This window comes from Perca fluviatilis, chromosome 6 (assembly GCF_010015445.1).
Source record: "Perca fluviatilis chromosome 6, GENO_Pfluv_1.0, whole genome shotgun sequence".
NCBI classification, from domain to species: Eukaryota; Metazoa; Chordata; class Actinopteri; order Perciformes; family Percidae; genus Perca; species Perca fluviatilis.
The window spans coordinates 15469970-15939336 of NC_053117.1; the positions used below are offsets into that span (position 1 = coordinate 15469970).

Genomic DNA, 469367 nt, shown 5'->3' on the forward strand with positions numbered 1-469367 from the left:
TGGTTTACATATATACTTTATTAGTTTTGGATTGGTTTTCTAATATAACTGTTTTCTTTGAGCTTACCAGTGTTGCAGATTTCACACCCTGGAGTGAGGCATGCAGGCTGCTGGGACAAAAGGGTGGCATCTGGAACAACAGCAGCTTTATAGGGGTGGTGGCTAAATTGGACTCTACCACTACTTGTTATGTCAGGGGGGGGGGAGTTAGCTTTAGTTGTCCTCAAGATATTTGAGTTTTGATTTGTATTGTCTTTAGTACATTTATTCAGTTAATGTTAATTAAGATTACATTTCTTTTGGAGTAAGTGTTTAGTTGTTTTCTTTTGTTATTTGTAGTTTACATATTAGTGTTATTGTTAGTCTCCCCCTGGGTGTCAAACCTGGTCTGATCACCCAGTATATAAGTCCCCTTTGTTTCTTGTATAGGAGGTCAGTTGTATTTTTGAGTTTGGTTATGTTCAGAGCTTAAGCTCAGTTTGTTTGACCTCTTTTAAGGGCCCAAACTTTATCTTTATTTGTTATCATGATTTTGTGGGTAAAATAAAAATTCCTTTTTTGAAATCTCCTTGCGACTCATCATGCCTAACTTCTTGGTCCCTGACAACCAGCAAGAAAGAAACTATAAAGGCGGTAATTTACGTTAACTTGTTAATGTTATTACAGTTTTTCTCGATTGCTTAAACACTATAATCTGACTTTTGAACTAAAATTTCAAAACCATAGCGCCATTTATCAAAAAGTATACCAATTTTTCTGAACTAATATACTGTATAACACTATTCCCCGTTTTGACCCAATTCAGATTTGTTGAACTCACTGCAAAACTCTACACACAAATCCCTTAACTTCTCGTTGCCTACACCATGTGGTCATTTAGAAAGCACTAGCATTTAATATTGATCGCTCAACTAGCACACAATTACCCAGGTGGAAACACAAAGAGTCTAAATTGAGCACACACAAACTTTTATAGATAAAGGGCCCAAGTCAGGTCATTCCGTTTTGGAACACTGGATCCAGAGAGACATGAAGGAAGAGGTTGAGGACACTGGAGAGGTGGAGGAAGAAGAGGAGGCGGTGGCCTGTGAAGGAAGAGGACAAGGACGAGAAAGAGGACAACAAGGAAGAGGAAGGGCAAGGAGACAAGCAGTCTCATCCCGGGTACAACCCATGTCCCTTATTTGATAGCTCCTCACTCCTCGGCTGAACAGGAAGCGGTTCTGTCCCTTTTCCGCAAAGGCTGTCTCAAAGCTCTTATTCCTACCCCAAGGAGCGAACATCGAGGAGGGATCACCGAGGAGCTATAGCCGAGGAAACACGAGAGCAGCCTTCCCGGAAGCCATGCAGGTGAAATGGTTGCTAACTCCGCCCATACAGCTGACAAATTCATGTGATGCTTCAGAGTGAAGGACGTCTCATCCCTCTAAAACACATTTGCTCGTTTCCTCTCCTCTCCCATAATTTCCTCGCGTCTCTCCTGTGCTTCCTTGGTGGAGGAAGGAGGCAAGTGGAGGAGTCGGGGATGCAATTTAAGCAACATGTGATGCAGCTTCGGATATTTGGGCCATTATCCGAAGCATTAACCATGCCTGCATACTCTCCCTTAATAAACCGGATAGAGGAGGGATTTTTTTTTGGCGTGGTATAAAGTATGATCATGAACATTATATCCATGTTCACCTCTACTAGACATTTCAAGTTATGCGTGCCCCTCGGTGCGTGTCCTCTCACCAGTGTGTAAGACTATGTTGCAGTGTGTGTGTGTTTTTGAGGGCTTGTGTGTCATGTCTGAAGGCAAAGTTTTTTTAGCAAGATTGAATGGTTTTGAGTGGAGAGCTTCATTTTGACCTGAAAATTATAAGTTTGGGGGAACTGAGTGAGAAGTTATGGATTTGTGTTTAGAGTTTAGAGATAATCAGGCATAATTTCAAGAAATGAGTTTAAGCAATCAAGAAAAACTAATAAATCAGCTAACAAGAAAATTTCACAAAATGTCGCAGTGATCCTTTGATAAAAAAGGCCTATAGACTATATTCCATTAAAAAAAATACAAGAAATGTGATGAATGAAGGAAGGAAAATGAAGGAAGGAAAATAATGAGTTTTAAAATATTCTTGTTCATGCTTCTGTTTTGTTCATTTTCTAGCAAACTTTAATCCTTTCTTTTCATTTACTCAAGTAGGGGTTGAAACCAAATCAAGAAAATGGAAAGTGCCCCTTCAGGAAATATGCAATGTTACAATATTACATAATAATTTGAAACAGTTTTTGTGTACTTAATTGGAATTCAAACTAAAACACAAATAATAGAATTTTCATAACATTTTCATCAGAATTGCAGCACAGTGTAATCATAGCTTCATTCATGTAAATGTGATCAGGTATTCTGGGTATGCCTGAATGTCATTAAAGACTACAAAAATGGTTGGATTGGTTTTGTTATCTGCAACACTGTCATACAGGTCTGCAGCATTCCTGGAGTTCTTGGAGGGCGGGGTGATCATGCCACTTCTTCCCTGGGTGAAGTCTCCGACCAGTACCCTGGCCACGTACATGCGCTTATGGCCGTTGGCGTCGGGTTTGGCGTAGCCTTGTGCTGAGTAGATCGGGTTTACCGCAAAGTAAGATCCATTACCGTACATCGCACCTACAGAGCAAAATAGGGGACAGCCAGACTGTATTACTAAATAAATACATCAATATAGTGTTTGTTTTTTCAGTAAGAAGACTGCTGCTCCACTTTTTCTCCATGAAACTTGAATCGATTGTTTAAATATCATTTTGTAGTAGTGACATATTGTTGCACTGTGTAACTTTACATGACTATCATGAGCAAAGAAATGTGTTACATTACGGTACATTGATCAAAAATCTATTCTTTTAAATATTCTTCAGTTACCATGTGCTCCTGCGTAGCTGCGGTTGAAGCCTTGTTTGTTGATGAGATCAATGGAGGCGGCTCCGGTGCCGTGGAACAGCACCATCTCGTTGTTTGTGTGTTTGTTCTTCACCTCCATTTGTTTCTTCATCAGCTGGTAGCTCTGCCACAGTGTCGTGTTTTGGACTCGTTCAATCTGCCAACACAGTTACAACACATGACTCATTCTCGCTGTATTGGCTGCATGGGTTTGTAAAATGTGCTTGTGTTTTTCTTTTAGTGTGACCCATTTTTTTTTTCTTCCAAGTGGTGAAAATGATCCCTTTATTTGGTTTTCTGAAGTTGCAAAGCATATCAGAAACTGAACATACACTGAGGATGTTTGCAGCGAGACCGGTCTTTGTTAGCTCCGTCTCCACATCGTTGTATTCCTTGGATCCTGGAGTCAGAGGAACCTGTTTGAGGAGGTCGCTTTTCATGTCATTCCAATTTGATGGCAGAGCGGCGTCATCTGCTAAGAAAATCATAAGAGTGTTCATTTTTAAGGTAAGATACACTTTTACACAACCTGTGTCTTATATTTTCAAAGTTTCCATTCATATCACTGTTTATATATTGTATAATAAAGTGGATCTCTGAGGTTCTTTCCATGTGAAGAGCTGCTTGTGCTTCTATTATGATATGTTTTCTAATCAGCTCAGTGTGAAACTGGACATTTTTTAGGAAAATGGAGGAAGTAAAACAGACAAAATCCCTCACCTTTCATATCTTTTCTATGTAGCTCCAAGGCTTTACCCCACTTTCTGACACTGCTTTTCTAAGCATTACTTGAGCATGGTACTTCTCGTTGTTGATCTTGATCGTCACACTTTGTTGTTTTTCTCCAGAGCCTCTTCCAGGTGGAGGTTGGTGTAAATGTCAAAGGGTACCATCACCCCGCTGGTGATCTCAAACTGCCACTCTACCAGTCCACTCAGCAGCAAGGCCTTGCTCTTCAAGTTCTCCGACCTCTCCACCTTGCGGATGATGTCCCTGATGGTCAGAAAAAAAGGAATATGCTAACATTTGTTACTCTGGACTGAAGATTTGTTGCATATTTGTTCTCCTCCATGAATTGATTTGCTGACCTGACTGCAGACTCAGCGGTGTAGACGTCTCTGGTCAGACCCTCCAGGTGGATGTTGGAGTCCTGGTCCTCCATCCCTCGGTTCAGACGGATGCTAACCGTCAGTTTCCTCTGCAGGGAATTTAGCTCGTCCAAGTCGGCCTGCGACAGATGACTGATGTACTGGTCTTTGATGGTTCTCTCCGCCTGCTCGGCCAGAATCAGCTCCTTAACCCTTTTCTTAGCCTGACTCACAGCCTGCAGTTGTGGGGTAACAGTTGTGGAGTTCGGTTACAAACCAGCATTGCTACAAGAACATTTTCATATTGTTATACTAAACTTCTCGTATGTTTTCTGTTTGTGTGAGTGAGTGACTGACTGGCCTCAAGAATCAAGAGAGCTTTTCAAAGCAAAGAGCTAAACCTAAGTGAATAATTGCATGTTCACCATGTCGTTGTCGGCACACAGCTGAAACACTGTGGGCTCAAACTCCTCTCTCTCCAGAAACAGGTCATCAGTGCTGGGTCGCTCCTCCCCAAGTCCCGTAAAAAACGAAGTGACAGTGTCTGAAACAACGTAAAACAACAATATGACAGAGATTACGAATTCACAACAAACAGTGTTTTTACTAGGGTGTGTGACTTATAAGAGATTTAAAGGATGAGATTCTGTTTTGTTCTTATAGTCAGCAAGTTCAAGAGTTATTTGAATACACAAAGAAGTACTTGCTCGTGTGTGTGTCACAGCCTGATACATCTTCTTCCTGTGTTGCACTGAGTGACATCTTCCTTCATTACCATGAAAACACACTGTAGTTCATTTTTGACTAAACCCCACATACACTGCCACAGATACTCACTAGAGCACTGAATGTGGATTAATCCACCGCTGAAAATGGTCACCAACAAAGTCACTATTTCCTCCTATTTGTTTGATAACAACTACAAAACTGATAACGACTAGCTGATTAGGAAATACTAATGAAACTATACATTTCTATTTTTAAAGATTTACGTCTTCAGTAGGAACCAATGGGCTTATAGCTGAGAGCCACAGACAGGAAGTCAGACAGTATTGAGAGGTGGACTGACATGTTGATTTGAGTCTGCACAGGAGATTTTGACAATAAAAAAGACCGACTAAACACCAGAATTAACCTCTGAGAAAGAAATAACAGAATAATGCCTCAGAGCAAGCTTGATTAAAAGAAACCGGAAGAAATGATAAAAATAAGGGTGAGGCTATTTGCACCCCTGGTACAATTAGCAGTGTATGCTATTTGCACCCCTGGTACAATTAGCAGTATGCTATTTGTACCCTGGTGCAATTAGAAGTGTATGCTATTTGCACCCCTGGTGCAATTAGAAGTGTATGCTATTTGTACCCTGGTACAATTAGAAGTGTATGCTATTTGCACCCCTGGTACAATTAGAAGTGTATGCTATTTGCACCCCTGGTACAAATATCAATGTATGCATATTTGCACCCCTGTGCATTTACAGTACCTTGGCATATATTTACACACAGTTATCCATACTACTCATGTATTACACCTTTTTGGAATATTATCGCCCTGACATTCTTACCCTAACCATAACCATCCCACTCCTCTTGCCTAAACCTAACCAACCCAACCAGAGCAGGTATATTCATGAGTCTTCCCCTACCATCCTGCAAAAAAAAAAATACGCGTTCGCGGGTCCTGACTTGCGCAATTGCATGCAAATTATCCAATCCAAATTTAAAAAAATAAGATCACCACAGAGGGGAATCGAACTCCTAACTCCCATACCAAAGGCAAGCGAACTAACCACTCACCTAGCAGTTCTTTCAGGAAGTTGAACAACTTTTTACCACTTGGTTTCTTCAAGCCTCGGTTGCTAGGTAACCATACTGTATACAAAAAAATAGGTACTAACTAACAAACTAACGGTTGTATGCTTTCACTGAAGACAGAAAGCGCAACTGTAGTATCCATTTTCCGCTAGAAATTCAATTGTTATAAACTTTAGAGACAAAACTTCCCTAATATGCCAGTTTCTGCGGTCATGGAAGATGAACATCCGCCATGATTTCGGTGCACGCGAGCAACATTTTTTTGTTGTTACGTCACCGGGTGTAAATAGCTCAGCTGTGTGGCCGAGGCTATTCGTACCGGGGGTGCAAATAGACACTCACATATCTACAGTAGGTGGAGTTTACTAAATACCTTTGATCTTGGTGAAGACGCTCTTGGCCTCCACCTGCTCCCCCTCTCTCCTCTTCATGCTCCTGTGAAACTCCGCCATCATGACCGTCTGGAAGATCAGGATCTTTACGCTGCAAACAAACCTCGGGTGCTTCTTCCTCACAAAGTCCACCACCCCATCCACCATGGCGTCTGCCACCGCCGACGGGTTGACCCCTCCCTGACCTAACGGACAGACAAGGGCCGGTGATGATGCTGATGATACTGAGGATGATGATGATGATGATGATGATGATGAGAGGATTGGCATAGTCTGTGAAACTTGATGGTGTACACTACAGACTAACAGTCTAAAGTCCCGCTTCTTTTACTTTTAATACTTTAAGTACATTTTGGTAATAATACTTCTGTACTTTGACTTCAGCAAGAAAATATATATATATATTTTTTTTAAAGATAATTTTTTGGGGCTTTTCCATTTTATTTTTGAAAGTGGATATATCTGAAAGGGGGAGAGAGATGGGGGATGAAATGCAGCAAAGGGCAGCAGGTCGGATTTGAATGCGCCGCTGCAGGACTCAGCCAACATGGGGCAAACACTCTTACTGGGTGAGCTAGAGGCCGTTAAGATTATTTTTGGGGGCTTTTCCGCCTTTAATGGACAGAACAGCTAGGTGGGAAAGGGGAGAGAGACGGGGAAGACATGCAGGAAATCATCACAGGTCAGACTCGAACCCTGGACCTCTGCGTCGAGGTATAAACCTCTAGGTATACGTGCACCTGCTCTACCAACTGAGCCAACCCGGCCACTGGTATTGGTACTTTTACTTCAGTAAAGAGAGTAGAAGAGTCCTTCAGCCGCTGTCATTAGGATTCATCCTCTTGAGATCATGAATGTTCACAGTACAGTACAATAACAGCTGCTTCATTTCAATATTTGATGGTTGATGTGACACAAACAGAGGTGTCAAAAGTATTCACATTCATTACTCAAGTAGAAGATAGATACTAGGGTTTGAAAATACTTCTGTAGAAGTTGAACTATCAACTCAACCTTTTTACTCAAGTAAAAGTATAAAAGTACTGGTGTCAAAACTACTTAAAGTATAAAAGTAAAAGTAATGTAAGGGGGAAAAAATGCCATTAAGGACAAAAGCTTAGGCTGTGACACAGGGGCCTATAGTGCACTACCCCACCTCCACAAAAAAAACATTTTTCTAAATCTTTTTTTAAATGTTAATGTTGAAAAATTTGGGATGCACCTGTTTCAGCCGCATTTATGCCCATTGAAAATGAACGCATTTTAGTACAATGCAAATACATTAAAGAACCATATGTGTGTACTACTGAGTATTAACATGTGTTTCATGGAGTGGAAGATATGATGACTAGTTGCCTATAATTATTGTAATTAGCTCGTGGTACTTGGGTGCGCAGAGCTTGCAGTGCATTCGAAAGGAGTTGTTTTTGCATCCAACAATTTCGAAAAATTCTTCCAGGTACGGCCAGGGATATAGAAGGATTGGCTGGTCTTCCTGGCTACCAACCTTCTTTCTGTTGCTTGGGTGGGACAAGAGCAAGCTTGATTAAAAGTCCTCTTGAGTCTCTGCCCAGGACATTTTCGTACTAGGCTACATACGTCTGCTATTTCCTGGCTGGAGTGTGACGTGATTTGTGTCATGTGCAGGTGCGATGGATCACGTACAAACCAATAGGGTGTCGGAATAGTATATGTTTATACTTCTCATCCAACCACAATCAAATTCACTCTATATGGATGGCACAATTTATCTGGATAGGGTTGTTTTTTTGTGTGTGACGAGTCGGAATGAAAACAAGCCGAACTGAAATAGGAGTAACGAGGCAATTTTTTAAATATAAGGAGTAGAAAGTACAGATAATTGCATGAAAATGTAAGGAGTAGAAGTAAAAAGTCTGCTGTAAAATAATTTCTCCAGTAATGTAAAGATACCCAAAATTTCTACTTAAGTAAGGTAACAAAGTATTTGTACTTCGTTACTTGACACCTCTGGACACAAACTCTGTGCAGACAGAATGCACATCACATCAAATGTATCTTCTGTCAACTTTAATACAGCGAGATGAGTGAATATCAATAGTGAAAATAAAGACTGTAAATCTGAACAACATGGCTGCATACGGAACTGATAGAAATTAGTTCTCTCTCTCTCGTCTCATTACACTCCCTTCACGAGAAGACTTCTCTTTGAAATACACTCAGTAAAAGTTAAACTAAGTTTCAAATAATAACTGATGTGTATACTGTATAGTTTCTGCTTGCACAGACCTGTTCCTAGGGCCGGGAAGGAGACAGAGCTGAGCTTCTTCTCCTCGCAGAACTTCAGCACTGTGTAAACCACATCCTTAATATTTGCAGGATCATTCTGGCCAACAACGTGGATAATGTGTGTGCTGGGCAGCTTGCCGGCCGACGTCTGGATGAACGGACCAGGCTGGTAATTCGGAGAATTTACTACAGAGAGGAACCAAACAACACTCATTACACAGCCTGGTAAAACAATCAGGATAGCAAACATTTGTGCATGAAAACTAGTAAATAAGCTAGCAGAGAAGTTGAAATTAACGGGGATGAATTTTACAAATATTTAACTAGGCCTATACTTAGACTCAAGTTAAAATAGTTACCTAAAATGTATGGATGAACAAATTAAACATCTAAAAGTAATAGATGAATGTTAGTAGCCTAAAGGATAACAAACTTGGCCAAACCAACCTAAACATTGAGAATTACTTTGCATTTGTAGTGTTACTTAACTCCACCTTAAAATCAATTCAAATAAACACATTTGAAACATCATGTAGCATTTGAAACTCATCTGAGAAGTGCATCAGACAAAAATTTTGAGTTTTGCATTAACCCAAATAATACTTTTCTCTATCAGCAGAAGAGCAGTTGTACTGGGACGCTCCCAGGTGTGACTGGGCTGAACTGTGTGAATGTAAAGCAGGGAGATGCTGAAAAAAGAGCAAACATTGTGTGAATAAATAAAGATTAAATTCCAGCTCCATACCAATCCTTGAGCACTCCAGCTCAACTGTTAGTCCAGCGCTGTCCAAGATCGCCTTCGACACTCCTGGGGTATTATAGAAGAAGAGTAAGAGTAATAAATGATGCTGCTGTAAGTTATTAAAATTGAAATGCCAAAACATGTTTATTGAGTTACATGTGAGACAGACTCAGAGACTCAAAACATCCTCTGTTTTGTTTTATTTGTGGTCAATGTAATGTTATCCCTTCGTTTATATTGAGTTTATATATATATATATATATTCAAAAGGTCCCCACTGCATTACCACACAGTGAAAAGAAAAGATGACATGATGTTGACTGATAGATTATTTCTGCAAGTTTCAAGTCTCTGCAAGTCAATTTTCATTGAACTTAACTGAAACTAATGACAGCCTGGTAAGGAAGGTAATACTTTGAAAACAAATTGGAAAAAGGTGATGTCAGTGATGTAAAGTTAAAATTGTAAAAATGGGATGGTCCTTTGGATTAAATGTTCCACAAAGTTTGTTCGGTAAGACCAACAAGATGACGAGGAGAAATAAAGAGTCACCTGATTTTAGGGTAAAGGTTTGATTGGAGGAGTTGATGATGACATCACAGGCCTCCTTGGTGATGTCTCCAGATGACACCTCGAGGGTGAGCTGACCCATCTGCATCCGATACACACCGAGGGAGGGGGACGACACCTGACCGAAGGAGGCTGATAGACAGACAGACAGACAGACAGCTCATCTTAGCTTTATTATATATATATATATATCAGAAGATTTACAGTTAAACACTGAACTGCCAAAACTGGTTTGAGCCAGGTTATCTGGAGGCTCAAAACATTGTTCTGTCTCTAAAATCATCAAATGAATTACATTCACAGGTTGACGTCTAAAATAATCAATAATTTGACCCTTCACCTTCTCAAATCTGTATTTAAAGATGACTTCTGTTTGATTTGTTTTGTGTTTTCTCAACAGTTTTGTTGTTCATAAAATTCCACATGAAGATAAAATAAATGAAAGGTGTGTATGCTTCTTACCTGAGGACTGTTGTGATTGGCTGACTGATGGTCTAACTGGTGCCTCGTTAAATTCCTGAGCTTCATTTTGGATATTTCTCTGGCCAGTCTGACCTTTGAACTCCCTGGTGAAACACTGACAAACAAGATGTTGGCACATGATTTTAATACAGGTGATTTGACACAGGTTTGCTGCTCAATACCTGCTTTTATGCATCTCTCCGGGTATGAAAGATTTATCATTGCACTTTTCATTTTCAGACTCGTGATAAACAGTTTAAAACAAAGAGGATCAAAATCAATGCAGCAGAACCAGATATGTCCTTTTTTATTCCACACCTTCATCCTTAAACAAAACCTGGTGCCTACATTACCCACAAAGCAACTTCATTGCTGGCAGTTGCATAAAAGTAGTGCGTTCCATTTGTACTTGGAAGTCAGATTTTCTAAGGTCAAGTCGGAAACACCAACATACAAAATCCAACATGATATGCACCAACAGTTGTGAAAGCTGTAGTAACGTACAGTTATAATCACTTCTGTCTTATTTGTGTCTCACTAAATCAGTTGTACACACAGTCCTGTCCATCTTCTATCTGTGGACATGTTGCTACGCTGTCTGTTGTGAAAACAAACAGCGTAATGCGTTGTTATAAACTGGCATTGCCAACAATGGCTAGCCTGGCTAGAGCTAATGAAAACAATGAAAATCCGACTTGTATATGGAACGCATTTAACTCCGGTGTGACGTCATTCCCAGGTTCGGCTTGCGAGTTCCGAGGTAAATGGAACACACTATAGATTGTGGTGTTTAATGCTAATAGCAGCTAATGTAGCCGGCAGAAGACATGAGCAGTGGGCTACCAGAGGTCTCACTTCACTGTAATTTACTTTAATACTTGAATGTGCTGTCTTTAACAAAATGAAACTCACATCCACCGTTTGGTTGTCACTCGGGTGAACAACGATGGCCACCTCACTCAGATAGCGAGGAGTTTTCCTGCGGCTGTACGAGTGGATCTCCTGCAGCAGGACTCTGGATACCACGTCTCTGGGGAAGCTCAGGTTTCCTGTGCCGATGGCCGGGAAGGACAACGACGCCATCCGACTTTTCTCAGCATTCTCCAGACAATATCTGATGATGGATATTAACTCCTGAGACAAAAAGACAACACACAGAACATGTAAGGTTGGATCACAAAGACTGTGGAAGTCAACTTATACATGGAGCCTTTTAGGTCCAATATTTACATTTACCCAGGTACTGTACATGAGTGGACATTTGAGGTACTTTGCTTAATTATTTTCATTTAAAGATTATTTTTTTGGGGGGACAACACAAAGCAAAGGGCATATTCGAACCCACGCCACTGCAGGACTCAGCCAACGCTCTTACTGGGTGAGCTAGAGGCCACCCCAAGTATTGCTATTTTATACTTCTACTCAGCTTTAGAGCGTTTAAGGAGAGACACCCCAGGTCCTATTAATATACAGTATTAAACAGTGCAATGTCTAATATATATTTCCTACGTGCTATACTGTGAATTCAACCGTTCAGTCTGTCTACTTACTAGATCTTGCTTTATGTTATTGCACTATCCCCTTTGCTGCTGTAACACTGCACTGTGGGACTAATAAAGGAATATCTTAAATGTGGAAAACCAGGCGTGATATGACTTCATTGCCAAGGTATAGGCTACTTGTCACAAAAATGAAAGGAAATGGTTGTCACATTGACAATCGTTGCTAATGCTCATTCTCCTGTCCCCTCATATTGATCCACATGATTCCCAATTGTATGATTGCATGAAAATAATGTTATGCAAGATAGCCATAAAGGCCAAATGGTACGTCGCTTTAAATGAATTGTGGGATGGCATAATCTCCTTTCCTTTGGTAAAGGATGGTCCAGTGTATATGAAGGTAAATATGGTGCAAAACGTGAGAGCTTGTAGAATACAATGTGAGAACTTGCAGAACAAAAAAATTTAACTTGTATGTTAAAATTTGCACTTGTAAAATAAAAATTTGCACTTGTAAAATAAAAATGTGCACTTGTAAAATAAAAATTTGCACTTGTAAAATAAAAATTTGCACTTGTAAAAATTATTCACATTTGAAGTCACAAAAAGAAAAAAAACATGAGAGCTTGTAAAAAAAATCTGAACTTGTAAATTGAAATTTGCACTTGTAGAAAAAATATTCACAAATGTGTAGATTGATATTTGCATGAACACAATGACAGCTGCAAACTTGTAATGCAACATTTACTCATGTACTTTTTTTTTACTCAGGTTGATTTTCCATCACAACCACAACTCAGTGATTACAACCTCGAATCTGTCACTGTATGCGCTCTCGCATCACCAAGAAGCCGAATCTCACACGACTTTTGCAACACTTGTTGCCGATACATTTGGTGCAAAACTAATTTGTACCTGTGGACTTAGGCTGTGGAGCTCTGATCCAACAGAACGGGGAAAGCAGGGTTTCTATCGCCAGATGAGGGACAACTCTGTCCGGCTTATTTAGCTATGTCGCATGGAAGCCTGGTTGAATAGCAAGCTAGCGTTAGCTAACTAACCAACCAGCCTGATTCTAAATAAATACCTTTTAATTATCTTAACACTTTTTAACAGTCAAACTGAAACACTGGCGGTGAGCTCCAGGTCCTGCAGCCGCAGAGCGGACCGTCACCAGCGGGTATCGGCCAGCGGAGCAACATCGCTATTATTGCCAGAAAGCCCGCTGCCGACCTCGACCTGCAGTCGGGCTCCAGCGGGACACAGAGAGCCCCGCACCGGTAGCAGCTCACCGCTAGTGTTGGTGGAATAGCAAGCTAGCGTTAGCTAACTAACCAGCTTCTAAATAAATACCTTTTAGTTATCTAAACACTTTAACAGTCAAACTGAAACACTGGCGGTGAGCTCCAGGTCCTGCAGCGGGCGAGCGGACCGTCATCAGCGGGTAACACGTGCCAAGTTCTGCATCCCTGCCAAGACTTCCATCCATAAGGGGAAATAATGATTTTATAAGGCAAAGTAGCTACTGTTTAATTAAAATGTAGGCTATATACATTCCTTTGTCATGTTCATCAATGATGATTATAATTTTACAACGTTTAGAGACATCAATGTTTTATCAGACTATCATTTCCTTGCTACCTGGGTGCAAATCTCGGCAGTAACGAGGGTTTAAGAGATGACACGCATTATTCGGCGAAAATAATTGCTGCTGCCCGCGGGGTGGATGTAATTCTGCAGAAGCTATTGTTGCTGCCGCCCGGGTGCAATGATTGGCAGTGAGGCACAACATCAGCAAAGCAAGCTGTGGTCATGGCGGGGATGTGCCGATGCTACCGGTGCGGGGCTCTCTGTGTCCGCTGGAGCTCCGACTGCAGGTCGAGTCGGCAGCGAAGCTTTCTGGCAATAATAGCGATGTTGCTCGCTGGCCGATACCCGCTGGTGACGGTCCGTCTCGCGAGGACGCGGGACCTGGAGCTCACCGCCAGTGTTTCAGTTTGACTGTTAAAAGTGTTAAGATAATTAAAAGGTATTTATTTAGAATTAGGCGTTGGTTAGTTGCTTAACGCTTAACGCCTATTCAACCAGGCTTCCATGCACATAGCTAAATAAGCCGAAGATGTACTTCTCCCTCATCTGGCGATAGAAACCCTGCTTTCCCCGTTCTGTTGGATCAGAGCTCCACAGCCTAAGTCCACAGGTACAAATTAGTTTTGCACCAAATGTAGCGGCAACAAGTGTTGTACAAAAGTGTAAACAGGTAAACCTCTTGTTGATGAATATCGAAAGGTTGTAATACTGATTGTTGTGATGGAAAATCAACCCCAGTAAAAAAAAAAGTACATGAGTAAATGTTGCATTACAAGTTTGCAGCTGTCATTGTGTTCATGCAAATATCAATCTACACACTTGTGAATATTTTTTTGCGCACTTACGGCAATTTCAATTACAGTTCAGATTTTTTTACACAAGCTCTCATGTTTTTTTTTTTTCAGACTTCAAATGTGAATAATTTTTACAAGTGCAAATTTTATTTTACAAGTGCAAATCTTATTTTTCATTTTATTACAAGGCAAATTTTATTTTACAAGTGCAAATTTTTATTTTACAAGTACAAATTTTTATTTTACAAGTGCAAATTTTAACATACAAGTTACATTTTTTTGTTCTGCAAGTTCTCACATTGTATTCTACAAGCTCTCACGTTTTGCACCATATTTACCTTCATAAGTGTACTCTATGCTAAAGGTAATGAGAAAGGAAGCATTTAAGTACCTTTCCTTAGCATTTAGAGAATTCCACCAGCTCTTATAATGGCTGCCCCTTAGGCTACATTTATATTGCAACGTTTTGGTTAAAAAAACAAATATCTTTTGCTACGTTTACACCTCACAGTCACACTGCTCTGGCGTTTCAGAGCCCCTGAACCAGAAAAATTTGAAAACACTTCTGATCCGTTTTGGTTTGGAATCTGCTGGGTTGTGTTGCAGTCTCAACGACCGCAAACGGAGACCTTTGGAAACCCTGACGCCAATGTTTCGCCGCCTGATTGGGTCATGACGTCTCGTTCTCTGAGACTAAGCTACTAACGTTACCATGGCAACTACCAACAACGGGCTATACATGCAACTATACATGCTGCCTCCTGTTTACCCCGGAACGCGCATGCCCAGTATATGAGAATTTTGATGAGATATGTGGTTTGGGGTGTTAGTTTAAACAGAGATTAGTTCTATTACTGGAGCTAAAAACACTTGTGTGCACGGATGTTGTTTTTGGCTCAAAACTGCTTAAAAACCAAAACATAGCAATCTAAAGGTAGCCTTACATATGTCCAGATTGTTTCACTCAGTTAGGAACCTTCCTAAGAAAAAAAAAGACTATTCGCCAGCAGCCATGTTAAGCTGTGACATTTAACCTGTGAATGTCTTTGGGCTCATGGGAAATGGTGCTCAATAAAGGTTGCTAAAAACTGAAATATTGAATAAACAACAATGATTATTACCAACCTTAACAAAACATAAGGATTGAAACACACAACATACTGTTGATAAGGGGACTGTTGACGTTTCTAGTTATATGTAGTATTTTTTATAAAGAGGTTTTATTACTTCTAGAACAGAATCTAGAAGTTGTGGTTTCACTTTGGCTCTCTATTAGACTACAGTTGCAGTCCTCTGATGCTCAAAACATAATTTTTCAGTGGAATATCTCTTCAGGTTTATCCTATCAGTGCACTCACCTTACATCAAATGTCTCTGGAGAGTATGACCCAGCTGCCTAAAATAAAATTCCTTTGACTGAAAACCCTCACCTCCTGGCCGGCTCCGTTGTTCCAAAACGGGCAAACAGCATGATAGACTTTCTGACACTTGAGGTTGAAGCTGTCGGTGATGACGACATCGCCATACGGCAGTGGGCTTGCCCTGGCTTCGGACCGAACAGCTGACTGCAGACCGGACCCGGCCGCCTGCAGGATCGCTTTGGAAACAGCTCCCTGGTTCAGGTTCATGTCTTCCGAGATGGTGTTGACGATGACGTCAGTCTGTGGACCAAAAACAACAGTATCGTACACAAGTTTATGGCTACAACTGAAAGGATAAGAAGATTCATTTTAGACAACCAATTTTTCTTTTAAGTAATTTCTCAAGTAGAAATACAATAACATTTCAAGAGTACAGCTTCAAAATTATCAGAGGAGTTTGTTGTTGAGGCACACATTCAGTAAAGGTCTGTGCAGCAGGAAACCTATTCACTGACTATGTCTAATAAGGCAGGCTTTGTACTTGGATGCACACTCTAATCTTCTATCTGTATGGAAAACCATGCAAATCAACTCACACACAGCACCAGCTCTCCTAAAGTACTGAGAGACAAGCAGAGATTCAACCATGTTTGGAGTATGCGGTGCCTTCAGACTTGGCAAATAACGATGTAAAGTAGACTAGACTTAGTTAAGTGGTTTCGAAAATCTAGAGAATCTGTTTGTTTCCAGTCTGTCAGCAATTACTTTGATGAGTACAACAATATCATAACCAATAGAAATAATGGACAAAAGGAAAATAAGATCAAAGTTTAACGAGTGCAATTGTCCTTGAAGCCAGAGTTGCATTCACAGGAACTTGTCAGAGAGAATTATTGCCATCTGGTGGATATTTGTATCTAAACCCCACACTTATCAGAATCATGTATCATGAGTTAACCCTTTATAGGGCACTCATTGAAATCTTTGGAAATTCTAAATTGTAACCTCAAAAAGGTAATGTAAGTTAACAGGTAAAAAAAAAGACAGGTAAAAAAGTTATCAATATTTTTCATGTTTGCATTGCAAATCAAGGTCAATGAAATTACCATATACGAGCACTTGCCTGTCTAGGGTGAACAAAAATTACCCAGAGTGAATTTTAAAAATTATGTGAAAAACACACACAACCTGCAAGGAACATTTATTTAACTCACAAATTATTTGGTTGAATAGTTGTGTTAAAAATTTGAGATTGTTGTTATTTGCATAGCATTTCTAAAAATCTGAATTGGCCTAATATTGACTAAAAGCATATTCCTTTTGCAGCTGTCTGCTCGGCTCTTTTATGGGGAGGGGGATACCGTTGTTGTTCCTGTAAACCCTGCCAGAGATGATGATAGCTCAGAGGAAGAAGACAACGATGTGGCAGATCCTGACTTCCTTCCACGCACCCACAACCTTGACATTGATGGCCCTTCTGCCAAAAGGAAGTGTGTGCGGCCTGCAGTGGAGGTGCTTGTAGATGAGGACCTGGGCGAAAATGATGACAATCAAGAGCTGGCACCAACAGCAAAGAGGCCCACTAACAAAAGGGAGCCAGAACCCCGGGAACCCTCTAGAAGAAGGTTGACCTGGACACCCCACCCCTGACTTCATCCAAAGTCCATTTGATTATTTCAGCAGGTACTTCAGTCGTGAAGTAATCTGATGAGGAAATTATGAACTTTGTGGCTCATAATTTCTAACTCAGTGGTGGCAAAGGTGGTGTTGATGTTCATCTGGGTTGCATATAAGTTGGTTTGATATGTTATGTGCGAGATTACTTATTACGACTGAAGTACCTGCTGAAATAATCAAATTGACTTTGCATGAAGTCAGGGGGAATGTGCTGGTATTCAGGCAGGGGAGGGTTGTCCAGATCAACCTTCTTCTAGAGGGTTTGCTGGGGTTCTGGCTTCCTTTTGTTAGTGGGCCTTTTTGCTGTTGGTGCCGGCTCTTGATTGTCATCATTTTCGCCCAGGTCCTCATCTACAAGCACCTCCACTGCAGGCCCCACGCACTTCCTTTTGGCAGAAGGGCCATCAATGTCCAGGTTGTGGGTGCGAAGAAGGAAGTCAGGATCTGCCATATCGTTGTCTTCTTCCTCTGAGCTATCATCATCTCTGGCAGGGTTTACAGGAACAACAACGGTATCCCTCTCCCCATAAAAGAGCAGACAGCTGCAAAAGGAATATGCTTTTAAGTCAATATTAAGCCAAAGGAAAACAGTAACAGGGTAATTTAGATCTACTGGAAAAAAAAAAAAAAAAAGAGTATTGACATAGAAAATATAAAAACAGAAAAATCAATTATAATTACAGGTAGCACCACTTATATTTACTCATAGTTGTGTTTTATCACAAACCAATATTGAGTAATTGAAATGAATTCACACAGTACTAGGCCTCACACTAACAATAAGCCCCTATGTATGCCATTTAACTATAATAAAAAACATACATTCATAGACATATGTCTAAAAATGGACACTTGTGCCACTCATGCTAGTCTTAGGTGAACGGGGCATATGATCAAATATGGTGCATTTAGATTTCAGCCCAACATTAAGCTAATTTTTAGAAATGCTGTGCAAATAACAACAATCTCAATCTTTAACACAACTATTCAACTAAATAATTTGTGAGTTACATCAACTTACCATGTTTAGTTATGATGTTATTACCATAGCTGTGGGAGAAGCCAGGTTCAAAAAAGCAATATTTATGATTTCTGCAAGATGACTGTGTTTGAGGTGCTCCAGAGGCCCGTTCCAGAAAGCAGGTTTAGTGAAAACTCTGAGTTGGTTAACCCTGAGATGAGGGAAACTCTGGGTTTTCCGTTCCAAAAAGAGAGGTAACTTAACCTCGGAGTCAGTTACTATGGTAACTGAGTCTGTGAACCTAACCTGGTCGGGAGCAGGTTTTCTTCAAGAAACCTCGAGTTTCTCTCAGTCTCCTCCCGCTAAGAGGGAGAAACTCATTTCCTCATTCATTCATTCAGTCTGTATCAGGCGCATTTTAATGCAGTTTTATCTCCATGAATAAAAAAACATATGGGTTTATATTTGGCAGATTATAAAACGTTTTTTTCTCAAACATGTCATGTCCTTTTGTCGACGATCCCATTGATGACAAAGCTGTATTAATTCACAGAGAGTTTACGTCGGTATTGAGTCCCAACTATAGATGTATTTTCATTTCCACATAACCGATTTGAGAGATATTTTTTATCACAGTCCATTAGATATGTAGATACCTTATCCGTCCTCATATCACTAACATCAACCATCGTGGACAGGCTTTAACATCCCAGCTGATTCTTTGTATCGCATTACGTTTTTTGCAAACAGCAGTTTTCTTAACAACAGTGTAGCGGATCATACTGTAGGCTAATAGTAGGCTAAGCCACTGTATGCAGAGCAATCAGAAAAGTGTGACTCGCTCTGAAACGTTTTTTAAATTTTTTTGTAGTGTTCCCTGGACAGTAGAGCCATTAAAAAGAAATACATCATTATACATTATAGTTCTGTTAATGATCATGGTGCTGCAGCCTCAGAATGGGATTAGTATAGTTTACTTTTCGCCCGCAGGATTGCACCTAAATGAAATTATAGGTGTAGGCCTAATACAATTCCAGTTTTCACCAGTAATATTATAAGTTAACTGTGATTAAATATGAAATTAATACACTGTGAATGTGTAGCTACGCATTGACTCGAGCAGCAATTTTCTCCCACACCAATTTTCTCTCTTTTGCAGCAACAGCCGCTGTCTTGCTTTTTTAACGAAATACATGTTCAAACTCGCTGTTTGTGCGCATGAGTATTTCCGCCGACCCGTTTGTTTGTGGTTGTTACCATGGTGAATCGTAAATCATGGCTCCATTCATACTGCCTTTTGTGCGCGGCGCCGAACCAACCCTGAGTGAACATACTCCGAGTTGATTGAACCAACTCATATCAGCTGTTCTGGAACCGAAAACTCAGAGTTTCCATCTTAGGGTAAATCAACTCAGACATCAGGGTTAGACTCAGAGTTTGTTAAACCTCCTACCTGGAACGGACCCCAGGCCACTGCTGATTGTTCAGATGCCTTGGTGTCAATATTTGTCAGATAGCTTGATCTCCCCTGATTGGCTGAGAGAAAACCACATGACTCCACAACTCCAAATGGAGGCAGGGGGAGGGCATTTTGTGTGTGTGCGGAAGTGACTATATATGGTTACTTGCCCCGTTTAAGACACAGACATCAATACAAGTTGGTGCAGTAAACGGTTATTCAAATGATACTTTTCTAAGGCAACACAGCGTCAGTACTCACAGTCTGGTCCTGAATGTTTCCTTTCCACAGAACAATCTTCAGACCTTCAGCTGTGGTCTTCTCCATCCTGCCCGACCTACAGCCAATCACAGGACAGGACTGATGTCACCACAGTGAATGAAGTCACCATTACTGCGTCCAAAGTTTGTTTTTGTGACTCAAAAAGACAAAAATCTGTGAACATGTTGGCGCACTGTACAGGTAATGTGGCTCTCTATTTCTTATTTTTACATGTTGGTGTTTTTCTCTTGTTAGATTTACATTGGTCTTGAATTGTTTCGGACCCTATGACGGACCGGGGTCTTAAAAACCTTACTGGGGAGCAAAAACTAAATTATGAAGAAGACTACAGAAAAGAAAGATAAGAAGAAGAAGCAGAACCTTACCCTCCATGTCCTCCAGGCCGGACGTGTCCCCTGGGAGCTCCCCTGTTACCTTTCTGACCTCCCTGGAATCCAGCTCCTGTCCCCTCAGCCCCCTTTCCACGCCCTCCTCCTTTACCAAACCGGCCACCCCTGGGCGAGTGGCTCTGACCTCGACTCACCTGATATCCGCTGGGGGATGAACAATAAAGTTCAGTTAACCCACAAAAGCACACCTTCAAACAAGTCTGTCTGATTCAAACGCTGTTTCAAATGTAGCTTGGCTCTGTCCAAAAGTAACAAAAATCCACCAACTACCACCTCTCAAGCTCTCTCATGTTAAATCTTGTTTGTTTAACATGTACAGAAGGTCATGTGTAAAAGGGACAATTTGTCACTTTACAGGGAAATTAGGTGTCCCACTATTTCTTTGCTGAGAGCATTACTTCCTGGAGTCTCAGAGCCAAGAAATGGTCTGGAACAAAACCACCTGTAAAACATTCAATTGATGTTTTTACACTTTGGATTTTAAACATGTATGAAGATTTCTTTTTTTACATTTGGACAGAGCCAGACTAGCTGTTTCCCCCATTTCCAGTCTTTATGCTAAGCTAACCAGCTGCTAGCTGTAGCTTCATATTTGCCATGCAGATATAAGACATTTCCCCAAACTATAAACTATCCTTTAAATATGTACCTTTAAATATGCATCTTCAAATCCATGTTCTAATCAACAGTAAAAGTTAATTATGATAAAAAAAGTTTCTTCAATTTACCCTGAAGCCCCCGTGCCTGTTCCTTCTGCCGCATGTGGTACCGTCATAGTAGGTCCGAGGTCCATGAACTCTCTGTTGACAGCTGTGGCCAGGACTCTTACGGTCTTATCATTGTTGTCCACCAGGTGAATCTCTGTCAACGATCTTGGACCTTCTGGCTTATCACAGTACTCCCGCACTGCCTGAGCTATGGTCTCAGCACAGAGCTCAACAGGAAAACCGAACACACCTGAGCTGATCGCTGGCAGTGCAATGGTGGAGCATTTCACTCCCTCTGCTTCTGCCAGACTATTTTTAACAGCAAACTTCAGACGTGACACTGACGTCTTCCTGTCAAAGTCAGAAAAACGTGGGCCGACTGCATGTACGATGTACTTGCAAGGCAGGTTACATGCACCTGTAACGATGGCGTCACCCGGACGTAGTTTTCCATTTTTTTTAACGTGGTCGTTGCTGATTTTCTGCAGCTCGGGTCCCGCAGCATTTAGCAGGGCTAAAGCCAGGCCGCCAATGTGCTGTAATTCCTCATTAGCTGCGTTGACCACTGTGTCCACGTGGAAGCTACAGATGTCTGCCTTGCTGACTGAAATCAGAACTCCACTCGTGGTCTTCACTTTGCAATAACAAAGGACATTGTCTTCCTCATAGTTCTCTTCCTCCTCTTCGTCTTGATTCTCTGGACGAAGCATCACCACACAGCTCAGCTCTGTCATTATCGTAGACAGGAACAGGCTTCCTTGAGTCTGGAAGTACTTCTTAGCTCCAGGCTTGTCCACAATGAAATTGTCAGTGGAGAGAGCACTGGTCAGTTTCTGAAAGCAGATTTGGGCTTTCTGGACGTGAAGACGAGCCCCAGCGAGGGTGATTCTTGGCCTCTCTGGATCAAAACGGACTTCTACATCATTATCCTTGGCAATAATGGACCAATCTTGTGATTTTTTCTTGTCAATGAACTGAACAACAGCGCATGACTCGACACAAATGGTTTCTTGAACTCGTGAGTAGTTCACAATGAATTCCTTCAGACTGCTGCTGACCTCTCTCACTGGATTCAGGAAGCCGGCCACGGTTACTTTGTCTCTCCTCTCTGGGTGGATCTGAATGGCCACTGTTTTCTTCTTTAAGGAGTTGCAGGTGTCCAACAGCTGTTTGTTCAGGCTTACCCAGTTTTGAAGTTGAAGAACTTCCTGGTCTTCCACATCCAGAGTCTGTACGCCCAAAACGGTCTTCATCTTATTCTCTGCGACAGCGAGGACACTCTCATTAGTCCCCAACAGGAAAACCCCTTTGCTCTCAATGCTGTAGATGGCACTGATGCCTTGAGACGTGAACAGGTCCTGGGACATGTCCATGGGATCCACTGACTTGAGAAAGTCTAGAAGATGTGTGGGGACATTCAGCTGCTTTTTACTCATAGTCATATTCCTCTCCAAGATCCACGACTTAGTCTGGTAAACCTCTGCAGGGAGTCCTGTAATGGTTAACGTCTGGGTGCCTTTATCAAAGGAGAGGTTCATGTCAGGGGAAATGTCCTGGGCAGCTTTCTGCACCCCACCCTGCTGCAGGATGTAGAACTCTGCAGGGGACATAACCATTACCTCAGAGACACCCTCTGTCTGCCGTTTCATCTGACTCATGGCTTTAAGAACGATGTTCTCCACTGGAGCCCTGATTTGTTTTATGTCGTTAGCTCGGCCAGCCACGGTCAAAATCCCCCTGGATGCATCCAGCACCAGGACGGCGTCTTCCCTGACAAGCGAACGGACCTCCTTCTCTGCAGCTTTCCATGCACGTGCGTTCGCTGTACATTCAAAGGCCGTGTACTGAGACATTTGCTGACGGAAGGCCTCTCGGGCGGTGCTCGTCCAGTTATCTACATGTTTGGCCGTCAGACCTTTCTGCCTCAAAAAGCTCGGAAGAGGGCTGAGTTTCACCTCAGGGTTATCCAAGTCCACACTGCAGAAGTACGGACGCATCTGATCGTTGATGGTTTTTAACAGTTTCTTCATCAGGAGGAATTTCCAGACAACATGGTGAACGCTCTCTGTGAAGGGCTCGGGCATCTTCCATGATGGTCGTTCGCTGCCGTACAGGGCGGTGCCCAGGGACTTGTAGTACGGATACACCTTGACAGAGATGGACCGCATCACAACGTCTTGTTTTAGGCAAATGCTTTCCACAACTGCAGCAACACAGGGAATAATAAGAAAGCTCAGGTAAGTGGTTGTTCTATTTGTAGCTACAAGGCATTTAAATAACACTGAACTTCTTTCCAGGTCATAAGACACACAGTACACGGCCAAGGGTATGTGGACACCATTCTTCTTACATTTACTTGCAAGAAATTATATTTTAGATTATAGTGGTCTTTCAAGTTTGGGTTAGTCTCTTTCTTGTTTCAACATGAGAATATTCCCCGCACACAGCCAGCTCCATGAAGAAATGTTTTTTCCCAGTTTGGTGTGGAAGAACTGCTGTACAGAGTCCTGACCACATTACATGCCTCACTCTCCATATCATTCACCAAACACACCCTCTCACTTTGGCGGTCTATTTAAGCCACAAAATGTACCCATCTCTCCCTCTGCCTTTTCAATTCTGCCACTGCCCTGTATTACTGCCTGCTCTTTCAGCCCCACTACCACTGCAACATTCACCTGCAGGCTCTTGGGGTGGGGGATCATCCCTCCCCAATATCTCATGTAAACATACCGTATCTGCTTGGGAGTAATGATATCGGACCCTGAGCGCCAAACAATATGTTCTGCGGTTATAATAAATTTCAAAATGAAATACTCTTGTGGCTGAAAGAGAGCAAACCCCTCCAGCAGGTTCAACATCTGGTGGGAAGCCCAAAACCAGATCAGTTGAGGCTGTTAGAGCAGCACATTAATGCCCATGTCGACCAAATCACAGGCTCAACTATCACATATAGGTCTATTCTTCTAGTGTCCACATACTTCCGGCCAAATAGTGTATTTCTATTATATGTATGTACTTCTAGACATTTGTCTTAAAGTTAGAACACACTTTAACTTTTAAAAACAGTGTGTAAAGCATGAGTAGTAAGGCTAAATGAAAAACCTTTGGGGTTGTTGAAAGTTGCAATGGCAGCCTGTTCACTCGGGATCATGACGATATTTTCTGGCAGAGCCCAGCTCTTTTCAAAATACAGCTCCAACATGTCTGGAAAGAAATCAGATATAAGGAATTTGTGACCACAGGAGCATAAATGTTGCAGACAGAAAACAGTTATTTAACAGTTTGTGTACCTTTAACCACAGTCGGAGGAAGATTCTCCACTCGGACGCTCTCTGCTGCCTCCAGTGGCCGAGCGCTCAGTCCGCGTTTCTGCAGCTTCTGGCTGGACTCACTGACAGAGAGGAACTTCTCCACATCTGCAAAATACTCCGGATTACTCATTTAAGACTGCAACAGGCTCAGCAGGTGACAACTACAACTGTTGTTAAATACATAAATACAAGTCTTTAAAGGTACACTGTGGACGGGTAAGTCCAAGGAGGCTTCCATGTCGCTCCGCCATTTTGAAAAACTATAATCGCTGAGAGGGACATAAAGCACTAGCAACGCTTTTTCAGAGCCAGCGTCACGTGACTGAAACCAGCTGAAACGGAGAAGGAGATCAGTGAGAGGCGCTTGTCACTGCCCCGGCAAATTTGAAAGCCTGCACTGCACTTTAGTTCATAATGGATGATCATACTTATACCGAGCCACAGGAGAAGGAATCCTCGTCGCCAAAAAAGAGATAAAGGGAATTAAAAAGGCAATGTAACCGGCAAATTCAAAACACGAGGGTAAACAGGTGGAAAGAGCTAATGAAGGCAAAAGACTTTCAAAGGGACGCTGAAGTTGCCGGCTTTGTTCTCGACAGGTAAGTCAATGTTACGGTCTAAATTACAAGGGTAATTACTTATACATGCTCACACTAATGATTCAATGCAGTTTGCAGTTTGTTTGAAATAACGAACCTCATTACCCAAAAGAAAACCTCGATGAATAGCTTCTTGGTACATAACGGCTACTGTAGTTGCAACACGCATTTGAAAAAGTGAGGCGCTAGAGGGCACTATTCGTTTGAATGCAAAATATAATTTCACCGCTATATGGGAGAAATTGCTACACAATGTACCTTTAACACTAAAATTTCAGAATAAAGTATTAACACTTGGTTAGTTTTTGTTAAATTTGATTGAATTTAATTCACATAAATGAGTAAATTATTATCTTAATCTTAATGAGAGATTAAGGTTTTGACTTTATACTCATGTTGCCTTTATTTCATAATAAGAGCACACTGTTTTTTAAAGTCATCCAAGATTAACAAACCAACCCTCTGACTGTCAAACTGTTTTAATTTTAGCTGTTTAACATCATGTTAGCCTGGATTCGTTTAAAAAGACAAACCGTCTGAGCCCGTACTTATCAAACACATAAAAGCTGACTTTTAGTTTTACTGGCAAACTTAATAACTGTTCAAATCACTGGTTATGATGAATAATATGAAAGCTGAGACAACAAAAACAACACATATATGTTATATGTTTTGTCTATTTGCATTTCATTTGAACATTTGAGAGAACTTTTCTTTTTGTTTGCATTCCTCAGCGGTGCAAACACAAATATAGTACTAATTAAATTATCCTTATTGTATACCGATTTCCCTGTTCAGCAGCAGAATTTCTTTCCTGCTTTGGGTTTAGTTTTCTTTAGTTTCCATTTCGGCAATTTCCTTTTATTTGAAACTTATTTATCTATCTATTAGAAATATGTTTGGTGTTATTTCCATATCTTATTTGCCACTGGAGATATTAAGGATTTCACACAAATAAAATAAATTTGAAAACGTAACTCAGAAGGATTCATGATAGTTTAAAATATGGCTCAGTTTTGTGTTGATGTGGTGAAAGATATGAATCTGTATATTTACTGCAGTCTTGTTGTCATGAATAATGTCTGGAGAGGAGGCTTTTCAAGTCTCAATGCGTGGGTTTAACAAAAAAACACCACCAAAACATACTCAAACCGAAATACAAAAACAGATTATTAAACTGAGGCAAAAAAACAGTCACCTCACAGAAAGCCACCAACCCCTCTTTCTTCCACTGACGCTCTCTTAACTCAGCCCCCCCTTAATTGGACCATACCACCTACACAGGTGATTATAGGGTGAGCTATCCTGAGCAAGCAACAATTACACTTAAGTTTCTCAAAACATCACAATTGGATAGATCCATTCCTGCTAACATTACTATTTATACATATAGGTGTACCCTCTTCAATAGGCACCCCAAATATTATAAACATGTCATTTACCGCAGAACTATCTTACCCATTGTTCTTCCCCTTAGGATTGCCCAGCCCCTCCCTTCAGAAAAGACCTCATGAGGCAAACCTGTATCCACTCTCCTTGATTAAGCTGGTGAGCAGCTGAGCTACTCCCCACATCACAGGCAGGGCAACAACAGGCCTATGTCAAATAATAAAGTAACCAATAAACAATAACCTAAGAACATTACAGTGACATCAAGAATCAATCAGCCACAAAACAGTATCAATCTTGGGAACAGGGCCTAGTGAAAAGGGAGAAAGGCAGCCTTTTCACTCTCGTAGTTCTGACCGGCTCGCAGGCCAAAACAAAGCAGGGAGATGCACGTCAAACCTAGTGTTAACCAACTGAGATTTATAACAAGTAAAAGGCAAACATAATGGCAATGAGGTGTCAAGATCAGTGGTGTATGAATGGAACACACACACACACACACACACACACACACACACACACACACACACACACACACACACACACACACACACACACACACACACACACACACACACACACACACACACACACACACACACACACACACACACACTGTCACACCAACCTGCAGGTTTGGTAAAGGTGACAATGGCTCTGTTGGTCTCCCAGATGATCTCCAGACTGTAGCAGCTCTCGTCCAAGCCCGAGATGTTCTCCACCAGCATGGACAGCATGTCTGTGGACATGTTGTCTGACACGTTGTCCAACACCACAGCGACGCTCTGAACAGACTCTGAAAGGAGAGAAATAAAAACCTGCTTCACCTCTGCTACCTCATTATTTCCATCTCAAGAATGTATCCGTTTGTTTTGAAATGTAGAAACTGAAAAATCTGACAAAACAAATGGGTAAGGAAGGATATATTTCACAGTATATGTTTTAATATTAATATATTCTAAAAAATATATATATACAGTATAATTTGAGAGAAATTATAGGGAAAGTTTAGAGACAGTTATTACATTTTAGTTTGTTGTATTGAGTTTAAAAGTAGTTGATTTAATTTCAAACACAAGTAAATTTTTCTCATTCTCAGCTGACCTGCTGAACACTGACTAAAAGACTCTTTTACCCTCTTTGCTCTGTGCAGAAACTCCATTTCCAGGCTCAACTTCTGACTTCGTAGACTTTGAATCTGTCGATGAATCTAAGAAACAAGACAATCAGGTTTAAATGAATAATCTGCACACATGAACTCAATCAGACGCAGCAAAGAGCCCAGAGTGTCTAAGAAAGCTAAACATAAATAAACTGTGTGCTTAAAAAGATCTAATTCCAAATGAAAGACAGCGCAAACAATTCTATATGACATTGTTTTAGACTATATGACTTTAAAAAAGGACCATGAAAACCAGAGAAACAGCAGACAGCTGGCAGTGTTACCTGAGACGTCGTCACTGTTCGTTGGACTCTGAGAAGTGAAAACAAAAACCAACACTTTAATCACACAGAATGGAAATATGTCTAAAAATCTGTTTTAGGTGCCGACTGGTAACTGACTCAAGTTCAGGCATTTAAAGATTTTAGTTTGGCTGTGTCACTGGGAAATAAAACTTCACCTACTTCCAATGTGTATATAGATAAACATTATTATTATGGAGAAAAGTATATAAACTTTAAAAAATGCTTTTATGCTCATCTTATTTAAATAGTGTGTTGCTGTTCAATACAAGCTTTTTTAACACCCTTGGGATTCATAACAAGTACATCTGTACAACAAAACAAATTATAAAAAATTAAATAAATGCGCGAAGAAACATAAAACCAACTTCAGGTTTTCAGTGTTTATCAGTGACTGATATATCTATTAAAATGCCAGGATGTCTGAAATATAACAGCCTGACCCGACACAAGACAGTTTTACAGTTTTTTTTTGTGTAAACGTTTAACTTCACTCTATAAAACTCTGCTGCAGTTACAGTTAGTTTCAGCGGTGAATATTATTTTGCTCTATTTTAGGACGTCAACTCTGTTTTAATATGATACTGTATTTAATCTGTTTTATCCTGGATGATGTGTGTTATTGTGTGTTACACCTTCATCAACTCCAGTTGATGTTTAACACAGATTTGTTTTACATTTTCAAAAGTTTAAAAAAAATACCAACTATGTCCAGCTGGAGAAATATACTGTAAGTAAAATCATTTGTACACAAAATACATAGAGCCAAAGGTTTAATTATTTCACTATGGTGTTAACTGCATATAGCTCCAATTAAGAGATGAAACAAGATAATACACAATATTTGTGACATAATAATAATAATAATAATAATGTATTTGATATAGAACCTTTTACAGACAGAGTCACAAAGTGCTTCACACAATAGACATATGTTAAAATACAGTAGGATCCAAAACAGAAAATAAACAAGCAAAAACAAATACAGTACCAATGAAGATTAAAAGAATAAAACCCCCAAATTACAAACATGAGACAAAAGTGGTTGAAACAAGTGCTGCTTTCTAAAAGCGTCACCCGAGACTGCAGAACGTAAGGTAATAGGAAGGGCGTTCCACAGAGTCGGAGCTACCACTTCAAAGGAACGGTCACCTTTAGTTTTCAAACGAGTGCGTGGGACCACCAGTAGTCCCTGGTTAGAAGACCTGAGGGACCTGTTAGTAGTGTACCGATGGAGCAGGTCAGAGATATAAACAGGCGCCTGACCATGCAATGCTGATATGTAGAACAAGAACTTTAAATTGGATCCTGAACTTGATCGGAAGCCAATGTAACATGGATAAAACAGGAGTGATGTGCGACATCCTGCTGGACCTGGTCAACAGCCTTGCAGCAGAGTTCTGGACCTGTTGTAGAAGGTCCTGGGAAGACTTGCTATATAAAACCATGAATGATCATCTCAAGTTCGCTATAAGACAGTATGGAACTTTAAATGTTAATGTAATGGAACAAAGAGGACATTTTAGGGAAAAAGTTTTAGAAGTTAACGTGAAGGAACTTAAAACGGATACTAAGTACTGTCCCTCCAACATGTTATCTCTATGTTTCAGATCATCATTAATCCGAGTGCAGCTGCTGTGCCAGTCGGTCAGGTCATGAACACACCCTAACCACAACACTATCAACAGAAGAAGAACAGAGTGTTAAAGTCCAACTTCCTGCTGCCGTCACATATCCAGGAATATGTTTACATACAGATCACAGAAGGAAACAACTTTAATGCTATAAAAGGAGACACAATACAGACACAATAAGCATTTGGCTGTGTCTCAAACCGCCTACTTGCACACTTCAAACACTTAGTTTTAAGTATATAGTGTAGATAACGCAAAAAGTCAGTGCACTGAAAGTACCCGGATGACCCCCTAAAAACGGTCAAAAAGTTCAGTGTGGAACGATGGACACTACGCGCACTAAACCTGCGCCATCTTGATTACAAGGCGGAAAGGGGAGGACCAGGGACGTTGACCGGCAGCTGACTGGACGAACGCGTCACGTGGTTCTGGCTTCTCCCGGATTTCACAACCGAGCTTAATGGCGCCCAGATGGCGGCTCGTTCGGAATACGATCTCAAATTTTACGAAAATAGTTCACTGAAATGTGTTTCTGAAAACATTTTAAGCGAGAAATAGGCCATACAGTTGCTGAATCTGTCTGGTTTTTTTTTTGATCGACAAAGGTCAGTTTAATAGATTTTCGTCAGATTTTGAGAGGCGGCGAGCCGAGCCTACCGCTCGTCATTTCCGGTAAGTGTTTTAACATAAGTGTTCCTTTTGGGACAACTATCCAAAGTGGGCACTACGACAGTAAGTGGTCAGTGCACATTAGCAGTAAGACGGAAGTATGTGGAATGAGACACAGCCTTTGTGTTTAAGGACTGGAGGAAAGTTATTGGGGAGGAGCACTGAATATTATACTTTATTGTATATATCATTACAAAAAGCAAGATTCTTTGCAACATTATTTATATTTTATTTGTCTCCCCCTGACTTAGACAAAAACATGTTGACTGCAGCCTGAAAGCTCCTCCAAGTGTCATTTTACAATCAATATACGACTGAAGCATTTATTATAAGAGATAATGACGAGCTGGCCTCTCCATCAGGCCCCCCCCCGCATTCATTGGGGTAAAAAAAATTTTTTTTTTTTTTTTTTTTTTTTTTGGGGGGCCAACTTTAAAAAATTTTATTATTAAAAAGTTGAATAAATAAAAAACATCAAACATCTCTTATATTATCTATTATCTATTATCAATGTCAGCAGGAGAGTAACAAAGAATGTAAGGTTTGTCCTGAGGGTGGCCCTACAGGAAAGGTAAAGGTGTAATGAAGGCTTTATCCTCTGAGGTTGATGGGAAACGTAGTTTGTATGATATCTTATGAAATATGATATCTTACGTTCTATTTAACGCTGTGACAGTTACGTTTAGGCACCAAAACGACGGGTTAAGATTTTAAAAAGTTAGTGGTTTGGGTTAAAATAAGTAGCCTACTTCAGGGACAAGAACACCACCCTTGGGTGAAAGTCCTGTGTTTCGGGACCCATCCACCACCTCCCTATGCAGATTTTGGCGCTCTTATGCTACTTTGCTCATTATTACTACAGACACTAGCTTTTGCTGCCTTACAACAAATGTCAATGTGGGGCATACAGTAATAAATATACGTGGAATACATACGAATTACAGTGCATTACTTTCTGCAAGTATACAGCATGTATGAACGGTTCATGAGGACAGCCTGAAAATGATGGTTAAAATGTTTAAAAAGTCAATCTTTAACAGCGTCTCTACTTACTGATGCAGAAATCAGACGTAACTTGACAGTTTGATTCTCCAGGGTGATTTCGTGGTTTTGCCGGGCGAGGACTCGCTCTCTCACTGGAATCACATCAAACACTTCATTATGTATAATAATTCATTACCCAGCAGATAAAAGTTTAACAAAGACATCAGAAAGCATTTGATTAGTTATTTATTCTCTACTTCTTGCTAAGAGTTAAGGTACTCTCACATCACACCATAAATCCTACGAATATGAATTCGAGTTCACCTTTGTTCAACTTTGACCCAGCAGCCAATAGAAACACTGTGGCCCTGTGTTTAGAAATGTAGCTAAATATTGTAGCTGTTTTTTTATCACTATTTCAGTAAATCATCACACTTAAGATATTCACATTGACACCACTCTCATGTTAAATAAAATATGAAGCTACAGCCAGCAGCTGGTTAACTTAGCTTAGCATGAAGACTGGAAACAGGGGGAAACTGGTCTGACATTTATCAGGTGGACACAAACACAAAGACTCCTACTGAATCATCATGTTGCTCTAGGACTGCTGGAAGTGGAAATACACAGCTGTTTGAACTAAAACATTGATATGTAATTTTTTGTTCATTATGTGTTTTTTTAAAAGCTACAGTCTGGTTTAGTGTTCCATCACAATGTTCATTATTTTCACGTGTCAATACATCTTATCCACCTGAGAACCTCCTGCTGGGCAATAAGGAGTGGTTGCTGGAGAGGTGAAGTGCATACTGGGAAGTTAGTTGACAATCTCAGTGTTTATAGCCTATTAACCAACTTTAACGGCCAATCTGAGCTGGGATCAGTTTTAAAATGTCGATAAATGTCCTCAGTAAAGACATACATCTTTGAGTCTTTCAGTTACTAATTAGATGTTATTTACTGCACTGTGTATTTACAGTGGACAGCTTCAGTATGTGTCGCAGTTATACTCACAGGCCTCGTTGTTATTTGTGACTCATCCATCAGGATGACTCGTCGCAGAGAAATGTTTAAAGTAGCCTAACTTTGTTTGAAACTTGAATGTAGCCTACTGAACTCTGATTTCTCGACACGAACCCGAGCAGTGGATGAAACAGAGACTCACCCTCCTCTGATCTGAAGTAAACGGCGGCTCTCGGAGCTCCGTCCTCCGCCTCCACCCGGCAGTCTCCCCCGCTGGACTTCTTCTTGCTCTGGAAGTAAAGTTGCAGTTTGTTCTTCATAGTTTTGGTCTGAGCCGGGCTCCAGTCCCCCTCCACGATCAAAGGCGGCGGGCGCTCGGTTCCTTCCATCGTGCCGTCCGGTACAAACAGCCCGACAGACTGACACAAACAGGCGGCGGAGCGTCCTCAGGCTTCTGGCTGCTTTCACTTTCGTTTCTTCACTAAGTGACGGAGAAATGGAACCGAGTTCAACAGCTGACTCACTGGAGGACGAGGAGGGTTCAACGCATTAGCCTATACAAACAAAAATAACTTTATCTTGTTTTTAGATTATTGATTAGGCTATGTTTATTTTCACAATACAACAAAGCAGCAGACACACAACAACAAAGTTAAGAAGCAAGTTGTGCAGCAGGTGGGATTTAAAAAAAAGAATAGCTTATAGAAGAAATCTCCTCTAAATCAATACTATAAGCAAATACAAAAGTCATATATTCTACAAAAGAAAAAAAACATAGAATCATAAAGCAAACAAAATAAGCAACATAGTATATTCTTGAGAAATAATAAATAAAACAGTCAAATAAAAGGATAACAACTTTTCAGAAGGTTGCTTGGATTTCAGAAACTGTCTGCTGCCCCCACAATGCAACTCGGCCTACTTTTACTCAGTGGTGAACAATGGTGGTGAAGTACTCTTTACAGTGTAGAAATACTGTGTGTGTGTGTGTGTGTGTGTGTGTGTATATATATATATATATATATATATATATATATATATATATATATATATATATATATATATAAAGATCTGCATTGAACAGTAATAAGTCATAATTTTCCAATAATATCTATGATAAATATATACACTGAGGTCATGTTGCATAAATTGTACTTTTACTGACTTATATTTTAAGTACATTTTGCTTCCAATTCTTCTGTACTTTTGTACAATTTTGAGGACTTTGATGTATAATAGAGTCGCTCTGTAGACTATATTAATATTGTGAAATATCTGCAGTTCCCATGAACACTGAGGAAACTGCCTGCTGAGGAAGATCATGTGAAATGATCGAAAGCCTCAGAACAGCTATTAAATGGACCTTGAGGTGAGACTCTTTTGCCAACTGTTTCTAAAGTCAAGAATGAACTTGTGAACTTGTAAAGTAATTTATATGATCTGCAGGTAAATGGTACAGCCTAACATTAATACACTTACAATATTATACTAATGAACCCTGTTATACAGACCAACAGCAATGCCCAGTGGAGAAAATGCGAGTCCTCAGTTTGGGATAAACTTCTTTAACATTATGTGGATTGTTTTTTTTCTTAAACTGTTGAATTAAATAGATATATTATAAAAGTGGAAAACGATATTTGATTTTGGAAATGGTGACTTTCCAGAATTTTACACAACTAATGTTCTGCTACTTTATACTTGTACTCCACTACATCTCAGAGGTAAATATTGAACCTTTTACTCCACTACATATTTCTGACATTTTTAGTTACTTTTCAGATGACAGTTTAGCATTTCCTTCCTATCCAGTGAAAATCATGTATATCCAGATGTGTTGATTTTTAATGTTTGTGATAAACTGAAGGATGAAATGTTTCTTTATGTTTTGAGAAAATTATCCTACTTCTGAAGCTAAATTAAGTCTTTAAAAAGGCTCTTGGATCAGCTGGAAAAAGCATCGTCACAAAGCTAGGGCTGTTTGTCTGACACCATGAAAAGTTGATTTTTTTAGAGATACGTGGTTCTCACAGGACAGCGACGCTACAAAACATGATGATCTTATAGAAAATGATGCATTGCTCTAGATTAAACTACCCAACAGTATAAAGAAGTTAGAATCAGCACAAATTTAAACATCTACAGCAGTAAAATGCAACATACACATTAATGCAGCAGATATAATAATCCATAAACATCAGATATAAGACACACTGACAGGGAACATTTTACTGCACAATCAATACTTTTACTTTAAATACTTTAAGTACAGTTTGATGATAATACTTAGTACTCAGTAAGGTTTTGAATGCAGGTCTTTAACTTGTAGTGGAGTATTTCCTAACCTTGAGGTACAGTAAGATGGTTTTGTCAACTAAAGATTTAGAGTAATACACACAGAGTCATTTCACAAAATAGGAGAAAAACCTTTTATTGACTTAAAATCCTTCTCAAGTAAATGAGCTCTGATATGTTTTACGCATTAAGATGCAATAACTAAAACACAACAAACACTTGTGCCTCTTGAAACCAGAGAAATAGCTTGTATTTTAAGCTCTATTATATATGATTTTTTTTTTCTGTTTTGTGAGACAGTAAAAAACAAAAGACACCATGAAGTTTATTTACTGAGACTTGAACTCTGATGTTAGAAATGAAGGTGATGTGTCTTCAAACTGTTCTGTCCACAGTGACGAACAACAAAGTTTAAAAAAGGCATCAGGCTTCATCGGTTGATTTGTCTTCACCTGCAGATAAAACACAACCATGAGTGTCAGGATCTTTATATTATATTTATATTTCACAGACAAGAAAACAACTATTTTATACTATAACAACACATTTAAATTTGAATAATTTGTATTATTATTTGTAAAGCGCCTCAGCCTTTCAACAAGGCAATTTAAAGTGCTTTTCATAAGACAGAAAGGCATTAAGAAAAGAAATAAAAGACAATATAAAAAGACTTAAAAAAATAATGAAAAGATTGAAACTGATTAAACAATAAAATAAAAAGATTAAAGTGTAGTGCAAGATATGACTAAATATTCCAAGTTTAATTAAACAAAATGTAAACAGAAAAGGTGTTAAGCCCTGATTTAAAATATCTGACAGATGCAGAAAAAGTTTTCTGGGAATTAGTTTCAGATATGTGGAGCATAAAATCTGAACACTACAGGTGAATAGGTAAACATTTTAACTAATAGATATCACCATGACACTTCAGCTGATGACTTACATTAATACAAGCATTTTTTTCTATTAAAAGTTTTCTGAAATGTTATGTTTAAATATGCAAATGAGGCATCTTATTAAATATCTGCAAATTTGCATACATTTCAAGAACAGAAATGTGAACATTGGCTAAAGCCAGGTGTGTGTGTGCGTGTGTGTGTGCACGCGCGTGAGCATGTGTGTGTGTGTGTGTGTGTGTGTATGCGAGCGGGTGTGTGTGTTCCAACACATTCTCATGAACGGGTTCGTATGATATCGTACGAAAAGTTATCCATCAGGTCAGCGGTAGTCGTTGGTTCAGTTACCCAAAAATAGATGACTCTGAGCCGAGTCAAGAGCACCGTGAGCTGCCGGTTGTGGCGCTCCGTTAGGTCAGCAGTAGTCGGTGGTCTAGTTACCCCAGAATAGGTGACTGTGCGCTGGGTACAGAGCACCGCGAGCTGCCGGTCGTGGTGCTCCGTCAGCTCAGTGGTAGTTGGTGGTTCAGTTATCCCAGAATAGGTGATTGTGCGCTGGCCAGGTACAGAGTAACGCAAGCTGCCAGTCGTTGTGCTCCGTCAGGTCAGCGGTAGTTGGTGGTCTAGTTACCCCAGAATAGGTGACTGTGCAGGATACAGTTTAGGAAAATATTGTGGTTTGTATTCGGTTGCAAAATGCTAGAAAGCTAAGCTACACAAAGCAAGCCTCTCAAAACACTCCCAAGGAACATGCATATCCTAGGTGAAAGTCTTTTGTTTTCCCCAGGAAGCGAATTCATCTCCCAGGCTTTGTGTCCTGTATGTTAAGGCCCACCCATCCTCCCCGACCACCGTCCTACGCAGCCAGTTGCGTTCTTATACAGCAGCAATCAATGTGGTGCACACAGCCAGGGGCGTCAGACTCAGGGGGGGGAAAAAGGGGACTGAGTACCCAGGGCCCTCATGTGAGGAGGGCCCAAAAAGATAAGGATGCGGGGAGGGGCCCACAGAAAATGCCTTTCTACAGGGCCCAGAATTTTGTGCTATGCCCCTGCACACAGCAACAAAAGAAAAACGTAAAGTAAATCATAAGAATTACAGTTGTGAAGCTTAATTTTCCGTAGCTTTTCGAACTTATGGTTGGTGTGTGCATGCATGTGTGTGTGTGTGTGTGTGTGTGTGTTTGTGTGTACGTACAGTCAGGTTTGGTTGGAGGAGGTGGTGGAGGTGGAGGTGGAGGAGGTGGGGGTTTGGCGCAGGTGTAGGACACCTCCAGGTACCGGGTCTGCTCCTTACAGGGATATTCACCAAACACCAGCTCAGTGACGGGGACCTCACAGGACCTCCTGTTAGCACAGCTGCACACAGAAACAGGTGGATAGGTTTACTGCTAACATGGTTTCCTCCATGTCCATAAAACTCACCAACACTTTCACCTGAAGCCTAAAACGTTTTACAGCATTTGCTCGTATACGTCCTGCTGTTAATACAGACATGTCTGACTCGCCTCTTCTTCTGAGCCATAACGTTTGGCAAATCAAATCTTATAAAAAAAAAATGTCTAAACACATAAAGCGAGCCACATGACAAACAAAAGGTTTTGTATTAAAGTTTTTTTGATTTTTATCTATTAACGTAGTTCGAAAAGTAAATGGGCTTCTGAATGAGGTTTCCTTACTTGTGGACCAGAACCTGGAAGTTCTGGTTTTACTTTGGCCATCCATATTGTCTCCAAATGCTCTTGTATAGTTTACATTTTTCTTTTTATTCTTCACACCTTTTTTTACTGTATATTCATCAGTACTTATTTCTGTCATTGTGCTACAGCAACAACCAAATTTCCACTATGTGATCAATAAAGGTTTATCTTAAGTCATTTGTCCCATAATAACCATGTAATTGATTTCTCCTGGTATTTCCTGTCAGCTTGTTGTGTAGTTCTTCTGCCCTCCAGTGGACATAAAATAGATAAATAGATTTTTCTTACAGATCCTCCACCACCATTTCAGCCCAGGGGAAGGAGCAGTAGGTGTCCGGCCCGTCATCTGGGTAGGGTTTTCCGTCCCCACACCTCGTCCCTACCCCAACCTTATACAGGATGTGATCCAGCTTTATCTTAGTGCCAACATCTGGGGGAGGAGGAGGGAGGAGTATGAAGTGTTAGAGCACCACATTTAAATACACATTTAAATAGTTTTAATGCAAAATATTTGCAGGCGAGTGGGCTATTCATTTTTGTGTTGTTTATTCTTCACGCCCCTGGTGTGTTAAGGCCTTTAGATGTTCAGATTGATACAACTCTTGTGAAGCTACAGTCAGCAGCCGGTTAGCTTAGCTTAGCACAAAGACTTGAAACAGGGGGAAACAGCTAGCCTGGCTCTGTCCAAACGTAACAAAATCCTCCTGCCAGCTCCTAAGAAAAAGCTCACTGATTAACATGGTGTATCTGGTTGGTTTGATCTAAAGAAAAAAGCGTAAAAACAAGAAATTGCTGTTCTTTACGAAGGATTATGTGGCCCAAGGATATGTCCCAAAATGTTGACCTTTTGAAAGTGAAATTTAGGTTTAAGTCAGTAAGTAAGTAAAAATAAAGTGGTGAGTGACTGAACAGTTCCTATGAGGAGAGAAAGATGAGAGGGTTTCTGTGTTTTCTTACCACATGACATCGTAGCGGTTTCATTGAAACAGGCGTAAATGACCTCTCCCTCTGAAACACACACACACACACACACACACACACACACACACACACACACACACACACACACACACACACACACACACACACACACACACACACATACACACACACACACACACACACACACACACACAATTACTAAAAACATCTGGGTTGAACAGCATGTAGATTAATTTGAAAACTGTGTGAGAAAGAACATTCATTTAAATATGGAGAACATAACCATCAAACTGTAATGTAATATTCATTCTGCACTTACCTGCAGTGCGAGTGAAATACCAAGCGGCAGCCAGCACTGAAAACACAAGACAAGTTCATCTGAGTTACAATTTTCATCAGTTCAACACTATTATTCACAACATGCATGTAATCAGGCATCCCATAGAACCAGTTTATAATAAATCAACATTGAAACATTTCTGCATTTGTGACATTTTGAGATCTGAAGAAAGAATAAAAATAACAGCTGTCAGTGAGGTAAATTAAAAGAGGTATTTATGTAATATCTTCACTCAAAAGATATAAACACAAAATTACCAGCTTTCTAAATACTGAGCATAAAACACCAGACTTTCATTAGAATGGATGTGAAAGCTGTTTTAAAGATCTGAATGTGACCAGCAGGTAATGTTTTCAGAAAGTCACAATCTGTGATCAGTTCACCTTTAGCTCCTATATACATGTTTATGAATACATATTCATTAGGAATGTCAACATACATGTAGAAAGTAGCATACAGAAAAAAAAAGCCAGATATAAAAGTCAATATTAAATAACTGTTTATGGTCACATTATGGGACAACAGCATCCAGGGAATGAATCTACATTCTGACATTCACTGTTAACATTTACAACTCTTTCTTTCCAAGCTTGAACACCCAGCAGATTTAAAACACAGAGTTAATACCTTATACTTTATGTTTGAGAACAAAGTTGCCAGAGCATTCAGAATAAAAGCTATAAATTCCACTACTAAAATCCAACCAAACAGGGTTATGAAACGCTGCATGTTTGACTAAAACAGAGAGGAAACTCACCGCCGAAGGCGACCAACCTCAGTGGGACCATGTTGGTGTCTCTCAGCCTCCTCTTCTGTCTTCCACCTGCAGACAGTCTGACAGTGAAAGCAGCCTCTGGACGTCCAGGTATTTATGTGTCCGTCCTGACAGCAGACATGCAGACGCCTGTCCCGCCGCTGCAGGCACGCAGGGCCTCCTGACCCAGATGTGATGAACATGTAAAACCCTGCAGAGCTGCAGGAGAGAGATCTGTAAAATCCACAGGTTCCTGGACCTTTAACACTTTCAATCCCAGCTGCACCTCATTCTCCTCCATGCTTCTCATTAAGAAGCTCAAAGCTTGAAAGAAAAACATCTGGATCTGTTATCCAGGGGTGGCCTGTTACCAAGGCCCAAATTTACAAAACAAGCGTGTTTTGAGGAACTTATATAGCCTAATTTATACCGCAGTACATATACAAGGTGTATATAGGGGACTTTCATCTTTGTGACAGCTTAAAAACAGACAATGACCCCTTTTCTTTAAGCCCTAGCTGAACAGAAGCTCACTCAGAAGCCACATCTCGTAATTTTCAGCAATTCTAAATGATCTATCACTGATGCCTGTCTTTTAAGGTGTAAAACAACCAAGCCAATCAGAACTCTGTAGGTGGAATTTGAAGTTAGTAGAAAAATAAGGACAGCAAAATTTCTAAGGCGTGTGGCTGAGATGATTGCAGCTGTACAGGTTTTTGTAAGTTGAATCATAGAAAAAATATCTCTAAAAGGAACATATTAACTTGACATTTTTTCTGTGAAAAACGTATCCGCATTGACTCTATTAGATCTGCAAATAATGATCATTTTTATTGTTGATTAATCTACAGATTATTTTCTTGATTGATTGTCTGGTCTATGATTAATGGTAATTATTGCCAATTCACTTTCTGATAATTGACTACTGACAATTGTTCAGTTCTACGCTGAATACTGCATTAAGGGATACATGACTGGGCTAACATAAGAGAATATATGTCAGATTGTATAATAATTGAAAATGAAATGACAGTTCAGTCTGATTACTATACTACCATGGTGGATTGTAAAAAAAATATACTATACTAGTAAATAATATAACTAAAATACCTGCACAAAGCACAACACATTAAACCAAAAATACTGCAGATAATTACATGGTTCTCTTTTTATTTATTTCTAAGAAAAAACATTACTTTACCTACAGAAATGTGAACATTGGCTAAAGCCAAGTAGCCAGTATGATTTTGCCTCCAAATTTGGAGGTGGTAGTGCAATGTATATGGTGTGAGCACCTAATTTACACAACAAACTACGGCCTCAAATATCAGCACAGCGTTTAATCAACCTTTCTCTGACTCAAGTGTCAGAAACAACTAAATATACTTTTAAACTTAGCACAGTTTAGGGACTTTACAACTATGCACAATAACAAAATCTATTTTTGAAGAAGAAGCCAAAACCAAAAGTCCACAGATAATTACTGCTCCAAGACCAACCAAGACACCAAAAACTCTTAAAAAAAAAAAAGTCCCAGCAGTCATCAGCAGCTTTTGAAGCAGTCCAGATGGCGGCCTCAGGCTCATAAATACCAGAGTCCACTACAGCAGCTCAGCAACAGGAGGCCAACGCCATTATGAGCTTACATAACTGCCAAGAGCTTTTTCACCGACATGCGAGTTCAAATGTTTAATGATTTAAGTTTGAATGACTTATGTGTGGTTGAGACTTGACAGTTGACAAATGTTACTTATGGTGTTACACATTTATGAGGTTATCCTGGGTTCAGTTATTGGTGACTATACATGCTTTTTTTGTTACACAGAATATACACATACATTTGTAATGGACACTGTCGAGGCAGTTTGGAGATTTTAACGATTTCTACAACAAACAATAAAAACTTAAAGCTGGGGTCGGCAGTTTTCTGGAAAAGGCAAAAAAAACACCAGAAGTGTAAAATACAGCCATCCTCCTGCAGCTGTCCCCTCTCTGTCCTCAGCGGCTCAGTAACCTGTACCAGTAGTCATTCATTTCATCCTGATGCTGTTATACAGCAGCAATTCTATAAAGATTACTGTGCTGTTTTCTATGTAAACTGGTGGGCCTGTAAATCCTTAAAGATGATGTAGGCTACTGTGATTCAAGTTCATGTTTATGAATAAAAAGTGCCAATACCGGTGAAGCATTTCAAAGATGGAGAGAAAATGTAGATAAGCCGCGATTGCGTTTAGTAATATTTTCTCTCCATCTATCAAACTCTCTGCCAGTACTGACACTGTTTACACATTGCGTTTATTGTCAGACTCTCTTTTAGACTCTATTTTGTTTAGGTTGCTTTGCAGTAGGCAGTTGTTGCCAATGCTAGAATAGAATTCTTTTCTGTAGGATGTTTTTCCATTGAAGCAGTCTTTTACAATCTGGAGGGATGTGCACGCGCATCTTGTTTGTGTATGTTTGCATCAACCCCCACGGCAAATTCCTTGTAAATGTTGTTCACTTGGCAATAAATGCTTTTTGATTTCAGATTTTTTTTCTGTTTGACTTCCAGCTGAGTTTGTACTGATATCAGCATTTACCTTTATAACCACGGGTATAAAGACATTTCAGAGTTGTTTTTTTGTATGTGTGTAAGATTACTGTCAATCAATTTAACAAAAACCTAATATGTGCTAAATATTGGGGGAAAGTATTCTCTTAAATCATTTGGTTTGAGTTTTTTGGTTTGTCATAATATTGGGTTGCCCAACAGTCTCTTTTACAGTCAAACTGCAGGTCAAAGGTCTGTTTTGTTACAGCGTGACTGTGTGTCGCTGCCAAGTTTGGGTGGATCATGAAAGCAGCAAGGGAAAGCTCTAGATCAAGATTTAGCTGCATATCAATAATAATTTGACATGCAATCAAAAAAGCTTTTAAATGTCTTTCCCCTGCATTCTCTTTCTTTTCTTTGAAAAGTAAAATGCAGAGTGACTGAAGGTCCCCAACCAGAACCTAATTGGCAGTTATACGGTGTGCGTCAGCCATCAAGACACCCTGTAATCCCCCTATGTTTGCTCAGATTTGATTTATGTTGAGATCTATACTGTACCGACTAAAATAACAAACGTTTGTTGTGTAATAACTGCAGAGAAAACCTGTTACAAAGAAAGGAAAAAGACTATTAATTCCAAAAGACTACTGTACACTTCTCAAAAGTTGGACTAGGAATGTTTCTGTACTTTTCTTTTTATTGATCACTCAACATACTTGTCTGTCATAGGATTACTCTCCTGATGACGGCACTGGAAGTTAAATTAACTTTGTCCTTTTGCTGAAGAAATAGCTTGTCTCAGGTACGGATATATGTGCACGCCCACAATCAGGGCCATAATGAAAGAAGAGGGTGTTTCTTCTAAGCCATATATGATTATAGTGAGGATCAAAGTCACATTTATTCTTTTCCAATCAGATTTCTTGTTTTTCTAGGAAGTAAAGTCTTTATTCTAGGAAGTAAAGTGTTCAGAGCCGCATCAAGCCAAAGATCAGTCACCAAAGAGTGTCAGAAAGCAGAGACCGTAGTGAACGGTCGTCCTGTCGCTGTGGTCGACACTCCTGGTCTGTTCGACACAACTTTGTCCCATGAAGAGGTGTATGAGGAGATGGTGAAATGCATCAGTCTTCTGGCTCCAGGACCTCATGTCTTCCTGTTGGTGTTAGGAATTGGCAGACTCACATCAGAGGAAAAGGAGACATTAAAACTCATCAAGGTCGTCTTTGGAAAAAAATCTGAAAATTTCACCCTCATTCTTTTCACAAGAGGAGATTCACTGGAACATGAGAAGCAGTGTGTTGAGGAATACATTCAAGAAGATTGTGATGATTCCTTTAAGAAACTGATCGCTGACTGTGGAGAAAGATACCATGTGTTCAATAACTATGATAAACAAAACCAAACGCAAGTTATTGAGCTGATAAACAAGATTGACACCATGGTGAAGGAAAATGGAGGTGGCTGCTACAGCAATGAGATGCTGCAAGAGGCCGAAGCAGCTATACAGAAAGAAGTGGAGAAGATCCTGAAAAACATGGAAGGAGTGATGCAGAGAGAGCGAGAGGAACTCGAAAGACAACATGGAGAAGAAATGAAAGAAATGGAAAAAAGAATGTCGGCAAAGAGGGCAGCAACAGAACAGGAGAGAGCATTGCGAGTCAGACAGCTTGAAGAAAAGAGGGAAGAAATTAACAAGGAGCTTGAGAAGAGAAAGAAAGGAAAAGCAAAAAGAAAAGAAGAAGATAGAAAGCAATTACAACAGGAAGAAATTGAACAACGGGACTGGGAAGAAAAGCTTAACGTTTTGCAGGAACAAATAAAAATAAATTCTGCATCAGATGAAGAAAAGAGAACTGAGCTACAGCCAGTGGCGGATCTAGAAAATTTTACATGGGGGGGCAAAGGGGTAGCAAGAGATCTTGGTAGGGTGGCAGGGGAAGACGGTACATGGAAACCCTCATACATAAACTGATATGCCCTACTACGCCCCGCAACGCCCTGCTACGCCCTAAACTGCTACAACTATTATTTCTATTCATAGTTCCATTATCTTTTTTGTTACTATAATTACCATTATTATGAATCATAATTCTCTATATCTGTATCCATCTGTATGTAACCAGCGACCACCACGACCCTGGATATGTCTGATGTTTCTGTTGCACCAAATGCTTGCTCTTGGGAGAATTGTTGGGTCATTGTAACTTAAAGAGTGTGGTCTAGACCTACTCTATCTGTAAAGTGTCTTGAGAAGAGTGAACTGTTGTTGTATATGTAAATATTTACATATCTAACCCTATAACATATACAACAGAATGGAAATAGCCAAAAACTGAAAACACATCATGTCACAGGACATGTTATGTTACTGTACTGCAATTTATATGTAAGGAGAATATAAACCAACCATATGGTCCAGGGGTTACTGCAGCCTCCTCTTCCTCTCTGTCATCTTCATCCTCCTGATCACTCTCTGCCTCTGTCCCTCTCTCTGAACCTGCAGCCTCCTCTTCATCCCTCACTGTCAATTCTTCCTTTCCCTCTTCTCTTTCACTCATTTCTGCATCTCCTTCTGTGGTCTTCTCCTGCTCTGACCTGCCTGGTCTCTCCAGTTTACTGTCTTCTCCTTCTTCATTTCCCTCCTCCTCTTCCTCCTGTGCACTACTCAGGATTTTCTTGGCTGGCAATATCCCCACTTTTAGGCTTCAGCTAATATCTCCAGCTACTCTGGCCTGCAAAAGTCAAGATGTGAAAAGCTCTTGTTATTCTTGTATTACATTACACTGTAGGGCCCTGTAGCTAATAAGTAGCCTAAAAAACATAACATCAGACGACATTTATTACATGCACACATCAGTTATGTTTAGACTAGCCTTCTTAATCCCGTTGTATTTGTTGTTTTCCCAGTTTGACAGTAAAGTATGTTGCCTGGTTTAATTTGTGCAGCCGTATTGGCGTGATATGTGAGAGGAAGTGGATTTTATAGTAGCCTACTCCTTAACTAATCATATACAAATGATCGGTCTCAGCAAGCACTGTGTAGTGTGTTGTAACGTAACGCCACCGAAACGGCGACCCTCTGTAAACGTCATGAATTCAAACATGCCAGTTTGTAATATTCTGTATTATGCTCTTCTTGTCTTTACTGAAATCAAACTAATCAAACAGCAGAATGCGCTTACAACCCACGAGGGAGCAATTTGACTTTTGGCTAACAGACGCGCTGTTGTTGATACTGACTCGCCTTTAGCAGACATTATAATTATTACAAATTTAACTTCAGATGAAACGTGTGTTTTAACTTCACCTGGGAAACAGACTTCACTTTGAGAGGCTCGGGGAGGGGGGGCAGCTCAGTCGCTCCAGTCTTTGCCGGGATGCAGGGCCCCCACACCGCAGCAGACTCGCTGTGTGCGAGCCTGAATGTGCGAACGCTGCTCTGCACGTTTGATGCAGGGACGTAGCTAAGTATTTGAGGGGCAGGGGGCTAAGATTACATCTACAATTATTATTTATTATGAATTAATATAAATTAATTGTTTGTTTCAATGTTTTAAGAAGCCTGTGCACATAGTGGCAGTTTGTTTTTACAAGCAAAGTTTTTTGAATGCCAAAGTTAGGGGGGCAGCTGGGGGGGCAAGGCCCTACAGTGGGGGGGCAGCTGCCCCCCCTTGCCCCCCTGTAGATCCGCCCCTGGCTACAGCAGAGTACAGAAGAGATGAGAAAGAAACGAGAAGCTAAGGAGAAAGAACGAAAAGAATATTGGGAAAAAAGCCACAGAGAAAAGGAAGCTAGAGAGCAGGAAAAAACTAGACTCAAACAGCTCAAAATGAAATATGAGCAGGAGAGAGAAAAACATGACAACAAAATAAAAAGTGAAAATCAAAACAGAAGACAACAGGAGCGAAACGGAATAAAAGAGTTAGAGGAAAAATATACCAAAATAATGGATGATATGAACAAGAAATATGAAGATAAGGCTAGAAAACAAGCGGAAGACTTCAATGAATTCAGACAGAAATACATCAGGAACTTTGCAGGTCTGATGGAGGAGCATATGGAAGAAAAGGAGGCACTGAAGCAAGAGCACAGCAAGGAGTATAAACTGCTTGATGATCTTTCAAGTCATAAAGAAACAACGCTAAAAGAAGAACTCAGAGAAAAAGAAAGAAAAATCAAAGAAATGGAGACAGCACAAGAACAACTAATAAGTGGTTTAAAAGATAACTATAAAAACAACAAATGCATCATCCTCTGATAACTGCTTCTTGAACAGTCGATGGACATACTAACATGAGACTTATGCTTGCATGCATATACAATGTGCAAATTGCTTGCTGTAAGGTGTGCAAAATAGACGTTATTATTGGTTATATTTAACAGATGTATGTGTTGCTTCCCTGTAATGGGGAAAATCTAAAGTAAAACATAGACCCAATGTAGCTTCAGTCAAGTCCAATGTTGTAATGGACAAGCGTAAGCAATACATGCCCCTACATAGTCCGAACGAGGCATTAGCAACCGAAAACAGATCAACAAATCACAACTAGTATTTAAAACGGTAAACAAAACTTAGAGAAATAAAGAAATAATGCTAAATGTAATTTCAACTGCATTTTCTTAGACTACAGCATTACAAAATCTGTAACAACCCAATGTAATTATGCTAAGTAAAATCCACACTCATTTCGGACTGTGACGTCACAGTCTGAGCCGATTTTGAACAGCTCACTAGAAGACTGAAGGCAGGACACATTCAGAAACTGTATCTCACTCAAAACAGCATGGATGGATTTTTTTCAAAGTTTGTATGTGTGTGGAAGCACCAGAGACACAAAAGAACACCCCAAATCCCAGAAAAAGTGATTTTTTCATAATATGGGCACTTTAAACAAATTTTGTATCCAAATATAACACACATTTTCTATAGGCTCAGTCTGCAACTTGTTTAAAAAACATGTCCAGTGCTGGTTCCATGGTATCAGAATTTTTAATAGTTGTCATGAAGACATTAATTGGTCATGTGACAAGGGCTGAGAAGATTGACAGAACAGGCAGCCAAGTGACAGTACTCTGATCCAATAGAAATCGCAATTGTCAGATTGACTGCACTCTAGCCCATGGATTATGGGGGCCAATCATATTTCAGGGGGGGCAGGTGCCACCATATGCCCCCCCTTCTAGCCCTCCCCCTGTTCAGAAATACAGCATCTTTATCACTATTACAATTGCACTTTAGAGTTACAGAGAATATTCAATAAGACACAAACACAATTACAATGAGAGATGTACTTTAAAAATATGTTTTGTTCCCATGTTAGCTTTACATAAGAAAATATTTAATTCTAATCATATATTGTATGTACAACTTTGACATAGGGGGCTGTGTCCAAAATCGCATACCATGCCCTGCATACTCAATATGTATTTGATTTCAACACACATTTTATGCATCTTGTCGGACGCACTGAGCTATAATTACCACTACGCTTCCCGAGAGTCTCCTTGTCGTGTCTATCTCAGATCTACTGGCAACGCCCGACTGCTTCAAATCCACCACCATTGTGCCCCTACCGAAAAAAAAGTACTGTGACCTGCTTAAATGACTTTCGTCATGGCACTCAGCCCAATTGCAATGAAGTGCTTTAAAAGGATAGTCCTGTCCCACATCAACAGAACCATCCCAGCCACCCTGGGCCAATTACAATTTGCGTATCGACAGAACCGGTCCACTGACGATGCTGTCAACGCCAACATCCACACAGCCCTCATGCTTCTTAAAGGCAAAGACGCATATGTGAGAATGCTAATTATTGAGCATTTAACACGGTCAAACCATACAGACCTTCTTACAAACAGACCCCAGCAAGTCAGAGTTGGATAACGGACATCTGACATCAGAAATGTAAGCACAGGGACCCCACAGGGTTGCGTGCTGAGTAGCAACTTCTACATATGTACAGTGAAGAGTGTCATCTCCATCACAGTGTGGTATGGAGACAACACTGCTCGGGACAGGAAGGCTCTCCCACATGTTATAAAAACTGCACTACTCATCTGTGGAGCTAGACTGGGTAAACCCAGCCTGATCTGCCGGCGATTTGATTTTACCCTGCAATCTTAAAAGATTGAGCTTGGTTTGGTGATAGCCAGACTACTGTGGAGCAGCCCTCACTACAGGACACAGTTTCTACACACTCCTGCCCTCAGGGAGGTGCTACAGGAGTGTGAAAGCACGGACAACAAGACTCACAAACAGCTTCTATCCACAGGCCATCAGACTCCTCAACTCTGCACTATCCCTCCACACACATTCCATCTTCCCCTCCTAGTCTCCTGGACTGACACCACATACAGAGCTGCAATGTTTTTTTCAAAATATTTATTACAACTTTTTATTGTTTGTTTTATTGTTTGTTTAAGCTTTATTGTATTATTCTCCTTTTTTATCCGTTGTGTCTTTACTGTGCATATGACAAATAAACCTCTTAAATTGTAATGCTTAACTTAATGGAAAAGGTAGCCTAATGAACTAGTCCAAAGGTCACAGGCGACAAAATCAAAGATTTCTAAGATGTAGAAATGTAAATTGAAGCATTACATGTTACAGAGCTGCCTTGGTCGCTGCCCTTTTTTCTGTTATGACTGTTACTACGGCATTGCATTGTGGAATGTAGAGGCCACATACTCTATTTAATAGTCCATGCACATACTTAAGTAGCTGGTACAATCATAAGAGTTAGTGGTAGGCTAATTAAATCTAATACACTTAACAACAAAACTTATTTTAACAGTACTATCCTGTGCTGTGACAATACCAACTTAACCATACCCATGGCAACTGAGAAAACTCCAACTGCTGATTAAGGCCATGAGATGTGTCTAAGAAGAAACCCAGTAAGGAGACCTTGAGTTGAGAAATTTTGTCAAACAAATATAGTTTTATACAATATATACATATATATAATGCAAATATAATAATATATATAATAGAAATGATTAAGTGCATGATTGCAAATTACTGTAATGCTGTAAAATAGTCTAGCATTTGTAAATTACAGATAATAAACCTTTGTCAAATGTTTCTGAAAATGCTTTTATCTGCAGGTACAACAAAAACAACATAAATAAATATAAATATACAACATAGAGCTTAATAGTAAATATCAGAAGGTCAAGTTTTAAAAAGTACAAAGCTCTTTACAAATGAGACAATGACACTCAATCAAACCAATCTGTCTCTAATCTACACAAATATATCCTACACTTCCAGTAGCGTAGTTATAGCTTTAAAAACATTTTTGGCTCCTGGTAAACTTTTTCTCCTCCCCCCTGACCGTTTTTTTACTTTCACTTTTACTCTTGTTTGTTTCGCAGCAAGAAATCCAGCAGGTAAGTAAACTCGACAAAAATTAGATAAACGAATACTAACCGAGTAATTAAAGTAAAAGTATCGGTATGGTTGATGAGTTAATAAAGTTAATAAATAGCAATAATAGATACTGTATATGTGGACGTAATGTAGGTTTACTGTATTAACATGTGATATGTGTAGTATTGATTGTACCCAGCCAAGTTAATGGTCTTTATGTTTGAATCGGAAATGTGAGAAAACGGATACTCTTCGGTGGTCCGGTTATGATTTCATATGCTTTTTTATCCTCTAAAATCTCTCTGAAATGAGGAGATTTAGTGAGACGACTGTAACAAATGGTTTCGTCAAAATGAGGCCAAAGTGAAGTGTCGAGACGCCATTTTAGATAAGACGAGAAAATCATCCTCTCTTGGTATCTGATCGCCCTTGGGTGCAGTGTTCAGTCCCTCCAGGATGAGATTGTTGCGGCCCAAAATGCCTGATTTCGAATGAGCTTTTGTAAAAAATTGCGATAAAAGTTGCGATGTCTTTTGTATGTTTGTTGCAATGAAGTTGCGGAAGACAGTGAAAGTTGCAAAAAAAAGTTTCAACTTTTTTGGTATAGTTCTTATTAAGTAATTAATTACTCTGGGCTGAAATTTCATAGTAGCCTAACCTTAACAAAAAGGCTCAGGATGCTGCAAATGTTGGTATAATATGAAAATGGCTGGTGGATTTAAGACAAATAAATTATAATTTATTGAATGAATCAAATATGAACATATCGATCACTGTCAGTGGCTTGTTGATCTTTTTACATTGTTAGTTAATTTCCTATCCTGGGCTGGGACACATATTCATACGGTTTGATAAAGTACTTATTGGACTTTAACTTATCATTGCACTTACAATAACAAGCGTAGCTGTCCTCAATTTAGGTCATCCTGTACGTCTCATCTGCGGTTTTTCCTGCATCCATCGTGTGTGATTGTGTGTGTGTGTGTGTGTGTGTGTGTGTGTGTGTGTGTGTGTGTGTGTGGGTCCGCGTCTGTCGCGGGGGGGACGGATCAGCCCCGCCCGCTGCAGAGAGCCGACAGAATTGAAACAGCAGCAGCTTTCAACGAGTTTATGAAAAAACGTTACAGTCTACATTGATGTTAAAAGGTTGGCAGGACGGTCTGAAATGTTTTGAACGGTCTTTCGCTGTAGCCTACATTTTGTTGGTAAATGTGAGATGTTCGAGTCACACACGTTTCTCGTCCATGGATGTATATTATTAAGAGAACGGTCTCCTATTCATATCAGAAACAAGGAAATTAATTTGACCCATTCTCACTCCCGCTTGGTCAGTGGCTGGACGCGGGACTGCTGGGATTGTCGCGAGTAGCCTAATGAAAATGATAGGAGGCCCTGGCTGTCAATCAATATATTCCAGTCACGCAGGCCCCTGATTGGTCTGGGCATAAGCGTAGTTACGCATCAGAATTTAGTCCAGAGTTTTCGTCTTGCATCTAATCTTTGGTTCTTTCTCCTGACCTCCTGTCTCCTCTTTAGGCCTACACTCAGCTCTCAGTGAGTCAGAGCTATCAGTCTGTACCAGGCCTGTACACGTCTTTATTGGAGGGGAAATGAAAAAGTAATAATTTCTGGTGAGTAGATTCAAGATAAATGCCACAAAAAATAAGGTATGAGTTTAATGCAGATAGCTGAACAGTGTTATGTATATAGTAGCCTAAAGTCCTTAAAGTGCTCATATTATGCTCATTTTCAGGTTAATAATTGTATTTAGAGGTTGTACCAGAATAGGTTTATGTGGTTTCATTTTCACAAAACACAATTTTGTTGTACTACTACACATTGCTGCAGCTCCTCTTTTCACCCAGTGTGTTGAGCTCTCTGTTAGGGGTGCATTATATATTGACTCAATATCGTTATCGCAATATCACGTTGCGCAATATTATATTGAAGGGGGTTGCAATATTTTGTTTTTAATCGTGGAGCGCTGAGTCCCCTCCGTTGGCTGTGTGGCTTAGTTGTGTTTGATTTAGAGCTCGCTTGAAACGCTATAATCATTGGCCAGTTACCGTGCCACTTGCACATGTTAGTGCACGTCAGCGCACAGGTCCATTGCGTGACAAACACTATGGAGCGTATCATGTGTGTGCATATTTCGACAGAGTGACGATGTAAATAAAGAAATTGATAGAGACAACTAAACGGAACGAATCAGAAAAGCGAAAGAAAAGTTGTGACCTGTTCTCTTTATTTATTTATTTTATACTGTACAACCAGTAAAACATGTCCTGTTCTCTTTATTTATATATTTTATTCTGTACAATCAGTAAAACATGTCTTGTTCTGTAGTCATTATTTATTCATTCATGTTGGACTAGTCCAATATGACCGTCAGTTGAAATTAACCTTGTGTTCTAAGAAAACTTGTTATTAATCTATTTTGATGCGTTTTCCCATAATTTTTGTCATTTTACATGTTTAAAAATGTCTAAATTAATATCTATATCGCATTATTCATAATCAATATCGCAATATCATATTTTGTCAATATCGTGCAATCCTACTCTCTGTTTTAGCTACAGAGTGAGGCATCCCACTTCTGTTCCATCTTTGTTGGGAGTCGCACATGTGCAGTAGCTAGGTAAGGACTACTAGGTTGTCACAAGGGGGTGATCTTCGCTTCACAACTCAAACCTCCTATGGTGCCATTTTGATGCTACAAAACGATCACCCGACGTTAGCATCCCATTGACTGCCATTCATTTTGACGTCACTTTGACAGCGAATAACTTTACATCTGAAGCGTTTAAAGACTCTATTTGTCCATTGTTTAGTTCTCAAGAAACACGACAATGTATAAAAGGCTCCTGTTGTGTTTTGAGTAGTGATACTGTGATGCTGTTTGAAGAGGAAATCCGCTTGACACTGTACTTGATCATAAAGGTTTTATTACATCAAGTTTCCAGCATCAATGACGGGTCCTGCAGAACCTGGAGAGACAAAGCCAATATGCACTCTGACTTGCTGCAGGAAGAACATGGTTTATAAGGGGTACGTTTAGGTAACATGTTAGATAAAGTAAACAGTTGTGAGTTGGTAAGTAAAGGTCTGAGTCCCTTTGAGGTCAGAGTCTCTTTGGGGGGGCTCCAACACTACACATACAATCATTGATCTCACTCAGCCACCTAATCACAGAATCAAATAGGACATCCTCTTCAACACATCACTCTGCTGAGAGGAAAATCATTGAACTTACATCCCTTACACAGTGCTCATGATTTCTCAGCATATTTGAGCTTTATACAGACTTTAACCTATAGGCCCTTCATTACCTTGTACCTCACGTTATGGCTCCGTAGCAGACGTTTTTGTAAAAATCATTGACATATAAATAATGGACCAAAAGATCCCGTTGCTCTGGACGGAGACCAGTGAAGGCTATTAGAAGCACTTTTCCGGAGATCCCTTGCTTTACTGCGCAGCCTCCAACTGACAGAGACAACGTAAATGTGACGTGAGCAACCTGTCTGAAAGTTGTAAGTCTTCTGGTAGCTGTGCCAAGAGAAATCTCAATCATTCCCAATCTTACAGAGACGGAGAGTGTAGGTATATGTAAGGAGATAACATAAGCACAGGCTAATTATTGCTAACTAACATGCTATTTAACATTAGCAATTAAACCTAAACAGCTAATGTAAGTCGAAACTGCCTGCGAGCTTCTCCTGTACTATACGGTAATTCCTCTACTGTGCGACAGTAAGTTGCGTGGTTATGACACAATCGTTAGCCTAGTTTTACAAAAACGTCTGCTACGGAGCCATAACGTGAGGTACAAGGTAATGGAGCATTTTATACATTGTCGTGTTTCTTGAGAACTAAACAATGGACAAATAGAGTCTTTAAACGCTTCAGATGTAAAGTTATTCGCAGTCAAGTGACGTAAAAAAAAAATGGCGGTCAGTGGAATGCTAACAGGAGGTGATACCTTTGTAGCAACAAAATGGCGCCATCGGAGGTTCGAGTTCTGAAGCGAAGCTTACCCCCTTGGTAAAAATAGACTAACGATTGTGTCATAACCACGCGACTTACTGTCGCATAGTAGAGGAATTACCGTATAGTACAGGAGAAGCTCGCAGACAGTTTCGACTTACATGAGCTGTTTAGGTTTAATTACTAATGTTAACTAGCATTTTAGTTAGCAATAATTAGCCTGTGCCCATGTTATCTCCTTACATATACCTACGCTCTCCATCTCTGCAAGATTGGGAATGATTGAGATTTCTCTTGGCACAGCTACCAGAAGACTTACAACTTTCAGACAGGTTGCTCACGTCACATCTACGTCGTCTCTCTCAGTTGGAGGCTGCGCATTAACGCTCAGCGCTCAACGGAAAAGTGCTTCTAATATCCTCCAATGGTCTCCGTTCAGAGCAACGGGGTCTGTTGGTCCATTATATACTGTCTATGGGTTGTCAGAAGCAGAGTATGAGGGCGTGCTACGCTAGCAGCTAGGCGAGCATTAAAGTGATGCACGTTCATCACAGAAGTAAAGGCTGGACTACAATAGAGCTGTTTGGAGCAGATTGTGAACAGTGTTTTCTGTTGGAGATGGTAAGTCCCTTTGGGGTGGACTTTGGGCTTTTTCACTTTGTAAACTACGGAGCCCCTTTTTTTACAAAGCCCCACTTTGTAAAAAAAAAATTAATTATAACTATCTCGTGGCCACGAGATACGTATCTTGAGGCCTCAAGATACGTATCTCTTGGCCACGAGATAATTCTTCTTCATATTTTATAGCCTATATTTATACTTTTTGTATAAATGTCACAAAGTGGAGCCAGGCAGCCAGAGTTTTCTTATGTTGTATATAGTGTGGTGTTTCGGGTGTTTTATTTATGAATGGCTGAGACACAAGGAGGAAAGACGAGCGGATAGAGAGCGAAAAAGAAACATTGGGGACGGAGCACAGATAGACGGGCAGGACAGTGGAGCCGGAGCCGGAGGAACGGTAATATCATGAGGTGAAATTGAAACTACACTTACAATACAGGAAGTAAGTTGTTTAGCAGCCCAGAGCAATATGGGCATTGGTGTGGTCAGGTGATAAGAAAATATTTGGTTTCAGCCATGTTTCACATAAACCAATCATATTAACACTATGCTAATCTAATTATTTATCAGTACGGCCCTGGTGTACAGTGATCTGATGTTTAAAAACCAAATTTAAGGGTCTTCTGGTGGCTGAGGTTTCAATAATAGCTCAATATATAGAACTACAATCTACTTATATTTCCTCTCTAAAACATTTTGGTGTTAATAAGTGAGATAATTTAAATATAAAATTGTCTTTCTTTAGGTTCTTAATGCAGCAGTTGGTCTTCAGTTGAATGAGTGATGTTCACAGTAGAGCACACCATGGCGACTGCAGCATCAGGTGAGTCCTGTCAGACTTTATAAATCTAGATAAAAGTCTCTCTCTCCGTCTACAGATTATACAGATAACTAAAGGGCTGTGTCCTCAGACGAGATGAGATAGAACCCACAGCTGGACCATAGTCACTTTTCAATCAACTTTACATCACATTTTATCACTATTATTTTATCGTATCTCTGTCACATACAGAAAGGAAATCATGATTTGTTTTATTTTTCAATTTATAAAAATCCTTGCCTTTGAAGAAATACTGAGACTTGTCTTTCTTTCAATGGCTGGCATTCTGCCAAGAGATTCCCACTAGGTGGAGACAAAACACAAGCCAGTGTGCTGTTTGAATTTGCTGCCTTATCACTTTTTTTAACAGTTTTTGTCAGTATTACTTAAATGTGTGATTCTAAAATGATTTAAAAGCCTTGGGTGTCTGATGTGTAGCTGTGATAATAACCATAAGAAAGATTACGATCAGCCATGACTACATGCCTGATCACATGAAATTATAAAAAAGGGAGGGATACAATTTTATATTACCTGATTATTTGGTCTACTGATCAACTTGAGCTGTCAGATTATCAGTCTAATCAGGTAGGGTATTGCCTTGCAGCAGGTTTCAGCCCTTTGTTGTCAATATGTCAATGACCCGTCATCATCACCACAGGACACAAATGTGTTGTTTGAGGCAGATGAAGAATGTGAACTGTAGTGCCGGAAAAAATGTGTTGCTGCTCAAGTTGGTTGAATGTCGGTAAAGTATCCCTTTAAGATGTTGTCCAAAGTTTTAGAAGACTGCGTGGGACATTTGAGTGATCAGAATAAGAATTAGTTTTATTGACCAAGTGGGCTTTTGCATAAAGGAAACTTGACTCTGGTTTTCAGCAGCTACTAGTACTTATATATCACTCAAAAACATGAAAAGAGGGCAATTAAATCAAAATAATAAACAGATGGTGACAGTGTTTGTGCCACATGTGATAAAGTAAACAGATGAATCCTTCCTATCACAGATGATCTGTATCCTCTGAAGCGCTCGAGTAGCTGTGAGTGGCTGCCACCTAACAGTGAGTATCTGAGTTTACAATATTTCGTATGTAAAATCTGTAAGTAAGAAACTAAACCCCTTAAGATAAACAGCAATTAAACTATAAATGAATACATGCAAGTCTGCATTTAGTTGCCTTTTCTAAATCTCTGTGTTTCAGTGTCTGAGCTGAGGGTTGTTCTGCTGGGGAACAGCTGGTCTGAGAGGAGTTCAGTGGGGAACTTGATACTGGGAGAGACTGTGTTCAAAACTGAGGAAGAACCAGACTGCTGTCAGAGAGTCAGAGGACAGTTGGAGGAGAAAAGAATAGTTCTGATCAACACTCCCGATCTGCTGCACCCCAACATCTCTGAAGAAAAACTGACAGAACATGTAGAAAACTGTGTGAGACTTTCTGATCCTGGCCCTCATGTGTTCCTGCTGGTTCTACAGCCTGAAGACTTCACTGAGAAACACAAAGTGAAGCTCTGCAGAATCCTTGAAAAGTTTAGTGACGGATCATTTAATCATTCATTGGATCTGATATCAACACCCAGAATAGAGAGATCAGGTTTAATGGAAACATACATGGAACACCCTCCATTAAAAGACATGATCAGAAAATGTAGATACAGATACTTGAAGCTGAAGGGTCTTGAACCTCCAGAGCTGTTAACACGCTTGGGTCAAACTGTGAAGGAGAACAATGGAGAGCATGTGAGCTGTGATGTATTTAAGGACACAACATCTACTTTACCAGGTGATCATCAAAGTCCAAAACAAAAGGAAACACAAACTCCCATCACAGATGCTGTTAAAGCTGCTGGTAAGTGCAGAAACATTTCTGACAAGGTGATGAAACCCTTGGTCACAAAAATCCTCCTTGATCAAATTAGAACATTAAGCTGCAATTTCTTTTTACAGGGCTGCAACTGGTTAACAAAATCACTGCGCAATTATCACTCTCAGAGAAAACCCCTGTGGCTCACAGTAAGTAAATTCATCACAAAGCTAATCATGTATTTGAAAATAGATTTTTGGTGGCATCTTTTCACTGGGATGAACCCAAACACATCCCACAATTCTGCACAATTGTAAAGCAATAAAATAAAAGCAATCTTATCTATAAGAATTTAATTTTAATAATAGGGATGTGCGCAATGTAGTCAACTAGTCGATTAAACATTGTTACCCTCGCAAGTCGGCACCAGAAATACTAGTTGGTTAAACTTATAATTAATTTATTAATGTACACAGTCACATCTAATGAAATGTTGACATATGCTGTCCCTCAGCTATTGTGGGAATACTTGGGACATAATGATTTCAGTGTTATTTAAAATATGATTTGGTTATTTGTAATAACAGATTTCAAATGGCTCTCATAATATACACAGTATTTCTTTGGACAATATTTAACCTCATAGATTAAATTGCGCAATTTTAAATTTTTAATGTTTTCTGAGTATTTTCTTACCTTACGAATAGTAGACTAGTTCAAGTTTAATATCAGGAAAACCTTGTTGGATGTCTGTCTGTCATAGCGTGTTTTGCTCTAGACAAAGCTGAGAAGTCACAACCTTGGTGTTTTATTTTGAAATTGTTTTCTTTAGTAAAGTATCTGGCTGCACTGTGGCTTTCCTGTGTTTAATTACCTACCTAGCTTGACCTTTTTGCTCCGAACAATCCGAAATATTGCCAAATAAAGATTTTGCTTGCTTTGACACCAAATCCTCCGCCATTGTCTTGTCGGTTAAGTCTCTGTCTGAACCTGGCGCGTGAAAAGTGAAATCTGACACTTGCTACTCTCTGCTGTTGCTGTATGGAGCAGGCATGCTTAGTTTATAATTGATTCCACCAGGCGCCGCTGCACCGTGCTTTCGGCTGTGGTGCGGCCGCTGGAGCTGATAGCTGACATTTTAAACAGTATTTGTGAGTAGGCTACACCAGATGCGCCATGCACAAATCTTTGATCCATGTCGTTCATAACTAGACTTTTAACATATTAACTTTGTCTGCTGACTACAGCAGAACAAAGTAGTAAACCACAATCATAAACACAATTAAAAAAGATTAAAAGAAGAAAAAAGAAAAGAAAAGAAACATGCTGCTGGTGTGGTATGAAGCCAAAATGTTGACACTATGAATTGACCCGGAACATTGCCCAAGCCTGGAGATGATGGAAGATATGTCATCATGTAAGCAATGTAAATGATTTTAGCCTCATAGTAAGCTGTTTTATCTTTGTCTCTGTTGTTTTACAGCATCAGCATTCAGGATTGTGCTTCTGGGAAAAAGTGAGGACAAACAGAAAAAGCTTTGTAACTTCATCTTTAGGGACAAAGGTTTTCCTTACCAAAGAATGTCCCAAATCAAGCAAAGTGTGGCCACCTTTGGAGATTGGAGAGGGAGACCATTAACATTAGTGAAAACTCCAGACATGTTCGGTCTGTCTGAGGAGAACGTGAGAAGAGAGGTTATGAGGTGTGTGACTCTTTGTCCTCCTGGACCAAATGTCCTCCTGCTGTTAGTGAAACCATCTGATTTCACTGAGAAGAATAGACAAACACTGAAGTTCATCCTGAGTTTGTTTGGTCAAGATGCCTTTAAGTACTCAATGATCATCATGACACATGAGGGGGATGAAATGAGTGTATGTGTTAATGAACTCCTTAAAGACTGTGGAGGAAGACACTACAGCATGTCTGAAGATGACCACAGATCATTGTTGCAGAAGATTGAGAAGATTGTGCATGAAAACAAAGGAACCTTCCTCACCTTCACTGAAGAGATCATCAGACCAACATCTGGACACATCAGACCAGCTTTAAACCTGGTTCTGTGTGGGAGGAGAGGAGCAGGGAAGACTTCAGCAGCCAAGGCCATTTTAGGACAGACAGAGCTCCATTCAGTCTCCAACCCATCAGAGTGTGTTAAACATCAGGGAGAGGTGTGTGGACGTCGGGTGTCCCTGGTGGAGCTGCCTGCCTTGTATGGAGAACGTCAGGAGGCAGTGATGGAGGAATCATTCAGGTGTATCTCCCTCTGTGATCCTGAGGGTGTCCATGCCTTCATCCTGGTCCTACCTGTGGGTCCCCTCACTGATGAAGACAAAGGAGAGTTACAGACCATCCAGAACACTTTCAGTTCTCGAGTCAATCACTTCACCATGATTCTGTTCACTGTGGAGTCAGATCCTACAGCTCCAGATGTTGTTAAGTTTCTTAAGGAAAACAAGGACATCCAGGAGCTCCGTCAGAGCTGTGGAGGAAGATATGTTGTTCTCAACATCGAGGGCCAGCAGCAGATCCCAGAGCTGTTGGATGCTGTGGAAAAGACGATGAAATCTCAAAACAAACCAAATGTCTATACAGCTGAAACCTTTGCACATGTACAAATGGAAAAGATCATACAACAACACCATGAACTTGAAAGGCTGAAGAGCAAGATCACTTGTAAGTAATTCAAATGTACATGTATTTTCTGGGTTGTAAACCATGTCCCAAATTATAGTACTGAGCCTACAGTATTCTGTAGCAGCTGTAGATATTTAAAGTAACTCCAGTTCTTTTTATTTCCCAGGTGATGATGAGAAGCAGAGCCCAGAGTGTCTCAGGATTGTGCTGATAGGGAAGACCGGCTGTGGAAAGAGCTCTTCAGGAAACACCATTCTAGGAAGTAAAGAGTTCAGAGCTGCATCAACCCAAAGATCAGTCACCAAAGAGTGTCAGAAAGCAAAAACGTGAGAGTGAACAAATGAGAGAAGAAATTCATCCATTTCTTTTCACAAGAGGAGATTCATTGGAAAATGAGGAGCAGTCCAATGAACAATACATTGAAATGGGATGTGATGCTTCCTTTAAGAAACTGATCGCTGACTGTGGAGGAAGATACCATGTGTTCAATAACTATGATAAACAAAACCGGACACAAGTCAGTGAGCTGATAACCAAGATTGACACCATGGTGAAGGAAAATGGAGGCAGCTGCTACAGCAACGAGATGCTGCAAGAGGCCGAGGCAGCTATACAGAAAGAAGTGGAGAAGATCCTGAAGGAGAAGGAAGAAGAGATGCAGAGAGAGAGGGAGGAACTGGGAAGAAAACATAAGGAAGAAATGGAAGCAGTGAAAAGAAAAATGGAAGAACAGAGAGCAGAAATTGTAAAGGAGAGAAAACTGAGAGAAAAAGAACTTGATGAAAAGGAGCAAAACATTAAGAAGGAACATGAGGAGAGAAAGAAAGAACAGAAGATGAGAGAAGAAGAAGACAGGAAGAGAAAACAAGAGGAAGAAAATCAACGACAGAAGTGGCAACAGAAAGTTGAAGCTTTGGAGCAAAAAATAAGATCAGAATCAGAATCTAAGGAAACCATTGACAAAAAGCTGGAGGAGACCAGAGAAGAGATGAGAAAAGAACGAGAGAACTGGGAGAAGGAAAGAAAAGAAGAGTGGGAAAAACGAGAAAAAGAAGATAAACAGAAACAACAGGAGGAGCAAACAAGATTTAGAAAGCTTCAAGAAGAATTCGAACAGGAAAGAGAAAAATATGAAAAGAAAAGAGAAGAAGAGGACAGAATTAGAAGAGAGGAAGAGGAAAAAGAGAGAAAAGACATTGAAGAGAACTATAAGAAAGAAATGGAAAATCTCAAGAAGACACATGAAGAAGGAGCCAGAAAGAAAGCTGAAGAGTTCAATGAGTTCAAAGAAGAAAAAAAAAAAGAGTTTGCAGCTCAGAAGCAAATGCATGAGAAACAAATGAAAGAGAAAGACCAGCAATATGACATCTTAAAGGCACTTTCAGTCCACAAAGAAAAAGAATTAAAGAAGAAACAAAAAGAACAAATAAAGAAAAAACAGGGCGAAATTTATGACTTCCTGAAAAATGTGACCAAAAAGATAGAAGGTCTGTCAGAAATTAATAAGTTAATGAAAAAACATGAAAAAGAAATGGAACAGGAGAAAAATGAGGATGTAAAGAAGAGTATGCGGCAACAACATGAAAAAGAAATTATTGACTTGATACCAACATTTTGGAAAAAAGAAGACAAAGAAGACGCATCATGGTGGACGCGTTTCACATTCTATTGGTTCTGAAAACTGAAACTCTAAAAATGCAGAGCCTTTATTTTGTAATATGTTGCAATGACCTACACTGTAATTCGTACCAATGGGACTTGCATAAATTCTCATTGGCTCTCAGGTGTCTAATCAGCAGCCTGTATAATATTTAACGGCAGCTTTGTAAGCAGTTATCTGACTGTTAAAACTAAAGCCTAGTGCACAAAACAAGACTTTGTAAATCTCAGCATTGTACAGCTCAGACCCGGCCTGTGATTATCTTGATGTGGAGCTGACCACAAAACTGATTTCAGACAATTATTTACTGATTACAATTTTATTTTGAATTAGATGCTTGATTGTAATATTACAAGTTTATGAAAAATAAATTTTCTCTGGTGGTATTGTGACTCATTGTTTTGGAATCAAGATTACTACAAAATATTTCTTTTCTGAAACGGTTGTCTTTCTAATTCCCTCTCCACGTAATAGGATAGCGCTACAACCAGGCAGAGCAACAAAGAAAGTAGCAAAGCTAGTTGACATATTAAACTTTTGACGTAGGCCTGTCCGGTCGGAAAAACTCCGAACACATCTTCCTTTTTTAAGAATGATTTCAGTGCCGTTCTTTGTTCTTTTCTCAAAGAAAAGCTTAACTCCAAGTCTTCCAGAAGACCGCTGTTCCCAGCAGCAGCAGCAGCAGCCATAAGCCCCGCCCACCGACTAGAGTTTGGTTTTTCCAGCTCACAAGCCAACGGAGAGTGCCTAGACCTAGGGTGCGTCTAAATTTCTAGGCTAAAATATTACAGCAAATATTAAACAAACAATATAATTTAAACTGCTTATCAGATAAATAAACTTGAATGATTATATCTGTCCTTGTTTTGTTACATGTCAAATAAAAATGGTTATAACTGATACACCAATTTAAGACTCATGTTATGTATTTTATATTTTTTTCATTCTAAACGATAAATAAAGTGTTTATCCTGTAGTTCAGTGTGGACTGTTGGTAATTCTGAAGTCAAACCAGAAAAACTAAAATCTATTTATTTATTTATGTATATCATTGATCTTAGGAGACTAATGTTACTGGGGATACTGTATAAAAAGTGTGGGCCTATCATAGATGTTATGGTGTACTTGACCCAGAGAGTCCAAGTCAAGTCTCAGTCTCAAGTCTGCTGCAGCAGCTTACAGAAAAACGTCATCACAAAACATAGGCTATAAAATGCATTACAGTTAAAGTTAAAACATAAATCACCAATTTTAGAGACAGGTCTTCATATTATCACCTGTAACCAGAGGGTGTCTATGAATCCCCACTGTGGTTGTGAAGGTGACTGAGACTGAGTTTGCTCTGTAAAACATTTTGGTGTGTGAATAAGGAGGAATACTCTAATTTCTGCATTGTAATTCATCTGCTTCTGCTGTTTGTGTTTCTGACATTAGTGTGATATTTGCAGACATGTGCTAGCTAGCGTCAGCTACCCAGCAGGTGGTGACAGACTGAACAAAGAATGTTCACACTGTTCAGTTGATTCACACAGCTTCATTTCTTCTAAACAGATAATGCCTCATTACAACAACAGGAAGGGGAGAGATATCTGAATGTATCAACAAAAACGCTGTCAAAACATATAACCTGTGTAAGCTTTACAAAACATTTAACGTTTTATTAATTATATTGTTTAGTTCCCCTGGCGAAGGAGCCCATCAGTTTATTGATTAATTGATCATTTCAAACTGTGTTAGGTTGAATAACCAATGTATTCTTAAATATCAGTAACTGTATTGTATGTGTCATCCTGTGTGTTTTAATATAATATCTTAAAATATTTAGAGTGCTTGATGCAACAAGAAGGCTCCCTGTCTATATCCTCAGGCTTTTCTTACACTCTGTGTTTCCTGTTCAATGAGCTACAGCCTGATTATTGTCATTGCAGTTTAAATGCACATCATTTATAACGACTATTCCTGTTATCATTTATATCATTCAGTATCGTTATTACACTCCGACCATAGTATATACTGTTTTGTGCAGTATTGTTCTGTAACTTCTACACCACCAAGGTCCATGTTGCTGTACTGGAGTTTTTGATCGAATGATCGTCCTCCTTATACTTATTTTTTATTTTAACCTTTTTAATCCTATTTGAATGTGTATTTTTATATTGTCTTGTGATCTTTTTGTAATGTCTTTCTGTCTAATGTAAAGCACCTTGTTGTTGAAAGGTGTACACTAATAAATGTAGCTTGACATTCATGACTTTGTATGACATATGTATGACACATGTACGTGTATGTGACAATAAAGTACCTTTACCAGAGCCGTATATATCTCAACAACTATTGGAGGGATTGTGATGAAATATCATTCATGTTCCCCTCAGGATGAATTGTAAAAACTTTTGTGATCCTCTGACTTTTCATCTAGCGCTATCAACAGGTCAATATTTTAACGTGTCAAATACTTTGGTTTATGACCAAATACATGCGTGAACATTCCCATCAGCCTCAGCTGTCTTGTGTTTGTCAAGAATCGTTCAGTGTCTCGAGATAACTTTTGTTATGATTTGATACTATAAATAAAATTGAATTGAATTGAATTCAGTGGGTGTTGGCGGAGAAGCCGTCTTCACCTCTACAGAAGCATTTTAACTCTACACTGTAAAAACGGATTTTGGAGGGTAGTAAATACAACACATGCAAATTGTTTAAATTTTACTGCAAATATATTAGTCAGTAAGCAAATATGCAATAATGGGTAAATTCTACCTACATTACATATTTTATAACAGTAACATTTGCAGCCTAAACAAATATAATAAAATCTACCCCAAAATGATAAGTCTGCAGTTCAAAGTGAACATGCGTCAGTGCTGGTTCTTGTACGGTGGCCGGGAAGTGCAATGCAACATTACAAAGAATGAAACACTTTTACATTTTGGAAAACAAATTTACATTTTGGAAAACAAAATAACATTTTAGAAAACAAATTTACATTTTAGAAAACAAAATAACATTTTAGAAAACAAATTTACATTTTGGAAAACAAAATAACATTTTAGAAAACAAATTTACATTTTAGAAAACAAATTTACATTTTGGAAAACAAAATAACATTTTAGAAAACAAATTTAAATTTTGGAAAACAAAATAACATTTTAGAAAACAAATTTACATTTTGGAAAACAAAATAACATTTTCGAAAACAAATTTACATTTTAGAAAACAAATTTACATTTTGGAAAACAAAATAACATTTTAGAAAACAAATTTACATTTTGGAAAACAAAATAACATTTTCGAAAACAAATTTACATTTTGGAAAACAAAATAACATTTTAGAAAACAAATTTACATTTTCGAAAACAAATTAACAAGATGCAAAACACTTTTACCAGTCCCGAAACAAATTTACAAATGACAGATTCTTCACGGAAAGGGAATGTACCACATACCGGAAGTGATGAGGTGTTGTATACATGTCGCCTTGACTACGGCAGTTATGGATCGAATGCGTCAATAGAGCCGCCATCTTGGAACAGGGGAGGCACTGCCTTATATACTGTCTATGGGGGCGCCCTTAATGCATCAGCGTCAATGTAGGCAAAGGTCTAACGGAAATAAAATCACTATAAATCGTCCAAAATCTCATGCGATGTTCTAGTTTTTTTAAACAAAAAGACAAAGAGACTAATTAAGGTGTTAATACAAAGAATATTTATTATAATCAGTTCACAGATATGAGTACAAACGGAAACTTCACCCTTCTGAACTAAGAGGTTCTGCTTCAAAGTGAAGTTTAAACAGACTGAAATGTCCAGGCTCACTCCCCCACTAATGATTCATTTATTTCTGAATGTATTTATTTATTTAACGAGACTTTAAGTCGTGTTTCGCGGTTCCACAGTCCGAGTCCCGCCAGACTCCCTTTAGGAAACCTGTGATTTAAACTTCAGCAGGCTGTGACAGTCCGCTCCGTTCAGTCCTGGATCTGATTCTCCCGGGCTTCCCTTCCCTCCAGCGGGCCCAGCAATACGGCCTGGGTCTCCAGCTGCGTGGTGTCGTTTTGGCTCCCAGGAATGGGCAGTGAGCTCCAGGTCCTGCAGCTGCAGACGGACTCAGCTGCCCCCTACTGTAGCTTCGATCCGCCGCGGCTGTCGATATCGTCTCCTGTTTTTCCAATGTTTCCGTCGGTCCGGCCCCCTTTAAAAACTCAAAACACCGACCACACGCAAAGTCACCATAAACTTCATTCACGCCATATACTCACTCACAACAACACAAATTGATCGCGCGCTCACCAACAACACCTCATCACTTCCGGTATGTGGTACATTCCCTTTCCGTGAAGAATCTGTCATTTGTAAATTTGTTTCGGGACAGGTAAAAGTGTTTTGCATCTTGTTAATTTGTTTTCTAAAATGTAAATTTGTTTTCGAAAATGTAAATTTGTTTTCTAAAATGTTATTTTGTTTTCCAAAATGTAAATTTGTTTTCTAAAACGTAAATTTGTTTTCGAAAATGTTATTTTGTTTTCCAAAATGTAAATTTGTTTTCTAAAACGTAAATTTGTTTTCGAAAATGTTATTTTGTTTTCCAAAATGTAAATTTGTTTTCTAAAATGTTATTTTGTTTTCCAAAATGTAAATTTGTTTTCTAAAATGTTATTTTGTTTTCCAAAATGTAAATTTGTTTTCCAAAATGTAAATTTGTCTCGAGCTTTGTAAAAGTGTTTCATTCTTTGTAATGTTGCATTGCACTTCCCGGCCACCGTAGTTTAGAGTGTATATTTGGCTTACAAGTTACTCAATGGCAATCAGTCATTAAAAGTTAGCAATCTACCGAGTGCCAGCTAGCTACCCAGGTAGCAAACAGACGTTGGGCCAACGTCAATATTGGTTGGTTACGTTGGCCCAACCTATACAACAGAAATACAACGTTGGGCCAACGTTGGCATGGTCAGCTGCGATGGCCCGACCTATCTGACAGAAATACAACGTTGGGCCAACGTTCGTATGGTCAGCTGCAATGGCCGAATTACGTTACTTCAAAATATATGCTAGCAGCATTTCATGTTTTATCACTCTTCCCAGTAAACATGGCGAAAAGAATATTTGTCTGGCTCGTTTTTATGACGTTTTTTCCAAGCAATACAATGCATCAAATGTGTGAAATCAGAACAATGTATTTATTAAAGATTACAAAGAAATGACAGGACATCATATGACAAAAGATGGATGAATAAAATAATATAAGAATAATAATTTCCTCTACATTCACATTTTGTGTAAAACTGAAAATGTAACATAAGGGGGTAAAATGAGGTAACATGTTCAATCTTTCCTTATTTTAAGTACTTTATTAAAGTTTATGCAAAACAAGTTTACTGTATAAATACAGTATAAGTAATAACATACAAAAACAAGATAAAACATGTGCAAATCATTGCATAATGTGCAAAATATAATAATATGCATTGAATGCGTTTTAAGTCCAGAATCTTTCATTAAGTGCGGTGACACAGTGGCTGTTTATTACAGTCTGCGGAAAAGCGTAGTACATCTGGTTTTAAATAAATTTTCCTGGGCTAATCCCTTACGCGAAAAAAGCTTTGCTACAGACAGCAGCCTCATATCTGCGCCCGTGTGTGTTGACAAACAAGTCACCAACACCGACACTTACTTTTAGCTTACTCGGTTCATACAATACATTTCAGAAACATTTACTTTTTAATCATTGTTTTATTTGTCTGACAAGTCATCTAAACAAACCTTACCCAGCAGCAGATCCGTTTGACATGTAAAACACCGTATGTAAACAATGTACAGTTTATTTATGTAAACACCGTATTTTATAGGTATCATACCCTGTCCTCGCTACTATTACTTACACAACATGAATACCATCTAAACGTCTGGATGCATCGGACCTAAAGATGAGCGAGCCCATTCTTTACGAAGAGAACGGTGAGTGTGTGATATAGAATTGTATACCGTTATTTTCCGTTATCTTCTAACCGTTAGCCTCCACTTCGCCCGTTACGCTTAGCCCAGCCAGTCCAAGGTAATCTGCTCGATTAAATATATTGTTTTGTTATATAGCTATTTGTTTCAATATGTAATCAATCTGTTATCTAGTAAGGCCCGATCTGTTATATGGCTTCAACGTTAGCAATCTGATGTAAATTTCGCCTTATAATTTAGCATACCGGGAATTTAGCGACAGCTAGCATCTACATCTAGCCTGCTAGCTTCTAGCTAACAGTACGTTAGCTAGCTATCGAGCCATAGCTAGGTAAACATAGCTTCGTAAGGCATCGTTAGCTAGATTAAACAGAATCGAAATCAGCTGTAATTAACGTTAGTTATTTGTTTGGCAGCATACTTAGCCCTACAGAGATAGCTACGTAACTACACACTAGCTATGTCTGCAAACATTTATTCAGACAGAACACTTAAACGTCAGGCAAAGCGGAGGGCTTACAACGTCCTTAGTGAGGTTCATAGTGAGGTTAACGTCAATGCTGAATCTGACGCGAGCCCGTAAATATATGCCTGGCAAAAACGCGCCCTGCTGATGATGTGTGGTCAGACGCTGTATCTGATTGGCCCATGTCCTATGAATCAGACGAGTTAGAGACTGAGTTTAATGTTGACGATAACGTGATTGGTGAATTTTGGTCAGATGCTCTAACAGAAACTGACTCAAGTGATGACGAATCTGTTGAGTCTGCAGAGTGTCTTGGGGAGGAGCTCAGAGGTTGGGCAATAGACAGCCAAATACCACAATGCCACCTAAATGGGCTCTTGGGCATCCTGAGAAGATATCATCCATATCTCCCGAAGGATGCCCGCACTCTTTTAAGTACTCCAACAAATTATGAGGTCCAGCAGATTGCTGGTGGCACCATGCATTATTTTGGAGTTGAGAAAGGCATTAGGCATGTGTTAAACCAGATAGACCCTCTCCCAAAAGCCATTCATTTACAAGTGAATATTGATGGACTACCTTTGTTCAAAAGCAGCAATCAGCAGTTCTGGCCCATTCTAGGCTTGGTAGAAGAAGACAAAACAAAGCAACCATTCGTCATCGCTTTATATCTTGGATCTAAAAAACCAGAGAATGTCAATCTGTTCCTGGAAACATTTGTGAATGAATATGGAAAGCTTAAATTAGAGGGTGTGGATGTAATTGGCAAATGTGTAGATATTAAAATTTCCAATTTTGTTTGCGACGCAAGTGCGAGGGCTTTTGTAAAAAACATTAAAGCCCACAATGCATACCACGGCTGTGAAAAATGCACACAGGAGGGAACATGGGCGGAAAATCGCATGACTTTTCCTGAAGTTGATTCACCCTTAAGGACAGATACGTCTTTTATCAATAAAGATGATGAGTTTCACCATAAAGGGACCAGTGTTTTGACAGGGGTTGGAATTGGTATGGTTACCCAATTTCCATTAGATGTTATGCACCTGGTTTTTCTTGGGGTTATGAGAAAGTTGATAGGTTTTTGGATGAGGGGACCACTTCCAACTCGTTTAGGTGCTCATCAGATAGGCCTAATTTCTGCAGCTCTTATGTCCTTTGCCATGACACTCCCCAGAGAGTTTTTGAACGGAAGGGGAGATCACTTGTTGAGGTAGATAGGTGGAAAGCAACCAGAACGTTCTCAAGAACTTTTTTCTTTACACGTCAGTGCAACACTGGAAAGACCATCTGCCAAATGTTCTATACCACAATTTTATGCTTCTGCATGTAGCCATTCGGATTTTATGCTGCCCCTCACTGTGCCTCCAGTACTGTGATTTTGCTGAAAAGTTACTGATCACATTTGTTGAGCATTTTCAATCTGTTTATGGTAATTACGTTGTGTATAACAATACGGGCTGACACATCTTGCCAATGATGCAAGGCAGTTTGGTGTGCTGCATAATTTCTCAGCTTTCCCATTTGAGAACTTCCTCTACACATTAAAAAAAATGATTAGGACCCCTACGCAGCCCCTTCAACAGATCATCAGGAGATTGTCAGAAAAAGCAAATGTCAGAACTAAAAAAAGGGTGTGCAAGGATGGTTTTTACCAGGAACATAAGAATGGGCCTTTTCCATACAATGTGACATCTCAGCAGTTTACACAGTATAAGCAATATGTAAATGGTGGATCTTCAATTAGTTTATCAGAGGGAGACAACTATATTCTGTTCAATGGAGATATTTATATAGTGAAAAATATTTTAAAAGACAAGGAAGCAGCGCGCATCTAGTCTGTCTTAAATTCCAAAACAAGTCATCTTTTTCACCTATCCCATTGATTCATCGAGGTCTTGATATATCCTTTGTGAAACAACCCGGGCAGTCATTGACTATTGTTCCTACGCAGACTGTTTCAAAAGTCCTTCTTTTACAGTATAAGGATGGGTTTGTGGCATATCCTTTACTGCATACTGCTCCTTTCCTTCGTACTGACAAATGTACAGTACTTACCAATCATAACGAATAGTAATAATAAGATTTAGAATAGTTTAGATCATTTCCACAGTTAGGGAAATTAATAGAGTTTCAATAAATGTAGATAGTTTGTAACACTAGATATTTTTTTAAATTTTTTTTTTATAGATGTATTCAATAGTTGTTTTTACTGAAAAGAATGAGACCGAGGTTATACCAAGTGACTGGCTGAGCATCGACAAAAAGTTTCCTTTTGGGCCCCATATAACGGCTTACAAGATGTAGAAAAGCAGTTGAAAAAAATGAAACTCCCTGATGAAGAATGGGACGAATATGAAACTGAATGGGTGGCTGAGTATGGTAAGTTATTGAGTAAGTATTAAGAAATATAGAGAAATAACTATTCAAATCTATTGCTCAAAATTAAAGATGCTCCTTGTGAGCTATGCCTAGACAAGCAGTTCTTTTCAAATGTTTCAGATAATAGGTTTAGTGATGTTGTTTGTTTCTATATTTAGGTTCCTATGAAAAGCCAGAAGAAAGCTGGTGAAGTTCTGTGAAGGCAACAGTTTGGAGTCTACAGATAAGGACAGTATCGGAAAAGAGTGTATGTTTCCACTATTCTCTGTTCTCCTTTTATAGCCTACTGCTTATTTGCAGTATAAAAATTGATTACTCTTAATGTGTCCAACAGACCATCGGCAAAATATGTAAATGGATTTACATCTGGTACAGCCTCAGGAAGACCTCCAGTGCAGGCCTCAACAAGCCGGCTCCACACAGGTACAGACGAAAACATTCAGTGGTCATTGCACCAGCCTTGAGGAATTATTTCCCCATAATGGTCACCAAAGATTCCTTAAATCCAAATTAAAGATTTGGGAATATCGTCCCTAGAGTTGTAGATAGAATGTAAATAGAATAATACCAGTTGGGACGAGTATGTTGAAAGGAACTTTTGAACAATAGTCACTTTCCTGTTGTATAAGATTGCGGCGAAACTCTGGATGGAAGTAAATAGATTGTACATTCTACTGATTCTGTTTCTTACTGTTTCATATGCAGAGACAATGGAAAGACCAAAAAGAAATTCTGCAGTAATGGAGCCAAAAGCCTGACCCTGCCAACCATACCTCTATTTGCACCATCAGCACCTGCTGTGACAGTCCCTGAACCAAGACAAGATGGCACTTATAACTATACTTCCAAACCTTTTACAATAGTTTACTTGGAGTTTTTGCAGCAATTACCCTTTTAGTCTATAACATGAATTAGAAACTGTTCAAGTAACAAAAATAAAATGAATGTAACCAAAAAGAACTTTGCCTGGCTAAGTTTTACTATTTTCAAATGACAAACCCTTTTCACAACCACAATTAAAAAAAAAACTTGGGATGTTATGTAAAATGTCCAACTCTTGAAACCCATATTTAGGACATAGACAACATATCAAATGTTGAAAATGTCAAATTTTACTAATTTATAGGGAAATGTAAGCACATTTTGAATTTAATGCCAGCAACATGTCTAAAAAAAACTGGTATGGATACAACAAAAGCGCTGGAAAAGTTATGTTATGATAAAGACAACAAAACAAGAGGCACAGTCTCTCTCTTTATACGTTCAGTTCTGTATAGTTATAATGTTGCATCTTATGTTTGTCTTATTCAGAAAGAGAACTCCGGCCTATCAGATGCTGGAAGAGATAAAGGGTCAAGTCAGGCAGAATTCGCTCCTCCTTCAGGCCATACGGATAAGAGAGAATGCAGCTGAAGTTGTAAATGAGGAATTTCAGTTTCCTTTAAGGAGCATGACAGGCATAAAAGATCTGGAGGATAGGCTGTCAAACAGAGACACACAACGTTCTCTAGTAAATTCTAATGATGTTCTGTAACTTCACTTAAAATAATACTAACATATTTATTTAGAGACCTAGACCTGATTTACTGCTGCTTAACACATGATTTGTTTTCATAGACAAGATATCTTACCAGCTTGGGTGGAACATCTGCCAAAGACATTGTCCACAGAATCATGAGGGAAATTATGACCAATGAGTTGGCCAACAATTTTAATTGGCAAGGGAGAGGACAGAAGAGCCCCCTTTTCGCTCTTGCTGGCAAAAGTTGTCATAGGTGATATGTTTTAAAAAAACATTCAAATATTCAAAACTTAGACATAACTTTGAAATAGCAAAAGAGGAAACAACCCCTTACAGTCTCACATAATGTGTCATTGAATGAAATACAAGTCAATGGAAGAATGCCAATTAATCAACTAATCGTACAGAACTCTACAAAATACAACTCAGATGATCTGTCGGCTAACTCTTTCTCTGTTTAATTTTCTTTAATTTCATGCTGACAGATGCAGCCAAAAAACAAGGCACAAAAGTGGTGGAAGCCGAGGAAAAAATTAAAACCTGGCTGAAGTACAGTGGAGACCGAAATGGAGGAAGAAAAAAAAGAGCAACAGAAAAAGGTACACAAGGCCTTTAGTAAGGCCAAGTAATGGTGATGTTTTTTTTTTTGTAAGACTGATCAAATACCTTTGCAAATGGTTGGAGTTTTAAGTAATTTACATTTTGATAATTTTTTTCTTCAACACAGAAAAGCAGATGCCTCCCCCCTCATGCAGATTCCAGCAGCTGCGAAAGTGAATGTAAGTGTCTTCCAATGATTGTTTTTTCTTCCTCTGTCTAACCTACCATTAAACAGAGGCGTATTTCATCTTCACTAGGCATACAGCCTTATCTTCACTGCATGAAGATGTATAAAATATGTGCTACCCCAACATGACCAAACTTTTTTTGAAAATGTCTTGCTGGCATCAAATTCAAAATGGACGTTAAAATGTACCATGAAATACACTGTTAGACTTGTTATGTAGATATGCGGAGTCACTGTAACTACCCCCTTACAATACCATAAGTGTACATGTTTTTTACAGTATGATGCCCTTACCGCAGTTCCATTGTACAGTATGATACTGTAACTTGTATGAAAAATGTGGTGTGGTTGTTTACCACAGAGCTGAAGTTGATGGGCATTTGGTTGGGGAGGGAAGAGGAGGAACAGTCTTGTTTAGAAGCTTTAGAAGATTTGTGAAGGATGATGGAGGGGCCGAACCCATGGTACTTCTGCTTGCTGATCCACATCTGCTTGGGGGTCTCCAATCCAGACAAGAGTATTTATGCTCTGGTGGGGTGGTCCGTACTGAAGAGAAATGGTCATGAGTTTATCTCATCTAACTGTTAACCGACTAACAACTTGTGCAAAAACATAGAATATGACAGTATACATTTCTTTTGAGCAGGCAGGGTACGTAGCTGCACTGTTCTGTCTGTGAACATTTTTCTGATGTGTGAACTATAGTACATCACACAAGAAAATGCTTACCTAGTTTGATGTCTTCCACTCAAATTCGGTGAGCCCTTGGAGGAAGGTGGTGACTTGGGCGATGCTTTTCACTTTGAAGTGGTTCTGAAATAATACTTACTATGAACATTAGGCCTCATTCACCAACCGTTCTTACGAAGAAATGTGTTCTTAAACCCTTCTTACGAACTTTTTACGAAGATTCTGGCATTCACTAATGTTTTCTTAACTTGGATTTGTTCTTAGCTAAGAACAAAATCTACGAACACTGAAAAGCACTCTTACGCACATTTGAGTGATGACAATTTGCTCCAAATGATTGCTTACTGCATTTTATTTAATTCTACAGTCGTTTACAATGATAGTATTGTACTGTAATGTATTTCTGATCATTTGTTGAAAAAGAAAGCATATTATGCAAAAACACACTAACACTATTTGGTGATTGCGGTATTTATAGGGCCAAAATGCAGTGGTAGAATGTAACAAAGTACAAATTCGTCCTAACTGTACTTAAGTACATTTTTCACGTATTGTACTTTACTTAAGTAGACTCAATAGTGCATAGCCTACTTTTGACTTTTACTTTGTTACATTTTGCAGCAATTATCTATACTTTGTACTCCACTACATTTCTACAATGTCCCGTTACATTTTCTGATCAGTTTCCCCCTGCCAAAACGTCTTCCCTGACCATCACACGTTTGTCTCACCAGTGAAGTTTTGTTGCGCGGAGATACGGTATATATGGGGCACCGCCGATCCAAGCCCCTGTGGTGCTGCAGAGCCCGGCGCAGCCTCGGTAATACAGCCCGGTAAAAGTGAAAACGTTTGTTTTATTATTCCCGTTTTTAAATCATAGTTGCTATATCTATTTCTCACCACAGCGTTGTTTACTCCTCCGCCGGGCTGCGTAAAGACGCGTTCATATCTTATTTATTTGGCTGGACCTCTTCACATCTCCCCATTTGCGCTGCTTCACACATTTTATTTGCTTACTTGCATGGTTAAAGAAAATAAAATACATCCATGAATAAAACCAACCGCATTCCGATTCTAACACATTTCCGTTTTATGCTGGTTAGGATAGGAACTTTTTTAAAAAGCCAGGCCTTGTTTGTGGTAGTGGACACCTTATAATTTTACTAAAGTAAATATGTCTCTTGTTATTTGTACTTTGAGATTCAGTACTTCCTCCACCGGCTCCGACAATCTCCGAAAACCTGTCTCCCAGGAGGTGCACAGGAAGTGTCATGTCCTTATATGGGTATTTGCGGGGCGTTTTCTTATGCTAATTAGGAACAACTGGCACGCGGCTTTCAGTTACAAAGACGTGGGATTCATCAATCCTAAAAGAACACAGATGCGTAACATCGTCTGTTTAAGAACACGTCATGAATCCGACGTAGTCTTTTCTTAGAAACCTTCTTAAGAACATATTCAAGAGAAAACTTAGGAAGATATTGGTGAATGAGGCCCATTGTTTACCAAACTAAATATTATTGCCACCAGCATATAACAACAAACAATACTAAGAATTGCATTCATTTCTCAGTAATAATTAACATAGATATATGTTACATTGTAACATATTGCTCAGTAACAAACTAAGAATAAGCCACATCTATTACAGCACACATATCCTTGATGGAGCAAACGTGTAATACACTTGTAATAACTAAGCACGTGGCTCCACAGCGCTGGTCCGTTTATTGGTGATTGCACGCGTTACTAGCAAATTGCCCTAACACAACCTGAATATTAACACGTGGCTACACAAGTAGGCCTAATAAAAATATATCAGCTACGCAATAAGAAACACAGCAAGAGCAATATTATATCTATAATATATCTCTCTCCAAATAAATGTCATGTCGTAACACGGACGAAACTTTCGAATCCACATAGTAGCCGAGTTATTGAAATATGAATAAACGTACTTTTAACATTTACACAGATAACGAGGTAGTAAAACCCACGACAGTTTAGCAAAGTACTGAATAGTTTAAACTTACGTTCTCACGTTACACACATCACTTCAACAAGTCTGAAAATGGGAAAGAAAAGATAAAGAAAGGTCCTTTTTGCAGCTGCTGCAGTCTGTGCCTTTCTTCTGTCTGAGCGCGAGTGATTGGCAGGAGATCAAAGCGATGACTCTCATCACTGATTGGTCAACCATCTCAGGAGCGAGAGCAAGTGTTACTATGGCCTTTTTTTTACACTGACTGTTATTATATATATGAAATAATTAAAATGTATATTTTTAAGTGCATGCATGGGGTTATAAAACACAATAACAAGATAAAAAAAATGCCATGCATTAGTATGCAGGGAACCAGTATGATGTAGATAACTCTTATATTGTTAGAATAACAGATGTATTACAAGTTAATGACATAATATATAGCTAGATAGCTAACAACATTATGTTGTCAAGAAAAACTTAAAGCCATATAAAAGAGTCCTTTAATCAATTGTTTAACGATTGGTCAAATTTAAAGTTAAGCGGCTAGGGAAATAAATACATTTTACTTTCCCCCCATAAACCATGGTAGCTATACATTCAACTCCTAACACCATATTCTTTGAGTTACACAATCTTTAGCTTAGGTCTAAAAAAAAAAAACCATACAGTAAATCACTGTAAATCAAATTTTAATACCCATAATGCAATGCATATTACAGTAATGAACCGGGAAAGAAAATTATGGTACTGTAGAAATTACAGCAAAGTCTAACAGTGTAGTCAAATGTGTAATTTGTGTAGTGTGTAAAAATTTCCTTTTCGCAAATGATCACATTCTGTTTTTCTGTTTGCTGTTTATATATTTTACACCACACCCCAATTTCTTTCTGTTTTGGGTTGTGTAATTAAATAGAACGACACATCTTAAATGTTCTAAAAAGTTCCATTATGTTTGTTGTTTTTTTACAGGAAAAGATGCTGCTACTTCTCCTCCTCTGCTCCGTCTTCATCATAAGAGCCACACACAATCTAATTTGCTTCAAATCTGCAAAAAACTGCAGAATACAGAAGAGAATCTGCACATTTTCTTAGTTTTCAGCTGGGATTTTTTGGCCTTCTTCCGCATTTTCTTTGCCGCCTTTTTGGTTTCCTTGTTGTTGATTTCTTTGACTTTATTTTTTACTTATCTTAGCATTTTTCCACTGACTGCCTTTGTGTTGTTGTTTTTTTCAACTATTTTGTCAATCGGCTCACATCCTGTGTTATTTATTTATTATGTGCTCAAGTTTTTCCAACAACAGCACCACAAGACGTGAACTGCATTAAATTGTAATGTTAATTTTGTTACCAATAAATAGGTTTATTTTTATAACCAATTCAGTTTGTCCGTTGTGCCTGTCGTCTCTTAATGCGTAATGAGAAGGCCATGTCACAATCTTAAAATTTGAGGTAAGGTTGGTAAAACCTATTTAAGTTTAAGTTTGCAGATTTACTATTTATGAAGTTGGCAGATGGTTAAAATAGGCTATATTTTTTAATTTGTTAGAAGATCTGCTGACAGTCTAAAAAAATGGTTGACCCAAAGTTGGCAAAAGGTTGGTAATGTAAATTTTTAGGTTGGCAGAAGGTCGGCTGTCTAATGGTTGGCCCAATGTTGTTTTAGTTTTTTTTAAGTTGGTAAAAGGTTGGTAAAGTATTTTTAGGTTGGCAGAAGGTCTGCTGGCCATCTAATGACATGGTTGGCCCAACGTTGGCCCAACGTTATTTTAGTGGTTTTTGGGTTGGCAGAAGGTCTGCTTGCCATCTAATGAAATGGTTGGCCCAACGTTGGCCCAACGTTATTTTAGTGGTTTTTAAGTTGGCAACAGGTCTGCTTGCCATCTAATGACATGGTTGGCCCAACGTTGGCCCAACGTTGGCCCAACACAACAGCAGACGTTGGGCCAACGTTGGCCCAACGTCTGTTTGCTACCTGGGTAGCTAATGCCAGAGTTGAAAGGCTAACGTTAGCTTCTAATGTTACTAAAACGTAGCAATGTGGAGATTGTTGGAAGAGATGTTAGTTACGTTACTTCAAACTAGCTAACGTTACCTGTCGTGGCATTTGACAGTGTCACAATGTAACGTTATTGCTTTCACGGCTGAACCATGTAGGCTCTAAATGTAAGCTAACTGTTAGCTAACATTACAGGTAATGTCACCTAACGTTAGCTAGGTAGCCGGATAGATACAGTAAGGTTACCTAATAGTATTGATAAGCCCGACATTACCTGCTTTTGAGAAAATATATTTTAGGCCAACCTTAGCTACATAAAGTTTGGCTTACTCAGCTTTCATCTTACCAAATCCGTTTGTTATTTAATATGCAGTACAATTGAGATAGGGGTGGATAAAAAAGGGTGAACTCAACTGTGAGAGCAGTGCAACAACCGGTCAGTCTCTGTTACACGCATACGCTAACTACAATACACAAATACACTGTAAATGAGGTGTTTGTGTGTGTGTGTGTGTGTGTGTGTGTGTGTGTGTGTGTGTGTGTGTGTGTATATATACAGTACAGGCCAAAAGTTTGGACACACCTTCTCATTCAATGCGTTTCCTTTTTATTTTCATGACTATTTACATTGTAGATTCTCACTGAAGGCATCAAAACTATGAATGAACTCATAGTTTTGATGCCTTCAGTGAGAATCTACAATGTAAATAGTCATGAAAATAAAGAAACACATTGAAGGAGAAGGGGGTGTCCAAACTTTGGCCTATATATATATATATAATATATATATATATATATATATATATATATATATATATATATTTTATTTTTTAATAAGTGTAAAGAATTTGTAGAAATAAGTTAATCACTAAATGCATCTATTCACAGTCCCAATGTGTGAGAGAAGAAAAGGGATGTAGTTGTTTGTCGCCTCATTGAGTACCTTGGGGAACATCAAGAAGATCTCATCCAAGATTGCTAGGTATGTTATTAAATGATCGATCAATTCAAGGTATCACATGGTTACACATAGGATTGCCCTGATACAATTGTTTAATTTCTGATAACACACACACACATATATATATATATATACTGTATATATATATATATATACATACATACATACATACATACATAAATGTGTATATGTGTATATATATATATATATATATATATATGTATTACATAGAAACTGTGGATACTTGGCACAGCCACCATTATGGGACAGACATGCCACCCCTTCTAATGTCAGTTTAGTTTGTAATGAGGCAGGAGGTCTATCCACAATTAAAATCATAATGTAAATTGGTTATATTAATAATGCAGGTTTTTAAACCAACATACTTTATGCAAACTTTCTCACATTACTGCTAATCAGTTACTAAAATAGGGTTTTAAAAACATTTGAGGTGAGAAATAGGCAATAAAGTCACAGTTTTAATTTGTCACTGAATTGTATTGAGGTGCTGATTATTAAAAACAAACTCTACTTGGGTTGATTTGGCTTAACCAAGAAAACATGATCAATAAATGTATTGGGATAGTATCTTGTTATTGTCCTTAACTTAAAAGTGCATATTTTTGTTTCTTTTTTTAACATGGAGGATGAAAATGAGGACAACATGGACTAAACCATGAAGGTGCTTGTGATCCATAATCCTGCAGCCAAGGAGCATACAGAAGATGTGTTGATTAGATGGAAACAAAGTGCTGAGCATGTGTGGAAACCGAACCAAGGCATGTGTGCTGTTGATGGGATTGATCTACGCTCTCAAACTTGAGTATTCCAAGAAGCTTGAGTATACTTAAAGTATTTCAGAAACTCTTTTGGTGCTTGACAGAGCAAAGCTGCTCAAGAAGGTCCAGAGCCTCAAAAGTAAGCTAATGATGAACTGTTTGTCATCGTATTCAGGCACAGACTGTTTCCTGGGAACTTACTGTTGGTGCTGAAGAATGCTCACTTTACAATGCAGTCAGACAATTTCATCTCCCAAAGAGCAGTGTCACATTGAAATTCACTACATTCAAATAATGCATATCATCTCATGGATCAATGTTATTCAAAAGATACATATTGGTTGAGCAAGGACTGAACTCAGTGTGTTTCTGACTTGTACTAGGCTGTCAATTCATTAAACCAAAGGGACACGGTGTTGAGATGTGGAAAATGCTGTTTTTTGTTCAGGCACAGACTGACTGGTTATCTTCAACAATCCCATAAGGCTTTGCAAATATCTGCATATGTTCCTCAAACATAAAAAAATGTAAGATGTTCATGTTTGGTATAACAAACAAACTGGAATCCACATATGAAGGGTTTAAGAAACTTGTTTCAGTTGAATATGCAGAGTGGAGAGGGTTCTTTTTGTACCTCCTCCTGTCCTTATTTTTTTTTAACATTTCATTGATTAAAAGAAATTGACATGATCAAATATCTCCTGTGTCTGACAATATTTTTTTTTTAAGTAAAGTTTACCTTCCCTGAATAAGTAATGATTAATTACTCATATTGTTCAATTATTAATAACACTTATTAAGTATTAAGTGCTTACAATCAAGAGGTAATGTTACTTACTTTTTATAAGTAATCAGTTGTGTAATGTATTGAGAAATATTAGGTAGACTTTACCTAATTTCTTTTAGTGTATCATAGCTGTTAAATGTAGATATGCTTCACTCAAAACATGTGGTGAAATCTACCCAAACAGACTGAGTGCAAATTGTTACCTCACATTTATTGAGTAGATTCTATAGGTTGCTTTTTACAGTGTATACTCACCCTTCCTGTCTGATGAGTCAATCATAACTTTCCTGCTTTGGTGGAACCCATGATTTCAGTGAATACCCTGAGGTTTTGAGGGAACTGGTTTTCCCCCGTGCCCCCCTTGACAGACGCCTGCTCCAGCCAATCAGGACCCAAGGTGAAAGAATCTGAGGGGTTCTGCTGACCTGGACCCATGAGAGCACCTGTTTTGGCAGATAACCACCTGCAAGACTTCACCGACAGACACACCTGAGACTCACCTGCACAGGTACGAGCCAGCGCTGCTGCTTTTGTTTTAATACATGCATGATTCATGACAACCGTAGTCAGGATTTATGACTTTTTTATTTCCTCTTTAGGCATGAAACAATATTTTAATTTTGTATTTGTATACATGCATTTGTCAAGGAGTTTTTAATTATTTCATATCCCGGGGGATGGCATGCGTTAGGGTTTTCAACAGAAGAAATTTGTAGGCTATTTAACAAACCAATGAATTAAATGATATATTTTGTGAAAACTATAAACAACATTTTTAATCTTGTTTAAGTAATTAACATATTAATATTCACATATTTTAACATATTCTAATGCATTAACATCCCCAGCTCCCTCTGCATCCTCAGCTCCAGCTCCTACTACATAGAAGCTATTCAATCTTAGTTGTTATGGCTGGCCAGTGGGTGGCAGTGTTCAGCATGGTGCACTAGGGTCTACTGTTCTGGCATGAATATATAAGGAAACTGCTTTTGAATAGCTATGCACTGTCGTGACCACTACACATGGAAGAGTTATTAAGTTGTTTTCTGTGAAATATCTCAAAACTAGACCGCTACGGTTAAGTTTTATTAAAATACAGATTTATTGATCAAACTCATCAACACTGAATCACTTCAGGTGTGTAACAGCCAGGAGAAAACGTGACCTTTGACATTGTAAATGCCTTTTTTTCTTCTTTTTTTTGACCCAGTTTTGTTTATGTTCTGCCTGAACTTGTTTGAAATGTCCTGAAGCGATGGGACTTAAAAGGTTGGACGACTTGAAGCGTCATTCCAGTGAGGGCTGCAACATTTTTCTTTGTTTTTGTCTCGGAGGGAAATTAACATCAAAAGAAAACCTGCAGTACATGCACATATTATTATTATTATTATTATTATTATTATATATACACATAGTGTTAAAATCAGTGCCAATAAGTTTGTGCAACCTCAAGACTCTCACCATAACAAGTGACAATAAAGGTGTGTGTGCCGGGTGTGATTGTGGGAATGGGACAGAAGGACAGCTACGTGGGAGACGAGGCCCAGAGCAAGAGAGGCATCCTGACCCTGAAGTACACCGTCCAGCTCTGCATCATCACCAACTGGGTGACATGGACATTGTAGGGTCCAGTACCTTCTAAAAGCGAGAGTAGGTTTACCCCTTCAGTCTGCAGCAGATCTAACTTAAGGTTTGCTGACTTGGTCTTTAAAGGTTCTACTGCCCCGAGTGGGTCTGTAAACAGGTTGTGCATGCTGGTAAAATGTCTCCATAAATAACATAACAATTAAATCCTTGGAAAAAAAAAATGTTTTTCCATTTAAAGGTTAATTGGCAGTGACATATTATAGAACATGAGCAATATGTGTGCATGAATCTAGTCAAATCTTCACAAATCAACATTTTAAGTCCAGAAATATTACTACATCACTGCTCCCCGTCTTAACTGTCTGGATCAGCGGCTCCAAGATAGCAGCTCTCTCTCCACGTGTTTATCCCTTTAATGTTAATTACCACCCCTCATCCGCTCTGATATCAAACGACCATCTGGACCCCCTTCAACCCTCCTCAGGAGCAGCTGATACTATCTAACTGCAATCATCCTGTTCAGTCTGTTCTCTGCACCTCCATCACTGTGTGGTTTGGATCAGCCACCAAACAGGAACACGACGACTGCAGAGAAAATCATTGGAGCCAAACTGCCCTTCATCTCCAGGATTAATACTCCTCCTCCAGAGTCAGCAGCATCAGTGCAGACCTTACACACCCTGGACTCAACCTGTTTCAGCTTCTGCCCTCTGGTAGGCTCTACAGAACACTGATCACAAAAACAACCAGACACAGTTTCTTTCCACAGGCTCAACACACTTAACTCCAGTCCATAGTGTATTGGATCGATCCCTGTGCAATAACCCCGTAACACCAAGCATCCATCTTTCAGTAAATTATATATATTAAGTGTTAAAAGCATAATTCCAACATGTAAATATTTGTCAAAACTCCTTAAATCTCCTGCAAAATGAAACTCTGCCTTCATGTTATGTCTTCCCAAAATGACGCACATCCATCATATGAATGCCCTTTGCATGGTCAGTGTTACCCTTACTGTGTTTGTACAGTGGTCTATTTTTATACTCAATTAAAAAACACAATGTATACTGTAATGTAAACACTTTCTACAGCTATATCTTTACATGCATCTTCCATAGCTTGTAGAAGAGGTAAATGCGTATGGGGAACGCGGTCATAGACGTTACTGTGAAGTTGCTCAAGTTTGGTTGTAATCTCTCTGCCCAGCCTCCCTCATTGTTAGACCAAAGTGGCCTGAATCTCATCAGAGATTACGACTCATCTTGATCTCACTCTTCCTCTTTCTTGTACTTCTCTTAGTGTACACTCCTCCTGCCTCTCTCCTGTGTTCCAACAGAAGAGCTCTCCTGTGGCCCTTTTATTGCTAAAGCTCCGATTGCTAATGGAACAATTGTGCAACTGTGTTTTTTCCCATGTGAGGATGACCACGTAATGATGAGTGATGATTGGATATACAACAGGATTTTATCTGAAAGGTGCTTTATACGTTTTGCTCACTTATTTTTTGTGAAAATAAAGTTTCAGTTTTTGAGCTGAAAACAAAGTTAATAGGAAGCTGTTATTTTAAAGACAGAGACTTACTGCCAACCATTTTACATACATGTTGTAGAATTCTGAATGACTTGTTTCTTCCTTTTATAAAGCCATTACCATGTAAATAAGCTTGTAGAGACTTGAAACCTGCCAGTCAGTCAACAAGTCCTCATTCCCTCTCAGACTGATTCTCCTCTGCATTACCACAACACTGTGACAAAGATAAAAGGCAGACTGCTGCAGGTTTAACGTCTCTGCATGTTGATTTACTTATAAAAAAGAAATTTCCCGAGGATTCCCGTCCAGCCAGGAAGTTTCTTCTTTGGTCTTTGTGTTGTTGCATGTTAATTAGTTTCAGAGTAAGTGTGTGGTTTGGAAGACCGACTGACTGACTGACTCCTCCAGCTCCCCAAACAGGCCTGAACCAGCTGGAGAATGTGGACAATGTCAGCGCTGCCTGACTCCAGGGCTATGCCGAGGTTAACTGGTGCTGTGACTTCACTGCAGTAAATCCTGAATGTCTAGTATTCTGAAGCAGGACGACGACGTGTAAACATTTAAAACAGCTGCATTCAGGATTTCACTTTGGTTAGCAAAACAAGAACTGACAGTAAAATTCTGTCATTTTCATTGTGAATAATGACTTTTTCTGTGCTGAGCAGTATTCCAATTTAATAATTGATTTTTAGTTTATATTAAATACAGTACAATACCTTTATAGTGTCTCCAAATCCCCTAACCTCCTCCCACCTCGTAATATGTTAGGATTTGGGCGTTGCATATTTTCAGAGGTTGAAGAAGTACTCATACTCAAGTAAAAGCAGCAATATCACAGTGTAAAAATACTCCACTACAAGTTCTGCCATCAAAAATGCTAAATGTACTCAAAAGTTAAAGTACGATGAGGATTTGGTTGTATACAGTAAATTAAGGCATAACATTTATTAAGATTACGCCATTTTTTTAACAGCTCAAGATAATGTAACTCTATACGTATCTGTATTTACAGTATGTATGGTGTTTTTGTTTTACTGCTGCAACAACCAAATTTTCCCGCTGGGGATTAAAAAAGGTGTATCTTATTTTATCGTAATCTATAAGAATATATCATATCCGATAAATTCGACATGTATTTATTTTGCATTTAAACTTTAATATGCAAAGTAACTTCCGCTGTCATAAATAATAAATAATAAATGTAGTGGCATAAAAACATAAATATCTGAAATGTAGAGTAGAAAGGAGCAGAAAATAAAACATGTCTTGTATTGTACTTGAGTAAAGGTGCTGTTTATCTTTGATGCATTATTGGCATCATGCATTATTTTATGACCGTATTTTTATTTTGCAAGTCAAATCAGAATCTGCATGCTTCGGGTAAATGTTGTGGAAATATAAGTATAAATTGTGTGTACACCTGAAGCACAGCAGGAGGGTATGTCCTGTGGTGGAATTTCAGCTGCACTTATGTCCATATAAGGAAAGCAGCAGCACAATGCCTTTGCCAAACTACCCAATCACAAGTAACTATTTTTTCATTTTTGTAGGAGCAAAACAAGAACAGTAGAAGTTCAAATGTTCATTTTGAAGACTGGCTTTCAATCAGCGTGTTAAAGTATTCCTGAGCTCACTAAGGTATTTGATTTTTGGGGGTTTTTTAAGCTTAAAGAAACACTTCCTCATTTAGTTGCATATAACACCCAAACTGAGTTTAGCTGGACTTCAGTGAATCTAACTTCCCCTCTGCAGCAGCAGGTGTGTCATTTAGTGGATCTTCAGCTGCAGTCAAGTCCTTACAAGGACACGATGGGAAGAAGCTTTGGTCCGATATGCAGGGGGAGGGGTCATGCCTAGCGAGGACCGCCCCAAAAGCCCCCACCCCCTCACCCTAAAATCTGAAAAACAGTGTCAGGTAACACGAGTTAGAAGTTTAAAAAAGCAAAAAAGGGTTTTGAAGTTTTTGTCTGCAAAAAAGAACATTGTTAATGCTTCACAAGAGCATAATTCTATGAAAGAGGATCATTTCAGTGGCTGTAATTGAATGTACTGACACATCTCTGCAGGTTCATGATGTGGACAAAATAACAGGAACACCCCTGCAGTACAAAGCTGCAGTCAGCTGTGTTATAAAGCATCAGCACATAGAGATAGTGATACTACTGCACTGTCAAAATAATGTAACATGTCATGCAAATAAATCAAACAATAGATACAAGGTATATATTTGAGCAGTAAATGAGGACGACAACAGTGAGAACATAAAGGAATAGACCAATAGGGTCAGATGAACCTGTTAGGGGGCCCAATGACTTGTGCGTAAGGTCACTGACATCCGGCATATCCTGAACAATCCCTGAAGGGGAATGTCGTAGATATATAGTAGACTATACATACAGTAAAAATAAAAATAGACTGTATCCCGTCTTCTGTTTCAGTCTGGCCACAGCACCTCATCAACATTACAGGCGATGTTCCCCCTGGTCAAGCCAAATGGGAACTTTCGCCAAGCATGGGGAACCCAGCCCTGAAAAAGCTTCTACAGCTTTATCTGCACGTGCATCTGCCATAGCTTGCAGGATTGGTCTACACATACAGTATGGGGATTGCAGTCATAGAGGTTACTTTAAGGCTTCTCAAGTTTGGTTGTACTCTCTGCCCTTGAATGCAGAATATTTAGCAAGTACGTAGAGAAGGAGGAAGAGGAGGAGGATGAAGGACTAAACCGAGCAGTCAGCTGAGGGGTTGGGGATAAAGTGGCTTCCAGTGAACAGGCGATAATTGCTCTGAATTCACAGAAAAACAGTCACTTTTCAAGTTTTTTAAGATTACACTAGAGATTGAAAACTGAAGCCATGTTCACACTGAGGCAGAGAAATCTGAAATCGGTCTTGATTTTTGTGCAAACTTTTTCAGATCCAAGGAGGGTTTGAGAAATCGAACACAAAACACTATACTTCATTGGGCACAAGATGCCAGTTAACACTAAATGAAATACAGTCTAAAACTGTGAAATCATGTATTTATTGGCATTTTATGTGTTTATTCAGGCTGTTCTCATTCACTGTTACTACTACCGCGCTGGCAGGAGGTCGGGGGTGGATGGAGCACAGACTCCCACCCAGGAGATTAGGGATTGTGTCCTGTGTGAAACCAAAAGTCAACATTGACTTAATTGAACTTACTTTTATTCCTTTCTTCATACTTAACCAACACCACACACGTAAGTTACGTAAAAAAATAAGCTCATCATCAGGGGCCGCTCACTACACATTCAACATGTTTAAGAAAGATACATTTCATGGGATTCATTACTAACCACTTTGCAGTCCCATGTGGGTCAATAATTACACAAACATGTGCATCCAAACATTCTTCAAACTCACACAACCTCATTTCGAAACGTCTAGTGGAGACTCCAGAGTTTCCAAAGGTCCCAAACAAGCTATAATTTGGGACGATATGTGTCAAATTGTGCACAAGACTTGTTCAATAAAGAAGAGAAGACAACAGAGGAGCATGAATATTGTAATGAGTCAAACTCTAAACTCACATTGACAGTCCTGATTTGCAGGATTTTTCTTGCAGCTTGAAACCATACCAAAACAACCGACATTCACACTGGAGTTTCTGTCCCTACCATTTTGTATGAAAATCAGATAGCATCGTCTCTGGCAGAGTGAAGAACCTGAAAAACAAAACACGTACATGAAAAAAAGAGCCGACAGTCAAATCTCTTCCTCACCGTTTCCAACACAACTCTTTATAGTGAGCGATACATTGTGTAAACGTGTATCAAAGGAAATGCATTGGATGTGAAACTGTACATTGAAAACTTTAGCACTCAAATACCATGACCTGAAGTAAATACAGTTGCAAACAAGCTTAAGATGTATTATATAATGTATAACATTTGAATAAATCTCAATAACTGAAAGCTTTATTTAAAATGATGTTTGATATTAACATTGAATCAAATGTTGTCCCATTATGCAGCTTTCAGACACTTTCAGCTTCTTGTTTGTTTCCTCCGCTAACAAAACTAAATGGTGTCCCTTTGGTGTAAAACCCCGTCCTGTGCAGGAGTTACTTCAAGCTAACTGCAGTTAGAAAGAGTCACTCAGACTCAGGGTGTCCTGGGGGCCTTGTTGTTTAAGATGCTGACAGTGTTATCACTATTTGAGTCTGGCTGCATTAGGAGCTTTCATATCACCTCTCTACTGTCAATGTGATGAGAAGGCGTATAAAAAGCATGATACTTTTAAGGACATTTTGCATGTCAAGTAGACAAATTTTAAGCTTTTTGCGGACTAACCAGGACTGCAACTGACGATTAACGATTCATCAGACAATTACTCGTCGTTTGGTCTATAAAAAAATGAAAAGCTCAAATAAAAATATACATTAGCCCAGAGTAATGCCCACAAATCCAACCAACAATCCAAAACACAAACATATTCAGTCTACAAAGTTTTTTAACAGAGAAAGCAGCAAATCCTCACATTAGATTTCTGCTTAAAAATGACTCAAACAGTTACTGTCTGTCGATGGACTAATTGATAATGGCTGGAGTTTAAATTCTGTGTACTAAACTCAATGGGCAGCACCAAAGACACATATATTCCTCTGCTCTGACAGCAGAATATTATCATAAAAACACCTTTAATCCACATCCTTCATTATAATTCCTGTTATCCTAAAAAACTGAAGTGGGATTATTCTATGATGTAGGTCAATACGGTAAAAATTAGATTAATATGAAAAAGAGACATTTTACAAAACAGTTTTAATAACTGGCTCATAAATTTAGAATAAATAAACAAGTACAGATTCTGACCCTCTAAAAGCAGTGGTGGGCAAACAGCGGCCCATGGGCCAAATCTGGCCCTCCAATGAAAGTCAAACTTTTCCCCATCTAGTTTGCATCCAAACATTTGAATATTTTTTCACAAATCTCCTGCAGGTAACAATGTTAACAACAAGGCTTAAGTGAATACAAAATATTCTAAAACAACAAACCAATGTCAAGTTTTAACACCAAGAAGGAACGGAGCAACGGTCTTTCTGATTTTAAGTTAAAAGCAGCTTTGTTTTTAAATGGTGTCACAGAAAGTTTGGACACAAAAAAAAAGAAAGCTAAAAGAATAAGAACAAAACAAAACCAGGCAAATTCTGCATGGCTGCCAAGAATTTCAATCAAAACAGAAGTAGCCTACAAGTGTATTGGTGCTGGGAAATGATTATTATAACAAAAAGAAGAAAACAAACAAACAAACAAAAAAAACTAAAAATGTCTTAAAGGTTTTTCCTTATTTGCACGGCAGGTGCAATATTCTTTTAAATAATAGTGAAATTAAGTTTCTACAACCCTGATAGCAGCTATAATCACTACTTTGTATAATATCAATGTATGAAATAAATGTGAAAAGTTTCACTGGATGAACATCGATGAACCAGAGAATAATCAGCTGAATCTGCAGCTTCCCTGAAGCTTTAGTAAGTTTCAGCTCATTGTTTATCTGTCCAGCTCGGCCACAACTTTACTGTTCTGTTTCACTCTCAGCGCTCAAAAAACAACTGCACACTACCTGTTCAGCAGCAAACAGACACAGTTAGAGACGAGCCGGTGAACATAGGGACGCATTTAGCAGTTATACAGACACATATTTCTTCAGGACTTGGTCTAGACCACATGTGTCAAACTCAAAGCCGGCCCCTTGCAAATTTTGATCCGGCCCGCATATCAATTTAGGTTCACAGCAAATTTTGGCCCGACTAGTTGTGCACCAAACCAAAGAAATTAGGAAATTGTTTTTCATACTAATACTAATTATGCGACACTGCCATGCAGAATTTGATAGATTTGCCAACTTTGAGACTCAGAATTCCCCACAGAAGCAGAGAGTTTTTTAATATTCAGGCTGTGAAACAGGTTGTGGTGAGTCAGCTGGGTGGTAGCTGCTTTTAAAAATGTAATGTTTGTTTTTCATGACTTGCTAAATTCTACGATGGCTGAGAAACTTTTTTGCTGACTTTTATTAACTGTATTTGGGCTACAATCTGGCACTTTTACGTGTACTGCTGTACATGTTCATTAAATGTGCATTGTCCTGAAAATAATTTTTTTTTGTTAAATAAAAGCATGTCAATAAACTTGTCTGGCCCTTATTGTGATCGTCATTTCCAGTGTGGCCCTTAGTGAAATTGAGTTTGACACCCCTGGTCTAGACCAAAACCAGCTAAAAGAGAGAGAATATTGTTGACCATCCTTCATCAGGGGGACACTAACACAATACTTCTTAATGATCCTAATGGGGTTTGCTAGCACCAACTGATGTTGGTTTTCACAACTAGTTCCTGCTGAAAACAAGTGGATAAAAACAGAAGTTGAGCACATCTGAAAATGAGCTTCAGGGGCTTTAAGGTTTAAAGAGAAGGAGTTATCTTTATTTGTGAAATAAGCTATTTTATATAAACATGTTCTGCAAGTTCTCTCTTCCGGCAGCAAACATAGCATATTTGTATAAAGAAGTATTCATTTGGTTGAGAATAGCTTGTTGGTTTCTGAGAAACCGTCACCTCCACTACTCACCCTTCCGGTCTGGCGAGCCAATCATAGCTCTCCGGCTCTGGTGGGAACCCTGAGCGTTTTTTTTGTTTTTGTTTTCCCTGACAGATGCCTGCTCCAGCCAATCACGACGCGAGCTGAGAGAATCTGAGGGATCTTTTTCACATGGACCAATGAGAGCGCCAGCTGAGAGAAGGTGACCTTTTATGGACAACGCGAGCAGTCCCGCGTGCGCGAATAAAAACCGGCGCTGTTTGGCTCGAGATGCAGCATTCTCCAGCACAGCTGTGACAGGTAAACACTCGCAAGACTTCATCGGCAGACACACCCGAGACTCACCTGCACAGGTAAGAGCTGTTTCTGACTGGTTTTAAGTTAAGTTTTTTTTTTTTTGTGAAACCTCTCTAAACTAAACTGCTACAGTTGGGTCTTATTAAAAGATGTGTTGATCAAGACTCAACACACAATCACTTCAGGTGTGGGACAGGCAGGTGATGACCAGCATCGCGGACATTTTAAACGCCTTTTACTCTGCTTTAGAAATTAATTTGTCAGTTTTATCCAGCCCTCTGAACTAAGAGTTCTCATCCGTTAGTTATTTTTCAGTGTTAATTGGGCTTTCTGACCGGGTCAACATAGGCTACTGCAAGTACTTCTCTAACGTATCTGGACACAAACTGCCCTAGTTCCGTTAAAGAGTTAATTTAATCTAATGTGGATGCTATCAGCTTGTCATTGACAAGATCTCTGCAAGTTGTTGACTCTCAATCAGAATTTCCCAGCAGCTAAAACTGCAGTTTAAAAAGGCCATTAATAAAAGTTAGTTACGAACTGTAGAGCATGTAGGCTAAGTGTAACTGGAGACAGATGAGCAGTAACCAAAGAAACTTAACTTAAACACTTTAAGGATATTTCTTCCTTTTTGAAGTTACTTTTTTTTTTTTAAACCTTTAGTTAAAATGCGGCAAATCATTGTATAGTACTTTTCTTTTTTTCTTTTTTTTAAATAAAAGTTCTGAACTGCAAAAGATTGAGACCAACTTGTGCTTGAGTATTTTTTTAAATTTTAGTTTTGGGACTTTTTCAGTAGATCTATAAGTTGTGTATGTCCAAATAAGGGCTTCTCCTTTTCGGTATCTCACACTTCCTGTTTTAAACTCAAAACAAAACCTCCTGAATTATAATGAATGTATTTATTGCTCAGTAACAGCCTGTGTGCTGCCATTTACTTTGACTCTTCTCACATGCGGTCATTAAAGGGTGCAGTTAAAGTATATAAAGACCTAATATACAGAATATTGCCTCAAAGTCTGTCTGTCTGGAGTTTTGTTCTGCCTGAATTTGTTTAAAATGTCCTAAAGTGATGGGACAAAAGGTCAAGAGTTTATCAGGTTGGATGACTTGAAGCCCCATGTCTAACACATCAGTCATTCTAATGAGGGACGGCTGTAAAATCTTAAATTTTTGTCTGAGGCTATTTAACCTCAAGAGGTACCCTGCAGCGAATCCACCTATTACACAAACAAATCCGTGCTGAAATGTTTATGCAACCTCTTTACTCATCATGCCGACAGGTGTTGCATCAGTGAGTTTCAAAATTGAGTGAGCTGGCAGGAAAAGATGAAATAACCTTGCTGCTAATTTCGGATATTTTCTTAAAACTTTACTGAAAACGGTTTACGGACACCGCAAATTAATACAAAAAAATTGGACAAGAAAAGCCAAAGCTATTGTGTTATGGGAGAAAACAAGCAACATGTTGCATTAATCTAAATGTTTCCTTTTCAGCCATGGAAGATGACGTTGCAGCCCTCGTTGTTGACAATGGCTCCGGCATGTGTAAGGCCGGTTTTGCCGGAGACGATGCTCCCCGTGCCGTCTTCCCCTCCATCGTTGGTCGCCCTAGACATCAGGTACCAACATCGCATAAACGTCACCTGTGTGTCATGACTATAAAATCTAACCAGCAGGTGAATGCAGTTTAACAAGTGACAGTAACTGGGTGTTTGTGTGTGTGTGCAGGGTGTGATGGTGGGAATGGGACAGAAGGACAGCTACGTGGGAGACGAGGCCCAGAGCAAGAGGGGCATCCTGACCCTGAAGTACCCCATCGAGCACGGCATCGTCACCAACTGGGATGACATGGAGAAGGTGAGATCCTGTTTACCGGAGTTTCACATCTGGAGCTCAGATCAACATCTGTCATTGGAGGTTCAGACAGTCTTGTTACTGTTTGGCCTATTGTCTGTGCTGCTGCTGTTCAAACCAAAACCACTGCACAGAAAATTGCATGTAAAATTAGTATGACATCCCCTTTTATTTTATTTTTTTTAATTATTAGAATCAATATTATCTTTTTGCAGGATTTTCATAGGTATTATGTAGCAAGTATCAAAAGTAATGGTAATGCTGATATTGAATTAATGTGCAATTTTCTGCTGGATATCTTAATCTATAATCAATTATTTCCATTAATCAAACTTAAACATGTAGTGGAGTAATATGTACAGTATCTCTTACTACACTGTAGGATATTGTATCATTCAATAGAATTATTAGTAAATGAAGTACCTCAAAATGTATTTGGGGGGGAAAAAAAAAATCACAAAGTGAAAGCTGCCCTCAGCCACAGTTTTGACTCGTCCTGGATTTTATTTGAACACTTGTTTTATACAGTAATGCAACAAGCTTTTATAATTGTCTGTCAAACTAAGCAGCTGTTCTGTCCAAACAGATCTGGCATCACACCTTCTACAACGAGCTCCGTGTTGCCCCAGAGGAGCATCCCGTCCTGCTGACCGAAGCTCCACTCAACCCCAAGGCCAACAGGGAGAAGATGACCCAGGTGTGTTCATGCGCTCTTTAAACTCTGAGACTCTGAACATATTCTGAGACTATCGTACTGGGCAATGAGCTACAGGGTTTTTGTTCTTCAGTTGTCCTGGCTTCACGGTGACACCTGTTGTCTTTTCTCTTTGGTCCAGATCATGTTCGAGACGTTCAACTGTCCTGCCATGTATGTGGCCATCCAGGCCGTCCTATCGCTGTACGCCTCCGGTCGTACCACAGGTGAGAACTCGGACGCAAGCATGTCTCTCTAAGCTAACCTGGAACATCCTAAGACCTTTTTAATAGGTCACAAAATGACAGGACATTGGGTTTAGTAGTCAATTTTCTTGGCACATCTGTTGGCCATGAGAGGAAAAACATAGTATTGAACATGGTTGCTGATAAGTGAATTAAAAAAATGTTTGTTTTTATATATATTTTTTCTTATCTTGCAGGTATTGTGATGGACTCCGGTGACGGTGTCAGCCACACTGTGCCCATCTATGAGGGTTATGCTCTGCCTCACGCCATCCTGCGTCTGGACCTGGCTGGAAGAGATCTGACCGACTATCTGATGAAGATCCTCACAGAGCGAGGCTACAGCTTCACCACCACTGGTATGGGTTTCGCTCAAATTGTATAGACTCAATTTGTAATCTAACTTTCTTTACAAAAACAAAGTGTAACCTCAGAAGATTCTACTTTCATTTTGTAACCCAAAATATTTTCACTCTTTAACTTCAGCCGAGCGTGAGATCGTGCGTGACATTAAGGAGAAGCTGTGCTACGTGGCTCTGGACTTTGAGCAGGAGATGCAGACAGCTTCAGCCTCTTCCACCCTGGAGAAGAGCTACGAGCTTCCTGATGGACAGGTCATCACTATCGGCAACGAGAGGTTCCGTTGCCCCGAGACTCTCTTCCAGCCTTCATTTATTGGTGGGTATTGCGTTTTAACAATCAGACTGTATCTTTACAGAAAATAATAAAAAATAAAAAAATACTGACTAGTGCCTGGAAAATGACCCTTTTATCACAAAGTGTTTTCAAAAATGCATATTATCAGGAGGCACACTGGTCTTGCCTCCTGGTATTGCTTCCTTGAGTTCTTGGTCAATCTTGAGGATTATCTATCTTTTTAATTCTTTCCTCCTTGAAGCAAATTCGGTCAACATCAGATTCAAAGTCCCATCAGACAGTCAAATAGCTTGTTCTGATTAATCTGAGCCTTAGGACTTAAATATTTTGACCAATCACTCTGCCACTTCCATCAGGGTGCCGTCCGGATTAGTTTGGTTCGTTTTGGTCTTGTAGGAGCATCAACATTAGAGTTTAATTGGTCACTAACTCTTGTTCTGTCCGTGTGTTCAGGAATGGAGTCCGCCGGCATCCACGAGACGACCTACAACAGCATCATGAAGTGCGACGTGGACATCCGTAAGGACCTGTATGCGAACACCGTGCTCTCCGGTGGCACCACCATGTACCCTGGCATCGCTGACCGCATGCAGAAGGAGATCTCCGCCCTGGCCCCACCCACTATGAAAATCAAGGTATAGTTACAATATCAAATAAATCTCCGGAACATTTTATTTTCCATGGGTTATATGGCAGTATCCATAATAAAACCTTTGCAATGTTCAGTCCAGAAATATTACTGCATCACTGCTCCCTGTCTTACCTGTTCTCTCCCCTCCAGATCATCGCTCCCCCAGAGAGGAAGTACTCCGTCTGGATCGGCGGCTCCATCCTGGCCTCCCTCTCCACCTTCCAGCAGATGTGGATCAGCAAGCAGGAGTACGATGAGTCTGGCCCCTCCATCGTCCACCGCAAGTGCTTCTAGAAAGCTCCCTGTCCTCCTCCTCTGCCCTGGCAGAGAACTGTTCCATCCAACTAGAACTGTCTCTGGTTAAACGTGTTAACAGACTGAAAGATGCCACACAAGATGAATCAAGCGACTGCAACTGTACATTTTTAATGTCTCGGCTCGGCAGATCCTCAGCAACTCTCAGAACCTCCTACAAACACAGTTTCTGAATATGTTCCTTAAACTCCACTCGCAGCTTACACTCTGCTGGTGTTAACTACTGATGGTCAAAACAGTATTATCACTGAATATCTTTTCTACCAGTGTCGAGCTGTATCTATGTTCCACAGCAATGTTTACTGAGCAATAAAATGCCATTTATGTTTACAGCTTTTCTAATGTCATTGAGTTCACAAATTTTAAATGGTTTCGTGCAAGTTCCTTATCACAATAGATGCTTTACATCAAAGCACATTTTTACAGGATTTTTACACAAGTGACCTGTCTCCTCACGTTTACACATCTGTTAGATTTACACACTAACAGCTTCTCACTGTCCAGCTGCCACGAAATGAGAGGAGGTGATTAACCTAATACTTATCTGATCACTTTCAGTTATTTGTACATTCACAGCAATTTATTTGTTTTATTTTTTTAAGAGCAGCAATGTGTGTACTTTCTTTATCCAGTGTTTCATATCTCAGGCTACAAAGAGGCAAATCCCCTCTAATATTTGTACCTGCAGACACATCATAATTAAGTTTCTAAAGGATGTTTGCTAAGAGGACATGGTTTTTAGGGATATTCTCCTAAAATATGGTGGAACAAAATAAGAATGCAAGGACAGCACTTGTAAAGATGCATACTCAATTATATGAAAGTATAACCAACTGTTTATTTACAGCAACAAATTCCTAGCAACTTAGTTGCATGGTAAAGAATTGAATCTTGGTCTAATAACCAAATGTGATTTAGTTAATACAATGTATATTCATTTGGAAAGCCTGACAACTGGCTCCCTAAACTAAATTCAGGAGATGGCATTAAGGCAAAGCTACACCATTGTTTTTACAATAAATGGTAACATTTAAAGGAAAGCAAATTGTGAAACATTAAAAGTTGCTGTAGTTTGTGTGAATAGTGCCACCATGTAGCCATTTACAAATGTTCCTTCAGTCTTGATCCATAGAAACATTTAGTTGCTCTTTAAACTTTTTGGGACAATTAAAGAGCCAACAAGTTGCTTAAAAACAGTTTTAAGTGAATGTCTTTAGCTAACTGGTCTGTTTAGGCCTTCCTCCTCTTCTTCATCACCACCATCTGGTTTGCATTTGTCTGAGTGAAACTCACCTATTCTCATGTTAAGCTGCACAATGTGGGCCCAGGACATCAGTGATAACCTGCTACCTTCACTAATGCTAATCACAATCCTGACCACATTCTAGACAATCCGACTGGAGCTGAGTGTAAAGAAAAAACTCAAATAAGGAAAAACAACATTCAATTCTGTTATTTTCACAGGATAACTGACTACTTCCACTACTCGCAATGTCTCTTATTGACTTAAAATATGGATGTGTTGCACATTACCTTTTTCACAATAACAAGGACTATGTGAACATGTAGATTTATTTTGATGTGAATAGTTGGTCAATATTTACACACATTTCACCTAGAAAAAAATTATACAAAGTGCATTTTATCAGAACTGTGAAGGTGTCAAATATAAGAGCTCATTAAAGAACAGTGACACAACTTTTTGGTGAAACTAAGAGGAAGCATGAGCTCACAACAGTCTCATAGGTGGAGACCAACACCAGTAAAGTAGCATGACAACCAGCATACATGGCATTGTCTGCTCAGCAGCATGGGTTAGGAAAGCTAAAGAAGACGAAACACAAAACCATTCACAGTACGTTAAGAACACAACAGTCACAGGGGACATCTTTATATTTGTAATACTTTAACATGATTTCATGATTATACTTACATACTCTTACTAAAGAACAGAAGAACATTTTCAAGGAAGGGCTTTTAGTTAACATAGTATTTGTACAGTGTGGTATTAGTACTTTTACTGAAGTTGGAGGATCTGAATACTTTCTCCAGCACTGAATAATACATGTATATATTTAGTGATCTCTGTACAGCCTCAGTTTCCATTGAGAACAATGGAACACAACCAAAAGTGATACTCATTATGCTGCTTGGATCGCTCATTAAAGTGAGAAAAAAAATGCATTATATATAGCTCACCAAAATTGGACAGTTGAAGACAGTAAAAATGTTGCCTGGCCTGATGAGTCTCAATTTCTGTTGAGACATTCAGATGGTAGAGTCAGAATATGGCGTAAAAAGAATGATAACATGGATCCGTCATGCTTTGTTACCACTGGGCAGGCTGGTGGTGGTGGCGTAATGGTGTGGGGGATGTTTTCTTGGTACACTTTAGGCCCCTTAGTTCCAATTGGGCATCGTTTAAATGCCACAGCCCACCTGAAAATTGTTTCTGATCATGTCCATCCCTTTATGACCACCATGTACCCATCCTCTGATGGCTACTTCCAGCAGGATAATGCACCATGTCACAAAGCTCGAATCATTTCAAATTGGTTTCTTGAACATGACAATGAGTTCACTGTACTAAAATAGCCCCCACAGTCACCTGATCTCAACCCAATAGAACATCTTTGGGATGTGGTGGAACGGGAGCTTCGTGCCCTGGATGTTCATCCCACAAATCTCCATCAACTGCAAGATGCTATCCTCTCAATATGGGCCAACATTTCTAAAGAATGCTTCCAGCACCTTGTTCAATCAATGCCACAAAGAATTAAGGCAGTTCTGAAGGCGAAAGGGGGTCAAACACGGCATTACTAAGGTGTTCCTAATAATCCTTTAGGTGAGTAATACTTGTGCTGTACAAAACAGGTAAGGACATAGATTACTTCCAGCAACACAAATGTTTCCAAACAACCCCTGAGATGTTTTACTAACATGCAGCCCAGAGAAGCATCTTCCAGCTTTAAACAAGTATTACTATTAAAGGTGACAATATCTATAAATATAGGAATTTGTAAATGAATGTGTTTAAAAGGAACAATCAAAGATGAGTTACAATAAAACAGACTTCATAAATAATACATAGTGGATTAGCCAAACATTTAACAACTCACTTAGGAGGACTTCTTTGACATTTTAGTAAATGATCTTATTTGCACAGCTTTCAAGTCTAATTACAGTCTGTTCAATACAGATCTATTTTAGCGATATGATAGTTAGCTTAGCACAAAGACTGGAAGCAAGGGGAAACTGTTAGCCTAGCTCCATCAAATAACTTTAAAACTCTTATTTATGCATATGTAGTATGCAGACATAGAAAATAAAACAGCAGTAGCTGACAATTTTAAAAGATTTACTGACCAACAAAAGCTGCATATTAAGAGTCCTGTCTTTAAACTGGACTATTCGGCTTCGCCATGTTTCGTAATTTAAAACAAGTCCACCTTACATTTGGATGGCTTGTGACTAGCTTGGTAGCTAACTAGCTAAAAAGACAGTTTGCAGTAGCTTGAGGGAGTGTTTTTTTGAGTTTTGATTACAGCCAGTGCTTCCGGTCTTTCTAAGCTAAAGCTAAACACGTATAGAGATAAAAAGGTATATAGATCTTCTCATCGAACTCTGAATTCCCCACGTCTGTTTTAGTGTCAGTCATGATACAGAATCAAAACTTAAGGTGTCTTTATAAACCACAACAGTTATTTTTAGTAAATATACACATATTAATAGTAAGCCCCTTTCACACATGCACTGCAACCCTGAACTTATCTAGACACTACCCGGAGGAGCTGTAAGCCCATGTGAAAATGCAAATGTCCGAATCAGTTTGACCAGACATTAAACAGACTTTACCATGCAGCCAGGGACGGACTGACAATCTGTGCGTTCTGGAAAAGTCCAGAAGTCCAGACAGCACAAAACAAGTCTAATAAAGCGATATTAACAGCCAACAGCAGGGGGCGCTAATACGATCACTTAATGTAGGCTATATGCTACGTGTAAAAGAAACTGAGGAAGAAGAGTAGGCCTACTAGTCTGGCTATCACCATTGACAGTCTGGTCATGATGAGGGACAGGAAGCAGAGTTAATTTCACATCAGCAAGAGATACTGGTAAGTGCTAGGAGCAGGACACATTATAATAGCTGGCTGCCTTTATCCCTATCTTAGCGAATTGCATAGTCAGCTATCAACATGGGTGTGCATCATGATTATGAAAATTATAGTGCCATTTAGTGCTGTCAAACTTAAAGTGTTGAATAATTTCTGTTAGGTTACTTAGAAATAAATCGCAGGTTGACTGCGATTTCACTCCGTTGTATATGAGAGGTTGTAGTGAGCTCACTTTTGCTGCCAGGCTCAAGACTATGGTATTGAATTAAACAAGGCAACATCAGGCATGCATTGGTACCACGTGCTAACAAACAGGGAAGGGGGCTAAAAAATTCACCAAATGTAACCAAAAGTTTAACCAAAAAATCCTAGCTTGTACTTTCTGTCTGTCTTCCATCAGAGTGCAGTTTTTCATTGTCATTCATATTTGCGTTTACTATTGTGGAACTGGCAAGACCTGGGGCCTGTTTCACAAAAGCAGAATTTATATATCCAGGATAACTGATAAAGCGAGGCTTGACCTAGTCTAATCTGTGCAGATTTCACAGATTTACTGATGCCAAAATGGAGAATATATGCATTGTACATACTTTATACAGAGTGAGCAGCAGCTTCTTGTGGAAGTATGATGACGTGAAACACATTATTTGTATAAAAAGAAAAGAAACACGGCCGCTGTAATAAAACAGCGAGAAAAAGAGCAGCAGACGATCACGGACCGACTGAATGTGTAAGTAGCCTAAACATATACATTAACTGACCACGGCTCTGAACTGAAACCGTCATAATCACGGATTAGGCTACTAATCATTTGCATAAATTAACAGTTGTACTCTTTGCCTTAAAAGTAAGCAGTAGATAATGTTACTCAGGAAATTTACCATGAAGATCAATTTTCTATAATGCTAGAATATGATGCATAAATATCTCTTTCACTCTGTTCCTCCCTCTCTCTCATGGGCTAAAATATAAATTTCCTAAGTCATATTAACTTCCACTGCTCGCTTTTAATGCAACAGAATGCAACTGTTCGTTTTGCAAATGACAAGTGACTCATTGAATGGTTTCAGTTAAGAGCAGTAGTTCATAAATGTATATTTTTAGACTATCATTCAGTCTGTCCGCTATTATCTTTTCTTTTTTTTTTTATAGATGACGAGTTTCCTTCTCTACATATTAAAGTGCCCATATTATGAAAAAATCACTTTTTCTGGGATTTGGGGTGTTCTTTTGTGACGTCACAGTCCGAAATGAGCTGGCTAACCACAACCGTTAGCTCGTTAGCATGCTAACCGTTAGCATTAGCATGCTACGTCGTTCTCAATAGCAAAGCACTGCTACAACACACACAAGTTCACCATAATCTACAAAAGAATTACTTACATGTGCGCCCTCATTTAGAAGTCTCCCAGCTAATCCTGCCTTGTAACTGACCAAAGTTGGAGAAATAGCCTCTTTTACTGTCTCTAGAGTTAGCTAGCTGACATGCTCTACATCTGAGCTACTGAGCATGTGCGAGTGCAATCAAAGATAGTACAGAAGAAGAAGATGAAAACAGGTCTCACTCTGTAGCTAAAACAGAAACCAGGTGAAAAAAGGATCTGCAGCAGTGAGAGAGAGCTGTGCAGTACAACAAAAATATGGTGTTTTTTGAAAATCAAACCATGTAAACCTATTCTGGTACAATCTTAAAATACAGTTATGAACCTGAAAATGAGCATAATATGGGCGCTTTAAATTCCTTGCTCCCTCATGAGCATATAAAATAAAGACACTGAAGAAATTGGACTCTAAAATCTAGAAACTATAAAGATAATTAAGTAATAAATTCCATGCACACCGTAAACATGAATGGAACAGAGTATATTCATCAGTTATTTCCCCCCAGCAATATATAAGGTCAAAAACCATTGAGGTGTCCTCTCCCTGTTGTTACATGAATGTACAGTAGCCTACATCACTAGGTAGTTACTGGTCCAGTGAACTAAGACTATAATTTGGGAGGATTGTACAATAAGAATATGTTCTTAAAATTGTACAATCCTCCCAAATTATAGTCCCAGTTTACTGGACAACACAAATTGTGTGCTAAGAATGCCAAATACAATGCAAACATGATCCGTATTGTTAAAGAATAAAAAAAAAAAATAATGTATCAACTAAAATAAATCAAGGTACATTGGTCAACTATAGAAATGTACAGCATTGTATGTATTGCCTTTAGTAACCGACTTCATATAAAACACATTTGAAATTTTATCAGCCTTTTCTTATCATCTCAACAGCTGCCGTAATATATCCATCAAACTTCTAACAACAATATGAACAGCAGTACATACAGCAATATAACCGTAACAATGACTGTCACATGAGTAATTATAAAAAAAAAAAATAATGGTCATAACTTTACATAATAACAGTACTTAAATGAACAGCAATATGCACCTGTTGAATTTTAATCCAGGCTGATAACAATAGGGTAAAACCACTGCTGGGTGATCAGAAAAGGCTGCAGGATTAAATAAATCCTGGCTGTTAGCCAGGTCAGGAGCAGGCTAGCTGCACAGAATAAATCTCCATGGTGATTTATGTGCCTCCGTTTTCGTGAAACCGAGTCAAGGCTAAATTCATCCAGGATAACTGGAATATCCCGGCTTAATCCCTTATCTTGGTTTTGTGAAACAAACAAAGATGATGTTTCTATCATGGGGCTAGCACATTATTGGAAGAATATAAACATCTGAGGGCAGGGTTCAAAATTAACTTTTCGTCCACCAGCCAAATGGCTAGTGAATGTTTAAATTTGACCAGCCACTCAATAGACTACCATTGTTTTTTTGGCTAGTAAGTGAAGCAAATCTACCAGCCACCAGCATTTGGTGTGTAGCTCGGGCTAATTTTGAACCCTGTCTGTGAAGAATGAGAGTGATTTACATGAAGACGCCAATGTGAATGAGAGACAACAAGATTCGGGAAGTTCTGTCGGTAAGGGCTGATGCCAAAATTGTCAAAAAATGTAATGAACGGAACTAGCCAGGTGCCACCCCTGGCCTAGATCAAACAGATTATTAAGTAAGAACGTTACATGTGTAAAAGGAAAACTCAAGACATTGTCCAGAGTTCATATGAGACAATGGCTTTACTGTCACATAGTGAACTGGGGTTTGAAAAAACCTACATAACATCCAGAGAACTGGATTAGTAGCCATATCATTTGATTTTTAGTCAGAAGTTCCCATTTCTACACACTTCAACAGACTATTTTTGTTTGTCTGTATGAGTCATATGGCTGTATTAATGTCTTTTCCCTGTGTGTCGATTTAATTTTTTCCTCAATAACTTTGTGTAATCTGAAGATGGAGACATCGATCTGTAATGTAGTCAATAAATGTAAACCTGCCACCTTTGTCGTTGGGCTGTCTGCAGTTTGTGAGTTTCTAACTCAGAAATATATAACATAATAGAAACAACAGAAACAACAGCAGCACAACCACAGCAAATGTCCATTTTCTTCTCTTATGATGGTACTCTTCTTGGAGCTTCCTGAGGCTGGTTTTCCCCTCCTCTAGGCTTTGTTTATCCTCTTGACGTATTCGTTCCCAGGTCTCCTTTCTTTCCTTATCCCAGGCATCTCGATCTCTCTTCGTCTCTTTTCTAAACAGCTCCAGCTTCCTCTCAGCGTTTTCCTTTAGCTCTCTTTCTAACTGAACGGTTTTCTCTGAAGCTTCCAATTTTCTTCTCCATTCCTGTCGCAGAGTTTCTTCTTGCTTTTTGCGTCTCCTCTCCTCTTCCTCCCGTTCTTTCTTTCTCTTCTCACGCTCCTTGTTGATGCATTCGTCTTTTTCCTGTAGCTGTTTTTCTCTCAGTTTCCTCTCCTCTTCTTTGATTTTGCTTTTCAGTGTTTTCAAGTCTTCCTCGTGTTTTCTCCGGAGGTCCTCATCCTTTCTCTTCATCTCTTCTTCCTTCTCTTTCAAGATGTTCTGCACTTGCATTTGTATGTATCCCTCTGTGTCGTCAGACATCTCATTGTTGTAGCAGCCGCCATTTTCCTTCACCATGGTCTCGATATTGGTCAGCAGCTCTCTGACTTGTGTGCGGTTTGTGTCATCTTTGTTGTTGAAGACCTGGTATCTCCCTCCACAGTCATTGATGAGTTTTTTGACAAAGCCATCACAGTTTTCGACATAACTCTCAAATAACTGATCCTCCAGATCATCTCCTCTGGTGAATATAATGATGATGAAATCTTCAGACTTCTTGCCAAAATATTTCTTGATCAGTTCCACAGAGTCTTTTTCCTCTTGTGTGAAGTTCCCAATCTGCAGCACCAGTAAGAACACATGAGGTCCGGGAGACAACATGCTGATGCATTTTTTTATTTCCTGCTGACCTTCATCATCAGACAAAGTCTTGTCGAACAAGTCGGGGGTGTTCACGACAACAACTGGCCGTCCCTCAATCTCTCCCGTTGCTTTCTTACAAGACTTTGTCGCTGGCTTCGGTGTGATTCTGGGTTTGAAGTGCTTTTCGCCCAAAATGGTGTTTGCTGTTGCACTCTTCCCACTGCCAGTCTTCCCAATCAGCACCATCCTGAGACACTCTCTGCTCTGACTCTCACCATCACCTCCTATGGCCGTCTTTTGTTTCACATCCTGCAGCTCAGCTTCAAGTCTTGAAACCTTCTCCATCTGAGCCTTGGTGAATATGTCCTTTGTGAAGCATCGGGATCCTTCAACTCTCGTCTTTTCAACAGCATCCAATAGCTCTGGGATCTGCTGCTGGTCCTTGATGTTGAGAACAACATATCTTCCTCCACAGCTCTGACAGAGCTCCTGGATGCCATTGTCTTTCTTTAGAAACTTAACAACAGCTGGAGCTGTAGGATCTGACTCCACAGTGAACAGAATCATGGTGAAGTGATTGACTCGAGAGCTGAAAGTGTTCTGGATGGTCTCTAACTCTCCCTTGTCTTCATCAGTGAGGGGACCCACAGGTAGGACCAGGATGAAGGCATGGACACCCTCAGGATCACAGAGGGAGATACACCTGAATGATTCCTCCATCACTTTCTCCTGACCTTCTCCATACAAGGCAGGCAGCTCCACCAGGGACACCCGACGTCCACACACCTCTCCCTGATGTTTAACACACTCTGATGGGTTGGAGACTGAATGGAGCTCTGTCTGACCTAAAATGGCCTTGGCTGCTGAAGTCTTCCCTGCTCCTCTCCTCCCACACAGAACCAGGTTTAAAGCTGGTCTGATGTGTCCAGATGTTGGTGTCATGATCAAACCTGCATCCTCAAATACATCACAGCTCACATGCTCTCCATTGTGTTCCGTTGCAGTTTGATTTAAACGTGTTAACAGCTCTGAAAGTTCAAGGTTCTTCTGCTTCAAGTATCTGTATCTACACATTTTGATCATGTCTTTTAATGACTGGTCTGGTTCATCTTTGTCTTTGAAAGCTGCGCTATCCTCTCTGGGTGTTGATATCAATATCAATGAATGGTCAAATGATTGATAACCGAAGAGTTTCAAGACTTGGCAGAGCTTCACTTTGTGTTTCTCAGTGAAGTCTTCAGGCTGTAGAACCAGCAGGAACACATGAAGGCCAGGATCAGAGAGTCTCCCACAGTTTTCTAAATGTTCTGTCAGTTTTTCTTCAGAGATGTTGGGGTGCAGCAGATCTGGAGTGTTGATCAGAACGATCCCTTTGTCCTTTAACTGTCCTCTTTCTCTCAGACAGCGGTCTGGTTCTTCCTCAGTGTTGAACACAGTCTCTCCCAGTATGAAGTTCCCCACTGAACTCCTCTCAGACCAGCTGTTCCCCAGCAGAACAACCCTCAGCTCTGACACTGAAAAGAAAACACTGAATTAGAATGATGAACTAGCACTGAACCTGATACAAGACCAATCTAACAGGATTATGATGAAACATAACTCTAACTGGTGGACCAGCAAAAAAACTGTCAGCCATCTAGACTTTGGACTCACCGCTGAGCTGTGTTGTCAAAGAGTCTCAACCCTTACATTACAGGCCTATCTCCAAGTTGCCTAGTATAGCAATGGCCAAAGTTATAGAAAGGAGTTGCTAAGCAGCATAAAACTGTATTCAACAAGCATATCATTTTGGACAGGTTTCAGTCTGGCTTCCATAGGAGGACTCAAAAGAAACCGCTATTTTCAGAGTCTCAAATTATATTTTTGACACATGGTGATGCAGGAGAGTATTTTCTGTTTGGTACTGTTGCATGTCGGTGCAGCTTTTGCCACTGTGAACCACAGTTTCCTAATCAACAGATGTAGGCAGTGGGTGCGTATCTCTGGGTCAGCCCTGCAGTGGTCCTCCTCCTATCTCTCTGATAGGAGTGGATGTTGGCAATAATGCCTCTTCATCTGAAACTTTTTGTGTTGTTCCCCAAAATCCTGTCCTTGGGCCCTTTTAGTGCCCATAGTGATTTATGGGCACTAAAAATGTGTCATTTGTATCTGAAAGTGAGCTCATTCATGGGCTTCACCTGCAAATATGCTGCAGTTTTGTGGGTTTAGTAGCACAGCTGCTGAAGTAGTTGCTGCTCTGACAACAGCTCCAGACAAACTGAAGAATAACTAACATAACACTTAACAAGTCAGATCAGTTGAACTCACTGGAAGGGGGAAGAATGGGACAGCTGCTGCTGTGGCTCAGAGATCTCAGAATGTTTCCTTGGGTAAGAAAACAGAAAAATAACATTTCAGAAAATCAAACCTCAGTCAACTCAACATTTCAGATTTCTTTTTAATGTTGAATCAGTAGGAAAAATGACAGACACTTGCAATATTATTATTGATCAGTGGTTCCTTTTAGGATTTTTTTTTAGCAGTGGGGGCAGGTCCGAACAATTAATGCAGTGTAACTACTTCAGCATTTAAATAATGCACCTAAAATACAACCATTCTCCGACATGCACTCTAACAATGCAGCCCTATTTCTGATACCGTGGGGGGCAGAAATGTTTCCGTGGTCAAATCAACATAGAGGAAACACTGTTGATATTCAAATGATGTTCAATGTATTAAACATGTATTGTGTTTATCATATTAAAAAAGGCATGTGATACAGTTTGACTTTGTGCCACAGCAAACATTATATTCTTTCAATTCTGTGCCCAATGTCCAAACTCTTCCACTGATGTGTAAATAACAGTAGGTTAACTATGATCAGCATTATTTATCTTAGCTGTTAGCATTTGTAGAATTTGTTTGCACTTTAAGTTAAACCATATGGTTAATATTAACACCACAGAGGTACGACCATAGCAATGGAATAAACATACCGGTACATACATTTTATTTCTATGGGTAGGACATTATGAGTGGGACTGACATCATCGTCTAACTTTCCACCAGAAAAAGTCTAAGTATCCTTAAATATATTTCTCACATATCTGTATATTAAAAGAGTTATTTGTGGCTATTATCATTGCTGCTGTCCACAGGTTGTGATGCTATCCCTTCCTAACAGGACTACATTGTGAAAGATGAAGAATAGTAGGAGTAGTAGAATTAACTAAAACAAACTACCAGCTGCAGTTTTGTTGAACGTACTTATTCAATACTCTTTATTATTATTTTCAAAAATACTCATCTTGACAATAAATAGTGGAAGTTTGTCATCACAATGATAGGTTGTCCATTTTAGCTACATCGTATCTCACTGTTCTGTAATCTGATGGAACCCAAATGATCCTGCTGACAGTTTTCAGTCTCCATTTGGCTGCTAAGCTAACGTTAGCTAAGGTTAAAGTTAAAAAGACTTCCAGACTATTAACGCTCTGGAGGTCCAGATTCACAGCTATTAATAGACACTGTAAGATAGATACCAGATACTGTGAGATACTATATATTTTGTTAGTTAGATAGACAGATAGTTCCAAATTCACAGCTATTAACATGATAGAAAGATAGATACTGTAGATACATTTAGATAGAGTTTGTGTTCCTATTAGATGGAGCCCTGACCCAAAAGAAAAAATACTGATATCTACTTGCCTCTAACACTGCAAGTTAGTAATTATTATTAGTGACATTAATTCAATATTGTACTGGGATGTTGGTTTTGCTTTATTTAATATTGAAAAAGTAGGCTACAACCTGAAAGCAGTGGCAGTAATGGATTAAGACCTATCATCAAATATTTAATCCTGTGTCTCCATCTAGTGGTATAGATGTGGTCCTAATACTGACATAGGAGACAACCTTTTGCCTGCTAAAAGGGATTTAACATAAAATATAGTACCTCTGAAAAAATGAATAGAGTAAATGCATATTTCTGCTGTAAATCTGACTGTACTCACCAGATGCTGCCATACTGTCACTATGCTGGAAACAATAGAAGAAGATCAGCTGGAGACCAACAGTTGGTTTTATAACCCTTCAAACACAAAATAACAAAATGGTTAAAAAAGAAACCTGTCTCCAGGACACTTTTAACACGTTTGTGCTTGTCTCAGGTAGTAACATGGGTTATCTATGTTGCTATTATGTTATCTATGCCAAAGATTGACTGCGGCCTTTAGGTGTCTGAACTTTATATTCCGATATCCGTTTTTGTTGCACAATCCTAGCCCCGGGTGTGACAGACTTTGAACATTATCAGGCTACAATATAAATCTAGACTTGACTTCCTCCATATTCTTTTATACAACCTAATGGGCTGCTTTCATTGTAACATACAGGAGAAGATGTATTTGAATTATAAGTATTTACAGGGTAGATTATTTCTCTGGTGTGTTATTTTTTTATGTTTCAATTTGTATGTTTCTTTTTGTGCCCACACGACAAATCAGTTGTCCCTTGATGATAGTACAGATTCATTGATGAATCCTGTCAGGATTGATGAGGCCTGTAAGATGTCTTTCCTTCAATCACTTCTGTATTTTAAAAATATTTGCAGGGCTTGGGGAGTGATAATCAATAATCAGTAAAACAAACAAATACATGCACGCTGCACACTTTTTACATTCTATAATAGACATAACTGACAACATTTCAACCACAGATGATCTTCATCAAGAGAAGAAGAGTGTGAGTACATGTATAGAGAGTATATAGACAATATATGATCACAGGATTAGACAATTAATAAATCAACTTTGAGGAATAGGCCCAGTCCTCGAATGGTCTTATGATTTCTAAAGTAGTATAATAATCAGCATTATATTCTTACAAACAATCCCTTTAACATGACTTGTTTAGCTGTGTCAGTCTTATAGTATCACTTAGGCTAGCAGCAGTAATATTTTTAGTAGGTTATAGACAGTAGGCTACAGAGAAGTAAAGCCTCAGTAGTTTTTCCTACAGTAGACGTCATCAATAAGGGCTTAATTCTCCCTCGTTTGTTTTCTCTGCGGTGGAGGTCACTTTACAGTAAAACAGAACGAGCTTTATTGAAATGCTGTAGATCTTTAAAATCACAAACTGACCAAATCTTCAGACATATCGGTTATTCTAAAAAACGTTTTTTTTCTAAATAAAATAAGCAGATTCAGTCTGCACGTCATTTATTTCCGGTTAAAGTTTTTCCCACATTGAGCCGAAACATCTGTCAGTCTACCCTGCTATGTAGCCTATACGAGTATAGGGATATTTATTCAAGGCTTTCTTATTTAATTATGATTTTTGTAACCGCTTTTACCGCTGTTTAACAAGCTGTCCTGTAAGAGGCCCACCCTTCCTTCACCCTACAGTAAGCTGCCTGACAATCATCAACAACCAGATTAATTACTTTGTAGACGCTTGATATTATAATAATATCAATGTTTTTAGTTTTTTTTCTGATTACCAACACGGAGTTTGTTCATCTGTCTGTATTTAGTTTGGTAGTTTACTCACCAGCTGACTGTTGCTGCGTCATGACTCCACTCTGATGAAAGTGAAAGTAAAGAAAGTTCACAACTACAAAAGTTTTACAATTTTTTTTTCAACTATTCATATGTACTTCAAAATACTCAAAATTAGCTCAAAACAAGCACGTTTAAAAACAAAAATGAAGGCAGTCTATTTCAACCAAATATCTATCTAAATAAGTATCTTGATTTTGATTTCATACCTTTACAGGATCTAAGGTTTATCCGGCTTCACTAGTTGGTGTTAGAGCTCCACCTGCTGGACAACACCGTAAAACTCACAAAAGAGGTGTAATGTATTCCTAAAAAAAAACAACAACCATGAACTGAAAGATGATGATTGTGATGATACAGATGGTGGACAACAAAAACAGAGACTATTAAAAATATAGTGACTTTGTAAGGCTGATAATCAAGCTTTTCTGTCAGTTGTCGGATCAGTGTTTCTTTTGGAGGCTTAGGTTTGCTGTAATGTTAAGTATATCTATCTGAAAACACAGGCCGTTTGGGATGGTTGCAGTTGTTATTAACAGCACAAAGAAACAGCCATAGGCTACTTTTGTAGATGATAAAGATAAAATTGACCTTTTGTTGTTGTAAAAAAACAAAACAAATATTTTTAAGTAGTTCATATGCAATTGTATTTGTAAGTGCATTACTGACAATATGTCCTTACTGGCCAAGAAAACATTTTGTCGTGGAACTTTTCAGTGATAATAGTGAAAGAAGTAGATCATGTAGTAATACACACAAATACCCACATTAGTAAGTAACCTTTTTGATTAGATTAAAATATAATAAATAAATAATAAATGTAACTAAGTTTAACTACCTTGCATATTGTTGGGTTGTCATGTTTTATATTCTCATGAGTATGTGAAATGTAATCTGTAACGTAAGTAGTGTTTACATAAGTAACGTAAGTAGTTTTATAATGTCTGATAAAAAAAAAACCATTGAGTTCATCCCTTTTTTATACAGTGAACTCTGTAAACTTAACAATGTATGTATTTAGGGCTGTGAATTTTTTTATTTTTATAAAACCTTTATTTATTCAGGGAAGGTTCACTGAGAGGCAACCTCTCTTTTGCAGGTACACCCTGATCACACATTCATACCTGGAAGCTGCCCAGTACAACCACAGTCTGATCTGCTGGCCACTGAGCAACTACACCGCAGCGGTTGGGGTTAAGGGCCTTGCTCAAGGGCACCTCAGTAGTGGTAATGAGGGAGGGACAAGGGACTCATTCACTTTCCCCACCCAGATTTTATCCTGTCGGTCTGGGGATTGAACCGATTACCTCCTGGTCTCAAGCTCTGTTCTTTAACCTTTATGCCACCCCTGATGTTCATTCATTTAGAATACACTGCAGGGGAAAACACAGCACTGTTTTGGATAACTGCAGTTTTAACAGCACAAAGGGAATATCCATACTTCTGTCGATGTGCACATTTTAGTTTGAAAGATCATTCCGAAGTAGTTTATATTTTTTTGAACCTTAAATCATACACCATATGTTAGTTTAGACTTAAGAATCAGATGACAAACCTGTGTGCCTGTTCTGTATTGTTCCATCTTAATAGTCCGTGCTAAGGTGTACAAAGATCAGTTGGAGTATTTTGACTTTGACCTCAATGTGAAGAAGCTAACACTACGGTATAAAACAAATAATCATTCTTGTCGATTCAGTTTTTAGTTCTGTTTAGTTTATTTATATAAACAAGAGGATACATTTTCATGTGCAGTATGTAAAGATCATAAAAACACCAACAACTTGTAAAATCATGTCACTTATCAAAAAGAAATCAAGATGAGAAACATTTACATTTAATGACAAAACTGAATATACAACACAATAATGGATATGTCCAAAAATAAAAATGTATATTCATGCAGAAAGAATGAATTATGAAAAATCCATCAGTCTATCTTCAAAATCTAACTGGAACTGGACTTTGAACACCAATTTAAAATAAGTAAGTTAAATGTACTTGGATAACATGTGCTATAATAGTTTTCAGGAGAAAAACATTCTCATATTCTGTCCAGTTTGGCTTCCATTTTTGTTTTTGTATTGTCTTTGTTGTTTATTTTGGAGAAGCTAGCTAACACTAATAATGCTGTCAAGTAGCGTAAAAGGATGATAATGTGAGTGAAGGGAAACCTTGATAACTCAAGTGAACGTGTTCTGTGTTATGACCAAGTTATGACAGTAACTAGCCTGCTTCGAAAGCTTTAGGCTAAACACTTAGGCAAAAAGACAACCTAAGAGGCTTTATGCATATGGCTTTATTCAACAATCCTAAATGAAGCCCTAGTAGTTTATGCAACAGGTCACTGATATTTAAGGGAGCTCTCAAAGAATCACTGCATTAATGAGGAGTCTACTGGGAGAGCTAATCCCCCAAGAGCAAATTAAAAAAATGACATTCAAACGTACAATACCAGTGAAAAGTTTGGACACGTTTTCTCATTCACTTGAATGGGAAACTACATTAGACTGTAAATACGTCACGTTTGGCATCACGTGCGTAACTGGAAGTACTGCGTCAGTTTCACATTCATGTCAACGACATGTTTAAAACCGTGACCGTTAGTGTGTGTTACCAGTGGTAATTTGATTAATTTGATTTGATTGTTCTAATTGATTTGAACACTTACACCAACTGATACAGATTTGTTCCTGATGTAAGTCTAATGTCTGAGATTTAGAGGCAGAAGCTTGAAGCAAATTTTTTACTTCATAAAGTAAAACCAATTGAGTATTTCTAACTTTATCCTTGATAGGCCTACATAAGATGTAGAAGAATTCTCAATCAGTTTGACTCACAGTTAGGGCTGCTGCTGCTGTGCTTCTGGCCATTTAAAACATCATCATCATTTTTAAAATTTCTTGGCTTCCGCTTTGTCTTTAAACTTCCGGTTGGATAGCTACGGCCAGTTAGCTACGTTGAAAACCCTGGCGAATTAGCATGGAGAGGCTAACGTGGGAAGAGACGAAAATCAGCATAAAAAGATCGGATGGCGGGATTATACTTCGCCACCCGAGGCTAATGAACTCCACTGAGTGGGTAGATGACATGCGGCGGTCGCCTCAGGTGTCATATGGGGATATTTTTTATTATTTTGTGCTATCGGTGGGTGTCGATGGGGTGGCCATGAAAAATTACAAGTACTTTATTGTGCATGTTATGGTAGCTGTTACGCCCATCCTATGCTTTTCTGTCCGTCAATGTACATTGGAGGTTGATTGTATTTGATATTAACATATTTTGTCGATGATTGTATTGAAAGCTGAGCTGTAATCCGCAAAGAGCTTCTGCTCCCAGTGGTTCAGCGCAGAGTGGAGACCTACGGCGATGGCATCCTCTGTAGATCCACAGAGGATGCCATTGCCATATGCAAACTCATAGGGGTTGAGGTCTGGGGGGAGATAGTCCTTGATTTGTCGAAGAACCAGTCTCTCGAAGCACTTCATGATTACCGGGGTGAGGGCCACAGGACGATAATCAGGCTGGCGATGGGAGACTTCTTCGGCACTGGGATGATTGTGGCTGATTTTAGGCAGGATGGGATGACTGCCTGAGCCAGGGAGAAGGTGAAGGGCGAGCTGGTGGGTGCACGCCCTGAGCACCTGGCCCGTCCAACGTCGTACTCCCTCACAGTGAGTGGGGTGGTGCAGTAACCAGGTGGAGAAGGGGGAAGGGCTGGGGCAGATGAGTGGTGCTGTTGTGATGTCTTAAAAGCGAGCAAAGAAGCAATTTAGCTCCTCTGCCAGCGGCGCACTCAGGTCACCTGTTGTCGCATCACAGCCTCTGTAGTTTGTGATGTCATGTATGCCCTGCCACACCTCCTGTGTATTGTTGCTGGACAGGTGGGACTCTATGCTCCTCTTATGATCCGCCTTGGCTCTCTTAATTCCACTTTTCAGGTTGGCTTGAGCAGCCCTGTACAGAGCTCTGTCACCTGACCTGAAGGCAGCGTCGCGGGCTCTGAGGAGTGTGGGGACATGGCTGGTCATCCAGGGTTTCTGGTTTGGGAAAACCTGAATGTTTTTGTCCACAGTCACATTTCCAATACAGAACTTGATGTAGTCCAGTACTGTTCCTGTGAATGTTTCCAACTCCTGGTGTGCAAATAAGTCCCAGTCCGTCTGGCTGAAGCAGTCCTGTAGTTTGGAGAGTGCATTTTCAGGCCAGGTTGTAACAGTCTTTATGGTGGGCCTGGCACTGCGTCTAAGGGCGGTGTAGGCTGGGGAGAGCAGGAGAGAGAGATGGTCTGACTGGCCTAGGTGGAGGAGGGGTATGGCTGTGTACGCGTGCTTAATGTTGGAGTAAATATGATCCAGAGTGTTCTCCCCTCTAGGAGGACACTTATTTAAGTCTCTTCCCCACGTCCCATAAAACACGAAGTGACAGTGTCTGAAACAACATAAAACAACATAATAGCAGTATGTAAGACATGTTTGTATGGCAGAGATTATGAATTCACAACAAACACTGTGTTTGGGTGTGTGACGTATTAATAGATTTAAAGGATGATGAGATTCTGTTTTGTTCTTATAGTCAACAAGTTCAAGAGTTATTTGAATACACAAAGAAGTACTTGCTCTTGTGTGTGTGTCACAGCCTGATATATCTTCTTCCTCTGTGTTGCACTGAGTGACATCTTCCTTCATTACCATGAACACACACTGTAGTTCATTTTTGACTAAACCCCACATACACTGCCACAGATACTCACTAGAGCCAGGGTTAATCCACCGCTGAAAATGGTCACCAACAAAGTCACTATACATTTGTATTTTTAAAGATTTACGTCTTCAGTAGGAACCAATGGGCTTATAGCTGAGAGCCACAGACAGGAAGTCAGACAGTATTGAGAGGTGGACTGACATGTTGATGATTTGCGTCTGCACAGGAGATTGTGACAATAAAAAAAGACAGACTAAACACCAGAATTAACCTCTGAGAAAGAAATAACAGAATAATGCCTCAGAGCAAGCTTGATTAAAATACGATGGAGCATTAGGGCCACATCAAGGGAAAAAAAATGTATCAGGAAGATTTTTTAATTATTAGCATTTCGAGAATAAAGTCGAAATGTTGAGAATTAAGTCGAAATGGCGAGAATAAAGTCAACATGACGAGAATAAAGTGTAAAAATATTTTTCCGAGAATAAAGTCAACATAACGAGAATAAAGTTGAAAATACCATTTCGAGAATAAAGTCGACATGAGAAAAAACTTGATATTTCAAGAGTCAAGTCGGGCTTTTGAGAATAAACCAAACTACTAGCTTTACCTATGGTCTTCTACAAAATGCCTTTTGAAGGCCTATATGAACTCGTGAAATTATACTTCAGAATCAGTTTTAATAACAAGGAAATTCTTTCTCTTTTAGCGCATAAACAGTCACTCTAATGTGATTAAAGGTCCCATGGCATGAAAATTTCACTTTATTTTTTTAACATTAATATGAATTCCCCCAGCCTGCCTATGGTCCCCCAGTGGCTAGAAATGATGATAGATGTAAACCGAGCCCTGGGTATCCTGCTCTGCCTTTGAGAAAATGAAAGCTCAGATGGGCCGATCTGGAATCTTGCTCCATATGAGGTCATAAGGAGCAAGGTTACCTCCGCTTTCTCTGCTTTGCCCACCCAGAGAATTTGGCCCGCCCATGAGACAGAGAGAGACATCATGGTTTGCAAACAAGCAAAGTGGCAGTTGGTCAAGGCCACACCCCCACCCTGCACCTTGCCCCCCCCCCCCTCGCTTTCCTCCTCAATAGCATTTAAAGCTACAGACACAGAAATGGCACATCCTAAGGAAAGCTCATTGTGGGACTGGCTCTGGTGGCTGTAATTCTGCACCAAGGCTGAATTGCGGGAAAGAGACTTCAGATACAGTATTAGGGGACCACTAAGGTCTTTATAAAAGCATCCAAAGAGCAACACTTCGTAGGACCTTTAAGTGATAAAGGAGTTGAATTTATTCTTGTCATTTCAACTTTAATCTCGACATTTCGACATTATTCTCGAAATGGTAGATCAACTTTATTCTCGTCAAGTTGACTTTATTCTCAACATTTCAACTTTATTTTCGAAATGGTATTTCGACTTTATTCTCGTCATGTTGACTTAATTCTAGACATTTCGACTTTATTCTCGAAATGCAAAATAAATAAAAAATCTTCCCCTTTTCCCCCTTGATGTGGCCCTAATGCTCCGTCATATTAAAACAACAGGAAGAAATGATAAAAATAATCACATATCTACAGTAGGTGGAGTTTACTAAATACCTTTGAACTCGGTTAAGACGCTCTTGGCCTCGACCTGCTCCCCCTCTCTCCTCTTCATGCTCCTGTGAAACTCTGCCATCATGACCGTCTGGAAGATCAGGATCTTTACGCTGCAAACAAACCTCGGGTGCTTCTTCCTCACAAAGTCCACCACCCCATCCACCATGGCGTCTGCCACCGCCGACGGGTTGGCCCCTCCCTGACCTAACGGGCAGACAAGGACCGGTGATGATGATGATGATGATGATGATGATGATGATGATGATGAGAGGTCTGTGAAACTTGATGGTGTACACTACAGACTAACAGTCTAAAGTCCTGCTTCTTTTACTTTTAATACTTTAAGTACATTTTGGTGATAATACTTCTGTACTTTGACTTTGACAAGACAATATATTACTTTAACTTGGGATCATGAATGTCCACAGTACAGTACAATAACAGCTGCTTAATTTTAATATTTGATGGTTGATGTGACACAAACTCTGTGCAGACAGAATGTACTGTACCTGCACATCACATCAAATGTATCTTCTGTCAGCTTTAATACAGCGAGATTAATGAATATCAATAGTGAAATTAAAGACTGTAAATCCAAACAACATGGCTTCCCAGGGAACTGAGAAGACTTCTCTTTGAAATAGTAAAAGTAAAAGTTAAACTAAGCTTAAAGTGATGGTTCGGAGTAATTTCACCCTAGGGTCCTTTGCACCATGACCTCGAGCCAAACAACCCCCCAGAAGCTTTTTTCACCTGGGTCGAACATTGGGAGAGTTAGCGTAGAGTAGCGTTATCAGCTGAATAGCTTAGCGCAGGGGCTAATGGATCCACGTTTGTATCTCGTAAGTTACCCCACTAATAATGCACGAAATGATACCAAACTTCTACACTAGTACAAATAGGTTATGTAGTCATAAAACAATGGATTGGAAAGTTTGTAAGTACACCAGAAGTTTATATAAATAACACTTGTTATTTATCTGCTCGCTGCTGCTGCTGCTGCCTCTACTGCTGCTACTGCTGCTACTGCAGTTAGACGAGTGCTTAGGGACGTCTACAAATTACAACACCGAAAAGAAATACAACAAAAATATTTATTAATTTGACTTTTTATTTTAAAGTAAGTGCTGTAGTATAACTAGCAGGAGACAAGTTATAATTGAGGTAAGTTTGGAGACATTACCTTATATAATCATTAAATTAATAAATATTTTTGTTGTATCTCTTTTCGGTGTTGTAATTTGTAGACGTCCCTAAGCGCTCTTACTGCCGGTAACAGTAGCAGCAGCAGCAACAGCAGAGAGCAGAAGCCAACAGGCAAGTTTTATTTACATAAACTTCTGGTGTACTTACAAACTTTCCAATCCATTGTTTTATGTGTGCATAACCTATATGTACTAGTGTAGAAGTTTGGTATCATTTCGGGCATTATTAGTGGGGTCATTTACGAGATAAAACCTGGATCCACTAGCCCCTGTGCTAAGCTATTCAGCTGATAACGCTAACTCTCCCAATGTTTGACCCAGGTGAAAAAAGCTTCTGGGGGGTTGTTTGGCTCGAGTTCATGGTGCAAAGGACCCTAGGGTGAAATTACTCCGAACCATCACTTTAAAATAATAACTGATGTGTATACTGTATAGTTTCTGCTTGCACAGACCTGTTCCCAGGGCCGGGAAGGAGACAGAGCTGAGCTTGTTCTCCTCGCAGAACTTCAGCACTGTGTAAACCACATCCTTAATCTTTGCAGGATCATTCTTGCCGACAACGTGGATAATGTGTGTGCTGGGCAGCTGGCCAGCCGATGTCAGGATGAACGGACCAGGCTGGTAATTCGGAGAATTTACTACAGAGAGGAACCAAACAACACTCATAACACAGCCTGGTAAAACAATCAGGATAGCAAACATTTGTGCACGAAAACTAGTAAACAAGCTAGCAGAGAAGTTGAAATTAACAGGGATGAATTTTACAAATATTTAACTAGGCCTATACTTAGACTAAAGTTAAAATAGTTACCTAAAATGTATGGATGAACAAATTAAACATCTAAAAGTAATAGATGAATAATAAAGGATAACAAACTTGGCCAAACCAACCTAAACATTGAGAATTACTTTGCATTTGTAGTGTTACTTAACTCCACCTTTAAATTTATTCAAATAAACACATTTGAAACATTGCGTAGCATTTGAACTCATCTGAGAGGTGCATCAGACAAAAAAGTTTGAGTTTTGCATTAACACAAATAATACTTTTCTCTATCAGCAGAAGAGCAGTTGTACTGGGACGTTCCCAGTTGTGTGGGCTGAACTGTGTGAAGGTAAAGCAGAAAGATGCTGGAAAAAGAGCAAACCATGTAAATAAAGGTTCAATTCCAGCTACATACCAATCTGTGAGCACTCCAGCTCAACTGTTAGTCCAGCGCTGTCCAAGATTGCCTTCGACACTCCTGGGGTATTATAGAAGAAGAGTAAGAGTAATAAATGATGCTGTTTTTTTTTTTTTTATTGAGTTAAATGTGAGAGAGACTCAGAGACAGAGACTCAAAACATCCTTTGTTTTGTTTTATTTGTGGTCAATGTAATGTTATCGCTGTGTGATATTTACAGTTTTTAAAGTTAGACAATGTAACTTCTGTTTTGCATTGCATTTAATACATTATATATATATTATATATATTCAAAAGGTCCCCACTGCATTACCACACAGTGAAAAGAAAAGAAGACATGATGTTGACTGATGGATTATTTCTGCAAGTTTCAAGTTTCTGCAAGTCAATTTTCATTGAACTTAACTGAAACTAATGACAGCCTGGTAAGGAAGTTAATACTTTGAAACAAAAAAAAAGATTGTGTCATTTGGAAAAAGGTGATGTCAGTGATTTAAAGTTAAAATTGTAAAAATGGGATGGTCCTTTGGATTAAATGTTCTACAAGGTTTGTTCGGTAAGACCAACAAGATGACGAGGAGAAATAAAGAGTCACCTGATTTTAGGGTAAAGGTTTGATTGGAGGAATTTATGATGACATCACAGGCCTCCTTGGTGATGTCTCCAGATGACACCTCGAGGGTGAGCTGACCCATCTGCATCCGATACACATCGAGGGAGGGGGACGACACCTGACCGAAGGAGGCTGACACACACACACACACAGACAGACAGACAGACAGACAGACAGACAGACAGACAGACACACAGACAGACACACACACACACACACACACACACACACACACACACACACACACACACACACACACACACACACACACAGCTCATCTTAGCTTTATTATATATTATATACAGTACAGGCCAAAAGTTTGGACACACCTTCTCATTAAATGTGTTTCTTTATTTTCATGACTATTTACATTGTAGATTCTCACTGAAGGCATCAAAACTATGAATGAATACATATGGAATTATGTACTTAACAAAAAAGTGTGAAATAACTGAAAACATGTCTTATATTTTAGATTCTTCAAAGTAGCCACCATTTGCCTTTTTTGATAACTCTGCAAACCCTTGGTGTTCTCTCGATGAGCTTCATGAGGTAGTCACCTGAAATGGTTTTCACTTCACAGGTGTGCTTTGTCAGGGTTAATTAGTGGAATTTTTCGTTTTATTAATGTGCTTCTTGGTTTCTTAGCATTTAGCAAGGCCCCCAATTCCTTTAAGGTCTTTAACTTTTTTGGATTATCTTTATTATTTAATATATCATTCTTACAGTGTGTTGATTTTGTGTCTCTAATAAGTTCTTGGGTCTTATTTCTTGTTTGCTTATATAAAATGAAATCATCATGATTTTTAGTTCTATGAAAAGTTTTAAGTGCTTTTTTCCTGGTTTTAATAGCATCATATATAACTTTGTCAAACCACGCACTAGAACGCTGTTTAACTCTGATCTGTCTAAGAGGGGTCACCTTGTTGATGATTTTTTAAAATCTGTCTTTAAACTGTGACCATGCTATGTTAACACATGAACAATTTACCACAGGGGACCAATCCACCTCATCAACCAGCCTCTTGAAAGTTTCCTGGGAGTAATGTTTAAATGATCTTGTGAGAGTAAAAGTTGTTTTTTTTTACCAGTTTTTCTTGTGCAAATACTTATATTATGATCACTTTTGCCATAAGTAATAGTACCCCTTTGAGATATTTTAGTTTTGTCTGAAACTATGATCAGATCAATAATACCCTCACAAGTCTTGCTTATCCTCGTAGACTTTTAACAGCTGTTAAAGACCAAAAGAATGCCACAGGTCCTCCAGCATTTTGCCGGAAGAATGAGCACAGCCCGACACAATTGTGTTCATATCCCCCATTAATATCAGCTCAGAGCTCTCTTTGTCGGATAAATTCAAAAGAACCTGTTCTAATTTGTCATAGAAAGTAGCATGGTCTGACGGTCTGTAGCAAGCCCCCAATAAAATGGGATTGTTTTTTGGTAAACATATGTCCATCCAAGCAATCTCTAAATCACTAGCAATGTCATCTCTACAGTTAAAAGCCACATCTGAACGCACATATACACAAACCCCGCCCCCTTTTCTATTTCGATCCTTCCTAACTATACAGTAATTATTAATGGCAATTTCCTCATCGCTTATAGTTTCCCTACCTCTGATTGTTTTCACCAGTTGTCTAATTTCCTCAATTTTAGGTGGCAGACTTCTAACATTAAGATATAGGAAATGTAAACCTTACTTACTAAAAGTTGATTTAAAGTCTGATTTAAAGTCCGTGGCCTTATCCTCCAGCATCTGGCCATCCGCTGTCTCGTTGTTAGAAGATGCTGTCATGTGCATGTTGTCATGGTCATCGCTATTCCGGGGCATATTCGCACCGGAGATAGGAGATGGGTCTGGACAAAATATCAGATGAGCTTCAATCAGGAGGACTCACAGACCTGAGACCAGCTCTGTGTAATATGTGGACAGTCAGAGAAGACAGTCTGGTATCCAGACTCTAAGTTTAACTTGACCTACCAGGTGTTGCACTCGCCATGATGTCACTGTGCTGGAAACACCAGAGACTAATTCATCTGGAAAGAAGAATAGATACAATTGAGGTTCTCTTGCGCTCTTATTCACTGACACAGCCACACACTCAGACAGCCATAGTTGAGTAATGAATAATAGTCAAGTTAATATCTATGTCATCAACTGTCCTGCAACATGTCAACATCACAATCATCATCAGACAAGAATAAATCATTAACATACAGTAAGAGTTCTGGGGCCTCATTACAAAAAAAACAGCTTGTACTATCTTAATTTAAATTCCAAAGATTCCTATCTTCCTCTTACAGAATGTGCGCTCCACCCCTCTTACAGTTTAGTTTCCCTTTCCTTATTATTTGCTTTGAGCTGTTGAACCTGAGGAGGCGGGCCTACTAATACTACAGAATCATGGGTGTTTTATAGATGGCTTTGTTTGCAGTGTATATAGATAATTTGGCTCATCTCTATGGGTTAATAGAGACGTATGATCCCACCTTACATCCTAGCTCCTGATGCATTTTAAGACTTAAGCAGTAGATAAGTGTGCTAAATCGTTTTCACACTCTGTAACCAATAGTTGGAGACTTGAGGCATCGAGGGACTGGAGACCTCTGCAGCCTACAGCCAAAGCTACAAGCAAACTGGCTTTAAACTGGACTGGACAGTGAACGGTTTAATGTTTTTTTTATTGAACTTTCAACCTGCGTTTAAAATCTGTTCCCTTGTATTTTAGTTCATAATAAATTAAGTTGTTTAAATTGTAATCTCTAACTGCATGTTATATTGGGTCAGCACAACTCCCCAGTACAAATTATTGGATTTTTAGCTGAAGTCACACTCCACATTCGTGACAAACATCCTGTCCAAACATGTTTGCAACCTCATAAAGCCAGATTTGTCTCATTACAAGATTTAATTTAGAAATATGAACTCGTACTGAATGCTATAAAGTTAATTGTTCCTTTAAAAGTAGTTCTTAACTCTGAACAACATTATAACTTTAATATATTCTGCCTGACACTATTCTTCTTACTGCAGTTTAACGTACATACTGAAATATGAAAGATTTCCATAAAGTTTGTCCATAAATCTCAGTCTCAGAGTCTTGGACACCACTACAAATGGATTGTTTTAGATTACATTAGCCCTGACTGAAACAAACCATAATCGATAATACATAATTACTACGTCACATTATTATACAATTATTATAATTATTTCTGCTTTTATCTCAGTCTGTGTGAAGGTGTAATATTCAGTTTAATGTGTAAGTGAACAGAAAGCATGCTTCTAGCTCAGTCAGTCACTGTGATAATACAACTTGTCTAATTAGAACTTACAACGTGTATTAACCAGAACTGAACAAATAACACAACTCATTTGTAGCCTTGTACTGTCAAATCAGCTAATCAACTACACAGAACACCAACAGTATTTTGTTTATTTTGTTTTAGTTGAATAAGTTGCTGCACCACCAGTCTAAGCCTTTATATATAAAAGCAGGTAAAAAGGAGCAACTTTTCCCAGCAGTCACTGAAAGTCGGACTGTGTGTGTGTGTGTGTGTGTGTGTGTGTAGCTGGTTGTGGATTGAAATGGAGGACTATAAAAACATGTAGCCTGAACTATAGGCTAGTTCATGTGAGAAAGAAACAAGCATTTGTTCCTGTAGAAGCTAAATCAAAAAATGATATATTTGACTTAACTCTGACATTATGGTAACTTTAATTAGTAATTAATTCCTTAGTTCATGTTGGTTCTGTTTAATATCTGAAATTGTGACTTTAATATGTTGACAATCAGAAAAAAAACCCACAAGGATCTTTATGAATTTATCGTTTCACATAAGGAACACCATCAGTTTTATTGTGGACTGTTTTGTCTGTATTTTCACCTCAAACACCTGAACAGATGTTCCGCAGTAATGATGGAAAAGCGACTGCCTGTCTGTCAGTATTTAATGAGTGAGCTGAAATCTATTTCCGGCTCAGTTAGTGAAGTTTCTGTGATAATAACAAGCTTTACATCTGATCTGAATAGCCAACACTGACCTGAGGACGATTAATGATCATTATTAAAATATGTGTTAAGTTTGAGTTGAGCTCACTCACCTGCGGAGGTTCTTGCTGCAAAAGTGAAAGTAAAGAAGGTTTGAGAGCAGAAAACAAAGAACAAGTCAGATGTCACATGATGCAGGCTTCTTTCTATAGGCCTGTTTCAAAAATGACAAAGGTTGTTTTTTTTAAATATGAAATGCTAATTGGGAGGATTAAGTGTTGCAAATAATCCCAATACTTATGTTTCTACATCTAAAATATCTTTATTTTAAATATATGAAAGAAATTTAGACCTGTAACTTTTTTCAGCTGTTTTATTTCTGTGATGTAAAGCTCAACTGATATACAGTACACACAGTAGGTTTTCTTCATATTTAATAGGCCTATGAAATATCTGAATTGTGCTGGAAACAGACCAAATACTTTCTGTTTTGTTCTTCCTAAGAAGTATCTGCCTCTATTACCACTTCCTCCCTCGGTGTCTCCTGTGCAGGCAGAAACTAAACTGAGCTCTGTTCTGTTGCATCAGCTCATCTGTGTGAAAAGTCAGTTTGACACTGAACTACAGGGAAATACTTTATTCATCTTTTATGATGATTAACAAAGAACGCAAAGATCCAATACAGAACATGCGATTATAGATTCATCTGAATGATGTCTTACAGTAAGTTGATGTAATAAGTTACTGTATATAATATCCATTCTTGTCATATGTAACAAACAAAAAACATCAAGCCATTAATTTATGTGATGTAATCTTTCATCATTTTGATTAATCTGATGAGCAGTTTAAATGATATTCATGTTTGTTTAATATCAAAAACAAGCGTATTACCAAGTCCCACATGCATTATATCATCATGGTATTTTATGCATAACAATAAACATAGTAAGAGAAAATGAAAAAGATAAAAAGCAAGTATTTTAAAAGTCCAGAAGAATAGAACATTGACAATAAAATGTGAAAAAAAAATAAAATAAAATAAAATATGTACAATATATCTGCTTTAAAAATGAAAGAGTCGTTCTAATGATCAAGCATAGCTCCCAGCTGTTGAAGTATTTTTATACTGAACTGTTAAAATAAAATCTATAAATAAGTAGGCTACACAAACAATTTGGAAAATCGCAGAATAGGTTATTACTCCCAACAAAAAATTGCAGAAGAAGACAACACATCATTACTCCTGTTGGCTTCTCCAAACTAGGGGCACGCCGACCGCCATCTACTGACTATGGAGAAGTACCTCATAAACCCACTTCAAAAGATCCAAACTACCGAGTTCTGAAGAGGCTGTAGATGTATAACCATTTTATTTTTATGGTTTTATACATACACGTCATGCTGCCATCAGATGGCTGCAGGGATTCAATGAACTCAAACAGTTTTTCATACAGTAACAGCTGCTGTGGACAACACATACTGCAATAATTACTCATATCAACCTTGTGTTATCTTCGGGTCAAATTTGACCCGTTTTCAAAGTTTCTTTATCAGAAATATGTTCTGCCATTCAAAATAATAAAATAGTTTCAAAACAGTTTCCTGACCAAACATTGACATATCTCATCTGATCTTCAATATAGTGAAAATAATTCATAATTTCTGCCTATTGTACTCCAAAATTAGGTATAATTTCATGTACGGTAAATGTGGTTTATTGACCATAAATAAAAGTGTAAAACTATTGGTAATCTTTATTCATCTTTTTAGATGACTAGAAGGTGTACAATAGAATTGGGTGATACTATACTTTATGCTTTATAAAAAGGCAAAACAGACCGGGAGTTAATTTTGTTGGAGGACAACAAGTTCATGGTCTATGGAAGACAACACAAGGGTTAAGTTATAGGACTGATTCACCAGGTTTTCTGCTTTTGAACGTTAATGTTTGATGCCAATTCAAACATATATTCTTATTGGAGAGTGATTAATGAAAACAGTTTATTGTAAGCATTATTTCCATCATTACTGCACATTTGCTGCACGTTTTTAACCAGTGCCTAGTCTGTGCCCACTCTCACTCATGTGCCTGTTTAATGTTCTCTATCCTAGAACATTGTAAACTGAATTATATATTTACAGCCAGTTTGCATATTGACTTGACAAGCTTTATATGAAGATATTGAGTAAATCTAAAAAACAAAAACAAAAAAAAAAAACGTTCTGATAAATAATCAAGGAAGCAAACCTTTACCTCCATCGTCCAATTATGTTCATATATTGAGACACCTTGGAGTCTGATATCCCACATTATACCATAGTTCACTGACTAAAGGAGAAAATAGGCTGTGTTCACAAACCAAAAGTATTGGACACATTCAAATGGTGAGCTGATGATGGTGCTGTAGATAAATGTTACATCCCCATACAGCTAAGTTGCATTCTCAATTACATGTTGGATTATATTTGTTTTTGACATTCACAAATTCTATTCTAACCAGAAGTCCGGGGTGGATGGATTGGTTATACAAACAGACTGCTGTTAGTGTCATGTGTGAAATCAAAATGTCAACATTTATTGGCAATCTACCCAAAAGTTATTGAGTTGTTTCAGTCTGGACAGATGGAAGATGGACAGATCCCATCCCTAGAGCCAAGCCACTAGCATGGCTACAAAATAAAATGCCTTATAAGATGGGACACCGATGTGGTTCATCTATTCCTTTCAAAAGTTCCTGTATCAAGTCACTTATTTGGTTTTCATGTGTTTTCTGCAGGTTTTCCATAATCTCCAGATTTCCCCCCTCCCTCATTTCTTGTTCTTGTTTTTTCAGCAAGTCACGGATTCTTTTAACATTTTCTCTTTTTTTGGTGAAACACCTCACTAAGTTATTGATTTCTCCTTGATGTTTTTTCTTCATTTGTTCCTTACTCTGAGCTGAAAGGGCCTGTAAGATGTCATATTCTTCATCTTTGGCTTTCATTTGTTCCTCGCGCTCTTTCAACTCCTTCATGCATTTCTCTCCGAATTTATTGAATTCCTCCGCTTTCTTTCTGGCTTCTTCTTCATATTCCTCCTTTAAATGCACCAGCCTATTCTCGTAGTTTTCCTGCAATTCCTTTCGCTCTTTTTCCTCCTGTTCTCGTCTGATCCTATCCTCTTCTTTTCTGTTGTTTTCATATTTTTCTTTTTCCTGCTCGATTATTGCATGTTCTTCCTGTTGCCTCTGCTTATATTCCTGATCTCTTTTCTCCCACCACTCTTTCCATTCCTTTTCCCAAGCCTCTTGTTTTTCCTTCATCTCTTCTGTTTTCTGCCCCAACTTTCTGTCAATGGTTTGCTTTGATTTGAATTCTTGTTTTATGTTTTCCTCCATAACTTCAAGTTTTCTTTTCCAGTCCTGTCGCTGTAATCCTTCCTGTATTTTCTTCACCTGGTCTTCTTCATCTATCCTTCCTTGTTCTTTCTTTCTTTCTTCAAGCTCCTTGTTGATGTATTCCTCATGTTGTTTTTCTCTCAGTTTTCTCTCCTGTTCAATTTCTGCTCTCTGTTCTTCCATTCTTTTTTTCATTGCTTCCATTTCTTCTTCATATTTTCTTCCCAGTTCCTCCCTCTCTCTCTGCATCTCTTCTTCCTTCTCCTTCAGGATCTTCTCCACTTCTTTCTGTATTGCTGCCTCGGCCTCTTGCAGCATCTCATTGCTGTAGCAGCTGCCTCCATTTTCCTTCACCATGGTGTCAATCTTGGTTATCAGCTCACTGACTTGTGTCCGGTTTTGTTCATCATAGTTATTGAACACATGGTATCTTCCTCCACAGTCAGCAATCAGTTTCTCAAAGGAATCACATCCTTTTGCAATGTACTCATCAATGGACACTTTGTCATGTTCCAGTGAATCTCCTCCAGTTAAAAGAATGATGGTGAACGTTTTAGCATTCTTGCCAAAGCCTTTCTCGATACGTTGCAATGTCTCCTTTTCCTCTGATGTAAATCTGCCAATTCCTAACACCACCAGGAAGACATGAGGTCCTGGAGCCAGAAGACTGATGCATTTCACCATCTCCTCATCAACCTCTTCATGGGACAAAGTTGTGTCGAACAGACCAGGAGTGTCGACCACAGCGACAGGACGACCGTTCACTACGGTCTCTGCTTTCTGACAACGTTTGGTGACTGATGTTTGGCTTGTTTCAGCTTTGAACTCATCTCTTCCTAGAATGGTGTTACCTGTAGAGCTCTTTCCACTGCCGGTCTTCCCTATCAGCACAATCCTGAGACACTCTGGCCTCTGCTTCTCATCATCACCTGGGAAATAAGCAGAACTGGAGTTATTACAACTGAAATGCACTACCGTATCCCTGCCGGTACAACTAAATGACTGTGGTAGTTGACCAGTTGACTGTGGTATCATTTCATCACAGGTCAATTTATAACAAAGAGTGGCAGTCTTGAATGCTAAAAACAGACTGTTATTTATATAGCTAAAGTTAGCTAAATTATCATAGTCCTAACTTTATAGATTTGTATTGTAACTAAACCATAATAATAATATAAAATTTCATATATATAGGCTATATAGCCTTTTTCATAACACGGGTACAAAGTGAGGCGACTCAACTTTTCTTGCTCTAGTGTGTCCTCCCCCTTTCTATCTCTTTTTTTGCTGTCTGCCTCACACAGACTCATATTAGATAAGACCATCTTTTTGACATTGATTCTTGGCAACCAGTCAATAGACCCAATGCCCAATGTTGGGCACAGGGCACAGGAAGTGTATTAAGTAACTTTTTACTTATCTACTATCTTAAAAAGGTAATAATCACACACAAAAAAAAACCCTATCCAGATAAATCGCGCCATCCGGAGAGAGTGAATTTGACTGTGGTTGGACGAGAAGTATAAACATATACCATTCTGACACCATATTGGTTTGTACACGATCCATCGCACCTGCACATGACACAAATCACGTCACACTCCAGCAAGGAAATAGCAGACATATGTAGCCTAGTACGAATATGTGGGGTGGCCTAAGCTTTTGTCCTTAATGGCATTTCTTTCCCCCTTACATTACTTTTACGTTTATACTTTAAGTAGTTTTGAAACCAGTACTTTTACACTTTTACTTGAGTTGATACTTCAACTTCTACAGAAGTCTTTTCAATCCCTAGTATATATACTTCTACTTGAGTAATGAATGTGAATACTATTGACACCTCTGCTCTTGCCCCTATTACCGAGTATCGCTGCTGTGATTGGGTTTTGAAACTACATACTTATCCACATTGGTCTGGCCTGTCAAAACAGAGAGAAGAGATGACTACACACACCCTCACACAAATGAGCTATATGTCTGGTTAGAAAAGAACAGAGGAGCAGAATCACTTGTTGACTGGTGCAGAGAAATGTGCTTCTGATGTGAACAGGCAGGCTGCTGCTGTGTGCTGCTTGCCTGAGAATTGATTGATTAATCGCAGTGCTTCAGCGGCTAGTGTAAACCGTTACTGAGAAAGTCTTACAGCCCAACAATTCCAAAGACAATTACGTGACCATGACAAAAATACACTTTCAAGTCTAGTGTGATGTCTACATTACTTAGACATGGGAAAGTCATTAACATACTCACATGTGATGTTGCTCTTTTTCAGCGTCTGAAGTTCAGTGTGTTGCATGTTGATACGTTTCTCTTGTTGTATGACTTTTTCTATTTGGGCATGTGCAAATGTTTCTGTTGTATAGCCATATGGTATGTCCACACCATCCAACATCTCTGCAATCTGCTGCTGGTCCTTGATGTTGAGAACAACACATCTTCTTCCATAGCACTGACGGAGCTCCTGGATGTCCTTGTTTTCCCTTGGAAAAACATCTGGAGCTGTAGGATCTGACTCCACAGTGAACAGAATCATGGTGAAGTCATTGACTCGAGAGCTGAAAGTGTTCTGGATGGTCTCTAACTCTCCCTTGTCTTCATCAGTGAGGGGACCCACAGGTAGGACCAGGATGAAGGCATGGACGCCCTCAGGATCACAGAGGGAGATACACCTGAATGATTCCTCCATCACTGCCTCCTGACGTTGTCTATACAAGGCAGGCAGCTCCACCAGGGACACCCGACGTCCACACACCTCTCCCTGATGTTTAACACACTCTGATGGGTTGGAGACTGGATGAAGCTCTGTCTGTCCTAAAATGGCCTTGGCTGCTGAAGTCTTCTCTGCTCCTCTCCTCCCACACAGAACCAGGTTTAAAGCTGGTCTGATGTGTCCAGATGTTGATCTGATGGTCTCTTCAGTGAAGGTGAGGAAGGTCCCTTTGTTTTCATGCACGATGCTCTCAATCTTCTCCATCAACAGTGTGCGCTCAATTGTTAACATGCTGCAGTGTCTGTCGCCACATCCTTTAAGGAGCTGATTCACAGTGAAACTAGTTTCATTCCCCTCATGTGTGGTAACGACCATTGAGTGTCGAAAGGCATCTTGACCAAACATACTCGGGATGAACTCCAGTGTTTGTCTGTTCTCCTCAGTGAACTCAGAAGGATTTACTAACAGCAGCAGGACATTTGGTCCAGGGAGGCAGAGACTGATGGTCCTTTTCATCTCTTCTCTGACTGCTTCCACATGCAGACTGAAGATGTCTGGAGTTTTCACTACTGTTAGAAAATGTCCATTCCACTCTCCACAGATGGCCACACCATGTTTAAGTGGGGTATGTGTCTGGAAATCAAAGTCTTGGCTACCAAGGATGAAGTTGCCGAGTGTTGTCTTTGAATCTTCACTTTTCCCCAACATCACAATCCTGAGTCCACATGCTGTAATACAAAATAAATATTGATTCAGTGTTTTACAAACAACTAGAAATTAACAAACAAACCAAGCTGACTTCAAAAAACTGCCGTGAAATTTAAAATGAACTTGCACTTTTAAGTTAACCCACCACTGATAAGTTTCAGCTTCGAGCCAATTCCAGTTTAAGTTTGTCATTTCAATCTTTGGGACTTTCTGAACGAAATGGAAAGTCTGGGCTGGGATTGCGTCCACACGGCTCTCACCTCTGATGTCACAAGCAAATATGGACAGGGCTCAGCACAAATGAGTGCTAGCCGCGCTAATGGTGCTAACAGCGCTGTGCTACCAACGGCAGCATTGCTGACAAAGCTAACAGTGTTATTGGGGGTTAGCTCACACTCGCCAACGCGACCTGGCTTCAGAGACAGCACCGTCCTGACCAACGGTGGCGGGCAGTGGTAGTTCTAGGGCAAGGGTGGCCAGTGCCCCAGTAATATTAGGCCTTGAATCAGTGGTAACCTCACTATGTTCAGCTTGTAATTGTTAATTTAGAATGATGATCACATTGACACAATATGATTTTGCTGAAACTCTAACAATCATATAAAATAATTGCCCAGCTCTAGTTTTACATATTTTATGTGATGCAATTTGAGGGTTCTTGCTAATTAGAGCAGTTTAATGTGTCAGCATTATACAATTTGTTTCATGTGGTTATTTGCTAAACATGTATAACATTCTTAGTGATTGTGAACCTCGAGATTAAAGAGAAGATGTTTACTTATGGCATGTTATAAACTGGATGGAACAGTCTTTACTTACTTTGGTTCATTGTGCTTTCCACTGCTGATGGGTTGTGTGATGTGTTTGGTGTGAACCCTGGGAAAGAAAAAAAACACCTGTTAAAACATAAAATTCATCTTTAAGCACAGTACATGATGAAGATCATTTGTAATAAATTCACTTAGGCCTACAGCTGTTTACAGTTTCCACCAAAGATTTCCACCCTACAAAAAGAGCAACACCATTAAATTGAATACGTTTCAACTTAATGTTCTAACTTAATCAAGACTCAGTTGTATTTGTCACACATTTAGCACTTACCAGGAGGTTTTACAGAGTCTAAGTCAGCAATGGACGTTTCCTGTTTTTTCAGATTCCGATGATCACCATGCAAAGGTGAATCACACCTCAAATGTCCTCCATTGTTACTTATAATTTGATCCAAGTATGTCAACAGCTCTGAAAGTTCAAGGCTCTTCTGCCTCATGTATCTGTATCTACATTTGCTGATCATGTCTTTTAAGGGTAGGTTTTGTGCATATTTTGACATGAAACCTGAACTCTCCTCTCTGGGTGGTAATATCCGCACCAATGAATGATCAAATGACCGATCACTGAAGAGTTTCAGGACTCTGCAGAGTCTCAGTTTGTGTTTCTCAGTGAAGTCTTCAGGCTGTAGAACCAGCAGGAACACATGAGGGCCAGGATCAGAGTGTTTAACACAGTTTTCTACATGTTTTCTTAGTTTGTCTTCAGAGATGTTTGGGAGCAGCAGATCTGGAGTGTTAATGACAACTATTTTTTTCTCTTCAATTTGTATGCTGACTTTCAGAAAGACTGGTTCTTCCTCAGTGTTGAACACAGTCTCTCCCACTATGAAGTTCCCGACTGAACTCCTCTCAGACCAGCTGTTCCCCAGCAGAACAACCCTCAGCTCAGACACTGAAAAGAAAACAGGAAATCAGGAAGCATAACTAACATATTTAATAATAAGAAGAATATGATCCAATGGATTTACAACTATAAAGAAATTCACAGTTTCCCAAGTTAGACTCGGAGAGGATCTGTCTGCTATCAAGAACTTAAAAATTCACCACTGATGTTGCAAATCATCAAATAATTTAGGGCCAGCTTCTCAGATAGGAAGGAATCCTATTTCTAGGATCATTCTTAGATGTGGTTTAGAGTCCTTGATTTAGTCTAGTCTTAAAGGATAGCATAACGTTGTTTAAAGTCTATTTCAATACAATACCCACATGTCATATGTAAATTTAAAGAGTTGTTGGTGTGTGCAATTATTCCACTCAGTTAGACTTAAGAGTGTCTATCTTTGTCCTGGCAGTCACATTTAGATTTATCACTGGTGGTTTTGTCCCAGCGGCAACAAACCTACATGCAATTACCAGGATGTACAGCTCAACAAGAGGTCAGCCTGCTGCATACATACGATGGAATTTAGTGCTAATAAGACTGTCATTTTGAAAGATACCCACTTGACTTGCGTGGGATAACTTGCATTTATATATAGAATGAGGATTGTGGATTTGTCCCCTTATTTCTTACAGTGTAGTCATGTTTGAAAGGGGGTCACTTTACAGCCAGGATGGACAGGAGAAATAATCACACTGCCAATAACTCTGTCAACTAAGGGTGTAGGTTTGCTTTCAAAGGCATAGGTAGTATAACAAGAAATCTATGCTATGCTCTGCTACTGCCAATCTGCTTGCTGCACCCTCACTATAAAAGGGGGCCTAGCTTAACATAGTCAAGATGACTCATTTCAGTTCTTGCTCCTTAAGGGTGGAATGAGTTCACTATTGACATCATTACAGCAGAAATACTACCCATCTAAGTAAGTAAGTTGCTTTGGATAAAAGCGTCAGCTAAATAAATGTAACGTAATAAACGTAAACGTAATGTATGCTAATCCTGTTTAAAATCATTGATTCCTTAATGCAAAAGCGATACTTTCTGATAACTACAAACTTCACTGAAATGAGCACGGTGCTTCTTTTGACCGAAAATAATAACAAATAATACATTTTATTTGGAAAGCACTTTTCTTGACCGAATGCTCCAGATAATAAAAAAAAAACATCAGGCATAAAAGCCTGTAACATTGCAGGAACAAACAATGGCAGGCAAGATTCCCAAGGTGTTGTTAAAAGCATGCAGCAACCCTTATTGTTCCCATGAATATTTTTTAACAGTTTATTAATTTGTACACATTGATTTCAAACTTTTGCACACAATTTATGAATTTGTGTGCTTGGATGTTTTACATTGATATTTGTGACCCAGAAAACAGACCCAAACAAGTCACAGCATTGATAAGTGGACAAGGAGTCAGTAAATGATAAAACTTTGAACATATACAGGGGCATTGTCAAACATTGATAAAACATAGACAATAGTTCAGTTTGTTTTTTCAAGTGTGTAATATGTGGAAAAAGACCGAAGACAGTGTGTTATCCAGACTAACAAAGTCTTGACTAAACTCACCTGGTGGTGCAGTCGCCATGATGTCACTTCACTGGAAACATTAGAGACCAATTCAACTGGAAACTAACTTTAACCTGAGAACCTAAAAAAGAATAAATAGGTTTACTTACTGAGAAGCTTTAATTAAATAGCAATGCCATCTGTTTCCATTCATTCAGTCACTTGTGCATTTGTGTTTATATTGCTCATGGTTAACATACACATATTTCTACATTCATGTGTAAGCATATAACTCATTTGCTCATAAAACATGCATATGCCCATACTGTATATGACTGACTATTTCAGCTGAGTGTGCTGTTGCCCTTTTCTGAAAAAAGAAGAAAAAGAATGGATGGGTTCAATGGATTGTTATCAAACTATTATGTTATTTTGTTTAAGGTTTTTTCCACTGGTACCTAAGGTGTGGTTCAAGTAACATTCTAGTGTTCATGTTTGGCAGTTTGACTTCAACTGTGATAGTAGATGCTCATTTAAGAATACAGATGACCTTTGTTCAACCTTAGATCACAGTTTGGTTGGGTGAGATATGATCAGTTCAGGGAAAAGGTGGACCTAGGTACATCAAATTAGCTCAGGACAAGGAAGCAAGCAACTAAAAAAAAACATGAGAGTAGGCACAGCCAGTTAAACAGGTTTCACCCAGTTTCTGTTCTGTCAGACCAACATAACAACATTCCCACCTAATACAATCATTTTACACATCTAAAAGTGGGTGCAAGCTTTGAAGAAACACACGTACCTGTACATGCTAAACTAATGCATAAACACTAGTTCAAGGTAATATAATGCAACTTAAATCAGCAGAGCTAACTCAATATTCTGGTTACTTAAATATGAATTGCTGGCTTTGATCCAAATGTTGATGACCAGAGACAGAACAGATAAGACACAGTGTCGCACAGATATGAGAAGTTAGTCAGACTGAATAAGAATCTTCCAAAAGACAGAAAATCATCAGTTTTCTTTCAAGCGGTATGATAGCAGCATATCTCCACTTCAAACAGCGGCACCTAACACACAGTGTTTTGTTTGTGAATTATCTTCATCTGCTGATGTTCTCAGTGAATTTACATCAATAATTCCCTTGCACTAAGTTCATATTGCTGCACACTTTCTTTAAATGAAATGCAGTACTTTGTAATGCTTTATGAACAAACATTGAAGAACAAACGTCTCATGAATACATCTGTGATCAAGACAATCTAATCCAAGACTCAGCAAAGTCAAGACTAAGTCCAACTCCATCAGAGTCCAGACGAAACAAACAGAAAATAATGGTGTGTCACATTGCACACTGAATTGAAATTACAATCACAGAAGTGACTATGAACACTCTCTGTACTGCTGCATGTCTATACATGTATATATGGTTTAGAACCGGATACATCTTTGATAGCATTTTCATTTAAGCATGTTTATTCTATATTTATGTCTTGGTTCTTTATTTCTTTGAAAAAAGTTTCTATTCTTTCTCATATAATGCATTATATAAAGAACTTTGAATTTCATTTGAAACAGATAGATATATAGATAGATATTTACTTTGCCCCCCTTTCTCTCTCTCTCTCTCTCTCTCTCTCTCTCTCTCTCTCTCTCTCTCTCTCTCTCTCTATCTAAAACACCAGCACACACATTTGCTCCCCCTCTCTCTTTTTTTTTTTTTTCTTACCTGGTGCAGTTCCCTCCATGTCTCCTCTGTCCTCTCATCTAGTCATGCTTTGTCTAATAAGATATCAGCCTCCTCAGCAGCATTGGATACATTTCTATGACTAATCCTCCCCCCTTGTGTCATTTTGGCTTTTGAACAATAATTTAATTTCCCTGAAAGTTCCTCATAGAATCCTCCAAGGTAAAACCGCGAGAGCACGGGGCGGACAATCAATCAGTCAGTGAATCATTATTTCATCATCATTATTACCTACCTACCTATTATTACCTGGACTCCACAGGAATGGACCCGCGGACTTTACCGGACATGGCAGAGACGAAGACACGTCCTTCCTCATCTGTCAATCAACACAACGGAACTATTTGATTTCATCAGGTGCCATCACCTGATGAAATCAAATAGTTCCGTTGTGAATAACCTCCCATTACTCCTCACGTTTCACGGCGCCTTGGATTTGAGAATCAGGTTTCCGACATTTGACATCAATGGTGAATGTCCGATTACTGATGTCAGACCCGCACGGTTATGTGGGCTATAGGCCTATTACCTTAATCAATGCACGTTTGGATTTTGATATGAATTGGTATTAATGAGTTAATGGCAATTAAGAGTTTACTCACCTGCTGAATTTTGCGCTGCGTCATCAGTTCACGTTTTTAAAAGAAGCTGCAAATGTGACTGAACATGAATAACTCGATCATAATAGTACAATCATATTGATTTATGTGTGTATTTATTTATTCAATTCAATTCAATTCAATTTTATTTATAGTATCAAATCATAACATAAGTTATCTCGAGACACTTTACAGATAGAGTAGGTCTAGACCACACTCTATAATTTACAAAGCCCCAACAATTCCAACAATTCCAGTTATTGACAATTCTATGCGCAAACATTTTTTTAAAATATATATTCAATAATAACTGTAATATATATGAATGAGTATGGTATAGGGAATTATTACTTTGATTATTTGAAATGTATTTGAGTTCAGGAGGATTAACACAGGACCAAAACATGTTGCCCACGCTGAAAATGGCTATTGTTGAAGAACATTTGGAACATGCAATTGGTTATTTCGATAAATTATTGTAAACATTTACAAAGAACATGTTTACGGCATTTACTATCTAGCTGGGACGTTTTGAGATTGATTGGTGGGGATTTGCTATGTAATGTGTAGGCTAATGTGTAACCTATAGGCTATGTTGTATTGCCTACTTAAAATACGGGGATATGTAGCCATATGCTACATATACAAGAAAATGCTCGACATCAGTTAAAATGTTTCAGACTTCAAACTCGTTATCACTGATATAAGTCATACTTATAATAATAACATATCCCTACATTTTACTGTAGTAATATAGGCTACAGAGTGGCTGGTATACACATCATCATTATGAATATTACATTAAACATGAAACACCTTTAAGCCTTTCAGTTTTCACATTTCAAAATTATTACCACAAAAAAAGTAATAAATGACTGTAAAACCAGTAAATGATTAAGAGAGTTGAATATACAAAGTGATGCAGAAGAAGCTTGAGTTCCATCAGAGCTCCACCTGCTGGACAAAACACTGCAACACACATCTTCCTCCATCTTTTTGTTTCTACAGGCAGTGTTTCCATGCTGGCAGAGGGTTATGTCCTGGTTTTCATATGTTGTAGCCTATATTGGAACAAAACTCTGGTCATGTAGTAAACCTACACAAGACTGCCAGGAGAAATATTCCAAATAGTATTACTGTGTATATGTATGCCAACAAGAACAAGAAAATTCAAAATAGAAATGCCAAAGATATATGTTTGAGGTTATTTAGGAACAATATGCGTCACCATTACCAGAATCGGGTTTATTGGCTCAATATGTGAACACTACAAGGAATTTGACTCTGGTTTTTGTTGCTGTAAAAATTGTAAACGTCCCAAATATATTGTTTACATTATTACAAAAAAGCCTCTTCAAAAATCACCTAATATTTGTGCTGGTAAAAAAAAAAAAGTGCATATGTTATATGTTATATATTAATGATGTTAAATCTTGCAAATAATCTTGTTTTAATACATTTAATATACAATCACCTTTAGTTAGTCTTAGCTGTACATTTATACACTAATAAAGACATCAATAAACGTCTCAGTATAAGTAAACATTAGACACTGTAGCAAACTTTACTTTTTAGTTTTTTGGTATTCACCGAAAGATTCAAGATTCAAAAAGCTTTATTGTCTAATATGTTGCCATGTTAGAATATTTTCTTTTGATTGAAGGCAGAGTGTGTGTGTGATGTGTCAGTAGCATGAGTTTTGTGTGTATGTGTATTGCATTGGGATTGAAGGACTTGTTGTATAATGACTTTTTAGCCATAGGCACTATGTGGACCTTCTTCCTGATGTAGTAGCTTAAAGCTTTGGTGGAGGGGGTGGGATCCTTCATCCTGGATGATGAAGTTGGATTTTCTTTCCACTGCTTGTATATAAAGATCAGATGGCTGTTTTTGTGGAATATGCCTATGGTCTTAACAGCTTGCCTGGCTATATCCTATAGCCAACTTAACAATTTACTCAAGCAATTCCTTTCCATGTCATTAGTTAGGCCTACCTGAGGTGTCTGTAGCTGTTATCTTTGTTTGTAGGCTACAATAGTCTCAAATTACGGAGTTTTGAAAGTACGGCTAGCAAGAAAATATTATTATTATTATTAATATTATTTTCAGCTCAGTCCATGTGGTTACTTCAGCAACTACAAACAGCCATGATTCTGTTCCAGCTAATCACCAGTCCTGAATAATCAGCATACACCTGATCTTTTTAGGCTACTCTCCACTCCATTTGTTTGTTTGTTTGTTTGAATTGATATTTCAGTTGTAGGCTATCATAGCGTAGGCTATGTCATCATAATCAGCGTTAATCAGCATCACTTTCTTCACGTGTGTTAATCTTCAAATACTGCCGGGGACGTGCGCGCCTGCTAGGCCTACTACCCAGTTTCCTCGTTTTTTTCCAGCTATTCAAATGCAGTGTCAAACTTACACACTGCGGACAGAAAGAGAGAAGTCGAGGCCAATAGACGACCACAAAAGTCGAGCAGTTAAACCTGGACTCCAGGAGGGCCTCTCTGTGTGAGAAAACCGGCCTAATGATGATGCAGTGTGGGATGAGAGGGGGCATCAATCACCGGTGATTTTTAACGGTAAGAGCAGAACTTTCATTCATCGTTTTTACTATTTAGTTTGTGTATAAAGGCACAACAAATAGTAAAATTGCTTATTTTATATTTTTTACAAATCAGGAGGATCCTAAAGTCAATTCGGCAACGCTTTAAATCGACAAAAAAAACAATAAATTGTAAATGTAGGCTACACTCTACAGCTGGTCACTGCCCAACATGGTGTAGGCCTATGCTATCATGCAAGGAAAAACAGGCATTTTTTTTTTTTTACCAACATACGTTTGGTGTGCCGAATTTAGAGGCCGTTCTTACTTCTCTCCCTGTTTTAGAAATCAATTTCTATAAGGTATTTTCTCTATAAGGTACTTTTTATAAATTGTAATTTGCTAGGTTTCCTTATGGAGTTTGGTATCCCCGTGAGAAGGCCTTTTTTTTTTCTTTCTTTGCTCTTTTTTTTTATGATTGTAACTATATACTGGTTTGCTTGTTCTGAAATCCTTAAAGGTCCCATGACATGGTGCTCTTTGGATACTTTTATATAGACCTTAGTGGTCCCCTAATACTGTATCTGAAGTCTCTTTCCCGAAATTCAGCCTTGGTGGAGAATTCCAGCCACTAGAGCCAGTCCCACAATGATCTATCCTTAGTATGTGCCATTTCTGTGTCTGTAGCTATTGAGGAGGAGAGAAGGGGGGGCACGGTGGGGGTGTGGCCTTGACCAACTGCCACTTTGCTCGTTTTCAAGCCATGATGTCTCTCTTTCTCATGGTCGGGCCAAATTCGCTGGGCGGGCAAAGCAGAGAAAGGGGAGGTAACCTTGCTCCTTATGACCTCATAAGGAGGAGATTCCAGATCGGCCCATCTGAGCTTTCATTTTCTCAAAGGCAGAGCAGGATACCCAGGGCTCTGTTTACACCTATCACCATTTCTAGCCACTGGGGGACCATAGGCAGGCTGGGGGAACTCATTAATGTTAAAAAAACCTCAAAGTGACATTTTCATGCCATGGGACCTTTTTTAAGATTTCAGTTCTTGTTGATTTAGAATTTGTATTTGAGCGAAAACAATGGCATTGTGCTGGGTTAAGAGTCTGGAGCATAGAAGTGGAATGAATCTCATTCTATTCTAGGGCCGGTGTAGATATAGCCTGGTTGACAGCAAAGCAAATCTCAAATTTGCCTGAAGTTCGTCAGGGTTTTCCCAGGCTAGTGTAGATGAGTCTCTAACAACCATTTCCAGACTTATAAAAGGGCATGCTCTATTTTGCATAAATGTTTGTGAGTGTCCTAGTGTAGCTGTTATAATGTGGACATTCCTGAAGACTGTAATAACGCCCAAAACCAGAGTAACTGTTATTTAAATCCAACTGTTATTGAATTTCAAAAGTTACTATCTCGGCCTGGTAGTAACATAATAGGTAGTTCCTATTATGTTTGCATATCAGTTTATAGGCACTTTCCCACAAGCCCAAATCAAAAGCCACACAGATACATTACACAAAAGATCTATTAAAAACTAAATAATCTAACTAAACACCACTGCAATAAATATATGCACTGTAAATATTAAGATGTGATGAGAGAAGGGATTCACCTCTGTTATTTCTAGACTCCTGGCCGATTCTAATTGTAGTACCTCCATGACCACAGCAAAACTACATATCGTAACTGGAAATGTCGGTCAGTTTGTTTAGAGGACAGATGGGGAAGACACACAGTGTAACAGATGGTAAAGATTAGAGAGCAGAGATGATCTGTGTACATCTCTGGTTGTGTTGATAGCTTTGGGTGATCTCTGCAAAAGGCCAGCTTGTTTTGCATGTTATTTCCCTTTTTAAATAAAATGGACAATGCAAATTTCTGTCCAGGTCATGCCAGTTAGAATGAAGCATGACTCCAGTTGTGTGGTGCAGCGTTTACGTATTCAGACACAGACCAGCGTCCAGTTTGACTTAAACCTACAGAAACGGCAGTTTAGTACAGAGAGATAATGTGTTGGAAACAATTGCAGGTCTCTATATGGAGGTAAGTACTTTGTGTCTTTTTAATAAATTAGCAATTGGATTTACATAAGCTTTTATACATTTCAGGCTGATACATTTTGTGTCTTTGGGATCTCTACTAGAACTTAAAATTAATTTATGGACAGACTACACAAGGTTGTAAAGTAGGTGCCCATAGTGGGTCTGGCAGGGCTAAATGTTTATGTTGAACTTGTTATTTATAAATTTTTAAATAGATAAAGTTCTTTGTGTGTCAAAATTCTTTTGAAATGTTTTAAATACTTATCGGACATGTCAGATAAGCTATTTCTTTTGTTGCAGAGTATACCATCAGTATGAGGCCCACTATGGATATAGAGTAGAGAACACGTACAGTATGATGTCAAAGTGCAGTTTGCAATCAATATTACACCTGATATTGAAATTTGATGTTAGACAAAAAAAACTGCATTTCACTTTTTTATGACAGGAAGTCAAAAGTTTGATCTTCGAACATCCTTTGAACACAGCATTGTTTTTTTTGTTTTTTTGTTTTTTTTATCACTTTCCAATACTGGTAGAAGAATGAACTTAACGGAAATAAATACATGAATTGTGCAAGAAGTGGAACTTGTTACAGAGGTTTTCCCTGAAGTCTAGTTTCAGTCAAGTTCTTCACACCAAACTGAGAAAAGCATTTCTTTATAGAGCTGGCTTTGTGTGTGATGTCATGTTAAAACAGGGAAGAGACAAAACAAACTGACATACTGAAATGTGTCAGTAAAATATCAGTGTATGCTACAGTATTAAGATTTTATTTCTACACCATATCAGGAAAAACGGGCAGTTTTGTCCACGTACTTTTGGCCATATTATAATACTAATACAGTTTGTTTGCAGTGTATTCATATTGTCTTTTCATCTGTAGATTGAGTTTTGAGGCTGTGCCAGGAGCATCTTCATCATCCTCCATGTCTGATGCCTCCAGTTCCTGCTGACCGCTGACAGCTCAACATCCTCCATCTGTTCTTCTGCTTGGAGCTTCACTCTCTTCTTCTTTCACTCAATCCTTTCTCCATCCGTCTGTCTATCCACCGGTCATGAATCCCTACAGACACACAAGTCCACCTCCTGACCCTTATGATAATTCCCAAAATCCATCTCTGTCAGCCACCGTACCGTCTCCTCCGCTCATCCAGACAGGTCATAGCTCTGTGACAGTTTTGAGCCAGAACGTGCCTCACTATCTGGCCTCCTCAGACCACGATGGAGGAAACCTGGTCCCATCACCAAACTTGGACCGCTCCGCCTCATTGCTTCCAGGGTCCAGCCTAGTTTCAGTCTCGTCTTTGGCTCAAAGTCCATCTCCAGCTCCCACTCTGAACCCTTACCCTGCCCCCGGCACCCCCCCCTCCTGCCAGGTCTCCGTCATCGTCCCGTCCCCAGACCTCCGCCCGTCTCCCCTGCCGTCTCAGTGCTCCGAGGACACCTGCCCGGACCTGGAGTGCTCAATCTGCTTCAGCCAGTTCAACAACGTCTTCCGCTGTCCCAAGATGCTTCAGTGCAAGCACACCTTCTGCCTGGAGTGCCTGGCACGCATCAACGTCAAGTCGGCCGAGCCAAACTCCATCCAGTGCCCGCTGTGCCGCGGCCTCACGCCCCTGCCCACCCTCGGCCTGCCCAGACTGGCCACAAACTCAGACATGCTGTCCTGCCTGCCGGCCGCCATGCAGAGAGTCTACAGCATCCGCTTCCTGCGCAACAAAGGGAAGCTGCAGGTCAAAAGGTAACAAGAATCTGACTTCTTAGCTTTTAAAAGAAATATGATTTTAACAATTTCAAAACATGCTTCTTATTCTTCTCAGTTCTCAGCATTTATGCTTTCCAAAAATATCATATTAATAAGTTAAACTCTAAGGCTCAGGATTTTTGGACGTCACTTTAAAACTTATGTCTTGAATTAACCAATGTTTTCCTTTTTTTTATGGCAGTTTTATTTTTCAATATAAACATGCACAAATGCATCTTTTGTCCTTCCCTAGTGCTCCCTCCCCAACCTTTTCCAGCCCCCAAACAAGGAAAAATAACAATTCAATTAATCATTAATGTGGCTTCATAGAGATAAGATAAATTAATATTAATCCGGAGAACAGATTAAGATTTAAGAACATAAACTCCACCCAAGAGTACTTGTGATAAATTTGCTTCCGCTTTACCCTTACACACTTAGAGCAAAATACCTTTCACACTGAAGCAAATCTTTTTATACCCCTCAGTGGTTATAAAATTGTCCTATCTCTGTCCATAATTCATATTGTTTAACAGTGCTCCCATTCAGCTGCAGATAAAAAGCCAAATTAAAGCTCAAACTGCCAGTTTTTAAAAAATACATTTAAAGCTCAACAGCCATACTGAGTGAACCGGAGGCATGTAGGTGAATGTTTAATCTTTTAATAGACAAGATAAAAGTGTTTGCTTGATAATAATTACCGTCCAAAAGTCATCTTATATTTGACTGTCTAAATAAAGTTGAATAACCTAAATATTAACAGCCTGGCTAGCTTCAGATAACTCCTGTTTGTTCAACATGAATCGGAGTCCTTCTGTTCTGCTGGTTAATTTCCCCCTTAGTCAGGCCTTTCCTGTTCAACATCTACCACAGTGGAGGAAGGGAATAAATCGGTTTTGATGTGTACCTTTACTGTCTGTGGGCAAAAATAAAAACACCTGATGTTTAGGAGGTGAACAGCCTCTGGATATGCTGTTACAGAATGTAGCTTTTTAAGTAAAGCATTGAATAAAAAAAAAATAAAAAAATGCAGTAATTCAGTCAATAACTCCGATTAACCCAGTTGCCTGACAGATTCGTTTTTTGAGAAACAGGCCGAGTATTAAATTTCCACTTGCAGAATATTTCTCACAAATGGACTTTTGAATTGGTTGTTTTTTAAAAACTATTTACTATATAATTTTTTATTTATTTTTTATTTTTTTTCTAACATTCCCAGCTTCATTTGTCAGTAAAAGTTACAAGCAACAGTTCTAATAATAGTTCTGTGTTTCTGGTTAAGGTCATCTGAAGGTCAGAGGTCGCTGACATCTCTCAGGTCGATAAACCGTACTCTGGACGTGGGGCTACCCAGCCCGCCTGCCGGGAGCCGCGGCGCCGAAGCGGTCGGCATGGGCGGAGCTCTGTTCCGCCTGACGGGCCGGCCGGCGTGCCGGGCCTTCCTCCTGACGTCCGTGGTGATGATGATGGTGCTGCTGACGGGCATCATCATCTTCCTCCTCACATACAAAAGTGAAAAAAGTGGGTGACATCACATTTCTTCCTCCTGCTTTTTATTTTCAGTGGTGGAAAAGGTCACCGAACAGTAGAATTCCGCCATCTGAAATGGAATAAAAAGCCATCGTTTCTGGCTTTTTAACGCTCCAAAGCCAAAAGGACACAAACCTCAACACTCAACTCATGAGCTGAGAAAGTGAGAAGCATAAAGACTTTCCACTCGTAGATTTTATTGTTCAGTCCTTAAAATTGACTCCCAGAATTCAGCTGAGGTTGAAAGGTGTGGTATCTGAGACTGAGAAGCAGTTGCCTTTAATCTGTTTTACAGTGCTTAACTTGTGCCAAAAGCTTTAAATGATTTGCTAAATGTAGCTGGACATGAGAACCTTCTGCCTAAAGCAACACAATGGCAGTCATGTAACAGCCGAGTTGGAAAGGTGGGAAGCAGTGGCCTTTAATCTTACTTACAGCCCTTACACCCTCAACCTTCGATTACTTTAGGTTTTGGGGGAAAACACACACGATCACCACTTTTTAACGTCTTGAATTTCGTTGAACAAAATGGCTGATCTGATAGTCAAGTCATGGCAGAGAAGATGAGAAATGTAGACGTGCTGTATTATACCGATTGATCGCAGGTTTATTATATTACAAGGTCAAAGTCTCTGGTGGCTCCCATCCAGCTGCAGATAGGTCTAAAATAAACTTTGGACTCCAGGGACTGGAATCTAATTTCACTGTCACTTTGGGACATAAAACACTATTAAATAACAAGTAACGAGAAAAAAAAAACAATATTACATAAAGCTGTCTCCAGGTGGTGCCACCTTCTTCATATTTAAACTCCTTTTGGCAGCTTTCAGCACTTTAAAGAGAGCCTAGTGACTGAATTGTTACCTGTTAGTTTCTGTGTTGTTCCGTCTTTCTAAGTGGCTGTTATTTACATGAGTCTATTTCCTCCTGTCACTCCTCTGCCCCTCGTAACCAAATGCTGTAAACAGGAACCATGCAAATAAACCGGATTCAGTTACAGTCTGACACAGAGAGCACAGGCTTTCCATAGATGCTGGAACATTATACATGATGGAACTGAATATAGCTGGATAGTGTAACCGAATAGTTGACGCAAATTACAGAAATATTTTTCCACTTCACCTCTAGAGCGGTCTCTCCAATTCGGATAGTATTTGTTTTTATTCGTCCAGGTTTTCAGATCATTTCTGCCTCCACATTGACACAATGCAGGATGATGGGATTCCATTTGAGGTGCTAAAAGCATCAGAATGCCTTCCCATAATTTTAGTTTTCACAATTTAAAAAGGTGTCCTTGTAAAACTTTTGTTCCTGTTGATTATCCACAGTAATGGGGACCTTCTGTTGCAGTTTGATTCTTCTTTTTAAATGTACTTTCTCAAGACTGCAAGCACCACAAAATAAATCCCATCATCCTCAATGTCATTGATGTGGAGGCAGAAATCTGAAAACCTGGACGAATAAAACCAAAACTGTCTGCATGTATTTTGTAGTAGTGACTTAAAAAAAAAAAAAAAAAAAAGGGGTAAAGGAGCAAAAAGGTGTCTGTGGTTGAAAGCATGAGGCAGTCATGTACCTGAAGTTTTAAATATTGGGTCAGTATGCCTGTGTTCCGACCTGCAGGAGGCTGTGAGATGTGGGACAGTCCCTGGTCATGTTTTAACTGACCAATCAACAGATCAGTGACCATCAGTTCGCCGCTGAAAATGAAAGGACAGCCCACAAGGAAAACCTTTCCCACAAATTCTTTGACTTGCAAATCAAATGTGTCGTCCCAAAATAACTCATCCATTTACAAAAGCTTATTTACATTTAATGTTTCCATTTTTCAGCCTGCATCCAAGAGGGAAAATGGGTTTTAATCCAATGTTTATCTTCCGGTTTTTGGTCGGTTTCTCCTGTTTTGTGTTTTTAGGCTCTGACCTTGTTTTACTGTGCAATGTAAAATAAATTATTTTATATATTTATGACTGTTTTAGCAAAGCTTGCTCTATCACTGTTTGCCTTGTGTTGAACTTAAATAAATTCCTTTTTGAATTATGCATTTTTTTATTTTTTATTTTTTTTTAGTTGATATGTAATTTTCTAAGGGACTCTCAATCAAAACAATAACAAAAGCTGCAGTTTTGGCAATGTTGTGGAGAAGCATGGGATCATGGGAGTTGTTGTTTTCACCACCATTGCTGTTATTGCGGTCAGCATCTCCCGGTTAGGATTCCTTCAGCGTTGATCGTTTGGGAGGTTTTTAACGGGTGCCAAATTATCCGCAGAGGTCTCCTCCACTCCAAAACGCTGTTTAAAACCAGTAAAAACTCTGAATAAAGCAGTTTCACGTTTTTAAAAAAAAAAAAAAAAGCTTGATGGCTGGGGGGGCTGATAGCCAAGCTGCCTGCTTCAGTTTATTCAGCTTGTTTCTCTGATAACTTATGATCCGGACTTCCAATGACTACAATCTTTTATCCAGTTAAAATATATATTTTAGTTAAAAACCACCAAGATCTAAAAAGTATTGTAAAAATGTGATAATGTACGTACACAACTCAACAAAATGACAGCTGTCATTTTAATGCAGAAATGTTATATATAGTATTAGAGCTTAGATTCTCTGCCTGAGCCCGAACTGGGCCGGGACCTTGATCAAGTATTTTTGTTTTTTATTTATTTTTTTTATTATAATTTATTAGCCTAATTGGGTGGGGAGAAAACTATGCCATAATCATGCACAGCGTCTCCTCCACTCACACATCACACCGGGCCTGCTGTGCTGTATTGTGGAGCTTAAGTGCAACACGGAGCTTGGAGATGAAAAGGAAAAAAATCATAACAGGAGAATTAACTTTGAGCAAGTTTGGAGGAAAGTAGGAGGTATGGAACAATTTTAAAAACGGGGACTTCGACAATGAACTGACACATGAAGCATGCTTGCCGTGGCAGAAAAGATGATAGTCATTCTTCAATGTCCTGTTTTGTTACTTCTCCAAGCATACCCCTTCTAAACAGATTTCTGCAGTTCAAACAACTCAGAATTGTAGTTGAGAACGTCAGTTATAACGGCCCACGTATTAAAAAATTGTCGGGTTTAAATCAGGTTGGGTCGGGCTTGATTTTTTTTGGGCCCGATCTAAGCTTTATGTAGTATACATATTATGTATGTACTGTATATACTCTGTATGCAGAATTTAAAATAAAGGTGTGTAGTTTGTAAACTTGGAGCTAATGCTGGGTCCAGCAGAGTTAAAATTTAAGAAAGCCTTTAGGATTTTTAAACTATGATGACTCCATGCTGGTCCTTACAGGATTTCCTGTCTGTTAACACTATTACTGATGTATGAATGTAGGACAAAGTGTTCAGTATACTAAAAACACTTGAATAAAACAGAGCATGGAAGATTTTAGAGCTTAGCTTCAAATTAGAGTTTGCTAACTTGTCCGTTAGTGACAGAGGACAAATATGTACAGGTTCAAATTGCTTGAAACAGGGTTAATATCCTGAGTCGCTGTCGCCAATGCTATATGGACCAGGGGTCTCATTTATAAAACTGTGCGTAGGATCCTTACTAAAAGTGTACGTACGCCCAAAGGCCCAAAATGACGTACGGCAAAAAAAGGTCTGATTTATAAAACCGTGTGTACGCACACCTGAAAGCAATGTTCCCTTTATAAATCAGAGATTACCTACAAGCGTGCGTACGTGGATCAGTCTCTTATCCCGCCCTGTACATGCCCATTTTTAACCATAAATAGTCAATACAAAGCACCTCGTGAATGCTAATCAGTGTATGAATGACACTGGCAGTTGTTATACCGAATCATGATGACTGGCAGAGAAAAAGCAAAAAACTTCTCAGACGTTCAGGAATTGCTGCAAATTGAATTATAATTTCAGCCTGTTCTTGCACAGTGTATGGAACCCTGATGTATAGACTACATATATTAATAATACGTCCAAAACAGCAGGCATTACGGCACTCTGGGACAGCTTCGATATGCCAGACGTATATACTAAGATTTAACATAACTATATATTATATCCAAACAAGCCTTAGTGATAGTTGAAGTTGAAGATTAAATATATTTATTTAAAAAAAAACACTTAGCTGTCTGACATTTCCCTCTGGAAACAGCCGGTATCCCCCAGAGTGGCGAGGACCTGTATTTGGACCAGGATGGCACGGTTCCGGCGCGTTGCCCTCTCTACTGGATCCAGTTCAGTACATAGATCCAAGAGCTCAGCTTTAGAAAATCTAGATCGGCATATAAACCAGTCATCGTCATGGTCACTGAAGTCTCTTTTTCTCCTGATTCTTCCATTAGCGTAGTCCTCCTGCAGGGCCAGCAGTGCCATCATGCAGCATTATACACAGGTTCACCGCAGTATCTATATGTTTACAACAATTTGTGATTGTTAACACCTTGCCAACACAGCATAACTAGTGTTATCCCCCAGTCTGAGATACAATTTGAAGACGAAAGAAAGTCTAATAGGCAAACACACTTTTCTTCATGCAGGTTTTGTCACAAACAGTATTAAAGTTCGGGCTGATAACGAGGAAATTAAGGGTAACGATTGCGCGAGAGCTTAACGGCTGCATTTTCAGACTTTGACGTTTGATGATATATGCACAGTTTTAAAGACATATATTTAGTTATTTACACTGTGTTCTGCCGTTATCTAATGCTAGGGTATTTGATATTCCATGCAGTCGGCCATCTCCTCCTCCTGCGCTCCGTAGCGGACAATGTGACGGCGAGACAGCGCCGATTAAATATTAAGAACAAATTTCTGTTTAAGATTTGAGTTGAAGGTGTTTATGGAACAGTTATCACTCAGTACAAGCGTAAATAACACTGCTGGATTTCATCTTCATGGTAACGTGGATGATATGGAGTGAAAAAATTTGCGTGACGCATCAATACTAGAAAATATTACGAGTAATCTTATTCCCATTTACTTTCTGCAGTCTGACTTCAGTTCACCACCTCACCATCTGTGTCGCCAATTCCTATTTTGTCTCCAAAATGTGCGTACGCATGGTTCAGAATTTGCGTGGAGGACCGCACATTGTCCCGTCAAGTTTGTTTTTTATAAATCATAACCTTTGCGTGGGAAGTGGCGTACGCACGTTTTCAGCCCCATTTTGTGCGTATGTTTATAAATGAGACACTGGTTTCTTTGGTTAAAAGTAGTTCCAGAAAAAAACCCTGTTGAGCTTGGAAAGTTGAAACAATCATTTTACACACACACACTGAGCCTGTTGTGATATCTGCCACGCATCCTTTATGACAGTGTGGGTGTTGAGTGGCTTTGTGCGTATGATGTCAGTGGATACACCTTAACAACACAATGAGCGATTAAACAAATGTGTCCATGAAGACCAGCCATGTGAGCCGCCGATTGAATCCCACCCCATCCTTCACGATGATGTGACTTTGGTAACACTTTATAATACGTTTCAGTCTGCAGAGGTGGAGGCTTCGGCCTCTGGATCACAGCTGGATATCTTCTGACTGCACAGTTTCCTGAGGGACACACAGAGCAACAGCATCTATACAAAGAACAGATTCCTGTATAAAGTCTAAACAATGGTCCACTGTAAGCACGCTTTGTGTATGAGGACAACAACGAGATGAGAGCAGATCAGGAACGTAGAGGAGGAATGTAGTTTTGCATGATTCAGATGCAGACTGAGAACACATCTTAACACTGGAGAAAGTGATTTAACCCAACACTGCCCCCTGCAGACACACTACTTCATAACAGACCTGTTGAGAGGCACCAGGATGGCGTGACCTGGAGAAGGCTGCTTTCTGTTTCCACATGGGTCGGGGTACGAGGCCCAGGTCGCCTGGTCTGTAGCGGGCGAACAGGAACAACGGATCTGTGGCGATGTTCAGGGTCTGAGCTCTGTGGAGGAGACGCAGGATGAAGTCCAGTACATCCAGCTCTATTCTTAAATACAAGTTTGAGGTTTTAGTACTTCATACTTGAGGATGACACTTTTTCTTTTGCCTCTACCACATGTACAAACTACATCTATCTGATTGGCTAACAGCTAGCCAATGAGAGCCTGGCTATCAGCATCCTTTACCCAGCGCAACTGGGCGAGCTCATGAATAGTAATGAGCTCAGGCAACATGACGTCAGACTGACCAGCTTTTGTAACCGGCCTGATTTCTCTGCTTATTTCTTTTCAGTGGCTAGAGCTGATAGAGGAGGTAGCAGTCCATTTTCAGATTCACGACATAACACAAACACATATGGACCTAACATATTTCAAAAAATCCAAGTAAAAACGGTTTTCTGTGGCAGGGCACCTTTAAGAATTTCGATGTGACCTGTTTACAGCTAATCTGGTTCTAGTTGGACTCGAGTCCCAGCAGGTCCAGCTCCCTGTGCTGCCGCGAGGAAGCAGAAGCAGTGTTCACACCGCTGTCCACACCCGTTATACAACTAAGAGACACAACCCAGGGGAGAGTGATCCCAGTACCTGGCTGCTTCGGGGTCACAGGTCTGTGGTTCCTCCTCAGGAGTGGAGGGGGGGCTCTGCAGGATCTCCTGCAGCCTCTTCCACTGAGTCTCGGACACCTTCTCTGAGTCCTGCAGAGGACGGAAAATGGCAGAGCTTCAATAATCAGAAATCATATCACTGGGTGAGATACTTGTTAGGAAGATGTAAGAGGCAAAGAGCTAATAATATTTATTTCAATGCATTATTTGCTCATTCTGTATTTAGTGAATAAGGTTAATTACTTTACATGATCATCAATTCACAAACAATTTAATCAAGATGTTGATCTAAAACTGCACAGGTGAAGTTATTTAGGTTTGTGCTAAGTGTTATATTTTGTTTTACATGTTACACACCCTGGTGCTGCCTTTATATTTTTGAGCTTCAGAACATGTTCTATTTTTTGGAAGACAATAAAGTCATATTCTAGTTCAACCTGAAATATCAATATATATTGTCATATCCCCCAGCCCTACAGTGATGTAACTGATGCAGAACTATATCACTAAGACAGAGACAATTAACTTCTGATACCTAGGAACATTTAGTTCTTCTAGAAGTACATTTTTGATTCCACGTCTTTTACTTGTAATTAAGTATTTGACATAAAGATGGTTGTTGATGTTTGCAGCCGCCCCGTGTTTTTACCATCAAGATGTGGCTGAGAATCAGGACTGCTTCCTGCACGATGGCCTCCAGCTGCCTCCTCGCGCTGCTCTCCCTCTGCAGCTCGGCCCTCAGCTGACCTGCCTGGGCTGTTTTCTGATGGCACTTTGCTGACACTGAAGCCAGGCGCTGTCTGAAAAAACAATGACTCAGCACTCAGTCATGCAGAGGGGGTATAGCTCAGTGGTAGAGCATTTGACTGCAGATCAAGAGGTCTCCGGTTCAATTCCGGATGCCCCCTCAGTAAGAATTATGCTGTGTCACTGACAGCATCACTAATGTTTCATTAGCTTGAAATACCTGTTTACTTATACAGACAAAAGCAGTGGATTTGGCCATAATAAGGGGACGTTTTGTTTCATTGTGCGCTTACTAATTCATACTCCCTTCATCCTCTGCTCCCATGACCCTGAAGTCGCCCCCCCCCCCAATGTGGAATTGGGCGAGAAGTAAAATTACATTAATAACAACGTTAGCATGTTGAAAAGCACCCTGTGTATCAAAAATTGGACTTTAAATCTTCAAGATTACAACATTCTTGAAATCTTAGATTTGGACGGTTGAAAGAGAGTAAACTTTTACCTGAGAGCCTCTTTCTTGGTCAGCGTGGTGTCGTAGGCGGCGCTACATCTCTTTAGCTCGGCCCTCAGCTGCTGGCAGGTCTTCGTCAGCTGCTCCACCTCCTGAAGAAGGGAACGTGTTTAATGACTTGTTTTTCCAACTCGTAAAAAGGAGGACAGGGCAAAAAGAGGTTCCGTAGCAAAACTCTCCTCTTCACAGGTGGAGAACACTTGGAAAACACTTGACATTTATTCCTAAGCACAAACTGAGAAACTTGAGATCACAGAGTGTTTATGAAGCTGCATGGAAATGTAGTTTCTTCAAACGAGGAAAAGTTGGTAAAAAGCTCCGGTAGCTGAATGTAAATTAAAAACTTCCTGAGTACTGCAATGTCTTGCATATACTAGTATCACAGATACTGGAGCCAGGTCACGTCAAGAGACACAGTGATGCAAGCATTGGAAACAGGGGGTATAGCTCAGTGGTAGAGCATTTGACTGCAGATCAAGAGGTCTCTGGTTCAAATCCAGATGCCCCCTGTACCAGAATTACTTCAAAGGTCAAATCTTGGTACAAATAATATATTCTTTAACATACTACAAACTTGTACTTTAACACAGCTTATTTCTCCTAGAAACACATAGGAAGTGAAAACAAAATGGCTAAACTTTGCTTTAGTGGACGTTGTTTTATTATGAACTCAAATTAAGTTATTTAGAATTGTTGTTACTGGGCTATACTTATACCCAACATGCATTGCTATAAAAGAACAACAAATACACAGTAACCAGAACGCGGGGGTATAGCTCAGTGGTAGAGCATTTGACTGCAGATCAAGAGGTCTCCAGTTCAACTCTGGATGCCCCCTGTCTTTATTCTTTGGAAGTGTTCAGATGTCGTCTGTGTCTTCTAGATGGTTTACAAGTAAATACAAAGTTTGTAGCGTCACCGTCCTGTGCGAACCATATATGTCAACAGAAAACCTGCCCTGTTTTCAGATTTGTAACGATGCATTTTCCAGCGGATCCAAGAGGCTTTTTAAAGACTTTATTTAGCTTAAGAAGTAGGACAATTTTCTCAACACATGAAGGAGCATGTCATCCTTCAGTTTATCACAAACATTCAAAAGCAACACATCTGGGGATACAAGGTTTTCACTGGACATGAAGGGGATGAAAACTGTGATCTAATGTGGTGGAGTAAAAAGTTTAATATTAACCTCTGAGATGTACAGAGTAGCATTAAATAGAAATGGAAGTACCTTGAAATTGTACTTAGTTACATTCCACCACTGCCTACACTGTTAATAGTTGTCGTCTTACCTTCTTGCTGGTGAAGCTCTTCTTGCTGACCTTGTCAATATCTTCCTTCATGTTGTCCAACTGAAAGAGAAGAAAATCTTCTGTGTCTCGCAGCTCGTTCTTCTCACTCCACAGTTCCGTGTTCCTGTCCAGAAGTTCTTCGACCTTCTCCCGGAGCTCTCTGTGCTGAGCCCTCTCCTCCTGGATGATGTGTGAGGCCTTCTTCCTAACGCAAACCTCCAACGTGCCCCACCTGACCTCGAACATCCTGTTGTTTCAGGGTAAACATTTAGTGTTGGTTGCTCACAATTTAAGGAGAAGGAGATCAGCAGGATGTAACGGCGCTGTCAGTTTACTTGTTCCTCTCCGACTCTGCGTCATTCTTCAGGTTCTCGATGGCAGCGTCGTGCTCCTCGTTCTCACTAACCAGCTGCTTCCTCAGAAACTCCATTTCGGACTGCCGCTGCAACAGCTGCTCCAGCTGCTCCGCCAGCTCCTGCTGCTCCTCAAACTTTGCCACTGAGCGGAGGAGAGGAGAGAAAACAAGGAGAGGAGAGGAGAGGAGAGGAGAGGAGAGGAGAGGATGTTTCACACAAAGTGCAAAGAAACCGATAAAAAATAAAAATTACCCCTGTTTTTTTATTTTTTATTTGTGCAACTTTCTGAAACAATCTGATCACACATAGTCTACTTTCTGGTCCGGGTACATAAACTTCTCCCACCCACTGAGATTTAGCGGTTAATCTGCCTAACCAATCCCACCGTTTCTCACAATCAATGTATTGATCATTTATATATGTTACAGGTCCTATGAGATGAATGATCCCTTTTCTATCCTGATATCTTGTCTACCAGGGTTGTCTATTGTCAAATGTCTAAAAAATGCATTTTAAAAATATTTGAATACCAAAAACAGTTAAATGTTTTACACAAAAAAACATAGGCTTGTCCTGATTTAAAACTAGCTCCACCAGACTGTGATCGTAGATAATGAGACGACCCATTCAACCACCAATTGATTTGTCCATCTACTGATCTACATCTATAATTGTGTAATCATTAAAGCTGTTTATCAAACTAAAATGCTAAACAATTAATTGAAAAAAACAATCAAGAAATGAATTAATATAAATACAGTAATAATACGTTGCAGCCCTAGGAAGAGGATGAAACAACTAAATACTGTGTAGGAAACATTTTTACTGTCCCACCCAGCAATCTGCTCTCTGAGGTCAGCTCATCGATCTGGTCCTGCAGCTCCTGAACTTCCTGGCTCTGCTGTAGCACCCGGGCCTCTCTGTCCTGCTGGCCAATCCGCTGCTGACTCTCCAGCTGCGCAGCCAGCTCCTCCGCCTCCTTGTCTTTGCCAAGCACAGCGTGTTTCAGGTACTCAGTGATGTCTTGCTTGTCCTTCTCCAGCGCGCTGTACTGAGAGGCCAGGTCCTTGTTCTGCTGCTCCAGCTCGTCACACTGAAGCTGATATCTGCCGGATAAAGGCACGTGTGCTTTGAGGCTGATCCCCATACCATACACTTTTGAGTTTTCTTTTAATTTTTAATTTTATTTAATTCAATTAGTTGATACCATAGACTGTTAATATTAATATTTAAAGTCTATGGTTGATACCAGTGGTGGAAGAAGTATTCAGATCCTTTACTTAGTAAGTCAAAGTACTAATACAACACTGTATAAAAATACTAATTTACAAGTAAAAGTCCTGCATTGAAAATGTTACTTAAGTAAAGGTATGTAAGTATCATCAGGAAACTGAACTTAAAGTATTAAAAGTAAAAGTACTCAATGCAGAAAAATCCTCACATTTGGCACATAAACACTGAAAACAGTGTTTAATCGGCTAGCTAGCTAATCATTTCAGCTGTATTTGTAGGCTTAGATAGCTATTGTTGCGTAGTTTAATTTATTAAAACATCGTATTTTATGAACTACATGTGTTTTAGCTAGGTAGCTACATACATCTTCATTTGTAAAGTAACTAGTAACTAAAGATGTCAGATTAATGTAGCTAGTGGAGTAAAAAGTACAATATTTCCGTCTGAGATATAACGATAGCTAGCTAGTGGAGTAGAAGTAACGTTAGAAAGTGGCATGAAAAGACTTAATGACAAGTTACAGTTACAGTACTTGAATACATGTACTTAGTTACATTCCACCACTGGCTGAGGTTGATAAACAATGTGCAATGGTGTGCAACAGAAGTGGGACTCAAACTAAGGCAAATTAGCATGAGGGGAAACAGTGTTGCTTTAAAAGACCTAGCTACACACTGTAATAGTGTTTGAGAGCTAACGTTAGAGCTGAAACAATTAATCGATTAATAAATACATATTAATTAATTCATTTGCAACTATGTTTCAGTCATTTTTCATAATCAGTTTTAACTTAGCTAGCTAGCTAGCTAACAGCTAGCTAATGTTACCTTTCCAACTGCTCATCCAGATATTTAATTTGTATCAAATATAACGACTTCTCTTTGTCCTCAGAACCGATTACATCCGCCATAGTTATATAGCTACTTGTCTTTTTCCTGTATATTTATTTATTTTGTTGTTATCTTCGCTTTTTTAAATCCTTCTTTCAGGGCATTTTTTAAAGAAAGTTCACAGAATAATCCAGGTAACGTTGGCTAAGGCTCTAACGCTGTTGTTGCTAAGGAATGATGCCTTCAGGACTGCTCGGAAAGTTATTTCCTTTTCAAATATTAACTAAAACCATCCTCAATCCTCATCATAAGCCAGTATAAGAAAAAGGTTTAGGCAAGGAAGAAGAATGTCTGGGAGGGGGGAAAAAGCAAATATTTCTACTGTATCGATTTCATTCTCTTTTAATTAAAGATCTAATTAGATCTTTAATTAAAAGAGTATGAAATCGAAACTTGGCTCCCGGATTTCTGCAGAGGTCTCTTAGCATAGAACTCTCCTATAAACACAACGCCAATTGACTTATAGCGCCAAATGTAGGCAGGATCATATATATATGTATATATATATATATATATATCTATATATATATATAGAGAGAGAGAGAGAGAGAGAGAGAGAGTATAGTATTAGCCTATAATAGTATTAGCCTATAATAGTATAGGCTAATATAGGCTATTAGGCTAATAGTAATAAACTGTTTTGAAATAGGGTGATCCCGTGACCACACTTGTTTCTCACTGTATATGTCATGACATGAAAATCTCTTACAACTTTTAAACTGTTCCTGTCTGAACATCTTTCAACATCTTAAAATAGCTACTCAATCACATGACTTGACAAATAATAATAAAAACATCTTCATTTTACTACACTTTCATTTATTAAAAAAATAAGAAAATGGGTTAATATTGTCACAGGTCTGTCTGTAATCAAATTGCCTAACATTTCACAAGTATTCTACTTTACAAGATTAATTACAAGATACTTTCTCTAATCATCTCTAAAGAGTGATGAAATTAAATAGATCATAGAATAATATGTGAATGAAAAGCCAGCCTGGCATGCCTTTTGATTTTTAAAAGAGTTTGATTCAAGCTATTGCCTCAGTTGCTTCAGCTAATCATGTCACAAGTCATTGAGCTCTGCCACTTTGCTGCCGATGTGCCTGATATCCTTCTGAAGCTTCTTCTTGTCAAGGCGGGATTTGATGTCACCTATCTGTCTCAGGGACTCAATGGCATCATGCACAGACAGGAACCCTGTTCAAAAGAGGAGCAGACATCATGCATTTGAGTGAAAATGATTCTCTGAATGCTTAAAACTCTCTATAACGTTAGCTTTATGACAGTTATTTGTGTCGGCTCCAACATTTGTCATTTGGTGTTATAACAGTTACATTTTTATTTATCCTAGTTTCAATTTCTTTCAATATGTTAACAAGTTTGCTCTCTCCAATATTCTACAAGTCTCTGTTTGTAATCTCTGAAGAAAAAAACTGTCTATGGTCCTAATCATCAGTTATGATGACATCACTCGTAGTTGAGAACATACTGGCTAAAATAGAAATATTTTTCAATATTGCATGTAGAAGTAATATCCAGTGACTGTGAGGTGGAGCCGTGGAGGGATAATGTTTCTTGTACTGTGATGGGACATTAAATCTCTCTCCTTCTCTTTATGACCCCCCGCCTGTCTTGCCACGAAAATGTACGACACTGATCAATTATGTATTGCTTTCTCTCTCATCTAATACCATCTCCTTCCATCTTTTCATCCTATAACTAAAATAGAGCGATAGATGGATGGCTCTCTCTAGGACTGAGAGCGGCGGCCGAGCGATGATTCATAGAGCAGTTTACTCCTGCTCTTATTTACTGGTGAGAGGCTTTGCCTCCTTTCTATTTGTCTACACTTTAATAAGAGCTGTAGACTGAGAGAGGTTGACAGGAGGTGGGAAAGGTTTGAAATCTTGTGCCAGAGCTCCTGGGAAATGACTTCCAATGGCACAGCAGTGAGACGGGGATGGATGGATGGATGTCAGCAGCAGCTTGATGCAGAGCGCAGCCGCTGTACTGGATTGCCTGGATGGTATGGCTTGTCCTACTACATAACTTATTAGCTTTGAGGTAGCTACACAAAGCAGCTGTAACTCAAATCCGTCTAATTTAATCTGGCAGAAATCCTGCTGTCTTCGCATTTACGACCAGAAGCTGATTTTAGTGTGTTGCTGGTAGTTTTCTTTATCACAGAGAGAGAGCTGAGGATTGATTGATCATGTCTTTAGAAATAGTTTTTGACATGATTTAATAATATTGTTTACCATATTAAAAATCTCTCAATTTCAGACAATTATGTTTAATATAACAGTTGTATATTAGTGAATAGTGGAGTTGTAATTATGAACAGTCTCTCGCCCTCTTTTCGAACTCTTTTGTGAACCTTTTCTGCATGTGTGTTTTTTTTCCTTGACGTATATGGTACCTATGTGTATTATGTGTCTGTTTAGTCACTGATGACAGCATCACCCACCTTTGTGGTATTCCTGTTTGAGCAGTTTCAGCTCCTGATGAAGGCCGCTCTCCCCTAAGGTCATTCTTTTACTGAGTTTGGTTTCAGAGCGTTTCAGCTGTTCTGCCTGGCTGTGTTTGGCCTGCTCCCGCTGGGCTTCAAACTGCTCCACACGGGCCTCCAGAGCACATAGCCGGACAGCTAATCTTGACTCTGCCTCTAGCTGAACACAGAACTAAGATTTTAAACATACAGCACTTCACGGCAGTTTTTTAAATTCTTGCACTGTATATGTGAACAGTCCTGAACATTTTCTTTTTCAGGTGTTACTTGTGACATTTGAGCTTTACAAGTTCACAAACATATTACTTTTAATGTATAACTATAACTCTAAGTGTGTAATTATATCACAGGTCTCATGGTTAATTTAAGAAATGAAAGATGTGAAAGAAATGTCACATGTGGCACCTTGAACAAGTCACCCATACCAAACCCTCCCTTTAACTCTCATAATTTTTCAAAGTGAAGTACTTTTTTCTGCTGAGTCACAGCTCAAGAAGTTTGACTGAACTTTGCACATTTAAACACCACTCACAAATAACAAGTCTATTGCAGATCCTGGAAATTTGATGCAAAGCCTATTACTTGCATGTTGTTATTGTGGATATAATTGCATAAACTGTGGATCACTGAAACCTACCATTTTGTCCTGCAGTTGTGTGCGGTGCTGCTGGCTGCTTTCCGCATGAGCCTGGGCTAAACTGTTGAGCTGTTGTTGTGCCCACTTCCTTAGCGAATCGGTCTGCTCCTTGGCTTCCTTCAGTTCACCTGACATCCTGCACAGCCAGCAGGAATAGAAATAAGGGAATATAGTAGGCTTTACTTTGAATATGCAGTCACAAATTAAAGTTATGAGGTTGCAAATTGCATTTTTTGTTCAAAACTAGACACCGAAAATTAGTAAATTACATAGGATTATAAATGTCTTAAAAATTCATATAGACTTGCAAATACCTAGAAACCTGAGCAATGCTTGCTATAAATTTAGGCCCATTATATAAAGCTCCTACTTGGCACTACTTGGTGCTTGGCATTGACATAATAATTTCTCTGTTTCCATTACCAATACTTTATTGGCACCTCCTTGTCAATGCAGTGAGTAAAACTGACTATGGAGTGAAAACAGAATGCCAATAATAAATCAGTAATTGATATTCTGTCAGTTTATTTTAAAAGCAAGATGCTTTATGTTCAGACGTTCTCTCTTTGGTAATTAGAGGTAAGACTACCTCAGCAACAGCGCTGCTTTTTTTGGTTTACTTGATGCCAGCCTCTGCAGGCAGAACACTGTTACTCTGTGGTTGAGTGCTGCTGCTATTTGTGCAGAGACACACAAACTCACATTCTTGTGGTGGAATGATGCTGCATGAACAGTTAAGAAACACTTGATGCTGATCTTATGGCCTCTTTGTAGCTCTGAACACTGTGTTTGTTTGTGGAAGCCAAACAAATCTGGTTGCCATTTATATAGCCATTTATATAGCTGTATCACATCTCACATAACTCAAATACAGTAACCCATTAGGTTAATAATGTTAAAATGTCTCAGATGAAATCTGCAACGTTAGACAGGTGAAATATTGTGTGGGGTCTAGTACCATAAATATGCAGTGTCTCATCAAAGTGTTTTATATAAAAAACATTTTGGCACTTTAATTCAATTGACCTTCTTTCCTCTAATCCCTCCGATTCAGGGGATTCTTCCTAAATGAGAAAATCAATGAGGCAAATGCCAGGACTTGATGTGTGTCTGTGTTTGACCACAATACAAATCAGACTCCTGTTACAAGTGAATTTTCCTCTTCAGGTCTGCTCCTACAGAGACACATCCTTTATAACTCCACGCTGGCTGGCTAATATTGCTAATGTTGACAGATGTTCAGCCAGGTGTACACACTAGACAACAGAGCAGCTGATTTGGCTGTGTTGGTTGAGTTTTCTGAACCGGCCTGTCTCCATGGAGGTTTATCTTTTCCCTATTGTAAGAGGGTCAGAATGCCTCCATCTAATTGCCATCGTTGTGTTCTTGAGCTTGACTGAAACGTATTATTAAGCATATTTGATTATTTTTTCAGTGGTCTTTTGCTTTGAGCAGTACTGTGGGCAGCTGGCCATATTTCATTGAGATCAGAATCAAGTTTTGACAATAGACATTTTGTACAGTTTAGATTTAAAACAGAAAAAGACACAAAAGACAAAATGACAGTGCACAACAAATTATACATAAAAAGGCAAAGGAAAACAATTTAATAAAATAAGGCACACAAATCAGCCACCCACCCCACCCTGGCTTAGTTGGAATCATATGCATACATACAAAATATAACAGAACTTAGTCTGGTAAGTCTGCGAAATATGATAGAAAAGGCTGCGAAAAAACGTATCAGTGTTACCTCTCATCGTGTAATTAATTTTCAAGTTTATGTTTCAAGAAAAACATTACATCTTTAAGCCACTGTGAAACTGAAGGAGGGTTTGGAGACTCCCACTGTAAGTGAATTCCATGTCTGGTTAGTAAAGATGTGAAACTAAGAATTTCTGTCTGTGCCAAATTTAGTTGATCTGACTGGTCTGGGGTCCCAAAAATAGCAATTAAGAGGCACATTATAATTGAAATTGTGTTGAAATAACCAGAGCAGAAAATGTGTAAGCGTGGACAAAGGAAAATCTATCACACTTATGCTCTACTTCCGGGAAAATAACAGACAGTTTTGATTTTAAAAAGTGGACCCTATGTACAACCTTAAAATGAATCAGCCCAAGACGTGCACAAGATGACACAGTACTCAGTCCATCAACAACTTTCTGCCACCACTCGTCAGTAAACTGGAGTGTGGCAGGCCTTTCCAATGGATATATTGTGTATAGGCATCTTGTGTGTAGGATTTAAAAGATGTTGTCACATATCTTGTTTCTGGTTTTGAGACCCTGTACTGTACCTACGTTTCTTCTAACAAAAGTAGCTTTTCAGTGTATCGTAGCCATAAATGCAGTGGTTGGAGCTGAAAGGGTTTGACTTTGAATGTTTAACAAAAAGCCGGGTGGAAGCAAAATCTACTGAAATGTTGAAAAAATGACAGTCAAGTCAACAGTCAAGGCGGATCAAGTTCAGAGAGTGAATAAACGAAGAGATGGATGGATGGATGGATGGATGGATGGAAGATATAATATTGTAGTTACTTGTTTTTGTCATTATTCCACCTGGCTCCTGGATAGAATTGCTTTTCATCTATTTTTATCTATTGTTCTTTTCGTACATCAGTTTGAGATGGCCATGGCTCTGAAATGCCCAGCTATAGAGAGTTAGGCCCGACTTGGGGATATTATTTGATAGGCAAATTAGTCCCTCATAGATTATTATTTATTACGTGGGTCTGGGCAGAATTAAAAAAAAATGAACATAAAGAATCAGTCACTTGAGGACTGCTGCTAAAAGGCAAATTAGCCAAGAAAATGGCCATATTTCTCAGTCACAAGCAGCACAATGAATACAGACTGAGACTAGTCTTCAAGAAATTAGAGTCTGGAAGTATGGAATTAAAAAAAACATTGTAAGCCCATTTATACAAAGACATGTTTAATTAAAAGTTATCTCCACAGACGCTTCTAACATAAAGCAATTTTAGAGGAACACTAAGCCAACTATTGTGAAAAACCTTCTTCATGTAAATATTGAAATTATAATAAAACTTTGCAGTGTTTGCATGTTTAGCAGCAGCCCGATTTCCCCACACAACCTAGGTTTGATAATCAGGGAAATCCCTGGAAGCACATTAACACCACGAGATAAGAAGCGTTAATGTGCAGTATCAGTGGTGAGCCATTTAGCCATGTTTTTTTACTCCTAACCACTGCTAAGTATGTAGTTTATATACAGAAGCACCATGAAAACAGCCCGTGAAAAAAAAAGAGAAGAAATCAGTCTTATACATGCCTTAGTATTTAAACAAGTAGCCCAGGTGTTTTGGGGTTGTGCTTTTTCTTTAATGAATGGCCATACCTGGCTCCTAGTAGTTTAACTTGTGTATGCAGATCAGCCATTGAGTTCTTTTGTCCCTGGGAAAGCTCTGACAGTGAGGCCTCCAGCCTCCCCAGGTCACGATGAAGCTGGAAAAAGGAGAACACACAAACACATGCTGTTATGTGACGCTGGAGCATCTTGTTGTGCAGGCTCCATTATCTGACTTTTACCCTTTGCGGTTTCTACTGAGTCGAGCTGTTTGAGCTACTGCACCAGTCCTGTTGTCAGTCAGCACTGGGAGTAACCGCGGCGACCCACTTTCTCTGCACTTTCAATTATCTTTATGGTACATGCTTGACCACTGCTCCAAAGCTAATGAGCTGCCATCACAATGATTTACCTCCCTGTGCCACTAACATGACTGAGCGCAGGCTGAATCACTGTGAGACTGTGTGTGTGTGTGTGTGTGTGTGTGTGTGTGTGTTGAGGGCAGTTGTGGTCAGCTTTGGATTTATTAAAGTGAAGGAGAGTATTATAACATGTGACATGTGTGTCCTAATCCAGTATTTTAGTATTTTTTTCTATAATATTCATCTTGGAAAGAACTTTTGACCTCAAAAGGCAGTCAAGGATGTTTATGGAGATCTGTTTGAATTAATTTCATATCTCATTTTCTTCTTTCAGAGTCGGTGGTTAAGCCTCTGACTTTAATTGATAAGGCCAGTCTCATGTAGCAGTCACATGCCAAACAGCCAGCCATTTTCTCTAGGATAAACAGCAAATACACCCCCTGTATGTATTAAATGAATGCAATCCCCTGTTTATACCTAAATAAATTCACAAAGGAACACATTATTCCATAATTTGAGTATTCAAATGAATCCCAGGCTCAACACTGTGTGAGGACAGACAGAGGATGGGTAAGGACTAGGTTAGGGTTGTAGACTTTGCTACTTAATGTAATACGGCATTATTTAAGACATATGAGAACAAGTTGAAGTCTACAGGCATGCAGGTGTATCTTTGAGTCTGTACTTAGGTAAAGCGTGCTTTGAGTTCAATGCTAATGCCAGCATGCTAACATGCTAACATTCATCATCTTAGTTTAGTACCAAAATGTAATGTTAATCCATACAAAGGTTTTTGAGACATGTTACTAAAAGAGAAAACTGTAAACTTGTTGGTGGCGCTAGAGGAAAATCAGGGGATGACCAATCTCACTGTGTTCATTTGCTGGGGACCATGGATGTCTGAACAAAATTTAAATTTAAATTTAATTGCAATCCATAGAATATTGGTGAACTAACTGACTGACATACATTACCATCTCCAGAGCCATGCAACTATCATGATTACAAATATGCAAAGTACCATCCTAGCTTTGCAATATTACAGACAACAGAATGTTCCCTCTTGTGCAGTTCTGCCACATTTTAATGTTTTGAATGTCACTGAGTTGAAGAAGAATTTTTGGTATGTCCAGGTATCAGAGGATTGACTTTTAAAGCATTATAAAGATTTTCATTTTGGCCCTGCCAAACCCTTTGTCAGTACTCACCCACCGTCTCACCTTGACTTCCAGCTCTTTGAGCCGTACGTCCAATGCTGACCTGAGCACTGCCGTCTCTTGCTGCAGTCTAATCACCCGCAGCTCCCCAGAGCTCACGTCAGCGCTCAGCTTGGCAATGCCGGCGTCACACCTGACATAATAGGTGGGGAAGCAGAGTGGGACCACATAATGAGAATAGTGGGATGGGAGGAAGCTGAGGAAAGGTGTGAAGTCAGGGAGATGAGCAAAAGGCTGGAGACAACAGGGTGGAAGCAGTATTTTGAAGCTCACAACATTCAGACAGTAGACAAACAGGACAGCTGCCCTTATCAATACTTTCCAAGGCGAGCTAATGGAAGCCAGGAGAAGGTCTCTGCTGAATCTTAAGCAGTGATCTTTCATCCTTTAAATGCTGAACAAAAATATTTGAACGTTCTAGCGGAAACATGTTTTTTATCTCTTGATGAAGAATTACTGAAAAAAACATGACAACCAATCAAATTAGCAAAATAGTTTACTACATTTATCACCAAATGCAATCAGCAGATTGTGGAAAAAAAAACTTCTACGCCTCTCACATGCAACATCTTGCTTCTGACATATTCTCCGTTCAGTTTATGTAAAAAATAATATTTTTTCTAATAATTAAAAAAAAAAAAAAAAAAAAAATATTTTTTTTTTTAAAAAAAAAAAAAAAAAAAAAAAAAAAAAAAAAAAAAAAAAAAAACCTCCTTTTAAAAAAAAAAAAAATTGTGGGGGGGGGGGGGGGGGGGGTGGTGGAAAAAAAAAAAAAATGAAAAAAAAAAAAAAAAAAATCAAAAAAAAAAAAAATAATTCCTTTTTTTTTTTTTTTTTTTTTTTTTTAAAAAAAATCCCCCCCAAAACAAAAAAATTTTTTTTTTTTTTTCTTTTTTATTAGTTTTGTTTTTTTTTTTTTTTTTTTGTGTTTGTGTGTGTTTATATTTTTTTTGTGATAAAAAAAATATGAGCTCAACAACCAAAGCCAGCAGCTAATTATGGCGATGCCCAGTGTGAAATAAGGGTTATTTCCTTGTAGACCACTTCAGCGCTTCCATAAAGGGCTTCACAGAATAATACAGTTTATAAAAAAAAAACACTGGCCCTCAACTTACTTGATCATTTATGACTGACGTGCAAGAGGTCATTAGGCTGAGTAGTTGGGGTTCTCCATAGCTTTTATTGGACCTTAAATCAGCTGTTTGTTGAGTAATAGACAATATTCCTTCTCACCACTGACCTCTTAAACACCACGGATGAGGCAGGTCTGCTGTGAAATAAGATGTTCAAAACATAACATTCATCTTTGATCTACTGTCTGATGAGAAATTATATTATCTCAGGCGTATTGACCAATGATTGCCAGGGATGGTCAAAAGACTTTAGCCTAGGTAGCTTAAAAGCTAAAACACCCATCCTAACGCAATCCTCATGACGACAGCCTCTCTTCAGCAATCTAATCTACATACATAATAAGTGTGCAAATGAATCCTGTCTGCACAGACACCAAATAATGAGCAAGTGCTAATCAGCAGCTAGAGTGCAAACCTAGAAGCTTCATTCTGTTGAGAATGAAACAATTAATGCGTGCATGTGTGTGTCTGTGGTAGTGTCAGAGGCGATGCCACGACGGATTGGAAGTTGTGAGAGTGTGAAGAGCTGTCAGACAGGCTGCAGGCTTTACAATTTCACTTCATTAGAGCAAGAGAAAAACAAGTAGGATAATAGCAAAGAAAAACGAATCAGTCATGCACTAGACCTGGGTCTAAACAATTCTACAGTCCCTCCGAATAATGCTTTTTTGGTGGAGAGTTTTGATGTGCGGTCTCATTGCTGTATATGGTAACACTGAACAGAACCTCAGTGTTTGCCTACACCGTTTGACCCAGGCCTGGTGTGCATACCTGGCTACTCTTCCTCTCAGGTCTCCAATGCCAGCCACGTTCTTCTGCTCCAGGCTTTGAACAGCCATTGTGGTTCCAGAGGTGATGGAGTCCCGCAGGGCTGTCTGTCTCTCCAGGGCCTGCTCAGAACAAAGAGAGTGTATTTGTCTATTTTATGTTAAAGCAGTGGTCATTTTTAATAGTGTGTTAATTCCACTTCTGCCACTCATTTTAATGCTGTCAAAACAACCGATGTGGGTAAAACTACCATATGGCTCTTGTTAAGAAAGGCCAGACATTTCCTCACCGCTATTGCATGAATGATCATTGTATAAAATAGGCCATTCACATGAGTGATAACCCAACGTAACCCACCATCAACAAGACAACCCTCTGGCTTATCATGAGAGCCCAGCATATTCACTTCACGACTTAGCTTATTACTTTTACATGAGCAGAATTAATTAGCTCTCAGGCATGTACTATTTCAGATAATGACAGGCCTCTGATCATGTTAATGGCCCATTTGGTATGCACTAATGAAGTAATGTGTTTCATTTCTGTGCTCTGTTTCTATAAGGCAGCTATCAAACTGTGGCTTGATGTTCTGCTCTGTCAAAGATGACTCCAAACACTCATTTGTTTCATGAGTCATATTACAATGCACTCTCCAGTAATTCTTCTGACTGAGGTTTGTGTGTTACTTGGCATTATCTATTTAGCCACATACTGTGTACATCATTTGTTTTTTTGCTTATGCATACAAAATGTCCACTAGCTGATGTTGACGAGCAGTCAGGCAGGCTTTGCTCAGGCGCTGCACCATTCTATCAGGTGTAATCAAATCAGCTGTGAGCTTGCGGGCCTGGGTGTGTGTGTGTGTGTGTGTGTGTGTGTGTGTGTGTCCAGGTTTGTGCTTTACATCGAAAGAGATGAGTAGAACAGAGGAAAGCAGATGAAAGAAAAACAGGAAAGCAGACAGGAAGAGAAAAAAGGGAATCCACAGGGATGGCCACGGACTCCATCAACATAATGAGAAGTTATTTCCGACAAAAAAGACTACATGACGCATTGCAACAATACACTGGTTAAGTGCATTAGTAAATTAACTAACCTCCACCATCTGCCCACTTGTATACCTGTATGTCCATGCTAAGCTGCTTGACAATGCGTGTGATAGTCAGTATGTGATTCTCCAGCAGCTTGCGAGACAGCGCCTCGACCTGGACGGAGCCCCGGGTGGACTGCAGACCTGCTGACACCTCCTCTGTGATCCTGAAAGCCTGTTCCAGCAGCACAGCCAGTGTCCTCTCCTGACTGCTCAGACTCTCCATGACATCAGGCCTTAATCGGGAAGTTAACATAAACAGAAAACCAAGCTTTGAGTCTCAACAGTTTAGAAGCTCCTTAACAATTGATTTTGGTAATTCAGGGAAATGTGTTACAAATCATGAAAAGTTAACATTTTATAGCGCTGGAGGCACAGGAATAGATTTAGGAATTTTAAAAAAGCACTTTACAGTACAGCCAGTGTCCTCTCCTGACTGCTCAAACTACCCTCCAAGACACCAGGCCTTAAATCAGGAAGTAAACACAAACAGAAAACCAAGCTATGAGTCTTAACAGTTTAGAGTCTCCTTATAATTGATTTTGGTAATTCAGGGACACATAGCACTGGAGGCACAGGACTAGATTCAGGAATTTAAAAAAATCACTTGACAGTATAATTCAATGAAGTGTTTATCCACCCAGAAGAATAACGAAGATGGAATGAGATGATGTGCACTGGTTTCCATTCCCTTAGGTCATCCTCATACCAGCTCTCTTATTGACTTCCTGTCCCTGTGCGTGCTGTGTCACTCTGTCTGATGTTACTGTGGATTAAGGAGTAATTTGATCAATGTGATTCACAGGGGGTGTTAGAAAGGACGCTGGTGGCTTGTGGGAGATAACTTTTAACTTTTCTACCTCTCGCAGATTGATTTGAGAATTGAATAAGTGACCCACAACTACTTGATGGATAAAATATCAATACAAAATGACAATAAGAAAAGTTACCTGGTGGGGTTCTGATTGGGCTGTAACTTCCAGCTGTTTGACATTTTTCTTGTCTAAAAAGAGAAACACATATTACATATTGTGGTGAGAAATGCAGTAGTTTTTACTCAAATTAGTTTCTAATCTGCTCTGTCAACCAGAATAAACTTGTCATAGTCCTCTCTGGGCATAAAGAGACCCATAAAATATAACGCAATATAATATTTTCATTTTTTAATCAACAATAACTAAGTCATTTTCATGTTTTACATTTTAGAATACTCACAGGTCTGCTTTTCTTCAGCCGGCTCTTAGTTCATGTGTTTGTGTTGTCACTTGGTAACTGCTCTTGTTGAGCGGGGTGTGCCTGCCTGCCAGTCACAATTTGTCAACACAGTAATGCAAGAGTGATGCATTGTATAGTTGGTGAAGCAGCTTAAAGTTAACTCAGCAAAGCAGAACATCGAGTGTGAACATTACTTTTCCCTAAACTCCAAGAAATGTAGCTGACTAACTGAGCAGTCCACAATGTAGCAACTGAACTGAACTCAAAGACAACTGTCCTTCAGTTTGTTCTTCTAGATAATGTATGAACTGGATGGTTGATTACCTTGTAGATACAATTAATTAATGCAATGGTGACTTAAATCAGTTCCTCACTTCACTTCACATTTGGCGTCTTATTGTATTTGGCACTCTCTTTCACTAGAGTTAGCCTAATCATATATAAGAAAATACCATAATCATTAATGGTTTAACGTTTTCAGAAATTAAGAGTCTATTTCATTTTTTCTATGAAGTAAAACAATCAAGCCCCCTTGGGGTGGTCCTTATAATGCTGCTGAATAAGATAATTACAGATTACAGACATACATTTTTATTAGCATTTGATTAAAATTCAAACTGAGATTAGTGTTAATCCTATAAATAACAAACAAACAAACCAATTAATCCAATACAATCAATAACAAACTAAATTTTTTCTATTCTATTCTGCTGTACATGGACATATAAAATATTCTAAAGTTGTTTGAGTCTAGCGTCAAGTTTTGAATAACTCATTGGCCAGCACTAAGAGGTTCAGGTTGTACCTGCCACAATTCTTGTGTCTGAAGCCGACTGAGGCTGGACACACAAGTACGATGATATGAACTGGGCACTGGCAGGACAGTAAGTAAATATTGGCCCAATCAGCTCTGTATGTCTTCCCTCTGCTGTTTCAATGTACACAATATAACTAGCTATGCACATTAAGCTTTTCTCTGACTGAATGAGTTATGAGAGGCATGATGACTCAACACAGTGGAAATGGCCTTTTTATGTTTCATTTAACCTGACCCATATTATCTTACAGTGTGACTCACGTTGTTCTAGTAGTGACGCCGAATTACAATTGCAGTCATTAGACATGATTCTGAGATTTGAAGTGTCTGTGTGCAGGTGTATGCGTGCACAGCTACACACACACACACACACACACACACACACACTGTGGACGAGTCTCTTATCAACAGGACCAGAATCGTTAAGAGGAAAGGCATGCTCCCTGCAGACTCATCAGTTATCCAAAAAAGCTGATGGTAGCTGAAAGGAATGGTTTGGCTCACATGCTCACATCTCTATCTACTTAACTGAGAGCGGGGTTCGGGGCAGTGCAGTTCACTGTGTTGCTGCCAGTGCCCTCCTGGTTGTAATTAAACTGTTTTACTTTGCTAGGTGGATGTGATATCATGTGATATACTCGTTATTAGATTATCATTTAATGTTTAATACACATTCTGATTACACAGAAATGACATAAAGTATTCTTCTATAGAGGTCAATGTTGCCATAAATGACCACGCAACATTGAAGGCTGATAATATTTTTTTCATTATTAGAGGGTCGAGGCCAAGAGCTTGCAACAGTAAATACAAATTGAATTGAATTGAATTGAACAGAAGGTTTTATCAGCGCCACTCACACCTTCATCATCCATCCCTACAGGTAATACCAAGGTCAGATCACCAAAAGGCTCTCTCACATGGATAAATGTCCACGCGAGCAGCATGCGAGTCCTAAATTCCTCTCTGTGGTAAATTTCATCCAGTTATAACATTCCCATACAAGTTCATTTTCATGAGCCCTGTCGGATTTTTTAAAGTCATTCTGTGACCTCTTCCATGTATGAGTAGGCTATGTGTGCTGCAGAGAATTAGATGGAGAGAGGTATTCATTCTTGTAATTACTGTCTCTGTGTTTTTGTTTACTTGATAGTGGGCACAGTGTTAACCAGGGGGACGGAACAGGCCAGTACTGAAACAAGTGCCAGAGGGGAAGACGTAATGAGTTATTAGGCCTAATCTAAAAAGGGAAGAGGCTGCTCAGCGCTGCCTGCTCCCTGCCTCATGTGGGTGATAACATTCACTGAAGCCTGACCTATTTGTATCCAGACATAACCACAGTGACAACAAATCCACCCAATACAAAAGGGAACAAGTCTTTAAAACCTCTAAGGTTTCAGACTTACTGTCAGCTCTGGATTTTAACAAGGTCACTGCGATTAAAGAATGACTCTAGAGGCTGAAAATCACCAGGCACCAACTACAAAAGAGATAAACTCAGATGGGGGGTGACAGAGGACCCACAGTTGACTTATAAACATCTCCACGAGGCACTGTTGGGTTGCGTTATGCAATCACCAGCATACAGATTATCCAGTCAAGTGACATGGTTGGCCAGAGGGAGGCGCGGTGCAGCCTTCGTCCTTCATTTGAATATGACAATTAATGGGGAAGTTTGACTAAACCCTTACCCCTCGTAAAGCACGGTGGACAGAGCAGGATACGCAAAGACCGTCAACATCCAAGCGGAGCATTACCAAGCATTTTCAGGTATGGTCATCACCACTGCATGTGCTCCAACTTCACCACTGAGCTGAGGCAAATCTTCAATAGATGAGGCTATTGCTTGACGTCTCGACAGGCTTGACAAGCGCACGTGGTGCTCAGTGCATGGCAACATTTACAGTGCTGCCTGCATAGGCGTTCTACAAGGTTAGTTGGGAGACTATAACACCCCCCCCCCCCCATCATCGTCTCACTGTGCGTCTCCTTCTTGGCGCTCTAAACCTGATCATCAGTGGAAGTGCTCCCGAGCTGCAGCACCCCAACTGTGACATCCTTCCACTATTCAGAGTGTGCTCAGGCTGGCTGGCTGTTGCACAGGCACCATGGAGCAGAAATCCTCTAAGGATGAGAGCACCGCCAAAGGACAGGAGTCTCTGTCCTACCAGCGGAGGATGTGGAAGCATTTCCAGGAGAAAACCAAGCCTTGGCTCAGTCCTAAACTGGGATCGGAGCGTCGGGGTACCGGGGGCGCGGAGGGCAGCAAAAAGGAATCGGGGTTATGGATGTTTAAGAGGAAAAAGAAACAGCTGGACCGAGTTTTTTCGTCGTCTCAGCCGAATCTGCGCTGCTCTCCACCGGTGCCTTTTGCAGGCGATAAGACATCCCATGGAAGCGACGCGCTCCCCGGCACCAGCAGCGATCCCCTTGGCGCAGCTTCAGGAGCCACTGGGAGCAAACCCGAGCTGACGGCGCACGGAAGCCCCAAACTCCCCGTATCCCAGCTGATCACGTACCAGCAGAAAAGCTCCTCTCTCGGCTCGGCGTGCTTCGAGAAACTGGTGATGGATGCGGCCGCGGTGGAGGGAGAGGAGGAGCAGCTGCGTAAAAACGCAAGTGATTCTGTGAGTAAAGACACATGTGGTGAACACACGCATCTGGTAGATTATCTGTTTCTATCAAGTGGGGCTATTGCAAAAAATTAAATCCATAAGGCGGGCTTGGCTACATTGCCCTGGAAATGACAAGTTTCATGATGATGTACGTGGTGCTGCGTCGTGCCCGCTGCTCGTGTCATGTGATGCACTCATTGTTTTGCCAGTCCACTATATTCTTTTATCTGTTCTGTAGCTTGTATGGCTGTCTGGGCCATATGACTACATCCAATGCCTGTGATCATCACCAACAACAAGCTTACATCACAAGCTACATGGTTTGTAATCATGTCACCATCACTGTTGCCCCATGCTACATATCCTGGATGTGTAGGCTCAATTTCAATTATAGACTCCCTGTTAGTATTTCATGGATGTCATTAACAGCCTCCTTTTGCCTGCTTACATCTTTTTTTTTTTCCAGTACAGGGTTTGTCCTCCTGGCTTCACAGTCCATCTGTCACGGTGTCCTTGCCAGTAGACAGGGGCTGCAACATGCCCATGCATGCTTCATCATCATTTTCTTTTCATTCAAAGAGGCCAGTTTGCAAATAGTTAGTAGATTGATATATTCCCACACAACTCAACGTGAGTCAGAGTACCCTAGAAACAAACAGCATTAAAGGTATATATCAGTTGGAGTAGGCTAGTTGTGAAGGCTACATTCACAAAAATGACATACAGCCCTAAAGGTCTTAGAGAAGTCAAATCATATAGAAAACACTGTCTGACGAGAGTAATAATTACAGTAAGTTAAAAATCTTTAAGGCCATGTCTTATCCCGATACTAGTCCAATTCACTGGTCCTACAGTAGGTCATGTCATTAAAGATCAGCTGTTCTGATATATAACAGTGCTGTCGATAGAAGTACTATTGAACATACAGTATGTGGGCCCAAGTGCATTCTGTTTCAGTGGCAGCAGTAATTGCAATGCTTTTCATCTCACCACTCTTGAAGTGTTCCAGATCTGCTTTTCTGAGCATCATCCAGATCGCTGTCTAGAAGTGATTTAGCATGAGTACAGTTCACCCCACTGAAGTTAGGGCCAAAGATATCTTATCCATTAAATCTCTAATGCAGTGCACTCAGCTAAAGAGGTAAAATAAAGCAACTATTAATGACTTCACTGAAACTGATCTTGCAGCTTCATCATAGCACTTACCAGTTACATAATACACAGGGATCTCACTTTGCCAAATAAAGTCTTAGCATTCAATATGAGCCATTAGTTACCTCCTGTCGTTGCCATGTTTGTCCAAGCTTCTGTTGTTCATTTGTTGGACTTTCCACATTGGAGGAGAGCCGTGGTGAAGACTACTTAGAGTGACGGCATCATCTTCTCAGGTTTTAGTACAGTCAGAGATAGTGATCTGTTATTAGCTCGACTGTATGCATGCACAATCACAGATATAAGATATACAGTATGATCTTAGTCTATTGTGTAATGAGGCTAGAGGAAGAGAAAAGATGGCATGAGATAATGGGTGACAAAAGGAAATAAAGGTGATGAAACTAGTCAGACAGAGGGGTGATGAGGGGATGACATGAGGTCAACTGAGATAAGATGAGAAATGATCATGTGATGTAGGATAAATGGAGATTAAAATGAGAGAAGTGACAAGAGATGAGATTATAACAGACAACATTAGAAATGCTATATTAATACCTGGGGGAAAATCATTATTATGTCAAAATATTTTTTTATTAGATAGTGCAGGTGCAAAAGTAAGGGGGGAGAGAAAGGGCATAACACGCAGCACAGGAAATCAAGAAGTCAGTTAAATAAACATTGAACATCACAACACACAGGCATTTAATGCAGCTAAAATGTTGATTCGTTTTTACATGTGCAATTTTGTGCATGCAAATGAATTGCATTTATTTGCACGAACATTATTGACAATGCATTTATGTGCTGCATGCCTAAACACTTTCCCAACAAGGATTATAACTCAAAGTCACACACTTTTACAGTCATCCAAAAAAAATCCAGCAACCTTTCATTACTGAAATGAAAGCAAAAAGCTCCAAGCCACAATTTCATAAATTAAATAAGAATATATGGGCAAAAGAAAAAAGCAAATACCTTCACAGTTTGATTTGGAAAGTAAATGAAGGAAGGGATCAATGCCAAGTTCTGGAAGTCATTTCATTATTGACTTAATGGAGGAAAACAATAAGCAAATGTAACTTTTGCTTGCAACAGGGTGTTTAGATTTTTAATATATTTGTGTGTGGGCATTTCCCTGTGTGTAAAGGCTACAGTTACACATGGCAGAGAAAAGCACCTGCTGAAATAAGTAATTTTACTGATATGACGTTTCAGTCCCCTTTGCACACTCCATATTGCACTTGCCTCAATGATTTATGGATTTTGATCCAATAGACAAAGTGCATAATATGTCCTGATTAGGGATGCAGCGATATACCAGTCTCACAGTATACCGTGATATGAAAATTCGTATCATACCGTGTACATTTGCTTATCAACGGTATTGAAAATATATTGTATTTATTTTCAAAAGGGAGACTTGAAAACAATGCAACCCTAGTCCTGGTATCTATTTTACTCTGTTTTTCACTCTGAGAGGAGTTAGTATGGGTACTGTATTGATCATGTTCTCCCTCATTCTGTCTCTCTAATTGTAAATTGTACATTTCACAGTTTATAGGAATTACCATGACATCTTAGTCTCATAAGTTTTATTGGATCTAAAGAGGTTTCAAAAAGGTTTTCATACATGTTTGCACTGAAGCAAAGTGGGACATTATCACCTATAGTTCATCTTTGTCACAAAATAATAATAAAATAAAATAAATAATAAAAGACACATGCTAATTACACACAAACCAGCAAGAACTCTCAGGCCCACAGACAGAGGGCTTTTAATCATCTTTCATACTAACGCTAAAGCAGTAGAGGCTGGAAGGCAGTGCCTGAGGCCCCCACACTTAACACTTTTTAAAGCAGGTTAAAAACATTTCTCTTTACAACAGTGTATGGCTGACCTCTTTGTGTGTGTGTGTGTCTTGTATATCTAGCATTTGTATGCTCTTTTTTGCACAATTATCTTATTTTAATGTAAAGCACATTGTGTTGCATTGTATTATGTATGAAATGTGCTATATAGATTAAGTTGACATGACTAATTCAAGTCTGCTGTCAACGCTCTCCTTTACTTAATGTATACAGTACATCATATTGATGGATCAGATTGTCTCCAGCGCTTGTGTCAGTCGAGCTAAACTTTAGAGATTTCACACTCTTCAGTCCGTCTCTGGTGTGGGTTGCTCTCTAACCTTCAGCCTCATGCAGAGTTTCCCTTCTACGTATCATTACCCCCCTGACCTGCTAAAAGCCCCTTGTCAAGTGCATTACTGTAAACAAATATTAACTGTGGCTAGAGTTTTAGACCAGTGACTGGACCTGTATTTCCATTAATTTTTTTGCCACTTCGCCTACCATGTTTGGTGTGACACAATGGGACTCCCTCTGGCTGTTTTTCTTTCCTTTAGGCTATTGCAACTCAAATGAGTTTGGCCTCATTAACTAAATATTGTTACTTTATCAGCCTGTAAAGCAACCCATCTTTGCTATTTGATGTAACGTTCTACTGGACAGTCTCGCACACATTAAGACCTAAAATCGAAAAATGTGTTGTTGTTTTTCGAAATTAAGCGGATTCCTGCAAGTCAAATGGGTAATCAAAACCATCAAATGTCTCTCGAACAATATGAAATAAAAAAAGAATAAGAAATAAAAAAAAACTCATAAAATAAACGTATCAATGTTGATAAACAAACTTTATTAGTTAGAAAATTAAGTGATTTGAAACGTAGCTGAATATCAGATTTTGCGGCAATATGTTTCTCGCTCTGTGTCTATAGTTTTTGTTACAGGAAGTAGCCCTAGATACAAACTAGGCACTATGGATGTAGCCCTAGCCCGTCTACGGAGAGCCTGTTCACTCTCATACCAAATTTGGTTGCAGTTCCACCAGAGCTCCACTGGGGGTGATCGCGGTCCAGGGCAAAATGAATGGGACTCTATAATGGAGCTAGACAGCTAAATGTGTCTCTTTCGCCTAGTTTTTGCAAGTTCAACATGGGTTATAGGTCGAAAGGTTGAGTTGTTGTTGCCCATAGCACGCTAGCATTCTGCTAATGAATGCTGATTGGTCAGTGAAGGACTGATTACGACCACAGATCTCGCTTAATGGCATCCGAAGCAGAAGCAGAATGTCAGAGTGAATATTTTGGTGTGGTCTTTAAAACATTAGCAAACCTCTTTCTAGCACGTGTATTGACAGGGAGAGCCTAACCTATCAGCTGTGTGTGTGATTGATGCCTCCAGAGAAAAAAGGAAGTGACTCAGAGCTTGCCATAAAGCAGTATCTCCGGCTGTACGTTGTGTATGACGTCATTGACATTTTAAAAGGCTTTTTAGAACAAAAAAGCGACTTTAAACACCCAGCAGTGTGTATTTTCTTAGCCTCCCCTTTCGAATACAACATTCAAATTATTAGACAAAAAATTACATCCTGAGAAAAGTGGATTTTGAGGGGTATAGCTCCATAGCCCACCATTCATTCTGCACTTGCCCGTGAGCGCCCTCATATGGAACCAGCGTGGAACTGCAACCAGTTCAGAAGGTTTCCAGAGAGTGTAGGTTCTCCCCTGATTAGATATTCTCTGATGTACCAGCCATGGACAGTGAAGGATGTAGCCTACAAAAGCTTAATTAGCGTCTCGTGACTGAGGCAGGTACGTTACCGCACCCGAAGGAATTCATGAAGTGGTTAATAAAGTTTCACAAACGTTATAGCTCAGCCTACTATATTAGCGGGTAACTGTTAGCATCACCTTACAGTGCGTGAACGGTGCAACAAATGCTGACATAATCTCCCCACCGCCATTATTTTGTGTCTTAACTTGCTGCGTGCTTATCACCAGTTGCCCCAGCATCTACTCTATCTTAACATGGCCTGACTCCCGGAGCCACTTCTACCTCTTATGAAAATGTGTTTCGGACACATAATGGACATGTTCATCACCACACTTCGAGGAGGCATGCTTCGCACAGGAAAGACCCAGCCGCCATTTGAAAGAGGCCCTAAAGATCCAACACAGACATTATGTATTGGTGAGTGAAGCTTTGGCGTATACGTATCGCACTTGGTTTTGTTGTGCTTGTACACTACGTGCGTTCATGGACATCGGAAAAACATTTTTCCGAGTGAAAACCTCACCATTCACGTACCTTCCTGTGGGAATCAGAAGTGGGAAACTCGGGCTAGATTTTGCTAACCGAGTTTCCCAGTTGGTGACGCATTGTTGACAACTGACGTTTGATGTAGGCGACTTTGGTTCACTGAACATATTTCAATGACAATAAACTGTTTATTGTGGACAAATGCCTCTCCCAAGAAACATGCACAGACATAAAATGTTTAAAATTATTCATAAATAAGCCCATGTATAAAAAAACAACACATTATCCGTGTCTTTTCCCGTTCGTTGTCCTGCAGATAACACTAACAAACACCTGGCGATGTGCTGTTTGGATGCTCGCATAAGAAAACAGCAGCAAATCTTTGGTTATTGTGGCCTCCATGTTTTCACACACCTGATGCTCTAGGCTACAGCCAACCGTTGGTGGCAGTCATGCAACAAGTTGTTATGCCAAACGCCAATATAACAGAAGAAGAAGAACACGCATCCCGACCATGTGAACGCTGCCAGTCGGAAAAACGTAATCACGGGGCCGGTCCCTGTTATTCCGAGGTGGCATGAACGCGCCAACTGACTGCACTGCTTACCTATGTTTCGTCACTTGTCGCTGTCCATGGTATTGAATTGTGACTGTAATAAGACTAGGCATGGCAGCATCTCGAACCAGACTTATTAACTGCACTAGTCTGCACATCAGTTACTGACAGTGACTACGTTTACAAGCTGTCAATTTTCGGGTTAAGGTCACTATTCGGGTTTCTGAAACATTCGGAATAACCCGTTTACATGCGTGAGCAGAGAGAGTTACTCCTACATGGAATTTGTAATCAATTGGCAATATCCCGACGTAAACGGCGACGCACGGTTAGCGTCTGGACGTAGCCTACGGACAACCTTAAGACGCAATAACTTTTCGGTTACCTTCTTATAAATCTCACAATCTCGGTACTTTCTGCCGTCAACAAAAGACATTATATTCATGGTTTTCACCACACTAATAAAGAAATTTGTTTCCTCCTCGCTCCAAAAGTGTGGTGCTGTGCTGCGTCTCGCCACGTTTACCTCTACTTCTTGTTTACTTCCGGTATACTGCGCGCAGGTTTTCTGCATTGACATATATATATATAACTATATTATTATAGTATATAATTATTATTGTGTATATATATGTTTTCTGGCGCATACAAGAAGTTCCTCTACTCAAAAGACCAAGATTCCTTGCGAATAGAACATGCGCAGAACACAAATCAATGTTCCTTTTGATGGGGATATGCCGATACGCGTTTACATGACCAAAATTTCGGGTTAGAAAAGGGGTAACCCAGGTAGCATATTCGGGTTTTTAAAAACCCGAATATGAGCATATTCGGGTTTTTGCCGGTGTTTACATAGCCGTGCGCGACCGGGTTATTGCTAATATTCCGGTTTTGAACGGGTTATTGGCTGCATGTAAACGTGGTCACTGTAGCTTTTGGTCACTTTTCTTTGTCATCTCCAGTCAGTTTAGTTGTGTTTTTGTCTCCATGTTTAATCATAGAAGAGAACCAAATCACGACTTAATTTCTGAGTACTTTTTCTATAGATATATGGAATTAGTTGTTAGTATGCACATGTTGTGCATGTACTGTATTTTTCACATCTCTTTTAATAAAAAGCCAGCTAAACAAAGCAGGCGTTTTGAGAAAAATCTCAGTCTCTGTATCTTGGGCTGTTATTCTAAGGTTCAGCTTGTTTCCAGTTCCTGCAATGCCTTCCTTCTTCCTTTCTTATGCTCAGCTCATATGGAGTACATTAAATTATTTAACACTTATGGACCAGGGAAGTAGGTTTTTGTGTCACAGCGACTATACACTCAGCCTAATGCTAAATATATATTTGATGTAAATGTCTTGTGGGCATTTCATTCATGGTATTGTCACACAGACGAGGTGAATGGTAATGTTTGGAGATATTACACCTGTTATTGAAAGGACATGGCCTGGACAAGTGCTCCATCCTTTTTAAACCACTGAGTCTTTAAATATTGCATTGCAGTCTGAATAAATATGGGGTTAGTAATCAGGCATATATTTAGTCATTGTGGAAACATGATTTGTGTATCTTCAATGCCTTATTTAAACAGATTGTTTACAAGGTGTACGAGTTGTGTTAAGAAGTGAGTCGTGCAATCTTTATAAACCACTCGGCTTGCTGATTGGTCCATTTTAAGACCAGTAACTGGACCTGTACATTTATTTCTTGCCACTTAGCCTACCATGTTTGGTGTGAAACAGGATTTCTTTGTTTATGAACCACTCCGCTTGCTGATTGGTCCAGCTGCTATAGCTCCATCAGGTTTCAGTCGATGTTTGCTTACTAAAATCAAAATCACCTTGTAAGATTTCTGCTACATTGGTCTGGTCCAATTAATTGAAGTGTTTACTGTTACTGAAAGGATATCAGACCCATGAACTATAGCTTCTCAGTACATGTTACATACCAGATGCTGAAACTTTGGGATGGTTTTAGTTATTGTCCTCTTTTTGAAAATGCAGTGACTGTGAAATGAGCCATGTTTAGATGTCCTGTAGGAAAACTAACTTGTTGTTGTGTTGTGAGAACAGCATCATGGTCACTTGGAAACAGCCTATGGCCTCGTTCTGAAAGTGTACTGATGGCATCTTAAATTAGGATTCATTACAGCCCAGGGGGCCATCGGTTGTAACGCGCACTGACAAGCACATGATTGATGCTGACCTCGAAGCTGTCTGGGCCAAGTGAAGTAGGAAAAAAAAAAAAGAAAGTATGACTGACACCATTTGGGGATGTTGATGGGGTTTTTCTCTCACTTTGTGATTAAGTGTCTTGTAGTGCCTGGTGCCTGCCTCCCACACATCCGAGTGTGCCTGTTTTTCTGCAATGGAAATCTGTGGACCACCTGTGATAGAGGGTTTTAGTGGTTTTACCTGTAGGCAAGTGCAATTTGGAGCAAAACATTTAGTTTTAATTTTAGTTTAAGGAGATGGCATGGTGGCTAAGTTGTTTGCAGTGTTTCGTAAGGGTCCGGAATCCCTTTGCTTCGGCTTTGTCTGTGTTCAGGGCTGTCAGCATTTGAAGACGTGCAACTTGTGTGCATCAAGAAGTTTAAGTGCCCATATTTATGATTGCGAGTGAGTATTATATATCTGTTAGCAGTGCTATGAACTAGTGACCTGACAGCACCGTGTCTTCTTGCTTTCTGTTTATTACCCTGGGAAAAGATTGAGGCTTGAATAACATAGCCTTTTATTGTTGAGTCATTTAATAAATTGTTTGTGTCTCTGGACATGTACCTCAGTGCTTTGTTTTAGCCATGGAACTGTTATGCAGTAAAGAAGTTCATGGACTTTGGGAGCATTTAAATTCAAAAGCTGGTGTGCTGCTTCAGCTTAGTTTATGACATTATTATCTAATACACTTCTGATAACAACATACAAAATGTACAAATCTGACAATTAACTTTCCTGTAAAAATGCTTATTTTATTATGTGCTTAATACCAAATGCTTGTTTTGTCTGAACATTTAAAACTTCACAGGTAAGCAGTTTATAATGATGTAAAATGGTGAAAAGCTGCCAAGCCTCACTCTGAATATTACAGTTAACTCATTTTCCACTGTCAGCTAAGCCTTCCAACACTCAATTTAACAGCTAGATCAACTGACACTGGATTTAAAAACAACCTTTTACTGTATTTTCTAAGTTCCTTTCTGACTGTCAATCATTCTGTATACCTTGTCTGAATTATTACTGCAGCATCACAAACCCTGTGTTTTTGCAAGTTTGCCCTCAGTGGTTCAAAACAAATGGGCCACCTTTACCCTCCGTCTATCAATCTCCAGTATGTCTTGGGGGATAGCCATACTGTCTCTTTCTGTCTGATCTTTCTCACATCACACTTTCTCTGATCCCAGTCTTAGCCTCTCTTATATTGACACTTTACAAGAGCTTTTGGAGGACAAATCCAAAATATAGAGGAACGCTCTGTGTACTGCAAAATGGGAACTCTGCACTGTGACATTGTGTTTCCCTTCTACATTGTTTTCTTCAGTCTCAGCCCATTACAGCCTCACACACACTTTCAAGCACATGCATATACAAATAAGGTCTACACAGACATTGACACCCATACACTCACTAGTCAGCCCCTGTGTGTTATTGTGAACAAGGTTAAGCACGACAGTGTAGACTGCTAAACGACTGGCATGAATGGCAGCATTACACAAAGAGAGAAAAAGAGATTGGTGTGGCTCTGGTAATGCTCTCCGCACTGACTGAGACATCCACCTCTCTCCTCTTCTTCACTCCCAGTACGTACAGCATCATGCAATAGTCAAGCATGCACAATATACCGTATATGAAGAAAGGCCCAAAGCAGTGCCAGACATGATTGTCAGTCAGAGTAATGAGAGAGCAGGTAGAGACAGATCAGCCTTAAAATCAATAAATGGAGCCAGGGAATTAGCTTCAACTCTTAATGCTGCCCTCCCACATAGATTAATCATCACTGGGTCGAGTCAGACCAAAGCGGTGGCTCAGCGTAGGAGGTTGTGTGTGTACTGTGTTTACAGTATGTGCAGGGAGGGTGGTCAAATTACAGATGACATTCAAACAATAGCTTGCTATGTGATATTTGTTGACTTTTAAGAAACGGATTGCTAGTTTGCATTATTTGAGTGAAATGACAATGCATCTTTCTGGTTTAAGAACCAAAACCAAACTTCTGTGTCTGCTGCTACTTATTGTATCTTTCTCTAACCTCCAACACTGACGCTCTTGAAATTAGAGCTGCAAATTAGTTGTCAACTATAAAATCAATCGCCAACTTTTTGGATAATCAGTCGGTGTGAGTCGTGACAAAACAAGACATTTAAGGATGTCATCTTGGGCTTTGAGAAACACTGATCGATATTTTCTGGCATTTTATAGACCAATAGAATAGACAAGATGAAAAGCTACATCAAACCCAGGAAGACGGACAACAATAATATGGCGGCACAGGTGGGCTGTGGCCTTTCCTTCTTAACAAAACAACACGTGGTGACCAAAGGCTGTGGGGTGTTTTTCCCTACTCCTCATGCTAATCAAACGCAAATCATTTGCAACTCAATGTAGACCCCATTTCCTCAGTGGTGAGAGGATATTGAATATTTGCAAATGAGCCTTTGCTGAAGCATAGATGAAGCTGTCCCAATAGTCTCTGACTCATAAGTCTTCCTGCAGCCCATTAAGATCAACGTGGGTCACTTTGAGTCCTCATTTGGGCTTTACATAAGCCTAGTTAGCACTACCAAACTGAAATTGTTACAAAACAAAATATCCTGACAGAGGTAAGCAGCTAAGTAGTGATTTCTAGATTTTTTTTTTTATTTATTTATTTATTTTTTGTCCTCTGGAGCGGAGATTTCCCCTAAATAATTGTATCACGCTGAATACAAGAAGTGGTGTGACGCCTAATGTCACCTTTGCTCTGCTTCCTAGAATCCTCTTTTCAGATCTGTTATTTTAGTGTGCCATGCTAAACAAGGCAGCACGTAACAGGACAAAGGCAGTGTATTGTAGCCTGTTACTGTTAAATGAATTTGCAGACCACACTCTTCCATTTTGACAAGAGTTAAGTAGATCTGAGCCCTTTTAAACACGAGGAAACATCTTTGTGTCTGTGTGGGTTTTCCTAGGAAGTCATTGTAATCGGTTGAAAGCCACAGTATTGATCCAGAGACAGAGAAAGAGACTGAACGGGGATTGTTGATACTGGGGTAGTGAGTTGGGAAATATTTGCAAAGGGGAGTCGTTTATTTACTCCCACCTCACATGTTTTAGATTGGATTTTTTTCTCTCCAAAAAAAAAGTATTCAGTGAATTTGGTTGTTGCAAGAGGAAGTTGACCTGAGCAGCTATAAGACTGATTTAGAGTAGAACTTTCATGCCTGCCAATTTTTACTGCAATGCTGTGAAAAGTGCTGCCCACTAGAAATGTTCCAATACAAATGGGCACCTTAAGATGTAGCTGTACTGATTTAAGTTTCCTATGAGTTTTCTTTCAACATGAATGTAGTTATGGGTGTGCGATGACAAGTACCAAACCAAAAGGACAGCATTTCTCAATTTATTTCAGTTTTGATTTGCTCTGAATATACCTAGTACCTATCTGTGAGTCAGAGGTTAAATCAAGGATATTAAAGTTAGGGTTATGTGTCCACTGGCTTCTGAATAGCTTTGCCCTTTTGTGCATCTGCAAGTGTGTCTGTATCTCTGGGTGTTTGGTTTAGTGTTTGCGAGTCAATTGACTGTGAGACACCGTGTGAGACCCATCTGATTCAACAGGGAAGTTCAGTTTGCTCAAGGCAAATGTACTAAACGTCTCCGTAACCAGTTAGGCTATATCTGAGGGACTTGGTCTACTAATTCTGTAGATAATACTACAAATACAAAGCAAAAAGAATTAGCTTTGTAGTTATTCACAACATTTACATGTTAAGCACATAACTGATGCCTCAAGCAATTTATATAATGTATAACTGGATGCAGCCAATAGTAAAGACTGCAAGTTCAGGGTCAAACCGATGCTCTTAATATTAACATAAAATGCCACTCGAAGAAACGTGAGGTAAAAATATATATATATTTTTTTAACAAAGGTGATGATAAAAGAGGTTCAGGCCAACTCAACTCCAACTGCTATTAGATTCTTTGCAGGCAGACAGCCAGCCTGCAGACATGACTGCTGCTGTCCTGATACATCAGTGTGGAAGGATGCGCCTCATCATGGCTGAGCAGAGCTAGATATAGATCATTTTTCACATGAAAGCCTGTTTTGTTTATTTAAAGCATCCTGCATGACGGATGTTGTGAAAATAACGTGACCGACGGTGAAAGCCTGCTGTTCTGTACAGGGTTTCTCAGAGCACATGTTCAGTGACACTGTTTCAACTGATTGATAATGTATGATATCGGAGAGAGAGAGGGTATGAGAGAGAGATCAGTATGATACAGATGGTCATGTAAGATTTGGACATTTCTTACCTCTGTTTTTTTACATTATGTTTTTGTTACTGACTCATCACAAATCCGTGTGTGTGTGTGTGTGTGTGTGTGTGTGTGTGTGTGTGTGTGTGTGTGTGTGTGTGTGTGTGTGTGTGTGTGTGTGTGTGTGTGTGTGTGTGTGTGTGTGTGTGTGTGTGTGGTGGGTATGCATGCATATAAGGATTAGCTCTGGCTCCAGAGCTTGTGAACTGGTATCAGAGATGTCCGTTGGAGATGTAGTGTGGTTGGGTAATGGCACTGAGACCTGTGCTCCTTCTCATGCTGTTATTCATTTGTGTGTGTGTGCGCTCAGTGCCCGATGATCTATACAGTCAGCCAATGTCACTTGAATGCAACTTTTCCCTTTTGAGAGACATTCGCCAAGTTGTAAAGGAAATCAAAGGACGTGAGGATACAGGAAATACTTCAGGGAAAGCAGGTGAGCTGACAAGCATTTAGCCATATTGTGTTAGGACAAAAAAATCTGTAGTTAATTAGATCTGGATTATAGATTTATCTTTATCTAGCTCTTACACTTAAACTGGCGAGCGTGAAACAAAACATAGGGAGAGGGAAAGAATAAAACTAAAAGCATCACGCAAGTATATCTGCACGTGTGAAATGATATAATTTGCTCATGAGCATGTTTTATAGTGCTCGGGAGATATGACGCCATACGTGACCTTTTAAGACTTACCTTTAGAACAGGCAATTATAGGCTATACAAATTGGGAATAAACTCAGTTGATGCTGTACTTTAACTGCAAATGCACTTGTATGTGTAAACGGTTTAATTTTTTTGTCTCCATATCAGTATCATTTATTTTACAGGTCTTCTGGATTTAGTGCCTAAGATAAATTACAGCTGACAGTCTTAATTCAGGTCTTTAGAGTCATTCAGTCTTTGTGGGTGTCTCTGTGAAGCTGTCATCTCTCTGGGGGGTATGGTTTTATTCATGGTTCTGACTGTGTGAGAGCAACATCATTTTTGCACACGATCATCACATTAGCAAAGTGTCATCCACAGCAGGGAAAATAACAGACCTCAACATCGCTCCAGTATTTCTGTGCTTTCATTCTGTCTCTGCATGCAGACTGGCGATCAGCTGATGGTCAGCTCAGCCTGCAACTGACATCAAAAAAATCAGTGTCCAACGGCATTGTACTAAAGAGGGAGGCGTGATAGTCTGTATCAACATAAACTGCTCTTTACTGGTACTGCTGATCTTGGTGCTGAATTTGGCTGTAGCTTGGAAGGTACTTAGTGCCACCTGCTGGTGCTGATGTGGATCTCTGGAGAGAAGAGATGGGAAATTGTCTGGGTATGATTTTAGTGGGGCTTTTGGCTGGCTGGATGGATGTGAAGAGTGCGTTAGCCTTCCATTAATATCAAACCAAGGCCACTTTCTGCACACACTGCACTCTCTCGAGATTAAAATGCACTTGTACAATAGCTTTAAAAATGTGTATTGTTATTGGACATCATTCATGCATAAATCATAGTCTCTCTACATAAGTGAGGTTAAGTAATTCTAATTAAAGCACTAATGAATATGAAAAAAAAAAGAGTAACACGTTGTAAAGTTGTTTGCAGTCCTTCCTTTTCATAACAACTCGTGTATTCTTCTTGTGATGGTGCGTCTTGAGGGAATCTCATACCTGCCATCATTTGTTGCAATTCTCAGAATGTTTCTCAGATCGACGTCCTCCACAACACTAATGGGCCTGCAGTCTGTAGTTATCCACTTCGCTATGGTATTTGTTAGCTTCTCTTGCCTTTCTTTATCTATACTTCTCCCACACGCTGCATCTAACGTAGTCTGCCGACGCGTCACTGTTTCTTTCGTTGAATGATTTGCTGGTATCAACTGTGTGTATTGCATTTAGGTGATATTTCAGATTCGAAGTACTCCGGTGATAAGAAAATTCAACTTTGCAGTGGTTACAAATAACTTTGGTTCTGTCTACTGCGCCGTGTGGAAGAACTTTAAAATGAAAATGGCCATGCAAAAGTTCTGTAACCTTCTCCATGTTTGTTGGTTTGTGTATCCGCCAATTCTTTTCTTTTCCACTAGCTTGCAGTCAAACAGTGCCAGGAGGTACACATTCTGTATCTGTTATTTCTTCTTCACTAAGCAGTTACGTTTATTCAGGCAGAAAAGGGCAGGACGTTCCTTATCTGTCATGTAGATTGAGTGTAAGTATAATTTATTATTAGTTTAAAGTTCCCTATGCATGTATGTATGTTCACATACACTGTGCAAACAAGCAGCTTGTATTTGTTTGTACAATGTTTGGTTGCACAGTAGGATTTGTGTATGATTGCCAAAATTCACATCAGAGTCCAGTCTCAGTGTAGTGCTAATCCTATATCTTGGACTGGATCCTGAGTACTACAGAAGTCGGACTCAGGCAGCTTCACTGCTGCATTTCTTCTCCACTATAGAGAGCCTGTGTAATTAGCTTGCCTATTGCTGCGTTTCTTTTGTCCTCAGAGCACCCAGTAGAAAACCATCACTCTTAAAAAGTCATTTAAATGAGCACTTATTTTTATCTTCAGAATAAAGTCTCCTCAGGTTAAACAATGTCAGTTGTTTCCACTTGGCACAAATATATCACAAAATATTCCCGAATCAAGTGATACTTTGTTGTTAAAGGAACACGCCGACTTATTGGGACTTTAGCTTATTCAGCGTAACCCCCAGAGTAAGACAAGTCCATACATACCCTCCTTGTGTCCGGGCGTGTTGTAAGGCTGTCTGACGGCTCCACCGGTAGCTTAGCCTAGCACAGAACCTGCAGGTAACTGGTTCCAACTAGCCTACTGCTCTGAATAAGTGACAAAATAACGCCAACATCTTCCTATTTACATTGAGTTGTGATTTGTAGAGTCACAGCGTGTACAAAAAACAACGTAACATGAGACACAGCCATCTTCTAACCGTAAACAAACCAGGAACTATATTCTCAGACAGGCTTGCTGCAAAGCAAATCATTCCACCCAAGTACTATATTCTTCCGCCTGAGAATATAGTTCCCGGTTTGTTTACGGTTAGAAGGTGGCTGTGTCTCATGTTACATTGTTTTTTGTACATGCTGTGACTCTACAAATCACAACATGTAAATAGGAACATGTTGGCGTTATTTTGTCACTTATTCGGAGCTGTAGGATTACTGGAACCATTCACCTGCATGTTCTGTGCTGGCCTGATGCTGCCGGAGCCGTCAGACAGCCTTGCAGCACGCACGGAGATGAGAAGGGTATGTATCGACTTGTCTAACTCTGGGGGTTACGGTTAATAAGCTAAATTCCCAATAAGTCAGCATGTTCCTTTAAAGGAATCTGAATTGTACATCTGTTGTAGCTATCTCAAAATCCCTTCCATACAGGAAGCAAACAAACTTCAAACTAGCAAGCCAAACGTTAAAAATGGCATGTTTTGAAAAGAAATTGGATTGGGCAATATGGCAGGCCTGCTTGGTTTTTTAAATAGTTCACGTTACTGTATTGTGTGAAAAGTGAACTTCATTTAATATTTGATGTAGCGTTTTCTTTTTCCACCAAAACAAGTTCCTTCCCGAGACTATTTTGCAGAGCCAGTGTCACTGCGTCTACAGAGCGTTTTTTTCTCTCCTATCCCAGAATGGATGTTTGGTGTAGCCAGACCTTACTCCACAGCGCTGTGGAAATAGATCTGACAATGCAAGTCTAGGTTGATCAAACCTGAACTTCTGAAACATCTGTCAGGACTCTTTGCCTGCTTGAGGACTAAGATTGTAACTCTAACCTCAGTCATTTAAGATTGACATTTTCTAAAGTTTTGAGCTGGGATGCTTTCAGATGGATTTGTGTCAACGTTTTATTGCACAGCTAATGTAGGCGGCTGGGAACATTTTCAGCAACAGAACTGTTCCTTCTTGTGAACTATTGACTATATCTCTCAATTTAAGATTTCTTTTTGAAGAACGTAAGACCTTAGTGTACCAAGTGTTTTTGAGGTGGGAGTAGGATGAGGATAGGAAGTAGTTTGGAAAAAGGCACATTTCTACGATGCATCGAAGGTTACCAAAAAGCTCCACTATCATTTTCTGCCACTGAACAACTCATAAATCACTCTGATACACACTGCAGCGCCAACACACTGCAAAGAGGGAGACATAGCCCCTCAGCTATATATTAAAGCTGGAGATTGTGCTCGTTATGCACCATTCTTTTTTTATTTACTGAATAAAACTTTATAAAGCATGGCAAAAAGGTAAATGATTTTTTTTCTGTTGAGTGGAGTCAGTCAATCGTCATCTTCGAATCTCTTCCATTTATAAGATGTATGAGGATTGAATAGATCAGAGAAATATGTCTTAATTTTTTTCACGGTGTCCACTTCTTTCATGTTTTGCAGCATCACGTGTTTCTGTGATAAGGGAGGTGCCGCCCCGGCCCCTCCCTGCTTTTTTGTATTCTGTTGGTCAACTGGCTTTATGTTGTTACGGTTTCCTCTCATTTCCTGCTTGTCCATCCATTCCTTCCAATGTCTTTCCGTCTGCAACGTCTCCTCCTCTTTTGTTCCGTTTACTCTGACCCTCGTCTCGTCACATCTTTGTTCCTTGGGCGTGAAGCTGGGGTTTGCCTGAAAGGGATTCCTTGAGCTTTCTTTCTCATCTGATTCCTTCATCAGCTGGCTGGTGTCAGCGCCAGTGGCAACACCTGATAAAATCCGTTGGCTTTCCTCTGGTTCCCATTGATCTGGTTGCGAGCTGGTGTCGGTATCATTAGAGGCATCGCTGGTGTCACCATTACTGGAGACGTCCAACAAAATGATCATGCTTTCCCTTGGCCTCTGCTCATATTTTGGTGGTTTCGTCAATATGAAGACGCTGTCACTATCAGAGGATGTTTCAGAGATGTTAAGGCTCGTTGTCTCCGGATTAAGGGCATTTGCTTCCTCTTTTTTGTCCTTGGTTTTCTCCTTGTAGTCTTTCTCCATAATCCTTTGCCACTTTGATGTGACCCTCTGATCTCGGTTCAGCCTGGTGTAATGTAGGGATCTGTCTCTCACTCCGTCCGCCACCAGCTCTCTCAGCTGCTCCCGAAGCTCAGCCGCCATCTCCTCTCTCAGGGCATGATGCATGAGATGGAGTTCTGAATGCACCTCTGCCATATGCTTCTCCACCTGTTTATTCACCATCCTGTTGATCCATATGATGCAGAACCGCCTGTCTTTTGCTGCCTGTCGTCTCCTCCTGACAGGTCATTAGACAGGAAAACAATGAACTGATATACTCCCCAGTAATAGCACATTACATCTTTGCATTGTTTATATAGAAGCAATTGCTTGTATTGTATGTATAGGCATGATCTGTATTAAAATGAGATGAATTAGAAAGTAGGTATGAAAATAGAACAGCAACAAAAAAAGTACACGTGTAAGACTTGTACCTGAAGGGAGAGAAAGTTAGACATTTCTTTCGACCAGATTTTGTCATCAGGAGATCTTCTTGCCAATTCCTGTGTGGGAAGAAAAACAAATTTACTGGCAGGTGTGGATTACGTTTTGGTAACCGGAGTATAACCGGAAACCAACGGAGGTGTTTTTGCCATTTTAAATAAATACACCAACTCTAAATAGGCTCTTGAAATAAAAGACTGTTTAAATATATTGTGTAGCAAGATGCAGCATCATTCTCTACACTTGAGATTGAGTGCACTTTCTGACATTTCATCTTGTCTATTACATTTCAAACTGCTTGCAAGCCAGGCAACGCAAGCAGCAGGAATTCCGAAGCACAGGGACTGCATTTAAATGTTTATAACAGTAAATTAAAATCAGAATTAGTTATGGGTGTGAGTAAATGCACCACCAATATTTTTAATTTTACAAACATTTTGTTGGCAGGTGGTGATGGTATAAGTGGGATAACACCCTCCAAAGTTGTACATTCCCTGATTGTAATGGATGACACTGGGGCAAACAATACATGACACAAAGGTGTCGTCAATCGACCAAATCAGCAGGATTTTATTTTTATTTTTTTAAAACAAATAAAGCAAATTAGGTCTTTACTGTGGACGACTAGCTGTTGCCATCATCTAAGATGGTTAGTTTTCCTTGTGGGCTCACTGTTTAGTAGTAACATAACAGTAATGTTTTCATTAAATAATATCCAAAATGGACTTACCTCAGTTAACAAGTAATTGAAATGTCTTCTTTCTTCTTTTGTAGCTGCACCACTAGCCTAGACGTTTTTCTTTCGTACAAATTTTAAATTCATAGAGCTTTGCAACATCTTCTCCAGAACTGTGTTGCTATGCAACATCCCAGGCCATTCAAATTCTTTAGATAAACAAACCATAACATGTAATTGATTATTATTATTATTTAAAATAATTTGTGGACAGGATAATGTGTTTTTCCCTGTGATCTTTCCTTCTTGTGTAATGTTATGTCGTGCTTCATGAGGTTGGGTGGCAGTATTGTAGTGTTTGTTCCAGTTCATGTCATGAGATTTTAAAGAATTCCTTTATTCTTACACTTAATTATTTTTGATTCACAGTTTAAAAAAAATGTGGAGCCTACAAATACTTAGTTACCATATGAATAACTACATGTACTGTATATATAACTCCAGTATTGTATGAGGTTATTTCTAATCTTAATATAATGAAGAATATTTGAAACTGGTTGGTCTTTTGTCTCTATGTGATAGGTTGATACAGGGTGTGTAAATCTGGCTTGTTTTCTATACCCATCAGAGGCCTGCCAGCCACTTTGTGGTGCGCTGGAGGTCCAGCTCCAGCAGGTGGCTGCTATTTCTGACCACAGGCCATAGTGGTCTCTATAAAAAGGCTTGTCACGTCACACTGTACTTTTTAAAATTTTATTTCATTTCATACTTTGCTGCTTCATTCTATCTCTATTTGTGTCTCTTCTCTGTCTCTTTTGTCACTTTGTCTTTCTGTCTCCATCTCTCAATATTTCTCTTCATTTTCCATCTCAAGGACAAATAGCAGAGATCTTGAGGAGTGTTGCTGACTTGTTATTCTATACTAAGAAGTGTGAGGGGGGGTCATATTTTGGTTCAACCTGGCAGGCTCTCAGAGGAAGCCATGTTCACCCTTAAATGTGTTAATTCATTGGTCTGACATTAATGTGCCACAAGCTCTCTGATGACCTCCTGAAGCTGTGAGCTTAGGCAAGGATTCCCATTGGTGTGCACATCTGCTATTGACACACCAGCTGACATTACTTTTGGACACACACATTGCCTGTTAACTCTGTCCCTTTCAGTACTCTGACTGTATTATGTTGCTGTGAGAGACGTCGGACTGTTCACATGAACTCCACAGAATCAGGGGTGAGTTTCATAGCACATCACAGTGACTGGGCTTTTTTATTATAAAGCTAGTTGACTGCGTGATCACTATTTATACAACACTATACTAGATCTTCGTTTATTCAGTCTGTTATTTTATTTAGTTTTATATTTTGTCTGCACTGTAACTTTTTAACGTAAATAGTTAAATACATTATTTGTTTCAACACATTTGACAGAACATGGTTGCCAATTGCACACCCAAAAGCATTCCAAATGAGTATGAGATTTCTGTGGATGTGTTTATTTTTACTCAGCTTAACCTTAAAGGTCCCATGGCATGAAAATTTCACTTCATGAGGTTTTTTAACATTAATATGAGTTCCCCCAGCCTGCCTATGGTCCCCCAGTGGCTAGAAATGGTGATAGGTGTAAACCGAGCCCTGGGTATCCTGCTCTGCCTTTGAGAAAATGAAAGCTCAGATGGACCGATCTGGAATCTCATCCTTATGAGGTCATAAGGCGCAAGGTTACCTCCCCTTTCTCTGCTTTGCCCGCCCAGAGAATTTGGCCCTCCCATGAGACAGAGAGAGACATCATGGCTTGAAAACGACACAGAAATGGCACTTACTAAGGAAAGCTAATCGTGGTACTGGCTCTAGTGGCTGTAATTCTGCACCAAGGCTGAATTTCAGGAAAGAGACTTCAGATACAGTAGTAGGGGACCACTAAGGCCTATATAAAAGCATCCAAAAAGCAGCATGTCCTAGGACCTTTAATGACATGACAGCAATGACTTACCATAGACACGGCACACCCCCACCCAGCTCAGTGATCCTTTCATGTTCTTGTGTGTGAAGTCATTCACCCTTACAATCAACCCTTCTGTGTTTATGTAATAAAAGATATTGTTTATTTAGCAATACAATATGCACTGCCCTAGTATCACTGCAAAAGCAAAACAACATAATCTCGATGTTGTGTGCGGGCATGCTCATGCATATCATTTCATTCTTATCTAAATAGTAAAAGTAAAATTTTCTATTGAGAATGCTAAAAACTGATATGAGTATTTATATAAAAATGACAATGATATACCTGAATCTGAACATGCCGTTGCATTAGACATTTCTATAATTGAAATCTGATCATTTACTGTCGGTCGAGACAGAGACACTTCACTTTTTTTATTATTGCTGAACAGTGGGGCTGAAGTGTCAGTCATCGTCCGGAAAACTGGGAATGTTACTTTCTATCAGCCATCTGTTCATCCCTGTGTTTCTGTTTCTTCGTGTGCTTTAAATATAAAATCTCTCCTGCTGCTCTTACTTATTTATTCTATTTGCACACCAGATTACAGTATCAATTCAAGTAGGAATTCTTATAATTTTATAATATAATTAATATAATTTTGCGACATAGCAATCCAGTGACCTCAATGGACAATTCATATGACCCGACACTGTGACCATAAAATCCATAGCTTGTACACTGGACAAAGGAGTTGAACATGAGCATCCTAAAATATTAGCACAATCCAGTTTTCCCATGAGAAAAATCTGTTTCATCTTTTTTATTTATATTTAGATACAAACAATACATAATTACAGGACTTCAGCTGCAAGCTCAGTTTCATGTTTTTGGAAGATAATGAATATTCTGTATCACCACTGATTTCCCTGATTGATTCAATACCGATTTACAAGGTCCCAATTTGGCCTTTTTTTCGAGTCAATTCAATTTCAGTTAGGGATGTTTTAGTTACAAAATGAATTTTGTTTGGATATGAAAGTGATTCTCAGATAAATAATGCTGTAAATTGTCCAGGAACGCTCTAACCTGGTGCATTATAGACTTTTTTTGTGTTTGTAAACATAATGACGTGTTTAGTGGGCAGAGCCTAACTGGTGGTGGAGAAGTGACAGTTGTGGTGGCATCTGTCGTTTTTCCAACCCACTTAAGATGAAAACGCGGCCACTTAAGCCTGGACAGCTACGTCTGTTCAAAGAATTTAGGGCTAACATTACTCGCCTTATCCGCCACCGGCGGTTGCAGGGCTGACGGTGGCATGTTGGAAAATGTAAACATATCGCCCAACCCGGTCCCTACCTAGCACCCCGCGGTCTCCCCGCCGCTGGCAGACTACTTCGCTGGGAGGAGAGCTGAGGGCAGCTCCTCCCAAGATGGATAAGCTAATGTTAGGGCTGGCTAGTTAGCCTGCTAGCTTATCCGTCTCTGCAGCCAGCGCTGTTCACCAGTTGGCGGGTTGGCTCATTTTCTAAACCAGTGTAGCATTTAAACATGGTGGAAGAAGCAAGCTAGCGAAGTAACTTGCCAGCTCTCATCATGGATGTATTATAAGAAGGTTGTCCCTGGAAAAAGCATATATGTATTGCGATAAACAATTCATCATTGTTTCGGCTGTTTTTCTGCCACCACAAGGCGTGCACAACTGCATGCAGTGACATAACTATGACGTCCACTCCAAATTGGTCTATTAAAAATAATAACAGTAAATGTTTACATTAAGAATGAACCCCAATGCAGTTACATTAATGTCAACACACAGCTACTGCAGCAGTCAACACAATAAAGTGCAACTTTACAGCCATACATCCTCTGAATGCCCTAGATCTCTAGTTTGGGGTTGTAAAGTTGCATGAGGCTGTGATTATCCTACAGGTCACAACAGGTCATTTTATACGTTGAGATCAAATTTTGAAAAATGGTTTACTACATTGAAATGGCTACTATGGGGACTGACATCATCACACATGAATACAAATGGGTTCATTGTATCCAAAAGAGTCATACCCGGTCATACCCAATTTATGTAATTCCAAGACTGTTTAGGGACCCCTGTATGCAGAAATCTTAAAATACACAAAAAATAACACATTTATATTGCATACAAAAAACTGCATGGTTTTTGCCCAACTGCATGGAATTCTCATAAAGTGGGTATGCCTGTAAAGGGGAGACTCAGAAACCATTTCCATTCAGATATCTTGAGGTGAGAGGTCAAGGGACTCCTTTGAAAATGGCCATGCCAGTTTTTCCCTTGCCAAAACGTAGCCTAAATTTGGAGCACTATTCACTCTCCTTCTTTTAATCCCCTCTTAAACCCGGCTCTAGTGACAACATTGTACTTTAAAGGTGTAAGCATTGACATACATTTTTCGCAGCCTTTAATTATTGTGTTGTATGGTAGTATTAAGTGATCAGGGCGAGACCCTTCTGACTTAGTTGGGAGGGACAACCCTGCCTGGTAATGTCACTGCAGAGCAAATGTAAAATGTGTTTTTAGATGAAATAAGAAATCTTAAACTTTAGGAACCTGGGGCAAGTACTGTTTTTATAATAAAGGCTCTTGTTGAACCAGAGTTTTTCTCTTTAATTATTGAAGAATTCACAGGAGTGAGTAATAAACGGACCAATAGCTCTCACTGGTGAGAATAGAACCTTGTAGCCGAATGAGTGCGCATGTGGGTGTTGTTGTAATGAAAGAGGATGAATCACTGGGTGAATCTTGTAAGGTTTGCTACTACAATGGCTCAGGTCTGGAGTGTGGGCTTCATTCCAGGTCTGGAGTGAAGGCTGCTGTGATGACACATTGTGTGGGGGAAGAATCCCAGGTTGTTCATGGAAAAGCCTATCCTCAAACTTTTAAAGCAGCTAGTGTGATGTACTGTATATTTCATTTCTGGGCCTATATTTGTTTGAGTGTTTATTTCTGATATTGGTGTCTCTTGCAAAAAAAATGTTAAATCTCAATTCAAGCTTCACAACAAGAGAGAAAAGGAAAGACTGGTAATTGTAAATGTCATTGAGTGGAAGTGAAACGTTCAGGTTCTGTTCTAGAATTAAGAAAACCTCATTCAAAATCCCACTGACATTTGTAACTATGCAAATAACTAAAAATCAGTTACGGAACAGATCCTTTCTCAACAGTATGCCGTGTGGTTCGCTTTATATGTTTAGATAAGAATGGAAAATGATTAAATGTCATATTAAGTGATGATGCAAGCAAAGTCAAGGAGGGAGAGAGTATTGGGAGAGAGAGACAGACCAAGACATGGACAGAGACAAAGGTAAACAGAGCAGTGAAATGAATCCATCTATAGATCCAGGGAAGCAGTGATTCTCCAGACGGGATGCTGTGTCTGGCCTGGCTCCATGTGTGCGTGTGCGTGTGCGTGTGGCGTGTGCGTGCGCGTGCCTCCTCTGTTTGCAGCCACTTGGGCTACTCAGCTTAACTGCTCTTTGTCCATCACTGCATCCCTTCATCCTTTCTGAGCTGACTCAAACCTCTCATCTCTCGTCTCCTTTTCATTTCATCACTTCTGCTGGGGTTCCTTTGCTTCGTCTTATTTGTCTTTTGGATTTCATGTTGTTCTGTTTTTTTTTTACCCTTCTGTCCTTGTTCAAATACTATTTTTTTTCTCCAATTTTTATTTGATCTAACTTTTACCTATTTATGTTTGGCTACTGTGTTTATTTTCTGCCATGAAGCTCTGTATTAGCGCCGATGGTGCGTGTCTCTAATAATGCCAGTGGCAGTTACATCCTATCAGCTGTGCTTATTTTATTACAGCTGTCACAAGCTAATTATCATGAAGAAATGGACACATCTTAGATCTTAGAAATATAATTAAAATCCTAATCGTATTTGTTCAAATTAGTTCAAAGTTCCGACCAAACGAGGTGGGTGTGAAAGCAACCTAACATACTTTGGGGTTAACAGATCTTATATTTGGGAAAAATAGATCACTGATATCTAATACTCCGTATTGGCAGATACCCATTGTTTAGATTTTTTAAGCAGTATCTGGAGACATTGGATTGGGCATCCCTATCAAATTTATAGTTTAATCTCTAAAATGCTGGCAATCATCATCTTGCAAATAAACACCTTTTTCAGTTATCACTTCCAATCAAGAGGGAATATGATTTGTACAGGTTAAAATAAAGAAGAGGAAAAACAAAGAAGATAAAGGAAATTGATGAGAAGTAAGAGGGAGCATCATGTGTGTGCCGGTTTCCTGCTGGGACAGAGATTGGCCTACTCCCAGTGGCTGCTTTACATTTGTTTAATTGATGATTGATTTGTTTTCTAGAGTAAATGTCAAAGCTTGCTACGAGGTATGGGGTATGAAAATAAATAAATCGGTGTGTGTGTGTGTGTGCTTGTCTGACTGCCTGCCTATCTCTCTACCCCTTCCCTGTCTGTCTGTCTGTCTGCTCATTGAGGCCAGCATGCTACTTCACTAGCACTTCACTAGCATTGATAAAGCCTGTACCTCTTCGGAAGAGGCTCTTCCCATTTCTTCCACTGATAACACAGCAGTAGTAGGAGAATGATAGGAAAGGAGAGGCTGCAAGTGTTTATGGCTGCAACATTAAGTATGCGTGTATATGTGTTATACTGATGGTATGCTGTGCAGGTTTGTGTTTGTAGGTGTATGCCCTGTGAGTTATGAGCAGACAGATGGTGCACACTCCAGGGTTCTGTGGTATAGACATGCCAAAACGGGAGATTCTGGCAGGGATGGAGGCATCACGTGACTGTGTTTGTGTATCACATATATATGTGTATAAAAGAGCATGAATGTGTGTACAAAAGAAACCCATTGTATAAGGTACATAGACTCAGACTGTACACTTATTTTGCGCCCTTGTGCCCTGCACGGGCCTCTCCTACATCCACAGTTACTGGCTACATCCTGCCGCCGGATATCCACCCGAGCTGCGAGGCGACAATGAAATGGAGTTCCCAGCGGTCCCGCCACTGCGACAGAGCCTGGCCTCCATCTTGCTTCCGAAGGCCACACCGCCATCTCCCTGGGACCAGGTCCATGCTCGCTTCACTGACCGCGCGCACCTGTGTGTTGCCTAGGTACAACATCGCTCTGCTGTCTCCGCCATGACCGCTAAGCTTTTGGCTGTCTCCCGGAGTTATATCAATATGTGGTTGCACATTTCACAGCAGAACATCTGCCTGCACAGGTCACAACTCCCAGCCAATAGCAGACATGTGCTCTTGGATGGTCCCATTGCCCCTGGTGGGTTTTTTGTACCACACCTTGGACAGCCACGAGCAATAGGTAGTGGAGGGTATGCGGAAACATATCTCCTGGAGAGCGGCGCCTCGGCCACAACAGCGGCACCAAGATGTCGGCTCGAGGAGACGGCGCCAGATAACAGCTCTGACGTCAGAGCTGGTGGAGCTACTGGAAATACAGTATATGCTATAACCTAATCTGCTGCATCCCTCCAGAGAAAGAGAACGATGGGTTTTACTCCCGTTATTTCCTCAAACGGGAGCAAAGGGGAGTGATGAGACCGATGCTGGACCTGTTTTTGTTCAACCGGTGCATCCTGGAGCAACCGTTCCACCTGTTGACTGCATGTGTCGCAGTGTGTGCGCCCGGCGATTGGTTCACTTCCATCGACCTGAGGGCACGTTCACAATCCGGTCATCCCCAAACACAGAAAATTCCTGTGCTTTTCCTTCCTGGGAGTTCAATAGACATTCGGCTACTCTCTGGCCCCTCGTACCGTAAATGTATCAAGGCATTTTTTCAGCCATTACGCAGAGGGGATCATGGTTCTGTTAGACGACCTAATCCTTATGACACCCTCAGAGAGAGCTGCACTCCACACAGTGGAGGCTGTGCAGCATCTACAAACACTGAATTCGCCATTAACTGGCAAAGGGTTCACAGATCCCCTCACTGGTGGTAGTTTATCTGGTGTGGACACGCAGTAAACTCCGCCACCATTAAAACCAGGCTGAATGCATTAAACTCTCCGCTGTCATACATTGCGTTTCACAGGGTGGTGTCAGCGCTGTCACTGATGTGTCTGCTGGTGTTGATGCCCGCGAGTCACATAGTGGCTCATTTAGGACATGAGTAAACACACACACGTTGCACATGAGGAAAAATTCAGAGATGGTTTGGCTGCCTGCACCTCAACCCATCATGGCGCAAGAGGCGCATGCTGACCATATCTTCCTTTCTACAGTCAAACCTGGCCTAGTGGAAACCCCCCATTCTCTATCGTCGGGGTTCCCCTTGGGAGGGTGACGTCACACTTAACAGACACAGACGCATCTCTCGTTGGATGGCAGGGCAAGTCTGAGTCCCAGGTTGAGGGAGGGAGATGGGGAAAATCCTCTATCTCTCCATGTTGCCTGGAGCCTGCCACGGTGCTAAAGTGGCAGGGTGGCAGTATGTTTTACGCATGGCAGAAATCAGGCGGAGCAGCTGTTCGTTCACTATATAACACTCACGCGGCTCTTTCGAAACAGCGGCTGTCTCACAGACTGTGTGAGGTTACCCCCCACCGTTTTGTGTAAAGGGAGTGGCATACTCCCAAGAGACTGTTATCAGCACCCATGGCCCTCCTCAGAGGTAAGACAGTGGCTGACATCTGCGCAATGGCGTCTTGGGCATCTCCGTGCCTTTTTTCATCCACTTTCATTGCGCAATGTGTCTCCATGATTTACTCGGTCTTTTCCGCACTTAATGGCATGTGATGCGCTATTTGATCTGGTATGACATGTCTCCATCCTCCTGCACCAGAGTGCCCGTACGAATGTGCCTTGGATTAATTAATGATGATTTAATGACTTAATTATGGAGCACCTTCAGAATCCGGCATGCGGCAAGGCCTCAGAACGTTAAGCAGGCCAGTCATGGAGATAGCCTATCAGGTTTTTAAGCAAACAATATAATTTTGTTACATAAAAAAAACTGTACAGTGTGAGAAGGAAGAGGAGCTAGTCTATGCTATCTGCTTGTGGATTTTGGTGTCACAGGTGGCATTGACTACATCAGCTTTGCCCTTAACCCAATAGCAACAGCTCTTAGAGGATGAAGCCTATACAAACTAGAACGATAGTTACGTATTGTAACTCCAGATTCTATGCGTATTGGCATAGCCCTCTAAGATCCAGGCCACCTGCTTCACTAACATTGACTGAAGAAAAATGCTGAGGGCCGTGCTGGGCACAAGGGCACAAAATAAATCTTAACGCCTACGCAAGCGCGAGGGATAAACCCAATAGCAACAGCTCTTAGAGGGCTACGCCTACACTCATAGAATCTGGAGTTACAATATGTAACTATCGTTCTCTAAATGAACAAAGCAACTGTAGTCCTAAGACCTGCTGACAGACACAACCCTGAACCAGCCTCATACAACAGCACACATGAAAGGGACAGCTGTCGTGTCCAGGGGTCTGACTCTATTTTAATATATGGAACACACACACACGCACACACACGCACACACACCAGCACACACGGCGCTTCCTTTCTTTACTGTGCCTCGACAAGAGTTGCTGTGACTTGTTGCTGCCAGGAAGCAGACTGGCACCTCCCTGCTGTTGTGCCCCCTGTCTGGCCTGGCAATCACCCTGTTTTGCTTATAAAATGCAAAGATCAGAAAGATGTTACAGAAAAGGGCGAGAAATGTATATGCTCCATGTTGTATGAACAACAGCATTTTCCTTCCTTTTCTTTGTGCTATCAGGTGTTAGTTTTTTATATTTCCAACCCCCTTTTTCTTTAGGATTTTATTCTTTGCTGCCGCCTTTTCCCCCCGGTTTTAAAACACTAAGCTGCTGTCAAAATGTTTTTCTGTCTGATCTTTCCTATACCTCCCATCCCCATCATCCGCTTCTTTCTCGTGTTCAGTTATCTATGCAGCTGTAGATTTTCTGACTGTTTTATATCAGCTCTTTTATTTATAATTCACCTGCCCAAAATGCATCTATTTTTCTGACTTGTGAAGTGAAGCTTTCCACAGTCTCTCAGGATAAGAGACTCTTTCCTCTGGACCCTCCACATGTCTGATATGAATAGCTAGATGGCATAAAAGCATGGTGGATAGGACTGACAGAGAGAAAGAGAGGGAGAGACTGGCCTTTACATTATTTACAGTTTAGTCATGTACTCGAGGAGAATAAATGATACTGTTAAAAGCCAAGCATGCTGGCATGTTTTAAACATAAAGTACACATACAGATTGTGCATATTCATCTTGTATGACATCCCCCAATGTACTTACTTACTGTATGTATGTAACTTCTTGTTGATTGAATGTTTACAGTATTGCTGTGTGTAGTATATTGCATAAATATATAACCTCATTATGGAAAATTTACTTCAGGCCATTTTCTTTTCCCAAACACTAATTCATTGTTTCTTAAACATTGATTGGCCACCTAAGTGAGAATCCTTAACTACCTCAGCATTATGTCCTAAAGGGGAAGTACCCGCTCGGCAGGAAAGTTGTGACTCCACAGCAATGATAGTAATTGGTTTCAGGGGGAAGCAAAAGTTTTGCCCTCCTATTGTTAAGCATTAAAGAACAAGTTTTAATTGGTCTTCAGTTACATGCCTGTACAACACCAGAATTATAGCTAAATCGCTTTTTCCGCATTTCCCACTTTTAACAGACTGCTGCAGGAAGGGAGAGCAAATTAGTTTGGTCAAGAAAGGAATGTGTGATGTTTTGTGGTGACAGGAGTTTGTGCAGTATCAACAGTTTTTTAGGGCTCCAATGTGTATGACTAATCCAGTCCTGCACACTCACACAGGTGTTTAAATTATTCTGGCTGATTAAGACTCTGCTCAGGTTGAAGTTAGATGGTGCTATGCTGTCAAGTAGTAGATGTTACCGAACTCTGTGTACTGATGCCATTTTTATGTCATATTGTTCAGGCAGCCGAGTCGTTGATGTCAGTCTGCAGACTGCTATGATATCTCCCACTGGGTGAAAAGAACTACAGGCCTGTGTTAACAAGCTGGAAACAAAATGACTGCATCACAGGCCATTACGGTATAGCTAATTTAAAATTCAGTATTAACACCAATTGATCAATTCAGCCGATTTAAAAGGACTAACACGTTAACCAGATACAAACAAACAGCTTCCAATAGGTTGTACATGGCAGTGGGAAAATTAAAAAGAAGCTGCAGGGAGTCTGTTAATAGAGTACGTATGTGGGCAGCTGTGGTTGGCAGTGTTAGGGGTCCGATCCTCCTGTTGAAGTGTCCTTGAGCAAGACCCCAATAGCTCCTGATGGCTAGCAGTGTCTATTTGGGTGAATGAGAGACGCTATGTAAAGCACTTTGGTATAAAAGCACCATTAATTGTTTGTAGACTACATGATCCATCTTATTAGAATACGTTGTCAACTTTTAAATGAATCACCAACTATTTGGATTATCAATGAATTGGTTTGAGTAATTTATAACAAAATTAAATTCTCTGATTCCAGCTTCTTAAAGCTACATTGTGTAAAAATCTAGCGGTAAAATTGTATATGACAACCAACTGAATATTACTTTCTAGCCCCGAAAGGCGGAGGTATGTTCCTCTTTGGCTAATGTATTTTAAAGATGGAGGCACAACCTGGCGGCCGTCATTCCAGCGAGTCGCTCGTATGTATTCTGAATGATTCTGAATGGCCGATTCTACGCGTACGAGAATACTTTGATTAGTTGGTGGAAGTAATTACACATGAATGAGCACGTTTGTGAAAGAACAAAGGGTTTTTTGCTAAGAATCAACTCAAAAAATTACACAATGTAGGTTTAATGTGAATATTTTCTTGTTCCTTCACTCGTCTATGACAGTAAACTGAATATCTTTTAAGTCCTGGACAAACAAGACATTTGAGGACGTCATCTTGGGCTTTGAAGAACACCGACCGACATTTTTCACTTTTTTCTGACGTTTTATAGACCAAACTTGACAGATCAATCGACAATGGAAATAATCGTTAGTAGTTTTTTTTAGTTTAGTTTAGTTTATTTGTTTATTTGAGCAGTTATCATTCTGCTCAAAGGGAGTGGGCAGAAGCAAAAGAGCTTATAAGAGCCCCCCCCCCCCCATAGTTAGTAGTTAGCTGCAGCCCTAACATGAATTTTGTCTTTGTCTATATATTCATTGCTATTTAACCTCATTTTCTTGCCGCCTCTCTCTCTAGGACTTTCCGTCACTCTCGTTGTTACATTGTTCAATAAAGCGGATATGTAATCAGTTGTCCAGAGGATTGGCAAAGATAAAACCAGGTCTCTTACTGGCTAAACATCTGCAGATGTGTGAGACAGCAGCTGGTAGCGGGCTTCTGGTTGTGCCTTTTTTTTGATATAGTTCTATCCCAGCGGATTAGTCAGCCTACGGTAAGCATCTCTGCACAATCATCTGCGAGTGAGTGACAGACAGGGGAAGGAGAGAGAGGGGAGAGAGAGAGAAATCTGCGTTGTGATGCTGAGTGACTGCCTGTGTGGTATGCAAGAACCTCCCAGCTGTTTGCCCTTTGCTGTGTGTGTGTGTGTGTGTGTGTGTGTGTGTGTGTGTGTGTGTGTGTGTGTGTGTGTGTGTGTGTGTGTGTGTGTGTGTGTGAGCAAGGTAAGGAGCAAGCTCTCTCACATATAGGGGAGTAATCCAGCAGCAGCAGCAGCAGCAGTAGAACAGTGTAGCGTGTTCGGTGTCTGGATGTTAGCGCTGCCTCTCTCAGCTTTGGGACGAAGCCTTACTGTAGGTATACACACATACACACACACACACACAGATGCACACGTACATGTGTACACAATGCTGTTTTGTCTGCCTACCTGCTGTTTTTCCTTGTAGGCTATTTATTTCTGTATGCTGATATTTCTTGCTTCTTATACATCTTGGTGTATTGATTGTCAAGGCAAGCAGTGACGGTACTGGAGTGTTCTTTTCTTTTAAGTATTTCAGTCCAGAGGATTTGAGAACGTTGAGTGAGGTGATGAAGGGATTAAAATTTGCAGCTCATCAGCAAAATGTTTCCATCACTTGAGCATGTTGACACATTTGCATGCAGAACAGATTTTCATACAGTATTTCCATACACCTGAGCACCTGCTTTGTGTACGTGACGATTTAGACTTAGTGTTGTCAGTAGAAGACACTGGCCACTTTACCTGCGAGCAGGTGTTAGAGTGTTTTTATTTGTGAGTGTGGCGGGGGATGGTGGGGTAGAGGTGCAGTGGATGTGTCGTTTCCAGTTTCCAACAGTGTGGAAACTTGAGCTGGCTGCTAGTATGACATGACATGGGACTGTAAGTCAGACTCCAGGAAGAGAGAGGGAAAACACGAGAGAGAGAGAGAGTCGAGGAGATGAACAGAACAGGGATGTAAAACTTAAGTGTGAGGAAGAGAGATAGAACAGAGAAAGGACTCAGGATTTAGAAATGTACGGATTAATGCAGTTGAAGATATCTTCCTGCTTGTGCTTCCATCTTGACCAGATGATGAATAAAAAAGGATAGATTGCTAAATTTGTAGCAGAGCATTCCAATGGGCGAGACTAGAAGGCTTATGTGCCCCGCACCACACCAGCGACTCATGTGCCCCCTCCACACCCCTCTGCCTGGCTCTCCAGCTGCAGTCTTGTTCCCTTAATTCCTGTTTCTAGGGCTGGGTGCTGAACGTGTTCAGAATAAGATCAAAAAAGCTACGGGGACAGGAAAGAAAAAGATGGATGAGGAAAATGATAAGAGGTGAGAGGTGGAAAGTAAGATTTAGGCAAGGTAGACGAGAAGTCCTAGAAATAGAGGATTAGAGAAAAGAAGACTACAAGCAGGTGAAAATAGAGGGGAAAGCCTGAGGAGTGTGAAGAGGAATGATATGATGAGTGACTCTCTCTCCACTGATGTTCCTCTCATCAGACAAAAGCTGGATACGTTGCAGGGTTGCTTCAGGCACCCTTGAATGTTTGAGTACAATTATCATCAATTTTCAAGATCCATTCATGGCAAGAAAGCATTTAAGAAAACCCAGTTGTTTTTACATCACTCCTCAACATTTCTGTCTAAAAATAATAAAATATTTTCACTTCCTTCCAAGAAAAAGCTGTAAAGTGGCAACTTGTGTCTAAATTCCTGAACAGTACAGTGCATGCATAATGTACACTATGAAGTTCTCCTGGGAGAGACTAAAATGTTTTTAGAAATAATTGCAGCATCTGCAAATAGTCTTATGCAGAATGTTGTGTTTCTGAGATGTGACTGAGTCATTCATTTTGTCATGTGAATTGTATGTACTGCATTACAAAATACTGTGCATACTTTGTCTTCAGTGCGTAAATGAGGTTATAAAAGCCAGTAACGGAAGATGTCTGTAAATAGATGAAGCAGATAACTTTGGGAAGGAACTCATTACGTAGGCTACATGGCTGGGATGGGCTCATCTTAATATACATTCAAGTTTTTGTATCCGCATCATCCCCACAGTGTGTAAAATGTATTGGAGTCTTTCATTCATTTATTTAATAATAAAGAAAAACTCAGACTGGTAAACAAACTATGTTTACAACCAACCAGTTTAGGCTGCTAGATTACAACATTCATCCACCACTTATGCTATTTTGGCTTCCAAATGGAGTTTCCCCATTTTAAAAGAACTTCCAAACTGTGACTGATTACATGTCAACGTGCCCAGCAGAGTTCATCCACAGCCAGCATTTGCAGCATTTGGCTGGTGTAAATAGAGGCATGTAAAATTTCTGGTATCTACAAGAATACACTTTTCATATAGTGGCAAAAAAAAACTTGCATTTCTTAAGATGAAGCTTGCTCATTCCAATGAACTGCGTGTGTGCGTGTGTGTGTTAGTATTCACTCAGTTTCTCTATCTTACCCCCTTTTAAAATCGCTGTTTCTTTTTAGCACTTGGTACATTGCTTCAGATCCATCACCTGCTCATTGCAGTGATAACATTTACTCCTACAATTATTCTAACCTCTCAGTCTTAGCAGTTTTTGCACAGGCAATGGTATGCAAGGTACAGTACACACTCTTGTTATTCTGCCAGTTGATTTGTTTGCCAATGTGGAGGTGGTACCACAGCCTTTGATCAGCACCAAGCTCACGGTGTGTAGGGATGGCACTACCTGGCACAGAGACAAGCTGCTTTATGTAGTGAAAAATCAAGATTTATTGGATTCGAAATTCAATTTGCAGGAATCTAGTAGAACTGTATTGCATGATACTTTGTCTCAAAGAAATGGATTTAGTTCTTTAGTTCATCAATTCTGTAAATCTTTGGTGGATAAATAGATGCCCGGAGTAATTCCAGCCCATCTGGTCAGTGTTCATAACCTTTTACAGAGCAGACGGTGCTTTAAGCACTATTCATTGTCCTAAATACTGCAGCGCCACTGATTCTGTTGTACATTGGACAAGCTTGCTATTTTTTCATAACATGTAAAGCTTTCACGGCATTTCAGATTAATAGCAGGAGCTGATGCAGATGAATAAAAAAATCAAATGATCGAAATAAATACTGTATTTATGCAATGCGCAGAGTACTATCTGAAAAGATGCTGCTCTCTGACCAGATCTATACTCCAGCATCACGACTCACACAGCGAGGGAACGGCTGCTGCCCTCGCCCCTGCAGTGCTACTGATGAGAGGCCATGCTTTGTCACCCATAGTCAATATAATGCTGTGGATATATATAAAGGGGGTCCAACATGGGAACTCCACATTCTCGAAAAAAAAATTACTGTGTGATTTAATTTCTTCCTGGTACGCAGTCAGTCAGTGGCTTATTCTTTTTATAACAACCTGATGTATAGTTCAGCTTCATCATGAAAAGTGTCTAGTCATATTGGTTTATCTATAGTTGGTTTTACATGAGGGGACCATAATACAAAAAGGAGTAGTTTTTATGAGCATGAATTACTCACTTTACTCACATTAATAACCTAATCACATTGCTACTTTTAGTATGCACTTATGCACATTTCAGGCATCTTTTCCATAAATCAAACCTGTGCTGAGTGGTTTTGATTTATGACACAGATTTTTGAGACACTTTTAAGCTTTATTAAAGAGAGATCCAATCCAATTACTGAAAGATAGCATTCAACATTTTGAGATTATAGTTAATAATGCATTAGCAGGGATGTTTATCATAAGACAGTTAATCATTTTAAAATTTCAAAATCTTTTGATTCCCGGGAAGCCCAAATATATATTTGCACAGTGTTGTTGGCGGGTGGGAGATGGTGATTCTTTAAAAAGAGCACATCAGCAATGTTTTTAGGCTGGTTCTGTTCTGCTGTGAAGATGCTGAGCTAGCAAATGGAGGCCTGGATCAACATGTTCCTGACGGTTGGTCTCGTCTGTGTTCAGAGCTCCACTGTGCTCTGTTTGCGAGGCGTGTCAGCATGATCTCAGACTGGCATTGACTCGCTTCTGGTCGGTTGACAGGTTGGGTTGGCAGCATGGCGACCAGCTTGTCTGTCTGCGATGTCAGCAACACTTGACGCTCCCTGCTCAGTTTGTCGCTGCCTGAAATTCAGTGGTGACAAACACATGGACAAAACCTGCTAATGCTCTGCAGTCTGCCAATATGTTTGTTGTGTGAGAGATGATTCCTGATTTTTGATCTCGGTGAGTTTGTCTGTGTCTGCATACCAAAATGTTTTCTCGTCTGTCGTATCTACCTGTCATCATTTTCCCTCCTCACTACTCTTTCCTGTGTCTATCTTTCATGCTGACATAACCACTCTTTCTAGTTGTCTGCATACATCTTTTCAACGGTCAGCTGTTTTCCATTCATCAATGTACACCTCAAATTTCTATTTTAAGCTGCCATTCTTCCTTTATCTCTCTCGAACACTCTATACCTTTACTGGCCCACTCTGTTCCCCCTGGTCTTGTTTTACCTCCTCCTCTCCATCTTTTTTTCTCAGTGGAAGATCTTTCCTCTTCATTATTTATGGAGAACGACTGTGTTGTGTAGCTGTCAGATGCAGCAGATAAGAGTGCTGTTTCTCTAGCATTAACCTGCACTGGGTTGCAGGCAAATTCATGTCTTGTATGTTTTTAAAAGCAAACGTGTCTTTTTAAACGTGCCTGTGAATGCAATTTGTCACAACTCTTGCCATGCGTTACTTCTCAGTAGAATGGTTGCAAAGGAAAGTAGAATACACCTGTATCAGGATGTGGTAATAACTAGAGATGGGCATTTTAGGTCATTTCCATAGTCGAGTACTCACATTTTATAGTCACAAGACTCGGTTCTGCCTTTTCTGATGCTTTCAGTACTCTGCTAAAATACAACAATTTGCTCTTTGGATAAAAAAAAAACAAAGTTCATTATTTCCAACATTATTTTCTTGAACAAATTGAACTAAACGCAAAAGGCACTGTTGAAAAAAAGTCAACTGACATTTTGAAATAAATCGTGTTTTCCCCTAATGAGTTTTATGGAGTTCATGATTCATTGACGTCATGTTACGTCCTCATTTGACGTGACTAATTTTAAGCTTTTTACGTTTTTACTAACCCCCTAACTATTTGTGTTGCCTAAACTTGACTAGTTCTGTTTCGCCATGTTTACTACGTGTTTAAAACTAGGCCTATTACGTTAAATAGAAAGGTCACATGATTATGGTGACATGATTAAACCGCCCCGTGTGTAGTACTAGGAGTCTTTGGAAATGGACCTACAATGTTGTTTAAGTATGAGGATGTGTTGCACACACATATTGTAGACACACACACGCACTGCCCTGACATCTGGTGTGACTAGAAGGGAGGGTCTTGACAGCTGGCAGGAAGGATGGAAAGTGGGTTACTATGCTGGCTATGGAGGTCAGAGAAATAGATTAGAGTCACACACATAGAGGGCAGCTGGGGTAACATTTAGAGAGATCCTGATGAGTAGGATGATGGTGATGTCTCGGCTGTTAGAAAGAGCAGAGCGTAAGGGCGCTGCTCCTTTGTCGTGAGTCTGGTGACTTATGGTTGGTCCAGAGAAAAGGACTGCACTGAGATGATTTTTCCACTTCCTGCTGTTTCATCTCTCATTCTCAGTCTGTTGATCTGTATTTCTCTCTTAGCCTATTTATTTATTCCACTGTCCCTCCCATTCTTTCTGCTCTGTTCTGACTTTTTTGATGGAAGACTTTCAAGTATAACCACCACTATGTCCCCTAATTCCCCATAGCATCGCTGCAATGTAAAGATAAGATGTTGCATAATGGTATACACACCATTGCATACACTGTCAGGACACTCAAGCCTTAAGTTCACTGGGTGGATCATTTTAATGAATCGTGATTGTACAGAGATTGTGTTTCCCTCTCCTTGTTTAAGCTCCTACTTGCATGTAATAACTGCAAATGTCACACAAAATAGCGTGATAGTAAATTGTATTTCAGATCATTATCACACTAATAGGGACTATATTGTACCTACAGGTACCTACATCTTCAGAACTATGCTTAATTTAGTGTTTAGTTGTGTAGACATACATAATTACAGTTCCAGCATTTTGTCTTAAGGCAATAAGAAAGTGTCTTGTTTGTCCACCATCAGTAAGCTCAGCATAGCCCTCGGGGTTAGGGAAGTCTGGGAATATCCTAATTTGCTTTGACAGGAATGGATGCAGCTCTCCTGCTGCTCTGAACTGGATGTCAACGGAGAAAAGCTCAGAGACTTCTGTCCTCAGTCGATCCTCTGTCTCCCTGTCTTTGTCCCCAAATACTCATGTATGTGCAGCCAGGCTGACTACACCGTATACGCATTTAAATCCACACCTGCTTCTGACCACAGATGAATGGGAGACTAACGAGTGTTGTTCTTCTTATCTAGATGGGTCACTGCAGGATACCTTTAATAATCGCAGACAGGTGAGGAAGCCTTGTCTTTGATAGTCTATATCGACAAGGTTTTATTTCCGGGATTGTTCAGGTGCCGCCGGAAATTCCGTCGGATGTCCCGAATTTCCGGCTGGATGTCCGTCACCTTCCGCTTTCTTTGTGTTGGCACTCTAAACTCCGGTCGATTTATGAGGACTATGGTTAACTGCTCCTCAGATCTCTGCAGGGTAAATCCAGACAGCTAGCTAGAATATCTGTCCAATCAGAGTTTTCTGTTGCACGACTGAAACAACTTTTGAATGTAACAAATGCCAATAAACCAGAGCACGTTTTTCTCCTATCCACAAACGTTCTGTGGACTAGCCAGACCCTCCTTTGCAGCGCTGTGGGATAGGTCTGGCAATGCGTGACTATGTCTTTGATGATCATGATCACCATGAAAATTGATGGTGATTGATGTGTTGATTTAGGATTCACCACTGTCCGTCTTTGTTAAAAAGAAATGCATTTTCATTTTGTACTCACTGTTTATGCACTCAAAGCTATCTACAGTAGTTACTATTCTTTCCTCATCAGTCACTGTGCTCGACATAATGGGGCTCACGTCTGCCAGATTAATGCCAGTTCTGGTGGGAAAAAAAAGAGATCAATGTTTGGTAGTTTAATGACAATTACAGCAACAGCAGAGAGCAGAAGCCAGCAGGCAAGTGTTATTTACATAAACTTCTGGTGTACTTACAAACTTTCCAATCCATCGTTTTATGAGTGCATAACCTATATATACTAGTGTAGACCTTTGGTATCATTTAAGAGATACAAACGTGGGTCCATTAGCCCCGCGCTAAGCTATTCAGCGGCTAACGCTACTCTACGCTAACTCGCCCAATGTTAGACCCAGGTGAAAAAAGCTTCTGGGGGGGTGTTTGGCTCGAGGTCATGGTGCAAAGGACCCTAGGGTGAATTACTCCGAACCATCACTTTAAATAACGTAACCATTTCACGTACTGCCATGAGACTGGGTTGCATGCACGCAGCTCGCAACTTCATGAGGGAGGGGCTGGAGGCAGCTCCTCTGTGTGCGCTGTAAAAAAATAAAAAATACACCTTTGTATATACTGTATATACTATATTTTAACTTATTAACTGTCTAGTAAAGTTCAAAGACAGTGTTTAAAAAGTGCAATCCACATGTTTTCATATGTTTATTACAGTAAATAATAATTCAATAATCTAAATACTACTAAGTGTGGTAAAGCCACATATTTGTTTTTATATTTCTGCAATCTGCACTTCAGTTTGTGTGATTTGTTTCTGACTTTCATATGAATGTTTACACCAGGCTTGGTCAGTGCTCAATATACTACTGTGACTGAAGTAGTTAAATAAAAGATGTCATTCATATAAATTCACGCATCACCTAATTTCATCATCACATACAGGCCTGGCCTCCAGGAAAGAACAGTTTGTTTAATCTATCTAATCTTGTGTTGTTCATACTATACAATGATTTATTGCTTGTCTTTGTTGAATAATATAGACGACAAAGAGCTTAAAAAATAATCACATATTAAATCGCAATATCGCAATATTTTTGAAAAAAATCACAATTAGATTATTTTCAAAAATCGTTCAGCCCTACTTTATTGCTTTCCAGCTCTGTGACTCTTCCTCATTGAGTTTCTCTTTTGTAATCATGAACATTTGATATACTGCCAAATATCACCACCTGGGCTGTTACTCTCTACTTTTAGCATCAGGATAATGGGATAGGAGTGGAAGAGTGTACCTGCTGACATCTGCATCTGTCTCAAGGAAAGCAGTGACATTCGGAGGTCTATGCGAGTGTAATAGTAAACAAAGATTTCTGCAGTGCATGCAAAAGACTACATTTAGTTGTTTTTTCCATTGGCAGATTTAATATGCAGTATTTGTAAGTATATGTAAAGTCTGGCAGATATTTTAAGGGGTAATATAGATGGTCACTGTTGACTCATGTACTTAATGAGGTTTTTTTTATTCAGTGATTCAGCTGATATTAGCAGGCCATTATTATACCTGCTGCATCAAGAGACTCATCACCCCAGTCTGAGACCAGCTTTATCTAAGATGAGAAAGTGAAGAAGCTTGCTCTTTGTACAGTGCACTGCTAGACTGTTATTAGGAAAAGAACACTCCAAAGATACCTCATTATCTAGCCGAGTGGCTGTTGGCTGTCTACCTGCCTGAGCTCTGTGTTCTGTCACATTACACATTACCAGGCTGCACATACTGAGGAGAGGAGATGCTCAATAATGGCCCTGAGATAGTGGTAATGGCGCTGCTTATTTGGCTGGGAAAGTTTAATGGAAAACATTTTTCATTGCTTTGTGACTGCCACTGTGTGATGAAAGAGAAATATGTGCATATCTGTCTCATCAGTTTGCCGAAAAAATATAATGTAGTGCCAGTATTTTCTTTTATAATGTAATATTGATATTGAGTTCCAGACATGGCAGTGGGAAAATGCTTTGGTTTTGAGATACGGTCACATGGAGAGAGAGAGAGAGAGAGAGAGAGAGAGAGAGAGAGAGAGAGAGAGAGAGAGAGAGAGAGAGAGAGAGAGAGAGAGAATTGTTGATGATAAGAGGCAGCGGAGAATAATGAGTCATTGATGAAGTGATGACTTTGTTGAGTTGCTGACAAACTTCTTTACCATCTGTGACCAAGATGACCAGACCAATTTAGGTCAGACTTTTTAAAGTGGTCGATGACCAATATAATCATTTATTTATAATCACCAGTTTCAGTGATTTTCTTTTAATGTAATTAAATTCTCTAGCAGATAATTCTTTCAGCTTTTTTAGTTGCATTAATTTAATTTAAGGGTTATATGAATATTTCTATGCACTACAAAGTCAATGTTACCACAGATTATGTCCCCCAGTGATGCTTGTAGTCATTGTAATTATTATTATTATTATTATTATTATTATTATTATTATTATTATTATTATTATTATTATTAATGACATTCTGTCTTTGCTGGTTTTGCTGATGGGGGAACTATTTTCAAAATACACAAGAAAGAAAGGCTAAAATAACTAAAAATGGCTGTACCTGTTACTTCCCTTCAGTGGAAATGTTCAGAGTGTCTGGAGGGTCTTGAGGGAGAAGAATGCTGTAACATACAGCTGGAAACAACCCCTGCCTGAATCTCTTCGTCTCCACTATTCGCCTCCTCCATATTTCCTATAAATAGATTGAGTACATGAAAGATACATTTCTAGCAATTCAATAGGCCTCACTGACAGACCTCAAGAGCCTTATGTGTCTGTGTTCACAAGTGTCTATGCACTGCATGTGTGTTCATGCATTCATGTGCATGTTCATGTTTTAGATAGCGGATATGTCAGAGGCTAAGGGTTGAAATGACAAAGCACCACACCTAAGGGAGAAGTTTGGGTCAATATTGGGCTAGGGTTTATTACAAATTGAAAGATTATTTTATTTATTTATTTTTTTATCAGTGTAATGGCATTAAAACCAATGGTTCTTGCCTAGCTATCTCCTGTTTTTTGTGCCTGCGTGTTTTTATGTGTGTATGCAAAATGTGTCTTTTGTGTGGGTGTTGCATATGTGTATGGTGCTGTGATTGCATGCTTTTATCTTTCAAACCTAGAAATATATGTCTGATGGATGACTGCATATCCTGTGCAGGCAAAGCTTGTTAAGAGAAATAATGGGATCCCTGTATTGGCCTGTTCAATTTCCCAACTGGGTTATGCTCAGCCTACCTTCATGTTACACTAGCTCACATTATGCACTATTTTTGTGTTCATCACTGAAAACAAGGGGATATGTTTGATCTCTATCTGTGAAGTTGATTTTATTTTTGTTGTTGCGTAGCAACACTCATCCAGTGTTTTATGTTTTTGCCTGCACAAGGCCAAGTTCCTTACCCTCTAGGAAACAAACTCTCAAAGAGAAAACGAGATACAAACTCTTCAGTAGTATGTGCAAATTGTTCAAACCTCCACGGATCAGGGGGCATCTCCTCTACAGTATGAAATGGAATTCAATTTCCTTCTTGTTTGATTATTAATATATAGTGCTCAACATGGGAGCATTTATTAGAGCATACTTAAGTTTCCAAACGTGTTCATCAAGCCATTAAAGAAGACATTAATTACAAGTCAGGGGCCAGAGTCATGGAAATACACCTTGATTTAAACACATGACCCAGAGGGACAAAACTGCATCATCCTGCCAGCGTGGCTTAGCAGCATGATCTTCTATGGTGGTTAGCACGACCATCCATGTCGGTGTCAACGAACACAACCATTACAGTTCATCTGTCAACAGCCACGTTCCTTGAAAAAGATACCAGGCCGTTCACCACTGCTGTAAGATTATTGGCTGCCGATGTGCAATGAACCACAAATAAATAGACTAGCTTAATACCTGAGTATTAAGCTAGTGTAATACCTGATTCTTAATACCTGATGACTCATTCACAACACTGCTACTGCAATCGATACTGTTTATTTATTCAGACCGGTTTGAAATGAAATAGATTTATTTCCCCAGGTTACATTCAGCGTAGCACATACAGAGAATTGATTTGTTGTAAAACGTTAGAACAAATAAAGTAGGATACCTGTTTCTGTTTTGTTATGCTCACTTCAGAAGTCACCCAGAACCACCTTTGTGTTCGTGTGCATGTTTGATATTTGCTCATTTGAATGATAATTTTTTTAGCGCTGCATGGAATCACCTAAATTGTTGAATCGATTAAATTACCCAGCTCCCATTATACGATCAATTTTAGTTATATTAAAGAGCTACACTTACTTCGAGAGCCTCATTATGTGGTTTGATCAATGGAGAGCAGGTTCCCAGCTAGGGCGGGGAAATGAGATTTCAGATCATTACTGAACTGCTCAGGTTATGGCTTTAAGGATCTTGGTTTTCAGCAAATAGCATACTATTGAATTGTATGAATTTGTTCACCGTAGTTCCCACACTAGAAATTGACGTCACTTTTCAACTGGCTAAAATGGAAAAATGAATTAACCACGTATCATGCAAATAAGCCTTAATTTATTAATTATCCTAGCCTGGATGCCAGCCGAACTTAGCCCCGCCCACAACATTTGAGGTCGGGAAGTTCGGTCTGGAATTGATCCGTTGTGGAGCAACTATGCTCGAACCAGAGGTGTTTGGATCAATCAAATTGTCAGGGCGGGCTTTATATGATGATGGACAGATGATCAACCGTAACGTTATCAACCATGTCACCAAAGAGGGCTTGGGTTGAATTCAGAGAATTGAGATGTGTAGATTCCGCCATTGTGTCTGTTATAGAGGATATATTAAAATCCTCAACTGGCCCGTCTCAGCTCGACTCAAACCAGCTGATGGTGTCGCTGCGACTCAGCTGTTCAAGTCCAATCACAGCCCAACGGAGCAGTATCAGACTCATATTCTGACTAGAATCTGAGTATGACGACGTCAGGCTATAATTTTCCATACAAAGACTCACAAATCAATCCTTTAATCAATACTTTTTCTACCAAAGTGTGTGAAAGAGTGTGTGTGTGTGTGTATATATATATATATATATATATATATATATATATATATATATATAAACTTTCTTAAAAGATACTTAGTGGCCTCTTGCCCTGCCTGTCGAGATGTGCGTGGGTTGATCTGGTCCAGCCTTCGGGGCCGTACCTGACTCTCAAAAGCAAACTAACCATCACTCTCCATTTTAGGACATTGAAGTTTTCCTCCAAAGTTTTTTTGACCTACAGCAAGGCATTAGTTAACTGTAAATAAAAACAACTATAAATATGATTCTTGGACAGAAAAGCGGATTCTAAGAGAGGGAAGATAAATAAATGTTTTATGTTAGGAAGCAGGAAATGGCTTCTCTCTACTAAAAGACGGAGAACCATCATAATGTCCTTGTTAATGAGAAAGAAGGAACAGATATTGTTATGCAGGATCGGAGGTGCAGAGCCTGGAAATTACCTGCCATTGCTGTGAGAAACGAGTCTGGCTCAACACAGTGCCCACGGCTAAATACAGGCTTCCTCCTCCATAAAGACACCGCTGTCATTACATGTAATCCAGGATAAGAAAGGTACGACGCTGGTTGATACACCCCAAAAGTGAGTTTTTCTAAGCAGTTCTTTTACTTACCTGCTCTTTAAATGTCAAACGTGAACTTTCAGAAAAATCTCCCAGTAGGCCGTTTCAGTTCTTTCAAGCAGCAGCCAAGCTTAAACTGCAGGAATTCTGCTGAAAGACTTAAACACTGGCACAGCGCAGTCATATAGTACAACTTTCACAACGATGTCACCATCAAGCAATCATTCATAAAAATAACCAGATAATTTAGTTTAGTCTGTCGTTTTAATAGATTACACACAATATTATCACCGTTTATCACTACTAGGGATTCCTTAACCTTTTACAACTGGCTTTCTTCACCCAGAGCCTGAGGAGCAACTTTGGCAGGGAGTGTAAAGTTAGGGCTCATGTGTGGGTTGTGAGTACATCCTAGTGCCTGTCCACACTTGTATTGGAGCTGAAGAGAGATGGAGCATTTTGAGCTGCCAGGGCAACCAACAACCAACTTATTCTTTTGACGTTTGCCACGTTGCCACACGGAACTTTCTACGAGTTTGATGCTGTAGCTTAACACTGGAGATTAGGGTGCAAGATGTTGACCTAAAAGGCCAACATGAATGTTCCCCTTCTTTAGAACAGAAAGTGGTGGTAAAAAGGTCACACATTCAGTTTCAGCTTGCTGCACAAATGTGTCAGTAAAAATGTACCAGGCCTGTAAAATTAATGTGCTTTTAGTTTTCTGTTAGAACCAATTTCATTTTTTACTACTAAAGCTGTCCCTCTGATCAAGCTGTGGCATTGTGCGGGTGGATCTGTGTGAATTCTGTTGTACAATGTGACTTTAATTAAAGTTCAGGCGAGTCGATAGAAGCGTGGCTGTTTGACTTAGTAGTTTTTATGGCTTCATAACATGTCCCTGAGCTGAACTGATGCTATTGCAGTATATCCAGATAATCTACTCTCTCTTGTGCCCTTCCTCTTGGACTGTAAGCAGCAGATGGTACTGTATGCATTGTCTGTGTGCCGGAGTCTGTTGGTGTGGAATGTCCTATTGAATATCTATTCTCATCTTTGCAGAAGTGTGATACGTCTTTTACTAGTGAAGGTTTAGCTTTCCTCTATACACACACACACACACACACACACACACACACACACACACACACACACACACACACACACACACACACACACACACACACACACAATCACATAGACATGCAAAGCGAGATTATGGAAGGATGCAACGTTTTCATCAATATTTGCAATACAATGTCTCCATTTATCCCATTAAGTAGTTCCATTAACTTTTCTAGTTGATGGAAATGGAAATTGGCATTGATTGCTATTGTAATGGATTCAGTTGGGATTCAGTCAGAAGCATTTTCTTTGAAACGCTGAATGCTTGTGTGAAAATACACAGAGCATGTTCCAGTAGGGCTGGGCGATATGGAGAAAATCAGATATCACGATATTCTTGACCAAATACCTCTATCGATACTGCGGCGATAATCTAGGGTTGACCATTGGTGCTTTAACAAAATATCTTCACACTTAGATTTTAGATAAATAATCATCAGTCATGTGGACATAATGTCTAAGTGAGGAAAAGGCAAATAATAGAACAGCTAGAACAGTCTGGTAAGTTCAGAAAAGTAAATCACTTTACTGTAATGCAGCCTTTAAAACCAGGAAAAGACAACACTTATGTCATATTACGATATCCAAAATCTAAGACGATATCTAGTCTCATATAACGATATCGATATAGTATCGATATTGCCCAGCCCTACGTTCCAGTGTAGTTCTCCAGGGATTATTTAATGTCAGTTTAAAGTGCTCTGATAAATGAATCTCACTGGATCAGTTCCACATGCAGCTGTGATGGAACTCCTTTCTTTACTGTATTTATGTTGTGCTGCTGGATGTTATTTATTCACACAGACCTTTCTTAGGCTATATGTCTTTTAGTTTATGTTTAAATGATCTTAATCAAACACAGTTTATATGAAAATTGTTTGTTAACAAAATGTATTAAACTGTCTGTGATTAGAAACCTTAAATAAAATCTTGCATTTTTGTTACAGCTGAATATACATTGCGATGAAGTGTAGGCCAAATAATCACAGGCATACACCCAGTCTGTTGATATGTAGGTGTCCCTCTGCCAGAATGTTTATTGCCCTCTGGGACTAAAGAGAGACTGGAAATTAGGTTGTTGTAGCAGTTGTTTAGTTCTCTGTTAGCTTCAAGAAACACAGAGCACGTGCAGTGGGATGGACCTTGGCTGCCCTTTATTTCCTTCCTCTCTTCTCCTCTTCTCCTTTTCTGTCAGTGTGAACGTGTGTGTAGTACTGTGTCTCTGTAGTGTGTGCGACTCCCTTCATTGAGGCCTCATTGTGCAGAGGTGAGGGCTGAGGTGATGGTCATTGAACAAAATGACTGTGTGGGTGTGTGGGTGTGTTTAAACTTTTAACTTATTTTTACTTCACATCTATAACTTCCACTTTTAAATTGCCTTGTGAATTAGAACTGTGACCGAACAATAGACATTTCATTCAAAGTAGGGTTACCAATGTATAACAGTTGTCAAGTTTTTAACAAGATGCTACTATATATTTGCTATTGTGGTTTGTTGTAAAGCCCAACACTTTTGTCTTTAGTGGATTTAACACTTTTTAGAAACTATCCTAATCTTTGACATAGTAAATGGAAGAAATAAGCTCAATCAAGATCAACACCAACCTTATCCATTAGTTAAGATTTGTAACACAAAGCAGTCCTAGTCTTAAACTGCTTGTTTCATTCTTTCTGTACTTGTTTTTTTTTTTTTTACATGGCAGCCTGTTTGTCTATTTTATCTGGTTGTTTGTTTTAGCAAAGACTTCATAGATCCTATCATGTGTACTGTCGCTCACTCAAAGAGCTTGCACTATCTGCAAATCCATTTCAAATCCTGTGCTCCTATGTTTATGTGCATCTGTGTGTATGTGCTTTAACTTGTGTGTCTGTTAGTGGTACTGTACGGCATACACACAATAAATACTGACATTCTAAGAAAAGCGTAGTACTGAAGATTTCATGTACAACAGAAGAAAAAACACGTGCACTGGCATTTTCTGTGGGCACAGTGTGTCCGTGGATTTCCATCTTTTTCTTAATCGCTGTGTGTTATGATGTGACCCGACTCGACGTTGTGTTGATCTGTGTGTCTCTGTGTCACTGTCTGTTAGTCACATCCATAGATAAAAGGGCTTAATGTTACATGGTCAGACCGACGCAACTGTTGTCCTATCCTATTGGTTGTATCCACACAGTTCAATTACAGTGACGTACGTGCACTGTTGACCCCAGGTTTAGTCTATCCAAAGACGCAGCTTGAACTCTCTCTGTCTCTGAATGTACTGTTCTCCAGATATTTGTTGGGCTGCTGCACCTGTTACCCAACAGATTGCATTTTATTATATTTGTTTTATTTCAATTTTTCCTTTTCCCCAAAAGATCAACTCTTTTTTTCCCCCCCCTTTCCCTCTGTTTTTGCCTGTTTGACAGCAGGTGCTGTGAAGCTAAAATTGTTTTGGGTTGACTTTTCTGTGGAGAGTTGGGAGCGCCAAGCTTTACACAGCACAATATTACTCACCCAGCTGCTGAGCTTTAAATATCTGCTGTATGTAGTCTGTTCTACCCTCTACGCATAAACATATTGATATCCATACTCAACGGTATGATGAATTATTAAGTAATGATTGATCTTAATGTGGAGACAGCTGTATTTATTTTAAGGCCATCTTAAAAGTATAATTTAATAGTACTGTGGTTTTTGGATTGCCTGGATCTGTTTAGTGAAATGCCTGATATTATACAAATATCTCCTTTAATATCTGCTACAAATGCTACTCGTTTGTAGTAGTTTGTGTCTCAGGTGGCATATTTACCAGTCTCCATTTCCTCTATGTATAGAAATGATAGTTAAGCATGACATTCATTATAGATTATTATTTCAGTCATTTCTGAGGGCAGCCCAAGATAATCGCTATAATACAGTGGGGCTACATGGACTGCAGTGTAATTATACTGACTATTATTAACCTGTAGCCTGAGTGCAGGGCTGTCCCCAAAGAATGGAAGAACAGTGCTGCAGCACAATAACATCATCATGCTACTTTCAAAAATAGGGTGTTGAATGCATATTGCTGTGATGATTCTGTAAGCGTGCAATATAACAACTGTGTTTGTAGTATAGTGTAGTATACATTGATAACATCAGCACACACAGAAATAGCTGTTTGAAGATAGCACTGCTCTTATGCTCCTCTCTAGTGGGAGTTGCTCTTATGCTAGCCTTGGTAGTCTGTTAGTAGCCTCCCAGTGGGCCCACTAGCATTTTACTGCTTTTTTATAGTTATTTTTAGCCTCATCTTCGAGTACGATAGCTGGGTAGACATGACAGGAGTTGTCTAATGGCGGCGGGGCGGGGGAGAGAGAGAAATGAGGGTCAGAGAATAAGATGAGCAAGAGATGGAGAAAGAAAGTAAGCTGTAGTGGATCTCAGAGCATAGCCTGGTTCATCATGTGGCTTGCTAATGGGCCTCTAGCTCCGAGGGGAACCACCAGCCAGTAGGGGCTTCCTGTCAAAGTGGAGTACAGAACTGACCTCAGGGCCACAGCGTGACATGTAAAGCCACAGAGATGACCCCTTCCAAGAGCCTAACACTCAGAAGCTTCCCAAGGAGGTTGCATGCTTGCTGAGTGTCAGACTATCCAACACACATTATGTAATGTATTGACTTTCCAAAGCATGAGAAATGTAACTGTTTACCTTTTCAGTCTCCTCTTACCTTCTGGGCTTTTTTGATCTAGTCAATGTGATTTATTCAGAGCGTAGTGATGCTCCTGCACAAGCCTTCTTACATTTTGGACACAAACAATCAAACAATCCCAAGACGCCCTGAGCTGAAGTTTAACATTCATTGTCTGTAAATATTGATGGTTCTTCTGACTCAGACCAAAAGTAATCTGCCTTTTAATGTCGAAATAACCATTTTAAGCAGTCAGTCTTCAAAGATGTATAAAGATTTTGAACGTTTTGAAATGGCAGCCATGTAATATTTAAATATACAAGTCCAATGTCTCATATGTTCTTGCTGTTTGAGCATAATTAAACATTGTTGGGTCAACTCGTGCTAGTCTAGTTTGTGTTAATTTCTTCTTTTTTCTATAAGTCTTCTTCTCTTCTTTCCTCAAACAGAGGTATCTTGTTTTTTTTCACACTCTTATTTTTCCTCTCTTAGAAATTGGAAGGCTGGAGTAAGTTCGACTGTCCTGGTAAACCTGTATAACCTATGTAACTTCCTCTCTCTGCAGAGCATCAACATAGTGGGGCCCAGTAATGCAGAGCCCCCACCTCAACCTCCCAGTCCAGCCATGTACCAGCTGGATATCGTTCTAAAGAAAGGGAACAACCTGGCGATCCGAGATCGGACAGGTAGGACCTCTGTTTATTCTTACCGTTACCTCAACAGCATTGGGGTTTATGTAGGGAGACATGGTGGACAGCTTTATCAAGCATCTATTTAGCATCTAGTTAGCCTACCAAAGCTACCCTATCCTGGTCTCTGTCTACCTCTCTCAATTGCCTTCTCACTGGCAGAGGCAGTCCACCATCCAGGATGTTACTATCTTCAAAAAACTTGAACAAGCTCTTTGTTATTGTATCCTCTGTTTGTCAGCTATCGATAGGTGTGCCCTCTTATTTTGCTATACGCTATTTTTTGTCAATGTGATATTTCTTTTGGCACTATTTTCTTTTCACCTCTATTTTCTTTTTTCTCACATTTTGCTCCCTTTCTTTACTCTCTGCCCATGTAGGGTTTTTATTAAATCACACACATTTCGTCCTCACAGCTCACTCTATTTTCTATGTGTGAAGTGAGATGGAATTACTAGGAATGATGCAGCACATTTCCTGTGCATCTAAGCATGAAAAGAATTCATCTTTTCATCTTAGCTAGAACATTGTCACATGTGAAGCCAAGACGGTTGGTTGACTAGTATGGTCTCCTGGTGTGAATCATTTCCTCACTAGCCCAGCGTGATAGGCTTTTAGTTTACTTCTCCCATTGTGGGAAGAAATAGAATTGATCTACTCTTTACACCAGTATAAAAGATTCTCACATTAAACCGCTCGATGGTGTTTTAAGCCCCCAACGTCTCCTTCAAGGCACTTAACCCCAACCTTTACCCTGACCATAACCATTGCCTAATCCTAGTGCCTTCCAGGCACCGCTGCCTGGAAGGAGACGTTGGGGGCTTAAAACACAGATAAACCATTAAACCACTCTGCTAAATCAGTATTTTCCCTCTTCTCTGGAGTGATTGTGATTTTAAGTGCAGGGCACTGTGGAAGCAGCAAAAATAAGCAAGTCCAGAGATTTTCTTATTAACTCTAACAGACAGTGGTTTGGATAGTTACGGATGCAGGGGTCTCATTAGCGGTTTTGGCAGTCACCATGACAACAGATCGGAACAGGCTGCCCTGCTCCCTGCCGTACATTTTGGCTGACTACCTGTCCGCCTGGATAATGAGCAGTGAGGCGCAGAGCTCACCTGTTCTGTCCTGAGCCCATCAAGACAGCTCATTATAGAGAGAGGGAGAGCGAGACAGTCAAATGACAGAGACATTTACTGGATTGAATTTAATATAAGCAATAATGTGAGAACACATGTTGTTTTGTCACACAGTGTTCAGAGAGGGCTTCTTCTAAATGTGTATGTATTTAATTTAGTTCTGGTGCCTGTTGATTCAGACGTGAATTATTATAAATGATACAGATGGTTTCCAGTTTTGTCTGCAAAACATTGTGAGCAAACGTCTTTTTAAGAAATACCTCTGCATCACGGAATTACAGATATTCATATCATCCATCCAAGTAACTGAGATTAAACTAACACCTCAACATGCAGACAGGCATGCTCAATACTTCATTACAATATCTGCTAAACTAAGGTGGCATCAAACAAGTGGCTGCTTTTCAGTCAAAGCTGAGTTTTATGACCAAACATTAAGGGAGACTTGACTGTACTTGACTTTACAAGAAGCAAGAACAGAAGCACACAGGTAGTCTGACACCTCTGCTCTGATCCATGCATCACAGTGATGTATGCACCCAGAGACAAGGTTGACACAAAACAGGGAGGGGGTCTCCATGACCAGGGGCATACTGTAAGGTTCCACATTAGCACGTTGTCTTCTGTCATGTCATGTCAACATTCGGTGAAGATCCAAGTCATAAAAGGACCCTTTTTGTGCCTGAGCGAGGGGGAAAAAAAGGCAATGTATCAACCAAAGTTGAAATGGAACAGCCCTCACTGTTGCTTTCCTCAGTTTGAGAAAATGAAAGCATGGACCCCTGTAAAAGTAATTCCAAATAATGGGCATTTTAAGACAGAGTGGAGAATCAGTAATGGCAGCGAAACACAATCCAGAAGCAGGCATTTCATGTTGAACCAAAAGCACCCTGGATCTGTTTTTGAACGCTCTACGAAGGCTCAGTGTTTTCCCTTCTCAGTCTTTTTGAGCCCCTTATTGCCACTTTGTATAACCATAAAGCACTAGCAAAAACAAGTTTTGATGTACATACAGTTTCTCACCTGCGAGCACCCTATGTTGTCCTATGATAGGATTATGCAGTAAAAACAAAAAAATATGATTTAATCAAACACCATTACATATTTATCTCATAAATTGTTTTAAACTTAAAGCACTCCAACTAATTGAACTATAAAATATAAGCCTCACTTTACTGGCCACAGAAAAGCCTCCACGCTAGTTGTCCAGAGCAGTCTTGCTCCTCATAAAGCATTTTGAGCTCTTGCACCCTCTTATGCTAATGCTTTTGTGCTGAGCATGCAGGTGCTGTCAGCTAAGAGTTAGTAAGTATTCAGTGCTAAGGGCAGAGGGTGGACATGATGGCACTGACATGACATACTGGAAGACCAATGTATCACTATACAAATATCTGTGTCAACAATGTAATGGTATCAGACTGTATTTCACTGTAGTGAGAACACAGATGACAGTTGTTAGACAGTTTTCACACTTTGCAGATTCACTTGCTGCTATATGAACAATATTCTTTGGCTTCCCTTATTTTCTTGGCAATTAAACATGTTTTCTTTGAACGTTTTTTAGTGCCCTGTTTACTGTTTAGGTTGTATATGCATCTATATTCAGGATAGCCATTGACCATATAGGTGCCTGTTTATTCTTGTGTGTCTTCATGTGATGCTCAGAGGTTGGTTTTTATGTTGTTGTTTTTTAGAGCGTTTAGGCGCAAATTACGTCATATGCCCCATTTGCGAGATCACTAAAGCAAAATTTGCAACTTGTCGAGAAAATGACAATAGCTAGTCCACTTTAAAGGTCAGAACACGTTAAGATAGTGAGCCTGTGCTGAAGTTGTTGCTAGCTCCGTGACTAACCCCCTTCACTTTAACCAGCAGGTAGCCAGCAAGACATGGAAACTTGGCTTGGGTCTTGAGGAGTTGTAGCTTCTGTTCACCGACAGATAAACTGTATACAGACTGCACAGCTATACCATTACTGTTAACTTCATACTTACCAACCAACACAACTCCTTTCTTTTTTCTTCTCTCTCTCCACTGCACTCGCTAACGTGTGGGTTGCCCCTGCCGCTGCGTGTGCAACATGCATTGTGTGTGTGTGTGTGGGTGTGACACACTTTTGTGTCACTCTGTATGCGAACCATCATGCGGAACATATGTGCAGAAGACAACAAGCGTTGGCTCGTCCAAATGCTCTCCGCTTTGTTTCTACCAAAAATGCTTAGGCGGTGTCGCCGAAGCTGTATAATGGCAGAGAAAACCCTGATCTAGCTGAGCCATCCCATTACACAGACCTCTAAGGGAGGATCTCTGTAATCCTCAGAAGACTGCTTAATATGAATGAGGAGATATCACTCACTCACATGTCTGGTGTAAAACAAACGTGCTATTTGGAAGATTTTTCAGTACAATCACAATCACTTTCTGGCATTGTTATCAGTCTCTCTTCAGCCTGCAAAAACCATTTCACAATTTGTCGCCAGGAGAGACAGCCAACACACAACAGCCAGCACTCGACATGGTTTAATATTATGACAAGATAACAAAAAAGCATTAGATATGGATGAATGAGGTAGATGGATATAATTCACAGTTGTTTGAGCAAGGTAGCACTTGTACAGAAGAAGTGTCTAACCTAATGATGTGGTTTCTCGTCTAATCCTGCCTCATTTACACCTGCCGCTGATGATACTGTATTGAATTTCAACTGCAGGAAGATGGACCTTAAGAGCTGTGATTACCACATGATGATAGCCAGCCCAGCAAATTCTACCTCTCAAAGAACCTTGCTTTGAATATTACTTTCACTTATCCTATAGGGGAAAGACCCTGTTGTGTCCCCACGGTCCTAACCCTGACTTAGAGCTACCAGTGGGACGTTTTGCAGCTTGGAAGGTGACCTCCGATAAAAACACACTTGCTGTCTCTACTCCTAGTTCCCTTTGGTTGAGATACAACTGTCTGTAGCCCAAGACAGGACAGCCTCTCTTCCCAAAACCGTTTGTGTGTGAGCAAGGATGTAGAGGATGCATATTACTGAACTGAATTTCTGTATTGTGTGTCTTGTGACTGAAGTGTTCACTTTTAGAGAAAACAGCATGTGAATTCAATGGCGTTTACCAACCAACCTCAACTTCTTGGATGTTGGGCTTTTCCACAGGCACATGAACACAGAGAAGATTTAATAGCTCTTAACACAAAAAATCTGATCATAGTGGATAGGGCTGGACGGTTAATCGAAAATGTATCGACATCTGAATTCGGAAGTTGTTATCGACGTATTTATCCCATGACGATAATTTTGATAATTTATTCCTGTTGATAGGCCTACTTTCTCCTTGAAAACATTGTGTAGTCACGTGACTTCGCCTGGTCAGCCGCATGGAAAGCATAATGGAGGATAACTCAAATACTGAGTCCGAGTCAACTGAGCAACTTGTGGCCCCCCAAAAAACGCAGTGTCCATTGTCTGGAAACATTTTGGCTCCATAAAAGTTGATTTAGAACAACGTGATTAATTATCGTTCATTTGTTGTTATTGAGGTAAAATGTGCATTCATTGTGATTTTGGTTTTAGGTCATATGGTGCAGCCCTAATAGTGGAATTTTTTGCTGAAGTCTGCTGATGTGTGTTAAAGGCCTCCCCAGGTGCTACTGTACTCCAAAATCAAGAAATGACTTTCCAGCAGAGGATAAATCACCAAGTTTTTTGTCCACTTTGATGGAGGGGGTAAAGCCCAAAAATTCACTGTGTTTACCAGGAATCTAATAGCTTTGACTTGGATTAAATTTACTATAGGACTTTGTTGTTGCTGTATTCAACTTCTATGACAGAAGTTCTGTCATAGAACCTTTTTTGATTCATTTGACTGTATAAACCTTAAGAGTTATAGATACTTACGATGTGACGTTTAATGAGCTTTATAATCATACGCAAATATCCAAAATCAGTCTTTGACACCAGAGACTGGTGATGATGGATTTGTCAGCGTTGAACATGACCCTTTGCGTCTGGATCGTTTGTGTCCGTGTTTTTTGTGTGTTGTGAACACGGGATGTGCAGTTGTGTTTTAACCATATCTATCTATCTATCTATCTATCTATCTATCTATCTATCTATCTATCTATCTATCTATCTATCTATCTATATATCTATCTATCTATCTATCTATCTATCTATCTATCTATCTCTTCAGAGTATCTGCTGTAGTAAAGTGTTTGATTGACCACTAGCTTTTCAAAGTCACCATATCATTTTTATTTTGTTTTATTATTTATGTTTCAAAATTCTTTTAAAGCTGATGCTTTGAATGTATCCCTGTGCTGCCTGACATCCTTCTCTCTCAGACTCTGAAACTGTGAGTGGACTCCTGATGCACATTAGCACCAGAACTATTCCTGCTGCTCTACTCTGGTTTGCATGGTATGAAGGATAATTATGGAAATGTTACAGGTGCAAGTTGTAATACACATAATCCACTGTACTCCATTTTAGGCATAGTTTACTTTTACTTGAATGCTGAATATCAAATTGTTGCTATTACAATCAGTGCGATATTTTGTCTTTATGTTCATCCGACTAAGGTCATTATTTGAAAACATATTAAAATGTAACCACCTTTTTCATTAACAGGCATTTGTACTACAAAAACCTGACATCATTCAAATGTACTCTATGTTGTGGGTGTATGCTATCATTAGTTCTTCATCACAAGCTGCCTCGCCTCATCTTCTTTCATCTGCTGGCTGGTATTTCTCATCATTTCCTCTCATGATGGAGGCTATTTGAATTCTCTCTCCTTGCAACTTTTCTTGTTTTTCTATTCTTTTTTTCAACCTGTATGTGGCCCACCTATTCATCCCCGGTTCTGTTGTTTAGCCACATGAAATGCACCATTTACAAATTTGTACAGCTTTCTAAATTATGGGGCACAGGATGGAGTTATCAGCATTTGTCATATCTGTAGCAAAATTAGCAGATGAATCAAACGGATGACCAACTAACAATAGGTGTATAAGTAGCTGTTTTATCCATTCAGACTTTAAGTCACATTTAGACACAATATTCCCACAACTGATGTGAAAGAAGCGCCCCACAATATATTTATGCACTTAATTTTACAATTCATATAATTTTATTAAATATTAATTCTAAATGTGATTTGTCTATAAACATTGGCTGCACTAGCAGTATGTGCAGCAATAGCATGATTCTCTAGAAACTACTGTAATTTCATCCCTCGGAGTCTTATTAATGAATTAATAATGTTGCGTGTGCTGGCACATTTTGTGTTCATATCAGATTTATCAGAAGCTTTAATGTCATTGCACAAAAATTAACCACTAAATTCTTAGCAGCAATTCACCCAGTAAACATAAGTCTAAATCTAAAAAGACAATAAATAAATAGTAAAACAATACAATCATAAATAGAAGAAATATACAAACTAAAAGTACTAGAGTTATTGCACATGGTCCGTACATGTGCGTTGAATGTTTGTGCATTCATATTTAAAGGACTTATGTTGTTATGTGTGGAGGTTTACACTGTGTTCTCAGTTCTCAAAGTACGGCTCAGACCAGTGAGTCTACAGCGAGCCTAAATTATCTCGCCTGCCGAACAACAGTTTCTTAAGATGTGAAAATGGTAAAAGAGGGAGAGCTTGGCACCACAGTCGGCATGTTGTCTCTTGTTTTATTTCAAGTCCCCTTCATTGCTTTCTCACCTCCCATGCTATTCTTCCACCTGCTGTGCAGTTGTCTGCTTTATTTTAGTTTCTGCTCATTCGGCTCAGCTGTATTAAGCAAGAGATCTCTCACACTTTGCATTTTATTTGCACATTTGAGAAAATAATTTGGGGTAAATGTAAGTGGACTCCTCAGCATAAAGCAGCAAGAGGCAGAGGCATGCATGTGTGTGATTGTGTGTAATTGTCATGAGGCACTCAATCCATCTGTCGGCATCCCTTGATGCAGTTTCTCGTCTTTGCAGCCTTTTACAGCCAATACATCATCTTGAGCAGATTGCATTCTGGGTAATGGGAAACCCCAGAGCCGCAGCCATCCGTCAGTCGTGACACTACACATAGGCCAGCAGCTCACACACGCATGTATATACACACTCACATTCACAACGACACACAGTGCCCACAATCTAAGCATGAGGCTGTTGGGGGTTTGCAGCTCCAGCTTGACTGGGGGTTTTATGGGCAGCTTTACTACATTCTCCTCTCCAGTTCTCAAATCTTATGTCAAGCATCAGTGAGCCTCCTTCATGGTGTGGTTGTTAATGGCAGGCTTTTGACAGGCAATGTGTTGGCCAACTCTGAATATGTCCTCCTGCACTCTATATCAGTGAAATGCCGAGAGGAAGGAAAAGTTCAGAATGACCATTTCATTTTAAGGTTAATACTGACGTAAATATGGTGCTACTTTTATTATCTTCTAGTGGAATATAGTTTCCTCTTTTAAGTGATAGTTGGGGGAGTAATTTGTCTTTCTTCATTCCCAGGTTGAGAGTTTTGTAGTTAAAAAATGTATGCAGTATTGGAACTTCTGCTTTTACAGCCAAGGGTTCATGCATGAAGACTAAGTGTATTGGATGTTCAATATTGCAAACGGACTATTACTATTTCCTATGTTAATGATATATTTTTGTGGAAGTGGTATTTTTTTCAGGAAAGGTGCCATATTCCGCTGCAGGAAACCCTGTTATTTAATATATTTGTTACTGGCAAAGTAAGCAAATAAAGTGTAAATAAATGTAGATGTCGTTTGACCAGCCACCAATCTCTGTTTAAACTGTATGATATATATATTTGAGTGGAGCTGTCATAGATGTGAAAAGTCATCTATCATAAACTGAACCGACAGGCACATAGTGTATATTCTCTTATTTTCTGTAGCAGTCGATTTCCCCTTTATAAAATCAACTCCGTTTTCTCATATTTGAAAACTGTACAACTGGGTTGTTTTGAGGACTGAAGTAGCACCGATTTTATACCGACATTATACATTTATGATGACTTTCTAATGCGATCAGCATGCAGTTTGTCATCCATATTCATTGTATTTTAATCTTTAATTACTCTAAATGTTATCAGTAAATCTCAGCTCCACAATGTTTTACTCCAGTTCAAATCATGTGCCATATTTCACCAATAACAAATTGCATTTTTTTCTAATGCTCAGATTAATTGAGTGTGCGCAGAGCTGCCCCATGCTATTTTTCACTCATGCATTTTAAAGCCTTTGAGATGTGTGTTGTGAGAAATATTCAGACTTTTTTTTTTGGACTGTTAGAGTAATTTTAAAGGAACAAGCATACCACTTGTGGCATATTTTATTGCAGCATCTTAATTTAATATCCAAAGCAGTGAGTTCATCTTTTTTTTTTTTGTTCATGGAGTGTGATACTTATTTTAAGAAGATGATATCACACTGTCCCCTGTAGATATGTAATTACCTGCTCATATGATCAGTTAATAATTCAGGGCCGTTTGTCTTCCCTGTGCTGACACTGAAAGCTATTGATCATGAATGTGTAATGACTATCTACAGATTAATGATGAAAATGGGGAAGCAGAATAATTAATTGTTCCACACATCAGTGGGAAGCCGTATGACAGAAAAGAACTGTCTTTATTTTAGATTGTGTGGCTAATCACAACCCAGTATCATCATTATCGTCTTTCACCCTGCAGTCAGTAACAAGCACCTTTCGTGAGCTTATTAAAAAAGGCCTTGACCAGGAAAGCGTGTTAAGTGGTGTCGAGTTTCAACATGACCTTATCTTCATATTATGCCTTTTTCACTGCAGTTGAAGCCTCTTCTCCCCAGCATACATAGCTCAGAACTGTCTGCTCTTCCTCTCCCACTGTCTCAGACAGACAGGAGTCTTTGTTGTCCTTTGTTTTCGCAGAGAGGAAGAGTAGTGGTGCATTTGTCAATGGAATGACTACTTATGTGTGAGTGCATCTGTGTGCAAAAATTGCCTCACCCATTAATAAACACTTATGCAGGCACAAAGTTCATCTCCTGTCGTGACTTCTTTCCTGTAGCTGGAACTGAATCACTCCTCAGTTATTGCTCAGGGGTTTGTCTGGAGCATTTGGAGGCATACTTGCAGGCTCTTGGGTCGTTGCTTACTCCCAGAGCAGCACTGGCATTTATATGAAAGCATTAGTCTTTGATGAACAGTCCTGTGTTTTAAGCCCGTCTCTATAATGACACAGCTTTAACAAGCTGACTTCAAAAGTTTCTGAGGTCTTCTCAATTTAGTTGACTTGACTGTGTATTATTTGCAACCCCTCTCCCCCCAAAAGATTACTCATTTAAAGACCAGAAGTCTTAAATGGCCTTAAATTAATTTTGATTAGCAAAAAACCCAATACATTATACTATATACTATATGCTACAGTACTACATATTGATTTACATGTATTGCTGCTCTTATATTGACCCTTTAAGTGTGTTTAACAAACCACTCGTTTACAGTGGTTGGAGACACTGCCTTCTCTGTATTTAAAGGTGCAGTAAGCGATGCTGCGGAAAGATTGTTGATATTTGAACTCAACTGCCAAACAGATACAACCCCCGCTTCAGAATCTCCGCCCCGCGGATTCATTCTGTTAGTGTTTCTGCTGACTAAACGAAATATGGCAGAGTCGATGTTAGCCCACGTTAGGTTGTGGATTAGAAAACTGTCGCTACTACTGTAAAGCCAAGCAGTTGGGAGCAGCCATCACAAACAATAGCTATAGCTAAGTATTGGAAACTGCAAACAGTGAAACAGCAAAGCTAACGTTATTACTCACATGTCCGTAACGATCAGAGCCCTCATCGGTTTTCATTCCTTTGAAATCACGGAGGTTTCTGCAGTGTTGAAACGCCTCGCCGATGTTAACAAGGCTCTTCCTCCTTTCCCCGCACATACATCTTCTTTTTTAAGTTATTATTTATAATCCTCTTTCCCTGTCCTCTTTCCCCTCTTTCCCTGTTTCGCTGCCAACTCTTCTTGTTGGTAACTCCTGGCCGGCCGCTGCCTCCCCCTCTCCCCCAGCCCCCATCACTTGCTTGCACGTGCCACCTGTTGCTGATTGGCTGGAATAGTGTTGTTTGGCTCGCTCGCACCTTTTGTTTGTTTTGCATTTACACAGCCAGGGCTGTGTAGGAACACCAGATTTATTTTAGGCACACACGAAAATGAAGAGCTAGGTGACCGTGAGGAGATATCTGCTAAATTTGACAAAAAGTTTATTAGATTAACATTGCTTAATATACCTTAAAGAAACTGTCTGGCGCTGGTCTATAAACAATAAGGCTGGGTATCGTTTTCGATACAAATACTGTGACTTCGATACCGGCAGCATTATTAGATCTTGGTAGGAGCGTGCTGCATGCTTATTGGCTCACTGTTGCTGATGACATTTACTCCTCAGGTATTGAAATTTGGTATTGAATTATGAGGCATTTTTCGATACTCAATATTATAGAGGCTATTTGGTCGGTGCCTAAAAAAAGTATTGAATTCAGTACCCAGAATGTATTTACATCCACGTTACCTTGTACTATCAAAAAGCTTCATAAATGAAGTGGGACACTACTGTAGCATGCTCCATCGTTTTGGCCATGTTTCTGTTGCAAATGTTATTTTCATTTTACCACAAGGCAAATTGTGCTTCTTGAAGAGTGAGCAGGCTGTTGGATGATACGCTTAGATTATGTCCATGCCATAACTTTCACCAAGGCAGCAAAGAAATCAACTGGAAGTTAGTGTGATGAGGCTTTATAACGTAATTTAGTTTAGACCGCTCAAGGGGAGTGAAAGAGAGAAAAGGAATATGGTGAGAGCGGGAAATAAAGGAGGTTGTTGTATGAAGAAGGAAAAGATAGAGAGGAAAGAAGAGAGCAGCAAAAGAGCTAGATTTAACAATTGCCACCAAGCAAAGAATTCTATTGATAATCAAAACAAATTTGGAAAATAAATGGCACAATTAGATTGTATCAATTAATCTGCTGCAGATCAAACATAACATAAATAAACATACAATAAACAAACATAACTTCAGCTTTACTCATGCATATCCCTTGAGATGTGTGTATACGGGGTGTATGGATACACACTGCCTCCCATTGGTAACAGCTGGTATGTTAGGAGTGGGACAGAAGTGTCTGCACTTTATTAGCACACACTTCAGTAAAATATGATTTTGCATATTGGTACATTTGCAATGTGGGAATGCACCGATAGGCCTGTCTGCCTTCTGGGCTGAGGAGACTTATAGCTGATCACTTTGCTTTGTTCAGGAATACTACAGACATCCCAGGAATTAGTGTCAACATTTGCCAGTGTAATGTGTCTTACTTATTATATACAGGTGTTAGCATGTTACTCACTTCTAATGCATGACTCAGAGAATGCAGAAATAGGGAGACTCTTTTGCTTGTATTAATGTCTTAGATTGTCAAGGTTTCAAGGTGTCTTGGGTGTATAACATGAAGAGGTTACTGTTATGTTTTACCTTTTTTTTTTGTAAAATTTCTAATTGTGATTATTTTGACTGATATTGCAAACCATATTATTCACGATTTTAGACGGAATGGTCATGTTTGCATCATTTTTCTCATTTTCATTGAAAAAAATATCAATAAGATCATGATGAGATTTATGCGAGGATCTGTACCAAGTGTATAGAATGACTTAAGTAAGCTGAGAAATCTCTGCACCACCACAGGACTTAATTCAGAATGGTATTCTGACACATATTTTGCCTTTTAAGAAATATTGTGTCCCCCTGTTAAGTTATTGTGCACATGCAGAGGTTAGAAAAAAAGAATTGTCCCATTGGATTGAGGTGAAAATGAGAAAGAATACTACATGAAAGAAAGTGAGGGACTGGATTTGCATGCAAGTGAAATCAAGCATTAATTCGTAGTGTTTGACCCGTATGGTTTGACCATATACATTTGAGGTATTTTCACTTGAACTGTAAATGAAGAGTCTGAGTTATAGGTTGAGGATTACCATTTTGTGTTACTTAATCACAATTTTAAATGTTTGTTTGCTCAAATGCAAACAAATAGTGTGTTAGTGTTAACCATTTTATTAAATGACCGTTCGAAGGGTGATAGAAGGTTTTGGTAGTGGAGGCTGTTGTTTACATTTGGATCACGGATTGTGCTTTTAAGCATTCTGTTCTGTTCTCAGGCGTCTGGCAGGGTAGCCTTGCTTACTGGCAGACAGACACTGAGCAGTACTTTAATGGCTGCTGCCCATTAGGTGTTCAGTAGAGAGTTACGTGTGGTGGATTATGTTTTTAACTGCCTTTCAGGAAAACAGAGAGCAACTATCAAAAACAAGTCTATCAGGGGCTTTTAGATCTGCTTATGCACCACACCCAAGACAAATTACCTGCTGAGTGCACCACTGGGTCTTCTTACATATTTATTTCTCCTCCCGGCTACTGTTACAGTGTTTAGTGGTTGGTTCTAATAGCATCATAAAAGGTAAATAGATTAACACCTTGATATGAACCACTCAGTATCTCTTTGTCTTTCTTGTCACCCACCCACTTGCCCACTCACCTAGCCACCATCCCATGGACCCAGGGCGTGACTCCAGAAGGGAGGATTAGGGAGTTAACTGCGTCTTTTATGTCAAAATTCAGGGAAATCCTGGATTTGTGGTGTCAAGACCCAGGTTCACAGATAAGCCCCTGTTACAGAGCAACGGAGGAGTGATCTCTCTCCCTGGACGAACAGACATGCAATAGTTTCTGTGTACGCCATAACCAACATAATAGACCAATACAGGGTTTACTGTGGGTCTGTGTCTGTTACTATGGTAACCTGTGCCCTGAAACTGACTTGGTAGGTGACACATGATCTTAGCACCTGGTGTGAAGATAAACAATAATGTTAGTGGTTGAACTTTCTTTTAAGATTATTTTTTGGGCATTTTCAGCCTTTATTTTGATAGGACAGGTGAAGATGTGAAAGGAGAGAGAGAGAGAGAGAGAGAGAGAGAGAGAGAGGGGAATGACATGCAGCAAAGGGCCGCAGGTCGGAGTCAAACCCGGGGCTGCTGCGAATAGGAGTAAAGCTCTATATATAGGCGCCCGCTCTACCAACTGATCTAACCGGGCACCCGTGGACCATGGAAGTCAGCCAGTTTTACTATCTCACAACCTGGTTTCAGCAGTGCCTCTTCCGACCCTTACCCCCCTCAAGAGAGTTTCAGAAAGCCCAACGCAAAAAGCTGAAAGTGCAGATGGGAAGTGCTGAATGTAGTATGTCGAATCTCTGAAAACTGAGTATTCAGATACTTAATTTCTATAAACATTGCAGATATTATATTGCTGCCGTTTACTTTTAAATGCACGTGGAACCTTCTAAAACCTACTTCCATGCTTTTCAGTTCTTTTTTAGATCTTTTTGGGGCATTTCAGCCTTTAATGGAAAGAACACCGATATGAAAGGGGAGAGAGAGGGGGATGACCTGCAGGAAATCGTCTCAGGTCGGACTCAAACCCTGGACCTTCTTCGTCGAGGTATACACCTCCATATATGTGTGCACCTGCTCTACCAACTGAGCTAGCCCGGCCACGTGAACTGGATTTTTTAGCCCACATGCCTCATCAGTAATTCCACTCAACTGTAGAAAGACAGCAAACCACTTTGTGCCTGCAGCACCTACCTACCTTTGCCAGTTCATCAGTGTGTGACACATTGAGTTTTTATACCCAGTCTCCCCTTACCCAGCACTTCCATTTCACAGCCTTCTGCCTGCAAGGAGGACAAACATCTGGGGTGCGCCAATCCATCAAACCTACTTTCTTTAACCCCTAACTGGATTTGGGCATTCTCGTCAACCATTATTCATTCTTCCAACGCCTATTGATCTTATAGTACCTATTGCTTATTGACCTAGCCACCCACCAGCCCCTACGTGGGACATACAATCACGTTCTTTCTTAATGGACTTTGCCCAACTGTGGGAAATATTTAAAAGAAATGATATACATGGCATATATGAGGGTTGAGTGCCAAGAATGCACCACTGCAATCACTCGTCTGTGCTCTACCCACGCTCACTCATATCCAGCCACCACCCACCTACAGCACCAACCTTTTCCATTTCAAACTTCTCCGGCTGCGTGTGTTTATGGCACCATAAAGCTGGCAGTGCACTGTGTGATGCAGAGACTCTGAGCCAGGGATGCGTGTCCGGGGAATATCGACCCAGTGTGACACAGAAAGAGAGACAGATGGACAGAAAAAAATGAGTTGCTGCAGTTTTAGAGATAAGTAGTTTTTGCCTCCATGATGCGGTATGGGACCATTTGTCTTTAGTCTTGTCATTAGATAGTTCATGAAGTATCACCTCATTACAAGGAAATATATTTCTTTTTATTTATTTCATGCTTGTATTTACTGAATTCAGCTTTTTCTTTTGTATTTACTGACGGTTATGCTATACAGTAATGCCCTCGCAGACATTTCTAGCTGTATAGGCTATCCCTTTTCACATCCTTTTTTCTTTTTTTCTTTTCCTGTCACCTGTCCTCTCACTGCAGGAGAGTGGTATGTCAAGGACAACAGTGTGTAAGAGGTGTATGTGTGTGAGGGCGTGTTTCTTATATCTCTGCTGGTGTTCATTAGGGTCTTTAAATGTCAAGAAGTGGACATCTTTACCCAGCAGTGCGGTGTGAGTGCATATGTTTCCGCTCTCACATCAAAGCTGGCTGGCAGCTGAGAATCATGTCAGCAGTTTTTACCTCAGGAAAAGCTGATTTAATGCTTTTATGTTTGTTATTAATGACCCTCTTTTGTCAGACTCAAATGACCTGTGATTGAGTATACTGTGCATTTGAACACTATAAACAACATGATAATATATATTGTCTATATAATAACTTAATCTTTTTATCACAACCATATGTTTTTGCTCACATCTCTTGTAATGACAAAATAACCCATGCCACTCTTTAGTTTTTACTGCCTGTATTAAAGTCATTATGTGAGTGTTCTCTTGCTAATGATGGACCATACAGTAAGGTTTGTCTCAACTCAGATGTATACACTGTGTACACTATGTATTCACTTGTGTAATCCGTACATTTCAACAGGGTAGTGTTGTCTCAAATCATGCACGGCCCTTATGTACTGACCGGAAATTCCTTCTTCTTCTTCTTCTTCTTCTTCACCACATACGTTATATGCATATTGTACTGTACGACAGATTTTATATGTTCACTTCGATTCCTGTTTTATCCACACACAAAAAGTCTAAACCTCAAACACAGAGTGAGAATTGTTTGGTAATAGGATTCCCTTACCTCTCTTGCGATTCGCTGAGTAACCACTTTGGTCACAGTGGATGATAACATGACACAGATTTGAGACACGTTCAGCGCAAACAGATCAGTCCGGGGTACTGTTTCACCGGAAGTTGCTGCTCATCATTCTTCCAGTTAGATGTTTTAAACACTGGAAGCAGTGATGGTTACTGACTGGAATTTGTGGATGCCAAAGATGGAGGGAAGAATGGCAGAAGTAAAGAAAAAAGAATAATGTTATTGTTGTCCTTTTTTAAAGGTAGGAACACTTTCGATGTATTTTGCTGCTGTAGTTATACCGTGACCTAAGAGCATCAGTGTTGAACCAAGTTGTTCATACATGTAGTGGAGTTGAACAGCCAGCCATGTACAGCAAATGTACACATGGCATAGCATCTCTTAATCCAGGCACTTCATACAATTTTCTTGCGTGTTGCTTTGATTGTAAATAATGTGATATTCAGTAAGTAACATTTTATTGCTTTGATTGACAATATTATGTACGTATAAGCTATTAACTTTGTGTTTATGTGCCTCCTTGTGCTCAGTGTGTCCCAACTTGTTTTCAGAGAAAATATGCTTACTCTTAATGTGACTTACATGTACATTAGTATTTATTAGTATTTTGAATTATATATATACTACAATTTTACATTAAGCTTTTTTTGGCACCCTGAAAGGTTAGCCAACCCTCTGTTACTGTATATCTTGTGTTCTTTGTGAGTGTCTCACCTACCCATATAACATGTCTATGGCACTCTCTTTTGAAATATGATCGGTCTATTCTCAATGCACTATACTGTTGTAGGAGAAACACAATACTCATAAAACGATTGCAAATAAAAGACTATAAGCTGCCTTATGTAATTTGAATGTACTTGTGTGTGCAGTAAGCATATAGTGTACAGTATGTATGTGAAATGTCATTAGTCCTGATCAGGTCCCTTTGGCCCCTTTTTGGTTTCTGAATCAGGACGTGAACAGACTGCCAAGCCAATAGACCTGATTATCTCCTGCACAAGCACAAACTCTGGATGCAAACCCAGCATATTGAATACTTCTCAGTCTCCCTACGTCTGTGTTGTTGCTTGTCATTTCTATTCAGGTGCAATAAACATTTGAACTTGTTTATCTGATGGAAGAAAATCCACTTGTGATACGTATTGAAATGTATCCTCTGGACTGAAAGTCATTGACACTATTTGATGTAATTTATTTTACTTTCATGGGGTCTGTATCCTTTTAATTGACCCTGCTCTTTGCTTTTATGGTGTGTTTCTGTCTGGTCTCTCTGTCTTAGTTTTTCTTTGTCTGTCAAACCAATTGGTTTTGAAGTTTATGGAAGTTAGAATAAAGCAGAAATGGGATGGACAGGAGGAGGCCCATTTATCAGGTTGATAACATGTAGATTTATAATTATATATCTTATTTTTTCCTCTTGGTCATAATAAGAAATTGTGAATACGTAGAGGTAATAAATTATAGACCCTCTAGCCTCTTTGTTTTTCATATATTTCACTGAGTACACTGTGTGTGTGTGTGTGTGTGTGTGTGTGTGTGTGTGTGTGTGTGTGTGTGTGTGTGTGTGTGTGTGTGTGTGTGTGTGTGTGTGTGTGTGTGTACACGTTATGCCTAAGTATATACAGTACAGGCCAAAAGTTTGGACACACTTTCTCATTCAATACGTTTCCTTTTTGTTTTCATGACTATTTACATTGTAGATTCTCACTGAAGGCATCAAAACTATGAATGAACATATATGGAGTTATTTAACAAAAAGTGTGAAATAACTGAAAACATGTCTTATATTTTAGATTCTTCAAAGTAGCCACCTTTTGCTTTTTTATTAATAAGGTAAAAAATTCCACTAATTAACCCTGACAAAGCACAACTGTGAAGTGAAAACCATTTCAGGTGACTACCTCATGAAGCTCATTGAGAGAACACCAAGGGTTTGCAGAGTTATCAAAAAAGGCAAAGGGTGGCTACTTTGAGGAATCTAAAATATGACATGTTTTCAGTTATTTCACACTTTTTTGTTAAGTACATAATTCCATATGTGTTCATTAATAGTTTTGATGCCTTCAGTGAAAATCTACAATGTAAATAATCATGAAAATAAAGAAACACATTGAATGAGAAGGTGTGTCCAAACTTTTGGCCTGTACTGTATGTGTTTACATTCATGTATAAAAGATTATTAGTTTGTACTGATTAGTTTTTTAGGTTGACATGTTTGTAAGCATGCAAGCCCAATGAATGTTTTACAATATTAAAGATTTATTTTATTAGGACAATGCACATTAATCAACATTTCTGTAAATGCACCAGTGTTAGCCAGTCCGCTAATTTTAGTTCTAGTTACCTAGCATACATGTCTTTATGGTGGGAAGAAACCCACTCAAACACGGGGAGAACATGCAAACTCCACACAGCGGAGACCTGAAACGCCCTGGTTTCAAACCCAGAACTTTGTTGCTGTGAGGCAGAAGTGCTAACCACTGAACCACTGTACTGCCTTATTCATTTATCTCATCAAAATTACCTGGCACTTCTACAAAATAACACAAATATAAATCAATGGCACCACCTAGTGGTCAAATGGAGACACTGTATGGGACGTGTGCATCCAAGCAGCCAGCTTCAGCATTACATCCTTGTAATCATATGACCCACAGCAGAGCATGAGTCACACGATTTGCCTTCTTCTCCTTAGGCCTTCAGAGGAGCTTTTACAACCGCCCTTGTGTGTCTGTATAAAAATTATTTGAGAAAAAACAGATGATTAGAAGATGGATTTTGTTGTGACAGGAGCAGGAAATATATAATTACTGTATGGTATGAAATATGTGCATAAACTGTGCACACATATGCTTTGTGTATTTGGAAATTCAGTTATTAAACCTCTCAGAAAATAGTTTTTTCTTTTTCTTCAAATCCTGTTTAGTATGATAACAATATTGCAGACAAGGTTCATTTGAATGTTTTGACACTGATGTCAGTAGCTATTTTATCACAATGTTTATTGAACAATTTGACTAATGATATATGCAGAATAAGGAGATCTGCTTACACTTTCAATTTGACACTTTTCCTTATAAATATATAGATAGGAAGCATCTACCCTTAATTTTGATGTTACTCTGCTTAATCATTACCTAACGGTATTTCTCTGTGTTTGCTGCCTTTCACTTTAGGGACCAGTGACCCATATGTGAAGTTTAAGGTTGCAGGAAAGGAGGTGTTCAGGAGTAAGACCATCCATAAGAACCTCAACCCAGTGTGGGACGAGAGAGTAAGTCTTCTGGTGGAAACCCTGAAGGACCCGCTATACGTCAAGGTACAGCAGATACGTCATCCTGCTATAATATATAATTTGCTGTTGTATTTTGGATGACGATTAAGTCCCAATGGACATGAACTCAGTCACTATTGTGACAGATAACATTTGCAATGTGGTGTTGAGGGTACTCCGCTGACAGTTGCTGTATAACTTCTCTTTGTAGGTTTTTGACTATGACTTTGGACTTCAGGATGATTTCATGGGCTCAGCATACCTCCACCTGGAGTCACTGGAACATCAGAGGTCTCTTTGTCTCTTTTGTCTTCTCTTTTTGTATTACTTCCTTCTTTTCTTTCCACTTAACACCTTGCACAGCCCCAATCTCTTGCCCTCATGTACTCTCTTCTCCACCGATTTGTAATTGGAGTACTGCATTGGTAGCTGCATTCCCCGAGTAATGGCCATGTTCAGAGATTCGAATTTGATGGTGAGGTTAAGGGTGAGGGAGTCCTATCTTGTAACACCTAATTTCTTAAAACACATCCTATCCAAGCACCTTTCCTTGCTTTCAATGCAGTCATTTTGATCATATAGAGCCTGTTGTCTCCCTCTGGTGGCGGTTTCTAGTAACTCACCTCAAACCTCATGAAGCATAACAGGGCTACATTCGATATGAAGAGGAATTTAATATAATTTATTTTCTGCTAAGTGGAAATACTGCCATCTCTTTAAGTGTAATCATTGTATCATCAGTAAAGTAAATTCTCTTTTGTGCCATCAAACACTTTGCAGTAGGTGTAACATTTTTCTGTGTGAATTTGAGTTTTTCTTATTTATTTTTTTTGCACACCCACGCAGGTGTTTTCAATTACTCTGGCTGATTACACCTCCTGTCAGGTGGAAGTTGGGTCAGCTATGCTGGGAGTAGACCTTTTTCACAGCAGACATTTGGACTTGTAATAGCAGGAAAAGTTGTATTTCTAACAATAATGATGGCTCCAGCAAAATAAGTTTGCCAGATTGAGTAGCGGATCGATAGTTCAAATGAGAACGGTAAAGGACAATTCCCCTTCCAACCTGTAGAGGACCGAAGAGGAAAAGTGCTTTGGTGTTGCTTTAACATGACAATCGATGTTCATTGTGTCCTCGTAATGCATTTTCTTTCTATCAAAGTTACGTGTAATAATTATGTTTTAGTCACATTTTCATCATTCACATTTAAAAAAAAAAACAACCTTACTCTGTCTATTTCCAATAAGCTGTTTTATCCCAAAGTTGAGATCATCACTTCTCATCAGAACTTACTGATGTAACCAAACACTGAACAGCAACATAAAACATTCATAGCTTTTCCTGTTGCTTAGAGTTAGCACCTGTATTTAAATACCTGCCAGTCAACTTGTGTGTGAGTGATAGCAGGTTACAATCTTGTGTCTTGAGTTTTGGTTGCGAGCGCCCATTTGGATTATTGTCAAGAGCAAGTCTAAACTGACAAATACGTTTGTTAAATGGTGTTCTTTTAAAAACAAGCAATTACCTGCCTTGCTATCCCCTTACTAATTACCTTTCTTTTACATGGTTTAAGATTGTTGGTAAGCTTGTTGTCATTGTAACTCACTCTAACCGCAAGAATGGCAGCTAGAAGGGAGAGAGGAAGGAAGCAGACTGCATTAGTCAGCTTGCTGGGTAGCTTATCTCTCCACCTCCGTTTAGTCAGACTTGAAGTGATTAAATATGTGTATCCGCACTCATATGTTAACATGGATGGGGTGTTAGTGTAATGCATGGATTCATTTATATACACGTGGAATCCATGAACTCAATGCATATGAATGTACAGTATTTATGTAAGCACTTACTGCATTTGTATGTGGTTTACTGTGCTTCCCTGTAGGACACTGGATGTGACGCTGGACCTAAAGGACCCACAGTACCCTGAAAATAACCTGGGCAGCCTGGAACTAGCTGTCACTCTGTCACCGAAGGAGGGAGACGTGAGGGATGCTGTAAGAAAACTATATACCCTCATTCATCTCTCTTTCTTTCTGCACACACATTTCCTCCTCAAGTCAATATAAAAAGTATTATAATATTTATAATTGAAGTTCGGCAACAGTGTTATTCCAGGTCAGTGAAGTGTTTCTCCATGCATCAGAAAGCCCAGGCAGGCTGTGTTGAACTGGAATGTGCTGGCTTCATTCAGCCTCAGTTACTGGAAACTCTTCAACTCAGCAAATACATATGCATTAACACAAGTGTAATTAATATGTTCTGTGGAAAAGTTCCATGTTCAAAGAGCACTGGATTTTCTTTTCTAATTATGTTGGCTCGTGCCTCTGCGGACATGCTCAATGTTTCAGAGTTGCATTTATTTCTGTTCAATTATTTGTTTGGTTAATTGGACCCCTGCATGCTCTATCCGGAACAAGGCAGTCATGGGGGAAATATTTTATTCCTTTTGATCTGATGTCTTAATTCTGCTGCTTATTTAGTACTGTAGTTCAGAGAGTCCGCATTTGACAGAACAAATAAACTCTATTTAGGTTAAGCATCATTTTGGATTTCTCCAACTGTGAAGAAAATGAGTACAAGGTTACACTAGTACTTTATGGATCACTCTCTGTGCTGCCATCTACTGGTATGAAAGGGTAAGGGAAAATACAGAACTTGAATCTACTTTTAAATGAATCTTTTTGTCACTGCTAATCTGGTGCTCTTAGTAATCATGCAGCATCAACAGTGTTTATGTACGTGATGATTCTATACTATTTCAAGTTCATGAGTGTTGACATGAGGGAATTGTGTGAGTTTGTTTATGCACATGTACACTACCGGTCAAAAGTTTGGGGTCACTTAGAAATTTCCATTCCACTCCATTACAGACAGAATACCCGCTGAGATCAGTTGCATTGTTTTTTTTTAACCAGGGCAGCAGTTTTCAGATTACATTATCTGTTTACATAATTGCAAAAGGGTTCTCCAATGTTTTCTCAGTTAGCCTTTTAAAATGATATCAGATTAGTAAACAGAATGTGCCTTTGGAACATTGGATGAATGGTTGCTGATAATGGGCAATGTAGACATTGCATTAAAGATCAGCCACTTCTTTACAACAGTTAAACAGTTAAAAAAAACAATGCAGCTGATCTCAGCTGGTATTCTGTCTGTAATGAGTGGAATGGAAATTTCTAAGTGACTCCAAACTTTTTACCGGTAGTGTAAATAGTCCTCTCATGTGATTATTTTTATATTTGAAACTTTGACATTGATGATTACATTTAACTTAAATAGGCAGAAATGGGCCACACGTTTGAGACATGCTTCAAGAACTTAAACAAAACCTTATGCATTTTTGAGATTTCTGTAATCCTTACTTTTATGCCTTGCCAGTAGAAAACATTATTTACTCTTGTGTACAGTGAAGTACACAACAATGTTGAACTGTTTTTCCATATGATTCTCCATTATTGGACCCGAAAAAAGAAGTCAAAACTAAGCAAACCCAACAAGGAAGCAGCCATCGGTTCCAGTCTTTCTTTGGGTCTAGGAATGGAAATAACATATGTGAAAGTATCAAGTATAAAAATGATGGTTACACTGTACTGTATGAGAGGCACAAACTGCAGCTACTGTTTACATATACGTATGTCTATATGTGCGTGTGTGTGTATGATGAGTGCATGTCTGCATTATGCAAATACTTCCTAACACCATATGACAAATGAGAGCGCTTCCTATACACTCCCTGCTTACTTAACTTACTTGCATGAAGACAGCTGCCTCCCCCCCCCCCCCCCCTGCACCAGGCCAAGACTAACATCTTCATATACGCCATGCCCTTTAACCTCTGACCCTGTAGCTCTAAGGGGGAGACAGTAGGGGGCGCTCTGTAACAGCTTTGTCTCATTTACAGACCATGCTTTTGAGAAGGAACTGGAAACGATCTAGTAAGGTAAACTAAAACAGCATGTAACTCCCCCCACCCACACAACTCCCCACTGTACTGTAACCCCACTACCGACCGCACACTGCACCTCACCTATCCTGCACTCTTCACTTGTGTCCTGGTACATGGATGGAGTCTCCCTGGCCCTCTCCCTTCCTCCGTCCTTTTCCTCCTTCCACAGTGGTATTGGCAGTTTTTCTTTCTTTATCAATTCTTTAGTTCTCATTGTCACTAGCTTGTTTTCCACACGCTGCAATATCCTGTTTACATCCCCCTAAGGGGATGTAAACAACTTTATTTTGGAAAGTGTGATTAAACCTAATGGTCAACTGTATTTACATTTGTGAAGACAATTCATAAGTAATATAAATATACACCAAGGGAAGAAGTAATGCACTACAATTACTGCCATTGTTATAAGTGATTTTTAAATATCTTTATTTTTCTTTATGGATTATGTTGACATATTTAGTGTTTCAATTTCAGAACAGTTAGAATCTGGCTAACAAATGGTGCCATTTACAGTGAAGTCACGGCATATTTTTCTTAACAAATCTAAAAAATCTATATTGAACTTTTTTGTCCTTTTAAGCTGTTAAATTATGCAGTGATATATCTGTGCTTCTCCCCTCTTTGATTTGCGAAGGGTATTGCAGCTGCTGTGTGAGAAAATAAAGCAGTTGGGGTTTTAAATGAGTCCTGTACAGCAAATCAACTGTGAAATAAGAAAGTTTGTTGATTGTTGACTGCGTGGACACTCTTAGACCCCTTCAAATCTTTAATTTTCACATTATTTTTTAGTTCTCACCTTGCCATACATATGATACTGCTACCTTTTGGTCTTATTTTAATTTTATTTTTTATGTTTACAGAAAGCATGCTGGTCGAAGTTCTGCCTTTGTTTATTGGCTCATGCATGAAGCACTTACCTCACTTCTGGTCAAATACAGTAGTATTAGTATCAGACAAATTTGTGAACAAAACGGTTTTATTCACAGCTTTGTGTCACTTTTTATCAAGGTGCTTTGTTCCTTTTTCCTTTTATGGTCAAAAGTTGTCATTGAGAAAGAAACTGAATCTGGAAACTTAGTTTTTGCTTTTAGTCAATCTCCTAAATTGCAACTAGAGACACTGCATGTTTCCTTAATTACAGTGTAACAGTGAAAAATCATACCAAGAGACACGGATACACATTTGAAGTGTGTTGGTCAGAGCTGGGCAGACGTCCTGCTGTATCGTGCTTCCCCAAACCGAGTCTTTGAAGCCTCCAAACTGGGCCACCCCGCCTGTGACTCGGGAATTAGCTCAAACACTAACTAACCAGCTACTGTGCTACCCCACCATAAAAGGCGTTGCTCCTGAGTGCCTTCATGCTCAACTGCATACAAGCACACGGTTATTTTTACACTCATTTCTTTTTAATGAATCTATGAGTGTAGAACCCACAGCAGAAGATGCAAACTATTCAAGAAGTAGTTTGAGATAATGATTATGAGTCAGATGCATATTAAATCCAGGTCTCTCTGACTTTACCACTAGGCAAAATGCTTAGTTTGGCACTTCAAACGCTTTTATTCTTTCAGAGGGGTGACAAAAGTTGTGTGCAATGCTGTATTAGTTCTTAAACTGAATGTTAGTATCTCTTAGAAGACTTTCAGCCCCCCAACAACTCTGTGCATGGTCTCTCTCCTGCTGTGCTCTGGCAGAGGGATGTGGATTCCCAATCCAAATAGCCCATGGTTTTCTGTAACAAAAAATATGGAGCACCAAAACAAGGAAACAATTAGGATTGTGCTCGAGTAGGACATAACAGCGACCTCTCATCATTAGCATACAATGTGTTTGCAGCAAGTGAACAGGAGAAATGAAAGATGTGGGAGTTTTAGTATGGGAGGTTGGCTGTATTGCAGGGAGCCATTCGCATTGTTTAATGTCTGGAGAATGGAAATTAAGAGGCTCCGTCTCCAGATCAAAGGCCTGCGCTTGCGAGGCAGGGTTTGTTCAGAGTTTAATGAAATTCACCCGCAAAACAAAAGCTATGCTAATAAATTCTCCCTAACGAGGAAGGAGGAGAGGGAAAGGCAGAGAGAGAGAGAGAGAGAGAGAGAGAGAGAGAGAGAGAGAGAGAGAGAGAGAGAGAGAGAGAGAGAGATGCATTTGTTTGACAAATAAATACCCTGCTCTTTGTTTTAGTGAAGGATACTGACACAATTCAAAGAGAGGTTAAATAGGCCTGTAAGTGCTGAGAAAACTGAGAAGAAATACAGACTTAAAATATGGAGAATCATCAATCTGAATTTGCAGCGCTGTCAACTTACAGTACAGCCAGATGGCATAAGAAATGTATCGAGTTACACTGGAGCAGCATCTCAGTGGTCTGCCCGTTTTGGATAAGACTACAAAAGTCTACAAATCACTCGCCTATTTATTTATTTTTTATTATTATATTAAGAATTTGTTCAAAAAAAGGCCAGACTGGTACAATGACATATACAATCTTGTGCACACTGGAAGCTATTTTTGTCTACAATAGATTGTCAGTCGACACTCAGAGGTTAAAGAACATACATCATTCCCAGGACATTTTTCAGGATTTTAAACTTGTTTGTAATATTTTGTAATTCACAGTGATGTTCTGGCATGTCAGGTGAACTCGCACGTCAGGGTTAAATTGTGTTGAATTATCTCATTTTGGGTTTTCATCTTGTGTGTTTTGCCTGCTGCTCTCTGTGTTGTCTTGATGTGTTTGTAATTGGATATTTTCCCGTTGACAAAGTGTACACAAGACATAATTCTTTCTTGAGTTTAATTAATGCATACGTGTGTTAATTTTGTGGGTGATTGTTGTAACATGCTTGTGTATGTAAATATGCACACGTGTTTGTGTAAATGTTTCTTTGAATGTGTGTGTGTGTGTGTGTGTGTGTGTGTGTGTGTGTGTGTGTGTGTGTGTGTGTGTGTGTGCCTGCTGCAGTACCAGAGTATGCGTCTGTCAGATGTGCACAGAAAAGCCCAGCTGTGGCGAGGTATAGTCAGCATCAGTCTGATAGAAGGACGCAACCTCCAGCCCATGGATGCCAACGGCCTCAGCGACCCTTACGTCAAATTCAGGATGGGGCACCAGAAGTACAAGAGCAAGGTAAACGCACTCCTGTTTGAGAATATTTATTTTGGCTGTTACCTCCATAATAAGGCCCTTTTTAGATGTGTCCCTGTAATGAAAGTAAGGAAGGAACATTATTATGGTAAGATTGTATTCATTTTCATATCCAGCACACAATAGAACTATTGGGACGGACCTTTTCAGTTATACAGTTCATATTAAAGTCAGATTTAAGTAATGCTGATTGAAAGATTGCAGGAAGCTAACCTTCCACAATACATGGTCAAGCACATATGGACAAACTATGTATTTTGTTCTGTTGTTAACTCAGACAATTTCCAAAACGCTGAACCCCCAGTGGAGAGAGCAGTTTGACTTCCACATGTATGATGAACAGGGAGGCTACGTGGACATTACGGTCTGGGACAAAGACGCTGGCAAGAAGGACGACTTCATGGGCAGGTATGGTGGTGTTCATCAGTCTCTCTGTAGCTACTGTATATCAGTCTTGTGTCAGGTTATATTGGTAGAACAGGCGCAGCTTTCCAAAATCATGCAGGATAACCTATTCAGACAGAAAAAAGGTTGCACAATGATAGTATGTCCAATCATTTTAGTTTAAATGGCAATGACTGTAAAGCATTACTAGGCTGTTGCTATGATACAGTGCAACGTGTGATGTATGAAGTTATGAAGTCTTTTTAATGAGATGGAGGTCTAGTAGACCCTTTATTTCTGAAGAGAAATTGCAGACCTCTTTCTGTGTGACTTCTTTGTCAACTTTACAGACGTTCTGTGATGATTATTACTTTAGATATTGTTTTTGCAAACTTCAGCTCCAAAAATGTCTGCACTAGCATTTCTTGAAGGTTAGTCTTTATTGTCTGTATCTTTGCTTAGCTTCCTCTTTTACCATGAGCCTGTGTTTTAGCACTGTCAGCCTCCCCACAAAATGTACAGTACTCTAAATCTGTAATTCTGTTACGATTTCTATTTGTTTGTCATTTGTGTGTCCGTGTGTGCACTTAAGGTGTACCATCAACCTGTCGCATCTCAGTAAAGAACACACACACAAGCTGGACCTGCCCCTGGAGGAAGGTGAAGGTGTGCTGGTGCTGCTGGTTACACTCACTGCTTCTGCCGCAGTTTCCATCTCAGACCTGTCAGTCAACATGCTGGACGACCCGCAGGAGAGACACCAGATCATGCAGAGATATGTGAGTTAGTTTAAGTGTAAGAGTGGCCGTGTGTGTGTGTGTGTGTGTGTGTGTGTGTGTGTGTGTGTGTGTGTGTGTGTGTGTGTGTGTGTGTGTGTGTGTGTGTGTGTGTGTGTGTGTGTGTGTGTGTGTGTGTGTGTGTGAAATAAAGATTAAGACTTAAGTGTATGTCAAGTTACTTTTCGTTCACGGAGTACTCAAAATCTGTGTTCACATACTTCGTATTTTCCTCCACAAACAGCTGGAATTCATTTCAGGCAGTAACCCTTGTCTTGCAGATCTAGCATAAACCTGATATTGCGGCTTCTTCCTTTTAATGGTTGTTGCGTGGTTTCTTTTGTGTCATGAGTCGGACTGACATGTCAAACAACAACATTCTCACACATTTATCATCAGACTTCTGATTGTTGTAAATTTACAATTGATTCACATTTTCATAACGAATGTCACTTACTCATCTAGAAAAGTCTCTTTTTTTTTTGCAAGCTAATCTGCCGAGTTTTGAGCAGAGGAGTGGGTGAAGGGGGAGATGATTAGATTCACAAAGGGGTTTGAGAGGTTTAGACTTACTTACTGTTTGGAAAGGATGGAGGCTCACATCGCTGGTTTGTTGCTGTTGCTCTGATTCACGCCACCAGTATTGTGCAGTTTTTGCATCAGCATCCTGCAGTGAGTTGTTCATTTATGATTAATGCATATGGGCTCATTTATTTGTGTGTAAAATGGCTTGGCTTGTTAGCCAGTTGTCATTGATTTGAGCTCAGTATTAGAGCGAGAGAGTGAGAAAGAGAGAGCGAGAGCCCTAAGGCCCCATCTGCCTCAGAGGCCCTCCACTCAACACAATGGTTTCAGCCTATGTCTTTGTCTTAGCCTAGTTAACCCCTAACACCCTGTCATCTTCACTCCCTGCTACAAAAGAGACACTCACACACATGCTCACACACACTTTCAAAAGGTTTTGTTCACTGACAGCCTTGACATGGGACATTTCTCTGCACATCAACACAATCAGCATTTAGCACTCAATGCAGCAGCCATATTTGCTTTGAGTCATGACTTGTAATAGAAAATGTAAGAAATGTTTTACTACAAATGTTTTTAGTTTCATTTAGGGCTTAATGACCAAAAAAAGATACAATATTTGTGTAACCATTATGAGATTTAATTGTCTAGGAGAATTGTTGGCGCACATTTTCTCACGAGTACCACTTAGTAACATATGCTTTTATGTGCGGGTAAACTGTACATGTGTGTTTATTTTGTGATATCAGAATAATAGAATGTGTTCTAATTTCAGTTAAAGGTACGTCTAAGCGGTGTGTGTTTGCGTCTTTCGGTGTGTGCATAGGCACCAGCGGCGAGGCTCCACAGGCCGAACACGGGTGTCACGACCTACATAACCGTGGCGGTGCCTTATTGGCTAGCCACAGGAGGTTGACCAGTCTGCATCGCACTGCAGCAACCGCCCAAGATCAGAGGGGGGAGCTCTTGGACTGAGACATACAGACAGTGTGCCTCTCCTCAGAGCCGCAAAATGAGGGCGGGGAGCGCAAGTGTGTGTTTGTGTGAGTGTGTGTAATAGGGGGCGAGTGGTAAAGGATGAGGGTTGCACCGGGAAGGGAAGGCGTGTAAAATGAAAAGAAAAAGCCATTTCACCTCTCTCACAACTCGTGCAGACCTCGTTTTTCTGCTCGGCTGGAGGCGAGACATTTTCCTTCCTTCGCCTGCCTCTTTTCCTGCCTCCTTCTCTCTCCCGCTCTCCCGGCAGCCTCAACTCTTTGTCTGCCGCCACTGTGGCCCTCCCGTTCGATGAAGGGATGGAGCGATAGAGGGTGGAGGAAGGTGTGTGTGTGTGTGGGGGGGGGGGGTGCTTATGGAGGGGCACAGTAAGGTCGGTTTAAAGACTTGAATGGTCTCTACCTATTAACATATTCCTTTTCCCCAGACTGGCCGTCTTTCAGTTAGAGAATTTAATAAAGATGTACCTTATCAAAGAGCACTGATAAGACCAAGTACCACCACTAATACATAACAGTGCTGCTCAAAGCCCACTAATCTGCCCAGTGTGTGTATGTGTGTGCATGTGTAGGTGTATGTTATTACGCTCTGGCACATTTTTACTGGCATTATCAGCCTGAAATCAGCTGTCCAGCGCAAGCCTGCACAAAGCATCCACTACTGCTAATCACAAACAGGCACACACAAACAGACACATGCAAAAACAGTACCTTCCTGCATCAGCTATCTAATAAAAAGATGGGGGTTGGCGGAGCAATACAAGTACCATGCTGTCATCATCACAGCTTTAAAGAGCAGATACCTTCACATATGAGAATGAGGAAGAGAAAACAATTGAAATCCTCTGCCCGTGCCAGCCTTCAGCAATCAGGAAAACACACACACAATGTTACATTAAGGCAGTGTGGGTATTGGAAAAAACAAACAAATAAAAACGCACACACCTACATGCATGCACACTCAGTTTAATAACCTGAACGGCTAAGAAGACATTGCGGATTTTAAATTCTACACGTCTTTGTCACACACACATGAACACTCACATACACATGCCACACCTTATGTGGTCACAAGGAGGTCACTGTGTTGTATTTGGCAGGTGTTTTTCCTCATCCCAATCTGTGTCCATTGAAGAAAGCAGATAATAGACACCTGAGTGCTGGGATCTGATGCTAGCGCTGAGCTCATTAATGTCTCTCTCATTCTCGCTGTTTTGCATTGTGTGTGTGTGTGTGTGTGTGTCTGCCAGGTGTGTGATTGCCTCTGTACACTTGCATGTGTACCGCATGTATTCGTGTGAATGAGTACAGATGATTTTCTACTGCAAACTACTTTGAATGCAGCTGACAGCCGAGCTAGACTATATGCAACACGATGCAATACACTTAGTGACAACTGCCTTAGATGTCCTATTTCTCACCGTAACCTTTCCTTCATCCCTAATTACTGTTTCCCAGAAGTAGAGAGGGACAGAGGGAGAGAGGGAAAAGGAGAGAAAGAGATTTATGCATTATGATGGCAAAAGAGGACACACACTAATGGCTCTTAATGGGCCTGAGGTGGCCGCAAGATGGGTGTATGAGAGGAGGACATGGCGACCTCCGCTGAAGTGGTGGCACTTCACCACCCACCCAAATGTATATACACACACATACACACACACACACACACACACACACACACACATACCACCCACTCCAGTGCACTGCTCTAAGGTGAAGAGAAAGGACACAACCTGGACAGGAAGTGAGATAAGGGGCTGCTGTAAAGTGTGGGATGGGCAGAGAGCAAACTTAGAGAGAGAATGTTGACAGACAGTGATCCTGAGTTGATGAACAGGAGTGGGAATTGGGAGGAAGTTGTTAGCATTTGGTTTGCGTTTGAGCATTTCACAGGCATTTGATTAAACGTCCCCTGAACTGCGTGGCTGCTCGGCAGACGCTTTGTGTGAAATGTTATACGGAGCACTGATGAAAGGTGACACGATGCAAAGATGACAGCGAGGCATAAGCCTATGCCGGGGCTGATTCATCTGTGTGTTTGTGTGTCTGTTGAGTGTGACAGAGACGGGATGAAGATGTCACAGTGACAAGATGTCAATCACAGGCAGGGCGGGGGTTTGTTTTATGAAGGCCAACTCTGTCCTTCCAGTTTTTTTCCCCCTCCTTTTCATCTCCTCCTCATCCCTGTCCTTCCACCTGCGGGCTGATGGGGGTGTGGGGAGACGTAAATGAGGGGGTGGGGGTTGGTCATGGCCTCCCTTCATCTCGCTGTCTCTCTACCTGTCTGTCTGTCTGTCCGTCTACTCCATCTTTTACTCTTTATCTTTCTGATGAGGATTTGGATCCTCGTGGAGGATGAGTGTGTTCTCTCCACCAGTCATGGATTGAGGCTGAACCCTAAATGTCCCCTCAAGGAGCCTGTACGGTGGGAGGAAGGGATGGAGTTTGGATGATGGGTTGGGGGGGTGAAAAAAACATCTCTGCATCCATACATTAAAGAAGTAATTCTGTCTCATTTTCTTTGTTCAAACTCTGTGCCATTTTGTGTATTTGGGTATCAATACGGGCTGCTGTGGTATTGTTTGAAATTATGATACTAGTGTCTTTTTGGTACAATACTAAAATGGTATTTTTTGACACTGTACCTTACACCACATAAACATGTTTTCCAATAGAGACCTTTTTTTTTTTTTTTATCAGAGGAAGCCAAACTTCTCAAATGTTAAATGTCCACACAGAAGCGGCTGTACAAGAACTTTGCCTCAACAAAAACAGCTGAAGTTAGCATTTTTTAAAATTTAAATCAAGAACTGATCTCATGAACTCATTAAACAATTAAACAAGATTACAAAAGTCTAAATTGGTGAATTATGACTTAAGTCTGTCAGTTTCTTAATAAAGAATAAGTAAACCGTATTATGAATCTGACCAGATGTTTTTTGAGACTTGCCATTAGTCTTGCATTGCCAGACCCTCCTCCACAGCGCTGCGGAGGAGGGTCTGGCTAGTCCACAAAGCATTACGGGATGGAAGAAAAACGTGCTCTGGTTTATTGGCATTTCTTTTAACCAATCACAATCATCTTGGGCGGCGGACGGAGCAACACTGCCTCTGCAAAATAGCCTCGGGAAGGAGCTTGTTTTGGTGGAACATGTACGTTCAAAAGACACATTTCCGTCCGTACCAAAATTTTAATGAAGTTCGATTCCCAGCTAGGCTACTACTGTTGAACACTAACACACTAACTAGCCATTAGTTTGCCCTCGTCTCTTCCTCTGTTGCCTCCCTCATGCCCTCTCCCTGACTTTTTCTCTCTTCTTGGCTGCTCCCCAATAATCACAACAAGCAGCTGTATCTTCAGAGAAATCGTGCCTTAATATTGAGAGTTGTCCCCTCTCGCGCTCTCTGTATGTCTCTTTTTCTCCCTCTTTCACATACTCTCTTTCCCCCTCTCTTTCTTTCACACACACTCCCCTCTCATCTCCTTTAGAGAGCTTTTGGACAATGATATCGCTGGAAACAGGCAGAGTCTGACAGAGTTGGTAATAATGAATTAAGTCTGTAGCCTGTCCCTGACTCTGAAATTTAAATTATAATTACTCCTGTGGGGATGGAAGGGGTTATTGCCAGAGAGAGAAAAATAAATTGAAGTGAAGTGCATTTCCACTTTGCTTTTAAGACATGCCGACATGCTACTCAATTTGGCCTCAGTGTAGGTTTTCTATGCATGTGTTTTACCTGAGTATTTGGATGTGAACAAAAACATGAGTTTATTATTGTGCGGGTGCACAGACTAGATTTTACACAGTCATCATTCTTTCTCCTGGTTATTAAAACCTTGTACATACAGTAGGGGTGACCCTGAAGAGTCAAATATTCGATGCTTCAATCAAAAGATCCTGATTCGACTGCTAATCTCTCAGTCGAATCTTCGCAGAGGCGTTATGAAACGAGGATCATGCCATTTTGGCTATATGGGGGTGCTCAATGTCTGATTTTACATATAACTACCTGTCTTCTCCCTACAAGTTAATTATTATGATATAAATATCAACATATAATGCTGTAAATTAAAATGTGAAAAGAAAGAAAAAAATCAAACTGCCCCATGACAGATTTAAGTTCCACTTTCCATGATCCACGACCGATGGAGAAGCATCTTGGCAGCAGGGATTTAAACCTTTAACTGAAAATGTCTGGGAAAAATCTAAAGTGTGAGTGCACTTTGAAAAGCAAACAGCCCCAATGATCACCAAATCCTGCAAGCGTGTTATATGCCAGGTGAAGCCGAGACAACGTTCGCGTTTGTAGCAGAAAAACATCATGACAAGAGGATTGTAAAAGAAGTAGAGAGCACGCGCAGCAGGACAGCAGACTTTTGCTCTGTGCGCTCCGCTTCTCGTCACCGGGTGCCAGCTGCTGACTGCTTGAGTGACACGCGAGCGCGCACTCCAAACCTCTTTTAATTAATCTTCTCCACCCCTGCACCACGTATGCAATAAGAAGCTACTCTTTTTTTATGTCTGTTCCCTAATCAGTTGCATGATTTCATACAAAAGGAGCTTTACACACAACCTTATCCCAGCTGAATATTTCATCACACACACACACACACACACACACACACACACACAACACACACACACACACACACACACACACACAAACATTATCTAGCGATCAGTCGACGATAAGCAAGACTTGAAGATTCTTAGTCGGGGACACCCCTAACATACAGTATTTCCCTTCTCATATACCGACGATCACAGGGCGTCATGGCATCTCTTGACTGTGTAAATGTGTCTTTGTGGTGTGTAAGCATGCAAGGAGAAAAATATCGGGGAGATGGTGTGTGTTTGTGTGAGTAAGCCTGTATGCCAGACTATTTTTTTTTTTTTTTTACAGTTTGTTTGTTTATCATGAGTGTTACTGTGTTTTTTTTCCCCCCTCTTGTTTGAATGTTGTGTAAACTGGACAGTGTGTGTGGAGCTCAGTGTGTGTTGCCTCATAACTATATCACTGCCAGTCACACTTCACTGGATGTGTCTACTCACCACAATATCTCTATTATTATATTTTAGGCCTAAAGCTCTTTCTACGTCTCTCTATAAATCAAACAAACACAGAAGAAGCAGTAGTGTACACAGTAAACAATGAGCCCTGTACAGACACAATCGCATCACGTGCAAATCATGGATCTAATTTCTTGCACATTTTTTCTTCAATATTCCTATTTGGTTATATAATGCAAGTGCAATTTTTTCCTATTGTGTATATATATATATATATATCTATATATATATATATATATATATATATATATATATATATATAAATACCAGCCAGCTTTTTCTTTTTATATTATCCAGACTGTGTGCACCAGGGAGCGAATTCAGGCTTGGGTTGAAAAACTGACAATTCACACAATACATTTTTTAAAACTGCATTCAAACTTCAGCATTTTGTTTATGTTAGCGACAGAGAGAGGATGTCCAAAATCCCATACAAATATATTTTTTGCCACCACACTTTCAGACTGACACTGCTCTCCTTATAGTCAATATACAAAACACTATGGGAATTACTACTTTACACCAAAACACACTGGGGAACTATTTCCTCTGTAACTGACTAATTGACTAACTTGTTCATTTTGAGTTAAAAGGTTAATGGAAAAGCACAAAAACTCTTACTGTAATTACAACGGGCGGACAGTTTATAAGACTTTATAAGTTTATAAGTTTTTGATGCTTTCTGACCTGGGGTTAGCCTTCTCATTGTATCAGTTAGGAATAGATATAACGCTGAAATCTATTCTGTTTTTCTGTGATGTTGTTCTACTTAACATGTTATAGTGTTGAACTTGCCTGTTTTCTCCAATGACCCCTTATTTGTTCTATTTTAATCTGTGTACTGCATTTGTTCGGTGTAACCTTTTACAATATATTTCTGCACGGCTCATCTTCTTTGCCAAAATCTGTGAGGTTCCATTTTTATCTAAAAAGTACAAAGTTAAGTAACATTTCAAACAGGCAAGCGCAGCTATTGAGTGAAATTAAATCTGGCCATTTGTCCTCTGTTAGACTGTTAGACCCGACTATAAATGCCAACTCTACATTGTCAAATAGGGACTGTTAAAGGACATATCCTACCCTTTCCTATCTTAATGAAATGTCAGGCTATTGACCTGCCTTTCTCTCCGATACTAATTTGACATCCTCTTTGACCTTTGACCCCTGTCCCCGTGATGTTTCAGAGCCTGTGGAGGTCGTTCAACAACCTGAAGGATGTCGGGGTGGTGCAGGTAAAGGTCATCAGGGCTGAGGGACTGATGGCAGCAGATGTCACAGGTAAGGCCAAACAACAGGACTATAACCTCTGCCATTCTCATATACATTGTTAAAAGTTAGTCTCTTCATTTTTCACTCATATATTCATACACTTAAAAATAATCTGACAAATATGCTTCCACTTTTGCTGCTGCTTTGCAGTTTCTGTTGATACTTCACTATCATCGAGCACCACAGAGCATCTGATGATAATAATAATAGTAATACTATCAGTAATAAGAGAATTTTTTGCTTTAAATAACTTTTGCTTGAGTTTTCCATTTTGACATTTCCGTGGCACATTTTCCTCCACCAGCAATCTGCCATAAATCTAGCCAAAGATAACGTCAGGGTTTAATTTTGGTTTAAGGGATGATCCTCTGCGAGAATCCTCAGAGAGAGTTAAAGTCTACTTTGTGCAGGACGCAAAATTTGTCACTGCATTTTTAGAAAAGATGCAGGCTGCTCATTTGAATAATAGAGAAAAAGTACATATTTGAACCAACAAATCTCTCTCCCTCCTCCCGCTCTTTCTCTGCTTGCTCTCTCTGAATCCTCCATTCTCCATTAATTCTTACTTTTAATTAGGTCTACAGTGGACAGGCCTAGTTTTTCACTCTGTATTATCTAGTAGAGAGAAGGAAGTGTGTGTGTGTGTGTGTGTGTGTGTGTGTGTGTGTGTGTGTGTGTGTGTGTGTGTGTGTGTGTGTGTGTGTGTGTGTGTGTGTGTGTGTGTGTGTGTGTGTGTGTGTGTGTGTGTGTGTGAGCAAGAGAAAGAGAGAGAGTTAGTTTTTCTCCATTTTAAACAGTCCCATTAGCCAATACAGAGTGGAGCTGGTTGATTTGGGTTATTGCGTGGAGCGACCGGAGCAGCCAGAGTGCAGGGCTAATGGCTCTCTGCCTCTTGTATTTCACTCTTTGCAGAAATCTGCTCCGTGACCTCGTTGTAGAGCTCATGACTCAGTCTGAGCCCCATGGATCCATCCAAAAAAACGAAAGAGTAAAACTGTGGAAATATAATGGCTAGTGGCTGTTTGTTTGCCTTTCACTTTGTCTCCGCTGGTTTGACGTGGTCATAGAGAACATGTGTGATTTCGGAGCAGTGCCTCTGCAGCCTGTGGTGATTTGAAATTATTGCTACAGGCTTACTTCACAGTTAAAGTGCAGCATGTCGTGGTGCCGACCAGGGCTAATATTTTACATAGAAACTACTAAGACATGAATACAAAACAATTGGAAAAAAGTGTTGAATTCAGATTTGAAAACGCACAACAAATGTGCTTTTTTAAAATAAGACTGACAAAGAATAAGAATAAGCTTTTCAGAGAATGTGAACATTAAATAATACAGTACATTTAAACATTTTCATCATGTGCTAAAAAACACAATACAGGCGAAGATGTTTCCACATGAGATTATATATTCACAAAACCAAACAGCTTTTTGGGCTTTGGTTTCACATGTAGGTTTTTCATGCATTTTTTGTTTAAGCCAAAGACCTCTCAAATTTAGACAGTCCAATGTGTAACCTTATTTGGCTGTCTAAATGTCTTTGGCCCAACAAAGATAGATACAGTAGGTAAACTGATACAGATAACCGACAGGCAAAGGGGTTGTTTCGAGATGGCTTATTCTTGTGTGTGTGTGTGTGTGTGTGTGTGTGTGTGTGTGTGTGTGTGTGTGTGTGTGTGTGTGTGTGTGTGTCAGAAACAATAGCGCTGTAAGAGCCACATAAGAGCCTTCAACCACATGAACACGCTATTTTAACAGCCCAGACCAAGAGAGGGTCAGGAGCAAGGTGAGAGACAAACAGACGGACAGACAAACGGAGAGAGGGAGAGTTCACCATCTCTCCCATTCAGGCTGCCTGTCTCCTCTCCCATCTTTTTCCCTGCTCCTCCCCTCTCTCTCCTCTCTGGCCATCTCTCTCTCTCTAATTGAAGTGTTTTTGTGGAGTAGCTCCTCTCCAGCCCGAGTAGGATAACTGAAAATAGTCTCTAAAACCAACAATCCTTTTTGTCTGCCAGCTCTTGTCCCCCTGAGTGGATGCTATACTGTTATTACATTTCAATAGTAACACACACATGGACACACGCACACATGCGCTTCCAACGGCAACACCATAGCACCTGTAGACTTCTTTCTTTTTTCACTAAATATCACAACAAAACCTGTCAGTAAAGTGTGGATTCTGCACGGCATCACTTGACACATGGAGGACTACTGTAGATAAAATTGTATAGCCTCATTGTATTGTAATAAATGCAACAAAAATGCGGTTGATTTACATTTTAAAGTGTGAACCATAATTAGTTGTGATTATACGGACACACGAGAGCGTGCGCTCCCTCTCCAACCTCAAACTCCTCACTAACTCTAAGCTTCCTGCGAGGCAATTACAGCGCGCGCCCTCGTCTCCGTGCTGTATTCTTCCTCCACACTTATCTTGGGGCACGCTGAAATGAGTTTGAGCCCGCTCCTCGCTCAAACCCCCCTGCCAGCGCCACAGAGACGGGACCCAGAGGGGGGGAGGAGCTTTGCTCGGACATTACCTGGATGATCTCTGAGTGGCGCTCAAAACCTGAGCGTGTAATTGGTTAAGACAGCCGCCTCTGGTGCTGACGGCCAATAAGGTGAAAGTTCATCACCAATGACAACTGGCTCGCTGTGGCAACACAGCCGGCCATGTCATTAAAAACAGAATATTAGACAGAAAATGGGGGAGGGACAGGGTTCTGCAGAGATAATTTCCATCTTATAATTTGGATGATTGCATTTAAATTTAATCAGACTTGATTTGTGGGGACAACATTATAATCGTTTATGCTATGGAAGCGCCCGGATAATTAAGGACGATTTCAGATATTCACTACTGTAAAAATATTGAGTGAAAACTGCTGGCAAAATATATTCTTTTTAGTTTGTGTGTATCCATGATGGGTCCAAGGAATAATTAGCATTTGAACACAATACATAAATGATGTGCTATGCAAGAAATGTATATGACTAGAATGATTGAGAAGTGGGACCTGAGTCTATTGCCTTTTGTCTATTTTAATGTATCTTGTTTTCTATCGTAGGAGTCATAGCTGTCAATATCCACTTCAAACACTCTACGTCAATAGAGCCCCACAAACAGATATGAAAGGCAACCCCCCCCCCCCCCCCCCCCCCCCCCCCCCCCCCCCCCCACACACACACACACACACACACACACACACACACACACACACACACACACACACACACACACAAACAAAAAAACACAGTACACACAAACACACAGACATGCTTCCCATGAGACACACACACACACACACACACACGCATGCACATACAGAAATGTGGCGGAAGGTTTTGAACTCAATCGGAACTTTATTAAGTCTTACTATGCAACATTGCTGCTTTACTAACATTTCACTATTCTCACTATTTTCAGTGGGAATTCGTGTGGGACATATTTATTTTTTTTTAACTTCCTGACCCAGTCTTTTCAAGTGATAAGCTTGAACAAACAGCACAAGGGCTCCCGACAGTTTTAATAAAAAAGAATGATCAAAGCCAGAATTAAGAGTTTTGTTGTTTTTAGTTCATTTTGAGGCAATCGAAGGGAGGTGGGCTGGCAGGCATGGGGAGCTGGTCTCACTTCTTTTTGTGTACAAAGAAATTGAAATGTAAGATGTTAGTAAACAAATATAGAATATATAGGACATTACTGGTTTTGATTATTATAGTAGAGTATGCTATTCTCAGGAGGAGGAAATAACTCTGTGATTATGTTTATTTCTCCTCACCCTCTCTCTACCCAGTTACATAACTGTAGTAAATTCTGAATTGAAAGTTTTGTTCGGAATGAATTAGCATTAATGAATATGATTTATAGTGAACCATATATCATATCTATGTTTTATAACATCTGAGAGTCTTTAAAGTTCATACGCAGTGTATTCAAGTTTTATCTTTTGGCAGCAACAGATCACGCAAATTATTTCCTATGTGATCCTTGAGTTTTTAAAGTAATTTAGTTGTTTAGTTGTTTTGTTATTACTGCAAAATGACTTTTTATATCCATGAAACCATTGTTGCTGCCAGTGTATAAACTCTGTGCAGCAGGGCTTTCCCTTTTAAATAAACATGTGAGTTACATTTCTATTTTAATATTCAAAAACCTTTTCACTGTTTTTATTTTATTTACATTTATGTCAATATAACAAAGCAGAAAGGATGAGGAGGCTGTTGCCGCTACCGTCTTACCGCTCGCTCGGAATCGCTAATCATGGACCAGCTATGTTTCTCACACCCCTTCTCGGCTGTCTTTATCTTCTACTTTGAACTTCTGTGGCCTTCAGAGCCACATCGCCCTCTGTGTTCTCGGCACCATCTATTCTCAAAGTCTTCTCTCTCTTTTCACTCTCCCACCCCCTCCTTGTGACTGCCCAGGGCATAGTTGTCCTGGAGCTTATCTTCTAGTCGTCCATGTTTCCATGGTGTTACTAGAAACGGCTTGCAGCTGTTCCACTGATATACTGTTTTATAATATATATGGCATCAGGGCTAAAAATGAAAGAATCATATTATGACAGTTCTGATAAGTCCAGGGTATTGGAGCTGACATGTGGTAGAAGGGGAGGATGCTATTCACTATCTGTCTTAATAATATGAGGGATTGGAGATGGACAAAAACTGCTGGAATTAAGATTCTCGCTTTCCTTGAAACCTCAAGCTAACAAAAGTTTAGTGTCTACTGTATTTAAATATCTCTTTCCTATGAAGGTCATTCTTGTATGCTTTTTTTTTTTTTTGCTCGGCAGGTAAGAGTGACCCATTCTGCGTGGTGGAACTGAGTAACGATCGGCTGCAGACGCACACAGTCTACAAAAACCTCAACCCTGAGTGGAACAAGGTCTTCACTTTGTGAGTGGCTTTTACAATACCCACATGTCACACACAGTTTGCAGTAATGAAAATAAAAATGTGTTTTTTAACATGTACATTTTGAACAGTCTCAATATGTATATATATATATATATATATATATATATATATATATATATATATATATATAACATACATACTGAGACTGAGACTGAGACGAATATATATATATATATATATATATATATATATATATATATATATATATATATATATATATATATATAGTATAGTGTTTTTATAATGTGTTGTATGCCTACAGTAAATCCAGGAAGACATTTACATAAGAGAAAAAGAAGGCTTACCACTCTTTTCCTTATTTAAAAAAGATCTTGTTTAAAATGTATAGTTACACTGACATCATAGGTAAATGTTAACGTAGATCTAACTCTGCATAATTCCTAGCATATATGATACCATTTTATTCTAGGGTACAAACTTGTGAATTCCCAGTGATGGGACAGATTAATTTAGTCATTCTTTCAGTGCACATCTTTCTCATAGCCTCCTTTCTATACATAACATCAGCTATCTTCTTTCTAGCCTAGTTTTCAAAAGATGACACGTCTGAGCCTCACACTTTAGTTCTACTTAGCTCATGCAGTAATGTAGTAGAATATGACATAAAGCATGTTAATGGGGATTTTTAAACATTTATGTAAATGTAATAGATGTTATGCCTCATATAGTGTTTCAGATTTTAAATTGTTTTTCTGTGAGTCTTAAACATTTAGAGAAGCTTTTGCATGACATGATAGCTTTCACAGTTTTTCAGTTTGTAACCCATATTTTGGGATCTATGTCATTGTTGTTGTCTTTGTGTGTGGTCCAGTAACGTGAAGGACATCCATTCAGTACTTGAGGTCACTGTTTACGACGAAGACCGAGACAGAAGTGCAGACTTCCTGGGGAAAGTGGCTATTCCTCTGCTAAATGTGAGTCAAAGGCAGATTTCTGTCTGTGTTTCTTTTTTCTTTTCCTTTGGGGGTAATAGAGAGAACATAGAGCGACGGAAAGAATGAAAACGCACAGTGAAAGATATAAAAAGCAGAGGTTATTTTTGCAACTCCACAGATGAGACTGTTGTTATTTCACAAAGAGAAGGAAATGACAGGAAGGAGAGAAAAAAAAAAATGGAAGAGAAGCTGAGAAAAAAGAAGAGATTGATAGGTGAGAAGAAAGAAAGTGAGGGGATGAGAGATGATATGAAAATGACACTGATCGAGAGATGGAACGATGCGATTTATAGAAAAAGAGACAGAAGAGTGTCTTTTGTATTTGGAAAAAATATAGATGTGCCTGTGAAAGTACTGTGAGTCTAATATATCCATGCTCTGCTGTACAGTATGATTCCCCAGGATAGTTAATTTCTGTTTGACAGAGCCGAGCTGCAGTGGGTAATGAACAGGTACTTGTCAGAGTTGCCACAGTTGTTTTGGGTTCCCTGTCAGCGCCAGCAGCTGGGGTTCAAAGGTGGCCCGGGGAGCCGATTCAGCCGGGTATTGCCAGACAGACGCCTGTCATGTCCCTCTCCCACAGATCCAAAATGGAGAACGCAAAGCCTACGCCTTGAAAAGCAAGGAGCTGACAGGGCCAACAAAAGGGGTCATCTTTCTCGAAATAGACGTGATTTTTAATGCTGTAAGTCTTTCTTTAGCTTTTTTGATTCTCCACCCTGATTTTTATTTTTTTTATTTTGCCCCCCACCACCCATTGTTCTCTCCAGCACCCTTCGCTGCTGTTGTCTTTATTCTGTTTGTCCCCCCTCCCTTGCTTCCATCTCATCCCTCGTCCCTTGTCCCTCGTCCTCGTTTTGGCTTTAATTATCGAAGACTCCCTCTCAACAGCCTTTGTTCGCCCATTCACCATCGCTGTGTGTGTCCTATAGCGGCCATCTTACAGCTTTCTCTCTCGCTCTCTCTAGCCTCTGACATGGGGCACGCTCTATGCATGTGCTGCCAGTATAATTACGCTGTGTTAGAAAAACCTTAAAAACTAATAAAAAAAAAAAAATAGCTCCTGGCTAATTCATTGTCATCATCTCTGCCATTTTATTTATCTGTATTATTTGAAATTAGTGTAATTTCACTCTCACCGTTTGCTGTTTATGAGGCTGTGTGTGTTCACTCCATCCTCCAGGTGAAGGCTGGTCTCGGGACGTTGATTCCCATTGAGCAGAAGTACATCGAGGAGGAGCCCAGAGTGTCCAAACAGGTCAGCCAACATTTATCTACTGCCCCTGTCCACCACTGTACCCCCTATTCTGCTCAAATGTCTGATGCAAAACCAACAAGCCTGGAGAGTGGCACCTTGTAAACCACAACAACTGTGTGGGCACGATAGAACAGGGTGATTGAAGGAAAAACAGCATTTAGTTTCTTTTTTTTTTTCCTTCCCTCCTCTCTCCCTTCTCTCATCTGTTCCCCCCTTGCAACCACTCTGAGCGGTGAATAGAAATGTCAAGCTGTCAGCTCTGGGGTGCATAAGTAGATTGGCCATCCTTATAGTTGGCCCTCTTTGCCACTGCTGCTTTGCACTTCATTGTCACGCCGCTCAGTGTGGCGGCACCACAAAGGGCTGAATAGTAGGGGCTGGCCCACATCAGACATGTCATATGAGTGACCGTTTGGGCTCAGCAGTCAATGCTGCACCATGCACAGCCGAGCACAGCACACGCTTTTGTCAGACCTCCATCTATTCCCTCTTTTCCTCACTGTTTCTGCCTTCTCTGTTGCTCTCTGTCTCTGCTCACTCTACGCTTTACTCCCAAGTGCAGAATCTTTTTTTCATCTCCATTTCGCCTCTGACTCATAGAGATGACCCATGTCAGCGTCTCGCAATGATGATGTCACTGGCTGCTTTAGAGGATTGCCCCGTGAGGGCTCTTTTGTGCGGTAGCAGCTCCCCTGCTGTTGCTTGCTGCTTAGTGTGGCACACACACACACACACACACACACACACACACACACACACACACACACACACACACACACACACACACACACACACAGTAAAGAAAAAAAAAACTCATAAGCTGCCTGCCAAACGAAACCATTTATTTGTAATTATGACATTTTACTTAATAAATGACATTACCACTTTTCTAAGTGTTTTTAAGGAATAACTCAAGGCACTCTTTAAAATAATTTATGAAAAATGAAATATTCTTATCAAGGCAGTTATGGCAATAATGAGCCCAGAAGAGTACAGCATGTACATCAAGTGCTTGCGCTGAGGAACGTGGAAATGGATAATTCAGTCTTGCTGTCCTCAGGGTCTTTGTCTCCCCAGCAGGACACCATACAGTCATCCTCAGTTTGGCAACAAAATGCTTCACATAATTATACATAGAGAAGGAGGAATCCTCCTCATCAAGCATCAAAGCAGCCAAGCCACCCCTAACCACATACATACAGTACAGACAAGTAATAGACTTTACTGTAGTGCTGCAAACACATACTGAATACCCACAGTATACACGCATTCAAACACACACAAGCGATTTTCCAAAGAGTAAAATAATGGCCTAGAATTTTTTGTACAGCGATCTGCAGAGACAGTTTGTCCTTTGGGAGCACTTTCTCCTGGTGGTGACCTGATTGGGTGGTTGGAGTTCTGCGCTGCTGTTATGTTATTCCCTGAATGGTTGGCAACCCATGGGGATGACAGCAGTTAGCCAGTTCTCTCTCATATCTGGCCAAAATGCACAGAGAACCCAGGGAGTGAGTTGGAAATTGTTATTATTGTACTTAACTTTATCACTGGGAGAGTAGACTTAAAGAAACATTGGGAGTCAGCTTGTCACACTCAAAGCAGCCATTTGTCCTGTATGCTGATCCACATCCTTATATAGCTGTCCAAAGAAGGAAAAACACACCTCATGGTGTCCTCAGTGCTGTTAAGTTGTAATATGGAAGCCAAAGTGAGGTCAAAGCTGCAAATCTCAAGTTGTAAAAGTTAATGCTCCAATTAACTTTCCAAAGTGACAGCAGAATGAGACACAGTGGGGTTTGAACTTACCATATTAGGACTTTCTGCCATTTTAGCTATGGTGATAATTGTACGATGTAACATATTTACTTTCTAAATTGTGATGAATTCACAGCACAATTAACATAAAAGAGGGGGAATTGACCTCTATAACATTCTGTCCTCACAAATGTCTAGATCAGAGATGGGCTGTAAAAGCTGTGCTCACGTTTGTAATAATAATTTTGCTCCTGTTTACTTTGTCTTTTGAAACAACCTTTGAAACACTATACAGTACATGTGCAGCTTATGTAGAAAAGTCACAAACCTTGTTGTCACACAGAATCTCATCGGTCACATATTCACAGTACAGCATGTTATTAGGTCTGTTTTTACTGAAGGTTTATATGTGTACGTACTTATGCTTTTATAATGGAGTGAATTATCATGTAAATAACACCATGCTGTTTTCCTTGCTACATTTCTGACCTTAAATGTTCACTTTTTGTTTTTGTCTCATTTTCAGCTGCTGTTGCAAAACTTCAACAGAGTTAGACGCTGCATCATGTTCCTGATCAACACAGGCTGCTACATCAACAGCTGCTTTGAATGGGACTCTCCACAGAGGAGCATCTGTGCTTTTGTAGTACGTAGAGGTGCACTTAGATATATACATATACAGTACCATAATTTGTAGCATATCACATACAAATTTGCTCAGAAACTGAAACGGGATCTAATTTCTTGTATCTTTTTGTGTACAATCATCCTTTCGCCACAAAGACGATTATGCTGTATCATTAGTTTGGTGTATTAAGAATTTAATGTAGAAGAAAGACCATCTCAGAAGTGTACCTAAATGTAGTTGGGCCTACTATTTTGTTAGAATAATTACATCACACTTTGATATTAAATGAGCCCCACTCACATTGATGGATCAGTACCATTCTAAATGGACTAACAATAGTTGTTATATATTTGACTGATTACACTTTTTATGCCAGTTAGCATCTGCATACACGCAGCAGGAGAGCAACATGTTCACAGAGGCTGTAGGACCATTTCTGCTAACAAAGTATGGATCCTTCACTGGTAATTGCACACTCTAACACGAGGGCTTGTTGATGTCTCAAGCACAGTTAAGTACATTCCCACACTTTAACCCGCACTACAGACTGTTACTCACACACTCAAATATCTTGATATGATATCAAGTCTCGATTGTCTCGATTACATCCCTTTTTCTGGCTTTGTATTAAATGTCAAAGCACACATGCTATATACGTGGCAAGTGTCTGTTTTGGCACTCAGTTGCTGGGAATGAGTGGAGAGTTGGTGTTCCAGCCTAAACACTATTTTAAATGAGACCGTCAGACATCGAAATACTTAGGAAATGCAGCTATAATCTATCGGAGTGTGTCAAGCTGTTCGTGCACACAGGACAGTGGAAATGGCAGCTTCTTTCTCTCTTCTCCCGTCAGCCTCCTCTTCATCTATTCTCTCTTTCTCTCTGCCCTCTCTCCCTCTCCCTCCTGTCATCTGTGTCTGGTATTAAAAGGTGAAGTGTAATTGGACAGCAGAGCTATCCGTAAAAGACATTCTCCTGCAGGGTGGTGAGCGGCTGCATGGAGGATCCTACCCTAAAGATGACAGAGCAGGCATTTAATCCTGTCTGGTTTAGTGTCCTGACTTAAGTAGCTACAGGACAGGTGGCCCCGCCCCGCCCCAGCCCTTTACCATGGGGGCACAGAGTGTCTCCACAGCAGACATTAGACATCAGCAGCATTTGGCTGTCTGACACCAGTTTCGCCTCTGTAGAGGCTGCATGTGTGTGTTTGTACAGCAGGTCACAGTGTCATCACAAGACATGGGTCAGAAGAGACAGAGTATTGATCAGTTAACATTTTCCCTCTCTGTGTGTGTGTGTGTGTGTGTGTGTGTGTGTGTGTGAGCCTGGCATGTGCATGTACGTTTGCATTTTCTCTGAACTGGGCGTGAGCCCCCCCCCTCATCTTTTGGAAGTAAAATGAAAATATCAGACAAAAAGCTTCAATGTCAGCACACATGCACATGCCTTGTATAGCCCTTCACCCTTTTGTGGAAACAGCGTATAGTACATCTGTTTCTGAGTAACAGTGCCGACTATTCATATTCTCATTGTACTCACTTAAATTCAAAGTATTCAGAAGACGATAAAGGATGTATCTAGGCCAAGGACGTAACGTTTTATAGTTTATAGAAAGTCTGAAATTTAGGTGTCATTGTGCTTTTCCTCTCCCCACCCCCCCACCCCCCTTGCTCTTTTGGGAGTCTGTTATCGTAGAAGTGTGCACTTAGCTAAAAGCATCAGAGTATTTAGGGCCTCTTCTCTACACAGGTACTCCCTCCTTTCCCTTCCATTTCTTCATCCCTCTCTCATTTCTCCCTCACTTTGAGAGGCCTCTTAATCACTTCGCTCATCTCTTTAAGTGGGTTTTTATGGGGGGCCATCTGGCCAAGGTGGTGCGTTCATGAAGGTGTACGGCTGTGTGTGATTACGGGCATGTGTGTCTGTTCACATGTGCACGTGTGTTTCTGTCTGGCTGTCTTTCTAGACAGATGTTACACTTAACTTTCCAACACGGCTGTAGCTGGTGGAGTTGTGGGCAATTCAACCTCTAAGCTTACAAAGGTGCACACTTCTTAACTGCTAAGTGAGCCCGAGGGAGGGAATTTAAAGTGTTTTCATATATTTGTGTTATTTTGTGGATGAAATAGTACATCAAAATGCAGTTGTCATACTGTGTCACTTCACAACATTCCCTCGATAAAAAATATCAAAATGTTCTCCATGGTCTCTGACTCTCCTTCTGCCCGCTTCTGAAATGCCAGCCGCATGTACACATCGCCCGTTAGTGCCAGCTGTGATTAGTGTGTACGTTGTGTGTGTTTTGTGCGCATGTGAGAGAAAGAGAGATATCTCATAGTCTCACATGCAGCCTTTCTCTCTCTCTCACACCCACACTGCTGTCACCCACCCATCCCGACAGTGAATCAGCCACCGTGGCAGCTTTGCCTGAGGCGTTGGCACAATGGAAGGGACTGGAGTTACCTCCTGTCCTGCTTGATGGGTGGTGTCTGTATGTGTGTATGTGTGTGTGTGTGTGTGTGTGTGTGTGTGTGTGTGTGTGGGTCTTGGTGTCTCCGTCTCCCTGTCTCGGGGTTAAGCGTCTGCTTCCTCTCTCCACACCTGCAAGATGAGTGTCTCTCCCTTCTATCCGTCCATCCATCCATGTTCCTTTTTTTTTTTATCTCTCCCTCCCCTCCTCTCCCTTTGCCTTCTCTCCCAGAGAGTTGAGGCCATTGTGGGGCTGAGCGGTGTTGGGTTCTGTTCTCCTGCTGCTGCCAGCTCTCCCCACGGTCCCTGCAAGACAAGGCTGTTATTGCCCCAGGGACCGCAGGCCTCAGCAGCTCTTCCTCCAAACAAATTTGCTGTAACTTTATCTGCAATTGGGCCCTGAATTGGGAGCAAATAGAGGCAGCTTTGTGAAGCTCGGGGAAGGGTGAGGGCAGCGAGCTGGGGGTTGTTGGGGAGGCAGGGGAAATGATACCGGGCTCTTTTATGTCAGGCAAAGTAGGACTCTTATCAGGAAGAGAGCCCAGACAAGGGAGCTACTTCTAGAGGAAACTGGAGCACCTATCACCTGCTTTGCATTTAGATAAAAATTCACCCTGCTGAAAAAAGCAAAGAAAAAAAAAAAAGCAAATACAGGTACAGAAGCAACTATTGGAGTGTGTGTGTGTGTGTGAGAGTGTTTGCACATGTCTGGCTGGCAGTTTGATACACACACACACACACACACACACACACACACACACACACACACACACACACACACACACACACACACACACACACACACACACAGTGCAGAGACACCATAGCAGTCAGTGGTACACACCACTCCAGGTCTCTTTAAATTGCTCCTTTGACTCCTCTTCAAAGAACCTGTCTAACTTTTAAAAGTTTTAAAGTCGGGAGTTCGTCTTTGCCCACAGCAAGGGACAGCTTTGAAAGATATACTTTCACATTTTACTGCTCTCCTGATTTGCAAAATGAATGATAGTTGAAATATAGTGGCATGACTAACAGAGAATACCAAGTCAGAGTTTAATCACCAGAGATAGAGACTCGACAGAAACTGCGTGAGGCCTTTTGTTGAGATGTCAGGGACTCCGCATCTTTACTTCTCATACCGTGTGCAGTTTCATTACTGTGGCCATAAAATGGTGGATGCGTTGTTTTAATTTTTTATTTCATTACAAAATGACTGGCTTTGACACATTAGGCTTAGTCATTCAGGGTGCTTTTTAGAACAGCATAAATTGTGCTGTAGCTCTATATTCTGCAGGAGTACAGCAGGGGGCAGTCTAGCACCACTGAATGATGGGTAGGTCCGTTCACAAACAGGACACAGTCTCCCTCCCTCCCCTGTTCCCTCGAACTTAACAGGACTTCTAGTTGCTATCTGGCAACACTTAGTGCCAGAATGGAAATTGATGTAAGAGAGATAAAGGGGAACTCTGAAATCCAAACTTCAGTTTCACTCCACTGAGACAGAGCAGGGGGAAAGTTAGCCTGGTGTGTGGTTAATGTAAGCCAAAGTACTGAATATTACCCTCCCACAGTGCCACGGCTCAGAGCTGCAAGGACGCGCGTTGTGTTTTGAAACAAATAATGCAAGATACAACTCTCGACGTGCCGCACTGAGTGCTTGAATAAATCATTTTCACTTCTCTATTTTGTTAACTTTTTTTAATATGTCTTCTTGTGTTCAGGGGGGATTTTTTTTTAACATTAAGAGAAAGCATCAAATATTATAACTAATGAAATTCAGCTACAGACACTTGTCAAAATAATTAAGTTTGCTGATTTTGTGTATTGGTATTTTAGCCCAAATATTACAAATTCATCTGCTGCCATGTTTTTACTTTGTTCGTGTTAGTGGTTGTCTATTTTAATTATACATCTCATTTGAATTACAGCTTGCGCTTGGATGTGAAGTTTGCCCAGTTCAAATGTAGCCTTTAACTGTGTTTGAAATGGTTCAGCAGATTTGAAAGCAGAAAATATTGTTTTGCTTTGTTTTATGACAAGTGAATAGTTTTGTTCCCTGAAATGTTTTTGTGTATTTCACCAAAGATATGTTGAAGCACAAATGATTTTTAAAAGAAATGAAGATAGGTTTTTATGACTGAGTAGATTTGCTGTTTAAAGGTAAACTGCTGCAAGTAGATTTTGTGACGAAATCAAATGTCCACTATAGAATAAAGAACTAAACTAACTCTAAAATTGATATTTATGTTATTTAGTAGCTCAGATAATTACAGATATTTCTTACAATGGTAGTATGAGAAGGAAAAAGATGGCACGTCTCTCATTTTAGTGTTATGTATTTATTTACATGCACTTAAGACTAAATTAGAGCGTTTGCATAATTTGAATAATATAAAAGCGCATATACAGAGAAAGACAACACACTGGGTTCAAGTATTTTTACATTACCACGCAGGTAGGAATTCAGCAGTATTAAACAGAAAAGCAAGAATGGAGCATGGTAAGCGTCCCTCTGTGCGCGTGTTCATATTGTCTCTGTCACCGACCACTACATAATGTGTCTCTGACCACACAGAGTAATCTATAAATTATTCCCATAGACTACATCTGGAGCTTCATTTAGCATTTTTCCCCCTTTTTTCCCCCTTCGATCCAGCATGTTTTTATCTGTGTTTTTCCCCCGTGCCTTCCTCTGGTCACTGACGTCCACAGCAGGCTCCTTCCCGCTCCCTCTTCCCCAGGCTAAGAGCCTGCTATCTGGTGTAGCGAGCAATGGGGGGTGGGCTGTGATCACTCAGTCCTGGTGGAAAGGTCCAGGCACTGCAGGACCCCTATTACCCAGCCGGGGGGCACGGAGACGGGGCAGGGCTGGCCACTGCTGAGCCTGGGTGTCCGGTTCCTCTAGCTGCCAGTCAAAACGTCGCCCTCAGCTACTATAACCGAATGGAGGAGGAATGAAGGGGGACGACAGGTTAAACAACCTTAGGCAAATGGAGAAGAAAGCAAGATTTTTATTTTTTTTTAAACATAAAAGAGGGTTTTAAGGTTTCATATAAACATCAGGACAGTGAGGAGCAATTCATTTGTCTGTTGTGTGATAACGATACCATGAGCGATTAGAGAACTAGACACTTAATTTATTTGCTGTGCAATATATGCCTACTGTACAGTATATTTATAGCCGAGCGTTTGTAAGGAGCACTTGTAAGTGTGCAGGTATTTATAGCTTCTACCAGAATAGCTTTAAAACAAGTGATCTCCTTTTTGTTGACTGAAGACATGTTTCTGCGCCTCTATTGCACGTTGTTTAGTTACAGATTATTCCAGAGTTTATTAGCGTTACAGATTTGTAAATTAGAATTTGTAGGAAGATGGATCATTTTAGAACGGTTACATTATGTAGAGAAAATGTGTTTGTATGTGAGCAATGTGTTTGTATGTATGCGAGTTTCTGTTGCTGAGCTTACACTGTCTGAACAGCTATTTCTGATGTATGAAGGGAAATGGTTGTGTTGCTTATTAGTTTACAAATATGAATTATTGAATAGTTTCTTTCCAATTCTGCTACACCACTGTATCAGAGAAAGACTCTTTGTATGTGAGATAGTTAAGTTGAGCCTGAGAGAGACGGAGAATGATTCCAATCCTTTTGGGAGATTTGGTTGTTGCACCAAGGCCATTCAGGTTTATTTGAAAAATAAATGTAGCTGTAAGCAGTATGTAAATGTACTGGACATTTCTAATGTTTAATTTATGTCTGTTTTTGCTTTGTATACTCTGCGTCTGTGAGTCATACTTGTATTCAAAAGTTTGGAGCCTTTCAAACTTTTTTTTACATAAGAAGTGGAAAAGTGAAAATTATTGTGAAGAGTTGTTTACATTGATATGTGTGTGTGTGTGTGTGTGTGTGTGTGTGTGTGTGTGTGTGTGTGTGTGTGTGTGTGTGTGTGTGTGTGTGTGTGTGTGTGTGTGTGTGTGTGTGTGTGTGTGTGTGTGTGTGTGTGTGTGTCCAACTGACTCCACTACAGTAATAGCAGACCTGCATACACACTATTGAGTGGCTGTTGAACCTTATAGTCACATTAACCTTAGACTGTAAACAGACTGTTTTTATTCTCTCTCTCTTTCTCTCTCTCTCTCTCTCAGCCAAACATGATAGATTGTAATTGTTACACAGACCAATACATCTGCTTTATACAGTAATAGTCTCAATTTCACATCCCCCTAAAAGTTTCCCATCAAAGCGTCCTTGCTCATAATTGAAATCATGGATTTCTTGTACTTGAATTTGATAAAGATGTTTTGCTAGAAAAGATTAAGTATTATTAGAAAAGATAGCTATTATTTTGCTCTATTTGTTTCTGGCAGATTTTATTCCCACAAAGTATCCCATTTCTTCTAGCTAAACTTTTTTGAAACAGCTCACAGTGCCGCCATAAAATAACAAGCTTCCATCATTTGCAATTTTACTTTCCCACATATATCTTCTCCCAACAGCCGCAATAATCTGTTGTCAGAGGCTAAAGAGCCCTGCCAAAACCAGAATACAGGGTTTTAGGAAAGGTTAATTTTCAGATGGTACTTTCTTGTTTGGTGATGAGAGGGGAGGTATAGAGGTTATGGTTTTGGCAGATGGGTGCAGAGAAGGTTAGAGATGGGGCATACAAGTCTTTTGGGGTAGGAGAGAGGGTATTTGGGCTTGGAGTGACAGGGTTAGGGACTCTGGGTGTGGGGTGTGTGAGGTCAGAGGCTGGGGTTTGGAGTTGAGTATGGAAGGGTCAGCTTTGACGTGCTGCGGCTGAAAACGGTACACGACCTCACCCTCTGGGATGATTGGCATGGAGGAAAGAGGCTCTGACGGCTCATACTCATCCTCCTCAGTGTCCTCCTGATCAGCTGAGGGCCAAGAAAGCCTTGAGGGTCAGGGTGTTGAACCTAGGCTCACCGACACCAGGCCTGTACCTTTTGTTAAAGCCCAGTCTTATTTTTACGCTTTGTTCCACGGTAGTTATGATTCTGCATATGAATGTGTTTAAATGTGTGTCGTTTCCAGTCACGCATATGGCCGGCGTACGTTCTCAGGAGTTTGCCTCACCGGGGTCAATATGGGGTCTTGGATGTATACATTCTTTGCCCACACTGTTCTCACTTTTCTTTCTTCTCACTTTTCTTTTGCTGATGGTTTTGTCTTTTTCTCTCTTTCTTCAGCTTTTTGTCATCGTTGTTTGGAACTTTGAACTCTATATGATTCCTCTGGCTTTGCTACTGCCTTTGGCCTGGAACTACATCCTAATCGCATCGGGGAAGGATAACAGGCAAGACGTGGTGAGTAACCCCATAGCTTCTGATATCCCTCCGCCTTTCTTTCATTTCACTGTAAAAGCCTCTTTCCACACACACTGCAGGGTTAAAACTCGGGCACCATTGCTTCATAGAGACATTAAACTACTGTTTAATTTACCACATTGATCACATTTACATGCATTTAATGTCTTTGATGCTAGAGTTAATAATACATTATGTATTTGTGCTGTAAAAGATGTGACCGGTGTTTATGACTAGTATAGATGTACAGATGAGTGAGAAAGCATCGTGCTTTTTTAAAGAAACAAAGACATGAGCATAATACTCACTCATTTAAAATATTTTTGAATAAATTGAGTAAACTTTCAGCAAAATTGAAATTTAATTTTTTTTTAAATCGCTCTGGTGAATTTTTTAAAGATAAAAAAATAAACTCCATCTGCCCCTTGAGCAGCTGCATTCTCACTGCAATTCTCACTTCGCTTTCTTTGAGGCAAAGAAAAGGAAGAAATAATAGGCTGTCACCTTGAGCTACGTTACGCCACTTACCTGGTAGTATATTTATTTAATTCATTTATTTTTTATCTCTTATACCAATTAAATGATGTCAAAGCAATGTCATGGAGAAACAGACATGTTTTAATCATGGCCAGGCACATTTGGAGAGTAGAGAGTGAAAACGAGAGCGAGAGCTGGACTTTGCAGTGAGCGTGAACAATGAAGTGATTAATTTTAATAAGTGCATTTTTCCAAGACTGAGTTGGAAATAACCAGTTAACAGACCTCAGATTTTCTTGCAGTCTCTCGCCTTCTATATGTCTATATTTACCTCTTCATAAGGATTATTTGGGTTGAATTGGATTGGATTTGGAAGAGATATCAAATACAGTCATAATGAACCAAACTGCTTTGTGTCATTGTAATATTACACATAAAAATGGATTTAGATTTAAACTGTACATAACTTACAACTCCGATTTATTTGTTAAGTCTCCAGAGCTAAACTTCTCTATTTATAAGCCTCTATTTCCATAATTTTTAATTTAAGAAGTTGACAATAAAATCAGCAAAAGACAACCCCCATGAGTCCGATATAAGCCATCTGTTACTTGACAATAATCTGGTAGTTATACATTAGTTTGTGGTACATACTGAAATTCAGAGTATTTGAACTGGATATAGTCAGTTAAGTCAAGAATTAAATGTTTGCAATTGCAAGTAGGTTCACAGACCAAATAAATCCATTTTTGATTTGTGAATGACAGACTTGAATTTCAGAGGGTATTTTTCTTCGCCTGTAGATGGCGACATTGCTTGACAAAAAAAAGACACATGCCCAAGACAAAACACAGCATGATGATTTGTCCCCCCCTCCCACCTGCTACTTGTATTTATCCAGACCTAATGATATTCTTTTCCCATGCACTTCCTAATTAAAATGAGGCAACGAAGGTTACATATTCTTGTAATGTGCAACTCACTTCACATACACGTATGTATATGTAACTCCCACTTCATGCAGAATTGCTTTTCTCTCCTCCTTGAAAGGGACTATTGTGTCTCAAGTACCTTAGGAATTGGTTGCAACATTAAGAGATGTTGATATTGTTGATGCTCGTATGACAATTACCTTTAGAGCGACAATACTGTTCTGCTCAGTTCTACAAAGTTGTCCTATGCTCAGAAACAAGAGGGGATATGGACACTCATTACTGTACTGACATAGTTTAATATCTGATGCTGTCTTAGTAGCATCATAACACTGTCATTTTGATTGGCATGTACTTTCACATTTAGACTAGGAATATAGACTACATATTTTTGAATGACTTTAGGTTTGTCATGATGGAAGCAGTATGATTTAAAACCTTTGCCATCAAGTATAACCACCAGTACTTACTTTTTCACTTTAGTTTCTTTTGGCTCGTGAGCCATGAGAGCACGCCAGTTTCATCAGTATCTGACTTTTCAGTTAAATGTCTCCACTCTCCTATATGCACAAATCAACAATGGCTTTAAGTGGGTGTGTTGTGTACTTACAGTTTGACAGGCTTGATATGTGTGGAGTAGAGGGTCAGTGCTGCTATTAGCTAGTCGGGGTAAAAAAGTTAGTTTGAGCTGGTGGTGAAACAGTCAGTGGCAAATATGCAGTGCGATAGAACGGGATAGCAGCGGCGTATATGTAGTATATTTAAATGTGCAGGTGTGTGCATGATGCATGAATTGTGAATATTGTGTGTGTTATTATGGTGGTCGGATGCAGTCTGGTATGTTCGCTTTTTATTCCAAGGTTATGATTTTGGCACAACCAAAGTGTAGAACTACAGCTGCCTGTATGAGGCACTGCAGGTGTGTGTTTGCATGGTACTTCGATGTGTGGTGGAAATACAGTGTGTGCACAAAGAGAAAAAAAATATCTGTGTGAAAAATTTGTATATTTCCATCTACTGTGTGTGTGTGTGTGTGTGTGTGTGTGTGTGTGTGTGTGTGTGTGTGTAAGTATGCATACACAACTGTGCGTATGCAGCAGCGTGTGCAGACATTCTTTGCTACAATATTTCCGATGAAAGTGGGATTAATTGTCAAAGATTAGCACCATTAATGCTCCTTTTCTTGCTGCTGTGACAGTTGTGCTGAACAGTGAAGAGCAGCACAGGCAACACAAAGAAAACTCTCTGACAATCGTCGTCTCTGTTGTCTTGGCGTTGCAATCTCACTGCCTCAGGATTGGTGAATGAGATGAACTCTCCCTCGCTCCTTGCTCCATTAGCAACTCTCTGCCTCTTTCAGTCGTGATATCACTATCTTAAGTTAAATTTGAAAACATACAGCTAACGTAACGTGGTGGAAGCATGCATTATTTTCAGGCATGCGTGTTGCACGTGCGCACACACACACACACACTCACACTCACACTCACACTCACACACACTCACACTCAGATACAAGTATCCCCGGAGTCCTGTCCCTGTTTGTTTTCAGATCGAGTTTCCCAATCTGCGTCGGTGCAGGGGGGAAGTGGGTACAGCTCGAGCGTACAGTATCTGCATTCTTTGCTTCCTCTCCCGGTCCCCTGGATTCTTCTTCAGAGTCTTTATCAAGCTGAAGTCATGGACGACTCACTGTTTCCCTCTTGCACTTGGCAGAGAACAGAGAAGAATAGAAAAGAAAACAAGGGAAAAAGGCTTTCTAATTACTTTAAACAACACACCAAATTAAAGCATTGTGCTGAGCCGAGCAAGGGTCAGCATCCGGAGCGCTGCGGTTTTCCAGCAGTCTGGGGTGAGGGTAATGCCAAAGGAATCTCTGCTGAACTCACTCTGAAGGGTGAGGGTGAGAGAGAGAGAGAGAGAGAGAGGGATACGGTGGGGGAAGAAAGAGAGAAAACAAAAAAATAGTGTACGCTCGAGTACAGACTTCCTAATAAACTCAAGGGCCTTGCTTCATCTGATGGGTTCAATGTGAGGAGCCTTCTCTGATTTTACACCGCAACCACAGTCCATAACCCTGTCAATAGCGAGTAAACAAACAGAGTGTTCTCTGCACGCTGTAATTCACCACTCAGGGTCACTGAGTGTTGTGTGGTTACATGCTGCTTTGCAAACAGATCTCGGATCAGCACTCCTTACCCTCGCCCCAACCTTGACCAGTACCTGCTAAGCAGTCGGAGCGTCCTCAGAACAGCGGTTAAAGCAGGCGATGCACCGGCGAGGTCGCCGACCTCCTCTCTTATCATGTAGCACTCTGACCTGTGAACCCTGACTCTTCCACACTGTTAGCTGACCTGTGTGTCACGCTGTAACATGCTCACTCAGGCAAACAAACAAACAAGAAAGTGTGCTGATGCTTTTGAATATACGTAGAGTATGATACTGCTTTGACATCCAAGGCTAATACAGTAATGTACCATTAAGGAATGCCCATCCTGTCTTTCTGCAGTTGTGTGGAGTCCCCTATTGATGGTGGAGGAGCGCTTTAATGACATCACCCTGTCCTCTCCATCTCTATCTTGTTTTGAAACCTGGAACAATTAGGGGCTCAGATCCATCCCAAGCCTGTTGCAAAGGAAGCTACCAGTAGGCCGGGCTCGGTCAACCAAAGGACAGGCAGCTCTGCTGGAAGAGAAAAAGGCTGCAAGGCATGTGTGCACGCATGCGTGTATCTTCTCATAGCAGTGTTTGTATATGATGCCCGTTGAGATTAAGGAGCAGAGACACATCCCAATAGAAATCCTTCCCTGCTCTTCTGTTGGCCCGGAAAGGCATTTACCAGATGTTAAGAAGGTGTTAATTTCAGTGCAGGCTGTCGTAGAGGGCACATACAGAACATGGTGATGTCTCTTTCTACCACGGGATGATGGGCAATTAGGCCTTGTCACACTGGAGGACCATCATCTTTATCCCATGCTTTAGACCATTACATAGATTCACCCACTAGATTCACCAACCTATTAGAGAAGAGAAGACCTTAATGGCCTGAAGATACTTCACACTCACAGACATGCCTCCAACCGCGAGATCGAGCTGACAACTTTCAACCCACTCCACCAAACAAATATAGAGTTTAATCACCCCAATAGAACTTTATTTAGAATAAAAAATGGACTATGTTTTTTTACTAATATTGTAATTTTGTATTTGTTCAAATCCCCCTAGTTCTACTTGTAGTTTAATCTTTACTTTCCTGACTGTGAAGCACTTGGTGTGCAGCAGTATATTCTTCATTAGTGTAAAAAAGAATCTGGCTTATTTTCAAGACAGTAATAATGTCTGATTGTATTGGAACCATTTCTAGAACAAGACTTCATTGCCATTTTTATCTATTCTATTTTCTCCCTGATTTTGCATCTCCAAAAAAAAAAGCTTCTCTGCGTCTCTAAACACGCTGTGCCTTGACATCTGCCCTCATTAAGAGCCACGCACAACACAGGTAGAGAGGAGTAAATATTAGGAACGCTGGAAGGAAAAGAGGAAACGCTGCCTATTATACCTCAGCTCCTCCAGAAAGTCACACCTCCACTTTTTCCCTGTAAAACCATAACTCTGCAAAGAAAAGGAGAACGAGAAAAGGAGATGGAGTGGGAGCAGGAGACAGAAAAAGACAGAGCGGCATTCAGAGAGACGGAGCGACAGAGAGACGAAGGCAGAGGAAAACAGCGGTGGATGGCAGGCACTCCTCAGTGCAGAGTCAGACATGGCAGTTGGTGACAGGTGACAAAATCAAAAGGTCATGTCACTTTTAACTGGGAGCGCCTGTGCCCCACTGATTTCCCCCGTGCCGCCCCGGCATCACCGTGCTCATCTCTGCTCCTCTCGCTGCCTCTCTGTCTCTGCTAAACTGGCAGATAGGATGGCAGGCTGGCAGGCAGAAAGACAGGCGACGGGCATAGTTTGAAGCGGGACGGGAGCACCGGGAGCATCAGGAATGCCACTGCAAAATCCTCCCAGCCTCCCTTTTCATCATGTTGTCTCTCTTTCTCTTCCTTTCCCTCCATTTGTCTAGCTCCTTTCATCACGCTGAACCTTTGTAACTGTCTGTGCTCTTTGCTAACAACGTCAGCAGCTCAGGGTGTCTGTCTCAGTGCTTGTTGTTGTTTTGTCTATACAGTACACCCGCCGTAGCTGCGAGTTTTTCAGTTTAAACCTTGAGCTAAAGCCTACAGATGTGAGTGTGTTTGTGTGCAATAGATTGTACATCAAGTATGTACCAGCTCTAGCCCTCTTTTCCACAATTGAGTATGAGAAACAATAAGACAAGACGGCATCATCTGTCTGAGAAGGACAAACATCATTTACTCACTATCTCAACAATGCTAGTGGAGCATGTCAAATTCAATTGAATCCCTGACTATACACTCTTGCTGATTTGTTAGCAAATGAGCAATTAGAAACGTAGATTGGGCACTACTACTAGCCTGAAACGCAACGCTCACATATTTGGTGTTGCTTTCATGAATATGGAGCCGCCCTTCTCACCCCCAGCCTCCAGCTCCGGTAGCACCCCGGCCTTACCCCTCTCTGGCCCCCTGCTGGGTGAGCCCTGGCTAGGGCATTGCAGATGGAAGGGCCCCCCTCTGAGGGCCACAGCTCTGACAGCTTGTGAAGGCCCCGCGTGGGTCAGCCACGCTCAGCCAGCAGCCCTTATCAGACGCACAGCCCTCCCCCAGTCTGCAGAAACTGTGGTGTAGGCAATACACACACATGCACACACATATACACACACACATATACACACACATACCCATACATGCATGGAACACATACACATACACTCATGGACAATGCATACCAAGTAGGGCCTTGAGATCCCCCAGCCAGCCAGTCAGCCAAACCTCAGCAGCTGGAGAGGTTAAAACCCCCTCACGTATCAAAGAGGAAGAGCAGCAGGAGGATGGAGGGAGGGAGGGATAGAGGAATGGGAGAAAAAGGAGCAGAAAGTATATCTTCATGTTCACCGGGATGTCTGCCTCGGCGTCAATTCCCACTGCGGCTGTCATTGGGAAGGTTAGGAAGGGAGATAGTGGAACTCAGCCCGGCCAGGCAGAGAGAGAGGGCTGAGTATAGAGGCATTTCAGAGGAGGGGTGAAAATGATGTAGCTACTACTTCACGTAGTAGATTTTTACCTTCCCTCTGTGGAGTGTGTGTGTGTGTGTGTGTGTGCATGCACTTGTTTCATTGATCCAGACAGGGTCTATTCTGTTACTTCCATGAAAGTAACATCCGTCCCTTCGAAGTACAGTTTTTTTTGTTCCTGACCCGTCAAGTTAGGCTTAAACACTCCTATATGTCTTACAGTGTAGATATACAACTTTGGCTAACTATACCTAGTTGATTAGTTAGTTAGCATTTCTTAATTATTTTGACTTAATGCATAAAATATATTTTCCATATTTCTATATCAGGGTTATCCTTGCCTGTAACCTCAGTTTAAAACTGGTTTTGGCTCTGTTCACATTGTATTACTGTAGGTAATGTACTAATCCACTAACCATACCTCCAACATCAAAGTCAGAGTCGAGTTAGGGGAGGAAGGAGTTTACAACTGGGCGTGAATAAAGATTGGCCAATTTTAAATTGAAGACACTGTGCTCCAGGTACTGCGCAGCTACGAATGCTGCCCTTATTTAAGTTAATGGACATAGGGTCACCTTAACCCTACAGAGCCATGAGACTATCCTGTAAACCAAAGGCTACAGTAATGATCCCTTGTAACCCTAAGAGTTAGCTCTCTGTCCTTGAATAGCCACTAGGGGCGCTGTTATGCTGTTGACGCTGTACAAGGAGCTCCCTGTGGAGGCAAAAGGAGATTACACAAATTTCCCTCCCGGGAATCAGTGTAGAAACAAACATTTCTACCTGATAGGCTTTCTTTTGCTATTCCTTTTTACCACTTTTTACAACTTGTTCATCATCTTAGTCAATCAGTCCGTGCAGCAAAACACCAGATCCAAACACATGCTGGGCTTTTCGTGTACCTTGGACTTTATTCAAATTTAGTCCAGGAAGAATTTAGCTAGCACCGTGCATTCCATCTGGCACAGAGCAACAGTTAATGGGAGAGAAAGATCTCGCTCTGTAAGGCTGAATGAAAATTAGTGCTAATATGAAGATGAAAAACATAGAGTCCTAGTTTTAGCTATTTAGCTTTCAAGTCACCAAATGGAGTAAAGCAATTGTCATGCAAGGATGCACTGAAGAATACACTAAAACATAAGGACCACCTCTGATTTGGATTGGTTGTTTGGACTGTAGTGTAATTAAAAATGAAGTCATTCACACACAATCAAATCCTCCACATGCAAAGTAATAGGCATCAAGACAGATACAGTAATGCACTTTTATTTATTTTTTCCCACTTAATTTTGATGGACAGCAGTTTCGTTCTTAACAGACAGTATTTTTGCATTGATGGGAAGTACGGGAAGAAAGGAAAAATCAGAGTGATGTAGCAGAGCTTGTGCTTGGATCAGAAACTTCATTCTTGCAAATCAGCTTTTTAGGTATAAGCCATGAGGCCAAACAGATGTGTTCATACTTTTTACAGCCATTTGAACTTTCAATGTCATTGTTCTCACCTATATTCTTTGTGTGTATTTTATATTATCACCGTCTTTGTATGTATTTATGGGGCACAGTGTAATCTGTAAGAGTAGCCTGCATCATCCCTGTATAATTTGAATAGGTCTGAATATGTTAATCCCCACCTCAGTAGATATTGAATTGACTGGAGCAGCTCTGCAGGCAACATGAGCTCGACACGATCCTGTCGACAGCAGGGCTTTGATGCTGCCGTGCTGTAATGATAGTAATTCAAACAACATGATAATGGGGGGATAAGCAGACAAATGATATCATACACCAAACAGGTCTTAGAAAGAGCGAAAGAATATGAGACAAATAGAGAGAGAGAGGGGGAGAAAGAAAGATGTTTGGAATTCATCTGCTGCACTGAGGTAATTTATATCCTCTCTTACTGAGACAGTAGCTTCAGTGCGCACATTTAGCCGTGGCAATCTTCAGGGCAGATGACATGTTCCGTGTCTTTTTATTTATTAATTTTACACTGTGTCTCATTGTAGGAAACATGACTTCCCTCTGTAACCAGAGGCGATAGAAGAGAGAGCGGAGAGCAGAGGGAGACAAACGACTCTATCATTCTCTCTGTCTCTCTAGGTCATGCTTCTCCAGCTAGCTCATGCTCATTCCCTTTGTTTAAAGTTTAGAGCGTGTGCCAGGCGTGCCCTAGTAAAGCCTCTGTGTGGTGGAATCCATTATGTTTGTATTTTGGCACGGGTGAAAGGATTTGGGAGGAACCATGATGACTTTATAAACAGTTATAGTTCATTTGTTTAGAGTTGCCAGAAGGTTTTCATTTTACAGTATTACGTCTATATCTTTTGCCTTGGCTGAGCACAAGAATTTTCTCTGGTATTTGTCGTAGTGAATCTATTCTGTATCAATAGAGAGATTGTGATCTGTGAACAGTCACACTTATTTGTCTAGACGCTGATGGAGTCTCAGTGAACTGGGAATAACCAGTTGCTGTACAGTCAGACAGTTAAAACGACGGGTGCCGTGCATACATGCACAACACTTTGCCCTAGTGACTCTGAGCTATTGATAGAAAACACACACACACACACACACACACACACACACACACACACACACAATGCACTGTTGACTCTACCCTCTCAACTCTGCTGTTTCTGAACTCCTCTTTGTTTGTGTGGGAAGCTGCATTTACATAAGAGGCTTATGTCAGCCGCCACATAGTTTCCCCCCTTATTCCAACGAAAAACAAAAAGGACAAAAGCTATTGTCTTGTTAAGTAATGATTTTTGGATTTCTCCAAACTAGTTTGTGCGGTTCTGGAGGTGGTTAGGGGGTTGTGGTGATGTTGAGGCTGAGCAAAGGTTTTTTGGGGGTTGGGGTTGGTAACGCAGCACAACGATAAGATTAGATGAATGCTGAGGTTGACAGCTGTAGGGCTTATGAAATGTTTGTTTATGCAAACTGGGAGAAACAATATGACCTTGTAGCTTTGATGTGTGATCGACAGAAAGAGGGCGGATCAGAGATGCAGCGGTGATCTATGGTTTTTCGCATCGTTGGCACTGGACTAGACAAGTGAACAACTCAAGTACTGTATCATTAAACAATAATCAGATATAGCATCACTAAACACAGTGGCCCTAGCTGCTCTTGTTGGTTTAGGGCTTTCCATATATGCCAAGACGTGTTTACTTGCTTGCTTTTTACAGATAGGGGTCTGCGCTGTATGTTAAGGACTGCTTTTTTCCATGAAGCCGTTTTTTCAATGCCTTTAATTTTTTATGTAAAATTGCAATTGTTGAATAGGAAAATATACAATATGCACGCATGTACCATTGTTATGTCGTACATTTAATGTATCCATAGGTACCTTTGTGGTTCTGACTGTGTGCACTGTGCTGTACAGTGTGTATCGTGGTATTTGGGGGCTCTAAAGCTACACCAGCTCCAGTTTCATCGGTTGTGGACCACTGAAGCACGTAGTTGCTGTTCTTTGTGACTTGCTCTCTGTGCTGCAGGCTTTCTTCTTTCTTCTCTCATAGAGCATCATTCTGTGAGGCGACGTGAAACGATAGATAGATGAATGTACAGCAATAGGAAGGCGGAAGAGGTGAGAGACGAGTGCAAAGGTTAGAGAGGTCAGATGAGACCAAGCAGAAACAGAGGAGGACGAGTTCTGCGGTCTCGTCCCGCTGAATGGTGTAAGATTTGAATGCTTTTGTGCCGTGCGATTTGAGTGGATGAATAGACTTTAATCCTCAGCCCGTTGAAATTCAAAGCCAGAGCATTTGCTTACATTTCCAGAAGTGTCAACACATTTGAACAACGGAATGTTTCTAAAATTAAATTCTAATTCTAAACCTTTCTGACGCTCATGACATATTAGCACACACCAATCCAATAGTTGTTCTGTCTGCATGCTTTCCATACTCATTAACAAACTCTTGCCAGACATAAGCATAACCAATCAGCTTTAGTATGCCTCTTTGGCTGTTCTGATGACGTTAACCCTGTGTTATCTGATGTTTATCTGTACTATAGCTGTTGCATAAACATTTTTATTTCTCTTTTTTTTTTTCTTCTCTTTCCTCTGTTGCAACTGTCAGCAAGCAGTGGAGGACCTGCTGGAGGATGAGGATGAGGATTTTGACAAAGATGACAAGGTAATTACGTCTTGTGTCGGGGATGGAGTCGCACACCAACACGTACACAAACGTATGCACTCGCACACACACACACATACGCACACTGCCTCAGGAGAGGTTGACACCGCTTCATACACCGGAAACAAACAGACGAACGGAATGACTGCATCTTCCCCTCCCATCTCCTCCCCTGGTCTCACTGCCTGAGGCACAAACACATGTACAAAGATTGTACAACCTTTAACCTTCTAAAAAGTTTTGTCTGTAGATGTACACACGGCACATTCCTCACCTTTCCTTGGTCTGTTACAGCAGTTTGGCACACTATCCTTGTTTTCCCCATCATGTAACACTACTGTATGTCAAATTTGCGTTTGTGCTTCAGCCCTGCTTCCTGAGAACATGCGCCCATATAAAGTGCTTAGTTAGCTATTTAGGTCCATTCACTGCTCCTTTATGTCCCAGTAAAACAGCATCTGGGCTTGTCCAGACACTATCAGGTAACAACAGGTGGCTGCTTTACTGCCTCCGCTCGTTTACACTGTAGGAACAGCTACTGAAACAAATGCCACTGGATAGGATACAGTCCCATGTCAACGTTCCACTTGGGAATGGTAATTGAAATGGTACAGCTCTTTATCCACCCACTGTGTTGTCTGGGTTTTGGTGAGGCACACTTGCAATGAAAACAATATCCTGTTTGATACTCTTTTATACTCTGATGAGACTTGAGCAGTGTTAAACAAGGACACAATTGTAACCTAAGCTTATAAGTGAATTCCAAAACTTTTACTGTGAAAGTAGTGAAGTACCTTGACTGAACAGTCTGGAATCTGAAATGACTTGAGCTGATACATGATGCCTTACAGCCACACTCCAGCAATGTAAAGGTTAGTTGACTAAAATGTGGTAAATTACGTGGTCTGGTTTGGTAATCCTTTTGGAGAAAAAAAAAAACTGGCTGTTTGCTATGGTAATTGTAAAGGCCTTTGACCAGGCAATCTGATATCTGAAAATTATTTTTGCCTGAGGACACTCTGTCTGCTGAATTTACTTATGCAACTACAACCTTGCTACAACATCTCCCATTTTAAGGGTTAAGTGCAAGCCTGCAACAAAAGGGTTAAATAAACACATTTATAATGCAGATGGTCAAACAGTCATCCCACCAGTAAGTCAGTCAGGCAATCAGTCAGCCAGGCAGCCAGTTGGACGACGAGCACACAAAGATATGTGAGCATTACATCCTCTCCCACAGTGATGCAGAAGCAACGTTTCATGGCTGTGAAGTTCCAAGGCTGAAATGTACAGGGGGCCACTGACTGAAGATATGCACCAGGCAACCTTGAACCTTTTTTTTTACCCCTTCTTTTTACGTCTGTCCTCCATCATTGCATTTCCCACCTCCTCTCATGGAAAAAATAAAAATACAGGCATTTGAAAAGCTGCAGATTATATGAAATACATTTTGGACTTTCATATTGAAATGAGGTGCAGCAGCAGCTTTTGCGGCCTCTGTCAGATTTGGTGCCAAACTGATTATTCCACATAAGAGGGCCTTGCTCTCTGTGCTCACACAGGGCTGGGATGCTGGATAGCACAGCCACCACAAAGGCTACAATTTACCAACTCTGGCTTCATACATTTTGATCTATTGCTCCCCTCAACTGTTAGCATTTCATTTGAGCTGTAGGGAAGTTGAAAGGGGGGCTTTTTTTTTTTCTTCACCTACATGTCTCTCCCCTCCCACTCTCCTTCTACCCTTCCCTCAATCGTTCTCTTCCCTGCCTTTTTTCTTTATTTCCTTATGACACATTCTCTCTCTCTCTCTCTCTCTCTCTCTCTCTCTCTCTCTCTCTCTCTCCCCCAACCTGGTTAAGTGCAGAACAAATGGACTTTTAGGGCTTAACAAATTTGTCTTTTACATTGGATATGAGGTCTTTGACATGGATATGAGGTACAGCTTCAGATTGTATGAGTGAGTATGAAGGACAGGTCAAAGGAGGCCTCTTTTATGGCATAGGCCTATAGGGGAGAGAGGGAAGAAGGGAGGGAGAGAGAGAGCGCAACAGAGAGAGGGGAGAGGGAAAAAAAGATTAATAAATATGCCAAGGCCTCATTTTAATTGAACTTGAAGCATATGTTGCAAGTATGTACAATCCGTCCCAGATGTTTACTCCGGCCATGTGCACAGCTCTTCCCAGTGCACCACAAGTTAGCTATTAGCTGGATAACCTTTGCTCCAGAGGCTAAATGGGGTATTACATGGCCAAAAAGTAGAGCACCTGTTTTTCATTGCATGGAGGACCCCTTGCAGGCTTTTTGCCTTGGATCACCACATGTGTTTTGACTTAACAGATTGTTGGGCAGACGTGAAAAGTGTCTTTCTTGTGAGCAAGCACTGATATTAGTCACTTAATCTCAATGAAAGTCCAGCATCTAGACTAATTGATGGGGACGGCTCAGTTGTTAAAGCCAAGCAGGCAGGCACACGAAGGGTGAAAGAATGTTAGACATAAACTCATTTTTTCTTCCTGTCCTCCTCCACACTGTGTGTATGTGCGCACTGACCTTCAACATGGAATGTTGCTCGATGCTTATTGCCTACACACATAAAATATGTTAGCTGTATACTGCCCTAGTTTTTAACCTCTATTTTCAATAAAACTAATTTTAAACATAGTGACAAAATGCAGATGCACCTTTTCTCCTTCCAAGTACATTAGTGGTCCAATACATAGATTTAAGACACACAGTTAGTAGAAATTGTAATGAGTATTATATATATTCTACATGAAAGGATCTTGATTTTGACATTATAATCCATTTAGCCACCCACGTTGTTATTCATCACTTTCCTAGTAACTGATTTTATTTAACTGGAACATTATCTGAGATGTAGTTGTCATTGGAAATTATTTAATCTCTTTTTGGATAATGATCTTTCGAGAGTTTTCATCCAGGAATGTAATAGACCTTTATTATGGTAGACATTTTGACTGGGTAAAGCAGAGGGGTAATTAATAACATTAACAATGGCTCCATTCAATCAAAGTGGCCCAGTAAGCCATGCCGCTGAGCAGCATGCACAATACCAGGACCCTGAAACTGATGAAAAGCAAATAACCGCAATTATCAATGTTATTAGCTATGCCTGTGATTCTCTGCTACGATGTCAAAATATCTGCCATCTTTTAAATGACAGACGAGCATTCACATCCAAGTATCTATGACTTCTTGTCATCGTAACCATCCCTACACCCCCAAGACAAAGCAATTGCAGGTCCTTTTATGGACATTTTCGCTATCTTCCAATACAGCTTGAAGTAACATTGTGAGACTTGGACAGTGGGAGATAGCATTCCTATATGTACAGGCTACTGGCTGCAGGGGCTTCAGTGTGCAATGTAGCCTGTGATGTCTCCTCTCACCTGTGGGCTCACTGTCCAGAGCTGGCATGAGGCAATCACCTTAAGGCTTTTCATGGGTGCGAGTGTTTGTGTGCGTTAACTGTGTTTGTGTATTTGTGTGAGCATCTCACTTATGTGTGTGCGTTGTGGCTCAGCTGCCTCCCAGAGGTGGGGCTTACTGGAAAAAGAGAGAGAGAGAGAGAGACAGACAGACTGAAGGAGTGAGGAGATTACCCTCACACGGTTGACTGGTCACTGAAGCGCTCGTGCTCCGCTCAGCTAGGCTCCACTAGCCTCAGGAGGACCTGACACCGATAAGATACACACTGCAATCATGTCCTGCTCACGGGCTTACTGCTCGGTGCACTCCCTCTCTCTTTCTCTCTCTGTGTCTATCTATCTATATCTGGCTCTCGCACACACACCATACCACATGCACCTTCAAAATCTCTCCCGTTTCTTGCTCATTTTCTCCTTCCCTCCCTCGTGCAAAGTTGATGGTAAATATAGAGTTGACTTGATTCATTAGCTCAGACACATTGATCTGTGAAATCAGAATTATCCTGAAATGAAAAGTCATTTTTAAGTCTTATTTATGGACCAATTCCCCAAGACATTCCATATTAACCAGCAATAAAATCTGTAAAGACTGGCATCAAACAGTAACCTACTTGCTGTTTTTTCATTGTTGTTTTTTACCTACTGAGGCACCAGCTGATTAAAGTTATGCTTAATGGGATGGAAATACAGTTTTGAATGATATAGGACTGTATGACTCATGCACAACTTGCATGGGACACAATAAATAGTCTTGGTATGGCTATTCCCCCTCAACCAGGGGTCCAAAAAGGTTAGAGCAGGTTGGAATGCATGTTTAGTGTCATCAGTTTTAAGATTTATTAAGTGTGTCTGTTTTTTTTCCTTTTGAGGTCTTGATGAGTCCACTGTGTGTATAATATTAAGCATACATGATCTCTCCTGCCACACAGCCATCTTCTTACACCACAGTATCTCTTTATCCTTCTCATCTATAGTGCTGAGACAGGCGTTCCTCCCTCTACTGCTTTCCCTCTAGGCATGAGTGTTTATCAATGGTTCTCTGGCAAGTATATAACTCCTGGCGAATGGCTAGTATCAGCACACATATTCAGTTCTCATCCTGCAGGCCTAACAGCCATTTCCACCTACTGATTTTAACATCCAACTCGGTTTGTATCCATCTGCCTCTTTTTCCCTCCCCATCTCTTGTCTCAGCCACTGTCTCTTCTTCTGTCTGTCATTAAGCAAGAGGCTCTCTGCTCCACATACTGTTAAATTAGGACCACTCTTTGTCTCTGTGTGAATATGGTTAAAAACGGTATTAGTTTTCTGACTTCTCTCCATAGCATATGGAGCTCTGTGGCACCTTCCCAAGCCCCGGCACTCCTCTCTCAGTCCCAGTCACGGCACTGCGCCGATCGTTCGGATAGCAACACGGCATAATGTAATTGGACTAAAGAGCGCACTGGGAATTATATCAATGCTCTGAAATAAAGTGTGACTGAAATGTTGTTCTGGGGAGGCTATTGAGCTTGTGATGCAGCGGGGTTGTCCTCAGGTATCAGGGGGGTTTTTCAACTGCTGAGGAGAATGGGGAAAGAGAGACAGAGGGAGAGATGGGGAAAGAGAAAAAAGTTTGAATGTCTGTGTTCTTTTCTTCTCGCCGCCTGTGAAGGATGAAAAGCGTCACGCTTTAAAAGATGCTTTTGACTTTTCCGCTTCATTTTTCTTCCAAACTCAGTTTTTTTCCCCCCGTTGTTCAGCAGAGACGCTGGTAGGAACTGCATTTTAATCATGTTTCGCTAATAGAGGGAGGAATGAAAACAAAAGGGAGGGTGAAAGAGGCATGGAGGGGTATTGTCTCTCTATGCAAAATACACTGCATTGTTTGTTTGTTTTTCCTCTTTGTCACACACACACACACACACACACACACACACACACACACACACACACACACACACATACACATCAGGTGGATCGTCTCTCACTATCTCTATTCCCCCCAGATACATATCTATTGCTTTGTCTTTAGCTTTCCCTCATTTCTCCTTCAATCTCTGACTCGCCACCACCCTCTTCATGTTGTTTTTGCACTCTGGGTCTTTTTCTGTAGTTTTGGACACTATACCTATAGGTAAATACAGTTTACAATATCATCTTCACTGCCGTTGTAAAGATTATAGACATGGGTTCTCCTTTGGATACAGCTTTGCAGTAGTCCAATGGAAACAAGGAAAAACAAGCCTCAAATCAGTGCAGTTTTAACCCAACTATCACATTTTAAATTCAGTTATTTTGAGTTCTTTAAAAAGGTGAGTACTGAGAAAAAAATCTATTATGACTCTTGTCTGTACTGCGAGGTTAAAGCTGTTTTCAGTGCAGTGCGTATGTTTACCATCTCTGCAGTACATTTGGTGAGAACAATGTTATTCTTACCTACAGGCTACAGCCTAGTTATATTGGCCAAAACATCAACTTTAAGACCCAGTTGTAAAACATCCACAATTTTTCTTTAACCCTTTCACCTTAATTTCTCTGGGTTGTAAAGAGAACATCTCACTGTAATCTATCCACAAGGACCCTAAACCAGGCCCCTGGGAGGACAGCCGTGATAAAAACCATATCCTCGAGGATATGTTGGCTTCCTGGCACTTTGAGTGGATACGAGCAATGGTGGTAAGTGGGCATGTGTGTGGCTCTGGCACTGACTCCTGATGGTGTGTGTCGCTGTCTTCCGGTTTCCTATTTAGCTCATCGTCTGTCCGACGGCCTCTGTCTGCCGTCCTGTCCGGGTTTGTGTACAGTATTTGTCTCCTGTCCGCGTCTCAAACAACACCCACGCACTGCACGTTTGGCCTAACCCCACCTCGAGGCCTCTGCCTGCTCTTTAAGGTGATGGGGGGAACTAATGGGGCTCCAGCATGGAAGGCTGCTCCTGTCTTTTTGTGTGACTTCCCCGTAGCACTGTAGACCTGTTACACTGCAAGGTGACAGCTGTATTGAGGTGCAATGGTGTGTTAACTATGTTTTGCTGGTGGGACTTTTGGCTCTGGGATACTACGGTAAAGGGTGACATTGGGAGTGATTCAAGTGAATTTTTACGTGTGCAGGAGAGGGGCCATAAGGCAAAAAAAATTCATAGAGTGGTGGTGTGTATTTATTTATTTTTATCCCCCAAAAAAAAAACAAAAAAAAGAAAAAAGACTTAGATATTTTTTGGAAAGCACTAATTACATTCCTCTCACAAATAATGATTCTTTTCACACCTTATGACCCCTTAGTCACTGATAATAAGCACCGAACAAAAACATTTTCTAATGACTTTCAGAGCCCAGAGTGCGTATACTGTGTGTGTGTGTGCGTGCATGTGTGTGTGGGTGTGGGTGGTGGGGTGATTTAAATGCGTTCGTGAGCGCTTTTTCTTAAAAGTTGCTACAGAAACAGCAAAACTATTTCATATTGCTCGAGCAAATCCCAATGCTCATTATGCCTAATGCAGCAATGTCTACTCCCCCAACTGTTATTGTTCTGAATCACATACACACAAGCGGCTGAACCAACTGAACTTCCTGACTGATGAACTATGCATCAAAGGATTACGACGAGCACTCGTTGCACTGTAGGTGAGGAGTTCTTGTGTGCTCTCATCCACCCAAAGTAACTCTCTTCGAGTCTCTCACCAAATAGGATGTTGGAGATGGCACACACTCAGCCCTCCCGGTCTCTCATTGGACAGAATGTGGAGCACAACACTTGACAGCAGTGTCGTCTGAATTTGAAAGTCAGACATGTAAGAAGGCAGCCGCCACCTTTTCTTTTAACAAGAGTCATGAATCTGTAATGAGCACAGAGAGGATGCATATTTTATTTACTTTTTTGAAGAAGTGATCCCTTCACTTCATAGGGATGCACTCTCGCTCTGTCGTTTTCTTTTCTTCCAAAACAAAGTTTAAAACAGTGAATGTTACAGCTGTTGCCGTTGCCTGTGTCTCTCTGAACATGAATATGTAATTAAAGGTACGTCAAAGGTAGCAAAAGCTTTACAGACCTAGGTGATGAATCAGATGTGATTTTGCTCAAACAAGATTAAGAAATGATTTACTTAATTAAAACATTTTTTTTAAATATAAAATAGTTAAACATTTTAATTAGTTAAATATAGACTAGACTCTTGTGGATACATACTCTACCTTACAGAATAGAATAAATACATTTATTTTTATCCTAATTAACAAATTTTGTACCTTATCAGATGATGTAAAAGCCCATTTGTACCTTTATCTTGGGCTATGGTCAAAACAAGGAATTAGAATTTAGATTGTGCAGTAGCATGTGTTTTAAGTCAACCCAGACAGAGAGGCTGAGACGGACAAACCGATAGACTGACAGACAGATTGGGGGAGATGGGCTGGAGCAGCTAAACCAGGCCAACAGAGGACAAGAGTAATGTTGTCCCATTCATCACACACTGCCAGACTGAATCCTGGGAAGGACAGGGGAAGGATAGCGCAGGAGCAGGGGAGCAGAGGTGAGGCTAGGTGGGGGAGAATTGGGCAGGCTGGGGGTGCAGGTTGGGCGGGGGTCGGGTGGCGTTCAGCAGGAGGCGAAGAAGGGGGTAGCGCAGAAGTTGAGCGTGCGTGCGCGACCTTGAGTCTGATGGAGTGGCTGGTGTGGTGGAGGTGATGAGAGGCCCCAGGGGGAGATGGGTAAAGATGATCAGCGGCAAACCACCTCCTGCCACCCAGACTCATCAGAGACACACACAAACGCACACTCATAACACCAGAAACCTTTCTCTTTAGGATAGGAAGCAGAGGTCAAACTGAAAATAAGTCACCACCACAGCTTCTTCTTTTATTCACTCTTACTCTTTCCCTCTATCCCTCTCTTTTACATATGTGTATATTTATCCTCGCTATGGGACTACACTGGGTGAAGAGACTAATTAGTACTAGAGAGCATTGTGTCTGTCTGGTCCACCTTCAGCTGACAGTCTAAACTGGAGTTTGACTTTGGCTTAGTGGAAGCAACCCTCTGCACACACCGATATTCTCAAAAAAAACTGTGTGTGCATCATATACACACACTTCTCCATCCATTTGGCCCTATGGGGGTGGGGCGCCTCTTCACATTTTAACGTGGCCTTTGTGTGTGCGAGCCGCTTGATGAGGGCCAGGAGGACGTGCAGCACATCTCAACACCCTAGTTAAACAGATATTTATGTGTTTATGATCAAAAGAGAGGGAGGGAAATAGCGATGTATTCCCAGCATTCGCTCATGGATTAGTTGTTGTATGAGATACATTATTTATTAAAACCACAGCTTCAAAAAAGAAAAAAAAAAGGGGGGGGGGGGTGTAACATCTGCCTCTTTCATGTGGCGCTGGCGAGGTGCCAGGTTGCATGGTGGCATCCGAGGCCGGTCGCAGGGCCTTTTGTCTCGTCTTGTCATTTCCTGACAGAGGGGAGATGTTCTTCTAGGCCACTGGGTTCCCAAGTTTGTTTTTTTATCCCTTAGGGGCCTCCCTTAACTCCCAGTGGGTTAAATCTGTGACTCATCGCTCCCCAGTGGAGTTGGAAATACTTGAAATAGACACAGATGAAATGTATTAGTTGTCATTTTAAGGGCAGTTATTGGCTTACATAATGTGCCTCTGTTTTAGGAGCTGAGCTATTTAAGTGGTCAACATGAGAGATGGAAAGGACTCTGTGCATGCTGCTTTTAACTCACTGCCACAAAGTTCTATCTGCCTGGAAAAAAGGTTGAGCAAGTGAAAAATGACTTTACAAAGCAGTTGCTCACATTTTCATGAAAATATGTAAAAGAAAGGTGTTTCATTGTGCTGATTAACAGCCAGAATATCTTTCAATATACAGTATCTCACAAAAGTGAGTACACCCCTCACATTTTAGTAAACATTTCATTATATCTTTTAATGGGACAACACTGAAAAAATTACACTTTGCTACAATGTAAAGTATTAAGTGTGCAGCTTGTATAACAGTGTAAATGTGCTGTCCCCTCAAAATAACTCAACATACAGCCATTAATGTCTAAACCGCTGGCGACAAAAGTGAGTACACCCCTATGTTAAATTCCCATAGAGGCAGGCAGATTTTTATTTTTAAAGGCCAGTTATTTCATGGATCCAGGATACTATGCATCCTGATAAAGTTCCCTTGGCCTTTGGAATTAAAATAGCCCCCCCACATCATCACATACTTTTCACCATAACTAGAGATTGGCATGGTTTTTGTCGGTTAGCCTAATAGCTGGTTTGATTTGCATTGAGAGATGATCTTATGGAAAGTACCCCATGCCATACTCTTTCTTGCTTCAGTTTAGAGACAGGCCATCTTCTCATTTAACTGTTTTGACTCACAATTGTTACTCATGGATAGAGCCAAACAAAATACTACTATACTGAACTGAATGCCACCAGTGAATGCTACTGAGCTAATGAAAGCCTCCTCTCCCCCTAGTGAACAGTGTTGCACTTTCATTAATCACAAAATTATTTTTTATATTTAATAACTTTACAGTAAGTCAACAATTCAGACAAATATTACATTTATGGTTAAAAAAAAGATTTTCTTTTATCTAAATTTCATTTTTCAGATCACAACACATCAGTTTTAAGTATACAGTGGATGCTAATTGTAAGCGGTATTCATTACTTTGTCATTCCTAATTCTTGCACAGGCTTTGGAAATTGAATTTGTGTCGCGCCTAAAGCATTCCTCAACTTGCTCAACTTTTCAGTGTTTTTTTCCACCCTTTTTCCTAGGGTGGAAATGGGAGGGATGCCGCCTCCCTCTGCAGTTACAAAATCAACAAGAAAGCTTTCAGATGCCCTCTGGGAGCCACATATTAGCATCCTGTCACATTTTATATGACATTTCAATTTTTACTGTGCTGCCGAGTGAGAGAGGCAAAAAGAAAAACAAAGAAAAACAGGTGCAATTTTAGCACAGCAGCAATGAGCAGCAGCCACTTGTGGTTCAGACTCATTTCGTGGTGTGATGGGATGTATGGTGCTGCATTATAACCGTTAGGTTTATCATTTTCATGGTGAAACCCAGCAGGGAGAACAATGTGATCGGAGGTTAAAACAGTCTCAAATGGCTTTCTCTATTTCCACCCAGTAGATATAGGACAGATATTTGAGTCCATCGTAATAGGCTAAGTCCTCAGTGACCTCTCTCTTGTTTAGCTCTAGGCCTTGGGTCAGTGAAGAACAAACTGTCTTTGCAAAGTTTACAACTGCTCACTTTGCACTTTTGCATTTAGATGTACTCTGGCATGATGCTGTCTTTCTGAAAGAGAAATGGAGCAGTCGAGTACACAGAGGCATTGCACATTTTTCCTTTGTTAAATATTTAATCAAGTGTTTCAAGGAGTTTTCCACATTTGTTTACCACAATTTACCAGCAAGTGCAATGTGGTTAGCCTGAGCTGGCTGTTTCTATGCATGTGTATGTGAGAGAGTGCGCGTCCCTGGGCTTTCTCTGGTGTCACTGAGGGTTGTTTCTCCTTAAGAAATGCAAACAACTCGCATCACTTTAACGAGCCTTCCCGCCTCTGTCTTCCCTGATGGGAGCACTCCCGTGATGCAGCCTGCCCCACAGACTTGTACACAGGGTGGCTTAATGCTGAAGTGATGGGGGCTTAGCTGATATTTCATATCACACTTCACACATCAAAACAATGATGCAAACTTTGGACATAACCACATAAGATACATTTATATCTTTAAACGCCATACATGCAATTAAAACAGCTCTCTGCCAACAAAGGGCGCCAACTCACTTAATATTTCTGCTGCCAGCCTGATGAAAGTTAATTGATGTCAAAGATTTCTTCTGCACGTAGAACCATTTTATTCACGGAATAAACAGGTTGTCTCGAAGCAGTTTTTCATTTAATACAGAGAGTAGTATTCAGTTCTTCCGACTTTACCCTGCTCACAACGTTCTGAGTGGCCCTGACCCTTTGCTATACAGTAGATCATAAAACATATGCTCTTCAGAAGGAGAGACAAATCATCACACAGGATTAAATTAATATTAAATAATATTAGATAGACACTCTGGAGAATGCAATCTGGAGACACAAATTACTGATGTTTTGAATGAGCAAAATCACTGATGATCATGGGCATTCAGAAAATGAATTCAAGCAGTATGTATTTACTCTTATATATTCTGTCAACCCACAACTGGGAATACTAAAATGTATTCAGGGTTTTGATATTCTTGCATTTATTGTTTTAATTATATCTTACTGCTGTCAACTTTACATGCAATTGTTTTGTATCCTTTGTATGAAGCATTTGGTTTGGTTAAATGTAGTTGTGGCAGAAAGCATGCCATCTTTGTAATTAAATAATCATTAAAGACCTTTATAATTAATCTTAGAATCTGATTTGCTTTATATCTTAAGTGCAGTTAATGGCATTGCACATAGTGGTATATGTCCTGTACTGTACTCCATATACAAGCAAACATGATGACAGAAAAGTATACATATCTCATCTGCACGGAGACCTGTCTGTCAGTAGATGAAATCCTCAAGAATGAATGTTCTGTTAGCCGACTGCAAAGACGATTTGTAGTACACAAACTGAACTGGCAGTTACTGTAACATGTCAGTGTAACTCATTGCAGATTAACCTACAGTTGCAGTCTATTAAAATGCATGATGCTAAACTCATTAGGCAGGCTTATTGCACTGTCTGTCTGAATGATTCAAGCCATGCAGCATCATCCTTCAGAATACTGTTGTCAGAGGTGCTGGGATTTGTTGCATACTTTAAGCATTAACATGACTTGCAACTGTAGCCAAGTCAAAGCGAGAGGCCTCGCAGATTTAATTTTATTAGCCGTGCCTTCAGGTCTCCAAACAAACCCACTTAGTCTTCCTGACAGACACAGGAAGAGACAGAATGGGAATACCGGCCCTGAGTCTCCTGCACAGACCCTGCTCGTCTTTCTGAATGAGACTAGAAGCTCGGCAGGAAAACCACAGAAAGCATGACAAAACTGAGTCCTTGATTTAACTTAGTATACTAGTGACGGATCCACTGTGGAGCATGTGTGTCTTAGAGAGCTCACCTCCCCGATTCAAATATTTCACAGATTTTTTTGTTAAAAATGGGAGTCAACCGAACGCTTCCTTTCACCTTGACTGTGATGTGTGAATGCCATGTCTCTCGCCTCGTCTTTCTGTATCAATTCCCCCTCTATCAGTGATGACATTGCAGCCTAAAACAAACTCCCTCAGTAGAGAAAGAAACTGCTTCTAGAAGTCAAGGGCCCTCATCGTGTAATCTGTGTCAGGATATAATATCGTTTGCAGAGTCACACAGCAAGACCAGGTGTGCAGATCAACCTTATCTAATAGCTGTAGGGTGTGTGTCTGTGTGTGTGTGTGTGTGTGTGTGTGTGTGTGCGTGTGTGTTTGTGTGCATATTGGGTTCCATTATAGGAACAGGTTGCCTGGCTCCATATGTGCGCAGTGTGCGGGGAAGCTGGGAAAACAAGGTTCTCCGTGGCCCTCTGTGTTATTGCTACCTCCCGCCTCCCCGAGCCGTGTTTGAAGACAGGAAATACGAGTCAGACCGCAGTCCGAGGGGCATGTGGCAATGGTTTATACTCCGATGACCTCTGACCTATCTTCTCCACCCCCGCCCGCTCTCTCACACCACTCCCCTGGCCCTCAAACACTCTCCCGAAAGTAAAACAGCCTGACCCGGCCCGGCTCAGCTCGGCTTGGCCTAACCCAGCCCCAGCACAATAGACCCTGCGTTCTGAGATTTGTTTGAGGGAGCAATGGAAAACAGATGGACTGAGGATAGAAGGAGGAGGAGGAGAGAGAGGGGAAGAAAGAAAGGGAGTCTTGTAAAATATTTGCGAAGAAAAATAACCCAGGGACGCTGTCTAATTATATCTATTTGTCTTGTGTGGTTTTGCTGGGGAGGCCATGTGGTCTCCCTGACTGCTCCATGGTTCATTTTTCACATTATCTGATCCTGGATGGAGAGTAAAAAGAAGAGGGTGGTTTTCGGGGAGGAGGTGGGGGTGTTTTGGGTCTCAATGGGAGGGTTGTGGTGAGGTGGGGGTGATGTGGAAAGGCCTCTGGGGTCCTGGAGGTTTCTGACTGCTTCACTGTCTTCTTTGGGTATAATGATAAGGATTACTCAGTTTTACTTCCCTAATCTAACGATGTCCATCCATCTTCATCGACAACACAGCCATTGCTGTACATGCTGTTTCTCTAACAAAAGATACATGTTTGTAGGGTGTCCATGAAAGGTTAAGCCATAATCTTTTAAACTTTCTTAAGCTATATCTTTTTTGTGTCTCTTCACTTTGCCGTTAATTAACTTACGTTATTTAACAGCTATGTAATATCCTCATTTTCCCCAGCTTTATGAAATCCAGATTCTTATCTGAACTAAGGTTTCTGGCATCTTTAATTCAGTTTTATTTTATTCACGAGTGTTAATTTGTTTAACAAATCATATCAACAATAAAGGAAACAAGCACATCAATTAATCCACTGAGAGAATACCAGCGACTCCCCGGCCTCCCCCTAAAAAAACTCACTATATTAGCAAAAAAAAATATTTTGGCAGGGTAACCTACTAGAACTGGGTGATCTTATAATGAAATAGCCATATTGAAATGTACCCACCCGTGATAGTTCCACTGTAACTGATAATAGATAGTCCTCTTCTTGTTATGCCCCCCTTTGGTCACCCGAGCATGCCCACCAATCACATCCAGCCGCAACCAGTCTGCATGTTGATGTCCTCACTCAGCCAACGGCTCTCGATCACTCTGTGTCACCTCATTCTGTCCACATCCATCCCATCCCTGCCTGCCTGTCAGTTAGTCAGCAGGCAGCTCGTTGGCTGTTGCATGACTTTTTCAATTCTTCACTTTGTTTCAGTAAGACGGGGGATTTTAGATTTTAGATTGCCTGCCTAGTAGGTCCCCCCCCCCCCACAACCCCATACTTCAATGTTCTCAAGTTCACAACCATCAAAAGTTGAAAAGGAAGCGCTCATCATGATGGGTGACGACGTTTAATAAGGAAGATAATGATGTCACGGCTGGTGACATCATCACAGTGTGCCAGCCAGCAGAACAAAAGAGGGCTCTGCCCGGCCTTCCTAGCTGTCTTGGCAGCAGCGGAGAGAGAGTGAGAGAGAGAGAGAGAGCCCAAAGTTTGATGTATCCATTCGGCTTTCAGTTTAATTCTGCCTCTCTGTTCACATATTCAAATTTTCCTGTGTGAGCATTGTGATTTGTTCTGCCGACTTTATATCTCTATTACTGCCTGGAATTAAAGCACTCCATCAGTTCATGCAGGATATCCGGTGATTTGGCTCCCCACCCCAAATCTTTGACGCTATTTAAAATGCATTGTTTTCACAAAGATGCCTGTGCCCAGCCTCTGTCTTCTCTCTCCTCCCCTTTCTTCACTGTCTCTCTTCCTCCCACCCTCGCTTTCTTTCTCTCTCGCCTACATCTCTATCTGTCCCCTTGCAGGACTCGGAGAGAAAGGGCTTCATGAACAAGCTTTATGCCATTCAGGACGTGTGCATCAGTGTGCAGAATGCACTGGATGAAGTGGCCTCCTACGGCGAGAGGATAAAGAAGTGAGTCGTAAACCCGCTCCTCGGCATAGGGCCCGCTCCGCTCTGCTCCGCACGTCCCAGTGTTTTCTCCCGCAATGCCAGGTTGCCCCGCTTCCCCTTGCCAGCCTAACTGAGTGTAACTCAGTGCTGCTCTCAGGAAACACTGCCAGCGTGACACCCAAACACACAGGCTGTCTGTCTTTACGTCCATCACGTCTCACTTAACCCTGCATGACCTCTTAACTGAATCATGTACATACTAGATTAAACACATCACTGCACATGCACACACACACAAAACCACGTATTGACTGTGCTCTCCTGCATACACAGGCACTCTCACTTTTGCATAGATGCATACAAAGCAAAGGGATGGCAGGGAATTTAGTTTTGATTAAAAGCTGTAATAAAAAAAATGTGTCAGGCCAAAGGTCCCTTCTTTGGTTACGGGTGAAAACATTTTAAATCAGGCTGGCACATTTGTGACCTGTGTTTCTATGAAGTTTAAAGCATTTTACAGATCAGATAGTGTGAATTGTATTGAGTCATAGCCCATTTTCACCATGCGATGCTGGCCTGCAAGACTTCGGGTTGAAGTTATTCCCTTCTGCACAGTTCCAGTGAGTTTGATGAATTTGTAGTGCAGCGGCATCCAGATCAGCTTGTTTGGGTCGAAACGAATTGAAATGCCCTCCCTGACTCCTCTCTCTACTCTACTCTCGGCGTGTTTGGCTAGAGTGAACTTTGCCATGTTTTTACAGTTCCTTTTTTTTTCTCTCTCTTTTCAGCACATTTAACTGGACTGTGCCTTTCTTAAGCTGGCTGGCCATCGTGGCTTTCGGCGGGGCCACCATCATCATCTACTTCATCCCCCTACGATACATTGTGCTAGCCTGGGGTGAGCTAATGTAAAAATGTGTAATGTTTATTTACATGTAGTGTTAAGTGTAAGTAATTCAATTTAAGTTACATGCAAATACAGTATCTAAGTAAACCTGTGGTAGAGAAATGCAATTTATATGTTCTATGCTGCTTTTTATGTATTGTATTTGGGTAAAAGCACAATCGGGGAGTGTAATGCAAATTATTTAGAGCGCACAGCCACCATAAAGGCTTTAACAACTCGTACAACATACAGCATGTGCTGATGTCCACCTTTCTTTCCCGACTCTTCCCTACCTGCCCCCACCGTTTTCCTCTCTCTACAGGGGTGAATAAATTCACCAAGAAGCTGCGAGACCCTTACATCATTGATAACAACGAGCTGTTAGACTTTCTATCCAGAGTGCCCTCAGATGTACAAGTGGTGGGTGAACTTTCCACTTTCATCTCAGCCTCATCTTTTATATCTTTTTGACAACACATCTGTCAGTTCCAGACACGGGCAATGGTTAGGGCTCCTTTTATTATCTCCTCTGTCTCTAACTCCGCCTTTTTTTTTTCTTTCTTTCTTTTTTCCTCCTCTCAGCCATTGGTGCCTCACTGTTGTACTCTTCATGTAGGGTGAACTATCCATTGTTTTAGCCACACAGACATCTAATCTAATTGTTTCAGAGTCGTTCCTGTGTTTTCCTATTAATAGCTTCCTAGTCTAATTCAATTTCCACATACATAACTGGAGCTCTGTAATAAGATAACGAGGTTAAGTGAGTTTAGTGCCCAGCATATAACTAGGTTGATTGACTCCATACACATACACTCACACACAATTACAGTTAGCTGTTGTTTCCCAGCTATGCTAGTAATTGGAACAGAGTGTAAACCAACAGTTAACCAGCCCCATGCGGTTTTGCTTCTACATTAACCGTGAGATCAGATTAACTTTGTGGCTGTAGACTACAGATGTTTCGTTAAAATATAGGGATGTGTGTGTGTGTGTGTGTGTGTGTGTGTGTGTGTGTGTGTGTGTGTGTGAGTAACGTGCTGTGCTGCTCAGGACAAAGTGCAGTTTAAACTGCAATTAAGCGGCAGCTTGTGAAAGTCGTTGTGTTATCCAGCACTGATGGTGTCCGCTGTGGCCGTTAAGCCCTGCAGTGCTGAGTTCAATACACACGCACATGAACGCACACATTACACACATGCAGGCTGAGGCTGAAACGACCCGGGGCCTCTGATACGACCAATCCCCTGCCACATCAGCGCTGACACACTTCCTCTTTGATCGAACTTCTTTCATCTTTACAGGGTCATAATCCTTGCTCCCCTACACACCCCCGCCAACCCCCCGTGTTCTCCCCCTTTTGGCCCCCGTGCAGTTTTACAGTTTCATAGTTTACTGGGGCCTGCTGCAGCAGTAGGCACAAGGCAGATAGCCATGGGCTTAAATGAGCCCAAGCTGTCCCCTCTGGTGTAGTGCAGCCACCTTACACACCTGGTGCCTGGAGGAGCGGAGCGGGGAAGGGGCCCAGGCCAGGCAGGTATGAGGCCTTTACAAGGCCCCTAATGAGGGCCTGCTGGCTAGGGGAGGTGGGGGCAGACATGCTGCTCTGGTCTGGTGCCCGTGCTGCTGGAGGTGTGCCTACTGTATAAGTAATACTGTAAGTGCTACTGTAACGGTTATTGCTGCAGCTGTCGGAATGGTAATTGTTGCCAGGTTTCACTGACAGTTTGGAGGCTTACCGAGTAATGAGGGTGAAAGACCAAGGGAGAGGAGTAAGAATAGATTTCAGGGGAGGAAAGATGAGGATGGAAATAGAGGAACTGGAGGAGGAATTAGGACAGAAAGTACAAGTAGAGTTGATTGATTATTAGAAATGACGTGTTGATTATTTAGGGAAGGGTAGTGTTGTTTGTATCAATAAGATAAGGTCAAGGAAATTTAGATGTACTGCTCAGTCATCTGATAAAGAACTGAGACTAGCACTGATCACTTTCTTACTGAATCCAAAGGTTAACTTTCTTTGCAGAAAGTTAACACCTCGCTCAGCGGTCGTTGGCTAAAAACAGACCAGAACGTTCTACTCTGCAGTGTGTCCCGCAGTGCTGGGTTCACCTCATTGCCTGCCCCCACCTTACTGGGTCAAAGCAGTCCGTGGGGCTCAAGCCCTTTGGGCTCTCGAATGATGCAGAGAGGTGCTGGGGTCCAAATGGAGCATCCCCTCACAGGCATGTGTCCATAGCACCCACTGGCATTGGTGCAGGGGCCCACTATGCCTGATACCATGGGTGACTAATGAAGTGCTATTTCAGGGCCTGGGTGTGACCTAACACACATACATAATCACACACACACGCGCTCACACACACGCTCTCCCAGCAGTAGTGCATGTGAGGTGGGTTGGGGGTGTTTCAGTGCAGTGTTCCGCATCATTTAGAGGTGCTTCAGTGCAGCCAGAACTGATGAGGTTCTAATGACTTTATATACAAAGGGCGTCCACGCTGGGCTACAGTCCATCATAACGGATGTCACTGTAGAGCACCACAGTAACTGTGGAACAGCTTTTGGACTCTCATAGTTTTCTCATCTTTCATTTATCTTTATAGTACACGTAAAAGTACATGAAAGAAACTTTGCATTCAGCTGCAACATTACTCCCGTCTCATCGGTTGTGCAGTTAACGGAAGGAACTTTAGTCCTGCAAACCAAGCTCTTTAAATCAATGACACTGGGCCCCTAACAGCACTGTCAAACACCCTTTTAAAAACAAAATCCCCAGTGGTGCATGGAAGCCGCAACAGGCAGAGTTACCTTTTTACCACCTGAACAGTTTACTTAAATCATTATGTCCCTCTGTGAGCAGCAATGTTAACTGTGTGTGTGTGTGTGTGTGTGTGTGTGTGTGTGTGTGTGTGTGTGTGTGTGTGTGTGTGTGTGTGTGTGTGTGTGTGTGTGTGTGAGAAAGAGTCGCTGTCCCTCTCTGGGTAACAGTTTCCTGTATCTGGTTTGTATCTTTTACCAGCGTAAGCTATCGTTATGGTCATTATCGGGGAATCCTTCATGTCCTCTTAAACGAGGCCAAACTGAGCACCTTTATAGTGCTCAGTATTCCCTACCTGGCGTTTGGGAGGTGTCAGTGCACTAGTATGTTTTACGACGCCATTAGCAATGTGAGCTAGGGAGTGCGTAAGTAGGGGCAAGGCAATTAGCATGCCAAGTGGCCCTTTATGGTGTAAAGGAGCTGGATCAAACCCCCAGTACAAAAATAAGCATGAATTCCAATTTTGCGCCTAATGAGCGGTGGGAAGTCGGGTTAATATTTTTAGACAACATTTATGTTGGGAATGAAACCTCATTGGACATACAGGGTTCAAAGGCAGGATAGTTAAAGGTTGAAACGTTGCCAGATGCCATCACTTGCATCTACCAGAGGTCTCTCTCTCCTCCGCTTTGTCCTTTTTTTTTCTTTCTCGCTTTTGTAACAAATTTAAACATTTCAGTGCAAGTGGCCAATTAGTCACTATTCAGTGTGTGTCGTGCCATAGCAGCTAATAGGCAAAACTTTTCTTACTATGTCTCTTTTTTTTTTTTTTTGCTCACTGATTTATGCCACCTTGACATGCCTTTTCTTTCCCAGCAATACACACGATACACACGAGTGCTGAGTCCTCCGCTCTGTGTGAACTATACACAATAGTGTTTCCCTGGAAACATTTAATAACCCTTATGCTCCATTAGGCGTCACATGAGATGAAACCCGCTGAGATTTGTGCTCTGTGGAAAGGACTGGATAACAGAATAACATAGTATCATTAAAATGTTACTCCCTTGCATTTCTTGACTTCTTATTATTTACTTGCCTATTTGCCTTTTTTTTTTTTATCACTGTCACCCACCTTGGTTTTAGCCTTTTCTGCCTGCCCACACTGCCATCAACAAAACACAGTCAAAGGTTCCATGTGAGAGGGAGAGAGAGCATGAGAGACAGTGAGAGAGGAGCAGGTCCCGGGATGCTTTGTGGGTAACACCGTTAAACCAAGCACAGTACACAGCGCCCGTTCAGCTGAGCACACTTCAAAGCCTGTTTTGCACTTGTACTGTCAACATTTGGGAGCGGAGAGGAGAGGAGCGAGGGTGGAGCAGCCTTTGAGCAGCGCTGGGTCTTTACCCACTGCCTCTCCTGTCGATGTTCCCTTTAAGCTTCCCACTCGCGCTACCAAATTGCTTATGTGCTCGCCGCATTACCACACTTTTTACTTTCACCCCATTCCGGTTTCTTTTATTTTGCTAACGTCCCACTTTCTCCTCGCCTACTCTGCCTTTTCTTCTCTTTTTGACTTTAACTAGCTCTTGTTGTCTGCATGGGTTTGGTGCGCGTGTGTGTGTGTGTGTGTGTGTGTGTGTGTGTGTGTGTGTGTGTGTGTGTGTGTGTGTGTGTGTGTGTGTGTGTGTGTGTGTGTGTGTGTGTGTGTGTGTGTGTGTGTGTGTGTGTGTGTGTGTGTGTTTTATTAGGTGAGGTGAGCGGGGAGCCAAGGGTATAGCATCAGGCAGGCCTGTCACCTGTGTGGTGGAATTGAACCTGTGACGCATGAGCCCCATTTCTCTTGGCTGGCAGCTCTTCACAGATACAAACTCCTGTTTGATTGAGATATTGTTTTGTTTTTTTTCCCCGTACCTTTTTGTTTTTGTCGATCCCCTTCGCTACCCTTCATGAGAAACAAAACCCTACTTTCTACTGACATGCAAACTTTTCTTTGTTTTTTTTCTGCACTCACAAATAGTTTTGTTTGGACAGGAATGTCAACGCGCAGAATTAAATTGCCGTGTTCCTTTTTGCTGCTGTAGGCGTTTGGCCGTGTAATGGGACCACTAACAGCCAGTGATCCCGCGCAATATCTGTCCTACTTTTGGATCCGTGGTAGCTTGCTCAGAGCCTGCAGCAAACGATGAGTGAGAACGAGTCGCACATGGAGAAACATTTTGGCGTATCTTTTGTGAATTTTGCTTGCAATTATTTGATATTAACAGACATGTGTCCATGTACCTACGCTACATGCCGATGTGCTTACTCCTTCACTCATGAGAGAATTAAATCATTCAACCATTCAGTCACTTGTTCATCCACTGTCATTGATTGCAGTTAACGTTGGTGCTCTGCCAGGACTGCCATGGTCCCTAAACCAAACTAACAGATACACACACACACACACACACACACACACACACACACACACACACACACACACACACACACACACACACACACACACACACACACACACACACACACAGATGGGGCTGTATAAACCCCACTCTGTCCCGTTTTTTTGCTCCCTTGTCTGCTTTAGTTGGCAGGGCTATAAAAGGATCCACACCCACAGGAGAACAGTATGTGTCATCACCCGAGTGTCCACGAGTGTCCACTCTGTCTCGCCAAGTCTCTTCTTCACTTTCATTGTTTTCTCTCCTGTCTCCTTTGTTGGGTTGTCCCGCTCTCTGCCCTTCCTCCCTTCATCTTTCTATCTACTTCTGTCATGTCTTTTATCTCGCTTCCCATCACTCCTTTCCTCCCTTGTTTTTCTCCACCTGGATTATTGCCCTTGTATCCCTTCAGACTACCTCATAGTCTCTCATTTCACTCGCTTTATCCGACTAACCGTTTTTATTTGTACAGCTGTTTAGTAGGATGTTAGTTTGCCTCGTGGACAGTGAGGAGTATCCAGATCTGTATCAGTGCAGTCTGGCTGCCTAGTGAGGCGTAGAGAGCAACACATGCTGGCCTAACCACTCTGTAAGCACCTTAACGAGACATTGGTGACCACCACTGTGAAACAGAGGAACTGAAATACCCCACTGTATGTGTGTACGGTGTGTGTGAATTTCTTTGGGATTCAATGATGCAGTGGCAGGGTGTTGTGTGAAGCCGTGATGTGGGAGGCGCGGGGGTGTGGGGTGTACATTGTCTTTGCTGGTATTCACATGTGTGTGCATGCATTGGTGAGCACAAGCGCGCTTCTTTGCATGTCAGATTTGTACGTTGCAGGCAGAGGAAACTGGAAGGCCTCATTGAAGCGACAGTGGGAACCAGTAGAAGATGGATGATGAAGGCTCGTTCCCAGCCAGTGCTAAGAGACGCTGCTGTTCCCGTCCACAGCAGACAGACCCACCATGAGACAGAACAGAGAAACCATATTGACGTCAGTTTGTTGTCTGCCTGGAGAATCAGAGCGGGTGCCAGTCAATCAGACAGGCAGAGTAGCCTACAGTACATCAGCCTGGGAAGCATCCCACAGACGATACTGGCTCTTTGGTGCTGTGACTGTTAAAGTCTTTTATTTTTTTATTCTATTAGTATTCTGATTCAGTGGCTAGTGCTTGTCAGTGTCTTGAATCTGTCTAGGCTAGTGACTGTGTGTGCATGCACACACATCTGAAAGTGAGAGACTGCCAGAGTGACAGTCTCTGGTTGTTGACGCTCAGCCACTGTGATGCTTTTGCGTCTGAGTGTCCATCACTTAAGAGCAGCTTCTTTCGAAGCTCTGCTCACCATCTTTGCAAAGCGGTGGCGGCGGTGCGCGGTCATGCGCGGTGGCAGAAACTATACGCTCTATAGCTTTAAATTAACCAATTAATTAACATTAAATAGCGTTAAATTATCGGATTAAAAGAATAGTTTGAACGTTTTTGGTAAGTCACTTATTCACGTTCTTGCCGTTAGATGAGAAGTTTGATACCACTCTAGTCTCTCATACTGTAGGTATCTGGTAAATATGAAGTTACAGCCAGGTGACAGTTAGCTTAGCTAAGCAACGGGAAACAGGAAACAAAAATAGCTTAATGCTGCATTATTTTTTAGCTGGGCGCAGTAACCTCCTGGAGTCTCTGCTTGTTGCCTGGCAACCTCACAGTGACAACAAAACCCCAGAAGGTCACCACTCCAGATCAAGAAATATTCCAGAATAATAACCCTCCTAAAATCTATCACGGTCTTTTTTTACACTAGGTGGGTTTTGTTATCTTTGGACAGGGCAAGGCTAGCTGTTTTTTTTGTTGGCTATAGCTTCATATTTAGCTGACACATATGAGAGCGGTATTACTCTTCTCATTCAACTTGCTGTAAGCAAGCGAGCAGATAACAAACAGGTGTATTGCTCAGTGTCACACTTTTCATCACGTTAAGGCTACAGTAGGGCTGCAGCACAGTATGTAGACATGCAGCAAATCAGTAAGTTTGGTCAGCTTATACTTACACTTACATAACTGTTACAACATACATAAGAGAACAACAAACATTTTTTAAAGAAAGTAAAATCCTGCTTTTAAAAGGCTTTATAGCTCACTGGGTACAGCATGGCATTGAGATTGTTTTGGTGGAAGGCTTCCTTGTTATTAAGGGTGAGAATACACACATAGTGCCTTGCGATTCCTTGAACTAAAGTGTCCATCAAATATCTTTGTGATCACACCATGTCAATGTTGAGTTGTTTTCTTCTGCTGTCCTTGAGTAAATGTCTGAACAGTGATTTTAAGGAAACTAGAAATTCTGGACATGCCTCTCTCATGCCTCTCTGTCTGTAACTGAACCGTAAGTCATCCAAAGTAGTTAAAAAACACTCCAAGTTGATGTGGCTGTTCTGCACCTAATAGCTGACAGGTCCTCCACCTGTGTGCAAGGAGACAGGAGCCTCATCAGGTCATGTCTTCTGTAGTTTCCATTGAGAAGAAGGAATGCTCCACAAAGACAGAGCGCTCTCTGTTCAGTCCGGCCTGACTGGAGAGAGAAAGATGTTAAAGAGATTGTACGTTGTTGTTTTTTCTTGGCTTTTGTACCATGAATGGTGCAAACACATGCGTGTTGTTAATCTATCTGGCCAGTAGTTAGTATAGGCTACATTCTCTAATGAACATTTTGGTTTTTTGAGAGTTAATCATTTTGTGTATTTATATGTTTAGCCAGATAAACCCCCTGACATATAGCTCATTATGTATCAAGCTCCATGTGATCAATAACAAGTTGATACTGTAGTGACTATCACTACCCTATAAAGGGTTACGGTGCTTTGTCTATCTTCTGTCTCCTTCTCATCCCTCTGCCCTTTCTCTTCTAACCATCTTGCCATACTGAGATGACTCTGTTGTCTCTCCAAGCTTTCCCACGAGGCCTTGCCCTGTTCTGTTTGTTTGTGTGATCCCTTCCCTTAGGCCACTGTCCCACATCTGCAGAAGTCTGTGTGTACGCGTATTATTTGTGTGCGTCTGTGTATAAGCACGACTGTATTTGGAGCTTTGAACAGTGTACATAGATTGTGTGTGTGTGTGTGTGTGTGTGTGTGTGTGTGTGTGTGTAGATTGTGTGTGTGTGTGTAGATTGTGTGTGTGTGTGTTGTAATCAGTGTGTAATCCCTTCCCTGAGGCCACTGTTCCACACAGCTGGACTCAGAGAGCCTCTGGAGGGTTTCTGTGCTATTCAAGCATCCTTTGCTCTTTCCACCTGACCGGGTGGTGTGTGTGTGTGTGTGTGTGTGTGTGTGCGTGTGCGTGCGTGCGTGCGTGCATGCCTGCGTGTGTGTTTCTGTGTGTTTTAACAGGTGCAGTACCGAGAGCTGAAACTGGATCCCAATCCCAGTCCAAATAAAAGGAAGAAAAACAACCCCGGGTAGATGACTGTGTCCGCCCACCAACTCTTCTCTTCTCCACTTTTCTTCTCGTGGTCTTATTACTGGACGCTAAGGAGCAGAGGAAGACAGCTCCGTATCAGCTCGGCTCAGCTATCCTTCCTTTTTTTCTTTCCTCTTTTCTTCTCTAAAACCTCATTTTTTTTCTGTCGTTAATTGCTCATGAAGTACAGTACAGTACAGTTTCCTGAAGTGTAATTTTTGTATAAAAAAGACGAGTACAAGAAATATTCCCATTTATGTTTTTGATTAAGTTTAAAAGGCGATGAAAGGATGTTTGGAATGACCTTTTTCTCAGCCGTGTGAGCCACTCTTCTCTTTTCCTCTCTCCATCACTCTGACAGCTCCGAGCACTCTGTCCATCTACTCGCCACGAGTGACAAGTGTCACACAATGAGTAAAACGAGCTTTAACATTTAAACTCACCGTCCCCAAAATACATTTGTAGTGTATCCGTGCTTATCAAAATACAAGCCTGCATTATAACTCTGCAATAGACTTTTAAGTTTTTTTTAGCTCATATTGTTCTTATTATTAAATGTTTTTGGTAATATTGTTCATATTTTCTAATTGTTTTTGTACTGAAGAACCTTTTGTTTACTTCCTCTCTTGGATCGTAATGATGTTATGTTCACTGGCAGTAATTTGGATTGTTTCCACTTAACTCAGCCAGCCAAGTTGATTAGCAATTATGGTCGTAGCCTCCAGATATGTCCATCTACACAAACACAAAGCTGGACCAACAGGCTGAAAGCTTGTGCTGGTATCTGTCTGTGCTTTTAATACAAGGGCCAAATTTGCTTCTTCTTTTTTTTTAAAGATATTAATCCAAAAAAAAAAAAAAAAATCAAACCACAGTGGACAGTGGTATTAGTTTAAAGTACAGTGAGTCTGTTCTTCTTAAAATAGATTGTGATTACATAATCATAATTAAATAATACCCAGAGGATAAAGGAACATCACTGTAGAGGATTAAACAGTTTGTATTTTGCCCCAAACCTTTATCACTACTAAATATCCAGATAATTTAGCTGTAGCCTCGTTTAACCCCTTAAAAACGTGTCAAAGTCCCCTGTCAGCCAATCATCGAGACACCTTCTCTGTCTGTCAGGAGGCGCAGCAGACTGGGCCTTCTGCTGTCGTTAATATAGATGTCACCCAGTCTATGCAGAGTGTCGCCAGGCAGGCCTTTAGGCAGCCACAGCCCTAATCTTGTTTGAAAGGCTGGTCTCCTTTCCTCTCATCTCTCCGTTTGCCTTGGCGGCCACACAAGACAGCATTCACACACGCACGCACACACAAGCATGCATGCAGACACAAAAGAAAAGAAAAAAAAAAGAACACATCCTCTAATGTGAATACACCGCTTCTTTAAGAGATCTCGCGTACACATACTGCACCTACTTGCTCACAGATGAAAGCATAACATCCCATTTGAGCAGACACATTCTCTCTCAGACACACACACACACACACTCACACAAACATGCTCTCTGTGATGCTGTGCCCCAGGCTGGCCACCCTCTCCATCTGCCCCACCTCCTGTGCCCACAGCTCAACTTTGATCTGCCTTTCCAGAGACAGAGGCTTGTGTATGTGAACTGTGTATGAGAGTGTTTGCGTACACATGTTTATGCAATCAAAGACACGTTGCTTTTCTCGCCGTCGGTGTGTGTTACAATTGTATCACCCCTCCAGCTGTACACTGATGCGTAGATTCAGTCAATGTGTGTGTCAGCATGTTGAAGTGTGTGTGTGTGGTGCAGCAGAAGTGCCAGCTGTTATTTGGTGTGGAGTTTACTGGTGTAGAAGGCCGTCAGCTAGATGAGCAGCAAGTCGCTGTGTGACAAGGCAAGCCTCTGAGGGGACTTAGGCCTCAGATGTCAGGGATGGAGGAATGTATGCGTGTGTGGGTTTTATGCTATTTCAGATCTCTTTTCCCATCATGCTTCTCTCCGTTTGCTCTCTCTGCGGTTCCCTCATTCGTCAGTGAACGGGGTTGCGACCCTGTCTGAAGGGACGGCCTCCTGGGCTTCTTGCTGAGCATCTGTTGAAAGATCACAGCTCAGGCTACATTTGAAGAGGTCTCCCCTCATCCTACTGATCCCTGCCTCCATTTCCCCCACTTCTCCATCTTTGTGTTCCATCTCCCCCCTCCCTTTGTCTGTCTCTCTGTCTTTATCACTCTACACCCCCTCTCTACTACAACTAAAGCGCTCTTCTGCCATTGTGTCATCTTCTAGCCCTGCCTGTCTTCTTGCCATTGCCTGTACCCTTTCCCATCCCTCTTTACCCATCCATATCCATGCTTAAATATCAACAGGCTTGGATTTGTCACTCCAGAGGGCCATTGATTTTGTTTTGTTGTTTTGAGGAATCCACTTGAAAGACAATAACAGACTGTCCCCTAAGAGTAGCGTCGCAGACTGATTATAGCCTCCCTCAACAAACCCACTCTGTGGCTCGTGAAGGATGGCTTTTTATAATGCCTGAAGGGACTGTTTGAATACCCGATACGTATGGGTCTACTACTGTATGTAGTTACTTTACAAAAAATGTGGTGACTATTGTGTGGTATTGCATCCAAATACCGTTTCTTGTTCTGTCTTTTATTATTGGATTTCAGCTGTTTGCAAGCAAAGTATTTTTTATTTAGAGAAAATAAATTATAGAAAAGGAATGTATCAGACTGACAGATGTAAAAGGAAAAAAAAAAGCACTTTTATTTGCACCAAGTTGAAATGAGACTATTTATTTTTTAAATACTGTACATAGCTACTTAATTTATGTTTGTATTTTCTACAGTATGCCTGTTGATGTTGTAAAGTAGGTGTATGCCTGCCTCATTTTCTAAGATCTGTCTTTTTCCGCCTGCTACGTTGCCTGCCTGTGACATCATTTTCATGTGCCCAGATCGGACCAATGACATTTCAGGACAGGAATAAGGAGCCGAGACATGGGGTTAGTCACGGGGAGAAAATGTTTTTTTTCTGGTTTGAGAAATGAAATGCATCTGATGTATGTTGCTTATTTTGAAAGAAAAAAAATAGAAAAACAAACACAAAATTAAATATTTTTTATCATCTTCAGAGTGTCTGGATTATTGCAACATTTACTTTCTGCTTCTTCTCGTTTCCAAACCAACACTGGTAGCAGCAAAGGAAATGGATGGCCATTCATCTCAGTCTGAGGCACCAAATTCACATTTCAGTGTTCAAATCCCCCCTCTCCTCACCTCCTTTGCTCCACCGCCCACTCGACCCACTCCAACAAGCAGGCCCGAGCCCCTTTCTTCATTCGTGTTCAGCTTCAGGAAGTGGCTCATTCCTCACAGCTGTCTGTGTGGCCGAGACCCTGAGTGCACATCAGCGCCTGAAGCAGCTCAGACCAGGATGAATTCTGCCACAACTGGCTTTACTCTCTTTCACTGTGGCCCCCACATGAAGCCACTGCATTTGTTAAGTTATTTTCATTTATTTTGTGATAAATAATAGTTAACGTGTAAAAAAAACCCAAAAACAATTCTCTTTGAACAAAGTATCAGTAGAAAAGGAGAACTTGAGGTAGTAACAGTCAATACAGAAGTTATCGTTTTGCCATAAAAAAAACATGCAACTTGGAACATTCAACAAAATTACATTTTTAGGGACATTTTTCCATTCGAAAAAATCTAATATTAACAAGGTAGTGAACAATATACAACCCATGTACTGTAGTAGGTAAATATTAAATGTTTTCTCTCTAGAAATGAACACACGGCTAACTTCAAAACGCATGCCTACCCATTTACCTGTCTGTAACTGACACAGATGCCCTTTTGTTAGCATTTCAATCAAAGGTTGCACATTCAAGTCTTAGTGTGTTCACAGATCAGCCACTAGCGCTTTCCCCCGAGCCTTGAGATCTTCCAGTATCTCCATTAGGAACATTGTATTCTCTCCTTTGCACTCTTTCACTGCCTGGGACACCTGCCCCAGGTAACTCCCTCTGCTGAGCTCCAGCAGTGTCTCTGCATCCTCCACCAGCCTCACCGCCTGCTGGTCTGTCCAGCCCAAAGTCACTTCTTGGTGCGAGTGCGTCTCCAGGGCCCTGACCAGCGTGTAGCCCAGGCTGTAGGACTTGTCGCTGGGCTGCAGGTGGCCGGGCAGACCCTTTTCTTGCCGGTAGGAGAAAATGAGGTGGGCCAGCAGAGAGGATCCGGCCTCCAGCAGGGGCAGGTTCAACACCTTCGTCGTGTCGTTTCTCAGGGCTGAGTCCCCGACCTGCGCGCTGCGGAGGAGCTCCTCTCTCTGACTTGTGGCAGAGACCAGTTTCAGCGCAGTAAGCCCGTCTCGGTCAGTCTGCTGCAGCAGAACGGAGCCTGGAGGGGGCAGAGGTACACAGGATCAGATCACGCAACCCTTACTGGCTTCGACTACAGTCTTTTCCATCAGAGCTCAAGGCTACTAAAGCCTACTTGCACAATGACATTTACTGCTTTTGAAAAGATCGTACGCATGGGTGAAAATGCTGCAGCGAGAGGAAACGACCTGCGACAAGCGTGACTGCAAACATAATTTTTTTATTTTTTTAACTGCTACAGAACAAAACAAGTTAACTAATTTGTTCTAAATAGTAGCAAGTACTTCATCAACAGTGACAGTGTCAAGTGTTTTTAAGACTGTTTTAAGGTCTGTCACTGCCTCTATTGAAGTAAGACAACTCTACGCATGAGAGCGCAAGGACGAGTGCATAACGTTCAGGTGTTCGAGTGTTTCAGCTTCACACGCACCGTGACAAAACAGAATATTTAAATGCAAACACTACTAAAACAAATACTCTTTGACCCCCCCTCCCCCCCCAGTAAGTGATGTGAACTGTGAAGCACGTTCTGTCGCGTGACTTTTGTTGTGCTAAACAAAACGATTGATTTATTGAGTATTCTTCAACCTTCACTAAAGCTCATCTAAAGCCTCCCAGATTGAAAGCAACGAAGGATGTGCTCTGGATACGAGTGGCATCACCTGAAGCTACTTGTTGGGAAATAAACTACTAATGAACGGACTTAAAATTAGAATCCACCCGCAGTTTTAGTAAGCTGTGATATACGGCAGTAGGATTTTGATATTAAAACGGCGGCTTAGCCTTAAACTAGGAGGTTAATGAGTCGAATGTAAACAGCCGGCGGAGGCATCAGCGATAACATCATGACACTGACATGCAGCCAAGCTACTATAGGCCGCAGCATCATTATCAAATAAGGCGGAAGAGACACTACACGGGTCACTGACAGGACGCAGCAACAAATATAAATAGTGCGCGCACAAAAATATGCATATGCTATACAGTACACACACTCACACTGACGTGAGGAGTTAAAGCGAACAGCTGGGGCCTCATTGCCAGCCCGGGCTTTTAGCTCACTTCAGCACTAACTTCAGCTGACACTTGGTCTTAACTGTGTGACGGGCAGGTCACTTTGTGTTTGTGTACAAGGCGCAGAGGGTTGGTGACCTGATGGAGGCTCTGCTTTTTTTTTTTTTTTTTTTTAAATGTACTGCCGCACGCAAACTCGTTGCTATCATTAGAATCGCTTACACCGAGAGTTACAGGGGGTGATACACTCGCAACAGACCTCAACTGTGACATCAGAAAATGACTGCTGAAAGTTCTACCCTTCTACTCTGTTCCCTTTCAATGAAGTTCATTTCATTCATAATTAACAATTAATTAATTATTATTGTTAAGTGAAAGAGGCAGATGAAGCACATCTAGAAAACAAATACTTATACATTCAAAACCTCTCCAACAACCTTGGCATTACCCTTTCAGCGCTGCACTACATTCAAACTGAACATGACAGTCACAGTTGAATGTAACACTTGTTTCCTCCCTTCTACAAAGCCGGGAAAGTTCTAACGGTGACAGGTACCCTGTACTCTCTCTTTCGGCTTTGTCTGTTCAAACTGAAAGCCATTTTCCAGTGGCAGACAGGCCCTTGTGCACTTAGCCTACATGGAGCTGGTCGAGTCAAGTGTGGGCCCTTTGTTTGCCTTCCGATAGGCCCATCTCTATCGCAAACTTCTCCTGATGGCACTTGACTGTTCAACCTCGGCAACGCTGCTGCCACATGCAATGTTTAGGGCTCTGTGGAGGCTCGGCGTGACACACAGGCGGCCGCTTGATACCAACACTGCTGCCAGTTGTTTCTGTCTGACGGGCTGCAGCATTAGGTTTTAAAAAAGAGACAATCGTGTGTGTGTGTGTATTGTGACATGAACAACACTTACTAAGCCTCCCAGATGCCATTTTGACAAAAAGACAGCCTTATTATAAATGACACCATAAAAAAAAAAAGAAAAGTTCAAAATGGAACAATATGAATTCTGAAATTGCTCTCCATCTCGCTGTCTGCCACTGAACTAACTCTGTGTGTAGCAGTTATGAGATAATCGGTGAGAGCTCACGTAACTGTTAGCGGGGAAGGTCAGCGCTCATCTACCTTTCAGTGCTTCAAGCCTGAGTGGCAAAAACTCAATCTGCATAAATTGTGGCATTAATCTACATAAACTTTTACATAAGCGGGGAAATTTCAAATGCAGGGGTCAGGCATCGGGGGCACCAGTCAAGGACGTAAGAGCACAGATTTGATCAAAGTGGCCACGAGAGGAAGGCAGAGGGGAGGGCGAGGGAGACGGAGCGATGTGCTGTGCGAGAGAGAGAGAGTGAGGTTGTTCACAGCAGGTCATGATCACCAGGTTTCTATAACAAGCTGTGCTCGCTATTACGCTCATGGCGTAGGAGTGGCTGTAATGGGGGAAGCCGGCCGTGGTGTGACACATAGCAGAAAGCTTCAGGTCCACCACAATGTGGATTTAAAAATGAAACAACACTATTTATTATAGTACCTCATGCAGACACACAGGAACACGCAACATCCTATCTGCTGGAAAATAGATCCATCTTCCGACTGAGGCTGTTTTGCTTTACAATATAGTCACGTCTCATGTATCGTGCCTCCCTTTGAAAGGACAAGCCTTGGAGCTCTTCAATGGGCCTTTCAGCCACGGACCCAAGCACTCTGCGGAGTGTTTTCAACCAAACGAGGAGAAAAGAAAGAGGGGAGGACAAGGTTTACTTCTCCTACTGCAATTTTGAAGCACTACTCTTCGTCAGGTGGCACAATACAGGGGCATTTAAACTGCAATAAAATATAGAGGACCCAAAAAATGAACGGAGGCAAAATATAGAGAACCCCAAAATGAACAGGGGCAAACTTAAAATTAAATAATACTCTCTTAAAAGTCTTCTCTCGGTCATGTCTCTACCATGGCTCGCACACGAGAGCGCACGTCCGCACCAGAGAAAGAAATGCGAGATTGAGAAGCGCATCTTCCCAGCGCTCCCCGACGTCACTGGGTCGCTGAGGGACGGGCTCCAACAAGGGGGATGACACTGGAGGAGGAGGAGAGGGGCCCCTGCAGCGGACTGTCTGAAGGCCCGTACGATGACTGCTGGGCTGCGTGTTTGATTGTAGATGTGTCTGCCTGAAAGCTAACTGTGTGTGTGTCGGTGCGTGCTGTATGCCGTTTGTCACATTTGCATATTTACCTGCTCGACTTTCTCCCTTTTATTTCCATTAAGCATCAGCTTGTGTCTCTTGCTTTTCCAGGATTTTAAATGTGTTTTCCTCCATTTCTATACTAATGTTTTATCCTCTGGACAAGATATTCACTTATTAACCATCCTGGGATTTAAAACACGCTCTAATGCTCCACCACACAGCTCAACTGCACTTGATATAGACATCAATGGTCATAGCCAGTGCTAAATTACATATTTTCTAACAGAAGACATACAAATAGCATCACCTGCTGTTTATAATGTAATACATACAAACACACACACACACTGTTATGAGACTAGAGGCTGGGGAATGGTTTTGGTGCAGGGACTGCGACTGAAGTGAATCCAGGTATTGGCGCTGGGTGTCAGATATGCTGCAGTGGAGATAAATACAGCACCTGGGGGATTACATGAGAGCACAGGGTAATTACACCATCCTTTATGTGTGTGTGTGTGTGTGCGTGTGTGTGTGTGTGTGTACACATGGATGTGAAATTGCCCCGCTAAGACCTCAGCTCTGAAGCTACAGCAGAGGGAGGAACTTCACATGCCGAGCAAAAGCCACTGCCTGATGCACCAGCCAGATGCAGTCTGACTGTGACGTACACACACACACACACACACACACACACACACACACACACACACACACACACACACACACACACACACACACACACACACACACACACACACACACACACACACACACACACACACACACACACACACACACACACACAGCAAAGCCCTTTGGCCTTTAGAGGGCAGGCGAAGACAAGAAATATAAAAGCGAGAGTGGAGGATGGGAAAATTGGCGCAAAAAGAGGGAGGGAGGGAGTGAGGGAAGGAAAGAAAGATGCAGCTCTCTCTCTCTCTCTCTCTCTCCCTCCCTCTCTCTCTCTCTCTCCCTCCCTCTCTCTCCCTCCTGATGCTGTGGCTGAGGCAGACAAGCTGGGAAGCAGGCAGCTCCACAGCATGGTAAACATCCCCTCTCTCTCTCTATTTTCCCCCCCCCCTCGCCGCCTGAAAAAGAGAGGCAGGGTGAGTGTGTGAACTGCAGCCAGGGGCACGGCATCACATATCAACAGGGAGCTGCTAGCTAGCGACTAGAAACCACAGCAAACACAACAAGGCCAATCAAGTGAAGCACCAAAGCAGCCAGCGGAAGGGCATCAGATGCAGGAAAAAAGAAAGACCAGCCAGACATGTGAATACGCGAACATTCCTCTCTGCTTTAGCAACAGTGTCTGAATGCTCAGTGATATTTTTCTCCCCTTTTCTACCTTGATATATAGAGCATAAAAAAATAAAAAATAAAAACAGGGATGGGAAAGCCTGTCGAGGTTACATCAGATGAAGCAGTCGCGGTCAATGTCTTTTGTGTAACAATACTAGGGTATGCATCGCCTCTGCTATACGTCCCTTTAAATCCTACTGTCATCACAGCCAGCGACAGGCTCTGTATTCTCAGTCACAGGTGAGCGCCATCTTAACGGGTTGTGTCTGATTACCGTGTCCGTGAGCTGCTCAACCCAAACACAGTCTGGGCAGACACAGATTAAAGTTGGGATCATAGCCTTGCAGAGGAGGTGGGGCAGATAACGATGGGATGTCGGATGTACAAGCATGGACACCAACTGCTAGCTTTGTGTAATCCCCTGCCGCTCCAACACCTCTAGTGAGTAGAGTTATCAGATATACTCTGATTTACCGGATGCTGATCAGCATTGGGTGATAAGCGTCTTAAATAATCAGAGTGGAGCCATAAATGAACTCTTAACCGGTCTCTTGAATCAGAAAAGGCTAATCACTGCCATCAGCTGTTTGCTCTAATAATATGTCATGCACTGAATCATCATTGTGCACGCAAATAAACAGTTTCCTATGATGCCATTAGCATGCACACAGGCTCATTTAGTTATTCAAACTATTTGGAAGTTAATGTGATAGAAGTAGATTGGAATACTCCGTAAACACAGAAGACGAAAGCAACTAAAGCAATAAACCTATCAATGCAGACTGTGATTTTAGAATTCAGCGTCTGCAAAGCTCTCATGGGCACAATAATTTCATACAAATGTAACCCACTGGGTTTTAATTTCGTTGCTATAGCAGCAGTAGCAATATTGTCACATTTGACTGCACCTTTTAAATCCTCTTTATTATATGAAGCCTTTACATTTGACTTTGTGTTGGCAAAGTTAAACTTGGGAACTTCAGACTCACTTAACATTCTCGCTGAACGACTAACTGCTCCCACTGTACCAACCATCCTGGCTGCTGCCCAAAACTCTTCAAAAGTACGCCACTCTACAAACGTTGCAGGGTTTAGTTTCTTATTGAAAGAATGACTTAAGCAAACACACTCAACGGCTGTTGAATGCCTTGATGTATCCATTTCTTTTTTATTTTTTTTTTCAACTATGGGTGTTGAAAAGTGTTGAATTTTGGTGGAGTTATACAGTAAAACATTCAAGTGATGGTAAAAAAGGGCAAACAAACTGCACTGGCAAGGTTTTTATATAGAAATATAAAAACACACACATGAATGATAAAATAAACTATTTACATAGTGGACCACAGATGCAAATTAGTTGTATAGCTAACACTGGTACAGAGCTAACACTGGTACAGGGTACAGTGTCACACAAACGTCTTGAAATTAGATATCTCTGTAACTAACGTGTGCGTAATCCAACTCGAAAGATGTTTTCTGCGAGGGTGCGCGTGTTACGCACAGGCTATAAAAAGGTTCTATACACAGCTATACCAGGGCACAACCTAACTTGATGGCACATTATCATATATCGTTGGAATCGTCTCCTTATTGGCTAAAGAGGTAGGAGAGTCTCGAACCATGAAATTGTTACTGGCAGAGACAACGGTCGATCGAAACGAGGGTGGTCCAAATTGAATGCAGAGATAGCTTTTGCTTCTCAGATGTCTGTCTCTGTCCTCCGGGAAGCTATTGGCTCATGAGAGGTGTTGTTCGATTCGTAAGACTTTGCAGAACAAATGTAACACCCAAATGTAGCGTTCCAAGTCTCGCATGAGAAGTGAGAGTCGAAAAGATGTCCGGTAGTGAGCTATTGTTTACCGTTTTAATGTTGTAATTCGGTCAGAAACTTTAAGATTGTGAGACGAACAGCTAGTTTTGGATAAACTTGCTTGGATATTACATTTGCTTGGACTCTTGGGGATTTATGAAAAAAAAACTATTCTATTCAATTTCACCAAAGTGGATAAAGGGAAGAATGTGCAGGTATGTAAGCACACTTGAATCGGCGCGGTCCTTTTCAGTGATATCGCAACTAGATTACCGTTTTCTAACTGCTATAAATTATGTTATGGTTTGTGTGTGGGCTTAATGGAATTCTGAGAGTCTAAGCTTTCAACCGATGTGCTGCATGGCCGTATATTTTGAAGATTTAATGCTTCAAAGTCATAATGAAGTTTATGCAGCGTCTATTTTGAGCGGAAGTGTGCCGTCCGCGGCACAGTGATCCCTGTGAGGTTAAAGTGCTGTAATACAACTAGCAGGAGACAAGTTATAATTGAGGTAAGTTTGGAGACACTACCTTATTTAAATCATTAAATTAATAAATATTTTTGTTGTATCTCTTTTCTGTGTTGTAATTTGTAGACGGTCCCTAAGCACTCGTCTTACTGCCAGTAGCTGCAGCAGCAGAGAGCAGAAGCCAGCAGGCAAGTGTTATTTACATAAACTCCTGGTGTACTTACAAACTTTCCAATCCATCGTTTTATGAGTACATAACCTATTTGTACTACTATAGACGTTTGGTATCATTTTGGGCATAATTAGTGGGGTAACGTACAAGATACACTCTTGGATCCATTAGCGCCTACACTAAGCTATTCAGCTGATAATGCTAACTCTCCCAATGTTCGAGATATATATATATATTTTTTTTTTTTAAATATGCTAATCGATTCCATCCGGAGTCGTCGTTTTAATTTAAAGGGTGAGAAAGAAAAGAGTACTATGATAACGTATGTATGATGACTTCAGGGTTGGAGTACAGAGACCGAGAACGATCTTCAAGGCCAACAACAAGATCATCTTGGGCCTGTGACTATGTTGTTTTTATTTTTAATGGCCCCGGAAGCGGACAAAAGAAACAAACTAAACCTTGAAACTTGGCTTTGTGGATGGAAGAGCAATTTTTTTCCACACTTACAAATTCACTATCAATAATTATGTGGTCCTTACAAATAAAAATATTACATTCCTGCTGAACCTTGTAGGCGAAATAGGACAGTAAAATACAAAAAAAAAACTTCAGGTAATGTTCCTTGGCCTCTGCCCTTTTCTCTTCACTGAAGCTAGCTCGCTGTGGCCTTCATGCTCACCAAAAGCTGCAGCTGTTTAAGAAGGGGCCAGGCATTTGTGTGTTTGTACACTATAAAAGGTGGTGCTGGGCCTGAAAGAAATCTTTGGTAACAAATCACAAAATCATCAGCACCCTACTTCAATACTCATCTGTATAAAACTAGAAAAGGGGCCTCTCCCTCCTCTAAAGGTCGAGACACACCGACCAGACGGCCGACCCTCGGCAGAAAAGGCAGTTGGACTGGTCAGTCTCCCCGAGTTGGTCAAAAAAGTGCCTCGGAACTAGGGCTGGGCGATATGGAGAAAATCAAATATCACGATATTTTTGACCAAATACCTCGATATCGATACCCGCAACGATATTGTAGTGTTGACTATTGGTGCTTTCACAAAATATTTACACAATGAGATTTTTGATAAATAATCATCAGTAATGTGGATATAATGACTAAGTGGGCAAAGGCAAATAACAGAACAGTTACAACAGTCTGGTAAGTTCATAAAATGACATCACTTTACTGTAATGTAGCCTTTAAAACCAGGAAAAGACAACACTTATGCCATAGTATGATATCCAAAATCTGAGACGATATCTAGTCTCATATCACGATATCGATATAATATTGATATATTGCCCAGCTCTACTCGGAACACACCAAAGCGACGAGATGTAATAAGTCTCCATAACAGCAGGCGGCGCTAAACTGTATTGTTGCCCAAAAATGAAAACCGGCAGCTGACTAGACCCACGTGACGAACGTGTCACGTGGGTCTAGTTTCTCCGGGAAATTCAAAGACAGACTGTCATGGTGGCTTGTTCAGAATACGATCTCATATTGTACTAAAATAGTTCACTGAAACGTGTTTCTGAAAACATTTTAAGTCGATCTGTCTTCATTTCAGATCGACAAAGGTCAGTTTAAAAGATTTGTCCGATTTTGAGAGACTCTAGTCACGCTCATCCCGCTCCCCGTTTCCGGGTTAGTACTCCACCAATCAGATGGGTCATTTGAGTGAACCGACTGCCGGCAGTGCCCGCCCCGCCGATTATACATGTCAAATCAGCCAAAATGAAGGCCGAAGGACGACGGCACGGAACACACCGAACAGACTCGAGTCACCGACCTCGCCAGACTGTCCGACGGCCAATTATTGGCTTGGTGTGTCTCAGGCTTTAGAGCACGTTGAAGAACGACCGGGGAGACTGTTGGATAGAGCTCCAGACTTAATCCTGGCAACCACCCCAAAACACAGAAAGAAAGGTTGGGGGTGGATCGCGAGAGAGAGGCAGGAAGAGAGGAGAAAGATGAAAAATCTAGTCTAAAATTCCCAGCGAGGGAAGTCCTTGAAATACAGCCTGAAGAAACCTGCAGCTGAAACATCAACACACCCGAGTGAAGCCGAGGGCTCCAAACATAGCCTCACCTCTAATGGTACGAGTGCTCAGCTCCACACAGTTGCCAGTTCAGGACCCACAGGGAAATAAGTGCTAAGAAGAATGAACTTTCTTTACCGTGCTGACAGTGAAGCAGCCCAAGTGTGTCTAAAGCACTACCTGTGTGTGTGTGTGTGTGTGTGTGTGTGTGTGTGTGTGTCAAGAGATCTATGACAGAGATAGACAAACAGACAGAGACAAACCATGACTGACTACAGTGGTCCGAGGGGACTGTGCGTTTCCTGTGCCACTGAGCAAATGACATCTTTCTGCTCCACAAACACTCATTCACATTAAGATCTGCAGGGACCTCGGGATGCTGCGCATTAACCGACCGTGTGTGTGTACCAGAGATGCACAATACTCCAAAGAGAAAGTGAAGAGGCAGTCATGTAGCAACCTCTCTTGCCTTCTCTGAACTTGACTCAAGCCAAACAAAACAAAACAAACAAAATTAGACAAATAAGAAACAAATAAAACACCTTTACACCTGAAGAATTCTTTCTTTCTTTCTTTCTTTCTTTCTTTCTGCTACTATACACTTTCCCCTCCAAGAATCTAAATTAGTCTGTGTGTGTGTGTGTGTGTGTTTACAAGTCGCGGTGGACTGGCTGTGCTTACTAACACGGTGGGCTGTATTGAGAGGACGCCATCAGTGATTACGGTCACAGAGCAGAGTGGTGACAGCTTAAAGGCTCTTTTCTTTATTTCTCCACCCTCTTTGCTCACTGACACGCCTCTGCTGTGTGTGTGTGTGTTCCAGGTCTGAACTGCACAGCTAAAGGCTCCGGGTCAATTTCCATTCCAATCAAGGGTACCGGCTGCCCTGGCCACCCTGCAAAATTTAAACACTCCTACCAGCTGATGGCACAGGGAAACAGCAAACAAACACACAAACAAACACACACACACACACACACTTAATTACAAGCCAGCAATCATTACAGAATTTGAGATTCAAGAAAATATTTGTGCATGCATACACCAAAATATATAGCCAAGGACACTTCCATACCGAATAAAAACAAGCCACACACACACACACACACACACACACACACACACACACACACACACACACACAAAGGGTCATGTGGGGTGGCCTTGGGCAATGGGAGGAGGAGGGGAGGAGAGCAGAGTCAGCCTTGCCCTCAGCCATGGCATCCTTTGCTTGCCAGCTCCATAAGCCTGGAGGGCCCGAGGTAGAGGGGGTAGGGGGTGGGATCCATTCATCCCTCCCCCCTTACAATTCACACCTAAAAATGCTTGAACAAAACACACACACACACACACACACACACACACACACACACACACACACACACACACACACACACACACACACACACACACACACACACACACACACACACACACACACACACGGCCTCCAAGCAGACAGGCTTACAAAGGACTGAGATCACTCTAAAATAAAGGCTTTGTTGGTGTGCCAGTGCCAGTGTTGCCCTCTCTGGCCTACCAGATCCTTGGCAGCTAGGTTCAGCCTTTCTGTTGGAAACAGCAGGGTGAATGCCCCAATGGAAAATATAGTTTCAGGAGATGTAGCAGGCACTCAGAAAAAAGAAGAAAAAAAAAAACACAGGACTATAATAAATAAAGAGAGAGAGAGATAGAGGAATGGAAATGCATCCGGCCCACTAGCCTGTTTTCCTGTCATGGGACGTTGCAGTGATTCTACCTGGCCAAACATTTTAAAAGTAGTCTGATGTATGGGTGTTAGAAATGCTGCCATGAGCACAAAAGTCCTGCTGGAATGAACAACAACATAAAGATGCTTACAGTAACTAAGCATGATGTAGCCCCAAAGCCAAAACTTTCCACATTTAACAGCCAGGACTTAAAGATCTAAACAAAAAGAAGACAGAAAATGCTTGGCCTATCGATGGTGTCCATGGCAACCAGATGGAGATCACAGAAAAGAGACCAAAAGAGACAGTGTAGCCTGGAGTCAAGAGGCTCAACTCTTCACCAGCTCCCTGCTGTAGCCTTTAGACAACCCGCCATCAAGGTGAGAGGAAATAGCAAACAGTCAGGAGAAAGCGAGTGAGAAAAAGCAGTATAATGTACAAGCCTGCAGGTGTTTCAGATTGGGAGGATTCTTATTCCTGTTGTTCGGCTCGGTCCCTGCGAAGAGACCTGGCCTAGACAGCAGGCCAGACGTCTGCTGCACAGACACAGTCTCTTTATCTTCTAATTTTACAGATACAGATAGCTCTTCTTCAGTTGACCTCTTTTAATTTGCTCTCCCTCCTGTTAGTGAGGAAAGAAAAAAAAAAAAAAAAAAAAAAGGAGCGCTCTCTTGTTTCCTCTCCGGGACTAAACAATCCCAGTCTAATTTATTTTTTGAGGACAGAATATGTACATGTGTTAATGGAAAAGTCGGATCAAATTAACTATAATTAGTCAAACTGAGAGGTGAGCAGAGGCAGAGGTATGTTACATGGGAGACTTGTTCAACGCTCGCAAATGACACCCCTCCCCACCCTCCCCAAAAACACACACGCATTTCCTCTGCCGCACACCCGGCGACGCCACCTCCACTCTTGAGCTTTGACACCCGTCACGCTCGCTTCAACCCTCCTGAGCTCAGACTGTATGTGGCGTGCAAACATGCCGACGCACAAACTAGTTGTGTTGTGACACATTTCCACAAAAACCTGTGTGTGAATTTCGCAAGCGGCGGATCCTGACTCCTCTAATCTTGTCAAAAAGACATTAACAGACATCTATGAGGTGATGCTGTAATCTGTTTGGACAGACACGGCAGTGCAGGATTGCGTGAGGATTATAAAGACAAGCAGTGGGGGCAGAGGGAGAGATGGTATAGATGATCTACAATTCATACAGTGAAGAAGCAGACACCTGCTACGGCCTCTGGGGTCCAGTACCAATTCTTTTTGTCTTTGCAACTGCACTGTATGTGTGCAGCCCATAATTCTTTAGATGTAGGCGACCGTAATATACTCTCAGATAACAAATTGTACATATCACAATATTAATAGTAATTCTAGTAAGATATCCTAAGTTTTCATCTTAAGTATGGATCAAGCCCAAAAAAACCCATAATGCAAATTAATACCATCTTTGGTTAGATTCGCCACATAGGGTAAACGGCCAGTGTCCTTCAAACTCCACGCCTCCAGGTTGTAATACAGGCTTTCTGTTAAGAAAATGCAGTCTTAATGCCCAAGCCAAATTAACCTGAATGACATCATCAGGGTTATTTTTTTTCAGAGCTCCAGAGCCAGAGAAGACATTATACAACTGCTTCCAGAGGCTAAAGTAGTCATCTTTGTGATGAATGAACTGAATGTGATGTGTAAAATCGGTGGAGTGCCCCTTTAAAAGCCCCACCATCAAAATGGTGGCTCACTCTACCAGGAGGCTAGCTGAGATAAAACTGGCCCTGCTAAGGTCGAAAGCAGCATTCAATCTGTCAGTAAGCTCCGTTGAATTTGTTGGCTACATTACATTTAAAGTGGGTCTTAGCTGCAGCAGCAGTGACATGCAGCCCACCACTGCAGTAAATCATTAGCTGAATGGCTAATTCTACAGATTAGCTCTCTTGGCAGCCAGCTAGACAAGTTAAAGGTGTTTTATTTTAACAGTATATGATTCCATCAATGTGACGAGGACCATTTGGTTTAATGAATAGTTTCAAGGAAGATGGATTACATGAAGACATATGAATAAACAGTTGAGTGTATCCCATCAAATTAGGACATATACACATGTAACATACAGTTAGAGTAGCACTTTTGAATTGAATCTGCCTTAGTAATGATATTGACAAAATAAAGCACCAACACCACTAGGTGTGTGTCACAGTTTCACCTTAAAAAGGTACTACAGAAAGAACTAACCTGAAATCACAATCGTCTTGGGCGGCGCTGTGCGCCGAACGGAGCCCCAGTGCCGCTGCGAGGGAAGGAACTTGTTTTGGTGGAACATGTACGTTCAAAAGTTGTTTTAGTCGTGCGAGAGAAAACTCAGATTGGACAGATAGTCTAGCTAGCTGTCTGGATTTACCCTGCAGAGATCTGAGGAGCAGTTAACCATAGTCCTCAGAAACCAGAATTCCAACACAAAGAAAGCGGAAGCGTAACGGACATCCGGCCGAAAAGAAGGACATAGACTAATCCCAATAGACTCTCATGTTAAAATGCCCAACTTTATAGCAGAATTAAACATGTTTAGAGCTTGGTACAAAAATGGTTTTGGTCTCTAAAGCTAAGTTTCCCCTTCATGACAACTGTGAGAGGTTGGGGGAGTGGCTCCATCCACGCTCCGCTTCTTTGCCCATTTTTGGATTAGCCAATGTCAGGCACTGCCACTTTGAGCTTCATTTTGGCTCTTGAGAAATCTATGGGTGACGTCACGGAGACTGCATTCACATTTTATAGTCTATGTATGAAACCAATACTTTGTGTCATTCCTTACGTCAGCTCTCACTCTAAAGCACTGAGTCTCTGTGTGTTTTGATGAAGTTCACTCACCTGCATGCTCAAGTAGCATTTTGGCGATGTCCATGTGTCCGTTTAGCACGGCGTCCTGCAGTGGACTGACTCCACCCACCTGGTTATTAAGCACAGGTGCAGGGCGGTGACGTAGCAAAGCCTCCACACACGCAATGCTGCCATGGTTGCACGCTTCATGCAGAGGGGTCCAGCCTGCATGGTCTACAGGGTCAACAAAACAAGCACACAAACAAGCACTTACGCTTTTGTTATTGTTTAAATCTGTTTTTTCTTAAATCTTTCTGCCAAGAATTTACATAGTAAACAGCTAACACTTAATAACTGAAGAGCAATGTTTTGTAAAGAATTTTGCGTATCAAGCAGTTGAATAGGTATGTACATCTCCTAAAGTATGGTATTAGACTATTTTAAAGTTTGACCAGAGTGTCATGATGAAAGATTAAAGCGACTTATTGTGGCATTAGCGGGCTAACCCACTCTGTTGCAGCTAAGTTGTTGGTTAGCTCTGAGAGCTAACAACTTGGCTAACAAATAAGCTAGCAGGGGGCTGATTAGAGGACCTCTGTGCTAAAATTGGGAGGAATAGACGAGACACCTTACGAAGTGACACAGCCGTCAGCAATTTTTTTAAGAACTTACTTTTTTAAATTAATGATTTATCTGTCTTTTCAGCTGCCATAAGACAAAAGACATTAACACGACTGGCTGCTAAAGACTGATTAGCCATTGTGAGTGTGCCGTTAAGACCGCTTGAAATTCTTGTTTGGGAGTTACAAATAGGTTACTAACCACCGCCCATGTGCGCCTTACATTATTATACAAAAACTGGCATTTCAGTCGATCATGTTTAACAACAGTCGTTCCAAAATGAAAAATGGTTCTGAAGAATAAAAATTAGACCATTTAGAGACCATCACAACGTAGATCCAACCGAAGATGTTCTGCCTCTGTTAACGCGGGCCTTGTTTAGGGAGACAACTGCAAAGTGACAGCGGTAATTTTACCATTTTGAACATAGCTCTGCCTGATTGCCTCTTGCAGAAGATGCAAGTTGATTTAGGCTGCTATTCAAGGGCTATTACCAAATCGGAGAAACAGCATAACCTTTCCATAAAAAGGAGGGGAAGTCATTGTATTTGACCTAAAGGGACAAAAGAAAGTCAGTCTGAAATATCAAAAAGGGATTTGATTCACTTAGCAAAGTCACCGTAAAGCTATAAATCTCAGCCTCCAAACCCATCCGGCTCTTTCTAGACACACCCTTTACATTTTAGCTAAAGGTTAACCTCAATGATGACGCGCACACACACACACACACACTTCTATTTCTTCTCACCTCTTTTTTCCCCCTCCCAATGTTAATCGCTCTTCGAAACCCTAGAGCAAACAGTGGGAGTGAAATGAGATGACGGTGAGACAGAGGTTACAGAGAAAAGGGAAAGCGAGAAAGTCTTACCTTTAACGTTGATGTCCGTGCCAGGAAGCGCCAGGATCTGAAGCACTGTTTCCACTTGGTTCCTTTTGCAAGCTCTGTGGAGGAGGGTCTCTCCTTCGACCAGGACACGCACAACGGACAAACACACCCAAAAGAGAGAAGAGGCGGAAGAGAGGAGAGAAATCCAAAATTAGGGTGTGCCCCAATGTCCTGCCCATTGTCCCCCTCGATCTGGTGAACACGCCAATAAAATACCACAGAGATGTCCCCAAACACCAAAAAGAAAAGAAAAAAAACCTGACCTAAAAAAGTACGACCCACCAATGAGGATGCGATTAAGAGAGATGAGAAAACGGGGGAGATCTTTCAAGGAAAAAAAAAAAAAAAAAAAAAAAAAAAAAAAGATGGAGAGTTGGACTGATTTGCCTCGCTCTTTCCCTCTTTTATAGACACAGAGATTTTCCACCTACACCCCGAGCCCAACAAAGTTAACATCGGGGCAGTCGGTGAAGTGAATGAATGTAGTGGTGAGAATGTAGTCTTGCTTCCTGTCCGCTCGTCCCTATTATGTTACTTGAGAGGAAGTTATGGTAGACAGCCCGCGCACAAAGCCTCGAAAAGGATTCTTCACAGATCCAGGGTTCAAAAGCTCCGCTGGGCATTGCCAGTGTCACCACGTGATATTTAATCAGCAAACTACCAGTGAACGGGTGTGGAAAAAAAAAAAAAAACTTCCAGGATTCCATTTACATTTTTAAACACAATTTTCTTCTCCTCTCTTCTCTTTTTTTCTCATCTTTACCCCCGTCCCTCACTTTTCTCCGATACAATATTAAACCAGGAATATATTAGCGGGCCAGAGCCCCCTCTTTTCATGTATGGCTGAACTTCAGAGGGAAGTTAAAGGCCAAGCATGAGTGGCTCTGTGCTTGCCAGTATAATACAGGACTGCAAAGCCCATAATAAATGCTTTACAAGCTCTCCCCAGGATGCCACACCTGTACAGGGGCTCCTCTCCAGCGCGCACAGAGCACAGACTGGGGCAGAAAGGAGAGGGAGGGAGGAAACAGGGGAGGGGGGCAAGAAAGAAGACGCAGTGGAGGAGAGAGTGAAAGGGTTTCCTGCATTTCAAAGCATATAGGGGAAATATTGGAAATCCTGGATCCTATTCATTCTGAAGAATTCCTTTCTTCCAGGAGGTGTCTTTGAGGATGCAGTAGATGCATTAAATGTCATCCACTGGTAGTATAGAGGTTGAAGAGTGGATGGGAAAAGAAAAAAAACACAGGGAAAGGGAAGAACTGTTCATCAAAAATGTTCTCCCTAGAAATATGCCTAACAAACAGAAGGAAGTTGCAAGTTAAAAGATTATGCCCAGTTCAGAAGCAGTGACACTACACATACAGTACATTTAGTGTATTATATTTCTCTACACATTTCACTTATAAATGTTGCGTAACTGTATGTAACACCATGTAGTTGACCTTGCAGCTTTATATAATAAGAATATTTCCGTCATTGAACAGGCTGTTGAAGGTCTAAAAAAGCATGATGGAATAATATTCAAAAGCCGATGTCAACTGAAGAGACTAGAAAGCCATTACATACAAAATAAGTCACTTACTTGCTTTACGAATTCCAAAAAAAAACAACCATTCGGAAGCAGTGAGGAGTAAGGACTCACAAACACTGGACACAAAGGACACAAAGGGCTGATGAAGCAACCCGGTCTCACGGCAGTTCGTGTAAATGTCCACGTTATTCTTAATCTATTGATACGTGTTCACGGAGACGTTTTTCTCGTTTTTTACGTGTAAATGTCACGTTATTTTCTCAGGGAAGAGGTCGCTCCATAAGCCGGTAGGCGCCCGCGAGGCGGCCCGCTGGGGACGCCCCACAATAACGGGATGGCGAAGGTTGGGTTTAGGAAAAAACTTACGGGATCGCCCCGGGTGAAAGTCCTGTGTTGTTTGACCCATCCACCACCCCGACCAACCTCCCTACGCGGATTTTCGGCTTTTTATATCACTCCCTACCATTTCGTGCTGTGGCCACAAAATATGCTTCCCATTGAAATACATTACTTTACATTTTCGTGTTGTCCACCACGTAAAAACCGACAAAAACGTCTCCGTGAACACGTATCAATAGATTCAAATAACGTCACATTTACACGAACTTCCATGAGACCGGGCTGAATGAAGCAGGTACTTGACTGCAACTTGTTTAAAAGTACTTCTAGCCAAAGTAAAGCCAAACGAAAATTAGACTCATCATCCAGTGCAAGAACCCACTATTCTATACTGATATCTGACTTTCATTCTGGAAATGTGTTGAACTGTAAAAAAAAATCATATTAACTTAAAAGTTATTTGCGAAAGTAACATGAGAAAGCAGACACTCGTGGTTGTCCAGTATCAGCATCAGAAACAATAATGTGGTCAATCAATGAAGCAAACCGATATTTCAAATCTGAAAATCAAAAACACCCAAACAAAGGGTGGAGCCCAGTCCAAACTTCAGTCCCTAATGAGTACGCTGTACTGTGTGGCACGTCAGTGTTCTACATGGGCTGCTCTGCTATTGCCGGGCTCTAAAACGCTGTGATTAAACACCCATTCCACTACACCCCATGTGTACACATCCTCGCAAATGCCAGGGCCAATCCACGCACTGTTAAATCACTTTAATGGCTCCAATTTGGACACAACGCCTCTATTATAGGGGTAATTGCATGCTCAGCATTTACAAGCACGGAAAGGATAAATCCGCCTGTCCTTTTCTATAAATCCCCCGTTTCACACTTTAATAGAAAAGTTAAATGTATGTGTTGCTCTTTATATCCCTCAGTCTGCTTGCTACACTCCTGTAAAATGTCGCTTGGCCTGTAGATCCTTGGACCGAAAAGCTGCTGGAAGCCTGTACCAGTGCCATTTGTGAGGAATGTGTTAGAAAGGTATTCAGTGCCAGTTATTGGATATATTTAAAACTATTTGAAGACGACTGCTGTCGCTGGCTCTAAAAGCAACACGTTAATTCCCCCATATCGAGATTACTACACCGTGCCACATAAGAATCTACTGGCATTAACGTAAGTGACCATCATTTTTTTTAAATTCCACTGGTGGGGATTTTACTGTAGGATACCTTAATTGAATCAGCCAAACACAACATTGGGCAACAACAGAGCCCCTATGTGCCAACAGGAAGTCATAAGACACAAACACAGAGTGTCTGTTAAATAATAGTAAGCAAATCCACTGTGGCTTCAACTGTACGTTGCTTTGGACAAAGCCGTCTGCCAAATGAACAAATGCAAAAGTGAATAAATTGAATGTGAAAGCCAGGCTCACAAAAATCTTTTGCCTTGGTTATGTTTTTGTTACACTACGGTACAAAGATATGTATTAGTGATGGCACACAGCGGTGCAGTAGGACTGTTGTGATCAATCAGGCACAGATCCAAATCCATATTCACTACAAAATCACGAGTTAGAAAAACAGATCATAAAATAGCTGACGGCCAACGAAATTAACATCACTGAGACAGTGTTTGCACTGCCCAATCAGCACCACATAGACTCCTGAGGTAGTTTATGTTCCAGTCTCGCCCGACCCAACTCCAGACAGTGCTGCCGACCAAAATGGGAGTCAAGCAGTTTGGTTACAGTGTGCTTGGGCCGATTAGACCTCCACTCAGGTTTAAGATGAAAACTCCATGTACTAATGTAAAATGAATATATTTTTATAGAAAAGAATTACTCCTTGATATTCTATTAAAGCACCAACTTTTTACATAGTTGTTTCTCATTGCTGGATAAAGTTGCCTGGAGTAGCTTTAAATTCCCAAGAAAAAAAGAACCTAGCTTTTGAACTATGCTGTGTGAATGTTGACTTGAATAGTTTGTTTCACGATGACATGAAGCTAAAACCAAACGTGTTTCAGCTAAAAAAAAAAAAAAAACACAAACACATTTGACAATCTTCATACAGTATGTTTAGGCTGATTTAGATTGAAGTCTCTGCTGAGCCTCTAGAAGCAAATACGGAACTGAAAAAAAAAAGATTAGACCAAGTTCATCCCAAATCCCTCAACCCCTCTCAGCTACTTTGACAAAGATACTGAGGTTCCAGGAGGCGAGACAGATGCACCAAAGCAAAAAAAAGTGCAGCATATAAGAAAGCAAGCTTACATATATGGGTAAGAAAGCCTGTAAGAGAAAGAGAGGAAGGGAGAGAAAGAGACTGGGATGAGATGGGATGGGATGAGAGGGCGAGAGGGGAGGATGCTGTGCCGATGGTTCATCAAAAATTAATGCCGACCGCATCGGTATAGAGATCACGTAGTGGAAAAACAACACATGCCAACAGCCTTGAGTCTCCTGCCTCAGCTCTCCCTCCTCCACTCCCTCCACCCCTCCATCGCACCACAGCACAGGGCCTTTCTGATCAGGTGGAGGGGGGCAGATATGAGCTCTGACACCTTCAGGAGTTCACACAGAGTGCCATGCCTCTAATTGCAGGAAGTTCCACCAGTGCAGCCTCTGTGTATCTGCAGCAGACTCTAATTGCTGTATTTAATATCCCTAAAATGGAGATCTGAGGCACATTGTGCGTACTAATATGTGTTATTGTTTTGTGTGAGGAAGCCATTATTTCTGTCTGTGCCATTTATTTATTTATCTAATATGTTTTTTTTAAAAAGGGGAATAAGACATGAGGAAAAGGCAAAACAAAACAGAAAGTGCAGCGTTGCATATCAATGCGACTAAAACAAGTGGAGGAGGAGGCGCAAAGTGGCCCAAACTCTGCCCCGAACACACACGACAGGCCGGATTATGCAGCCGAGTTGCCTTTACAGCTGACTAGATGGAAGCGGGGTCCGATGCAAATCCATCACTCTCTCCATACATTATGTGCTCTTCATTAAACTAAAAGTGATGACAGAGCTATCATGTCCCTCTTTACTGATGACCTAGTGCAGTGCATCAGTCCATTAAAAGTCCGCTCCTTGCAAATGTGCAGCTATATTGCAGCGGTGTGTGTGTGTGTATGTGTGTATGACTATGCCTTACCTGCTGCATTGACTCTGTTCAGACCTCTGGGGATGTTCTCTTGCTCTGGGCTTGTATTATTCACCAATGAGCTCTGAGCACTGTATGGAGACAAAGGACATGGTCAAAGGAGTTATGAGAAAATATACAAGTGTGTGCTGAACTTAAGTCAATAAGAGATTACCCATGATTTACATATAAACAAGTCCAAAGTTTCAATGACTGACTGATTTTAGCACGACAGCGAGGAGGCCTATTCGTGCAGAAAGTGAAACGGGCATTACTGTACTGTGAAAAGTGGCATTAGCAAATGAATCCCTCGTGGCGTTGTATTATTTTATATGAAATCTGACAATATCTGTCAAACCCCTACTGTGTTGGCCACACACACACACACACACATTTTACTTCACACACCCAATCCTCCATTCCCGTCTCCAAAGCACTTTTCCTCCCACTTAACGCCTCAAACGCAGAGACGGAGGATTCGATGTGAGCAAGCACATTAGGAGGAATAACTAGTAAAAGAAAGTGAAGCCTCTTCAAAGTAGTGGCGTGCTAATAGCTGTGGGCTGTCACTAGTCCTGTGAGTGGGTATGGGAGATCTGCCTGCATGAAGCCTGACAGGTGTCTGGAGTGTATACGTCTGTGCACGTGCACGTGCGCGTGCGCGTGCGCTGCATTGAAGCAGAGTGCCATCCGTATTACAGGGAAGAGGCTTGTTCCCTGGTAATTGGCTTGTTCAGAAGCCAGGAAGGAGCTCCCAGCAGTGAAGAGGAAACACACGTCCTGTCACGTTGCTTGTTATTAGCAGGGACAAGGCTGAGAAGAGACAAGATCTGTGTGTGTGTATGTGTGTGTGTGTGTGTCTGTCTGTCTGAGTGTGTGTCTGCGTGTATGAGAGAGTCCATAAGAGTGTCTGGTATAAGGGCGTACCACTTCTCATCTCAAACCACTTCACCCAAGTGTCCCCTGTCCATATAAGCTGGCAGCAGTTGAGGTTGACAGTACTTGGCTTGTCTACGCCCCAGTCTCTCTTTCCCTCATGGTCTACTTTCGGAGGCCAGCCTGCTGTCAGTGGCCCAGCTATCAATTCTGGGCCTGGGGCAGCGTGTGCCCTTGGAGGCCGACTCTCAAGAAACTTGTGAGAGATAATGGAAGTAAGGGGGAAGTGCATGTCGAATGCCACAGCAAGAGAAATCTATGCATTACATTTTCCACTCTGTTTAATTCTACTAAAAAGGTCATAGAAAAAAAAAAAAAAAAAAAAGTTTCCATTTTTAAACTATTAGTGGAGTTGATGTACAGGCTTTTCTTAAACCCATCTGATATTGACTATATGCAGGTCTGGTTAGAAGAAATGGAGCCAAAGTAATGACAGTTAAATGGCTTGAGAGAAAAAAAAACAGCAATACACAGTGCTTGATTAAGCCAGCAGGAGAAAATTTTAGTTTAATTACAGCTTCCCTTCTGCTAACAGCACTCACTGCCACGCAGCCAGCCGGCAAGTCAAACGGCCATCTAAACAGTCGGTCAATCAGCCGGCCTGTCAGCTTGGTATGGCTTGGACGCGTGCCCTGACGCCAGCGTGTGTGTTGGTGCAGAAGAAGCACGCCATCTCACACACTACAGCAGCTTCAAGTCACAGTAAAAACAGCCTAATGCGTTCTAACAGCTTTTCATGAATCCAATACCAAACTTCTTGCCAGGATTTTATCTTGTGTTCAAGCGACAGTTTGACAAGGCAGATAAAACCCGGACTGAAACCATTTAAAGCCAATACTATTGAAACTACAATCATGTGTGTGCTATTTCAACTCAGACTTTAAAAAAAAGGGCTGTTTTCATGTCTTGTCCTGTTAAGGACTATGAATTACAGACAAGTGCTCCAACTATAAATATAGTTGATTTCTTACATACGATATTTAAGCAATATTACTGAATCGTAGCAGCTCCAACAACAGAATTGTATTGAAAATGCGTCGATATTGAGGAGTGTGTCAGCCTCGTAAACGATTCAACAGAAGATGTGCTAATTTGATTAAGAGTGTCAACGTCACTGAGAAGGTGTATAATATCGTGAATTAAAGCAAAAATGAGGAAACAAGATTTCCTTTTGGTTTCGGTTTTCTTAATTCATCACAGGCTTTGTCAATTTGTTTTCATTCTTTTCTTTCAGGGTCAAATGATTTTGCATGCCCTTTGGCATTTCTTTATCTCATCCGCACAGATTGCATTCCTTGTTTTATTCAGTTTCTCTCTCGTCTATGTCAAAACAAACTAAACCCTTGAAGCTGGGGGGAAGAGCAGAAAGTAGAAAGAGTAGAAAGCAGTGATGGAGGGAAGAGTGGATCGGGTCAGCGCATGAACCAGTAGCCTTCGCGTGAACCCGCTCCCTGGTGGCTCCTGCCCTTCTCCAGGCCAACTACCTGCTGGTGGAACAGCAGATGTCTGATACCAAGTATGGAGAGCGTGTGTACGACTGCATTCAGAGAGGGATTTAGTATGCGAGGGAAGATCAAAAGAGGTGAACAGGGGAGGGGAGGGCGGTGGGCATGAGAGCTGGTGGTCGTAAGGGAAGACACAAAGGCCTGATGGGATATCCTAGTCTGTCTATCGGTCGGCTTCCTGTCCAAATCAGACTCAGCACCGTGTGTATGTGTGTGTGATGAGGGGGTCTAACCTCCCTTTGCACCCCTTCTGTCAGCCAGCACACACTGATAGGATCAGACCTGGGCATGACCCATCACATGCCAACTCCTCACGCTCCGTCTGACCTCCATTTGCCTCTCTCCAGCTTTTCCTCAGTCCCACCATTCATGCATCTCTGCTCCTCACCCCAACCACCCACACACCCACCCACCCACCCACTAACACACATCACACACTCATCCTCTCTCCAGGTGTTCCTTTGTTCCTTTCACTCACATTTCTCATTGGGTCTGTACATTTCCACCCGTTTTGCCCTTAAATCTATAGGTGGAAACCTGACAATGGAGGCAGAGTCGACTGCTGGTTGAATAGTTCTGTTATTTTAGACACACAAGCTAGGAAAAAACGACGCAGCTAATTTGACGGGATAACAGAAAGTGGTGAGCTCATTACACAGCCTGAGCAGCAACATGTATGCTAAACGTTAAACACCACTTTTTTTGTTAATTTTCCAAACTCTTAAATGTGCACTGTGCCTTCAAGAAACGTTTGGGGAAGCAACAAACCACAATAATAGAAAAGGGAATGAATGAATTTATCAAGTGTTTTTCTGACCACCTACAACACTGAGTTCCAAGAGAGAAGAGCAATAGACTTATAATGATCTGAACACACTGCCATTTAAAATCCCCAGGCTGATCTTTGACCATAAGTACATTTACTTAAGGGTTGGTAGTTGTAGTAGTCTAATGTAGTCTAATGCAGGCCACTGAAAATAAGACTAAACTATTGGCCTGTGTGCAGCCCCCACCTCTGCATGTATGTCCTCACATGTTCCGCCTCAGGTTCTTATGAAGAAGAAAAAAAAGAAACAGCGGTACACAGCTGTGTGTAACTGACCTGCAGCCGGTCCCCTGGCTGGTGCAGCTGTGGGAGGTGGGTCTGGTCCTGAGGCTAGCATTGGTGGCACTCTGAGCTAAACTTCCAAGAGCAGGCAGGTAGGACAGCACCTGTCAGAAGTCACACAGACACACAAGGTTAGACAATGCCTTAAACAGTGACTTCAACTGGATGTTTGTGTGTCTTCAGGGGACTGAGGAGGCACAAAGACATCAACCGTGAGTGAGAAAGCCAGATGTTCTACTGCAAGGTAATATAATGGGTAGACCCCTTCAGTCATCTTTGTTTCTATAGCAGAGAACTGTAATATAATCTATATCAATTTTCACACTGCCATGTTAACTAATGCTAAATATTTGAGTTTTACTGTAACACAAAAAGCCCATTGGAAAAGAAAACAAAATAACTAAAACTGTTGTATCAGATAACTTTTTTAAAATTTTACTTATAAAGTTAGTTTATTCAATTACTTTCATATTTGCTGTGTTTTACAAACATTGGCGTGTGTGTCTAGTTTTATCAGAATTTGAAGATCGTGGACACTCTTATTTTGCCAAAATCACTTTCAAAGCAAAAGGACTTAGGAACTAAGCAGCACATGACTGTTGTGATTCACACAAGTAAGAGGAGCATGGCTGAAATTATGACCAAGCCTGTCAATGGCTAAATGAATACAGGGCTGAAGAAAAACAAAGAGGGTTTCCCATGGGTAAGTAATGGGAAATGTGAAGTGAGTGAAGAGCAACACACACACACACACACACACACACACACACACACACACACACACACACACACACACACACACACACACACACACACACACACACACACACACACACACACACACACCATTTTCTTGAGAGACAGGGGTTCATCTCCAACTGTGAATCCATTCCTGCAACAAATAATCCTGAATATAGCATCCACCATCGCCAACTTAAGTCTGGTGGAGCGAATCCTGACAGCCAGCTGTTCTGCCATGACCACTGGAGACACATCTACAGGACAAAGCAGAGGGACAATACGTCAGATACCATACTGTCTGGTATGATTGATTTACTTAAAATTAAGAGTAAAAATGAATTTGGCTTGTTCAGAAGACATTTTTTGTTTTATAACAATAATAATAATAATGGCAATTATTCTGCTTTATATTGTGATTTCTTATAATTACTTGTAAATTATGTTTCTCATTGCACATTCTATTTTCTGGTGCAGTATTTCTTAAAGTAGTAGCAGCTGAAAAGTGACATTTGTACTACATTATTGGTCACACACACACACATGCAGACAAAATTAAATGAAAATGTTTCTTCCATACCCTGGCTGATAACAGCAAAATGCTCTGCTAGGTCTTTTAGCCCCTTATCAACCAGGTTCTGGTTGAGTTTGAAGTGCTGCTGACACCAGAACTCCACCAACACAGAGAGGAGGTCCAGCAGGGTGTCCGCCAAATGCAGCTTCTGCTTCTCATCCCTCTCAGCGTCCTTCAGTGAAGATAAACAACATCACAGTATGGAGTTAGCAAGCTCTAACAGCAGGTGTAACTTGTTTTCCTGGTCCAATCCCAAATCTGACCCAACTGGCAATTGTCTTGGGTGGTATAGTCTTGCATTGCCAGACCTTCCTCCACAGCGCTGCGGAGGAGGGTCTGGCTTGTCCACACAGCATTCCGGGAGGGGTGAAAAACGTGCTGCCTGGTAGGGCTGCTCGATTATGGAAAAAAACATAATCACGATTATTTCGGTCAATATTGAAATCATGATAATTTGACACGATTACTCGTTAACTTCTGGAAAGATGTTGCAATTATTGAACTTAAAAAAACAGTGGAAAAAGTTAAATAAATCAACAGTAAAAAAAAACACATCTGTGAAATTTGCCTTAATACTTTTCCTATTTAAACTTTATTTTTTCATTCAGAACACAAGAGAAAATAAGAGTTTACTTGCAAAACGTAATGAGCTAAATAATTGTTTTTCTCGATTATTCTGTTTTTGTGATCGTTGGGAGCCAAAATCATAATCACGATTAAATTTCGATTAATTGCACAGCCCTACTGCCTGGTTTATTGGCATTTCTTTAAACCAATCCCAATCGTCATTGGTCGGTGCTAAGTGCCAAGTGGAGCCACGGTGCTGCTGCAAAATAGCCTCTGGAAGGAACTTGTTTTGGTGGAACATGTATATGTTCAAAGGTTGTTTTAGTAATGCAACAAAAACCTCAGATTGGACAGATGGTCTAGCTAGCTCTCTGAGGAGCAGTTAACCATAGTCCTCATAAATCGACCAGAGTTTAAAATTACAACACAAAGAAAGCGGAAGGTAATGGACATCCGAAAACGGACATCCGGCAGAATTTCCAGCAGAACAAGAGCAATCCCGGAAGTGGAACGTCGTGGATATAGACTATGGGTGGTATAACACACCATCCAATGAGAATAACGATGCATGAGTTCCACAGTATTTACCTCAATGACAGCCTTTACCAAGAGCTGGGTTAGTTGTTTCACAGCTTTGGACAACAGCGTGGAGCGCTCCCACACAGTCCAGAAGGTTCCATACAGCAAAGATCCTGATGCTGAACCCTTAGAGCCTCCTGTTCCCCCAGGCAGCATAAAATCGCTGAGAAAGGCAGAAAAAAAAAAAAAAAAAAAAAAAAAAAAAAAAAAAAAGAAAAAAAAAAAAAAAAAAAAATTAAAAACAAAAAAAAAAAAAACAATTGAACAATTAATTCAACATGTAGTCCATATTACATGCAGTTTAGTAAGTATCAGCAACACAATGTTGACTTGTTGAAGTGCAAACTGAAACATATTACAAATCTAGTTTCATTCAAGTCTTAAATCTTAAAGATGTATTTCAACACCTCTGCGCTGCAGCACACACCAGCTAAAATAACATGATTTGTTAAGGATTTCTGCAATAGGGAACTCATTTGTGGGAAAATCCCTCCACGACTCTGTCCATGCGAGAAGGATTAGGAGCTTTGTTAATGAACAGAAAGAAGAAAAAGCCCTGCCTGCCCTATCTCCCACACTGTAGATTTAGAAGTTGTTACCCGGTTGTGACAGAGTGGAGTTCCCCCTGGAAGAGCTTGAGGAAAAATGCCAGGAGGTCACTATGGAAATGTAACAGTGTTGGCAGGGCCGGCCCAGGGAGTGGGTGACAAGTGACCTCACTGGACAGGCAGTAACTGAAGAAACACACACATATAAAGAAAGCGTAAATATATGAGAACATTATGTTATTAATTCTTTTTAAAAATAAATGTCAAGAAGGCTTATTAATTACATAATGTGGTTACTTTTAATGGGAAAAGTATCCGTTTCCAAACATTTAAAATGCAATTAGAATAATTAAGACAAGAAATCTTGTGTGATATGAGGTTTACCTGATGGCCGTCTCCAGAAAAGGCCACAGGCCTGTCTTACACCGAGGACACTGCAACACCTGGGTGAAATATTTCTTCACTGCGGTGGGAGCCAGCCAGGGAGGGTTGGTAATAAGCAGGTTGTACATGACCTGCCGGAAATTTCTCAGGAAGACGGATGTGGCGCTACCCTGTGTCGAAATGAACAGACAACAATTGAAGTTTAGAGTGGTTTGGATATTTGTCAAATTACAGTTAAGTCCAATAACATTGATACAAGCCAAAAAGGCAGCTACTAAAATTCGAAAATCAGGCTGGGTACCAAACTTCGATATTATTAGGCACCGACCGACTTGCCTCTATAGTATTAAGTATCAAAAAAATGCCTTCTCATTCAATATCCTATGCGTAAATCTCATCAGCGTCAGTGAGCCAATAAGCATGCAGCATGCTTGTACCAAGATCTAATAATGCCGCTGATTGGCTGTCTAACGTTACACGTCGTAGAGGCAGGCAGGAAAAACTCTACGTGATGCACAGAGACGGGGCTCACGTATTTGTGTTGTTGTATTTTGAGAGGCTTGACTGCAGTGTGTGTCACACAGGTGTAAAGGAGCTAAAAAAAAGATGAAAAAAAAGATTTGTACCGTATCAATGTGTAATGTAAAAAAAAAAAAATTGTAATAGATTTTTAAAAATTGGTATCGAAAAAAGTATTGTTCAGGTACCTGTATCGAATTCACAGTATCGGTACTGAAGATTTTTTAACGATACCCAGCCCTAGTATTTACACAGGTTATAATTTCATGCAGCTGCCAGGAGCAGGCGAGAATTTGTGCAGTCTGGTTATTCCTGTCCTACCTGCTGTGCATATTCTAGGAGGGAGACCAGGTATGCCGCTGGTGGCAGCAGGCCTGGGAACACAGCACCTCTAATGGAGTCCAAGGCGTCAATGAAGAGGCCGCACTCTATCATACTACCAACATTGCTGAAGTCTGTTTCTGTAGCCTGGAGAAATTAAAGAACGATGATGAAACGTAAGAGGTATATGGAAAGGAGGAGAAAACATTACACTCAAAGAGACGGATGGCAAAAAGAGGAGGGCAGAAGGGTAATGGAAATAGGAAGTGAATGGGCATCAAAAGTTCCTGGAGGTCATTTCTGACTGTCTGTTACTGGCAAATAGCATATGGTTTCAGAATGTACAGAAGGGAAACACACAAGCACTTATAATAGCAATCTGATGGAGATCCACTTGGGTTAGGAATGGGCAGGACAGTGGAGAGTATTGCTAATAGGCCTGCCAATCAAAACTCGCAGATCAGCTGACAGGGGTGGTTAAAATCGGTGACCTGAGTATGATGCGCCCTTGCTCTAGATGTCACTTTCCATTGAAATGTATGACATAAAGGAAATTGAATGACCTGATCTTCTTGATGAAACGCATAGTTATTTTAGAGATGTATGGTCGTGATCAGGGGTGGGGAAGGCGGGTGGGTGTGTGCGCTTGTCTACCTGGGACTGGAGATGGTACGGGTCATGGTAACCCAGAAATTCTAGGAAGCACAGTCTCGGCCGGCCCTATAGCAAAAGACCCCGTTGTCAAAGTCAAATACATACAACACGGGGGGGGGGGGAGGTTAATTTAAGTGAACAGAATGTAGAACGACTACTACATGATGACTAGAAACTACGCTTCAGTGCTTCTCCGCAACATGCTTTCACACACAAACAATACACACCTCCTGTTTGATGGCATAGTCCCTGAGCTCCGTCTCCAGTTTGGAGAAGTCCACATCAACAAAACCGGACGTCTTCGTCTCTGCTGGATGATCATCCGTTACGTTGAACTTCATATCCACACAATTGCTCTGCCAAAGAAAAAAACGGCAGACAGTTGTAGTCTTTTAAAAGAGTAACTAAACCCCAGTTTTGGCTGAAGTGGCTCTACCCCGGGAGTTAAAAAAAGAGCCTCTGGGAAAAAAAGTATCAACATACATTAGACCAGTACTTTGCAAAACATCAAGGCCGCACCCCCTTTTGATCATACATTAAATTACATAGGTTACATACCGTACATTTTGATGGGAAAACGTCTGACAGTCTGGAAATTCAGATAATTTTCTCTGTGACATCAACATGCCAACAAGCTGCTGTGTGACTGGTTGTACTGATAACAACACCAAAAATCCAAGTCTCAAGTTTTAGATTGTAACCAGTAGAGGAAGGAAAAAGTGGCGAAGAGGGGGCTCACGTAAACTCTGACGGGAGTGCCATCCAAAACAGACCCTGGTCCCCCAAAATCATATCATTCTTACGCCTGCTCTAACATTACCCATTTCATCAGGTGAGAATAATAAAGAAAAGTCACGCTAATATATAATATAATCTTGTATGGGCATGATCCAACAACCATGTTGGTCTCAATATTCTTAAATCACAATGTAATGTAAATGATGAAAAAACGCAGCCAACAGGAACCCCCCGCCAGACCAGAAAAAAGAAAGAAGCCAAATATCAGAGTGTTTCCGCTGTATTCATTCTGCAGCGACGCATCACTGCGAGACCATGAACGAAGCAACTGTCTGTGGTTGGTCCACATGTCTGTAATAACAGCAGGACAGTGCTTATCTAAAGCTAAAGTCAGTTGAACAGGTGAAGTGAACGTTGTCGCCTACCGGTTACAAACAGGCTCGATATGTACGACGCGCTAACGTGCTGACGCATTCGGTGTTTTGAGCAGACCTAGACCAGTTGAAACCGATCGGCGATGCTGTTTTGTGATTGTTCTCCTGCATCTGCTCCTGGTGTTCTTCACCACTGTTCAAATGAACTGAGAGTAACATGAAGCCTGATAATCAATTAAGACCGTACCTTTTACATTAATTAGTCTGACTTACCCCAAAGAGGTGCTGGACAATGTGGCTAACAGGGTAGCATGGAGCATTGTGGTATCTGGAGTCCTCTGTGATGGGTTTAGCCATGACATGAGTAACAGAGGCATGAGAGGGTGGAGGGCAGTGGTATACCTGGGCCCTGCCTGCTTTTAGGAGCCTGGGAAAGATTAAAGTAGACTTATTTAGTAGGATACCCTGCAGCATGTATTCATTCATGGATGGATTGTTGTGATGGGCGATAAAGTATTTTTGTGTGACACCTCACCGTTTGAACATGGCCCTACGGGTGGGCTCTTGGACCATGAGGAGAACCCTCCAGCCTTCGAAGGCCCCTGTTACCCTCCCACTGGCCACCTTCTCCCTCCAATGCCTGACCGGGTAGACGGAAGACGTGGCACCTGTGGAAATGGCAACTTCATAGGGTCCCTCTGCGAGCCAGGAGCCATTCTTAACACTGTCCAGCACATAGTCTGGGGTCACAACCCACTTTCCTGGTGGTGGGTGAAAGAGAGAAACCAAACCACATGAAAGAGAGAAAAGTGGTGTTTTGTTAGTCTTGGGACTTTAAAAAAAAAAGGAAAGCTAACAGTGAAGTGTGTGAAGAAGTTCAGTTAAATGACCAGTCTTGATTTATTCAGGGTGATCACATAGTCATGAGTTTCAACATCCATCATTACAAATTATAATAATCCACACGACTGACCTGCAGCACAGGCAGCCAAAAACTTCTCGCTGGACAAAACCTGAGGGATTATCAGATGGGTGATGGCGTGCTGATAGACCTAGAAGAAGATCACTGCATCAGTCTAATGACATGTAACACACAATAATAAATGGCAAGCAGGTGGGGCTGGGTGATATGGTTGAAATATATTTTAAAAAAAATCCAATTGATGCTTATTGAAAAGAACTGTGTTCCACTGTCATGTATCCCATCAGGCAAAACTCTTCACACGTGTAAAATAAACACACAGCTGGTTGGATGCAATTACAGTTTTTTTTTAAATTATTAATTTGAATGACTGAATTCTGCATAAAATAACAGTGTGATCATCATGACATAAGTTGATAAATAATATCAAATTGTCTCCCAATCCCACTTCTGAAAATAAGACTGCAATTTTAAGACTTAACAACTTACAACAGAAAAGGGGCAATTTAAATAGCTTATCCAACACTTGACTAACCTTTTCAAAAGTTTACTGTATATACACAATAGATATGGCTTAAAACTTTGAAATAATTCATCAGTAGGTATGTAAACATCGCATAGCTATCTTAAAAGTTGTAAAAACTACAGCAGTACATCAGTTGTATAAAGTACAGTATCAAGTCTCCCACAGTGTGAACACATCTACTTGACAGGAGCTGTTCATATTGACACAAAGAGGAACTGCTGTCAGCCAAAGGCACAGTTTTTCCTGCATGTTTACCAAGAACAAAAAGTTCTTGTGTGTTTTCCTACATCTAGCTACACATGGCAGTTAACTGATGACACATACAACACTGCCAGTCTCTGTAAATGAATGCAGTACAGCACCGCTGTCTGATTTATTCACTCATTTACAGTTAGTACTGTAATATGATTAAATGCTTTCACAGAAGAGGCTGCCATAGGAAAACAAACGCTGACTGTTAACAAGACAACCAGTCCGGGACTCCTTGTAATACCTGACAGACCTAATGCATGACTGTGGTCAGATGAGTTCATCATTCTATGGATTACTTGATTGACACAACATTCATTGGATTTAATTGTGTTAGGTGATTCAACATGTTGCACAGCAAGTAAATGTACAGTACAGGCCAAAAGTTTGGACACACCTTCTCATTCAATGTGTTTCCTTTATTTTCATGACTATTTACATTGTAGATTCTAACTGAAGGCCTCAAAACTATGAATGAACACATATGGAATTATGTACTTAACAAAAAAGTGTGAAATAACTGAAAACATGTCTTATATTTTAGATTCTTCAAAGTAGCCACCCTTTGCTTTTTTTGATAACTCTGCAAACCCTTGGTGTTCTCTCAATGATCTTCATGAGGTAGTCACCTGAAATGGTTTTCACTTCACAGGTTTGCCTTGTCAGGGTTAATTAGTGGAAGTTTTTCCCTTATTAATAAAAAAATCAAAATGCAAATACAGGTTTGTTTAATTAATCTTTTTGGATAAATATTTGACAGCCTTGGTTGAAGTGCATCTGCTATTCTCCCTAAATGTTCTCTACTTACTGAGCCACCTATGTATTTTCCACCCAGAAGCTGGATTTTCTGGACCAAAAATCTCTTCTTATCACGGATCTTGATCCCAGAGATCTGGAAAACGTGCGTGCAGCTCGCCATCCTGACAAGGGAAATGAAGACGAGACAAAGTTAAGCTCAAGTCTAGTTGGTAAACTCCATTCATTGGTGAAAATAATGCTGCTGGATTTTCTTGTTAGACTAGACTTGGATTGTCTTTACTAAAAGTTAACTATTTGAAAAACAGGAGATGGAGCATTTGGAACTAAACATGACAGTTGATTATATGTACTGGCATTTCATTTGACTAACGTCAAGCCAGTTAATTATGCTACACTAATGATGCGTTCAACGCAGCTTAAGACCCTCGCACATTCAAAACAATACGAGTCTCCTGAAACTCCCTGTCATGTAATGCTTTGATTAACATTGCCACCTTACAGTCTCAGTATTGGTGAAATAACCAAAAATCGGCTTTGGTTCTTGTTCATACAACCAGTATTCAATTTCGACTTGTGTGAACTACAGCTGGCGGATCGACCAGGTACCTTTCCTCACATCACCGATGATCTGTCTCCTCCCAGTTATGTTCAGGCGCGCCAAAACTCAGACACTCTCACAGACATCCAATAACGTGAGCGGTGTTTTGTACCAGCGGTTGACTGCTTATTCCAAACATATGTTCAATTTCGCGAACACAAATACATGACGACCTTGCTCATTAGCGTTGATAAAAGGTCGATATGTGTTTGATCTATCACTGCCCAGTGCCCAACCGCCATGTGTTGGCACATTCACGGCATCTAACTATTTTGAGGGGTATTCGTCAAATAGTAGTATTGTGTACGCATCAGCAACTTGTAAACAACTATATCATCGATTGAAAAGACGTAACACTCTAATGATATCATGTGTTGTATAAAATGTCATCTACTAATAGTGCAATTAATGTGTACAGTATGTCCGCCAATGTACAGTAACTCCCCCCCCCTTTTGGTTTGTCAGTTGGAATCTTCCAGCGAGCGGAAGTTTTCATAGAGCTACTTCCAGGTTGTTGTCACGGACGCTTTCTGTCCCCGGAAATAACGAGAAAAACTGGAAATCATAACGTTAGAGTACCGATTGATTACCGGGGATGTTTGGTGACAGCGAAAAGATACGCTTCCCTTCACAGTGACGATAATGTATTTATATTAACCTAGCTATGTGCTGTTGAATTGTCTTGGTTTGCCGTTTTGTTATGGCTACAAATAGCCAAATCTCAGCAATAAGTGACGGTAAACGACTGTGGTCATATTTCCCCTACCTGTAATGGATTGACATTTAAACGAGAGACGAATATAAAAGAGCTTGTAAAAGGTAAGATACACGTTATAACGTTACATATGTTGTCGGCCAAAGTAACACTGAATCAATGCAGATATGTGACACATGCGCCACATTTTGTAAAAGTTACAGCTAACCTGTCCACATTAGCAAGTATGGTGTCAATTCTTTGTTATGGAGGGCTACTGTGATCCAAATCCCACAACAAGCAGGTAACAATCTCTGCCATGTTATAAGTCCCTCTCTCTCTCTACATGATCTACAAACATCTGTTTATGGTTAAATGCAAGATTATACTGGATAAAACTGTAACAATAAAGTATTATCAAATGAGCAGTAATGTTACTAACTGATTAATCAGTTCAGTTGTATGCGAAACAAAAATACCAAATATTCGCTGGGTCCAGCTTGTCAAATTAGATTATTTACCACTTTTCTCTGTTTTATGTTATTTCCAATTGAATACTTTCATGTTTTAGACTGTTGGTTGGACAAAACAAGAAATTACTACATTTTAATTCAATTATGATGTCTATTTCCTTTACTGTTTTCTGACGCTCTATGATTCAGGGAAAAATATGAATCACGATTTTTTTAGCTTAGAATTGATATCACGATTCTCTGCCACGATTTAAGTGTAATGTTTATTGCACACATGAACCATGACAAAACAAAACAAATTGGAAATACCAAACATAGATTTTTTTTTTTTGGCACCTATAGCACATTGCACATCACCACAAGCCTGTAAACATAGATGCTTCAATGAATAAAGAAAATAAAGTACATACTGGCCATTTAAGTACAGTAGGCTACCAAAAATAGTGATATATAACACATTGAACTAAATATGGCCCTGATACAGGCTCTATCTGAACTTCTTGAACATGTCTTTACATAATTAGAACATGTTAATGTCAATGTCAAATGCTTTCAATAAATGAATTGAAGGAAATCATTTAAATCATTTAAAAATGTAATCGTGAACAGGGGTGAATCGAGATCGCGATTTTATAATGTTTTATCGTGCAGGCCTGCGCTCTATGAAATGATTGATCAGTTAATCAAGAATCCGATCTAGAAGGTCTGGATGTTTCTCATGGTCAAACACCATCATGAAAAGCAAGTAAAAGTCAAGAGCTCGACTCAGGGACGTGTTGCTTAGACCTGTCAACTCCTATTTGTGGTAAATGCTAGAAGATACTAGACTGTTATAATGTTTTTATATTTTGTGTTTTAATGTTGCCAAATGAGAAAAAAAGAGATGTGTTGCTGTAATGATTAGATGATCATTTATTAGACAGATTCAAATTGTTATCAACAACAATGGATTATTCATTGATTAATCATAAAAGTCATGAATAAAGTATTATTGTTAATTGAATACCTTTGGAGTTTAGACCATTGGTTGGACAAGACAAGCAGTTAAATGATTTCACTCAGCAGTCTGGTATATTGCATATTTTTCATTTTACAATAAATATATTATAATATATAAAATATTGATCTTATACGATGTGTTGATGATACAAATACTTGTTATTTGCAGCCCTATTGAGTACTGTGCATCTTTGCCGTTTATAATGAATTGATATATTTACTTTGTACTTGACCGACTCTTCGTCACATGTGCAGTTATTCAATACAACTAGTAAAACCTTTATGTTTATGGCAGTTCTCCTACAGTAAATGTATGTTTAGGATAGGATTATTTAAGTTAACTGAAATCATAACAGTTGGGATACAATAAGCTACACAATATGGGCTGCTCCAGTGTGACAATATTGTCTTGTTTTTCAATATTTGACATTGCTCAGGGTACTTTAATACTGTAGAATGATGATTATTCCATAAAACCGCAATGCCAAGTATATAATATCAGGATTAAGTCATGTATTATTCATCCCCTTATTGTAGGCCAATCATTGCTCAAGTTGTTGCACTGCAATTTCTAAACAGTCTTACACAACATATTTTAAGAAGATAATATATACACATATTTCCCTATAGTTAAAGGTAAAAAGTGACCAATATATTTTAAGAAGATAAGTGCCTTCTAAATTGAGCGGAACTTGCACTATATCAAATCTGATGAAATCTCTAAGCAGTTAGGACTTATTGTAAAGAAGAAAATCAGTCAAAGGCAGTACAGTGTTGCAGGACCAAATGGTTGCACAGTAACAGCGAAGCCATGCTCTCCCCCTGGGCATGCATGAGATGGTTCTCAATAGTATTGTGATCTGAGAATATGCACCTATTTAATTTATTATGTTTCCTTTACAGCAGACTGTTAACTTCAACTTTAAAATAATGTTGACTCCAACTTGACATGCTCTAAGTGGCTTTAAAGCGACGGCCTGGGGGACGTACTGCTAAATATTTCACAAACTCATTACTGTAAATGGGCCTGTGTGTTAGCCTAGCTGTGGTAGACAGGCAGCAACAAGAGAGAGAGAGGACAGTGATAGGTGTGTGTGTGTGTGTGTGTGTGTGTGTGTGTGTGTGTGTGTGTGTGTGTGTGTGTGTGTGTGTGTGTGTGTGTGTGTGAGAGAGACACTGTGTTTCTTCCCCTGTTCTAATAGCTGTGGAGTGGATGTTTGAGGCAGACAGCGTCGTAGCGCCTGGCCCAGTTGTCCCTGTTGCAACACTGTGAAACACACAGGGGCTCCTCTAACATCTGCTTTGTAAAGAGCTAATGACAAGACAATGGAGACTGCATGATTTAAAGTATAGTACTAATGAGGCCCTGTGTGCTGCTTGGAGAATCCTGACGCACACTCACTTAGGCTACATGTACACACTCGTATGTTGGCAGACCAGGAGGTAGACACACCCAGCAGACATACAGTGTACACATTCAGACCGTCTGTCCATCTGTCTGTCTGTCTGTCTTTCATACCCTAAAAGAGGAGTATGATGCTGTAGACAGCCCACACACAAACAGACAGTATATAAAATCACATGCACACTCACACACACTGTCTGGCTCAGCGCAAATAATTACAATGTTGAGTTCCTAATCCATGGATTTAAAATTGTATTCCCTTTCACAAATGGCTGCGTATAGACCCCTTCTCAGACAGTGGCGCTGAGGGAGTGTGATGATGAGGGGAAACAGTAAGAGAGAAGAAAAGAGGGAGAAATAATAAAGGACAAGCTTAACTGGTGAGGCTGTCAGCGAAGGGAAATAATATTTGTCCAGCTGGACAGGCCTCCCTTTGTGCAGGCTAAATGAATGTTGAGCTTCCTGTCTGCCCTGTCAGGGAGAGTGGCATAGACTGTATGCAGCAACGAAGAAGCGGAGTGCGGGGAGCTGTTTGGAGTTTGACAGGGATTATTAAAATCAGAGCAGATGACGAGGAAGGGGCGAGAGGCGGAGAGTGTGAGAAAGCCAAATTGACACAGACACTCTCCATTACCTTCCACTTGACTCACGTTGATGACAATGTTGATATGAGACCCAGCAACGCGGCACCGACGTGGGATTGGCTGTTAGCATGAGCGTTAAGCACCACGGGGTAGGGGGGGTGGCGGCTCTCAGTTGTGGCAGCGACGTAAGGAGATGAGTTGTTTATTTAAAGCCTTGACTGAAGAGCATCTCACCTCATTTTTTATTTATTTGGTCTTTTTTTTTTTTTTTGCTTTGTGAACTCACTGTAATGTCAGTGAGCGGAAATGGTTAGAGGCTGAGGCAATGCATTTTGATCAGTGGTCCTACTACTGCAAATGATTGTCTGAGGAAAGAGGAGGGGAACTGGAAGAAGCCGTGTTAGTTGATGATAAGCTTCCTTTTGTTTCAGGTGTTTCAGGTGCAGTTGATTTGTGCCTCCTAATAAGACTCCTGTTCGAAGAAATTTCAAATTATTATAGTCCGCGTGTGTGTGTGTGTGTGTGTGTGTGTGTGTGTGCGTGCGTGTGTGTGTTCAGTTTCCTTGATAGACAGCTGTGATAATACAACACTCCAGATCTCTGTTATTTGATGTCAGCCTAAGTTGTTGATCTAATCCTGACACCAGTGCTGTCTTTCTCATTATTTTGCTTTATGAACTGGTGCATGTCATGTGGAGTGTTTCTAATGTTATTCAGTAAGGTTGCCTTTCTCTTTCTCTCTCCAGTTCCTTTTCCCTGCAGAGCAGTATGGAGTGGCCGGGGGATTTTCCTGAAGACCATGCCTTTGTGGAGCTGCTGGTTCCAGGGGTTTCCAGTGAGCTGGACTTTGAACAGCTCCTAAAAGACACCGAGGAGAAACTCAATCTCAATGCCAACAGGTCAGTCAGAGTAGCAAAAGCATCGACTTATATGTCATTCAGACACTTTTTCTTTGACTTTCACTTGTCCCCTCCAACCACTCTTACATCCCTTTGGGAATTTAAACTTTATAATGTCAATGCCAGATTGAAATTAAATACTGTCCCAGCTGATAAAGACGCCCCAAATAAGAAGACACGGATGTGACAGTAAGGTTTTTAAAGCAGACTGTTTTTGAGGGATTATTTCCTGGAAGGGCCTTCCATTTCTTTCTGTGAGTTTCAGGTGAATTACAGGAAGCGGAGTGCAATATAATGTGAAATTCATTAGGAGAACACAACACTGGGCGAAATGAAATAAACGTTAAACAGTTACTTTGACAAAAAATAATAAAGGCTTTATGTTTACTTTGATGGATTATTTTACTTCTCACTGTGGAAGTTGTTGTTCATACTGTACCAAAGATTAAGGGCTCTGATTTCTTGTGCAGACACTAGCAGGAATCAGTTTAAAGAGAGGACCAACCTGACTGACTGACTGACAAGACACCAGTAACATTGGCAACAATGGCAGCAATATGAGCAGTGTTGCAGAGGTAGAAATATAAAATCCATAATTAAAAGCTGAAAGGGCTGTTTTGCTTTCTCTTTCTCTCACTCTATCTTTCTCCTTATCACTCTACATAGTTTTATCATGTTTATCTCCTAAATGAATATGTCCAATTTACCAATCACACTAACAGCATAAGTGTTTAAAATATATGTACACACACACACACACACACACACACACACACACACACACACACACACACACACACACACACACACACATATTGCAAACTCATTCAAGGAGTGACTGGTAAATTTAACTACTTACTTCTGAAAATGCCTGCTTTCAAAAACATCACAATATTGAAACTTTTCATGTCAAGTAAAGGGATTTGTTTTCAACTGAAAGAAATCCCTAATTCTGTCTCATTTCCTTAGTTAGAGTACAAGGATTAACACGATCAGAAATATGCTGGGGGAAAAACTCTGATTTCCTGACCCTATACGCAGATTTCTAACAGGCCATTTACTTGATATGCAGTACACAGACCTATGACAGGTAAAGTGCCACTGTGGCAGCAGTGCAGAGGAGTGAAAGGAAAGATCATTACATTAGCCGTGTCTTCTTGTATCCAACATATAGTTATTAAATCCAAAGTCTGATTGCAGCTGTCTCCACACCTGAGACAACCTGGTTGAAAAACTCAGACACATTTCTACAATATGAAAGAAAAGTGAGCTGACAATGACGGTCCTACCACCGTGCAGTTAGAAATGTACACACAAATAAAAGTGTGATATTACATAACTAATACACTGAAATTATATACAAGCCCTGGTTCAAACTTGCGGTAGAAATTTATTCCAATTGGAGTTATCTTTGGGTTTCAGATGAACCACTTTATTTACTTAACCTGGTTCTTTATGTGTGTGTAAATGTAGTTTGTTTGTCCATGGTTGAGCTGATTTGAGATGATTGTGTTGAGATTCATGAATCGCTGCCTCTTTATGAATCCAATGTTCCCAAACATTTTGGGTCAAGTATTTGATAACATAAACAAAAAACAATAATATTTCTTGGTGGTTCAATTTCATTAATTACTGGAACAGCCTTGTCATCATGTGTTATGAGAGAAAATGCAGTGTAGCAACAAAATCAGATGTATTTTTTTTTTTTTCACAAGATGTCAATGATGGCTGATGGGAATAGTTGGAGAGCCCAAATAGACTGATAAAAAAAGAAAAAAGAGAAATCTATATTTCAGGTCTTTTATCGTTTGTGGCGTTGTAAGTCTGAGGGCAGATGATGAAGGACAGGCTAAATGTAGCAAGTGAACAAAGCCTCACTCTGGCACCATTAGTGTCTGGGACTCATCCCCCTCTCTCTCTCTCTCTCTGTCTCTGTGTCTCTCTCTCTCTTTCTCTCTCTCTCTCTCTATTTCTCTCTCTCTGTCTCCTTCCCCTTCTATTCCTTTCTTTCCTTCCTCCTTCCAAATGGGAACATAATAATTGAAGATTCCACATCTTGAAACGAAAACCCTTGGGTAGGTAATTCAAGGCTTATTACAGAAGGCCGGGCCATTTTTCTGCTTTCTAAGCATTAAAGGGTTATTTTGTGTTCCTGCAGATGGGAGTGGGATAACCATTATGAGAACAAAGCATCCAGATAATGGAGAATGGGGCTAAAAATAAGGCAATCCTCCTCTCGCCGTGGGGGACCACTGGTCAGTGTCTGTCAGGCTGCAGCTAACTTCCTCCCAGACTACTTCAGGACAGCTCTTTTACTATCGGGACACATCCAGGCAAACAAAATCTTACAAGGCCTTTTTTTTCTCACCTCAACCAGGGTGGGCTGCAGACACACACACACACACACACAGACAGACAGACACACACACACACATACACACACACACGCACACACACACACACACCCCCAGCTGACTCACCTACTGCTTAATTGACGTCTCAGTATCTGGGACAAATTACGGAAGTGGAGGAGAGGAAAGGGAAGCCGAGAGATGGAGGAGACAGAGCTGCCTACACCCGTGAAGGACTTCAACGTGTTTATGGGTCACAGTGACTGGCCTGCTCCCAGTTCTCAGATGTCAGAGATTTGCCTAAGAGCTGCATCCTAATTGAAGGAGATTAAGATAGGCTGACAACGGAGCTGGCTTCCCCAAATTGAAATGCTGTAATCCATTAGTTTTCATCAGATGGGACAGTGGCGTGGTTCAGGGTCGGGTGGGGAGTGGGGCCGCGGAGCTGTGGGCTACCTGCAAAAGACCTCTAATGAAGTGTCAGCACAGGCCTGGAGACTGCAGACAGGGCTCTAGTTTCACACTGGCAAGGCAAATGGCTCTCACTAGTCGCCTGCCAATCTTGATCAGGGTACAATATCAATACTTTTAAATTTGATTCTGTGTATGTGTGAGTGCTTCTGATAATCAGGATTTAATGTAAGTGTGCAAGCAGGTGGAGTTGAAAGCCTGCCACAGTAAAATATCGTGCAAGGTTCCTTCTCAATGAACAAAAATACTGATCTGTAGTCTTGCAGTATGTAGCTGATTTTGTGTTTAGCTGTGCGTGACACGTGTGTTAAGTTATATCAGCTGTATCGGTTCTCCGGTATCATTGGCTGGGCTGGGTGGCTGGGGGGTTGAGGGCTGAGGGCACTAAGTGGGCGACAGGCTGGGCCAGGACGGGATCTGTTTTCAGCCTGTTCATTCAAGCCCATTCACTGCTTTTCCCCTCGCAGAATGGGGCCCTTTGATGGAGGAGATATTTAGTTCTCAGGCGGCTGGTTTGGCACTGACTGGAGCTGGGGTTTATTTGAAAGGGATCTTCCTGCCCCCGTAGCCTCCAACCCCCCCACCTCCTGTAGGCGAGCAGAGCGCGACAGACAGACAGCCCCACAGCAGCCCACCCACACTAAATTAATTCTGACAAGGAACTTAAGATAACGTCAAAGCGCTGACTAATCGCAGGATTGGGTTTCTGTAAGTCAGGGAGCTGTGAAATGTGCCATCATATCTAATAAAAGACCTCCGGTTGTTCCCTTTCTCTCTCAGCGGTGGTGGAGGTTGGGGGGAGGGCGGTTGCGGTGTCGACTGTCTAGCTAGACCGGTCTGAAAAACAATTAGGTTTCAGTTCAGCAGTGAAAGTGCAAGTGTGTGTATGTGTGTGTGTGCCAGTTAGGGTAAGATGATTGACATGTTTGTCAAGAGGCCTAAAGAATCCTTTCCTCCCCTTTTCCTCTGACTCTTTTTCTTCGTTCTCCGGGTCCTTTTGTTGAGTTCTGCTTCGGCGTTTTTGCCATTACGGGTTCGTCCATTGTCGTCTTTACTCAGATAGTTGAATGGTTTTATTTTCTGTGACTCCTCTGTTTTCTATCCATTTTAACCTTCCTCTTGTCTCATTCTCTTTCTGTCTCTTTCCTCGGCATCCGAGCTGCTGGCAGTGGAAATCATCAGGTTCGGAGCTAATCCTGCCAAGTTGATTAGGCTGCAGGTAGCTTTTACACCAGCGGACAAAAGGTCGCAACATTGTAGAGAGCTGGATGGACTTCTTGACACAGGCCATCCACATTGACTTTATAACTTACAGCACAAGGCCCTAAGGAGGGGTAATTGAAAAGCGAGAGTAAGGAAAAGAAAATTAGGAAAGTAAGAGTTTTGAGGACAGAAAAAAGAAAGAGGGGAAATAGAGAGAGAGAAAAACTGTGGCGGCGAGGCGTGAGAATGTATCCGAAGAGGCAAGTGCTGTTGCTGTAGCCGTTAGAGTACATTGTTTTGTTGAGTGAAGGCAAGAGTGCGATGATGGAGAGTGGAACTAGAGAGTGAAGCCCAGAAGCCATTCTCCTACCCGTCTAAGTCTATGGTTTCAACTCAACAATCTCTTTCTGTCGAGTCCACATATTGCGAAATTGAGTCTCAGAGACTGCTCTAACACCTCGCGGAGTCCCACGCTATCAAGGTTGATGTCCTAGGAAGCTTAATCTGAAATCAAAAACCTCAATTCTGTTATAGAACTGAGTAACAAGAGAGAAGCCACCGAGTTCATATGCCTAGTGTAGTCAACTTACGTTTTCTGTTTTTAATGAATGTCAGAGAGTCGGTGCAAAGTGAGCTGTACAGATGGAAGCCCATTTGAAACCTGCTGTCTCTGTGAAGTCCTGGGGTGGAGCCCAGAAGGAACATCCATGTTTATGACGTACTATAAACACACATACAGTGCTCCGTGCTGCCATTTAATCTACAGCAGGGTTTGATTGCAAGTCATGGCACATGATGGAAAGCTATTCTAAATATTAAATTTAGAACATTTCTTACTTTTGCATTTTTTTTTCTAAAATATATATTTCTTCTCTTTATATTTTGCCTGCCCTAAGGGATACAAAAAGGAAAGTAAAACTGTTGTTTTAAGTATGCTGTATCCAGAACTACATTTTCTCAGAAAGTTATATTCTCCTTAGAGAAAGCAAAGTCAGAGGTCGCACAAACAAACCAGCATCTAAACAGTCCTTTGTGTGGTTTAAAGTGGTGTCTATTAATTTTACACACAGTGCCGTCAGCAATCCTGAGCCCGCTTTTGCTTTGACCTTGCTGAAGCTGTGTTTTACAGCTAGTGAGCTTTGGGCAAGCATAGTTAAGAGTTGCTGCACTCTCACAGCCTGTTACAAGTTAAAGCAACATCTTTCCTATACAATGTTTATAGAAAAAACAGGAACATAGACAGTTACACAGAAACAAACACACACACACACACACACACACACACACACACACACACACAAAAAAAAAAAAGCCTATTTTAATGAGGGGTTTGAAGGTTCTGTACTTGTGTAACAATATTACCTAGCATCAATTCACTCCAAACACACAAAAGCACACCCACCTTATAATCAAGGTTTCTGTCAGTCAGCAAGTTGGTGTCAAGAGAATAAAGTGAGATGCATCATCTGGCCTGCCTAAAGAAGAAGAGAAAGAGATAGTTAAAGAGAGAGAAAACGATAGCATTAGGCGGTGTTCAACCTAGAGGATAGCGGTTTTGCAACAGTCTATAACATTTTATCCCCTCGCGTTTTTTCCCCTCTGAAATGAAAGTGTGTCAGATTGAACGGTTATTTAATGTCTTGCCATTGTAAGACATCTGGATGCGTTCATGGCCCAGGAGCAGGCAGGAGGCAGTTTATAGAGCTGCGGTAGGGAATGAGCTGTCTGAAATGGCACTTTGGCTCTGTATCATGTATGCTAACACACACACACACACACACACACACACACACACATCTACGATATGTAGTGCTGCAACTAATTCATATTCTCATTATCTATTGATTATTTATCTGAATATTTGGTTAATTCTGTAATCATGTAGCGTATAAACTGTCTAAATGTCAAGTGCTTATTTCAAGTTCACAGAGACCAAAGTGATGTATTAAACCAACCTCATACCGTTATTTGATCACAGAACTGTAATTCATAGATTTGCTCTTTTTACTGTACGCACACACACATTCAGGCAAACAAACACACAGTCACACATAAACACAATGGCAGCAGTCACAACACCATAACATGTTTAATTATGCAGGTATGTAGGCGTACGCACGCACACGTCACGCACACACACACACACACACACACACCACACACACACACACACACACACACATACACACTCTTACACGGCCAAATATATATGCATTGATTTGCATGGAAATGACTAAACATGTTGAGCCCAAAGATGTCATTTCTAATCTGTCATATTAAAGGGGAAACGGAATAGCTGATGCAGTCTGTTAAAATCAAAAGAGCTCTGTTTGTGTGTGTGTGTGTGTGTGTGTTTGTGCGTGTGTGTGGTGTGTGTGTCAAGGAGAACAGTAAGACGTGAGACGGAAAGAAGCGTGCGTCTCAGATGCCTGTAACACCACTTCACACCAGATGCTTAGCACACACTCACACACTGATATATCGATGTCTGTGTTCATTACTGTTGATGCTTCTGTAGCTGTCTTCTCACGGCACGGACACTGAATGAGAGTGAGCGAGAGCCAAACATGATGTGGTGTGTAGCTCTGTGTGCATCTTTGATATGGTGTGTATATGTGTTTGTATTACTGTAATGTGGCTGGTTGTGTGTATTGTTGCTGTGTTTTTGTTGTCTCCTTTCTAAATAAAGACACTGTCCCAGCAGATCTTGAAGGTCAAACACTTTGTCCAAGCACGACTGGTTCATGAGTTTATTTATATTTTATATATATATATATATATATATATATATATATATATATATATATTAACAGGAACATGTTGGCTGTGCGCTGGTAAACATGGCATGTAGGAGAATATCAGATGGACCAGCTCTAATCTAAACAAGTAAAAGCAGTCGATTTCTAACATAAAATACTGTAAAGTTGAGACTAAATTTGGCTTAAAATCTCATCTTTCTGCATATTTTCTGATATCAGAACTAAACATCAAATTGTGTGGGGGTATTTTCTACTCAATTTCCTAAATTGATATGTATTTTGCTGAGTGCTATACTCTTCTTCTCTGAGCTTGGTAATGTATGCTGTTTCATGGTCCTGAACTCACAGACTTACACAGTGTGTTTCCCTTTCACTCAGCATTGAACAGCAGCTAAAGGAGCTCCAGGCCAAAATGGGAGACTCCCGGGAGCGCCCGCCGAGCCCTTCAGAGTGCCAGCAGTGGTTCAACCTCAGAGCACACGACAGTTTCAGGCCTGTTACCACGGGACATCAAGAGCTCATGGATTTCTTCAGAGCTTTGGTAATACGTCAGGGTGATGATGACACTGACTGATGGTGGTGATGATACTAATAATAATAGTAATATTTATTTTAAATGTTTCACAGATAATAAAACCGTATGAACTTTCTGAAACGGGAAGTCTAGACTGATAACTAGATGTTGATCATAATGATTTCATCAGTTTCCCACCTAATTGCACTGACATTCCATTGTTTACATTTAGCTATCCGTTAATTAATCTGCAGCCCTGGTATTAACAAGACAAATAAGAATACAGCCCTGGATTTGGCTGCAAAATATTTTCATAACGTTTGTATAAGGACCATTTATGTTCTTGACTTGTCAGTTTTAGGATATTAACTTCTCTATTCCCCCTCTGTTTCACTCAGAAACAGTACCTGAGGTCTGAAGAGGAGGGGAAAGAGGAGGTGACACTTCAAGTACTGCTGAATGTGTCTGCCCAGTGTGGTATCTGCTTTCCCTGTACCCAGCCTCCCTCCTCATCACTGACTGCCTCCTCCATCCATTTGGTTCATACAGTCAGAGATGACGCTTCCTTCGAGGTAATATACCGTACAATTTTTAATTCAGTCGACTTACTGTATATCTTATATACATATATCTTACTATTTAATTAGTTCATGGATTACTTAAAGGATAGGTTCACATTTTTTCACAAATGTCACAGTGTACTCACATGTCCATATGTACATTGAAAGCATGATAGATAGATAGATAGATAGATAGATAGATAGATAGATAGATAGATAGATAGATAGATAGATAGATAGATAGATAGATAGATAGATAGATAGATAGATAGAGTAGATAGATACTTTATTTGTCACAGATACAACAAGAAATAGTTTGGAACAAACCTGGATGCCCACAGCTAAAAAAAAGACTAAAATACATAAAATAAGTTAAAAATAGATAGTTACACATGATATGCAAACTGCACTTGTACCCATAAACATAGTTTGCAGTGACTAATGTGTTAACACTAGCACACAGGTTGGGGTGGTGGGGGGCAGAGGAGGTTGGGTGTGTTCATCAGTGCAACTGCATGTAAACAGCATAAAAACTGTTCCTTAGCCTACTGGTGCGGGCATAGAGTGCTCTGAAGCGCCTGCCAGATGGCAGGAGGGTGAAGAGGCGGTGTCCAGGATGGGCTGGGTCCTTGCAAATGCTTTGGGCCTTCTTGCTACAGCGGGTTCTGTGAATTTCCTCCAGTGATGGGAGCTGTGCTCCGATGATTTTCTGTGCTGTAGTGATGATGCGTTGTAGGGCCTTCCTGTTGTCCGCGGTGCAGCCAGGATACCAAGTAGTGATGCAGTATGCGATGATAGACTCAATGGTACATCTGTAGAAGTTGATTAGCAGCTGTTGCGGGAGTTGGGCTTTCCTCAGGCACCTTAGTAAGTACATCCTCTGGGGCCCCTTCTTTGCCATAGCTTTGGTGTTGGTAGACCATGTCAGGTCACCGCTGAGTTGTACTCCCAGGTACTTAAAGGTGTTTCTGGTCTTCATACTGGCCACAGAGAGATCCATTTCTAAAGCGTTTTTAATGTAAGTAAAGGGGGGCAAAATACACAGTCCGCATTCTGTGAAAAATGCATTCAAAAGTTCAGCTGAAGCTAATATGAGTCTCAGGTAGTCTGGGTTAATCAAATTAAGTCAGTATTTTCCAAAGTTTGTTTCCCTTGGTGAGCTGCAGTGTTGTGAATGAACGAATGATTAAAGTGCATACACAAAAGGTCACTTGAGTATTTTTTTAAGAAAGACTTAGTAATGGCACTGTTCACTGCAAAATATAATTTTTCAGATACCCTCTCAATGTGTTGCTCAGTATGCTTTTGCACTTATACCCTTGATTTTATGAATTCCTTAAGATCCAGGAGACCTGGGATGATGTGCGTCTCCAGCTGCGCCGCCACCTGCTGGACCGGCTGTCTTCCAGCAGCCCAGACCATCCTGGACCCAGACATATTTCCGTCCCTGAACGGGTCCACTGTCTGCAACAGCTGTTCTTCCTTTACCCTGAGTCTGAGGTGCTCACACATTACCAGGTGCGGTGCAAAAGTGAAAATACTATGATGAAAAATAATAAAAATCTTGTGAAATATTCCGTTTCTATTTGTGTTTCAACATATAAGTTAGCGAGTGTCCCTTAAATTACAGATCCACATTGTGTACCGAACTTGCTGTACCAATATGATACAGTAGTATACCAATGATTTTACAATGATATATTATTTTGATTGTTATGATGCAGGGTCTGAGAAGCCGATCTGTGCAGGTTCTTCTGCTTTCTGCCCTGAGCTCAAGCCCAGGTGGTGAGACTGGCTTCGACAGACTGGCTATAGGCTTCCGCTCTGTGGTCCCAGCTCTGACCCAAGCCCTCACAGAGGAGCTCCATGTTCTTTCAAGACTAGCAGAACCACACACCATCCTGGGTTTCCTTAATGTGGCCTACCTCAGCACTGTGGCCCGAGAACTGGCCTCCCTGATGGAGAGAGAATGTGAGACGGCCCTGAGAGACAACACCACGCTCACCAACAAGATCAAGAAATATTCAGCCAGGTCGCGGGCAACCGTAGGTAAGTGGCTCTTTGTAAATATATTTTAAAATCTGATTTGACTCTTTCTGCTCATCCTTTTCTCTCTCTCATAGTCCTTTTGTTAGTGGTTGGAAATACCAGTAGTTTTTTTCCTTTCATTTCTGCCTTCTTTCCTCTCCTCCCACTTCTTGTTGTTACCCAATGATGGCTAATGCTTCTCTCTCTCTCTCTCTCTCTCTCTCTCTCTCTCTCTCTCTCTCTCTCTCTCCCCTCCTCTCTATTTTAACTTTCCTGTTACCTTCCAACTGCAGTGTGTAGTAATCTGAGGCAGAGCCAAGGCCTCTGTAAGTGATTGTCAGTAACTCCTGTTCCCAATGTAATTGCTTTCTTTTTACTGCCCTCTATCCCGTCTGCCTCACTTTCCTTTTTACCAACAAAAAGAGAAGAGCAGCATTTCCAGGGCCAAGCCTTCATTTGAAACTACTTCTACACACTATTTACCGCATAGTTTATCTATGACTGTGATTAGCGGTCCGAGCCCCATCCGAGGTCTGTCGACAGCGTGTTTAAATCCCAGTTAAACAACAAGATAAACCTAGCTCTGCTGTTCTCTTTATAGGAATTCCATAAAACGTTTATTAAAACATAACAAGGGCAGAGCAGCACCTTCACACAATCTCATGACCTTACAGTGGAGAAGGGGAATTGATGAATCTTTACCTTCCTCTTACGTTTGAAAAAAAAGAGTGGGTGCAGAAGTATGCGCAAGGCTCAAGATTTTTACAACCTTGTCACACACATGGATATTTGAGAAAAAAAAAAAAATATGGTTAAGTATTTTAATATTTGTCACTAATGCAGAATGTGTCACTGTCATGGAGCAGGCAGTGATGTTATACACTGAGACAAGAGAAGAGTAGAGACCTTCACACGCCATGTCACTTTTCATATTTAATTCCCCGCATATTGTCTTTGTTTGTTTCATATTGGCCTATTTACGGCTTGCTGAGGGTAAAGATTCACAATAAAAGAAATGTAAAGTGTGTGAGCCATTGTTTACTTTTTCAGATATGGTGCACATGTCAGCTTCCCTGTGGAATGGGTAGAAGATTGCTTTTACATCTGCCATTCTTCGATAAACACACCACCAGACTTGCGTCTTTCTCTCTCTCTCTCTCTCTCTCTCTCTCTCTCTCTCTCTCTCTCTCTCTCTCCCTCTTTCCCACCCTCCCTCCCCCAATCTCTCTCTTTCCATCTCCCTCTCTGGTTTTTACTTTCCCTCTCCTTAAATGTGAGATGAGAGGAGGCAGCCAGGATAATTGGCCATGCGTCAGTTGGGTTGTTTGATCACGTAACGCGGCGGAGGCTACACACCTACGTGCCGCTCAACAAACCGTCAAATGTAGCACCGGAGGCAGAACACGGCTCCAAAGGGAGCGGGGGACCCGTGCTGTGTAATGATGGTAAAATGGAGCAGTTTTGCCTGTGCTGGTTTTGTGTGTGTGTGTGTATGTATGTATGTGTGTGTATATGTATGTGTGTGTGTGTGTGTGTGTGTGTCTATCAGCTGCAACACTGCTTTGAGGGCTACAACTGGGATTACATTTTTTGTGTTGTTCATGTTTTAAGTCGTCTCCCCCCCCCCACCCACCCACAAAAAAGGGTTAAGAACCCACATATCCACCACCCTAACGCCTGTGGCTCCTTAAGAGTCAGAGCTTGAACATTAATGCATAATCTGCTTTCACACTTTACTGTCTATACTGTATGCTACGCCCATAATTGTCAAGACAATTATGACAGTGGTAAAAAAAAAAAGTGATTCTATTTTCATATGCATCCTATGACTCCTTAGATCTCCCCTTCCTTCCCTGCTGTGTTATTGTTTATTTCTGCAGGAGAGGCAGGCGGTAGGTATATTTTGATAAGAGCCATGCCTGGGAGACTGTGCGGGCTCCCGGGGGAGCAGCGCTGTCTGTAGCATCAGCCACTGTCAAACCACTGAACCATTTAACAGCATTCACGGCGAGATCTGCCTCCTCTTTTAACCCCACCGACTCAAAGGCAAGCTCTGACATTGTGCCTAGACAGATGTGAAGGGTCTCAGCCCTCTTTTTTTCTCCCTCTTATTCTTTTCTCCCCCCTTTTCCGTTACTCCATATCTCCAGCATCCACTTCCCCTCCTTTTTTCTTTTTCTTGTCCTTCCCCATTTTCCTGTAGTTTTCCGAGTGTAATGGGGTGAGCAGTGAGACTGGGGAGTGTACGAGACAGGTTGGCTGGTCAGGAACAATACATGCTTTAAACCTTACTAACACACCTCACTGAGTCTGCAGGGGAGCGGGTGGGCCGAGTCTGCATGTGTATGTCACTGTAAGTGCGTGCGTGCATGCGTGCGTGCGTGCGTGCATGCGTGTGTTTGTTGGTTCAGCCAAAATAAAGCAAATATTGTAATTTACAACTGCTATAGATAGTTAATACTTTTAAGCAATCATCTAAATTCTCTATTATTCTTTTTTATGATTTTCCTCAGTGAAAGTTGCATTACATAAGATTTCTCCATAGAGACAATTGCACATTTTTTCTCTCAACAACAATGTAGCTAGTTATTGCTCTTGTTATTACAAATAGTAGTGACCAGCATATTCATTAGATTAAGTTGGAATGATTCCATGCTATGACATGGACCCAAAACCAGTACAGAAACACTAACCAATTGCTATGGTGCACTGTTACTGTGTTTTTACCTTTTTTTCCTTTCACCCTGATGTGTGTGTGGGTGGCTATGTAGGTGGGTATGTGTTTGCATTCATGTGTGTTTTCAATCTTTGAGCATGTGTTATGTGAACACGTCTGCCCATCTGTTTTTGTTTGTGTGTGTGTGTGTGTGTGTGTGTGTGTGCGCGCGCGCACTAATTGCAGGCCTACTTAGAAAATAGTGTGATCAAGTGTAATTTAATACCTCCCTTTTAAAAATGCATCAATAAATTTCCATATGGCGTCAGTAATTTTCATACATATGAATAGATCTGTGTTTTTGTAGGACATCAAACGCTTTTATTCCAACTTCTCTGCATACACACATACAATTTATTCCCTAACAATCGACCACAGGGGTGAAGTCGAGGTTGGGAAATTCTTTTCAAACACTGTGCAACCCCATTCTGATACCACTGATTTAAATTCCACTACCACTAATTTCCCCACATGAAGACGTCGGCAGCTCCCTATAGATAAAAAAATAAATAAAAAAGGATTGAGTTAGAACATGTATAGCAAGCACATTCACCCCCACCGCGCCTCCCCTCCTCGCCCTTTCTGGCTCTTTGAACTCTTTCTTAGAGAAAGCATAGCAGCCTATTCAGCGGGGAGAGAGGTTCTGTTGTGAAGCGAGATAGCTAGGCTAAGGCTCTGACTGGCATTGGAGGTTCTTGTGGGGATTGAGGATGCTTGGGAATGGCGTTTTTTAATATTTATTAAGAGCAGCTCCTTACTAGATCATATCTGCCTGAGTTTATACACACTGTCAGCCAGGGACGTGCACCTGCATGCTGCCATGTAATTATGGGCTAGGTAGGTGTGTTTGTGTGTTTGTGTCTGTGTACACGTGGGCATGTGTGTTTGCGGGATGCTTTCCGAGTTATGGATGATGCGTTTTTATGCCACTCTCTTCCTGTCTTTCTACACGATTAAAAGGCTTTGTTTAAGAAAGTTACCACACACAGCAAGTTGTGGTTTACTAATCTTAATGAGAAGAGCTGGGTCTTCACTCTCTGGTTGTGTTAATGTGTGAGTGTGTGTCAGTTTTCATTTTCTCTAAATCATGGCCTCAATGAAATCGCACAGAAAAATGTGTTTCAGGGCCCTTGAGAATGTGTATTATGCTTGCCATTTATTTGTTTCCCATTTCCTCCGAGTGGTCACAATGGCTTTTGTGTATCACTCTTGAAAAGCTCAAGGATATGAACATTTTCCTGGCACCTTCTATTGAGAAAGCACAGACAAAAATGGCTGGCTTATTGAGAGCAGCCAGTACTTCGTGATGAAGAGTCAGTGTTATTTGCATAGGGCTTGAAAACAATAATGCAAACAAGGGCACTAAACAAGTGGGTTTTAATGAAATGCTCCCATCAAGACAATACATTCCTCCATGTTCTTCATCTAGCCAGCTCGGTTCAATAACGTGGAGGAAGCCACAGAAATCTTAACCCCTATCTCACTGTCACTGCAATATTCACCACAAAGAAAAACAGACACAGAGGAGGACAGAAAAACAAACATAAAGCAGAGGAAAATTAGCCAGTCTCTGCCACCACCATCACAACTACACATCCTTTTTTGTTAATTGAGATATCAAATATTACTACTTTCCCCTTCCGTGACGGGCAGGTGGCCCCTGCTGTGGCCTGGTTGGACAGCACCCAGGGAAAGGGCCACAAGAGACCAGGGCTTGTGTGGTTTGTGTGCACGTATGTGTGTGTACATGTGTCAGAGTGTGTATTGGGGAATCGCAGCAGGAGGCTTCCCATAATAATGCTGTCTGAGTGAGCAGTGGGCCGCAACTGACGAAGAGGACCCCAGCTGTCACAGGGCCTAGCGGGCGGTCCACAGTGGCTCATAGCCTCCTCAGATACACACACATAAATACACAGACGTACCCCAAGGCACACGACCCTGCTTGACACCCAATGAACACACAAGAAGGCATGGATACACAGAGAACACGTGCACAACAAAAAGTGTTCAACAGACATAGGATTACACCCCATGCCCCATGTTAAGAATGAAGAGGTCCACAAATACACATGCACACATAGACAAGATTGGGATAGACCAGCCCATTTAGACATTTAAGTCCTTGAGCATGTTGGTTAACATCTGTATCAATGAGGATACCAGACAGCATACTAAGACAAGCACACAGTGTGCAGGAGAAACTTTCAGGAAGAGTTGTGATGAGTCAGTCGGCGCTCTGTTTTCACTGTTTTGCCCGTAGTACTACTTCTTTAACAGTTTTACTTTTAATGCTTTTAAAGCATGTTTTGTGTGTGATTTGTTAAGTATAGACTGTTAAGTTCGGGACTGTTTTAAATTGGTTTCTATTTATAAGAAAAAGTTTGTTTACATTTTTGATTAAATTGTAGACCACTTTGCCCTGTGGAGTTCCACAAGAGTCAATAATTGGTGTCCTTCTATTCAGTATCTATATGCTTTTGTTTAAAGAGGAAGCGCACAAATTGTACACATCAAAGTCTGTTTACAGGTGTACTTGAGTACTACTGCATATGTAAAATAAGTTGTAACGCCTTATGTGGCTCCAGGGGGAGTGGTGCAAAGTCTGATAATTAGCCTCAAGTGATTTAACTTGAGGTTATGTCACTTGGGTCTAAACAGTTTAAAGTTTAAAAATCTGTGTGTGGAATTAGGAAAAAAATGGGCTTACCAGACTTCTGAAGCCTGCTCCTTGTCTTTGCTTGAGGCTAGTGGCTTGAGGCTACATTAGCTGATATTAGCACATACCCAAATCTCTGACAGAAGTGCCTGTGGCTGTGTTGCATTATGGGCAATGTGGGCACTATGTTATGATAAGGACGTCTGCTTTGATTTTAGGTGTTATTGTAAAATTAGATTTGAAGTTTAGTAGTCATGTTGCATCAGTTACAACATCATGTCTTGTATCATCTGAAAAATATATGTCAGAGGATTCATGATGAATGAAGAAATTTATTTCATGCTTGAATATCAAAAGCTGTTCCATGTTTTTATTTCCAGCTGGTTTGATTATTATATTGTATCTTTTCAAGCCTAAGCATAGAAACAACTACAACTTCCGCCAACAGCCTCTGGATGTTAACAAAAACAGAGATATGAACAAATTACTATGCACTTTTTTATCTGTATAATTTTTTTTTTTGAATTGTATGCAATATGTAAAGCAGGTTGAATTTCAATTGTTTAATCCATGTGTCTAAATTGCCTTTCCTTCTAAAATTGCCCTTCTTTATCTCTCTGTATCTAATGAAACCAAATGCTTACATCACCTGTAGATGCACTTGTACAACACACACACACACACACACAGCACAAAAGTAGAAAGCTCGTCTTCACATATTGTGATTGCATGATAAGAGACTAGAGGCCAGTCGGGTAGTGTGGTAAGAGAGAGGCAGAACACCCCTCTGATCGGTCTGATTTACACTACAGAAATACAGAATAAGAGAAAGAGAGGGAAATGAGGGACAGAGGATGAGAGAGGGAGAGATACTGTGCTGGAGAGAAATTAAATCAGTGGCTAAATTATTGCATGATTGCCCATTCCCCAAAGACTTGGGCATCATTTGGTAGAAAGTGTCTAATAATTGGTTTTCGGCCATGTCAGACACATGCAATTCCCCCTACTAATGGCTCTGTTTGGAAGAACTGGGCCTCCTGGGTCGGAGAAGGACAGAAAATAGTCAGACGGCAAAAAGCACCCTACGTCCTTCTCCTTTTTTCCCCCTCTCGGATAAATGAGGGAACAAGAGAGAAAGAGAGAGACACAGAGAAGAGGAGAGATGGCAAGAAGGAGAGAGTGTGTATGTGAGTGAGGAGGAAATGAAGTGGCAATAAGTGCAGCCAAAGGGGAAATGCTCTTCACCGTGAGTTTAATACATCAGACTGGGGATTTGGCAGCCCGCCACACAGCAATTGTTTACCTTTTTGCTCACTGGCTGCATCTGTTCTGTTTTGTAAACGGCACTAAACTATTCGCCCGTAAACACCGGAATCAATAACAACTGCTAAGGGAATTCCCTTATCCCGCCTCTCTTTCCCTCCCTCTCTTCCCCATGTTTTCATCCCTAACCCCCCCCATCTCCTCCTCTCTTCCCTCTCTCTCTGTTCGGCCTCCAGTCAGGAGCAGTGTGTGGAGAGAGAGAGAGAGAGAGAGAGAGAGAGAGAGAGAGAGAGAGAGAGAGAGAGAGAGAGAGCTGTGGAGCTGATGGTGGAACCCACAGGAGAGACCGACAAGAAGAAGACTGATGGCTCGCCAAAAATACCTGCTCTGTTTGTTTTTTCCTTTTGTGTTACATTGTTGTCATTGTTGAATGCTACAAACTGAGACTGGCCACTGTAGACTTGCAGAGTTGGCTATTTTCAGAAATGTTTCTTACAATGTTCCTGCGCCATATAAAAACATAAAGCCCCCCCCCCCCGTCCCGTTGTGTTGAATGACATATTGCTTGACATATGCTTGTTTTCTTTGAGGGCTTCTGATAAGATGCGTACCGCTTTTTATGGTTATCACAGTAACCATTGATTTTCTTTGTGTTTATAAGAACACCCTCACACTATAATGTCATATGGGGGAGCGCTTATATAAACATATAATTTTTTGCCCTGCCTTCAGCACCAGTCCTCCCTTATTGATTCTCAGTAAATTGACCTTTGGTTGAACTCTTCTGCCTGCTAGTGCCCTTCCTCATTCTAGTCTATGAGACATGCCATGCACTACGCTATATGACACACCTGGGTGCTTTTAAGCACACCCTCTCCATCAACCGGCTATGAGAGCCTCCATTTGGCCTCACTGTTGTGACAAAGGTATAATGAGGTTTAGATGGCTGTGCACTACACTGCTATGGCTATAGGGCTATTTGGCTAGGGAGACAACTATAAATACCTATATAGCCTGGGTGGCAGAGCTCAATGAGAGGCTGAGCAGAGCATTGCTAAACATCAAGGTCATGTGCGTCTACTTAGTGAGCAAGTGCAACAGTCATAGGGTCACAGGTTGAGGGAATGAATGGTTAAGGAGAGAGACAGAGACGATGCTCTGGAAAAGGTGATGCTCCAGATAAAGTGGTAGTTAATGGGTGCTATGCTCAGATGAATGCCCAATAGAAGGTGGGATTGTGTGTGTGTGTGTGTGTGTGTGTGTGGGGGGGTCTACAGCTACAGCTCTCTCTCTAATGTGTCCCTGTCTCATCCGGTTTAGATTGCTTACTCTTGAGTTGTTGACAGTTTTAGTTTGCCCCCGCGTTGAGGCACGGAAAGCTACGTTGACTTGCTGGTGACTTCAGAAATAGACATGATTGTTGGTGCGTGCGTGAATGTGCAAGCTGGAGAACGAGGCTGGCACGTGGGTGTCAGCCAGGTCACGCATGTACACATGCAGAACGAGGGAGTCTCTGTGGCACAGACTCCCTCTGGACCCCATTACAGAGGAGCTGCAGACCCATGCAGCTTAATCACGCACGCACATACACACACATGCATACGCACATACTGTAGTCAAACACACCCCAAATAATTACACAGCTATTCCCATGTGATGTCATACACGCATGCACACACACTTGCACATAAATGCATGTATACACTTAGACTTGCAAACACAAACAAACTTGAGGTCAGAATATATTCCATGGTGACCACAGAGTTTGGTAGCAGTGTGGCAATTATCCTACAAGACTGACATGTGCAAATGTGTGTGAAAGTGTCTCCTACAAATCAAGTTATTCATAATGACCTGCATTACATGCACATAAACACACGTGCGCACACCCGGCAAACACACCAACACTCATCGACTCACTCATAAACTCATGTAAACATACACACACATGCCTACATACAGAGAGAGTCAAACCTCATGCATGATTAAACCAGGCATCCTTGGGGACAGCGTGTTGTCATATTGTCAGATTTTGTTTAACAATATAGCAAAATTACATTAGGATCCAGCAGCAATAATGTTACAATTATTGGAAAAGGGCCCCCCTCTTCTTTCTTTACTTCCCAACGCTCAATCATCTCCGTGCTTTCAGAGTCAAGGCTAATACTGAGCTCATCCATTCCCAAATGCCTTTGCAGTGGAGGAGCTCATTTAAGCGGACACACAAAAGTATTTGTGCATGTGTCTGAGAGTATGGCAACGCATCTCCCAGCCGCCCATTCTCCAGCTTAATGCGGAACATCCCCCGGGTGATGGCTTTGGCAGCCTCCAAAATGGGAAATCCATATTTGCAGAGGGGGTCATCAGCGGGTTAGGGGGAGAAAAGTTTTGTGCCGAGAGAGGAGGATGTGCATGTGTGACTTCTCGGGGAGCAAAGTTTTGCATATTTTTTCACTGTCTCTTTGTTTATGCGGTGTATTGGGAAAACATGAATGGGTCGATATTTATAAGAGGTGCCGTGCAAGGCAAGACTTGAGGGGGTGGGGGGAGTGTTTTCTGATGAGTGCATGTAGGTTGGGAGGTTGGGTTGAAAACCTATTTTCATGAAATTGTTTATTCCTTTGCTGAACTGTAAACTGTACTGCAGCTCTCACTCCTCTATCTCTCTTTCAGTCATACATTCACAAGCATATGCACTGTTTATTTTTCCTCTTTTACATTCTTTTTTATTTTCTTCCTTCAACAGCGCCAATGGAGCTTCCCATGAAAAACAGGAGCTTCAGTTTAACTTCCCACCAGTTGAGGGCGTTAACCCAGCTGGCCTGCACCCTGCTGGGGTTTGAGAGGATTGTGAAGGAGCTGGTCACCAATATGACCTTTATTGATTGTACAGGGGAGACTCCCTGTGTAAAAGGTACACCTCTTCTCTTCTACAAGTCTTAGTATCCTGAGATGCAGTTTACATTGTACAATCTAAACATATTACACATGGCAGACACACGGCTGATTTAATATTATTTAGATCAAATGTCCTTCAAATTCACAATGTTAAGGCCACAGAATATTCAAATATAATTAGTGTTTTTGCCTGACAGTGAGGATAAGCTTCTGAAGCAGTATTTGGACCACCAAGAAGGGAGTTAGATTTTGCTGAAAATGATCAAACAGACAATAAATAGGTAAAATTTGTTAAAATGCATTAATTATCCAAATAATTAGACAATTAGAGTCTTTCTGTGAGTGTGGTGGGGTTACAGAGGGGGGACATGTACCCATGACCTCAGTATTTCTAAAACTCTGGCTACAGCCCTGCATTTGTGCCTCTCCTCCAGGCTTTAGCAGTCCACTTACCGCACACACACACACACACACACACACACACACACACACACACACACACACACACACACACACACACACACACACACACACACACACTGTTACGTGTTCTAGCGGGAAATCTGAGTTGTGTCTAAAGAAATGTTATTTTAGTAGGGAATTATCTTGGGTGTTATATAAGCCTTTCGTATCCTTCTCCTCTCTCCCCTTTGAACTTCCGCTGTAGAGATGTTAAATGAAAGCTTTTGGTGCATGGAGTAATTTCCATAAAGGTTACATTTACAAAAACAAGACTTGCAGAAAGGCTCAATTTACAGAGAGGTAAACAGCCTTTAAAGGGCAGTTATCCAAATCATTAATTCCAGGCAATCAAACGGCTTAATTACCAGAAATTCATCAGATGGGCTTAAAGGTCAAAAAGTGATGCGCTTGCTGCTTCCTCCTTCTTCCATTCCATGCGGTCTTGTTCGGCTAAATTGCCTCGCCTGGGGTCTCACTCTTCGCCTTCTGATTAGGAAATTGTAGCCTTCATGTTCACGCTTTTTAATTGCAAACCAACCCAACATCCTGTACACTTGTCTTCACATCTCACCCCCCTACATTCCCCCGTCTCACCACGCATCCACGCAATCTCCCCTCATGGAATTACCCCATATGTGGTTGATGGTATCTGGGTTCAAATCAAATCTAAGCCCCAAATTTAGTCTCGTAAAGGCGTTGCCATAAGCATTTACTGCCTTTTTCTGCTCCCTCTGTGGCATGTACAGTTATACTCCGGTCACTGTCTCATTTTGGCTAGTAGGGGGAAGATGGGAGCAGTGTGACCCATATCTGTCTCTGAGTTATATACAGTTGCTTTTATGTTACTGCACTTGGCATTCAGTCAGGCCTTTAACACATAATATGATACAGTATATTATGTGTTATATGAAAATATTCATGCTAAATAATGCATAGATTTGAAAGATGCTACAGACTACCACCACATTGTTTTTGTATTTTTATCTCATGAGTTTCTGTATCATTGTTGGTCCCTGTTGAAATTGCACTGACATGATTTGATTATTTCTGGTAATTTAGGCATTTTGAAAAAGAATAGAGAGGATTCAGACATGACAACAAATGGCAAGAAATCCACAGCAGAAACACTCCACACGCCAGAGGTGAGCCTATTCTATGTGTTGATTTGTAAGACCTTATTCTATTATTCAAAGACATTCAGGCTTATTATCATTTTGCAACAGGTATAATATTCCCTTCTGCATTCAGACATGAATTGGCTATTGGCTCACCTCCTATTTTGCAGGTGCAGGTTTTGGAGTTTGATTGGAGGTCGGCATTTAGGGGGCTGGTCCCACACATGGCGCATTGTGTTAAAGTGGTGCTGGATGATGTTTGTGCCAAGAGTCTACAGCAGGAAGAGGCCTTACATTCTTCCGGACACACTTCCGTCATCCTGAGCCGCGTTCCTGGACACCCCGCCGTTACTGCCGACAACACACATCTCAGAGAAGATTTCTTCTACACGTACTCGGAGAGAGAGACTCCCAAAATGATAGCCAAGGTACTCCTGGATTCAGGGTAGGATAGACTGACAAGTGGTTTGCCAATATTGGTTGAGAGGCTGAGGTTCAACCTCTGACGATGAAGTGGTATCAGTTATTTACCTGCTACTAGTTACCAATAACATGAATGCAATTGATTCAGGGCATTCCATAGGCACTCTCAGGTATTTAGAATATAGTTATTCATTGCTTCTAATCAGTGGGGTCTTCCCTCTTTTATATATGATTTCTCATAATGCCTGTAATTTGTAGGGCAACAAATGTGATTGGGCTACAAAATCTGGTAACAGTCTCTTAAAATTTGCTCCACATAAGAAAGCCACACATTTCTTGTAAGCAAGAGTTTACAATCTCAGTTGTCCACACCCTCTTTGGATCACAATTTCTTTGTCTGAATTTTAGGCAGTTTTAGTAAGTTAACAGTAAATAAGAACTTTGAGGTTATCAAGTTGTGTTCACATGCACATTAATAATCAGATTTTGACCAGTAATTAAAGGGTTACTTGACTTTATCTGTTTAAATTGGGTAATTATAGGGCTATTCCTTTCATATTGTTTTGTTCATGGTATTGAGCGTAATTAAGACGCCTCCTCCACATTATTTTACAGCATTCCATGTCATGCATCAAACCTTATATTTCTCTCATGTTGTTATTACTAAATTACCTTGTGGCTTTCTGCAATTATTAAACAAATGTTGCTTTAAGCGGTTCTTTTCACAGTGCCCACAGATAGGAGAGAATGCCCAAAGATGCCTTCCTAAAGAAAGACACACCACTCTGTAAATGGCCATCAGCACAGCTGGAGGCACACAAAGCCTGTAGGCTGGAGAGCATTTGTAAATGATGAAACATGAAAGTGACAGTAAAGGGTCTTACTAGAGCTGTGAGATAGTCTTTGGAAATCTTCATCAGATGTGTGTCATCTGTGTCGTTAGATACTTTACATGTGACAAAGTCCTGTGAAAACTCAGAAAATGAGGATTCACGTTTTTACATCGCTTCAATGCCCTGCAACAGTGCAACAAAAATTGGAGGTCTTAATACAAATATGGTTACCCACATAGATTCTAAAAAAAAGTGTTATGTGTTGGAGAAAATGGTTTTTATTTTAATAGAACAAAATCATGTCTTATTTGTACCACAGGCATTTTTACAATATTTAATCCAAAACATTTTTACAATATTTAATCCAAAACCTTTTTACACTATTTAATCCAAAATATTTTATTTCTGAAAGAATTACTAATACAGTTCAAAGACTTGTATAACAAGCAAAAGTCAAGTCAAAATGTATTCTATTGTTTACCCCTGTTGTCTTGATTTTTTAGTCTTTCCCTGAAGGGAAATTATTATTTTCCCAAGCATTTGTGTCTAAGTGACTAATGTAAACAGAAATCGTGGAAATTGTTCCAGTATTGAACGAGAACGCTCTAACTTGAACAGGGCCGCAATGTAATCCAGTGGTGCAATATCGACTGTTGATGTACATCGACTTAAAGTGCTGTTTTTGCCACTGACAGGCTCAGATTGTTATTATAATTGTCTGACTACATTATGGAAAGGTACTGATGCCAGTCAACACAGTAACTTTAGCTAATAGCATTAGCTTACCCCCGCTTGTCTGCAGCTCTCCACTTTTGGAACAGCATTTTTCTTCGGTATAGGATTTCTTCTCTCTGGCTGGCAGAAGTCATCCCCGGTCAAAATGGTCACTGCAGACCCAGTGGTCTGCCAGGCGCAGTGTATGGACCGCAGTGTTAGGATCCATTTGTAGCTGTATGCTAGCCCAACTAGCCTCAACTTCAGCCTGTCTATATCCAAAGGAGAAGTCTGTGAAAGCTGCACAAAGTATAGTTTGACTTTTTGTTGGCACAATCCGGAAATGCAAGATTGAAAATCTTTTAGACAACACAAAGCTACGCTTTCTGTACTCCAAAACAACAAACTCTCCCCGGCACTCCTCTCTCCCCACTCGCATTCCACACCACTGTCTTCCAGCAAGTCGTCTCACAAGATTTCAAAACAAGACTTCATCATCTTTCCACAATGTAGTCAGACACTTATAATAACAATCTGAGCCTGTCCGTGGCGAAACCAAGCACTTCTAGTCGACGTACATTAATGGTGAGCATTTTTCTTATAGGGTTACATTGCAGCCCGGTATGCGGCTAACAGTTCCAGCATTATCTCTCAATACTGGAAAAAAAATACCGATATTTCAGACATGATAACACTCACTCACTATAAGCCACTGTTTTTCTCCTGCACACAATGTATCACATTATAACACACACACACACACACACACACACACACACACACACACACACACACACACACACACACACACACACACACACACACACACAGGTATAATACATTTGTAAAGGACCCCAACTTGTCACTCCTCACCCTGTGAATGAGCATGTTTTGCCGTACACCCCAGTGTCCCTGTCCTGTTCATCCTCCTTTACTACTACCTGGCTGAACAATGCAGGTCTGCACACATCACCCAGGGAGATTAATGTGTTTTGTAGCGGAAAGCCCCCTCTTCAATAGAGAGCCCAAATGATTTGGGCCTGACACAGTTGACACCCTGGATCAGAAAGGGCCTTGGAAAGAGTCATCAGTATTACTTTAGGGGGGTACTCTAAGGACAAAAGAGAGACAGGAGGAAACCAAGAAGCAGTATGGGTGATATTATGAGGGCATAGATGGTGTGTAGAGAAAGGTGTTGAATAGGGGAAAGTATGGGGTATACAGATGATAGAGGGATGTATCACAAAGGCAAATAGGCTATGGTACAGAGCTGGATAACAAAAGAGATAGTTTGAGAGAAGAGATGAGAAGAGAGGGCCTGGGAAATGGCAGAGAGAGGTGAAGTAGACACCAGAGATTGATTTTTCTCAGGAGGAAGACCACTGTCTGATGTGAGACCAGGCTTACTGTCTAACTCTACAAAGGTTCTCCAGTGTTGCGGACTGGACTGCCAAATACTTCAATTTAAAATGACACTGTGCTGTTTTTCTTATTTTTACCACTGCTGAACAACCTTCCCTCTTAAAAGTCTCTGAAACTTTCTCCAACTCACTTTCCTCCACCTTCCTCTAGCTCTTCTGCTACCCTCTACTCTCCTCCACACTGCACACTGTACAGACTCTTATCATTACTACCTCTCTTCCCTCCTCCTATGCCCCCTCCCCCTCTCCTCTAGCCCTTTTACTTGACAGTAATTGTGGCTCTCATTGCTAACGAGTGTCAGAATTTGTCTGTGCTCAGGACCTGTACAACATATTTATGTGTAGGTCAACGCTTCAAAGATGAGAGCCTTTCAGCCCAAAGGTTATACATGCATGCATTTGCATTCAATAACACCGAACGAGACAGACGTCCAGGACGAGACTGTTAGATATTATATATATATTTTTACCCCCTCTGTCCTCTTTTGACATATTCCCTAGTGTTTGAGCAGAGAGCAAATTACTATACAAGACATGAGCATGAAATATGGCCAGTTCAAAGGCATTATGATTGATCAATATTTCCCACATTTATATTCATATGTTCATAGCACAATCCTCGTTTTTTTTTTTCATGTGAACCCACCTCACTGTCTGTATTACCATACATATGCGGGCTGTGATGATACCGTTCATCCATCAGAGTACTTTAGATGGTGCTCTTTCTTTTTTTATTGGCCGTCAGTTGTGTGTTGAATGCCAAATACACTCTGTTCAACAGCTGGAACTCGCCCTCTTTTCAGAACCTGGGATTGAACTTTCCTCGTTTGGGTGGGCCCTTCTAAACTAGATGCTACCTCTCTATTATAGCAACAGAAGTGCCTTTTCTGTATTCAGACTTCTCTGAAGCCCTCACCTGCATGTTCAGTTCTCCACTTGTCTGTCTACTCCAAATTCTGCACACATAAACGGGCCTCCCTAGCACTTAAAAAACTTTATGCAATCTCTTTCACCTTGCTTCAATGGTCCTGGTGGGATTCTGGGCTTTGATCTGAGCTAGTTAAGGTTTCAGTCTGACTTCAGTGTGGATGCATGTGTGTGGTTGTTCTTGCATGAGTGTGCATGTAAGGATGACGGTCTGCTCAGTGTGTGTGTGAGTGTGTGTGTGTGTGTGTGTGTGTGTGTGTGTGTGTGTGCTTGTGTTCGTGCCAACCCCGTATGTGTATGAAATGCTTCTCCAGGGCCTCTCCATCCCCATGGGGATGTATGTTGTGTCGTGTCTGCCTCTGCTTTCTCCCTCTCACAGCTAAGCTCCTAATGACTGCATACAGTCAGATATTGACTTAATTGTCCAAACGGCCATTTAACCCCACTGGATGCTTTTAAGGAGAAAATTGTGTAAAGAGATTGTGAGATTGTCAATTGTGTGCACAGACTGGAGCCCATATCTGACAGAATGTCGAACTTTCCAGTCAGCTATTAAGTCAAGTAATAGAGTGCGTGACTCTAGAAGTAAGTAACACATGCTGTGATTGATTGATTGACTAAACTGGCGTAGAGTTTTCTGAGTTATGGTGATTTTCTTTTCCCCTCAGTGTGACCTGACTTGGTAGCTCCAGAGAATATGGTGACATATGCTTTGTTTTAAGGCTTTTTAAGAATCTGCTCACATGTATAGGTGGATACCTTTGTAGGTGAACTCACACACATGTGTGACTCCACGGCACTTGCCTGATCATCTTTCACTGTTCTCAATGTGATGCCAATAGAAAGCACATAAGGTTGTAGAGGCAGTTGTGTCAAGGTGTGCATGGGTGCATCTTGTTCTCTGCAGTAATAGGTACAGCACATGTTGCTTTTTTGAAGAATACATATTGAATTATTACACTACAGTATATGCATGCTATGGGTTTATTTTGTGCATGAGTTGGCAACCGGCACCACAGCATCCCAACACACAGACACACACAAACACGCACACTAGAAGAAGAATGAAGTATCAGTATAGCATTATGTCAACCATGCTGATTGACACAATGCTAATTAAAAACACATTAAAGATTTAAAAATAGAACTAAGCAAAATCCCACTGCTGCTTATCTGTGTCCCAGCAAGCACACACACTCATCTATTTTAAAGTGCCTTGATCGGCCGGTCTCCCAGAGGTAAAGGTGTAGGCAGCCCGGTCCCTATAGGCCTTTCTCCAGGACAAATGTAGATAAATGGGATAAGTCTTGCTTGTTGCTCTGGCAGTTTATAGAATAAGCTGTAGGTCTTTGTATTGCTGAAGCAGCTCTCTTTCCCTTCCTCTCTCTCACTCTTACCTTTGCCTGACCTTTTCTTTTTCTTTCCTCTCAGCATGTCTGACTCCCCACCTCTCCCTATGTGTTGTCACATTTCTATTGGAATGTAGTTAACATGATGCTTGCTGTTGTAAAATTAGACAAGTGCTCAGAAGTGATGGTTTTATTTGACCTGATACCAATTATGAATCTTCAGCAGCAAGGTTTTTGCTTTTAGACATCTGTATTCTGCATTGGCACTGATGTTTGCTTTTCAGCTGTAATGGCTTGCACAATGTAAGAGAAAAATGCAAGTGTAATACTCGGGCTCAGTCTTGAATCCTTGTCATGCGGATGACTCCTCGCAAATGTTCCAATATTTATATCTAATGAGGTCGCTTTCTGATGTTTTTTTTCTGTTTTTCCTCTTACTGACAGATTTTCCCTCTGTTATTGAGATTGTGTTGTCTTGTCTTTGCCTTCTCTCTCCCCTCAGTTCTGTGGAGCAATCATGACTGAGCTGGATGCCTTGCTACCCTTGGCAGCAGCCTGCAGAGACAGCTCTCTCCTGGAGGTGCGATCAAGCTTTGTGGAAGCGTGTAGCAGGGCAGTGTTTGCGATGCTGGGCCGTCTGCAGGAGAGGGCCCTGAAGGTACCATCCTCTGCACCCCTGAGGAACCTGCCTGCTCTGCTGGCCACTTGCATTTACGTGAACCAACGACTGGAGCACTATCATGCCAGGCTGAAAGATTCAAATAGTACTGCAGCTAAGGTGTAAGGAAAATGTTTGACATTGTTTTCTCATAACATGGCGTGGGAGTGGAATAGTGTATTGGCTATGCATTGAGTGTGTGTCTTATTGTGTAAATCCATCCATCCAATCATCCATCCAATCATCCATCCAATCATCCATCCATCCATTTACTCTAGCACCTATCGGATAAAAGACATAAATTGTTATTGGTTATTGATTGAATCTTTTGATCTCAATGAATAACTTGAAAAGCAATTTAGGAGTCCCTAACTCTGCCTTGCCAGAGTAACAACAACAGTTGAACCGTGGGGAACGTGTATGTCGGCGTGACTAATGCTGACTGGCTGCACTAATCAACAGAAACATGGAGATGGGTTACACTGGAAAAGTAGTATTGTACTATATATGTTGCAGTCCTTTGTTTTATAATCCCAGTAAGAATACATGTACAATACAAAAACACAACAAGGCAATGCTGTATAAACCCACAGATGGTGACTGTAGAGGGCATCAGGCCATGTCAAAGTGATCAGACATGCCTTGTTTCCAACATTACCCATTGTTCCTCATCATTCACATTACTCAATCATTTCCAAACTGCTGTTCATTTATCAACAATAACCTAATCAGACAGCCAGCTCAACAGATAATAAACTGAATTGCATTACAAACAGTTATACCACAGACTGTATCAGTATCACAACTCACTCCAGCTCCCCTGTATATATTTGCACATCGTCTTTGACTATATTTAGATATTTATTAAGCAAAAATTAGGAAAGAGATTCCTTCTTCCTAAATCTGTAATCCTTGTAATATAGGCAGAAAACAGAAGAAACATTTCAAAATTGTACATTTAGTAAAAAAAAAGAGTAGACATGATTGACAGCAGGTAATGACAGCCATATTGTGTCTACATCTGGTGAGTTTTTATGCCCCGTAATACCCCCTTAACCTTTGCTCTCCACACATCCCCTCTAACGGCATCCTTGGTGCCCTCAGTGCTCCTGTTGTCCCACCTCTGGCCCTGTGCACCCCTCCACCTGCACTTCCACCCTGCCCCCACCGGTCATAAAGCCCTACACCATCCAATCCCCCTGGTTTTAAGCCTCCTGCAGCCCTGTTAAACTTTTGCCTCTCTCTGGAAAGTATCAAGGCAGGCAGATGTAAAGGATATGAAATGTCACGCTGAACTTTCAGAATCAATCATTAGTTCTTTCATCTAATCATCTCACCTAATGTTTATTTGTTAGCTCCCTGAATATATAGTAGTCAATTATGCATCTGGATTACAGGATAGGGCCCTATTAGAATCTTGATCCCAGCAGCCCCTTTCTTCTATCTTAATTTACCATACGTATTATGGATTATGTATTTTCTGTCAATACCTTTTTAAAGGTTTGTTTTTTTTTCCCTCCATGCCTAGAGCCCTGACCCTGCTGCCAGTTCAAAAGTACCAAGATACAGTAGAGGCCTTGAGAGACCAGCTGAGCAGCTACTGTGTCCAGGTTTGTTCCACCTGCATTCTTCAAGACGCAGAAAGTCACCACTGGGCTGACCCCAAACCTTTCTACGAGGTAAAGTGTAAAGCTCACATTTCCCTAAAATCTGTGATTGAATTTTTCTCATTTAAGATCTATAGTAGGAGCCTATTTGAGAATTACCTATTTACCCTCAAATCAAAAGACGGTAACGTTAAACATCAACAATTTTATCTGCCGTTGATTTCTTGTAAAAAGTGGAAATTGTAATGCCACGTGTCTTAGTCGGCTTTTTTTTTGTAGATTTCAAGGAACTCTAGAAATTATACTCAGGAGCTTTCTCGCCTCTTCATTCCCACAATACACCTTTACCTCCCACTCTCCCTCTTCTAACCAAGCCTTCTACTCTGAGCTCCCTGAGAACATCTGTGGCTTCCATGCTGCCCTGGGGGCTCCAGGGATTCAGCTGTCTGAAGTCTGCAGTCTACACCGGGACTGTCTGGAAACAGCATAGGGCCTCTGAAACTCCCCTACCTTCATGCCCTTAAACCAATCTAAACCTCCTCTCTCTTTCATACTTTACCCTGCTTTTGCCTCTTTTTCCCTTTGTTCCTCCCTCCTTCCCTGGGTCACTGGTGTCAGACAGACCTGCTGTGCGCAGGTGTGTGCTTTTGTTCAAGCATGCCTGTATGCATCTGTACAGATGAATGCATGTGTGGGTTTGCAGCAGCATCTCAAGATGTACGTTTCATTTGGTGTGTATGTGTGTATCTATGGTTTCATTTCTGTTGTGTGTATGTGCAGTTGTATGCACAAGGTTTCCATCTCCTGGATCCCCAGCCCTGTGTCTTGGCTCTGCTCACTGCTCAGTGCAGCTCCAGAGAGACCCTTCTTTTCTTCCATCTTGTTATTTTACATTGGTATTGACACATGAATAGTTGTTGGCAGAGAGCTATTTAATATGCTATAATAGCAGCAGATGAGGTCAGTTAAGGCGATCAAAGGAAGTTTTGAGCATGACCTTTGCTACTTTCCATGTCAGGGTTTTGCCTTCAGAGGCAAATGCAAAATTTTATTGGAGAAAAAAAAAAAAGCCTTTATGATTTTCCAATTTTATTCCATCCCCAGTTCCCCATCCAAGATTCGGTTCTCACTGCTGCCAGGCCATCATCTCTAATAGGAATTTGTTCATAGTTGACCTGGCTGGTCAAATAAAGTTTAACTTGAGTGAGCGGTTTAAACAGTCCAACCACACATGTAGTTATGGCTGCTCTTGGTTTGGATCCAACGTCTGCGTTTGCTCTGCTGAGTCCACAGGCGGAGGATGGCGGCCTAATCCCGGACATAGAGCTCGGTCACGCTCCCCATCAACCACCGATCCCTAAATGACTGGCTCCAGGGAGGAGAGGAAGGAGAGAAGTAAAATATGAGATAGATGAGGTGAAGTGGGAAGAAAATGAGAAGGGACTGTAGGAGGATGTGTCAATATCTCTGCCACACGCGCACCATCCACCGGAGCAGTTTATTGCTGGAGGTTAAACATGAGGAGTTTGGGGCGAATAGAGGAAGAAGAGAGATATTTGATGAGCTAATTCTTCTATATCTTTTCCCACAAAGCTGCAGGATGCCAGGATAATAATCTGTTTTCCTCCATCTGTCCTCCCCCTCTATGTCTGTCTTTCTTCTCACTCTCACTTGTCTTTGCTCACTTTATTCAGAGAAGTTCTCCATGTCTCCCCTTGGCTCTCTCTCTCTCTGTACGTGTGAGCGTGAATGTGCGTGCAAGTGTGTGCCTGTTGTGATGTGTTCTCCAGTTCAGGACTTTAAAGCCGTCTAAAATCCCAGTGGGGGAAGAAACCCAGGTGCAGAGTGCAGGTGGCGTGACCACTGAGACATCCTGGTGTTGACAGACCTGCCTCTGTCTCTGTCTCTCTCTTTCTTCTCCTTCATGTTTTCTCTCCCACTCCCTCTATTTTTATCTCCTTCGACCTCTTGGTTTTTCCCCTGTTTTTGCTTCGCTGTCAATATCCATCTCACAATATATCTTCATCATCTGCAACCCCCCCTCCCTCCCCTCCCTCCCTGCCATCCACCACTTTCTTCCAAAGGGTGAGCGCTGTTCCTTCTCGGTGCAGATGTGGTTCTACTTCCTGTGTGGGCTGCGTAGCGACCTGTGGGCCGTCCTGCCGGCAGAGATGGCCAAGGAGGTGCTGGGCCATGTGCTGTATGAGACTTTACAGCTGCTGGTGCAAAGATATGCCAGGGCCCGCCCTTCGTACAAGAGAAACCTGCAAATCAGGTACTGGCCTCAGTTATAATCACTTGAGAAACTTGTCACTATCTAAAATAACAACATACCAAATGTAGTCCTGCACTGCAATTTGTGTTCTTGCCCCTTGTTTAAACACTTAGACATAATTGACAGTATGTCAGTAGTGCCGTGAGATGATAAAAAATGTTCATCCGTCAGATTTTTCCGTACTTTTTCTACTGAAGAAAAGCTGTGGTTGTATTTTGATGTTGTGAGCAGTATTGCCGATCAGTGAGAAGAACTGCTTAATGACAACAACTGGACTGTGCATTAATATAATGAAGTACCTTGCTTTGTAGGTATTTAACTGACCGGCTAGCCAAAACAGGAGTTCCTGTCTGGTTATATTCTCAATAAATGTTTTTTTTTTAATTTGAATTTCTGAAAAATGTATCAATTTCACAATATAAAATGACATACAGTAGCAGATTGTATCCTCACTGCAGAGCAAACATTCTATAATGGGATGATAATTGAGGAAACAACCTTACCACAAGGTCCGTTAGCTTTAGCTTTTAGGAGTTTTCGTTCATGTTGGCTCAGCAGCTGAGGTTCAAAGTTTATTCTTGACCTTGGAAACAGTAGTTGAGAAAACAATCTCAACCTCAGCTTTTAGGCCAACCCGGACAAGAGGTGCCTAAATGGTCCAGAAAAAAATGGAAATTGGAACAACTACAATTCCAAGTGTGCAAACTTCCTTTGAGTATGAGAACAGCTATTAAATGGAACTTGGTTGTTTTCTGCAGTTTGCAATCTCAAGAATGAACGTTGAACCCCAGGAATGATATGTTTTCTATCACAATTGATTATTTTACTCATCAGTGATTTGTGGTTGTCATAGACTATAGATTGTGTGTCCCTCTGCATTATGTTTTAACTCTCTCATTCTCTCATAACCTTTCTCACATGTGTACTTGTACACCCCACCTGATACTTTGGTATTTACTCAATGATGAATATAGACTTGGCTATACATTATGTTATCCTAAATTACATCAGAACTCATTGCCCTGAATGGTTTCATCTCTCTCACTGTTGGCCTAGTTTTCCTCAGCTCCTGTGGGTCTAATGGTGGAGGTGGTCTGACATAGTGTTAATACGTCATAGGCACACTCTTGGCACAGGCTCAGGGGGTCATCTTCTCCATCCTCTTTCTCCTCCTAATAGCTGAATGATGACAATGAGCAGGCTAAACTGTGACACACGGCAAAAGGTTGAAAGAGTGTATTTTATGTGTAGCACCACAGGATGTCAACACAAAGCCTGGTTTATGTTGCCTGGAGATGCATGTGTTGCTGGATGGACAGTTGTAAAGTGTAAGGCTAGCCTAAACAGATGGCTTTCCAAAGCATCTCTAAGTTTCCTATGTGTATATAGCACTCACATGGGTACTCTTATGCTACCTCAACTCTCTTGTATCAGTCCATTTCTGTGTGTGTCAAATAACAATTTAGGCCATGGGAAGAGCAAGCATGAGGAGATGGGAGATGATGAGCAGCTCTCCCCAACCAATTGAGGAAACAGATTTAGGGGGGAATAAATGTAAAAGCAATGACTTTTAATGTGAAATCCAAAGCCCTTAGTACACTTAACTTTCCAGCAGTAAAATCACCAGGAGGTTCTGATATCTGACTGGCTGTGCAATGAGGCTGTTATGTCATGATGTAATGGGGGATGTCAGCCTTTGAAAACAGCGATGTTTGCTTTCAGTGCCTTTCTCTTTCTCTCTCTTTATGCATTCTCACATATTCCCTCACATCTCATCCTTTCTCTTTTCATCTATACATTCGCCTTTTCTGTTTCCCTACTCGGTGTCTAAGATGTGATGTTACAGCAGTGTTGCTGTATGTGGAGCAGCTTATTTGGAGTGTGTGTGAAAGTCCCGAGGCCTTGGTGCGCTCCAGTCCTTCTTCAGCTAATGCCATAATAGCGGGCAGACCAGGCTGGCTATACCAAATCCACAGCCTGTGTGAGCAACTCCTGACAGTCCTCGTCATTGTCACAGCACCCCTATCTTTGCTGTATAGGTTCGTACGCACAGTTTGTTTTTGTTATTCAACCTTAAGGTAAAGTGATGGGTAGGGAAACAAAAATCTTCTACTTTTCCTATGAAACTATTTAATAGCGGTAGTTACTTTCTGTAGCCTGTTATCTTGTGTCCTAATTGGATTTAGCCCCACACTTGACTTGGCATGAGTGGGCTGGCAACTGTAAAAAATTAAATAAAAAAATTCTATGCACACAGGAGGATGTGTTTCGTTTTATGATATGACTACCTGAAGAAGTATGACCACCAAACATAACATTTTCTTGTTAGTTGAAGATGTATTGTATAATTGTGATGTGTGCTCTCGATTCCTCCAGGATATTTACGATTAATCCTGCGAAAGAGTCCACACCACATCAGCCTGACAGCCCTGTTGTCCACTGGCTAAATGCTATCAACCCTGACCTCTTCACAGAGCAGGCCGTACGGTATGTAAAATACACTTAGCATACCATCCATCACCCATCATACAGTAGGTACACATTAGCATGTTCACTCACAACAAACTCACATACACGCATACTCTGGTATGCTATGCCATCACACACACCTCCACCCACTGTATAGTGTACAGTGCGTGTGCGTGTGCGTGTGCGTGTGCGTGTGTGTGTGTGTGTGTGTGTGTGTGTGTGTGTGTGTGTGAGAGAGAGAGTTACAGCTGCATACTGTATGTGCAGATACTGTATATAACCAGACTCACCCGCTGCTCAGGGCTTCAAGCTAGAGTTGCTGTGGTAATATAACACAGATGCAAGCTGGGACAGAAAAAAATAATAAATAAACTACCGTAGCCGCTGACACTGATTTTGTTTATGTTGATGGTTGCTGAGGGCTTTACACATGAGGCGTCAACAGAGTACACTGTGATGTGTGCGTGAATGTGTACATGCATTCATAAACGTGTACATGTGTGTCCAGTTACTGTTATGACCTCCAAGGTGCAGTCAATCACCCCCTCCCCCCCTCACCCTTGACTCCACCCTCCTCCCCTCTCATCTCCCTCACTGCCAGAGGTGATGTCATTGCGTGCTGATGGAGCACAAATCAAACTAACCCCCGCTGTCCCGCTCCTAAGTATTGGAGAGCTGAAATTAGTTTATTTTTATGACCTCTTTATTTCTTTGCTCCCACCTCCTGCCTGCATGCGAGGGCGCCAGGGGGCCTGCCAGTGGCCCCGGGCCAGATCCACAGGTCCTCATCCAGGACCCGTCCTCTGTGGCCAGATCTCTCCCCAGCCCATTAAAATAAAACCCATTGTTATGGTTATTAAATAAAACAATAATAAAATCACAAAGCGCATACATAAATCATCCAGCATTACAAGCTATAAAGAAAGCATCTGAAGTTTTTCTGGTCTTATGTGTGTTTCTGTATATGCACACATTCATGCCCTGCATTTCTCTTCTTGCCTTTGCTCGTGTGTGTGTGTGTGTGTGTGTGTGTGCGTGTGCGTGTCCGTGTCCGTGTGCGTGTGCGTGTGCGTGTGTGTGTGTCTTGGTTCTGTAAGCTGACCCTGCGCTGTAGCCTGGTAGATTTATCAGAGCAGTTAAAAGAGGATTTCTTCTGGATTTGCGGTCCAAGTGACATCATAAATTGCACTGTCAGATTGAGGCATAGTTTTCCTCAGTCAAGCAGCAGGGTGCACCCTGCTCTAGCTTTCTGGCTTAAGTAGAATGGTTAATTTCTGGGCAGATACCCTCCGTACTCCCTCCCACCTCCCCGCTCTTCAGACAAACTCTGTCCATTCCTTCCATTAGATTTTTATTGAGATGTATAAAGTAATATGCAGGCACATACATGTCAGCGTGCCCTCACACTTGCACACGTACATTACCACAAGCACAGGCTCTGAAGGGTGCTCATGCACACACACACACACACACACACACACACACACACACACAATTGCACGCACACACACCAAGGATACGGCTCATTACCCACAGCTGGCTGCAGCCTCTTGGTTATACAAAAGATGTAGGAGGGGGGTACTGCTGTATATTCATGTATTTGGCTGTCTCCCAAATGTTAATTTGGTTTTAGCTGGCCAAGATTAGAGCTAATTCCTTCCCGGTGCACACTATAAGTAAGTGAGAGTGAAGGCATTTGCAGACTAAGCTCATATCAGGAGTGAGTGACACTGAAGGAAGTTACCATTGTAGCATAAACACATATTTGCTCCCATAGTGTCATCCAAGACAACTACGATTTCAGTCTCTGTCTTTCACTTGTGAAGCTTTTTCTCTCCTTTGTTGTCTCTTGCTAAATGGACTGCTATCTGTACACTCACCTGACACTGCAGAACTGTCAACTTTGTTTTCCTTCTTTCGGCTCTCAGAGATGGCCTTATGGGCCAGGCGGCCTCTGCATGTCAGCTGAGGCTACTGACCTCTGACCCAGGACGCAATCCCAGGTTGCTACTGCGAATGCTGCTGTACAGAGATTGTCACCTGCCCAGAATACTCCTGGAAAACTCTCGTAAGTCAGTTTTTTTGTGTATAAAGATTGGTATGTTTTAATGGTTAAAGGGCACTGTGTGTGTGTGTGTGTGTGTGTGTGTGTGTGTGTGTGTGTGTGTGTGTGTGTGTGTGTGTGTGTTTGTGTGTGTGTGCTGTACATGCTTAGCTGGCAATCCTATAGCCACTGGCTTTCATTATTCTTTAATATTTCTATTTTTATAATACTGGACCTACCGAGTCGATCCCGCAGGGGCCGTGTGGGATGGTGTTTACCAGTGTCTTAATTATGGTGCTCTAAGATACTAAGTGAGTTATACAGACCTTAGATGAGCTCTATCCATTTTATGAAGTTATCATCAGCATCTTTGCCATCATCATCATTTTCACCTTGGTCACCATCATCACTAAATCAATAGAGAGCAGTAATAAACACTCAACAGGGCCAGGCTGAGCACACACTCTGACCTTTAAAGATTTTCCCTTCCTTCTTCTCCCCTCCACACCGGCAACAGTCTAACCTTTAAAGACTGTTGTGCACTCGCGCATTAATTCACATTATAGCGACCTCATTAATAACAACTCTCACTGTCTCGTTCTCTCGCTCGGTCTGAGTCTGGCTCAGAGGCTCTGCAATGCTTCTCCCCGCACGCTGCCGTAAATCAACGCTGGAAGCGCTGACTCTCGCGTGTTATCACGGTGACGGGCTAATTAACCAGGAAGCGGACAGACAGAATGAACAGCTTGACTGAACGCCTATACTCCCATAAGCCATTGCAGTTACCCATACATGCATATACTGGGGTGTTTCCTGGTGCTCTATTGATAATAATTGAAGTGTAACTTACTCATAGATAATAATACAGTGAGTCAAAAAACTACCTCAATTGGACTCAGTTCTAATTCAATTCAAGTTAATGGGCCACAAACATCTGCTGTTGGTATATTAGGACATTTGCAGTGCATTTTCTTTCTAATATAACTAACTGTTCAACAGTTGCACTGTGACACATTTTACAATACAGTATATCTGCCTCATCAAAGCTACCTAACTTCCTAGACAGCTACCAAACTAAATGGCCTACCCATTGTCTGACAATTTGAAAATGTAACTATTTGCAGAGAGGGATAACACCTCCTCCACACTTACAATAACAGTTTTTGCCTTTGCACAACTCCCACTAAATTTAGAAGATACACTTCTTCTGGCACACACACACACACACACACACACACACACACACACACACACACACACACACACACACACACACACACACACACACACACACACACACACACACACACACACACACACACACACGTGCTACGAACAAGCATGTCTGCATCCAATTACAGAGGTTTGCAGAGAGGGCCCTTGTGACTGGTTGACTGGTTGTCCGGAAGATAAACAGGTGTATGTATTGGCTATGTATCAAGGTTGGATTAGCTTAGAGATAGAGAGGGAGGGAAGAGAGTGAGAGCAAAATAGAAAAGGCAACAGAGAAATGGACACAGAAACAGAAACCCTTTAGAATTAGTGCGTGCTGCAGCAGTAGTGGAAACTCCACAGAGACAGCTCACTGTCATCAGTTTTTCTGAAGTCATCTACTGCTCCTTTATAGGACCATTATTTAAAAGGCACGTAGTTAACCTGCCATGCTCTCCAGCACCCCAAGTGGAAATGAATGTTAGTCACCCCTGTTTCCTTGGACCGTTACAGCCACAGCAGTGATATCCAGAACACTTTCTCCTTAAGGACCAATTACCAGACAGGGAGAGAACAAGATGCAGCCGTAACCCACATTATGCTGCCTAATGGACTGATTGTAGGTCAGGTTGGCTGACCACTTTTGAGCGTATGTGTTCAATGTGTTATTGTGAAAGAAAAGGAAAGAGACATAGAGGGACACTTAGAGACGGGGAGATAGAGGATATCAGTTCTCATCTGGACCTTGAGTGGTGGCAGTGCTTCCTATCTGCCTGTTATTAAGGTGGCTGATATTAGTGTCCCTGTAATGCAGCAGCTAATTTAGCCCTGTCATTTTAAAATAGTCCAGCATTAGTCAGAAGGAAGCCGCGCTGCCCGCCATCACTGTGCCCCCTCACTCATTGACTGCTGCATTGCATACACTCCCCTATTCAAATAGCTGTCATCTCCCACACAGTAGACTGACAGACCGCTGGATGTCTGCCACCTCTGGAGCAATGGGCCTTTCCTCAGCAACCCCTGTCAACTTAACACACACACCCACACACACCCACACACACACACACCCACACACACCCACACACTTGTAAGCGCACAAAACACATATATAGACATCCATATGGGTTACTCACGCACACACCTCCATCCTCAGCCCTGTGCTCAGACAGCAACCCCCACAAGGACACCCTGTCAAAACCTCTTCCTTTTCACTTCCTGTCTCCATGTGCTGTGGGGGCTTTGAAATCTGTTCCTTTTTCTGTTTTTTCTGGTCTGTTTTTTTTCTCTCCATCTAACACAGATGTGGGTTTTTCTTCCCCTTCTATTTCACAATGCCTTTTGTTCACCCTTTCTGTTAACATGTGTCAGGTTGGGCAGCCTTGACATTTTCCAATGTGTTTTTGTGCCAAGAAATCAAGATGCTGTTTCGTAGGATAGGGTTTTCTATCTTTCACTACCTAGCTCCATAAGGTTGATATTTTCTGAATCGTAATTCAAAAAACAGTCCGATTTTACACTCACCTACACACCCGAACTGAGTGTATGTGTGCATATGAGTAAGAGTCTTCATCTCTTTGTGGATCCTGTTCTTTGTGTGTGTGTTTCAAGTGTTCATAAATATCAAGGTTTCCTAAATTCATTGACGTTTTGATTGCCCACACATTTATTTGTTTTCTGCGAAGAACTGTCTCACTGACTCAGTCTGACTCTGTTTGTCTCAGATTTTTGCCAAGAGAGCTCCTTAGAAATGTCTACCGAGAGCTCCAAGGCAGGAGATGACTTCATAGTGGTATTGTTCAACCTCTTCAGTTGCCTGAATAGCGTTCCCAAGGCCTTGACTCAGTGCCTTCAACCATACCTGGAAAGGTCACACATATGGGAACATCTCTACACACTGGCAGGTATAGTAGAAACCAGCTGCTGCATAATGTTGTAGTTCAGAAATCCTTACTACAGACTACAGACTAACCCTAACCCTAGAAGCTGTATTGTATGTCATAGTACAGTGCTACACTACATTGTGTGCTTTAAAATCCACTGCTGGTTTCATGTTAATAGAAATGAAACACTTAAATGTTATCAAATAATACATTCATTAGTTTGGACAAAAAAAAGTTTTTGATGCAGGAGAGCAACTTTAATAATTGATTTATTTGTAGTTTCATAGCTCATTAGCTTAGGGCTATTTGGTTTATAGGGCAGGATACTGTACTGTTTATCTATTCTTTATTACAAAATGAAGGGATGATAAAATACTAGTCTGTGCCATTCTCATTTCACCTTAAATTGGGGAAAAAAAGATTGTTAAATCTATCACCGCCCAAGATATTGATATAGTTTCAAGCTTAGACAATGAATGTACGTAACTGATTGAGAGATTTAACCATATTTTCTCAAAATGTATTAGATACTGTATGTTTCTAAACACAAGAGTAAATCTGACCACAAAAAAAATATCTAATCTTTATTCTTAAGGGCCAGCCTAGTGTTGACATTTCACGTGAGCTAAGGCATGACTTGAATATGCTGTTACAGAGACTGCAATTACTCCCCAACTCTTCCTTTCTTCCCGCCTCTCTTTGGTACAAGCTTTGATACAGAGCTTAATCAGAACTCCTGTGGAGTATGGAGCCCTTTTTGTTGGTGATTTTGATATCCTGGGTGAGTGGTAATTATTGTAGCATAAATTAGGGTGATTGGAGAAGAGTATTTGGAGGGAGACAGAGCAAGGGAGGGGTCGACAGAGGGAAAGAACAAAAAGGAGAGAGAGAGAGAGAGATAGAGTGAGCCAGACAGAAATTCTCAAAGTCATCCAATCATCATTTATCCTCACAGGGTAATTAGTTTAATTATTGGACTGTGCCAAATCTTTATATTATAACTTTGGTTACAGGATACCCCCAGTGCCCCCATTTCTATTTAAACTGTTCACTGAGTTAACTTTCATAGATTACGTTGAGAATTTCACTATTTCTCCACCTACACCGATGTTTCATCACACTGTAGCAGGTTGTTTCGAATCAATACAGCAGTCAATACAGTAGCGGGCGGTATTAAGCCTGAGAAGCAAGTGACTTTGAAAAATAGGTCTAGGTCTCACCTGCCACAAAGTGCTTCTCCTTCCAAAAGCTATATCATTTTCTGTTCCGCTCTCCTCTTTTTCTATGGGTCTGAGGTCACACATTTGTTAGGCGTCCCTGGAGATTTCAGTGCACTTCCAGTGCCGTCACAGCACTATATCTCTCTGTTGTAGCCTTTGGTTTTACAGCCGACGCTGTAGGAAGTTTATGGGTGCCATACAACTTCATGCTGTAGCTGCTCTGCTATCAATATGAGCGGGATATGAAAGGGCAGAGCGACGGAATACATAGTGCACCTGGAGAAGGTAGTAAGATTTCTACTGTCGGGCCACCTGGGTTTGATCAAGAACATCTGAATTTAACTTGACATTACTCGCTTTTAGTGTAGATATTTCAACAGAATGCCTTAGCACTAAGTGGATGTGCAAGCTATTCATGTCTCTGTATTTTCCCATTGTTTGAAAAGTGGAGTCGTATGTGATACAGACTGATTAAAGGGACTATTGCGTGTAACCCACTCTAATTTGGTAGCATTCATAAAATGTCATCTACCCTTTATTTTTATGTCAATAATATGGCATGTCTGCGGGTCTTTGACAAGTTTACAAGTCCAAACCTTTTCTGATTTAAGGCCTAGTGTAGTGATAAAACTGTATTTTAATAGAATAGTATTAAATGTTCCTACATGCAGTTGGAGGCCTTCATTTTTTTTTATTGTGCTCTGAGAGACTTCTTTGTACTGCATGTACTGCATTACTTTTAAAATAATTAAAAACAGAGTTTTCCATACATCCATACATGCATCATGTCTGCTTATTAAATTCAACTGGACATCATTATCTTTACCAGTTGATTTCTAATCATTCTGTAAAGCAACTAGTCAGTCCGTCAAATAGTGGTCTCAAAAATGTCTAGAAATGTGACGGCACTTATACCAATGCAGTACAATAGACAAAAACTCTACTGCATCACACTGAAGTTAGTTCACTTGGTAGAGCAGAGATTTGCCATGCCAAAGTTGTAACTCTAAGTGAGTCAATTTAATTCTGGCGTTTTGTATCCTGTCATCTGGGTTTCTTCTTTTTCGCTGGCTTCAGTCCATTGGTGACCTAAAATGTGTGCGTATTCATGTAAAGCTCAGCTTAATGCTTTTATTTTTTCAATTTCAGTCCTAACAATCAATGATAGATACAATTGGAAAGGTCTTGAGTCTTCAATTTGATATTCTTTCAGACACCCTTCTTTACCTTATGCAATCGTCTACCATTTTTGTCAGACACAACAAGGGCTGTACCTGCAGTGGTCAGCTGTGTCCGGGCGATAGTCACCAAGGCTACCAACAGCCTCCTGATACACCTGGTCTCCATGGCGATGGGTTGGCAGGCCACAGAGGAGCCCAGTAGAGCCTCGTTCAAGCAGAATGTACCAGAGAGCGTCATGGCTAAAATACCCAAGGAGTGGAACTACACACCTCTGGAAGCACGGGGAAAGGAGACCAAGAGTACGCACAGACTGGGTGACACATTTTCATGTGAGCTATAAGACATTTTAGGGGTTGTTTTCTAAAACAAAAAAACATTTCTTTCTCTTTGCAGCTGCCATATCCATAACTATTCAAGCCTTGTCCTTCATTTTCACCAACCTGCCTTTGGCCGTAGCATCCGTGCCTCTCCCCATCCGCTTCCTCTTCCAAGTGGCAGAGAAGCACCTCTCCCAGCATGCCCGGCAGCTGCGCTTAATGGGCCTGTTACTCTGGGCCCTGTTAGGCTGTCTGATCCAGGGCCTGGAGGACCCAGACACACTGGAACAGATCAGTGGTCTGGCCCTGGACTGTGGGGCAAAGGAACCCCTTGTCCTGCTGGCTGAGTGCCTGCAGGCCACCATGGGCATTCAACAGAAGGTAAGGGCTAAGGTTAATGTAATAACAATAATAACAATACAATCAATAATAATAGGAAGTTTGTTTACAATGTATAGTAAGGTAGCTGAAACTATATACTGTACTTTACGTTTAAAAACCCTGATACCATCATTTCATGATATTGATGGTTGATTTAACGTGTGTCAACAAATCATCTGACTTTTACTCCTTTACCTTAATGGTCTGCTGTTTGTCCGACAGGGTGTTCCAAAACCCACGGTGCACAAAGTGCTGCAGGCTCTGGAGGAAAAAAGACCCAAGTGGACAAACGTGCAGTTGCAGAAGGCACGCAAGCTCTGCTCAGACAGGTGAGAGATCAACTGCAGGGATTTAGCGAGAGGTTAAGGTCAGAATGGTATTGATGTAGTTTACTATATTACAGTTTTCATGCATTCAGAAAAAGGCTATATATATATGCGTTGGTCGTCGTTAGTCTCAATTAGTATTGATTATTCGTGTGCACCTTCAACAAAAAAATGAGGTATCATTTTATTCAAATCGTTTTGATCGTAAAAACAGCTTTTTATGAAATGAATTTCCCACTACGTAATTTTAGTGATTTATCAATAGTAAGATGGAAGGTGAGGGCTGATAGTCTGATGAAGGAGGCGGTTCAAACTGACTGATGGTGTATTCAGCTACTTGCCATTGAATATAGATGCTGAATAAAACAATGAAAAAGAATGCAGCTTAGAAATGCTTTTTTTTTTAATTGAGCATTCAAATTCTGATGTATCGTATCATTGAGATCATTTTTCATTGAATGAGTAAGATCAATGAATCACAGATGTGTTTGTTGTGGAAAATGATGGACATGGTGTCTGACTGAGTGGACTGCAGGCTGGAGTGATGGGAAAACAGCTTTCACTTTGGTTCGGATCTCTGACCTTTGGCGCGTCGCAGCTCGTTCCCAGAAACTGCGCCTCTGCTCGCTCACTTCATCATAACAAACTCTGGATGCATCCATCCTCATAAAAAAGTGATTCAGCGCCGTGACACAACATGTACAATTAAAAAAAGAAGACAAATTAAATAAATAAAAAACACTAAGTAGATTATGGCCAGTTCTAGGAAATGCTGTATGTTTCAGTGACAGGAACAGGGGACGAGATAGGGGGAGGAAAAAGAAAGAAGAAGAGACAGGGAGGTGGAGGGGTGGGGAGGGGGATGAGTGGAAAAGTGAAAGAAGAGTGATTATGTATCACCTGTCGGAGGCATTCAGTGGGATCATTACTATTCATTAAACTAACCTTCACAGGGAAGTGACGCCTGGCTTGTAAACAATCAGAATACAGTGTCAGAAAGAGAGCGAGAGAGCGGTGTAATAACTCCAAAAACAACTGGCGCTCCACTCACTGGCATCTCACACATGCACCTACTCACGCACGCATACACGCGCACACACACACACACACACACACACACACACACACACACACACACACACACACACACACACACACACACACACACACATAAAGTAAACCCTTTGACAAAGAACATTTGCCCCTTGCGAGCCCTCCCACCTCTGTTCCCTCATCCCACTTTCCCTCCTTCCTTTCCCAACTGCAGCCCCCCTCCCCACGCCACCCACCTTGTCTTTGCAAAGTAATTTGTAGAGGAGAAGATTATTGTTCTCCATCATGGTGACCCTGGCTGGGCTGACGGGATGCATACACAGATGAAGATGAATGCAGTTATTCCTTGGCGGAGGTCTGCCTCTTTCAGGGCACATTGGCCCTAATGACATGATTGATAGGCTGTCCCAAATCCGGAGGGGCCCTCATTAATCACCCCGCTGACTGAATCCAATCATCTGCTTCACCTGCACAGTGATGGACAGGAAAGGATACAGTGCAGGTGCTGACACGGATGCACAGCCACCATCGCCGACAACACCATCGCCGGGCCGCCAGGCAAAAGAATGAAGGGATGTACATGGACGAGAGGGGACTCCTCTTCCTTTGCCACTCTCAATGTCAAGCAGCCAATGGCTGGCTGACAGGCGACACCGTTTCTGCCACCTTATAATTACAAAGGGGAAGAGAAAGAGGAAGAGAGAGGGAGAGAGAGAGGGAGAGGGAGAGAGAACAATGACAGGAAGTGTATGTGAAGGAGAAGGTTTGATGGACGGTAGTGTGATATCCATCCATACAGGAAGGGCAGGAAAATGATGCAGGCGTCTGCCAGGGGTTGGGGACTGTACATGCATGAGGACCTTGACACACAATTACATACACACACATACATGCCTAGGAACACACACACCAATCACTTTTAGTGCACCAGCATCCTTCGGTCAAAATTCCCCTATGTATCTCATGAATGGTAATGACAACAGTGAGAATTATTTTGTTATCCAACCCTCAATAATAATTTGTCTGCATTTCTCACCTGCGTTAGCCTTGACCGGGCTGGTATTCAGTTTAGTGGAGCAAAGAGATATTTATTTCCTTGCCAAGTATTGCATTTTGTGTTCCTTTGCCCTCTGGAGTAAATTATTTCTCTAAAAACAAACAAAAAGAATCCTTAATTAAACTCAGGAGTCGTGTTTCAGGTAATCTTCTTGTGTATAGCAAATTCCAAATTTTACCCCAAATTCTTTGCTAAAGTAGAAAATCCTTTCTCAGCCAGAGGTGATATAGAGATACGAGCTGACACTTTCCCTCTTTCTGTTTCCTCTCCTTTCTCTTTGCCCCACTCTGTGTTATTCTGTCTTTGTGTTTACTCTTCCATCTCCTCCTTTTCCTATCTCTGTTTCTCTCTCAGTGTATTTGAGCGAGGAAAGGAAAGCGGAGTCGCTGCGGCTGAACTGACTGAGCAGAAAATAGGCCTGATGCTGCTGGAGGTCTGCCACAAAGCAGGTGGCAGCGACTACCTGAGGCAGATCTATCACATCATCCAAGGCAATGAGGTAGGGAAGCACTCCCTCTCCCCAGCAATTAGGTGGCTGCTGGCCTGAGGCCGCAGGCTGTTCAGGAGGGGGAGACGGAGGGTGTGTGTGTGTGTGAAGTCTGCTTGTTCTGATCTTCTGTTGTTCAGGTGACCTCCAGGGTGCAAACCTACAGTGATTTCCTGTGTTATACGCTCACCACATGTAGAGGAGAGGGAGCCACATGGAGTTACCACATTCAGTATACAGCAGGACTCTCTGAGTGAGAAAGAGCAGTGGCTCCTTTTTTCTTCTTTTTTTCTTCTTCTCAAGTAGAAGTTGTTTGAGCTAAAGTCACTTAAGAGGAAAAAAAAAGGTTTAACAGAATGAAAAGTAGAAGTTCTCTAAAAAGTGTCCTTGTTAAAGGTACTCTAAGCGATGTCACGCGTTTTTTAGGCTACAACATTTTTTGTCACATACAGAAAACATCTCCTCACTATCCGCGACCTGCAGGTCCCCTGAACACACTGTAAAAAACAAATGCCTGGGGTCCACACACGCCAACAAAAACAAAGTGGTCCAACCTGGACCATGCGAACATACACAAACCGTGTTCCAGTGTTCAGCCAATAACGGACAAGAAGGGTGTGTGTGTGTGTGTGTGTGTGTGTGTTAATAATGTCTCTTGTTGAGACATTAATTCAACAAGAAGTAATGTCACCCAACATCGCTTAGAGCACCTTTAATTAGAGTATATATATATATATATATATATATATATATATATATATATATATATATATATATATATATATATATATATATATAAATATAGAGTTTAGTGATATGTACCCTTAAGTACACAGTTGGTAAAAACAAGTGCTTTAAAGTGACTCCTGGAAAATAAGTAAAAAGTACATTGAAAGTGTTATGTGCAGAAACTCAAGTTGTTTTGACTGGTTCCGTAACACCTCTGCAGGTAGGCCTGTCGGCATTTCTTCTTTAGTAAAAATCACACTGCAACATCCTCCACCTACAGCACACTACATTTATATCCATAAACCGCCTCTTGCTACTGAATATCACAAAGGCACCAACATATGCTACTCTGTACACTGCGTCCCATGATCCTATGGACTACTGTATATTCTTACTACAATGGCTCTTTCAATGGGAAAGATTATTAAGTATTGGATGAGGCTGACAAAATTCCATTAAAAGACCAAAACCAACAGTGTATAAGTCCGTTTCTCCTGATGACATACAATTTTTGAAAAGGGGGATGAATATTTACTTAAATTTTTAGGAAAGGATGAATCAGTTTTTTTAAACAGCTGGACACCGTAATGGTTTAGCCTGGAAATCCAGACCCAAATCTGAAAGATTAAGGGTCTGGCTATGAGTAATGAAAATGGCCCAACTTGAGGGGCGGCACCAAGCATGCATTTGAAAATATCACTGCATGCAATTGGATAACACTACGACCAATGTTTACTGACTGATTCCGGACTTCGACGTCGCAGCGCTGTCGTCATCTGTTTAGCTCGCCTCTGGCCCGCCCATATCAGATACACCGATGTGATTGGTGCAGCTCGGCTCCAAGGGCGTAGTTAATGAGCATCATTACTCATTGCCAGAGTGACTCACTGAGCAAATTCAAATTGTGCTCTCGCGAGAGCTCTGGATTTTCAGGGTAGTATTGGTTAGCAAATATAACTTAAACGGGTAAATTGTGTCTTTGTTTTGGACCATTTTCAGCTGCAGATTTGGTGCTCTACTGTTTATGGCAGCAGGATGTGAATGTGGGATGAATTACAAAATAAACTACAATGCCCGTGTTCATTTAAAAAAAGGGGCATGTCACCCAATGCAACAGCATGGCTCACTGATATGCGTAGGAATAAACTATATCAGGCTTTGGCTACGCAGATAATTCTTGTTAGTGGGATTAATTACGGTAATTGTTGGTTTTGGCCTTTTCAATTCCGATGAAATGTGTTGATAAGAAATATATAGATTATCACTAGACATATCCTTTAAGTAGCATACAGATGAATTATCTTTAAAGGAATACAAAATGCATTCCAGAAGAAAAAATAATACAGTGTGAAAAATCCTTGAATACTTGATCAACTAATAGTGGAGGAGCCTTTAATGATCATCATAGCATAACATATATAGGTATAGGTGCGGTAATAGAGTAGAAGCTACACTTGGTTGGTGCTCATGTGATCCTCACAGACATGGTCCTCCTATAGACTATTAGGGGGCAGCGTGGAATAACACAAACATAAGCACCATATACATTATGCTGCTGTTGATGGAATCCGTGAAGAGCTATAACTCTGCGTAGCAATTTAATAGAATGTGCATGGGATTCCCAAGTAGGCTCTGAGTTACCCTCCTGCCAGCTAGAGCATTTCTACGCACCCAAGGTTGAGGCGAGAACACTGAGGTCAGGGACAGACTGGGCTGGTGGTGAGGCGGTGGGATAGGTGGATCAGAGGCCATGTCTAGCTGACGGATGGGAATATAGTGAATTCACACCATGATGCCCACACACACACACACACACACACACACACACACACACACACACACACACACACACACACACACAGAGACATACACAACGTCATTTATTTATACTGTAGAGCTTGCAAGACACCTGTACTAAGCAACCACAGCAAAGGTTACAGAAACAAAAGTAGAACATGTACTGGTGTCCTGAAAACCCTTCCCTGTCTCTACATCTACACACATTATCTATGTGCCGTATGTTCTGTGTTTTCATGAATCTGTTTTTGAACAGCTCTTATTCATTATATTTTTGTAAGGCTGATTAATTAGGAAATATGTGGATGGAGATCATTCTGCCCATTACTATGCTCATCTGGAAAAAGTGCTTTTGTTGTGTCAGTCAAACCGGACGTCATTGAAATGCAAACTTTTAGAAGTGCATTATCATTATCACAAGTGAAAAATGAAATGAATATTGCAGCAGTAATTTTTTTCTCTCCAAATGTCAGTATGCTGAATGTCTTTAAGTATGCACTGCTGCTCTTTCAGTTTGAGGAAGTTTAGTTTTTCGTGAAAATACCTTTTTGGCCTCTCTCTTTGGTCTTAGTTAGTAAGGCTTTTTCTTAACAGAATATATTTATGTATCTTTCAACCTTCGTGCTCTCTGTCTGTCTTGTGTTTTTACCCTCTCTTTCCCCTTCTGTCTTGGATACAGGAACTATTGATGTTTAAACTAAGTCAAAGCAATAACTCGCCCAATAATCCTCCTCACTTGGTGAACTTTGACCTCGGCTCTGATAGTCATGCGGACACTGCCGGTTTCAACCCTCTCCAACAGTTTGACCACATTGGCAAGAAGAAGCTGGACCAGGTTTGTCAAGAAGCATTTACAGTGTTCTCATCACAGTTTATTTTGATAGCAAATCATGTATTAATTATTTATTATTAGCTCTGTGAAATATCTATGATAATGAAGTGATTATTGGAGCTTCTTCATGTCTTTAGACTCTGTACTGTGTGGGTGTACTTGTGATGTGCAGGGCGGTGTCGTTTTAACTTCCTCCCAAGGCCAGAAGCTTAATGTTGAAGGTTAGCAGCAGTTTGAGTCTCTAGTGAACTCGATACTGTGGCAATCTCTGAAGTTGTCAGGTCTTTCTGGGGCTCGGCTTTCCTATTCTCCATAGGTCGCTGCCTTTTCCAAGCAGGAAGAAAAGAACACTGAAAAGGTGAAAAGATGAGAGAAGTTTTTTTTTTCATAAAAGAATGAGTAATGTTGAAGGAGAGTGCAGTCTTAAAGTGCACTTCTTTGGGGCTTTGAACCGTATACCCTTTTACCCCCAAACTTATCCCCAGGAGTGCTACCGTGATGTTCAGTTAATTGTTAGATTTTCTTCTACATAAAGGGGATACGTTGGCTACAGGTAGTTTTAGCTCAGAGTTGTAGAGTAGAGTAGAGTTGTCAGCTTCCCCCTCCCTCATTTCCCTCCCCGACTATCAAGGGAAATAGCGCTGATATCACACAAAACAATCAACAAAAGCTAGTATTTCCTCAAGACAGACTTTTGTGTGTCTTTTTACTTTTTAAATGGATTAGATGTATTTATACACACATTACATCCCTTGCAATGTAGCTGTGTTGCCGCTATTGTTTTTTTCAAGAACAGACACATTTTAATCCTAAGACTTGGCCTGTTTTCGGCTTATCACAGGAGGCTGCATAGCTTTGCATAGAAACACCCTATTAAGAGAATGATTAAAATGCCTTCTCTGCTTCAGGTGCCTGTGTTGTTTGTCAAATAAAATGGAGGGTGGAGGGGGGGGGGAGTTACATCCATCAATCACCTATGAGAAAGGAGCAGAGGGGGTATGGATGGATGGAGAGAACGAGTGGAGTTCTCCTCCTTTTGTCAATAAAACTCAGCCTGGAGTTAAGAGTGACATTTTGGCAATCAAAGCAATCTGATTTTTATTTGCTTTCCCAATATGGTGCTAGTGCCAAGTGTGTGTGTGTGTGTGTGTGTGTGTGTGTTTACGAAAAAGAGAGAGCGAGAAAGAGCAAGAGATGGAGAGAGAGAGAGAGAGAGAGAGAAGGAGGGGGGTTGGCGGGGTGCCATTGAAGATGGTAAGAAAAAGAGCAGAGCAGTCGCAAGAGTAACGACTCCCTCCCAAAATTGATTTATCTTTCTATAAATGATGGCTACATCCCCCCAAATGGATTTATAAATTAATTGCTGTCTTATTGGAATAAAAACCTTCTTGTGCGGACATGATTGATCGCCTGGTGTCTGTAGCCTGTGCTGGGGACCCCCCTCCTCCTTTGTTAGTGGGTCCCAGCTGGAGCGGTAATGCACTGATGGTATTAACCCTGATTAATAACTAACAATACGCTATCCTCATACATCAACAGAGTGCAGTGGTGGACTGGGCATGGGACTGGCCGAGGCTGCTGCCAGCCTATCGGGGCATGAGTCAGGTCACCTTCAAAACTCTGCTGGCCAACAGGTAAAACACTACTTTCACTTGTTACATTTACACGTGTTGCGTTTGCAGCGGTGTGTGCACGCACGCAAACGCAAGTGTGAGTGAGTTTTCCTGTTGCTTTATTATGATCCTCACAGGTGTTTTTGTTTTTGAGCAGTCTTTTCATGAAATAAAAGCCCCGCTCCACAGAGGCTTGAGCTGCATCAGTCGCACTTTTACCTGCACAAAATGAGCTGTTCACTTGAGACTCCGGAGGCAAGTTTCCCTTCCCTTTTTGACTTAGCTTCGGCATAAGCTCCAGTCACTGGGGATCGTATAGCCTAGCTGCTCTTCATCAGAGGTTCAAACGTCCGCTTTGTTCAAAGGCCAAGGGCTCCTGTGGCTTCCACAATGGAGGCTGAGCTATGCAAAGAACTCTTTGGAAAAGGATATGGGAGTGCTATAATATGATGTGTGTGTTGAATCATGGGATACTATTTTTGTTAATGCACATGGACAAAATGTTTGCAGATTTTGGTAATTGAGGTATGCCTGCTGTTCTGGTACTTTTCAGGCCTTGAAATTTACCAGAAACGTTGTTGGAGATGGAAAGCGAGTGGCTAGCTCAGATCTTAGTGTCACCTAATTGAAGAGTTTTTTTCGCTCAAGTCCACCACTCTCGTCCCATCCTCCCCTCCCCCCTCCTCTCCTGTTCTGCTCTGCAATGGGCATACATATTTATGCAGGTATGTGACACATATTAGATGGCAATACTTCAGGCTGTTCCCAGTTCTCCATTCGCAGCTGTCACGCTGCCAGCTATCAGGGAGCCATGGGGCTACTGCACCTTGTCTCCACGCCTACGCCCAATCCATTCTAAATCACCGCCATTGTAACACACACACACCTTTCTAACAAAGGGCAAGCTCTGCATCTGCCAAGGACACAGGTCTAATAAGGGTGAAGTACGCAGCTCTATGCTGTGACGAGCTTTGTCGCTTTCATGCCTCTAGCCCCCCCCCCACACACACACACACACACACACACACACACACACACACACACACATATACACACTACATTATTCCTCCCCTTATATGCTGCTTTGTTGCATGTTAAAACAGATACTGTCATTGCTTGACTGAGCCAAATTAGTGTTGGGACATACATGAATTACGTGGATATGAAGTCAGATAGGAGGAGAGAGAGAAAAAAGAGGAGATTGGATGCAATTTGTGATTGTGAGTGACACAGAGAGAGAGAGAGAGAGAGAGAGAGAGAGAGAGAGAGAGAGAGCTGTCAACACTGACAAGGCACCAAAAACTATGATGAAGGATGGGAGTGGGAGGGGGTAAAGGTTATATAATTCACCCTAATCTCACAGTATCAAAGTGTCTGAGATTCTGCCATTTGCCTCATTAGCCTCTCTTTGTTGGGCCAGAAGAGCAGATTTCATGGAGGATTTGGAGAATGGCTTTGGTTCTGCCTGAGACTCTCGCACAGAGCAGGAAGTTAGTTTCACGGCTGGCGACATGTAAGCTGTCAAAGTTTTCCTCAGATCCATCTTGGACTCAAAAAATATCTCTCAAGCTGTAGAAGACCATTCACGGGATAAGCGCACTGATGTCGGATCCACTGATCCATTTGTTAGTGCAGATAAGGATAATGCTTTCTGCATAACCGCAGACCGAAGTGCCCTCGGCTGTTTTCACAGAGGCTTTGCAACAATTACTCTTTTACTCCCTCCAGTTGTTGGATAAACCAGAGGATACAATCTTACACACTTGATAATGTAAATAGTAATAACACGGTCTCCTAGTGTATGGAAACACCTATCACTGTGACCTTGTGATGTTCTGTATTTTCTGTCTTGTGAGTTTTAGTCTCCTTGAATGACTTCCCTTTTCTGTACACAGCCAATTTGTTTTTTTTCCGCTCCCTTGACTGTGAGTTAGCAGTGTGGCCCATTGGCCTCCTATATATTGTTACAGTGGCAGGACAGTTATTGTGCCCAGGGTTTATATCACATTCTAATGGAGCAAGGCTATGAGTTAAGGGCGGTAGGCTTTTACACCAGGGCTGTTAAATCACTGTTCAGATGACTTCATTAGCAGAGCAGGACACATGCTGAGACACTTGCGCCTATACACACACAAACACCCACACACACATACAATTTCACCCTGCTACCTTGACGGTGTAGCTAGACAGGAGGGATTTATACAAGTGTGTGTGTCCTTCTTTGTCACCTGTCACTTTAGCTCCCTCAGTGCGATGGCTCATCCATCATCTGCAGATTGAGCTTTTCAGCAGAAACCAGACTGATTAATACTACCCCAGGACCCCCAGGGTTGACTGGCTGACCTGGCTTCCTGGCAAGCTGGAAGTTTGAATGGAAAGATGGATGATTTGTGGATGGGCTAACTTTTTAACCTGCTTATTTGCTGGCTAATTGGCTGACTAACTGGTGGACTGCTTTGGTTACTGACTGGTTGGTGCAATGGATGTAAAAAGGCAGTTTAGGTGGATTCATGACAAGCTGAAAGGTGTTTTAACTGAATGGCTAGAAGTTTGACTCGATAGAATGGCGGTTTTCAAAAATTCATTCATGGATAGATGATGGACTGACTGACTGACTGACTGACTGCTGAAAGGATAGCTGGTTGACTGAAAGCCAGACTCAGGCTCCCAGAATCTGTAATTGCAATCTTTTATTCCTTACAAATTTCCATAGAAATCTATCTATAAATTGCAGGAACATCTTTCTGTGTGTGGGTGTGTGGGTGTGTGTGGGTGTTATGCGCATAGCTCTCAAACTTGACAGGTTTCTTGCTACGGGCACAAATAAGTGCAGTGCAAAGTTTGACGTTGTTTGGATTAGAAATGCAAAAGATATCGTTAAATATATAGGTAAAAGAAGCACACATTGGCTTTTGCCGCTCTAACCACTGGCCACTCCCCCTCTCACACTGCACACACACTGACTGAGCGCTTAACCTGTTTGAGTCGTGACTCACTCAGATCTTTCACCCGACTCTTTAAATTAACTCATGAGTCGCTCATACTACACGAGACATCTCTCTCTCTCTCTCTCTCTCTCTCTCTTTTTTTTCTCTGCTCTCTACTTGACACACACACACACACACACACACAGGTTCTGGTGGTTGATGAACGCAGATATGTGCTGTTTAGCGCTCATAACGGGCCGGGTGGGTAGCGCACTGCCATGAGTCCATGACGCTGATGTCTGATTACTCCACATTTTCATTGTGATATTTTGTGATTACATTCTGAATCTGCAACGTTCTCTGTCAGGTATGTCAGGTTTGTAGTAGGGTATACAGGGGAGTTGCATTTGAAGTGGTTTGGGGTCCTTCTGTAAGTAATTTTGGGGTAGGCTTCAATTTGGTTTTGATGAATTCTACAAGCAGCAATACCACAGGCCAAGCAATCGGCCGTTCCAAACAGGCACATTTTCAACGGGCACTGCACTAGTACTTTTAATTGTCATTTTTGCTTCGGGTTTTCTGTTGTCCTTGCCTCTTACACATTTGTATTTATAACCACATCTAAATTACTTTAACACCATCTTTCTAACATGAAATCATGTCAGCCAATACACTATTAATACTTTTGTACAGTTGACTTATGAAAGAGGCATACTGCAGAAATACCCCATCATACAGTATTCAATAATCAAAGTCCATGGGCAGACCTCAATAGGACTACAGGACAGCTTTGTATTAACCATCCTGATGCATATTCACTCAGTTCCTTATTGGTATTAGCAGCAAGGTTCTTTTATGAAATGCCAAAGTCAATTACATTACTTACTCAGGTTAAATATGTGCTTGATGTTTCACCTTGAAGAAATTGCGCACCAAGGGTTTTGTGTTAATTGACATGATCTACAGATTGAATAGTATCCACATTGCCTCACCTTTTGACTTCAAAATATAAGCCGTCATTTGTTGTAAAAGCATGGAGTCAAAGTGCAAAGTGATTCAACTGATACAGAATAGTTTCTCTTCAACTAGGGATCTATGGATAACTCATCTGTTTGGTCCTTGGTTACCCTTTGAAATCCTCTATTCTTTGGGCAACACTTGTCTTTCTGTCACAGCATACTTTTCTACAGAGCAGTGAAAAGCAACATAACCCCTATGTAGGTTGTAATTGACTGCAGCAATGCTGGCCTTCTTATTTTAACTCTCATTGTGTTACAAGGACTTCATAAACCGTAGTCTTTTCTGTCATTTGTCTTTTCCAATGCAAGGAAAATGAAGCAAATCTCTGAGAAAAGTATGGAGTATTGCCACAGACGAAAACTGTCATCTGCCAAGGTGACTTTTTGAGACACCTTCCTTGTTTCCGTATGTCAGAAAAGGTCCTCTGACCTGGTTGATAAGGGGTAGCCGAGTATGAGAGATGAAGCTTGATGTGTCACAGGGCGGCTCCTCCACTCCATCATAAGGATCTAATATCATCCAAGGACATTCATGCTTACATCTAAAACGCTGGTCCATTGCTCCAGGTACCGTTTCCTAAAATCATGGGACAACAGACTTCAGACATTGGCCAGTAAACAGTGAATGATTGGCCAACAGTTAAAGCTACATTGTGTAAGAATTTCTCCCTTCTAGCAGTTAAATTGTATATGACAACCAACTGAATATTACTTTCTAGCCCCCCCCCCCCATTCCGAGCGTGTGGCTGAACGCGAAATTAGCGATGACTTCGTCCGTGAGTGTTCCTTCCAGTGTGATAATAGTTTTACGTTATTTTGGTACCATTTCATTGTTAACATCAGCTATCAGGTTCCCAAACATATGCAAGCTAATGTTAGTAAAGTATCAGCACTACCGTTATTCTGTATATTGTACGAGATTAATAGTTTAAGGCAATGTTTACAGCAACGGAGGTTTGTGTTTTTAATATATTTCTCTGTGCAGTATGAACGATGTCAATGAAACTGAAATTAGCTCTTAGTATCTCCATCATTTACACGCAGCTGTTCTAGCTGTAGCTAGTCTGTGTTACAACTGCATGATGTGAGTTGTCTGCCAGGGAAATCACGACACATGTGATTACATTTATCCTACAAGGTAGAAAATCCTTTTTCATCATTGACGCGAGGAAAAGTGTCCTAGACGTCGTTCTAGCGTTATGTACAACCATGCTATTAGTTAGCCAAGCAACTATAAAACCTTGAATTTACACAAATAGGCAGAATTACTTGTCGAGAAGAAAGCAGGCAACTCCAGTGTTTTTAAAATCCTTGCTCCTTATGAGCTCTTTCCATCTTGGAAAAGCCACTCCAATATTAACTTTGGTTTTGTTGCTTTGCCTGTCGCGTTGTCATTTTAATTCTCTTTTTAACTTCCTTGGCGTCTCCGTTACAGAATAGGCGCAATCCTCCATTTTCAACAGGCTTTCAAATCTGCCGGCAGTCGCTAGTAATCTTCTCCCCCTCCCTGACATTCGTCACAGTCAGTGCCACTGAGTGAAAAGCGCGAAAGGCGGAGGTATGTCCCTCTTTGGCTAATGTATTTTAAAGATTGAGGTGCAACATGGCGGCCGTCTTTCCAGCGAGTCGCTCGTATGTATTCTGAATGATTCTGAGCACATATTTGTGAGAGAACAAAGTTTTTTTTTGCTAAGAATCAACTCGAAAAATTACACAATGGAGCTTTAAGTTAAAGTTAGATATGCTGTGGCTTGTGCTAGTTTTACAGCTAACGTTCAGAGTAAGCACTTGTCCTCACGATTTTATTTCACACATTGACAGTAAGAGAGTACTAGCAGCATTGACCCATAGATTTGGTAGCTTAAGCTACACTGTAACTACTGAACACTAAAGCATTTCCACTACATTGTCTCATTGTTGCTGTTACCCCTCAGGTCCATAACAATATCAGTTTGTGGAAAAATGCCAGTCTGTGGCATTCTCTTGCTTGAGCGGCTCCTTAAATTGCAGCGATAGACGCTTGTGCTTTCAGGAAGTGGGCAATCGCCATCTGTTCCTGGGCTCTGCCATATGGCGGGCCTTTTTCTCAGGGAATAAAATAAAAACAAATATGTCAGAATGTTCGTCTTCCTCCACGGACGCTGATCAACCTGGGGAGAAGCTGGATCTCAGTGTGTCTGGATTAATAGTCTTACTTTACGCTTTGGGGAATGAGGGAGTGCGTGCTTGTGGTTGGTGGGGTTTTGTATGTGTGTGTGTGTGTGTGTGTGTGTGTGTGTGTGTGTGTTAGTACATGAGCATGCTTGTGTGAGGTTATGTACACGCTTATGCACATTTATGTACCTGGAAATGTTTCTGGAATCATTTATCTGACTTAAAGGGCGATGTTACTGTACCATTTTGAGCAGTTGGTTTCCCCAGTCTTGGAAGCATTAAACAACACAGGAGAACAGAGCTTCAAGGTTAGCCAGAGTGACATTTCATGGCTGATGCTGCCAAAGAAACAAGAAGAAACGCTCTCAAGCCATCATCAGGCTCTCCGTCTTGCGAGGCCCGAAATTCAAAAGACTTGTCACTTTTGAAAATCAGGAGAGTGTGATGTGTCATTGAGGAAGGGCTTCTTTCTTCTCTCGTCGATCCCCTTTGTGTGTGTCCCCTCCGCTGACTGACAGCTAGGGATGGGAGTTTGTGTTGGTGGAGACAGAATACATCTTTTGTCTGCTTGGTTATACATGGTGTGTTTTGTCTTCGCTACCCCTGGACAGCACTGACACATTGAGGTTTTCATTAGCCGTAAGCAGGTGGCAGAGGAGAGAGATGAGCTTGTGCACACAAGTCTGTTTCCAAGCCTGTCTGGGTGCGTACGCATCTGCACTGCACCAACTTGTATACTGTATGCATATCATGGAAGGTGTACATGTGTCTGCCTGCATGTGTGTGAACGTTCCCTCTTATATTTCAGTGTGTGTGATATTTGGAGGTTTGCTCCAAAGGCGAATAAATCAGTGATGCCTGGGATAAGGCCGTGGCCCCTCCTCAAACTGCACAGACAAGCTGAGAGGCTCATTAATCAAACGGCCAGTCACAGATGTGATGGCTTCCACACAAACCGCCAGCAGACTGTGAAAGTCACATCCAACAGAGTCAACTGTCAGCCAGGCAGGCAGGCCGGACGCACTTTTCCTCCCTCCCTCCCCCCTCCCCCCTCCCCTCTCCCTCGCTCCCTCTCTTTTTCCCCTCTGTTGTACTTATCTCTCGGTCTCCCTTTACCTCCTCTCACCTCCAGCGTGATGCCTCGGTGTGATACATCTGAAATATTTGTCTTGTCCATCTAAAAACGATCTGCAGGGTGGAGGCAAATCTATCTTCTCAGAGAGTGGTCATGGTCAAACCATTGTAGAGACAAGAGACATCAGTCATTACTGCACATTGCTCTGTTCTCTGTGGTTACCAAAGACTGTACTTTGTGGTGCAATACAGTTGAACGATATCTTTTTCTCCAACCTCAGCTATCCAGATTCTCTTGTAACATAAATAAATCCTAAGTCATTATCCTGTGAAGTCGTTAAGGCAATGATTTTGCGTTGGTCAAGCTTTGGAATATATTTGAATTAACTTTAAATAATGGATATGAAAGGCAGGTCAATACATACTGTTCACTGTGTCCAGCTCTAAATGTACAGTATATGGATGCTGACACAGTAAGAACGTTTTCACCTGTCACTTCTACTGTACAGACCATTCAGCAGTACATGTGGGAGTTAAATGTGCATGCCTCCATGTAAACGCAGTCATGTGTAAATGAGTTTTCCCATCTCTTTCTGGTTATTATACCACATATCATATTCTAACCATTTTACTGCTGCAATCTCCACTCCCAAAGGCTTTGAATTGGTTACAATTGTTAACACTACTACAATACAATAATATGACTATTCAGTGACAGGATTGTCAGTGCATAGTGCTTATGCCACAAGGCAAGCTTCTCAACAGGATTATCTGGTTATCCCTCGTGTATTGTGAACTTTCTGCAGTTTCATCTGACCTCTTTTTCACACACATTGTGATTTCAGATACTTTCATAACATAAATAGCAACCTCTGTGATTGTTCCAACTTCCAGCCATCGATGGATAAATAGTTGGAGAGACTCTGTAACACCAGAGCTAAATGAAAATACCACTTAATCTACTGCAAAGCCCTGCAAGGATGGAGGGATATGCCGGATGGAACAGGGACAAAACAAAGCCACCCGTTCCTGGTTAAAAATGGCAAGTCCCAAGGCTGCCCAAATACACTGGGGTATTTTAGTGGTACAAATATATAGATGGTGCTCCACACCGCAATAGAAAGCTATGCTTTTGTCTTCAGTATGTGTAACGGTGGTGGAGGGGAGGAATTTCTGTTGTTGTGATGCCAGCATTGTGCTGTTAAAGCCTCACAAAGCTAAACTACTCTTGCAAGATCACTTGTTACTACACAGACCTTATAAGCAGCTATTTAAACCAGGATTTTATAAATATGAAATGAGCTATGATGTAGCAACTTTATGGGCCATTTTTTATTTTTTTTCCCCCAACAACAGCTTTTTTTTCAGGGTGCAAATCAGAAGTAAGAAGCTAATGACAACCCAGCAAGTGGCATGTTTGTCTGATCATGTGTTGAAGTTAGAGTGAAGAGTGAATTGAAATATCTGTCTATCAAATTGTGTACAGCCTACTGAAAATGATGTGTGCTTCAAGAAAATTCAGAACGAGCCTTGCCACATTACATTGGGTGAAATTGTGGGCTGTCATTATGACCCTTGTACAGTAGTACTAATATCTACTACTATCTCAAAATTTACTGCAATACCACGGCAAACACAAAAACGTTCACTCAGATGCTTTGCTAACTTACCACCCATGTTACCATCATGCATTTTATTGCTACACCTGACTTTGGGAACTTTGTAGAAACTTTTGCTTAGAAATTTTAAATAAGTCCACTGGGTATTTGTTTTAGTCAGCTCCGTCCGCAATATAATTAGATATTTTGCCCCTGGAACCAGTTTTGTCAACCAGTTAAGATGGACTGGGACTCAGTTCAAGACACGGTGGACTGTTTGACGCTGTTGCCATGTTTCCTGCTGATTTACTGAGTTGACTTTTTTAGCAGTGCATTGTCAAGAGCCAGACTGTGACCGTCTGTTCCAGTCCATCATTTCCTTACTATTCTATTCCATGTCCCATCTATATTCAGACCCTCTGGAGGTTACACTGAGTTAGGTTTCTGGCTATAGAATGTTTTAATGTTTGATGAGTGTATTCAAGGATTATTCTGTAAACTCAATGAATTGAAAAAAAAAAAAAAATTGTTTACTGAGTCAATACTGCAGTCAGGAAGAGCTGTGCTGCATATCAGTCATACAGTAATAGTGGTGGTGTTAATATGGCTAATGACTGAATGAGTAATAGTAGTTTAACACATACAAATAAATGGTAATGTGTATTTGTATATTTGTGTGTGCTGATGCGCCACTTTAGCATAGGAGTTGGAGAGATCATCCCTTTTCCAAAAAAGTGTAAGATTTTAATTTGGTTTCTGGCAAATTGTTCAGCCTCTCTATACTTCTTCAGTGTAAGTCACTCTCAAAAAGGGCATCAGCTAAAATGCCTCAAACATGTCTGTGTGTGTGTGCGTGCGTGGGTGCGTGCATGTGTGCGTGCGTGTGAACGTGTGTGTGTGAACGTGTGTGACGGCAAGGGTTTGTTTTGGTGGTACATCACGAGGTTGTATCCTGTCGCCAGGCTCATTAGCCCGACGGCAGCGCCCAGGCTGCCCCAGCCAATCGCTGCTTTCTGTGCGTCTCTGCCATTTGCATGTGGTCCAGGAAGAGATAATTAGAGGGATCTCTGCCTGTCACTGTTAATCTGGGACTTAGTGAAGGGCTGTGACGCCGACATGCTGATGGACTGACACACACATGTCTACACACACAGTGTGCCTTCGTACTGGTGTACACACATTGGCATCCGATACACACATGCACAAATGGCAAGAACAAGCACACTACCTGCACACACACATACAGGGAAACGCACACAAACACATGAAAACATACACAAACAACACAAATGCTGTCTCTCTAAATTGGAGTGTTTGTCTTTATTAATTTATTACTTTTTGACCTGTGAAAAATACAGTTGTCTTTTTGTCACCTTTTTTTTCCCGCTAAAACTGCAGCATATTACAATAAAATAATTCAGAGCTGCTTGTCCATTGGTATGTGACTGATAGCATGTTGATTCAGTGGCTGTTTACACCAGTTGTACTATGCTGTTGACACAGGTTTTAGATCCCTGTTCAGATAGACTGTGAGCTTGTTGCTTCCCAAACAGGCAGAATGCTCGGTAAGCCTTTTGAACAAGCCCAGCTGTCAGGCCTATATACTTACACGCACACAAACACACACACACACACACACACACACACACACACACACACACACACACACACACACACACACACACACACACGTGCTGATGCACTGGCACGTCCCCAGTCACACACATGCCGAACACACACAAACTGACTCACACGTCGCTGATTGGCAGACCTCCTGTTTTCTCATAATTCCGACTGATTTATCCAATCAATCTCACTTGGAGGGCTGCTAAAGCGTTGAGTAATATTAAGAGTAGAACATGCGACAATTAAAACATCCTTCAGGTAATTACAGAGCTGGTTTAGCAGCAAACAACTGAAGCATTTTATACATTCAGCATGTTGCCTGTGTTTTATTTGTACTTGTTTGATAGTTAATCGGAGGAAATGAGGTCCATCTGCGAATTTTACCGACTTTAATGCACATGTCGTGTATTATGTAAAATATCATATCATTAGGCTGAATGTGTCTATGCAAATATGACTCTGTTCACCTACTGTAATTGAATATCAGAGACAGTGTCTCAGCCTGTACAAGAAAATCCTATGTAAAAAACTGTATAGATGTTCTTGTCACTGCAAAGGCTATTTTCCACCCAAATGACAGCTAGTCCTTTTTGCACTCTGTGGGACTGTTTAATGGTGCATGTTGAGAGAGATGGTGAGCACCGTCGCTGACCTCATCCGTCCTGCTCTGTGACCCTGTGTCACCACTGATGACACATAATAGTTGCCACTTGACTTTAGGGGCTCTTTAAGTGCCAAGAGTGCCCGAGGCCCTGGATTCATATTCTAATGTGATCATCTTTGTACTCTGAGCCGCCACCTTTTGTCCAGGAGCTCTCTCTATACTTGTTTCCACTTTTTCTTTGCCTTTCTTCATCACTCTCTTTCTCTTTCTTTGTCTTGTCTCACAGACAAATGCACACATGCAATCTCTCACACACACACACACACACACACACACACACACACACACACACACACACACACACACACACACACACACACACACACACACACACACACACACACACACACACACACACAAACACTTAGACCTACTCATACACGCTTTCGCTGAATTGAAATAGCCTGTCCCGCCCTCCTGCCCCTGTGCCATTACAGGTAAGCACAGAGGTACACTTGTCTTGACAAATCTACAGACAGCCAGAGCGAACACTCCAGCTGTGGTCAACCCTCTGTTTTCATCCTCTCTCCTCTCCTCTCCTCTCCTCTCCTCCTCTCCTCTCCTCTCCTCCCTCCTCTCCTCTCCTCTCCTCTCCTCTCCTCTCCTCTCCTCATCCGTTCCTGCTTTTACATGCCTTCCCTACCAATACCCCATATTTATTGAAGATAGAAGATTGAAGAGGGTTTGTATATTGATTCCTATCAATTACAATTGATTTCTCAATTCTGATGTCTTGATTTCTCAATTCTGATGTCAGATTTAGACAGCCATTTGACATACTGTAAATTGCAAGGTATTTTGTGAGAAGAATGTAACACTCTCTATCTTACCATGTTTAAGATGAGTGGCAACAGCTGGATGAACCAGCATTAGCAAACAGTTCTGTCTGCCTATGACGGGGCTAATAAGAACCATAGCATTCTTGCGCCATGCTGCAAAAAAATGCTTTGTCATGTCAAACTGACTTCCTGTCCTGCATTGTATTGTTTCCACCCAGCATTTACTGTACATTTTGCTGTATCACTACTGTTTTATGCAAAGCTTAGGGACACTTTTCAATGCAACAGGAGCCGCCCTAACCAGATTAAACAAATGCATTGATGCATGTGGAATCTGTGACATAGATAGAAGCACAGTAAGTTCAAACTTCATTTTCAAGAACCCAAAAGCCCATTCTAAACAAATCCCCAGTGATAATTTCTATTATAGTTGTTGATACCCAACCTTAATTATAAGGCATGTGGTGACCAGGTAGGCTCTTTATCAGTGGCAAATGGTAAGTGTGTGCTTGCACTCTCCCTTCCCCTTGCCTCCCACTCTCTGTCTCCCCACCTTTGTGGATTTTTACTCTGTTTCTTTCAACTCTTTCTCCTTTTACCTGCTCTGGCTCCCCCTCTCTCCTATCTTCTCAGAGAAACCATCATGGGTCATGCTTTTCTGAGTCTTTGATCATTGAGTAGTCTTTCAGCATGTTGACTACAAGGCATCTCACCTCCCCAGTGGTTGTTTCAAAAGAGAGGGCACACTTATCTGGCTTCTATGATGTTAATGGTTGAAAGCATCTGCTGATGTTGAAAGCGTGCGCGCGTGTGTGTGTGTGTCCACTCAGACATGATGAAAGACTCTGTTATGGCACTGGGTTGTGATGCTGTTGCAGCTATAGCTATAGTTATGTTCAGAGTTGGTTGATAAGCAAGGCATTCTTACGCACTGCGCTGTATTTGAAGGATAACAATTACACGGTAATCATTCGTGAGGAAACTTTTTTTTTTTACATTGTTTTTAAACAGCTTAAGAGGTTGGAATTTAGATCTCGTACTACCCCGAGCATTTCATCCATATCTATTTGTTCAGTTATTGCATGGAAAACTTCCTTCACTCTGCTTTAATGGGTTTGTCCTCAGGGCACAAACTCTGGTTCAAATAGAAAAGGTCTTTTTTTCGTCAGTCTTTACACCTCATGTGTGTAAACGATGGTTGGGTGTCTGAGAGTTTTGCCGCTCCACCCAACTGCAGAATTCTCCTCTTTGTAAGATGCAGGGGATGGCCTTGATGTGACAGCTTGCGATGTTAGCCCAAGTTGTTTTTGACAGAAGACAAAGTAAAAGGGAAGGAGGGAAAGAAAAAAAAAATTGAAACATGAAGGGGAAGCTTTGGAATTTTTCCTCTGAGGTGAATTGCCTTTGCAGGAATCAATTCTTCCGCTCCTTCATTTCTTTAAGAAAACAAATATCTTTGTTTTCCTCTGTATTGCTTTGTCATGACTGTTAAGAACAGTCTGTTTGATTGAATTTGCCACTAGAGACATTTAGTGATCTTGATGGATTCTTTGGATGCAGGACGTAGGCTTGCTGGAAGCATCTTTTTTAGATGTTTTTTCTTCTCTCCTTGTGACATTACGGAAACAGGTCTACCCTTTACAGCAGACTGAACGGTGAGTGGTATTATTTGACATATTGTACTGCTACATGCCAGTCTACAAGAATGCCAATGACAATCATAGGAAAGGACATTTAGATTACTGTCGAGCCTCCCTGTCCTGTCTCTTCCTATCTGGCCTCCTATCACTCCATCTGTTTTGTAATCTGTCTTCTATTCATCTTGAGTTTGACTTGTAATGATGAAGAGCTGGTCAGAGGGGTATTAGAGCGTCCGCGTGTGTGTGAATGGATGGGTCTTGTGGGCCTGGTATGTGTGTGTATGTGTGTGTGTCCAGTATCTCTGCCCTCATTGAGTCAGAATGTGACCCTTGGGCTGTACCTTGCAATCAGTCAGCCTGCCTAGCCCACCTGTCTGAGTGTTCCTCCTCCAGCCCTTTGAAAGAGCCCTTCTTATCACAGTGTGGAAGACCTTCTCTCTGCCCCTCACTGTTCTCAAGGTTAGCCTCACTCTGCGGCCTTTCTGTTTCCACTCTCCTTGCATATGCACCTTACTGGTATCCATCCATTCCCTGCTATTACACATAAAGTAGTCTGGATGGTGGAGGTTTTAGCTCTTCCCCTCAAGGTGAGCCTCTCCCAGTGCTCTCCATATAGACTGCCACTAGCTCTCGATCCAGTACTTACGCACATCTGACAAAGGAGTGGAAGTTTATAGGTGGCTCGGCTCCCTCCTCCCTCGCATCCTCACTTTCTCTCAAGGTGAGTCTCTTCCTGCTCTCGTCTTTTCTGTTTCTCTTCTCCGTCTGGTCATCACACGCTTGCACACTCGCGCGTACACACACACACACACACACACACACACACACTTGGGTCTTTAAAAAAAAAACATCAGTGTGAGTGAAAGTTGGGCCACACTACCATCTCTTTTCTCTTTTTTTTCTTGGAAGGCCTTCCCACCTCCACCCGACGGTATCTGTAGGGTCTGTAGTTTTGATGGCCACATGCCTGGTGGAGAGGTCAACATGCCTGCGGAAATCTCAGAGCCTGCCAACAGTAAAGACGTTTCAAGGAGGTCCTCCTATATGTACACCATGTCCATATTTATCGTAGTGTATGTGATGTGCATCTGAGCATTACTGGGACTAAACATGTTAGAATCCTTGCCAAAGAAAGTTGTAACAATGGATACAAATAGTCCTTCTTAAGTTATGAATTTCAGGTGCATGTTTTGGTTGAAAGTTAGTCTTTCCCGTGTGTAGTTATTGCTATGGATTTTTGGAAAACAAATCTGAATGTTTTTGAATAGTTGTGAAGATATGTGAAGCACTTGCGGTAAAAAAGAAAAGAAGGCAGGTAGCTAAATCTTAGTGCTCGATTGCAAATGAAAGAGATTGAGAGTGAGGCATTTTTAGGGGGTGAAAATATACTGCTGCAGCATAGAAGCAGAGTTCAGATGGTTGCAGCAGTCAAATTGGGCTCATGTCTTTCACATCTGAAAAGAAACCTATCACCATAGTATTACGACATAGTCGCATATTTTTCACATCTCTTGTTGCGTTCTTGTCAACCCTGACTCCATGAAATATTTTGTGTATATACTACTGCTGTTATTTGTTTTGCCTATTACATTTCAAGTAAAACATAATGGCTGCCTAAAAATGTTTGTCAAGCGATGGAAATGAACTCTTATAGTGCATACATCTTGTAGGGTGGATGTGGTGGATGGTGAACATACAAAGCACAGGACTTTAACTAAGGAGACATGAGTTCTCATCCTGAGTCTCACGTGTTGTTAAATTTAGGCAACAAAAGCACTTTGGTTAAGGTTAGGTGAAGATCGTGCTTACATGGGCACCTGTGTCCCATGTACAGAGGCTCAATCCTTGCTGCAGCAGCCATGAGTTTAATTCCAACTTGCGGCCCTTTGCTGCATTTCATTCAGCCTTTCTCTCCCCTTTCATGTCTTCAGCTGTCCTATCAAATAAATGCCTAAAAATGCCAAAAAAACTCTTTAGGGAAAAAAAACCCCATCATGCTACGCTTTAACATGTACAGTCTTGTGCGTCAAGTCACCGTTAACTTTTTCAGTATCAAATCAAGCGTATGATTTCTCCCTAACATTACCCAAGTGCTATGAGTTCCAAAACATAACCACAGAATGGGGCGACGTCTAGCTTACCCAGGAGAGAGTCCTTGGCAGAGACCGCGGGTTCGAATCCTACCTGCAGCCCTTTGCTGCATGTCGTCCTCCCTCTCTCTCCTCTTTCCTGTCTTCAAGCTATCCTGTCCAATAAAGGGCATAAAAGCCCAAAACAATCTTTAAAAATAACAAAAACATGACCACAAACATGTTGAATCATGCTTTAGGTGCTATGAGCAAGAGCAGCTGCTGGAGGGAAAACTAATTCAAAGTGCATTGTCAGTGAACATTTGAAGATACGTTCAATTTGTCAGATACTGTAAGTTCATTAGCAACATTTTCTCATTATGTTGATAACGTGTATGTGTGTATTATTACATCCAAAAAGCAAATGTTTTGTCCGTTAACCATTAACCTTTTCAAAATGTGTTCTGGTATGGCCGAAGAAGAAATAATAATAAGAAATTCAATAAATATGATACAATTTTTTAGGACACAAACATGCAATTTGACATACAGTAACAGGCCTGGATTCTGTTGGCACATCACTTCCTCTTGAGGTGGTTGCGTCCATGCAGTGGGAGGCCAGTGTGGGATGATATCTGTCTCTCTGTATCTGTATCACTGAGAGCAGATATGGCTGATATCTGTCATCTCAGCATCTCAGACTTGACAGCACCGATCATAATCAGTCCCCCTCCGGCTCTCCCTCCTGCTATCTGTTTTTCTCTGTATCACAACCTGACCCGTGTGTGTATATATATATATATATATATATATATATATATATATATATATATATATATATTACCAGGTGTATCTGTATTTTTCTGTTGTTTAGTGTTGCACCTTACTCTTCATATCTTAACACACACCTCTCTTTCTTCCACTCTTCCACGCAGTAATGGTGCACTCTGGGAATATGCACTATATGTTAAGGGAGTTAGTGTTGGGAGTGTCTCTGCTGTTATTTCTGTACAGGGTTGTGTGTGTGTTTTTGTTTGTACGTGTATGTGGGTAGGTGGGTGTGTGTCAGAGAGCATTTACAGAGGGATCAGCCCTGGGGGTGTCGATGCATCGCTGCAGTGGAGGGAGAGCTAAAGGGGTGGAGGCGAGCTAGTTCACATCAGATGTAGCAAACGGCCAACTGGCTTGAAAACCTTGCCTTACTCGGCTCTGCACAGTTCAGTACTTATTTATTTATTTGGGTTGGGGGGCAAATGTATGTTCAGTGGCGTTGGATATCAGTGACAGGAAGGATCAAAGAGCGACACCACAAATGAAGCTGTCAAAGTGGCCCGACAGCTGGGTCCCGAGGCGAACATCCCTCGCTCGCATATTTTATTATGATCGCAGTGAAACCTCACAGCAAGAAGGAAATAGAGAATGGTAAAAAAAAAAAAAAAAAAAGAAAGAAAAACCATCATCTCCCCAACCAGAGAGAAAGAAAAAGAGACAAAACGAGCGGCGCTGTATCATCGCCGTCCATGATGGAATGAATTATGAATGTGTGGAGGGGATTAGGAAACAATGGTTGAAGTCACTAGGATCCTCGCCTAGTTTCCTCACCCTCAGCCCGGCAACTAATTAGCACTTTCAACTCCAGTATGATCTCATTAATGTGATTTCTGCTTATGTAACGTGCATGCAGTCACACACGCTTACATACAAAACACACACACACACACAGACAGATTGCAGTAGTATTACATAAAGCAAATGAACGTGTGAGTGAAAATGGATTGTTTATTGTTGCGCTAATGCAGTTAGAGTGATGATTCAAATGTTTTTCTAATGTCGAGATTGCAGTAATGCTGTAGGTTTAGTCGACAGTGCCGTTCAGTGTTTAGGGCATTTACACAAGGCTTTCCCCTTATGTCTTGCAATTATCTGAGCAATTTGATAATGTGTGATGAATATCATCAGTCATAGTATCATAGTGTCGATTGGTCCACAGCAAAGACAGTTACGCTGCTGGATCATTTCTGTACTACCTCAGCGGGGAGAAGAAACAAGCTCAAGCTCATACTGCTGGCTAAAGTTTTAAAAGGCAGGAATATCATTTTTTTTCACATAATTGCACAGTCTATTTGTATAGTAGATACAATTCACATCAGCTAATTAGTATCCACACCCTGAGATATAGGGAAAGGGAGAGAAAAAAAGAGGGGGAGGAAGCAGGGAGAGGGTAAGGGTGGATAATTAGACAGAATTAAGCCATCTCTTTTAATCTAGCCCCTGAAAGAAAGCGAGGGAGAGAAAGAATGAAAGAGAGATGGGGGTGGGAGGGTGGGGGTTCTGGGGGTGAGGTCTACACATTCACCCCTCTGCTCTCTCTCTCGCTCCCTCTCTCGCTGTCTGGCAGAGGGTGTGAATGTGTGGGAAAAGAGGGGCCTGGTGCCTTAGCCTCAGCAGAATGGATCAGCTTGTGTTTCTGAGGCTCTAGAAGTGTCCCATTGTCATGATGTCACTGCAACTCAAGAAGGCTGACCTCTGACCCCTATGGATTCATGACAGCCCACCACAGCTCCACCACACCCCCACAACGCCAAAAGGGCCAGATTGCCGCTGGGCGCCCACTAGGGGGTACCCAAGCCTTTTGCTGTGGAATTTGAGGTACTTGCCGCACAATTTATAGTATATTTGCCAATGAATCCGTCCGTCTATGTCCCCCTGACTAGGGGTTCTTTCCCTCGCTTTTTTGTCCTGCTTTCCCTCAGTCGCTCTGCCAACCGTGGCTCTTTTCCTCCCCTCTCTCTCACTCTCCCTCCTACACACGTTGTATCTCTGTACCCATGAATATAGCTAGCGCCGCCAGATGTCGCAAATACATCATCTGAGGGATGCGGTGGTGATGGAAAAAAGTCAAGGCACGTACGAGTGGGGGATGTGAACCGACTTGAGCTCTCTGAGCGTTTGTGTGTGTGTCACTGTATGCCAGCATTCATCTGTGCACGCGTGTGTGTATGTGTCTCTGTTTTCCGGTGTGTGTGTGTGTGTGTGTGTTTTGTGTGTGTCTTTGTGCGTGTGGGTGACTGCGCTCCCTTTTGTGTGCGTACGCATGTGTGGAGGTCACAGCAGGTCAGCATATTGTCCCTCAGATGTTTGATATTTTATGTATAAGAGGGTGGCTAGAGCGAGAGGATAAGCACGTTCCTGACAGAGGCATCTCTCCGCCGCAATCCGCCACCTCAGCAATGTAGCCCAGAGTCAGATCAACAATGGAGGGGAGCTGCCTTATACCCAGAGAGGGCTGATGGTAGGAAGAGAGAGAGAGAGAGAGAGAGAGAGAGAGAGGAGGGGGAAGAAAACCTAGAAAACCAGGACTGCTGCTTCTGCTGCTGCTGCTGCTGCTGCCGTGACAGTCGGCAGCTTGACAGCACTGTTGCAATAAAACGACTACGATTATGCACAATATTGTGTTTACATATGCAATGTGCTGTGATGCATGCAGCGAGGCACACCATAAACATGCAACAACAATACATAAAAGCATCCTTACTTATTCATCTATATGGACCAAACGGAATCGACACATAGCCACGGCAAACACACACAAGCTTTTTTGCTGTTGCAGGTGTGTGTGTGTGTGTGTGTGTGTGTGTGTGTGTGTGTGTGTGTGTTTGGGGGCCAGTCGGGGCAGACGAGGGGCAGTGGCGTCCCTAGATCAGCCCGTGTCGGGGAGGAGATTCCCCAGAGTGGAGCAATCCCAAACAGCACTCCTCTCTTTCTCCTTCGGGGGGAAAAGTTTACTGCCAGCTTGCTTTTGTAGTCGGCCTCAAAAGATTTGCGGCAGTCAGCATTAAAAGGCACAGATCTAAGAAGACGCCTCCAACTGAAATACCTACAGAGGAAGGAAAGGAGGAGGAGGAGAATGAGAGAGGGGGGGCAAACTGATACAAACATTAAAGACAGACGTTAAACGCTCCTCTTTATATTTGGCTTTGTAACCCAACAACAACAATAATAACAAAAAATTGCAACCATCTTCTCATGGTGCTTTTTTTCCTCCAGCTAATGCTTTGATTCCTTCCTCTTTTTTTTTTGGGCTTTGCCCTTTTTCACACTCTACTATTTGTGTTCAGTTTTTGGAAGGTTGATTTCTTCATTCCCTTCTGCACACAAACACACGCACGTAGGCTGGTTACCAGGGTGATGGTGTGGCGGATGACATCATGCCCTGACTGTGTTGTATAGTGGGTCGCGCTCTGGCAGGGTTCATGGGATGGTGGCGTGGGCTGGCGCAGCACTACTCGCTGTATTCCTTCCATCTTCGCCTGTTTCTCTCCCTCGCCTTCTCTCTGTGTGTCTCTGGGCTCTCAGCATTGGCTTGTCCAGTGCGCCCTGTGTTCCCTGGGAAAAAGATTAATTATTCAACACACAGCCTCAATTAAATTTAAATTCGGCAGTTCAAGTAACCTTTTAGCACGGCACATTTATTATTAAGGCAGATGCTTTGGCCCTGTTTAGATTTAGAGCTTATCGGATTCTTTCAGCCCCTTATCACATAGGCAGTTTACTTGCGATGGCTATGAGGCTTGGCCTTGGCTTGGCTGGAATGCAGTGGGGATATTTTCTCCAACAGCTTCTGGTAAACATTTCTCACTATAAATTTCTTTTACTGAAGATTTTACAGTATAATATGCACTGAAACACATAGTGGGTTTTACATGTGACTCATGCAGTGAAATAGTGAGACATGTGGTGCTTTCATTCAACTTAGTTTCCAGTTCGGACTTTCACCGTCTGAAGTGGCTATCAAACACGTGACAGGATGTCATTTTGACATGCATTTTCTAGTACAATGAATACTTGGAAACTTTGGAACCTTCATCATTTGCAGATGTCTTTCTTTTACGTCATGTTCTTCTTTCAATTCCCAATTCCCCTGCTGAATAGAGAGGAGTGGCAGGAACAAAATAGGGTCTAATAGTAGCAGAAACCTCCAGGAATAGACATACAGAGAAAAAAAAAATTAATCAGGTTTCATCTTAGACCAGACATAAGCGTGCACTCTGCTGATGCATATTTAACAGTGGCGCTCCAAGACTGCAAATGCTTTGCCGTTGCATGGTCACAAACACAGCAAGATTGATACATGAAAGCACAAATGCTAACATTTGCGCCTGCTCACAACAGCTCAGCGGAATATAACACAACAAGGAACGACAAGAAACAGCCTTGACGGCCCCTTTCCATGATCCCCCTCCCCCAGTTCCTGTCTCCCCATTTCTCTCTTCCTCCATCGAAGGAGGTGGTGCCTTTGTCAGGCAGGAGCACAGAGACCTCACAAAGCGAGGGAAGATGTCACAACAAACAAAAACAGCATAGTAACCCCCCCAAATCTAATCAGGAGCCATTGATTCATGCTCTGAATGGAGACTGAGTACCTCGAGAGTGGCTCATCCAATGAGGCCATAGACAGCATGACAGGGGCCTTCACAATTCAGCTGTATAGTTCCCTATCATTCTGTTCTCACCTTTAGACTGGACTCTATCAGCTCAAAGATGATATGATCGTCGCTCCTCCCCAGGTCCTTTTCATTTCACTAATTCATTTCTGTGCCTCAATCAATGATCTTTTTCTCTTTGATTTGATGTGTGGAGTAGTTGTGTTTTTGGGAGTGTACACTAATAGGCTTGCTTTGTGGATGCAGAGAGATATGAGTCTTTAATGCCTTAGTTAGTACTCCGAGTGCTTATGAAGAACGCTTCGATCGAGCAATTAAGCACAAGGTAAACCTTTACTTAGCAAGTTTGCCTTGGATTTCCATTTCTCTGTCTTAAAATTTAAATTGGAAAAAGACATATTTAAGTCATAGTAATATGTATAAACACAGAGAGCATATGAAAGCATACACAAACAAATGTTCCCCCCCCCCCAAAAAAAAATAAATAAAAAAAATTGCATTAACAATGCAACTCTATTAACTTTTACGGGAATCTGTGACATTTCAAATGAAATTATTTAATCTATAATACGTGCATGCCCTTCTGAGTTTTTTTAAATGCTCAATATAATGCAACAACTTTGCTCTTATTATTTGTAATGATACCTTGGCATTACAGGGTAGAAGTATTGATTTTGGAACCCAAAGCATTTATTGCGGAGGTAAATGTTATTATTTTAATATTGGACTCATGCTAATTTAATAGGAGCGTAACATACATGTGGGGGGGGGGGGGGGGGGTGTTTTTTTTTTTTTTTTTTCTCTCTCTCTCTCTCTCTCTCTCTCTCTCTCTCTCTCTCTCTCTCTGCCACTGAGCATTGCACAATAAACAATAATCTCAGGTAATGTCAGAGACCAGTCATGGCTGCTCCCCAGTTTTGAATTGGCAGGCCCTACTTCAACGAACAGAGCAGACATGTTTGGAAACATGTTGTAGTCCCATTTCTTGCACATTAACCTGTATGGATTATTGTTTGCATTAAGTATCCAAGGGAGTGTACCATCAGTGGGGCTACATCTGCAGTACAGGATAGCTAGTGGTCAGGTGGGCTATAGGCTCTCAGGGAGGTCGAAAGGTGTACAGAGAAAATGCCATGGATATATTCTGCCATTCCTGTTTTTTAATTTTAAATTTTAAATGAGATATGAAGTAGGTCAAAACAAGTGACCCAGACTACCGAAGACATTGCATTTGTAGTTGTCATTGTCTTGTAAAAGTAATTCTAGAGGGCTGGGTCTACATTTAAGGTGTTTTAATTTGTTTTAGGGCAAATTTAGATACTAAACGTGCAACAGAAAAACACTATTGAAGAAGTAATGAATTCTCCATCTCCCTAGTCTATATCCTTTGCCTTCCATTTCTGGGATTGCTCCGGTGCTGCAGTGAATTCCGCTGGATGCATGTATTTTCCGTTTCCTTCCGCTTTCTTTGTGTTGGAATTCTAAACTCCGGTGGATATGATGACTATGGTTAACTGCTCCTCAGATCTCTGCATGGTAAATTGAGACAGCTAGCTAGACTATCTGTACAATCTGAGTTTTCTCTCGCACAGCTATTTTATACTATTTTACTATTTTATATTATTTTAACTATTTTACTACTATTTTATAGCAACTCTGTGTGGAGTTTAGCACCGGCCATGATGTTTCTGATTGGTTTAAAGAAATGCCATTAAACCAGAGCACGTTTTCCTCCCATCCCTGAATGCTATGTGGAGTAGCCAGACCCTCCTTCAGCACGCTTTGGAGGAGGGTCTGGTAAAGTGAGACTACCATCTACCCAACCTCATCACCATTGTCTATCATTGTCTACCATTGACTACATTACATTATGTACATTACCATTGTTTTAGAGATGCACCGATGGATCGGCCGGTGACTGGAATCGGATGATTTTCAGTTTGATCGGCCATGATCAGTGACCAAATTTACACGAATGTGCCACACGATAGTTCACGTTGCGCGCACAGCGGCACAGACATACCGACTATTGTCACAGCCACACACACGTGGCCAATTTGGTGACTTTCTTGCGAAATTTAGCAATTTTTCAGAGCCTCTTATTGACTTTATTTTTAAGAAGCGACTAATTTAGATATATATTATAATTTACCAGCTTGCATGCTGCTCAGAGTTATTGCAGTGACCAGTTCTTCTGCCAACAGCGTGGGGTCTCCTGTTGCGCCATGCGCAGGCAGTAGGTGTGGGACAGGCAGGAGGACGCCTCTCGCCACAGGAGTGGGAGTTAATATAATTCACACACCTTAACATTCTTGTAAATAGATACTGATTCATAAATAGTTTTTTTAAATAAATAAATAGATAGATATTAATACATCATTTTAGATAGATAATGAATAGCTGATTCTCTATAATAGGCCTACATACACAGTATAGAATTAGGTGTTTTGTTATGTTGTTGTTACTTTTGAGAAATGTAAAACATGTTAGATAAAGTGGGATATACTATATTCAGTTTCAGTAGGATTTTATTTGTACAAAAAAACTGGAGCACTTTTTTTATTTTGAGTGAGAGTGAGAAAAGGTCCTGTAACTGGTGCAGTTTTTGAAAAAAATGTAAAAGATATTTAATAATCAGTGTTTTATTATGAACATACAGTTGACTTTTTCATGAAAGTAAAGTGACATTTTGTTGTGTATGCTGTCAATTATAATTCTTAGAAAGAAAAATATCAGCAGGTCAAACTTGTACAAAAATTGTAATTGGCCAAGAAAATTGGCTCGATAGTGTTTTAAGCCCCCAACGTCTCCTTCCAGGCAGCGCTGCGACCGTTGACTTTAAGGCACCTAACCTTAACCCTAACCCTAACTATATAACCATTGCCTAATCCTAGTGTCTGGAAGGAGACGTTGGGGGCTTAAAACACAGATAAACAGAAAATTGCAATCGGTGCATCTCTGAATGTTTTTTTTTTTTTTTTTTTTTACCAAACTAAGTTATACAACAAGACCAAATTGTGTTAACCCATCCATCCACCCGATCTCCGCTCTATGTGGACTTTATTGCTCTATAATAAAGTCAGCTGACTTCTTCCTTCGCTCTGGTCATAATCACTACGACCATTAGAGGGCCGTTTTTGGGGCACTTGCTGAAACGACTGATTGCGTAGATCTTCTTGGGAGGACACTCAATTTATAGATTGACTTTGACCTATGATTAATTAATCCCCCACTTTTCTTAATAGACAAGACGATCCATGGCCTCTCAGTTGTTACCATGGCAACTGACCCATATGCCTGCTGCATAAGAAAGTGAGGGCGAGGTATATTGAGAGTGTGAGACACGGTCAGATGGATGGACAGACAGGTATGTTTAGTTGTAAAAATAAGGAAAGTCCTTCTACTCTGCTCTCTACTCATCAGCAGCATCTCTGTTTCGGTCTTGCTCTCTGTATCTCTCTTTCAGCCATCTGATCAGCTATTAACACAGGGACACTTGCTGAGCAGGGTTAAAAAGGGCATCCATTCACTCAGCACAGACACCCTTCACTGCTCTCTCTGTGCATTTGTCCATGTGTGAATGTTAGTCCCTGCACATTGTTGAGTGGGTGTGTAAAAACGTTTTAGAGTGGGACATAGGTGTGTGTGCATGTCTATGTGTGTGCATGTGCTTACCAAAGCCTGGACAAAGAGGTGGGACCTTTTTTCTTTTTGAACACGCTGTCAAAGGCGTTCGAAAAGGAGGATTTTGGGGTGGCCTCCCCCCAAATCACAGATATGAAGCTGTCATGGGAAGAATAGCTGCATTCATTGAATGACACTTATTTTCTCCCACTTTATACAAGTGCAGCGAACAAAACAGGCAGGGGAGCAGCTGAGGAAGACATTTTCTTTGCCTTCGTCGGCAATGACAGACATGCGGCAATTACTTTAAGTATAAGCAAACACCAAGAAAAGTGCCATTCCTGCTCAGCTTTGTTACTTCATTCTTGCAAGCTGCCTCTGGCTTTTTTATGTTTATGTTTACTGGATGTGGTGTGTGTGTGTGTGTGTGTGTGTGTGTGTGTGTGTGTGTGTGTGTGTGTGTGTGTGTGTGTCTGTGTGTCTGTGTGTGTGTGTGTGTGTGTCTGTGTGTGTCGTCTATACTGCACCTCATACGCTCTGTTTGTGTCCTGTCTCTATTTAGCACTGTCCACAGCAATTACCACGTGTCACAGTTATCCACTATCTATATGAACCCCAAGTCTGCAGCTTGTTGCCATGCACACTAACAATTCTACAAACAATTGATGACCAGGTTACAGCAATACTCTACTTACTGCTGCTGTTATTTTAAAGCCTTATATTGGTTAGCTTGGTCAAGTTAAGTAATTTGAGAGGTGTAAGAAACACCTGATAAGCAGACACAGACTCTCATTCAGTTTGTCTTCTTTTCTGCAGCATGGTTAGCAGTGGTGAGAAGGACACTGATTTTCAGAACAGAAATATGGTGTTCATATTCCAATGAAAAAAGCATGAAGTGGAGCTGGTGTAACTCTATAGACACCAAAATACATTTTATTCTCTTATTTTGTCACATTAGGAAGATGTTTCCTGTATGATTTAGAATGAATGCCCTTTCTGATTGTGTGATTCGTTTGCCACTCTGGGTGGCGAGCCCACATAGAACTACAAGACATAATGAAACATTTTAACTGCAGTTTGTCACACAAGTTTGTTAACCCTGCCTGCATTTCATCATAATAACTGAAATCAATTAGGGGAAATCAGAGTAGTAGCTTTCTTTGCCACACTGCATGCTGTATCAGCTCAGAGCCACCTGGATTCATCAATAAGCCTAAATACTGTACATGCATAGTTGTTTTTCTTTTCCTATCTTCCTGCAAGAGACCAAGTCCGGTGCGTATAAGTGTGTTCATATAGTATATTTGTTTGTGTGTTGTCACTTTGCCCACTCGGTGTTACCTAATAGCTTGGCAGCAATGTGTCTCTCCACCTATGCCATGTGCCTCGGTCTAATCTGACCATAGCTAAATTAAAAGTCCACTTGGTGCGGAAGTGGATGACAGTGTTTCCCTGTAGCTCACCTTGCCTCCCTCCTGCCTTCGCGTGCTTCTCTCTCTGCCTACCCTCTTGCCCTGGTGGCCCACAGCCCATTTTCCCACTAAGACCAGGTGTCCCACCACACCAGAGAAGAGTGTGTCTTAATCAGTCCTACAGACGTGCACGCCACACAATGCAGGATACGCACACACATTCACATGCACTTAACATAAACCATGCATTCATCCATGCAAAGCCAAATTAAACACACACACACACACACACACACACACACACAACACACACACACACACACACACACACTGTAAGGGGCGTCCCACTGTCACCCTGCCTTATGTCTAGGAGTGACACTTGGATGACACCAGCAGCAGGATTATAAGAGCATATTTATTAGTCTTAGCACCGGCCGTGTGCAGGGGGGGGGGGGCAAGATTGCACACACAGGTACAAAAGTACATTGAGTGAGTGAAGCCAAGAGCAGAAACTAAATGACTATTAAATCCCATTAATTATGCAAAGGCAAGATGCAGACAGTGTCAATTATTTCAGGTCCAGGTCAAAGGCTTAACATCTGTACACCTGTTCGATTTTCTTTTATTGTGTATTTCAAAATTTAGATTTTTTTTTTTTTATGTTATGGGGCATGGGTTTGAAATTAAATGATATGATTGTGTGTGTCAATGTGTGTAACTTCAACAGGCCTACAGCTGAGCGAACAACTCTTTGCAGGGCCTTGCGGTCCTGTTCGGTGCTGTTTCCGTAACACATCAAAGATGTTTTATCAATATTAATAAAGTTATGAATATTAATGTCTAACTTTACCAAATTGACAAACAATCAAAACGGGGCACCGCCCTGGAATCAGGGACCAATAACTGAACTGTGAAAACTCAGGTGGTGTTCTCTTTGAAAATACAGATCTTAATTAATTTGATTAATTTATCTCATATTTATAAAGTGAACGGTGAAATTCGAGCACTGACCTGTTCAACCAGCTGTTACTACAACATAGACACAAATAATCACAAACAACTGATCTTTAAAGTATAATAGAATTTATTTAACTTCCAAATTATTAATGGTCAATCAATAGTTCTTCAATCAATAAACCTGTTTACTTGTTACAACTACAACAAAGGCAAAAGCAGGTGTGTGTGTGTGTGTGTGTGTGTGTGTGTGTGTGTGTGTGTGTGTGTGTGTGTGTGTGTGTGTGTGTGAGTGTGTGTGTGAGTGAGTGTGTGAGGTGAGTGAGTGAGTGAGTGAGTGAGTGAGTGAGTGAGTGAGTGAGTGAGTGAGTGAGTGAGTGAGTAAGAAAGAAAGAGGGGAAGGTGACAAGATCACGTGGGTAGCGAAGCCACGTGAGATCAAGATGGCGGATAAAACACCGCGAGATGTGCGGCTCAAGGCACAAAATGGCTACTCAAGGAAATACACAGGGCCCTATCTTGCACTCAGCGCAATTGCCTTTGTACACCGACGCATGTATCGTTCCTATTTTGCACCCGACGCACAGCGGACTTTTCCCTCCACAGACGCCCGTCGATAAATTAGGGAATGTGTATTTGCGCTCCAGGGGGCGGTTCAGCGAAAAGAGGAGGCTGTTCCGGCGCAAAACGTTATGTGGTCCTATTTTGCAGTTTCAGAAAACAATTCCGCCACTGACCAGGAAAAACCTGGTCTAAAGTCAGTGGCGCTAGTCTAAAGTCAGTAGTGCGTTATTCAGATGCTATTTTAGGAAAAAATTTTTTATGAAATAAATGATGAAATATTAAATGAAACTAAACAGATGTCAGCTCCTGGTGGAAGCGGGTGGACGGAGATGGAGTGGGGGAGGAGGAAGGGGCACAACAGGTGGTGCGTTTTGGAGGCCCACGCTCCATGGCTGCAGCAATCCTCTCCAGACTTGAGGAGATGCGCCCGAGGGCGCGCAGCAACCGCCGCCCGGCCAAGACGGGCATTTATTACTTTGCCGCATCCCAGACAGCTCCCGCTGGCGTGCGCCAGGCAAATCCACCGTCATAATAGCAGTCCGCCATGGAACAAGCGCGCCTGCTCTTAAAGGGAATGTGAGATGACGCTCTGATTGGTTATTTTCACGTTACGCCCAAACCACACCTAGCTACTTCAGACCAACCCATTTAAGATTTGCGTCGGGCGCAAGAGTCATTTATCCCGCCGGTATAATAGCAACAGCGCCCGAGATCCGCCCACAAAGCTACTTGCGTTTGGCGTTTCATACTTGCGTTTCAGATCGTTAAAATAGGGCCCACAAACTATTTAACCCCAAGATGGCGGGTAGTGAAACTTGGTTGCAATACCACGTGACTATGGGGTGGCCCTCAGCTGATCTGTGTATGGGTATGCATGTGTGTTAGGTTAGTGTGTAAAGAGGAAAGCAAAGCACGCTTGAGAGAACGAAAGACACTTGGAATCTTGATTTTCGAGGAAGTGATAATAACCAATCTTCTCGTTCACTCAAGACTCTGACCTAACTTGACGTTGAGGCAGGGGTCTGAGAAGTTGTCTAACGAGGGGACTGTTTATTACCCAGCCTCTTATAGGCCAACAGCTGATTTCTTGCGGCAATAATAACCGATCCTTTTGTCTACACAGGACCACTAGGTAACGGTCTCGTTACGTCGCGGTGCTGTGGTTTGAGTGACGAACGGAAGGTTAATTATCTCGCTTGTACAGTAACTAGCTTCTCCGTGGCAGTAGACAGCAGTGTGGCATTACAGTTCAATATAAGCTCCAGTATCAAACACAAAATCAACAAGTACCGTGATCCAGTACATTCACAGCAATAATTTGGAATTGGTGGTCACAATCATATTAGTAAGACATTTGCAACAGTAGCACTTACTAATTAATCCCATTCAATGTAGTAACAAGTTTGCAGCAATAGCTGTTACTGACATTTATAACACATTTTACTGTATTTGTTCCCGTTTGTTTGGTCCCATAGATGCTCCACGGTAAACAAAACGGATCCGTCTCACTCGTTAGTGATTCACGAAAAAAAAAAGCTGGTTTCTCTCCAAAGGCAGTGAAGAACTAGTTAAGTCGACTTGATAAGAAAAGCGGTGTCCCTGTTGTCCGATTTCTTGTAGAGAAAACGTTTTCTCTTTTGCGGAGGTAAAAACACTGAACACGTGTTTCCACAGGATCCAAGGTGTTCCCAGAACACCAAAAATAGTCCACTCGTCCGGAAAATGAAACTATTTAATTAGAGTACAAACATTTGACTGCGTGCCTTCATTCAGCAACAGGGTTGCAATCGAAAAGCACAGAGGAGAGCACCCTTTAGCAGCTTTTGCGTGCAGTGGATGACAATGAGAAGTGGATGACCAGAGTATTTATATACCCGGTCGCCTGGGCACGGACCCCACGGAGTTCTTGAAGGTGACATGTAGGTGTGAAGTACAATTCTGTAGTTCTTTTAGACCTCCGGCCATCTTTTCTCATGGAGGTGTGACTTTTAGGCTATTACAGTTGCATGGAGGCCGCATTCTCTTTGTTTGAAAAGGGCGCTCAGGCCGCATGTGGGACATGTGCTTTGCTTTGTATCAGAGGGCACATGCTCTGAGATCTTTGTTTAAAAGATAGTGTTTAACCACGCTGCTCGGTTCCCATCACTTCCCTGCTTCTTCCAATAAAGTTCACTGTCATCACTCCATTCTTCCTGACATTCATAAGTAGGTTGTTGTCTTGACACCAGCGGGTCAGGTCCTCTACTTCTTTCAAGTAGGCCTTTTCATTGTTGTCTGTGATCAGGCCCACCACAGCTGTGTCGTTAGCAAACTTGATGATGGTGCTGGAGTCGAAAGTGGCTACACAGTTGTGTGTGTGTGTGTGTGTGTGTGTGTGTGTGTGTGTGTGTGTGTGTGTGTGTGTGTGTGTGTGTGTGTGTGTGTGTGTGTGCAGGGAGTACAGCAGGGGACTCAAAACACAGCCGTGGGGTGCTCCAGTGTAAGGGATGAGGATGGAAGAGGTGTTGCCGCCCAACCTCACCACCTGGGGTGTGTCTGTCAGGAAGTGAAGGATCCATATGTACAGTGACGTGTTTAATCCCAGGTCCATGAGCTTTGGGACAAGCCTGGATGGAACTATGGTGTTAAACGCTGAACTGTAGTCAATGAACAGCAGTCTCAAATAGCTTCCTTTCTTTTCCAGCGGAGATAGGATGTGGAGGATGTGTGCTATGGCATCTCCTGTTGATTGTTTGGGACCGTAAGCAAACTGTAATGGGTCCTTTTTTTCTTGGGCACAGGAATGATGGACTTCTTGAAGCACGTGGGTATGGCACTGAGCCAGCGACAGGTTGAATATCATTGTAATAGTTGGTCAGCACACAGTTTGAGGAACCGCCCACTGATACCGTCAGGTCCTGCTGCTTTCTTGGTGTTGACATGCTTAAAAGCCCTCCTGATGTCATGCTTGGGAAAGGAGATGGGTGTGAGAGGTGCACCCACCCAGCCATTAATTCTGCTTTGTTTTTACTTGTTGGCTGCCGATTGCCTCAAAGCGAGCATAAAATGTGTTTAGCTCACTTGCTATAGACGCATCAGCACTTGACAAGGAGGAGGTGGGCTTGTAATCTGTCATAGTTCTTAGACCCTGCAATTGTAGTTCCACTTTCTTCCCATAGCCCTTTTTTGCCTCCTTTACTGCTCTTCTCACATTGTAGGCTGCTGCTTTAAAATTGTCCATGTTTTCAGACTGCAGTTTATGGCATTCTGGATGGTTCTGGTAATCCAAGGTTTCTGATTGTGGAATGGTTTAACTGTAGTTTTGGATCCAGTTGCTTCTGTTGTTTTACAAATTAAATGTACCATAGACTGACTGTGAATCCATTGATGTCATCACTGAGGTTGACAGTGGTGTCCACAGAATACTGTATGTACACTTGAAAATACAAGTACAATGTGTGTCTGGTACAATAAACATACAATGCATCACTTCATGTTTAGATGAAAAAACTGTGCTGTTGCTCTCAATGTGTTTAATTCTGAGCAGGCAGATTCAGAGCGTGTGTATTTCCTACATCAAATAATCATTCTCTGTTTATCTGACTCAATAGAAAGACAATAACCAAACAAATAGCATGGGGCAACTCCTCTGCAGACAAGCCAAATAGATTTTCTGTTTAGCTCAATCCTTTCAGCTCCCACGACCCATTTCTATCCGTCTATCTGGGGGCTGCCTGGCTGCATCTGTTTATCATATAAGTACCGCTCCAAAACTAAGCCATCTTAGTGCAGTCTAAGTTTACAAATGAGATAGGATGTGATACTGACACTGATGTGAAAGATATGGCCACGTCACAACACGCTTAATGCTATGGAGCTGGTCAGTATTTAGACAGTAGAGAAAGGCAGCCTCACATTTGTAGCCTTGATGCAAAAATCAAACTTTAATGCCACATAAGAACCAGGTAAGCATTACTAAATCATAGAGAGGAAAGGATTTAGAGAAAAAGAGAGGGAGAGGCCATATCATTTGAAAAAATGCAGACAAGAAAGAGAGAATGAGAGAGTCTCCTAGACCAAGGAAGAGGAACAGGCAAATGAAGAGTGACACAGATTGGAATAGAACATATGTTAGGCTCAGGCTTCCTTGAGCTCTTTTCACAGCCATGGATGTATATGGAGTTGGCCGGCTGGCTAGCTGGCTTGCACTGTTGGCTGCTCAGTGGTCCTAAACGGGCCTATTTGAAAAGCCTGATGTGTTTTATTTGGGCCTGCTTCACACTGGCATCTGCACTCAGAGATGGACTGTAATTGAGAGTCAACTCTAATCTGCATGGAGGCAAGCTGAGGAAAGTCTTGAAGGTGAAGAAAAATGGGGTCCCTAATTTAAATATTGTGCAGTGGTGTTTTTTATGAGAATATGAATATTGTTGACCAAATAATTTAAATGTTTTCTTCCTTATTTCATGTTCTGCCTGTGGCTGAAACGCACGCATCCATGTGACTCCAACTTTACCTCACTGAAAAAGGCTGAACTCAAGGTCATGATTGGCGATTACCTTTTTTCATTCTCTCTCTCTCTTTCTCTCCATCCATCTTTATTCCTCTCTTTCTCTCTCTCTTAACACAAACTGTACATGATCTTTGCCGTCCTTGGATTTAAGAAGCACGGCTAATTTTTGTATCTAACTACATCAAATAGTGAGTTTGGCTGGCAGGAGTGTTAGTGTCTGTGTGTGTGTGTGTGTGTGTGTGTGTGTGTGTGTGTGTGTGTGTGTGTGTGTGTGTGTGTGTGTGTGTGTGTGTGTGTGTGTGTGTGTGTGTGTGTGTGTGTGTGTGTGTGTGTGTGTGTGTGTGTGTGTGTGTGTGTGTGTGTGTGTGTGTGTGTGTGTGTGTGTGTGTGTGTGTGTGTGTGTGTGTGTGTGTGTGTGTGTCTTTGAGTGGTTGCTGGCAAAAATGGCCGGTCTGCAGTAAACCTTGGGAAGCAAGTAATAACTGAGAGGAACACTATGGTTGGGAAGCCAGACCCGAGCCTCTAATGGCACCGTCTGAGACAGTTCAAACAGATCAAAGAAGAGCTGCTTTGGATATGTTTGTTAGTGTGTGTATGTGGGGGTGTGCATTTATCATTGCGATGTTATAATGTTAGTGTTGGCGTGGGAATGGTAATGTGTATCTGCATATTCATGTTCTGTATATGAATGTACACGTTTGTGTGTTTTGGAGGAGAGGCATGGGGGACTGGTATTTTTAAGCTACACTGGTAAGACATAACATACACTCTTTTTTTGTGTGTAGCCCACGCCAACAGACTGCCAGTGAGGGTATGGAGATACACTATGGCTCTGGGGTTAGGCAAGGAGCTGATCAGTATGTGCTGGGGGCAGGGAGCGGCTCAGCTAGGCAAGGCCCTTCTGTCTCCCTGTCATCGCCTAGTGCCATTGGGGTTGAAAGTGCCAGTGTGTTTATGCGTGCATGTGTGTGAGCGATGCAGTGATGCGGGTGGGCGCACAGCCCAACGGGCGCTTGACTGGCGCTGTGGCACTTAGCTAGCGAGTAGCTGCTGGTTTGGCGGCGCTCCAGGTTAACTCGCCGTGCTGTGAGGTTTTTTGTATCCATGTGCGTTGGGTGATGCGGCACCAGATGCCACTCCATGTGCCCAAATCCTGTTGACATTTGGAGCGTGGGCAAGCGGGCACACAGGAAGGAAGCAGAAAAAAAGAGGGGGAAATTTAATTAAGTTCACACAGCAGCCTCAGCCACTGCCACAGCAAGTTGTGTTATACTGTTCGAACAAACATATAGACGCAAGCAAAGTCACCCAAACACAAAAAAAGACATGGAAATACACACACATTATTTATTTATTCTAACTACGGATATATATATATATATATATATATATATACACACAGTATATATGTTTGTTTGTTTTTTGCACAGCCTGTGGGAAGCTGGCAGATAAGAGAGCAAAGGGTGCAAGATTTTGGAGAGCAGAAGACGAAGGGGCAGGAGGGAAGTTGATTGAGAAATGGGCTTGTGTGCATGGGTGAGGGGGGTAATTTGATTAAGCAGGCTGGCAGAAGGAGGAAGCTGGGATTGTAGGGTGACAGGTTGATGCCAACTCCTTCTGGCATAGCCTCCCCCCTTGTTGCTGACTGAGAGGAGATGGAGTTGTAGAGGCTTACAGTATTTTGCCTGAGATCGTAGTAAAGGAGGATAACAACTAGATTCAAATAAAAGAGAGGACGAAGAAGTAGAGTGGCGACAAGGGAGTAGAGGATGAAGGGCTGACACAAAAATGACACAGGGACGCAAAGGAAAGGAGGCTACATAGAAAGGTGGTGAGTAGGTGGTGATATGAGGAAGGTAATAGGTGAAAGAGTAGAAGGTGTAAGGGGCAAACAGATGGCACCATGTTAGAAAACTCCTCTTTCTTTTTTTAATCAACAATAGTCAAATCTATTTTCCTACAGATGAAAATAACCCTTTTTAATCACTCTGTTGTTGTGATGAAATTTGAAATTGTATATTTAATCAGTAGCTGCTCAGCACAGTGGGTTAACAGTACTGACAAAACACAATGTTGAATTGTTAGCGTATTTTTCTTCATTCATTTAATTTCCCATTGATTTAAAGGTCCCAGGGCATGAACTTTTCACTTTATGAGGTTTTTTAACATTAATATCAGTTCCCCCAGCCTGTCTATGGTCCCCCAGTGGCTAGAAATGGTGATAGGTGTAAACCGAGCCCTGGGTATCCTGCTCTGCCTTTGAGAAAATGAAAGCTCAGATGGGCCGATCTGGAATCTTGCTCCTCATGAGATCATAAGGCGCAAGGTTACCTCCCCTTTCTCTGCTTTGCCCACACAGAGAATTTGGCCCACCCATGAGACAGAGAGAGACATCATGGCTTTCAAACAAGCAAAGTGGCAGTTGGTCAAGGCCACACCCCCACCCTCCACCTTGCCCCTCCTCCTCCACATTAGCATTTAAAGCTACAGACACAGAAATGGCACAAACTAAGTAAAGCTCATCGTGGGACTGGCTCTAGTGGCTGGAATTCTGCACCAAGGCTGAATTTCAGGAAAGAGACTTCAGATACAGTATTAGGAGACCACTAAGGTCAATATAAAATCATCCAAAAAGCAGCATGTCATTGGACCTTTAAGTATTCTCCTCCCCACCCTACATTCATACTTACCTGTCCAAGAAACTTTGAATGATGAGGACATTGTGGAGTGTGGTTGAATTCCCACAGGTGTCATTATCCTGATGAGGACATATAGAACAGGCTAGTCTGGCGCAACAGAAGTACATTGCCAGGATGAAGCAGCGGAGCCACGCACCGGATGTCAGGCTTTGTCACTGTGTGAAAAGGCTGCCTTTCTCCCTTTTCACTAGCCTCTGTTCCCAAAATTGTGTCTGCTTAATCCTTAATTTCAGTGTAATGTTTTAGTTTATTTGCTACATTATCATTTGACATAGGCCTGTTTAGTGGGTTTGTGGGTTCAAGGGGAGATTTGCCTGATTAGGTCCTTTCAGCAGGGAGGGGCTGGACACTCCTAAGGTGTAGAACAATAGGTAAGATAGTTTAATTCAATTCAATTTTATTTATAATATCAAATCATAACAAGAGTTATCTCAAGACACTTTACAGATAGAGTAGGTCTAGACCACACACATTTGCTCGATGGTGTTTTAAGCCCTCAACGTCTCCTTCCAGGCAGCGCTGCGACCGTTGACTTCAAGGCACCTAACCCTAACCTTAACCCTGACCATAACCATAACCATTGCCTAATCCTAGTGCCTTCCAGGAAGCGCTGCTTGGAAGGAGACATTGGGGGCTTAAAACACCGATAAACCTGTCATTTACAAAGACCCAACATTTCCAGTAATTCCCACGAGTGCAAGCATTTAGTGCATTTAGTTCTGCAGTGAATGACATTTTTATAATATTTGGGGTGCCTATTGTTGTGGGTGCACATAGTAATGCCAGCAGTAATTGTTTTATCTAATTGTAATGGTATTTTAAGATACAGATTGTTAATGTTGCTTTCTCAGTTTAGCTCACCCTAAAATCACCTTTGCAGGTGGTAGGGGCCAGTTAGGTGAGGCTGAGAGGTTTAAAGTGATGGTTCGGAGTAATTTCATCCTAGGGTCCTTTGCACCATGACCTCGAAACAAACACCCCCCAGAAGCTTTTTTCACCTGGGTCTAACATTGGGAGAGTTAGCGTAGTGTAGCGTTATCAGCTGAATAGCTTAGCGCAGGGGCTAATGGACCCACGTTTGTATCTCGTAAATGACCCCACTAATAATGCCCGAAATGATACCAAACGTCTACACTAGTACATATAGGTTATGTACTCATAAAACGATGGATTGGAAAGTTTGTAAGTACACCAGAAGTTTATGAACACTTGCCTGCTCTCTTCTGCTCTCTGTTGCTGCTGCTGCTACCTGCAGTTAGACGAGTGCTTAGGGCCGTCTACAAATTACTACACCGAAAAGAGATACAACAAAAATATTTATTAATTTAATGATTAAATAAGGTAATGTCTCCAAACTTACCTCAATTATTACTTGTCTCCTGCTAGTTATACTACAGCACTTACTTTAAAAAAAAGTTAAATAAAAAAATATTTTTGTTGCATCTCTTTTCGGTGATGTAATTTGTAGACGGCCCTAAGCACTCGTCTTACAGCAGCAACAACAACAGCAGAGAGCAGAAGCCAGCAGGCAAGTGTTATTTACATAAACTTCTGGTGTACTTACAAACTTTCCAATCCATCGTTTTATGAGTACATAACCTATATGTACTAGTGTAGACGTTTGGTATCATTTTCGTCATTAGTGGGTATTTACAGATACAAACGGGATAGTCCCGCCCCCCTAAGCTACTTCAGCTTGATAACGCTACTCACGCTAACTCTCTCAATATTAGACCCAGGTGAAAGAAGTGTTGCCCGAGGTCATGGTACCCTAAGTTGAAATTCCTCTCTAACTGCCTTCAGAAGAAGGCGAAGATAGAAAGGACTTGGCAGCTTGCTGTAAGGTTGCTGTTTTAGTTGGATGTTTCTTTGCCTCAGTTTGATTTAGTTTGTTTTGTATGTTCCTGGGTTTCATTTTGTGCCCTTTGTTTCAGTATGTTTTTTTGTTGTTGTTAATAAACACCAATGTTTTTGCACTTCTCAAGCTTCCTGTCCAGCTTCCTCAAAACGCCCCACCACCTTATCGGCGTTGGCATGAGGCTGTGGTATGACACCCTCACATTCTGCAATCAGTGTGTTACTGTTCTCAAAATGCCATTGCTATGGGAAACAACAACAAGAGTTAGCAAGCAGACCTAGCAAGCTATAGGCTGAAAACAGCAAGTTTTTAGGAAAATTTGGATTGTGCAATAAGGCAGGCCTACTTGGTTCTTTCGGTTAATGATTATAAAGATTGACAAAGAATATGTTTACAGCATTTATTATCTAGCAGGGGCATGCTAGCATGTGTGCCCACCAGTTATGGTTTTATTTTCCAAACATGGCCTAACATCTGGCCTAACATCTGCAGTGAGCTGGCGAGGGTACCGTTAAACACACACATGGTGGGAAAATGCCCTGGTTTTGGTTGTTTCCTCCTTGCGATAATGGAGGACCAGGTGAAAATCCGGCAGTTTATTATGCAGGACAAGATTGAGACAGATAGAGAGATTTATTTTTTTTCCTATCCCAGAATGTAGAACATAACCACAGCAGAGGTTCAGTGGGCTTTGAGGGCCCAGTTTGGGGAGTCTCTATCATGGTTTCTTCCAGTAGCTTAAATGCAGGCAAACACACACACACACACACACACTCACACACACACACACACACACACACACACACACACACACACACACACACACACACACACACACACACACACACACACACACAGCCTTATTTGGATGCAGAAGGCTAGGATTGACGTCTAGTATCAGGTCTCACAATAATTATTTTAAATTGCTATGAGGTACACAGGTCCTGGTGGGATATATTACCTCTACTCTAACCAGAGATGGATTTCATCCTGCCCATACATTACACTACAACCTTCTGGCATGCCTGCATGTATGCCTGCATGTTCGTATGTGTGTTTGCAAGTTTATTTTTCTGTGTGTCAATGTATATATTTCAGGAGAGTGTAGCATACATTTTTTACATCTTGAGACAAGGTCATATGACTGCCTCTGTATGCTGTCTCTGTATGCTTATGTATGTATGTACCGTATGTACAGTATGTACAACTGTGGGTGTGCTGTGACTGTTCATCTATACAAGTGGTTATTTTGATCAGGTATCTCCAGTGTGGATCAAACACACCCAAACATACACACACACACACACACACACACACACACACACACACACACACACACACACACACACACTGCCTGACGTGATGTAAACATGTTTTTTTATTGCTTTCAGCATTATCTCCATGTATCTCTCAGTAGACTACACTCTGTTTTATTGGGTCAATTGGTATTAATGTGTATGAGTGGACTTCTGTGTCCAGAAGACTTGAGACAAGGTCATATGACTGCCTCTGTATGCTTATGTATGTATGTATGTATGTATGTATGTATGTATGTACAGTATGTACAACTGTGGGTGTGCTGTGACTGTTCATCTATACAAGTTGTTATTTTGATCAGGTATCTCCAGTGTCGATCAAACACACCCAAACACACGCACGCACGCACGCACACACACACACACACACACACACACACACACACACACACACACACACTGCCTGACATGATGTAAACGTGTGTTTGCGTGTGTGTGTGTGTGTGTGTGTGTGTGTGCGTGCAATTCCTGTCACCAGCACGCTGAACTTCTTTACTTTATGTTTTCTGCTTTACGTGTTACTAATAAACTAAAATTACTTGTGTGTAATTCAGTAGTGACAAAAATAATCTGAATAAGTGAGTTTTTTGGCTACACGTGTGTGTGTGTGTGTGTGTGTGTGTGTGTGTGTGTGTGTGTGTGTGTGTGTGTGTGTGTGTGTGTGTGTGTGTGTGTGTGTGTGTGTGTGTGTGTGTGTGTGCATGTTTTATTCAACCATAACTGGACATACTAGAAAATGCCATGTTTCTTATCTCACTGAGTATGCAGGTGACACCAGCACTCTTCATAATAAAGGTGGCATACTGTCAATGCATGACTCTGCTGGGCAGAGAGGAGGTAATGATGTGAGGTATATACGGATTTAACAATCATAATCCATATGAGCCAGGATGTACAGCTTCATAAACTTAATAGAAAGAGAAAGAAGGAGAGCATTGCAGAGTTAGAGAGTGAGATGCATTCCTTACCTATCCCTCCATCCCTCTCTTTCTCTCCCTTCTTTAACCCACACCTGAACCTGTCAGGTTTGTATTGCAGAGAATTTTCCGGCAGCTCTTCAACATCTCACTCTCGCCCTGCCTGTCAAAGACCGCTGAGGGCAGAGAGAGAGAGAGAGAGAGAGAGAGAGAGAGAGAGAGAGAGAGAGAGAGGAGATGTACTGATGAATCCTCTCACAGAGCAGAGAGTTCACCTCTCAGGTAATCCTATAAAAAGCCAAGGTGAGATGCTCCTCTGCCTCCCACTCATTATGGCGTCTTTACCCTGCACCGCAGCCACTGCTCTCTTCCTAGAGGTATATTGGGTTGGTGGTGCAGGGGAGAGGGAGAGGGGAGAGTTGGGCAGGTGGGGGGCAAAGAGAAAGAGGAGAGGGAGACCTTCTCACTATGCACACGTTGCACTGCATGCGCCACATCTGTTAGACTTTTTTGTACCTCTCCTTCTTCAACCCCTCTCTCTCCTTCTCTTTCTCTCTCTGTCCCTCCCTCCCTCCCTCCCCGCCCCTCTCAGTTCCTTTTTTAATCTTTTATTCATAGCTTAGCAGGTGATGAAAAATTTATGCCCTGAGTCTGGCATTGAAATAAATGCAAAACGAAAACAGAAGCAGTTTATACTGACAGTCTGAATATCTCTATCTAGAACAAGGCTGCTCGCTGCAAATCAGGAAGCCTGGTGCTCTCCTGTTAACTCCGCTGTGTAAATGATGCTTTGTGGCTTCCTGCGAAGCCAGAAGATTAGTGTGTTTTGTTTTCCCCTCCACTCTCCTCCTGTCATCCTACCAGAGGGGAGGGAAGTGGGCACTTTTTTTTTTTTTTTCGGGCATCCTATCCCAAATCTTTTTAGTAACTCCCATCCCATATCCACTCACCCACCCACTGCCTTGTTTTCGGGTAGCCGATCAAAGTGGGCGAAGTGTTAGATTTGTTGTTCGACATGGAGATTGTGTGTATTCGCAGGTGTATTCTCAAGTGGGGGTGTGTGTGTGTGTAAACCTTACTTTAACAGCACCTCTAAAGTCCCCAGCCTGGCTTAAAGAAATATCCACCCACACACACGCATACACATATAGATACACACATACCGGCTTGTAAGAGGGACTCTACCTCTCTTTGGAAGTGTTATACAGAGGCTAACTCTTCCCGCCAGCACTGGCATATTGCTGCTGTTGGTTTTGGAAGTGGTATCCCCCACTTCCCCCTCCTCCCCCCTTCTCCGCCCTTCATTTTACATCTCGGTGTTTTATGGAACCCGACCAAGCGATCTATAAAAAAAAAAAAGTAAAAAAAAAAAACCAGCTGTTAGTGAATCTGCATCAAGCCAAAACGTTTCACAGTCTTTACAACGGCATTGTTATTAAATCTGTAGAGACCTCATGCTTTGTAACAGTGGGTTTTTGTGTGTATATTTGGGTGTGAGCGAGATCGAGCGAATCAGAGCATGCACGTAAACATGACCGCGTGCGCGTGTGTGTGTGCACACACACTTGCAATGTGTGTGTGTGCGTGCGTACGGTGCGTTGTGAAATCCTGCTGTCAGCTGTAATGATGTGTTGTGGTAGAGTGCTGAGAGCGGAGAGGCCGACTTGGCCTCGGCCATGGATCTAACTACTGATCTGATACTCTCTGACAGCCAGGGAGAGGGAGAGAGAGCGATAGAGAGAGAGGTTAGGGAGGGAGGGAGAGGAGAAACTCCTGATTTTGGACACAAAAGGAGGGATGGATGGAAGTTAGGGCCTAGAGAGAGAGCACATTCAGTGAAGAAAGAGAGAGATGGAGGACAAGCCAGGGCTAAGAGGAGACTGGCATTTCTCTGCACAGCTCTCCATGGTTATATCTAATGCACAATTTGAGGGGTTAATATATGTTTTGATGCACACATATTGAAATTTTGGCTGCTGATATCAAAGCAAAATAATATTGTTTCCTACTACAGCAAGGGATTTTCCTCTGGTAATTATTATCAAGGAGATTATTGCATTAGGGTGTATGCATGTGTCTATCAGAGTGTATGTGTAATTGTGTGCATATGCATGGGTGTAAGTGTGTGTGTGTGTGTGTGTGTGTGTGTGTGTGTGTGTGTGTGTGTGTGTGTGTGTGTGTGTGTGTGTGTGTGTGTGTGTGTGTGTGTGTGTGTGTCGCTGGCCTTGCCCCAGTGCCACAGTCCCAGTCGTTTGGCAGAGCGTGGCGGTGTGTAGCGAGGACGAGTCGCCCAGCAATTAAATGAAGATCTCTAATTGGCTGCTTCATATTAGGGTCAGCAGCTGGAAAGAGAAGAGAGGTTTGTCGCGTGCACTTTCACACGCCCAAAATACGCACATGTGTACACACGCTTACACGCGCGTGTGCTCACACTCATATACTCGCATACAGAAACACGGCTTCTGAACAAAATTCAATTATTAATGGACTGATTGCTCGAGTGGAGCTTCTCTGGGAATCTGAACCTGCCACACTGAATAAAATAAAACCACTGCTTTACATTTTCATTATACCAAACCGTGTTTTAAATTGCAAATGCGTCTCGGAAACCCACCGTTGCCCCTCCCTCCTTCCCTCCCTCTCCCTCCCTCCTCTTCCTTGCTGTCTCACTACAGCAACCCTCTCCCCTTCCTTGTCCCCTTCCTCACCAGTTACACAAATCCATGCACAGACACACACACACATACACACACACACATGCACAGTTTACTGTTGTGACGTGTGTGTACAGCCACCATTAAGCAGTCTTATTAAAGGGAAAAGGCTGTGTGTGTTTGCGAGAGAGAGGAGTTGTGCATGAAGAAGTGCTTCTGGGCCGCGGCGGAGCTCCTTTGCTTATTTGCAATCAGGTCAGACAGACAGCACAGCCACATACACCACTGTCACCTCCCTCTAGACCTCTCGCTCTCTCTCTCTTTTTCTAGCTCTCTCTATCCTCTCCTCTTCTCTCGCCCATCCCTCTCTTCTATCCCTCCTCCTCCTCCCCCTGCGTCTGTGTCTTTCCCAGCTCCAGTGAAATAGCACATTTTGTCAGGAGTTGGATATCTCAATTATCTCCTTTGTAAAACGGAGGACATTCCTCTTTGTTTCGCCAACTCACTCTCTCTGTCTCTGCTCCCCCCTCTCTTTTTTTCCCCTGCTCTCCCTTCTCTTTAATCTACATTTCTGATTTACCTCTGTATATTTTATCCTCACCTTAGTTGCCCTCATTCTGTCCTAGGTTAAATTAAAGCTAAAATACTGAATTTCCGAGAGCCCACTTGTGTCCTCCTGTGACAGTTATGTTGTTTTCACATTTGCCTTTTTATGTGTTTATGTGTCTGTTCAACTTGTGTGCTTTTCTTTTTCTTTTTTTTTAACCCACAAGGTCCTAGTTTAATTTTCTTCTCAAAAACTATGCCTATACTGTACGTGGTCTTTGCTGTCGTGTTTTTGGTTTGCACTTCTAGAAAATCATTTGCTAGTGAAGTTAATATAGTATAACTTTCGGTTTGTGGCACTTTTCTTCTTCCTACTGCCATGCTGCAAATTCTATTCCATTTCCTCTTATGTTTATTCCAATCAAACTGCTGGTGCTGCTGCTGGAAATTTAAAATGCATGTCCTCCTGTGCACCAAAAGGATTTTTCTCATGAATGACCAACCTGATACCAGATGTTTACATCAGTAAAAGTGAAAGAACTGGGCGCCCAGATCGCTCAGTTGGTAGAGCGGGCGCCCATGTATAGAGGTTTGAGTCCGACCTGCGGCCCTTTGCTGCATGTCATTCCCCTCTCTCTCCCCTTTCTGTCTTCAGCTGTCAATTAAAGGCCTAAAATGTCCAAAACATTATCTTAAAAAAAAGTGAAAGAACGGTGGACAAAATGAAGTGACAATACGTTAACTCTCGATTATGTTTTAACAATGGAATGTAGCAAGATGGAAATGTATTTACATAAAATTGTGGACTTACTTTGAATCCACATCTTGTGCTTGTGTAGCTCAGTTTCGTCTCAGTAATGATGATAAGCCAGCACTAGCAGTACAGCTTACAGTAAGTGTACATATACAGCAGGTATACGCTATAGTGTGTACTCTATTATCTTTAGGTAATCTCAAAACAGGAGTTCGCTACATTTTTATGCATACCTCCCTCTCTCTCTATATATATATATGCTTCTGTTTGTCTGTGCTGCTTTTTTTATTTGTGTATATTCTTGCTGTTCAGTTGCATGTGTGTGTGCGTGTGTGTGTGTGTGTGTGTGTGTGTGTGTGTGTGTGTGTGTGTGTGTGTGTGTGTGTGTGTGTGTGTGCGTGGGAGAGAGAGAGAGAGACTGATAGTGGTTATGGAGGGGCAGAGAGGCTCATGGGAGTTTTGCTAAGGGCCATAGTATCACTCCACAGTCTCTCAGGGCACATTGTTTATGCATGGGGCCACATATGCAGCAGGCACAGACACTCACTGCATACTCCCAGAGACACTGTGAGGCTGTGTGTGTGTCGGTGTGTGTGAGTGTGTGTGTGTCGGTGTGTCGGTGTATGTGTGTGTGTGTGTGTGTGTGTGTGTGTGTGCGTGCATTCCTGTGCGCATATAAAAGTGCATACAGTATGTGTATGTAGGCATATATACTTGCATGTTTATGTTTTTGAGTGTGTGCGCATGTGTTTGTCTTTATGTGTGTGTGTGTATGTATGCAGTAGACGCTCCAGTCGCCATTACAGCCAACAGGCGGGACCATGATCTCATCCTCTGGTCTCCGTCTCTGACGTGTCAGCACCCTGCCGGCCATGTTGTTCACCTTCACACTATTTCTCTCTGCTCTCTGGGAACCTGTTCACACACAAAACATGTACACTTTTGCATATGTATGTGGTTGTCGGTGCGCGTGTGTTTGTTATAGTTTGATTTTGTGTGTGCCAGTTTGCCAGTCAAACAAATGGAAGGTCAAGTACTTATGGCTGCTATCTCCCCCTCCCTTCTGCCTTCTTCCAGAGAGAAACAAGCTTGTGCCAGATGTCCTGTTAACAATCACCCCTCGGTCCTTCCTGACTTCTCCTCTATTTCTCTGTCTTTTCATCCTGCGTTTCCTCATTTAATTAACTTCTTCATCCAGTAAAACGCTGTGACGCTGTGTAAGGACCCTGCTGCCTGTATTCTGCTTTCTCACACGTTAATGAACACATTACTGACCCAGTGTATACACTATGTTCCCTCTCTCTTCTCCGCTACAGGAAGTGGGTTTTTATGGTGGTCATTTTTTTCACCAAACACAGCTATGCACTTACAGTACACATACAGTTTTCTCTCAATCTTCTAATTATTTTTGTCTGACAGTTTTAGCGCAGTGATGCTTAGGCTAATGTCATATTCATGGTTGTGTGTGACTCTATAAAGGAATTTACACAGTATCAGCTGCATAGCATTATTGAAATGAAGTGCAGAGTTAAACTTTGACGTGATGATTTTTCTGTCCATCTTCTATTCAGTTTTGCTTAATTGATTACTGCAATCAAAACATGAATGTAAAGTTATTTTTTATATGGCAAATATATTTTTTCAGACACTATAAATTATATTATTGTTTTAATCATTTCATTATTCTAATGCCTCAGTTACATCGTCTTTATGAATCACCTTACACCAAGTCCGGAAAAAAATCGAACGTTATTCTGCCTGCATACAGTAACGTACAAAAAGAGGGAAGGACATTCACTGATATAATGCAACATTTTTAAGTTTAGTTTCACTATTTTAACCCTGGTATACAAAAGTTTTTTTTGTTTTGTTTTAAATGTTGCAAGTCAAACGTAGACAGTAGGCTTTTGACCCCATTGTTATAGTGTTCATCTGAAGAAATACATATACTGTATGAGGACTACAACAAAAGCAAGGATAATGCAAAGGGTAGAAATATATACAGCATATTTACTTCCATGCATCCTTTAACCCTTGTTTTGTCTTCCCATTAACCTTGAAACGTTTTGATGCCTTTTTTTTCACAGTTTGTTTTTGCTTTTTCCAACGTTTTAAATTGTTAAATTTTTCTTCTACACATTTTCAGCGCTTATTTCTACGTTCCACAATTTCTGATATAAAACAAAAATTGAAAACGGGTCAATGTGACCCAAAGTCAGCACAAGGTTTGAAAAGAAATACAATGTGTCACCCCTAATTAGATTTAGTTTTTATCATATCATTTAATTATTAAAGTCATAGGTGTCAGAGATGGAGAGATCCAGCCACTGACATAAGATGCCATGAAGTAATGGAGGTCGTACCTGAGCTATTACACTCTTATGTCATAATCTGCCTGGCCTCTGGCCAATCCACCTCCTCCCTTTTCATCTTTATAGATATCAGAGAAACTATCTATGTATGCGCTGCATTGATGTTGCAATGCATTATAGAAATGGCATTTCTCTTCTGTGAGCGTCTGTCAGGAGTGGCTTTGAAAGAAATGTGTCATTGCAGCCTTGACAACAAGGTGGCACTCTGCACTAAGACAAATCCCCCGAGGCCTTTTCTATCCCCCAGAGGACACCTTTACTCAGTGCAAAACTGAGGGAAACAAGGAGAGGGAGAGGCACTGACAAAAAGAGGGAGAGGAAGATTGAGAGAGAGAGAGAGAGAGAGACCTATGTTCTTCTGTGTCTGTATACTTTGTTTGAATGTGATGCTGCAAAGATGCTCTCATTCCAAACGCTCAGGTTGTGATTTGGCTTAGTGACTCGGGGTTCTGCCCTAACCTGTGTACATGTGTTTATTGCCGTGCATGCACATGCGTATAAAGTGTATAATGAAATCAAGAGCATACGGTAACAATGAATATCCTATGCTTAAAAAAAGTGCGATTTAGCAGGCTATCAAAGACATACCAAATTGGGAATATGCTCTCTCTCACATAAGCATTAAGGGTGTAATTACTAAGTGTGGCATGCTTCTATTAAGTGAAACATTTTATTGTCTGAAATATAATCGTGTAAAGTGGAAAATGGTAAAAGAACTGAGTTTGGAGACAGTGATGAAACAATTAAATTATACATTTTTCAACCTCAGGATTTTCGTAGAACAATTGTAAGACTTTGTGTGTTTTTGTGTCTGTGTTTTTTTTGTGTTTTGTGAATGCGGGTATCCCTGATGGTGGGCTGTGTGTTGCTCTGTGTCTGTGTGTGTGTGTGCGTGTGCGTGTGCGTGCGTCTGGTGTGTGCGTGCAGCATGTCACTTCCTATTCTCTAAACATAGTCCAGGTAGCAGTGTGTGATGGTGCTGCTTTCACTGGAAAGAGATCACTGGCAAGTACACCCGGAGCCATCTGCACCAGAACTCAGACTGCAACATCTGTGTGACACACACACACACACACACACACACACACACACACACACACACACACACACACACACACACACTGGGGCCATCACCATCCCATAAGGAGTATACACTTCTATGTTGTGACACTGCTGTGATGTAGCTGTCATATACTGAGCATATGGCGCTAACCCCCCAAACCTGAAGTTCCAACATCAGATGTGATAAGCTATGTAGAATTAGTCTCAATTCTTCTTTGTAATAAATGGTAGTTATTCACATTATGCTGAGGTCACTCTCATAACAACTGTCAAATTAGGGCGCATTTTGATTTGATTGCCCAACTACGTGCGGCGAGATTCAATGATGAGTGATTTTAAGCCTGCAGTTCAATAAAGCCTGATTTGTAATGGCTATGTTGAGTTTAGTCGTGTGTGGTTGAGGTCATTCAAAACGTGTTCTCCCTCACTCGGTGCAACGTTGGTACGTCAGAGTGTGCTGCGTGTGTACAGCAATTTCTATCTGATTTAAAACTCAGTGACTGAAATGTCTATACACTAAATACAGCTTCAGTATCTGGACTGCAAGTATAGGTAAATGATGTAAGATGTGAATCAAATATAATATTTAATTTCTCAAACATTTGGAGCTCAGACTGCTCTGATTACAGCGTTTATATTAAGGGTTTGTTTCATTTTACAAACGCGTGAGTCTTCTGGGGAAATTCTCATTAGCGAGCAAGTCATGTCAAGATTTCGACCCAAAAAATATACACAAGCCAAACTCTTGGGCCAACACACGTCAAGGTTTCAACTTCAGTCTGACGATGTTTATTTCCCCAAACATTTAGAACGGAAGCTCTGTTGAACTGCTAAATCTGAAAAATGGCCTCATACATGAATACCATCGTAGTTGTATGTTGAAATCTATTTTTCTTTATGTCAGTTTTTTGTTGGCATGAGGCCATGAGGCCTGCATTACCCCATTAATTATCAAAAACCTTCTGTCTGCACTTAAAATAAAAAAACGTAAATATTATGTATACTTAAGTCGACTGTAATTGTGTGTGTGTGTGTGTGTGTGTGTGTGTGTGTGTGTGTGTGTGTGTGTGTGTGTGTGTGGTTGTGTGTGTGTGTGCATGTGTGTGCGTGTGTGTGTTTGTGTTTCGTGGCCCAGGGTGTACATTAGACTGTCAGACAGAGACTAATCACCTCGCTGTAATGCTGATTGCATATTCCAGGGCTTTTCTGTTGCTTTAAAGGCTGATTTGACTATTACCAAGATCCATTGTTAGACTTTTCCACTATTTAACTGTGATCACTGTTATTAGGACATCAGCTGTTAATGAATAAAGAGGTTCTGATTGTTCTCTGCGACTACAACGAGCAGCAAGAGAAAGTATTGTTGCCTTCTCCATGCCTACTTTTATAACCTATCATTTTATTGCACAACTATTTTGCCTGTTTTCCTTTAGATTTTCTGCTTCTTTTTAAACTCCTAGCTGACTTTATTAGCCTTTAGAGTTCAATAAATCTTCCGTATGCCTATATTACATATTCGCAGCCCGTCTTTCATTAGTTATATTTTTCTATTTATTCAGAACCAGAGAAAGTCTCTAGTTACTAAATCACTATTTGCTACTGATCTTGGTCATAATCATTTAATATTGAGTATCTGCCAAGTACCAATCTTCATATTTCCTACATAATACAGCTTCACATTGCATATTTAAAAATAAGTAGGGCAACAATAAAATGAGTTAATTAATACATTTAGGTACATATTTGAGGGCTTAGTAGGCTGGCATTAAGAAACAGTCTGCATCAAGGCTTTTCTTTCTATGGTGTTTTACGCGCTGTAGTGTGCTATAGTCTTGTTTATATATCTGTGAAGAGAGCAGTTTCTGGCTTTGTTGTGGTTGGAAAGTTTGAGGGGATATGGACAGCCTCACTTCATCCCCAGCATGAACAAAACAAAAGTTTTCAGCCAACTGCAGCACCTGCAAAATGTCGCTAGAAAAGACACAAATCGACAAATCACAAACTGTCTGTGTGCATCATTAAAGGTGCTGTAGGTAGGATTGCGAAATCCAGGACTTAGCCAAAAGAATTTAACGTCGACAGCTTCTCAGTCCCTTCCCCCTTTCCGCTAAAGCCCAAAACGGTCTCCAAAGCCCCTCCCCCCACAAGGGAGAATGAATGCGTGTGCATGAGCAGTGATTGACACGCAGTTAGACACCCCCCCTGGCCCTGATTGGTGCATCTGAACAGGGAGTTGTGGGTTTTTGCAAATCGCACTACAGGCTGTAGTTGGTGCCAGAGGAGCCGGATTTATTTTTTTAAATGACCTGCTTCATGTAGTTCTACTGGAACATAGGGTCAGTTTCAGCAAATATGACAGAAAGTTAGTTTTATAAGTCTTACCTACTGCGTCTTTAATTGAAACTCTTGGCTGCTGTTTATTGCTGCAGTGTTTTAATGCAAAACAATTTTGCGTTTTTGAAAATTGGTGCACCTGATGATACCAATCAAATAAAATGAAATCATTTAATTGGCCCTGATAGCAATCCTCTACGTCAACTCAGAAAATCCCTTGCCTCTAGTCTAAATGTTTGACTTTACTTTGTACCCACCTTCCTGCCTGTTGGTTTGATGGTGAGGGTCCAATCCTGACTCAGTCTTTGCCCCTATACAACCCTTTTTTCCCTTCTTCGCCTCCTGCTCTTCACCCTCCCCCCATCTTTGCCCCCACCTCTCTAAAAGTGCAAGTGCTGATTGCTTTAAAAGACCATACAGACATGTTGGCAGCCATTATCTATGGTTAGAGAGGACCAAGTAGAGAGCCAGGCCTTTTATCCCGACGACTCCTTTCCCTCCCCCCTCCCCCTGCTGGTTTGTGTATGTCAAAGCTGCGTAATTTGGCCCAACGTATGGTCCAGCAAGCCACAGTTAATGAGGGGCTGTTTGAGAGTTAAATGCACATGAATAATCATCAGGGAGCTGGAGCTACACAGAGAAAAAAAAAAAAAAAAAAAAAAAAAAAAAAAAAAAAAAAAAAAAGAGAGAGAGAGAGAGAGATAAAAAAAAAAAAAAAAAAAAAAAAATCAACACATGCACAGGGGGGTCGACTGAGTGATCAGAGACATAGAGACACGTTCAGTGCAACCAGTGAGCATTTACATGTTACTTCATGTTTGAGAATAATCACTTTTATTCTTTTATCAGTATACTGTCTATCTAACTCAGGTTCCCCAAACAGAAAAATATGATACACAAAGAGTATTAAATAATTGTCATTGAACAGTTGAAACAGGAAAACAAATGCCAATGCTACTTCTAAATGAGCTCTCTTGTCCCTAACGAGGGGAGAAGAGTTCTGTGTTTTTCCTCCAAGGGATGAGCACATGTGTCTAACATGGACTTCCAGGGGGAAAAAAACTAAATAAATAATATTAGCCTGATGTTTAGCGGTGCTGCCCTAGGATATGTGAATCCTTAGCGATGCAATTAGCTCCATTGCATTGCTGGCGTGGTGGCTTTGGCTGCTAAATAGCCTGTTGTTGACACGTTTGTGTGCTTGTCAGGTGTTTGCATGGCTCGTGGTGGGTAGATGTGCAGATTCCTCTCTGTGGGTAGTAAACAACATGGTTCTATGGGGATCCAATGAGAACATACAGTATGTCTAGAAGTGAGAATGGATGTTAAATTGGCATCTGCTTTACTGTTTTTTTTTATCTTAAAGTTGGTTTATGTAGAGTGTATTGCTAGATGTAACAATGCACTTTATGTTGACACAAGTCAGATGAACCAGAACTACAGAATTAAGAGCGGAGTACTGAATCCACATATTATCCAACTGCTGATTTAACACACTAATTAGACCATGGTGCAGGGGTGTTTAAACATGCAGGATCCCTGTGTTCCAACAAAGACTCACTCTGCCCAGCACCAGCTATCAGAGAGAAGGAGTGTAATGGTAGAAGTCAAAACAGGGCCATTCATTTGCTCTTGTTGAGCTAAGTGCATTCTTGGCTCACAGTCGGGGGGCACCGCACCAGACTGCGCGGCGAAAGCCAGAGAGCCCATTTGTGGAGGCAAATGTCACCATGTCACACCGCCCTGCATCTCTGCATCTTTCTCTCTCTGGCTGGTACCCTGCCGTGCCCTTCAGCTATAACTCTTTCTCTGTGTGTTTACATCTGTTTCTCCTTCTTTCGCTCTCATTCTATTTCAGCCTGTGTCTCACTCTCAAGCCCCTCATCATGTCCATCTTTCTGTCTTTCAAATCGGTTACTACTTACCACTGAAGCTTGCTCTTTCACCACATTGTATCTGCCTACACAACCTTCCAAATGTTACCCTCACAGCTTAGCTTGTTCTGTGTCTACTTCTTTCCATTTCTCTTCCGGCGCTACCTTTTTCTTGCCAGTCATCATTCAGCCTCAGCTGAACTCTAAAAGCGGGTAGCTTTTTCATAACATTGCAGTGCATTCATCCATTCTGTCTTCTCTGTCCTCTCTCCCTTTCTTCCTCTGTCAGCCAGTGGACATTTTCTGGTGTGTTTATAACACAAAACCCAAAGCTTAACTGATCCAGGCAAAGATGGAGAGTGATCTCCTTTATCCCTCCCATCCCTCATTCTTTCTTTCTCTCCCTTGCTCTTCCTCCCTTCCTCACTCATGTGTCATAGAGACTGTTTCTTCTTTCCAGTGCCTGTTTGCATTGCAACCAGAGCCTGCCCCATGGATTGCATGTTGCCACTCTATCACAAAACCAAACAGTGAGTGTGTGCTCTCGGCCTGGCAAAATGTTTTATAAGGCAGTAACCGCGTGTGTGGAGCTGCCAAGATAATGAATAGGCGACGCAGCTCATGCATGCTAATGTTATGTTGTAAGCAGTTTTGTTGACAAGTGCTAATACTTCTTTCATACTATCATCAAAAGCAGCTAATACAACAGCCATTACTCCGTAGCACTCCATGCACGACATGATGGATTGTGACCTTAATATAGGTTAGCCGAGTTTTGAAAGTTAAACAACCTGCAATAAATCATGGAATTATTACAATGCGCTTTAATTGGTTAAGGACTGTTTATTTCCTAAAGAGGTAGGAAAAATTGGGTTTCTGCACTTTTTAATTTGCAAAGTGCATTTTCATTACAAATGGCACTTTAATATTACCCTCCTTTGTCATGCAAAATACGCAACACACTGGCAATCTATTAATTGGACAAAAATGCGGTGCCAGCGTAAATCCTCCTCCTCTCTCACTCTGTCTCTCTCCCTCTCTCTCTCTCTCTCTCTCTCTCTCTCTCTTTCCCTCTCTCCATCTCTCGGGTGGTAAGAGCTGGTAATATCGATCAGAATGAGACAAAGTTAAACACTCTCTCTCTCACTCCGTGCCAGTCCTTATCTGCTGAGAAAATACAACAACCAAACAGAGTAAAAAATAAACGCAAAATGAAGATGACGGGCCACTGTCTGCTCTATGTCAGTAGCTTATTAACAGAGAGTAAATATGAGGGACATGCTTGGTAATTATGCCTGCCCCTTGTTGGTTTTGGATTTCAGCTCTTCTTTACAGAAGCCGGACATAATTCATACAGTAGAGGATGAAGCTGTTTTTTTTTCCTGCATTAAAAACAAACTATGAGCTTAACACACTGCAATTGTAATGAGTCAGGTTATCTGATATATTATATACACAAACTGTCATACCACAAACTATCTTTCCGCGATTTGTTTTACTTTTGTTTTTGACTTTACTATGTATGCACAATCTGCATTTTAAGGTGTCAAATATTCAACTTTTTAGCTTCATGAAAACAGCTATTGACTATGTACCTTGCATATCTGTCCATTTTGTTGGTGTACTGTTTGATTCCCTCAAATAAATGCCCAAAGAGATGCACTGCAGCAAAATTAGAATTTAATAGAATACATATACATTTATTTCACTAGAACATCAAGTAACGTTCAGTGTTTTGCCATCAGTCCATCAGAATTAAAGCTCACACCTGTTCTCTGCAGGTTGTCAAAATACTTTTTAGGACATGAAGTATATCCAACTTACAGAACATTAGGTATACCGCAGCTGAACATGTAAATAGATTATGCCATCATACAATACACTGGACATTACAGATTCATTTAACAGCACTCCTTTCCTTTTAGTTTGATAGTTACATTCCTGCTTTTTCACCAGTAAGAATTCTATTTGAAACTTAAACCATGAGTTTGCTTTGGTTGTAATGTTGGTGGTCAGGGATTTTGAACGTATTCCCATTGTGTGCTCATTGTAAGTAATTATTAAAGTTACAGTCTGAAATTAGCTGTACAGTTTAGAAACGTGTAAATATGTTGACATGTGTTCATTATGATATCTTTGGTCTAACAAATCACTGTGCAAAGAGTCATTGGTGGGTTAAAAGCTAATTCGAATTTTGTTCTCCTTATTTAAATGAAGTTCACATATGGGTTAAAACGTTGTGAATCTTGAAAAGTGAGACTTGAGTGGCGTATGACGCCCTGATGGCAGCATTACGACACGTCGCCAGCTGGTTTTGACAGGGTGCCACCCAAACATGTCACCGTGCTGTCCTGTGTCTCTAACCCCCAGCCAATGAGCACACACACACACACATACAACTCACACACACTCCATATCCCCTCGAGACCATCACTCACCCGTCATTCTTTGATGCCTCGTAGACCAATCAGGCGCCGTCTCATGAGACGCAGTGTCACACATTTAAGGATGCATGACAAAGTGCTCCTTGATTTCCCAGTGGCCACTGTCTACAGCCTGTACACACTTACAAACATGCACAAACGTACACACACATGCTCACACCCACAACACGCTTTAATATGTGATAGAGGATGCATGTCAAAGGATATTACGTCAGCAGTAGGTGAGATGCGAGTGAGAGTTTTGCTTAGCAGGCAGTGTCTTGAGTCAATTTACAGCTATTAATGACAGTGAGAGAAAGAGAGGATGTTTGTCGTTTACATGCCAAATTTAAGGATTTTAAGTCAAGACAGTAGCCTAATTTTAGTTTTTGAGCCAGTGTAACTCCCAAGCACTTTTCTCCCACCATACATCCTAGTTATAGTGTAATGCAGCAAACAAGGCCAGCCGGTGGGCACTAAGCATGCGGCTTTGATTCATAAAAGATGTGATGCCATAACCACCCAGTTACCAGGCTATTTTCGACTGCTCATGGTTTGGCTTTGGACCCTGATTCATTCTGCAGCAGAGAAACATCCACGGCCCACCAGCACGCCCCCACCGATGGAGAGAAGCTTCTCTTTCATGTTGACATTTTCAAACAAGGAAAAAAAGCTCTGGTTGACCTGTGTTCTCTCTCTCTCTCTCTCCCTGTGTTTTTCTCTGTGTTTTTCTCTGTGTTTCTCTTATTTTTCTCTCTCTCATGTGTGTTTGTTGTATTGAGCCAGACTAAATGATGGGGCCTGTGAGGTACCGGAGAATGGTGTTACTATTAGAATAGAGAGAGAAAAGGAATTAGTAATGGCAGTAGTCTGTTCAAGTTGTTCGGGTCTCAAAGTTACCTCTACGTGACCCACAAAAACTGTGATTTTCTTCAGGGAAAAGGCATTTTGGACCCATTACTCAAGCCATTGTGGTTGTGCACTCATATGAAACAAGGCGGAGAGGGTGGGGGTAAAGGCGAGAAAAGGTACAGTATAGCACCAAAGCTCAATCGCAAACATAGCTTTTATGCTTGATGAAAGCAGAACTACAATTGGCGAGAGCTTTCAAGGTCCTGTGTATGGGTTGCATTGAAGAAAGGCAAACAGTAATGTTACAAAGCCATTTGTGCCACACTTTTGCACAATTACAGCCTTTTCTCTAAAAATGCGTTGTTTATAATAGGTGACTGAGACAACAATTGCACAGGAGTAGCTTTGAAGCTGGGTGCTGTGTAGAGAGTCGAGGCACAATGCACCAAACGTGATAATAAAGAAGAGCATAATCCTTATAAACCAACCAGGGAATCGCCATTTAACTGGCATTGTGTGTGTAGTGTGTATAATCACGAATAATACTGTATATGTTGCGAGTTATGTTTTCATATCTTTATTTTTGTGCAAAGTGTTTGTGTGACTATCTCAGGTTTTTCCTTTTTCAGAATAAGCACAAAGTGCAGTGAGGCAGACATCAATCCTCCCACCAAACTCCTCTATCAATCCCAACCATTTAGCGTTTTCTACAGTGACAGGGGCCACGACTGCCTGATGTTCTGACACCAGCTGCTGCGGATTCACCATCGTTTCGCCAGCTATATCAAACAGTAATTGTTTGTAACACAGGCACACACTTAGCCAAACACCAACACTGTCTTAGGCTTATGTGCGATAAATCAGTCATAAATCAATTTACCAAACTGTATATTCTGAGCTGGCTTTTCAAACCAGGTCTGTTTTGGTAATTGAGTAATCCCTTTTAATAGAAAATACACACACCCACACTGTTCTTTTGACAGAGTTTGATGGATTAGCTTTTCTGCTAAATTCCATGGATGACATCCTGGAGTGGAAATCCAGGTGTGGTGATGCTTTTATTTATTTATTTTTTTCCCTTTTTTTTTTTCTCAGGGAGCTGAAATTGCAGACTGTGCGGGTTATATGCCATCAAAATAATAACAAAGAGAGACATGGAGTCAGTCTTGTGTTTTTCATTATAGGTGTTCCAATGTTTACTTGTTAAGACATATTCGTTACTGATATTTGTGATATTTAGGTATATAAACTGGTCTTCTTTATTTAATTTTACAGTACAGTTTCAGTGTTTTATATAACTAAATATCAGGTACCACATCCACAACAATGTAGTGTGAATAGTGTTTGAATTGAATTACTCTTCAGTTTGGCTGTACAGCCACTGAGCCGCAGTTGTAGTGATCTCCTTAATATTTATATCTCTTTTATTTATTATTATTTATTATTGCTTCTTTTACTTAAAAAAGCTCCTTTGACTCATCCAATAGCCAGTATACTCAATCGTGTAAAAATGCAATAATGCTGCCACTCTGACATGATTGATCCTCATTCTACCAATTAACCACGGAGGTGAAAAGAAATGGTTCACAGCGACATCTTCCAACAATGGGATTCATCACCTCTCAGCTATTTGTCTTTCGTCCTTCCCTTTCTGCCTTGCTTCACCTCACCACTGCATCCTTTCTTTCATGGATCCACATTCATGGGTGGTGTGGGGGTCAGATGTAGCTCAGGTGTGCTGCAGACAAAGGCAAAGTGAGTGCGAGTGAAGCTACTGTGACCACATCTATTTATCTCCATCCGCCTATGGCTAAAACACTGGCTGTGGCCATTCAGCAATTCTGCGCTGTTTTCTTAAACCAATCGCAAGGCGTGACGTTGGAAAGTGAAAGTACCTGCAGCTAGGTTTCGCCCGACCTCAGTCGTGACAGACGGGCCTGTCAGCAAGCAAAGTGAAACACCTGGGTAGGAAAGACAGCCAGCCAAAACCCGGGATTGCTCACATATTGTACGACTGTCTGAATCAGCCATTAGTTGTTTTGTCTTTTCACTTTGGATGGTTGAACTCCGGTGGGTTCATCTCTTTCTGTGGCATCTCCTGCATCCTGAAGCTGACTTACAACTCAGCTGCACACAGGAGGACGTGTTCACTCCCTCGTGTGCTCCAATACATTACCCGCAGATATAGTTAAAAAGACACCGAGAAACATGCACATACATACACACGTGTCACAGAGATACCTTTTCACACACACACCTCTTTACACCTAGAGAAGATCACTATCCTGAGGATTTATACATCCTTATAGACATTCTTTGCAGGGCCCTGGATGAGATGTCAGAATTGATGGCATGCAGACTTTTATTACCTGGTATGGTGTGTGTAATTAGGTTAAATAGATGGGGTTGGACACACATGGTAAAGGCTACATTTCTCACCCCGGCTGGATTTATTGGCCACGCTCCGCTCTGAGGTCTGCTCTAATGCACTCATTTGCATGAGGGCACATGTAGCTGATGTGTGTATTACTGTTACGTCAACTGCTAAGCACAATGACAAGGGCCGGCTTATGAATAGTTTGGTTCAATGGTTGGCAACGGCCCCGCCTGACAACTGCCTATTTGCTATGATATGAAAGCTGCCTGGCAAGTGTTAGATTGATACTTGACACGTCGAACAAAGCTCATTGTCATTATAATTACTATACGTTGAGTCTTAATTTCATGGTCGTCCATATTGCCAGCGTGATAGGGCTGTTACTTACATCTTCAGTAACAGCTGTCTATTCAGCCAGTGTATCCATCCGCCTTTCATATGTTCAACAGTCTCAGAAATAACGACTTCATAATGACTATAATCACCTCAGATGTAATTATAATGCATATCCATTGGTACAATTAAACTGTGTTTTCTGAAGAAACATACCACTTTTTTTCTTCCTCCAGATGTCCAATCAAGTATAAATCACAGATCAACTAATAGCAGAGGACTATATGTGTTATGACCTGTTCATTGAATAGACTTTAAAAGGAATCACTTTATACCAGTTACTCTGTCATTTGCTGGAGGGTCTGTCTGTTAAGGACAAGCTGATAATGAAGTGTATTTGATGAAGTAAGTTGATAATGAGAGCTAGCCGGCCAGCAGTAATGACAGTGTAGGAGTACAGACAGTGGCAGTAGCCTGCAGTGGTGGATGTTACTGTTCAGACTTTTCTGACCTTCACAGATTCCAGTTTCCCCTCCAATACCCATCATCAGATTGAATCATTGAGGAGGCGTGTGTACTCGTAGTTGTGCGTTAGTGGGAGTGTGTGTGTGTGTGTGTGTGCAAATGTGCCAGGATGATCTCATTCACCAAGGTCTCCCCCTCCTAGTTTTGGGGGGACAAAAATAATCTTGCAAAGAGGGACGTTCGCATTCACACGCATTCGTGCACACAGCCCGCCTCTGACTCCAAGGCCAGGCAATTGGCTTGGAGCAGCTGAACCATGTTTCGCTACACACACACACGAACAGACATACGGGCTCAGACTCCCATTGCCTTGAACCTGGCTACTTGCCTGTGCATCAGGACGAGCCCTGTAAGCCCTCCACTGGGATGTGGGGTGCATAGCAAAGCAATTTGTCTAGTATCCCCTACATCCTCTCTGTCTCTCTTTCTGTCTATCTACCGGTCTTTATTTTTTATCTTGCATGCACATACACTATTTCTTCCCCTTATTCTCCTTAACTCTTTTTATTCCCTTCCTTTCTCATACTCAATTACTACACGCTCACTACTTTCTCCCTGTTCCACTCTTCCTCACCCAACCCCCCTTGTCCCAGGCTAGGAGACACCATAGAGGGTCTGCTGAAGACAGGGCCCATTGACAGGCTAGAGTGGCAGTAACTTATTGTCTATTGATGGAGTGTGACAAATCATGTGGGAAAGCAGGGGTGCATGGCAGTGAGAGTCAGGGTGTTGAGTACGTGAGCGTGCCTGTGTGTGTGTGTGCTTGCATCTCAGATGTGTGTGTGTGTGTGTGTGTGTGTGTGTGTGTGTGTGTGTGTGTGTGTGTGTGTCTGTCTGTGTCTGTGTGTGTGTGCCTGCATGTGTTTGTGCCTTTTTGTGTCTGTGCCTGTGTGTGTTTGAGCGTTACGTCTTAGTGTGGGGCAGGCGGGCATAGCCGGGACCCTTCACAGCTCATTTAGCCCAAATGGGGCCACCTGGGTGGTGAGGGAGCTCAGTAGGGCGGCCCTGGCACTCTGGAGCCCCGCTGACAGCCCCCAAATATAGGGGCTCCGTCGGCCTATTAATCAACACAGCCACTCTGACAAATCACCACAACTATAACCTAATGAGAGGAATGAGGGAAAGGGAAGAGGTAGAGACATAATGGAGGAGGTGGAGGGGGCACAAGGAGTATATGGGCGAAGGTGGAGGGGCTGTAAGCATGGAGGCTAAGAAGTGACACAGAGAGCAGAGACTTAATGAAAAGGAAATGAAAGAAGGAGTAGCCTGACATTGCGACTGGCAGTGCGTGCCATTGGGCTAAGCCATGAGGTAATGAGAGGAGAATGCTAACACAGTTGTCATCCGTAGCTGTTCATCGGTCCTCCAGTCCTACTCACAACAAACCAATTGATTTGTTATGAAAGCTCAAATCATGCACTCCAAAATGCAACAGAGTGGATTAGCAAGCACCCGCTCAGCCCGACCAACACTCAGTCGCTGCAAAATAAATTAGACTACAAATACTTTCTCAACACTTTTTTTTTTTTTTGCAGATGCTTCAGAGCAAATTAGAGGTGAGAAGACGTTTGAGTTTGAAAGCAAACAACATTGATGTATGTCTCCTTCTCTGGTTCCCACCCTGAGGTGAGCTAGCATCTAATCTCTCCACTACCAATCTCAGGTCCAAATCACATTAGCCGGGATCAGAGGTGAAACTGGAGCTTTTCAACAGCAGCCTGTTCTCACTAATGAACCCCCATGGCCATCCACTGCATATTACAGCCACACTGAATGAGGGGGAGAAACTTTTTTGCAATAATCATTATGTAATTGCACCATGCCTGGGTTTCCATTGCCCTGACATTTTGAAAGCTCGATAGCAATATCTTTATGCTTCTCTTTAGGGAATATGTTTGGAACGGCTGTACTGTATATGATTGATAGTTTTCTGAGGCTAAGCAATCTACTTTATTGTAATTATATAGTTCAGTGTCTGTCTGAAGTTTATACGATAAGGTATTAGTTTATTTGCGATGAATTTTGTGTTGGGAACCCAGATTGACTTGACTGACATTGATTGTGTTTGTTTAAGTGACCCAGCTGTTAAGTCACTCAATAAAGAGAATACAACCTCAACTCTCACCCACAGCCAACACCCACTCACCCACTCACCCACAGCCAACACCCTCTCTCTCACACACACACACACACACACACACACACACACACACACACACACACACACACACACACACACACACACACACACACACACACATTCTAGGAATCTTTTGACAAAATCTGCATCGAAGACAGAGCTCTACTTTTGTGTGGCCAATTAACATGCAGCCTACCACTGAACACTAGAGTGAATATTCAAAAGCAGCACCCTCCTATTGACTTGCATCTGTCTGCTGTGCTGTCCAGCCATAGGATCTATGTGATATACTAAGCCCAGCCTGTCCGCTCCATCGACTGGCCCAGGATGGAAGGCCCATAGAGAGGATGCACAACTGCATGCTCCTTCCATCCATTACTTAGTTATGGTAACGCTGCAACAGCTACTGCTTCTGAATAAGCCACATGCACACCTTGCTAGGTATGCACACACAATCTGTTCCCAATTCACTCTGACCGAGGCTCATTGATGAAGGTGTTATGTTGGTGTGTGTGTGTGTGTGTGTGTGTGTGTGTGTGTGTGCGTGCGTGCGCGTGTGTGTGTGTGTGTGTGCGTGCGTGCGTGTGCGTGTGCGCGTGTGCGTGCAGGGATCCATCAACAAAGGATTCTCCACCAACTTATATGAAAGGCATTTGTCTGCCCAAGGTGACTAAAGTAAGATACTTCTGCAACGAAGGCCTATTTGTTCTGCTTTGTTTTTTTTTGTGTACAGAAAGGAAAAATGCTGCTATTGCTTGTGTTCTATTTTACCCCGCTTCCTCAAATCAGTGGGAGCTTTTACTTGCTTTTGTAATCAGTGGTTTGTGAAAATGATAACGTTTCAGATGCCACCTCTGTTTGCTTATTTAAATTCTTTACATGTCGTATTTACTTGAATGATGTAAACACTCATAAATCAAAATCCACTGATTATAAGGATTAAGTCTGTCTTCTGATCCAGTGTACAGCCGGACAATTACTGTACCACCCCCTTCAGCAGCTGCAGCTGTACAGTACACCATGCTCCCTGACTGCAAAGAGATAGTGATGATGAATGTAAACTGAGATGTATACTCCACTATGACTAACTAATTTATATATAGTGTCCATTCTCACTTTTGTCATGGATGTAAAGTGTGCCTGTGCCATTTTGTCTCTACACTGGTTGTCAATATATTGAGGCAAATCTATTAGTGACTCTAATACCTAATTCCTCTACATTTACTTATTTGGTGAATAACATGAATCGGATTTATTTTCAAAATTAAATCCATCTTTGTCAATAATGTTATTTTGCATGTTTTTTAATTAAGGCCTTGTTGAAGGTGCTGCCTCTGTCCTACTGTCTTAGCTGCACACGCATTTAATCTCATGGCAAATTCTCATTGAGCTGTGGGCAAGGTCACCGCCACAGAATGCCAACTTTACTTTTTAACCATTTTCTCTCCAAAGAGACAAAATGACTGATGTGATCTGACATTTAGTGTTGATGATGGCAGCCTCAGCCAGTAAAGTAGCATATCAGTGCCCCTCACCTCCCTTTATGACCTACACCGCACTAGTACATTAATGCCAATAATGTGCGTTGCTCTTTCTGGCACATTAGTGCTACAAAGAAATGAAAGCGTGGGCTTGTACAGCACGAATGCAAAGCAGGAAAAACTCGACATCACATGAATAAAGGTTAAAAAAAATCTATTCGGCATGTTATACTTGTTTTTTTTTGTTATATGTTTGCCTGCAACCAAATCATGAATGATGATGTTACCCCGCTCTTTTCTTACAATTTGACAATGTTTGTATTTTAGCTGTAAGAAATGCAACACTGCCAGAGGGCTGTGTGTATGTGTGTGAGTGTGTGCATGTATGCTCTCCTGAGTTGACAATAGACCTTTACAACATCAAATCCCTACAAGGTGAGGCACAACTCGAAAACGTCCTTTCATCGCCTTCCTTATCTCTTTCACACTGCTGTTGGCAGCAAGAAAGAGAAAGGAAAAACTGAGAGAGGGAGCATTATAATTTTATTATAAGGACAGAGGGGGTAAAATAGAGCACAAGGGATAAGGATCTGTAGATTAGGATGGAGCAGAACAATAAATTATGCAAAGTGTTTGAAAACACATACAGCTATAATTAAGTGCCATTTGATTTTAAATGAGGTGACAGCAAGGATTTATTTATCTCCTTAACCCCCTAAAACTGCCATTAGCATGGCAGAACTGTGAACTGTTTGAACTGGTAAGAAAACAAGGCCCTGATCTGATACACAATTACAGAGCCAACCAAAGACTCTCTCACACACACACACACACACACACCGAGTGAGAGGTGAGATCAATGTCTGCATGGACTAATCGGTTCATTGCAGGCCCAGCAAAACCACGGGAGCCCGCTGCTAATAATGTCATTATAAATGGAGCCTGTATACTGCTGTATTAACAGTATGGCCCTCAGTGAGGATTTCCACACCAACTAGTGTCAGTTGGTGGCCCTAATTTTACTAGACTTTGCAACTATTGACAGCAATTTTATATTGTTAAAATAAAGGTGTTGTATTTGATGATTTACGTACAGGGTGTAGTTTTTTTTTTTTTTTTTTAAACAAAGTGCTTCACAAAGGAACCCTTTCTTTGCTGACATGTATTGGAAGAGAAAGTCCTTAAATCTATGGCAGTTACCTTCATATTGTTCGTGGGTGGCCACTACCTCAATGCATGATGTTAAAGTTTTTAGTAACTGCAATGATGAAGCTACATCAGCATGGGTTCACCTGTCTAAAGCTATATAGTGTAACTTTTTAAACATCAATTTTCCCAATGCAACTCAATCAGAAGGATTTATCACTGCTTTTCTATGCAGTTACATTACAGCATGCATGGATTACATTTCTGTGATTGGTCAGATAGTTTATCTGTGAATAGGTAACACTTGATTTGATGCACTGCAGTGTTGGTACTGCACCTGATGAAACTTTGTTGTATGTGGAATCCAAGATCTTACTCACTCACAATTATTTCATGTCCCAGAAACTGTTGTTGCATGTTATGTCATAGCTGTGACATGTTAAGTTGTCTTTAGAGTTAACTTGGGACATTAGCCTTGATGTGGTCTTTAATTTTGTGACAGGGTTCCAGTAAGTTTTATTCCAACATTGCTCTTTAGTTCCATCTCTCAAAATAACATCAACCGCACGAGCAACTTACCAAAATAAGCCACTACATAATCCATAAAAAGTAAGTAGAATATGATGAAATATGCATTTTTTTCATAGTGGCTATGGAAATGAGATATTGCTGGGTTTGAATAGAAGTTTTGCCAGATCAATGTCTAAGAGCGAGGCCTTTGTCTGAGAGCAAGTCACAGTTTCTCAACCCTCAGCGCTCCTTAGTAGATTTCACAATTTATATTATGCACAAATGACAAAGAGAAAATACTGAATAAGTAATAGGCTATTTCCTGGTAGCACATTGAGGTGAAATCACAACGAACAACTTTTTTTCCCTTCTGTAGGCTTTTCAGTGGGGAGATTGCATGAGTGAACGCTTGTTCTCAGTGTTTATGCATGTGTGTGTGAGGAGGGCACAAATCTAAAGCTACTGACTGTTTATCTGAATCTGCTTTGTTCATTAATTCATGGGTGATATTTTATGCATTTAGTGACAAAGTTTAAAGAAGTAGACCCAAATGCAGACACAAGACACTGAGGGAGATGCTATGTTATGGGCTTTAATGATGATCATTCTCTAAAGGACAAAGTTTGGAGGGGCTGCAGAGCATCTGGTGGCAGAGGTCGATAGACTAGTGTATTGAAGGTTCAAGTGGATTGCAGAGAGAGGCTGATGAAGGCAACAAGTAATCTTAGACTGGAGACAGTCGAATGTTGTGTGGTGGTGGACTGCAGGGGAAGGAAGATGATGGACATAAGGGGGACAAAGGCTGGACAAATTTGCAGGTTAAAACAAAACTGACTATTCAAAAACAAATTAAGGTGATATTATAATGGGACACTTAAAGAGTGATGGGTCTTAAATAGACTGGAACCATTTTAAGAAGCGGAGGAGTAATCAGGGAAACTGCTGGGACTAAGGCAATTCATGAAGATAATCCCTAAAGAGTCAGGAGCTGGCATGTGGTGCAGAAAACACAGTCATTAATATTTAGCGCATTCTGTACAGGACCTATTAGGGTTAGTCTTGAGGCTTTGTCTCCCTTAGTATCATTTTAGCTTGTGTATGAGATTATGTTAATTGTCACATTATGTACAGTATGTGCACATCTTTTTGTGAACATTTATCTTTGTTTAAAGTAATAGCCCTTATCCTCTTTTTTTCTTTTTTGTCCTGCTATTTATCTCTCTCCCTGTATACCTCTCTCTCTCTCTCTCTCTCTCTCTCTCTCTCTCTCTCTTTCTCTCTCTTTGGGTCATGGGGGAAGACTTTTTTTTTTGGTTTATGGGGGAAGACAGATTGCCTCTGCTGAGTTTCTTTGATCCCTGAGACCTGCATGCACACTGGAGCTGTTAACAGGTACCTGCCTACCTGCCTGCCATGGCTGAATGACTTACTGACTGCCCAACTAACTTAGCCTCCCATCGTTACTGCAGTAACATACAAGAGGAAGGTGATGGAAGGAGGAAGAGTGTGGTCATATGGGGTAGATAAGGATAGGCTTTCATGCTCAGATATACATGCATCGGTTTTCATTTTAGTCCTGTCAAAAGATCAGAAACACAATGTGTAAACACATAGATGCTGATCAGATGGGAGAAAGGGATTGGGATTTACTTGGAGTCGCTTTTTGGTTCCTTTTTGGAAATAATTGTTATGCCCCATGTGTTGGGAGTTTGAGAGGTGGTGTCAGCCGTCAGGCATACACAGGACGCGGCTGAGAGGTTGGCTTCCTTAACGAAGGGTCTGGCTGTAATGATTTACAGTACCTCGAGTGAGAGAGGTCTCACACACACACACACACACACACACACACACATGAGCACACACACACACACACACACACATGCTTGCATTTCTCCGTGTCACAACCTCCTCTTGGGTGCTGTTTCAGTGAAAGGTGCCAGCCTGCTCAGCCAAGCTCCTAACAAGAGCCAAACAGTGGGGAGACTGGGGAGGAAGAAAATAAAGGTGAGGTGAGGTGGGGGGAAATGGGGGAGGTGAGGAGGGGAGATAAGAGGAGCAGAGAGCTGTCAACCTCCTGGGACAGAACTCCGTGTCTATGTGGAGCAGTCAGGTAACTGTGCTGCACTGACCAGCAGACGTTGGCTGTGGAGACTTGGCAGGTGTTTGGTTATTTGCTGTTGTCTGCATGTAATAATACATTCACAAACAGCAAGGACTCTAAATTGGACCCTCACCTTGTCAAACACAAACAAGGCCCCTCACCTTTTTTCTCCCCGGAGCAATATTTGATAGATGTTACCCACAAAAGCACAGCGAGCCTATTTGAGGAATGCACCAAACTGTGTCCAATAGACTAGTACTCACAGTCACACTGCGGTGGACAAGCAGCCTAATGATGTCTGAAATACCAGCACAACTGCTATGATATGCTGTGATAATTGCTACCGTCCTGTCCGCAGTACAAATAAATGTGGAATCGGTGGGCAAACACATTAATATGGAAATCACTACATTAATTTGGAGCATGGTTTAAATTATTCAATAATTAAGCCACTGCAAATTTACACAAACTTTCCCCCTGGATGACTGGAGAGAATAGTGAGGAACTAGAAACAGCCATGCAGAGGGATTTGTAATATGTGGTCATGGTGCGAATGCATGGTCATATCAGTCGGAGAATTCAGGCACAACTTTCAATTTGGGTGAACGGGCTCTCATATGAAATTGCATGGCTATAGACATTTAACTTATCTTAGCTAACTTAGCTTTACTACTTTTTTTAGTGTTACTTTAGTGCTACATTAGCATTAGCCCCCATTAAGTTTCAATTTAGGACTGCAGATGCCAACAATGCAGTTGTGACTAATACAATTGTAGCTGACAAATTTAAAAATATATTTAATTTGAATATCTTAAAAAAAACAACTCCTGTGTGTCCAGCGTACTGTACAATGAGTACATTACTTAAACTACATAAGTCAAATCAACAGGATACTGTGATATAAGTAAAGTACACCAACCTTTTAGAGTGTAACCTTTCAGTCAAGATATATAACCTTAAATCTCTGGTCCTTTCCCTCTTCCTCAGCCTCCCTCTGTGTTTGGACTCCTCAGCATTAGTGTGTATGTGTGCATCTCTGTGTGTGTGGTGTATTTGAGAAAATGGCCTTTTGTGGCGTCTGATGTGCTGGACTTATCATTGCTTGGATTTAGAGTTTAAAACCACAGTGTCTTTGAAGTTTTGTGTGTGTGTGTGTGTGTGTGTGTGTGTGTGTGTGTGTGTGTGTGTGTGTGTGTGTGTGTGTGTGTGTGTGTGTGTGTGTGTGTGTGTGTGCCTGTGCCAAAGCACGTACAAGCGTGTCAACTTGTGTAACTGTGAATGTCCTTTCAAAGGGCCTTCACAGATCTGTCCAGGGCCCTTTGATCAGGCGTCCTATGACTTGCCTGCTCTCGACGGCCCTCGAGATGAGAGGGTGCGTGCTGGGTGGGAGACAAGGCTGGTTGGACATGGATGAGACTGTGGATTTGACCCACACATTCACACGCGCACACAAACGTTTAAGCATCAACACACACATGGAGATACTAAAGTGTACAATACTGGAGCTTCACTCAAATGTGATACATCAAGACTCATAAAATCGGACAATGCAGATGTTTGTGTGTGTGTGTGTGTGTGTGTGTGTGTGTGTGTGTGTGTGTGTGTGTGTGTGTGTGTGTGTGTGTGTGTGCGCGCAGTGGTGAAATAAGTATTCAGATCATTTACTTTAGTAAAAGTACTGATACCACACTGTAGAAATACTCTGTTACAAGTTAAAGTCCTGCATTGAAAATGTTACGTAAAGGTCCCATGACATGGTGCTCTTTGGATGCTTTTATATAGATCTTAGTGGTCCCCTAATACTGTATCTGAAGTCTCTTTCCCGAAATTCAGCCTTGGTGCAGAATTCCAGCCACTAGAGCCAGTCCCACAATGATCTTTCCTTAGTATGTGCCATTTCTGTGTCTGTAGCTATTGAGGAGGAGAGAGGGGGGGGCAAGGTGGAGGGTGGGAGTGTGGCCTTGACCAACTGCCACTGTGCTCATTGAAAGCAATGATGTCTCTCTCTCATGGGTGGGCCAAATTCTCTGGGCGGGCAGCAGAGAAAGGGGAGGTAACCTTGTTCCTTATGACCTCATAAGGAGGAAGATTCCAGATCGGCCCATCTGAGCTTTCATTTTCTCAAAGGCAGAGCAGGATACCCAGGGCTCGGTTTACACCTATCACCATTTCTAGCCACTGGGGGACCATAGGCAGGCTGGGGGAACGCATATTAATGTTTAAAAACCTCATCAAGTGAAATTTTCATGCCATGGGACCTTTAAGTAAAAGTGTACTTACAGTATTAAAAGTAAAAGTACTCAATGCAGAAAATATATATAGTATATATATATATATATATATATATATAAATATATATATATATATATACATATATACATATATATATACAAAATATATATATATATATATAATATATATATATATATATATATACATATATATATATATATATACAATATATATATATATATATATATATATATATATATATATATATATGTTGGCGCGATTAATTTGTGTAAAAACATTGTATTTTATAAAGTACATATGTTTTTTGTATTCAAAGTTCTTAATGTGTAAAGTAACTAGTAACTAAATGAGATTAATGTAGTGGAGTACAAAGTACCATATTTCTCTCTGAAATGTAGTGGAGTAGAAGTAGAAAGTGGCATGAAAAGAAAAGACTCAAGTAAAGTACAAGTACCTAAAATGTGTACTTAAGTACGTTATTTGAGTAAATGTATTTAGTTACACTGTGTGGGTGTGTGTGTGCGTGTGTGTGCGTGTGTGTGCGTGCGTGCGTGCGTCATCACAAGATTAGAAAGTACTCCAAAGAATCAGCCTATGTAAAGGGCTAGTATTGACTTACTTAAGTTAGAAAGATTTAAGGTATAGGTTAGCAGTTGCAAAGTTAGGGTTAGGGTTAGGTTTTGTCATCCTCTCAATTATTGTAATACAACATTTGTGTGTATGTATTTGTGTTTGTCTATATTGAACACAGCTGCTGCAGAGGAAAGCTACCACTTCATGTTTACTTTGAAATAGATTTGCTTTGATATCGCATATCTTTGGCCTTGCTGATTTAGTGTGTGTCTTGTAGCTTTTGAGTGGACATCAGTTTGGATTGAGATGCATCTCAGGTAAGGTCTAATACTGAGTGGCATCAGCGCACCGCACGGACATACTGTAGACCTGACACTGAATTGATCTGACAATAGAATGGATCAGTGTAGCAGCTAGTAAGTCAGAAGGTAGAGCATAATCCCCTCTGTCAAGTCTCTGTCTCGTCAATATTCAAATCCAGCCGGCTGTCCAATGGCTGTCAGTTACAATCTCCCTCTGGCTCATGGCACAGGCACATATCTAAATTGAATTGGATGTTTGCTTCTCAATGGAAATTGAGTCGAAGAGATGACCCCCTTGCCCTGTATTGTGAACTTGTCAGTTACCCCAACTGAACTAGATTCTAATGTACAATATCTATTCCCAACTAATAACTTATCTTTGTTGTTTCCTTTTTTATATGGCTTCTCGTTTTTCTTTTAAGTTGTCGTACAACCGCTGTCTCCCTCTACTCAACATTAGTTAACATTCTTTTCCTGCTTTTTTTCAAGGAACCATGTAGATTGACATGAAATGTGGACTGATTTCTATTTGTGACTTTGCTTTCTGAACAACCAAATCACAAATGCTTTCTTACCTTTTCGAAGGACTCCGTGCTCTCTCCTGTAATGATTTATTCCCATGCACTGTGCTTCTCTGTAACACCAAATGCCTAGTGTCAGCATGGAATGAGATAGTATAGACATAGTATGGTTACCCAAGGTCTGAAGAAGACACACAGATACACATCCTTCTGCAGTATATACTGTATATCATTCCAACAACTACATAGATCCACTGACCTCACCTTTACTCTTCACCTTTAAACACCTAACCTCAAACTCTGACATCAGCAAGAAGGAGCTGCTCGAATTCTTAAAACGTGTTGTGGTCAGGTTAAACAGGTTCGTCCATCACCTGGTTTCTCTGGGAAGACTGTTCACACGGTGCTGTCTAAAAGCTAGTTTTTTTTGTTTTGTTTTTTAATTACTCGCAAGTTTTGATCAATGCTCATCTTTTTCCAGAGACATAGGTAAGTGAGGGACTCTCTTGTCAGTTGCAAACCTGTTTTTATGTCGTGAATTGCTGAAAAATGTTAATATTTTTTACAAAGAATCTTGTTTAATTCATCTTAATCCCAGGTTCTAACCCCAAGAGATGGTTGAAGATGTGAGGACCAGGACCAGTCAACATTATGTCTCTTCACTAAAAGTAACCTTACTCCAAAGGTCTAAAACTGAAAATCTCTCTCTCTCTCTCTCTTGTTCAGTCCCTCTCCTACTACTCTGACACATGTCGCCCTGGCATGCATGGAAAGGCCTGACCTTTGGAAAGTTTAGCACTTTAAATATTTAGGCTTGGGTTATGATGGATCCTCCAAGGCCCTGCGGCAATGTGTGAAGCCTCTGATTAGGGCTGCTGTCAGAGTCATTTAGCAGAGTGTCTGGCTGTCGGTGGCGCTCTCTGTTTGACAGGCGAGCCTTTTAAACAAACAGCGGTCCCAGTGGCAGAGCAGGCAGGGCACCCAGCGCAGCACAAACACCACAACACTCTGAGAGAAACCACTCAGCCCACTGACAGCTGCAGAGGAAACCACCGGCCACTGTCTCTCAAGATCTTTCTGGCACTTTCTGCTCACTCACTTTCTTTCACTTGGTCTATACTTGTAGCGCTGCCTTGTTTTGTTTCCTCCTTTTTTTTTCTTTCTTTTTTTTTCTTTTCCCCTCTCTGTCGATATTAATTTTTTTTTTGTCCATCATCAGAGTTTACATCTCCTTTTTTGTTTTTCTCTGTCTCCGGGAGCCACTGAAGCCGAACATCAAAGTTTCATCTCTGGTGTGTGTTGAGTAAGATTTAGTAAGTAAGTTGATTGCCGGATGATCTCTGAGCAGGGCTTATGCTCTTAATTTGTCAAACATCACTACTCATTATCAGCTGAAAATCAGGAGAGATGCGCTCGGTTTCATGCCTGCATCGTCCCATGATTAGGACAGCTTACACTGATGTTCACGTTGAAATACATCTGAGCCAGCCTTTTCATCTCACTCTGAGACAATCTCCCGTGGCATCAATCCTGTAAATATATGAGTCTTAATATGTGTGTCCTATTCTGTATTCAGAGGAAGAGCCAAGTCAGCAGCTCCAGTATTAATGCATGAGAAATGAGCAGAGCCCATAAGAATTAAAGGGTAAGACTTCCCTTATTAAGATGTAAATTCCGGGGGAAAACTTGCCGAAATGAGGATACAGTGAAGTTATTGTCAACTTTAGCCTACTTATGCATTTCTAAGAGGCATTGTTGTGTTATAGTTGTTGAAATTAGATACACACCGCAAAGCACCTTGTGTATTTTTCGGCTCATTTTTCAGCACGAGATCAACCAATATGCAACCTATACTTCACGGAACAATTTACACTTTTGGCAACATTATCTAGTGACAGTATACATGGCAACTATCGTGGTAATTCAATCTGTCTGTGTGTGCTCCTTCTTTTTTTCTCCCTCTCTACCTTTTTCTCATTTCAAATTTGCACTTAACACCTTCCTGGGGAAAGGCTTCTCATTCATCAACGGTGTTTGTCCCGGTGACAAGCAGGGCGCCTCCTGCATATCAATATCAGCTAAGACAATGCTGAGCCTGTAACCTTCAGCTAAATGTCATTCTGCTTAATCCTATTTGAAAATTAAACATTGAAAAACCTTTAGCGTACCTTCCTGTCTTCCTTCCTCTCTCGCTCCCTCCTTTATTGGCCGCCGTTCCTATAGCTGTCTGCTCTCCCTCACTCCCCTTCCTGCTCTTGTTTTGCACACTGTGTGACATTTGTATTGTTTTGTATTTGTGAGTGTTTGTATCCCATAATGGTTATTTAGCAGAACTGATTTTAATTTAATGTCACTGGAAAAATATCATAGGGACAATTTGTCTGCCCCTGGTTAGTCATCTGCATTCATCCAACCGAGTCTACAGCAGTCATCAAAGAGGCAGACTTAACTACTTCTTCCTTTGTTCTATTTTTCTTGAGACAGTCCACTCACTCTGTGACGGAAGTAAAGACAGCGATCCAGACTGACACAAAAATGACCAGAAAAACAGAGAAAATAGTGACCAAAGCGGAGGGAGAATGCATTCGCATGAGATGGAACCTCTTTGTCAAATCTGTGTATTTACATAAACAGATCCTCCCCTTACAGACAGTAATTACTACACCAACAGCGGTTGGGAAGCAGAGGAAGAAGATGTCTGATTTGTCCAGATACACACTATGACAGAGGCTGAAACTTCATCAAAGGGCTCTGCATTGAGAGGCCCGCTTCTTAGTATGCATGAAACACATGCGTGATATACTTTTCCTCTTCTTCCTCCTTACACACAAGTACGCCTCACTCACAACGCACAACTATATGGTACACGTTTGAAGATACAGTGAGGAATTGGAGGGGAGGGAGGGTGGGATAAAAGGAGACGCAGAGATTGCAATGAAAATGCAATCATTTGCCGTCGGACAGATATAATTCTCCTTCGGAGAGGGAGTGTGATGTGGTAGCTCAAAGACAGCCTTCAGCCAGCTCTCCATATGGATTTGATTGACCACAATCACTCGTCCAGAGATCCCATTGAAATACGCAGAGTGAATTACAACGTGACTACCCTTGATGTCTTCATATTGAAGCCCTCCATTCAACTCTGGAGCTTTAAGAATTAGAAAATGTGATGGAGAGACATACTGAAGCAGCACTAGAAGCAGTTAAACAAGACGGGGAAGCAACAAGATATGAGAAGGATTTCTTTTTTTTCTGTTTTAATGTTCTCTAGAACATCCCTTGAGTCTTCATTCTGTGTGTGTGTGAGTGTGTGTGTCTGTGTGTGTCTGTGTGTGTGTGTGTGTGTGTGTGTGTGTCAGTGTGTGGATGCTTGCAAGTCTGTGTGTGTTTGCGTGAGTGCAGAACTGTAAGTCTGATAGTTTATCACAGCAGCAGAGACCACTGAAACTGACCCAAACAGCATGAAAGAAGAAAGAGAAGAAGACTCCCATGTGGGAAGATAAAAAGTGAAAGTGTGTGTGTGTGTGTGTGTGTGTGTGTGTGTGTGTGTGTGTGTGTGTGTGTGTGTGTGTGTGTGTGTGTGTGTGTGTGTGTGTGTGTGTGTGTGTGTGTGTGTGTGTAGGAGAATTTATTTTGGACAACGGGTTACTCCACACTCTGTGTTGAACCCAAACCAGGTTCCAGGCAGTGGGTCCTTTCTTGTTTCTGTGTGAGACACAAATAGAGGGGAGATATGGGCACCCAATCTTCCTACACCAACATAACTTGTGGAGGACACATTTATGTCTGCTGTGCTGTATGTGTGTTTTCATTTAACCCTGAGTGACAAATGTTAGTCGCTATTCAAACAGCTTACGTTCTGTCTCTTTATGCTTTCCAGGTGGGAGATGCAGGAGAATGCAGAGCTGGAAGACGGAGAGAAATTTATGGTAGAGGAACTTCAGAAAGCCTATTTTGTTTGCTGCTGCGGCCCGGGACCGCAGGACCCTCCCGAAGCTGATGAGACACTGGCAAAGCAGACCCAGGGGGAAACGCAACAATCCGATAAAAGTGCTGCCCAATAACAGCCCAGGCAGTTGGAATTTTTATCATGTTGTAAATGTTTGCTTGTAATACTCACTTGCAGCTCTCAAGGTAGCAGAGTGTGTGTGTGTGTGTGTGTGTGTGTGTGTGTGTGTGTGTGTGTGTGTGTGTGTGTGTGTGTGTGTGTGTGTGTGTGTGTGTGTGTGTGTGTGTGTGTGTGTGTGCACATTTGTAAGTGTAATTGGGTTTGTGCATGCACTGTGTGCAACGAGTTTGCATATGTGTGTGCAGGAAAACATGAGTGAGAGAGCGGACAAGAAACTGTGGAACAACAAAAAGAGTGAGGGAGACGTTGCTTCCCTCTTTATGCACACGTCTCAGCCAAACTTTCTGTGCTTTTCAATGCTGCATCAGACACATTTCATCTTTTTGAAACACATCTCCAGAAATCAGTTCTGGGAAATGGAGAGCCTGGATTTGTTTGCCTGGGACAAGATGGGACTGTGTGATCATTGTCGGGTTTTTTTGAGACAGTGAGCGTAAAGACGTGTGTGTCAGCATACTTTCTCCTGGTTTCTGAAAGCAAACATCAAATATTACGGTTGGGAAGCAAGATGATGTATGTTTTGATTACGCTGTGTCCCAAACATCTGCCCCACTATGTAATATCAGTCAGTATTTTGTGCAAACTGAGAAAACATTTATTTTATGTGTAATAAGATTGCTCAGTATATTTTTCCAAGTTTGTCCATATTTAGTTATTTAGAGACTTTATTAGTTATTTATGAGATGTTTTAGAATCACACATGGAAATAAAATGCTATTCTTACTTCAACAATTAAACATGCTTGGACATTGTGTGCGATCGCTGTACAATCCCTAATTTATGATGATTTATGACTATGGAGTTAGCATTACATTTTTAAATACATACATCAGATGTTCTTTCGTGTTACATCTGATGTTCACAACACAAATCATACTTTTTTCATCAATAAGAATACAATTTCAGCTCACAAAGGCTACTGCACACACTGTCCAATTCCTTTGAGACAGAGGGACAACATTTTCTGCTCCAGAGAGAGATGTTCCTTTCCTTAACTAGATTTTTAATGCAAATGAAGCAAGACTGCGATCGCCAAACCACTTAGAGAATACAATAGACAACAAAATTTTCAGCAACAGATTTCTGCCTGTGACTCTGAACAAAGGCTAAAAGGCAACAAGAGTAAGTCTTTGTAAATGTTCTGTATTTGAAATATCAATTAAACCGTTTCATTTTGGTGTTGCAGAAAAAAAAAAAAGCATTTGGCTAGCCAAACTGTT

General features: G+C 41.1%; 14 protein-coding genes, 3 long non-coding RNA genes and 3 other non-coding genes across 35 annotated transcripts; 11 read left to right on the forward strand and 9 right to left on the reverse strand.

Annotated features, from left to right (window-relative positions):
• Positions 1 to 2100: 2100 nt before the first annotated feature.
• Positions 2101 to 32475, reverse strand: LOC120560845 (protein mono-ADP-ribosyltransferase PARP14-like). The gene is given in 25 exon segments (XM_039803727.1): positions 2101 to 2650; positions 2903 to 3077; positions 3253 to 3392; positions 3641 to 3676; positions 3679 to 3763; positions 3766 to 3913; positions 4009 to 4244; positions 4434 to 4552; positions 6196 to 6399; positions 8483 to 8668; positions 9228 to 9290; positions 9777 to 9926; positions 10257 to 10371; positions 11169 to 11390; positions 15573 to 15803; positions 19862 to 19937; positions 20248 to 20415; positions 21000 to 23181; positions 24084 to 24185; positions 24272 to 24397; positions 26909 to 27076; positions 27416 to 27490; positions 27727 to 27754; positions 31101 to 31183; positions 32197 to 32475. Coding segments are annotated over 25 exon segments (5589 nt in total). The 5' UTR covers positions 32384 to 32475; the 3' UTR covers positions 2101 to 2366.
• A 1929-nt stretch (positions 32476 to 34404) lies between these two features.
• Positions 34405 to 44932, reverse strand: LOC120560846 (L-rhamnose-binding lectin SML-like). Its single transcript, XM_039803729.1, has 7 exons — positions 44758 to 44932; positions 38924 to 39139; positions 38146 to 38181; positions 37842 to 37892; positions 37173 to 37314; positions 36383 to 36543; positions 34405 to 34741 (listed from the first exon to the last, which is right to left on the reverse strand). The coding sequence occupies exons 2-7, from the start codon at positions 38952 to 38954 to the stop codon at positions 34713 to 34715; spliced, it is 450 nt and encodes a 149-aa protein (XP_039659663.1). The 5' UTR covers positions 38955 to 39139; positions 44758 to 44932; the 3' UTR covers positions 34405 to 34712.
• On the forward strand, positions 38953 to 50436 carry LOC120560525 (GTPase IMAP family member 7-like). Its single transcript, XM_039803140.1, has 5 exons — positions 38953 to 39031; positions 42386 to 43064; positions 47076 to 47247; positions 48828 to 48842; positions 50359 to 50436. The coding sequence occupies exons 1-5, from the start codon at positions 38953 to 38955 to the stop codon at positions 50434 to 50436; spliced, it is 1023 nt and encodes a 340-aa protein (XP_039659074.1).
• Positions 48811 to 62659, forward strand: LOC120560526 (GTPase IMAP family member 8-like). Its single transcript, XM_039803141.1, has 9 exons — positions 48811 to 48842; positions 50359 to 50453; positions 54176 to 54253; positions 55258 to 55311; positions 55453 to 56097; positions 56196 to 56261; positions 57536 to 58726; positions 58854 to 59005; positions 59040 to 62659. Exons 3-9 carry the CDS (start codon positions 54214 to 54216, stop codon positions 60363 to 60365), a joined length of 3474 nt encoding a protein of 1157 aa, XP_039659075.1. The 5' UTR covers positions 48811 to 48842; positions 50359 to 50453; positions 54176 to 54213; the 3' UTR covers positions 60366 to 62659.
• Positions 62660 to 69385: 6726 nt separating this feature from the next.
• LOC120560847 lies at positions 69386 to 69875 on the forward strand. The gene is made up of 3 exons (XR_005639523.1): positions 69386 to 69396; positions 69484 to 69572; positions 69855 to 69875. It is a non-coding gene; the product is annotated as an uncharacterized LOC120560847 (long non-coding RNA).
• A 1024-nt stretch (positions 69876 to 70899) lies between these two features.
• On the forward strand, positions 70900 to 75508 carry LOC120560848. The gene is made up of 4 exons (XR_005639524.1): positions 70900 to 70924; positions 71157 to 71270; positions 71399 to 71450; positions 75102 to 75508. It is a non-coding gene; the product is annotated as an uncharacterized LOC120560848 (long non-coding RNA).
• LOC120560849 lies at positions 71863 to 74382 on the reverse strand. Its single transcript, XR_005639525.1, has 3 exons — positions 74182 to 74382; positions 72188 to 72271; positions 71863 to 72004 (listed from the first exon to the last, which is right to left on the reverse strand). It is a non-coding gene; the product is annotated as an uncharacterized LOC120560849 (long non-coding RNA).
• A 13026-nt stretch (positions 75509 to 88534) lies between the features above and the next one.
• On the forward strand, positions 88535 to 93025 carry LOC120560850 (actin, non-muscle 6.2-like). The gene is given in 10 exon segments (XM_039803730.1): positions 88535 to 88616; positions 88619 to 88690; positions 90132 to 90256; positions 90366 to 90494; positions 91078 to 91188; positions 91328 to 91412; positions 91628 to 91789; positions 91917 to 92108; positions 92541 to 92722; positions 92869 to 93025. Coding segments are annotated over 10 exon segments (1269 nt in total). The 5' UTR covers positions 88535 to 88549; the 3' UTR covers positions 93013 to 93025.
• A 6704-nt stretch (positions 93026 to 99729) lies between these two features.
• On the reverse strand, positions 99730 to 107285 carry LOC120560851 (GTPase IMAP family member 8-like). The gene is made up of 5 exons (XM_039803731.1): positions 107241 to 107285; positions 107024 to 107054; positions 105487 to 105563; positions 103799 to 103855; positions 99730 to 103005 (listed from the first exon to the last, which is right to left on the reverse strand). The coding sequence occupies exons 3-5, from the start codon at positions 105497 to 105499 to the stop codon at positions 100586 to 100588; spliced, it is 2490 nt and encodes an 829-aa protein (XP_039659665.1). The 5' UTR covers positions 105500 to 105563; positions 107024 to 107054; positions 107241 to 107285; the 3' UTR covers positions 99730 to 100585.
• A 4037-nt stretch (positions 107286 to 111322) lies between these two features.
• On the reverse strand, positions 111323 to 120467 carry LOC120560852 (protein mono-ADP-ribosyltransferase PARP15-like). The gene is made up of 8 exons (XM_039803732.1): positions 120452 to 120467; positions 118328 to 118383; positions 118051 to 118203; positions 116323 to 116472; positions 115725 to 115787; positions 114996 to 115181; positions 113339 to 113542; positions 111323 to 111459 (listed from the first exon to the last, which is right to left on the reverse strand). Exons 2-8 carry the CDS (start codon positions 118344 to 118346, stop codon positions 111416 to 111418), a joined length of 819 nt encoding a protein of 272 aa, XP_039659666.1. The 5' UTR covers positions 118347 to 118383; positions 120452 to 120467; the 3' UTR covers positions 111323 to 111415.
• A 908-nt stretch (positions 120468 to 121375) lies between these two features.
• On the reverse strand, positions 121376 to 132302 carry LOC120560853. 3 transcript variants are annotated; one of them, XM_039803733.1, is made up of 7 exons: positions 132091 to 132302; positions 130419 to 130500; positions 128238 to 128858; positions 128108 to 128140; positions 127956 to 128012; positions 125969 to 127156; positions 121376 to 124647 (listed from the first exon to the last, which is right to left on the reverse strand). In XM_039803733.1, the coding sequence occupies exons 2-7, from the start codon at positions 130435 to 130437 to the stop codon at positions 123029 to 123031; spliced, it is 3537 nt and encodes a 1178-aa protein (XP_039659667.1). In that variant the 5' UTR covers positions 130438 to 130500; positions 132091 to 132302; the 3' UTR covers positions 121376 to 123028. The 3 variants fall into 3 exon arrangements, with proteins under 3 accessions (XP_039659667.1, XP_039659668.1, XP_039659669.1); XM_039803734.1 differs by lacking the exon at positions 132091 to 132302 and adding an exon at positions 131161 to 131611; XM_039803735.1 differs by lacking the exon at positions 128108 to 128140 and having other exon boundaries at positions 121377 to 124647.
• A 2694-nt stretch (positions 132303 to 134996) lies between these two features.
• On the forward strand, positions 134997 to 142613 carry LOC120561471. Its single transcript, XM_039804631.1, has 3 exons — positions 134997 to 135292; positions 138181 to 139038; positions 140324 to 142613. Exons 2-3 carry the CDS (start codon positions 138353 to 138355, stop codon positions 140568 to 140570), a joined length of 933 nt encoding a protein of 310 aa, XP_039660565.1. The 5' UTR covers positions 134997 to 135292; positions 138181 to 138352; the 3' UTR covers positions 140571 to 142613.
• A 3209-nt stretch (positions 142614 to 145822) lies between these two features.
• On the reverse strand, positions 145823 to 152259 carry LOC120560939 (cilia- and flagella-associated protein 157-like). 2 transcript variants are annotated; one of them, XM_039803839.1, is made up of 9 exons: positions 152046 to 152259; positions 150820 to 151091; positions 149965 to 150127; positions 149630 to 149876; positions 148329 to 148429; positions 147729 to 147879; positions 147060 to 147169; positions 146335 to 146476; positions 145823 to 146091 (listed from the first exon to the last, which is right to left on the reverse strand). In XM_039803839.1, exons 1-9 carry the CDS (start codon positions 152126 to 152128, stop codon positions 146059 to 146061), a joined length of 1302 nt encoding a protein of 433 aa, XP_039659773.1. In that variant the 5' UTR covers positions 152129 to 152259; the 3' UTR covers positions 145823 to 146058. The 2 variants fall into 2 exon arrangements, with proteins under 2 accessions (XP_039659773.1, XP_039659772.1); XM_039803838.1 differs by having other exon boundaries at positions 150820 to 151121.
• On the forward strand, positions 147916 to 147987 carry trnac-gca. The gene has a single exon. It is a non-coding gene; the product is annotated as a tRNA-Cys (tRNA).
• trnac-gca lies at positions 148775 to 148846 on the forward strand. The gene has a single exon. It is a non-coding gene; the product is annotated as a tRNA-Cys (tRNA).
• Positions 149104 to 149175, forward strand: trnac-gca. Its single transcript has one exon. It is a non-coding gene; the product is annotated as a tRNA-Cys (tRNA).
• Positions 152260 to 152959: 700 nt separating the features above from the next.
• fam81b (family with sequence similarity 81 member B) lies at positions 152960 to 164537 on the reverse strand. Of its 2 annotated transcripts, XM_039803979.1 has the most exons (9): positions 164352 to 164537; positions 164087 to 164139; positions 163168 to 163372; positions 162050 to 162168; positions 160149 to 160278; positions 158618 to 158724; positions 155258 to 155393; positions 154579 to 154780; positions 152960 to 153308 (listed from the first exon to the last, which is right to left on the reverse strand). In XM_039803979.1, the coding sequence occupies exons 2-9, from the start codon at positions 164128 to 164130 to the stop codon at positions 153175 to 153177; spliced, it is 1077 nt and encodes a 358-aa protein (XP_039659913.1). In that variant the 5' UTR covers positions 164131 to 164139; positions 164352 to 164537; the 3' UTR covers positions 152960 to 153174. The 2 variants fall into 2 exon arrangements, with proteins under 2 accessions (XP_039659913.1, XP_039659912.1); XM_039803978.1 differs by lacking the exon at positions 164352 to 164537 and having other exon boundaries at positions 160137 to 160278; positions 164087 to 164209.
• Positions 164538 to 166828: 2291 nt separating this feature from the next.
• Positions 166829 to 305547, forward strand: mctp1a (multiple C2 domains, transmembrane 1a). Of its 7 annotated transcripts, none has more exons than XM_039802831.1 (22): positions 166829 to 167795; positions 216559 to 216679; positions 235355 to 235497; positions 235664 to 235743; positions 237335 to 237446; positions 239354 to 239392; positions 242361 to 242525; positions 242821 to 242951; positions 243520 to 243706; positions 251483 to 251576; positions 256367 to 256469; positions 257323 to 257425; positions 258030 to 258131; positions 258630 to 258704; positions 260986 to 261105; positions 268765 to 268881; positions 279522 to 279578; positions 285590 to 285688; positions 294569 to 294678; positions 295446 to 295555; positions 295866 to 295963; positions 304123 to 305547. In XM_039802831.1, exons 1-22 carry the CDS (start codon positions 167277 to 167279, stop codon positions 304192 to 304194), a joined length of 2757 nt encoding a protein of 918 aa, XP_039658765.1. In that variant the 5' UTR covers positions 166829 to 167276; the 3' UTR covers positions 304195 to 305547. The 7 variants fall into 7 exon arrangements, with proteins under 7 accessions (XP_039658765.1, XP_039658768.1, XP_039658766.1 ...); XM_039802838.1 differs by lacking the exon at positions 166829 to 167795 and adding an exon at positions 172664 to 172970; XM_039802837.1 differs by lacking the exon at positions 166829 to 167795 and adding an exon at positions 198827 to 198969.
• Positions 305548 to 307273: 1726 nt separating this feature from the next.
• Positions 307274 to 341451, reverse strand: slf1 (SMC5-SMC6 complex localization factor 1). Of its 6 annotated transcripts, none has more exons than XM_039802843.1 (19): positions 341101 to 341192; positions 340651 to 340762; positions 339119 to 339197; positions 338681 to 338906; positions 338419 to 338572; positions 337261 to 337389; positions 337034 to 337099; positions 336380 to 336526; positions 335540 to 335709; positions 335207 to 335341; positions 334617 to 334770; positions 333468 to 333633; positions 332996 to 333144; positions 332144 to 332253; positions 328613 to 328692; positions 323559 to 323651; positions 323439 to 323479; positions 322121 to 322303; positions 308444 to 308569 (listed from the first exon to the last, which is right to left on the reverse strand). In XM_039802843.1, exons 1-18 carry the CDS (start codon positions 341148 to 341150, stop codon positions 322163 to 322165), a joined length of 2202 nt encoding a protein of 733 aa, XP_039658777.1. In that variant the 5' UTR covers positions 341151 to 341192; the 3' UTR covers positions 308444 to 308569; positions 322121 to 322162. The 6 variants fall into 6 exon arrangements, with proteins under 6 accessions (XP_039658775.1, XP_039658773.1, XP_039658774.1 ...); XM_039802844.1 differs by lacking the exon at positions 308444 to 308569 and adding an exon at positions 312112 to 312212; XM_039802839.1 differs by lacking the exon at positions 323439 to 323479 and having other exon boundaries at positions 307275 to 308569; positions 341101 to 341189.
• Positions 341452 to 341715: 264 nt separating this feature from the next.
• kiaa0825 (KIAA0825 ortholog) lies at positions 341716 to 468884 on the forward strand. The gene is made up of 23 exons (XM_039802830.1): positions 341716 to 342018; positions 346101 to 346253; positions 353416 to 353578; positions 353950 to 354123; positions 355453 to 355629; positions 355836 to 356160; positions 365521 to 365688; positions 367194 to 367276; positions 367420 to 367677; positions 373419 to 373696; positions 375103 to 375253; positions 377266 to 377456; positions 379289 to 379495; positions 379833 to 379943; positions 381854 to 381993; positions 384903 to 385082; positions 387538 to 387762; positions 387857 to 388161; positions 388384 to 388490; positions 390952 to 391096; positions 394290 to 394445; positions 395982 to 396076; positions 467899 to 468884. The coding sequence occupies exons 2-23, from the start codon at positions 346123 to 346125 to the stop codon at positions 468080 to 468082; spliced, it is 3954 nt and encodes a 1317-aa protein (XP_039658764.1). The 5' UTR covers positions 341716 to 342018; positions 346101 to 346122; the 3' UTR covers positions 468083 to 468884.
• Positions 468885 to 469367: the final 483 nt, after the last annotated feature.

What these genes read in the sequence shown, in the direction of transcription:
- LOC120560525 (XM_039803140.1), top strand. Translation starts at nt 38,953, where the DNA reads ATGTTGGTGTCTCTCAGCCTCCTCTTCTGTCTTCCACCTGCAGACAGT. An exon ending in AGCAGCCTCTGGACGTCCAG is followed by an intron (nt 39,032 to 42,385) that starts GTATTTATGTGT and finishes TTGTTTTTCTAG; the next exon opens with GAAGTAAAGTCTTTATTCTA. An exon ending in AAAGAAATGGAAAAAAGAAT is followed by an intron (nt 43,065 to 47,075) that starts GTCGGCAAAGAG and finishes CATGGCACTCAG; the next exon opens with CCCAATTGCAATGAAGTGCT.
- LOC120560846 (XM_039803729.1), bottom strand. Translation starts at nt 38,954, where the DNA reads ATGGTCCCACTGAGGTTGGTCGCCTTCGGCG. An exon ending in GAGGTTGGTCGCCTTCGGCG is followed by an intron (nt 38,182 to 38,923) that starts GTGAGTTTCCTC and finishes TTGTGTTTTCAG; the next exon opens with TGCTGGCTGCCGCTTGGTAT. An exon ending in GAAATGGTGGTGGAGGATCT is followed by an intron (nt 36,544 to 37,172) that starts GTAAGAAAAATC and finishes TTCTGTGTGCAG; the next exon opens with CTGTGCTAACAGGAGGTCCT.
- LOC120560526 (XM_039803141.1), top strand. Translation starts at nt 54,214, where the DNA reads ATGTTCACAGTAGAGCACACCATGGCGACTGCAGCATCAG. An exon ending in CATGGCGACTGCAGCATCAG is followed by an intron (nt 54,254 to 55,257) that starts GTGAGTCCTGTC and finishes TTCCTATCACAG; the next exon opens with ATGATCTGTATCCTCTGAAG. An exon ending in TCACCAAAGAGTGTCAGAAA is followed by an intron (nt 59,006 to 59,039) that starts GCAAAAACGTGA and finishes ATGAGAGAAGAA; the next exon opens with ATTCATCCATTTCTTTTCAC.
- LOC120560851 (XM_039803731.1), bottom strand. An exon ending in TCCCATTCTTCCCCCTTCCA is followed by an intron (nt 103,006 to 103,798) that starts GTGAGTTCAACT and finishes TTTTCTTTTCAG; the next exon opens with TGTCAGAGCTGAGGGTTGTT.
- LOC120560852 (XM_039803732.1), bottom strand. An exon ending in AGACTTTAAATCAACTTTTA is followed by an intron (nt 116,473 to 118,050) that starts GTAAGTAAGGTT and finishes TGTGTGTGTCAG; the next exon opens with CCTCCTTCGGTCAGGTGTCG. An exon ending in CGTCTTAACCGAGTTCAAAG is followed by an intron (nt 111,460 to 113,338) that starts GTATTTAGTAAA and finishes ATGTTGTTTCAG; the next exon opens with ACACTGTCACTTCGTGTTTT.
- LOC120560853 (XM_039803733.1), bottom strand. An exon ending in AGACTCTGTAAAACCTCCTG is followed by an intron (nt 128,141 to 128,237) that starts GTAAGTGCTAAA and finishes CTCTTTTTGTAG; the next exon opens with GGTGGAAATCTTTGGTGGAA. An exon ending in GGAAAGCACAATGAACCAAA is followed by an intron (nt 127,157 to 127,955) that starts GTAAGTAAAGAC and finishes TTTGTATTACAG; the next exon opens with CATGTGGACTCAGGATTGTG.
- LOC120561471 (XM_039804631.1), top strand. Translation starts at nt 138,353, where the DNA reads ATGAATCCCTACAGACACACAAGTCCACCTCCTGACCCTTATGATAAT. An exon ending in GGGAAGCTGCAGGTCAAAAG is followed by an intron (nt 139,039 to 140,323) that starts GTAACAAGAATC and finishes TTTCTGGTTAAG; the next exon opens with GTCATCTGAAGGTCAGAGGT.
- LOC120560939 (XM_039803838.1), bottom strand. Translation starts at nt 152,128, where the DNA reads ATGGCGGATGTAATCGGTTCTGAGGACAAAGAGAAGTCGTTATATTTG. An exon ending in CTGGATGAGCAGTTGGAAAG is followed by an intron (nt 151,122 to 152,045) that starts GTAACATTAGCT and finishes TATGGGGATCAG; the next exon opens with CCTCAAAGCACACGTGCCTT. An exon ending in ACCAAGAAAGAGGCTCTCAG is followed by an intron (nt 147,880 to 148,328) that starts GTAAAAGTTTAC and finishes TTGTTTTTTCAG; the next exon opens with ACAGCGCCTGGCTTCAGTGT.
- fam81b (XM_039803978.1), bottom strand. Translation starts at nt 164,130, where the DNA reads ATGTCAAACAGCTGGAAGTTACAGCCCAATCAGAACCCCACCAG. An exon ending in CACAACTGCAGGACAAAATG is followed by an intron (nt 154,781 to 155,257) that starts GTAGGTTTCAGT and finishes TTCTGTGTTCAG; the next exon opens with CTAGAGGCAGAGTCAAGATT. An exon ending in CAAACAGGAATACCACAAAG is followed by an intron (nt 153,309 to 154,578) that starts GTGGGTGATGCT and finishes TCTTTTGAACAG; the next exon opens with GGTTCCTGTCTGTGCATGAT.
- mctp1a (XM_039802831.1), top strand. Translation starts at nt 167,277, where the DNA reads ATGGAGCAGAAATCCTCTAAGGATGAGAGCACCGCCAAAGGACAGGAG. An exon ending in GAGTCACTGGAACATCAGAG is followed by an intron (nt 235,744 to 237,334) that starts GTCTCTTTGTCT and finishes GCTTCCCTGTAG; the next exon opens with GACACTGGATGTGACGCTGG. An exon ending in GATGGCAGCAGATGTCACAG is followed by an intron (nt 251,577 to 256,366) that starts GTAAGGCCAAAC and finishes TTTGCTCGGCAG; the next exon opens with GTAAGAGTGACCCATTCTGC.
- slf1 (XM_039802839.1), bottom strand. Translation starts at nt 341,150, where the DNA reads ATGAACAAGAACCAAAGCCGATTTTTGGTTATTTCACCAATACTGAGA. An exon ending in GAAAATACATAGGTGGCTCA is followed by an intron (nt 339,198 to 340,650) that starts GTAAGTAGAGAA and finishes ATCTTCTTCTAG; the next exon opens with GTCTATCAGCACGCCATCAC. An exon ending in GAACAGAGTCAATGCAGCAG is followed by an intron (nt 323,652 to 328,612) that starts GTAAGGCATAGT and finishes TCCTGGTCGAAG; the next exon opens with GAGAGACCCTCCTCCACAGA.
- kiaa0825 (XM_039802830.1), top strand. Translation starts at nt 346,123, where the DNA reads ATGGAGTGGCCGGGGGATTTTCCTGAAGACCATGCCTTTGTGGAGCTG. An exon ending in GAGATGACGCTTCCTTCGAG is followed by an intron (nt 354,124 to 355,452) that starts GTAATATACCGT and finishes GAATTCCTTAAG; the next exon opens with ATCCAGGAGACCTGGGATGA. An exon ending in AAGAGAAACCTGCAAATCAG is followed by an intron (nt 377,457 to 379,288) that starts GTACTGGCCTCA and finishes TCGGTGTCTAAG; the next exon opens with ATGTGATGTTACAGCAGTGT.